This window comes from Zonotrichia leucophrys, chromosome 10 (assembly GCF_028769735.1).
Source record: "Zonotrichia leucophrys gambelii isolate GWCS_2022_RI chromosome 10, RI_Zleu_2.0, whole genome shotgun sequence".
Lineage (NCBI taxonomy): Eukaryota > Metazoa > Chordata > Aves > Passeriformes > Passerellidae > Zonotrichia > Zonotrichia leucophrys.
The window spans coordinates 16,884,938-17,412,449 of NC_088180.1; the positions used below are offsets into that span (position 1 = coordinate 16,884,938).

Genomic DNA, 527,512 nt, shown 5'->3' on the forward strand with positions numbered 1-527,512 from the left:
GGAAACCTGGGGCAGGCAGAAGGATGGAGAGAAATCACCACCACAGAGCTTCGATGGCAGCCGAGGGCGGTAGTAAAAAATAATATTATTGAGGACACATAAAAATAGACCAAAGAACATTTCATGCTATTTGTTGCCTGAAAATAATAAGTGTCCATGTGCTGTCCAAATTTGCTATTCAAGTTTTACTACTTTATTGGTTTGAACGAAGCAAAACTGGAGACAATATTTTAAGTGACTTTAACCAAATCAGTCACATTTAAAGAGTTTCATAAAGAGAATTCCAAACAATAAACAAAATTTTATTCATTAATGCATTTGTGACATACAGCAATGTCAGCAAGTTGAAAAATAATATTTGGTTAATTAAAATTAATTTGAAAGTCATGATTATCTTGTCAACAAGAGGTAGCACAAAATACCTCCACATCAGCCTTATGCTCCTTTCACAGTCTTTACAGGACTAACAGCTGAAAAGCCATGGGGAGCTGCTGGTTTGGTACCTTTGCAGTGATCCCATATTGAGATTTCCCCATGGAGCAGAGGCAGAAATGTTGATTCTGCCTATTGTTGTATTTGCTTAACACATTAACAGAGGAATTTGGTTTCTGGGGCACTCAGTGAGGCATTGTTCTTTTTCCAATTGAGATTAATTAGATCAGTGGGAATTCAGAATGAGCAGAAACTGCATGATCAGGGACAAAATCCACTGCTTGCTTATTCTGTATTAGGGCTGTCCCATTCCAAATGCAGCCTGTCCAAATGACCAGTGCTTTCCATTACTTCTTCGGGAGTCTGTTACACAACAGAATCAATGTGATTACCAGGAAATTTCCCTCAAAAATTAGTTCAGCCCAAATTAGCAATAAACTGTTTTAAAAGCTTCCATTTTGAGCCATGCTGATTTGAAGCATACCAGGCAGTGCAAATAACTTCCCTTGAAATTAGGTTTTTCACTAGCATTACTGTGCCATTGAAAAAGGAGTCAGTTCCAGTTTAACAAATACAATAAAGAATAAACTGAAAATAAAAAGGTTTGAGCCAAAGGTGGATGATGTCTAAAGGTTGAATACTGGCATGCTGGCACTCGGTGTGCAGGAGCTCCATCTGCCTTCCCACTTTTGTACTGCTGCAGAAAGGCAGAGTTAAAGCATTTATGGAATCACAGTCAGCAGAACTGTGATGAGTCACTGTAACTTTATTCCTCTCCAATAAGAGATCTTTGTCCCTAAACCAAAATTACTAACTGAAAGTTACAAAAGGCTTCCTAAGAAGAACAAGGACTTTCTGGAGAATGGATTCTTTCTCCATTAGTAAAGACCAAACATTTTACAGAGTTTGTTTCTTTCTCGTACCAGAGACAAATCAACAAATGATGCATGATGCAAAATAAACCTCCTGTGGAAAGAATAGATGCAAAATTCTTGACATTTATACCAACTGAATCTTGTATCATTGTGTATATGAAATCTGGATTGACTGAAAACATCTTATATAAGATAGTGTAAAGTGAAAACAAGGGTAAGAAGAACGAAGATTTGAAATTCTACAAGAAAGGATGCAAACTGGAAATGTTCTGTTTGCTTCTTCAAGTCTTTGCAGAACCTGATGATGACACAAGGCCCTTGGCTCTTGTACAAAGAACAATAGAAGAAATTGAAGAAATGGAAGTTTTTAGTCCTCAGATGAGGAAGAAAACCACCCTTTGGGGTCTGTAAGAGCAGGAAAATGAAATTGCATATTCAACTGCATAAGAGCTTTCAAAATTCCAGGCAATGTTTATTTTCTAGGGATAAGCAGAAGACAGTAGGACAGCACAAAGCATTCGGCCCCTGTGCTGGAACCCTGCCACGTAAAGGAGAGCTCTGTCATTTTCCTTGACCACTCCAAATGTCCCAAGCATGTGTTAAGTAGATTCTTCTCCAGTCTGAGCATGGCAAAGATGTTCTCTGGCTGTGAGAGCTGGCAGATGCAGCAGGCTGGGTCACTACTGCTTCACACGCTTGTGCTAACACACCAGAACCTCCAGAAAGCTGAACCTCCATCTGCTGATCACTGGATTGATCTGTGCCTAGAAGATTCCTCCAGCCCACAGGACTTCTCTGCACCAGGCATAGCTGCATGAGCTCAGTGTTTACTGACAGGTTTGTGCCTCACCATAATTCTCAGAACACGGTGATGTCCAAGAAAGCCTATTTTGTGCTGCTACTTGACACACTGAAGAGCAGAGAATAAAAATACTTGGTAATTACCTGACCTTGAAGGAGAAACTCTCTTGGTGTCATGCATCAATCACACTGAATTTTCCTGCTGCTAAAAACTGACCTTTAATTGCGAAGTGGATATTTTTATCATATTCCAAATTTACAAAGTCTAATTTAATGCACATGATTCAATATCAGTGGTATCCACAGCACTGGGTGGAAAAGACTCATGCAGGATTATTAAGGAGGTGGAACCTCACAGTGTTCAGGACTCAAATTCAGAAATTCACTGAGGTACTTTGAATCTTGTAGGTCTGTGACATTGAGAGCTAGGAAACTTGTCATAAAAACCTCAATAAAAATAATTTCTTCATGTTTTAGTCAGCAAAACAAAAGAAAATGTTGGCATAAAATTTTACTGTGCAAAGGTATTTCCAATTACATCTCCCCAAAGTTATCAGTCTCAAATAGTTGCCTTGTGTAATAAATCTGGTATAGCATCATCTCTTTTTATTCACACTATCTTCATCTGCCTTGTGTGATTTCAGCACACACAAGGGATCACCAGAGAAGCTGTGCTCCAGCCACTGGATTTTTTCCAGTAAACCACAGATGATGGTGGATCTTGAAGCCACTGACAACTGCAAACTACTTGAATAGATCTACTTTAAACTGGCATTTCAAAGCAAGTTTTATTGGTTTCTTTATGTAGGCATAGATAAGATCAGCCATCCTTCTTAGCAAGATGGAAAAGTCAAGCCTCCCATGCTCTCAGAAGCACAAAAATAAGGATTAAATTAGGGTAAAAAATGAGTAAAATTTACTTAGCAGAGAGATTGCACTAGTGTGATGAGTTAGAGGAGAATGACTTGGCAACCATGAGGTAAATGAAGATCAGATTCCAATATCCCTGCTCCACTCATCATTTTTAGCCTTGTGACTACACGAGCAAGACTGGACACCTGTGCTGGGCAGGATCAGAGCTTTGGGGATCAGCTTTCAGGTCTGAGAGCAGCACTTTTCACAGATCACCATGGCACTGGCTGAGGGGGAAAAACAGAGAATGAATGAGTGTGATGATTCAGGCTACACAAAACAACGAAGAGAGAATTCTGGGTGACCTTTCAGGGGGAGACACAAGAAAAAGTGATGTGAGTTGGTGTGAGCAGAAAAGAACCAACACAATTTGCTCTCAACAATATCAGAGTGCAGTAATCTTATCTCTTACCTGTTATTCTCTGAAAGAACCTCCTACCAAAAAAACCCCAAACCATTACAACTTATGTGTAAATAAATACATTAAGTATCCTGGCTCTGTTAAGAGCAGGTCTCCCAGGAAAAAAACTTCATCTTTCATTTTCTATTTCAGTAGAAGAAGACAGAAACACAGTTTCTGTCCTGATCAACGACTCAATATTCTGGAGAAGTACATTTGGTTTGACACATTGAATTTTCTCTGAGGAACATGTTGCTAAAAGTCCTCATATTCAGCTTCTACTTTGGTCTGAAATAAGCTTAACTTTTAATTTCTAAGATATTTATAGAGTGAGACCAAAGTGACATTAAGAAGTGTGATGTTTTTGCTGTTTTTAAAACCATGGTGGTCTACAAGCAGGCCACTTTGTAACATCAGCTGAAAAAAACAGACAAGTGCTATCAACCACAGTAAGAAATCATGTATACAGAATGATATGATAAATATGGAGGAGGGTGAATTTTGAAGGGTAAATTATTTCAACAAAACCCAATCTATTTTTTTTCTGAAAAAAAATAACTCCAAAAAGACTGTGATTGCAAAGTAAGATGGAGCAAGTGTAGTTGTCACAATCAATTATTGTCTTTCAAGTGCAGGAAAATGACAAATGAGCCATTAAGAGCTGCTATTCTTTATTTAGAACTGAAAAAGAGAGGAACGAGTCTGCAAGGGAAAAGATCTCAAGCTTTTCTGCATGTTGATTTATTTCAAGTGAAAGTTATGTGAATACATGGAAGAAATATCTTCTGCAAGGTGTTCATCTTGTTAACCCTGCAGACCTGCTGCGTGAATCTCGTTCAGACCAGTTTATAATAATTAGTCTGTGGAAACTGGAAAGAGGATTTCTGCAGCTGAGATTCTTTTTTTAGCCAGCTGTAGAGGTTATCTTCAGCAAAAAGCAACTTTTTAATACCCAGTGATGTTAAATACCCTGAGGATGAGGGAATTAGCTGTCAGCAGAGAACTGACAAGACACAAACAAGCCTTTATGTGCCATTCTAGAGTGAATACACATAAAATCAAAACATTTCCACAGGGCAACTATCATGGGTAAAAATGCTCGTGGTGGCAGGTGGTGGGTGCAGGCAGGACCCTCTGAGCGCCTCCACTCTGTGTTAACACAGAAATAAAAGGCAGGGAGAAGGTGGTCCCTGAGCTCAATTTCTATCAGCAAATTATGTTCTCCTTTATCAGCGATCAATCAGGGGTGACTTGTTAGCACCGGAGGCTGTGTGAACACGCGGGGAGGCAAGTGGAGCTCCCATGTTCGCTCATGGAGCCGCACCGGGAGGGACCGGGACACCAGCAACACCTGAAACACCTGAGCACCGGCAGAGACCGGGATCACCGGGACACCGGCAGAGACCACAGACCGGGAATAACCGGACACCAGCAGACACCTGGCACCCCGGGACCGCCCGCGGCCCCATAGCCCACAGCGAGGGGCGGCCGTGGCGCTGAGGGAGGGCGCGCTCCCATTGGCTGGCGGAGGGAGGCGGGAGAGACGGAGCCTTGTGATTGGTCGCACCCGCGGCGGGGCGGGGCGGTGTCTCGCGAGAGCCGCGCGGCAGCCGCGGTCTCGCGCGGCCCGGCCCGGCCCGTCCCGCCCCCGGGTCCCTGGGCCGGCGGCGGCGCCGCTCCCGCTGCGGCGGCCCCGGTGAGTGGCTGTGACCCGGCCGGGCCGAGGGGGGACGGGGACAGGGCCAAGCTGATCGGGTCCTGGCGGTGGGAGGTTGTCCCCGGTGCTTTGCCCCTGCTGTCTGCTCGCCGGACCGCGCGGGCACGGCACCGCTCCGTGAGGGGGTGCGCGCTATGGCCGGGCCCCATCGCCGCTGTCTGTCCCGTTCCCTCCTTGTCTCCCCGTTTCTCCTTCTCTTCCCCGTGTCCCCCTTGCCTCGTGCCCCTCTCTGCCCCTTCTTTTCCCCTTTCCCATCTCTGTTCCCCTCATTCACCCCCTTTCCCCCGTCCCCTTCCTCCTCGCCCTCCCTGAATGTCCCGGTCCCTCACGGGGCCGTGGTCCCTGGGTGCTGTCAGCTCTCATCCTTGTTTTTTACTCTCCTTAAAGAGCATGGTTGTGGCTGTTCCTCTTCAGTAAGGCTGCACCTCATCCTGGGAAAAAGATAATTGAGAGAGGAAAAGTTTGGCTGGTGGTGGAAGGGAGTGGAGGAGGTTCCTTTGAAGTAAGAGCCAGAGTAGATTGTGACTGGACTTTGCATCTGTGGCGTTGCGTGTCCGTGTGTCCGTGTGTGCCATGGCTAAATGTGCAGGTGTTTTATGGAGCCACAGCTCTGTGAAGAGGAGCCCACAAGTGCAGGACACCTGAAAACCATCTCTGCACAAATTGGAAGGCTGTTGGATATTTGTGTGTGTGTTTTGTCATTTCTCGACTTCTGATTTAAAAAAACTCAGAGAAGGATGAGCTTTCCTTTACCTTGTCTTATATTGTAAAGGTTAATAATAAATTCTCACACTATGCCCATTAAAAATTTTAAACACTTTTCCAGGAATTATTTTAATGCTGATCACAGAAGTAGAGTTGGGAATTGTAATTTCCTTGTTCTTCTGGTCTAAAAGAGCTTTAATGTAAGAGTGCCAAGGGCCAGAGTGTGTGTCCTGTTCCCTAAAACAGCTAATGAAGAGACAATGGTGAAAAACCTCTTAAAAACCTCACAAATGTGTATTGCTCCAGAAGGACACAGATCACTGCTGAGAGCTGTTATCTGCAAATCAAGGGAACTCCTCAAACTAATGATTTACATGTATGGTTGGGTTGTCACTCCTCAGCTGGAGTTTTGTGTACCATGCATATAACCAGATGGGATTTATGATTCAGGGCCTTCACTTCCAATATTTGTTATGATTAGAAACCTCTCCTTCAGTGAAGGATTGAACTAAAATAGAAGATGTTATTGGTGGGAAGCAGTTCTGAGTCCTTGCCTTTCATTAATGGGAATTAATTTATATACACAATTCTGTAGCAAAATGGTAACTTTAAATTAATGAACAGTCTGGGTTTATTATGTTTTTTTATGAGATAGTTGAAAAGATGCAGCATTGCTGTTGTTGTCTAAAGTAGACAGCATAATAATGACTTGAATTTTAGTTATATATGAAAAACAAGTTGAATCAAGTCAGGTTGCAGATACAAGTTAATTTTTAATTTGCCCTCCTGCTTTTGTTTTCTGGTTTGGAAATTGTCAGTTAGAACTTGACACTTTGTTCTTTCTGGTTTTATTTTTAGTAGAGCAAGCTGAAAATCTGCTGTCTTATCTAACCCTTTATGAACTTTCTCACTGCAAGTTTCAGATTTCTCATATCTTAGTGTATTATTTTTAAATGGCTCCCAGTTACCTCTTCCAGCTTATTCCACCAATTCTATATGGGAAAGCATTTCAAACTTTCATTGCCTTTTGTCTTAGTGCCTTAAAAGATAATGGTGTTTTTTAATAATTTGAGACTAAAATCCTGTATTAATTGTGTGTTTTTCTTATCTGTGGGTTCTTCTTTTAGCACATGGGACAGGATGTGGGACATCAGTAATGGTTAAAAGAAGTTGCTTTTATTTTCTTCTTGTAGTGGCAATTTTGACAAAATAATCCAAAAGGTCCATTGAACATGTATGAAGCTAAAAAGCATTAAATATAAACAAATATAACAAAGATTTTGTTATTTCAGGTCTCTAATGCACTAAAGCTTAATCCAGAAAGTAGTCAAAGACTTGCTTCTAACATAGCTTATGGTGTGGGTGTTCTGGGGACTTTGTGTATTACCTGGAACAGGTGTGTTTAGATAAATTATCAGAGAATCTGTAATCAGGATGACAAATTTCCAAACAATGCATGGCCACACCTTGGTAATACTTTGGGCTTTTTCCCTCTTTTTGTCTCCTAGAAATGGCTCTGCTCTGCGAAGAGGCGATGCAGTAGATGTGCTGCTTAGTCATGGCATCAGAACTGTGTAAAACAATCTCTGAGGCAAAGCTGGAGAGGCACAAGAACTTGTTCTTGAATTACAGAAATCTCCATCACTTCCCTCTGGAGTTACTGAAAGATGAGGGGCTGCAGTACCTGGAGAGACTTTACATGAAAAGAAATTCCCTGACCACATTGGTACGGCAGTCTCTTTATTGCAATGTTTACTGTCTGTGTGCTTAGCAATGCTGGGTTTTGAAACAGAAAACAAAAAGAGATTATATTCTAGATAATCTGACCCTGAAAGATGCCATCAGCTGTAAGATGTGAGTATTTGAACTTGCATAGGTCATGTAGAGAATGATAAATGGATGTTCATGACATTTTATGGTTACCCTCCTCCAGCTCTCAAGACCTCCTGGAGCTTTTCTTGTCAGGCTTATTGCTCTGTAGGGTTTTATTTAACCTATATGTTTTACTCACATAAGTGGTCTGTTTCTCCTGTTAGATGATGCTGTGCAGTCTATTCTACATTTCTTCATTAGGCTGAATGACCTTTTCCCTTGGTGTGTGCCTAATTTCCAAGGCAATGTCAATCCCAGGGTCAAATTCCAAACCTGTTGAGGTGCCAGTAAAAACTTGTATCTATGGGCTGCTGTTGATAGGAGAACACAGTTATATGTCACAATTAATGTGGGATTTTCTTCTGGGATTTCTTCTTGTTTTGCTGTTTTTCCCTGAACTGGAGAAATTCTCACCCTGAGTCAATGTTGTGACCTCAGAATTCAGTGTGGGGCAGTAAAATAACTGTGAGATGTTCTGAGCTGGTAAAACTCTACAGGATGGAGTCAGAACTTGCCACTGTCAATAAGCTCAAGTCTCCAAGTTTTCATTTTTGGTTCCTTGATTGGTTTGGATTTGTTGGTTGGTTTTTTTTTGGTGGGCTCTTCCAGGGTATGGGAGATAAAATAATAGCAACAGTAGAGGAGCTGTAGGGCATGACTACTTAAAATTCACCAAAATTGTACAGTTTTCAGGGTTTCCTAGAATGAGTCCAGTACTCCACTTTAAGGGCCAAAAGCTTAAATTCTGAAGATTTTATGCCTTTTCTTCATCTTGAATGAGTCACTTAAGTTGACATGTACTGTAGAGAATTATTTTAGCACTCTGGTTTTGGGCAGTAATTTAATAATGTGCAATAATTTAACAGGAGGATAAGTTTCATAGTTACAAATCAAAACTGCTGTAAAATTAGCCAAAGGCTGTAAACAGCTCTGCCTTGACACTTTGTGAAATTCAGTGATGATTTAGTGCAGTAAGTTCACAAACTTTGCACTGCTCAAAAGATGAAACAATAAGGAGGGTTTTGTATGTAAGTGTTAAGACCTAGATAAAGAAACTGAAACAAAAGTTAAAATGTAGGTCATACTTAGGCAAAATTGCTTTCAAACAGCGTGAAGCAGAGCTTGATTAGATTCACAGCAATCAGGATAACTTGCTCATAATGTGCCTTGTTGGGCTCTCATTCAAGTGCTCAGCACTATTGTTGGAACAAGGCAAACAAATTTGGGTGTCATTCACTGAGCATCTGTTCCACAGAAGAGATGTTGGAAGTTGTAGTGGACCAAAATAGATCAAGTCAGCAGCATGTTACAAAAAAAGGCAGATGTCTTTTTGGAACGTGGAAAGTTTGACAATCTCCATTAAAAGCAGAAGGAAGTAATTATTGATGCTGTTAAAGCACAAGCTGGAGCTGAGAGTTTGATAGCCACGAACAGCCTGGGTGAACTGGAGAGAACCTGGAGAGCAGCAGGGAGGGACCTTTGGAGAGCTTGTCCTGAGAGAAAAGGTTAAAGGTGATGGAGAGGGAAAAACAGGAGGAACAGAAATCACAGATAATTTTACAGAGCAGAATTTCATAATGAGGTTTTTCTTATTACTGGTAAGACAAGTAGTGCTCTCAATTTTAGTAAAGTCATAGTAAGTCAGGTGCACCGGGGCAGTGGGGGGAGTGGAAATCTCAGCTGAGAATACTTGAAAACAAATTATTGAAGGAAAATCTATCCTCTGTACACTTCTCTAATGCAAGGTGATGAGCAATAGCTTATCAATAAACACTTCCAATTGCATGAGCATTATTGATAACCATCAAAACAGAACCTGAACCATATTTCTTTATAATTAGGTGGTACATTTGTCCCACTGGTTCATTCTTTCAGAATTCTGAAAATAAATGACTAAATCAGCTTTTGTTCTTTACTCTTCTCAAATGACTCTTGTCCTTGACAGATGACTCTTATGAAATGTCTGGGATAGTTACTCTGACAGAATTTACCTTGGCTAAGAATAATTTCATTTTTGTCTCCATTGGCGAGATGGAAGTGATGGAGTGCTGTGACATAATGAATGGATCACACAGCACACCTGTATCCCAGCCCCAAATCTTCCCAGTTCATCTTTGATCACATGAACCTTCCAGTACCCAATTTCCCCATCTATTAAAAAGAAATAGATGTTTGCCTTGTTAGTGCTGTGGGAAGCAAGATCAAGAGTGATCGATTTTAATTTCCTGCCTCAGAATATGGGATGCTGTCCTGTTCTGACAGCGCAGCAGGTGGAGTGGTGGCAGTAGTTTGTGGTTCAGGTTAACATGCTAATCGTACTAAAGGCAGTAGGATGGCAGTGAAATGTTTTTCCCCACGCTTTGTCATTAAGGCTGGGGTGTTTCTGTGCCCGGCCCCATTTCCCGGCTCGGCCGCGGTGTCGGCCCGGCCCGGCCGGGGCGGTCCCTGCGCTGTGGCGGAGCTGCCGCCAGGGGGCAGCGCCGGCTCAGGGACAGCGCTGCGGCCGTGACGTCACCGAGCGGGGCTGCCCCTCCCCGGGCCGAGCCGCGGTCGCTGCTCCGAGCAAAGCCGGGCTGGGGCTGGGGGCCGGCACGGGCGTGCTTGATACCTGAGAGTGTCACCTGCTTCTCCGTCATCCAGTTATGAACGCAAAGTTATCTATTTTAGAGAATATAGCTATTGAAGGTGTCATACATCATCTTTATTCGCATGAATATTTCTAGTTTTAACAGGAATTTAATTATGTCATCAAGCTGCTTTTGAAATGCAGGCATTTCTGCATATATCAGTATTGTAACCCTTTTTTTTTCACTAAAACAAATCTATGTTAAAGCAGGTTTCTTAAGTAATAAAACTGTCTTCTTAACTTTGAATAATTTTGAGTATAGTTTCCAACACGACATCTGAAGCTTGTGAAGCCAATTTTGTGATATGTGCTCATGGTTATAAATGCCACCAAGGAAGAGAATTACAGCTAGGGATCAGTTGGCAGTTAAGAAATGATATGCATATTAATATGTAAATATGAAAATCTAGTTTGATGGATTCAGCAGTTCTGGCTTGGTGGTAATTGATCAAGCTACACAAAGATTGTAGGTCATTTCCCAGTTTAGCAGCATTATAAAATACATTCTGGTTAGACATCTTGTGTAGTTCTTGTTCTGCTTGAAGTCTGTAAAGGCTGCAACTTCTTAGCAATCTCTTCCCTTCAACTAACTCATTTATTTGAATATATTTTCAAAAGGAGATGAGGTAATCCATCTTTCCAGTCAGAAATCTGACTCCCATTTTGCTGAGGACATGATAATGTCACTTCTAGGCTGTAGTTTTGTTCAGTAGTGAATTGCTCACCCTGATACATCTGAGATTGCCCTGATGGACACTTGGGGTGTGGAACCAGGGTATTGTATAGACAGACATTCTTTGTTGCCATTTTTCCTGCTGACATCTTGTAGTATGGTGATTAAAATTACTTGGGTACACAATGTTTGCGTGTCTGGTGTTTGTTTAGAAACCTAAAAAATCTCTAACTCTCTTTCAGCCAGAAAACCTTGCTCAGAAGCTCCCAAACCTCGTGGAATTGTGAGTTTGTGTAGGAGTTCTAATATATTTTTATTATGCTTATCTGTCTCATCTTAAAATAATCTAGACTCTATTACTTGCATATAATTTCTCTCTTAAGTGTGGAGGGTTTTCTTGGAGGGCAAGAAAGGGTAATTTTTTTATTGTTGTGTTTTCTTAATTTGTTTGTTGTTGGGTTTTCTGACAGAGGTGTATGAAGTCCAATTTTAATTTTTTTAAAATTTCTTGTTTATTGTATGAGAAGAACTTGATACCACTGTCTATACTGCTAAGAGAAAAAAACCTTACCCCATAAATTCCGTGCAGACTTGTCACACTGATCAAGCCCTGGAAGCTCCCAGGGCAGTGGTCAGAGGTTGTGACAGAGGCAGGGTAACAGGTTACAGCCTCCAGCCCATCCCCTGCTGCTCCTCCCCAGCCCAGCTCCCAGGCGTGCTGATTGCAGTAATCAGTTTGTGGAACCCAGTCCCAGATTGTCAAACAGGAGCAGGGATGAGCACGTAGGGGTGGTAACTGTGGAATGATGATTGCTGTAGGCAGAGCAGCTTATCCAGTCTTGTCCAAAAAATGGATGTCCCATGAACTGGATTGTTTTGACAATTAATTTAATTAAGCCCCTGAGACAATGTTTTCTTCCTTCCCCTTTCCTTATAAAGTTGTGATTCCCTTCTGTGGTAGGATTGGCAGTGCAGGGTTAAAAGGAATATCCTTTTCTCCCCTTTCAAGCCCTTTGTCTCAGTTTCACATGAGCACCTGGTGGAGCATTGATTGTTTATTTAATGGCCAGCTCCCCTCAGGAGGGGTTTGTCTGAGGAGCCCTCAGTGGCTGATCTGGGCATCCTCACGTGGCCCTTTAACCCCACCTTGCTGCTGCCTTGTCCAGTGTCACTGAACTGGTTTGCAGCTCACTGCAGTCTCTGACTCACTCAAGAGCAAATCCTATCTGATCATGCCTCTGTCTTGAGAGCAGTAAAATTAATATTTTCATATTTCATATCATGATTTGCCACTGGGCATCAGGAAACCTCCCTGTTATTTGATACTGTTTTTAGGAAAACCTGTTCAAATTACAGTTTAAAATAATTTCTTACAAACACTGATTTATAGGAGTCAAGCCTAATTATTTGGTGTTCAGCAAGCTCAGTTGTCCCACCATTATCCCACACATTCTGGTGGTCTGGAGAGAGCTGCAATGGGCCTGTGGTTTGTGTAGCTCTAATAGGACAAGTCAGTTTTTGATGAGACAATAAAAGGTGTTTTGTTCTTGGGGAAGAGACCACAAAATAAGAATTTGTTTCAAGAATAATTTGGTACAGTAGTTTTTAATTTTTAGAGACAAACTTAAATTATTTTTGTTTTCCTAAAAGTTACATCCTTAGTTATCTCACTTGTGTGGTTTTCTGTGTGTATCATGCCCCTGATGCTGGGCTATGAGCCCCTCATAATACAGGGGTTTTTTAGCTTAAATGAGGTAGTTCACAAATATTTTCAGGAGCTGCAGCTGAAATGGGTAAGAGAATGCTCATCCTATATTTCTACAAACATGTATGCTATTCTTACATTGTTGTTGTTAAGTTTTTAGCAAACTACACTTTTTAAAGAGAAAGAGAAGGTTCAGGTGCCCCATGCAGTTGAAATATTTATACATTTTTTCCCTTGTTCTGTCTCCCTGAAAAGAGAGGTTCCTACTTTGGGAAATGGAATACAGTAGGAAAAAATATGCCATGAAAATAATTCCATGTGTGCCTAAGCAATTGAACACTGAGTACTCAATATTCCTTTGCAGTTGGATATCAGTATTGGAAAATTTTGTTACTGTTATTTTCTACAAGATACAATTGTTCTTTTGCAGCAGTGATGATTGAAATCTGAAATGTGTAAAATCTAAGATCAGTGTTTATGTTACCAGAAGTACTGGAAGTGCTCCATCAGAGGGTGCTGAATATTCTTAGTGAGAGATCTGGCCACCCTCTGTAGCTGCATAAATAACCATGTGCAGGATTGGGTTTTTCTTTTGAAAAATGTACTTTAAGCTTGAAAAACCCACTTTGAGTGAATAGATCATGTGCTTATTTCTTCACCAAAGGTATGAGAGTTTATGTGTAGGGGAAAATGTTTGTAATTGTGTTACTTGTGTGGGTGTGGGCTTTTTTTGCTTACCTTGGCCAGCATTTAGTGTCAAATAACTTGGTGATCAAATATGATTTATTCTGGTTATTCTCTCTGCTTATTCTTTTCCTTTTTTGTTTTCCTCCATATGACTTGCAAAATTAAAGCCTGTTATTATTATAACTGTGAATGGTTTGTTTTACATAATTGTATGTAATTTTCTTTTATTTTTATGGTAATCATTTAATAATCCAAGTGAAACTTAAGTACCTGTCCATTGCCAGTTTATACAGTTTGCACAGCTTTTGTGGTCATAGGGAGGAATGGCTTTGAGGGTGCTCTTTCAGTCTGAAACTGGATATTTTGCAAACTGATTATGTAGCAGAAGTCCTTGAGGGTAACAGGTGGTGTCCTCTGCTTTTTCTCCTCCCCCCAGGTACCTTCATTCAAATAACATAGTTGTTGTACCTGAAGGTAAGTAATCTACCAGCTCACAATAAGTGGCAGGAGTCATAAAATATTCATTTTTCTTCTTTTGAAGAGGCCTATTTTTCCTTTATTTTCCCATAAAACATTAAAGATTTTCATACAAAATATACCAGTGTAGCTTTTAGTTGATAATGTCCTTGTTTATGCTATGTTAAATTCTTTTAATGAATTCTCAAATGCACCTAAATGCTGTTTGCTCCAGTTCTAATTGCAGAAAGGGAAAAGGCTAAATGGCACTCATCTGCAGGAACTAAAAATCCAGAGTGTCTGCTGCTTTCAGGCAGTTACCACACTGAATACTCTGCTGCTTTAGATCATGACAGATTTGAAACCCAAAGGAGCAAGAACTTGCACTAGTTTCTTTTCTTTGTCTTAATTGCAGTTATGCTCCCAACTTGAGGAATTTGTGTTCAATTTCTGCTCTTTCTGAATAGAAATTGGATAGAGTCAAAGGAAGAGAATGGAGAAAGTGGTTTCAGAGCAGAATTGTGTGAGGAGGGTCTGGATGTGACGGTGTTGGCAGGGGCCTTAGGATGAGGGAAGAGATGAGAATGTTGACTCCATGTTTCACAAGGCTTGATTTATTATTTTATGATATATATTCTATTAAAACTATACTAAAAGAATAGAAGAAAGGATTTCATCAGAAGGCTGGCTAAGACTAGAAAAGGAATGCTAACAAAGGCTTGTGACTGACTGAGACAGTCTGGACAGCTGACTGTGATTGCCATTAATTAGAAACAACCACATGAGCCCAATCCCAGACCCACCTGTTGCATTCCACAGCAGCAGATAATCAGTGTTTACATTCTGTTCCTGAGGCCTCTCAGCTTCTCAGGAGAAAAAATCCTAAGGAAAGGATTTTTCAGAAAATATCATGGCTACATTTGGAGATAGGAGCATTATGTACATCCCTGTGTTTGTTGCCCCTGTCTCACTGCCAGCAGAGCTGTTTGTGAGCTAGAGCAGCACTCCCACAATTGATGGCACTGAGCTGTGAGACCCCTTTAACACCTCGAGATGTGCTCACACACAGCTGTGGCTGCTGGGGCCTGCCCTCCCCTCACAGTCCCGAGAAGGTTTTCATGTCACTCCTGGGTCACATTGATGCTTTAATCTGTTCTCTCACAAGCCATTGGCTCCCTGGTTAAGCTGCAGTTTCTGGACCTGAGTGACAATGCCCTGGAGATCGTGTGCCCGGAGATCGGCCGCCTGCGCTCCCTGCGGCACCTTCGCCTGGCAAACAACCAGCTGAAATATTTACCTGCAGGTGAGTCAGTGCCTGGGGCTCACAGCCCTCACACAGCCCTGCCTTGGTGCTCTCAGTGCTGCACCCTGCACTTGCAGGATTGCAGTTTGCAGTGCTCCCAGTGGGTGCTACTTAGGGGAAAGCTGCTCTCTGTGCTTGTAGAGTCCTAAGAGATGCTGCTGAAGTGGGAAAAATGCATTTATTTAACAGCCTTTGCCATCGTATCAAGAAAATATTGAACTTCTTTGAGAAGACACAAAATGCCAATGACAACTGTCATTATGATAAAATGATGTTTCTCCCAATTTTCCACAATAGAAAGGATTCCGGTCTTTCCTTCTTTTTTTTTCGCCCAACAGCCCCAATCTCATTTTTTCTAAAAAGACACATGTCCAGCAGCTTTGCCTATGGCAGTTCTAGCTCATTGTGACAGTAGATAACAAATGTTTGTCTTGTTAGTTTATAATAAAAAAGCAAAACTTACTCAAAGTAAATGTGACACAAAGTCAAAAAAAGTTGGCCATAGGCAGATTTTGAATGATTGGTTTTTGTCTTCTAAATATTTTGATAAGCAGATATAACATTATTATTCTTCTATCACCCTTATATCTGTTCAGATAAGATGATGGTGATTTTCAAATACTTTTTTAATTTTGGTTTTTAATTTTCATTTGGTGTATTTGCATTTTCTGATCTGCAGGGATGATAAAAATTTAAGGCTATGATTTCAAAAAACTGGTCTAACTTAATCTAACAGGATTAGCTCTTGGCTCTATTTTAACTAATTTCTCAATGTGACCTTCATGTGTTTTAAGTTCACATTGTTTATTCTCAAGAAATGTTCTGCAAATGCTCCTTGAAGTTTTGGGTGCAGAAATCTTGCTGTCCTTTCCTTGCACTTTTCTAGACTGCTTAAAAAAAGTCAAAGGATGGTTATGATTAGAAAGAAAAAAAATTGTATATGACTATGTAAATGCTCTGGAATGAAATTAGATAAACCTGTTAAACATTATGACCCAGGGCCAATAAAATTTCCATCAATTTTCAGATGTCCTACATTCAAAAGAAAGGAGTGACTTGAGTGTGCTTTATGTTCCTCAAAGATAATTTACCTTATGGTGCTGTACCATGAAAGAAAGACTTGTTCAAAGAAAAAGTGACACATTTTCTGCAAAACTTCACACATTAACTTAAAAAGGTTCCAAAAAAGACTTTCAAAAGGATAATTTACATTACTGAAGAGTTGATTTGGAGTCTACCACATTTGATTAGGAACTGGTATCAGCTGAGACTTGCTGCAGTAAATTTCTCCTGAAGTTTATAGAGAATTTGGTCCTGAGCATTGTCCCTGAATGTGTTTTTTTGTGTGCATGACAAGTCTGCATGCTTAGGAATGCTGCTGGTGTTGCTGCTGTGCACTGGGCTTTGTGTTTGTGGTGGTGTCCCTTGTGCCACTCTGGTGCTCATCCTGTCCCTGTCAGTGGCACTGGATGGCACACGAGTGTTACAGCCCAGGCAGGATTGGCCTTTCACCCACACTGCATCATTTGCCCACTGGAGAGTTCATCCATTGCACTGTTTCCTAAACAGAAGTTTAGGAATTCCCAAAGAGGGCTTCCAAGCATGTTTTCTTAGATGTTCTCTGTAAAATTGTGAGGACTTCAAAGACTTCATTAAAAAAAACTTAAGAGTTTCAAAATAACACTTATGTTCAACAATTGAAAAAGGAGAGCAAAATAATAAATTTTGATGAATTGTTTCATCCTTAATTATACTGGTAGCATGAATCTTCATTATAGTGTCAGCTAGCATTCTGTTGGGAAAGCAGGCAAAGTTCAGCTGAGCTGGGATGGGATGTGATTGCACTGCAGTGCATCATTTTACTGTGTGCTCACTGCTTTCTGTGCAGCAGACACTGCACTGCTGGCAAAGACAGCTCTAAATGGCTCTTAATTTATAATAAGGAGCCATTTAAGATATGACTTAGCTTCTACTTGTGCAGAATTTAAAGATCTGCATTTTAAAAGTGCTTTTGGGTTTAGATGACAGTCATTTATGGAAATGACTTCAGAGTGGTTGCACTGGCATTCCTCTTGGGTCTCCATTCCCCGTGTCTGGTGTTAAAAGTACTGTCAGTTTTTTCAGAATTCCATGGATATCTAGGAAGATACTCTCAGTAATATCCTACATCAGTTGCTAAAAAATATCCTTCTTGCAGCTGCAGAACAGTTGGATGGTAAATGTTTGCTATTATGTGTCTGAACAACCCCACTGTTCTATTGCATTTTAATTCTTAAGAATGATTCTTTGCTGTGTCTTGTTTAATTGTGATTAAGAGCTGGAAGAAACAATGCAATTAATAGCATATGTTGATTCATTATGCATTTTTAATGGCTTTGTTCCACAATTGTGCTCTTACTGTTCATTTTTAGTATTTAAGATTTGTCTTGTAGAAATCAAATTTTAAACTAATTGAAGTGGTGTGCATTCAGGATTTAGATGTAAGCCTCTGGTCTGATTGTAGAGAATCTTCAGACTCTGATAGAGGTTGAGTCTGTGCTGTGGTTTATCTGCACTGGGATGGGCAAGGTTTTAATCTTTGAAGTGCTTGTTTTAATAAAACATGGGAGAATTTAATAATGACACCCCCTCTGCTTTTCTCAGGTATGGTCAGGATTGTTCAGTGAGTTTTAAAAAATCATTTTAAGGCAGGAGATGAGGGGGAATAATAAAAATACATGCAGCCAGTGTGGAGACATCAGCTTTAGCTTCCTGAGGAGATCAGGCAATAGAGCACTGATGATGGGGAATGGGTATTGGAATATGAATCCCAATATAACCAGTTAGATGGTGCCTGGGCCAGTTCTGACCTTCGCTGCTGGGCCAAAGGCAGCACTGTGGTGCTTTACCCCAGAGATACCTTGGCTGCTGGAGAGTGCAGCGGGGCAAGTCCAGGCTGTCAGGACTCCGTTTACCTCAGGAGAGAGCTTCTGGCGATGGTGGAGAGAAAGGGAGTGGATTCTGCTAGAAGGTTGCCAGATGTTTATTCCATGGGTACAGAGATGTCTGCACCGGGCCACTGCTGCTAACAGAATGGAGGCCGCATGGTCTCATTAACATTTTAAGCTCAGGACAGGGGAAGGGGAGGGGACAGGTGAGTCACCAACCAGGTGAAGGGGCAGGGTCTCAAGGGACTGGGGACACCTATACGGGCCAATGTCTCCCAGGCCTGAAGGACCAATCACACGACGCCTTGCTGGTATGTCAGCCTGATTGACAGGGCACACTCAGCGAGGGGCGAGGGGGAAGGGAGAAGGTAAAACAGGATATTGCAACACACCACAACAAATGGGAATGGGGTGAAGCACGGAGATGGTGTCCCTTGGAGATGGGGAAGCCCCTCCTGTGCAGGGGCACTGTGGTAGTGAGGGTGAGAGTCCTCCCTTTGTGCTCCCAAATCGCTGCCACCCTCGGCTCAGTCTGAGCTTTGGCCTCGGGGCTCTGTGTCTGATTTGCCTCTGCTGAGGGGCTCCCTCAGCCTCCTGCAGCTGTGAGAGCTGCTCAGGGGGCTCAGCTGAGCTTGATCAGAGAGAAAGGATAAAATTTGTCCAGAATAAGTGTGTTCAGGCTGAAATATAATAGCAAATGGCTGGAAGAAAATGCTTTGTGGAATTCTCCTAATGTCATATTTTGAATATACTTTAGATAAGATTAATAAGGGGACCAGCTTCTGCCTAATGCAGAGTCTTCAGTATCTACATTCTGGGGTAATCAGAATCCCTGAGAGGTTCTGCCTTTCAGAGACGAGCTGATTAAAGAGTTGCAGATAAGTAAAAAGAGATTTAATGTTCTAAAGTTCTCTTGAGGACTTGTTTTCATTTAAATGCACAACATTTTTTTGTTCTGCAAATTGTAAATCTTGTAGCTGCTGTCTGTAACAGTTTCTTAGTTCATTTATTTGGCTCTGGTAAATGCAGTTTTTGAACATGAAGTAAGTTTTGTCAAGTTTTCTACTATTTAAATGTAGCACTTAAATAATCTAAATTCTTGAGGGCCATTTGGAAATGTGTGACACCAAAGATGTTACTGGAAGAAGTCAGCACAAACGAAAGATGGTTATTTTATTTTATTACATTAGTTCATGTAAGAGCTTGACTTAGATATGACACTGTGTTTTCACAGTAGCTGAACTTCATTTTTTCAGAGATTTCTCCTTTTGTTCAGTGAATTGATATTTCATTTTAATTTAGAATCATAGAGTTAGTTCTATATGCATGTACTGTCAGAAGGAAATTTTCTGAATCTTGCTGAATTCTCTCACTCACAAATTACTAACTAGGAGGGTCCCCTTTGTTTCTGATGGTTATAATGCACATGATACTTCAGCTCCTTTCATTCTTCAGAAATAATATTTCTCTTTGTGTAATAGTTATTGTGTCATTTGGAAAAAAAAAATCCAGTGATATACATTATAAAAATGATTCTTGAAGAGTCCCAAAACCAAGGTTCTCTGTTTTGCTGTTACCATTTAGATTTGGTTTGATTTTAGCTTTGGAGTCCTTTGATGTGTAGTGGTGGCTCTTCAGGTTTACATTTTGGTCTTGTAGCTGGAATGCATGTTTGGGGAACAGATGACTTAAAAGAGGGTGGATTATACTCAAATTTGGATTCAAGTTTCTTATTTGACAAGGATTAGGGTTTTTTTCCCCATTATTTGAAAGGTACTTCTCTTTAGAAACAGCAAGTTTTGTACCATCTTGTTCTAAGATTTAATTAAAAGTGAGGTTATGTTTACTCAGCACATGCTGGAGTTAATTATAGATTTACTGAAATGAAAAGCTTAATGTTTTGCCAAGTCAAGAGCAAAAGCTAAGTAATTAAAGAAGAGGGTATGGTTTATGATCCCAGCCCATCTTTTGGCAAAATTCCCTTTAAGAAGAGGGAGAAAAAAAATCAGCAGTTGTCTTTACATGGGCTAGACCATGGTTCCCTTTGTGTTTGTTGTTCAGGAACTTTGAAAACCAAGAGCTGAGTGCGTTGACCAAGAAAAAAAAAGTGACCAAACCATAGGAGAAGTCAGCAGTGGGATTGTTTGCTGGAGTCAGAGGACGGGCAGGTGAGGGAGCAGCTGGGGGTGCCGGTCTGTGCCAGAGCCCAGGGCTGGGTCCTCCCTCCCAGCACAAGGAAAGGGGGGCTCCCCTGCCCATCCCCACCTCTGGGGAGCCTCTGAGCTTGCATCCACTTGTTGCCATTTTGCTTCTTTTAGGCAGACTGAAGGAAAATGAATCTGTGTGCCTTTGGTGTATTTAAAGTGCAAACTGCAGCAATGTTAGGGGAGGTTAACAGCACAGAGACCCTTCCTTTCAGTTCCCTTCAAATCCTTTTCCTTTTAAAGGCAAATTGTTTTAGAAATATAATCAGTTTAAGACTCATTAAAATACATTTGTAGGCTTATAAAACTTTATCTTCAAAGCATTTGAGAAAGATCCTGTGAAGCTGATAAGGGAGTGTTATCCTCATTTTACAGAGTGGAAAAAAAGTGTTTTTAACAGAAGTGATTTGCTCCAGGGCACAGCAGGAGTCAGTGTTAGCCAGAAATAGAACTTGGGTGTTCCCATTCCATTTGTTAAGACCACACCTTTTTGAGGCTGATCATATTTAATGTTAGGGAGGATTGAGTCTTCCCACCCATTATTAGGAAATTAATAATTATCTCTCCATAATGAATAACCCTCTAAGTTAATAGGAAATTAATAGCGGTAAGATCAGTGAGTTTTGTAACTGAACCAGCTTGTGCTTCCAGAAGGCTGGAAGAGTTCAGGAAGATGAATTTTGAAATACATAACTTTTATAGATAAATCCTACATCATTTTCTCTGGCATAGGTAACTTCACTGTAATGACAAAGAGGGTTCAGTCGTTACTAAAATTATAAATCAGACGATAATTGTTGATTGCTGCTTTGTCTGTTTATACAGTAACCCTTGGAATGTTGAGTGATTATTGCAAAGTCTGCTTTGCTTTGGAATTTGCTTCACTAATTGGGGGCAGGAGAAACTTCCAGATATGAAAACTGCATATTCATTTCTCTCACTTTTTTAATGTTGCTGTAAAGTACAATATCTGTATTTACTATTCATACCAGCATTTAACTGGTAAAGACTTCTTGAATACCCAACTTAGAATTCTGAATAGCACTCAATATAAGGGATTTCAGTAAATCTCAAGTAAAGGCACATAAACACGACTTCTTCCCTCCCTTCTTTTCACAGTAGATTTCCACTGATGGGTACAGCATGCCAGTAATTCAATTCTTACTCTAGACCCTGGCATGAAAATATGTGGTCCTAACTAGTTTTTTTGAGCTTGTGCTCCACATTTTGATTTAGAGACTTCAAAATCAGGGGAATAAATTTGGCTTCTTACCTTTTCTCCCCAGATTTCCTTTCTGCTTTTATTATTGTCTCTGCTTAGGGCAGATTGCTTTAATACTTAATAAAATTCAATTTTTTTTTATAGTGGTTCTGAGTTTAAAAGCAAAGGCACAAACTGATGCAGACCCTGTTCTTTTTTCCAAGTTGGCATAACCTTAGTCCACTCTGCTTTCCTAATTTAGTAACATGGATAAAAATATGCACGACGGGCCAGGTTTGGTACGCCAGGCACCCATCCAGGAGCGTGGTGTTTTTAAGTAAATGGACTTGTGGGGATTTGAGGAAAACACAGATTAGGTTACATGAGCTTTGCACTCTGCAAGTATGTGACTATTTAAAGGAGCACGGCCTCCTAAATAAAAATGTTAATTATTATAATAATATGTTGTTTTCTGTGAAGGAGTTGATGCCTAATTATTAAAAACAAGGTTTTCTTTACACAGATCTGTAAAATATATGCTCTGTTTCATAAGTCAGTTCTACCTTCAGTTTGCTGTAAAAAACCAAGGGTCAGCATACTGAGCTTTACATTACCTCTTAGGTTCAACAGCAACTAATTATAACTTTTTCCTAAATCAATGCAGAACTTACCCACACTTGCCTGTTTCTGTGTTGTGTTTTTCACATCAGGATTAGTAAGGCTTTGGTAATAATGCTGTGTTAATCCAGAAGCACAATAAAAATACCTGATAGTATCTCCAAGTCATTCCTTAGATTTCTAGGAGGAAAAGCTTTTAAATGTTTTGGCTTTGTATAAACTCCAATACAGCTCCATCCAGGCAGCCTTTAAGGACTAATTTTAAGGGGAAAAAAAAAGAAATTACAGCAGGGAGGAGTCGGGAACGAAATGGCAATGTGGATGGGAAATGATAGGGGTTGGATTCTGAGGCTGCCAGAGGTGAGCCAAGCACAGGGCAGTGCATTGTCCAGCTGCTATTCCTTCTGGATCAACGTCCATGCACGTCCAAACACACTGGGACCTATTGAATTCAAGGATGTTGGTTGCTTGAGATTTTATAACAGTCTGCCTTGCTCAAACATTTGGTTTGGGTTAAAATCTCAGAAGGACTACTAGTACTTCTGAGTGCTTGAAATTTATGGGGAGGGACGTGAAGACAAAGAATAAAAGAATTCCACTAAATTCCTGGAAATTTTCCTTAACTGAAGTTTTTCCTGTATACCCTCACCTGTATAGAATGTCAGAATGAGTCATCTGTGCTTAGAGCTGCTCACTGTTCTCTCTTTGTCTGCTTACCCCTTCTTAGTGTTATTTTTTTTTCCACTTCCCCCCTGTTGAGGGGCTTTTAAAAGCCTCTTTGTTACTATCATACAACATTTTTCAGTGTACCACGGAAGGTCCATAATGTCACTGGATGCTGGTAACAAAAATAGCATAAACATAGCCAGAAAAATTCCAGACCTATATTTTATGGTTAAAAATGTTGTTCCAATGTAGGCTTTTGTTCCAACACTTCATCCAGATGGGCTTCTGTTGGGTGCAGTGGAACTGAAATATTTCCCGTAACTGTAGCAGAAATGACGTTAAGAAACAAAAAAATCCAACAAAAGTATCTCCTGCAACAATGGCCTGCGGTATTCCTGGTATTCCTCATTCTGGTGGTGCACAGCAGGTCCTCAGAAATGCATGTGCTGAGTATGTATGTGTTGTAATTCAGTAATGTGAAAACTAATGGGAACCAGTTGGAGGAAGCCATCAGCGTCTCTCATTGTAACATTTAAATTAGAGATTCAAATATTGCTTTGTGTACCAGGCTTATTGGACTAGAAAATTCCATCTTAAAATTTGCTATTCTAATTTTGAGCAATCACTGGAAAATGTATTTAGAAATTAGGCTCCTTTAATGAGCATGGGCTTAGTTAAAAAAAGAAATTGTGATATGGTTCAGTGCATTATATTTTCAACTACCTGCAATTTTGTGAAACAGATTTTAACTTCTGTGGTCATTTCATATCAGAAAAAAAGATGAGGCACAAACTGAAACTGAAGCCTGGCATGGAGGCTTCATGTCAATAACTGGAAGCCTAAAATCCTATTGTAGCACAAGGTAACGACCAAGTGTTTTCAGTTTTCTAATATTAGTTTTATCATATTTAAAGGTCACTCGAAATTGCAACATAACTTTATTGATTTTGATTTTTTTCTTCTTTCTTGCACATTTTAGCAAGATTATAATGAATTTGGCTCAATCACACTTTTTTTTTTTTGCCTCTAGCTTTGGTGATGCTTTAACTTGAAAAAAATCTGTGCCTGATTGAGTTTTGACTGTATTTAAGCATGAGCAGTATGCTGATGCAATTACTGAGTTCATTAATAGATCCAGGAATGTCTGGGAGCTGGGTGCTGTACATCAGCGACTCAGACATCCTTGTTTTGTTGGAATTCCTTTGTATGATCTGGGCAGAGACTTACTGAAATGTTCCCTTTTCATGTGGCAATTCTTCCTGGCTGCCAGACTGTAGTGACAGTTGTGGTGGCATCACCTGTCTGGACAGAGACATCTCAGAGCGACACCACCTGAGTTCTGATCACTAATTACTTTATTAATAATTGTTGAACAATCTGATTGTAGAGGATGACACTGTATCCATGTGAGGCTGCCTGTGACTTGCTGCTGCCCAATTTTTTTATTTTCAGTTCTGATTTTGTTCTCAATTCCAAATCCCAGATCCTCATGTTTTTCATTTTGAAACTGGATTCTGAGAATGGGCCAATGCTGCCATTTGTTCCCTTCTGTTCCATGTGAGATCCTAGTGAAAGTTTTCCATGCATCAAACTCACAGAATTACCCCCTCCTGCCCCTCCCCGTTCCTTCCCTCCTTTGAAGAGGAGCTCCTAAGAAACCTGATGAGCTGTAGGTGAAACCAGGATGGGGCAGGAGGAGCCAATCTAATTATTGCCCGTGGTGCTCCCAAGGCTGTTGAGCTTCTGGCTTAGCAGAGCTCCTGAAAATCAGAATCCTTGCAGGGACACGTCTGTGCTGAGCTCTGGGCCATGGGCTTTCCCCAGAGCTGTTCCCCTCCAGGGCTCTCTGATAGGAGATAAAGGAGTTGGAGCTGCTTCTAATGGGGATACTTGGATGATTCTCACATTCCTGAGAGCATGGGAGCAGATTTAACTGGATTCTCTATTGTTCAGAGATTTGGTGCTGCCTCTCAAATCCTGGCTCCCTCTTCTCCTCGGCAGTCCTTGATTTCTCAAGTGACTGTAAGCCTCGTTTCTCCAGGGCTTTTCCTCTTGTTTGTGGGGGTAGGCAGGAATTTTGAAGATGTTGAGAGTGCTTTAAGTAATCCTGACAGCCATTCATCTGAAGCTTAAAACTCTGTGAAGATGTTGGAGGTCTTAACGTGACTGTAGAAACATGGTAGTTATGTTGCATGTTCTTATGCCATTTTATTAAATAAGGAGTCTTAAGTACAACTCATTTCAACACAGTTCATTAAACATCAAATTGCATAACCATTTTCTAGTAAACTCAATTTGAGATTTCTCAGTGAATTGTTAAAATGCAGATTTTTTTTAAAAAGGAGACACTTTCATGTCCAAGTAACTTCCAGACTTTGCTTTTAAAAGCTAGTTACATGGTGTATGCAAAGCAATAAATTGAAAGGAATTTAAGATTAAATATTGATTTTAATACTAGAGTGAGAAGCGGTCTTGAGATGACAATAAAATGAGTAATAGGGTGATGTGGAGATGCTGCCTGACAGACAGATAGTTGATACAGTAATGTACCAAGCTGTCATTGAACCATCTGACAGAAGAAATGACACCCTGAAATTTCTAGGGTATATGGGAACAGAGCCCTGATGAAATTCCTCTCCCCACTCCTGCTATGGATAGAGCTGCCACTGGGGAACTGAGGGTTAGGAAAGGAAATCTCCTGACCTTTGAATGTCCCCCCAATGTCATGCAGAGCCAGGGGCCACGAGACAAAAGTGGGAAGTTTATACAGCAATATATAACTTTAGAGAACATTAAGTTGTCATTGCTGCTTTGATCAGTGATAGAATATACTTTGATAAAACTCAGATAAAGGGCTTCAGGCTGTAGCATCAAAACAATGCGTTGTGTTCCTTTTAGTTTGAAATATGTATTTCTACAGTCTGTTTTTAAGAAGTGGAATGTGCTCGTGAGAAGTGATTAGACCTGGCACACAGACCTAAATAATGAAGGTCAAATAGAATTATTTGTTTTTTACATTTTGATTGTTTGAAAACCTGGGTTTGAAATTTATGGGGAGGACTCGTTTTGACACTGTTACATACCACAGGAAAAAATCAGTCTGGAAGTGGCTACAGTTATGTTTGAATTCAGTCATTATTCCATTTGTGGTGTTTGTTCTGTGTGAATTTATTGTCTGCACAGCAAATGAGAGAAAGAAGTAGAGGGTCTTTGGTTGCTTTTGGTCAATGTTATTCCTGTGGAGTTGAATCTAAGATGTAGAAAAACAGACTGCAAGAAATTTCATTTTGCAGTGATGTAATTCTGTGTATTCTTGCTTGGAGTGTTTGAAGGCGTTAGTTACAAAAATGTATCTAGAAATCCATTAAGACTATAAAACCTAACATTTCTAGTTGTTTTATAATTTAATGGATTATCAGAGTAGGCTATAAAGCTTCATAGATCATTACTCTGTTCATAGCTCTGGCAAATCCCCTCCCACCTCCAAAATTCTTGGTGGCACCTCTGATAATCTTGGTAAATGAGAAAGTGTGATGGGGAAATGAGAAAGTGTGATGGCTCGTTGCTTGTCTGGCTGCTTTGCTGTGCAGGAAACTGTCAGCAGTACTGTAATCACTGTTGTGTTTATTATGATAACGTGTGTTAAAGATATTGGGGGGGGGTTTCGTTTGCTTTTGTGCTTTAGGAAAAGCCCAATCTAACCAAAAAAGGAATGCTTAGGATCTCTTACCTTTATTCCTACATAAGAAAAACATCTACATAAAAGAAAATACATGTAAGTTACTACAACTTCTTTTAAGGTGCCATTCCCCTGCTTTTGAAACTTCTTCCCTCAACATGCTGAGAGCACAGCAAAGGCTCCACTCTGGAATTTGATAGCAGGGTTTTTCCGTGCCGTGCCGGGGCTGGCAGCACCCGGGCTCTGAGCACAGCCCGGGGCTGCGTTGGGCAATGCTGCATCAGCCTGTGCCTCCATCGGGAGCAGCACCGCGGTGGCACTTGGAGTAACTCAGTCTGAAACCACTCTAGAAATTCACCTCAGCTCAAGTCATGTGCAGTGCCTCATCTCAGACCTGCTTCCTGAGTAAAGGAATTGAAGAAAAAGTTGGTTTGTTACTCATCTGTCATCACTGAATTCTTCTGCTGATTATCTGATTGTAAAGATAAGCCTTTACTGATTGCCTGGCTCAAACACATGTGAGATATATGAACCTCTCGCTTCTGCAACTTCAAAACAGATGCTCTTTAAAATACTTGTAAAAGTCTTTGGGTTAGAGCTGTTACCCAAGAGTAAAACTGCACTTCAAGGGAGTTTGAAGGGCGTCTCTCATAAATGTTTGCCAATAGCTGTTCACACGGCTGAGGACAGATGTGTATTGATAAGGCTGACACCAAACCTCCGAGGTGGGGATGTATTTTGAGAAAGATGTTTCCCATACAGATGGTGTTGAGCTTTCTGTAGTATGAGAACTTCTTTAATACCAACAGTCTGTTCAGTGCTGTTTAGTCAGGCTTTCAGAGAACCTCAGCTTTGAACAGATACTAAACTGCAGGTGTTTTTTCTCTGAAATTTTTCATCAGTTTGTAAATGTGTGGAAAAAAAATGGTGGTAACTGCTTTGCAGTTTCCAGGTTTATCTCAGAAAGGCCTTGGTGATCTCAGTGTGCTGGACTGCCAAGGAGCTCCAACTTTGTTTTCCTGCAGTGACTTATTTTGGGAGACTCCTAAGACAAGTTCAGGTACTCCATCCAAGCAAAACCTGCTTTTCAGGGGGATTGTGTCCATGCTTGTGCCTTTACTGACATTGTTTCAAAATAAATTTATCTGTTAATTCTAATTAAAATAATTTGCTAGTAATTTTTCATGTAAAATCTCTTACTAATTTGAGATTTCTTTTTTTTTTTTAGTTGCACTAAACATTTGTGACAGGAAAAAATAGCTCTTGAAGCTTATTTTTTATAGTTTCTAGGGCTGGGTTTTAAAAGTTAACTTGCTTCCCCCTTAAACTCTAAAGTCTTTATTTATAAAGTTATCTGTGAATGTACTTTTTTTTCTCTTTGGTTTCCTTGGTTTTTTTGCTTTCTTTCCCTAAGCTCTCCCTAACGTATGTACAGTGATTAGCAGTATTAACAGGTACTTGATTTTACTTGTGCATTAAGCAAATGCAATTTACTAGTAGGGATTGAGTGCTCAGGGAAGCTTGGAGAACAAAGTCATTCAGTCTTTGAAAGGGAACAAACACTAATTGTTAAAGCTGTGCAATAGAAGAATTTTATAATATATTGATTTCCATTTTGACCGTATTGACCAAGTAAATTTAGTTTTCTGCATGCCACTGTAAGAGAGTTAAATTACTGCTTGTTATTGACATCCTTGTTTTTACTCAGCTGCTCTATTAAATGAATTGAGGCAAAATAAAATGCATCATTTACTGACACTAAATCTAAATTGAAAAAGCCTGTGAAGAGAATGTGTAGAACTCGAGGTATGATGTGAGATTAACCTTCCTGTGGTTCATGTCACACACACAGAGTTTGATACCTGAATTTCAGTTAACTTAATTTTATTGCAGTGGTATTTAAAATAAAGACCTGTGTTTACCTTAGCATTGTCCAAATCTGCATTAAATTGTCATTCTAGATGGAAGGCTTTGATGCCAATCAAGTGCAAGTGTACTCTAGTTGATAATTATTTAACTTTTGAGAGCTTTATGAACTAAGACTATTTATTTGTGTAGGTAAAGGAATGCAGTTCAGAATTACTTGAATGGGGGGTTTGGAGTGTAATTGCAAGCCTCACTTGTCTGCTTTGTGCTGATTTGAAACACCAAACAGCAGAAACTATCACTGATTAAGACAAGACTTGCAGTTATTCTCAGCATTTATAAAATCAGGTCAATGCTAGTGTTGCTTGAAGTCAGATGTTTTCTTTTTTTTCTGATAATCTTAGTTTAAAACTGTTGGTAGTTGGTCCATAGCATTTTTCATGTAGTAACCATGTCACTGTAGCAGCTCCTGCCTCCCCTTCTGAGCTGGTGAATTCTCTGGGTGCTGAGTTCAGCAGAGACAGCTGAGGAGGAGCAAGAGAATCTCCTGGTGCTGCTGCTAGAAAAGGATGTCTGGATCTATAGTTTTCATGGCTATTATAGTGGGAATGTTTCCTGTAAGGTTTAGCCAGTCCCTCCCCAGTAATTACTGGTGCAATCTGTAGTAACTGCCAGTGGCCTGGGAGAACTCTTCTTTTCTTAGGACTTTGGACAGTCCCATCCAGTAGCATTCTTTAAAAAAACAAATATAGTGACTCCACTGCTGTAAACGTGGCTCCAAGCTAAAGATCTCCCTTTGATTCTTTTCCTTATCCCACATAAATTTATAGTTGCATCTTGTTGTTGTGAAGGTCAAATTTGACCCTCAAGGAAGGGTGTTCTGTGGTGTCTCCCAGTAGTACAATGAGTGAGCCATAAATTGCCTTGCTACAACAGTACTTTCCACTGAAAGATGAAAATTGAACCTGGACTATTGCTTTTGTTATGCATTTAGTGGAGAGGAAGAGAAAAAACCCTAACTAACCTCAAGAAGAAGAAAGATGTGTCTGTTGTGAGTTGGCTGGAAACAGTTGATAGCAACAGTCACAACAGATTGGTCTTTGTGTGGATTATTTAGACACCAGTGCTGTAGTGAGTTAGAAGCCACTAATCTGTGTTTGTCAGAGACCACTCTGTTGTGTTGATCTCAAGTTGTTCCTTGGACGAAGAAAGGAAAAAGCTGTCCTAGAATTTACAGCCAGGACTGGCCTTGTCTCTCTGGCTTCCTGAGCTGTCCTTAATCTCTCCTTAGGATGCTCCTTTTGTTTGCCTTGGTTTCAGTACTGGTTTGTTGTATTTAAGGAACCATCTTCAGCTGTCTGGCATCGTGAGTTCAAATCATCAGCTCTGTATTTTATGCACTAAGATTTTCTGGAAGGCTTTTTCCCCCCCCTTTCCATGTATTGATATTAGTGCACATTGAATGGTGGACTATGTGCAGCAGTAAAGATAGTCAGACATAAACAAAACAAGAGAAACATAACAGGTCTCATGCTTTATTCATGTCACTTTTGTTTATGTTCTTACCACCCAGAAAAAGGAAAACAGCTGCTCCTCAACAGAAAGATAAGAGCAGAAAAACTCCATAAATAAGAGACTTTTTCTGTAGAGTGCTAGCAGAATTTTTCATGCAATATATTTGATAAAGTACTATTTTGATTCTTTATACTTAATTTTGGTTGCTCTAGTCAAAATTTGAGGTATCATTTAATGAAACCATAGAATAATATGAATACATTAATTTCACGTCTCTTGTTTGTGTAACAACAGTACCTTGCTGTGGGGCAGTGAAATAAGCAGAGCACACTAGAGCAAAATGAAAGGATAGGTTGTCTTCTGAAAAAACAAACCAACCAAACAAACAAAAAACCCCAAACCAAGAAAACAGCAAACCTGATAGTTTCATGGCCTTGAGTTACCTTTGTGCATAAACAATTTTTTCCTCTCCCTGTTCCTCTTGCCCTTCCTCCCACCTTTTCCACTTTTCTCGTGTATGATAATTTCTGGTATTTTTATCATCTGGTTTATCCTAACTGTTCTCATTGAAACCATCAAATTGTGGACAAAAATGTAATTCCAGACCTGCAGTGAGAGGAAATACAGACTAATAACCACTGTGGATCTGTGCTCTGTGTGCTGAGAGAAGCCCGGAGTGCTGGGCCCATGGCACTCAGACAGCTGCCAGTTCTGTTAACTGAAGTTTAATTGTGGTGTAAGATGGGGAACCACTGACCTTTAGAAGAATTTGACTTAATGAGACCCTCATACCTGATGTCTATTTTCAGCCATTTTTAGCTGACCTAAAATTACTGTTTAGCAAGGTTGGACTTTATGGAGCCACTTTTCTCACCTTTGCTTGTGAATGATGGCACAAAATAAATAAAGATTGGTACTAAGTTAGCATGTGACATTTAGCAAGGTTGAGGGGAAAAAAGATTCTATTTTGGTATGTTCAGCAGAAGTATGTATTTTTCACTTGGTTTTGGGCTTTGTCTGCTTCTTAAGTGTTTTGGAGGAGAGTCAATGTAGTTTTATGGCTGAAGTAGGTGAAACCAAGCATTGGGAACAGCTCTGAGGGGTGTTACGTGACTGTGTTCATTCACAAACACTGTCCTGCCCCAGAAAAATCTTTTCCCCTGTTCTTTGCAGCCAGAATATTTGTGTGAAATGCAGCCATAAGCATTGCTTTGAAATTAATAGATTGAAGTTTGATCAGCTGGGATAGAGGCTTTCTTCTTCCATAGAATTTTTATGGGTTTGAACTTTGAGCACCTTATGTAAAAGTCGGTTATTCATAAAACAGTTGCTGCAGTATCACAAGATGTCTTCCAGTACCACTTTTTTTTTTCTTCCTTTAAAAAACTAAGCAAATATTAGCCTATATGGGAGAAATATGAGGAAAATCACCTTCAGGTCTGTTAGATTTAGAGACCGTTTTTCAAGCTCTCTCACCACAATACAGAGAAAGAGCTGCATGCAGCAGTGTCAAAATGTAAATGGGATTCAATTTGCCTGCCCCTTTCATTGTCCTTAAATCTAATGATACCAATTTCAGTTATGGTTAAACTTCCTTGTTTGAAGATGGCACAGGTCTCCCTTAAGTGTCAATTTGTGCTAGAAAATTTAATTTTTATAGGCTATGGAATGTGAGCTGCGTGGAAGAACTGTAAATGTAATGTAATATATAATAGGCTATTTAATTTATTTTAACCATCTTAAAGTCTATTTAAGTCCTCCTGAGACATTCCAGAGCAGATCTAACGGAGATCTTCTCCATCAAGCTCTCAGCAATTTAGACTTTCACTTCCTGTCTGTTACAGTTTTCAGTTGATAACAGTATCCACTTCAAATTCATGGCATGTATAGACTTGGATTATTTTTTTCTAGTGGGACGGGTACAAAGTTCTCTTAAATATGGAAGACTTCAAACACTTTTCCTCACTGGTGCGTGGTTTTCCAGGACTAATTGGGGAAATGCATCTTGTGCTCAGGTTCATGGAAGTTGATTAAAACATTATTCCAAGAGTGGAGTTGGGTGAAATTGCACTATTGCCCTTTGGGAGGGAGCAAGTGTAGCCAGTCCCTCTCCTCCTTCACTGTTTCAAGCAGAGCCCTGACTTGCAGCACCTTCTTCTCATGATTTTCTGTTCTTTTTTATTATGGTTTTCTGTTCTTTTCCTTTCCATTTCTATCCCATAAGTCTAGAAGTTCTTGCTTTTCCTGCTGTATGACAATTTGGTTCTCTACCACATTACTACTACTTCAAATACTTGGGTTGACAGCAACCTGAAACCTAATATTTTTTACCCAGGTGCAAAATGAGAAGTCTAAACAAGGTAGACCCTTGAGGAACACCACCACTAGTAATATTTTCTCCATCCCAGTAATTTGCCATGAGGTGTGATCCTCATGTGTTGCCATTAACTAAGAAATTTCATCAAAGAAAGATAAACCAGTGTGACATGATTTACATTTGAGAAGATCTGGGCTGCATTTCTATTTATGTTCCAGTCACTGGTTACTCTTGGGTGCTCTTTCCCCTTAGAACAGTTGTTATGAGATGCTGAGGAACACTGAGCTCACATTAACAGGTTCTACATTTCTTCTCCAGCCCTAGGCTGCTATCCCAGAAAATGTCCTATTCACTGAGAACCCTCATGCCCAAATCTGCAATTTTGATATATAACCCTTTTTTTTTTATCCAGTATTCTGGGATGGAAATTTTTTTAAGCAGCCTCATTTCATTTTAGTAATGGATGTGGTAATTTGCAGTGCTTTGTCCTTGTTCCCATGAGGTATTCTGTCTCTGTCCTCACACACACCATTATTCTTACAGGAAAAAATGATGCAAAAACCTAATTTAATATTTGGTTTGTCCTCCTAATTTCTACTCCTTGTTGACATCAGTTCTTCATTTCTTGCTCTTAATCTCTTGTTGAGAAACCATTTGTTTGTCTGTGAGTTCCCATTTTCCTGGCCTCCTGGCAGTTTGCATTTAACCTCTGCAGCCTGACCTCTGAAGTGCCAGCTCTCTTTGCTGATCAGTCCCTTTTTCCATTCCTTGTAGGTTCTCTACTTCCCCTTAATATCCTGCTTTGAGGTGCATTCTCATGCAGGTAGGTCTGTAGCCCTTTCCTCTCCCCCTTTTTAACTTTACTGGGATATAAGGACTCAGATTTAAAGTAAACCCTTCCCTCCCATACACTCAAATCTAACTGTGTATGTGTTTCATATATCTTAGGATGAAATTTTGGTTTATGGCCCATCAGGGAAAGGTGGGATTACTCTTGAAATGTAAAGAAAAACTGTTGGTTATTTTTGGGTCATGCAGCTGGTGAGGCCTGTACCCCCAGAAAAGATTAAGGAAGTTGGAATTGCCTTTGGCAATTACTCTATGTTGTATAGGCTGCTTATTTCCAGATGGGTGGTTTTTTGGGTTTTTTTTTGTTTTCCTCACGTAAAACCATGGGAGTTAATTTGAAAAACTGGCATTTAAACCATCTGAATCAGAAATAGATTTTTTTTTCTCGATGCTAGTTATGTTTATATAAACACAGTCCATTTTGTTAGAAGGTCAATAATTTTGGACATTCCCTGAAATCCTTTCCTGGTTTCACTTTTTTAAAGAAAATTATTAAAGATATGCTGATGTTTCTTTTTTCATTATGTTGGGGGCCAGATCTATTTGGCACCTTTTTGTTGAAAACCCCAGCACACAAGAGGACAGTTCACTTTTCCATTTTGCCAAGTAGTTGGGAGAGCTCTTACAACAGATGCCAAGGCTGCTTTTTTGGAGCTGAGTGATCCCTTCTGACTCTGCATATTATCAAGGGAGGAAAGGATAAAATTGCCCAGTTTTGGAGCACAGCCTGGGGTTCTGTGTGGGTTCTGTGTGGGTTCTGTGTGGGTTCTGTGTGGGTTCTGTGTGGGTTCTGTGTGGGTTCTGTGTGGGTTCTGTGTGGGTTCTGTGTGGGTTCTGTGTGGGTTCTGTGTGGGTTCTGTGTGGGTTCTGCGTGGGTTCTGCGTGGATCCACGCGTGGGTTCTGCGTGGGTCATGCGTGGGTCCATGCGTGGGTCCATGCGTGGGGTCCATGCGTGGGTCCATGCGTGGGTCCATGCGTGGGTCCATGCGTGGGTCCATGCGTGGGGTCCATGCGTGGGGTCCATGCGTGGGGTCCATGCGTGGGGTCCATGCGTGGGGTCCATGCGTGGGGTCCATGCGTGGGGTCCATGCGTGGGTCCATGCGTGGGGTCCATGCGTGGGGTCCACGCGTGGGTCCATGCGTGGGTCCTGCGTGGGTCCACGCGTGGGTTCTGCGTGGGTCCATGCGTGGGTTCTGCGTGGGTTCTGTGTGGGTCCATGCGTGGGTTCTGCGTGGGTCCATGCGTGGGTTCTGTGTGGGTCCACGCGTGGGTCCGTGTGTGGGTCCGTGTGTGGGTCCGTGTGTGGGTCCTGCGTGGGTCCACGCGTGGGTCCACGCGTGGGTCCACGCGTGGGTCCATGCGTGGTCCATGCGTGGGTCCACGCGTGGGTCCACGCGTGGGTCCACGCGTGGGTCCACGCGTGGGTTCTGTGTGGGTTCTGTGTGGGTTCTGTGTGGATCCACGTGTGGGTCCCTGTGTGGGTTCTGTGTGGGTCCCTGTGTGGGTTCTGTGTGGGTCCATGCGCGTCCGTGGCACCGCGGGGCCCCTGGGAGGGCGCCGGGTGCGGAGCCTGCGCTGAATTTCCGTGGGCTGGGGGTGTTGCAGTCCCAGTCTGTCAGCCCCTCCTGTGTGCACGTTGGGACCATATGGGATTGCCCAGCTCCATGTGCTGGCAGCTCTCCCTGCAGATGGACACGGATGGAGTCACGTTTGGGCTCTCTCTGCCTGCACAAATCTGCGGCCTCCTGAGCTGGGGGGTGGCAGAGCTGCTGAGGAGTTGGGGGGTTTTTTCTGGCTCCTGGTATCAGAGTGGGGCTCAGTGCTCTGCTGTGTTGATTTTGATAGTGTTAACCCTAGAGCTAATATAAATTTTAAATTAGACTTTTATGAATTTCATTTAAATGTAATTGGAACTCCTCAGTGTGGTCTAATGGTGATGTATAATTCTTGTCTCTTTCTTACCCTTGGGGGTGCTGGGGGAATCTCTGAAAGTCCCTTTGTCAGCTCTTTTTGTTTGGGAATTGCCATTTTCTTTTCTGGATCTGCTGTAAATTTCCAAAGTTCACCCCTGGTATATCCTAGTTCTTGATGAGCTGACAGCAAAAGAGAGATTTGCAAGTCCTTCACCGTGTTTGTTAGCCAAGGCTTCCTGCAGTATTTATGCTGCAAGACTTTAAAAGCAAGGATAATAGTATTTAGTAACTAAAAGCTTGAAAAACTTATTAATGGACTGTTTATATTTGTGTTATTCCTCTTAATTGTTTCCCTTAGCTTTAATGAGATGAAAACCAATTTAGTGTCATTAGTAAGTGTCTGAGCATGTTCTTCAAACTGAGCTTTGAGCACTATGGTGGGGAGTCTGGGGGTTATACCTTTAATATGAGGGTTATGTCCTCAATGTGATGGCACTTTGTTGTTTGGCTTAGTCTTAAAACTTCCCTGTGGGTCAGTGGGTGTTTGTGCAACATGTGGCACTGGATGTTGAAAGTGGATGTTTACATCTGGTATGCATTGGGAGATTAAGGTAGAGAGGATGAAGTTTTGGGTATGTGTTTTTTGGATGAAGGATAAAGTGAGAATACTTTTATTTCCTCTTAGATTTGAAACATATCATTCTAGCAATGCCTTTGAAACTCTGCCAGCTTTGCCAACCGTAACATTTATGGGATTTTGGACCTAAACTGAACTAGAGAACTGTTTTTAGTGGCAGAGAAAAAGGTTAGTGCATGAAAATAGCTGGGCCTATTATTGACTGCATGTGGTCAGTGGTTTGGCTGAATGTAGGTGGCTCTTTTCCTGTCACTGTTTTCAAGCATATGGCTTTGTGATGAATATAAAACTCTTTCGAAATGAGATCTGCTGCAGTGCTTTTTGCACAGTAGTCTTGTGCTATTTAGTAGTGATTATTTTCCTTTTGTCATTTACTTTCAATCCTGTAGTAAAAAAAAAAAAACCTTTTCAAGTGAAGCTTATTCCTGTTGACATCAAAGCTAAGAGGTTTGAAGAATGTGATCATCTGTGTATGGCAGCTGCTTCTGTCAGTAATATTTCTAAAAGGATGCATAAACTGTGTTGCTGAGTCTTTATTGTAGTTGATGCTGGGATTGTTTGCAGCGGGCAGAAACTCCCTCTAAATGTGCACATGCATTTTGTTTAATGATTACTTGTGTGAAAATCTCTAATACTGAATTACAACTTCCCTTTCTTTGCTTTTCATGTTTCCAGTCTTGAAAGTAACATTTATAGCAGTTTCTCCCAAGGTGAACTTCTTTTTCCCATTGTGTAGAAGACAGCTTGGGTTAACCCAGTGTTTGGTTTCCTTCCTTGTGTGTAGTATACAAGGTGCAACCTCAGAGCTCAGGGAACAGTGAATTTTCTAGCTCCTGCTGCAGAGAGCTTAAGGGCACAACAGGTTCTGTTTAACTTTAACTTAAACAGTGTTACCCTATTTATATCTTTGTAAAAGATCTGGGTGATAGAGCTGTAAATTGTACAGATTGTGGATTGTGTAGATTGTCTGGTGTTTTCAGTGTAGAAGATTCTAGTGAATCTTGTTTTAGCAGTTCTCAGATGCAAGAGCTGGTTTCATTCAGCTGAGAGCAAAGTACATTTGGGTCTGCAAGATGCTGAGAACTGCAGCAAGTTTTAGGGGCACAGAGCACTTGATGAGTTGGTTCCATTGCTGTGAAGTATTTTTAAAACAAAGCAAAACTGTTCTCTAGGTTTGGGGGAAATGTTATGGTTTCCTCCTGTTTGAGGGAAATAATATATAGAATTATCCAGTTTTTAGAGTAACTGTAAAAGAATAACTAAATAAACAATGAGGTAACTTGCAGAGCTGCTTAACATATTTTGAATGTATTTGTCAGTCAGTCCTGCATCCTGTTTCACAGGCCAGACACAAGGAATAACACTGTTGCACAAGTGAGGCTGCTCATGTCATCATGCCTTACACACTTTTAAGAATTTATTTTGTTACCTACCTAATACAATACTATTTGAAACACAAAATCAACTTTTGATTTCTTGAAATAAAAGAAAAACCAAACTCCTAGACGCTGTAATTATTGCAACAGTAGATTAGAATTTAGTGAAATATCTTCCTACAATATAACATAACAATATCACTCACAAGTTATTAAGAAATTTTTTTTCTAGTTTAAACTAGCCCTTTTGAACTGTATCATGAAGACAGAGCTGTTTTTCCCAAGCATGCTGGGTGAAAGACTGTCACTAAGCAAGAAGTGCTATGCATGTGTTTGTAACTCTTCTTGCAAGAGAATCTTAAGTAATCCCTCATTGCATCCTCAATATTTTTTAAAAAAATTCCTTTGAATTTTCCCGAGTTTGGGGTTGTGCAAAACACTCTCAATATCAGCAAGCTTTGTAATGTGTTTTTGTTTGCATTTTGTTTTGGTTTTTTTTTTCCTCCTGTTTTAATTTTGGTCTAGGAAAATGCTTGATATTTTGACAGTAGTAATTGTCCCAATTCAGGAATGCTCTATGAAAGATCTCAAATATACTGATAAAGGTTCCTGACTGATACTGATAATCCCCATCACCTTCATATTCCAAATCTTTTTTGATACATGAAGATGATGGAGATTAGCATGATGCCTCAGGTTTTAGCTTTTATATTTTTCACGTTCTGTGCTGCTTTAGTCTGTAGTTCTGAGCTTCACATGAGGGATGTTGAGCTCTCTGTGCAGAGCAGGGACACAAAACAATTCCTGCTCCAGCTGGGCACCAAGGACAAATGATCCAAATCCCAAGAATATAATCAACGTGGGCTGGAGAGAGAAAAACAAGCAGGGTGGGACTGCCTGAGCTAATCTGGAATGGGACAATGAACTGCAAGGTGCAAATGGAGCAGAACTGATCCCAGGGACAGAGCCCGTGCCCCTCGTGCATTTTGGGGCCATTTTGGTTCATCTTGGGTGCAGCCCTGGCTGGGCTCTTGTGCTGCCCAAGGTGGATCCATTGAGGAGATCCTGTGAATAAATCCCTACTTTATTCTGTTACTCTGTCCAGCCTCTAGGTCTGTTCTAGGTCAGCCTTCACAAGGCACCAATCAGTATCAGTTCTCAGGATTGATAGAACAGTATCTACAGAAAAGCAGCATCGCTGATGAGCTTTAATTTTAATTTTGTGAGGGTTTTTTTGTGTCAGCAGTTACAATTGCCTTGCCTGTTGTGCAGAGGTCGGAGACCTGCGGGAGCTGCAGACCCTGGACATCTCCACCAACCGCCTGATGACGTTACCCGAGAGGCTGCACATGTGCCTTTCCCTGCAGTACCTGACTGCAGACAGGAACCACCTGTGGTCTGTGCCCCGCCACCTGTGCCAGCTGCCCAGCCTCAACGAGCTCTCCATGGCTGGCAACCGCCTGGCCTTCCTGCCCCTCGGTGAGTCCCCACCTGGGGGGTGGCAGGCAGCAAAACAAACTGCCCCAGACGTGAAAAACCAAGCAACAAGTGAGTTTCTTTGGTGGTCCCCGCAGACTCTGTTTATGGAGCTGTCACAGGGATCATATTGTTGGAAAATATGTTAATAAAAAAAATGCAGGTTAAGGTTTTGTGGGTTTTTTTTAAAGCTATCAAATTTGCTTTATTTTTAGCTAACCGCGGGGAAAAAGTTTAAATGATGTGCTTAAATATAGTACTGTGTAATCTGAGTTCCACCACTTTGGGTAATGATCTGTTTCTGTTTGCTGGATCTGATGATTTAACTAAGATTCCTCAAGTATGGTTTAAAACTTGTTGTGGAGTCCCAGTAACTCCATATAAATTACTTTTCAGCATTAGGAGTGTCAGTACCACATAATCCAGTGCAGGTTTAGTTTGTGCTGTGTACAGGCATCCATCAAAATTTCCACAGTAGTAGCCCAGGGAGGAATTGATGAGCCTTTTGCTCAAGCCTTTGAAAATTTGTTAGAGTGGAAGCAGGTCAGGAGTGGGAGGTGCAGTGAGTGTGTGGGGGTTTGTTGGGGGCAGTCACTGTGTGTTCCCTTCGGGGAAAACAAATCCTCCTCCCTGAACTTGTCACTTCTCAGCCCTGCCACGGGCTGATCTCAGCTGGGATACAGACACACATGCAGAGCTGCCCTGCCATCTGAACAGCCATTAATACTTTTTCTAGAATACAGAGTTTGGTGTTAATTAGGTGCAGATTAAGTTATGATAATCACATTGGAAAGAAGCTGGAAATTGAGATGGCTAAAAATGAGATCATAATTTCTAAATTAATTACCTTGTGTAGGTTTAACTTAATCTTTTCAGTACTAGCAGTTCAGTTTTTAAAGAACTTACTGATCTTTCTGAATTTTTTATCACCTTAGTTTTTATTGCTGGAAAGTAAGTGCAAATAATGTCTCCAGACAAAGTGTTGCAGTTATGTCCCAGCATATGTCATTATATAAATGAGAAAACGAGTTCCAGGATGCATCATCCAGATTCCACACTACTAAAACAAGCAAATTGCCTTCCCTTATTTTGGCAAATATTTTTAACTGCCATCAGAGAGGAAGTTAAACAATTTTAATTTTGCAAAACTTCAGTAAGATGAGATGTGAAATTCTAAAGGATAAAAGTTTTTGCTGCTTTTGCACTGCACTAGTAGCTTACCTGTGAGCGAGCCGTGACCTGGATGAGCCATAGATCTGCCAAAGTTTTAAGTTCAAAAGGAGGAAATAAATCTCTAATATAATGACACACCTTCTTTTTTCTTTATTTTTAGACTCAAATTCAAAACATTCAAAAGGAACTTTTAAAATAACGGGAAACATCAAAGACTGTCAATTGACCTTGTTCAGTAGTTCTTAATAGTGACTCACTGGTGAACATTTGGAGATAATTTGCTATCTGTGGATATGAAACTGAATCATAAATCCTAGAGTTCAGAGGAAAAGCAGCACAGTATAAATGTAAATGTTTAATCCTTCCTCTGAAGAATCAGAAGGCTTCAGAGTGGTCAAGATGTGATGAAATAAAGTAGAAGAGAGAGTGCATTGAAAAGCAAAAAGATTAAATCTATCTTCTGTTGCTTGGGAAAATATTTGTCTTGGAGTATTGCTGAAGTTAAACATAATTGTAGCATTACTTCTGCTTGCTGCACATGTTGGCTGGTGGGGCTTTTGTGTGTATTCTTACATCCAACTTCACTTTACCAGTTAATGACTGATAAGGATGCTAAATAATGGTGAAAAATACTGCATAAATACTTTCAAGTGATAGTCAAGCAAATATTGTCAAAACAATTTTTTGCAATTAGGGAGCTGTGTTGAAAAGCAGAGAATTTATTCATCTCCTGACAGAATGGTTGAGGTTTTTTCTTTTTATATTAGATATGTCCATGTTAAAAGAAATAGGTTTGAAACAAATTGTTTAATGCTTTTTAAAGCATTATTTACTTCATTTATTTCACATGGTGGGTGACATCTACTCTGTCAACCAGGAGTCTGTTCTGCCTTGTCCAAGTTTGTCCCTCGTAGCTGCCAGCAGAGCCTCGTGTGAATGTAGTGGAAATCTGCATTTTCCTGTGCCTGGATTGATGGGTGCAAGGTTTATTCCAGCAGCAGCACAGCCCTGCTGGACAGGGATCAGGAGCTTCTTTGCCCTGTACATCCTTTTAAAAGTTTGCAGGCACATGTGTCTTGGAAAAAACAGTGTAACACTGTTAATCACTTTTAAAATACAGCAAAAATACCTGATCCCACTCTGTGACTTTCAGAACAGGACCATAAACAAACAGATGGGTAAACAACAGTGAATTAGTAATTTGTTTTGCAGAATACACCTAAATCTTGGATATGCCAGTGTTTTGTAAAAATAATTTTTCAGTATTTCAGTTTATACTGAAAGAAATGAGACATTATGGATCTCGGCCTTTGGGTCTTCCTAAGAAACTGATTTTTAAGAACAACTCCAAAAATTCTATGTATAAGTTGAACTGGAAGCTGCATCCTGATCAGTTGTATTATTGTCATGGTAACTTCATGCTCCCTTAGTAAATGGTATTAGAAATCTGCTGATCATTGTATATCAATCTACTTACAACATAAATTATCTTTTGACAGAAAATTAACTTGAAATTTTAGCATTAGCGAGTGCTCATGTGCCTGAAAACAAATTCCACTGCAAGCAGAATGTGAATCTGATGACACTGCAAAAATAAAAATCATTTGTGTAATAAAGTACAAATATAATTAAAATAGGCCATAAATTCTCAAGTGTACTGGCAGTATAGGGGATGTTATGACAGCAAATATTCAGTATTATATCACTTTATTTGAGGATTTATGTGCACTTTTTATTTAGAAAATGGGTCTAGTAATTATCAGTGGTAAACAAAGGTCTTATTCTACCTCAGTATATGCTGCTTTTGTGTCCATGCCCTCACAGTATGGTTAAAAGAGCATCAGTGCAGCCACACAAGGGCTTTTGTTCCATCTTCAGCCATGTGGAATGCATATGCCAGGGCCCTGAGGTTAAAAAAAAAAAAGGAAAAAAAAAAAGAGGGAGAAAAAGAAAAAAAAATAGAATTGGGGTTTGTTCAGGACTCATGGCATTTGGTCATTTCTGGGAGAGAGGTCTTTGATCTGGGAGGCTGGAAGGAGGAAAGTGGAAATGTTTTAGACACAGTACAGTGCTTGCAAAAGCCACATGAAAACCTTCTTTGTAGCTTTAGCCTTTTCAGAGATGGGCAGCTTCCTTATTGCACCGAGTTCTTCAGAAGCATGGTTTTTAGAGAACTTTTAACAATATTTGTTGGCTGATATAAGACATAAAAATTAATGTGGATGGGATACAAAGAGCCTTTCAAAGTGATGATTTATTAAAATTTAAACTTTATGGATAATGTTTGAAACTGAGAAAAAAATCTTTTGGAGTCTAGAAGATGCTTGGTTATTTAATGCAAAGAAACTCTATCAAAGGAACATTTATAGTTACAGGCTATTTGGCTTTGGGAATTGAATTTTTCCTACTGAGATATTTTGTCTAACATCCAAAAATTTGCTTTAATTACCTAGGAAATGCAGTCAACTCAGAACTTAGAATCTAAACATAGCATAAGATAAAGACAGAGGGAAGAGATGAGATGCAGCCTCACTCCCCCCTCTCAGTGCATATGAAAAGAACAGCTTTAGGGCTTTTTTTGACTTGCCTGATTTTCAGCCCATTTGCATACATCTGTGTAGAAACCAGCAAGATGAGCCTCTTTTAAAAATTTTCTGCCATTCTCTAAATTAATAAGTTAAACAGTAGCACATTCAAGCTACCCCAGCAACCCATAGTTTCCTGCTGGTTTTAGTCTAACTGGCTTCTGCAACACAAGGGTACATTCTCTGAACATTACATGTCCCATCCACCTGCTACCTGCTTTAAATTGTATTGGCTGATTCCTCACCAGCCTTACAATATTTTATTGTCTTACATTGCTTCTGTGTTGCAGTATTTTTATTCATTGTAGGATAACAATGGGGTTTTGTTTCATCTAAAAATAACCCAGGACTTCACTAAACTATTTTCAGCCCTGCAGTGGTGAGCCCAAATAAATCATCTGGTTGAGGTGATGCTCAGCAGCATCTCCAGCAGTGGCCATCAGTCAGCAGAGGGATTTGTGCTCCCATCCTGAGGCAGGACACTTGATGGATGCAGCAGACAGTTCTGGGAGCTGGAATGTCTCTGGGACAGGGTCAGAGCAGCATGTGATGGTTGAATGTGTCCCTTGATGTCCAGTGACTCTGCTTTGAACAAAGCCCAGATTATGGTCCCTGAAACCCCCACAGACTGTTGCAAAGCAAGGGTCTGTGTTAAAGGGGAAAAAAACCCCAAAACTCTTTTTTTTCTCCATTAACACTTTTATTTTAGAAAAAGAGTCTCTTGGTTCTCTGTTGGTATCATCAAAGATTTGATATTGTGCCACTCCTCAGCACAAACTTTTAAGGTTTCTGGTGCTCACAGCTGCCATTGGAGTGGGTGACAGCTGAAGACATTCAGTGTATTTTCAGATGGACACACATCTGGGGAGGGATCACTCAAAATATCTGCACTGAGTGGTATTTAGGGCTCCTGTGTACGATAAAACTATTCAGTAATAAAGAAGGCTTTGTGTTACCTATTGTTGTAGCAGGGAATGAGAAGAGATCAGTATTCCAAATATAATTTCTGAATAGAAATATCATGGGATGTGTTTTAATTTTTATTCTTGGTCATGATTACAAAGGGGACAGAAGCTGTGCCCATTTCTCCAGTTACCCTTATTTCTGCCAGCCAAGGTAACTGATAAAGATGGAAGTCAGAATTAGTCAATATTAGTATTGTCTTGCTGTGGCTGATGCAGCCAAATGCTTGTTTATCTTAGTCTCTCTAAGGTCCTCATGAAAGTTTAACAAGTTGGGAGGCACACAGATTATTTGTGTTCTTCATGATGCAGTTTGTCTGGGTCACAGCTCTCCCATCCCGGGCAGAGGCTTCCAGACTTTGTTCTCCTGGTTTGTGCTTTGCACTAAACATAGAAACCTTTTCCTACCCAGTGTCTCAAAGGGCATGGGAGTGTCAGATGAGTTGGGCTGCCCAGCTGATCTGCACATCAGCTTTCTTGTTAGTCCAGAACTCGTTCAGACTTTTCTGTTTTGTTCAGTTTAGTGTTTTTTGAAATGTCTCTCATTTGTTTTTCACTTCTTTTCATAGCAGACAGTTTTACCACTCACTAGACCTTGCTAATAAGCAAAATTCTCGTTTCTGAGAATTCTTCCAAGAAACCTAAATTTTCCCATTTAATTTTAATTTTCTAAGCAGAATAGAATAGATCCATACTGATGTGCTTCTATCCAGAGGTATCTTAATAGATTTCTAGTCCACGAAGGCATTACTTAATCATGCTGTACTTGCTTCTTTTGACTACCAGCCATGAATATTTTAAGAGCAGTAATGCAATCAGCACACCTGCAGAAGTATTGATCATTTATTGCAGCCACAACTTTTGATGTCTGATATTCTGCAGTTGAATGCTTTGTGTTTTCTGGGGCTCTGTAATTCCCTGCCCCGCACAGACTCGGTTCTGAATGACTGCACTTGTATTTGGTTAAGGCTAATGAATCCCAGCAAGGATCTCTCCTTGGAGAAGAGGAGGAGGGGGACAGAGCACATTCTTGTGTCTGTCTTGCCCACTTTCCCAAAGATAGAGAAGCTGTGATTTCACTGACATGAGGCCAGTTAATGAAAGCAGGTTTGACCTTATGAACTTGAAGTATGCACGGAGGATTTGAAATCAATTGTCCCTTTGCTTCTTCAAACTGACTTCAGAGTTTGTCAATGTTAAAATTTAATTATTTATAATGGGATTTTCAAGGCTTCTGAAAGGGGGCTTTGTTTTGTTTTAGTAATTTGAAATGCTTGCTTCTAAACAGCTTTTCAGCTCATCCATAATAAAACCATTGGCTGAAATTTTACAACTGAGAAGTACTAATTTATGTTTGCTTACATTGAGTCTGATTAGCTTATTTATAATTAAAGAGAATTGCTTTGCTTATAATTGTCGCTATGTCATCCTTTCTCCCCTTGACTTTTCTTGTTTTCTAAACCCAGATTTAGGTCGTTCTCGAGAGCTCCAGTATGTTTATGTGGATAACAACATTCACCTGAAAGGCCTCCCATCTTATCTGTATAATAAAGTCATTGGTTGCAGTGGGTAGGTATGAATTCATTCAGATTCATTGTGTACCTGTCCTTGGAAAACTTCTCCTGTGTGATGCAGCTAGTTATTTTTTGTGTGTCTGTGATTGACCCAGAGCTGATGTTACTTGGAGGGGATCACTGCAGCTCCCTACTCTGTTTTATTTTTGTAATAAATCTTCTGTTAATTGCTGACTTTTGACTATTTTAGTATTAAGGCATAACAGTGAAGTTACTCTGAAAGAATTTGTAATAATAATGTAAGGTCTAGAGCTGACTTTAAAAGTTGGCCAAAAGTGTAGGCTTCATAGAGTTTCCAGAACTAAAGAAAGAACAAAATAATTTTAATGTATTGCAGCATCTCTTTGTTTCTAAATGCTCACATTTCTGTAAGTTGTTGGCCACATCTTGAAAAGTTACGTACAGCTCCTTCACGCATTTTCCATCCCAGTATCAGCTTCTTGTAGGTCTTGGTACCTACTAACTAAAGTGACTTTTTTTAGGAGTTATGGATTGACAGGTTTATTTTTACATGTGGATTTTAAAAATATCCTGGGCTGTCTCATGTTTGTGGTTAGAATGCAAGAAAAAAGTGGTCTGTGTAGGACACTGGCTTAATTCTTTCTGCCCTGACACTGGCATAAATTAGGATCAGCACCCCTGATGAATGGAGCCTTGCTGGTGTAAAACTGATCAGAAGAGGATTGTCCCCATTACCATCTAATTATAAATTTCTGGTATGCTCACTCTCAGCAGATCTCGCATTAAATATAAATTCCCTCTCTCCAGCCTGCACTCTGCTGCAATATGGGAGATGCTGAGTCTTGGCATTTTAAGGTTTTTCTAATATTCCCATGTCAGCTGCTTGGTGATATTTAAATACTTGCAGTTGGATTACAGTTCTGCTGAACTGTGTGACTCGCAAGCTTTTACTAATTTTGTTTTTCAGGAAGGAGAAATTCTAGCCTTTTTTCTTTCAGAACTGATTGTAAATTGTTAGACAGACATTAAATTGACCTTAAATTTAACAGAATTGTATTGAATGTGACCAAAAATAGTAATGATAATGCAGGAGGTGGTCCAACTGCCCTGCCTTTCAGGTGGTTTTATACAACAACCATGGTTTTTTATTTTTTGGGGGTTTTTTTAAGTTTTCATTTTATACTCAGTGAAAAGAATTTTATCTTTGCACTGACCTTTGTGAAGATCCTACCAGTTCTTTTTGCTGTTCTTAAATGTATAGTGCTGGTGAGACCACCTGCTACTGTTTCTGATATTATATTATAAATCTAGTACAGAATTATATAATCTAGTCTTAAAAATCTGGTATAGAAGAGACTAGAGGAGTTGCAAGTGTTGCAATGAAATTGATTCTTGTAATGCCTCTGTGGAATGAAAAGTGATTTTCTTCCTTAATAATGAATAGTAAAAAGAGATAATTTCTAGTAAGAAAAATGCTTGTATTTGTGCACTAAACAGATCCTTGTCTTTGTTGTGAAACCATCTTGAAACATTACAAATTATTTTTAAGAAAAAATTCCAGTAGGAGAAGAGCACATATATATTGTTAAGAAACCAAAGGTTTTATTTGTTAATGTGCTAAGAGACTTTAAAATTGTGTAATAATGGTCATGTGAAGAATTTCTGTGTTCTTTCCAAGAAAGCATTAGTAACCAGGCTAAGGTTTTCATGGGTCAGGCAAGAGTTGAAGATCCAGGCTTTAGTGCTCTGTCTGGCCCTCCACTGGAGAATAAAATCTGACAAGCTGCTGTTACTGACATAAAGCTTGATTTCTGAAAATAGAATATAAATTGCCTTGTGTAAGTATTGAATCTCTGTCTGGGCATCCTGCAGTCAGACTGACTGAAAAAAGTCTTTTATATGAGAGGTGATGATCTCAGCACTCAAAATAAATTTTGATCTTATTTTTTGCAGATTGGATTTCATAGTCCCCAGTTAGGGATTTGTCAGTCTTGTTGAAGGCAGCCAATAGGTGGTCTCAGCTTTTTTTTCCTCTCACTTATTTATCCACCAGGCTTCTTCTGCAGCTCCTATTTTTCCCCAGCTGTTAAGACCATCCTCTATTCCAATTTTTAACCTCCATGGATTTTATGTGTGGCATTAATAGCCTCACCCTTTACATAAAGTAGAGCAAATGTCCCAGCTCTGAACTGCTGTAAGGAGTTCAGGGTTTGTTCCTTGGTGAGGTTGGTATGGAGTTATTCAGCTTGAAAATACAACATTATAGATTTATTTATTGTGATAACTAACTCATTGGGAATGGATCATTGGAATACTGGATCTTTGAATTCCCACTTATATTTTAACCTCACGAATGGGAAAGTATTAAATATTTAGCAAGAGGCTTATTGACTTGCTTGCTGTTTAATGCTGCTGTTTTTTGGTTGTTTCTCTGGGCTGTTTCTCCTTTAATCAGAAGAGATGAGATTTTTGTTGTCAGAGAAGTGCTATGAGACTTCTTTCACATCTGATAAGGTTGAGAGTGGTTACCTCCGTTTTAGGTCTAATATCTGGGAAGGCTGACAAATTTGTGTTTCTGTTCCATTTGTTAGGACTGGCCCTAACAAGTTGCTCTTGGCTTCAAATTTCAGTTGTCATAAACAATTCCAATTCCCCTGTTGACTTCCCCAACCTCTTAGTAGAATTTTCCTATGCGTGTCTCTCTGGAATGATCGCTTGCAACAGGGATCACGTAAAGAGTTATTATTTTTACTACAAGCTAAGTTTCTCTCTCTGGATCCAAATAACCTTCCCTTTCCATATATGATTTGGGAAGGGCAAGGCTTATAGACTTATTAGGATATCTTCCCACTACAGCATGGCTGTTGTTTTTATTTTTCCTTTATCTGCCCACCCCATGCCCTCCAAAGGAACTCTGGATGGGGAAAGGTGTAGTACAGAATCACCCAGTGGCACTTAAAATACATTTTTTTGGAGGGCTGGAGTTTGCCTCGTGTGTTATGGTTAAGAAATCCATGATTGTTTTCTGCTGGTTGATCCAAGACACGGGAAGCAAACTGTTGGGTAGGAAACTGCTCCCCTCAGTAAAGGATTTACTGAAAGAGGCTAAAAGAGATTGTCACGTGGCAAAGTAATGGGCACGTAGCATACGTGGTTCACCCCTTGGGTGTGTTCTCATCTCTTTATGTTATTTGATGAGTAATTCCTCCAAATGTCCCGTGTCTAGCACATCACAGAAGGTGGGAATCTGTAGAAACATAGAATCATAGAATAGTTTGAGAAGGGACCTTTAAAGGTCAACCCCACCATGCACTGCTCTCTGCAAGGAATCCTTGAGGGGTGCTGCACTGGAGAGCAGGATCAGGCTTACTTTGGGTTGGTCATCTGGGTTTCCCTGTAAAGTTACTTTTATGATTTTTTTTCTAACCACTTTCTAAATGTCTTGTGTCCTTCTAGTTGTGGTTCTCCAATTCAAGTTTCAGAGGTGAAACTGCTCTCTTTTTCATCAGGCCAGTTAACTGTGTTCCTGCCAGCAGAGGTGAAATCTATAGGGACAGAAACAGATCATGTCCTGCCTTTGCAAGAACTGGCCATGAGGACCCTCTATAACACCTACTACAGGTTTTTGAAAGGTATGAAATGTTCTTCATTTTTCAGATTACAGAAGGAGTGAAAGTGTTTTCTGGCAGTGATAGGAACATTTTTAACAGTTCTTCAAAGGCTTGGGCAAGGATTTATATTTTAAAAGATTTATTTCATCAAATTATGTTTGAAATGCTGCATTAGAACAAAAATGTCCAATATCAAAAACCAGAGTTCCAAAGACTAATTCTGAGGTCAAGTGGTGCTTATAGATGGTTTCTTACTTGAAGCCTGTATGAAGAAGGGCACTTTTTTTTGCAGGAGAAACTCTTTAATGGAAATAGGAGATGAGAAATACAGTTCCTGAGGCAAGATCAGATGCATCAGCCAACAATGCAGCTCCTTGCCAGGCAGCACACTCCTAAACTGGCAGACTTGTTATACATAAGGCAGAAGAAATGCGAGCAGCCCTCGGCCATTTCAGCACAGCGTGACAGCTGAGCTGCTTTAGTTCTGCCCCAATTCAGGCTCTCTGCTCTAAAGTGGCCCTTGGCTCATCTGGTTCTGCATCATGCAATCACATGAGTTAGCAATATCTGATGATAACCTGCAGATCCTCTCAGATCTGGATGTGTTGTGACTCCCCACTGTTGATGCTATCTTGGGAACTCTCAGCTTTAAAGGTCAAAGGAGAAAGCGGAAGAGTGGAGAGTTCCAGTGGGAGGATTAGAGGGGTTATGGAAAGGGTCTCTTTGTACCTTGGCCCCTGGAGTAAATCCTCACTGCTTCACCAGGAGAAGTGCACAAGGAGTCTGCCTTTTCTCACCCACTTGTGACTTGCACAGTCATTTCTGGAATCCAGCTGTGTGGATGTGGTTCCTGAAGTTGCCAGTGAACTTTGGTGTGGGAATGGGAAAGTGGTACTGCAGAATCAGTTTAAGGGATGGTTTGTAAACAGTTTTATACAAGGCTGTGAGGGTTACACCCATTTTCAGCCAAGATGCAGAACCTGAAAAAGATGGATTTATATATCCATAAACACCCAGCCATAGCTGTGTCCTGTTCTGAGCGACCTTATTAAAGACTGTGGGCATTAGCACTGCAACAGCCCAGCTTTGGTGAGCAGGAGCAGGGCCTGTGTCAGGCAGGTGTATGATAATGCTGTGCTGGGGAAGCAGGTGGCACATATGATTAAAGTAGCAGATTTCATCTGTCACTGCCTAAATTTGCAGTTTCAAGAGTGCTGTTAAATACTTGGCAGCTGCTGGGGAAGTGACAGAAGTGACTGGACTACTTTTCCTCAGTCTTTGCTTGGCTGCAGAGTGTGACCTTTTCTTTCTGACGCACATGTCCTGCTCGTCCCCTCCTTGGGGCCCTTGTGGTACATTGTGTCTGGGGTTCAACCTTGCAGAGGTGGAAAGCTGAAACCAGTGTGATACCATAAAACTGATTTATCAGGTACTGCATCTTGTCTTGATTACTCAGCACCTAAACTCACTCACCTGTCTTGCTGTCTCTCAGTTTCTAGATGGAGATTAGCATGTGGGGTTTAATTTATAAAACACTGTGTGGTTTGGGCCAGGCCTGGGAAAGTGATGGCTCTTTCCCAGGAAATGACCCTGGAGTCCCTTTTGGTGAAAATGATGGCATCCTGTAGGCTGTGGGGGAACACTTAACAGATGAGCAATGTATTGATCTTTTTAGAGTGGTCTCTTTGGTTGGGCCTGTGAGAATTATGCTGGGCTGGATTGAATTTCAAGTAATTCCAAATACTGCAACTCTCCTTTTGCTGATGATGGAGTTTGGGCTTTGTAGTGAGGTTAGCTATCCTGCTGGATTGGTTGCTGAAATATTTTAATAAAATACTACTGATGTCCTTTTCATAATGTATTACTATTAGTTACTAAACATGTCTAGATATCTGTGTCTAAAAATCCTTCATTATCTTTTAATCCTTTCTAATATTTGCTCAAACTATAATATTTTCACCTGGGTATTTTAGCCCAGTTAAACTTATTCCCACAGATGCTAGACTTGTACATTTAACTTCAACTTTTTGAATTTAGGCATGGAAAGCACTATGTGCCTCACTCTAATTGTGGTAATTTGTATTACCTCATTGTTGTTTTGACAAAACCTTAAGAATGTGAGGCAGCTGTTTTCTGAATTGTTCATGGATCGTGCTTGTGTTTGCCTTTATCATGCAATCATTTTATTATAAATATTTTTTGTTTCTTTTCTTCTCTAGATTTAAACTTTCTGACTCCAATCTCACTACCCAAAAGCCTCTTGGAATTGCTGCACTGTCCCTTGGGACACTGCCACCGCTGCAGCCAGCCTATGTTTACCATTGTCTACCCAAAGCTCTTTCCCTTGAGGGAAACTCCAATGGCAGGATTGCATCAAGGGTAATTATGCAGGAAATTACACTGGGGTTTCATCTAGGAAGAAAAACACCTTATGGAACAAAGCATATTCTTAAGGATATTTTTTTAAACTTAGCATTTCAGATCTCAAGTCCCTAGCCTGTGATTGCATGTATATGTTGACAAATATTTTATTCATGGGTCAACCAAAATATTTCTGTTAGACTCTTAAAAGGGTGTTCAGATATGCTTGTCTCAGATTGCATGTATATGTTGACAAATATTTTATTCATGGGTCAACCAAAATATTTCTGTTAGACTCTTAAAAGGGTGTTCAGATATGCTTGTCTCAGCCTGGTGTAAGACAGGAAGGGGTTTGGATAGGATGGATTGAGCTGTTTGTGGTAGTGCAGCACATGCCTGGCAGCTCTGTGCCCTGGGAAGGAAGTGGTACCTAACACCAGTAATTGCCCTGATGGTCTCTGAATTCAGATTGCCACCTCCAAACAAAAAGTGCTGCAGGATCAAGATGGAAAAAAACTCTAGAGCTTAATTAAAATGTTCTGCAGTAAAATACTCTTGTTTTAATTTCCACACTAATTAACTGAGATATGCTGTGGAAGCATTCTGCATAGGAACATACATTTTGTAGCAATACATGTTTTTAATAATACTTCAGTTTTATGGTTGTAGCAGTTGTGAGAGTGTCTACAAGATTCACAAGTCAAGTGCACAAGCCCACACAGACTTGCTGGCCTACTGGACAGTACAGTCATAGAAGGGACTCAAAATAGGGATATGGTTCAGGGAATGTTGCCTTCATGTATATAAAGATATAAAATACCTTTAAGGTGAGCCCTGATTGCTTTGCAGTGATTCTTTCCCTAATCCTTATTAGTCTGAGTGGATACTGTAGCCTTCCATGAGCCATAATATCAATTAATCCAGTTTCTGCAGTGGAAAAGCATCATCTGAGGAATTTCAGCTTGTGCTATTTGAAAGGTAATAAAGGGAGTTTAAAGCTTAGTCACTTGGAGTTAAACAAGCAAAGGTGATGTTAGATTCTTGTTAGAGAATTCAAGTCAAGCCATTAATTACAAAGCATATACCTAAAGTATAAGTTCCTGTCTAATGCAGGAGCACCACTTAGTTCCTGGTCTGTGGAAATCCATTGATTTGATAGTGGATTTGATCTTCCATTAAAAGAAGAAGCTGTTTTTCCATAGGAAGATCATCAATAAAAGAGCAGAGACTAATGGGTGGTTCAGGTTGAAGGTACCTGTTTTACACAGCTGTATCCCAGCCTGTTTTGCTGTGAGTTTGTAACATGAGAAGCATCTGATTTGTAAGCAATTCAGCTTTATGAAATGAAACAACTTAGGTATGCCAAATCTGGGCAGCAGCCAGAGGGCTGCATAAATGCTATTTTGGAAAAGCCATCTTTCTTAGAAAGATCTGATTGCAGAGATTGCACACTTCAATTTGCCACTCTGTTACACTTCAGTCATATGTCGAAATTCAGTGGATTTCATGTTGAGTGAAATAATTAACTTCCATATTACAGTCATAATACTCTTAGTCATGTTATAATCATGCTATAAAGAATATCTTTCAAACATTCAACAGTATCATTTTCTAAGAAAATGATGGAAAACTACTGGCTAGTCACTAAATCCATCTATTATCCTGAATAATTCAACAATGTGAGAGTTTGGACTACTTTGTAATTAATTGCTAAGCATTGCTCATTGTAGAGGATACAGTTACAAGATGATAGACATTATCAGTAGACACCTTTAGGAATTATAAAATTTAAGACTCCACAAAAACATACTTTAGAGCTGTTTTGGAAGAACACTATATTAACATTCAAAAATGTAATAATTAAAAATACGTATTTCTGCATGGTTTTCACTTGTTTCAAAAATAGTTATCATTTCTTCCCTTAGACAAGAATGTACTGTGTTCTGCAAAATGCCTTTAATGAATCCAATCTTAAGTAGCTGACATTTGATGCAAATCCACAGAAAATGAGATCTAAACAGGGCAGCCTGTCATCCTTATCTCTGTAGCTTGTGCACTTGACGTGGTAAGATTATGTGGAATTGTGGAGGTGTGATAGCTGGTTTAGAAAGATGTGAAGGACAGGGTTTCTGTTCTAAACAGCTTAAAGTGACCATGAAAACACACAGGGTAGGATCCTGGGCATTTGAACAGCACTGATTAGCACATGCCACATCCATGCCAGTAACTCCTGCCTGGATTTCCGTATCACATTCTGTATCCTCTTAGAGGGAAGGAGAGTTACGTGTTGGACTGGATTTCTGTAGCTGAAGAAGCACAGATGCCATGAGCACTGGGTAAAGTGTGATTTCTGGGTTAGTGAAGAACAGATCTGAACATTTTGAAGGCAGATCTCTCAGTCCCTGGCAGGCTGGAGCAGGAGCAGGGTCACTGTGAGGCTCGGATCACGCTTGCACAGTGCCATCCCTGCTGCACTGCGTGGCACGGTGTGACAGCACTGCCTGTCACTCATCCTTTCTGAAGATCTGCTTGTTCACTCTGCTAACCAGGGAGGACACTGCCCTTCAGTCATGGCATGCCTACAAGCAGTAATTTAAGAAACACACGAGCAGGGCCGAGGCTGCCCAGCTATTTTCCTGTCAGCTGCTAAACCTGCTGGCTGTGACACTCAGGCACACCCTGCTCAGAGAGAAAAACCACACACTGCTGCTCTAAACCCAGTGCATAAGAAACCAGGAAGGTTTTGAGAACCCCTACAGTGTTTCCCTGCCTTGGTGTCAGGCACTCAGAGACAGCAGATGAACCTGTGCTTTTTCTGGGCTGTGGAGATGGGCTAATCCTGTATTTTACAAACCAGCACGTTGTCTGTGTGGAATGCAGCCAGGAGCTTTAATCTTTACTGACAACTGTTCCCCCCCCCTCCCCTTTTGTTGTTTTTTTTTTCTTCTAGGAGGACAACTGTTAGTTTTGTGGCATACTGCTGCTCCACCCAGTGTCTGCAGACTTTTGACCTACTGAGTTGATAAACATTTCAACCTCCTCAGGAGTGGTGCCAGTGTAAAGCTGCGTTCGATGCCGTGTCCCTGTGGTACTGGAATACCGTGTGTGCTTGTGCCAAAGCAGCAGAAGTGCCCAGTCAGGAACACTCTGAGGCACTTAAATCCTGCCCTATCAAATCTGGATGAACTGCAGGAACTTTTCAGAAGTGTAAATACCGAGCTTTTAAAAGTATTAATTTCTTTCTCCTCCAAGGCAGCACACAAACCAAACACATTCACAGGCTCTGACTTCAGGATTTCCAGTATTTTTCAAATGTGCCTGATTTCAGGTTGACCCATTGCATCATTTGAGGCAGTTGCATTCCTCTAACTGGAAAAAGAAAAGTTCAGTTATGGCAAACAAATTTTGACTTATTCATCCCTATCCTCTTCCCCTGTACAGCTGCAATCAGGTGTATTGATGTAAGCCTGCAGAAACCTTTGATGGATCCCAGTGACTTTTCCATAGAATTCAGCCTTACTTTCTCTCTCTCATCTTAATGTTTACTGCAGCAGAGTTATCCCAGTTGTATACCAAGTCTTTGACAGTTCTCTGTGGTATTTAAATCCACATGCTAAAAGCAGATCTTTCTTTCTAGTATCATTAAATACCACAGTTATTTAATGGGAGTAACTAGGATATGTCTGGAGACTGAAGATCCTGTTTCAGTGAAGGCTGGTACTGATGCCTACACTAAGGACTCTTGCTCCAGCATGTTTGAGGGTGTGTTGTCTTTATTTTCATTGCTTTATTTTTAGAAATAGTTCTCCTTTTGTTCCATGGAATTCTTCAGGAAGAAGACAACTTTAAGTATCAATTTCCCTTGGAAAAAATCCAACTAGTAATATGATAGTAAACCTTTATATTTATTGTATTTTTACAGTTGCAGGCTATAGATCTGCAAAGAGCTGGTCTTGATCTTTTTCTAGATTCAGCATTTGGCTGATTTGTCCAAGTGTGTCAGTGGATTGTGTGCCTTGGAGAAGGCTGGAAGTCCAGGAGCAGGTGTGTATCTCCATGCACAGGTATATTTGCACACATGGATACCTGCACAGAAGGGCTGGGACATTTGTTTTTATACATTAATGGCAGATTTGGTGCAAATTGCCACTCACTATCATATTTGTGGGAATCTCTTTTTGTTACATCTTGTTTATTTTAAATAAAGAATGAAGGATGGAAAAAAGGCCCAAAATGCCTACGTGACTAAACATTTTGATTTTATACTAAAACAGTTTATACATGATCGGCCCCTTTTGATTTGTTTTTGAATATATAATATTTTTTAAATATAATTTGTTCTTCTTTTTTTTACTTTCTATTTCTTAGGTATAAACCACTTGTTGATTTAGCACAGTGTGCTGCTTTGTGCAGTAGGTAGTTACAAGCTGAAATAGATATGAATGAAACAGTTTGTTATAAAAATGGCAAGATAAAGAGACTTATTTGGTAGTGTATTAGCATATGTTGTGGTGAGGTGTGCGTACTTTGAAGGCAGGAGGCATTAAAATGTTTTCCTGTTGCCAAAGAAGCATTTGTTCCCTCTGCAGGCTTCCTGGCATCTCTTCAATAAATAGAGTATCTTAAGAGCTTAAAAGAGTACCAGAAAGGCAGTTTTGAGGGTGGAATTTTTAGGTTGTGCATGTAACTTGTAAAAATCTTTCCTGGTTTTATTGGGTTGGTTTTAGAGAGTTGAAGTAGCATTAAGAAATGTAGAACTTAATCATTCAGGAATGCAAGTATCATCTACTGCTTAAGAATTGTGAAACTTTCTAAAATAAATCCATTTATTGAATCTGCTTTGCAGTAGGGGAAAGAGCCATCTCCAAGCAGCCTTGGTGCTTTTGGATTTCTGTCTGTGTCGTTTCCCAGGTTTGTTTCCATGCTGGAATCCCAGCAGGCCCAGCCACCCCACAGGGTTCACTGCTGAGGCAGCAAAATCCACCTTCAGCTTTATCCTTTTCCTTCAGTACCTCAGAGCTGAGATGTAACCTGCCCGTGTACAATTATATCTGTATCAGAAATGTGCAAGTGTAGGACAGAATCCACTTTTGTAAAAACAGATGCTAAAAGCTATGGTAGTGTTACAGATGTTAATTTTTATACAATACTCTGATCGGGATTTTTCAGTATTAATTTTTACTGTGGCTTCCTCTGTCTTTGAAGGAGATGTTTTCTTGGAAGTTTTTGTCCTCTTTTTATAGCAAGTTGTAGACTTGAAATCACAGTTTATATCTGAATTCAGTCTGTAAATACTATTTTGGAGTTAAATCTGGCTGTGATCACCTAAAAGACATCAGCATTTGTTTTATTAGGAGTCAAGAAGAGTGAAGCTTGATTTTATTATTATAACTATTTATTATTTTTTCTTCTTCCCATAATCTAATTATTTCTTATTGAGTCTGCATCAGTCTCTTTATTATTGTCTCCAAGTGCAGTTCAGAAGAAACTTAGCCTGTTCTATAAGCAGGATGAATCTTAACTAACACTTTAATAGATGATATTTCAAGAATGGAATGTTCAATAAATAAATGACTTAAACATGCAATTGAAGCTGAAATGTCATACCCTATTTTTATAAAACAAAGAAGGGGAAAGCCAATATATAGACTGAGAATGCAGCTTAAGTTCATGTTTGATGTTTTGGGGTTTTTTTTGTATGAACAGTGTTTGTATTCATCTGTATCTTTGGGTGATATTCTTCTAGATTAAAATAACTCCATTCTCACTTGTCCAAATTTTTCTAAAGTTGTTCTGCTGTAAGAGTATTTCATAACCAGCAAGCATGAGAGCCAGCTATGCAAATTGCAGAGAGGGATTTTGTTGCTGATTGAACTGTGCATCACTGCTTTTTCAAGATGCCCCAGTGCTTGGACTTCTCTGTAGTTGGTTTGTTTCTGGGTAATTTTTGATTTCTTGCTCTGGTTTGTCAGGTTAGCTCCCACCTAGGTAATTTTTTCTGTGTACTGCAAAACATCAGGTGCCAGATGTTGAAAACAATTGCCATCTAAAAAGTTTTTTTGTTAACAGTAGATCTTAATTCTTCACTTAGGGTGGAAGCAGGAAAAGTTTTTTGATTTCTTTTTTCTCAAGGCATTACAAAGAGAAAGGTGCAGGAGAGGGATGAGATAAAATAAGTCTTTAACCCATTGATACTGCTATAAAATTTTTCTAAGTAAAGATTAACTGCAATTATAATTAGGGATCACAGCCATAACTTTTGTTTAAGTTGTGATAGTAAGCACCATGTTAATAAAATTCCAACCCTATATAGAGGTAGCTTTTGGTTCTGCCATGAAGAAAATGGAGGAATCTCTGGCTTTGTTTAAAAATCCTTTTGAGGGCTTTTGCCATGGACACTGTTACATTCAGAGCACAGTTCCTGGGAACCTTCCTCATCATCTCTCAGAGGATCAGAAATGCCCTTTCCTGTGCAAAGAGCAAGGTCTAATATAAAGAAATGTGTATTTTTCTGTTTTGATGCTTCTCCTGGGCTCTTACCACGGTTCATTACAAGCCTTCTATTTACTTGGTTGTGGTGAGGTTGAGATGTTGCTCTGAGCAGAGCAGTGCTGTTTATTGCCAAGTTGGCTTCAATTCCTGCAGATTGAATTCTGCTGAATCCCTTTTTCTGGCATTGAGGGGAGCACAGGACTGTTCTAACACCCGTGTGGGAGCAGCGTGTCAGGTTCTACTGCCAGCCCAGCCCAGCTGAAGCCTGCAGTGACAAACCTGCCACTAGAGAGGACAACTGGCTTTTCAGGGCCACTTTGGCCCACCACAGTACCACTGATAACAGAAGAATTTTTGCCCTGATGTCAGTGGATGATGGGTCAAGTTCTAGTTGATGAGAGGGAGGAATGTGTGTTGCCATCTTTGTATTTCTTGCAAAAACTGGGACGACACCAGAATCCATGGCTGCTGCTCTGTCTGCAGCTGCACTTCCATAATTCCAAGATGTGACTATCTTTGCCTCTTACCTCCCTCTTAATACTACTCATGTTGTTGCAAAATGTTATGGTTAACTTGTGATAGAAGAGGCTGAATAAATTGAATCCAGAGTTTTTATTACTTTTTTGTATTACAGATCTATTTTGTAGGAGACCGAAGGTCTGGTGGAAAGAAATGGCAATGTTCATGTGAAGTCTTCATTGCTTTTGCTTTTATGTGCCCTTTTTTGGATTATAACTTGAACTCTGTTTGCAACTGAGTTCATTCTGTGTCTGTGGAAAGCACATGTGCATTGCTTTCTTGCTCTGTATTAACCAAATGTCACTTAGTGTGAAGGTGAGCTTGCTAGATGGTTTATTTAAAGTTAGTGGTGCGAATTATTGTATGTGCTTGTTAATAAACTATATTTTTGGATAGAATTACCATTCATTAAAATTAACTAAATTCTTGCTCCTGGGACTATTAAGCTATGTTAGAATGTAGCACTTAATTTACATTTCAGTTCATTTGCATGGTAATTAGCTAATAAGTCTCTTGTCCCAAGGCTGAAGAGGTGGGGTGAAGACACTTAAAACACTCCCAAGCCCAAAACACCACTTCAATTCATTTAATCCCTTTGTCTCAGACAATGTAGTTCATCAGATCTTGCATAATAGGAACAAAACCCATATGGAAACGTTACTTCAGACCCTTCCACGGATTGATCAAAAGGAAAATAAGTTTCTGTAGGGCTGTACTGCCACCCTGACAGTCCAGAGATGAGGCTGTGGTTCATGGATTCCTTACTAAGCAGCATTCAGCAGCTTTTTTTCCTCATTTAACAGATATCATGGGAACAAGGCTGCCAAAAATAAGTAGAAATTAAGCATCTGTTTTTCCAGTTGTTTCACTCCTTGCTATGCAGCATTTTGCTTCAGTCAAAGCTGCTGCTCTCCATGTTGTGATGAGTTCTTTGAGCTGGATGCTGCCTGGATTTCTGTGAGTGTGTTGGGTGAATACTCAATATCTGTTCTCCATTGAGACCTGTGGTGGCCAAGGTCACTCAGATCAGTTGGAAACCTTGCAGTTTCAGGTGCTGTCCAGACTTCCCTGAAGCCTGTTTGGTCTTTAGTTTACAATTATTTGCCTTTTTTGTATTTTACAAATGACAAGGTAACTTTTCCTGCCCTTGCAATGGAGGTAACCTCTGTTTGCCTGGCAGCAGGAGGAGGATGTGAGTCCCTTAATAAATGGGAGAACAACCCTTAACCTATAACTTTTACCAGCCACTGATGTGTCCCTTATGAATTAGAAAGAAAGAAACGGGAGAGCTTAACATCCTTTTCCTTTGCAATTAAAAGTACTTGGCATAAATGCAAGCTAAGTGGAAACTTCAGTGAGTGAATAATGCTATTGTATGCAGGAAATGAGAGGAGCTGAGATCTCACTTGGAAAGGCACTGGATGTTTTGTGACTTCTAAGCCAAGATTTAGGGCTGTTCTGTGTGGTGACATTTTGAAAACTTGAATGCCAGGTTGAACCCACTGTATCTGTGTCCCCCAACTTCAGCTACAATTTAATGTTGCAGTAGAACCCTCTCTGAAGAACCCCACCAATCGTCCCTCTAGCTGGCTCAGGACTATCAGATTTCTGTCTGCTGCTTCAGCAAGAAAAAAAGCAGGAGTTGACCATATGCTTTTTTTATCTTTTCACATTTTAAATAATAAACCCCTCACGTCAGGCTCTTTCAGCACCCATTGTGCCCTTCAGGCACCTCCTGCTCCCAAAGACCTTGACACATCTGTGAGAGATCTTGAGTCTCAAGAACAGTTCTGTTGTTGGAGGTGCTGAAGTGATTTGCCTTTCTGATGATGCCTTCCAAGTGGCAATCAAGGGCTAATTTCTCAAGTACCCTGATGCTCTTTTGTATGTTCATGAGGAATGTAAATATTGACTGGCTCTTTCTGCCAGAGAGAGCTGCCACTCGTGGAGCCCTGTCCTGGTGCTAAATATGACCACAGCCACGTGCTGAGGACTGGCCATGAAATCACAGAGTGTGCTGAGCTGGGAGGGACCCATAGCATCATCCAAATCCTGGCCCTGCCACAGGACACCCCAAGGTGTTCTGCTGTCATTTGCTGTGAACCTCACCAAGTTATTAGGAGGGTTAATCTTTTTTCTCAAGATCAGTTGAGAAAGCTCTCTTGTAATGAAAAATGCAATACTGTGTTTGTTTATTGATCAGCACTATGAATGTTCTCTAAGTGCACTATTATAACAGCAAATCAAGCTATTTGATTAAGAAAGCAAAAAAATGCATTGTTAAATCCCATTTTGGTGCACATAGGGTCCACTGGGAACACTAACATTTTGTTTAGGAATGAGAAAGAGAGCTCATAATTCATCACAAAATGCAGGTACGGTCTAAAGATGCTGACGACATTGCCCGGATCTCGTGAAAAAATAAATTTAAGAAGATGACCAGTGTTCCTTCTAGGGGTAAATATCAACTAATTGTATCAAATATGCCCCATTTTGGTTTTTTTGTGTTTTGAATTCCTAAAATTCGGCACTTGTAGCTATCATTTAAATCTTACTAGGTTTCCTGTGTACTACAGAGGTCTAACCATTGATTTTTATTGTTCAAGCCATTAGAAGAATCAAGCTGAATATTGTTGGGTCAGTTTGTGATAGCTGTGATTGCTTTGCTGGCACTGAAGTTCCAAAGCAGTCTGAGCATGGCCTTGAATTTGGCTGCCTTTGATTTTGCTGTGTCTCTGTTGGCTCTCCAGTTTCATTTTGCAAAAAGCTGAATCAATGGAGATGATACATGAAGAGAAGAATTACCAAGAAAAACAGCTTTAACTTTCTTCAGAAAGCCTGGCTTGGAATAGGGCTGGCAAGGTCTCCTCTATGAATTCCAGGTAAATGCTCCTTTTAAAGCAGGATAAAAAACAGTGGGTTGTAGGCAGTAGAGAACCCCATGTCTAAAAGTACCAAGATTAATTATTCTCTATATTCACACCTTGCTGTTCTATATCTTTGTTTCTATAAAAACTGAGTAACTGCCCAATAGGGAGTTTAGTTGTATCTTACATCTTTGTAGAATTAAGATTGATTTTATACTTCTGACACACTCATTACTCTTCACAGTGTAATGCCTCTTCTGTTTCTCTGCCTGTATAGTTGTAAATAATAGCCCTTGTTTCCTCCCTCAGTCCTCACTCCTGACCAGAAAATGTTGTTCTGCTTTCTGGTTGGAAAACAGACCCTGTTATGACCAATATTAGAGCAGTTTGTTACCTGCCCAGTGACACAGGTTTGTGCTCCACCAGAGACACCACCTAATCACATTTCTGCACAATGACCTGGATCACAAATACGTGTTCTGTTCTGGCTGCAGATGAACTGAGGGATATCTAACTTGAATTAATGAATTAATGTATATTAAATCAGTATTTTGTATCAGGTTTTTAGATCTAGCAGTATCTAATCCTGGCTCTTAAGCCTCCATGATGAAACGTGGGGGCTCGAATTTCTCCAGTAGCTCGGTCTAGACTGTAGCCAAACTTCTGTCTGATCCCTATAAAGATACTTTGGAGAAGGTTTGAATTGAAAACCTCTATTTAATTATCTCCTTTTTCCCTCCTCCCTCCAGGAGGCTCAGATGGTGCAGGAACTGATACCTGCTAGCTAGAAATGTCTTTCCAGGTCAGTGTTGTGCCAGCTGTGCTCCCGCCGCGCCGGTGTCGCGCTGGCTGCCCGCCCTGCCCAGCTCCTGCTCGCTGGCCCCGAGCTGCCAAGATGGAAAATATTGATTCCAGTCCATCTCATTGAAGTATTATCATGAGGTGTTCACAGACATGCTGGGACTGGTCTTTTACTTACAGGAACATTTATCCAGGGGGATCTGGTGTGTTATGTAGCAAGGAACTGCAAGAGGCAGAATGAATTTACTGTTTTCACTTACAGTCAGTAGCCTGAGACCTTACTGTGGCTTTAGCTATTCTTGATTAATTTCATATGTGGATGCTCCTATTCCAGAATAAAAGTGCCTTGTTACGAAAGAATTTAATTCCTTTAATTTCATTTGGGAATAAACATATCCACACACCTGGTATTTAAATCTGAGAGAACTATTTCTTTATAAATTTACACCCTGTTCTGTTTTGGATCAGACCTTGTGTGTAGCTAAATCCTTCTATTTATTTAACAAGATCTGATTTATTGCTCAAAATTCTTTCTTTTGGGAAGTACCTGGTTGGAAAATAAAAATTCTACTTGCAAGGATAAGACTGGGTGGAGAGGGGGCAAATGAAAAATTGTGAAAACAACTGGTTTGGAAGCACTGCATTGGAAAACATTGTTACATGTCAGGTCTTATTCTGCTGTTTTATTCTGAAACATCTGGCTTTTGACACTTAAAAAAAACCTATTTTGATGTTTTTCAAATTGAGAAATACAGCTTTGAAACATGGCATGGAATATTTATGTTTCCTGCCATGAAAATGTCTTTTATGTCTCCATCATTCTATTCTCTGGTACAAACACAGCTGGCAGGAATGGTTTGGACCGACTTTGCTCTGCCTGGGTGTTAAGGTAAGAAGCTGCCCTCAGAAGTCACTGTCTGTCACAGCCCTCCTTGCTGGATGTGGTTTGAGTTCCATGGGCACATCCCAAGGTCCCAGCACTGCAGTTTGCTCCATGTCCTGTGTGAAGCTGGTGAGGGAGGAACTGGTGAGGAGATGTTTTTCTCTCTGACAGTGTCCTCGGGCCTGCTGAGTGGCACAGTAGTGCTGGGGACATGTTCCCCTTGTTGTCTGTGTCCCAGTGTGACATTCTGCTCTGGTGCAGGGCTTTACTGTAAAGCTTTCTGTGTGTTAGCTGCTTGGATCTGGCTCAGCTGCCAGAGGGGTCCTGCTGTCACGGGAAGGATGTGCCTGTGCACAGTGCAGCATGTGCACTCTGGATGCATAAGCACAGGGGAGAGCTTTCCTAAAGATGTATTACTAAGCTCTTTAAGATTTAATGCTTTCTCGAAGTTCAGACTGGTGTAAAGGAAGGCTTAAGCAGCTTAATGGGTTAAAAAGATCCCTGACTGTGTCCTTCAGACGGTTTAGAGACCCTGCAGCAAGCCAAGCGGGCCACCTGTTCCTCTCCCAGACAAACAGGTTCCCCCCCTTGACCTTTATTCTGCCACCCTTCAGTTTTGCCTGGCCTGGCTCCATGTGTGGAGTGATTGTTCTGAAGTTTGTCATTGTTTAAAATGCCACTTGCCAGAGTTTAATGTGCACAGCTGCAACCTGAGCCATCGCCGCGTGTTAATAAGGCTAAAACCATTGGACTGACACCAAAAGATCTGCTTGCACTTGGCATGTCATAAATTAATATCATTCTTACCTGCCAGGGATGATTCACTGCTGGCTCAAAGTGCATTTAAACTTTGGAGGGTGCCAACAAACTGGGCGGTGGTTTGACCTGCCACGTGGCCCGGGACTGCTCTTTCCCTGCCTCCGCCTCGCCGCCGCTGCTGCAGCGTGTGGGGAAACAGAAGCTCTTTATGGCCTTATGAGAGCTCGTGTTTGTGCCGCCCTGGCCCTCCTGCCCCCAGCTGCCAAAGGGCTGGCCTGTTTGTGGGAACATCTCACTGCCTTTCCAGTTCCTGCCTGGACTGCTGCTGCCTGCTTTGGGAGCGGTCCTGGGGGTTAATGCTTCACTGGACCGTGGCCTCTTTTTGCAGCAGCTCCAGAAGGCTCTCATCCCACTGACCCTGCCTATCCTAGGCAGGCAGGTTGTGCCAGCATCCCAGAAACTGCAGATAAATTCCATGTTAGAGGAGCACAGTTGACCAGCTAACAGCTCAGAGCAGGTGGGTTAAGCTGGTGCCCAGGGTAGGGAGCCTTGGAGGCGGGAAGGGATGGCCCCATGGGAACGGGGAGATCGGATTGCAGGGTTATATGCCAGAGGTTGAACGTGCTCCCCGGAGCTCAGACTCTGGGGCTCCAGTGTCACAGCAAGTGCCCAGCAGGGAGGTGCTGCTCGTCCCCAGGGATGTGCTGAGGGCCAGCAGTGCTGCTCTGTTTGTCCAAGTGCTTCCCAGCTCCATCCAGGAGACTGCAGTGCTGCCCTGAGCTGTTGCAGGGCAGGGACACAGAAGGGATGGGAGACAGTTAAAGACATTTTGCCCTTTCTCCTTGAAGTCCATGGATGGGGAGAAGGTGGGTGTCTCTGGTGGTCTGGGGAGCTGTTCATATATCTTTTATATAATGACTTGAGATTTATCTCCTCACACTTTTTGCTCAGGGCTAATGTGTTCCTCATAAAATACTGTGAAGGCATAATGAGGTCCTTCAGCTAAAACTGCTCTTTGGTTTTCCATGGTGTCCCCATTGCCTATTTACTTTGGCTCATCCAAATCATTTGTTAAATACCAGGTTTGCATAAGCAGTCCTGTGTGGACTTAGGACCCCTTAAGCCTCGCTGTGGACATTAGGAGGGAGAGAAACAGCCTCCATATCTGTCTGTGATGTGTTTCAGTCTAGAAATCCCAAGTGCTGCAGGGAACAGGGTGTAACCATGATCTGGTTAGGGGTAATTATGGTCGGCAGTGCCAGGAGCAGCCTGCAGCCCTCCTCATGTTCCCCACCACAACTGCACACAGCCTGGCAGCCTAATCCTGATGGAACTATTGCATTATCCTCACCACTGAATCCACTGGCTTTTGTTTTCCTTTCCAGCAGGGAAAAAAATAAATTATAAATGGTCTACTATGTGTAGGTGAATAATGAGGAATCCTGGAAAGGGGTCATCCTATCCAGCAGGACAGACAGGAGACCCAGTTTACCTAATGACACGGTTGTGGTCGCCTCCAGAAGCACGTTCAGCGCCAGAGCAGAGGTTAGACAGTGTCTAGGACAAGGATTGCAGCTCTCCTCTGCTCAGCTTGCAGACACGTGGTGACTGAGCTGCATAAAGGCTCATGCTGTCTATATTTTATTTTGTGGGTAGTGCGGGCTGTTGGTTTTATTATTTTCTCTTTATGCAAGGCTGACAGGGAGCGTAGAGCTGGTTGCTGGGCAGTGGGGATTGCAGTTGGTAATAAAGGTCTGTTTTCTCACTTCCTCTATTTTTGTCTCTGGGCAGGATGAGGCACATCAGGGGAAAATCTGACTTGAAACAGAAGCTCAGTTTTTAAGTTGGAGTTAGACAGTCCTGCTGAGAGAGGTTTGCTCACACCACAGCTGTCCGTCAGCTCGGGGCACAGCGCTGAGGCCGCTCGCGCACGCAGCCCCGGGGTGCCACGTCCCTCCTGACACATCTGGAGGGGACACTCTCACTCCAAACCCCTCATTAGGTTGCCAAATGACATTTTGGTGCCTGGGGCAGGATGTCTGCTTGGTTGTCCCCCAGGTCTTGGGAGCATAATGAAAAAGTGACACCCATGCTCCTGTAAGGAGGGAACGGTCTTTACCAGGCATGGAGTCAGGACTCCTGAGTCTTACACCTTTTCTTCCTCTTTCTGGCTCCTGTGAAAATGCTCTGTATCCTGTAAGCACAGAGATGTCTCTGTGTGTGAGACCCTGCTGGTGATCTGTTATTTGCAGGAGGATTTTTTTGTTTGCAAGGAGAATTTTGCAATCACTTAGTGCAAACTTTTCTCTGGAAGAGTTCTGGTTTCAGTACAAATCTCTGAATCTCTCCAGGTGAGTCTGTTTTCAACAAGGTCACCGGATATCCTCACATCTGCTCTGATGAGGAGATGAATGAATCCAGCTGAGCTGCATTTTGTGTGTGCCCTCTCTAAAATGAACTGCAGAGCTGATAAATTCTTCACCCCTTGCCCCTGCCAGCTCTGCGAATTGCAGCTTCTTTCAAAGCTGAAGTGAAAAGTGCTGGAATGCCACGGCACCACTGCAAGTGTCACTTGAGGGACAGGCTGCAACAAGCCTGAACATGTCCTAGAGCCTGGAAGTGGGAGTGCCAGTCCCTCTACTCCAGGGACAGTACTGGGATGTGTTTTTTTTTTCTTATAACTTCATTTGGAAGCCGTGGAGAATCAGTGCTCAGCACTGCTGTAGGCAGGAGGGGAGGACTTGTCCCCCTTGGTATTGGTGGTCAGTAGATGTTGCAGCAAGAGCCTGTAGCTGATGTTTGTGGATTTTGGGTTTTGCTGTATAAAGAAGATGAGGATCTGGCCTGGGGTGAGGGTGTTTGTGCTTTGGCAGAGGGTGTGAAAGGAGAAACTCCAGAGGGTTGGGCGGCAACACGCTGGTTCTGTTCTCTTCCGTAGATGGCCTTCCGGAGACACGCTGGGCGAGTGGAAAATGTAATGAAATTCCCAGAGCCTCCTGGTGCACTACCAAGGTATTCCTGCCAGCTTTCCAGCCCAAGATGTTGGTGCAGCTGTAGGGGCCCGGGCCACAGATAGAGGTGATTGCAGATTAACCCCCACCAGGGCAGGATTGCTGAGGGAGAGGTTTTCTTCACCTGGACAATAGCCCACACACTCACCTTTGGGGTAAAATGAACTGAACCAAGAGCTCACAGTAGATCAAGCTCTTTTCAAATTAGCTTTATTTTTTAAAAGCTCATTTGTTTGTTCTGCTTCACAAACTGAGCAGTACAAGCAACAGTAAAAATGTGGTGCATCCCAAATTCTTGCTGTGAGGATGGGTTTCGTGACCACTGCAGTCTGCAGAAGGTCTTTAGATCCAAACCATCTGTGGGGCTCAGAGTATGCAAACTATTCATGTTGTCTTAAAGATTTACCAGAGAGCAGGGCCTCAATGTGCTCGAATCTGTAGGAAAACAGAGACCTGCACCACTGATGGTCCTGGGGGTCTTGTTTGAAGCTTCTATTGAATAGATTGATCATTGTCCTGCAGCATTTAGTGATGGAAAAAGACGCAGGGAGGGGGTTTAACAAGTGTCTCATATGGTTTGTGTTGTCTCTGCTGTGCTGAACCTTTCTTTCTGCTCACACAGCAGGGTTTTGCTTTGCCTCTGTTTCCTTTGTGCAGATGGCAGCAATAGGTTTCGTTTCCCCCCCAGCCGTCAAATTAACAGCCTTGGCGAGCTTTCCTTTGCTGGCTAGTTTTGGGTGGTGCTGGAGAATTGCTCCACTCAGTACATTTCCAAGTCTGGCTTTTTAAGCCAAGCTCTATAAAAATAAACTTTTTTTTTGTTGTTTATTTGTTTGAGAGAAAGGACCTTGGGAAAGCAGATATGAAATTTGCTCTGCCTGTATTTTGTCCGCTGAAGGAGTTGGCTTTGAGTTGCATTAGAATAGCAGATTGGCTTCTTGCACAAATCTCCCACAAGCAATGGGCTGAATTGGGAAAAGCTGGTGGGCAGAGGTACTGGAAACAATCTGAGTTACAGCATCTGCAGGAGGGACTAATGAAAACTCTGGCCTCGTATCTCCAAACTCCACAGCGAAGCTGCTCGACCCACCCAGTTGCACTGACCAGCTTCAGAATACCATGATATCCTGAGCTGGTGAATGTGCAGTGTGGTTTTCTTCTTATTTACTCCTGTCACAGTAACCCAAATGAATCTCAAGGAGCAGTAGCAGAATGGCAGCCCCTCACCATGCACTAGTACCAGCATTTAGCTTACAAAGAAATTAGTGATCTGAATAGCTCCATCAATACCAATGCTGATGCAAGTGGATCTGAACCAGAAATAGGTGAAGGTTTGGCTTTATTTTACAAATGTAACAACCCAACCCAAAGGAAGATAGGAGCAGAAGGTTTCCTTAACCTGTGCAGAAAGCTTGTGGGAGGGACATAAACTCAAACTGAGCCAAGTGCTCCTGAGCCCTTGTGCCTTTACTACATATAAATAAATCATGTGTATATTTATAGTAGATATAGTTTATATGCTGAGGGAACTTAGCACAAATCAGAAGTTCTTTCATTGCCTGCCTGTGTGCCTTTCTAACTCAAAAAACTCTGCTCTTGGCACCTCTCTGTAGTACAGCAGCATGTGTGGGCACATCTAGGTTGGAAGCTTTGTGCATGCTTGGTGCATCTTCACCTTCTGGGTTTTACTTCGTTGCAGAAACCTCTGCTGTGCCAGGGACTGCAGGACCCAGGCTTTTGGCTATCTCCTGTATCTTGAGGAGGTAATTTGAAGTAGTCACTCATCAGGTGTTTCATTTAAACTTGGTCCTGCTTGAAAAAGACCCTGTGTATCCAACATACTGCCATGCCAGGAACAACAAAAGCTCCAGAGCCCCTGCTCAGCCTCGCATTTGTTTCTCACATGTGTTCCAGGACTGCTCTCCTCAAACCTCCTCACTGGTTGTTTTCCTCTGTTGCTCGAGCCGTATGTCTCCGAAGGAAGGCCCAGCTCTGCCATTTGAACAATCCTCCTCCATCTGCTGCTCCTGCTCCTGGAGCTGTGTGCAGTGGCAGCGCGGTGACGCCGGGCCTGCAGACACTGCCTCGGTCCCTCTGGCACTGCTGTGCTTCCAGGGAGCCAGGCTGGGTGAGCTGTGACCAACTTGCATTTTAGTGCTGGGCTTCAGTGGTTTCAGTTTGTCAGGAATAAAACCACTGCCGTCAGCAATGAGGATAAAAATTTACTGGGCATTCAGACCTGCTGTTCCTGGGGAAACACCAGATTGCTCTGCTGCTGGGAGTTAGTTCCCAAATGTGGTCTTTGCAAACACAAAGAATAAGACCATGGACAAAATCTAGTCAGATCTACTCCACAGTCTCAGTTCTCTGTAGGTTAAACTTGTGCTCTAGGTTTAATTCTTCTCTCCTGCCCAGTTGGACTTTTATTTCAGTGCAAACTGTAGTCTGAACAGTAGGCCTCAGATTTCAGGGGGTTAAGCAAAAACAACTCAGAGATGCATCAGAAGTTTTCTATCCTTATCAATGTGCAATATTAAGGGGGAAACCAGACACTTCACAAAGCACTGGAGAGGCCAGAAGGTCTCTTTTGTTCTGTGTGGGGTTTTATGGACATAGATGTGGACTGCACTGCCTGGAACACAAGTTGTTTGTTTTAATTTACAAATTAAAAATAAAACTATGTTTATTTGCATCACTTGAGGGGTCTTTTGCTCACAGCTGCTTCAAAAGTGAGCTCTGGCTGCCAAGTAAAATAAAGTTTAATGTTACAACATGCACTGGGAAGGGTAGAACTGAAAATTACCATGCCAGCAGCAGGACACTGTAGGTACAATATTTAGAAATCCATGCAAAGTGCAGAACTTGGCTGTGGCTTGTGACAGGTGTGGGACTGAAGTGCAGGAAGGTGTTGCAAAATGTCAGGCACTACAGTGAGAACCCCCATGGCCCTGAAGGTGAGGGAGCCATGTCTTCGGGGAGGCCCTAAGGAGCAGCTCTCTCTTGCCACACACCAGCTGCCAACCCCTGTCTGGCATTCCCATTATGGAAAACTGGTCAGGAGGTGGCTGGAATCCCTGGTTTCCTTTTAGTCCTCTCTTGACAAGCTTTGTGCTCTGGTGAACACTGGAAAACATGCTTGTTATGTTGGGCAGTGGTTTGCTCCTAAAAATTGATGAGGAGAAAGCTCATCTCCCCGGGGCTGCGTTGTCCTGTGGCCGCGTGGACGTGCCCAGAGCCTGTGAGGTCTGCGTGGGCTGGAGCTGGGCACGGCTCCGGCCTGCAGACACCCCCAGGGCTGCAGCAGGACACTTGTCAGGCAGGGATCTGGGCTTTGCATCTCTCTTCGAGGCCAGTGAAGTGGTTTGTGGGGCAGTGATGGCTGCTGTGGTCTCAGCTGTGTTTCATCTGACTCATCTGGTGCAGTGGAATAAATGAGCAGGGTCTAAATGTTGCTTTACTGTGGCTGAATCTGAAAGCTCAGCTATCAGTACAGTGGGGCGAGGTACTGTATTTATTTACAGACTTCCCCTGCCTTTAGGGGAAAAATGCAAGAAAAAAGAGAGGAGACAAGGCAGAGGAGGCTGGGGGAGGCTGCTCTGTTTGACAGCTGCATGCAGAAGTCCAAGTCAGATCTTTTGACACCCAACAGAAAGACTCTTTCCTCTTGTTAGTGACAAGGAAACTGGAGGAGTGTGGCTGAGGTAGCCCGGATCAGATGGAGACAGTGTCATCCCAAGGCCTGGGGTGCTCAGGCTGGCTGGGTTGCCTGCAGGGTGAGGAAGGTTTCCTGCAGAGCAGGTGCTGCCATTACCTGCCTCCTGCAGCATGTGCCTGTTTTGTGTTGTGCAGCCTTTTGTTGCCGGCCCTCCTCAGTTCTGGATTGCTTTGTGACCATAATTTAACAAGGCAGTTTACAATGGCTCTGACACCATTTGGGTAGATGAAGTTGGCTCAAAAAGCATCCACCCACTTGCTAAACAATGCCTCAGGCTCTGAACACATTAAACTTGCTCTGCTCTGCTGCCTACATGCAGCTTTCCAGGTGGAGTTTGTTTTTGATGTTATCCATCCTCCTTGATGGCTCGTGAGCTGGCCAACTCTCACTCCACTCCCATCTCTCCTGTCCATTATTTGTTGTCAAATTTTTGGGAGCCTGCTCGTTGCAAAGTCTTGCAAAGTCAGGGAATGGTCTTTGCTTCAGGGAATGTCTCTGCTCATTCAGCTGGGCAGAAAATCCAAGACTAGGATTAAGAGTTTAATAAAAAACCAAAGGACACTGTATGTATATTTGTTGGAAAACTCTGCTCAGTTATCTGGATTTACCTCCCAGGGGTGTTAAGATGCCAGAGTTAATGTAAATTCTATCCCTGTTTTTTTAAGAATTGGTGATTTGACTGGATTTGACTTCCTGGAATTGCAGAGAAATTGTTGAGAAACCTTGATTTAAGTTCAGTTTGATGTGATGGAGACTCCAATACTGAGTAGAGCTTTAAAAAAACCCAGCAATCATCCCACCAACAACTACTTTCTTTTTTTAACCAGAAGCATATAATCTTCCTTGGAACTTTTCTTAAGCACCAGAAGGGCGAAGAGGTGGATGTTGTGAGCTAGAACACTTTTTGGTGGCAAGGATTCTGCTTTTTTGGACTTTGCTAATGCAGATCAACGTGTGTATATGTTGAAACTCACAGTGAGTAAAGAACAAACAGCTGTCTGCCATCCTGACAGAGTTGGCTGGGAAATGGCCCAAACACAGAGAAGTCTTTAAAAAAAAGAAAAAAAAGAGGAAAAAAAGGGAGAGAGGAAAGTGTCTGTCTTCAAGTATGTTTGAAATAATGAAAAGAACCGATGTGCAAAGCGATTAAGAGATCTTTGAGGATCAAAAGCCTTGATTCAGTTTTGCCAATGGAACAAAACTTTTCATCTGTTCTTATGTGGACCTTAAAGTAGGGCAGAAGGGTGTAGTTTTTAAATTATTTCATTTCAGGATTTACTTTGGGCAGGGGGAAAGGGTTCTTTCTGTTTGTTCTTGCTCTTGTTATTCAGTGTCCTTAACACAAAAGGCCAGCCTGGCTCTGAAATGAAGAGCAGGGTCGTTCTATGAACTGGTGGTTCATTAGTCTCCTTTTGATATGTCAGAACAGTAAGGGACCCTTTTATTTTTTTTCTCCCTTTCTAGTAATGTCTGTGTTCTTAAATCAAGACATCTTCCCTCATCATGCTGCAGTGGCTGAATCTTTTTCAGAGGTTTCCTAAGTGGGTTGTACCAATAACGTTCATCTCGTGCACACAGAGCAGAGAGTCAAGAGTTTGATGCATGAGGAAGCCAAACCCAAAGATTTTCAGTGCTCTGTGCAGTAAATCCTACTCCCAGCTTTGTGTTCAATTGGAGCTGGATGCCCCCCACCAGGTTATTTCTGAGCCTCTTTTCCCTGGTAGCCTCATGTCAGCAGGACCACAGAGCAAGCCTTGGGAAGGTGGCTCAGGGAGGCTCAGAAGTGCAAATCGCTGGATTCCAGCCCTGCCAGCAGGGCAGCAATGTGCCCTGTCTTGGGGAAGGGGTGCTGGAAGTAGCAGCAAAAGAAGATGAAGGGATCTGGGGCTGTAAGAGCCAAGACAAAAGATTGGGAAGGACAGGACAAAACTCAGGAATGTCCTTGTGTTTGGGTTTCTGCAGGGGACAGTGGAAGAGCTCCCTCTTCCTGTCCCAGCTGGCTGTAGCCATTGTGGGAAAAGCCTTCCTTGCAGAGTGTCTCTGTGGTGCCAGCATCCATGAGGAGGGCTTTTCTTTCAGCATGGATTTGCAACCTGTAGGATCAACAGGAGAGCTCTGTAGGGTCACCAAGAGCAGCTCTGTGGCAGCACACACCACCACCAATGGGGTGGGCTTCAGAGGCAAGGTGCAGGTTGGGTGGGTTTAATGACAGGGGACACCTCAGTGGTGGAAGTTGTATGTTGGGCCTGTCTTGTTGCAAAAGAGCTGGTGAGAGCAGAGGTTCTGTGTTCCTGTTGCCACTGCAGATATTCAGGAGCAGCATCTGGTGCCACAGGTGCTTCCTGTGACCTGGAGCTGATGTACTTCTGGTGTGTGGTTTCCTGCCCTGTCCTGACTGGGGTCAGGTGGTAGGTGTGCTCTAACCTCTTCAGTGGGGCAGCTGTGATAAAAGCCTGTTCTTTCTCTGCTCCAAAGCCTAATTAATACAAGTCATATTTTGTCACCACATGTGCAGCAGAGATGGCAACTCCCATTTCTGCTGCTGTGGGAACCACATCCGTGTGCTACACAGCCCCTGTCACGCTCTGGTGACAGACCAGTAGCACTACTGGGAACCTGAAAACAACAGCAGCAGAAGCTGAAAGCTGCATATGGCAGAGCAATATTGTGGGTTGCAGGCTGGAAAATTTCTGCTGGTAAAAATTTCTGGCAAGGTGTGGACTGCAGAATGAATTAATCTGCTTTCTTCTTTGTTGAGCTGTTTCTAGATTAGCTCTTTCTGCCTGATCCAGCACTCCTGTGTCCATATCCATGGCAGGGATGAAATGTCACCATTGATACGAGCCTGGTGTGTAAAAGTCTGTAATTACAAGCCATTTTGTGAACATTATGATGGGTGAAAAAAATTACTTCCTATGGACTGGTGATCTCCACCCTCCTCGCCTTGAAAGCAGGCATACATTAATTTACTGCATACATTAATCTGCTGCATACATTAATTTACTGCATAATTTTTATGCTGCTCTAACATCATCATAAGCGTGTGTCATTTCGACATATTATCAATTCTAATACAGCTGTGAGCAGCAAAATAGAGTGAAGAGAGTCTTCATGCCTGCCTTGGGGATTGAGGGTGGAGATGGGATTGTCCATGTATTCTGTTTTGACAGTAGCTTCTCTCTTGGTGTTCACATAAATAGTTATTTTTAGGAAGATCATATATTCCCCAGTAATTGTTTTAAATGCATCAAAGAGCTCGCTGATATAAAGCCTGTGATTTATGGGTTCCCGCTACTTTTTAATAGCTGAACTTAAATCCTGGATTCACTGAAGCCATTTGGAAAATTGGGATTATTCCAAGCTGGAGCAAAGGGAGGGAGACTGGTATTTTGCCAAGATCAGCAGTGATTCATTCCTACATTCGTGCTCAGCATCCAGTGAAGGGCAGGAGCTGGGAATGCTGTAAGGAGAGCTAGCAGGAGATTATCATGTTGAAGGTGAATCTGCCCTCCTCGCTCCCTCTGCTGCTAGATAAGGTCTTTTGAATGAGAAGGACCAAATTCTGTCACGTTTTTCTTTCATCCCCTCTAAAAGCTGATTTATTCATACCAGCTCCAAGCCAACTAACTTGCATCCTGGCTCTGAGGCGTAGGGAGAACTGAATTTTGGCTGTTCCAAGAATGTCCCCATAGGGGTGAAGGACTGGAGAACACCTCGTGATAAATGTACTTTGGAAATCCCTTACAAAGAGATGTTTTAGTGACTGCTTGGAATGAAGCAATGTCTGTATCAGGTTAGGCCAGCAGGCTCTGGCAGCGTGAGCAGGGGCCCTCAGGGGCCTGTAAGGGGACAGGGTGGACCCAGGACTCATTGCTGGCACATTCTGTCACGCTCCAGTGGTATTTGGCCCCTGGACCAAATGAGAGGTGATCACAGAATAAATCAGATTGGTGGTGGTATCATTTAGATCCAGTGATAAATGTTGAAGTCATAGAAAAAGCGAAACCTTGCTGTGGTCTAAGGGTTTTGTTTAGCCTGAGGACATTTATTCTTTTGGTGCCTGCACCAGGGTTCAGACTCCATCTCTAGGACTTACAGCCAGACAAATGGTCACTAATCCTGGCGTGTGAGGAATGTAAGGGGCTGTCTGTCCATCCCTGTCTGTGCAGCTCACAGGGGCTGAGCTCCAGCTGCACGTCCAGTAGCTGTGGCTGTGGTGACAGGGAGAGCAAAGCTTTTACAGCTGAAATACTTCTTAGTTGTGAGCCCCTGGGGAGCTGCCTTCCCTCTGAGGGTTCTGTCCTTGTCCTCAGGCCAGCTGACGTCGGAGTAAAATTTCTCATATTTTTGCTCTCCCAGCCCTGGGAGAGAATTTCAGGGAGTTGGTAAAGCAAATGGACCAAATATCCCAGCATAGCTCAGCCCTCACAGAAAGGAAAGGACTTTGTCTTTCCTCTCTTGCAGAGCAGAGGCACAGCCAAAACTGTGTTTTCTTCTTCTCCTGACATATCATTCCCGTTGCGTATTTTTGAAATATATTAGTACTGAGAGCACTGCTGTTGTGATCAGGAGGCAAAAATAGCCAAATTTATATTTGTGGATAAAAGGCAGTAATAAACCTCTGAATTTCCAAACACATAGAGGAGCATTGACATCTAAATACCAGAAATTCTAAGCCCTTACCTTGCTAATTCATGTGGCATTTGGAGAGGCTGTGGATTTTTATTTCATCCTGGTATTTGTGGTATTTCCTGCCATTAGTATAGGAAAACCCTTGTGTGGTAAATGCCGGCTTTTTCCTCCGTTGGTGGCAGCCACCAGGACTTGAGTTCATGAAAGGCAAACCATCCTTTTCAATACTGAAGGATCTCTGAGGTACCTGGGAAGGAAAAATCTCATCGGGGTTGAATGAGGCTGTTGGCACCGTGACCGCTGCCAGCTGAACGCTCCGAGCAGTCACATCTTGTCTCCAGATCCAGGAGTCTGGGGCTCTGAATCCATTGGGTGCCCTCAAAAGCTTGGAAATAGCACTGATAGTAATTTTATCACAGCCTCCTAAAAGTGATCTGCGGATAAAGGTTTCAGGTACGAGTGTTGGCCTCAAGTCAGTGACCCAGCTTTCAGAAATTGCTGTTTTTATTGCAGATTAAACTGTAGATTGGGTCGTTTAGATTTGTAATGGAAAAATATTAGCCAATGTACTTTCCTCCCCTCCACCCTCTATCATCAGGGCATATATCAAGTTGCACTATCTGGCAGGGAGTTCCAAATGTTATTTGAGAAGAGGGAGGAATGCAAGCGATGTCAGCAGAAAACAGCTGAGTAGCGGTTAAATTTCTTTGGCCTTAACCTGCTCCACAGGGAAAAAGAAACGCAACAACTGGACTTGTTTCATTTCACCCCAGCACAAGCCATCCTTTGGAAACAGATGATGTTTGTGAGCAGATTCTCCTCAGAAGCTGGGGTTTTGGGATGCTGCTGGGCGGGCAAATCCTGCCGCGGACGTGGCAGGGCCAGCTCTGGCTGGGATCCCTGGGTGAAAGCACCGAGGCCCCGGCTGTTGCTGCTCCCTTGCTCATCTGGAGCCTGCCACTTTAGAGGGGCAGCTTTAGGTTGCATCTCGGTGGCCTCCTGAACTTTTTATCTACATTGGCTTTAAAGATAAAAGCCTTAAGAGCTGGCTCAAGTGAACTTGCACTGAGCTGCCAAAGAGCCGTGGAGGTGCGTGCAAGGATACTGTTAGCTGAGAAGCTGGGCTGAGTTAAATGGTACCCTTAATCCCCTTGATACGGGCAGAGTCAAGTTAAAAGGTCTTCCCCACTTGGAGGGAAGGCTTTGCACGTGTAGATGATGGTTCACTTAAGGGCAGCGCTGCCTCTGCAGCGGGAGCCCCTTCTCAGCTGGCGTTTGCTTTGTTGCTGAGGGAAGAAGTTACTTCTGCAGGGGCTCTGTCAGAAGTGTGGAATTTCTGGTCCCTGGGGGCTTTTAAAATAAACAACAATGGAGGCAGCAAACAGATAGAAACAGAGTGGCTGAACAGGAGAAGAACACAAAAGTAAATATAGCCCTTTGTTTAATTCTGCCAGTCAGTCTGCAGTGGCTTCTTTGCCTTGCACTCCCTGTTTTAGCAGGATTTTGCCTGGGGTATTCACACAGCAGAGATCCACATTTTGCTTCTCATCCTTACAGCTGTTGCAGGCAAAGGGAGGTTGCAGTCTCCTGCCATGGTCCTGCTTGGGTTCTTTCATGTCTGCCTGGGGTTTAGGGCCCCTTCCCTTGCTGTACTCTTTAGTTTGTTCCATTTCCTGCCTCTGGACTGCTCTGATGGGACAGCTTGGTCTTCTCTATGATGAAAACCCAAGCAAGAAAGGGAACAGGAGATGACTTTTCTTGGATTCCTCCCCAGCTTTATTACAGCTCCCAGAGGGAGACTTCCAGCAAGAGCTACACAAGAGTCCTACACAGATACTTGGGTCAGATTTTTTCCTAGCCCCTGATCCCTAGGGCTGTCTTTAGCCCAAGCCAGTGTCTGTGCTTCACAAATGTTTCATATTGAAATATTTTCCAGGTGTAGTGCCCAAAATGCATTTGGTAATTGTGCCTAATTCTCACTGACTTCAGTATGAGTTCTGCCACTCTCATTGCAGCAAGTGTGGACAAGAGTCAAGGTCAGTTTTGGGAGCTTTTGTAAGAGGAATGCAAGAGGAGGAAAACAGACCTAAGGAAGACAGGGTTTTTACAGTCCTACTTCTGTTGCAGTCAAAGGAAGCTCCCCCATTAATTTCAGTGAAAAGAGAGATAAAGTATAAGCCAGGAAATCAGCTGAAACTCAGAGAACTTGCCCATGAGTTTATTTTTCTTAGCAGTATAGAATAATTTCTTAAACTGAGGAAATGTTCCTGATAGCTGAGATCTTCATTCTAGAAATAGTGTGGCTAACTATTTTTGTATGCGAATTTAAATTCTTTAAAAAAATAAATTGTATGAATAGTTTTTCATTAGGGATTGCATGAATGACACTGATGTATTGAAACAGTATATTCAAGATCTTAAACCAAATCCTGCTCTGAAGCTTTTGTCTTTGAATGTACTTCCTCTCTTCCTCACCCCAGTTGTTGGAGCCTGGTTATATTGCCTAGAACGGCCTGTTAAAACAGATATATTTTTATTTGCATGCAAATTGGTAGGAGGCAGCTTGGCTGTAAATACTGTGCTAATCATTCCAGGTTCATCAGAACCCTAATTGGCTGTGGGATTGCCTGTAACTCTCAGTACCCTGATTCAGAGCAATAGGAATTGTTGAATCTACATAATAAAGTGAGTGTGATGGAAGGAGAGCTCACACCTACTTGAGATGTGTGTTATCATTCCCATCAAGGTCAAAGACATTTTTTTTCCTTCCAGATATACATATTCATCGAGCCTGTGCACAACTAATGAGTCGGAAGATTAAATGGTTGTGGATTAAGAACAAACCCTACTGTTCTCCTAATTTGATTGAAAGTTACTTGGTTCATCTGATTAAAATTCTGAATTCAAACTAACTAATGTGGGCTCCTCAGCTACCTGCAAAACCTGAGCCTGGCAGCCAGGAACAGGTTAAGGTTTCATCCAATTCCCCCAAAGCTCGGGGAGGCCAATGGATCCGAAGAACCACTGGAATCCCCCTGAACTTCCACAGGGAGAGGCTGACCCAGGGCAGAAGGGCTCTGCTGCCAGGGTCAGCTACCACCCAGGATCTCCAGCCAGGATTGATTTCATGTCAGATTTTTTAGTATTATAGCAGAGATATTACTTCTAGTCCCTGGTACAGGACATATTACCTAAGATACCGAGATGAGCCTTTGCTCTTGAACTGCTAGGCATTAAAATATCTGCCTTTTCCACACATAGTGAGTTACATAATTAGCAGCCCTGATTCACAGGAGTCCTTGCCCTAAGCCCCGAGTGTCACTGCTTTTCCCTGGGGCTGGAAGCAGTTGGGCTGGTCCCAGGGCTTGGAAAGGGCTGCAGCATCACCGGGCTAGGAAAACCTTGGGAGACAAATGGCCATGTCTCACAATAGCTGTGAGTCAGTCCCTTTGCACTTAGGTGATTTGACTTCCTGTTGCTCTGCTGTCTGGGCTGCTCGTTTTGGGGAACAAATCCTTGTTAATGCTGTATCTGCAACATCCTCACTTCCACCAAAGGCTCCCTGTGTGCATTATTTTCCTGCCTTGTGCCGTGCAGCGTTTCCTCTGCTCCGCAGCTGCTCCTGCTCCAGCTGCCTGCGCCAGGACTTTTGGCACAGCTCCTTAATGAATGCTGCTCCAAGATGCTTGGCTTAGCTTCATGGCACCCAGGAACATTTGTCCTTTCCCTCTAATCTCCTGAATTGCAGGAGTGTTCAGTATTTGGGCTTTAGATCCTGCCTGGCTTTATTCAGGTGTAGAAAAGGGGAGAGGAGAAGGTGCTGGAGGGTCTGTTTAACTATAAAGAAAAAAGATAATGGTTTGGGGCTGTGCTGTCCTAGTTCCTTTTTTTTTTTTTTTTTTTTTTTTTTTTTTGTCTGTGTGCATGCATTTATTTTAACTTTTCTGTTTGAAGGGGGAGAAGGGACCACAGGGTTTGACCTGTGTATTTAACAAAAAGAGAGCACTGAATGAGAGGATTTCAAGAAGTTTTCACAGGTGTATTAAAAGAGCATAAGATTCCTGTTTCCTTAATGAAAATGGGAGCAATGTGTATCCACAACAGATAAGAAACAAAGAGAACTAAGAAATGTGTTGGCATTCAAAAGAACAGGAAAGTAACACTGTTCCTGTCACTGTTAGAAGGTTAAAATCCTGCCTGGCAGCCTATAAACTATTTAAATGATCCTACAGAAATTCCACTGACTGAATCATTTTTGGGATTTATAGCTAAATCCTTCACCCCAATTGAAGACCCAATGTACTCACAGCCCTGCCGGAAAATACACCTTAATGAGGGGAAATTGTAAAATAGGACTGAAAAAAAAATCCTCTTCAGCAGAGGTCCTTGCTGCAGTCCTCACTCACTTCACATGGCCATTGAGATGGTGGCAGCTGTGCTGCTGTGATCATATGTGACCTAGATTTTCCTCACAGTAGTCCTGTGCTCTCCCTGATCTTGTGTAGGCCTGAATGAATTGAATAGGAACATTTCTGGATGCTTTCAGAGAGCAGTGGTATCTTTTTCTCTCTCTCTCTTGTTCTTCAAACTGCAGCATCTGTTCCCCTTGTGGTTTTCTCCCTTTGCTCTCACTCGGTGCTCGTGAAAGAGGACAGGGCTGGTGTAGCTTTAATTTGGGAAATGGTGGATGGGGAAATCAGGGCAGGTGTGATCCCTCCTTGGTGTCCTGTCACACAGCAGAGGGTAAAACTCAAGTTCATGGGTTCAGCTCTGAGTGTGCACAAAGGAGGGGGGGAGGGCTCTAAGGAAGGTCGAGGGGTGAGACTTGCAGCATCGGGGAGCCTGAGATTGTGCACATGGCATCAAGAAGGCTTTTAGGCACTATTCACACAAAGCTCTTCTGCCTGCGCTCAGAAATTACCCTATGCAAGCTCCTAATCCTCTGTGGGAGAAGTTGGAGAGGCTCAGCTCCTCAGTGCATGTCCAAGCTCTTGTTGTTGCAGTTTGGCTGGGTTAGTTGTGGGCAGGAATCAGCTCATGGCATTGCAGTGCCCTGCAGAATGTCTGAGACCATCCCCAGCTCTGGTGTGAGGCCATTCTCCTCTGAACATGGCTCCTTCCTTCCTTCCTTCCTTCCTTCCTTCCTTCCTTCCTTCCTTCCTTCCTTCCTTCCTTCCTTCCTTCCTTCCTTCCTTCCTTCCTTCCTTCCTTCCTTCCTTCCTTCCTTCCTTCCTTCCTTCCTTCCTTCCTTCCTTCCTCCCTCTTTTAAACTAAAATCAAGTAAGTAGCACTTAAGAGTCCAGTAGAAACTTTCAGATCCTGTTCTGGTGGGAATAAAAATAAACACTTATTCTCTTTCTCAGTTCATATGCAGAATAAATTGTAATGATCCCATCATCTGCTGTGCAGAAAGCCGTAAGGACAACTTCTCTTTGGTGCTGTCTTCAGTTACAGAACTGTTCTGACAGTGGCGAGTGAGTGTTACAGGTGGTGGGTGGGGGTTCCTTCCGAAATTTTATATAACTCCAATATTATCTGTTCCTGTGATTGACTTGACACATGAATTCAAAACAGTTGGAGCTTCTCTCCCACTCTGGTGTAGCAAACTGGATGTGAAAATGACACTTCCCCCTGGGAGCTGATAGTTTGCTGTTCCATGCATGGTGTTGGGTTCCTTTGTTCGCTGAATGTGGCACTTCGCAAGTGGTTTTTGCCACTTCAGGGTTGTCAGTTCTGTCTGCTAGAGGCCAAGATAAAGCTTCACAAAAAGCCTTTCACTCCAAACAAATCTTCTCTGTAATGCACTAACTCGATGACAAAGGAACCGGGAGCTTAGGGATGGCTTGGATTTCTTTCCACCCCAACGTGTGCTCTTCCCTTGTCATGCTTTTATTTTAATGTGGTATTTCCTACCCTGCTGTAAACACCGGGGTGGTTTTTGTCTTGTGACTCGGCAGCGCTTTGCCGCGACATTCCTTTCATAACGCGTTGCTGATAGCGCTGGATGTGCAGCTTATCAGAGGGGCTGTACCAGGAGCACTCAGATAACCCCGGGAGGGGATGCATTAGCGGCGGGAGACCTGTGCGAAGCACTGTTGTGATACATTTGTGACAGGGAGGATAAAATACACGGGAATGATCCCGTGGAACTCTGGAGAGGTGGGGTTTCAGCAGAGCACGGTGAAGCAACGTGAGAGCAGTGTCCTGTCCCGCAGTGGGATTGTTCCATCTGTGAAGTGACCCCGGCTTCTCATGGACAGGGCAGTGCCAAGGGAGCGGGGCTGGGCAGCAGCATCTGCCCTGAGCCCAGTGAGCTGTGGACATTGCTCACTACAAACAGAAGCAGCAGAAATGTGAGAAGTGTTCATGCCAGTGAAGCTTGCTTGGCTTTGGTTTTACTTAGAGAAAACAGATCAAATTTGCCATAAGGTTCACAAAGGTGCCTGTATGCTGTAATCCTCAGCAGCCATGAGTTGATCCATCTTTGTGGAATTAGCTTTGCCTGTTGATGTGAAGCTTCATTTTTCTTTGGATTCTGTCCTGTTGTATTACTCCTTACGCATCAGCCACATGAGGATTCGGACATGGATTCAGAATTATTGCGCTTTCAAATGGTATGGAAATGGTCTGACTGAAGTAATAAGTTGATATTTTGGCTTGAGTTCACTGGCTTCTGTAACAAAGAATGCAGATCACAAACCACTCAGAGGTATTGGAACCTCTTCTGTGCACCAGGATTTTTCCATGCAGTTTGGCAGTTGACTGAGTCAACTCCTAATGGGGGAGAGGGGGTGATACATATACAGGGACAAGGCAGAAGCCATAATTCTTGGTCAGACAGGACTGAAAGGTAACTTTCCTACTGAAAAAACTTCTCCCATGTATTGTGTCAGGACTGTCACAACCTCCAGCTGCCAGAACAACCTCTAGGGCAGTGGGATAACTATCTAAATGTAGGGAGACAGCAGTAGTAGGCAATGAATCTGCAAAATTGGAGATAAAGTACATGCAGTCCAACTGCAGAGCCAATTATAATCAATGTAGGTTGTTTTAGGGACTTTGCAGAAACCAGGATTTGACTTCACAAGATGAAATGAGAAATTTAACAGGGATGAAGAAAGGCGTTACCACGCTATTCATAACACTCCTTGTTAGAGGCTGCCAGCTTCTTCCTGCAGAAACTGAAGGGAGCTACAGGTGATGGAAAAATAAATTGGTCCCTGTGGGCACAGTGAGTTTGACTGTACATGTGTTTTAGAGATGAGGTCGATGTGCTATGAACTGCAGGTGAAATGGCAACAGGGGTACCTGGAAACCTGGTGTTTGTCAGAGATACTGGAGAGCTGCTCAGGGATGGTCAGGGAATAATTTTATTCAGGCTGAGTTTAAAATAAACCATTCCAAGAACACAGAAACTGCTTGTTGGAAGAGTAAATGGCAGATTGTGTGAATCTTTATGAATTTCCTGTCCTCTTCTCACAGTTTTACCATGCAATGGGGGGCGTGTCACAGCTGCAGGAGAACTTTGTGGTACAATGAAAAATTGGACGTAGTTTCCTACAGGTCAAGCCAGCTTCTCATTGCTGGCTCATCTCCTTGTGTGCACTTTTGAAGTACTGGGTTGTATATGATCCTGAAAAATGTCTGCAGCTTTTATCCCCCCTCCCCATACAGCTTTGGCTTCAGTCTGAAGCACAGTTATGTGACCAGGGAGAAAATGTTCTGTAAATGAATCCATCATAAACATAGTGCCTGTCCTGTAATGGTTGGGATTGGAGAGTAACAAACTAATAAACCAAAGTCTTTTATTTCTTTCTTTTTATAGATCACGTGCTGAAGGCTCCTGAGGAATGCCTCTGTCTCCCAGGCCTGAGCTCAAAGCAGAGATCACCTCACAGCTTGCTTTAGTCAGGGCTGATGAAGGACAAATGCTGCTGGGTTTGCCTGGACACTCAGAGCCAGGGTAGATTTTGGTTCTTAATTGGGCAGGTCCAAAGTTTTCCATAGCTTTTATTGTCTAGAACAGGAATATCTGGACCAGATACTTCTGACCACCCTTCCAAGGCTCTCTGGTTTCATTAATTGGGCTCTACACCCCCAAATTAATGACTGTGCAATGTGTTGCTGTTCCATTCATGAGATCCATGTTGTGGTGGATTTTGGCAGTACCAGACTCTCCTTCCACTGCCTTTGAACTCCTGCCTGGCTTCCCCCAGTCTTTACAGAACCATCCACTTATCCTGCTGGCCAACAGCTTCTCTGATCCCTAAGGAGCTGATCCATTCCCTGTAAGCTGCACAGCTCTCTCATCTCTCTTAATTCCCCCACTCTTTTCCTCCTATGCTCGGCACAAATTGCTCCCAGAATGGAGCAGTGGATTTTGCAGAGGAGAGATCACATAGGACAAATCTACCAAGCTGTTGCTTCTCCCTCAGGTTGCTTTTTTCACTGTCACTTTTCTCCCCAGGCTCTGTAGCCCAAATTTCCCCTGGCCTCCATAGACTGAGGACAGAGAGAGCAGGAAAATGTTGCCTCAGATTAATTATTGTCTCCAGCCCCTTTCTCATATCTCCACATTTTCTCTGTCTGGATTATTGCCTTTGGGGTCAAAGGAGGTTTTTTTTTGATACTGTGCAGATGATATGATGGTAGAATGCAACATTTGGTAAGTAGATCACCTTAATCTTGTTTTCACAGCTCCTTTTCTTATGCTTACATCTTGAATGTGAGGTTTGGATTTGCACATTTTCCTTCCTCTGCAGCACAGCCACCCTGGTACAAAGCATTGACTTTATTGTGTCTAACAGGTCCTAGAAAGTTGCTTGGATCTTTATTTCTTGGCACAAATAATGGGGCAGGAGCATTTTCAATGCTGCCCTCATAATGAAGAGAGAACTTTTTGCTGGAACTCTGCAATCATTTTTAGAAAAGAATTTGGAGCAATAAGAGTGAGTGACAGTTCTCCCCTCAAACCTTTTTTATTAACTGACAGAAAGGATGCCATTTGCTTCCTTTGCAAATAAAATGAACAAAATAGTGCGAGTGATACCTGAAAATACCACATAAAATGTGCTAGGAAAAGGCAGCCCTGGCATCTGTTGAGAAAGGACATCATTGTTCTTATTCAGTCTCAGCCATGATGAGAATCTCACCTTCCAGACCTGACTACACAACAGGCTATTTTGAGGAGAGAGTCTCTTTACATTGGCTGACTGTACAAGGCTTTAAAATATATATATATATTAAATGTAGGCAAAAGGAGTACATTCCAAAAAATCAGGCATGTAAATGAAAACTCCTCAAATCTTTGAAAAATCTTCCTTAATATTATATAATAAGAAATACATAACTGTGCCTATTTTTACAGTAATTTTCTTTCATTTGATGACATTCAATAGTAAGATTTATTATTACCCGCATGGAAAATATCCTGCCTGGGGGTGGTTGAAATAGATCTTGCAGACAAGTCATCAATCAGCTGGTGTTTATCTCTTCAGAGATCAGCGATATCAGTGGCAGGAACAATTCCAACCAATTCAAGAGTATTTACCGATAATAAAAGGAAATGTTCGTGTGGCTTTGTAGTGCTTCTTTCACCAGAGGTCACAGAGCATTTTTGCAGGAGGGCTGATTTATTGAGGCTCCTCTGAAGCTGAGGCAGGGAGGGCTCTGAGGTGTCCAGAGCCCTTGCCCTGACACCTCTGTGGCCATTGCTCCCTCTCTGAGAGAAGGTCCAACTTCCCTGGCAGAGGGCTTTGAGATAACACCAGTCCTCCCTGTCCCCACTGCTAATGAGTTCAGCTAAAAGGATTTAAGACTGATGCAGACAAAAAGATCTTTTACATCAGCTGAATTGCATGCAAAATGATTCTTACACTTCTAAGGAGTGAATTGTAGCTTCTAACTGAACTCTGCTGTAATTCTAAAGCAGAAGGTCTTATATTTGTGTCCCTGATAGAGAGGTTTTTCAAAATTTTATGACAACACAGAATATTTATAGGTATTGACTGCAGGGTTCAGGACAAAGATCTGTTGTCCTTGAGGCAAAATAACAACCCTGACTTTACCTAGCATTTGCCTCTTGGTGTAATCAGTCTGGAACTAACACTGCAATTGTTACCTAACCAGTGTATGACACAAGGATTTTGTTCCACTCACTTTTGCTTTTTTTTTCTTTGTAAAATTCAGTATTTATACTTACTGAAACAAAGAGCACTTTGAATCACAACATGAAGTGTATGGTTTTTAAAAAGTTATAAAGGGGTCTTTTTTTTTTTAATTTCTACGGTTTTGTCTAAGGAAATTTACTGGAACATTCATTTCTGTTTGAGAGGAAACTTGCTCTATGTGGACAATAAAGATGTTAAGATCAGGATGAATGTCTATGGGAGATAATAATAATGAATGAAAAAATGCATCAGTCCAGCACTCATATTTTCCAGGAACTGCAAGAACTCAGTTCTGGGTTGTGTTTTAAATCTGAGCCCCATTGTTCCTGACTGGGTTCCCAGTCTGTTGGAAAGGCTTCTCTTTGTTCCTCTGAGCTGCTCCAATCTGAAGCATTTGGACCAGTTCCATATTTTAAGCAAGATTTTTAAGCTGAACATGTATTTTCATTCTTCCAGCTTTAGAATGTAGAGCAAAGCATCTTTCCCCTGTTTCCTGCTGGCCATGAGAGAGCACATTGACACTGGCACAAGTAATTTGACCCGGGATGAGGCGGCAGGGGACAGGCAGCAGTTATCAGCGGTACGTGAGAGGTGCCAGGGGCACGCTGCTCCCCGGGGGCAGGAACATGCCTTGTGAGGCAGCACTGCGGGCTTCACCCGGGCACGTGTGAGCTCCGTGCTCCGGGCTGACGTGATCTGTTCCCCCCACAGATACAAGGTGGGTGAGAACACGTTTTCCCCGCCGATGCTGTGGCATTTGGTGGCATTAATCAAATGCTTGTGGTGGCAGGACTGGGGTTTAGTTGTGTCCTTTTGCAGGTGAATGCCCCAGCCTGGTGGGGGTTTTGTTCCTTTCTTTTCTTTCTCAGTTTTTATGGAATTTTTACACAAATGGTACTTGAGCTGTGAAGCACTGAGGGTGAGCTGCCCTCGGACACTCTGGCATTTGCCCTGGTTGTGTACAGCAGCAGCCTGGGGAGCTCTTCCCGCTCACAGGCAGGATTTGTTCCTGGCTAAGGTTACTCTCCTTGTAAGAGAAGTTATTTGGAAACACGGCCTCTCACCCTTTTAACGCCCACCAGTTAAAGTTCTTCCCTTTCAGAATGCCCACATAAGGTTTCCTGGCCCAGCCCAGCACCCACCTTGTGGCCCTGTGGCTGTGCTTGCTCTCCAGTGTCACATCATGTGTGACACACTCTTTCATACCAACAACTCGGGGCGCTCTGCACTCCTGTGTCACTCAGCATTTGTGAGCCCGACCCCGCTATTGACAGATTGCCGGTCTGTGAGACGGCTCTGACAATACAACCTGGCAAAAATGAGCCTGCAAATACTCAGGAGCTCGTTGCCATGGGCAAACCTGGGGTCCCCGAGAGGTCGATGTCAGCGTGCGGGTGAAGCCATCCAGCAGGATCGCGTTAGAGAGGGGACTTGGCTCTGCCTGCTGCTCAAGGGCAGCGCTGGAGCAGCTTGTGAGCAGGCAGCTCGCCAGCCAGACAGGGCACGGCTGTGGACAGCTCACAGAGCGTGTGTGTGCGCAGGGCAGGCAGGATGCACAGCTGGGAAACGGGAAAGGGATTTCTGTAAACTTCTGCTCCGAGGGGGAAGAGCACATTCAGGCGATGCCAATCCGTGGAGGAGTAAAGAAATGATTTCTGGCAGCTAAGACAGGTTTTGGGTCTGGCTAAATCTGACAGAATGCTGTGGGGGAGAACTGGAGATGTCATGGTTAATGAGTATGGAAATTATATCAGTAGCTTGGCCATCTAGGTTTTAAATGTTGTCAATCTATAACATGCAATACTTCAGTGTAACATTTTCTGGCTGCCTAGTTTAAGGCATAAAGACAGGCAGCCTCTCAGTAATGAGTCAGTATCTATAGAGAGCAAGCTGTTGATAGCAAAGCAGAAATCTTGGCTTCTCATCTCAGCAAGTTTAAATTAATCAAAAAAGATGGTGGGCAGGAGAAGAAGAGGGGTTGTTTTCTTTTGTTTTCACATTTTTGACACACCTGACAAACTGAATTCCCCATGATTTTTCTGCCTCCCTGCTCAGCCCACGGGAGCATTAATTCCTCTCTCCTCTGTGTGCACTCCAGCCCATGAGCTGTGCAGTGACCCTCCTGCCCAGTTCACCCTGGCATCCTGGAGTGCACTTAGACTCTGCACCACGAATGCTGGGAGAAGGCAAAACCTGTTTACTGTAAACACTTTCTCCCCAGCACTGCAGTCCAGCGAGGGATAATTACCGAAACTCCGGGACAAAGGTGGTGTGGATCTTTTTACTGGTGGATGGAAAGGATCCTCGTCAGGTCTAATGAGTCTGTGGCTCTTGCAGACATCCAAGTGGGCCTTGCTGTCTCCAGAAGAGACAGAAAGTAACTCTGGGAAGGCAGAGTGTGGAATCTGACACTACTGCGTAATTGAGGAAAAAGAGCTATATGCATTATTTATGAGCAGAAGGCTGGGCTCAATGTTAACAAGTGAGAAGAATGTGGCTTCAAAACACTGGCTTTCTGCTCTTCCCTGTAAGAAAGGCTTCTGATTTAAATTGCTTGTGTTTGAGAGCAGGAGGGGAGACAGAGCTGGTTTTAATACCGAGCCTCATTCCGTGTGTGTGTGGAGATTGAGGGAGAGGCAGGGATTGCCCGAGGAGAGCAGCCTCTGCTCACTCAGGCTGTGGCCAGGATGTGTCATACATGCTGCCCTGTAACGAGCTAATCCCGATCTGCTCCAGGCAAAAGATTTCACTGCAAGACAGAAGCCAGCAGAATTGCTACTCTTTTGGCATTTCCATTGGGCAGGGACGATTTTAAAAAGCTGAGGAATTTTCTCTGAATCACTCTATCCACCCCATGCCCTCCCTTGGCAACCACTGCCCAGTTTCGGGGTCGGATGAATTGATTTTGTGGCTTTTGTCCTCTTATGGGTCCCCCAGCAGCAGGGTCTGCCCTGTCGGGTGTTGTGGTCGGAGCTGGAACTGGCATGAGCCATCCAGCTCAGGCTGTCACAGAATCTCAGTGTAAAGTTACACAAATGTGCTGGGGCTTTTGGGTTTTAGCTGTTTTCTGATTATTTTCTAAAGAAACCAGGCCTGGCTGGCTAATGAAGTTTTGCCCTTCATGATGACAACGTGTGATTATTATCAGCAAAAGATATTATGTTCCAAAGAGTACAGGATGCTGAGCTGCCTTTTTTCCTAGGAAAACACAGCGTGGGCTGAGGCAGGGCAAGTCCCTCCCTGTGGAGAGATCACCTTCATAGCTGAGCAAATTATCACCTTCATCACTGCCTGCATGGCAGTCACACCTGGAGGCAGGAGCAGGAGCTTGAACTCTCCCTGGACCTTTTTGCAGCTCAGCACATCCATTAAGGACCCCACCTCAAAGGGGTAAAGGCTCTTCCCACTCCACCCAGCAGTACATGACATTTGCTGCAAAAGATTTCCCTGCTGCTACTGCAGCCCTGCTTGGGCTGGGAGTCCATGCTTGGCATGTTTGTGCTGCAAATCTGGTACCCGGCACTGCTTCATGAGCTTGTGTTTGCAGAAGTTCCATGCTTTCATTTTCTGCAGGTCCCAAAAGGTAAGAGAACCTTCCATTTTCTTCCCTTTTTAAAGGTCAGCAGTTTCTCCCATCCCCATTTCTGCATTATAGCCAATGTCCTTTCCATGGTATAAAATCCTGACTCCTTCCTGCTGTGATCCCGAGCAGCCAGGCCTTTATTTCTGGGAGGAAAATTAGCTCAGTGGGATAAGATGAGAATAACTAGGCCTCTGTAAAAGTCAGGAAGCAAGAAGTGAACAGCATTGCACTGGAACTGATGGGGGAAAAGCACTCTGTTCCTTGATTTCTAACACTGGCTCATTGATTCTCCTCTTGGTTCAATCAGCAGTTACTGCTTCTCCTTAATCCAGGTTCATAATTTCTTAGTGGAGCAGGTTCTTAACAAAAATACCCCTGAGAAATCATAACAATGGCTGGAGGGGAAGCTGAAGAACACTGGGATATTGCCTGCATCCCAAAAGGATGTATTGGAGCAGGGAATTGCTGCTTCTGATGGGGTTCCCTGGAAAGGCCCTTGGCAGCCAGGTTTGTGGCTGCACAGCTGGGTTTGGTGTCCAGAGGAGCCAGCAGACCTCGAGCTGGGTGCTGAAAATGAGCAGCACCTTTTTCTAAGGAGTACTGTGAAGTTTTCCCTGTCCCCAGGCTTCTCATGGCAAAGAAGGTAAAGGCAGGAAGGACTAATGAATAAAGATGATTTTTGTAAAGGTGGGATTGGAACAGGAGAGGCTGGAGGTGAGGCACAGCGGTGGGGGAGGAGGGAGGCAGCCCGTGTGGGGACTAGTGAGTCATGCATCCTCCAGCAAGCACTGACTCACTGGGAAGATGATCGCTCTGCTGTTCCCTTTCTGCTAAGCATGAGGAATAGTCAGTCGGCACAACTTTATTCTGCGAGCTCCCGGGCTGGAGAGTGAGGTGTGGAAGGGAGGGAGCTGGAGCACTGAGGTGGGAGGCAGGGGTGAGCCCTGGGGCACAGCCTGCAGCTGGTGCTGCTGCTGAGGCTCCTGCAGCAGCTGAGGGGAGAATTCCCTGAGCATGGGCTGCCTGTGGAGCAGAGGCTCGGCTCCCCCGGCCTGGCTGGGCACTGGGGGCTGCAGCCCCCCTTTGTGTCCTCTCTGCTGCAGGGGCAAGGCTCAGGTGCTGCCAGCACTGCTGCTCCCTGCGAGGCACACAAACTCCTTGGAGTGTGCCAGCTGGGACAGGTGTCACCTGGCAGAGATGTCACATGGGAGAGGTGTCACCTGGCAGAAATGTCACTGGGGAGAGTTGTCACCCTGCTCCCCTGTGGCCAGTTAGGTACAATCTGTGGGGATGCAGTTCTATATTTGTTATCTCCTGCCCAGCTCATTATATTTGACAGATGAGGAGAGCCACCACTGAATCTGTATTATCTGCAGATTTCTAAAAGGAAATACATCTTTTTACCTGTTGTGTACACAGGAGAGTGATTCTGCAGGGCTGAGGAGAGGGACCAGAGGCCCATGTGGTTTCTTCCTCTCCGAGAAAAAGTGGAAAGAAAATGGGTAAGAAGAATCCAAAATGACCCCAAAAGCTGACTCTCACTCAGATTGTTGCAGTTTTTGTATGAGTGAGTGCAGAGAGCCCTGATCCACAAAATGGTTCTGTCAGGATTTTTGGAGCAGTGAAAGGCTCCAAGTGTGTCTGTGCAGCCAGCACTGAGGGCAGGGGCTGGAACTGCCCAGCACAGCCAGTGCCCAGAGCTGGGATCAGAAACTGGGAGAGCAGTTGCAAGTCAGAGCTGCAATTTTCCTTTGCTTTACAAGTTTCATGTTGGTAATGTGAAGTAATTAATGAACCAGAGCAGTGCTGCAGAGGGGGAATAATTTTAATGCTCCTTTTAAAGAGGCTACTAAATCAATGGGGCAGTTTAAAAAGAAATGATAGCCTGGAGATTAGGAGACTTAATGGGAGAAATTAGTCAGGGGTTTGAGAGTGATCGAATCTCAAGTAGGCAGGTACTTCATGAGCTGCAGTGTGGGCATTTGCATGTTCAGCACAGGCAAGGACTCACTGAGTTTTAGGCCTGACTGGGCAGCCGTGCTCAGACGTGAAGGTCCCCAGCACTTGGAAGAGACACTGAGACGCTGTAAAGCACAAGCTCCTCTCCTGCTTCCTACTGTGCAGGAGCAGTATTTTTCCACTCCTGTCACAGGTCTTCTGCCTACCAGGCTCAGCAGTGATGTCTACATGGGCTTTTGCAGGCAGATACGAGCTTACTCTGGCTGCTGGCCAAGAGAACCAGAAGCCATGGAGCTGCAGCTAATGTGCTATATGCCCAAATTACTGTGGCCTGCTGAGAGGCAGGATATTAGCTTGAGCTCAGGGCTCTGGCCAGCTCAGACCATGAGTGAAATAAGTTTTCCTCTGTGTGCAGAAAGGCATGGAGACAAGGATAGACAACTTGTATAGGACTCAGAAAGCCATTTTTATACGGGCTGGGGCAGGTTAGCTGAGCCCAGGAAGATCAGGCAGACACAGCTCCCTGTGCACCCTGCCCCAAGCACAAAAAGCAGCACCACATGGTTGGCCTTGGAGCCAGCCAGATCCTCCTGGCCAAGGAAAACTGCTTTGGGAGCTGCATCCAAATTCTGTGGGCCTCCAGTTGGCTCTCCCTGTCGCAGGCATACCCAGCGTTTCTGCTCTGTTTGGGATGGCAGGGACTCGCTGTGGACAGGGAGGGTTTGAATTCCGTCCTCACTGGCTCTGAGTTTCTGCAGGAAAATGTTTGTACAATGTGACACCTGATGGGCCATGGTGAATTCTGAGCTCTGAAGGTGGACAGGCATCTACATGTGTCCAATTTGGACTAAGATGAAAGGCTGTCTCCATTTTAAATGCATATATTAGCTAGCTGGATTAGCAAATTTTTTTTTCTATTCCTAAAATTTTTTACTTTCTCAATTTTGGAGACTGCTTTTCATGAGAAATTTTACATGTATTCAATGTTAATGGAGGAGGAACTCTGTGTGTACATGTATGTGCATATGTACACACGCAGTGTACAAGAAAACAGGGATCTTTATATGTAAGTACACACCCAAAATTCAGTCTTGGTTATCTTAGAATGGTACATAAAGATTTCAAGGATTTACAGCAAAAAACTGTGTGCTAGGCAGTGTCATGGTGCATTGAAGCATTTTAAAAGCAAATTTGAGTAACTGTCTCAGTTACTGAGGATAGAACCATAATTTGAGCAGGAAGAAGCTTTAATTAAAACAGACCCATCAGGTGAAATTCTGGCCCTGTCACCGTCAATGGCACGACTCTGATCCTTCATGGAATCAGGATTTTGCTCGGATCTTGTGACATTTGCCTTTTCTGAATCTGAGGCATTAGTCCTCGAACAGAATATATAAGCTAAAAATGGAAAACTGCCTGACCTAAAATAGTTTGACATCCATATCATAGTGCTTATTGTCTGAGAGTACATCTAAATGACATGTTGATTAATCCTGAAGTGAGGAAAATGCGATTCGTTGGAAAGAACTGGGATTGTACCAATAATTCAGTACCAGAAGCTACACAGCCATCAACTCAGTGTGCAACGTTTCCAGGAAAACTTTATTTGCAAGCTGTCAGATTCATCTGCCATTTTCCCAGCGACTTTGGTTCCCTTCTGAGTGGCCCAGACGAAATGCTCCAATCCAGTTCATGTGGGCTATCAGCTACTTTGCTAAAGCAACTTTCCTCCTGCCTTTTACTGAAAACAAAACAGTCACATCAAGTCAGGTTGCTGTGAGTGGCTCTTAAGAGAGATGTCGGCTGCACTTAGTGCACAGCTGGGGCCAAAGTGAAGCTGTGTAAGTGCCTGATCTGTTCAGCTGGAAATTACATCTTGTGCAGGAACCTAAATGTCAAGTTCCCCAGTCCCCCTCACAGCCAGAACTCCAGCAACTCCCCTTTTCCCATGACTTTCTTCCCTTTCCTACAGATGTAGCTGTGTTTTCCTTCAGACACAATAAATCTTATATGGGAACGCTGCAATGTAAAGCAAAGCTGAGCTGTCACCCAGGACTTCAGATGACACTTAGCCACATTAACGAGTAAACAGAGCCCACAGGAAAGATGCCTTTTGAAATGCACTGTTTGTGTCAGCAGTGCTAAAACTAACGAACCAAAACAATGAGGGGAAAAAGGGGAATCATCAGATGCACCTAAAGCTATAGGCTACAAAGTCAGATCGGCTGAGAGCAGCTCAGATACAAGCAAATCATTGGGACAGTGCATAAATTATGATTTCCATAAGCAGTAAGACAGCGACTACTCCCAGCCTTGTGATGGGAGGAAAGCACTAAAAGAAAGGCTAAATGTAACCATGTGAAAAGAAGGGAGCAGGAATGAATGTGCTTCTTATTTTGGAACCTTCTCATGGCAAACAAGCAAGGCTGGAGCCAAAATCTCCAGGACACAGAAGGAAGTTGGAACTGTTACCCCAGCGCATGGCTCACGAGAGAGCTGGCACGGAGAGAGGGATCAGCTCTGCATTGTTCAGGAGGAGCCTCACAGAGCATGCAGCACAACATGCATCCCCAGGGCCTTTGGAGGCAACCACTATCAACAGTCAGTGGAATCAGTCCAAAGTCAGAGAAATGTTACTAAATGATAATTTCACTCTTGATGATGGGGAAGCAGCACTGTGCACCAGAAGAAAAGAAATAAACTGATGGTAGAGTGTAGAAATGGTGCTGTGGAAATGGCTTTGCTCTGCTTGCTGGAGGTTTTTAGTCTTCCATTGAACCAGTTCTTAAACAATAATCCTCTGAAGGAACCTTTCAGATCACTGACATGGTGAGAGGAAACCAGTATTAGCTACAGTGCTTACATTCGTGGTTGCTTCATGTTGACACAAACAAAAGTGCTTGGTCTGGAATTGACAATAGCTGTGGTTTAGGTTTTCTTCTTTCAGTGATCCCAAATTATGCCTGCCTGAATAATTTGGTACTAGAGGCAGAATAAACATCAGCTCTTAATAGCTGAATTTTTAAGGTTAAAATTGAGGCTAAGTACATAACATTTATCTTCCTCTGAAGAAAGCAAGTGTACCCTGGTTAAAGGGGAAGATGAAAACCATGTCTGTGAGAGCAATGGCTGATGGCTTAGTTCTGCATGGTAAAATAAATAACTTCGATTAACTTCAAGCTCCAGTACCTCAGATGTTTGTTGTCACAGAGGAGCAGCTTGGCTGATTGGCAGCTCTGATTTAGTCGACATGTGTTAACAGAAATTGCTCAATTTACATGGAGTACTTCAATCTGCTGTTTTAGGAGTTTTTGTCTTACATAGACTGGCATTTCAGCTTTTGAATAGATGGAGGACTTGTAAGGGTCATTAAAGAAATTGCTAAAGCTTCTGCAAATGCTTGGGCCAGATTGCTGACTGAGATGCAGAGCATGCACGTGTCACTGCAGATACTTCCCAGATAATGGTGCTGATTGAGATTTTAATCTGGACAGAGTGCTGGAGGCAACTTTCTTTCCAACACTCAATTATCCTGATAATAATATGCTTATTTTTTTCCTGTGTTCAAAATGTGTGGTCTGCTGCAACTGTGCAGTGTGAGTACAGTGCTGTGCGGAGGGGGAAAAATCAGGGAGCAAAAGTGACTCCACGGCAAAGGGCAGGGACAGCACAGTCCCATAGTGTGCAGGGTGATGTATTTTTACCTTGAATGGGCTGAGTAACCACCATGAGAAAGGGCTGCATTCCTTCCCACAGGCTGCAGGACAACTCCTTGGTTCTCAACAGCCACAGAGGAATAAATCTGGAGCACAGCCTGCAGCCAGGACTGCGTAGCATGTGTAGGGGCAAGACTCTCATTTTACTGTGCATTTGCATCTTGTATCTTCCCTGGTGGGATGCTGATCCATAACAGTCCTCTAAAATCTCACACAACACAAAGAATCCAGACTAGTTTCCCACGGACACTCTCCATGAAAGAATTTCTTAGAAGAGATAACTCAGCCAGGAAATGGGAACTAGGGGGCCACATTCCTTCATTCAAATCCATCTCCCTTTGGTAAAGGATTAAAAAAATTGTCCCTATATGACTAATCCCAGCTATATTTCCCTAATTTCTAGGGAAGCAGCAGTTTCTAGAGATGAAGAGTAAAACCATTTGAGGAAATGAAGCTTTATTTGCTTTTCAGTAATTAGAGAATTTTCTGCTAGATCAAATTACTAATAACATTTTGGATATTAAAATGTATGAAACCTAGATTTACTTTTCACCCTTTGTATCATCTTCTGATCCTTAATACTTTTCATCACACTCAAAGAATGAAAACAAACTCAGCTGTTTTGTGTTTGTTCACAGTTGACTTTTACCAGGGCTGTGTTAGGGTTGTTACGTACTTGTTATAAGTAAAGGCAGAGCACACACTTCTGAGACAACACAGAATATTCACCCTCACTTTCAGCAGGTTACAGCCCAAAACGAGTGTCACAAACCTGCCAGGAGAGCCAGAGAAGGTTCTGCTGCTTCTCTGCTTGCTGTCTGCAGGGATAGCTGTGAATTTGACTCGCTTGCTTTATGTGTCCAGTTGTATTTGTTGTTTGAAGTGAATGCACGCGCCCTTAAGCAAGGAACATAAGATTTTTGGTTTTTTATGATCAGTTGAAAGTTTTTCCATATACATTAGATCCAGCTGTATTGAATTTAGTTAAGCTAGTGCTGGGTACCCACTCTTACTCCGGACTAGGAGTGATTTGGGTCAATTTGCTTTAAATCCATCCCTGACTGACTTGCCCTGCCCTGAGCTCACACCTGATTTAGGCTCTCAGTTACCGCATTTGGACCCAGAGCTCGGGGATGCTGTTGGCTGCCAGCACCATCAGGACCCCGCAATCGCAGCATTCCCGCAGCAAACGTGAGCTCCACGTGTCAGCGTGACCTCAGGCCAAGGAACAGAGAAGTCTGAACGGGTTTCTTCCATCGCCGATGGCCACGGGCTGAGAGCAAACACACACGGTCAATTAGCGAGGCTCAGCTGATGCGCGGTGAGTTGTCAGGCACGTCAGGACCTGAATGAGATCGCTCATTCATGGATTCAGCCCTGAAAGTGTCCTTTTAAACTGCTGTTCTATAAACAAGTGTAACTATGGCTGTGGACACCGGACAAATTAGTGCTGGGATAAGGAGGCTCTGTGTGTCAGCTGTTCCATACCTGCCGGGTGAGCCGAGGTAGCCTCTCCTCCCTCCCCAGGGGAAGGTACAGCTCGGGCATGGCACATCCAGAGCCTGCCTTCCTCAGCAGTCAGGGGTTTAGCCTAGTTTAGAACAGTTCAGCTTGGTTTAAGTGGAGTAAAACAGATTTAAGCCACTTTTACACCAATTAAACTGTACTTATTGTGGATTTTGCTCATTTACTCAAATGGTGCAGTTGTGCAGGTCAGATCTTTGAATCAATGAGACTTTCCATTGACTTTCTAGAGCAGTGTTTTATGGAGGAGTTTGAAGGCCTTTCATTTTGGAATCTAAAGATGGGCTTGCATCTTAACAAACCAACCACAAGACAACAAAGAAACCCCACAATCCCAAACTTTCAGCTTTCCTCCCAAATAACGCTCTGTTTCTTACTCTGCCCTGTGGGAGATGGTCATACTTTCCAAGAAGAAATTTGCTTCTTTTCAGCAAGGAACACAACAGGATTTGCTAAATTGAAATTAAAGTTTCAAAAGCTCCAAACACAGTATGTGCTTGGACCCTTTGAAACTGAGACCAGTGAAATGCAGGATCAAACACTGGAACTTTGGGTTACTTTCCTTTCTAACTCAAAAACTTGAATTCAATCTCAGTTCATCTTTCACATAATGAAAGGGAAGACATTTGATTAGGCTATGTGAGATCACGTGGATGGATTCAACACATGGCTGCAGGACCAGGCATTATTATCTTGGACACATTTTGAACACTGCTTCTCACTCTGCTATCAGCCACCGCCACCTCTGCAGTAATGTGACAGCAAGAGAAAAAGGATGGGAAGGCGATAAAGTTTGCCCACGCAAGGAGAAAAGAACTTTCTGTCCAAAGCCAGCTGGCTTGGCTTGGGAATGAAATGGCATTTTAGGGAGAGCTGACCTGTTTACATGAGCTTTGTCTCAGAACACTTGGCCTCGGTGCCACAATGGGGTCTGAGACGCAGTTTATCACAGAAAAGCACAGAAAACAGGTGAGCTGTCTCCGTGCCAGTTTGTCTTCTAAACTGTTTGACAGATAAGAAACCATCCTCAGAGATTGCAACAAATGTGCTGCCGCATTTCATGGTAAGAACCGAGCATATTTTTAGTAAAGGGTTGAGAAAGTATGCAATAATCCAAAATCCCAGCCAAGAAAACCACAAACCCCGTAACAAACGCCTGGTGGGATTCAGAGCTGGGAAACGTGCACCAGTTGATCCACGTTAACACTTCACATTTTCAGCTGATTTTTCCAGACTCCAAGAGACAATCCATGACTTTTTTTCCTTTACATGGAAGGGGCAGGGGGAGCAGGGAATCTGCTGGGTGCTCTTTATGCTGTGGGATACAGACCAACCATCCTACATGTGCTCCCAAAGAAATCAATGGGATGTGCACCAATGAAATATTTATACTGAGGAGTCTGTTCACCATTATAAAACCCCGGAATATACCTTGTAAACTGCCCAAGTTTAAAAATTAATCTTTATTCCATAAGTTAACTGCTTTAGAAGTTTCTTTGTTGTGCCTTGCACACTCTAACAGATCCTGCAGAGCCACGGTGGGCTCTGGGTATGAAGGCTACCAGATCAGGATAAAAAAATGTATTTTATCCTTTTTGTATTGCAGTTTGGTCAGCGAGTTTAAAGTGAAGCAGACAAAATGCAGGGAAAAAAAATAACACTTAAATTTGCATTTTAAGAGCAGCTTTAGCTGATTGCAGAGGGAGCTGAGGGTGCTCTGCACAAGTCAGGAGAAACTTATCTGGCTTTTAAGAGTTCCACAAGTCTTTTGTCACTTGAAGAGGCCCCATCAGCTTCAAATCTACTTTAAAAAAGTAGTTCAAAAACGTTTCAGGTATTATGGTCTCCTATATCTATTTCTGTCCCTTTTGTTTCCTAACAGCATGAGATACTGACCACACATACTGCTGTCAAATATAGAAATTAAACTTACAGAAAAAAGGAGCCATTTTCTCTTTAATCTCTTGGAAATTTTTCCAGACTAAAGCATAGTTCTTAAATTGATAATATCCCTTTAAGAATTTATTTGCCAGGTAATGTTAGAAGAAAAAAGACTTTAAGGTCAGTTTGAACATTAAAAAGATCCCCTTTAAAATAAATTTCAAATCTATATTGGAGATAATGGCAAGCAGTATTTGAACAGCTCTCCAAATTATAAAATATATTTTACACCTTAAAAATGCAAATAGCTTTAAAATCCTTTTAAGTGATTTCCAGCTCCTTGGAAAAAGGTCAAGATTTATCCTAAGAAATACTTTGTTGCATAAAAATAATACAAATAGTTTAGTGTTGCAATATATACCAGTCATAATATGTATAAAGCTACAAAATTATTAACAGATGAGGGCCTGTAAGTTTTGAATAATGCAGTAAACACGATTGTTTTTGAGGGGTGAAATAACACAATGCTGTCAGAAGAGAAAATTACATTTTAATAATGAAAATATTGAACATAACTATTTTTCTTTAGATCTGCTAAGCAATCTGTGTGTTCCCTATGAGATGTCAAACTATAGAGTGCATATGAAGGCTTTGCTCCCTCTATAAATATACATGTGCACGACACATTGCTAACAGCAGCAAGCGAGTGCTGGGGAAATACAGCAACAATGAAGTTCCTGAGAGAGGCTTATTTTTTCAAGTTATTAAAAGAAGGTGGCAAGCGTTCATGAGGATATGAAAATTTAAAGCCGTCTGCAGGAAACTCTGAAAACCTCTGGTTAAGGCTGCTGCCAAAAAATCTCAGCTATGTTATGTCAGAATGTTTAATTGCAAGCTGCAACTTTAATGAATGGAAAGATATGGCAAAAGCAGGAAGTTTCTGAAGCAACATGGAGCAACCATGAAAATAAAATACCAAAGGTTGTAATCTGGAGTGCTGTTGGAAGCAGGAATTTCCATCCACGCTCTGCCTCCTCTCCCTGCTGTGCAGGGGCTGCCAGCTGAGGGGAGAGGTGAGAGGCTCTGGATATCATCTCCTGGGCTCAAGGCAGCACTTGTTATGGCCATGTGAACAAGTCAACCTCTTTGCATTTGTCATTAGGGGTGTTTACAGGAGTGCAGCTTAGGAATGAGGGGAGGAAAGGCAAATGTCAGAGTGCATTAAATAACGTATTTTCTTTACTTTCCAAGAAGCTTGCTCGCAGCATGATGTTGCTATTTATAGCCCATCTCCTAAACCCAGCTGTTGGTTCATGTTAACATGCAGAATGGTGAGAAAATCCCAGCAGAAGAGCGTGAATCCCAGAGAGACTTGTGGGACCTATAAAATATCACCAATTTTGCTGAGGTCCGGGCTGGGTGTGCCCTCGGTGAGGCAACACCAGCATTTCCCTGTTGATCCTCCAGTGTTAGAACACCAAAATGTAAAGTTCCAAGTGCTGCAGCAGAAAAACTTCAGGGAACTGAGCTCACACAACCCTGGCTGGAAGAATTTGAAAGAGTACCTTTACCTGTAACTCAAAACTAGCAAATACACTGTACACCCACATAACAGCATTCTTAGACAAGCTGTGTCTGATCTAATCTTATGTACCTTGGCCACAAGTTTTGGAAAAACAAATATTCCCAAGGCAATCAGATTAGTGAGTATACCATATAATGATGTGGAAATACGAGTGGTTTATAGAGAGCAGTTTATGGGCTGGATTGAGTGAATTTAATTCATGCATTGTCAGGCAACTTGGACTTCAGTAAAATAAGGAAATCTTGATTTTATCTGTGTGTAGTGGAACATCAGAGCCAAAGAGAGAAAGAGCAGCACTCCTGAGCACAGACAGGGAGCCCAGGGGACTTTGTTCCCAGCCAGCTCCCCGAGAGAGGACAGGCAGTGCTTGTGCTGCGGTGACCACGGGGTTAACAGGGTTACCCAAAGCCCTAATGGCCAGGAACCATTATCTGCTCCTCTCTGATTTCCTGCTCCCTAGGTGGGAGTCCCCGCTGCCCCTCTCCTTTGTTTCTAATGCGAGTTCCCATCCTGAAATGCTGCGAGTACAATTCGGTTTTGTTGCAATCAGTAGTCCCTTACAAAATCTTCATTCACAGAGTGTTTCCCCCATTGTAAGTGGAACAATGTTAGGAATTAATCTGGCCTGTGATTTGTAGGAACCTTGTTCTGAAAACCTTGTTCTTAGCACCCCCCCCTTCCCTTTGAAGGGTAACTTAATTGTTTGGCAAACATGCAAAACCTACATAACATCCCCTACTCCTCTTAGCTATGATTTTAAAAGTCCTGCATTTTGGTTTTATGTAACATTCGCCTCTAGAAGCATGGGGATCAGATTCTCTGCTCCAGGACACAAGATTAAAAAGCTGATTTCTGGAATATAAGGGGCATTTGAAAGGAGGAAAAGCCATGGTACATCTCTGGAGTGGATTGTAAGAAGGTCCTAAAATGTAAGTTGAAAGTTAGTAGAGATCTGATTTTGGTGGTAGTGCCTCCTAAATACCTTGAATGGGTGGGTGGAAATGCACTGGAATAGAGATGCAAGGGAAAGCTTTATTGCCATAACAACTGCTGGATGATGACTCTATACAACTCTGAGGCTATTCAGTTAAAATTAAGAACACTGCTATCTTTTTTTCCTTATCTTTCTTTGTATTTGCTATTGCTCTGAGTTTATTTCTCTTCGGATATCATGGAAATTGCAGTGCCTGCTATTTGGCCAAGGGAAGAGATTTCAGGGGGCTCTTCTCAGTCTCTGGGTTGTACCTAGGATGGGCAGAAATGCAGTCAGTGGTTGTTCCCTTTTCTCTCACAAGTGATCCTGGCAGATGCTTGTGGTAATTTTTCCCTTGTCATATTGACACTCCAGTGTGATGTTCTCTGGGGCTTTCTTATGTTGCTGCTTCTCCAGTCTTACAAAGATTGCCATTTTTTTCTCAGCAGTGTACATTTTTCTTTATTACCTAGAGTTTTGCACCCTTTGTATTATCCAGGAGAATTTGGTCTTTGCAGTTGTCCTGGAAATCAAACCCACTGCAGCACCATCAGGTCAGGGAGTGATTTCAGGATTTTGATGCACCAACTCCTCTGTGACTTTATTTGTGTCAGCCTGAGGGGTGACATTTGTCCCTCGCTGTGACACATCAGGACATCTGTGCCCTCCCCACCACCCATCCTGGTTCCCCACCAGTCCCAGGAGGGTTCTGCAGGAGCAGATGTGGCAGCACATCATCACACGTGGAAAAAACATCTGGAATTTCAACTGCAACCTGAATTCTGCACTTCCTTTTCTCAATTGTTACACAGGGCAGTGTTTCCAGCAGGGCAGGAAAGCATTTCAGTGGGAAGGAGGCTGCTCTGTGCCCCTGAGGCATTGTTTGCAAGGCTCATAGAGAAATCCCTGGAGCAACACATGCTCTGCTTATTCTTGTGGTGCCACTGAAAAGGACAGATTAGAACCAATTATTTATCTCTTTGGCTTCCTGCTCTATTTTTTGCCAGCTTGGAATAATATGTACTGAAAATAATTCATGAGTATATCCAGAAGTCCTTGCTCAGGCCTTGCTTCAATGTCTTACTCAGATTCCCACTGACTTTTATAACTTAAATATTCAGTATTTTATCTTAACATCTTCTCAGCATATTGCTGTCAAGAGAGGATTTTGTGGTATTAATCATTAGATTCTAGTAATAGACCTTACAGGTATTATGGATGATAGGTATAGTGAGGAAGGAGAGAATAAATCTTATTCATATGAAAATCAATGACATTTAGACTGTTCATCTTGAAATTGAAACAAAACTGTGTGGATTTAAATATCTTCCTGATTATTACAGATCAGCAATAAGCAGTTTGGAAATATGATTGTAGATGGCAAATATTTATATTTTGTTGTCTTTTTCACTTCTTGCAATCTTTTTCTTAGATCCACAAGAAGAAGTGTCTATTCTTGCACCTCTGCTTTGAACAAGAGGTGGATGTTTCAGAAGCCGTTCAACTTATTCACTGGCTGCACTCTTAAATCCAAACTAATCTGTACATTACAAACCCTGAACTCCAGCACTTCTGAGAGCTGAGAACTGCTGTTTCCATTTGTGCTAAACTTCTGGAAATGGACAACAGAACTTAACATTCACTTTTTGAGAATGGTCATGGAGGATCCACCTTTTCCCATCCCATGGCATGGTCACCACCCTGCCCGATGGGAGTTTCTGTCATCATTCCTGGCATCCTATTCCCAACCTTTTGTGGGGCTACCTTTTTGTGTTCAGCTAATGACACCATTCTAAAATACAAAGAACCCCTCTGATCTCTGTTTTTCAGAGACAGCACCCTTGGTTCTGGTGTCCTGATTAGAGATGTGCCCTTTGCAGTGATTTGGAGCTGTGAAATGGCTCCTGTCGCTCCACTCTGAGCCTGTGGGTATCTCACAGGATAAATCTGGAAGAGCTGTAGAGCGCAGATGATTTTTGGCAAGTATCATTTTATCATCAAAATTTTATTTTTGGGTCGCTCTTCAGCTGCCGCCTTCTGTGAAGGAGAACGACGCCCATTTGATGGCTTTTATTCTGGATTCCCGAGCAGTCTCCTCTGCTTAGAGCACAATTAATGGCAGCTCTGGCTGAGATAATGGGAGGTGGGGATGGATGCATGGAGCTGGAACTGAGGTGGACTGTCACCTTTGTCTGAACGTGGAGACACAGCTCATGTCCTCAGAGCTGGGAGAGTCACAGCAAGCCAGGCAGAAAATATATTTTATTTAAAATAAATTGTAATTATTATTTTTAAGTTATTTTAAAATAAATTAATGTTAATTTATTAATTTTATTTTATTTAAAAATTAATTTAAAAATCTATATCTGCACAGTAGTCACTATACTTATGATTAGATATATAATATATAATTAATATGTAGAGTAGAATTAATATAGTGTATATTTAATGTATATCAAACATGTATTTATAATGCATATTATGTGTAGTATATATACTATATAAAATACTATCTATTTATATATTTAATAGTGTAATGACTTTGTATTAATAGTTTTGCTTTTACAACCTTGTCTCTGTTCAATTTTACCAGTGGCGATTTCTCACAATTACATAATATCCACTAGATACGTGTATATATCTAGTGTGTATATATAGATAATACACATATTTTATATATTGTATATATACTCCATATACTAGACACAGTGTATATAGATACACCATATATAAAAATGTACCTACAGAGTATAGAATGTGTATTTACATATATACACATACACTATGTATATATGTGTGTGTGTGTTGGGGAGGCGGCGGTGGTTTCAGAGGGTGACACACAGGGCCAGCTGAGCTGTTTATCCACAGGGGCAGTGCCGTGCAGAGGGCTCAGGAGGGGCACCGGCCCCACTCCCCGGAGTTGCTGTTACTGCCCCAAACCCTCGCTGTTACTGCCCCAACCCCTCGCTGTTACTGCCCCAGAGCCGCCCTCCAGCCCCGCAGGCCCCGCGGTGGCGCAGGCGCCACTCGGGGCGGGCCGGGGCCGCTGCGTCACCGCCGGCCCACCCGGCCCCGCGCTCTGCGCAGGCGCACCCTCGAGCTCGGGCAGGAGGGGCGTTCCCTTCCCAACGGCCCTGCCCCCACTGGGCTCTGATTGGTTGTCGCTTCCCTCCCTCCCTTTCTGATTGAGCGCTCCCATGTCACTCAAGGCGTCCACGTTTCGCTACGCCCCGCCCACCAACTGCGCGCTGATTGGCGGCCTGTCCTGCGCGGGCGGTGCGATTGGCTGTGCACGCCGTCACTCCGGGGCGGGTCGGCGGCCAGGAATGTAGGCCCGGCCGCTCCCCGGCCCAACAAAGTAATCCGGCGATGCCTCGAGTGCGGAGCGCGGCCGTGCCCGTTCCACCGCCTGCCGCGGGAGCACCGCGCCCCTCCCCGCCATCCCCGGTCCGTTCCGCCCCTGCCCGGCGCCGTTGAGCGCCCTTGGCCCTGCCGGAGCTGCGCGGAGAAACGTGCGGAAGGACACTGAAGAAGAGTGTGACGAGCTGTAGTTCCGGCCGCGGTCGGGCCTTGTTTCCCAAAAATAGCGCGGCGCGGTATCCGTGCGCCGGTGTCAGTGTCTCCTGAGGAGCCGCGGCGGGAGCGGAGCGAGCGGGGAGCGGCGGTGAGCGAGGGGTCCCGGGGTCCCGGCTCCGCGCGGCCGGCGGGGCGCGTTCCCTCAGCCCGAGGCTCGGCCGGAGCCGGGGGGAGCGCCTGAGGAGCTGGCGGGAGGGGAAGGGGGAAAGGAAGGAGGGTCCCCCCCCGCCGGCCCCATCCCGCTCTGAGGGAGCGGAGCGGGGGGAGCCGGCGGTGTCCCGGGGTGGGCGAGTTCCCGGGGCCTCCACAGAACTTCCTGCGGGAGGGGATGGACATTTACGGGCCAGGCCGGCAGAGCTGCCCGGGGACCGGGCGGGAGGGAGCCGAGGAGGGTGGGGTACGCGGCCCTGGAGCGCCCGGGGTGCGGGGAAAGGACCCTTTGTGCTGGGTGTCGCTGGGGAAGGCGACATCGCAGCGAGCGGGGAAGCGACGGGAAAAGGCTCCCCGGGAGCCCGTCCGTGGAATGCGGGAGCGGCCGGGGGTCGGCCGGGGGAGCCGGGAACGCTTCAGGAGTTGAGTGAGCGCCGCAGGAAGGTGTGCTGGGAATGGCAGGGGGACAAGCGCTCCGGGGTGAGAGCCCCAGGCTGTTCTGTCCAGGGGAGAAGGCTGAAGGTACGGCGGGGTTGTGCTGCCAGCAGGATTCTGTGTTCGGCGGCAGAAGTCGTGAGGAAAAAGGACTGGTCCGCTGCTGACTGGGAAGACTAATTTTTTTAAGTTTATGGAGCTGTCTTTTACAATAAATTTTTACCTGCTTTGAGATGCTAAGCGGCGAGGAGAGTGGAATTGCTCAGAAAAACTGACCATAGTGCCTTGTGTGACAGGTGATTAATTTCAGAGTTGAGAAATTGGAGTTGTGTAGGGGAAAAAAGAGATAATTTAAGAAGAGGGTTTTTAAAAATTGTTTAGTGTAAAAACATTGTGTCCCATAGCCATACAACGACTAAAATTGTTATGAGCGGTGGGGGAAAGGGGTTTTGGGAAGTACAAAGGAGGAAGGAAAAGGAATAATTTGTAAACAGTAGTAAGGAAAATAAAGTGGTTTGGTGTGGAATTGATAATGTAAATGTATTTATTTTAAACGGTTTTTACAGTCTGGGAAATTTTTATCTAACATGGAGAGGGCTATGAGCTTTCAACCTTTATTATGTGAACTGTCTACACACAATTGTTCCTTATGCAATTTTTTGGTTTTTTTTAAGAAGTAGCCAGCTATATTTTGTTAGATAATTCTGGTGTCTTCTTATTGGTATCTGGTATTTAAATACCTGTGCAAAAGATGTCAGGGCAACATTCCTGTCATCTATTCTGTCTCTATTTAAAATTATTTAAAATGCCTTTTACGTATGAGAATGTAATATTTAGGTTTTTTCCTCCTATCTCACAGGTGATTTGCATTTGGGGGAGAAGTGTGAAGTTCCTCATTTAAACTATTTTTTTTTTTCATTGAGGTGTTAGAATATGTGCAAAATGACATGTTATTCAATTACATAATTTAGAAGGATTATAATAAATTATAATAAAGGATGTAATGTCGGTGCCTTTGTTCACTAAAGGGTATCATTATTCAATGATATTTTAAAATTCTATACTTGTTAAGCCAGCAAATCAAAAATAAGAGAATGGAACAAATTATCAAGATATTAAGGGATTATGATGGTGCTGTGCAGCTGGAGATGAGCCTTTTTTTGACTGAGGACATTCAGTTTGGAATTTCATAAAGAAAATAGCCCAGTGCCCTGGTCAGTGATTTTTCTCCTCCGTAATTCTCTCCCACATCTGTAGCTGGCGTGGGCCACGTGCAGTGGCAGAGGGGGAGAATCCCTCAATGTCAGGGACAGGCTCTGGTGTGCATGAGCTCCTTCTCTGAGCCGTGGGAGCATTGCAGCGTTCCTGGGGGTTATTTGTGAGCAGACATTTGCAGATGGTGCTGGGAGTACATCAGCTCTTTTGCTGTTGGCTTGTCCTGCTCTGTGTTCTCAGTGTGTGTTAAACCCATGTGGTCACTGCTCACCTCTGAGCGAGTGCTGCCATGGAATGCTGTGCCTCTGTGCAGATCCCTGCTTTTAGAGCCCTGGAATATCAGTTTCTTTCTCTGTGAAACCACAGATGGAGAAGAAAGCGAACATTGAGTTTTGTGAACTTAGAGAAATTGAGTCATGTTGGACTAGCACAATGAGGAGGACATGGCTGCATGAAAACTTGAAATAATTCTGGAGAACAAAACAGCTCATTATGGCAGAAGACTCATCTTATTTAGGAACCTTTGAGCTGAAGTGTGTGTGGTTCACCTTAAACTGGTTAATGCGGGCAGCAGAGATTTTATGGGTTTATTTTAGAATGTTGGCCACGTTTCTCAGATAACTTGTTGATGTCATTCTGTATATTCTGGGCCCAAGTGCTGCTTCGGAGAGCCTGGAGGCACCACTCTGCTCTGTGAACAATGCCGTGCTACCTTGCCTGCTCCCAGCCATGCTCTCCCAACAAAACACAGCTGATTAGTTCTCCAGAGTACTGAAAGAAGTGTAGTTTAATGCTGTGTAATGAGCAAACCTGTATCACTTTGGCAACTTCTTTTCCTAAATAAGGAATATCTTGAATTAGTTATAACTGTGGTTTGTTATGCCTAGCTTGAGAGAGGTCTGTGGGGTTTAGTTGAATTTTTAAAAGTATGTTTTCTAAAAATTACCATTAGCACATTTTACTTGCCTCACCAAATTCTTAATTTTTTATTTTTAAAGGACTAAATATTCTGGTAAACCTTGGGCTTTAGGCCTACTCAGTCCTGACAGCAGCCTGGAAATGTGTGCAGAGCACTGGGATCTCCTTTTCCTTCTCATTGCAACGAATCTTCCTTTGAATTAATTGGAACATCCTGTGGCAATGGATGTGCTGCTTAATGCACAAATGGCTTTAAGGTTTCACATTTATCGTGTTGGAAAGACATCATTTCACATGTGTAATAATGTGTTCTTCAATGGATCAAATGGAACAGAAGTCAGAATCTCTGTCTGTGATAATATGGGTGAATTTGGTGCTTTGTGTTCAGGTTTGATTCCTTCAGCTGTGGTGGAGCAACCAGGGGATATAAACCCAGCACTCTTTTCCTGGTGTGCCTTCCTGTGCCCTGCAAGGTGAGCAGTGATTGCCTGAATGGCTTTGGCAGGTTACTGAGGTGCTGCTGATGAGGGGATGGATAGTTTAACTCTTGCTCCTGCCACTGAAGTCAATAAAGACTTTGAAGGTGTGTAATGGTATGAGGTTTTCATTTCGGTGCCTTAAATTTATACTCAGAATCCCCTTGGTTTAAGGTGCAGTCAGATGTGAAATAACCAAAGGCTGCTTTTTCCCTGGGTGTTTGCAGGGTGGTTTGGGAGATGACACAAGACATTCTTTCACTTCTCCCCCCAGTTAGCTTTGTTGACCTTCCAGTAAAAAACTTGAGGAATTTTTTTGGCCAGCTGATGAAAATACATTTGAGGTCCTTGGTGCAGTGTCCAGTGTAAGAGAACAAAGTGGGATCAGTGAGAGTTGAGGCCAGCCTGTGTGAGATGACAGCTCCCCTCCCCCTGCATGTGTTCTGAGGTACAGCACCAGCTCATAAATAATGAGCTCCTATCTGCAATGAGAGATTCTGCTTCGTTTATTTGAAAGTAAGCATCTGATCTAGATTTCTACCTCTGACCACTCCCCTCATCTGGTGCTTTCTTATTTTAACACTTGATCTTTCAAGTTACTGCTTAGGGAGTTGAAAAGAAGAAATTTTTTTTCCTCCATATTAAGGCATTGATTTTTTTTTTTTTTTTTACATCAGTGGTATTGTTTTGGCTTCTGTTTAATTGTTCTGCAGCAGTGTTTCTAGATTTCTTTATATTTAATATATAACTTTCTTTAGAAATACAAACCCCTGTACTGTGTACTCTCATTTCTATTTGACACTAAAGAGGAATTAATATCTTGCAAGACTTCTCTGTTCCTGTGATTTCACCCCTGCCTGTCCAAGATAATCACCTAGTTAGAATATTTTAAATTATATATATCTGTATATATTTTCTTTTCTCATTTTATTCTTAATGTGAGTCTACAGTGAAGAAATAGGAAGGAATTTTATTAGAATAAGGGAGGCTTAATTTTGTGACCAGTCTTTTTCAAAATTGTAGTGCAGGGGAATGCAGAACCTTTTCTATGGCAGCACTTTGCTTTTTGTTCCGTGTGTTGTAGCAGTACAAGCGTGCCTCTGTGATCAGAAGAAAATACATCCCTCTTAATAAGAGTGTGATTAATTGAATTATTTTTCAGGGAATTAACTACTTTATATTCAAAATGTTAGTGATGCTTAATTAGGTAGGTCTCCCAGTTATATTTGCCTCTGTCCCTGGAGAGCTTTTGAATTCTGGCAAAGTCCTTATGGGCCAACCTGGAAAGTTGAAAATGTGTTCTGCATTGCTCTGTGATTTCTCTAGGAGCTACTGAGAATTGTTGCATGCCTGTTTGAAGTATAGCAAGATAAAAAGGAGGTGCTAGGAATTAGCAGCAAGCAGAGTCGTGGAAAGGTGCTGGCTGTAGGTGTCTGTACCAGGCACTGATGACAAAGCAGCTTTTCCTTTTTTTCTAATCAGGAGCAAATTGACTCAGAGAGAAATGTGTCATGGTCAGAGATCACCTAGGAGTGGGTGTGCAGGATGGATGGGTTTGTGCTCGTGATACTTTTATGATGATAATAGAGGTGAAGAAGGATTTTTTCCCATTTATTTCAAATCTCTTTGAGTGTTTGTGTAACTCAGTTTCGTTTGAAAACCAGATTGCTTCTGATACTGTAATTTAGGATTTCATGGACTGGACTGGTGTTATTTTTATTGTTTGCAGGCTCCCCATAGACCTGTGAGAATATGTAAAGCAGATGTGTCATCCATACGTGCAGTGACACTTGCAGGCTGTGGTCAGGGCTGAGGTTTTATACCAATGTACACAGGCCTGATCTCTTAGTTTTGTGTGATCATTTCGTGTTTGGAAGGTTAAGGGGATTAAATTATTAAACTTTTAGCTGTATAATTGTGCAAGCATGTCTGTAACTGAGCTGTGCTGGGGCTGTGCTGTTACACATTTCTTTCTTGAGGGTTGTGGCACACAGAATTGAGAAACAGAATTCAGAGGAGATTGTTTTAGTGTTCTTTATGATATGGAAGAATTAGAAACAGTTGTAAGAGAAGAGAGTAAGCAAGAGGCTGAACCTTCAGGGACTCAGATCCACACACGTGTCCTAAAGGTCACAAAGGGCACAACAGCCTTGTCTGGGCAATGTTCATTAGAGAAACTTTTGGAAGCTGTCAGGATAATGTGACTTTACACCCTGTATCACACCAAATCTGCAATAATTGAGTCCAAGAGCTGAGAAAAAAAGTTGTAATATTTTCCCCCCTCAGATATCAAAGAAAGTGACTGTTTTTAAGTGGTTATCTTTCTCCAGATGTTTTGAATTGTATTTAATAGACCATCATGTGGAAAACTTGTATGGTATAGCTCAGATGCATTGTATGAGGTTATCAGCATGAGGGACATCTTGTTTTTGGTATCATTCTTTCACAAGCAACTGCCTCTTCCTGATATGAGTGCATGCATCCTGTTTTAAAAGCTGTGAGCTGACAAGAATGACTGCTAATAATTTGGTGTATAGAGCAGTTTAAAGATGTTGCTTCTTCCAGTGTGAGCTTTCAAAGCAAAGAGTCTTCGGAGAGTGTTTGAGAAAAGGGGATGTTCCATCATCATTGTTCTTTTATTATCTTGTCAGGCACTGAGGGTAATAAACTGAAATTTTCAGAATTTTTATTTTTCCTTGAAGCTGTTGGAATTATTGTGCAATGGTATGAGGTTTTAATTAAGTCAGGTGTCTTAAATTTATATTCAGAATCCCCTTGGTTTCAGGGTGAAAGAGGGGAAGTCTGAGGTACAGCACAAGAGAATTTGTTTCATTTGATGCCTACAAAAAAGGAAAAGCATTTTCTTCTACAATTTTTGAGCCTATAGGCTGTCAAATTATGTTTGTTAGTCTGAGTTTAATAATACACATATTTACTTGAATAGTTGGCTTCAGGGATTTGAAGCTTTTGAGTGCAGAAGAAGGATTTTCTCCGAGAGGTTTTGTTAATATCCTCCTGTGTTTCTTTTGAGCGTTGGGGTTTTTAATGTTTTGTCTTCTTCTTGTCCTCCTTATCTTTGTTCATAGCATTCCAAATGGTGGCGTCTTAAATTTTTGTCATTGAAATGTATGTGAAGATCTTTGCTTGGAGAGATGTTGGGCTATGAAAAAAGTGCCAGCAGTAAAAAAATTAATGGTTTCCATTAGGAAGCACTAAATTAGAACTCCTCCTTCAGGGGAAGGAGACAAAATCGTGGATGGCTGAAGAGAGATGTGGTCAGTTGATGGAAGCAAGAATTTGTTGAATATTGGAGGTGTAGAATATGGGTGATGTGCAGAAGTTGTAATTATGAACACAAATGCCCTGAAAATTCCCGAGGAGCATGTGGAGCATGGAATGGCTGTGGATGTCATAGAATAATCATGAGTTTTAAATAGGTGCTTGTTGTTTCCTTTGTCACAAATATAAAAACTGCCAACCTGAATAGCTGTTTAAAAAAAAAGGAAAAATTATCAATTGGAACAACTGAAATTTAAAAACCGTTTTATCAAATCTGTATTACAAAATCATATAGAAAGCACTTGTTCTTAGTGAAGCACAGAGAAATCTAAGACGACTCTCCAGGCTTTGTATTGGGTTTAATATGAGATGAAATTTGAGGAGGGCAGAAACAACAAGAATTATCTTAATTGATAAATGATTTTTTTTTCCCTACAAAAAGGAAAAAGCTAATGGTCAGTGTTTGTATTTATCACTGCTAACTTAAAATGTGGTGTTGAAACGATTGGAAATTCTGGATTTTAAAACGGAATGTTTCTCATTATTGGAGTAATTTCGGTGCCGTATGCAAAATAGGAGGAAAGTACCGTAAAAGACTGAGGGTTTGTTCAGGAGGTGAAGCGGTGATGGGAGAGTTGCAGATTTCAGCTGCCGCTCGTGCCGTGGCGTTCTGAGGCTGGAGGTGACTCCAGGCTGAGTTTCCCCAGAGCAGGCCTGGCTTCCCGGCGGGTGCGGTGCCACCCGGTACCCGCAGTGACCCCGCGCTGCCCCCCGGGCCTGGCCCTGCCGGTCCCCGCCTGCCCTCAGCGCCCCGCACACCCCGGGCCTGTTTGTGGCTTCCCCTCGTGCTCTTGCTGAGGAGCCGGACTCCCGTCCTGCCGAGTTAGGCCTAGTGGTGACATCCTTGTTCTTACACTTCTCTCCTGAGGATGCCCTGAACTAGTCCGTGCACCCTGTTATTGTCACACACGTGTTTACAACCAGTCGAGTGTTAGCACAAGGTGCTTATGTAAAACTTGCACCAGATTCCTGCAGGAAGTGACAGAGTCATTCCCTTGAGAGGGGGTCGGAAGGTTCCTACAAAGAGACTCAAGCAAAAGCTGCTTTTTTCCCAAGCTGAGGGCAGGACTTGCCCCGGGTGAGGAGCTGCGATCCGGGCCCCGATCCCCGGTGCGGCCCCGTCGGAGCCCCCGCAGCTCCCTCTGGTGATCCCGGCGTGCCCGTGCAGCCCCGGGGGCTCGGCCGGGCCTCCGGCTCCTGCCACGGACCGAGGAACCGCTTCAGAGCGAGCCGGGCTGCGGCCAACCTGGCGGCACTCCTGGGTGCCATTGGGTCTTGCTGCCTTTTTGTTTTATTCTTTTCACCACCTAGTTTTTGTCTCGGGGGAGATGGAAGTCATTAAAGGATCTGTAGACTGTCCTGTTAACACTGGCTCTAGGCGAGCGTAACCAGTGCGATTGCATGAGATAAAAGGATTCCAGCTCTATGGCTGGGTTGCTGAGGAGCAAGCCAAGCATGGTATGGGGAAGAGGGAAGAACAAAGTGTGTATATGAAAATTTTTATTCTGTATTCTGTAGCCCATTTCATTTATGTTATTAAAATATGGAGAAATGGTGGAAGCACATTTAAAAGTAGTCCAAACTGTAATAGTAAAGAAGTGATTTTGTAAATGGAGAATTTCCATTTCCCTTATTTTTCAACTTTTCTGTTATTCCCTGATCTTTTAGAGTGCCCCCTGTTTTCAGTGTGTTTCTCTTCAGTTCTCCCCGTAGTGTGCCGGCTGTGGCCAGGCTGAGCACAGGGGCCTGCTGAGTGCCCCAGCCTCCCCCAGGACCTGCTGCCTCTGGTCACTGCAGGGCTCTGCTCTGCCCAGGGCTTCTCTGCTAATGCCAGGTCAGAAATTCTGCAGCACTTTTGGGAAATCTCAAAAAGAATCGATGCATTTGCTGTAGTGCTTGGCTAATACTGACCAATATAATCAGAAACCGTTAATGAGGGAGAATAGACTGTGGTCAAGTAAACATCATTTTATTAAAAAAGTTATAAAGCTGTGGAAATAGTTCTGTCTTCAGGGTTTTAATGCCATCATTGATGATGCTCTAGTCTAATATTAGCAAACTGTTATTTTAAGTGTTTTTATTTAATTTTATTAAGATAAAACTTAAAGTTACGGTGATTTAAATTTGCCTTGTTCTTAATGTATTTGATTTGTTCTAAATATTATGTTAGGTTGGAATTCATTCAGCAAAATAAATATATCTTCATTTTGATGAGGCTTGCTTGTAAGTGTATGGGAAGATAGTTGGAATTTCTTCCTTGTGTCTTCCTATCTTCTTAAAATGTATTAATAAATTTATCTAAAGCCCCCACCTCACCTCCTCCCCCATGTGATGCTCATATCTGTGCTTTATGTAGGACTTTCTGGATCCAGTTTTTTTAACAAGTTTGTTTTTTAAGGGCTGAATTGTTTTGTAATAAAACCTATCACAATATTGCTGGGTACTGGCTGAGTAGTTCCCAAAAGAAGTTTTTACCTGCTTTTCAGTCATTCAGTCCTTGAATGAAATGTTAATGAGAAGATGATCTGATAAACTTCTTGAAATCTTTCTGTGCAACAAAATCCTGATTGAGGATTTTCCTTCAGATCTGTTTGTTTTAAGGCACCTAAGTTGGTTTCTGTAGCTGTCTTGCATGCATGTAGATAATGCCTACAAGAAAACCACAAAGGTCTTGGTGTGTTGTTTTTCTAAGGCTTGAATGACTAATTTTCTGAATGTGTAAGGAGCAGCAGCCTTTTGTGTGAAGTTCCTTTTGTGCTTGTTAGGAGTGTAGAAGCAGGAGAAGGTAAGCACAGCCTAAAATTCAGAGTTGCAATCTGACAAGGAATCCTGCAGGCTTATCTGCAAGAGCTGAGATCACAGTTCTTGCTTCTGTCTAACCTGTGCTTCTCTGCTTTTAATTCTTCGTGGTCTCCTCTGCTCAGTCTTAGTGGCTTAGAAGATTTTTCAGTGGCATAATTAGCTTATCTTAAAATAGTCTGATCTGGTGGCAGTATTGGGACAAAGACGGCCAGCCCAGCCCCAGTCACACGCTGTCAGCCACAGAGATGTGTCAGTGCTTGGGCCACTCAGCAGGAAGGGAGGAGTAGGTGAAAATCTTTTGAAGATATAAGTGGACCTTGAACATGAATGATTCAGCTCACCTGTGCTAGGATTTGCACGTTTTCCTTCAGGAATTTGGCAACAGCCTGATCAAGTAAATAGAAAGCAGCTTCTCTTTGGTTTCAACCAAGATACAAATGAAATGGAAACAAAAAAAAAAAGTTCCAGTTGAGTTCCTTTCCTTGGGTTCTTTTTTATATTTGCAGCTTTAGTGTCTGGCTGTGTTTATCAGCTCACACTTCAGAGAGAATCATTTTACCTCAGATGCCTTGGTTCAGGCTTACCAGTGTTTCAGGTCTGGGACCTTTAAAGTTTGAAGTGTCCACCATTAACATTTATACTTCCTTGAGACTGTATCTCTGGGTTTCATACTTTCTATAATTGTCTTGTCTTCTGGCTTCATTTCCCTCTCTCTAGACAAATACAAATTTAGATAAGGGCACAATTGCATGTGTTATGAAGATTGTTGTAGGTACACCAGTTCTGAGGGGTAAACTCTACATTTAAAATGCCTTTCTTGGAAAAGCTGCTGCTGCAGTTGCTATTGTGGTTGCTACAATCTTGAACAAGGGATTAGAATACTTTTTGTTTCTTGTTACTATGCAGGGAAAGGAGCTTGATCTACAGTACATTCAGGATGGTGCTTGTGATGTGTTTTGTATTTTCTGAGAGCTGTCCCTTTCTTTAGCTTTCAGTAGAAGAGCACTTTTTCTGAAATTCATAAACTCCCTAACTTATGTGCCATTACCATGCTTTTTTTGTTGATTAAGAATGGATTTCAGCATTTCACAGCTCACTATTTGTTGAAATAGTGGCTCATTCTAGGGCACTCCAATACTGGCTAGTCTTGATTTCAAGGAGGAAATTTAGTTCTGTTATTTCAGTGTGAAAAATGTTTTTTAGGGAAGGTTTGTTCTTTTTGACTTGATACCTGTTCATTCTGGAGTCTGATGAAACTTCTGTGTTTACACTTTTCGGTTCTGCATTTTCATCTCTCAAACCCTGCAAAACAATCTACTAAGAGATGCTTTTGTTACATTTGAGTTTGCAGACCTTCATTGAAAAACTAATTTGGACTCTGCAAGACATTAATTAAAAACAAATTCTTCTGGTCATGTTTGAGTTCTTCCAGGTGGATTTGATGTACTGCCTCCATGCAGGAGCTGAGAAAAGGAGTTTTAACTGTACATTAATGCCTTGCATATGCTGCAGTGTTCCTTGAGCTTGTTCTGTAAATGGCTGTAGCCAGGCAAGTCCTCTGTGTAGTTTAATGTTTAACTCTGGTTTTATTTTGTTGCAATTGCTGGTGCCCTTATGCATGCAGATAGAGTTGCACTGTAACTGGGGCTGGGAGGGGGAACTTGCTTCTCTTCCTGTTTAAGCTGTGGATCCCAGAAGCTTGGTCTAGGCATGATTTTAGTCTGGTGTAGTTTGTTACTAAAAAATTAGTAACAAATACTTTACAAGGTCCACTTATTCCAGTGAAACTTCCTAGACTGCTTTAGATAAAGTCAACTTCAGTGGGATTTGGGACATTTCTTGTAATGCTTGGTTCTTTGTGTTGTGTGTATGGAGTTGGGTTTTTTCCTTTCTTTTTTCCCTGGTTTCTCCCACATTCATTAACTGTGCTTACAATGAGTTTTCAGTGAATTAGTGTCAATGTTCCAGTGAAATCCTTGGCTGTACTGATGATGTAAGTGGTGGAGATCTTATTCTGGAATTCTTTCTGCTGTCTCCTTGTGTCTGTTAGACCTATTTAGATGAAAATGCTGCAGGCCAGGGCATTGCCTGTGTGCTATAATGTTCATGTTTATATCTTAGAGGTATTAGTGGAGAGATTATTAGGAGGGGAAGTCTAGCACAGAAAAGCTTCCTGTGGATGACTTGCAGTAGTGGTGAATTCTGACAGGGTTCCCATGGTAGTGAATGTGTTTTCTTTAATACACATTACTCAGATCTTGCTATTGTCTTCTGTATAATGCAGCGTGGTGCCTGTATTATTGTCAATACACAAGTTGCCTTAGCAAAACCTTTTGAAGCGCTGTAAAAAATACGTGAAACCATGTTTGGCAAAAAATGCTGAAGGGTTTTAATGGTTCCTGAGTGTGTAGGGAACAGTCTCTTTTCCCCTTTTGGCAATCACAAGAACTTTTGAATCCAAGTCTTTGTCTCCTTCTCCTCTGCTGTATTCACATACAAAATTAAATTATTTAACTTTCATTTTAGCAATAGGAGACAATTTGAGCATAATTAAAGCAATGTATCTGTCTAAATGAGTGATACCTAATTGGATTAGCATTGTTTAGAGAGCATGTGTGCAGTCATTCTTTGTGAATCTGTACATTTCTCTTTTAGATCTACAATAAATATTGAAGTCTCACTGTTCAATCTAATGAACAAAGCTTGAGATCTGCACTTTGATTGCCACTCTCAGGTTCCAGTGGTTGAGATGCTGTTCTGCAATTTCTGGTCTCAGCCTTCTTACTGCCTGGGGTTCGTTCTCTGCCTGTGGGGAGATGGACTCAATCTGGAGATGCTCAGAGTCATTTGGATAATGAGGAATGATAATGTCTATACCATTTTAGGAAAATTTTTTAAAAAGTGTTTGTGAGTTCTAGTGCTCTTTTGCTAGTCTCAAGCAGTTTATGTGTGAAATCTAAACTAGAAGATCCTTCACCCACATCTGAGGTCTGTGTATCCTATTAACAGGCCTTGCCTATTTTTCCTGTACAGTGCCTTCCTGGAGTTATCTTAATAACACTGTCATTTGAAAGACTTGGCAGGGCACTGTACTGAAGGGGAATACAATAGGAAAAATATTACTCATTAGATCTGTATATTCTGGATTAGTCCAAATCTGGGGAAGTAGTGTGTGTGATCCCCTCTGAGATCAGCAGTAAAGCTGTGTTTGATAAATGTAGCTGGGTAGATGTATACAGGACACCTTTAAACTCATTTAATGTACCTGTGCCAGTCAGTGGCATGTTAGGATAGCTCACAGAAAGCATTTAGTTCATTATCTCTCCTGCTTCAAAATCCATCATTTCACAAAATGCTCGTTAGTTGTAGCACCTAAATGGGGCAAACCTGTTTCTTAATGGAGAACATGTTTTCAGTGTCATATTTGTCATCATTAAGGCTTTGGGAAACTGGGTTAATATGTTCAGTTGTGATTCTGCACTAGCAAGATGTGCATGGCAGTGCACCTGCTTTTTGAGGTGGATGCATTTTCTCACGTGGTCTCGTGTGGTTTGGAGCTGTGAATTCCTGTCTCAGCTCTTCTTTACATCTCGAGCGGAACAGTGCTGAAATTATTTGATGTGTTCCAGTAAAGCAAATGACAGCACCCACTAACTTTTACTCTTTTTCCATTTGTTTCTTTATTAGATGTGTTTTGGTCATTTTTTGTGTGTTATGAGAACATACTAATGTTTTTTGGTGTAGCAAGTGTTGCTGCATGGAGTGCCTTCAAAAGTAAATTAATGTGGCAAATTTAAGTTAGTCATCCTTTTAAAAACTGAAATCTTGTTTATGTATTTAATTTAGGTGATTAAACTACAATGAAGCTTGTGGCTTTCAATAAAACTTGCAGTTCCAGAACTTGTCTGTGGTCTAGATTGATGTCTCTGTTCTAAGAAGGATTTGGCTCAGATGGCCTTTAACAAATTGGGAAAAACAGGGGATGCAATAATTTCATTGAATTTGGGTATTTGTGTGACAGAGGCTTCTGAAGTGCAGCATACAGCTCTTGGGGTGTGGCAGTGGTTGGGTGATGCTGGTGGGAGTTTCTGCCTGTTGGAATTTGACCTGACCAAATGGATGCCTGACTCTGAGGGCTTTAACTGAGGGCTGTATTCTGCCAAGTGCTACTTCCATCAGCTCTTGCTATTTATAAATATGCAAGATAAAATAAGAAATAATTTTCTAGTGCAAGTGCTGTGTTTTTGCATTTGTTTCCAGTTCTCTAGTTGATACCTGTAGGTTAAATTAAAAGGGCAAATTGTGACCTGGAAGACCTCAGTCCCTCAAACTTGCCTGCTAATCCATTAGATCAGCAGCATGTTACTGCATTAGCAGAATTTGCCTTGTTTTGAGTATTTTTTTGCCTTTGAGAACATTTAGATTGGTGCCTTGCCTTTGCAGTAGTGGGTTCCTTGCTGGCCCTGTGCAAATGCCTGAATTTCACCTCCCTGCTGGGTGCAGCTGAACAGTCTGGAGCTGTGTCCTGTGTCAGTGACAGGGCAGCACAGGAGTGTGGGGACATGTGTGACTTGGCTGAAAGCAAGTGCTGCAAGCAGCTGAAGCTGTGCTGCCTGAGATTTTTGGTGTGATGATCTGGATGAGTGAATATGTTGGATTTCAGCTGTTTATTCTCTCTCTCTATATTTTTTTAAGATAGTTGCCAGTAAACAAGAAGTATTTCCACCACACCCCCTTCTGTTTTCTGTGCTATTTTTTGGGCTTTCTTTCATTTCACTTCCTGGTGGGTAGAGGGTGAGTTCTCTGGCACATTTACCTATTAAAGTGCTGGGGTATTTTCTCCTGAGAAAGCAAATATTGTGGGTTCTACTCTTGGCAAGTATATCTTCTTTTATTTTTCTTAATATCCTCCATTTCTGGTATGGCTTTTAGTGTTTCCATGAATACAATTCTACATCTGTCAGCTGGGTATGTTACATTAACAGATTTTGGTTTCTTCTTTTCACCTGGGGTCTTGAAAAGCAGATGCTCCAAAACTGACTGATTAGGTACCAACACTTCTGGAGAAATAAAACTATTATTATCTGATCTGAAAGCCAGAGCATCTGCCTAGTTTTACATTATGCAAGCTCTACTTTGGTTGATAATCATGTTGGCTAGGTTTTGATTTCTGCCTGTTGTTGATGGTTTTTGTTTGATTCTCAAGTAAGAGTAACCTGTAGCACTTCACAGCTGCAGATAATTTAATTCCAAGTCCTTCACCAAGGTCAGTGGGATTTTTTGTGCTTTGTATAATATTGAGCATTTATTTTTCTTAGTCAAAACTTGTTGCATGTGATATGTAAGATTGTAAGGCACCTTAATATTATTTGCTTACAGAGGAAACACTGTTTATTTAGTTTGACTATATTGATAAAATTTGGAAGCTGCTTTTTAATTGTGCAGTCACAAACATATTCTTTAAAAAGATGAAAAACATGTTTTCTGTAGACTAGTTGTATTTGTAGATTTCAATTCCTAGTTTTGTCTTTGTATGGAATTTTACTGGTTCAGTTATTTCATGACTTTTCTGTGGGGTTTCTTTATCAGTGCAGCTCTTGGGTTTAGTTCTGTGTGTTTGTGAAAGGAATCCAGTGTGTGTGTGAGATATTGAATACTCCTGGTGTGCTGGGACTTGTGTTGTGCTGTTCTTCAGTGCTGGAGCTTTGCTAATAGCAGGTCACAATGTTTGCACCTCTTAAGTCATCAATGTGGAAAAAATACCAAATAAGATGTAATGAAAAAATGGGTTCAGCTCTGATGCAGGTAGGAAAGGGATGGCTTAAATATTCGAGCAGCAGCGAGTCAAAAGCCAGGTTTGGAACGTGGCAGTTGAGCCAGGCTCACGTTTGTGACAGCTCTGCAGAGGTGAAGAATGCTTCTTGAGGAGGGTTTTTTTCTTTGCTCTTGGCAGCGACAGCTTCTGTGCTCCCCTGGCTCGGGGGGCGGGGAGCTGCTCCCAGCAGCTGCACAGAAAGTGAAGTGCAGGGATGGCCCAGATTCCGCGCTGGAGCTGAGGCTGAGCTCTGCTCTGTGCTGGCTCTTGGTCCGTGTGACGCTGTTTGACCGGATAAAGGCTCTCAGTCATGTGCTGATGTGTGACACTACATGGGTACATATTCTCTGGGTACCTAATAGAAGTGTTTCTCCTGCTAAAAAATAAGTGCCTGCTGCATTAGAAATGATTTTGTGCCTCCAGCATGGTCCCTTAGAGCAGAAGTTCTAATGTCAAAACGAAGCCTGGTCAATCTATCAGGACCATACTGCAGACATTTTACAGTTTGGTGCTTAACCTTTGGGTGAATAAAATTAAAAGTGTTATAATAATTTCCTTCTGTAAAAATGTGGTATTCTGTATCTTTGTGACAGTGTATTATTTGATAAATGCTGGTGTGCTCTGCAGAGTAATTAAGGGAGGACTGAATAATGAGCTACTTTAAAATATCATCTGCTCAAAATCCAGGCGTACCTCTACCTTGGTTCATACCCTGTTCTCTTGGTATGCCCTCAGCAGATCTCTGTTGTGGGTAAGCTGGTACCTGCTGGTAGTTCTGTCTGGTTTCCAGCTGTCCCCACCAATGGAAAGGGAAGATAAATGGAGTATGAACCATCTCACAAAATGTCTGTTTAAGAGGAGCAGTGTCAGGATGTGCTTCTGGGTTGCAGCAAACAGGCATTGCAGCTAAAGTAGGTCTGTGGAACTTTCACCTACCCCCTGTGGATATGGTTGCACTAGAGAAGCAACAGTGCAGGATTTTTATGTGGGCTAGCTGCCTAAATATTTACCAAAGGTCTGGATGATTCCCCCTGCCTCCAACGTCAGCTGCAGCTCGCTGTGATTACGCCCTTTCTGATAAGTGTTGGAGTTAGGCTTTCCTCTGTGCTTAGGGAAAGAGGAGGATTAATGCAGATTCCTCCAGCAGAGCACAGATAACCTCTCTTGACCCTGTGATCAAGTCTGTTCCCCTTTTATCTTTGCATTCTCCAAGGCACCAATCTGAAGCCGTGGAATACTTGATCCTCTGTTGGTCTAGAGGCTGCTTTTAGAAGTTTGCCTTCCTTACCCCATTATGCTGGCATTCTCTGCTGTGTGTCCCTTTGTAGTATGACATATTAAAGCATTGTAACAGAGGATGATGAAATATTTTTAGGGTGTGCTCCATTAATTTTGACAACTCAGATTTGTTTGTGCTTTTTATACGCCAGTGTGTGTATTTCTAGACATGTCAATATATATGTACAGACAATATGTGGGATTTTTTTAATATATCACTGTCTTTTATGGAGAACATCTGCTCTGAAATTGTTACAACAATATGCAATGATGCTTATTTAAAATATGTTCTAGTAGTTACTGTGTATCCAGGCAGTTTAATAAACCAGTAAAAGATTTCAAATGTAGTTGAATAGCCTACCCAGTTAATGATACTTAGTGTTTGCAGTTTCATCAATCTGAACATGTCACATATTATAGCCTATAATTGTGTGACCTTTTCCTTAAATTTTCATAGCAAAAAACTATGACAAAGCCATTAGCTTTGGAGTCTTGAATCTGAAAAATTCATAATATAGATAACATAAATGCAAGGCTTGCGTGTGTGTGTTAAAATAGTAAATGGGTTAAAGTAGCACAGGCATACTTTGTACTGTGTTGGCATAGTTTTCCCCTTCAGATGGTGGTTTGGAATGTGAAGCCTCTTCCTATATGTGCTGGAGCAGAGCTAAAGTCTAATGTCACTTACAGGAGAAATTTAATACAAGCAGCTTGTGCAGAACTGACCTGCTGCCATGGTAGCATGTAATATATTTAGCATGCATGTGTCTAGTAACCATGTGATCTTATACAAGTGAATAAAACAGAGAAGCTCTCAAAAGTTAACATTTCTCTGAATGTTTTCAGAGTTCTGTTCATTAAATAAAATGTTATAAAACTATTTAAAGAGACTCCGTTTATAACTGGGATGTAACCAACACAGAATTTGGAATGCTGCAGCAAGATTTCTGCATATCAGTGTGAGAGAGATAGAATTCCAAAATAATTAGATTTTTTTTTTAATCCACCATAATTTTTGGAGTGTTTTATTTGGCTGCTACAGTTCAGTTTTCTGCTGCCATGATGACCAAAGATTAAATTCTAAATAAAATCTGAAAATAGCAATCTGATCCTCAGGTACTTAATCTTTAAGAAAACCCAGAATTGTAAATTTTGGCAGTGCTGTGATATTGTCAGACTGTCTTGGTATCATCTGTGCTTAAGAGCTAAAGTGTCACTTATGTGCCTTCTGCAGATTTAGCAGGACACCATTTGGGAGATGATAAGCAGGGAAGAGTGGCACACATAAGTCCTCTATCAAGACAACATTAAAAAGTGGATAATCTCTTTAATGGAATATAATCTTGCTTATGCAAAATCCTAATAAAATTTAGTGTTTTCCCTGCTGATTTGTTGCAGGAAGTGTGATGTTGATGTTGGTTTACAGTTTGGGGTTTTTGATGTCTTGTGCTGGGCAGAGTGAGGTGATTTGCTCATCATCCCGTGTTTTGGTGCACAATCCCATTTTCCCTGTGCTTCTTGCACAGCAGCTGTGGGCCCAGGTGAGCAGAAATGTCCTGGGCTGGATCCAAGCAGCAGAGTGGAGCTTCAATACTGAGTGTGGGACATGGTGTTTCTACCAACACATTGCTAAAGGATTTCCTCAGTCTCAGGCCTGCATGGTTGTGTTCCTTAAGCTGGAAGATTCAGGTGGGTTCTCAATGCTTTGGGAGCTCCTTCCCTCCCCAGGCTGGGTGGCCCCACGTCCTGCCAGTGAGGCTTGTCTGAAAGCAGAGGGGTGAAGGGTTCCACCTTCCCCAGCTGTGATTTAACATGCCTATTCCAGCTATCAGCTTTTCCATCTCTTCCTGCTGAGAAGTCTGTGTAGGCACTTTCCTCTGAATAATTGGCTGTTGGGTTTTGGGTTTTTGTTGTATTCTAGATGCACTGTCATTATGGACCAGTGAACTCCTTCAAAGATTGAAGATACTTTCTATGGATTTCTGTAGTTTTGGTAGATACTGCATTTGCAGAAGAATTGCAAGGAAGCACGGTAGATTTTGTGTACTTTGGGGATGCACATAATAAAGTGGCATTAAAATGTCTTAAGCATAGTAGAGAACTGAAATTTATTCCATGAAGCATCCATGATGTACCTTAGCAGTGTCCTGTTGCTAGCCCTGGAGGGTGTAGCTGTGGTTGGTGCTCCTGAGTCAATGCCCTATGAAAACAACGAGGTCCCTTTGGAGTTCCCTTTTTTTCCATAGCAGCCTGGATCTGAGACACTGCAGAGCCACCAGGGCAAACTCAGACCTCTGGCAAAAGCTCCAGCATCTTTCTTGTGGGTTAACCAGTGTTATTGACAAATATTGCTTTGGTTTCATGATATACTTTTCCTTTCCTCATGGATATTCTAAATAATTTTTTTACAAGAACTGAGTCTTGTGCTTAATTGATTTAATTTTCAGAAGGTCAAGGAATACCGTGTGCATCCTTGAAAGACCTTCCCTTAAGGTGAAATCCTCGAAAGTGAATGAAAATCAGTTTCTTCTTAATGCCTGTTTGAATCTACTAAATTGAAAACTCCAGGTCTGTGTCTTTGTTCTGTGCTATCAAATTAGATAAAATGTCACAGACAAACTTACTGTTAACTCTTTGCTGTCCTCTGTCACACTTCTTCTTTTGAGAACCTGCTCTTCCCTTTACTGCTTTTCTCCCAGCTGTGCATGGTGAGCATTTTCCCTGAAGGAACTGGACTAATTGAAAAAAGAACAAAGCACTGAGTGTCAAGAGCATCACTGCTCTGTATGGGAATTTTAAGGGGATACTACCATCCTCTTCAGGAATATTGTGGCTTCTGTTCCACCTAGGCAGGGGCACAAATCCTCTCATTTTTGAATCAGAGGATTCACTAAATGCACTAAATAATTCTTCTTTTCCATGCCCAAGCTGACATCTTGCAGCTAATGCAGATGGAACGATTTGGCAGCAGCAGGGTGTGAGAGCAGAGCTCTTGGTTTACTCTGTTTAAACCAAAGCTCAGTGCTGCTTTAAATGCTGTTATTCCTGTGCATGGATCTGGTTCATACGTGCAGATCTCTTCCCGAACTGGGCAGTGATGGTGGCCTTAAGATTTTATGTGGTGCTGTTTCTGTTGTGGAATACTAAAGGGTTTGTGTTATTTTGGGTAAGTGAAGCTTACAAAGGGGAGTGCCTGCCACCTCTAAAGGCTTGCTGAGGTTGTTAATCAGATATTACCATCAAAATGAAGTACATTCAGTGGTAGACAAAGAGGAAGGAAACCTACCAGAAGCTAGAAGGAAGAATCTCCACAAGTGTTGGTTGATGTAACATGTTAAGAGTGGTGTCTGCTAGAAGTACAGGGTAAGCTTGTTTTGATTCCTATCTTCCTTTGAAAGTAGGCAAATGTTTATAGTGTGGAGAATGTCTCCACCCCTCCCTCCGTGGAGCTGTGTGCTGGAGAAAATGATGACACTGGATGTTGGTGAATTCTTACAAATCTAAACATAGCCCATAATCATAGGTGTGTCTGTGCAGGGATAAAAGTGTATGAGCTCCAGATGAAATCATAAGATCAGGTTTTGAGAGCTAGGTCCAACTCAGTGCTCACCCTTCTGGGTTATACTAAGAAGTCTTTGTTTCAAATCTCAGTTTAAAAATCTGTTAACTTGGCAGCAGGATGGAGTCTGCTAAAAAACCAACTAGCAATCTGTAATTCGTCTGAATGCAGGGAGTGAATTGCTGGAAAGATCCCTTTCTCCCAGTGGGAAGACAGAATTTTGTAGTCACAGTGTTTTGTTTTCAATTTTCTTTAGGCAAGTCTGAATGCATTTCCTTGCAGCTTCTATAATCCTGCCTCAGCGTAGAGGATATGAGGTGAGAATTGAGGGAAAAGTAGAACTCAGTCATCAATACAGTTTCCTAATTAAAATCCACTTCACTAATTCCAATTCTCATGAGCTGTCAGGAGTAGCTTGTATTTTGGCATATGGTTGTTCCAGTGTTTGCTCTGAGTTGGCTGTTCAGTTTTTATTAAGCAATGTGTGGCCTCATGTGCAAGACTTGCAAAGCATCACCAGAGAGCAGGACAGGGTGGGACTGAGTGCTGGAAGTTTGTTGCTGTATGCTTTGTAGCCAGTTAAAACTTTGTTGCTGTGTATCTGTGTGGCAGTGAGGAGATGCAGGTTCTCAGGGTGGTATAGAAAAGCAGGGATGTTAGGGGAAGGCACATTTTCAATCCAGGCAGAGCAGCAATAATGGAGCTGAGGAGGCCCTGGGTGTGCTGTCCCTTGCAGGCTGGGTCTTTGCTGAGGCAGGTGAAATTGGAGAGCACAGCACTGCTATCTGCTGTTTGCCAGCTTGCTGTCAATATTTATTGCTTCAGCTGCTGCAAGGCTTCCAGTCAGCATGTGAGAGAGAAATGCTTTAATGTCCTGAAGGCCCAGAGTACTCAACAATGAAGTTTTTTTGAAGAGGAGTTAGGGTTTCTTGCAGGTGCAGGAATGCTTCTCAGCAGGTTCTTGAAAGCTGTGTATAAACGGTGTCAATTTGCTGTGGTTTACTTTTTGTTCATATAACTCCATATAATCATGTTCACAGGCTAGTTACCTAGAATGAGTAAAATGAGATAATGTGAAATAATTAAATTAGCACCTGATTCTATACAGAATCCACTTTAATAAATGTATTTAATATCTAATATCTGAGTGGGTTTTTTCCCCAGATAAAGAAGTACATAGGGTTTTTCAGAAAGACAAAATTCCTTATCTTATGAGAAAGGAACAGAAAAGATTGCAGATGCTTTCATGTGTGCTCTGATGATACTGGTAGATAAATGAAAATAATTTCTGTGTCTACTTAAGTTTGTCACTTCACATGAGGAGTTCAAGGCCAGCTTGATCTCACTTGTCCCAGCTCATGGGTTGACTGAGGTGTGTGAACTTAAACATTGCACACTTTGAGCTGCCAGGGCTACAGGCAGCATCCAGGTTTTATGGTGGAATGCAACTGCTCTTAACCACAGCACACCTTCAAGAAGTCATTCACAGCCAACTGCTTTGTATTTGCTTTGCAATTCAAACAAGGTTCCTAAGGGCCTTAGCTGGGGTTCTGCCAGGGATGAAGAACACAGCATGGATGGAGGGGACCCAGCAGTGGGTGGAAATACTGCAGTGTGTGTGTATGTTCCAAGCAGGTTTGAATCAGTGATTCCTTAATTAAATGCTGAGATCTCCACCTAATAGTGCAGGAGATCCTGCAGTCTTCTCTTCTGACAGGTTTCTGGTTGATGTTTGTGTTTTCTCATTTTTGCTGTGTAACTGAGGGTCTGGATGGAGAGCTGTAGTTCCAGTCTGACTCCTGATGGAGCCTGGGCACTGTCAGCTCTGGGCAGTGGTTGCATCAGACACTGCTTGGCCAACCAAGTGGTGAAGATGAAGATGTCTCTCTTCCAGTTTCAAACAGCTCACATTTGCATCTGATGTTTCATGTCAAAGGGAAATGAATATACTTGTTTAAACTAAGAGGTTTTCAGTAAGGGAAGTCTACAATAATCTGAAACTGTCTGAGCTTTTGCTGCAGATTCCTGGCCACCTAATGCACTTGTGAAAACAGCCCAGCTGCCTTTCAAATGCATTGAGAGCCAACTTCTGTGGCTTTCTTTTCTCAATATTCCTTGCTCTTGTTGGGCTCCTCAGTGATGTAATACATTACTCATATAGTAGTTTATCAGAAGGAATTTATGTGTTTGTGTGAATCACTTAACTGGTTCTTGTTGAGACCTTGATTAAAGTTTTTCTGCCCCTTCACTTAAACTTCTGTCAGCTGAATGTTCTAATTCACCTTTTTAGTGGCCTTCTGCATGTAAGAGGTTTGTAGACTGGAAAAGAAATTGAGATATTTTTGAAGTTTTGAGGATTTCTGTTTTTAATACAATAATGAGAGCAAATGGATGAGAGTTCTCACTTCTTTTTATAGTCATGGAATATTTCACTGCAGAAGCTGTTGAATCAGATATTTGAATACATGTTGCTATCTAACACTTGAATCACATAACTTTGCTGTGAACCAGTAATGTTACTTAGGGTCAAACAAGTTAATTTTTCCATTTGCAGCAATTGGCAAGAAAGAGCAAATGGTAAAATCTAATTATTTCACTTGTCTTACAGGTAATAACAAGTAACAGAGTTACTGTAGCAGCCTGAATTTCAATTTCTCAACTAAACCATATTAAGTAACTGTGTGTGCTAGTTCCTTGCTAAGGACACAATAGTTTTGAAGTATCTGATGAATCAGTGTTCTATTATCAGTGTAGTTAAATTGACATTTTTGCAAGAGAATCCAGGTGGCTGGGTTAATCTTAATGGCATAAGAGTGCCCAGACTACAGACATCACCTGCCAAAAAAGAAAAATGTTTATAAGCAGAATATATTTTGAATAATATTCTTGGTAAAAATGGAGTTTACCACAATAAGTTTAGGTGTTGGGGTATGGATCCTAATGTACTAAACTTCTGGTTTTAATGACTTACCTGTACTTGATTAGGACAGTCTTAGCTCCTGATTGATTTTAAGAATATGGACATCCACATGGAGAGCAGTAACTCTGTTGGGATGGAGCGCTTGTACTTGGATCAATACAATGTTTTGGGCTGTAAGGAATTTCATTCCAGGCTGCTTTTAAAAGTGGCTGCTGGCGCTGGAGAGGTGGTGGAGTCAGGCAGTTCCGTGCCTGTGGTGCCCAGCAGCATTTCCTCAGTTCCTTGATGCTGCCTAAGTTCTGCCTGTATGGAATCCTTTTGCAGATTGTGACAGCTGGGGTGTAGCTGAGTGGATTCATCTCACTTGTATGTTGTTTTATTATTTGCTACCTGTCTGCCTTGGATTCTGAAATGTTTAGATTACAAAGAAACTGTCTCCATGCATGTCTGGAGAGGACCTGCTCTGTGATCTGCTGGAGCTCCCCCACCGCCAACAATTGTGGTTTATTTTATTTAAATGTGATGGAACTATTTGCTTAAAACAGTGCAGAGACAGGAATCATACTTTGAAATGTGGTTTTAATATCTTAGAAATACTAAGTATATATAGTATATACTTAGTATAGCTTTTAATAATTTTTATTTAGAAGTTTGAACTGGTGGTGTATCTGAATTTTAAAAGCAGAGATTGATTTTTGAACAAAGGCTGTGGCAGCCACAGAGTAAGAAACTTGCCACTAATCTTTGTTAGAAACACGTAGGCGTCTTTATGGTTTGCTGAGTGTCTTTCTGAGGCATGCAGGCTGCTTGAAGCATTATGTTGTCGTGTCTGTCTGGTTTATAATTGTTGCACTTCAACAATATGACTGCATGCTGTCATTTAATCAGACATCGAATAAATTATCAAGAAAGCTTTCTGGATAATTGTTCAGTGATTTAAAGCTTCTTATAGATCATTGATGTGTGTTCTCTCCTGTATTTCTTCTTGGGTTTCCTGTCCTATTTCCTTTAAAGGGGGGGTGCCTGTCACATGGAATCCTTGGGAAGGCTGGAAACGTGTAGTTGGTAAGAGAGAGAAATGGCCTGGAGATTGCCTGTCACAGCAGGTAAAAAAAACCCAGCACAAAACCAACACAGATGGGAGTTGTGCAAGAAGCTTGGAGCCTGTGGCTTGTGCAGAGCATGAGGAGAAGCTGATCTATAACATCAGGAGGAGGCAGATAACTGAGGGTGAGCCAAACCCTGGGAAGATGTTTCCCAAGCACAGAACAGGAGCGCAGCGCTCTGCGTCACCAAGCCACTGTTGACTGAAGCCAACTTGGAAGCCAGAACCCATCCTGCAAGGGCACAGTGTGCAAGGAAGAATCTTGTTTATAATCCTTCTATTTTCCATTCTCTCATCTACTCACATTTGTCCCTTGCTGAGAACTGCAGTGAGATCTGGCATTGTTGGGTTTGAAGGCTGACTTGAGGAAGCTCTCTGTAGGATAGAAGGTGTAAGCAAAGCCACGGAATGCTGTGGCTGCCTTTGGATCCCATTACATTCCTGGAGTCAGCTGTAAATATTTTTGATTGCTGTAATGTTTGTTCAGGAACATGTGTTGAAGTTGCTGTCCTGCGGCTGTTTGTTGTATTACCTCAACAGTTTGTACTTCGCAGGCACAGGGGACGGTTTCCCTCTTCGTCAAAGGTAGCAAAGAATTACTAGAAGTTTACTCACTAGTTAGTGCTCACACATCATGGAGTTCTAGAACTCCTGCTGCAAATCCAAAAACTCAGTTCACTGTAGTACCAAATTGGTACAGTTTTCTGCAGTAGGAAAATTATGTGTTAAATAAGATTACCTCTTAATTTACGTTCTGGGTTTTTTTCCAGTAGAAGAAAGTAGAAGACAGACAGAAATGCCTTTTATTTACACCTTTCCTAGGGAGAAATCTGCTTTTTCCTTGGGAAAACTGTACCAGTTATGCACCAGTCAGTTTGAATATACTGAGCCCAGACACTGCTTTACCTGACTGCAGAATTGCTGCTTTGGCATTTGCTATGAGGAAAGTGAAGTGCAGCCTGCAGAATTTGAATGCAATTTTAAAGAGAATATTTGAAGGATAAGAGTAATAGATCTCATAACATTGCCACACAGTATGGGCTGTGTTCTGAGTATTTTTTCCTGCTGTCTTAATTTCTATATATTTCAAGTCTTATGTCAGGTTGCTCCTTGATTTAGCTCAGTTGACACCTTGTTTAATTTTGAACTGTGTGTAAAAGCAGTGCACTGTATTTGTGCTTTTTGCATGTTGCTTTTGTGTGTTAATTTTTTCTGCAAAATGATCTAATGTGAGATGTGGTTATGATAAGTCAGAACTTGTATAGATGGATATTTTTGTCTAGCTTTGGTTTATGAAGGTTCAGTTCTTTACATGTAGGTTATTGATTTTACATGTGGGTTATTGGTTGAGATTCTAAATGGTTGTAAAATAGTGTTCCCCCTCCAAAAATGCACACAAAAAGCTTCAGTACTCCTCAGAAAGGATGATCTGCTTAAATCATGTTCTCAGAGACAAAAGGAAGATCAGTGCTCTGTGTGGGTAAGGATTTCTATATAGAAATGCCAGGAACCTGCATTTAAGTTTAGTCGGACATATTGTTGCTTATGTTTAAAATGCTCCACCCACTGAATTCAGCCTGGCATGACCATGTTAAAAAAAAGAACAGAGCAAACCTTTAAATTAATTATCTACAAAGGGAGGAAGAAGATTAGTGACCACATAGGCAAAAAGAAAAAAAAAAGTTTGCTGCTTATCTAGAATTTCACAGAAATCTGGCCAGGTGAATTTAGGACTTTGCAGCTGAATTCTGTTCCAGGAACTGTGAGCCATCTCCTGTGTGTGTGCAGTGAGCAGCTCCGGGCATGGCAGTGCTCTGAGCTCTGCTGATTGCCGTGGAGATAAGCAGAGATGTGACAAGTGGGGCAGAGCCATTGTGAGAGCTCGGAGATAATGAGCTGCACCTTTGCCAAATGCATGTTGCTGTGCAAAATAAGATTATCTGGATTCTCTGATCTATTGATAAAGTTAAATTGAGATGGGAGAAGTAATGAGCCAAGGTAGCAGTAATTAAAGCTTGAGTGTCACTGCTGTAACTGATGAAATATGAAGACTTCTGCAAAGAGATTTCACAATGATAATATTTTTTCTTAAAGCCATGACTTAACGGTATGTTAAGTGTTATCTAAAGATGCATCAGTGAGCCTGAAGAAGATTAATGAAGTATAAAGATGTTGCAAAACCAGAAAGTTCCATTCTGGTTGGTAAATATATTTATAGGAAACTGAACAGTACTGTGTAAGTATTTTATTCTCTCTTACTGTAAGATGAAGGAAAATATGAGAATTAATCTTTTAATTGATCACACTATTAGTTGTTGTTTAGTTAATGACCAGTGCTGTGTGAAGGTGTTTTGTTCACCTGACTCTTACCCAGTCATTGTTAGGCTGCTTTTAAACCATGAAATTTATTTTCCCTGCTGAGAGCAGCAGCAAGGGTTTGGTGATCCCCATCCCAAGACAAATATAAAAAATACATTTGTCTCCTGTACAAAGGAGTGCTGTTTTGTGGCAGCTTTTTGTTGTGGGTCCAGGGCTGTATAATTTAAAGCCATCTCTGGCAGACGTGTCCTTATCAGCATTTTGGAAGGTTCCTCTGGTGGCTCCCTTCGTTTGAGCCCAAGAGGAGCTGTAATAACACAAACGTGGCTCGGTGCCAGTTTTTGGCCACATGGTAGTTAAGTTCCACAGCCATTACAAACTCCTGATAAGAATGAGGCAAATGCTTTTGATCTTGAAAAACATTTAATGTGTTTTATATGTGTATTTTGCTTCAGGAAAGAAACCTTCCTTCTGTGGCTTATAATGTACAGATGTCTATGGGGTTAAAAGCTGGGTTTAAATGCTTTGAGTTGCACTTTGAGCTTGTCATTGTGAAAGCTGTCAAACATCAGTTTTGCACTAATTAAATACCTGCAAATGCTCTTCTGTTATGGAGCAATCGTATCCAAACTTAAATTTAGATTTCTGCGTTTAGTTCATTACTTTTCCAAGAGCTGTAAATGGAAAAAAAGGGGAGAATTTATCTGATCAAAAGTTCTAAAATTGATCAAACTGGCATAGTTGTTGTAAAAGCTGTGGTTCATTCACTAGGAAATCAGTCCTTTTGGCCTCAGCTTTTACATACTGGGGTTTGTTTTGTTAACAGTGTCCCGAATCATCTTTGTTTGTGGCTATTTTTGTATACCGTGGAAAAGGCACTTCTTTCAACAAATTACATGATAAATTAGGAGCAAGTTTCTTGAGAAACTCTCTGGAGCATGTTTTCCAGACAGCTATTCAGTCATGCAGTTATTTTCTTAATCTGTTTGTAGAAGTCTGGCAGCAGAATTCTTGTGATTACTTAATATTTTATATTCTACTTGTATCTAAAATTGGATTTTAATCCAGTATTGAAAGTTTAGTTCTCTTTCTGTGGTCTTTGTCCACTGTTAGCTCAGCAGTTTCCAGATCTCATTTTCTAACTATATTCTAATGTATTTTTGAGAATGCAATGATAAATTAGTTTAGAAAATGCCAAAGTTATGGATGGCACTAATAAAATAGAATTTAGTGTTACTTGAAAAGAGGTAGTAACTATGTAAATAGCTTGATAAAGGCTGCTTTGGTTCCAGGGAGTATCAATTATAAATACTCAGAATAGGGTGATAGAGATTTTTTGGACTGAAGAGTAGGCCAAGAAAAAGTCAGAGTATTGAGTATTATTGAATCTTAAGCCATTTAATTGGAAGTAACCAGAGCAGAACTCCTGGCTGTCCCTGATCCTGGACAAGGCCACATTTGTCCCATTGTCTGGAAGTGCGTGTGCTGTCATGGGTGATGCTGATAGTTCTGGAAAACTGGTCCGTCAGGTCAGGAAAATCTAACCTGAAAGTGCATTCTAGGAGTAATAAAACTTGCTTTAAAACAGACATTTGAATCTTAGTTCATTTTTGATACAGTTCAGATTTCTGTAGTTCTGTGTGCAAGAAAATGGAGTTCCTGCACTTCATGTCAGGCAGGGCTGAGTGCATGGAGGAAATGGCAGAAAGAAAAGATGTTGCCTTTCCCAGCAACAGTCGATTTAAGGAGCACTTGGAAGGTGCAGTTCTTCAGCAGGGATATTTTTTGAAAAACCTTCATGATCCTTTCTAATTCCTTCAAAACATAATTTGAAAAGCTCTGTTACTTACAAACCAGGAGCTCAAAAATAGATTTGATTTTAGCGTGGAAGCTGAGACCATGTTCGGTTGCAAAACTCCACAAATCTTAAAAGTACAATTTATTTAAATTGTCTTGTACCAGAGATGTGCATTATTCTTCCCAGCTGAAAGAAACAAGTATTTTATGATGCATAAAACCAGAATATCAATAAAGAATTGTTTATGGCTTCCTGTTTTTTACATTGTCCCACTTTAAAAAAAAAAAGTAATTTTGGCTAAGGGTTATATTATTGTTTTATAACAATGCTTGTGTATCACTTGGTGGCAGAGGACCTTGAAGCTGTGAGGCCACTCTCATTTACTGAGAGGCTCTGCTTGGATGGAGAAGAATGGCTGCTAAACTCAGGATGGAAAAAAGATTTATTTCCTAAGATTGTGGTGCAGCAAGTAGGGAGAGATAAATGACAGCATGTACCCTTGTTTTGGAAGGGGAGCTGTGTGATTGTTTAACAATTATATCTGACATTACTTACAGCAATATATGGTGGCAGGGCTAGAGAAATGTGGCTGCAGGAAACTGCTTTGGGACTGGTTCTGCACACTCTGCAAAAACCCAGCAAGGATCTGAGTGTGCCTCTGTTAAGTGCAGACATAAAGGGATGTAAAAATCCCTTTGCTGGGAATTTTCATTTTCAAATTTAGCTTCCAGGTGGTAGCAGGGAGTTTGGAGCAGGGCTGGTGGAATGTCTAGAGCACAGAGATGACATCCATGGACCTCAGTGTGTGTCAGTGCAGTCATATCTGAGTGAACGTATTTTGTGTCATTGGTACGGGATTTAGAAAAGAAAGGTGTTTGCAGTTGTGTACTTACTTTATATGGTTTGCATCTCTTTGAAATTCTGAAGAAGAAAATGTTGTTCTTTCTCACTTCTGGACAGTGAAATGGAGTCTGAGGATCATGTTTGGCTGTGTTCCACACAGCCCTTTAACCTTTAGATAAATTACTTTGGTGAAGACATTCTTTGACTCCTTTTTTTTTTCCCCAGCTACTTCTACTCATTGCTGTGGGGCAGGGAGAGAGGACACTGACATTTGTCCATTATTAGTAGTGTGGAAAAATGAGATCCTCTGTGTTATCTGCCTTGGTGTGCAACAGCCAACACGTGTGGGACTCATCTCCGTGCTGCTGTGAATGGGAATTTTTATATTCTGCTGATGTGAGTGTGCAAAATGTCAGAAAAACCAGCAACTGTGCATTCAGCTGTGATCAGTCTGAGGCCATATCTACAAAAATATCTGCACTGGCTCCTTTAAGACTAGCAAAAGCCCTATTAATCTTGGTTCAGTACAAATGACTCTGCTATTTAGTAAGGCATAGCCAAGGCTTGTGTAAGATGCATCTCTGCAGATCTGTGTTTTCATGCAAATGATGTGACGTCAGGACACTGTTCCTTTGTGTGCATTGCAGTAAATGAGCCGTGAGGAGACGGGGACTGTCAGATGGAACCTGTAACCATGGTGGTGAAATGGAAGTTTCAAGAAAACAGAGTCAGAGGGAAATAAAAGGAAATTAAATGGAAGGAGTATGATTCTGACACAGTTTTTCCTAACCTGTTCTGCCAGGAGGCTTCCAGACCTTGTGCAGTTTTGCACAGATATAATGTGTTTCCACTGAACCCTTGAAAGAATCTTTTTAAATAGGTCAAATACAGTTTCCTTGCTTTAAAGTTACATCTCTCTCAACAATCTGTGAAACTGAAATCAATCTTGACAACAAATTCAGATGAATTCCTGAAGATGTGCAGTTGTGAGGGTATGTTTCTGCATGTGGTTCTGTTGTCTGTCAGTAATTAGTGTGCTGTTTTCACGGGTTTTGGGGAAGGGAATAAATCCAGAAAATTTGGCATCGTTTACTTTGAAACAAATAGGCTGTTATTTGGACAAGACAAATATAATTTTTTTGCCTTTATTGCAAGCTGACATTATGTTCTATTTGAAGTTCGTAATGAAACATGTGGGATTTTTTTCCTTCTTTTTCTCTTCTTACTCTAATTATTTTGTTTAATCTATACCTGAAGTCCTTCTTTAAGACAAACTTATTTTTGCTTGTGTGTGCCCATGCAAGTAATGTGAAACAGCTTTGGTGGCTGTGATTGGATTGTGTCACTTCAGGAAGTAGAACTTTACCTTCATCAAGGTTACTTTGTGTTGGTTTCAGATTTAGTCTCAGATGTAAATGTGGGTTGATCTTCATTTGTATATCAGTAGGTTTTCCTTTATTTGGGCAAAAGTGTGTTATAATTTACATGAAATGGCTTTGTGAATTAAGAGCTTCACCTAATGTATGTTTGTAATGCAACTATGATTTAGCAAAATGAAACCTTTGCTAGTTACATTTCTGATGGAACCCAATGTTGGACCCAGTTTTATATTTTATCTTACATACTTTTGTTGCTAGTCAGGATAGAAAATGAAACCACAACTGTGACATGATCAAGGATGAGTAAAAGGAAAAGTCATTCTTCTCATTGGAAATGTAAGGTGCCTTTGTCACTGGCAGTAACTTCCCATTGGGATGTTCTGGGCTTGCATGGAAAGTGCCTTTTTACTGCACAGTTTTCTCTGATTTTGCAGCTGTTTCAAGGTCCTTTCTGCCCTGAGCTCAAGCCAAACTTGTGTTTCAGTTCTGAGCTGTGCAAATCACCTTGAGTGGGACTCGAGGATGGCAGGGATGCTGCACCCAGACGGGGCTGCCCTTGGGAATGGCGGTTCCAGGAGGGCGGGTCCGTGGCGGCCTGGGGAGAGGGAGCAGAGCCCGAGCGGGAACGGGAACTGCTGAGGGCCGAGGAAAGTCAGCCCGGGCGTGAGGCAACAGTGAACCCTCAGAAATGGGGAATAGCTTGAGGTTTTTATGCCTTCTAGAGCACAGGCATTGTAAAGGAGCTGAAATGACACCGCAAAGCTGTAACAGAGTGTTGGTGCAAATGACTGTTTGCCGTTTCCCTTTGTGTGGCAGTGCACAGAGCAGATACCAGTGCTTCCCTGCTACTGTGCCTTCCATTAGCTCATACAAAGCACTGGTGCATCTCTTACTTTGTGTTCTTCAGTATATATATTGCATAATCTCATTTATTTTCCTCTCTCCCTTTTCCCCAGAGTTCCTTATTTTATTCACTGCATAGACTTGCTTTTGAGTGTGTGTTGCAGGAGGCAGAAAAACTCTACAAGTTCCTGATTCAAAAACCACCTAATATGTGGTTTATATTTTTATTCCTCTATTCCTGTGTTCTTCCTTGGCCATCCCAGTGATATCTGCTGGTAGCCACAGATAAAATGCTGCACCAGATGGGTCTTTGGCCTCGTGTGGTGGCCATTTCTGTGTGCTGGTGATGATGGGGTGCTTTTAAAAGCAGAGGAAGGACCCTGGAAATTCTGTATTCAGAGAACTGTTTCAATAATACATGGGAGGTTTAAAAACTGAAGCCACACATGTAGGAGAAAACAATTTTTAAGAGCTGGTTAGAGATCCTTTGATTAGGTATGTTCAAGGGATGCAACCAGATTTTTCCAGAACTAAATTTAATGTGTGATCATAGCATGAGCTGAGAAATTTTTTTTAAACAAAAGTGGGATAAATCTATATGCCAACTGTTGTTTCCCTGGAAGATATTCCCTGGATGCTGTTGGTTGTATAGAGGCTGCTTCATCTGGTCTCCACTGTCTATTAATTACCTTCTTAGCAGCACCTTGGAAGAAATCCTTTTTCATGAAGAAAACAAAAGCAGTGCAGTGTTGGTGGATGTTTTCAAATGCTTTGCTTTATAGACAGTGTTATCCTGTAGACCAGTGGACATCATACTGTGCGTTGTTTTAATTTAAATTTCATTAAATAGTATTTCTAAATACTCTTGGGCGTTTTGTGATGTTTTTTTAAAGCAGTCCTTTGTTGCTGTCAGGTAAATAGAAAATGACATCCCTTCATTTTGTCATGTTCCTCCACCTCTGTGTTTTCCTCCCAAGAACATCATGTCTGTTTCCTCGGTGTAAATTGAATGGATTGTGAAGTGCAGCCTGTGACTAATCGCCTCTTGCTGTCTCTGCTCATTAACTGGCTGATGGTGATGTGGTTGCACCACTTTCTACACATGGCCTCGAGGATATGGCATGGTGACACCCAGATGAAAATATGCAAGGCTTTACTTCACAAGATGGTTTGGGTTGGGAAGTTAGAGAGGTTTTCAGCTAATATTGGGGCTGGTTTACCCCTTTGAATGAGTATTAGGTGATAATAAGATAAATAAGTTGTACCCATTTCATGTCTGTACATTCTAGTATATTCCTTATGTTCTAGAAACCGTTTGATTTAAATTTATCTCCAGTCTTCTTCAGCTAATGTTGTCCTACAATTTAAGCAGTATGTCTGGATTATGGTTTAGCAATTATTTACTGAAAATACATTAGAAGTTTGTTAGATATCAGGTAGTTCAGTGCAGGTTTAAATGTGGTGGCACAGAGGCATTTCAAGTTTCCTGCACGTTTCTCTTGGTGAACAGTAGAACAGTGAAACAGGTGCTGGGCTCAAATGGGTATTGGCAGATGTGGCACTTACAGGTTATTGGAGAGGGAGGAGCTGTGTTGGGTCTCAGCTCTCCTTGGTGTCATGGTAACCATGAAATACTTCTGTGGCAAAACTGTTTGCTCTGCTCTCTTTTAAGGAGAGAGATTCCCTCTTTCCTTCTCCTTTTTGTTTCCCAGTGGAACCCCAAGAATTGGCTCACAAAAGGAGATGTAATTTGGCTTAGGGACAGAAACTTGATATTCTCATGGCTTTGTTTTGTTATTTTTGTGATAATTTCATAAGAGAAAACAAGCAACGCAAAATGTTTCTTTATAAGGTTTTCTAAAATACTGAATGGAGTTTACCAAAACGTGTAAATGTGTGAAACCTCAGATAACTAAAGGCCTAAAGCTTAGAGGGATGAGCACCACCCCTCTGATAATTGTATTTTTGAGGCATTCAGTTGGAAGTGTGTGAAATTATTGGTCATTTTAAGTCTGTAGTTTGTACGTGGAATGCAGCAAACCAGTGGGAGTTTAATTAGAAGGCAGTGTGTAGTATAATACTTTAATGAAAACACTTGATTTCTCACTGAAATTTCATGATGCACATGTTTTTTGACTCTATGGGTTTTTAATGATACTTCCTTTTTAGTAATTTGTACATTAATATTTTCACTTTTTTTTAGGTGCTTATAAGAAGAAGTAGGAACCATTTCTCAAGCTGAAGACAAAGTAAAAGAAAACTGTATCATGTGTTAGAACACTGAAGAGGGACATTTCTTGGATTAGTTTATTTCTGGATTGCTAAACAAAAGAAAGAAGAGGCGAAAATGGGGAGAAAGAAAATACAGATCACGAGAATAATGGATGAACGGAATAGGCAGGTGAGAAACAAGTCTGCATGAACAGGTCCATCAGTAATCTTAAAAATTAATGGAAAGTTTGAATACATTCATCCTAATTCACTGTTCTAAAGCTGAGCTTTGTCTTCATATATCCACAGATGCCCTTGCCAGAATATGAATAAGAAACCTCAATGATTTTATGTCTGTTTGAGGAAAAAATGTTATTTATAAGTAATAACTCTTACTATTTAAAATTTTAAATTGCTGTTCCTATTTAAATGGTATCCTGCTGTGCTAGCAGTAGAGTGGAGGGGTGTTTTTAAAGACACATGGCTTGATCTGATAACTGCTAGGAACACTCAGGAAGGATCTAGTAAAGGTTATTTTCTGTAGCACTTGGACAGAGGAGTTTGAGGTGGCTGTGGGCAGCATCCTCAGTCCTTTGGATACAGTAACAAATTCTGTTAACATTCTGTTTACAAGCATCGATTTGTATTTCTTGTAAGAGCTGTTTGCTACAAAAGTCGTTCAAAATTGTCAGTCAGAAGGAAGAGGGCTCAAAATGAATGTTCCAGGGAAAGCTGCTCACTTGGCTGCTGGTGCCCTGACACAGAGGTGCCCTGTGAACTTGAAAAGCACTAAAAGTTGATGACTCTTGCTGTAGTGTTTCCTCTTAATTTCTGAATTGCTGCATGAGATGCAAAATAAAATTTTAATTGGATACTGAAATGTAGTAGTGGGATAACTGGAAGCTGTTGTTTTTAAGGCAAATTATTACAGGAATGACTTAAGGTGTTTAAGAGCAGTGCTGGTGGCTGAGGCCAAAGGGGCCGCTGGGTCTTTTGTCCAGCGATGGTCCTGAGCAAATCCGTGTGGGCTGGAGATGCACATGTGCCCGACCCTGTAATCCTCTTCCAGCTTTTAACTATTCTTAGCTCAGGGATTTCCTGAGCTGGATGTGGTTTCCGTATATTTAGTAACCATTAATGGGTTTTTTTGTTTGTTTTCCCCGCCCCCCACCAGGGAAGTTGTTCAGTTATCCTTTGAGCCTTTGTAATGTTGCAACATTTACAACATCTTTTGTCTAGAATCTCCAGGTCTATTGCCTGTTGTTTCAAGAAACACCATTTTATTTGCCCTTTGTCATGGTTCTGCCAGTTATTTAGCTCTTGTATGGAAGAGCCAGCAGTGACTCTCTATCTGGAGTCTGTCCACGCTTGCTTATTTTCTCTTAAAGTTTTTTCAGGCTATAGCTGCTTAGCTGTTTAAATACAGAATCTGTTTCACACCTCTTGCTCCTATTCCCTGAAACCTTCTGGAGTATTGCTCCATTACTTTGATGGCCAAGGGACCCAGAATTCAGGGTGCAGGCAAAATATGGACTAGTATAGTGTTGTGCTGCTGTTTTGTTCTGTTCCCTTCCTGCTGTTTGATTTCCTTTTTTAACTTCTGAGCAGCAGCTTGACGTTGGGGTACTGTCAGAATTCCACGGGACTCTCTTGCTGCTGACACATCAGCTCAGAGCCCATTGTTTTGTTGGTGAGATCAAGATTGTTTTTCTCCCTGTATCACTTTAAAGCAATGTAAACTCTGAGAAGTCTATATATAGCAAGAAAAGTATTATTGGAGTTTGGGAGAAAGCCAAGTATTGTGTTTGAACAGCTTTAATCACCCAGTGACTTTATGTTTGATGTAGATAAATGTCTTAAGTACACGTAGTAAAAGTAGCTGAATTAATGACTTCAGTTCTTTTCAGATCTTGCTCTACAACTTAAAGCACATGGAAGAGATGGGAATTGATCCCACTTATTCCCTTTTTACCTGAATCTGGATTAAGTTGGGCAGCCTTGGTTTTGTTCTGCTTGAGGAACAAATAGTGTTACACTTCTACCCTGACTTTGGTGAGGGATTTTTTGGTTTTTTTTTCCAGGAGAAATTGTTTTTTTCTTTTGAATCCCCATCCCATTGTTCAGATTGAAACAATGGAGAGGAAGAGAATCAGTACATTTGTGTAAAATGTTAGACCACTTACACCATTGCTGTGACTGAAGCAAAATAGGGAGATGAAATTCTAGTTTTGTTTCTGGCAGCACCTTTTTGGGCTACTTAGTGATGAGGAAGAGGATTTCAACTCTGACTTAAAAGTAGAATTAGGCTTGCCTTACCCTATTTCTCTGGAAACTCAGATGAAAACACACTGCATCTTTTTAAAAGGTTTTAGAGAGATTAAGTAGTTTTTGTTAGTGGGATCTTACTTTTTATATGTAGAGGTATTGATGGCCTTCATCCCCACTGGTGTCCTGTGGTTTTGGTAGCCAGGATATGGAATTGGAACATATTAGAATGCCCTGATGCACTGGGCATTTATAAGATATTTACTGGAGATTTTTTTTTCATTGATCCAGGTAAGGAGGGCATGCAGGGTTTGTTCTGGACTGGAAGTGTAGTTCAGTTGTGTCCTGTCAGTTTTTGTATGGCATGTCTGGCTGGTGAGTTGGGCACTCATGGACATGCCTATGATGTCCTGGTTGGGTGTTTAGTTTGAGGTTTAGGTTTTCTGTGTTTGCAAATGGGACAGAGCTTTACCTGCAAAGCAAGTTCATATAACTTGTGTGGGAAGAAAAACTACTGTTTTGTCAGAAGCATCTTATTTCTGATGGGATTGTATGTGAGCTCAAAACAGAATATATAGACCATTCCTCAGGGGGATTATGATTGTCATGAGACTGTCATTGTATTATTAATTAAGCAGCTTTATCTTCTTGAATGAGCTGTAGGACATTTATCTTCATTAAGCTGAAGAGAATCCAGCACAGTAAATTAGATATCAAAGGAGCTCAATCTTGCTGCCTTTGCTGTCTCCTCCTCACCCATTTTTTTGCTAAGCAATATTAAAATAGTGCTGGGGAAATTATTTACCTGCAATAACGAGACATATTTTTTGAGTTTGATGTGGTCCTAAATGGAGCAGGAAAAAAAGAGAAATTTAGAGAACCAAGACTGCTTTTGGGTTCTGAAATGAAAACTGAGTTTAAAATAATCTGTGTGTGTTGAAGTAAGGGTGCTGTGGTAGAGGGGTTTGTGCTGAGCACTGTCCAGGCACCAAGAGAGAAGTTGATGCCAGCAGAGAATCTCACAAGTGGAGCAGCCTTAGAGGAGGTGAGAAAGATAAAATTCCAGTCAAGAAATGGAGGGCTCTTGTCCAGGATCCTGCTGGTCCTCAGTGGCAGCAAACCTTCATTCTTTTGTCTGAGGACTTCTCCAGGTGACACAGCACACACACATTTTGTTTGTAATGCCTTTTTCCTGACAAACACTAAGCAGTAATACCTCTCTATACCTGCTCACACTCAGGTAATAACCTTTTAGGTGTCAGAAGAACAACAGCTGTGTATCCTCTGAGTCTGTTAACATGGTGGGAAGAAAAGAATATACTTTGTATTATTAATGGTATTAAAAAAGTAATATGTGTGAGATAATGAGGAGAAAAAAGCCTTCAGGTGTGTATATACAGAAGAAGTTTCCCACCCATTTTCCCAAAAACTCGCTGTACAGCTTGGTAATTAAAGTACAGACACCCAGAAAACAGGTTTGATTGTTTCTTGTGTCTTACTTCATTCCTCTCTTGCAAAATCTCCCTGGCTGTTGTCTGTGGGACGTGGGGTGTGTGGATCACTCCCCTGTCACAGAGGCTCGTGCCTGCAATTGCAATAGGGGGTGTCAAATGCAGTGACACTTTTATATCCTTAGCTGCTGTCTATGAAAGGAATGATTTTTTTATAATTTTTTAAATCCTAACTGATGGTAACTTCCATAACTGTTTCCTCCTTCCCTGATGGGCAGATGCTCCTGTGTGATGGTTTGTAGTGGATTTGTTTCCCCACTGCAGTTCTAACTGGACAGAACAATTGTTTCTTGATGTTTCCAGGTGGCAGAAAACAAGTCAAATTATAAATGACTTAATAGCAACAAAATAGCAATATTTTTTAGCTGTACATAATTAGAAATCATAGTGCATAGTAAGTGTTACTTCCATTGATTGTTCTGTTTTCTTTGATTTTATAATAATTAAGGTTGAGTACTAGAGAAGAAAATATTGTGATACCTGGAAAGTCAGTCTATTGAACGGAGGAAATAAAGCTAAATTACCCTATTCTAACTAAAACTCTAACTAAAATTTAACTCTTCTTGGTAGTTATTTACCAGTGGAAGAGTTGGGGTGTTTTGTAATTGTTTAACTTAGTCTAATAGAGAAAATGGGGCCCTAAAATTGGCACCAGATATTATAGGTAGTTCTTGTGTTAAGCTGCATATTACAGTAGGAGTAAATGCTGTAGGCTCAGTCAGTGTATACCTTGATTATTTTCCTTCAAACCCTTGTCATGTGTTTTAAAAAAATAAATCAATCATTATTCTTTCTTCTCTAGGTCACCTTTACAAAGAGGAAGTTTGGATTAATGAAGAAGGCCTATGAGTTGAGTGTGCTCTGTGACTGTGAAATAGCACTCATCATTTTTAACAGCTCTAACAAACTCTTTCAGTATGCCAGCACTGACATGGACAAAGTTCTACTAAAATACACAGAATACAACGAGCCCCATGAAAGCAGAACCAACTCAGATATCGTTGAGGTAACAATTTGAGAAGACACATCAGTCTTCTTATCTCCTTAATAATTAAAACATAGAGCATTTTAAGATATTTTAATCAAATGCTTTTAAGTTATTTAATACTGTGTTATGAAATGTAAACTACTGCTTTTAGTCTGGTTTCTCTAAGGCAATAACTTGTCTTTACAGCCATGTTGTTTTCCCATCTGCCCTCCACCCCCTGCCAGTTTCTGGGAAACATGTTTGATTTCAATCGCATTTGGCAATGGAAATAGAGGTGTGAAAAATGGTTGTTTTTCTGGGGAAGGAGGGGGAGAAATGTTCAAGGTTTTAATGGGGAGAAAAAATTGACTGAGTGGGAGAGAAAGGTCAGAAGAGTGCCCTCAGCCTAACAGACAATTATAGTTGGCCCTTTTTCTCCTCTGAGGTAGTAGCCACTTCACCAGTCATATCTTGAACATGGATCAGATCAGCCACCACCTCTGCTGCCCCTTGTTCAGCAAAAAAAAAAAAAGCCAAAAAAAGCCAATCTGTGGAATAAATGAACTTAATTAAATTTGTTGTCCAGTGACTGACAATTAAAATAGCAGCAGAACGACTGCAGTTTCTGCAGTAATAGAATAACATGAATATATTTACTCCAAGGTATTGGTTTCATCTACTTTTATAATGCTTGAGCTTTAAATAGAAACTCTTTTCAGTACATAATTTCTAAATTAGGTGCAGTAGAATTCAAGGATTTTCTTGGCAATTGGAGCCTTGATGTACTGTAACTGCATTTCAGAGCATGTCTCCAGTAGTCCTGTAAATAGACCAAAACAGGTGGCTGACTTAAGGGTTTAATTTAAATTCTGAAGTTGTCTTCTGAACAAATGCCTTGCTTTTTAGGAATGATTTCAGAATAATGATTAGCCTTGAATAGCTGAAGAGTCTATTGCCAAGGGGATCAGAGTACAGGGATGGTACTAGCTGATCTTGTACATGAGTGTGCAAGCAAAAAATCAGATTGACAAAACTGAGATACAGACAAATGCTTTATATTTCTTTCTGAGAAGATTCTCTGCTAATTTGTCAACTGTCTTTTATGATCAGAAAAAAACCCTCCCCAACTTCTGTCTTCAGCACTGAGTTCTCAAGAGAGGGATAATACAAGCCATGAAGAGCTGAAGGCTTAGTCACTGGATTAGCATAAATAAGGGATAGCCACTGGAGAGGAAGGGAAAACCTAATTCCTGCAGAATGAGCTTTGCATGGTGACAGACACGGCTTTGAGACAGGGATGCAAGTTCAGCTGGGTTTTGTTGTGCATGCAGGGCCTCTCTGTGTTGTGACTCATGGTAGTGGTGCTTCTTCACATCACAAGGACTGAGGACCTCTTCCAGAATAATTCTGTGCCAGGCTGCTTTTTGGGGTTCCTCCTGTTGCTGGGCTTTTTTACCAGAGTCAGTTTGACCCCTGACTGGTACATTAAAAGTGCACTTAGCACCCCAGGGCAGATGTGCTCTGGGGGAACATGCAGGGACTCACCTGCAGATTCTTTCTGATTTTCTGCTCTGAATTTAATGTTTTATGATAGTGAGGAATTCAGGACTTTATTCCCATTTTTCAAATACAGTGTAATTTAGGAATGCAGCCTCCTATCTCTTCAGATAAGCCCTGGGTGCTCTTTAGCCAGGTTGTGAAATATTTTTGGGTTTTTTGTTTCTGGATTGATGGGTGCTTGGAGTGTGATAGATGTTTAGTGACATCACCATGCTGAAAGAACACTGTAAAATGGCTTCTCTTTTTTTGTAATTACGTTGAAATTCTGTTTTAACAAATGAAAATTACTGTAGCAAAGCACCTAAAATCTGTCAAATTCATACTAAACTGAATTATAAAAAGTAATTCCATTGTATGGAGTTACAACTAATGTATAGATGTTTAGTAATTCCTTGAATGTGACAAATGGCATTTATTGGGACATTGGCTCACGGTGGAACTATTCTGGAGCCACTGTGGTCCTGGTGTGCATGGCAGGAGGGGGAGTTTTCCTGGGCTAGAAGGAAGGTAATTCCACACAGCTCAGAAGCTGGGTGAGGGTGGAAACAAATCTGCTGCTACTCATTTCCAGTACTGGTAGATAGCAATATTGTAAATGATTAAGTGAAATCGATGAGACATCTTCCCCTTGTAGTTGTCTCCTGCTCAGTTTTGGCATAGGAATTGCTTTCATATGCCCAGAGCTTGGTGTCTTCTGTTGCTGCTGGAATGTTTGTGAAAACATAGTGGGAGGGAGAGCACTGGCATCTTAAATGAATATTAGAAATTTTTTTTAATGCATGCAGTTATATCTTTCACTGAACATGTTATTGTAGATGGCAATGATCTGTTGCTGTCCTATACCTGCTCTTTCGTGAGGTTACTGGAGTGTAAGGCAGTGCTCTGGCACAGCAGAGATGTACCATATAGAGATATTGAAAAGAATGAAATTTTTATTCAGTGTGTGCTTTGAATCCTTGCAATACTGGGATCATGTATTTGGTTTTACAAACCCATAATGGCACAGTTGCAGATTGTTACGCTGAAGTGCTGTCTGTGATTTGAAGGACTTGCTGTAGGTGTTAAAGCATTTGATGCTTTAATGTTCACGGACTTTTTTTCTGTAACAGATTATTCTTGACAAGTAATTATTTTTCCTGAAGAAAGAAGTATTTCTGCGAAGTAAAATGGGAAGAATTTCAGGTTTTATCAGGATTCTGTATCCATATGGTCAACAAAATGTTTTCATGTATAAAAGACAATTTGAGACCTTGAGCATTGATTGTTTTAAATCCAAAGGAAAAGAGGGAGATGAACAGGCACTGTATATTTTCTTCAGTGCAGGATGTTAAGATGATTGCAGGCTATTTACAATAAGATATCACTTCCATTTTGGGTCCTTCTGCCCCTCAGCAAGGCCTCAGAAAGCAGCAGTTGCACAGTTGTTCCCTCTCTCCCAGCCTCACTTCTGGGAGTCAGGGGCTGAAGATGGCTCTTCCTGCCTGTTTAGCTCAGCTTTTTATCTTTTTTCCATGTTTTAATTTTCCTTGACTGATACAGAAAACAAGGGTTTATTTCACCTACACTTGGCCATGGTGGGTTTTGCTTGTTCCTCATCTCACCTCATCAGACTGAGGTGATTTGATTTTTAGGAGCCTGTGTAAGATGTGACCTACTTTCCCAGTTGGCATCTGTGCCCAGGAGAATTCCGGGTGGGTGTCAGTTAATGAGCCTCTCCTGTGCTCTGTAGCTCAGTGCTGTTTTCAGTGTGGAGTAATGTGCTGAATAAGGCTTAGGTTATACCCCAGATATTGACAGCTGTCCTTGAAATAGGTAATGATCTGTAATAAAAATTGCAAGTAAAAAGTACAAAAAAATCTCTCTTAAACTATGGCAGATAATTATTGCAATCATACTCATTCTTGTGGAAGGACTGCTCTGGTGTAAATTCCAGCAAATGATTTGGATGTTTTTATTAAATACCTTACCATGGGAATAGGTGGCTATAATGGGCAGTAACATTTTTGATGGTTTGGTGTGAGAGTGGTTTTGTCATAGTTCAGCCAAAGCAGGTAAATGACCCCGCTGCTGCTTTCAGCAGGGTCAACAAGCCAGTTTAATCTTGTGCTGTAATCAGCTGTTTTCTTGCATTAAAATCCATTTCATCTCTGCCTTTTCACCAAATGTTAATGGAGCTGTTAGAGGAGCAGTGCCCGCTGTGCAGTCAGGAGGATCTCAGGGATCAGAGCTGGGATTGTTGGCTCCTGGCTCCGAGTGAGCACGGAGAGCTCAGCTGCACGTGGAGAGCCTGCAGCAGGAAGAAGCAGATGCATCTCCCCAGCCAGATGGAGCATATGCCAAGAGACAAGTGTAACAGTGTGGGGAGCATAAACAGAAAAGTTGGTGTTGAAACACTGTGTTTATAAACCAAAAGCTCTCTGGTTTTGTTTTTCATCCAGCTTTCTCCACCTCCCAGCATTGCTTCTTTTCCAGGCTGGGAATAACCAATGTGTATTTTGAACTGTTGTTGGTGCGTAGTAGTTTGTTTTGGTAGCACTTGAATTGGTTCATTGCTTCCTTTTTTTTAAATTTGGGTTGACTTCATGTGAAAATGAAGATCTGGGAATTGTATCTAAATATATACTTGGATGCACACATACAAAATTAGATGAGAATGACCTTCAGTTAATTGATCTTGTTTCCTTCCTTGGTGGATACCTGGTGTATCCGATCTAGATAAGGATTTGCAAAGCAATTTGGGCTTCCGTATCTTGCTATTCAAAGCTAAAAAGTAAGATGGTGGAAACTGGGCCAAATTCATAAAAAATAATTATTCCTTTGAAATGTTTTATAACACAAGCTACACCGTAAGTTTTAAAATTTATTTTTAAGAAGAAAGTGCCCCGCAACCAAGAAGATGAAAACTGATACTGAATGTACGTGACTAAAATCTCCAAATCTCTCTAAATGTCAGCACAGCTTTCCAGAACTGTGAGGTGGCACCAGGAGTGCTGATGGTTAAACACACACTGGAGATTGGAGGGAGGCTGGCACTGAGATGTGTTAACATTGTTTTGCATTCCTGCCTATTTGATAGATGGAGAACTGCCAGAAGTGAGCAAAACCTGGGGGAATAAAGAAAGAAAAAAGCTTTGGGCTGATAAAAGAACATGTATTGGTGTAGTATTATGTATTTTTGTAGTTCAAACCACTTGATTTGTTCTCCAAACACTGTGGGAATAAGTGGTGCACATTTAAAAGAAGGAAGAAGCTTAAAAATTATTTCAGTGAAGGAAGGAAAAGACTTGGTAATCTGCCCATGATGCTGAGAAAATGTAGGCATTATTGGGCTTGATTTGCTAAATGATTATGTAAATGTAATTATACTGCATATAACATTTCAAATAATTTGAGATGGCACACAAATACCTTTGAGACATTTTAAGGAGGTGGTTGAGGAGGATTTATGTATGGTTAAGGACTAAAATTTTCTTTTAGCTTACCTTAAAAATAGGGAAAGTGCTTGAAAGCTGAAGTGGTCTGGAATGAGTCATCAAAAGCTTTTATGTATATGTATGTATACATGCATATATATACACACACATATGTAAATTTTATGTGTCTGTGTATAGTGGTTTGAGTCTTATTTTTTTTCTGGTAGAAAAAAAAAATTTTTTTCTAGTATTTTTTGCTATAAACCTGACTTATAAACAGGTTCTACCTAGGGATTTTAGTTCCCACTCATGGTTTAGGAAAAAACTACCTTGAAAAATTTAAAATGTGGTCAAGATAGCACATATTTATTTTCAGTATTGTGACAGAAGACAACTGTGCATTTTGTGCTGAACAGAACAATTGCCCCTCCTGACGATGTCTTTGTCTCTCATTTCTCTCCCCTCCTCTTTCTTTTTAGTTTGGGAGATTAAATTCAACTCTTAATTCCCACAGTATTTTTTTGAGCTGTTTACTGTTATTGATTTTTCCTTATCTTGCATTTGGTAATACCGTTTTACTCAACAATGTTATTTTAATTCTTTGGCTGAGCTGAAATTGCTTTGTACATACACATGATTAACGTACCTCTTTATTTATTTATTTCAAAATATCAGATTACTGGTGACTTTAGGCAAGCTGACAGTACTGGCAAAAAGTTGTTGTTCTGAGTTAATGTTGTTTTGCATTCCTTCATTGCTGATATATAAAGAATTTTCAGAAGCAAGATAGATTTTTGTTTTTTGAAGCAGCTTTGGTTCGCCTGCAAATAATCTAAAACTGTGCTTCCCTTGTATCTAAAGCAGTGAATAAATTTAGTGTTTTAGGGTTAAGAATATGTTATTTCTTCTACCTCTTTAAAACACTGCCGGTGCTTTAAATTTACCATGCTCTGCTGGTATTCTGAATTTTGATGAATTCCAGATTTAGTCACTACTTAAAGCATATAGATATTTGAAGTTTGTCTAGAATGCATCTTTTTATAGAAATTTCTGAAGTCTTGCTAATAATGACTGTACTTGGCTGCTGTATTGGCAGCAGTGATTTTGTGTAGCTGCAGTTCAGGGTGCTCTCTGTCCTACGCCAGCCCTGTCACAGTTACACCAGTGACATGACTTGAAAGCTGTGAACTGAAATTCGCTGTGATGTTCTCATTTTTTAATAAACTACCAGAAAAAGCTGATCACTGAGTGATGAGTGGCAGCTGACTTGGCTGTGCATCATTACAATCTCAGATTGGATCGGATGCTCCTCTGGAGGCTGTGCTGCTGGGAGGGCCAGGATCCTAAATCCCTGTCAAATACTGCTACAGAGCTTTTGTGTGCTCTACCAAAAATTGCTGCAGAATCAGCCCTGAAATGGGCAGGGACTGGATTCTCCTCTGTCTGAAAATTGGTTTTATTTCCCAGCTGCACAAGCGGTGTTTTTCCAACTGTTTCTGCTCTGTGTTAGGAGAATATTTTTATTTTTGAAATTTATAGGGCAGACACACAAGGTCCAGTTCTCACACCCACTGCTCGGGAAACGCTTGTCAGAGATTGAGTTCTGGGTTTAGCTGTTCTGGAGACATTGTGTCAAGTAGGATTGAAAATTGACTCCAAGAAAATCCGCAACAGCTCATTGCTTGTTAGTGCTGGAGTTCATGCAGGCAGTCACACAAAGACATAATTATTGTATGAACAAGTTCTTCAAGCTGTGCTGGTCTCGTGTATTCTGCAGCCCTTGTGTTGCTGCAGAATTCGGTGCTTTTGAAATTCTGTAGTGACAGAAAAGTGTATTTTTACTTTGCAATTTCAAAGTGAGGACCATGGCATCTGTTGATCAAGAGAGAGTGACTTTACACAAGCTGTGCGTGGAAAGAATAGACCCAGAACAAAGCATCTCCTGCAACTACAGCAGGATGAAGGACTGTTCTTTATGTGGTAGGCTTGATTTCAGTGGAGATTTAATGTAATCCCATCTTTTGACTTGAGGCTCGTGGCTTTGGTTGTGTCTTGTGGCAGGGATTATCCACCCTGCAGGAGGGACAGCAGCACTGCAGCTTCTTGATCCTTGCTGCTCCCTCACGTTCGTGTTTGAGCATGAGCTGCCCAGAGGAGGGGAGGGTCATCTCCTGTGCTCCACTACTCCCTGCCTTTTGGACCTCACCATGCCTGCAGTTTTTAATATGTTGCTTTTGAATAATTTTCATGTTTGGGCCACGAGCTGGTGGTGCTTGTGCAGCAGAAGGCTCAGGGGGTGTGGGGTTTGTTCCGTGCCAGGGTTTTACTGCAGGTGCCCCATGGGGGCTGTAACGCTCAGCACCCACCTGCACAAAACAACAGAACACTTCCCTTGTGATTGCTCCTGGGGTGCTTTGGGGACCAGCTGCGCCTGAGGAAAGAAAATATTGGTGGTGGCAGTTCCTGGGGTGCAGATATTGTCAGGTATCCTCTGAATACCTGAGAGCCTGTGGCATGTGACAGCTGACACACAACACGTGACACCATTCTTCACAATACTTGCAGGCAAGTACACATCCAGTTCATTTAGTGACTTACTCAGGTTTTTTTGGTACATCTTATTATGTCACATCAGTGATGTGATATTGCATATGGGAGCCCTGGAAGTCATAGTGTAGACTATAGAATACTAGCAATTTAGTTAATTGGATAGGGTGAATTTTAATTTAAATTTTATGTTTTACTGGAAATACTAGGTAATTTCAACAGGAAGGGAATAATACATTTTTTTATTAAAATCTCCCAAATATTTTGGGAATGTTGTGAAGATTTTTTAGATCAAAGCTGTTATACATTGTCCCATTGTAAACTCTTCTATAACTGTAACAAATGGGTACCATTTAAAGCCCTGCTCTTTCCTGCAAATAAATTAAAATTCAGTGCTTGCTGATTACAATGACTTTAAAAAGAAAAAATCAAGCATTCCAGAGCCAGTTTTATCTAATGTTGACATGAATTACATGATAAAGCTTACTCAAATTTCTCTATCCCTGATTCCTGTACAGCCTTTTCTTTCTACCTCTCAAGGTCCCACCTTTGATTTCCCACCCCTTTTCACATCGAGTCAGGACAGTCTTCAAAGTGGTGCTCTGGCTTTTGAATAATTTGCACTAAATGGAGGCTATGCAGAAAAAAACCATGTTAAATGTATTGTGTTGACACAACTGAGAAGTTCTGTATTTGATACATGAATTGGGACATTATTAGAGCTGTATCTGGAAGTCCCACATTCTCATTCCTTTAGTTCAGTAAAACCAGAGATGTAATTGCTTGTACCCTATTTCCTTATTTTTGGGGAGGCTCTCTGTTTCCTGTTGTACACACTGATCTCAGCTGGTGCTTGCAAATACCTGCTTGCAGTTGTCTTACTCAGCTGGATTATTTTTGAGGTCTTCTTTGGTGAAACAAGGTGGTTGTTCCATACAAATATTAAAGGTGTTAGAGCTTATTCTGGGAGATGTAGCCAGTGCCCATAATCTTACATGTGAACACTGTTTTAACAATAGCATAAATCCTTGGAAACATTTTCTTTGGGAATGGTTGCCATTCGTGTTGTAATTGCTGTTTTGATAGCACTAAATTATCTTGAGTACCAAGACTCTGAAACAGTTCTGTTATCCTTTCCAATTTTAAAGCTGTGAAGAACTATTCAGGACAAAAGGTGTTTGTAATTGCAATACTACATGGGCAGGTAGACCTAAAGAACCCCATTCTTTTTATTAAACGAATTCTAATCAGAGTTAAGCCATTTTTTTTTCTTGGCAAACTCTGAGTAGGAGATAATATTTTTCCTAAAGAACTTCTAAAAGATTATGAGGGATATTATGCAGATGGATTGCTGCACTTGGAAACTTTTCATGTTCCATATGGCTTATCTGCAGTGCACTGTTGCTGAAAGGAGGCCTTCAGTCAGCTACTGCTGCTGCTGATTTATAATTTAACCATTGCAAGTACACGAAGATCTGCATTTGGGAGCTGAGTTTGTAGCTCTGTGTTGTTATTTGGGTGAGGGCTGAAGTAAAGCATTTATGTATCATGAAATATCTCTTTCAGTGTTCTAACATAGAGCTGTGTTTTGTTCCATTTTACCATCAGTTTTGTTTGTTGGCAAATTTATAATCCCTGGAAGGACTATAAAATGTATTTAATTTATATGCTAAGGAGTAATTTTTGCTTCTTGAAGATGAATATCAGTCTATTTTGTCTTTTTTGTTTTAATAAAAAGATTGAAAAAGATCGAGTTAAACTGGCACTTTAGCACTCTTTAATGGGAAAATCTAGTTGATGGTTCTGTCTGTAAAACAGGTAAAATGCAAATCTGCTCAGTGATATAAAATTTAATGATCTACTGAGTTGGATAGAAAGTGAAACAAAGACAAATGCATCAAAAATTGGACTTTGAGAGCTTGACTAAGCTGTCACTGTGGAAACAGCATTATCAGTGCTAATGGATTACTAATCATTTTAAGTCTCAAGGAGTTCATTTAGGACCAAGCAATCCAGCTTGTTTGTAGGTCAGCAACTGCTTTAAAAAGTCCACAGTTCACAGATAGTGTTTCTCTAAAATCACAAATACAAGCATGCAGCTGCCTTTCCCATAGCTTCTAGTCCAGAGCTGGGTGATATTCTGGGGGTGAAGAGTGGATTTTATAGCCCAGAAAGTTCTAATTCTTTAGTAATTGCTTGTGGTTATCTACTTAAAATAATGTTTCACAGCAAAGATGCTTCAGGCTAGAATTGAAACTTCATGCCATATCAAGTCTAAAAACCTTTTGTATGTGTTATTTTATATAAATGAGAGTTTGAATCCTGAGTGCCATCTTTATCATATCTGGGAGGAATTTGACAGCTAGCTTTCATGTTTGGCAAGCCAGGGATACATGTTAAAATTTGCCAGATACTGGAAATGGTCCAACATTTGAAACAAGACAGTGTCTTTTCTTAGAGTGGTTTATAGCAGGGACACTGATAAAATTTCAAATCATGAACATTTTTCATTTGTAAATGCTGAATACCTTTGCCTGAAATTGAACATAGAGCATGGCTAAAAGGGCTCTTCTTTTTCTTTGTATTTGTATGGATAATGCTAGGCAGGCTTAGGAGTTTTTTGTTTGTAAAACCCTGGAATAAGTAATTAATCCTAAACCTCCTTTTTTTTCTCCATAGCAGGCTATAATATTTGGCCAAGAAATACAATAGCTGTAGCAAACTTTAAGTACTGCACTCAGAATTTTTCATGTCCATGTATTTTTGCATAATGTCAATTATTTCCTTTTTAAATATCACTACTAATTGAGCACAAGTATGGAAAATATTATTTAAGCAAGCTGAAAGGAGAGTATGTCAATAGTTCAGATTTTCTTTAGCATGCAGTATTATGGTTGGGGAGCCTGCCAGAAAGATTGGGAAGGTCTTGTTCTTTAAGAAGTTAAGCTCTCCAAGTTGCTTAGCTCATGGAAATGTCTGTCATAATCTAATTTGGCCTCCTGTGCGTTTCAGGGAAGTTTTGAAAGCTGGGCACCACTCCTTCCCTGAGCTGGGTTGGGATGGATGTGTTTGTGGCTATAATTAGAATGTGAAATTTGAACTGATAGCGTGGCAAAATGTAATTGAAAATGTGTCAGGGATACTGAAAGGAGCAGTATTAGGGCTAAATGTAAGTAGCCTCCCAACTCAAAGGACAGGAAAGCAGCTCCATAAGGAAATTTGCAGATGCTTCAGTGGTTGAAGTTGAGAATATTGATAGAGCCTGAGGAAAATATATCGAGTTTGTAAACATCACATAAAACAATACCGTACATCTATCTGTGGAAAAACAGTTTCAGCCTACAGAAATAATGTTGATGAGTTTAAATAGACAAAACACCATTACTGAGTTGAATTATTTGGTTTTTCTCTGGCTGTTCTTGTTTGATGTTTGTGGGGATTCACTCCTGTTTGGATTTTAGACAGTGGTAAATTCATGTACAGGGCACTGTAGGGTCAAGGTCTGACTCTGCAGAGCTGTGTTGTTAATTTAGAGAAAAGAAACAGCAATGATGATGCTTCTGTAGCCAAACTGACCCGCAGGAAGTTTAAAAACTAAAAATAGCTTTGGGTGACTAAGAATAGTCCTCGGGTACTTGAATATGTTTTATACATAATAGGGGAGACATAATGATATCTAAAGGATGAGACACCTAACTATTGTTCAGGCTGATGAAAGTGGAATATTTTGTGTTTGAAAAGAAGAGAAAAACAGCCAGATTTTAGGCTCAACTTCTTGGCAATAATATGTATCAGGAAGCAAATAATAAAACAATTGTCCTGCTTTCAGCAGGATGTTTCTGTGCGTGCAGAGCCTGCAGTGATACGAGTGGTCCTTGCCTGCTGAGGGGAGGGAGCTGAGCTGCAGTAAAGGAATATGCCCTGCTTTGTCTCTCTGATCTTTCATGTATTAAGAAAGAAAACTGGGTGGGAATCTGGTGCTGTGACTGCTTTATTTGCCCTTCTTTCTGTGACTATCACAGAAAAAAGAGGTGTGGCTCTTGATGGAGGATGTGAGTGTCAGTGGTGGTGTGGCTGAGGTTTGCTGCTGCCAGCGGCGCTGGGCCGGTCCTTCTGCCTCCTCTGCCCACACGTTGGCACCCACCTGTTCCTGCTGCAGATGAGGATAAACCAGCAAAACCAAGTTAAATAAAGAATGGACAAGGAGAGTTTTTTTTCATTTTAGTGAGACAGAAATACTCTCCACTATTGAATGGCATCTCCAGAGCATCAGGGAACTTTAATCATTTGTCCTTTTGATATCCGTGGTGGAGGTGCCTACCAGAGCAGCATTGATACTTAGCAGTGCTGGTAGGGCTTTTCCATTACTTCAGGCCTGAGGAATATTTACACTTTAAAAAGTTATGATATTTAAAACATATTTACTCTAAATTTGTGCTGCTTTGCAGCTTTTCCATGCTCTGATTGCAAGAGCAGAAGGAGAACTAGCCACAGGATTTAAGTGAAAGGGTTTGTCTTTTCCAAGGGAAATCACTTTTCATTTCAGTCTTAGTCAAATTTTGGACATGGTTTTCCCAGTGATTTGGGATGAAATACCAACAAAAATCCTCTCTGGCCAGCTCCAATAGTAAGTGCAAAAATAGAGCTGTTAACATGATACATGGTAGCTTTGACAGCAGCAACCATTTCCTTTTTGTGTAATATTACAAGAAACCAAGCACTGAGTGTTTTGAATGACCTGACACTTTTTTACACTTCATAACACTTTTTACACATGAGGTCATCCTAAATTCTTGCTTTAAGGCAGAAAAATATCATTTCCTGACGTGACAATGAACATAATCAAGTTCTTTACAGTTCTGCCAGGGCTGGTAAGGAGCCCAGATCACAATATCAGAAGTCTTGGCTTTTTAACCAAACTCACTGATGGGAGCACAAAACCCACTGATTGTGCTCTTTAATCATCAGCAGCATTTCCTTTTGGAGCGGGGTGGAAAGCCGGGGTCTGGATGGGAAGGGGCCAGCTGGGGCTGTCCCTTGCTCTCTGGAGGCAGTGACCCATCCATGTTTGTGGGTTCAGAGTCCCTGCTCCCCAGAGCTGCCCCTGAGCAGGGTCTGGAGCCCCTGGGGCCGGGCTGGAACAAGCCTGGAGGACGTGGAGGCTTCATCTCCTGCTCTGGGGGCTCAGCAGCCTTCGGGCTCCTGCCTTCCACGTGTCTCTGTTGGATTTTGTGGAACATGAGATGGTTGAATATCAGCTCTGCTTCCTCAAGAATCAAACAATAAATGACTTTATTGTGCTTTTATACTCTTTGCTATTTGTATTATCAGTTTCAGTAAAATTTATATTGAATCGTAGAGAGAAGCCAGTTATTCCTTTCTGTTGTTGTTTTGCAAGAAGCCCTTCTTCTGTTCCTTCGGTGCTTCTTGCCAAGGCATGGTTCTTTTCTTAAATTAGCAAAATGCTAATTTTAATTGCAAAGTGCAATTAAAAACTACTTTGCATATGTGTGGGGAAGTTCAGGAAAATATTGGGGCTCATGTACCATGTGCTTGACTGCAATATTTAAACCCATCATAGCTGGTCCAGCCATTCTCATACAATGTTTTCTAAGTTCTGCCATTCGAATCAAAATAAATCAGTACTAGACTATAGTGGAATAGAAGCAGCTCCTGGGTCATTCTGCAATATCAAGATGACCAAAACTGTCTGGAACACTTGTGTAGTGACTTTGTGTGTCACAAAAATGTATTTTTGTGTTTCCTTCATTCTTTTAAAAAAGAGATTTCACACCTGCATTGGTTCGTTGTAAATACTTAGCATTATTTTCTGAGTGAAACCAGTATTTTTCTCTCATCAGTTAGTGCAGCCTGAGATCAAAGCTGCACAATCTTAGTTACTGGGGCACAATGCAGTGTGTTGGTGGCAAACAACGTGTGGAAACACAGATTTACTGAATTTGGCTAAATTCCTTAGATGAAGGAAAAACAAGATTTACAAGAAGGGCACACTTTCCATACATAACCTGGAAATAATGACTTTCCCCAATATTGCGTGGTAATAACAAAATAATTTAATGTTATTTCCCCTGCAATCTGTGTAGTAAAGAAGCTTTTATGCACTTAAAATCTATAATCTTCATGCACAAATTATTTTGGGTCTCAAAATTTTTCTCTGCAGCAGAGAAATAAAATCTCTTGTTAACAAATTAATTGCTCAACCGATAATTTTTTTGAAAGAAAAAACATTTTACCTGTGAACATCTCGAATGCCGGGAGCCGGTTTTTGGATTTGATTTGGGAGTACAACAAATGTTACCCTGGAGATCCGGAGGCGGGTCAGCCCCCCGTTCTGCGGTGGCTGGCCGGGTCCGCCGCGGAGGGCGGCTTCCCGCAGCGGCCTCCGGGCCGGGGCCGCTCGGGCCGCCGTTCCCTGCGCCGGGCCGTGCCGGGCTCGGGCCGTGCGTTCCTGCAGCGGCCCGGCCGGGCCTGGGGCCGTGCCGGGCTCTGTGGGGCCGTGCCGTCCCTCCTTGTGGGGCAGTGCCGGCAGCCGGGCCGTGCCGGGCTCTGTGGGGCCGTGCCGTTCCCTGCAGCCGGGCCGGGCCGGGGCCGTGCTGGGCTCTGTGGGGCAGTGCCGTTCCCTGCAGCCGGGCCGGGCTCTGTGGGGCCGTGCCGGGCTCTGTGGGGCCGTGCCGTTCCCTGCAGCCGGGCCGTGCGGGGCTCTGTGGGGCTGTGCCGTTCCCTGCAGCCGGGCCGGGGCCGTGCCGGGCTCTGGCGGGGCTGGCTCCCCTCGGCCGCGCCTGCCCGTGCCAACAGCTCGCGGCATTCCGTGCGCAGCCCTGGCCACCGAGCAGGAATGTTTTACTATTGTGTTACTGGGCACTGATAAAAGTTCGCAGGCTTTTTATGGTCAGGTCCTCCAAGTGGCACTTGGTGTTTTGGTGATAAGGAGGCAGAGCTCTGGCTGTTGGACCCAGCCTTATTATCTGTGACAGGGAACTGTGGCTTAAATCCCTCCACAATGACAGGAACCCCATCTGGAGTGACGGTTTCCAGAGCCTGAAACGGGAGATACTGAGGCATTTTCCTTCCTCAGGAGTCAAAGCAGAGTTAACCCCATTGTTAGCAAAAATGACACACAGTCACCGAGAGGAAGGAGGCATTTTTACATTTAAATCTCTTCCTTTTTGTTTAAATCGGAGGAGGATAATTTACCATTGGGGGAGAATGAGCTGGCAGCATTACATTTAAAAGCTTTCACTGGATTGCTTTAGACTATCGAAAGGAGCTCTGCTGAAGCTCCTCGCTGCAAGACTTCAGTTGCCTCAGCGTGTTTGTCACAGGAGCTGCACTCTGTGCATGTCTTGCAGCCCTTTCTTTGCAGAGCCTCCGTGCAGCTCCGTCATCGTGTGCCGGGCACCGCGCGCTGACGCCCAACGCGCCTAAAGACATTTGGGTTCTATTTGCAGAGCGCCGTGGGCTGCAGGGGTTAAGTGTAATCCAGATTACCCAGCGTTAACATTTTCCCTGCTGATATCAAAGTGTAGCAGACTGGCAGGCTGACTTGTTAGGAAGGGCTGTGAGAGGGATAACAGGCTCCGACCTTGAGAGGCCGAGCAGCCGGCCCTTGTATGGCCAAGTCCATTTGCGTGTCCGGCTATTGGTTGGAGGAGCGGCATCGGAGCTGTGACAGGTGCTGGAGGAGCCTACACCTGTTTTCCCCATATGCTGATTTAGTGATTACATTTTTGTGGGAGTTCCAGATACTGTGTGGGATACGTGGAGCAAGCCAGGAAACTTGAGAAGGAATTGCAGCTTATGGTGAACTGTGATATTAAAGAATTTAAGGCAGCGAATTGGATTTTCAATTCCTGCTTTCAAACTGCGGTAGAAATAAGCAGGATTTTGCATATATATGAATAGCGAGGAAGTAGTATGTATTTTTTATTGTACTAAAAAATCAGTTGACAGTAAAAAAATGCTGGTGAATACTATGAGCTAAAATGTTTTGTAAATCAGAATTTCAGTGCGTAATGGAAATTGCTTCTATAGGAAAACACGGGGGTTTTTTATGGCACTGGAAACGGCAGCTTGCAGATTTCTGATCTTTAGGGGTTTTAATGTAAAATTCATGGAATATAGAAAATTTCTGACAGAAAGAAAGTATGCAACTCCCTCATCCCTGTACGGTCCTACTGCTGCTTTATGTACGAATAACATATATCTGTTTAAAATTTTTATTGCTTTACTTTTGAAACATTAAAAAAAATTAAAGATTTTTTTTTTACAGGTAGTGCTTTAAATACTGTTTTGTTACAAATTAGAGCTTGCAGAGAAAAATTTCTGATTGTGTAATAGGGTATAAAAGAAAAACAAGAAATACAAATATATCTTGTAATTTGGTCACGAGACCTGTAGTTTCACATCCTTTCTTTAATGGCTGGATTGTAGACAAGCTTGCTTTTTTTTTTTTCCAGGGGATGTTGATGTGAGTTCTCCATCAGAAAACAGGAAGTAGCTCCATAAAGTTAGTCTGAAGGACTCTGAAAAAGCTTATATTTAGCAAACTAAGTCATTTTAGAGAGGCATTATGTAATTTCTTTTTTGCGGTTCTTGTTATCGTGCAGGATGACAGGAAGATCCTGTCTTTGTCAAGTTTCGAGACCGAATGTTACAGATATTAATGTCCTGTAGTTAGTTAACTGGATCAGAATTTTAGCCACTGTGTCTGTCACAATATAACTGTATGCTCTTTAAAATGTGAATATTAAAATTGGGATGCTAAAATCAATTCATTAAAGATCCAGTAAACTGGCTTTTAATTACCAGTGAATACGTGAACTCCTTTGCCACAAGCATGAATGTTCCTTGTCAGGCAACTTCTCTCCATCAGCCAGTGTCCAAAAATGATTTTGCTTGCAGTGCTGGGAGATGAAGTGGTTGTAGGGGGAAGTTACCTGCGAGATGGAACCTGGGTGAACCTTTTCTTTTTGTGTACTTTGCCACTATCTTGAAAGACTGATTCTGTCTGTTGCACAGTGAGTTTTGTCTGTGAAATTTTAATGTAGTTTCAGGGGCTCTGAATGATTCAGTAGTGTACAAAACTTCTTGGCAAGTTAGTATGATTTGTATGTGAATTTTCCAATTGTATTTCAGACCTTAAGAAAGAAAGGCCTTAATGGTTGTGAGAGCCCTGATGCTGACGATTACTTTGAGCACAGTCCACTATCGGAGGACAGATTCAGCAAACTAAATGAAGATAGTGATTTTATTTTCAAGCGAGGCCCTGTAAGTACTTTTATTTTATCTCTACTTTTTATTTGTTGATCCTTTTTATTAACTTCATTATTTAGGCTCTGAACAAGAAGGAACACAGAGGGTGCGACAGCCCGGACCCTGACACTTCATATGTGCTCACGCCACATACAGAAGAAAAATATAAAAAAATTAATGAAGAGTTTGATAATATGATGCGGAATCATAAAATCGCAGTGAGTACTAAAGTATGGTTTGTGCTTCTCTTACATGCATGAGAATTTTCATGGTGTTTGCTTACCACTGAAAACCACTTCAAAGACAAGAGGATTTAATGGCTTGAGAAGGGAAAAGGACTTCTGAGGAAAAATGAAGTTGTGATACCTGGTCTTGTTAAAATACATTTTATTGTAAAGAATAAGAAGAATCATCTCTAGCTTGGGTTTTGCACTCCCAGTTTTTCATACCTTTGGAACACGAAACAACATTTCAAAATTTCAGGAGCCTACTGCATTACCTAATCCTACCTAAAATATATTTACCAAGATAGGTTTTTGTTGTGGGGTGTAGGATCATTTATTTACATCTTGTAGGTCTTCATCTGTCTGGTGATCAAGATTTTACAGTACGTGACAAGCAGGCACATAGAATTGGATTAATTTTGTCATCTAACTAGTAGAATTTATTTTGCTCAGGTCTGGATGTAGAAAGTTATTTAGATATTTAAAATCAAGGCTGCTGCAGAATGAGAGCCTCAAAAGATTGCTCCTCTGAAATTCCAATGGATATTTCCTTGAACACTGAAGGATATTTAAAAATTTTCTGCCAAGTGCCAACCCAGTGTGCAGCCATAAGTCACTTGGCTCCAGAACTTCAGTTTGGGGATAAAAGGAGTGGAAATGTTGCATGTTTTTTGTGGAGGTGTTCACAGTGACATTTAATTTCCACCTACAAAAATCAGTTAGTGTTGAGTATTACTAAGTATTTTCTAAGCAAAATAATACAGGGCTCTGGCACAGCCTTTGAATATTTTAAGAATGCAAATCTTGTAGCAGTTAAAGGAGATGAACTGGGTGGGTTAATCTGCACAGACCCTGGGGCACTTGAGTAGTGTCTCCAAATGACTGCTGATATTGGAAATCATTTCATCATTCAGAGCCCAAGAGATCTCTGGGGGCTGAACAGCAAACTGACAGTCATGACACCCAGCATCACTTCTGTTACGTGATGAATAAATATAAAGCCAATATATTTTGGATTTTCTTTGTTTTGAAGATTCTCATATCTGACATTTCCGTGTTGAGACACCTTTGGGCCTCATCTCTCAGTATGTTACAGCTAAATGGGTTTTTGGGGAGAAGCCCAAATGTCTGTGTGGACATCAGTGGAAATAGAAAGGGCAACATTATCTTTTAGCTCTACAGCTCTGTATTTGTAACTCAAATCTGACCAATTATGTGTTTGTTTCCAGTACTTGTGGGGCTCTATAAGAACACAGTTTCTCTTGTTCTCGAGCACTCATTGCTGTCAAAGGATAGGAATGAGGCAAAGCGTGAAGAATTCGGTCGTAACCAAATGAACACCATAGATGGGCAGACAGCCTTCATTGTAAGGTGTGGGGGGAGGCTGTCACTTATTGGTTCTGTTGAATAGGTTTCTATTGAGAAACCTACAGAAAAAATGTTCCAGCTGTTCCCTCCTAGCAGTGTGTTCAGCATACTTCAGGTATTTCCAGTTTAGTTTGAGCTGCTTGACAGTGTGCTGTGTAAAAACACCCTGGGTTTGGTAGATACTGAGTAGTTTCCAGTAGTTTCCCCTGAAAACAAGCACCAGCAGGGCTTGTCATTGGTTAGATACTGTGAATGATTTGCTAGCTTTGTGTTGTTCTGCTTCATTAATTTTTCCTTCCATCTGTGCCAAAAATTGATGATTATTCTTAGAATGCTTCAGTAGGGACATTGTTGTTGGCTCTCACTAGTAAGAGGTTTTGTTTCTTGTAGAGAATATATTCTGCTCTCTGAATTAGTATAGTTATTGTTATATTTCTTGTATTATCTAACTTTTCATGCAGAAGTATCATTCTAAGTGATTTTTAAGCTACAGATGATGAAATTGCATTTTTTAAAGTGTACTTGCTAGGTCATGTGTGTTGGTCATTTGCCTTTGACCCCTTAATCACAGCCATCACCTCTCTCTATTCTGTCAATAAATACTACTGGGGTTTTGTCCTTAAATTGTACCTGTCATGGTTTTGTTTCCAGTAATTATGAGAGTTGTGAAAAAAAAAATAGTCCCTTTTGTTTCAGAAACCCATCACTGTCAAAGGATAGGAATGAGACAAAGGCCAAAGAAGTTAGTCATGACCAAATGAGTACCATAGATGGGCAGGCAGCTCAGCTTTTGATTCAATAGCTGTTGAATAACAAACATATATACTGCAGAAAAACAGTTGCCTTTTAAATAATGCTGTAAAAACTAGAATAAAAAATATTAGATTTGCAAAACGATGGAATGGTTATTAAAGCAGGGGTTTGGGGAGCCTGAAATGTTTAAATTCAAATTATTGAACTTTGTGATTTTCTAAAGATCTGTTTGTTTTTTTAAACAAAGTGTGAGAGATTAGTAGTAATATATTGGCAAGGTTATTACTAGAAAATGTTATTTACTAACTTGTTCTTTTTTGTGTGATAATTGTTTGTAATGTGCATGTTTATGCTTACATTTTGAAGGTACAACAGTTCATTGATTTGTAGACATGTTTAGCTTGTCATTGCTTTATAATAATCCAAATTAACTGTTAGATTTATTGTATTTATAAGCTTGTGAATTCATGTGAATACTTTTAGTTTTTTCTGTTTGAACTTTACATATTTGAGAAGTTGGAGTAATTCTTTGGCACTGTAAATTATGTCATGTATAAGAATTTAACACCATACTTTACAACAAATGGACGTTTTAAAACTGTGCGCTTAATAGACTTTAAAAACTAACAGAATTAACTTTAATAAAAACCAACAAACTGCCGTGACAGAATTTTTCTGATGCGCTGTTTCTGCAAGCACAGTTCATGCTAACGGCGCTGTCTCCTTGTTCCTCGTCCTCTCTCCCGCAGCCCGGCCTGCCCGCCCAGAACTTCTCCATGTCGGTGACGGTTCCGGTGTCCAATCCCAACACTTTAACCTACAGCAACCCCGGGAGCTCCCTGGTGTCCCCATCCCTGGCTGCCAGCTCCTCTCTGACGGACACCACCATGCTGTCCCCGCCCCAGAGCACCCTGCACCGCAACGTGTCCCCCGGGGCGCCGCAGAGACCGCCCAGCGCCGGCAACGCAGGTGAGGCTGCCCCTGCCCCTGCCCCTCCTTCCATCCCCTGCCAGGAGCCCTCCTCAGTAACAGGCTCCCAGTGCTGCCAGTGCATTTGCACAGCTCCAGTTTTGACCTACAGAATTCCACGGTACTGTAATGGGGCAAGTCAGTTTAATGCTCTGGCTTATTTTGATTAGGTGGAATGCTGGGGACAACTGATCTCTCAGTGCCAAATGGAGCTGGTACCAGTCCAGTGGGTAAGTGCAGTACCGTGTCTTTGTTATAAAAAATAGTCTCGTGGTTTCAGTTTCTCAGTTTTTCAAAAGCAATTTTTTATTTTGACTCTTTGGAAAAAGTGGCTGTGGGAGAACAAAGGTCGTAATTTTTTTAGCTGCACTGTTATTGTCAAGTTTTATAAATTATTATCAGGCATTTAACTTTTTACTGCTGTGCCCTTTCCACTTCAGTTATATTTGCCTTTTTTATTTTAGTGGTTTTCAGTAGTAGCGTGCTGCTGCTTTTGTGTTTCTCTACAGGTGTAATTGCAGCATTCTAGAAACATCTCATGTTTGCCAGATCTGAACTATTGCACTAAAGGCAGCTCAGCTCAGTTCTCAACTTCAGGATTTGCAGGACCTGGATATTTGATGCTGGTTGTGGTGCCAATCAGAATGAAGCAAATACAGACTGTGTTGTTTGTATTGCCATGTGTATCTTGCTAATCATTTTCTAGCAATTACACGAAGAAAGCAATAAATCTTGGAAACTGATAGCTAGGATCTGTCTTAGTTTTGGATGATGATCAGAATTTCTTTTGAAAACAAATTAGAGATCTCGCCAAAAATCAAATCCACAATATTTTTTGGCCTTCAGTAAAAATATATGATAGCACTTTTTCATTTCAATAATATTTTGTCTCCCCTAAACAAAATTTCGCACTCTGATAGAGGGGCAGGCAGCCACTGAAATGTGTCGTGCCACAGACAGACAAAATAAACTCCAGCTCACCCACTTTGGTCACATTCCTCCTGTGCCTCTGGAAGCCGTGCTGGCTGAAGGTCAGTTCTGCAAACACACCCAGCTCCCCTTGGGAAGTGTTCATAGCATGGAATTAGAGAAGCAACTGTTGACCTTTCAGTGTTTGCCCACTGGCTACTTAGTGTGGCAGCTGGGAAAAAGTTCTTTGAACATCAAGTCAGGCAATTGAATTGATGAATAAAAAATGCTGCAGCTCTCCAAGGCTGAAAGCACAGGATTGACTTTCCACTCTTTATCCACTCCTTGGCTATGTGCAGCAAAGATATGAAATATTAAAGAGTGGTTTCCATCAGGTAAGCAAGATTTTAAATGGAGGAAGCTTCCTCAGTTGAAAAAAGATTACTATTTTTAGAAACTGTAGAGGTCAGATGTTGATTTCCGTAGAATTTTTCAAGTCAGACTAAATAAGTTTATTATCAGGCTGTTTCAGGCCTCTTTTCCCAAATCAGGCTTTGTTAAGAGAACCTTCAGATTTAAGACTCCTTCCTTCAATAAGCAAATAAAACAGTGGTTATAGGTTATCAAACTCTAGAAATGCCCAGTTACAGCAGCTTGGGGGACATATTTAATGCAGTAAAATGTTTTCCTCCTTGCATTTATTAATAGTTTATGTAAAAAGTCAAAATGCATCACTTATCTCTTACATTGCAGAATATCACACCCAAGATGTTATACATATACCCACTCACTTCTAGAAAGGTTTGTCATGCAAGTGAGAGTTGTGACTGTACAAGAACAGGGGAACATCTTTAGTGAAACTCAAATACCTGCTTAACACCAGAATGCTAAATTATAGTGGTACCCAAAGTTGTCAGAGCTCCACTTGCTGTAAGTTCTGGCATAAAAACTTTGTAACTATTGACAGGTGCACAGGAACCTTCTCAGTTACAGCCACAATCAAGAAATCATACGTAACCAGATTGACTAAATCTGCTGTCAACTTGAGCTTGACAGCTGCTGTTGAAATGTATCTCATGTTAATTATGTCTGCAGACAATAATGGTTTTAGTTTCTTGCTGCACTTATTGTAGAATTCACTTTTAAAAAATGTATTTTCTGCTTTTAGCTTCCAGGTTGGTTTTTTTTTTTTAACTTCTCAGGAATGGAGAATTCTCCTGTGGGTTTAGTGAAAGGTCACGTGCCAAATTTGCAGCTCACAATGTATAGGAGTGATGTCAGAGGTAAAGATGGAGTACTGGCATATCCATATTCCCATATATTCTCTTACAAATACAGGAAAACTCCATCCTCTTCAATATTATGAAGTTCTTGGGAATCTGAGGTTTTGTTCTCATTTTGTTGAAAGACACTTACATGCCTTTATCTCTTAGTAACAAGCAAGTAAAGGTTATCTTGCTTATTTGGGACCCAGTTCAAACAAAGATGTTGCATAAAATGGCTCATATTGAGTTCACACAAGTCCTTTTCTCAAGTCCTGTGTAACTTGATTGGAATGGAAATGATTTGCTTTAGCAGTCAATCTGCCAACTTAACAGTTTTTCTGTGGAAAATAACTTTGAGTAAAAATATCTGCATGTTGTAGCAAAGATTGGTAGGTGGTTTTTTATATCCAGAACAGAAAATTTTGTGATCACTTTATAATACTGAGAGCTTACTTCACATGCAGCTGTCATAAGTCTGAAAAAGCATTTTCATTTTGTAATATTTTTAAAATTCTACCCACCACATAAAAAACATTTGCTGAAAATTTTTACTTGGCAAATATACCAGTTTTGAGAGGGAAAAAATGTCCAGCATTATAATGGAGTTTGCTCTAGAGCTAATTTATTATTTTTGTTAATTAGATTAAATGTTTCTGAGCTAGATCATTGATGATCTTGTTGCTCCTGGTCAATGTTCAATGGACATCAAACGTGTTCCAGGAGCCTCAGATCACCAGGATGAGGAGAACACTTCAGGCAAAGTAGAACCTCACATGCCCAGATACAGGGGAGAGTTTCTTTGGCTTAGAGATGGATGATGGAGGGATGGATGGATAAGGGATGGAGGGATGGATGGATGGATGGATGGATGGATGGATGGATGGATGGATGATGATGATGATGATAGGATGATGTAGGGTGATGGATGGATGGATGGTGTGGATGGTGATTGGATGATATAGGGATGGATGGATGGATGATGGATGGATGGATGGATGGATGGATGGATGGATGGATGGATGGATGGATGGATGGATGGATGGATGGATAAGGGATGGATGGATGGATGGATAAGGGATGGATGGATGGAGGGATGACATTCCAGTTTGCCATGGGTGCTGCTTTGCTGTGTTCCAGTGGATTGGTATCACCCCATGAAGCATCCCCAGGTTCCCAGTGGAATGCACTTGCAGTGACCTTGTGCCATCCTTGAGGACTCTGAGAACCAGAAAAGCTCAGAAGTAGCACCACAGTTACTCAGTCTCTGCTTTTTCTTCCACACCTTTCACATGTGGTGTTGAGCCAGAACCATGCCAAGGACCTGAGCTGGTTTTCAGTGCCAGGGCTGCATGAAAACCATAAACCTTGAGACCTGAGTTCTTCCCAGTCCCAGGGGATTCTTAAGGAATTTTTGGAAGTGGAGGCTGTTTATGAGTTCACAAAGGCACAGTATTTTCTGTCTGTACATTTCTGTGTCAGTGAAACAGCCCTTCTGATCAATAATGCACATTAAGGACACAGTTAATCTTTTGGAAAAGAAAAATAAAAGAAGAAGAAATTCTCTTTCCTCTTACATTTTTACCAGGAGAATGGATAAAAAGATCTGATCTGCTTGAGTACTGAATTTCTCCTCTTTGTTCCAGAGCTATATGTTCTCTAATGTCCTCACTGATCTTTAGGTTTTGAGAATGTGAAGTAACCTCAGGAATACTGATTCTCTTTGGAGCAGAACTGAAGGATATATCTGCTGGAAAAGCTGTGAGCTGTTGGATCTCTGCTAAGAGTCAGTGTAGATCATGTGTGGTCTTTTATCCTGGCCCGAGGAGGGGTTTTGCAGAGGTGCCACTGACAGCTTGCACACACCTGTAAACTGCTGGGAGATGCCAGAGAGGGATCAAGACAGAACTGAAAATAGCCACACCTGTAAATGGTTCCCTTTGTCCTGAGGGCTTGGCTGATGGGGGAGGATAAAGAATCTCTGAGCTTGGTTTTGCACAAGTCTGAATCTGCAGCAATCAGGAGTGCACAGAGGCTTCAGTAACAGAAAGGCTCTCTGTGCACACCTTTCTAGTCCAGTTTGGTTTGTGAAATGAGAGACACCCCAGCAGGGGTGTCCAGCTGGCTCCTGAGAAACACCTCGTGCAGTTTCAGGCAAATATTTTGCACTGATGCTATCAGCATCTTCCTTAAGAAAGCAGCTTTCTTCTGCCTCTGCCCCACTCTGACATTTCCACAGTGTCCCTTTGCCAGCCTGTTAACCTGCATCAGCTCCAAGCCTTGGCCCTGTGGGAGAGGACCACAGAGGAAAGCAGCTGCAAATAAACCCTGAGAGCAAGGTCCTGCTTCAGGCTGTGCTCTCCTGTGCTGTTTCAGGGCTGGGCTTCCTCTTCAGTGTGGCAGGTAGGAGCAGTCCCAGGCAGTGTTTCCCTGGTGAGAGCTCCTCTCTTCCCAGCTGTGAGGAAAGAATCTGACCTGAGAGTGTTGGTTCAGCTGCTGCCAGATGCAGCACCCAGAGGTTCCTGCTCTCAGCAGGGTCAGCCATGGTGGCTTTGCCTTGCTCTGCCTCTGGCAGGACAGCTCAGTGCAGCAGGGAAGGGGCCCAGGCATCCCTGAGGAGCATCCAGCCCGTGGGTGCTGCAGCTGCCAGGCTCTCCTGGAGCAAAGGGACTTGTGGCAGAGCAGCTGTCCCACAGGGTGTGAGCTGAGCCTTTTCCTTTGCTAGCAAAGGCTGATCCATCCAGCTCTCTCTGATTAAATCAGCTCACAAGAAATGAGTGGCTGAAATCAGCATTAAAAATGTGCTGGCAAGAAGAAAGAAAGAATTTGATTTTTTTTTTTTACTGTAGCTCTTTCTCCTTGGAAACCACCCGTCTGCATGACATGAGGTCAGTTCAGCCCCTGAACTGCCCTTGGTTTCAGTTGAAATTTCATATCTTGCTGTATGTGTTTGTTATGTTACCAAAATTTCTGATTTACTGAGAGGTACATGACAATTCTGGTTAGAATTTGCTATACAGAGAACAAATTGTTAATCTCCCAGCTGGGTTAAAGTAAGTCTCAACATTTACATAACGTCCCCTTGCTCAGGATGCAGTCACATCCCAGGTTGTTGGAAACATGTCATTCCTCTCCTCCTTTCTTTGCCACTCTTTACATTGGCTTTGTATAGAAACACAGAAATCAGCAAGTTTAGGAAGTAAACTGATGTAATTAACTGTAATCTGTCTAATTGACAGAAGACCTAAAGGACATCCAGTTGCTGTTGGTGATGTTTCACTCAGCTACAAGAGCAATATGCCTTTATTTAGGTTTGCTATTGCATTCTGAACAATAACCACCCCTTTAAATTCTAAATATCCTTGAAAATTCTTTCTCCTTTTATGTAGCTGTAGGCAAAAGAAAATTTCCAACAACCTGGGAAATGAGCTCTTTTTAAAGTTCTGTAACATGACTAAGCATTCCCTTGACATTTAGTCATGTGTATTTTTTGCTGCCTTCTAATATCTAAAGTACTGCCTTAGAAGCATAAATCTTACATGTTAGACTTATTTCAAGACCTTATATTACTATCAAAGGTATTGATTTGTAGAGATCAGTAGGAATACATTTATTTCAGATTCCTTGAGACATTACAGTAAATCCTTTCCAAAGCTAATATAGAACTGGAGCTTTTTGAAACAATGGTAGAATCAGCAGTGAGTGTTGTACAGAGCTGAAAATGGTAGGAATGGCATATGCTGTTTTTAATTTGCACTTGAATCTGTCAAACTAACCCCAAAGTAAACAAATTGAGCAACTAACGCACACAGAAATGCTGTTGTTGGTTTTACTTGCAATATGTTCCCCTGCCCAAGGTTCTTCATGTCAATGTTTTCCTCCAGTAGATCTTATCTGGCCTCCTGATGTCTTGTGAATCAATGGCTTGTTGCAAACATGATTTTCAGTTTGCTTCTAATTGTGTGACGTCTGTTGGCTTTTATGATGTCACTGGAGGCATAAATATTTATTTACTACAATCCTTACTTTTGCTTAATCTTACATGCCTTAGCTGCTTGTCCACAATTACTCCAAAGCTGTGTATAACTGTGTTCAGTCTTTCTCCAAAATGAACAACAGCAAAAAAAAACAAAACAAAAAACCCCAAAAAAACACCAAACCCTAACAAAACACAAAAACAAACAAACAAAACCCAAAAACCGTAAAAAAAACCCACAACCAAAAAGACACCCCAGAAACAACCAAATAAAACCACCAAAAAAGAAAGATTAATGGCATCAATGCCTGTAATTTATTCCTTGAGTAGTAACAAGTACATGGAGTACTTTCCAGCCACGTGTGTTCATTGTTTCAGCTGATGTGATTTATACAGTGAAATATGAGTCTGGCTCATGTAATTGAATGCTGTGTCTTGGGCTGCAGGACAGTAAATGAGATTAAGCTGTATTATGTCTCTGAAGGCAGAATATCCAGTTGGTACCATGGGTGGGTTGTAACATTTCACTCCAGAAAAGAAGTTGCTTCAAAAGTAAACACTTTCTGACTAAACAAGAAGTAAGCTAATGTACGTTGGCAGGTTTTGTTATCATCAAATCTAATTAAATTATGATTCATATAATTGAGAGCTTATATTTGCATTGGTGTCTGTTTTCCAAAGGACTGTTTTGAACATGCTTTCACGTCTGTTTTAAGGAATTAGAGTTAAATAAAACTCTTCCTTTGGAATTAAAAACAGTTGTATTTTTACACATATGTGGGATTTTATATTCTGTTTCAATTTCCAGTTTGAAAACATTTTAAAACATAAAGTATTGTCTTTGGGGAAGATCTATAGCAGGCCAGGTAGAAACAATTTCTGTATTATATGAAATAGTAAGTAGAATTTATGGGGTTATTAAGGCTTTGGTTTGGCAAAGGGCTGTGTAGTTGCATCATCCTGTACTCATTATCTTTTTCTGGCTCCTGACCTTGCTCTAAGAAATACCACACATTTAGTTATCCTTTCACTCTTAACTGGTAATTTGATTTTCTTATTAGATTATTAAAAGGGAAAAGGCTTGAAGTTTCATACTAAAAAGGAATATTCTGCACTCTTATTGCAGCCCCAGCATATGATCCCTCAGGTGATCAATGCAGACACTCCAGTGTTTGCTCAGTGTTCAGTGCCAGCTCTTTATCACAACGGGCTGCTATTGCATTCATACCCAGAGTACTGCACACTTAGGAGATTTTTTATTCCCTTTTCTCCCATTTTAATTTATTCTAAACACTCCTTTTGAGAAGTGCTCAGCCTTTTGTCAGAAGCAAAGCTTTGCCTGCCCTGCTGCCGCCTGATGCTGCACAGAGCAGGCAGTGGCAGAGAGTTTGTTGTTTTTGACAGCAGCACTAAAAGCATGAAATGTTTCTGAAGGATTGGCAGAGCCCTGGAATAAGGGCTCAGGAAATGACTGGATTGGGTGTGGAAGAGAGACACTGTCCAGATTTAACACACGGGCTACCGAAATGCTGGAACCAGAGGACAGGAAATGGTATCATAGGATGGCCCAAAGTGTACAGAACCCCAGTGTTTGTACAGAGTGGGATTGTTGGGCAGCTTGAACTGCTCACAGCTCACAGCCCTGCCTTGGAAAGGTGACACTGACAGCCCCAGTGAGCAATAAAATGCTATTTATTGTTGCATTAAAGCCCAGACTTTACATCCGTTGTAACAGTAAGTTCTTTAAATGCTCTGGCATTTTTGCTGAAAATGGGAGGTGCCATAACAAAGTTTCAGATATAATTTGGTGAAAATTATGCCATTTGCCTCCCTAGAGTGTTTGCAAATCCATTTAATTTTTACTCTGTCCATTGTGGAGGATGTCTCTCAATCTCTGCAGGCTGGCTGTAGCTCATGCTGCTCTCATTTATAATGGATAGGAATTGATGCATAACTGTGTTAACAAAATCAAGATTCTACGAAAACCATCTCTGTTTCAGGAACCTTAAGGGTAGCACAGAACTAAATTTCTCCTTTTGGCTTGTTGGTTTTTCCATGTGACCCAGCTGTGGAGAGTTTTCTCCTACCAGTCAAGAGTATATTTAGCTCTAGTGTGTATTCTCAGCTCCAACCCAACTTTTCAACCACTCCACCTAAATTTTATCACTAACCTAGAAGCATCTGAATAAATTCTGCTGTTTTCTGCTGAGGAATGTAGATCCTTTAATCACAAAATCAGTTTCTGCTGTGGATTTTAATACAGAAGGAAGAATGCTGACATAAAAAACTTGACTTTCTGCTGTGTTCCTTCTTTCCCCCATAAGTTCTGAGTTAAAAGTCATATTCCCATACCTCCTATGCAAATGCTTCAGGAAAGTACTAAATTAGAATGACTCCTCCTTGCTCTGTTAACCTTGGAAAACTCAGGGGACATATCACATCATCCATGTATGGTCAGGCTTGTGGCACAGTGGGAAATGCACATAGTGAGTAAATCCAGAGGAGGCCTCCTCACAGCATCCTGGTGAATTCCCATCGAGGTTCTCAGCGTGCCCTGGCTGAGGATCTTGGTGGTACCAGGCCCTTCCATGAAGTTTTTTGCCCTTGCTGAGACATGTTGCTGTTCTTCCTTCTTGCTGTGCTTTTAAAGGCATTCAAAATGTTGCTAAAGAAGGTAGAATGTGACACTGACAACTTTCTTATTTTAATTGCTTTTAGATTAATATGTATTTAATGCAATAAAATTGGATTGGGCATAGGGGCCTATTCAAATTAGAATAATAATGCAAAATTCATGCCAGAGTGGCGCTATGGGCGATTAAGAGAGAATTTCCCACACAGTGAACTTTGTCTCACAGACTTTTCCCTGATTGTGCCTATAAAAGCTGCTTTCAGACCTGCAGTGTTAGTGCAAACAGAATCTTACTATGAATTGTGTTTATTTATACACACACACACAGGTTCTGTAGGGTGAACTATGGGGTTCCCTGTTGCAAAATTCTCCTTAACAACTTTTTTTCTGTTTGCAGCTGAATAAGGTTTGTGTATTTTGGAATTGTTGCTATAAATATGTTTCTGTGATTGGAATGTGGCTTTAAAGTTTTTTTCTGAGAGCTATATTTTGGTTAACATGATTGGTGCTTCTGTCAGGATGGGAAAATAGAATACTGGGCACTTGACTGATTCACTGCCTTGCTGCTGTTTTCTGGTCAGTTCTGAGTGTGAGCTGAGGCCTCTACCTTGAGTGTATTCAACTCTTGGAGATTTCAATGCTGAATCCTGGACCTGTAGGGTTTGGCTTGTCCAATTCCTCTTAAAATGAGTACCAGGAGTAAGGCAAAGACTTTGTTAAAGAAACCCATGGGCATAAATTATGTGTATATCTGGAATGAATTTGAAGGGAAAGGATTTGTCCCCCTCATTCATTGTTGCTAAATATAATAATCAGACAGTAAGTATTGATACTGAAATTAGTCCTACATGTCTTGGAGGTATATGCAGAATAAATTTTAGAGACTTTAGGAGCTGATCTTTTGTTCTCACAGCAGCAATTCAGTGTAGTCCATGCTCTCTCTGTGGGGGTGGGGACCAAGAGGGGTTGTGCAAAACGCTCACTTTTCTGCAGGCTCAGCCTGGAGGAGCTTCAAAGGGCAAACTAAACACAACGGATGTTATTAGAAATAGTTCTTTGGCAATTTGCTCTTCTCAGCGTTTAAGCTGCCACAGCGTGCCCTTGAAGTGATATTCCCTTTCCATATTGATCCTCTGGCCAGAGTGGTTTGTGTTTGTTCAATTGTTCAATACTCAGCCCCTTGTGGGAAGTTTGTTATCGGAAGTTTTACGAAATAAATATTTCATAACTGCTACGTGAGCACCAAAATTTTGTATTGTCCTTCTCCTCAGTCTTACAGTCCATTTGTTTTTCCTCTTTCAGGAAATGGGTTTGTGAATTCCCGAGCTTCACCAAGTCTACTTGGTACCAGTGGTGGTGGGAATGGCCTAGGCAAGGTCATGCCTACAAAGTCCCCACCTCCACCAGGAGGAGGAAACCTTGGCATGAACAACCGCAAACCCGACCTGCGTGTCGTCATCCCACCCTCCAGCAAGGGCATGATGCCACCACTGGTGAGTTCAAACATTGACAGTTCTGGGTCTGGCTTTGTGGAAATGGGCTGTTCTGCCCACATGTACAGGGAGAAACTGGCTCACCTGCTTACCATAGGGCACAGGAATAGAGGGCTGTTTGTATTCTGAAATGCCACTGATGAAAGTCAGAAGTACAGATTGTGATGTGGGGAGAAGTTCAGCTTGTAAGGAATTTTTACAGCTGTAAAACAGCAGTCTGACCTGAATGTGGTAAGAGCACAATCACAGAGACAGGGCTGGGGTGTTTTGATCTGACATCCCTCTGACTGGGTACTGAGAACTCCGGTGGTTTGGAGGATGTGGGTTTTAAAAAGGGTTATCCATTATTCCGTGGAGGAATGGCTGATCTTATTGGTGATGTGAGCTCTATTAATGTGCCCTAAAGCACATTTTGTACCTGTTTTTCCTGGGTCGTAATGGCTGTGGGATGTGAAGAGCAGCTTCTGTGGTGAGGAAGGGCTGAGAGCAGCAGTGCTGTGATGTGGCACCGTGGAACGTGCCCTTGCCTGTCCTCGGGGCTCTCGTGTCCCCAGCAGGGCCATCCCAGGCCCTGGCTGCTCTGCAGGGCTGCTCTGCTCCCTGGCACCACTGTTTGTCCAGCCGGGCTCTGTGTCAGCCGTGAGGCAGCCACGGCCTCCAGCCCAGAACAGGTCTTGCAGGAAGTGTTGCTCTGTTTTTCCTTTAATTTACTTGGCCAAATCCTTTGGTCCTTGTTTTTTTGCTGCCATGTAGAAATTTGCAGTGTCTCTGTGGATGTTTTCTGTATATGGAAGAATGGGCCATAACCAGGAGGAGCAGGATATAAACAACACAAGTACTCTCTGTATAATTCCTATTTGTCTTTAAGCTACAACAAGTGCTTACATTTGTTACTGGTACTCATGATGAATAATGCCAAATTAATCCAAGTAACAAAAGCTATAATTAGCCTCAGAGTAATGATTCTTGAAAAAAAAAAAGGTTTTTCTAGGAATACTGAAATGTAGGAGAGATAGGAAGTACACTGGCTGATCATTACAGTGACAATTCCACTTTTAACTAGAAATAGAAGCATTAATGCAGTTCTGGTGTTAGTGGTGCACAGCACCTGTTTAATGTTGTGTTGTGCAGAACAACATCATATTCAGCTTTGGGTTTGAGTGTGTTTTTGGGGGAATGAGGAGATTGCAGAGTAGATGCTGGCATGGAATGATGGTTGTATGTGGACAGTATTTTGTTGCTGAGCTGGTTTATTGGATCAGTGCAGGCAGAGGCTGCCGTGCTGCACATCCCCGTGTCCTTGGGGTCACCAGGCTCTTGCTGCACCAATTTCCCCAAAGCCATTGTTCTCAGTACAGCAGGGTTTATGTGACACCAATTTCATCAAGTATTACATTTCTAGCAGTATTATCTACAGAGTCAGCTAGCAAATCCACATTATTAATTAAAATGAATCAAAATCCTGAAGCACAAACGTGACTTTTTCTTTCATTTGAAAGCAATGCTATTTTTAGTAACTGTGTTATCCCTCTTGTTTGCTGAGTACAGTCGGAGGAGGATGAATTGGAGTTGGTGAGTTTGGGCTGCTGTTTGCTGAGAGACAGCAAGATGCTGGAAATGTCTTTCACTACAGCTTTTTAACTGTAGTTTCATTACATATTTTAAATAATTCCAGTGTTCCCTTGGTAGCAGACAAAAATATATTTGTTTTATCAAACTAAAAACCCGACCAATTCAAGTTGAAAACACGTTCAAAGTCAGTGCTTGCCATTTGTAAACTTCCAATTTTTTTTCCTGAAAATGTTTCTGTTTTTCTTGGAGGGAACATTGGAAAAGAGCCTTACAAAGTAACTGTCCATGTGTATAGGATGGGTACTGCCTTCTGTATGAAATACAAATAATCACTTCCTATCCCCTCAATTATTGGAATATTTTTAGGAAGTGGCTTCACTTGTGAAGTTCAGATTGTAACACCAGCCCTGTGTTACTTCTCTTCCTTTCAAGGAGATGACATCATTGCTGGTGAGGTCACCTTTTTGGAGGTTAGAATTATTTCATCCTGCGTGAGATTATCGAACCACAGGGGTGTTCCCTGTTTACCAAAAGGGACAGAGAATTGCAAATGAATAAATCTACCTTTTTTTCCAGTGGAAAGACATTCTGCTTTTAAAAGGAAACTCTTGGGATTTGAGTGTTTTCTATTTTTTTTTCCCTAAAGGTTTTAACATTTGGCATTCTGTCTGGAAAATCAACGTAAGGCTAAAATAATTCGTAACTTATTTTTAGAGCAAATTTCAAATTGTTTGGCTGCTGTGGCACAAACCAGGCACAAGATGCTCTGTCAGAATCACAGAGAAATAAATGGACCTATTGCAGACCTTGACTTCTTGTTGAACATGGACCTGTTGCTCATATGAGGCTCTAATTGCATGAAAGCATGGAAAAATTAGTGATTTAGATAAATTTCTTGATGAATGCATGCTGCTGGTTGATTTTTACCTTAAACATGAGAAATAGATTTAAAAAGTAAGGGAAAACGGTTTTTGAAATTCTAATTGAAGTTTTTAAGCATTATTGGGATGTCTTGCTAATTGAGCAGTGAAAGAGCTCTCCCACTTTCCTCTCGTCTTCAGAATGGAGTGTCAGGTTTTCAGTGCAAGAAGGAAATCTCAGTGTAAAAACAATTGGTCAGATATCATTGGGACTGGGATTGAATTGAATTGGGAGCCCCTGGCCGGCCGGGAGCGCTGGGTGCCGCGTGCAGCGTGGGCCATCTAGTGATGGAAGTGGGAGCAGCTGTGGCAGGAGCAGCACGGGGAAGGTGCAGGCTCTGCCTCAGAGTGCAAACACACACAGGCACACCTGCAGCCTTCAGCCTGGGGCTGATCCCCTGCTGGAATCAGCTCCAGATCCCAGCTGGGAGCGCTCGCTCTGTGCTTGGGCTGAGCACTGAATGTGAAAAGCAGCGACCAACGGTAGCAGAGCATGAAATAGAGATACTGAATTCTTCCTGCTGCATTTGTACCAGTTAAAAAGGTTTTTAAAAAAATCCTGAAATTTGTCATGCTAGGACAACAAATATTGGGCTCATCTAAGTATTAGTATTGCTTAGTGTCTTTGTGTGGCTGAGTGTTCCAAGAATTATATTCAGAAAGAATTTACCTCAGAAAACCACCTTTATTAGCCACTCAAAAAAAAAAAAAATCCCATAAGGAAATCCTTTGGTCTGGATTGTTTCCCAGTATATTCCTCTTTACTTTTCCATTATGCAGTAATCCCAACTTTATAGGCAGCCATCCAAGAAAGCTTTGGAGAAAGGTCAATTCCTGACAGACACAAAAATCTGCTCTAATAACATCTCTTTATGCCAGATAAACTTGGTCTAGGGGAGATTTTCAGAAGTACGTAAGTGATTTAAAGGGATCAATTACAGAAAATCAGAGGGACTTTCTCTGGGAGCTTTGAAACCTGGGAGCTCTGAAGCAGAGTGGGCACATCTGCCACTGTGTGTGTTTGGCAACAAATGCCAGAGAGCCCCCCAATCCTCAGGAGGCTCAAAGATGGGAATTCAAAAGCAGCCAGACACAAGAGAGATCAGAAGCTGGCAGCCAGTGACAGCTGTGGCTAATTTTAATATGGGAGCTGTGATATATATTTCTTTCTTTAAATGGGAAAGATACAAGATTGATAACCCTCAATTCATCTTCATAAATTTAAGCTTAAATTGAACACAGCCCCATTTCTGTACCTGCTCATTCTGATATTTTTAAGGGAATGATGAATTTTTAATGCTGCTCGTTCTCTCAAGATTAGAGTGGAGAAAAAAATTTAAGTGCTGCAGATCCTGAAATACCTGTGTCTGAAATAAAGGAAAGGAGTAGTAACTTCAGTCTTGTAAAGTTATGAAATGGATCCCTACCAAAGAGATGAGAAACTGCTCCTTTTGTAGCAAATATTTTTTCAGAGATAGAAGTTTGCTTTAAGAAAACGTATTTCCAGCAGATTGAATCCCAGCTCCTTGTAGAAATACAGGGTGTAGAAACTACTGCTCTTTCTAAGAATTCTGCAGATAAAAGCAAATATCTGTTCTTGAAAAATAAAACCCTAGCATTATGTTCTTGACAGTATTTGTCATGGCCAAATGGTGTTGAACCTCATATTTTTCAGGAAGATTTGCAGTTGTCACTGTGGAGAGCAGAACATTCTGTGGCAGCAGCTTTGCTGTCTGGTGCTGTTCACCACAGTGTTTAATTAATTTTCTAACCAGCAAATTTGGTTAGAGCTTATCTCAAGTGATATGTTTGCTGCAGATGTTCATTCCAGTATATAGGAAGGACTATTATTAAAAAGCCAAATTGTGCCCACAGTTGAATTATCTGAGACAATCTAGTTTAGCTGTTTTCCCTGTCAGAAAAGCACCGTTGCTCTTTGTGAACTCCAGTGTCATTTGCTTGGAAACATATCTGCATTATAACAAGTGCTCTCTCAGTTTCTCAGGAACCATGGGAACAGCAAGATTATTTTATCACTGAAGTCTTATCAACACAAATTTAGAAGATCTCTGTGTTCCTTTCAGGACAGGTGTAGTCAGCACAGTGTCAAAACTGGCAGCTGAAATTTGGAAAATTGGATAAACAACTGTGAAGTGGGAGAATCTCTTCTGGTGGAACTGCACCTCACCATCTGCACTAAAACCTCTTTAAAAATAAGACTCGAAACTCTTAAATCACTTAAGAACTTCTGAGAATTGTTGTGTGTATCCCTAAGAAATTGCATTAATTTTTGTGTGTCCTACAACGCTAACACTGTTGAAATCTGCATGCTTGGGAAGTGGCCCAGTGAGCCTTCAATTAATTTTTCATTTCAGTTTGGCAAGATCGTTTTGGTTGTCTTGAAATATTTTAGCTTTTTTAGAAAACCAATCCTGACAAAAAGGATGAGTTCCTAACTCAGGCAGAGCAGAGCAGCAGGCTGGGGTGCAGTGCTCTGTTACAGTGGCACCGCATTCCCGTTGCTCTCCCGGGCTCACAGGGTTTGTTGTTTCCATCCTTGCAGAACACCCAGAGGATAAGCAGTTCCCAGTCCACGCAGCCCCTGGCCACCCCCGTGCTCTCGGTGACGACCCCGAGCCTGCCCCCGCAGGGCCTGGTGTACACGGCCACCTGGGACAGCACCCCCAGCACCGGTAAGTGCTGCTGGCAACGAGCCCGGGGCACGGCTGTGCCCACACCTGTGCCCACACCTGTGCCCACACCTCACACCTGTGCCCACACCTGTGCCCACACCTGTGCCCACACCTGTGCCCACACCTGTGCTCACACCTGTGCCCACACCTGTGCTCACACCTCACACCTGTGCTCACACCTCACACCTGTGCCCACACCTGTGCCCACACGGGGTGATTTCAGCTCTCCTGGGATCCGGGCCACGCACAGGGAGGGACGGGGTGTGTGGGGTTCCAGGGAGAGCCTTTGTTGAGCTCCTTCCTCAGAAGGGTGCAGGGGTGAAGGCCCCTGGGGCAGGGAAAGCAGGGGTTTGTATGGGGAGCTTGAGGGGTGGGACAGAGCACCCGAGGGAGTGGGATGAGGGCACAGGGGTGGAACAGAGGGGAGGGACCAATAGGATTCATCTCATCTACCTGCAACAGCAGGGCATGCTGGGAGAAGCTTTTCTCTCACCCTGACAAAGATGCTGTCACCTGAGGGGTCGAGGGGAGCGTTGTGGATTCTTTTCCCTCTTGGCCCACGGCCTCCACAGCTGGGGTCAGGGCTGGGACTGCACACAGGAGTCAGATGCCCAGGAAATTCACATTTCTGTGACACCTGACTTTGTTTTCCTCTTCAGTTCAAATGAAGGCTCTTACTCATCAAAACTGAGCCTGCAGCAATCCCGCTGGGAACTGGGGTGCCTCACGTTTGGGCAATAGCTGATCCTTCAGTACTTCTCTTCTTCAGATACTTTTAGTGTCTGCAGGACCTTAAAACTACTTTTTATCCAGGCTGGGTGTGATGTAAGGCATTTGGTAATGTGAAAGTGATGAGTGGTTTGCTGGCTGGGAAAGTAGTTCATGAAAGTCAAGTACTGAGTGATGGGACATGAGGCAACGGCAGCCTCAGGTTGCACAAGGGGAGGTTTAGGTTGGGTAGCTCTGGTGTTCAGTGGCTGTTCAGAGCAAACCCTTGTGCTCCTGCTCAGAGGAGCCTCAGGGAGTCTCACCTGACACAGCCCCTGTGTCCAGGACGCTGCTGCAGGGAGAGCTGGGTGCATCCCTCACTCAGAATCACCTGGGAGCTGCTGCTGGAACACCAAAAGCTGAGGGGGGCTGGAACCTCAGGAAGCACCAAAGGCACTGGGAGCTGATGTCCTGCGTAATGGACAAGTGCTGGGCTGTGATTTTAAACTCCAGCCCATTTCCTTTGAGAATGCAAATCATTTGTGCAAAGCTTTCAGCCTTTAGTGGTTTTCACACACTTCAGAATCATTTCTATTAGATTGAACCTTTCAGGGGATTTGCAGGAAGAAATTTGATATTGAAACCAAATTGTTGCCTGGGGATTCTCAGGGTAGTCTCCACTTACAGCACAATTTCAGTTTTGCAGTTCAAGGACTAAGATAAAATTTAAATACCTTAATTGTTTTTCTGGATTGATAAGGTTGGTTTTTTCAGGACTGGAAGGGATAGCTTCAGTTCTTGGATCCTTAATTAAAATGTTGGATATCAGTTTTCCACAATCACCCTATTTTATATAATCTGTTTTGGTATTCTGTAGATTGTTGGAGGAAGGGCCAGAACTAACTGAATTACTAAAACAATCCAGGCATTTAAAAAAATATTAAACCCCTTGCAATCAGTTCATTAATAATTGACACCTGGGCAGAGCACACCAAGCCATAAATTCCTGGCTGCAGGTCAGTTGTTTTGCAGACTTCCAGTGCTGCTTGTGGGGCAGCAGTGCTGGTTTCTGTGTGCACGAGGTGCTCTGGTGTGTGCATCTCACATCAGGTCACTCCTGCAGCAGGGCTGTCCTGTCACTGCCAGCAGATGGGGGATTATTTAGGGAATTAATAATGCAGCTAATTGTGTAGTGACTTGTGTGCTCTTTGGAAAAATACCTCCTCAAAGCCCTGGCCCCAGACACATTCTGTCTGAAGTGTCAGAAGTTAATTGTCCATGGTCATAAAAGCTGTAATTGCAGTGGAAAAAAATGACATGGGAACTGAATTCCTATCAGTGTTTCCTTCAGGTCTGCTCTGACAAATCCCATCAGCCCAGCACATCCATCTCCAGGCCGAGCCTGGGCTGCACTGGGCAGGTCTTGGAGGCCTGGCTGCTCTGCAGGCTCAGGGCATGTCTGGGTCACTGCAGGGGCTGCACAGTTGTTATTTTTTCTTTATTTTTTTAAATTCAATTTTAGTCTTGCAGAAGGGGCTTTTTGGGTCAGTCATCTCAGGACAAACCTTTCTGAAGCTGTGCAGAAATACGTGTGAGGGTTTTCAGAGTTTTAGTAGAAGTGACAACTGAGAAGAAATGAAGCAAAAAGAAAAAGGCAGCCCAAGAAACTTCACCTGCTGGGAGCAGCTGGGACTCCTGAGGCCTTCAGGAAGGCTCTTGCAGGGATGTGTGTGGGTCTCTGACAGCACAGTCTCACTGTAAGGTGCACACCTCTCTATGTACACTGCATTAATGTGTTGTACCTGTGGGTTTGGAACAAGCTCCCAGACAGCAACATGGAGAACCTGAAAGCAGAAGGCAAAAATTTTTTATTTGTAGGCCTCTGTACTGTTAAGCTCCCCATGAGCTTGGCAGGATTGCTCCCAGACTTCAGAGTTTTCATGTTTGGATTCCTTTGGATCAGCTGCATTTATTTGTTCTGGGCAGAAAGCCTTTGTGTTTATGTGTATATGTGTTATATATATAAACCCCCCTATATATTATTTTGTTGTTTGTTTGTTTCTCCCTCTCAGATTACTCCTTGACTAGCGCAGACCTGTCTGCCCTGCAGGGGTTTAACTCCCCAGGAATGCTGTCCCTGGGGCAGGTGTCTGCCTGGCAGCAGCACCACCTCCGTCCCGCGGCCCTCAGCTCTCTTGTGTAAGTACCCAGGGCAGCACTGGGGGGCTGCAGCAGCTGCACCAGGGGAATACTCAGCACATTTTCACCTCTTGTCTGTGCTGGAAAACATTTGTGTGTGTCAGGGTGTTTGTCCCTTCAGTCACCTCCAGCTTCCAGCTAATGAGCTGTGTCCCTGCAGGCTCAGCTTCTCACCAAGGGGGCACCTGTGTGGTGACTGAACTGTTTGGCAATAGAAAATATTTGTTCTGAACTTCTGTAAATGCAGCTCAGACCTTTACTTAATGATTTTTTCACCTCTGCTCTTCCCAGTAAAGTGCATTTGTTTCTGTGCCGAGCCCCAAGCCCTCACCATCACAGCCACGTGAATCGTCACTTGGTTTTCACTTTCTGCGTTTTCTGATTTGCACCTTTCGGTTTTCCTTCCCCAGCACTGGCAGCCAGCTATCTCAGGGTTCAAACCTCTCCATTAACACCAACCAAAACATCAACATCAAGTCGGAACCGATCTCCCCTCCCCGGGACCGCGTCACCCCCTCGGGGTTCCCGCCACAGCAGCCGCAGCAGCCGCAGCCGCCGCCGCCGCCGTCGCGCCAGGAGCTGGGGCGCTCCCCGGTCGACAGCCTGAGCAGCTCCAGCAGCTCCTACGACGGCAGCGACCGCGAGGACCCGCGCAGCGACTTCCACTCGCCCGTGGTGCTGGGGCGGCCGCCCAACGCCGAGGATCGCGAGAGCCCCTCGGTAAAACGCATGCGGATGGACACGTGGGTGACATAAACCCGCCGTGCCGCCTCGCAGCTTTGTGTTCTCAACATGAACTGTCCTGACATATCGAAATTTATAAATAAGGACGTGAATAAGTATATTTATATGTATATACATACGTGCATATATATATCTTCACATGCATATATATGTGCTAGTGTGTGTAGCATACACCAATCATCAGGCACTTACGACAAACTCTTGTATAGCTGCAGATGTCCCTTGGTAAAAGTAACAGAACAATCCCGTAGGTTTGAGCTCTAGTCTGGCACTTACCTGGACTCGTGTGTGACCCCAGCCCAGAGCGGCGTCCCCGCAGTGTCTCCTCCTCCTCCACAGCCACCCGAGCGAGGGCTCGCCTGTAGTACCGTCCCTGTGTGTAGTCAGCTCTATGGTTACTCGTAGTTAAGAAATAATTGCTTTGTAGCAGCAGAGCAGTAGAAAAGCAGGAAGAAGAAAGCAATACTGTACATAAACTGACCTTTCTATTACCCAACCTGGCATGGGTCTCTATTGCAGAGGGTGCATGGAGAAGGGCTGATGCTATAAGAAATAAAAATAAAAAAAACAAAAACCCTGTTTTGCACGTGCAAAAAAAAAAAAAAAGTGTATTGGGTCAAAGAAGTGATTTTTTTAATGAGTGAAAGAGAGCATAGAGAACTCGCATGAAATATTCAGAAAATATTAGCCTAGAAAATAGAACATTAACAAAATAAAATTAATATATTAAGTTATAATTGGAATATGTTTGACAAATTTGTTTTTACGTTCATACCTTTGAAAAATATAGAAACGGATTTTAGCTCATGTATATTTTATATTAAAGAAAACAATACCCTAATGAATTGAAGACTATATATAAAGTTATATACAGTACTTTTGAACACATTCTGCTATGAATTATTTATATAAGCCAAAGCTGTATGTTGTAGCTTTTTTGTAGAGTATAGTTTTATCTTATTTTGACTTTCTAGTTTTTGCTTTCAAAGATGAAAAGGAAAAACTTGCAGGCGGAACCTTGGGGGAAAAATAAGCCATGAACACTTATATGTAAATTTAAATTTGAGCCAAACTCTTTGTGTATATAGCATCCTAAATATATTATCACCTTTGGTGTAAGTACCTATGTATTGTACGGTCACCAGATTAAAAAGTATATTTTTGTGGATTGACGCCAACTTGAAACAAGGCGAGGTCCTTATTAAGTAGAGTATTCACTGTTTAATATTTACTATTTTGTTAAATATACTGTACTTTCTTTGGATTTTAATTATTATTAATATTATTATCCAGATTTTTCAGAGGGTGTATAAAGGGGTTGGCCCCCTCACTGGTGGTGAATGTGTGCCGTTCAATTGTAATCTCTGTGCTGTATGGTTAAGCTTCATTATACATTTTATATATATGTATATAAATAGCAAAGTGGCAAAAAAAAAATCCGGTGTTAAGTTCATCCTGCATAAATATAAAAAATCTGTTACAACACATTTTAAGGCATCATTTTAAAGCTGCCTCTTCTGAGGAGGAAAAAAAACCAGTGGAAAAACTTGACCTAATTTCTCATGATAGGGAAATGACACATATCAGAGGAGCACAAAAGGTTTTGTGAGTTGGCAAGTGGTTTGGGAAAAATTTGCTGCTTCCAAGAGAGGGAGGAATGCAGAGCCCCCTTGTGCCACGAGACTGGGCTGGGAGCAGGTTTGGTGTTGGATGCAGGGCCGTGATCCCAGCGGTGCTCCCGGTCCCCTCCAGGCTGGCAGTGCTGGTTCTGGTGGAAGCTGCAGAGCCCTGGGATTGCCCAAACTCTTCAGAGTTAGCCCTGATATTTATTACGGTTTTTGCTTGGGCTTTTTTTTTTTTTTTTTTCCAGTTAGGGAAAATCCCTTGCTGCTGTAAGGGAGGGGTGAGCAGGGCGGGGTCCCTGTGGGCCCCAGCCCTGTCCCGCTGTCCCGGCACCGTTCAAAGCCGCAGGGGCTGCGGTGCCCTCGGGCCCTTCCCTGGGCTCCTCCCGGCTGCCAGGAGGGTGCAGGCAGGAGGGACACTCCCATGGCCGCTGTCCCCAGTGACCCAATCCACTTGCTGCTCCCTGGAACCTTTTGCTGCTCTGACCAGTGATGTGAGTTCCATGATTTATGCACCTGTATGAACTTTGCTGTACATCCGAGTGGGAGTTCTGCATTCACATTTACTGTCTATTTTCTTGTGTGCCTTATCAGATGGCTTTGCTGACTGTATCTCAATAGTCTTTATTTCTATGCAGGTTTTTAAACAGTACTTAACTACTGTTTTCTTAAAGACAAAGCTACACAAGGGTTAGAGTTTGTATTGAAATTGCACCAATGAATTAAAAAAAAATAATAAAAAGAATCAGTTCTAAAGAGCTGGGCAAGGGAGTGGCCCTGTGCTGCCCCAGCCCGGCAGAAACCTCCTTCCACAGCCCTCCGGTCTCGGGGAGCACCTCCTGCCACCGAGGACATGGGAACCCTGGTTTTTAATAACGACTAACTCACTTTGAAACATACTTTTTTAGAAATTGTAAAAATGTTTTATATAAAAAAAAAAGAGATGACATAGCACAGATATTTCAACAGGTTAAAAAAAAAAAACTTTTTAAAATTATCTCTGCTGACTGAAGTGCAAGTGGATCCAATCCTGGGCTGAACCCAGTCAGGTCTGAATGATTTAAGATTTTTATCTCTGTTGTGACAAATCACCTCCATCCTCGAGCTCTCACGATAGTTTTGAGAACGCCACGTTGTCAGGGACTCGTCAGAGAGAACTGCTTTAGCCTTGCCTTCCCTCCAAGGACACTAATGCATCAGAAACTTGCGAGTTACTGTGCGCACAAGAAATACATAGTAAATAAGGAACAAAACAACTCCTAACAATTGATCCTGGGCAGAAGTTAAATCCGAATGTGAAAGAAAGACTTAACCAATGTAAACATTTAAATCTTAGTAGAACCTTTCTTCACTTTGCTGTGCAAGAGAACACTGCTTTGCTATATTTAAAATGGCTTTTTTAAAAGAGATTTATGTATTTGGTAAATGTTTGTAGTCAACAGTTCACAAGAAGCTGTTCACGGTTTAATGCTGATAAGCCGTTTGGCGGCACAAGCTGGACTTTGTTGCCATCCTTGAGACGAATCTTTTAAGAAAAAAAATAAGTTAATCTCAATTTTTTTCCCTGAATGTGTTGTTTTTTCTTCAATATACAATAAATATTCTAGTGAACTTTTTATCAAATGGTTAAGAAAATGCTAGAGGTTGTTGTAAAATATTTGTATCCTGCATTCACTAAAGTAAAGATACTGGCTTTTACTGTGTACTCCGGCCTCTCTCGTGTTTGCAGAGCTCTGGTCCCGTCCGTCGGCGCGTCCTTGTCCCCTCCAGGTGTCAGTGCAGGTGCCAGGTGCTGCTTCTGAGCTGCAGCCATGAGGGTGCTCAGCAGCAGGGGTACACACAGCTTGTTACTGCACTCAAGGACTGATGCCTGCTAAGAACCTTTCTATAAAACGTAGAGAAACTGGCAAATGAACCAGGGCCCATTGGGAGTGCAGAGCCCAAGGGCAGTCCTGCCTCGGTTCCTCCTGCTGCTCCCAGCCCTGCTCACAGGTGGGGCTGCAGGGGGCCCCTCGTCCTAAGGCAGCTGCTCAGCTGTGTGGTAGCAAATAAAGCACAGGCTGTGCCTCTTGTGCTTTTATTTCATGTGGCTTTATTTAAAAATATAAGAACCTGGTCCCGCCCGTCCCCAGAACAAAGAGATACAGCTCTTCACAGAAGAAAAATACAAGATTTTGTTCAGTATAAGATGCTTTGGAGTGTTCATTTATAAAACTAGGTTCCCAGTTTGGAGAGCTGCAGGGAACACAGGTTCTCATTGTAGCAGCACACGGTTGTGCCTGTGTGGTGTGGGGTCCTCACCTTGCTGTGGAGCAGACAGTGCCAGCAGAGGCACAGAGGCACAGAGGCTGTGTGTCCTTCAGGCCGGGCTGAGGCCACACCTGCACAGCAGGTGCTCCCAGCACAGCCCCTCCCCTGCCCCAGCCCCAGCCCCAGCCGGCCTCAGGCTGCCAGGGGAAGCTGGGAAAGCCCTGTGCTCCTGCTGGCAGCTGGGCAGCTGCAAATGGGGCTGGGCCACAGCAGCTTCCTGCTCCTGCCCACCAGCGCTGCCCTCACCCTCAGCACCAACAGCACCTGCCCACACATGTAGTGGTTGGTTCCAGGAAAGCCTTTACCTCTGCCCACAGGCCCAGAATTTGCTGAATCAAATTTCTGAGGCAAGTTCTTCTGTTTAGCAAAGCTCCCAAGGCCTCCCTTGCTGCTCCCTTGCAGCAGGTAGTGTTTGCTGAGTGGCCCTGAAGGGCACAGCCCTGGGCTGACCAACACCTCCCCTGCCCTGTGAAGCTTTTCAGTGCACGTGCTCAGTTCACAGAAACTGTCACAGACAGCAGTGTCACAGTCCTCCAGAAACGCTTCACCCTTCCTGGGCCTGCAACCTGCACCCAGCTCCACTTCACTCCCACTCAGACTGCACATGAGGAACTACTTCCATGCCTGAGCCTGGGTCTCTGAGAAGCACCACTACAGACTATTATTAGTTTTTTTAGCAAATAATACTGACTAGAGCTCCTGCCAGCAAACGAGCCCTTGAGAAGTGCCTGTGACTCCTCTCTCGTGCTCTCCTGTCCTCATCCAACAGCCCCTGCAGGGCTGAGCAGCACCCTGGGACAGCACAGATCCTGCACTGAGATCTCTGAGGGATTTCACTGAGGGGAAGAGGTCTGGGCTCACCCTTGCCAGGGCTGGGCCTGATGCATCTCAATTGAACACAGCTCAAAGATTTGCTCAGGGGGTGACAAGGTGGGGTGCTGGCAGCATCACTGTGCCCTGGCACACCCAGCTCAGAGCCCCAGAAGGCATCATTAGGGTCAAGCAGGCCAAAACCACCATGGTCTGCAAGAGACAAAAGTGACACTTCTGAGAAAAAGTGTCCCCCACTTCTATTCCAGCAAAAAGTGTTTCCTTAAAATGCAAACAACCTCCAACTTTCCAACCACATTAATACTGCACTCTCTAGCTCAGCAGCAAAGAATTTGCTTCTAGACATGGCATTAAGAAATACCTGAAGCAACCATAATGAATAAATTGCTACAAAATACTTTCCCTCAACAGAGTTCCCAACTCTGAAGCCACCTGGGTGATGATCTCTTTAAGCAACAAAGCATCCTTGTTTTTCTATCAAAATCACATCACCTCATTTTCAGTCAAATTCAGGATTACATCATCAGCTACTTATAAAAATAAAAATAATCTGTATTGTTGTATCCCCTCGGGTGCACTTGAGTCAGTCACGAGCATTTGGGCATCACTGCTGCAGAGGCTGAAGTGGGCTGCCCTTTCACCTTAGGATTCTTTTTCCTACAACTGAGTCTTGTGGTAATTTCCCTTCCTATCCAGCCGATGAAACATTTGAGTTTGTCATGTTAGAGGTGTGGGCCACCAGGCCTTGTGTTTTAAAATAGATGATATAAAACACTGGCAGGACGATTCCTATCAGGAGCATAATGAACACGGCGTTCCACCACTGGATTCCGCAGTCCGCGCCGTTCCCGGCTTTGTCCCGCTTCCCCGCCTCGGGCAGGGGCCTCTCCAGCCCCTCCCCGCCGTACTCGGCGTTCAGCTGCACCTCCACCTGCACGGCGTCCTGGATGCTCTGGTCGATGCCCCTGAAGTACTCACTGACCCGCTGGCCGCCAGCAGCGCTGCCCGCAGCGGGCTCGGGCTCCGGCGGCTCCGCGCGCGTCAGGCCGGGCTGGGCGGGCCCCGCCGGGAGCGGCCGCAGGGCCCCCGCGCCCTCCGTGAGCAGCCCGTGCGGCCGCACCGGGATCTTGATGGACTTCAGCGCGTACAGGTCCTGCTCCCGGATGAAGTTGTTGACGCGTTTGATATCTGCAACCTAAGGAATCCAGAAAGGACACAAACAGTGAGGGCAGGACAGCCCAGGAGTGAGGCAGGAAGCAGCTACAAAACCAGTGTGCCAGGAGCTGTCAGGGAATAAAAGCAGGCCCTGGATGCAGGTGGTTTGATGTTCTGAGAGATTCTCCAGGCCCTGCAGGATAGAGTCAGTCCCCTGTGAAACCAGTCTACAACCTCCGTCTCTGGTACCTGCTGTATTCTGCTCCATACTGCTCTTCCTTCTCCTTGCTTTCTTTGCCCTTCTTTCAGTTAAGGCAAGAAGAATCTTTTTAACGAAGAGATCCTTTTAAAAACTATTTTCATACCTTACAGGAGTGCTTAAGGTGAGAGCACACCACCAGTGTGAGCATCCCCTGCTCAGGAAATTATTTCAGAGTGATCAGAGCTCCATTTTGGGAGCACAGCAGTTGTGAAAGCAAGGGCACAGCCTGGAGAGGAGGTGAGGATCTCCCAGGCAGGCACGAGCATCCTCTGCTCAAGGAACAGCTCTCTGCTGCAGGACAGAGCTCATCCAGCCCGTTCCTCCTGAGCATGGACAATCCCCTCTGCTCCTGTCACCACCTCTGGTGGCTCCTGTCTGTGAGCTGTGTCCCCACCCAGCAGCCACACGTGCAGCATCAGGCACAGGCAGTGCCAATGCAAGGACAAAGGCACGGCAGCACCCCTCAGTTAACCAAGAGAAGATGCTTCATCCAGTGGCCACTCACAGGCACCCAGCAAGCACAGCAACTGCTCAGTGGCACTAAAGCCTCTGCCAAAGGAAAGGAACAGGATGTCAGCGTGTGCCAGGAGCTCTCTGCTGCAGCCAAGGAGATGTGAAAGAACCTTGAGGAGAAGGCTGGAGGGCACATAAACCAGCAAGAGCCAAGGCAAAGAGAAAGGCAACACAAACAGGTAAAGCACCTCTCATCCATCACAGCAGAGACACAGCACAGGGACTGTGCCTTGCTCTTCAGAAATCACAGCATGACCTGCATTCACTGCACACACGCTTGAGGCTGCCAAGGAAACTGGGGAGCTAAAACAAAAAAACCCACTTTACTTCCTAAGCACTCTGCTCAGAGGTACAGAGGAGAGGAGATGGAGGACTGAACCTCATGTTTACTCCGCAAAGCTTGAGAACTCTGAAAATGGCACATTTAATCCAGGACCTGATCTGGGGACCCTGAGGCAAAAGGAATCCTCAGTCACTGCTTTGGGCTCCTCACAGCCAGCCCCAGTGTCGGCTCTGGACTTAAACCCTGCAAAATTTCTTAGTTATGAAATAACAATCTCACCCAGAGCCTCCTAACTGAGGTGCTGCTCCAATTTCTGGATTTGTTCCAATGAAAACAAATTACTGGGACAGTAAATATCCCCCGTGGTGTCTGCAATCAAATACTGCAGTGTGGTGCTAAGACTCTAGAAACAGAAAGTGGAGCAGCACTCACACAGAAACAACAAACAATGCTGATGGGAAGCAAGCGAGAGCTTGGGCTGCACAAGCATTTAGGCTTATTTTTTGTACTCATTTTTTGGCTGCAGTGAGCTCCTCTTGTCCCAGCCCAAGAACAATGCCAAAAGCAAGCCAGGACTATAAATGGTCAAGAGTAAAAATGAGAATTTTGAAGTGCTTTGCCTCTCTGCCAAGTTATCTGTGGCACACACACAGAGCTATTTGTTGCACTGTCTTACTATCCCCTCCCCAAGCAGATTCTGAAACCAATGTCAAGTTCTCATTGATTTCAAGGAGAAGTTCCTTCTGGATTTTTACACACATTTGCCTATATAGATGTGGTTACAGTCCTCACCGCTGTCCTGGTGACCTTTCAGGAGCTGTTTAATTGTGCAAATAAAATAAAACACATGAAAACTGTCATGCCAGTCTTTAAAGAGACAAATCTCCTGCCATAAGGACTTCTGTATCTGTTCAGTTTAACTGGAACAAGTCAGAAGTGCCCTTTCTGGAAGGGAGGGGGGCAGCAGAACAGTTTTTGTCCTGTGGGAGGAGAACACTGCCTATGTGGTGCTCATCAGCTTGCTTTTCCCCTGGGCAGGCCCAGCAGCCTCCAGAGGGGCTGAAAGGCTCCAGGAATGGGGCAGCAGAGAACACAACTGAGCCACAGCAGGGACAGAACTGGGTGACAGTGCAGAGGCACAGCCAGACTCTTCATAAACCAAAGAACTGCTCAGAATCTCCCTCCTCTGAGTTCACCAACTGCTGTGCCAGCCCAGGTGCTGCTGAGAGCAGCACACAGCACACACCCAACCACAGCTCAGCTCTGCCTCTCAGGCTCTCCCGGGGCCAATCAAGGCCCATTCAAGTCCTACCAGACTCACTTCTCCACACACATCGGGCTCGTCAGCACAACCTACAAGGGTGCCTTTTTTGTTTTGCTTTTGTTTCTAAGGGCATGGGAGGGGAGGAATTGCTGCAATCCCTCTAAGGCCTCTTGCCTCAGCTGCACCATACAGCTGCTGTGTGGTTAAGCAAGACAGACTGCACTGGCAGGGCAGCACTGGAGCCAGAGCTGTGTCATTATCCCCTCTGTGGTTACAGGCCAATTGTGTCATCATGGAACTCTGAAATCACAGTCCCGCTTGCAGATAAAGGGGGCTCTAAAAATACAGCTCCAACTGCTGAACAACAGGGGGCTTCTAATGTTCAGAGCAGGTAATTCAACTTTCCAGCAGTTTTGCTCTTTTTTGGAACAAAGAAAACATGCTGTAGTTGTTCCAACTGAGAAATCTCCCTGTGCACATGCCCTCCCTCCTGCCCAAGGCACCTGAACTGTACAAGCTTGGGATGACAGCAAACAACCAAAACCCAAACACAGACAGCACCTGGACTTTGGGACTGAACTTTGGTGCCTCTCCACGTCTCCCCTGTTAGACTCAGACCTTCCTTGCAAAATGTAAGCTGATACCTTTCAAAAAATAAACAAAAAACCTCACCCATAACTGCAGTGTTTCTTTGTGCTGCTCAATTTGCTTCAAAAACTCCACTGTTCCTTGAGAGCAGAGCCCTCATTTCTACACTCAGCTCCCTAATGTTTGCCCTCACTGAAATAACTTGGTACAACCTGCATTTAGTCACTGAAATTAAACAGGAAAGCAGGTCAGGCAGGGTGTGAGGCTGACAACATCTTCCCAGGCTTTTGGCTGAACAATCATTTTTTGTGTTTGTCTGGGGTTATTTTTGCTCACCTTACAGCCGTACTGCAGGGCCAGCTTGTTGAGGCTGTCCTCCTCGGTGAGCTCCCTCTCCAGGAGCACCACGTCCCCCGGCCTGCCCCGGGCGGCGCTGCCCCGCTGCTGCTCCTTGCCCCGGGGCCGCAATTCCATCACGTTCAGCTCCTCCTCCGAGGACTCCTCCGAGTCGGAGCGGCCACTGGGGAACACGAACAGCTGCCTGCCCGGGAAGGTGTGCACAGTGGCAGGGGCCTGGAAGGGTCTTGTCCGGCTCTCGTGCAGCCTCATCTTTCACACCGGCAGCACCTGAAACAAAACCCAGACACTTTCAGTTTCCTCAAGACCAGCGTTTAGCTCTGCAATCAGTATTTTTTTCCAATTTGTTTTTTTTTTTTTTTTGGTCTGCCTGTGAACAAACCACCTTATAACTATGTTGCTCAACATTTTAAATGTTACATTCTATAATTTTATTTAAAAGGCAACACAGTCCCTTGAGCAAACGGTCTTTAATTACAGCCAAAACATACATCAGGTTTACCAACAGACATTAAAAACTGAGCAAAGTTATCCTTTTCATAAATCCTTAGCTCTCTACACTTTAGCAATCCACATTTTAAGCTCTTGGAAAAGCACTTTTTTTTTTAAAGTAAGGACAGCTCATGCTATACTTAACTTCAACCCGAATAACAAGGCTTCATTTTGCTGCATGAAGACTAGAACCTGTCTGAGCACTTTAATTATTGTTCAGCCTACAGCTGCGAGATCGGGTTATTTTTTTTTTTTCCTTCAATCCTCAGCTCCACAAACAATTTGTTGTTAGGATGAGGTATAGGTAAGAAAACCCCACATTGTTACGGATCCTTGACCTTAACGCTCTCCATCTACCCCTAAGGGACTCCTCAGGTGAAACCACCACGATTTAATGGCATTTCCTTGGCCCCGGGCACAGTTGCGGGCTGGGCTCGGCTGTGCCGAGGGAGCTCAACCCGCAGGACCCGGCTGGACGCTGCTGTGGGACCCCCCGGCCTCCCCGGCACAGCTCCCTCCTCAGGGGCTGCCGAACTCTCCCCAGGCTCCTCCGGACACCCGACCTCGCCAGCACTTCAGGAGGACCCCCTGCCCTCAAGGGAGCCCGGTTCCCTCAGCATTTCGGGAGTCCTTCGCCCCTCAGCTCCCGCTGCCCTCGGCACCTCGGGGGTCCCGCTCCCTTCAGCTCCCGCTGCCCTCAGCGCTCAAGGGAGTCCCGGTCCCCCAGGGGTCCCCGCTCCCCTCACAGGGTCCCGCTGCCCTCAGCGCCTCAGGTGACCCCAACGCCCTCATCACCTGAGGAGGGTCCGGATCCCCTCAGAGTGTCCCAGTTCCCCCCGGGGCCCCGCTCTCCTCAGCCCTTCATGGGACCTCGCTCCCCGCAGGGGCCCCGCTCCCCTCAGGGTGTCCTGCTGCCCCCAGGGGCCCCGTTGCCCTCAGGACCTCCCCGTTCCCACCCCCCCAGCGCTCCCCTCACGGACCCGCCGCCATCGGCCCCGCACCAACCTGGCCACGGTCTCGCCTAGCGCTCCTCCCATTGGCTGGCGGGGCCGGGAGGCGGGACCTCAGCGCCACTCGGCCAATGGGAGCTCGGCAAGGGCCGTGAGGAGGGAGGAGATGAGCGGGCGGAGCCGGGACGGGCAGGGGGCGGAGTTTCGTTTAAAGGGCCCGCGACCCCGTTCCGGCCGAGCCGGGACCGAGCCCGGAGCGCACGGGGGGAGCGGGACACACACCCGAACAGAGGGACACAGCTGAACAGAGGGACACCTGAACCGAGGGACACCTCACACACCTGCATAGCCCCGGGTGAGATGCCACTGCCCCAGGACACGTCACACACGGGTACAATGGGTCAGGCCACACACCTGAATGATGGGTGATGTCACACACCTGAACCACAGGTCATGTCACACACCTGTACAGCCATGGGTGAGGAGCCTCTGCCCCAGGACACATCACACATGGGTACAAGGGGTCGTGTCACACCCTGCAGAGCCCTGTGCTACAGTAACATCTCAGTTACTACATTATTACAGTGTGTCCATATTACAATGTGTCCATATTACAATATGTCAGTTTTACAATGTGTCCCTATTTCTGCCCTGTGGGCGCCTGCAGAGCTGACCAGCTGTGCTCCACACTCTGTGTTTGCCTTGTCCCACCCTGACTCATGGCTGATGTTTATAAAACAAGCTCAGGACACGCTGCTGGCAAGTTCCACATTGGAAGCTTTTCTGGGTGCAGGGACAGCAGGAATTATGCTCTCCTTGTCAGCTGTCAGAATTAAGCAGGCACTCTCCCAGGGGCCCACGGGGTGAAGATCTCCTGCAGGAACAGCCTGGGGTTTGGCTCAGCCTGGGGTCTGGCTGCTCTGCGCCCTACAGGTGATGGACAAACCTGCTTTTAAATGAAATTAAAAAATTAAACCTGCTTTTAAGTGAAATGAAAGCAGAGTGCAGTCGTTGCCATCCCTTTGCCTTCCCCTGTGCAGCCCCAGTGCTGCAGGCAGGAGGGGAAGGCATTCCCTGTCCAGCTCTGGCTACCCCTGGATTAGACACAACATCAGCTGGTAAATGTGACACACTGAGGGGAAAGAAGGCTCCTCAAGCATCAAGAATCTCTTTAAGCAGCAGCTGTTCTTCTCAGCTCTTACCTGCCCACACACCTTGGTGGGGCTGAGGGGTTTTGGCAGGGATGGAAGGGTGCTGGGACAGTGGCCAGGCAGGACTGGCTGAGCCAGCTCCCCATCTCCCAGCAGGATCTCCTTCCCTCCATCCCTGGGCCCGATCATTCCAGGAGCAGATGACTTTGGGCTCAGGCACCTTGCTGGCCCAACAGATGATGGATTTAGTGTGCTGGTGAGGGCTTTACAAGCACAGGGAGTAGATGAAAGGTGCCAAATGCCTTCCCTGAGCCACTTGGAGCCTCTCTGCGACTACTGATGTTCAAAAGTTACAAGCAATAATCACCTTTTACCAAACAGTTCCAGGTTACTCAGGGTAACCTGTCAAACCTGGAAAATGAACTGCTGAGGAAATGCTGGAAATGTGGGGGAATCAACCAGGCTTTGCTGACAGGGCTCAGTCTGGGCTGGATTACTGTCCTCGATAGTGTCTAACAAGAAATAACTGTTTTGTGGGAGTGCTGATATTGGATCTGGGTCAATTGCATGGGTGATGTCATCATTGCAAATAATTGGAATATTTTTGTCGTTAGCAGACAGACTGTGAGAGCTGCACAGCCCCAAACAAGCAGAGTCTGAGAGCTCAATGGTTCAGTCATTATCTGCACTCAACCAGCACAAGGGTCATTCTGAAGGTGCCCTGAACTTCAGGAAGAATCCTCCTGCCCTGACTGAGATCAGTGCACAGGGTGACAGAGCTGTCTGCTCATTTGCACTCAGTCCAAAGAGCAGTGTGTCCATGGTGCTGGGCACCAGCTGGAATTCACATCCACGCCAGCCGCTGCCCAGAGTTAATCCCTGTGATAAAGAATCAAAACCTTCATGAAGGTCTTGGCTCTCCAAATAATCTAGAACAGGGCTCCTCTCCTGTGTCCCTGTGATTCCTGGGAGCTCTTGCTCAGACCCAGAACTGCAGGTTTCCTCATCACTTGGGATTTGTCCCTCTTCCTTCAGGCTCATTTCAGAAGCGTGAGAAGTGTCAGACACACATTCCCTGTGTTGTTCTGTGCTTCTCTTTCAGCTGCATTCTAAGCTGTGCAATGAAACCTCTCACTCAGTGACAGGCTGCTCTCCACCCTTGAGTAAAGAGTAACTTCAGGAAAAACTTCTTGAGCATCTCCTTAGTATCAACCAATCACTCCTGCTTAGTTTAGCAGATATCTGGGAAAGGCTCCTACACAGCACTGAGGCAGCAGGAATCTGCTGATATTTCTGAGTTATACACATAAAAAAAGATTAATATTCCTTTTTACCTTCATTTCATTGTTCCGTAGTGGGAGACTGAGAAAGCAGCTGGAGCAAACCCCACCCATACTCTGGACATGGCATTATAGAAATTATGATGTCTCTCCTGCAAATAATGAATAAGAGCTGGGCTCTGCTCTGGCTTTGGACTAATGCAGCACAACCAATTTTAGTGGAGTTACCCCCGTGTTAAGTCAGAAGCACAAGCCAAATACAACAAAATAAACCTCTCCCTTGGTACCTGGAGTGACTCAGCTTCTGTGGGTACTGCATGTACATCTGATTGAATTATACACACAGCCATAATTTTAAGAGGTTCATACAGTAAGCACCCAACACAGGGGGGAAAACCTCAACCAAATTAAATTAATTATAGGTAAATACTTAATAGAGTTAATTGAGCTGTGGAGGTTACTCAGAGTGCATGTTTGGTAGCATCAGGTTACACCTTGTCTCTTTCTAGGCCCTTGGAGCTTGTGCAGCTGAGCAGGTGCCAGACTCTGCCATGGAGCACAAGCCCTGTAATTGTCTGCCCTGGGAGGGTCTGGGGCTGCAGGAAGGAGCTGATGGCTCAGGTGGTGACATCAGGAAAGGAGCACAGAGCCCCTTCCCTGCAGGGACATCCCTGCTCAGGGCCAGCCCGGGTACAGCCCTGCCCCAGCCTCTGCAGTGTGAGCCCAGCCCCTGGGGCAGGTGACAGCCACCCATGGTGTCCCTCCATGAGCAGAGGGCTGTGTCACCTGACAGGGGGTGAGGAGCTGGGTACCCAGCAGGTGACAGCCACTCATGGTGTCCCTCCATGAGCAGAGGGCTGTGTCACCTGACAGGGGGTGAGGAGCTGGGTACCTGCACCTCTGGCTTCTCCCAGGGCAGAAACAGCTCCTTCCTCCATCTTCTCACGCTTCCTCTCCTGTCTGGAACAGAGCAGGTGTGACAATAAAGGCCCAGCTTCATCATTCATCTCAGACACCAAATTACTCCCACCTAGGGGACTACATTTGCAACTCTCTCACGTATGCAGTGACTCAGGAGTGGGGCTTTTATCTGGGGAAGCAGAATGCAGATCTGAATGGCACTGCTGTCTCCTGGAGGAGATAAGGTGTCTCTGCTCAGAGCCCTCGTTCTGGGCTTGCCTTCTATCACACAGCTCCCTTTGGCAGGGGCTGCCTGGTGTGTGTGATAGCAGGCACTGAATTACTTCAGAAAAACAGACTTTTTCTTTCTATAAAAAAAAATTACTAATTAAAAGTGGTTTTAATTTTGTAATTCATATTTCCTTGGGATTGTCCCAGACTCTGGAGTCCATGCTCCACACCCTGTCCTTCTGGAGAAATTTGGCGAGGGAAAGCACCATGAGATTTGTTCCCTTTCCTCTCTCTTACTCCTAAAATCCCCCCTCCCCTTTTCCCTTCCTGCAACTGGTAAATTGTGAAGAACAGGAATGTTCCTGGGAAGAAACCCAGGCAGAATTGCATTCAGAACAAGTCAAAGATTTCTTGCATAGCTGAAGCATGTGTTTGCAATCCCCAATTGCTGGAGCACGTAAGCCCTGCCAGCGAGTGCTGTTCCCTTCAGATGTTCTCAGAGAGCTCCAGGCAGTGTCCAGGGCAGCCTGTGGACAATCTGAGCTGAGGAATTGCTCCATGGCCCATCTGTTCATGGTGCCATGCCAAAATGTTCTTGGTGAAAGGATGGCAAAGAGCCAGCCCTACCACTCCAAGGAGCTGTGCTGGGGATGGTCAGGAACAGTGCTCTGGGACCTCCCCCAGCCACAAACTGGTTCCATGAGAGAGCTTGGCTGCTACTACCAACCTGTCAGCCCAGGCTTCAGGCAGCTTTTGGGATTGATGCTCTCCAGAATAGTCAGCATGTGCTACCCCAACAAAGGACAAAACCACAAGATCCCAAATTGTAACTGCTGGGAAGCAGCAGAGACCCAGCAACTCCAGCCTGCTCTCCCTTCAGCTTGAGAGGTGCCACTGATCCAGAGAGAAAATCACCTTTCCAAGGGGTGCTATTCAAACCTTGAACCTGACAGGGCCAGGAGGGATGGGAATTGGGGGCTGGGATGCTGGTTGGGAAAAGCAGCTTCAATGTATTTGTGAGGAAGCTTTTGTCCTTGGCACTACACGGAGCATGGGATATTACAGGAGCACAGAGGGAGCCCTTGCTCAAGCTGGTGCTGATTCTGGGGAGAGACAGGTTGATAAAAGCATCACTTGTCTTTCCAATGACCTTCTCATGTGAGCTGGGCCTGCCAAGAGCTGTCTGTCACTGTGTGCCCTCGTGGCCTGAGCCAGGGCTCCTGGATGCTCTGTGCCGTATCCGATATCGCTCGGCATCGCTGGCCGGCTCCCAGGGCTCACACAGGTCCTGCCTGGGACCAGGACACCTCTGTGCTTTGCTGCCTCCAGATCACCTCACTTCCAAACAGGCCCAATCTGATTTTGAAGGTTTTTGAGTATAAGGAACATCCTGAGCTTGAGAGAGGAACAGAAGGAACAGAAGATTCTTCCAAAGCAAGATCCTTGACCTCCAGAGCTGCATGGCTGTGCCGGCTCCTCTTCATGCTTCCCAACAGTGTTCCCAGGTCTTTACCAGTGTGTGGCAACAATAATGAGCAAGCAACACGTGGGGGCAGCAGAAGGCTTTGCTTCCTTGCCTGGGAAGGTTGGAGCATCCTTGCAAGGGTCCTGAAGAGCCCAGGTGCTCCCAGGTTTGAGGGTCACTGTGGTGGGCACGAGCTGAAGCTGCTCAGACTCTGGGACAAAGATGTTGTTGGACAGAGGGGCTTTGTGGCCTCCTGGGACAGGATGTCAGCGCTGAATCCTGGGATTTTGTCACTGCATCTGGTCCTGCTCCAGGTCCTGCAGGCCCAGCCCAAGCACTGCCATGCTCATATTCAGCCAGAAGACAGACACAAGGTTGTCCACTATGGAAAACTGGCTGGAGTGAAAATCCCAGAGTCAGATCCCACTGCATCCCACAGGACAAGCCTTGCTGAGCTTGTTGCACACAGGCAGGATGGGTCCCAGCATGTCCCTTTCAGTGAGGTGAAGTGAAAAAAAGAAGCTCTTACTTCATCCCTGTGAAGAAAGATGAAGGTTTCAGCTGCTTCCATTTATTCTCTTGGAGACTTGGAATTTTCAGGTAACAGGAAGAAGCCTTGATCTTGGCTGTGGAGGTCTTGAAAGCCAAGTTTTCAGAGTAGGACTATTTCAGACAGGGAAGTGGCTACAACTTACACAGTATGGCTCTAAGATTTTCTGGCAGGGCTATCTCCAGAATAGGTGTCATTTTTCCTGCTCTGAGTGAGCAGAAATTCAGGAATTGCTCGTCCACTCTATATTTTCCTGACTGCTCACATCAGTCTCCCCATCATCAGTAATGTGGAGTCTGAGTGGTATTGGCACAAGCTGATGGAAATGGCAAGAAATAGAAATTCCAACAAAAGCCAACCTTGTCACCAGAAATGATGATGGATTAATTATAATAAGGGGTGGGAAACAAAACACCCCTGTGCTCCGTGAGTAATTTAAAAAGAGTAAAATCAGATACATTCCCAGATAGGAAAAGCATTTTCTGTAACTGAGGCTGCTACTTTAATTGGAAAATGCTGTTAACACAACTCTGACCGAGGCGAGGGCAAGAGCACAGCAGGGCTGGTGGAGATCTGCAAGTAAACAGCTGAATTGCTTCTCTCAGCCTCAATCTGCAAATTTCTGAAGCCAAAAGAACAGCTTTAAATGTAAAACTTCTGTTGGAGCTCATGCTTCAATTGGGCTGTGTGCCAGGACATGCAAAGACTTAGGGCATTAAAAGTCTCATGGAGATGAAAAGACAGTGGGGAGTCATTTGAGTTGGCTTGTAATGCACTAAGCTATAGCAGGATCTGCCTTCATTCCCTTTAAACCAACTTGTGGGGAGGCAAATGGAGAAAACTGATATTTTATCTCTTGTAATTGTTACAGCAAAAGCTAAGGCTGAGCATGGCCCTGATGGAATCCCTGCAGAGGGGTCCCAGCCCCAAGCTGGCTCAGCCTTTCCAGTTCCTGGGAAGTGAAGTACCCCCAAAAATGCCCCAAACCATGAAGTGAGCATCTCTAGGGATGTGTGAGCTTCTCTGCTGGCTGCTGTTTTCACTTCAAACCATCATCTCAGACATCCTTTAACCCCAGAGTAACAGAACAGGTTTGCACCTACCCTGGTCCTTCCAAGGAGCTCAAAGTGCTTTTCTACAAGTCTCCAGGCAAGCAGTGCTATTGTGGTTCCTATGGCACAGTGGTTCCCTGAGTTACAGGGCAATGCACTGCTTCACCCAATCCTGCACAACATGCTGGCATGTCAGGACAGCCCAGATCCTGGGAAGCTGGGATGAGCACCCACCAAGAGAATGAAGGATGTGTCTGGCTGTCAATAAACACTGGAAAAAGCTGTGAACAGCAGCAAAGTATCACAAACACAGTGTGGTCACCAGGCACCACCAAAGCCCAGCTGGCCAAACCCAGCTGTTGTAAGGAAAAGGAAGAGGAGCAGGGCCATGTCTTTCCCTGGTTAATGCTGCAGCTCCCTGCATGGGCTGGCTTCAGGTGGGCAGCCTGAGCATCACTACCAGGCTCTGGGGAATGCTGTGCTGGGACTCTTCACTGCCAGGAGCTGCTTTACAATGTTCCCAGCTGCTCCCCTAAGTATCAGCTTGGACAAAATTAAAGGCAAATTAATTCCCTTGGGTTTCAAGGACCCTGGGAAGTCACTAATCAGGTTCCTGCTGAGCCAAAGGCAAGGAAGAACATTGTTAGCAACAAACACAGAAAATCTTCTCTAATTGGAGCCATGGAATGGGAACGTGCTTCTGGGGAAACCTTTGTGTCTCTCAGGAGCACGTTCACCACAAGGAGAGGAGCCCCAGTGGGCACTGGGGGCTTTTATCATAGTGCCAGGGACCTCCTCAACTGACAGGAGGAAAAAAAACACACCAAAAGCTTCATTAGCCTTAAAACCTCACCCTCAGTCATTGTCCTGGTCTGAAGCGGGAGGAAAGTGTTTCCATTTGATTTGAGGTTGGTGTTGGGAAACTCTCCTAAAAGCCAAGGGCCAAATGCTGCTCTCTCTTCAGGAAACCGTCCCAGGGAATGTTCAAAGACACCAACCACACAGACTTTGTAGGTGCAAGGCCTGGGTGCCAGAAGGGAGTTTCACCCTGGTGTCCTGCATGAGAAGCTGGCTCCAGGGTCACACCCACAAGGACACCCTCAGTGTGGGTGCATGGGAGCAATATTGGCCTTTAAATCTGCCAGGATCCTGGGAAAGCCATCCCAGGCCCTGTGCTTGGAGTGCTAAAATCAGAGCCTGTATATGAGACAAAAAAAGAAGAAGAGGAACCATTAGAAGAATTAAAGGGACACATGAGCAGATGAAAGGTGCAAAGTGCCATCTTTTGTGTTCCCAGGTTGGACATCACCAGCAGCAGAGGGAATACGACAGAGAATCAGTGGGAAGTGGATCAAGCAACCCCCACCTCACTCCATTCCTTAAAATGCAAAACATACAAATGCTGAGCTCTTGCTCAAAGCAAAGCACAATCCTCTCCTCTCATTGTTACCTGTAACCCAGAGCCTGTGGAAGCAGCTACAGTGAATTAACTTGAGAGAAAGGAGCTGGATTGAATTTGCTAAGGGAGACAAAAACCCCCACAGGCATGTTGTTAAGAAAGAATGAGCACTAATTCTGTTTATTCTGATTTGTTTTGTGTGATTGTGCTTGATTGTGCTTGCCCTAGGAAATGTGAGAGCTGGTGGGGATCATATCAGCAAAGAAAATCAGAGAGCAACAAGTTGATGGTTTAGAGTTCATGCAAACATCGTGCCAGCCACTGAACCAGAAGAAAAGAGTTGGCTCAGAGGCAGCCACTTATCTACTGATAAGACCCTTTTGGGGAGGAATCTCAGAATGATGTGGAAGAGATGGGAAATTGTGCTGCAGAGCTAAGCCCAGCAGTCAGCAGAGAATATGGCATTGTTTGGGTTTTTCTTTGCTTTCTGCCCTGTTCTTCCCCATTTATCATCAGAACAAAGAGTATTTTTGCCTGTAAAAATCTTTGTGCCTAAAGAGGTAACACTGGGGTGCGCTCCTGCACCAGAGCTCAACTTCTGGGTAGCTTTCATTTAACTTTCTGGAGAAAATCACAGTAAAACTCTTAGCTATGGATCTCTATATGATCATTATCTCAGCTTTAAACACCTACATTTGCAACAACTTGTTTGTGGAGATAAAATACATCACCATGGTTTCAACTCACCAGAAAGTCTCTCCCAGGGGCTGCTCTGTGGAAGTGTCAGAGGAAGGAGATCAGGTCCCAGGTGGCCAGAGAACACAAACTGTGGCTGGCCAGGAGCAGAAGTTGGCAAACATGAGGCATTTGGAGAGGTGAGGAAATTCAGGACAACTTCTTGGTCCAGCAGATCAACCTTTCCTGCCTTTTTTTACAGATGTGATGTGCTTACAGATGTTCCCTGAAAGGGGCAGCAGAGACCAATCCCACACGAAGAGCAGAGAGAGCCGTCCTAAACGGGGAGAAATAAAAATGAAGAGCAAGAATTATTTGCAATGTTTCTTTTCCTTGGCATGCAGAGGCTCCACCATGTGTCCACTCAAATAAAAACAGCTTGGACCTCTACAGGCCAAATTGGGGCTGCTTGGTAGAATCTTGATTGACTCTGTGATCACTTCCTCCAGCTGCTTTTGAGAGGAGGGCACCAACCCATGGGTGCTGGGTGTGCAAACATTGTGGAGCTCTGGATAATGCACTGATTAACACCTAAGCCACTACAGCAGCACAGCAGCCTTTGGGCTGGCAGGGGGATCAGTGTAATTTGGGAAAGGTTCACTAACAGGCTCATGAGTACCTGCACCACAGCTCATCACTCACTCATTTCAGCTCCCACCTAACCCTGAAAGAGGGAGATGAGGAAAAATGCTGATTAAACTATCAAGCTTCCCAACATGTTGGTGTGAAGGTGTGAAGCAGGGAAGCCCACCTTGGACCACCTCTACAATGTCTCCAGGCTCTCTTGAAACACTCAGAGTTAATTCTAGAGCTGATCCAAGTTGCTGCCTGGAGAAGAAGACACAGTGATTTACATGCAGCAAATCCTGTATGTTTTACTTCATCTAAGTCTCTTATCCCATCCTGTCCTGTTGTTTTAATTGCCTTATGCCCCTCTCCAGGACTGTCCACAATTCCCAGTGGAGAGGATGTCCAAGAGCTCCAACCATGGGACAAACCACAGGCACAAACCATGCACAATTCTCTCCATCAAGGCTTTGAAAGAGGCCTAAGGTTTGAAAGCAGGGAGGGGCCAGTGTGAGGTGAGAAGGCAGCAGGGGAGCTGAAGCAGCAAGGGCTTTATCAGGAAACCAAGAACCCTCTCTGCTCCTGCTCTCAGGATAGAACAGCACACCAGCAAATCTGGCTGCAGACTGAAATCTTGGCTTCCCCTGAAGCCAATGGCAAACATCCCACTGGCTTCAATGGGAGCAGCACTTCATGCCAGATCTCGTGCTTCCCATTCCTCTGCTGTAGCCATGAGAGCAGCTTCCCTTCCAAGGCTGTGTCTGCAGCTAGAGCCTCCAGCAGCAGGAGAATGGCTCTCCTTGCAGCCTGAGAAGTATCAATGGGAAATGAAGGACTTATTTTTAACAGAAATGGTGACGGTCCTAATGAACAACTTGCTTAGAGTTATGGGGCTCTCTGGAGCCATTTCTTTCTCTCTTAAAATTTCCCCTCAGGATTTAGGTGCCCACAGGGTGCCCAGCAGCTCAAGCACAGCTTTTGGCTGTGATGAAATCACGAGTGGGGGAAGTGGTTTGAGCTGGGTGATGCAACTATCAACACTCATCTCCCCCAGTCTTAACATCCCTCATTCCACACCTGCTCACACAGCAGCACCTGGACACAGTGGGACTTACAGCAGCACAGCAAACAGGCAGGAGAAGACCAAGTTTGACCACTTCTGTTTTTACCACAACAGAGCTGATGGAGGGAGGGGTGCTGGGAGAGCTGTGCACTGACCACACAGGGCTCCACGTTTGCTCTGGCACGAGCATCCCTCTGCTGAGATGAGCATCTTGAGACCCCCGAGCTGTTTGGGAGGTGGCAAGGTCACATCTCTCATTTCCTGAAAATCTTTGCTTTCCTTGGCAGAAATGAAGGGCTTTGTTAGGGAAATCTTGGTGGGTGTTTTGTGATCAGTCAAGCACAGCAGATGACTCGAGGGTGTACACAGGACCTCCCGTCTTCTTGACGTAGGAAAACGATTCTGCTTGCTCCAGAAATTCAGGAGTCACCAGCATGGTGCTGACCACCTGTATTATTCCTTAGGTCACAAGGCATGTCTACTGGACAGATTGATGTCTGTACAGCTGACTGTTTGCATATCAATTCTAGAGGCTAAGGAAATTCTTCAAATCCCAGAGCACAAATGTGCACTGCTACAGAAAAGCAGGTGGAGATGTGCCAAGTTACAGCTCCTTAGCTGCTGCCCCTGTAAGGAATGCCCTGCGAGGAAAACTGGAAAATATTTCATGAAAGAGCAAAGATAACACAAGACAATCTGGCAAAGGGTAGAATTTAATATTAATGGCTTTCCTTTAGTCACTGTATTTCCTGTTCCTAAGTTAACCCCCTAAAATCAGTCATGGTCAGAGAAAGGCTGTAAAGTTTTACACATCTAAAAGATCTTTCACTGAAAGATCTCAGAGCACTTTGCAAATGTCAGGGACTGTGGATGGATGGCTTTTCCCTGAGGAGATTGTCCATGCAGCCAATGGGCAGATGATCCTTTGGCTGCTGAGGCCAAACACTGAAAAATTTGGCTACTCTATAAGAACATCTTCCTTCTTTGCCTCCCAGGCTCCTGTCATCACAGGAACCCAAAAGTGAGAGGAGCTGGGCTTCCCTTGAGCTCAGTGCAAAAAATCCCTTCCTCATGGACAGATGGGTAACAGACACACAGCAGGGATGTGCTGGTGTCATTGCAGCCACTTCAGGATCTTGTCCCTGCGGATCTCAGGGCTCCATGGACACAGCTCATGGCTGTGCCTGGCTCAGCTGCTGGTTATTGAACATCACCATTGCAGCACACTGAAACCAGCCTTGAAAGGGAGCTGGACCAGCCCCACCTCCCCAGCCTTCCCTGCCAACTGCTGCTTGCCTGCAGGAGTCCAAAATGAGTCCAAGCAGATAAGGGATGGACAATGTGGCTCCTCAGAGTCCCAGGCTCCTTTGCTCAGAGCAGATCCTTCTGTGCCCACCCACATCTTCCTCTAACCTGGCAAAGTACCTGAGTTACTGAGCTGACTTGCCAAGAGAGATTTAGGCTGGAAGCCTCTCTAGAAAGATGTCTCTCATTAGGAGCAGGGAGCTGGCTGGGGCACAGAGCTGGGAGAGGAGTGTTACTCATTCCTGCCTCACACTGGGCCCTTCAGACACTCTCTCCTGCAAGATGCACTGTTCTGTGACTGCTGGCAGAAATTAATGAGCAGAGCTGGTTGAAAAACTTTCCATCAAAACAGTGCTTCTGCTTTGCCAGAAGATAGTTGAAAAATTAAGTGGAAAAATTAGAGAAGAGAGCCTGGGTTTTGGCTGACATTGTTGGTCCAAAAATCCCAAACTTGGGATTTTTTAGCCAAAAATGGAAGCATTTGGGGAAGGCAGGAGAGGAAAGGGAGGTGCCTGGCAGGATTTAGTGATACCCTGAAAAACATCTACAAAAATTTTGACAAATATGAGGGTGTTTTTGTCAATTTTATCTCTTTTTTCCCCATAGTGAAGGACACTTCTGCTTTTAGAACCATCCTATGGGGAGGCTGAAAACAAACAAATAAGCTTTTTCTTTCTTACACATATGGCTACAGATCCCCCATAGCTTGTGGCACAAGCACAGGCAGCAACTCCCCTGCAGAAGGAGCAGATCTTTGCTAGGAGCTGCCCCAGAGCTGATTACCCCCAAGTGCAGCTCTCAGAAAGGGACACCCACAGAGCTGGGGCTGCTGTGAGTTTGTACAGCTGATGGGAAGCTCGATAACCTCTCAGCTGCCTTGCACACAAATAAACTGAGCCGTGGGGACAGCCAGGGAACAGGGCTTGTGATGGAAGGTACTGTGCACACAGCTGCTGCAAAACCACCCCTGCTGAACACTCAGGCAGCCACAGCACAGGCAGAGTTGTTGTTGCAGGGAGAATGGCACATGAATACCCACAGAAAGCTCTTTTCTATCCTGCCTACACAATAATGTGAATTTTCCTTTTTCCCCTTTAAAATTTCTCTTTAGCAAAACATGGTTAGGAAAAAAATTAATAAAACAAGAAAGAAAGAGATGGAATCTTCCTTACCCTCTGGGAAATGTGGCTGACAGCATTTCTTGGGCTCAGTGTGACTGTCCCCTCCTCAAGGCATTGCTGGCCAGTGATGTGATGGGGGAAGAAGCCACAAGCGAGAGCAGCTGCAGGGTGATGATGCCTGAGGAGAGCAGAATTCCAGAATTCCAGCAGGGCCCTTCTTCTTCAACACAAACCTGGGCAGGGAACAGAGCTGACAGTGCTGAAGCCAGCACAGCACAGGAGGCACCAGCTCTGTGAGAAAACCAAATGATGTTATTGAGCAGTGGGGAACAGGGGAGGTTCAATTTGTAGTGATTTTCTGAGGAGTGAGACCATGATTCTGGACAGGATTTCTATTTTATTCTTTAAATTCAGTCTAGATGTGGATTTCATACCTTTTTCTGAATGAGAGCAGCACTGGAGGAAGCAGGCTCAGGAGTTCAGATGAGTCCTGGCAGGGAATTGCTGCAGGTCCCCTTGCTGACAGCCTGAGCTTGACTCTCATCCCACCACAGCCTGGGGTTACAGTCCCAGCCACTTCCACCACGAGCAGCTCTGGCTCAGAGCCCCCAGAGCGATAAAAGGCTTCTTGTGTGATCATCTCAGGAGGGAAGTTTGGTGCCAAACAAAGCTGCAGTCTGGTTGGGTCCTTTTGTCATCAGAGACAAAATCAAGGGGAAAAGTGCAGAGCTGGGGAAAGAAATGGGAGCTGAAAAACATTCAAATAATGTCTTTTCTAAGAACATGAATGAAGTCCAACCCAAGAATGGCTTGTCTGGTTTTGCTGGGCAGGCTGCACTGATCTTGGTGCAACATGAAGACTCTGTTAGAGGATTCCCCTTTTTCACCAGTCCTTCAGCAGTCCAAGTACTTTCACTCCCTGTCTCCAGAAAGGCTCCAGTGGTGCTGTAGTGTGCAGTGACCTTCCAGAGAGCTGTCAGAGATCCTTCAGGTGGTTTGTGGCGTGGTGGAGCCAACCCTGCAGACTGGGGAGCTGCCAGTGCTCTCCTGGTGAAAAATGAGTGTTTTCCTCCATTCCAGGCCACATGGAGAGCAGCATCCCATCCCATTCTTCCTGACACCATCAGAAGTGTGAGTGCATGGACTGGGAGCACATCTGGCATGGATCTTCTTTGCCTGGAGCTGCACAGCACACTGGTGTTTGCACTGACACCCTCCAGCAAGGAGAAAACATCCCTTTCCCCATGGAGATGCTCCATGTGGTGGTGGGGAAAGCACAAAGGAACATTTGGTTTTCACTCTACCACAGAGCAGAGCCCTCAGCAGTGGTACTCAGTGAGCTGATGTGGGGATAAAGTGCTCCACATTTTGGAAGGCAAATTCCTTCCAGAGCAAGCAGGGTGCTGCCAGCTTGCTGCAAGAGACAGCTGAGGCTGCCATGGACACCAGGAGAGTGAAGGGAGCAGGTGGGGTTGCGGGAGGCAGAAGTGACCTCCAAGGAGGGGAGGAGGGATTTTACTTTCCTCCTGATCCTTCTGTGCCACAGCACCAGAGCCCTCTGACCCCACTGCCTTTAGTGACCTTGGCTGAGGTGTCTTAGACAAAAAAACACAACTGAGCTCACAGGGAAGGGCAATGGCTTGGGTAGAAATGGGGATTAGGAATGAGAGAAACAGCAAATGGCTACATGCAAAATAGGCAAAGTAAGTATATAATCCTGCTGGATTTCTAGCAGAGGTATTGGCACATACCAGGAACATTTCAAGCCAAATGTATGACAGCATTCCTTACACCCCTCCCACCCACTGCCATAGCCCAGCTTAATGCAAAGCCCTTTGGCTTCCCAGGCTCAGAGCTAGGTTTTATTGTTCAAACAGGTCAACAATTGCAATCAGATGTTGACTGCAGGCAAGGCACAAACAGGATGATGTGTTAATGCACAGCACACTTGGAGGGAGGCTCTGCAGTGCTGCTGTGAAGGGTCCTGTGCAGGCTGGCACTGGGCTGATCTCCCAAGGCTGCCTCAGAAGCCCATCAGTGCTGTGCCATGAACCCTGGGTGAGATCAGGAAATGAGCTTTGCTATTAAAGCATAAACTCCATTTCTGGAAATCATTGTGGGAGGAGGGCTCTCACACCAACTCTGCTTTCATAGATTTTATAACAAGATCACCAAGTCCAACCCAGCAGTGCCAAGTCCACCATTCCACCATGGTCCTGGGTTTTTAAGGCTGCTTTAGAAAGATGCTGCTGCCACCTCCAAGTGCCCTTTTAACAAGAATTGAGCTGGAGTGGGATACAGATGATGGCATCTCTGTAAGGCAGGCTGGGAGAGGATCCTACAGGTGTATCTGACTGCAGAAACAACCTTCACCCTGCTGGGGGCAGCTAACAGTACAAACATTCTGGCCAGTGCCCACAACAAAGACATCCAAAACACGTGGCACTGAAGTAATTCTGTTTATTTCACACCAGGGGAGAGTGCAGCTCGGTTATGCAGTACCTTCCCAATGGATGGGATTGTTTTGCTCCAGTATAAATTTCCACATGCTCAGCACTGCTCATTGTCAGGGGGTGCCTGTGGAGCTGAGGCACAGCAAGAACAACCTTCCCCAAAAGCACCCTCAGAACATCCCTCTCCCCAGGCAGGAGCTCCCCTCCCCACAGATATCCCAAACACAGCCTGGCAAGCTCTTCCCACACAGGAATTTTCTACTCTTGTGTCACTGACCACAGACCTGGCAAGGCATCATTCAGGTGTTAACATCCCCGTGCTTTATTTTGCAACCTGACCAGGACAAGACCCATCATTTCTTGGTTTTTAGCACACTGAGTACTCTGAGGTGCCAGAATTTTACTGCCAAATGAGCTTTTCCACCGACCACAGCAATTAAACAGTTGGCTTGGATTTATCCAAATCCCAGTCTCAGTCCAGTATTACACAGATGCATAATGTACCACTTACAGCTTCACTCCTTTCTCTTCATTTCCATGCTTTGGGTTTGCTTTGTATTTTTGCTTCAAGTTCAGAAACCTTATTAAAGTTGTTATGGAAAAAATAAATTTATTATTCCACATATTCAATTTGTTCAAAATGGAATGATACTTTTTTCTTTTTTTGGCTTTCATTTACAACTGGTTCCATTCAGTTTGACTGTTTTTTATCTTTTTCTATTTATAACCAGCACCAAGAAGAAAATTACCATGGATACAGTACATATGCAAATTAGCTAATGGAAAAATATATACATTTCACTCTGTAATGAGAAAACTTAAATGATATTATTGCCATGGAGAATATATCCCTGTATTATAATAAAATATTAAGCAATAATCAACTGCTAAGATTCTTTTCCACCAACAAAAAATAGCACCATACATGAGATAGTGAGAATCTACACTCAATAACACAATTGTGCAACTAGAAATGTACAGTACTTTAGTAACAGTACAGAATATTGTTTACAATATGGAAATACCACCACTGTAATCAAAAGAGCATCAATCTCTTATGAACAACTAAGAGAAGTATTGTTGTAGATACACTGAAACAAACAGCTTTTGTTTTCACCAGAATGTGGGAACTGAGGGCAGAGCATAGCTGTGACTTCATTGTGAAGCTCCTATACAGTGATAAAAACCAGAAGTGCAGGAATATTGAACAGAATTACATTTTTTTTTGTTATTATTTTTCTGGCTGTTATGTGATGTGATAGTTGTCACCATGTGAAGTAAGATAATTGAATAAAATGGAGCTGTGTTGTGCCATCAGTTCTTAATAATGTTGGGGGGTTGATATAAAAAATAAAAGGTTGATGCATGCTAATCTGTGAGCTGTGAGAGCAAGTGAGGTGGTTTTTTCTCAGTGCTCATACAGTTGAAAAAAATTCTTGTAAATTCCTGTTTCCTTAGGTAGGACCTAGAACTCAGACCCAAGTGTCCTTTGGGTCCAGAACCCAAATGGTTCTGGGTCAGGCCAGAGGTCTCACCAGCCTAGCAACTCTGCTCTGGCCAGCAGTGAATTATTACTGAAAACCACAAACCCTAAAATCCTTCCTCTCCTATGTCCTACCTTTTGCCTAGAGAGGGTCACAGATCAGCACCAGAAGGAAAATGTTCCTGCTGTGGAGAAGCACCTTTGATTCCCAGCAATGATAATTCACACAATTCTGCCAAGGTAACAGAGAAAATGTTGCCCATGAGAAGAAAACAGCAAATTCCAAACGGAGTGAGGGGTGTCAGGGGTGGCTGTGGGGCAGGGAGGCAGCAAGGACAGTCCCAGTGTCACTGCAGGCTAAAGGGGAAACACCACTGTGGGTTAAGAACATAAACCAGGTCCTCTGGGCTCTGTCTGATCTCTTGGAACTTTCTCATTAGCAGTTCTTCTACCCGTTAATTTGCCTAATTGGGTATCACCTGGTTTTGTCTAAATCTTCCCCCTGTCACCCCCTCCAGCAATTTTCCCTTGATTACTTGCCAAGTACTTACACAACCTCTGGGCTGGGCAGCAGGGTGGGAATAACAGAAAAAGGAGGTCTAATCCAGATTATAAATTGCAAAAAAAAAAAAAAAAAATCCAGTATAACAAAAACCAAGCTGGAATCATTTCCCTGATAGAGAAAATCATCTGAGGCATTGGAAAGCAGATCTGTTTGAGACAGGCACTTGAAGAAAAAAGGTGTGCAAATGTGTCCTTGTGCATCAGGCCAGCCCTGGTGCATACACACTCATTTGCACACTTACAAGCACAGATGTAAATGTGAAGCCCACACAGGGTCAGTCTGTTGATGACCATTATCTCCCTGTGCTTGAAAAATTTAGCCCTTAAATAAAATGCTAATAGGTTATTCCAGTGAGGTCCTGGATATGGAAAGAATGGTACTAAGCAAAAATTGCTTTAAAGACATGTTAGGTACTCAGAGTCTTTGTCCTTCCTTGCATTGACAAAAAGAAACAACAGCAACAAAGACAACCTGGGGCCAGGTGAGAGCTGCCAGGCAGCCTGGCCCAGGGGCTGGGGGAGCAGCTGGGCTTGGCTCTGTGCTCAGCTCCCAGGAGTCAAACAGTCCCACGCAGTTCCAGAGCTTTGAACTCACAAAGCTGCAATTATCCAAAGGGCTGCTCCTGTCACCAGGAGGGGGCTGAAACTCCACCATGGCCTTGGGCCCTGGCAAGGGAATGATGCTTGTTGGAGCAAGATGTGATGGGGAGACACTGATGTGTGTGACAAGGGAGGGGACAAGGCCTGCCCTGGGCAGAGCTCCTGTTTCAAGTCTCACATCACAGAGAGGAGCCTGGTTTAAAGTGCAGAGACATGGCAGAGATTACTGTGTGTGCAGCACCTGTAAGTGCTCTGACAGCACCAAACCTATAGCACCAAACCTGACAGCACCACACAAGTGACACAGGGAGCATTCAAAGACAGCAGTGGAAGTCTGAGCCCTTGGCTTCCCACAAGCTCCAGGTTACACTCTGAATGTCTTGCATCCCTGGCTACTTCTGCTTACTCCAAAAGCTACATAACCTCAGCTGTGTAAAAGAGCCCAGAGATAGAAAACACCTGTTCTGCTCCCCACTACATCCTTTTCACAAAGACTGTTCCAAATTCAGTTTCTGTTCCAACCCTATCCAGTTTCACAGTCCTCTTATAAGAACCAACAGTCTCATTATCTGATTGACTTCTAAAAATTGGAGAGAGCTCAGGCCAAGCAATCCCTCAGTGAGCTCTACTGGATGAAATGATTTCTGGCTTCTCCCATCTCATGTAAATGGTTCTTGTTTAAAAGTAACTATCTATGGCTGTTAATAAGCTTCCATTTCATTAAGCTCCGAGAAAAAATTAGGTTTCATAAAAGGAACTCTATTATTCTGGGGAAAAGACAGAGAGGATTGTTTTTTAAAATTAGAAGGAAAAGCACTCCCTATTAGTGGCTCTAAAAATATGACTTGGAATGTTGGATATAATTATACTGAGTTTTCTGTAGGAAATTCAGAGATGTCCATCCTCTGCTATCAGTTTTCACGAGCTTTTACAGAAAATCCTCTCCTTAAACTAAGCCTTTCATTGATGCACGTCCCTCCAAGCCCACTCTGCAGTGGGATAACTGCTGGGAATTGAAAACAACAGATAAAAGCCAAGATTAAAAGATTAAGTAATGTCTCTACCTTTGCTGAATTATTTTGCCAGAGGCCTTCCTCCATGGAGGTACCCATAACCTTATCCAATGTAATCACTTTGCAACTCTTGTCCTTTTCTTTAATGGTAGCAAGCCATCCAGTGGCTGGTGATTTAAAATATTAAAAAAGCATTAAGGAAAAATGTGAGGATGTCAAAATATTCAGAAATGATTGGCTCCTTGAGATGACCCTTTCTGTGTGTTTTTTTAAGGTGGATGAGCAGATGACTTTGGTATCCAGTCTGTAGGATTAGTTTCAAGTCTCATTAGGTGTGCTTTGGGATCCACCACGCTGTAGCAACTCATGAAGTTCCAGTACTCAGACCTACTAGTCTGTGATTTCCATACAAACAGCTGGAAGACTCTAAGGAGAGGCACAGCTTCATTAACTCTTCTGCTGCATCTTGTTTGCATAAAAGTCTCTGCAGGTCTGGCAGCAGCGCTGGTACCACCGCATGTCCTGGCACAGGTTCTTCTCCCGGATCACCCTGCAGTACACTGTCCACTGGTCCCCCGTGCACTTGTAGGTGAGGGCAGCTTGGGAGGAGACAAGAAAGGAGAAACTGCCAGGTTAGCCAGGGAACAGCACTGCAGGTGTGACCAAAGCCCTGCAGCCCAGGGGAGGGAGGGCCACGCTCGCCGCCGGCACTGGAGAGCAGGTGAGGTTCTCTCTGCCAAAATCTCAGGCTCTGGAAGGGCTTCCTTCCTTCCCTGCACATGAATGGGGAGTGCAAACCTCCTCCTGTTGCACCTGTTTTGTCTCAGAGGCAAACAGGCCTGGATGAACAAAACACCCAAAGACGCAGCCCAGATTTAAGGGCATGAACTCCACACGGCAGACAAGGGGATGGAGATGAATAAATCACACACCTGGCAAGAACACCTGAGACAGAGCTTATGAACCTGAGATGGGAGAGTTCACATAAAAGAAACTAAGCCACAAACAAGGCCAGGACTATGTTTCAGAGGTCCAAGGTCCCTCATAGGTTGTGAAGGAAGACAGGAAAGAAGTGACAGGATAAATCCCTCTGAATGTGTCATCAATGAGAGACAGTGGACACGGACATAAAAGCCAGGTGAGGTGAACTCCACACTGAGATATTTTTGGAAGTGTTATCCAAGACAAAAAACCATTCTGAAGTAGAGGCAAGGCAGCATGGGGTCTGTAGACTACTGGGATTTTTTTCTGACTTTTTTTTTGTTTGCTTCCATTGCAGAAAAGAGAAAATTCTGTTTAAAGATAATCCAATTAGAATTGTTTATAAGCAAAAAGAGCAAAACACTCAATGATATGTCTTCCCACTAATATCAACTATCATAGTTTCTGGCTCTGGTGATTCCAAGCCTGGTTTAGAAACAAAAGCATCCCAAATTGCTTGCAGATTATTTTCAGCAGGGACAGTCTTCTAAACACATGAGCATTTTATTGCTTTGTCCTAAAACGTGAATTAGGATGGAATTCTTGTCTCATCAGTGTATCAAGGGCTTACTTCTCAAATGAAATGTTTTCCTTCCACTATGCTCTTAGCGCTAAAATATCTGGGAAGTACCCTCATACCAAGAGAGGACAGGAACCCCTCAGCATGAGTGCATTTGCAAGAATGAAACTCCCTATTTTCTCTTAAAACATCTGTTAAACTTTTGGGGAACAAATTTCAGTTCAGAAGCTTCAAGTCCAGTCCTAGTTAAAGTGTTATTTAATACTGGACAGCATTATTAGAAAATGGCTCTTTTTTATTTAGCAGCTCTGTGTTTTCATGTGTGTTGGAGGTTTATTAGCCTGTAAGATCAGCTCAGATGTGAGAGAGGAAGCTGCTCTTTCTGGTAACATTTTCTTGTTTACAACTCTTCTACCAAAAGGGGACAGGAGGCACCCATGAGGCTGGGTCAGTGTAGCTGATGCCTCAATTTAGCTTCATCTTACTGGTGATGATGTGTGAAATGTAAAGAAACCAACTTGGTTCTTGGAGCTGCAGGGGGACACACAGGGCTGAAGTTCGGAAAAATATATATTTAGTATATTTATATTTTTGTCCCCTTATAAACCAATGTGGAAAATCATGAGATCCCCACAAATTCGTATTAACAGAGGCATTCTTAATTAGTGGCATGTCTTAAGTACAGTGTTAGGTGTTTCAGGAGACAGATGGTTATCACCATATTCCCATCCCAGCCAGGGACACAAGGAATGCAGGGAGGGTGAGGAGGAGGACAGTGACAGAAAATCACAGGGTCAGGAAGAGGCTGGATGCTCTCTTGCCCCTCTGGGCAAATGAATCCATCAAACCACCTGTCAGGGTTTTGTATTTTCTTGGGGCACCATGAATAAATGATCCTACTTCACACTCACTGCAGCACAGGCAGCGTGTGGAAGGGTTTGTGATGGAGAACAATGCACCTGCCAGCTCCCTCACCTGTGATCAATCAATCAATCAATCAATCAATCCAATCAATTACCCACCATTTGTGTGCTCCTGCTGCTCTCAGCTCCATCCTCTGCCATGCCAAGCACTCCATCCAGGCACAGCCTGAGGCAGGGCTCAGACAGGACCTACCCACATTTAGGCTGGAGTCTGGCTGAGCCTCTCCCCGTTTCTGTCCCCAGCTATCACCGCAGCCCCCTGGGCAGCCGGCACCCTCCCCCCAGGGCCCTGACTCACCGAGCCGGGGCGAGGTGATGGTGTTGACGTTGATCCTGTCGTTGCAGACCTCCTGGTGGCACTGCCTGTAGGCTGCGGGCTTGGCCAGCGCGGGGCACTCGCTGCCGTGGCGCCCGGTCACCTTGTGCATGCACTGCACCACCCGGGACTGCAGCCCCTTGCCGCACGTGGAGGAGCACTGCAGGAGAGAGCACACTGAGCTCACACGGCACAGCACAGCCAGGTCACTGCTGCTGTGCTGCTGAGGGCTCCCAGCTGGGGCACCGTGGCAGCCTGGGACACTCCGTGTGGCTGCTGCCCTGTCCGTGATGGTTTTGCACCTTCTGTGAGCAGAGGAGCTCTCCTGGCACAGGGAAGGAACCTCTTGTCTTTCTACCTACTCTGACTGTCCCCTGTGGATGCCCATGGGGCTCAAGCAGACAAAAATGCAATTCCCCCCACCAGTCATGAAGCGGCAAAGCTGAAAAATGTGTAATGCTGAATTATGGACCAGCAGCTTCCACCTCCCTTTCTGCAAGGGTGGTTCTTGGTTTAAAAGCCCTCTCCAAGACTTGGATGGTCTAACAAGGCTCCCTCCACAGCCAGGCACTGACATCAGATAAACCCAGGATTCCAGTAAAGGCTGGCAGATCCTGCATACCCAGAGCCCTGAGAAGCTCTGTTCTGGAGAGAACACATCAGGTATTCCATTTTCACTCCCATCTATCCCTGCTAACTGTCTGGCCCTTGCCTGTCCTCCTGGGAGCAATTGCAAATTGTACTCATGAGTTTTGGCTGCTATTAGCCAGGAGGCCCAGCCTGTTCATGTGCTCTCTTTGTTGTCATACAGTCAGAGTCCCTCCCTCTCCCTCCCTCTTCCTCTGGCCCAGTCACTTGTGATTTACAATGTCCTACTTGCACGCTGTTCAATTTTAATAAAGCAAACACAGTGAGCACAGGGAGGTGCAGCAGCTGGAGTCAATAAAAGAACCTTGTATTTAACATAAAGAAACAATGGCTTGCAAGACTTGGGTAAGATTCCTGTTTCTGCTAAAGCCACACACAAGCAAACGATGGGGGCGAGGAGGAGGTGAGGGAAAGCCCAGGAGGTATCAACAGAATGATGTTTAAAAAGGTCATGTTTTCTGTCCTCGGCTGTTCCTCACCAAAGTCAGGGCATTGGAGCTTTCTCCCTGAAAACCTCCATCACCTCAGAGAGGCAATTCTCAAAAGAGAGACGCCAAACACTGGAGAGGTTCAGGAGTTGGGCATCACTGAGGCTGGACTGAAGTTCAGTCACAAATCCTGTGTGTGCAGGGTGGATGCTTGTGAGACCAAGGGCAGAACATGTGGATGCACACAGGGCTCCACCTCCACATCCAAGGGGATGAGTACAGCAAAGCTTTGGTCATTTTGGTCTGAAGTACCACTAGAAGTCTTTGCTGTTTGGGTTTTCTCCTTTACAATCTTCTTATTTCAATTTAGGTTCAGCACACCATTTTATGACAGATATTTTTACACTTAGATTTTTCAGGTGTTGAATTTCAATAAAAAATTCACCACTATCAAATACTACCTCAGCAATGGTTATAGTATTTAGGATTATGCTGAATGAACCCTTCTCCTGCTCTACAGTGAGCTATTCCAAAAATCAGGAATTAAAGTTCCTGATGTAAATCCCCTTCACAATCTGAATTTATGCAGTGAGGTCTGGGCATTACATTAGTTTTGTGTGTCCCTCAGCTCTTTCCCAGCACTGAGTGCCCTCAGTGACTTCCACCAGCCTGGAAGCCAGTCAGGCACAGCCACTGGATTTAAAGTGAACTATTTTCATCCTGATAAATGCAACTATTAGGCCCTTCCACTTCAGCAGTCAAATGGAACCTTTAATCCCCAGGATTCAGTGGCACTTTTAGTCTTCACAGTGCTTTACTAATCTTAATCCTCCCCAAACTCCTTGCTTTGGGAGGGGAATTGTACATCCATTTTGCAAACAGAATTGCTGTTATCACACAGGCATTAAATAACTCAGGCCATGGGCTTCCTCCACATGATTGCAACAGTGAGCCTGAAACCTCTCTGGCTTTTAAGCACTCCCTGTGCTCTTAACAGGGGGGACACAGGGAGAAAGAAGGGAAAAGAGGACAAAACCAGCATTTTTCTCATAAGGTGAATGAAGTTTTCAGATACCAACACACAAACACTCACCCACCTTTATCTGTGTTCCTGTCTCTGCATTTGTTAAGCAGCAAGGAGGGCAAGCAGTGAAACTTTTTTCCACAGACACTGCCAGCTCCAATCCTCAGACAAATAACAGCAGAGCTTTTGCCTGAAGCAGTTTTATTCCTTCTCCTGGGAGACTGGGATCATCACCTATGCTATGCAATTAGTTTTTCACAGCCAGGAAGACAGATTTTAACATCTTTCTTGAACTCTTTAGGGCTTGGCAGCTAAAGGAAGGTTGGACATCTGGCTTATTTTAAGACGAAATTTTCAACTCGGTACTTGGATAGTTTCTTTCCTAGGAATTTCAATAGGAAATAGGAATAGATACAAAATACATACAAAGGGGGAATTGTTACTCATGCTGCACTATTGGAAGAGGACATCATTAAAAGAGGCATAAAAATCAAACTCCAACTGCACAGCAAATTCTCATAAATACCTTCTCTCCTTCTCTGGACAGCTAAATGCACTGCTATGGACTCTCTGTTCCCAAATGTTTGTGGAGCAAGGAACCAAATCCACAGAACAATTTTCAGGGCTGGATCCAGCAGAGAAGACCCCCCAGCAATGTGCCTCCTCTGGGAAGCTGGGGCTGGGACAAGGGGTTGAGCAGAGATGCTGGTGCCAAAGGCAGAAGTGGATTTTCCTTTCCACCAGGCACTGCCAGTGGTGCCACCATCATCAAAACGCACGTGCAAAATGCACAGAATTTAACCATAATGCCATAAACTGACAACACAAGCACAGTAAACTGGAAATCCACCCCCATGCAAAGATCAAAGGGTTGCTCAGCACTGTAAAATTGAAGTGGTTAATGAACAGCTACAAAAAGTGAAGCTAATGAGAGCCCCTGTAACTCCCAGTTCAAACACTGCTTAGGAAGGCAAAGCAAGACAAAAATGCCTGCACTCACATTCCTTGGCAGTAACATGCAAGCCAGTGGGGATATCCAGAAGGAAATAAACTCACAAATTGTCAAGGCAGCAGCTGCATTCAACAGCTTAAAGAAGATTTACTCACTGAAAAACTCTAACCTTAGGAGCAAGCTATGATTTTTCAACTGGAATGCTATTTCCACCTTAGGATACTGATATGAAAGCTTGAAATCTAGCAAAGGTGCTGACAGATGTCTAATTGCTTTGAAAGCAAATGCCTCAGGAGAATAAGAGGTATTAAAATAGAATGAATTTACAGAAAGTGCTGAGATCTGTCAGGGCCTTCATCAACTCCTGGTCTACAAAAGATAGCAGAGAAAGAGAGGGGAATGAGAATGACTTAAGCCAGGGCAGGGCTGCTGTTGGGCAGCACAACAGAGAGTCCAAAGAATCTCTCTGTTGAGGCTTAATGGGGGCAGAAAAGGTACAGATTTACTAGCACAGACTCAGGTTCAGGACTGAATGGGATAATGGATCATTGCTGAGGGCTCCTGGGATGCTGGGATACATTTCAGACCCCAGGACACCTTCAGAAATGTCACTTTTCTAACCTCCAAGGGATAGACGTAAAAATATTTTTTGTAAGAAACTTTTCCCAGCAGAAGCAGGAGGTCACAGCATCCCTCCAGCCAATCCTGAGCACACTGCAGCACAGAGAGGGCTGATCTGTCACAGGGAGATCCAGTTCTAGATGACTGTCACAAGTCAGCTGCAGGCAAGATGGGGTTTTCTCTTTATTCATCAGTCTGCAGGCATCTGATGTTTAAAGATACTGGTTTGCCCCCAGTTTGCTGGAAGTTGCTGGAGCCAAGGATAACACCATGGCTAAAGCTCCAATATTGAGAGACAGAGTCATGCTTTACTGACTTCAGAGTTCAAGCATTCAAGGCGTTAGGGTAGAGTGTTTTTCCCCTCGGGGGTCTTATTCCTTACCTCTATGAAAGTCAGAAAGAAAGCAAGAGAAGTTCCTATTAAAAACATTCTAACACAGCATCTGAGATGAATGACAAAGGTCCTGTAATTGCTCCCTTCCCGGGACCTTAATAGCACACACATGTGTGCTCTGAGAGCCAGTGCTCCACACACCTTCACATCAGGCTTTTTATGAGGATCACTCCTTTAAACCCCACAGCTCTAGCTGAAAAGCAGCATGCAATATGCTTTCATAAACACCAGGTCAACTTTCACCATGGCATCATGCTAAAGAAAGAAATTACTGTCTTTTCACAGATAAGATCTAATTAGCCCAAAGCAAACTGTAAGCTGTTTTTCAAGCTTCCTTGTTCTTTTCTTTCTTTTTTTTTCTTCTTTTTGAACCCCAGATCTGTAAAAGAACATATCTGGTCTTGCTTACAACAATCTTTCACTTGGAAACTTTTGTGAAATGACTGATTTGTTTAATTTAGCCAAGAAGAAAAAAATGCATACCCTTCTGACTCAGTATGGGAAGAAACAATAAATTATGGCAGCAAATGCTCGTGGCTGATGTGACAGTATCTTAGGAGGAAAAGAGAAGCAATTTTTGCAAACTGCCTACAGCTGTACTTTCAAACTGCACGACCCCAAGGAACAAGACCTGACCAGCACATCCAGCATGTCTCACTGCATAATTCAGCTTGGCTTTGCTATTCTGAAAAGCTCCATTGTGTACAGAGAGTTCAGAGATTAAAGGCTGAACACATGAATATTCTGGGTAGAGACAGTGCCCCTAAAGTACTTGTGCAGTGGAGCCCAGGTGGATGCTGATGAGAAAATGCCATTTAATCCAATATTCCAATCAGGCAGAATTTACTTCTCACAAGGTTTCAAACTGGATTTGAAGAAAAGACTCAAGCAGAGCTGTGAATACAGTGCTGCCCACTGGGGCCCATATTCTAGCAGGTCACCTACTGCACTTGTGCCAGGGCTGGACCTGTGGCAGAAAGCGGAAATACTCCAGAGCTTATTCCAGCAGGACAAATGCAAGGACCTGCTGGTGAAAAACACCTAATGCAAAAGGCATAATCAAGGTAATTTTAAATAGCCCCAGTAGTAATGGACATCCATGGGATCACAGAACTTGGGTCAGGCTGGAGAATCCCCCCTGTTCCTACAGCACCGTGAGCTGCTTGTGCTGAGCCAGGCTCTCAGGGGGAAAATCCTCCTCAGACTGGTATTACAGAATTTAAATGGTGAATTACTACTCATATTTTCAAAAACATGATCCTAGACACTGTAACATCTCAGAGAAACTCAGAGAAAATGAATGCCAGTACTTGAACAGGCTTGTCTTTCACTCTTTCTCCTTTTTCACTTTAAAAAACAAGAGTAAAAAAATCACAATGGAATCTCATTTCCAATCCACTGGTCTTGGTGGAAGGCTTTTATTCTCCATAAAAAAAATGCACTTAATGGACCAGGCTTTTAAATAAAATATCAAAAAAAAGAAGTTACTCTTCCAGTTAATAGGATCACTGGAGGCTGTATTGGAATATGAGACAAAAACACTGAGGCAGAGCATGCTCCACTTCAAACAAAACACTGATCTTTTTCAGTGTTCAATCAATCTGATCTTCTTGCAGCACATTCTCCTTTACTACAGAACCTTCACAATAATTTGTAGCAGGGATGTTCCCAGAAACCCCAGTGGAGATGAGCTGTGCAATTTGTTGTGCAAACAAGGAGCAGCTTGGAAGGCACAAACAGGAGCTGGTTCCTGGAGCCTGCAGTGCCAGGGGAAGGACATGGCCAGCTCTGCAGTCAGCATCTCTTCCCTTTCTGTGCCCAGGTCCCAACTAGAGCTGCACCCACTGGGGCTGGCTCTTAGCCCAAGCCTAGGCACAGGCTCAACCTTGTTTTAGTGCCATGATGAAACATTTCCACCTCTGCCCACAGCTGAAGACATTCCACAGATGTGGGGACACACAATCACAGAGCAGAAGGGTGGCATTCATCTTACTGAAGCCCTGCTCAAACCAAAGACTGTTCCTTGCTGGTAAAACCAATTTTGGGCCATTTGATCTCATCTCCTGTAGGGAGGGGTGCTTTGAGATTTAGCTGTTGGCAAGAAAGGCTCTGGTTTGCACATCAGTGATCGTGTGCCAGAGCCACAAACCACAGGAGCCACAACTCAGAGCAGTCCATGGGACAGGACTTAGGTCTAGGAGAGATGCTCTGGCTCCTGGCCACATCCAGGACCACAGAAGCAGGGAATGTGACTACTAAAGCTTGTTGGATCCTCTGCTGTCCCACCCAACTCCATCAGCTTCTGGAGAACAACTGATGTGCATCAGTGAGGCCTGTGGACAACCTTCCAGTGCTGCTGAAGGGCGTGAGCAGCCATAAATCACAACGTTGTTCAGTGGCAGGGATGGGTCTGTCAGCTCTGACGTGCCACTGCAGTTTTAAGCTACCACCCCTCCTGCAGAGTTTTCTCTCAATCCAACAAGAAAAGTTATTTTCTCCAAGGTAGAAGAAGATTAACTTAGTTCTGACCTTTATGAAGAATAACCAAGTTGTCCATAGCTTATCATAAACAGATGTCAGGTCAAGCCATGAATTTGTAATGAATGTTAGAACAAAGGACAGTTTTGCTTCTATATTTATAACAGCTTTGAAAACACCTCTCAAACCACAGCTGTCATTGATTTACTCTTCTTATTATGTAATATGAATTAATCATTAAAAGTGAGGCACATAGAGGATTTTGTTGATGTTCCCAATCATTTGGAGCTTGGAAAATATGCCTTCCTGGCACTGGGAGATTGTATTTGTGGAAAAAAAGCCCCAAAACCCAACATGTTTTATGGTGCACTGCAAGGCTGGGGGTTTATCTCTCAGAGAATAAGACCTCCTGTAATCCTGCCAAAACAATTAATTTGCAATTACAAATCCTTGTTACCACCCACTGTGATGAATGACTGCTGATCTTCAGTGTGAAGCACCTCAATGTCTGGCACAAAGCCAGTATTTTTCTTCCAGGAAATTAGATTCTTTTTTTCTCTCCCTACTGTTAATGTCCTCCTGGGATGAGAACCCATCTCCAGCATTTCACAGGCTCAGCAAGTTCTGTGAAGGAATTGGCAACTCTTGATGCCCAGGGAGGGCAGGTGGCTCTGGGTGATTTTTCAGATGTGCTTTATCACTATTGACACTATTTGGCAACAAGAATGTTGTTTAACATTACACTTTGCCAAGCTGATCCTTACTGGGGCTTTCCAGTTTCTGGAGTGCACAATCTCTCTGAATCCAGTGAAAGTTGTGCCAGGTGGTTATACAAGATGTGAAGTGGTGGAAATAGATTTTTCCTCTACTTTCTCTGCTAGTTGAAACTCAGCTTGATGTGCCATAAATTTGCTTTCTCCTAAGAGCACAAATCTGTGATGGTTCCACAGCCCACCAGGTCAGATCCTGCTCTGCTGGGCAGTGGCATAAACCTGCATAAACTCAAGTGCCTGAATTAATCTGGGTTTACCCTCAGGTAAGAGAGACTGATATGTGACCCAGTGTGCTGAGTGAGATCCTTGGCCTGTGGCCAGTGGGTTGTAGGGAAGAATGAAAGACAGTTACCCTGGATTTACACTGGGTTATCTGAGATTAATACAGGCCTTAGTATTTACAGAGCATCTACTGTAACTGCAAAGAAAAAAATATGGCAAAGCCAACATTCTACAAGGCCTCTATGTGTCTTTCTTCTTCTAAAAATCTTTTCATTGGGCTAGGTAATATAATAGGTTAATGAGCTAAATTGTTGCCTGAGGGACAGAAGTTTTATATTTAAACTTCCACCCACAGAGCTGAAAATGCCCCTTGTGAAAGTCAGAGCTAATGATGGAGCTTGTGTGTCTGGCTTGTAATTCCACCTTTCTTGATACAACACCAATGAAATGGAGAATAGTCAAAAAAAGAAACTGGGAGCCCTGAACCATTCTGTGCTACTGGCTCCAAATACAGAACTTCAGTCAGGAAGAAGAATTTGAGGCACGTGAAATAGAGAAACAATAAAGTAAAACTGGAAATAAATAAAAATCCATAAAAATTTTGTGGAGAATTGCTCCTGCTATATAACCTTGCTTCCTCAATTTTATCTTAGAAGAGTCCAAAGGACAACTGGAGGAAAACAACTCAAAAAATGTAGCCTTGGACTGTACAGAACTAAAGAATTACTAAGGTTGGGAAAGCAAGGTCAAGTCCAACCTTTGACCAAACACCACCTTGCCCACTAAACCCTAGCACTGAGTGCCACATCTGCTTGGGTTCTGTGCACTTCCAGGGATGGTGACTCCACCACTTCCCTGGAGAGCCTGTTCCAATGCCTAACCACTCTTTCAGTGATGAACATTTTCCTAACATCCAACCTGAACCTCCCTTGTGCTATCTCTGGTTGTCTGGGAGAAGAGCCTGACCCTCACCTCAACACAGCCTGCTCTGAGGTGGCTGTGGAGAGCACTAAGTTCTCCCCTGGGCCATCTTTTCCTGCCACTTCACTGCTGGAGCAGAAGGGGAGAGAGCTGAGGATGGGGGGCAGCCATGGGTGCCTAAAAAGCAGCCCCTGGTGCTGCTCAGCTCCAAGCACAAGTTCTGTGTCACCACCACAACTCACCAACACCTCCAGCTCCCTGCATCACCTGGGACACGTTTCCAGTGACTCCAATGCCAGGTCCATGTCCTGCAGAGCCCCTTCCAGCACAGCTGGGGCAGGGAATGGTGTGGAGCTGGGCTGTGTGTCCTGCTCAGCTCCCCAGAGAGACACACACATAAAGACACGCTCTGTTCTTGAAGGAATGTAATCCTCGATGTAAAGTTTGTCAGCAAAAATATAATTCACCACGAAAGAATGGGCTACTGTCTTGCTAAAGCATCAAGAGGCACATTTTCAGCAGTCTGGGAGTCTCAGCAAGTGTTGGGAAACTGAGCAACCTGTGTTTGTTCCTCTGACCAGCACAACTACAACAAAAATGTAAAAACGCTTCCAATGCTAGAACATTTAACAGCTCAGATTTCAAACAAGGAGGAACTATTTCAAAGCAGAACGAGTGTATGAGATGTTTGTTTCTTTAACTGAATGCAAACTGGATGTGGAATTTCCTCTTGGAAGAAATGACTGAATGGGAGATGGCTTGGACTCCCTTTTCTATATTGCATCATGTACAAAAAAGGATGATATAATGAATTGCAATTCTGAAGAATCCAGGCAAAAATAGAATAATTATTTCAATTTAACACCTTCAGTGGGTCTTGCATTGTGCAAATCATGTTTCTATTAGGTTTGAAGACTCTGGGGCCAGAAGTATTGTATCCCTCATGCTGAGTTAAATGCTAAAAATAATGCTTATATCCCTTTAAGATAATGGGTTTAAAAGAGAAGTGGCAGCAGTGTAGAGAAGCTGCAAGTTTAGTAGCAGAGGTAACTCTCTGTCTTTAGAATTCCAGCACAGTTTGTATCTCAAGCACTGGGCTAACAAAGACAAACTCAGAGCCATTTAAAATAACTTTACAAACTTGGCCTTATGTGTTTGCAAAGTGAACTAACTATATCAGTTTCTTGTGTAACACTTGAAACATGCTGCAAATATATTAAGAATATACAAACATGACAATTAGCTCCAAATGCTTTCCAAAATCCACAGGACACAGCAAGGACCAGCTGCAAATAAACCTGACAGAAAATGGGATAAAATCCCTCTTCCTTCAGCCATGGATAATGGCTACAGAGCTGTTGCTAAGGCAGTGGATGAGGTTTGGCTGGTGGGTGCAGGTCTCAGATCAGCATGTCCTCATCTCCAGGCCTCACCTCTTCTAAATGAGAGCTGAGGATTTAAAATCAAAATTTGTCTGGGGTAGGTGTGGAGGTTTTACTGCTGCTGGGAGCTCCTGGGGGAGCTGATGCATCTCCTCATGCACAGAGTCTGTGTATTCTACAAATACTGCCACTACTAACACAAAATAACACTGTCATACCACCCAAACAGCCTGCTCTATTTACAAGTTGTATCTGGACTTGACTTTTTAAATGAGGTTTTCTCTCTCTCTTACACGACTTCCCAGCATCTTCAAAGAGGATCTTGGTTTGGGAAATTAAGGATCAGTGGCCAAGCCACCAGGCAAGCTGTTTGCACACAAAGCATCAAGACCCATTATTTTAACCTCTGATAATTACAACTGTTAGTTAAATCGTGCTTCCCTGATGGTTCTCAACAATAAGCAACAAATGCACAACACATTAATTGCACAAAGTTGTTGCTTGTTCTGAGATCAATTTGTATTAACAGAAAAAGTTTCCATCTTAGTCAGCAAAGCTCTCTCACAGTGACTTTTACAGGGCTGGGAACAAATGTTTTACAGTGGAATTTTGCCCTGGAAGGATGAATTTTAAAGAGTTCACTATAAGCTAATGGCTACAGACTTTGTGTTTCTCCTTAAAGGAGGAACTGTTTTAAGCCAGAGTTGCTGATAGCTGTAAAGGCTCCCCTCCTAGGTCCAAGCCCTGTATTAAAGCTTCTGGATCCTCATGATGAAAATCCTTCACTCAGGATTTGTGAAGAATTGAATTCCATCTTAAACATTTCAGCTATCTGGGTTTCTGGAACAATACATTTCCTTCTAAGAATTGTACCTACCCTTTTCTGCGATCTCTACCCCTCTACTCAGAGAATAAGAATCTAATTGTGTGACCTAAGTGTCCGGTCAGAATTAACCAATATGTCTAGAATTTTAAATGCTCATTACAAACCAAATCTAAGTCCAAGAACATCCTGCTGCACTCACACAGGGTGAAATTCCTGGGAAGCAGAGCACTGGCACAAGCTCCCTGCAGACAGAAGCAGCCACATATGCAGCACACAAGCTCCTGCACAGGGATGATCCTGATCCTGAGTTAAGAATCACAAACAAGTGATTTTGCACTGATCCTGCCCTGCTCACATGCAGACATTAAACTCATCAAACAACTGTTTACTGTGACCCATGTAAGGCTGCAGCCCTCCCACCAGTGAGCCAACATCTTTATCAGATTGGAACTGTTCACACAACACTGAACTTTCAATCCACGTAATCGGTGAATACACAATTATTTCATATTCCTCCCTATCTGGAGAACCCAGGTCCATTTGCATGCCAAAATGTTTTAGTGTTCCACAAATAAATAAATAAATAAATAATGTTATTTCACCTGTTAACACACGGGGACTGTTTGTTTTGGCCAGCTTGCATGGACTCTGAGTGCCAGGTTATGAATAAAATAATGTTCAGTACTGTAAACATCTTGTGACATAAATTCCTGGCTCAGCATAAATACAGACACTCTGTATGTGGCAGGTTCTTCCTGCATTCTCCAGCACTGACACCACTAAATTCATGTATCTATGACAGAGTATACACATAGCTGTAATTCCTAAAAAAAAAAAAGCAATCACAGATAAGCCAGTTTGCCCATCCTGGGCCTCTGCTTCACTGGATTTTGCTTGCTGGAGTTTGGGTTTTTGGAAAGCAAAGTGCAACTACTGTATCCCAGTGGTTTCTGCACATGCCGTACATTCCAGAACAGAAAGTAGGTTTTCTGTTTAAAGAACAGCACAGTTACAAAGATAAGATAAAACCAAACTGGAATATAATATTGCTGGGAATTTGTAGCCCTTTATGCAAACACGGAGTCAGTAATGTAAAGGATGCTTTCTGAACAACACTGGCAAGGGTTGAGTTTCTCACACTGCCAGGCCTCCTTCCCAAGCAAAACCTCATATTACTTTAAGATCAGAATGCAAATACAGAGCAGACTCTGCTCTGGTTTAATCCACTGCATTCAGGAATTAATTCCACTGATGTCACTGGAGAAACAATGTTCAGACAGGCCTAAGTGAAGGTAAGCTCCAGCCCCGAGGAAGGGACTGAGGTTTTAGCTCTGCCTTTAAACTGAAGCCTTTCTTTCATTTCAGGTGGCTGGAATGAGTCTAGGACTGGACAATGTCTGTAGATCCCAGGCTGCCCTGAAAACCAGTTAAACTTTTGCTTCCTAAATATTTAAACTGCAAATTTTATGCAGACAGCAGACAGGAGCTCAGCACCCTGAACATCTTTGCTCTCAGAAAGAAAACAGCACGAGGTGTTTGCTGTTACCTTGGACCAGTCTCCTGTTTTCCACTCGTAGCAGCCTGTGTGATCCTCGCACTCCTCCTCGTCTCTCGGCCTGGTGGCTGCATCACATTTCCCTTGGGAGTTTGTGCACGTCACTGTTCTTTTCTGAATTCCCCTGCCACAGTCTGCTGAGCACTGCAAAAATACAGGGGTTTGGTTTTTTGTTACATGGTGCTTAGAAATGATGGCTTTTATGTTGGTAACGCAGCTCAGAGGAAAAGCTGGGGTTATGAACACTGAGGAAAATGATAACCCATAAGGTTTTATTACAATAATCTAAGCCACTCATATATGAGTAATTTGAAAAGCATGATGACTGCTTGTGAAATATTTTACTTACGAAAAATGGCAATTCTGAAAATCAACGTTCTTTGAAAAATGTCAGCTGGCTTTTTGCTAGAATTGGTGCCACTAAACCTTGCGTTGAAGAGCTCCTGGTTCATACTGAAGGACACACTGAGATTCACTACACCAACTGCCAATCCCTTGCTGTATCATGGGATACATCAAGGGTGATAAATGGTGGTGTTAAATGTAATTTTCAATCACAGCAGCATGAGACCACTGTTATAAACACGTTTCTCTAGTACAGTTTGTGCATATCATGGCAAAGTCACAATTCTCACACCTTCTCATGTGAAACACACACATCACGTTCACATTTTCATTTGCCATCACTATCTTAATTCTGAAAACTCTAATAAACATTTACTGAGTGAGCACAAATTACCCAGAATGTTTTTGTGCCTGGGCTCTATGGGATTAGCTTCTAAAGAGCAGTGATATCTGGTCACTCACTTGTTATCTTTGCCAATTGTTGGGAATTCGTGTTTAATGAAGAATTTGTTGTGATTTTTCTTGGCTGTACGAGGTAGGGAAAGGACACTGGCATGAACTAGACCCAAATTTCTGTTTTCAAGAACCAGTTTGGTAACAGAGCACCTGCTGTCACAGCCACCTGAGTCCTTGTCACCACCCCTGAGCACAGCCAGTCTGCCTGCTCCTCATTCTCATGCCACTGCAGTGGTTAAGAGTGAGAAATTGTCTTGCAGAGCCGCTGGGGACAGGTGGGTGGAGAAATGTTCTATGTACCAGCTGAGATAAAAACCAACCTCCCCTGGCATGTCAAGTTCTCCCCTTCAGGGGGCCAGCAGGGAAAAGACAGTTGATTTGACACTGAATAAATAGTGCAGATATGAGATATTCTGTGAGGTCTTTTGAACGTGTTCCAAGAAGCTTCTCCATCCAGGGGGTCTATGCTGGAAACAAGCGTCAGCTTGATATAAATTACATCAAATGGACAAATCTCAGCATGCCTGTCTAACTGTCTTAAAAACACAATCCAGGCAGTTCTGACCTGCTGGCCTTGTTAAGGACATGAATGACAAGCGTTTATGAGCTGGCAAGCAAACAGACATGCCTTTAAATACTTCACAGCACTACAAAGTGACTTCTTGAGAATCTGGGAAACCTTCCACTTAATTTACTGTGTGCTGCTCACGGCGTGACCCCTCACGGATGTAACATCTTTGTAAGGAGCACAATCTAGAGTTCTGCTAAGACAGGGGGGTGAATTCTTCCCAGCTTTGCAGAATTCCACAAAATGCTTTGCTGGACTGCTCAGAGAGCAAGGCTTGCCAGAGATCCCAGGCTGGAGCTCCCTAAATGGTACCTTAAAGCCATGAATTTGCCCCAAGTTGGGTAGACTTTCCCAAATTATGGATCATTTTCCTCAGGCCCCAGGGTGGACTCCTCAGGGCTGCACTCGTTCATCTCAAACTACAAAGCTCAATATATAAAAATCTTTGGAACGATCCAATTTACTTGAAGTAAATCAAGCTGAAGTGGGAGTATTTTTCACAGTAGGAGAAATCTCTAGGTGGGTTTTACAAGCAAGTCTGGGAAAAACACCAACTGTTTGTTCTTCCCACAGCTTTTAAGTCATTCACAGATTAATACTGCTTATACTTTCCTAGACAAAACAGCATGAGCAAGAAGGTTTCCAACAGATCTTTGGTGGTCACATATAAATCACCCTCTTTAAGAGGTTTTTTTCCTTTCCTCAAGTCATCTGTTTTCATGAAGAATTTCTTAATACATAGATTTTACAGAGAGTCCACAAATTAATAGACACAGTTCTGTGTGTTCACTCAAGATCACTAAGTCTTATTTTATTAACAAATTACTTTGTCAGATCCCATGAAGCTTTGCAAAGGAGCAACACAACTTTGCAGTTAAGACACAACTCCTTTATCTGAAGGAAATCCATATTTTTTTCCACTCTATTTCTCTAACAGTAGAAACATTCACCTTCTCCTGACAGTCTCTATTTTTATCATTAAAAATGGGTCGAGCAGTACTTTGTCCAAAACAATCTCAAGTGTTTGGCAATACAAGGGGAACTTAATTTTTTCCATGATGAAGATTGTATTGGAATTTGCTGTGAAAACACACATTTTTGACCAGGGACCAGACATCAGTGCAGTCAACTGTGTTGCATGAGCAAGAACTTTAAAAAAACCAGATCAGAAAATAGATTTATAAAATGATACAATTTCAGTGATATTTATTTATTCCTCAACATCAGATTAAAATGCTAAGGAATAAAGTGATTACCACTGAAGAAAGTCCGAGGTGTGAGAAGAGTTCACACTGGCAGAGTATCAAATGTGTCCTGGAGTCAACTGAGCTTCACAACAGCAGAAATGGGTCAGAATAACAAATTTAAAATCACAAGTGCAGAGTTACAGACCCAACAAAAGTAAATAAATGTATGAAAGGAGAAGTTAACCATCTATTGAAAAAATTATCTAAAAATGCTGTGTATTTGTAAAGGAGTTACATGGTCATGGATATGGAAGATTTCCACTGATCTGTAACTTGACATTCTCTATCCATAAAAGGGAGACAGAAGTACCTGGGATTGTTAACAAAAGACTCAAGGAAAAAATCCACATGTAAACCAGGTAGGAATTGCACCCTAATCTCAGCTATAAACAGTTCAGCTGGTTCAGCTATAAGAAATAAAGAGGGCATCCTCTGAAAGGGGAGCACACAAAAGGCCTATCAGACAACTTACTAAAACCTTGGTGTGTTTGTGCACATCTTTTGTAACAAAAGAATCTCATGCACCAGTGAAGGATCCAGCACCCCACTGAAAGGGAACACTGCTCTCACTTAACCATCACCTCTCTTGCCAAACTAAGATTTCCTGTCCAGGAGGTGCACAATGAAATCCCATTGTGTTTGTGAGGAGACACTGCTCCTCAGGATCCCTTCTGTCCTGAGCTTCTGTGACTTTTAAGCACATTTCTAACAATAGTATCTAGCAAAAGCTCTTTGACAATGTTTTAAACAGGAGCTCCCTGTTCCAAACAGAGGGGAATAATGAGGAATCCTTCCCACAGGAAGGGCTGTTGCTGGACAGCCAGGCTGGAATGAGGCTGGTCGAGCTGTAACCCTGCAGCCAGAGTGAAAAGAGCTCATCACTCAGGTGAGCCCAGCAAATACAAAATCAAAGTGAACATGGGCATCCTGTAAGGACTGCTACTCACAGGTACAGACAAAGCTGCCCTGTACCAGCTGAGTCCTGGTCATGAACTGCAGGCACACTCCCAGATCACTCTGCTGCTGAACAAAACACAGGGTAACTGTCTAGAGCTCCCATTATTTACATCAGAAATGCATTCATAGCGCTTGGGAAAAATGTCTTAACTCTGCAGCTACTCTGAGATGCATCTTTTATACAAAATGTAACCAGCTTTTTCTTCTTCCTGGAATTATACAAAAGAAGTCTGGATAGGGCCCAAAGATTGTCCATTCTCTGTAACACGCAGATGCCTGATAAGCCTGGTATTTCTTCACACCACATTTAAATGGAGCCAGAAGCCCTGGGTTACTGCACTTCTGGCCTCAGGTCAGTGAAACATTTTCCCTTCTTGGTCAGAGTTTTCAGATGGAAAGATAAGTCACTAGAGCATATCTAAACCCTGCCTCACTAACTCATCTGGTCTGGAAACCAAACCTGAGCTCCTCACTGCTCATCTCAACAGATGAGAGTCGTGCCCAGCACGCCAGTGCTGTGGGGACGCTGACCATGAGAACCATGCATTAAGGCCAGTGTACCCAGAGCTCTGAGCAGTCTGGCTCCTCTCCAGTGAAGGCCCTACCTTTGACCACTCTGATGCTTCCCAGATGGACAGGCAGTCCCTGCCCTCACAGCTCTGCACCGTGGCAGGCTTGCTGCCCAGGCAGTAGAGGTCTCTGGTGTTGACGTAGGTGCCGTTCTGCAGCTGATAGACACAAGTGACCTCCCGGTGCTGCACTCCCTTCTCACACGTGGCAGAGCAGGGGCTCCAGTGGCCAGTCACCCACCTGGGAAGGAGCCAGAGGATACAGGTTAGCAAACTGTTGGAATAAAACATTATGCTTCACTTACAGCCAGTGAGAAGTGGGCAGCTCTTCCTGGGTGTGTGGGTGCTTTGGTGGTGCTGTGCTGCTGTCACCCTGAGCTCACTGATCCCCTCTGGGAGCTGAAGTGTGTAAAGCAGCAGTGTCAGTATGCAAGGGAATATTCCCTCTTGACTCCATGTCAGGCAAAACCCCAAACTCTGCATCACTCCCTTTAACCCCACTCTCTGCAGTGGGGCTGGTTTTTTCTCTCAGATAGAGACAGACTTGTCTGCAGACTGTCCTGCAAGACCATTCCTTGCAAGGGAAAGGAGAAATCCTCCCTGCTCTGTCTTCCAGCTCCACTGACTCCAGCAAGTGCTGGAAGCACCACAGTGGGGCTACAAGCAGTGAATAAAGTGTCTAAGAAGGATCTGAAAGAGGAGGGATGGAGGGAATGACATTTTTTTCTAAAAGAAAAGCAGCATCGATCTTCAGCTTCCTGCAATCTGTCAGTGAGAGCATGCTCTCTGTAATTACAGGCATTCCTGCATGGAGTGAGGGACTGGAGCAATAACTGTGCAGCCACTGAGCACCAGAAGGCTCTCATGCCTTTCTCACCAGGCAATTGACCTTCTAGCCTGTTATTTAGGACTGTCATGCAGATCTGTATCCTTACACCATGAATCTTTTACCTGTCACCCAGTCCTGGGCTGCCTATTATGGTAAGGGGCCCAAAAAAGACTTCTCAAAAAGGTCTGCTGAGAAATACTATCTGAAATAATATTCTGCTGGAGACTCCTGTAACCCAGGTAGAACAACTTATTTACCACATTTGTTTTGAAGGTGTTGTGTGTTACTTCTCTGAAATGAATTAAAAAACTATTTCCCATCCCTGAAGGGGAGAAAATCAGCTCAGCACCATTTGTAGGAACATCTTCACCTGCTGCAACTGTCATGAATTCATTTGTGAATGCCATGAGTGGTGTGACAGCACTGATGACTGTGCTGACAGTGCAGGCAGAAGCCATTTGGTTTGAGCAGCACTGGCCAGACTGGCCACCTGTCTTTTGTGGAACAAGGCCCTGCTCAAATGTTCCTGTGCATTAAAGCAGTTGACTGACACATCTGTGAATTTCTGTTGGCTAAAACAGCTGAAGAGACACCAAACCTGTTTCTCCAGACTGCAGTTTTGGTGCATCTCTGTGGCCCAGGGCTTGGTATTTCTCCTATGGAATGGGAAAATGTCAGCTGGGAAATTGAATACCAGGGCTGAAAGCCTGACAAAAATAGCCCTGAAGTGCAGAAATCAGCGTTCATGAAAATGAATAGCCAGGCCTCCTTGGTATCAGCTGGGCTCTGCCCTGTTGGAGAAAGGTGAGGGAATTATCCACCTGGGGGAAGGAACCTCCTGACAAAGGCCTGGAGGGCAGCAATGACTGTGCTTTATGAGCTGAGTGTGAGTCACAAGGCTGGCAAAGGGCTCTGCCCAGGCTCCACTCAGCTAATATTCACTTCAGCACTGCTCTCACTGTGATCTACAGCTACTGGCAGAAGAAAAAGGGAAAGGGGCTGAAAGCAAAGGAGAAAGATAAAAATACATTCTTGGCAGAGGCTGTCTGTGAGCTTGCACTTAGGATGGGCAGCACACAGCATGCCAACTATTTCCAAGATGCCTTAAGAAGAAAGGTTATGGCTTTCCTTTTAGGAAGAAAAATTCCTTTCTATTTTTTTTTTTGTTTGTTTGTTTGTTGCTCTTGTGGAGGGGAGAAATCACCTGGTTTCTACCCTGTTGCTGGTCTCTCAGTACCAGCACAGACATGACAGAGTGCAACTAGAAAATTAGCACAGAAAAAACAAGTATTACCATCATCATGAGAAGAATGATTGCATAGGGAACAAGCTGAAACTCAGGGTATCAATACAAAGATGTATCTGTGGTGAAAACAATCTCCAGCTTCAGCCACCATCCACTACATCCACTCCTGATCCCAACCCCGTGGTTACAAATCAGGTGGGGCAATGCCTTAAGGGATCTCTGAAACCTCACAGCCCACTCTGCCCTGCCTGTGACAGTCAAAATACTCAGAAATTAAAGGCTATTTTCAAGTGGTGGTTTTACTTTCACATCCAGGAGACAAGAGAGATTAAATGTTTGAATAATACTAATATGTAAAGTAGGTTATTTTCAAAAGCACCAAGGGGATGATGATCACTTTGACCACTGAACTTCATCCTCTCAGTGAAATTTTTGCTTGAATCAATGGCTTGTAAAAGCAATCTGGCAAGCAAGTAAAGGTGAGACCTACATACAGTCCTGGCAGTGCCCTGAACCCCCACAGTTCCCCCAAATTCTCCTTCACAGGCAGCTGAAAATATTGTTTTAGTGCCTGTAACACACAAGAACACTGCAACTATATTTCAACAATGTTCACAACCAACATAGAAAGACAAAGGATTTATGGATAAAGTGATTAAAGATGAAAATTCCTGCCAGTTTCAAATTTTTGGAAGGAATTTGCAGCAAGATATTAGCAGAATTACTATCTGCAAGTAATATACAGACAGGGGAGAAAAATGTGATGTGCAAATAGTATCACATTATGGTAACTATTAAAATGCAGCACAGGTAGATTTTTGTCTCTACACTGTCATTACACCTTCTGAACACACCTGAGTTTGTTTAACAACAAGACCTACTTAGAGGGTGATTTTCTTTAAAAAAAGGAGGCACTTTTCTTATGACAATGTCAAAAATAACTCCAGTGTTCTAACTCCAAACCCCAGGCTGGCTCTGCATTATTAACTAAGCCAATTAACTGCTGTACACTAAGCCCTGTGTATATCATATACAGAATTTGGCTTCCAGTTACACTTTAAGCCTGTAAACTGATCTTAGGGATTGCTTGACACCAGAGTTCCTTTCAGCTTCTTTCCCTCCCAGGTTATAACCTATCTTCTGTGGGGTCCCAGGAGAGCCTCTCACTTTGCCAACAAACACTGATTTACGTGACAAACACACTCATCTTTTCACAGCCACAGGGATGCCTTCATCCCTGGTATTATTATTTTTTGTAATCTTACCTCTGCAGAAGATTCCAGAGCTAAGTGATCCCTGCTGGTGGTTAGATTCAGGAAGAAAGTGATGAGCCTTTAAGCAGAGATTTTACCCCAGTCAGTGGCTGTCTTTCCAGCTAAAATATGCCCAGAAGGGTGTGATTTTCAAAAGCTTCAAAAAGCTGGGATGGGCAGGACATGCAATCTGAGAGGGCTGCTCTAAATCTTTGTCTTCTGAGTCTTCCTCAACCTCTGACCTCTCAGTATCTCTTCTGAGGAATTGGGAGTTCTTCTTCTAATCTGCTTTGGCAACACTCATCTGGCAGGACCCTGGAGCAAACTTGAAATATCTTTTGGACATTCAGTTCATCATTTGATCTTTCTATGGTCTGGATTAGTTTTTAACCTTGAATTATCTACTCTACCTGCTTGCCTAAGACTCCCACATTTTCTAGGAAAAAAAAAAAAATGCCTGCAGCACAATGTACATAAACCCAGGGGAGATGAATGTCTGCAAATGAGGGCTTGGAGCTAAAGATTTGGGGAAAAAAGTTAGGAAGACAAAATGGATGGAGGACTTGTTTTTTTAGAGCTGGCTCTTACCTACAGTTTAGAGCCTGTGCTACTGCTGAGTAAAGCATCAGAGGAAACTTTCTACAAAATATGTCTGAAAAAGCCAGGTGACAGAAACAGACCTAAAGCCCTGGAATATGAGGGTTCCACTTCTAGCAGATTTTACTGAAAACCTTTTGGTTTAATGCACAGGTGAGGATAAGTCCATGCCTAGTTAGCACTGGTTGTCTTTAGCACCAGTTTGTGATGCAAAATCACATTGAAGTCACTCAGTTTTCTGAGGCACCTGGAGGAAAATGTGGCTCTACTGATTTAGGCAAAAGTCAGACCAGCTTTCAGCAGGGCTGGGTTTTTACATTGGATAATTTTAGCAATAAGAATTGGAAAAGATTTCTTAGAATCAGTCATGTGGAACTGACAGATATACTTTGCTTACAGCTGTCAAACCAAGCTCATGCTCGGCTGTGTAGAAGAAAAGTCTCTTTACAAATGGAATTGTGTTTCCCATGAAACACACACACACTCTGCTGTTGGACTGTCCTCTCCCCACTCACTCCTGAGGCTTCCACCACCTCTCTGCTGCACTGGGCTCAAAACAATCAGGTGAATCTTGTCTTTTGGGAACAGGTTGTGCCACACCCAGTCACTAAAAGGCTTTTTTTTTTTCTTTTTTTGGAGAAAAGTACAAGGAATCTAGTAGAATAATACAGCTGCTGATGTTGAAAGTAGGACTCCAAGACTAACATTCCTGTCTGATTGCCTTTATAAACAGTGCTCAGTAATTTTCCAGTACAGTAGTCATTCTGCTAACAGACTTGCCAACTTTCACTCACACAGGTTTCTTTTTTTCTTTAGTGATTATCATTTTGACAGCTTTTTTTTTTTTTCTTTTTCAATTTCCCACCAATAAGATTGGCCATGGAACAATGTTTTATAATTTACATACACCTTGGGAAGGTCTTTTTTCAGATGGAAGCCATTGTTCCCTCTCCTCCTCCCCCACATGAGCAGATCTCTCAGTTTTGGAGGACTCAGTGTGGGGTCAGTGTGAGGAGGTGGCACCAAGGGACAGAATTTCAGCACTCTCAGAGCTCCTCTGCAGTGAGTTTTCCCTACCCACCTCCATGGTAGGTGTAGCTTTAATGGGGCAACTGGTTTCCAGCTCCACTCCCTGCCTTTCCAGGAAGGCAGTGCCTCCTCAGCTCCCAGCACACGATGCAAACTGTGAAGATCATTACAGCAGGCAGCAGGAGGAGTGGATTTCACAATTAAATATTTTGCTATATTATCCTGCTAATCCTTTTCTGTGGGTTAGAACAGCACTTGGCCTGAAGAGCTTCAAAACAAAGCAGCACAGATCATGTAACATTTTAAAACAAGGCAATGGTCAACCACAAGGTTGGTGAGTCAAACACTGCACTGGGAAAGGAGTGATGGAAGCCAGCCTGGGTGTTTACACCAAAGCTAAGGGACCTGTCTCATGACTCCATGTGGAAAATAATGTCAAATTAACTCCTGCTCCAGCAAATCAGCTTGGATTGTTTGATGTAAATGCATTTACAGTAGCCAAAGAACACTTTTCATTCTACACTGTCTGTTCCCCAGCCTTCTCTGCCAGAATTGTTCCACTGAGTTGAGCTGTTGGATTTGCTGGAAGATACAAGCAAACTGTCTTTCTGTGGTTAATTAGCCACTGCCTGGCACTTGATGACCTGCCTACAACCTGGAGCACAGGAGGCTTTGCCTCCTTTTGGTGGATGGGGATCAGCATCACCTGACCTGGGCCCCAGACATCAGCCACCCCTCACAAAGGTGCTGGGAGTGTCTCAGGTTTTCTGGTGTGCAGCATTTTGGTTTTTGCTGCTGCAATGGCCACGGAGCCCTGCTGCAGGCAGTGCCCCGAGGAGCTGCCACCAGAGCGCAGCATTCCCTGCTCCAGCCCCTCCAGCACAGTCCTGGCAAATTCATTAAGCTCAAGCTGATTCTGGAGATCCCAACTCCAGCTTTGGGAAGTACTTCAAAATGAGCTCTTACGTGGTGCCTCCTTGGATCAGAGGGTGCTAACATTACTATTGATGCCAGATTTCCAGGCTAAAATGAAACCCTCCCCACGGCTGTTCCTTCTTTTCTTTTTTCTTTTCATGTAACCAAATCCAATGCACATCAAAGATGTTTCTCAGCACAAGGCACAGACAAAGGTTTGAACCTACTGGGATTGAACTTTATGGATGATAAACTGCATTAATGAAAGGACTGACCCATTTGGAGCCATCAAACATCCAGCTCAGCCCCTTCAGCTAACAAACACCCACATCCCTCCAGTTTAGTGCCATTTCTGTACAGCCCTGTGAGGAATTTGCTGATGTTCTCAAAGAGTTTTCCATCATATTGTTCCCCCCAAATTCTAGTATTTGCAAGACAGCCACCTCACAAATCTGAGATTGTTTTGCTCCCCATCTACCCTGATGAGAACACACAGAAATGGGGTGCAAACAGCCCAGAGTCAGGGAGACAGACTGATTTCTGTATTATTCTGATTCCTGTACTCCTGGCTGTTAAACAGAGCAGTGTCACAGGGATATGGTGAAGTCCAGAGGGCAGAGTGGACTCTCAGTCAGCACATGGATACACCCTAAGCCTAAATCAGACCAGGAGTCAAAGCAAAGGGCACTATCAACCATCACACACTGAGGCACCATTATTTTGGCACTCCCCAGCCTTTGGACATGTTTTTGAGGTGCTGAGCCAACTGGGGCCTTGACTGACTCTTAGAACTGGCTTTATTTTCCCCCAGTGGGCACTGATGTGGTGTGTGAACCCTTGGGGAGCCTGGTGCTGGATTCCAGCCCATGATGGAAAAATGAAAGGAAAAGAGAAGAAAGAAAGAAGGAAGTGACCCATGTAACCACAGAGCTGACCTCAGCAGCGTGCCAGCTTTTAGAGCTGATTTGGAGGGCAACAATAATCAAGGGCACAGTGGTAAAAGGATGCAAGATAGGCTTCCTCCAGGCAAAACTCCTTGGCTGCATTTCTCTGACTAAAATAACTGGTTTTCCAGACAAAGGAAATGTGGTAGATTTAATCTGTTTGGTGAAGAACTCCTTTTGCTGCATGGGAAATGCTTACTGGTGACATGCTGAGAAACACAGATATAATTGTGTAATTGATAGAGAGGTGAGAGCTGGCCTCCCATCTACCTTTAGTGCTGCAAAGGAGGATCAGGTATGAAAGGAATTTAGATCAGTCACTAGTGGGCTTCCTGAAAGGTCTGTCTTGCATTTGATCTAATTTAGTATGCTCATTAATGACCTTGGCACAAAAAAGAAGAAAACTGCTGGAAAATTGAAGAAAATGCTGACAATACAAAGCCTAGAAGCAGTGTCAATGCCTCAGAGGATTAGGATGTCAAACAGGAAGAGCTGAATAACCTTCAGTACTGCAATAACAAAAACTAGGATGGAAACAAACAGCTCACAGTGCAAGGCTGAGGGCTCAGGGACCAATAACAAACATTTCTGTGTTAGAGTAGGGTTCATACAATGAAATAAATGAGGAGGAAAACATCTCGAATGACTGTAAGCCACAAATATGATGCAGCCATGAAAAAAGCAATAAGAAGTTAAAGTAATGGATTTAGCCCAGAAAAATGATTGAAGGAGGAGATACAATGGTTTGTTGTGTCCTGTGGCAAATAGCCCAAGGCTGAAAGGAAGGGAGGGAAAATACTCTGTAAGAAAAGGAACAGAGCTGATGCACAAAAAAAAAAGGCTGAAAAATGACAGTGAGTAACTTAGGCTGGAAAGAAAAGGTTCTGACCCACATGAACAGCAAGGTCAAAGGAGAGCCTACCAGTGAGGGAAGGAGCCTGTGGGAAAAGCTCAGCCTATAGAAAGCAGTCTAAGATATGCTGCTGGTAGTAGCAGAAAACTAACCCTGGGGCTCAGGAGATATTTTCAAGTCCTAAACAGTGAAAATAAGTGCTCAGGGTCTCCTGTGGTTTTCTGTAGATGCAGCCAGGGATTTCTGGCATAGGCTGCTGTTCAGCATCCATGTAAGAACACCAAATATTCAGCAGGCCCCTGAAAGAACTTAACCTCTCCTAAAATCTCTTACAGCAAAGAGGAGAAAAATTACCAGCGTTTGCACACAGTCCATTACAAGTCCAACAGTTGGGGAATTTCATGTGGTTTTGGTGCTTTTCCTGCCTTGGAGGGGAGCAGTTTCATAGCCACAGCCCCAGCCATGCAGGCAGAAGTGTGTGGCCAGTGGCCGAGCTGTGTTTTCAGTGAAAACAGCTGATGGGATCTGTGATTTGTGAGTGTGGTGCCAGCCCCAGGGCTGGCCCTGCCGCTGTATTTGGGTTGGTGCTGGGCGTGCTGGAAGCGACCCATCCACACCGCATGCAGGAATCCAGATTCCATCTGGTTACAGCAGGGTTTTGTAAAAAATACCTAAAGAGCTAGGCAAAGGATTAGAATAAAGAGGTGCTAATAGGGTGCAGTTGGGACAGGAAAGGAAGCTGTAAAGAATTTAATGGAAAAAGAGGGTCAAGGAACATAAAAAATAAAATAAGAAGAAAAAGAGGCATTTTTTTTTAAAAGGTGAAAGAGTAACAATAATAAAGAATGAAAGATTCTTTTATTTTTGCCAGTTTCAACAAAACCCTTAAGAAAATTCTCTTCTCTGACGTTTAATTTTAAAACATGTCAGTGTATCCAATCAAGTTTTAAATCCTGCTTTGTTTTCCTCAGATGCTGGGTTGCAGTTGGAGAATTCCAATCTTCTCCTTGGCCTCATGAAAGTACTGTCCCCTGCCCTACATTATTTGGCTCTCCTGAGAGGTGGCTGAAGTTCAAAGGGATATATAATTTACAAAGCACTTTGGGATCGTGCTGGAAGAAAGACACTGTTATTAATAACATACCCTTTTTTCTTCCTGATCACTTTATAAATGTGGGTAACTATTTATTTTATTTTTATTACAATCTCAACAGCAACAGCCTCTTCCTCCACTTAAACAATATGATCTCACCCCATCCCAAAGAGTTTGCAATCCAGTTTATACATGGATTGAGAGAGGAAACAAAGGGACAGTGTGGGATAGTGAACTAAAGTCACACAGCCCATCCCAAAGTGAAACAGAGACTGAGTGTCCTCTGACCCAGCCCTGTGCTGGCCAAAAGACCCCCCTCTAGAGATAAATACTCTGAAAGGTGATTCTCCTAAATTTGGAGTGAAAGTGCAAATGCAATTCAGAATGCACAAAACAGAGCTGGTTTACCAGAGAAAGGAGAGCATTGTTCCTTCTTCTGAACTCAGGTGAAGGGCTTAGGTCTGAGTGGAAATGGGAAAGGACCTTATTGTAACAAGATGCTACAATAATTTTACTTGAAACCCTAAAACAAATTCAGGGCTCATAAAAAAAGCATTGACATGGTGAAAGAGAATGGTTTCTTTAAGATGTTCTTGGTCAGAGAATATGCTAAGCATGCTTTTCTAATGTCTGGGTGGGCAAACGCAAGTGGAAATTTAAATTCTACAGAGGCACAGAGAATGTGCTTCTGAAAATGTTTCCAGTTAAAAGCATGTTAAGTGTGAAAGTGTACTCTACACGGAGGGAGTGAGGGAGTGTGGTCTATCAGATCATCAGCAAGGATTCTGTGGCCTTTCCAGGTTCTAAGCACATTGACAGTGTCTGCTGTCATTGCTCTGAAAAAATCAGGCCAACAAGAGTGTCCCTGTGCCAGAGCTGACTGCAGCTGGGCAGAGCTGTGTAAGCTGTGCCCATAAACTGCCTGCTGCCTCCACACAGGAGAAGAGAGACCTTGGAATAACATTAAGGGCTGGACCAAATTCCCCAGAGGAACACAGGCGGGATACAGGAGCAGAGTAATCCTTTCTGAGGAGGTTTTGTGTGATTTAACCTCACCCACTGCCACTGCCCTGACAGGCAGCAGTGCCATGGTGGGAGGGCACCAAAGAGACCTCCCCAGGGGCTCAGGGTCATGGGGTCCCTCAGAGCACACTATGGGTCTCAGGGCTGTGACACCGCCAGAACTTCCCATCCTTGCTCTCAGCTGGTAGAGGCAGAAGCTGCCCACAACTTCCAGAACAACTTCCAGAACTTGTAAAGTTGCTTTTGTTCATCTCTACCACCTGGAACCCCTCCTATACCTGCCTGGGCTCACTCCAGTCTACTCCTGACAGCTTTCTAAAAGGTCTGGGAGAAATACTTCATGCCAGGGCAGCAACACAAGCAGATGTTTTTTGTTTCTTTCTGAGAGAGTGGCATGACAGAAATCCCAGCCTCACTGGACTTCCTTCTTGAAGGAAACAGTTGTTTCCTTGAAGCCATTGGGATTTTGGCTCTCCTTCCACACCAGGGTATCTCATTATACCTTTCAGTACTGCAAGCTGCACAGCCAATATTGTCCAGCAGCAATAACAGGCAGTGCAGACAGAAACTGAAACCTGAACCAGCCTTACTGATGGATGACCTGACACTGCATTTCCCTGCTCCAGGGCACTTTAATCAGAGTGCAGGGCTAATTAGAAGTGTGCTGCTTGCTGTTCCCCCCATTGCTTCTGCCAGCAGCATTAGCTTTGTAGGTGCATTTCCCTGGCTTGTCTGATTATCCAAGATGCAGCAGCCAGCAGGTTGGTTTGAAGATGCTTTTTTAGGTATTGTTTAGCTTTATCTGAAATTGATTTTATCACAGAATATTCTGAGTTGGAAGGAACCCACAAGGATCATTGAGCCCACCTCTGAAGTGAATGGCCTACACATGGATCAAACCCCTGACCCTGGTGTTATTCTAACTGCTATCAAAATCAGAGTTTCTACACTACAATGCTAAACATCACTGCAGAACAAGAGTGAACTTTTTTTTTGTCAGCAAACAAACTGAACAAATTAATTTACCTTCCTGTCTTTTGCCATTTTGGCCAGAAATGTCTTTTTTAATATAACACAGATCAAAATAATTTCAGCTGAAAGTGCTTGCCAAATTAAAATAAAAAAGCTACTTTTATTATTTTTAGAGATCTCTAATAACTAGTGAGGAGAAAAGCACCCTTACTGAGAAAAACATCTAAAATGTGTTTCATCATAATTTAATTTATTGGCTTCAGGGTTTTTGTTTGACAGCTAATCAGACCCCATTCTGTGCTGATTCAAAAAAAGAAAGGTTAGATATGCAGTCACTTTACTCTTGTCTAACTTTATACTGTAAATTCTGTCTCCCAGGAGGCAACCAAGGGGAAAAGAAAACCATCCCCAAACAATGTATGAAGGCAGCCTGCATGGAATCTGGCCTTACTGACCACAAATTAAATGGGCTTTGTCTGAGGTAATGAAAATCTGACCTGCACAACAAAAGGAAATGAATATTACAGCTGCTTACTGTGGCTAACAATGTGTCCCAATACTTTGAGACATTTGCACTGTGTTCAGCAGACGGAGGCTTTGGAAAGGGGCAGTTTCTGAAGGAAAAGGATATTGATTTTAGTGTTTTTAACTCCTTACCGTGACTGGCAGGGGTGTGTGTTACATTTCCTGACCTGGGGCTCGGGGCGGGTCACTCGCTGGCAGTCACTGTCATTCACCAGTGTCATGGTCTTGTTAATGATCCGAGTGCAGGACACGATGGTTCTCCTCTCACCTGGAAGCCAAATCAAAAAGAACGCTGAACAAAACCACCTCCACTCATCAAAACTCCAAAACTCAAGAGCTTGGAGCTCCCTGCTCCCTCTACCAGATGTACTCTACCACCTCTGCAAGAAATCTTATTCTCCACTTCTGCCTGACCTTTGTACTGGCATGTTTTGGGTTGGTTTTTTTCCAGAAAAGCTACAAATCTTTCCCCAATAATCATGCAATTGACTGTTTTACATGAGCAGCAACTTGGGCTTTCTCCTTCTAGTGTTTAACGAGGAAAGGAGCTTTAAAGCAATTTGTTTTCGTTTCTGGTTCCTCCTCCACAGGTAGCTGTGCCCTGTCATCACCCCGGGCAGATGTGCTGAAGTCACACAACCCCCCACCCCCTGCTAATGTGACTGATAATGACAGGACAGCTGCCTCCTGTGCTCCGGGCCAGGAAGTCAGCATGAAAAGGAATGACCGAGGTTCAAGAGTCATTAACTGAGCTTGTTCATATTTCACAAAGAGAAAATAAAGCCACCAAAACAAATTATTTCTCATCTCCTGCTTCTCCAGATATACTGCTTTAAAATCCTTGTGGCAGGAGGCATCTCAGGAGGAGCCAGCATTTCTCACACAAACTGTGCACCAGGAGTTTCCCTTATCCAGTGTGGCCCTCAGGGCTCAGCCTTCCACTGAGTGGCATGAGGACAGCTGTGCCACAGGGAGCGTGACAGTGACCAGACGTGACAAGGAAAGTGCTACTCCTGCTCTGTGTGACTTTGCCTCACTGCTAATTTTGGTTTCTCAGGTTTGTTTTCTGAGTCTGCGTCATATTGAGTTTATTCACCATCTGCAGCTGAAAATAAAAAGTAATTCATGTTCTGTTAATAAAAAATATGCAAACATCTGTATGGAAAGGAGAAAGTCCCTTCTCAGCTTGGATAAGTAGCAGAAGCATTGGACAACTAAAATAAAAGACCAATTATCAAGCTGGTACTGATGGCAGCCATGCTGGAAGACACTGATTTGATTCAAATTTGTAACAGGCTTACAACAAAAATCAGAAGACCACAAATAAATTTCCTTTTCCCTCATGCGAGGGTTTAATGGCTAAAAAATTATTATTTTAATGCAAGAGTGTCTATTCTAAAGTGAGTCCTATTTACAGAAAAAAAATCAGTAATTTCAGTGCACTGAGGGCAGTGAGCCTGTAAATGTGAAGATGAGCTCTTTCCTCCTGTCATGTCACATCATAAATAACTGAGGCTGCTGGTGCAGACAGACTGCCCAGAACGCTTGGAAATGATCTGTTTTCCTCAGGGAACAACCTCCTCCTTCCAGCACTGCTCATGCAATGGACAGTGTCTGACAAAGCAGCCTCTGCTCTCACAGCACCAACCCCCCCAGGGCTGCAGCAGATCTGTCTGGGCACATCCAGGGATGCTCTGGGAAGGAGCTTTGCCATGTGCTCCTGGGTGGGAGCACCCGATGCAGATCCCCAGGAGCTGCCCCAGCAGCACTGCCCTGCTCCATCCCTGGGGAGGGAAGGGCCTTTCCCTGAGCGTGCCTGGACACCTGTGAGATGCTGCTCCAGGAATGTGCTGGGGGCTGCACACAGAATCCAGGTGCAGCTCCAGCCTGCAGTGACAGAGCAGTGTCCCTGCCAAAAGGCTGGCTGGAAATTAACTGTGGGGATGGGGATCAGAGCAGGGAGAGCTGGTGAGAACGAGCTTTCACTGAATTCATTACAGCAAAGTCCATTTTCATGGCCAATTTCCACCTCTCCTGTGGCTGGAGGCTGCAAACAGCACTCAGGAATTCCCACCAAGCTTCCTGGTGTCCCTACCTCCTCCACACTGCACACTGCATCCTTCCCATCCACTGTGTGTCCAGATGTACAAGGAGTCCTGTTGCTTTTCTGGCTCACTTCTGTTTTCAGCAGTATAGTTTACAGGGATGGTGTATTCATAATGAATTCCATAATTCTGGTCGTGGAATAACAGCACCTGGTTCAGCAGGAAAAGAGAGGCTGTTGCAACACACTGTGCTGGGAGAGCCAACAGGCTGAGACAGCACTGCTGGAAATGCTGGCTCAGGAAAAAATCCCTCAAGTATAAATACCTTGTGAAAGGCAACCAAATCTTTATCTAGAAAACTTAGATTACAATGGTACTGCTAAAACAGGGCAACTGCAGGAGCAAGAACTGCTTATGATTTGTGAATACTTAAAGCAGCACAGGGATGTCTAAACCTGGAATTCAAGGCATAACTTCCAGCCTTGTATGTGATCAGCAGGACACTGGCTATTCAAACAGAAAGACAACAGGAAGCATTAAATCAGCACTTTTCATATACCAACCATTTTAAAGAGCATCTAGAGTTAAGCATCTGAAAGAACAAGGTGATGCTTCTCAAAAACAACTGCAGCACAAAAAGTCCCTTGTCTCCCGGTGAATGTGGCACTCAAGGCAAGCATGACTATTCCAGCTGACAAGCTGTAGCAGCAGGGTTTTATGTCTCAGAAAACAGAAATAAGAAAAAGCCATATCATACAGCTTCTGGAAACACATATTTTCATCCCTGCATATTGCTAGAGGAAGGTGAAACCTGTTTCCAACAGCAGGCTATTTCCTATGGAACCACTTGTGATGTCTCTGGTGTTATTACTCCAAAATTCCCTGACTGTTAACAAAGGAACAGAGAAAAATGTTTATGTTTTCACCATGGGCAGATGAGAGTACTGGTCCTGTTTTGATTTACATGTTGGACTTCATTTGGCTCTCACTTTCCCTGGCTTGAATCAGAACTGATTGGAAGATATCCCATGGAGAACAGGGCCCATGGAATCTGAGTTACCACAGTATTAACAAATGCCATAGAAGTACTACTGTAATGTTCATGCTGTGGCTTTAAACCTACTAATACTTATTATCCCATGATCTGAGCAGCATTAGACAGGTGAATTGGGCTGGCTTTTGTCACCTACTGAGAAAAGAGCAATGCCTTACCAAATAAAGGCTCTCAAAGTGGAGCAAGCAGCTGCCTGTTTGAAAAAAAGACAAATTTGCAAATGCTATTATCCCCCAACAATAATTGTTTCCCCTTCAGATTTGCACAATCATTCCTACTTAACCAATAATCTCACTAAAGCTGTCAGGAGCTCATTTAACCACACAAATGTGCTGAAAGAAGGGGTCCTGGCAGCCTGTGCTGTGAACACTGAGGGGGCTCCACAAACTCAGCACCCTTGAGCTGCTCTGCACAGGGCAGAACCCTGGGCAGATGAGCCCCTCCCAGAGGATGTGGGGAACAAGGAAATTATTTTGCTTCAGCTACAGAGGGAGCCTCACTTCCAGGACTGAATACCAGGGTTGAAACCAGCCAGCCATCACTACAATTTCAAAGAACAATGTTGGATTTTTTAAACACAATTCAAACACCAGGCAGGCAGAGGCAGAGAGCTTGAGCCCTGACCTGGCTTTCTTGAAGTGCAGGAGATACAAACTCCTGTTCTAGAGAGCTGATCAGCCAGCCTTGTCTAAAGCCCCCTTCTGCTCTGGGAGTGTTTGGTTGTCCTCTGTTGCACAAGGAGGACTAGCACAGGCCTACTTACACAAACACCAGTTTCTCCAAGAAATACACACACAGCAATGCACTTGGAGAAATGCCTCAAGTATTAAAAAGCAGCTCCTAAAAAGAAATCCTTATTATCTCAATATGGGTGCGAGACCAGTGAATCTAAAGGCCCATATGAAACCAATTTCATGCAATTTCGTAGCCATATATAATTGGGGGGTGTGTGTATGAGTGTATAATTGGTTTCAAATGCAGGTCACAATGGATTGACTGAAGCTTCTGGCTCTTTGTCAGTCCAGTGTATTCCACCACTGTTTGAACAACAGTTTTCTATTTAGAGGGAACTGGTAACCATCCTGCCTTTCTTGTGTTGAAAGAATGAAACCCACCACCCTGTATCAGGGAAAAGATTTGTATCTGATTCGAAGCAAAAACTTCATGTGTGCTTTGTTTACCACTGGCAGTGATTTAAAACCACATGTTTTTTAATGGTCTGGTAATTTTTACATTCCTCATTTTTAATCATTTCTGTGAAAAAGGTGAAGAAGTGCTTATGTCTGCTGAAAGGGCCTGTCTGTATCTGGAGAAGCTCATGGAGAAGCTCAAAATCACTCCTATGTTACCTAGTTACTCCTTAATGAAGGGGAACTGAGCATTTCTTTAAAATCAAAGCTCTGCTGATGTTGAGGTTCACAAAATGCCAAAATACAGATTTTACTGCAGTGGACCTCAACCAAGTAATGCCCTGGAAGGTTCCAGGAGCTGCCAAAGGAACCCTGCACAGCATCCTCCCACACGGTACCTGTGCAACTCCCGTTTCTCACATGAGCTTGGGAAGACCTTGGCAGTACAAGGGACTTTGTCAGAGTCCTGGTTTCAGGAGGGAAGGCTTGTGTTAAGGCCAAAGTCCAGAAGAAGCTGATGTTTCTGATGGTGAAGAGGGTGTAACACACCTGTAATACACCTGTAACACACCTGTAATACACCTCCTTTGAGTGGGCACACCCTGGACTACACAGGTGAGCCAGGAAGGTGCTGGTGAGCTCAACCCTGCACCTCTGACTACTCCAGCTGTAACCTCTTTGAATCCAGCTTGACACTGCTCTGTGAGCCTGCAAACTCACTCATCTGTCTGAGAAAGCAAAGACAAAACCCCTCATGTCCCTGTGCAGCAGATTTTGACACCAAGAAGGTATTGAAAAAGTGGATATTACTGTCAGCTTTTTGTGTGCGTGAAAAGTTCAGGCATCTTTGGAGCATTTCAAACTGGGTCAGGAAGTGTTGCACAATGAACACCACCAAGCCAAAAAAATCAGGTGAAGGAAGGGAGAGAATGCTGATTTTTAGCAGTGCTTACAGACAGCCTTCAGAGAATAAACATGGAAAAAAGTCACAAGGAGAAGAAACAGCACAGAAAAAAATGGAATAGAATAAAAAAGTTACAGCAAACAATGAAAAAAACAAATATACTTTCTATGCAAACCTTGCTACAGAACCTGTAAAGCTTTCTGCAGACTTTTAAACAGGAACAGACATATGAGACAGGAATTATTACAGCTGTCTCAAAAATACAAATGTTAAGGCTACACCAGCATTAAGGGACTGGCCCATGGGTCACCCTGTCACCCACCAGTGACAGCTCAGGGACCACAGTCCAGCTCTTCTCACCCCTGTGGACTTCTCATTCATGTCCAACCACATGGCTGTTCATAAAATACCAAGCTGGGTTAACAGAAGGGCTATGCTGAACATTAAGAAAAAATGTCAAAAAACACCTTAAACTACATACAAATGAAAAAACAATACAGAGAAAACAAAGAACATTTGTGTGTAATTAAGTCAAATTACATTCAAATTCACATATATCATCTGTGCATGCTAGATCAGCACCTCTTCTGTAAGAGAACAGAGTTTTTAAACACAGAATACATTCTGGCATAAGATGAAAAGACATTTCAGCAAATATGCTTTTATGTGTGTGATCAGGTATGTCCAAGAAATAATTCAGGTCCTTGGGAACCTACATCCTCTAGAATGGACCTGTGACACATTACAGGGATTTCCTGCACTGGACATGAGCTCAGTGAACACTGCCTGTTCTCCCAGGATGGAGCATCACTTTTTGAGTGAGAGCTGGGCTTCTCCAGCCCCTGCAATGCTGCAAAAGAACACTGTGGTGAGGAAGCAAACAATCAAAATTTAACTTTCAGCTAGGATATAAACCCTTTCTGTTGCATCACTTAAGAAACACAAACAAAGGATATAAAGTTACCATCAAGTGCAGTGGTATTTTAGTTGGTCCTTTGGCAGAGATTTTCTCCCACAGCCCCCTTCGCACGTACCGGACAGTGGTGCCTGCGATCTGAAACTCACCAGGAAGCTCAATTTTCCAGTCGCTGTTAATGGATCTCTTACTGGAATCTTTTAAAGCTGCAATGAACCAAACACCACGGAATGAAATGCAAGCAAATTTGTAATTACAAGACAGACTACTGAGCCTTTGTCTCAAGGTACCTCAAGCACAAGATGCAGAAACCTTGTAATGGATGTGAGGTTAAAAGAATAAAACCTCTCCCACTTTTTAGATGGCCCATTGTGATGTTTCTAATTTGGATATATTCTGTACTTCAATTGATGAAGGTATTTTGAAGAATTAACATAAAATTCATAGATCGTTTATTTCTACACTCTCCTTTTAAATGCAACAAGACAAATCTGCAATTTGGTTTCCAGATTTTGAGACCACATTTTCCTAAACTCTCCTTGAGAAAAAGAGCAATCCAATCTTTGTTGGTACAGTGTATACTGCAAACGCAATATACAACTGATGCTGTGTTTGTGTGTGCCCCATAACCAAACATTGAAAAAATTAACATTCAGCTGTCAGAGCTGTACAGAAAAGTTAAGTCACAAAGCAGGGGCAGGTCAGTGGGCAAAATGTGAACTTGGCCACCCTCTTTTCAGAGTCCAAGTGCTGGACACAAATGTATGAGGTCAGGTGAGGAGGGTCTCACCCATCCTGCGCCTCTGTGCCTCACTAAGGTCAACATGGAAAGCTCAGCTTCAGAAGAAAGATGAATATTGAGAAGAAAAGATACTTGGAGTTGTGTGTCCTTTCTTCCAGCCTAACTTTTGCATCAGGATCACTGATGTCCTTCAAACACTCAAAGACAACTCCAGCCATAAGGGCATCACATTACTGTTGACTCATCAGTGGAAGCTGATTTAGGGATTGATGTGTTTTCTGTGTTAGAACGGAAGCAGAGTTATCCAGATGTTGGTGTGATGCACTGAGGGAAGAGAAAATTGGCAGACCCTGCTGCAGCAGAAAGTGCCAGGCCCCTTTGTGGAGATCCATTCACTGTGATCAAATCTGCCCTGACAGCAGACAGACAGAATATCCCACGTGTTACTGGGCTTCCTTAGTTCAAGGTTAACTGTGTCTTTGGGCTAAGCCTTTAACAAGATGTTTTTTTAACCTCTAGCATCTCATGCCTATTTTATTCTCTTCCAGTAAAGAACTTTGCTCTCACTTAACTGAGTGTGTTGCAAGAAGGAAAGAGAAGCTGTTTAAAGCCTTTGGAAGTCAATGGGAAGTCTCCTATTGTCATTGTCATCCCTTTGGATCAAGCCTCCATAGCCAGCAAACCCTCTTGGGTGTGCTTAGGACATATATATACATATATAGATATATTTATTTATTTATTTTATTTGTGATGTCTGAACTCAGGGGGAATCTGGAGCAAGTGGAGGTCACAAGGTTCTCTGCATCTACACTGGGAATCTTGGAAAAAGGTGGATATCTGTCCTGCTGCACACAACCTTCCTGACAGCTCTCAGAGTCCAGCAGAGGCTCCAAAATCAGGGTGAAGGGGAACTGAAGTGGGAGAATATTTTTTCTGAGGAAAGTTTCCCCTGGCACACAGCCCAGGGGTAAGATGGTGTCCTGGCATTTGCATGCTGCAGCAATGTGTCTCTCCCTGTGGCTCACTTCTCTTTCTGCTTTGTTCCTCAGTTTACAAAGTACCTTCTGCAAGCTGCAGACACAATTCTGAAGCAGGATTGCTTTCCTCTGCCAAGACCTAGTGGCTTCCAGGCAGATCAAAGCTGTGGGTGAGATAAAACCATCTCCAAGCAGCATGGCTGACTAGGACAGATAGTCCAGCATGTGCTCCAAACTGTCTAAGAGCTTGAGTGACTTAAGTCATGCTTTGGTTCCAGCTCACCATCAAAGGGAGATAATTTGCTGATGAAAACCAACGTTTCATCTTTTGAACCTCTTTTCTGGGCAGGGTTTGATTTTGATTGCAGGCACTGCAGCCCTTAATGGCTGAGGAGATGGAGAATTTGGAAACAGACCTGTTCCCAAAGGTGATCCTTGAGGATTGCAGGAATTGCACTGGGGACTGAGCAGAGCACTCAGGCCAAAGTGTTTTCATTGCTGTTTGCCTCCATCACTCCATCAGCAAGATCACTGCTGCAGCTACAAAACCTTCCATGTCTCAGACACAGGGAACTCCAATGGCTTTTGTCACACACAACCACTGGCTGTGTGCCCAGCCCCAGAGGTGACAGAACTAAACTCAAACTCATACAGTAGAAGAGAAGGAGGAATAGGAACCCCAGCAACAACCTGTAACTTCTGTTTTTCTTGTTGGCTGGAAGGCAGGAACTGACCAATCAACTTCTAAACCTGGCATCCACTCAGATCTTTATTTCCACCTTGGGTCTCTCCAGCTTGCTTCCCAGCCTGTGGACACAAACTGCCCAGGCATTTCCTGTTCAAGGTGGTTTTTGAGAGTTACAGCCAGCCAAGGCAGCCAGCGTGGGTTGCCTGTAGGTGGAGGGAAATTCTTCAGGCACTGCTCCCAGCACATGGAATAATGATTCCAAATTATGCTGGGCTTCTTTCCAGAATGTTGTACCTGGTTCTGAGTAGAAATAAGACCTGATTGGACTCAGCTTTGTCAGTGCTATTGAAATAGAAAATCCTTCCACACTCAGACCTGAATTTAAGAGTGACTGAGGTTTCTTTCTTGGTCATCTTTATTGCCCTACGGAACCCCCGTGCTGCTATTCTTCATCTCAGTTCAGCAAGGCATTGGGTATCTTTTCTTTGTGTTGAGTGTTCCTTGAAAGAGAAAACCTTGGAAAGCTTAGAGAGGTTCTCCTGGCTCCTGACCATGAACCAAAGAGCTGAAAGCACTAAAAGCTTTAAAAGAGCCAGATTTTTATCTATCTTTATGTGATGCAAACAGGGCCAGCTCCTGCTCTCAAAATTACACAATCTTAATCTTCACCACCCAGTGGGGAACCATCTGCTTTAGTCAAGGTTATGTTGTCTCAAGGAAGGGCAGTTTCTAACTCATGTAAGACTCTCAGTGCTCTGCTATCTGCCAAAGCCCAAATACCCTGTGCAAACCCCACCAAGACAAACAAAAAGCCTGGTTTCCAGAAGGCAGAGCACTTGCAAAACCCAAAGAAACACTGGCTCCCATTATTCCACCAGGCTTTGCTATGTCAAACATCTCATGTGTAGGCGGGATCCTCTGGCTAAAGCATTATGGAAACAGGAGCAGTGGTGATATTCCTTCCTACCAAGAAGTGGCACAAATGCCAATGGTTTTGATCAAAGGGCAGCTGAATGACATAATCTGCCCTCCTTTTTTCTCCTGAATCTGGAATGAAAGAGAACAAAAGCATCTTTCCCAGTGATATTACCAACTGCTGCAACATCTCAAGACAGAGAATCAATAGCACTAGAGCTGAAACCCGGACACAGCCACTATGCAAACATTTTCAGCAGCATCCGATATTCCAGTGCTGGATATGAACATCTCCTTTTGGCTGGAGAGAAAGAATTACAAGCAAAAGATGTGGAAATCAGAGACCAAGGTCTGAGCTTTGTTCTGACTCCCTGCATAGCCATGAGCAAGTTGCACCACCTCAGTTTCCTCTTCCACAAATGAGAGAGTGACAAGCTCTGCAATCCTCTCAGAGTTCCTTCCTCTCTGGAAGCAATTCCATGGCCATGCAGCTCTGGGACAATGTTGGGGTTTTTTTTGGATCTTGGGCAATTTTCTTTGAAGCCTCTGCTCTGCCACAGGCTTCCTGTGTAAATTCAGGGCTAATGGGGCTTTAGCATTTCTGTAACTTGGACTCCCTAGAAGCAGATGGGGATAAAATCCTTTATCTATTGCACAGTAATGACAGAGACTGAAATGCCTCAAACATTGGAGAGAAGAGGTAGAAGATCAGACAAACAGATCCTCAGTGTAACTGACTGGCTGCACTTTACAAATGCCATTCTGACCTTTAATTTATGCAATGAGTAACTGAACAACAAATTCATTGACAGACTCTGCCCTACAACAACCTCACATGCAAATCTTACTCATCAGCCATGTCTAAACCATTTTTCCCCAATAGGAAAATGAGGAGAGGATGCCTGTTCCCCTCTAAAAGAATGCAGAAGTAGAAACCACAAGAAGATTAAACAAATTTTTTTGCCTGATAAAATAGAGGCAAGTGGACTAGAGGCTGCAGCCAAGTCCATCTCAGAATGCAGGATCAGGTCTTGGGTTCAGCATCCAGTGAAAATGTGCTGCTGTAGGAAATGGCAGCAGGTTACTGAGGGATATCAGCTGCCCTGTCCTGCCTCTGCTTCAGACTGAGCTGGGCGCCTTCCTATCAGTACCTCTGCCATTCCCTTCTCTAAACACACTGTTCTCTTCCCCACTCCCTCCTGAAGTGCTGCGTGCTCCTGGCAGCCCTGTGCAAGCCACTGCCAAGTTCTGCTCAGGAACTCTTCTGTCTGTATATAAAAGTACTCTCTGGTCCTTCCAGGTTGCACAGGGACTGTAAGTGTCACACACTATCGCATCAGAAACATCACGAAACCAAGCCACAAAAGCAGAGATTGCAGCAAGACTCAAATCACCAGCCCTTCCCTGGCAGCAACAAACCTTACAGGTCGCTTAGAGAAGGGTCATTTTTAAAAGAAAACAGAGCTGGATTTTAATTAAAACATTTTTACTTTTTTCTTTTTACCCAGAAAGCTGTGAGCAGGTTTGTCCTCAACCACTCTGATCCGCCGGGCACCCGCAGGGATCACAGCGGCTTCGATGTAACCTAGAGCAACAAAAACGGGGTGAATGAAAGCAGGGCAGGGCAGGAGCAGCCATCCCATATCTCCCTGAGAAAAACTCAACTCCGGGCTCAGGATTGAGTGAGAAACACTCCAGATGAGATCCCTGTGCTGGCAGCCAGTGGTCACTGCTGTCACAGGCGTGGTCATGACTAACATATCAGCAGAAATGCATGAGCGCTGCTTAGCTGTGACTACAGCCTTGTTAATTAGCTCTAATTAGATCTGCACCCTTTGAATCACCCTGGTTTTCCTGCAGTACAGGCAGGGATGCACGAGGACACTGCAAAGCGTGACTGTCAGGAGCAACACTGCACAGAACAGACATGTGAGATAATGTTTCCAAAAGTTGCTCCTGCTTTGTCTTCCCTGTCCAAGCTGTGGTGTCAGAAAGGACTCACTTCCACAAAACTTTTTGATGATGCTAAAACTGAACAGAGGGAGTTAGTGGGACAAATCTGGGGAAAAGCTTGTTTTCATTTACATTTCAGCTCTGTACAAAAATTCTGGAGGAAATAATGAATCTCCTTGCACTGGGCTGCTGAGAATTCAACAGCTCAGATTTAATGCAATAACAGAGCTGGGAGTTTCTCCAGGACTGACCACTGGCCACCTCTAAACAATTTTCAAAGACCACTTTTTACTCACAGAATACAGCAGGAATAAGCTACTTATAAGGAGCTACAAGGAAATGCAGCCTTTTTTCCCCCAGTATGGAGACATGTGGAGTTACAGACTTGCTCCATGGGGTGGAAGCGGTGCCTTTAAATAATAAAGCAGAGGAACACCAGGGCCCATTTCAAACAGCCAGGCAGAGTATTTCCACTGGCTCCAATGGACTTTGAATCAGGCCTCTGTAGATGACACTAATCTCATCACAACCATGACTTGATTCCTTCTAATTGGCCACCCAGTTACTTTGCAGTGTATCACTTGGCACCTTTTTGGGGTTATTGCTGTCCTCTTTCTTTTAGATGTTAAGCAGCTTATCCTGTATATTCCCTCATCCACTTTTCTTGCTTTAAAGGGCTCTGTGAAGCTGTTGTGTGTCAGTGATGCCTTTATGGGAATTGTGGCTGTCTAGAATGGGTTGGAGAAGTGCTGGCACAGGGAGCAGTGATTCCTTTAGCACTTAGCAGTGTTCAGGGAGCTATTTTAGGGATGAAAGTGCAGCCCTGCCTTTGCTGCGCTGATACAGGGAGGACTCCAAGGGGTATGGTGACAATCTCTTGCACCTCAGGACTAAGTGATTCTCCTTCCATGTGACATGGAGTGAGACAGATTTGGAGTCTCAGATGGTGGATTCATTTCCTGACTATTCATTTCACGAGTAAGGCTTGAGCTCTTGGGTTTCATCAGGTGCAGAAGGTGGGCAGCTGACTTGGGCCAGACAGGCTCCCTCTTTCCCTGATTTGTTGTATCTGAATGACACTTTCATCTCACCCTTCAGCTCAGTTCTCTTTGCACTTGTTCCTCCTCAATTACTTCTCCCTTACTCAGGATATGTCAGAAATGGTCACTCATCCCTTGCAGGAAAACCAGAGAGAGGGACAGCAGAGCTCAGACCTTGTCTGTGCACAGAAGCCAGAGCAGAGGCTCTCCCAGCTGCTGTTCCAGCCTGGGTTTCACCAGGAAAAATCATTACTTCCAGGGTCAATTTTACAAAGGCAATACGGAAATCTGTCATGAAATCAGAGCAAACAGATGTTGGGCTTCATCCTAGACATTGCCAGGAGTTGGTTTTTCATCAGCTGAGATACCAAATCACAGTCAATACAGTCAGATATCAAACATCCTCACTGCACCCCATGCAGCTGCATATAAACCCAACCAACAGCTACTCAAGACATGAACACACAGCAGAAGTGTGACCAGTGAGAGTCTGTCACAAGGAAACAGCTCCTGATACACCCCGAGCATCCCTGTTAGGAAGCCAGTTTGGAACATGCCCAAGTTTCAGGTAATTTAATGTACCTACTAGGGGACTATTTACTTATTTAGTTTTTAAACCAGATACAAATGCCCAGAGCTAAATCATGCAGGGGTTGGAGACAAAGTTACTCTGAATTTAGTGGAAGGCAGTCACTAAGTTCAGTGAACTCTGGATCTGTCCCAGCAGCAGCCAGGAGTGTGTCACACTGCTTTAGAGGTGAGCAAACTCTGGAGGCTCAGCTCAAGCCATTAAATACACTCATTTCATCACTGTGCCATGAGAGAAACACCACGTGGAAAGGTGATTTTTATGTTACATTTTACAATAGTCAAGTGTGAGCTATTAATAGAGTATTAGCTCTGGAGACTGTTTGGTTTGGTCTCACACCAGATTTTTTCTCCTTGCGTAATTTCTAATCCTGATTGATGGCTTTGGGGGGCTGCACTCACAGCTCCTGAATAAAAAGAAACACACTGTGTTATCTCACTGTGCCACAAACCTGACTGCTGACCTTCACTCTCCTGTCAGGGAACTGCCAAATGCTTTGCAGGGGTTTGGATCTGACCTGTCCTCTCAGAGGTGAAGCAGAACCTTGGGCATGTCCCACCAGGAGCACCTGGACACTCTCATTCATTACCTCCAGCAATGCTGGCTGAGTTAGTGGTCGAATTCTGCTGCAGACAGACTGGATATCACCCATGCAAATTTGCCACAGGTACAAACTTGGATCACCTCCACCATTCCACTCTGGTCCTCAGAGCTGGTGGGAGGCTTGTGGTCACAGATTCCTGATCTTTGAGATAACTGCACCAGGAAACACCTCCAGTGTTTTCCGGCACATTTTATTAAGCAAATTGTAACTGCAGATTGCCAGAAAGATTATCAAGTGTCAGCTAGAATGACCAAAAAAGTCTCAGAGTTGGCCCCCAGTCAAGGACTCTCAAAGCTCTGTTAGGTCTAAGGATAATTGTCTGCAAGGCCAGGGTTTGCAAGGTTGGGCTTAAAGTTCATCTTTAAATGAGGAACTGGTTAAAGACTGATGAGCTTTGGCAACTATCAGGCAGTATTTTTAGTAATTTCACCCATAAATCAGCGTGTTAAGATGGAGCTTTGAAAATACAACAGGAGAACTTCATTATTTGATAATTTATGGTGCTGTATGCAGTATACTCCACCTTGGGAACAGTTACTTTGGCACACACCAATCTTTCTGGATAATCTGCATTACATCAGTGTCTCAGGAATGTAAGACTGTGATTGAAGCAAATCCTAGATACAAGTTTTATGGTATAACTCGTATTAGGAGAGACACCAGAACAAAGAGGTGGCTTTGTCATCAAGGAGATTAATATGTGAACAGTGGCTACTGTATCTTCATTTAAATGCTGGAGAGATTTGCAAGAGGAAACAGCCCACACAGAAAAATCCATTGTTAGCCATTGTTATTACTCCCAGAAAGAACAGAAAGCTTAGTGTGAACTTCAGAATGCCACTGATCTACTGCAGAACTGTTCTGGTTCACACTGCAGTGACAGACACACTCAGAGGTGAAGGACAAATGATCCCATGGCTGAAAGCACCAACCTCTGGCACTGCACCTTCCTATCTTATCCCTGTACACACCAAAATCAGGTGTGAGAAGGTCAACAGTGCCCAGCCCATTATCAAACCTCCCAAAAGTGCTTTGAACAAAGATCTCAGGGTAGAAGCCAAGGAGATCAGGCTGTCCTGCCTACCTGCCAGCCAAGGCCAGCAAAGCTTCCATGGTACTTCAGGGATAGGCACCAGCTGAGCATCCCAGACTCCACCTCCTTCCCACCTTGCAGCTTTTGCTGGTTTGCTACTTGTTGCAGTGGAGTGCAATTATGTGTCTGTTTTCTGAACAGCTGTGATAATTCTCCTTTGCTTTTAGTTTGAGAATAAATCCTGCATTGGCACCTGTCCACTTCCAGCCATGGGATAGCTCGGTTGTAAGAAAATCATTTCTCTGAAGAGCCATGGATAAATTTCAAAGCCTCCTGCTATTGCTGCAAAGTTGGTAACTGGGATTTCTAACTTGCATGTTCTGATGAAACCCCCATAAGTGATCTCTGAGTTAAAGATTAGGTAGAGTTCTATTTTCTTGTAATTTACATGTGCACCCTATTGATAAAAAAAGATATTTTTGTGTTGGCTAAAGATGCTCCCAGCCAGCACGACAGCACTACTGTTCAAAATTCTTTTAGTAAGTGCAGGACAAACAGCATATGCAATAAAACCTCTACATTTCTACCATCTTAAAAAGTAAAATTCCCAGCAAAGGTGTACTTTTCCTTTCCCAAAATGACAGTTACAACAACTGGCATATCTCACCTTATTAGATTCTGCCATTAAAAAAGAAAATCCAAACATCTGTGGTCATTCTTTTGAATTATAACCATAAATCCTTTTGAATTACAATAATAAATAAAAATCTTGATGTGGTTGAGAAAAATCAGGAGAGGCAGACCCAGGTCTCTGAGCATTACAGGCACAACCTTGGAGAAGCTGTCAGTGATAAATCAGCTCCCCAACACACAGGAGTCCAAGAGCTGTCCTTCATTTCTAGGTCCCCTGTACAGTGACAGAGGTGGACTTCAGAACAACTCTGTGTTTGGTTTTGAAAAATTATTTTGTAGAAATAGGTAAAAGGCATGCTGCCAGTTGAAAGGAAACCTCAGTCTAAACAGTGCATTCAGCTGGCCTGCTGAAGACAGCCAGCTGCACACAAGTGTATGTGATGTTTAGCATCATAAATTAAGGCTTTTGACCTCCTCTGCAGCAGAAAAATGGGGTCCATTTCCAGTTGGATCACCCTGGATCACAGGTGCTAAGAGCTGAACTGCTGGATCTCCTACAAGGCACTTTGAATGTTCCACCATCTTTCCCACCAGGGTGGCAGAACCTCTGTGATATTTAAGTTGGGGGAAAAAAGAAACAGATCTGGTTCTTTTTGCTTGGTGCATGAGAACCTCTGTGATATTTAAGTTGGGGAAAAAAAGAAATAGATCTGGTTCTTTTTGATTGGTGCTTGAAAATTTGGCTTCCTTTCCACAGACAGGCTCCCTAAAAGGAAAGGATCTGTGTTGTATCTGTGACAAGGCAAGTGAAACAGTAAAAGGACTTGAAGCTTATCCATGGCTTTTGATACCAGATTTCCCCATCTAATCCGACAAAACGAAGATAAAGGACCAACACCAAAGGATTTCACCGACACCCACTGACACTGCAAACAGCATTCAAGTATCTTACACGAGAAACACTTGGGAACAGCCTTTGCCTTTGCCATCACACATGTGGAAACCTTCTTACAATGACTATTGGTTACTAAGAAACAGAAAGGAGTTGGCAGGGGTTTAGTTCAGTTCACAGGGCTCCACAACATCATTTGCAATCACAGGACACAGAGGGACCAATCCTGCAACCAGAGGAGTCCCACAGGCAGAGCCAAGGCTCAAGGCTGCAGCTGCAATTCCCCAAACAGATATCACTCCAGAAGAATCAATGTCTTGATGTTTGAAGTTTATTCTCTTCTGAAATAATAACTCAGCACACCAGACTCGGGGTCTTGGCCTTGACTTGGAATGCAGCCAGGTCATGAGGATTTGCCACTGAACTGTGCAATCATTTACACACTCAAACCTTGAACTTGTTATCATCAGAATATTGTGGATCTTTCTTTGCCCCAACTTCCATCAAATTTTTGCACATTTTTGCCTAACTGTCAATTTAAAATAAAAAGCCTTTTTTTCCCTTGAGTAATGCCACATTCACTTGTGATACCCAGACCTGGAGCTTTGCTTACTGCATGAAATTCAGTGGGTTCACCTGAGGACCTGATTCTGCAAAACAGCATGTGAACAGAAATGGATGGAAGCACACATAAAATGTAATTGACTTTCAGAATTAAATTAAAAATAAAACAAAACACCTAATAAATGGTTATGAGGTTATACTGGTAAAAACAATTATCTTCTAGATTATGTGAGATGGCTTTGCACTGACAAAGCAACACTTTGACAGGTTTGTGTGTCTGAGATGATCAGCAGAGAATCTGAATGCTTGAACACTGCTCATGAGTCATCAGGAATTCTTTCTGATTAGGTTCCAGGGCACTGGGGGTGAAAACCTCTGCAGAGTCCTGGCAGCCAGTTAAGGCTGAAGCTGCTCTGCTCCTGCAGCCTTGTAAAGTCACCACCTCAAGCAGTCTGTGTGGCTGGAAATGGGTGCAACCTCCTGGCAGTGACCCTGAAATTCTGTATTTATCTGCACAAGATGTTTTGTAGACTCCTTGGAAAAAAGACAGCTACTCTTCAGCAGCATGTAAGAAATCCATGAAAGTTGTATAAGCTGCTACAGAAATGGAGAATAGCTGGGGTTTTTTCAGTGGAAATGAGGAACTTTTCCCACCACTTGCATCAAATGCAAAAGACTTGATGTAAGTGGGTGGAAAATCATTGGGACAAAAGAATGGAAGGCACTAATGCAGGAAACCATTCGACAGTTTGGCCAAGCACACAGATGGACTCCAGAGAGATGTGCTGCAGGTGGGAAATCCTACCTGCATCTCACAGGAGGGGACAGATCCCAGCTGGCCCCACAGGTGAGGAGGAGGAGGGTGCAGAGGAAGAGGTCAGCGAACAAAATCAGAGCCTCAGACTTCAGAGCTGAAACCTGGACTAAAGGGAGCTGCTAAGCACTGGTGCTGCTTTAGCTGCTAAACTGGACTGAAGTGTGTGCTTAGAGGGGATTTTCATGTGCTTTGTGGAACTCAGCCCTGGAGCAGCATGTTGAATATATTTCTCCATACAGTAATGCCAGTTCTGTATTCACTGAATGGGAAATAATTTTTTTTCTGGACAATTGTTTCCTCCTGGAGCAGTTTCCAAGTCTGGACATGGCTTTCTCTCCCTTTGGCTAATAAGGATGTGTGATAACAGGGTTCTCAGAAGTTTAGTACAGAAACCCTGGAACAAAGACTAATTCAAACACCAAGCTGTACATACATTAATGTTTAACAAGAAAGGGAAAAGTCTTATATCCTATACTGGATATTTTTGCTGGCAGGGAATCAGTAAAAATATTCAGAGGGGAGTGCACTGCTCTTTCCTTTAGCTGAGATATTCTGATTATAACATGAATCATCTACAACATGCAACATGCATCATTCTGAGACCTCAAAGATGGTGCTGAAATCCAACTTCCCTCCCACTGGGAAAGATCCTGTGATTTTGTCTCCTATTTAAATCACCAGCATCAGCAGCACTCAGAATGAGAAACACAACTTCAGTCTGAATTTCAGGCAGAGGCAGTGGCTGGTGTCTGGGTGAATGAGTAAGAAGCAGATGGGATATCACACCTGAAGTGAGTTGGGTTTGTTTTGTGTTCCTTAGGAGCTTCCCAGAGCTGTTTTTGCTAGGTGACCCCAGTGCTATCCAAGAGCAAGAGCTGTTACTGCTGCCCCAACTCTCCTGCAGCAGGTAGGAGTAGCAGACTGAGTGTTACTCACCCATGCCCTTGGTGTGGTTGAAGTCTCCTTTCACCACCTTGCAGGTTTTCCCATCGCCACTGCAGATCCCACAGCGATCCTCTTTGGCAGCTGAGCCAATGATCCCATCACAGCCAATTTTCTAATGACAACAACCAGAGACCCCCATTACTTTGTTTGCAAGGTCAGAGCATCTCTAAACAATGAGGTCAAGACTAAGATTGACATTGACTGAAAACCTGAATGGGGAGAAAACATTAAACTCTTAATTAAACTTTTGAAATACCTGAAAAAAAACCTCATTAATCAGATGGCTCAAGATACCTGAAATGAAAGTGTAGTTCAGTGGAAGCAGGTCAGTTCCATATCAGGCCAATTTCTACCACAAGATTGCCTATGCAATTATGAAATTTTCCACATGCTTGCACTGTATTAAGAATCAACATTCAATTGAAAAATAAATTACAAAATCTAACAGTTTCACCTAAAGCTTCATTATAAAGGGTGTTTTCATAATTTTCTATACATACCTATTTCTTTTTTCTAATAAAACCTACAGTTCTGCTTCCACACAAGGGAAGAGTCACAATATTCTGCGTGTAGCTATGGGAATTATCACCATGATCTTCCTTATTCACAAAGCATTCATGGGTTATGATGGTGAACATTCCACTCTTGTAGATCTTGAGGCTGACAACACTGTCATTAATCTATGTAAATGAATCTTGTATTCTGTCCATGTAAGACCCTCAAATTGATCAGCAATTCACTCTTAAAACATAAATTTCTACTGAAAAAAGCCTTGTCATTATGCAAGTTATTAGTAGAGATTGCACTATTAAAAGTGAGTTTAAGATTTATTCTGCATAGATAAACAGTTTCTTGGCAAATGAGTAGCAGGACTGTCACTAGTAAGACTTATTTGAATGAGGCTGTTGGGTCTCTCCCTTCTTTGCCTTCCTGTGATGAAGCCAGAGGAAAGTTGGAGAGATATCTTAGGGAACAATCAAAACAACAAACATTTTGAAAAATAGGGTAAGCAGGGAAATATTAAGAGAACTCAGGCTGTTTATCTGAGCCTGGCTGTGCGTAAGCAATGCAATTTGGATCAGAATTCCAACATTCCCCTTGTTTCAGAAGACCCTGGCCACTGCCTGAGTCCAGATGTATTCCAGGGATCAAGGATTGCCAGTGTTCCACCGTGTGCTGATGCAGAGCTTGTCTGGGTAGAGCATTAGGGACAGACATGCTGAGAGGGTGATCATCCTAAACACATACCAGGGAAATGCTGCTCATTAACTGGCACAGCACCTACACTGGTGCACAGGAACAGCAGGAAAAAACTGTATAAATGCATAAATGGGAGTTAAAAGAAGGAGGAAGAAGATCCTGGAGTTTCTGGCAGTTGCAATTCTCAAGCCTGAACTTCACGCCCATGTCCAACAAATAATTTTGGGATATTGCACGTGATTCTGCCCCCAGAACAGAAGGATGTCCCAGCAGTTCTCCTTCCAGGAAAATCAGGATGATTTATTAATGGGGTTGCTGAAAGGCAGCTGGAAATGAACGCCTGCCTGCCACCCTGCTGAGATACTGGAAAGGCTGTGTTTAATTTAAGGCTCTGGTGCTATCTTTTATTGTGCTGCATTGTTATTAGCACTATGTGAGCACACAGATGAATAAAGGGAACATAATGAGTGTTGAACCACACTCATTCCCAGAGCTACATGAGGAGTCTGTCGGACTCTAACAGAGGCAGGGAAAGAATGGGGAGTTGGCAATCACATGCTTTGTATTCACGCTGGAGTTTCCCAGATAATGGAAACCAGTGGGAGCCAGCAAAGCTTGGGAAGGCTGGGTCCCCCCTCATCTGAGACTGGGGTTCAAGACAAGCCATCTCCTCACACCTTTACTTGCTCACTGACACCCTTCCACTTGAGAGGCCCCTGAGAGGCATGGAGAGAACCCACTGAATCCACAAATGTAATTCCCAATATCTTTGCTGGTTTTTACGTTTCATCTTCACCTTATTCCCTGTGAGTGAAGGAACTGGGAATGGCCCTTGCACCCTCCTCTTCAATGGCACCATTGCTCCCATTCACAGGGCAAACCTTTCCCTCAATCCAGGCCTTGAGACTTAAGGCCCCCATCACATTTGGGCCAGGAAATGGCTTCTTACAAAGGAATATCTCTAAGAGAATAAAACACATTTTTCTTTGGCTTCAAGATGAAAATTGGTGCATTCTTGCTACTTTATGGGGGAAAAATACCTTGGAAGCATTTTAGTGTTGTCTACATAAACATTAGAGCCCGTTTCCCTCTCCCCAAGCCTTCCAATCACTTCCAAACTGAAAGTGCATTTAATAAGAGTACATTTAATAACAGTACATAATGAAACAGCTTTGGGTAAGATTTGACAGTGGATTCCAAAAGCTGCAAAGTCATTTAGAAACGCATTGCAGTGACCACCTTGGTCACTCTGATCCTTTGAGAACTCCCCACATGGAAAATACTCTTAAAACCACCACCATGGCCACTCTTAAAACAAGTGGATCAGTGGATTAAAGGGGAAGAGACAGGACTGGAAGGGCAGAACACAGTGGCTGTCACCTTTGTGGGTGCAAAGCATCTGCCAGCAGTCCTTGGGCTGTTAATTGAGAGACTCTCCAAGGTGTGAGAGCTCCTGAGACTCCAGCACTGGCAGGGTGTACATCAACAGTTTCCCACTGACAACATGCTCTGTGTATTATACTGCCCATCCTTTAGCTACAGAGCTGTCCTCAGCCTGCAGAAAGCTTTCCACAATGTGAAGCCTTAATTAACCATATGCAAAGGGAAAATCCCAAGTTTCACTGCTCAAAAGTCAAGTTTCCACAGTGCAGAAAGTATCCCTTAAACCTAAATAGTTCAAGGGAGTTGTTTGATCTTTGCCATCTCTCACTTGCTTTGTGGTGCTCCCTGTCCACTCCAACCAATCAAGGTAAGGAGATTCATTAAATTTAGAAGCAGAAAAGGGAAGCTTTGCATTCTGAAGATTCTGTAAATAATAATAACATCCCATGTTTTCTGACCCAAGAGTTATCCTGCAGATGAGCAGACTGAGCCCATGGACCAGCCCATCCAGCAATTGCTGGATACTTTCAGTTCCATCAGTCTTCAATGGATTGGTAAGAAGGGAAGCAGCTTTAAAACATGGGAATGCTGGCAAGAAACATGAAAATAAGTCTTTTAGGGCTTCAAGTCCTCAGCATGGACAGTCAGAAATGTGTCTACAGGTTTCCTGAAGCTCTTCCACCCAGGCAGTCTCCTGCTCTGACACCACATTTTGGAACTAGCCACCGACCTTTAAACTGGCAGGTAACTGCATGTTTGCTGAGCCAAAGGCCTGAAATTAATTCTCTTTAAGCTGATATCTCCATCCACCCTTCCTTCCCTCCCTCCCCCTTCTTCTCATTTTTATAATTAAACATCTGAAAGTACTGCTTGTTGGGTGGTATTTCAGCTTCAGTCATAGCTGGCTCCAGCATAGGAAAACTCTTCTCTTTTGAATACATATCACTTGGATTCTTCTGTGTGAACTATTCTCTGTATTGCTTGGGTGTTTTTTAATGATATTTTTATTTGTATTTTCAATGGCTGTGAAAGAGCTCAATTGATACAGCTTGTGAGGGTATGTTTTGCTACATAAACACAATTATTTTTGTTATATACACCCACTCTGTGCAAGAAATGACATTGTAGGCTCACAAAACTGTAATGCTTCCCATATGCTGAACTAACTGGCTGTCTCAATGGATAAAATACAAATATTGATGCAACATGTGCCACTTTACAAATTAATCATGTACAGAGCAGGCTGGTTATGACAGATTCATCTACACTGCCAATTCCTTCTGTCCATAATATCCAATGCCATTGATACCTCCAGGGATGGACCACATGAAACAGGAATGTGCAGATGTGAGCAAGTGACATTCAGATCTGAGGGGAAGAGAATTCTTATTGCATTGTTTTAAACACCTCTGCCCCTGTGGAGGGCTGTGGGGGCTGTCAGGGCTGGCTGAGGTGAGTCTGGGTCCCTGATCAAGCAGTTCCTCTCTGAGTTACTCCAATTTCTGTTCCACAACAAGTTTTGTGCTAAGGGTTGGAGTCCCTGTAGGAGTTAGTTCAGCAAATATCTTCCTGTCATTTCCCAAGCCTTTAGATTTTGTCTGAATCAGAGCAGCTCTGCAGGATCAGGAGTTAGACACATCCAATTTTAAATCTGTATTATCTCATCTGCACTAGATCTGCAACGTCATCTGCCATTGACTTTGTGCTTAAATCCCTCAGCAGCTCATGGGGGTGTTAGACACAATAATTTATGATTTTTCACACTTAGATATTGAAGGCTATGTGTCAAAACCTCTGTGTTCATGAGAGAACATGCAAATAATGCAAAGTTCTTTCCCATCCCAGGAACTCCTTTGCTTCTGTTCTATTATATGCTTTCCATGGGATAATATGGAAGAAAAATTGGGGAGACAGCATGGGATTTTTGTTTTTCATACCCCACTACAAAATACACCACAAACTAGCAGGATATCAACAAAGACTTGCTTTTATCACTATGCCTTGCTCACCAAAATCCCTGATACTCTTTTAAACCTCAGATTACATTGCTACAGATCCAGACATGAAAAAAAACAAAAAGGCAATTATACAACAGGTTTCTGTAGTTCAGACAATCCTTCTGGATTTTGTGCACATGCACTAAATAATTTATCAAAGTTCAGTGCTAAGCCAAGTTGTTGTATGGAGACAAGCTACCCAGTCTGGAACATCTTGTACCACAGTTTGTAATGCAGGAATATGAATAATACATGGAAAATACTCAAGTGAGGAGACAAAGCCAGAACTCCAGGCATCAATCAAATGCAAAAAGTGGGTACTAAGTATGTAAAAAACTGTTTGCCAGAAGCAGGTCCAGTAGAAAACTTCAATTTCTCCTCTGCCACCTGTGGTACTCTCCTGACACTCTGCCTGTCCAGTTTACAGAAGCTATTTTTGTCCATTTTCCAATTTGTGCTACCTTTTCATAGAGTGTGAACATCACTTTCAGAAGGAAATAGTTCTGTAACAATTCTGTTGTGCCAGGACAGCCTAATATGTGGCTTATCCTCATTAAACACACTGTGGATTCACCAGCCAGTTGAAAGGAGGTGTGATATGACAAAACATTCATGAGAAAACTGCAGATAGAGCCAAAACATCTTCACCTCTTAAATTGTTAAATCACAGCAAAGACTGCCCTTGATCTCTAGCCCAGTTCTTGCTATACAGGAGGTCTCTCTTTTCACAGAGACCTTAAATTACATCCTGAAGCACAATCTGTAGTCCCCACTGGAAAGTTCTCATGCTGTCATGAGGCTCAGACTAATCCTCCTTTGAGAAAAGCCAGCACAAGGTCATGTGCATCATACCAGTCAGCTGAGCAGCTTGTCTTCTCCTCAGCCCTCTGCTCTGTGACATCTGACACTTTTTTTAGCTCCACTTCTGCCAGCAGTTTTGAATTAACCTCAGCAGCACAGAGCAAAACACTGTAAGGGGTTAGAAAGTGCCCTGTTCTCATGAGTGTTCTCTCATCAAACACACACCCAACGGGCCCAGGGAAGAACAAAACCCTCAGGGAATCCTCTCCCTGAAAGCCATTTGTCACTTGAAGGGAAATGGGAGGAGATGAACCCAGTGTGAGGTGCAGGTTGCAGTGCCCTACCCCACCTTCCCCATGGCTGCAGTGTCCACGACAGGGAAAGCAAATTGCTGCAAAGCCCAAATGAGCACTCACCCTCCTCCTCCTCCTCCAACACATCAGGCTGCTCTTGTTCTCCAGCCTGCTACAGATTTTCTGCCTCTGAAAAATCTCTGGGGAAAATAAATTCTCCTTGCTAGAAGACCATGTGCATTTTGAGGATGAAAGGTCAAAGACCTACATATGCTTTGAACAGGGGATCCAGTTTGCTCAGAGGATGGTAAGAAATAGTGCATTTGAAATGTTCAGCCTCAAAAACAACTCAAATAAACAAGGAAAAAATAAATTAAGACCTTATGATTCATCTTAAAAACAAGCAGTAAGGCTAGAAAAAGTCTAGGTGATTTAGGAACCCCCATGCTAAATTTAGGGCTGACTTTGCTCTTTGGTGCTTCTATGCATGATCAAAGTAATAACCAAGTTTACTCACTCCAGCTGCCTTCAGGTGTAAGGGATAAATGCAGAGATGCTGCTGCTTTTGATGGTTTTGTTTCAGGGATAGTGAGGCTGACAGCAAAGGCTTCATTGACACCTTTTAGATTGGGGTTCAGCTTTAAAGAGAAACTGCAGTAACTTCACAAAGTGCAACTGAAGGAAAATTCCCTTAGTGCCTAAATGTATTTGGGGCACTTTGAGGCTTCAGAGAATCTGTTCCTGCTTTCCTTCCCAAAACCCTCCTCTCCTTGCAACAGTTTTTTCTCCACATTCATTCATCATCCAAGAACGATCCACGAGCTGCATTTAGGAGCATCTAGTGAAGGGAGAAGATCTATTACATTTCCTGGGCTAGATGTTCACAGGCAATGGTTACTGCTAATTTGTCTCTTGCACTGACAATGTGTCATTCCTGCCTTTGAGAGCCTCTAACTAGAAGGATTACATAAGAAAATAAATAACAGTAATACCACCCTCTGATTTCAGCACTTATTCTCTTCTCCAGGCCCCCTGCAATGCTTATTGCCAGGCTTTGTCTGTGCTGGGTAAAGAAACAAGGAGAGGAGTAATTAAATGAATATGGCAATTAAATTGGTTTAATAGGCAGCTAGTTAGACAAGTATCTGTGGCCAATGGGGTACACAGGCACATATGGCAATTCTCAGCTCTGCACTGCATATATGGCAGAGGAGCATTATAAATGGGCTTTCAAAAGGGCTTTCAAATCTGCTCGGCTTGAACTGATCATTTCACATTTTTTCTCAGCCAGATGCAAATGGACTGAATGTTCTGCAGCTGTCATCACCTCTCTGCACAGTTAAAGGCAGTTGCCCCCGACTCAGAGTGCAATTTGCTTTTCGTGATGTACCTCCAGTGCTCTGTGCTCATAAAGGAATTCATTTGGAGGGAGCTGGCTACTGATCCTCCCTGGATGAAAAAAAGGTGCTTTGCCATGATGGCTGATTGACCATTTGTGGCAGTTCTGAAGGTTTGGAGCAATAAAATTGGCCAGCCCAGAGTAATGGTCAATGGCACACAGCTGGAGGTGCACAGCTGGCCTGACTATAAAAGGTTATTAATGGGTTTTTGTTTTAGCTTTTTTCAGATATTGCCAAAAACTGGGAAAAATTAAGTAACTTGGGATGCACCATGAACCTGGCTCTATGTGCAAAGCACTTTGTATTATAAAGAATCAAACTAATACTGGCTCCCCAGACTGCTGCTATTCATATTCTTCATTGGAATAAATTAGAAAGAGTGAATTAAAAATGCCTCTTCAGCATCATTTGTCAAGAAACAGTGGGAAGTGTCTCCTGCAGCAGAGCAAAATTCAATCCAAAGATTTTTCACTTCTCTCTTTGCATTGTTATTAGTAAAGCTGCTTTATGCCCCCAAAGCCTCTCTCACACCCAGGTGGGTATTGTGTTCATTTATCTCCCTGCCTGGAAGGCTCAAAGCAATAAAAATTGGCATTTCTTAACCACTCACAGAAACCAGAAATAATGCCAAATTTGGTGTGCCCTGTGCCCCCAGGGCAAACCTGTGAAGTTAGTGGGAATAAAAGGTGATGCTAAAAAGCTGTTCTGGTGGATACAGAGGGCTGGTTCATATCAGGAAGAGCAGCTCTTACCACAGGATACACATCTGGATGAGGAGAAACTTAAAGAGAAGAACTGCCAGGAAGAATCCAGCCCTGGCAAAGCTGCTGTAGCCAAGTGAACTGTCTTTCCCACCACTGTGGTGTGTGCAGCACACTTTGAACACGTGCTCCATGATCAGGAAAGAGGAAACTCATGGAGGCTCTGCCCTGTCAAACTGACAAATGACCTGAACCCATCAACAGGAGCACCCACTCCAAACAACTTCCTGTCTTTTATGATCTTTAAATACACATTTTCTTATCTTCCTTCCCTTGTGCAAACATTAAATCTCCATCTTATATGGGTCTACACAACTCTACTAAATTTTTGAGGAACCTGAAGCACCAGCTCTAAGAGCTGCCCTCCTTAGCATTTAATGTGTTACAAACTCTCTCAGCAAACCATGAAGTTTTATTACTTTCCACACCTCATTTTGGGTGTGTGTGTTATTTGGTTAGAGAGAAATAATCACTGCAATGGTTATGGGCCACCACTCTAAGGAAAAGAGCATTCAATCTGAAGACTCTGGCTCATGTAGCTGCAGGAGCCAAGGAGCCACTGGCACTGAAAGGCTTCCTCAGTATTTCTAAGAAGGAACCAGGTGGACCCAAAAGCATCATGATTCTGGCAAGATAATGCTGGCAACAGGCTAGTGACAATTGGTAAGCTGATTTGCAGCTTCAGTGCTTTTATCAGTGACTCCTCTAATAGCCAAAAAAGAGCAGTTAAGCAGGCCAGACTTCTCCTCCAATCTGCTCCCCTCACAGAAGTCCCTTCCCACCCAAGCCATGCACACAACAAAATGTGATTTTTGAGCATTGCCAGCTGTTCAGGAATAATATCATACCTTGGGCATTCAGTACAGTGCTCAGACCAATAACAGAGCCATGGAGCTCTTGGAGGGAGCCCAATAAAACAGGGCTGACCCCTCCCCTCAGGGACAGCCTCCCAGCCCCCAGCACGGTGCTGCCCCAGGCTGAACCTCACACCACAAATAGAACAAGAGAAGGTTACTCCACCTGGCACTTGCCATGTACACAGAGGTCTGTCTCATAGGGCCCACAGGGAGTTCCATCCAGGACTCTGTCTGCCACCAGCACAGGAGAATCCTTGCCCAGTGGGGAGCAGAACAGCTCACATGGCTTATCTGGGAAAAGAAATATGACAGCTGCCCTTGGGAACAGCACAAACAAGGGTCTGAGGCAATGGTGATGCATTCTCTACATGAGTACCTTTGGATACCTCATCTTCGAAGGAACATGAGGCTTTCAGTTTAGGTCTGTCATTTCCCCACTTTAAATATCACTATTTAAAGGGTTACATTGATGAGACTGGGCTTTAACAGCACAGAAAACCAATCAGTCAATACAGTTTTGTGTATCTGTAAAGGGAAGATGTTTGCTACAGGGAACATTCATCAGTGTGATAAGAATGATCAAATCACTCACCACATATGCTGAGATGCCCCAAAGTGTCATAAATTAAAATATGGCACAGGGCACCTTTCTTTCCAGTTCCAAACTAACTGGAACTTTTCCACATTTAAATTCCCAGCTCTCTGATTCCCAGTCTGAAGTTGGGAATTTCAGACTGGCAATCAAGTTAAGGCACTTCTCTCCCAGCATTTTAAAAAGATGAGTAAAGCACTGACAACTCTCTGTGTTCTATTAAGGAGGCTAAAAGAACAGCAGGGCAGCATCAAGAACAATTAATTGTAATTAGTCTTTCAGCTGTAGCCAAAGGGGGCCTATTGCAGCCTTCTCACCAGCAATGGAGCCCTGCAGATGAGAAACTGCAGCAAAAGAACAGTGAGGAATTACAGAGGGAGATGGAAAAACTCACCATCCACGATGACAGCTGTCAGGAGGCTTTTCTTCTTGTTGGTGTACCTGTCGTGGGCCTGGCACTGCTGGTCCCTGAAGCTGGGCACCCCTTTGGGGCAGGGCAGGTTCTCACACACCGTGTGCTCCACGCTGGCTCCCCGGCAGTTCTTCCCACCCGGCCCCGGGCTGCAGGGGGAACGAAAGCAGGGTCAGCACCAGACACCTGGAATGTTCCATCTTCCCCCTCCCACCCGTGCTTTGCCCCCTGCCTCAAACACTCCTGAGGATGGAGACACAGCAAACATCCCATCAGCACATGATCTCCTTGCAATTAAAATGCCACAGAAGCAGCTATAACCTGCACTGCAGGCATGGTATCCAAAACCAAACCTGTGCTGCAGATAACCTCCATCCATGAAATCCATTCCACACATTTGTTTTTCAAACATACAAGTCACTAATGCAACATCAGAATCAAGCACCTGCAAAACTTATCTGTTTTAATTTATGAATCCCCAGAGAAGAAGGAAAACTCAAACTCTCAGCAATAGCCTGTGTTTTCTTTGCAAAATAAAACAAAATACAAACAAAAAAACCACAGGTAAGCATGGAATCTGGAATTCCAGGTCCCAAGCCTTGCACTTATGAGCTCAAACCTGGGATTTCCAATAAACAGTGCAATCCAAGCCCCTCCTGGCACATGTGTGAGATATTCTGGTAGGCAGCCACACTTCACTGTATTTATGGCAAGAGAAGCCACCAACTAAGGGAACTGAAGAAATCAAAGTCCATTTATGCTGCTGTGACCCTTTTACATGGCAAGAGGGGACTGGAGAAGAGATGTTCTGTTTAAGCCAAGGATTTCTCCTCAGTCCAAAGCCTAGACAGGAACACAAGGCAGTACAACCCAAAAGTCTGCACGTGCAAACTGGCTTATGACACATTCCTTACAACCATGGGGAGGCAATGCATGTAAATGTTCAAAGAAATTACAGAGAGGAAAAACCAAATCAAACAGTGAAGCAACTGGTTTAAAAATACTGATAGTCCCACAGGCTCAAGAGTCAGCTGGCAGGAGCAGAGATTCCTGTAAAAAAAAATCCCAAGACCAAATATATACAAAATAAAAGATAAATCCCTTAGCCAGTATTTCTGGACAGTGAATAAACCAGCTGCAGAAGTGGGCTGAGGCCAGGAATTTGAAGCAAAAGAAGATCACGTGTGTATCTCCAGCCAAGAATGTATATGAGCGAGAGAATTTTAAAATCAGTGTGCAGTGTTGGAAGGAGCATTTCCTGTAATTTAATGAACGATGATGAATGGATTTAGGTTTGGTCAGCACTGTAGCTGACAGCAAAGAAACCAGCTCAGTCCCCTCTTCAGGAAAATGAGCTGGTAAAAATCAAACCTGGATATTACAGACATGCAACTGCAGCTCAGATAAGGAGAGCAATGAACAAAAATATCCTTTTCACATGATTACAGGTCAATAGCAGCAATTGTGAGCCTATCCATCATCTAGGCATGTCTTTGAAGTGACTGTGTTGCTATGCAGAATTTCAGCCCCAATTTATAAAGAAAAGCTTTGGGTACTTTGTATGTAGAAGAAAACATAAAATCTGAATAAAGTCAGAGATACTGTACTTGGAGGGCTGCTCCCAAGGCTGTGAAGTTATAATAAACACAATTGGGTGGCCAGTTAAATGGCACCACTGTAACCTCTTCAGGACCCCAAAACAATGAAGAGACTTCCAGATGGGCCTCAACTGACCTGGGGGATGAAGGACAACACCTACATTTCACCCTGAATCAGAAAAAATCCAAGCCCATGCATAGAGCATGGATTTGTTTGTAGTCACTGTGCAGGAGCTAAACAGCACCCACGGCTCTCTGCATGCATGAAAACCTTCCTGTTCTTAGGCAGCACATCCTGACCTACAGAGCATCTCAAGGGGCTTTGCCAACACAGCTCAGGGACACCCTGATCATTGTCAGCCACTGCCCTGCTCCCCAAGCCCAGAGCAAGCACTCCTGCAGAACTGATCTCTAAGGCACATTGGCTCACTTGGGTTGGTAGATCCAGATCAGCCCCTCCTCATTCACTATAAAGCTGGAGGGGAAAGACAGCATCAGTTTTTCTGCCAAACTACATGTATCTACTTCAAATGTATCCACCTTTGAATCACTGCAGTGGGAAACTTCCAAAGGTGACCTGTGGGATCTCAGCACCTCAGGACTGAGGTGCCGAGCCACCGAGACCACCCTTGGGGGGCTCGGGAGTCCTGGAATGTTCCAGAAGTGTCTGGGGGCTGGACTTTGATCCTACACAGGAGACGACACCTGTATGAGGATAGGAGGGTTTCACCGGGGTGAATGGTGAAGGGATCAGTTAATTAGAGAGTGAAACACAGGGTTTAGGATTTCTGTACAGGGGGGTTTAGAGAAGTAAGATGGAGGAATTGGGGCGTGTCCTGTCCTTCTTCTTCTTCTTCTTCTCCTCCATCTTCTGTGGTGATGGTGGCACTTTGGGATTGGTCATTACTGAAAGTGCACCAGATAATAAGAATAAAAAGGATTGGGGAAAAATGATAAATATTGTACACGTAACAATGGATATAAAGATAGGTGACTGTCCGGAGGGCGGCAGAGTGTGCTCATGGCTGGCTGCTGAGCAGAGCTCTGTCGGGCCGAGAGAAAATCTTTTAGATAAACAATTAATAAACATAAAGACCGAAAGAAGAACTGAAGCCTCTTCTCGTCCTTTGATACGCGGGCTGCCCCAAGGCCACCCCGGGCCTTTCCAGGCCCTCCAAACAGCCGAAAACCGGACAGTGACCCTTCAAGCCACTTCCACAAAACCACTTCAAGTCACTCCAGGATTCCAACCTGGTCATTGCAGCTTGTGAATGAGAAATTTCTCAGGGCTTCTGCCCAGCTCTGCTGCCCATTTCTCCCCCGTACTCCTGCAGCAAGGGTTGCCCAGGAGGGAGCAGGCTGCCAGCACGGCAGAGGGAGGCAGGATGGTGTGAGCACTTACGGGGGGTTGTCACATTTCCGCTGCCTGAAGCGCACGCCCGTTCCGCACGTCCGGCTGCACATGCTCCAGGGGCTCCACACGCTCCAGTCGCCGTCCACGTGCTCAGGGATGGGGGTTTTACTGACACACTCCCCAGCTCGGCACCACTGCAAGGCAACCACGTTAGCACAGCCTGGGAGGGAGCCCTCACCTTGCACAGGTGGCTGAGGGATTGCAACAAGTCCACGTTTAAGTTTCTAGGGATTCGAGGCTTTGGTGAGGTGGCAGTAGGGGAAGGAGGAAGGGAGGAGGTGAAATGTAAAAGTTTAAGTGTCACTCTCAGCAAGCCCCTGAAGAGGGTTCTGTCATTAAAAAAACAACCACAGAATTGAGCCCCTTACTTTATAAAAACAACCACAGAATTGAGCCCCTTACTTTATAAAGCAGATAATTATCTAAATACTAAGGCTTAAAGCCCCACGATTCACAGCAACTGAGTCCAAGAAATTATACCCCAAAGCAATGCCTGCATCAGCACTGCTCCCAGTATGTACAAAATGATTGAAGTATTTTGGACTTAACTTGGCTAAAGCCCCAAACCCCTCTGATTCTAATAGGTTGTGCTGGCTCCTGACCAAACAGCAAACTTGGCCTGTCCAGGATGTGACACAGTGAGCACAGCTAAGAAACCTTATGAAAGAGTCATCAGGACTCCTTCAGTTAGAAAAACATGGGGCATAGAAACCTTTTTTTTTAGTTTTCTTGTCATGGTTTCTAGGACCCAGTTTTTCTTGTCATTGTTTATCTTTATCCTTGATTTCAGCAGCCAGCTTCTTAATTTTACCCTTTCTTACCTTCACAACTATACCACAGATTAAAAAAAATAAATTAGAGTCCAAAACCAGTAAATAAAGGGCTGAGAGTTACCAAACCAGTCAAGTTCCAAAAATCACATATATAAACAAATACAGCCAATTATACCTCAAAAGGAACAGAACATCACTGAATTTGAGCTACTTGTAGAAACTATAAAGTAGCCTCTTTTTCTTTCCCCATCTTCTGCACCTCCCCAAATGTCAGACTAAATGCTCTGCACACTTTCTACCTCAAATACAGCCCAGAACACGACCAGCAATGGGTTTATGGTAAATACTGAACATTCTGGAAACACTTTTCCCAATGCTGGGAAACAAGAAGTGACAGTTGCTGAGCACCCTGATTACCTTGTCTGCGCCACATTCGGTGCCATCCAGAGGGGGATCCAACTTTGTCTTACAGGATGTGTCTCCTTCCACCAGGCACCAGAGCCCAGCACACATCAAATGCTGCAATCACAAAGCAAGGAGGTGCAGTTATTACTTTTGGAGATGCCAGCCATCATTATGGGATACACTTCAAAGCTCAGGCAGTCTTTCTCAAGTGAATCCAGAGGCATCCAGTTGGTTTGGGAGCAATTATTTTTTAAGGGCTGATTTGCATTAAGTGGTGAGGCCGGAAACATGAAAGAGATTGATGGATGCCACTGACAGGAACAAAACCTACCCTAAACAAAAAGTGTGTTATTTGAACAGATTTCTTTTCACAAGAATAAATCTGGTCCATTAGAAAGGAATCCTATATGGGAGGCCACGTTGGGTGCTTTGGAACCATGCCAAATGCTTAGATGTCCAAGATACTTAATTACTCCTATTTAAAAAAAAAATATACTGAAGTAACTGCAGCTGGTGGTAGCAATAATCAGCCAGCAATGCCCCTGGGGAGAAGGTGGAATGAGAAAGAGGAAAGGATGTCATGGTGTGCTGTACAGCAAAGGAGGAGCTTGGTGACAGGCAGGGCCAAAGACTGGGAATATTCTGGGGAGCATTCCCCAGTGCTGCTGCTCTGCTCAGCCAGTGTGGCTGCAGGGATCTCGGGGCTGACCATAACTGTGACCTGCCAGATCAAAGCATCTTCAGAATTTAAGAAAAAGCACCAGGAAAAGGGACCTTTGCATCGGTAACATTTTCCACAGCATCCACCATGCTTTGCATTCCATGGAAGAAGACGATTCCAATACAGTGCTACATAGCTGAGTACCAGAAGAACAACAAAGAAGAATTACATTTCTTTCCACTATTGTTCACATTTCAATGTAATGGTAAAAAGATGAGAAACCTGACTCTAGTGCCAGCTGGTCTTGTCAAGATTTATTGCACCTCATTAAACAGTTGAGTCAACACGCCTCAGCCTCATGGTTCTTCCCCAATGTAATGTAAGAGACTGGGGGTGCATGTGTGTTTTGTGTACAGGCATGTTGGTATGGCTCTATAAAACACATCATGTCTCTATAAAATTGATCTGTACAAGAGAGGGTGCAGATGAGATAAATCCCAGTCCCAGTGATGATGTAGAACATACTGAAGCAAAACAGTTATCACAGCAGTATCTGCATCCTGCTCCATTTCCACATTTCTTTCTGGAAAGAGAATTTTTCACTGTTTAAACCCAAAGAACATTCACAAAAACTGGGAGCAGACAGCACAATTCAGCATCTGTATTAACCACAATGCAGAAAGTCATTGTCAAACAAACACAACAGCAAATACTCCAGGGAAACCTAAATCAATGCATTTTCAAGAGATTTTCTCTGAACAAATAGAGCATATGGGAAAATATCAGTCTTTGGTAATTTTGACTAAATGACTGTGACTAATTAGTGGTTTACCCACAGCTCTGAAAGCACTTAAGCACCAATTAGCCATGAGGACATCACACACAGTTTTATTGACAGGTATAGAGAGGCAGAAGCATTGACAAGGCAGAGATTTCAGAGCTTACTGAGAAATTCATTGTTCTACCTCATAACTCCCAGATTCTCCACCCCCTGCCTTCTGAAGAGGACTAAAATCAAGAAGTTCATCAATCAACCATCCATAAGCATTACAGAAAGAACCCAAATCTAGGCAATAAACCACAGTGTGAAGGCACTACCAGCAAAACCTCCTTCCAAACTGTGGCTGGGGACAATGTTGGTAAGTAAAATGAAGGGAAGCTTTGGAAATGAAAGATGCAGACAGCAAGTATTTCCAATTTTCCAGTCTTCAGCCCCTCTCTTGCAAATAACCACAAAGCTTCAGAGCAGAGTGTGAGGAGAAACACTCCAGCCAGATCTCCTGAATGACCCAGACAGAAATTTTGCCCCCAGAAGGAAACCCTCTGCTTCTGCTTTCTGTCAGAGGAGCATCCTGGCTGAAGATGTGATGGAATTCACTACATCCCAGAAGAAGTTGCTCTAGACATATATGAGCACCATTGCTAAATATCTGTGCATTACACAAGACCAGTGTTTGTTCAGCTTCAGGTCCCTGGATCATAACTGCATGTAAATTGGGGTTAATTTCTGCTCTTGGATGTAAAACTGGGAAGACAGAGTGGGTGGTGGTAGAAATAAAGTCATAAAAATGAAACAGTTTTTTTTACAACTTTGGCTGGTAACCAGAATCCCTCCATAGGCCACAAGAACATGGAAGGTGATAAAGCCAGGTCACACACCCAAGTATGAGCCATGGCATGGGGAAGCAATGGGCAGAGATCACCTCAGATATGTGTGTTTGCACCTGCAAAACAGCCCAGAGTAGGGTACAGAGGGTGCAAATATTCACATACATGTGGGTGTGGTGAGTGCATATCTATGTGTGTGTCTATGCCCATATATTCATGTACACACACACATAATTGTAGGGAGATAAATAAAGGAAATACCTCTCAGCAACACCAACCTTTCTGAAATGTCCCACCTTCGAGGTATGGAAAACATTGGATTTTTATAGCATCCCTGTGTTTGATTCAGAATCCTAAATGCAAAGCATATTTCAGGAAACAGTTACAGAAAAATCTGGCAATGGTGCTGGGCCCTGTGTTCTGGTGCCACACCAAAGGCCAGGCCTGGTTAGCCCAGTGCCCTGCATTTAACAGTGCTCAGATACCCCAGCAAAGATGAAACCATCAGCTTTGGGATTCTATGTTCCCAAGATGCTTTATCATGTTAATAGCTCTGTTCAAAAGAGATCATGTATCCTCCTCAGCCACAATAGGAACCCAAACAAAACTCCCCATTAAACAGCAAAGCAGTCAGTGACTTTTTAATGGTTAAACAGCCAGCTTTGTGGGGAAATATCCAAGTGAGAAATGGCAGCACTTGAAAGGAAGTTGTTGTATGTGAGTGGCAGCTCAGAGCTTATACTGATACAGAAGAAGCCATCAAAAGAACTGTATTAGTGCTAATTCTGCATTCAGCAACCAGCTTTCAGATGGCAGGTCCCTGCCTGCAGAGCATTCCCTACAGCGTTCAAGAAGTGCCAGGGAGGATTTTCCAATGACAGATATTTCGCACTGGAAAAATATTGATTTGTTGAAACTGTCTGTGGGGAAAGGTCATCTTTGGATCAGCTCCCAGTTTGAAATATTTCCAAGACAAAAATAATTTTTTAAAAAGCGAGATGGCTGTTGAGAAGTAGTGTTTCAATAAAAAATTTGAAATTATTTTTAAAAAAAGAAAGAAATGCTTTTTTAACTGAACTGTTAAGGAATTTATATAGCAAAATAAAAATTAGAAACTGAAATAAAATGAAATTGCTATGAAGGTGCAAATTTTAGGCATTCAGAAACTCCTGGGAGCTAGGAAAGCTTGTCTGCACAGCTGTTAGGAAGCAGTCCTGGGAGAGGTCAGGCTCTGGAAACTCCCAAGATGGGAGAGATGTGCTGGGCAGGTGAGCGGCGCTTCCGATTTCAGGGATTACAATGGCATCCATTTGACAAAGGGGCCTCACTGTGCCAGGTGTTTTCTCTCCCCCAAAGATCTCACCATCTAAACAGACTCCTGGGAGCTTGGGGATAAAGGAAGTTTTATCACTCTGTTCTAGGTGGAAAGATGAGGAACAGAAAGGGATTAAATGTCTCGCTGAAAGTCTGCTGGGAGATGAGCTGAAGCAGAGCTGCTCAGAGCTCTCTGCTCAGTGTCACAGCCACAGGCTCCTGGGTCACTGCCTGCTCCAGCTGAAGCCAGGTCTGGCTCTGGCCCTTCCCTCCTTTCCCAGGATGGTGCTCCCTTCCCTGGGACTCCATCCCCACACAGACTCCCAGCCTGCAGAGCTCAGGCATGGCTCAGGGAGGGATCTGTTTGAGGTTCCTTAGCTCAGTGCTGCAGCTGGAAATGAGGAATGGCAAAGTCACTCCAGCCAGCTCCTGGTGCACAGGCAGCAAGTCTGGAGCTCCTCCTGGGGTAGCCATTGCATCTGCACTGCTGCCAAAATCTGGGTGATCCTGCCCCATCACCTCACATGGCTCACAACCCTCCCCCAACTCAAACCCTCAGATTATTACCTGCAAGGGCACCTTCCAAACCTCCAAAGTATAAAGAGAATCCAGTGAATAAAGATGTCCTTCCCACCATGGAACAACTCTACAGGAGCTTGTTCATTCCCTGCACATTCACTCCTTTACCTTGTCTGCATCCAAGGAAAGAAACACTTATTTCTCCTGGAGATGAATTTGTTTCTGCTGCCCACTGGAAAGAGGAGCATCTTCTTTCTAGCAGCAGAATTAAACCACCAGAAACCAATTTTTCTGTCAAAATGAGGGGACTATGAATAAGGACTTAGGAAAAGTAAATATCCCTAAGGGAGAGGAGCAAGAGACCTCCTAACACACAGGCTTGCTTCTAAATAGGCTGGCTTTCCATGAAGTATCAGAACTCTCTTATTTTGCCAAGGTTAAGGCTCAGCACATTGCTAACCAGGAGAGAAAATGTGCTTATGAATGGGATTCTAATTAACATCTATTAGGTAAAATAAACACACAATTTACTCTTTTTTTCCTGTCCAAAGCACAGTGCAAATGTTCTCAAAGTCTCACAGGATGCTTCTGAGCAGCAGCTCTTTACATAAGGTGACAAAAACAATGTTCCCAATTTCTACACCATCACTGCCTTTAATTTTGGGTGCCTAAACAACCCACAGCAATAACAAGGGAGGTGAGCAGCATTGTTTGATGGAGCTTCTTGCTGCTGAACATGAGATGAGAAGTGTTCCAAACTCAAATCCTGTAAAACTGGAAGGCACTTTTGGACAGGAGCCACGTTAACCCAGACAAGATAATTGTGAAACTCAGATCCATGACTCAGTGGCCAAAGTGCTGACCTGTGTCTAGAGCTGACATTCCAAGATAGTGCCAGACAAGCAGGGGAAGACTCCCAGACTGCAAGGAAGGCACAAAGAAATAGAAACACTTTCTGGGTTTTTTTCTGGGAAGCAAACAATGAAACAGGAAAACACTGTCTCTGCTTTCAGCTGTCTCTGGTGCTCTCAAGGAAAACTAAAAACCTTCACAGTCTAAAATATTGCTTTGCAAAGCACCAGTTTTATTTAATTTTTTTCATCTACCTGGAATTAAATTAGTAGTCAAAAGAAAGAGATTGGAAAGAGAGCATTCATAAGACCACAAGGTAATTTTATGGCCAAACATTATGCTGAATACAAATCTCTCCAGTGCCTTTAGGGCACTCAAGTCACCAGCTCCAGGGATTCACAGACATGGAAAAATCCAAGGAGGAAAGGACAAGTTTGATGTACTTCCCTACCAACACACAACTCTCACTGGGTGAGCTCTTCAGCTTTGCTGAGCTCAGGTTTAGCATCTTAAATGAGAGAACACAACACAAATGTGTCACATCAGCTGGAAAAATCATAGAAGTGTGTTTATATGGTCAAACCTAGAAGTAGAGGCCCATGGAATAAAGCACTGGAGAAGAGTCTTTGAATTAAATGACTGGAATTTTGTACTGTGACTTATTACCAATATCTAAAAGAGCTGTTCTTAGGAGTAATGTTCACTCAACAGTTCCCAGTCTGCTCCTCAGGCCTTAACACCTGAGTTTCAGATTTAAAAAATATTGATTTGTTTTGAACAACAGGCAGAATTGTCCATTAAAAACAAAAAATAGGAAAATTAAAAGAATGAAATCATGGATTGTGTTTCTTGGCCATGGGAAAAGAGAAGCTAGGGACAAAAAATAAATATAGATTTGTACACACAGCATTCAGATGTGGTTGTGAAAATTATGGAGTTTCTCTTGAAGTGTTTTGCAGATGGGAAGTTCCCAGCAGGCAGTGGGAGAAGTCTGAATGCCCTTCAAGCTTGTTATACACGATTTTCAGGCTGATACTCAGTCCTATTCTGGCTAATTTTGTAAAGTTTAGACTTTAGCTGTAGTTGCCACATCACAAGGCTACACTGATTCTTTCTCCCTCCCCTTGTCTTAATAAGAAATGAAAACTTGCCAAGCTCAAGTGTTTAATTCTTAATAGGCTCTCTCTACTATTGTTAAGAGTTTATTATGTTTATATTCTGAAATTTCCACATTGTATTTTTATAATTTTATTTTGGTTCCCTTCTCTCTTTTTATTTTTCTTTAAACCACTGCACCAGAATGTGTTTTGACCATCTTCCAAACTGAAACACGTACAAAAATTTCTGAAGCATTCCAATAATTGTAAACTGGGCTGTGCTGCCCAGGCAGGAACTCTGCTTCTCTCTCGTTCTCTCCCTCTCTTAAACAAAAAGTATTTCCACTGAAAATAAAGAGAAAAAGGTATTTTTGCAACATACAGAAGCAGTGAAATAAGACATTTCAGCTTCATAGAAACAGGCAATGTGAAAATAGTCTGAATTCTGACAATGTACATGAGGAAAACTATAAACTATAGAATAGCAATTAAGTTAATTGCTACCTTTACTTCTCAAAAAAAAAAAAAAAAAAGAAAAATCAGCTAATTTTGTTTTAGAATTGCCAGGCTTCTATCCTGCAAGCCTCAAGAAAAACCCAACCCATCCTCTTCCAGATTTATTAGTATGACTATGTAGACAAAGTCCCTGGTTGTACAGAAAATTATAATGCAACCTATTATTTTCAGCATAAACCAGCTTTCAATCTAATTACCACGTTCTTGTAAATATTCTATACATTACTAAATAATAGGGCTCACTATCATGGTCTGCATCTCCCAAATGGCCCTGCAGAGAAAAGGCAAACAGAGCCCCATTGATTCCCATGCACAGAGCCCAAAAGGCCACTCCAGCAGCCTCTTTGCAAGACCAAGACCACAGAGAGACCTACAATTGCTGAATTATACTCACCACCACACAGCAAATATGTAAACTCAAGGAGAACATTAAAACCACTTGATCATTACAATTTTGCTACTTTTTCTTTACTTTGTTTTTGGTTCCTCTCTTTTTCCACATTAGCCAAGAAGTCTACTTTGTCTCCTTTGGCTTGCAATCAACTCTGCCCCCTTGTTCTGTAGCTTGTAGATACTGGAAAATACCTACATTTGTTAAAAAACAACCTGAACCTAAGAAAAACAGTGGAGCCAGTTCTAGCTGGTTTAGTATTTCTAAAAACAGTGCAATGTCAAAATTCACATTCCCAGCTACATCTGAGTTGACAGTGTCCCTTGTTAGAAAAAAATCTCTTGGTAGCAATGTTAATCTCCTTCCAAGTGCCACTCCAGCCTCAGCCCAGTTTTGACTCAAAACAATGTGGATGATAACAGTTACATAAAAACCCGCAAAAATGTGTTAATAATAAATAAGCCAAAAGGCTTAAAAAACAAAAAGCCAAATGGATACATGAGATAGAGATCACATTTTTTCCCCCCATAAACATGATTTCAGTGCAAAAGTCTCTGTTGGTAGGTGTGCCAGCCTGAAAAATAAAGATTAGACATGCAGAATGTTTCCATGGGAGTTTCAGATGTGTTTTGATGAATTTCTGGGGGAGAAATTAGTTTTGATGAATTTCTGCTCCCTGAAAGACTGAGCAGAAACCACTCGTGCCATTCCTCTTGGAATAAGCACAGGGGCAGCAAAGGGTTAACTCCTGCTCTCAGGCATCACCGCCCGGCTGGGGCTGGAGCTCTCTGCTTCCTCCCTGGAGGGGTCAAACCAATTCACAATAGCTGATTCACAGCCCAGTGTGGAGCTGAAGGACAGAGGCCAGCCAGGTGGAATTGCCTGTAATTTGCACAACTGCTCCCATGCTAGCCCTGGGCTCACAGAGCAGCCAGAGCCCCCCGGGATCTCTGTGTTTGGGGTGCACTGATAACGCCTGTGCAGTGGCACAGGTGCATTTCTGACCAGCTTTCCCTGCATTACCATGATGTTGCTCAGAGCTGGAGAATGGCACGTTCACCTCTCTAAAAGCAACTTGTCTGCTTCAAAATAAAGGCCACTGTGTAACCTCCTAGGTGGGCCAAAGCTCACCTGTGGGATCTCAGCACCTCAGGACTGAGGTGTCACCGAGACCACCCTTGGGGGGCTCGGGAGTCCTGGAATGTTCCAGAAGTGTCTGGTGGCTGGACTTTGGTCCTACACAGGAGACGACACCTGTATGAGGATAGGAGGATTTCACCGGGTGAATGGTGAAGGGATTAGTTAATTAGAGAGTGAAACACAGGGTTTAGGATTTCTGTACAGGGGGGTTTAGAGAAGTAAGATGGAGGAATTGGGGTGTGTCCTATCCTTCTTCTTCTTCTTCTTCTCCTCCATCTTCTGTGGTGATGGTGGCACTTTGGGATTGGTTTACTAAAAGTGCACTGGGCAATAAGGGTGAAAGGTATTGGGGAAAAATGATAAATATTGTACACGTAACTTTGGGTATAAAGATAGGTGACCGCCCGGAGGGAGGGGAGTGTGCTCATGGCTGGCTGCTGAGCAGAGCTCTGTCGGGCCGAGAGAAAATCTTTTAGATAAACAATTAATAAACACCGAGACCGAGAAAAGAACTGAAGCCTCTTCTCATCCTTTGAATCGCGGGCTGCCCCAAGGCCACCCCGGGCCTTTCCAGGCCCTCCAAACAGCCGAAAACCGGACACTCACCAAGGAGCTCATTTCCCAGCACTGTGCAGCTCCCCAGCTGGAGCCATGCCTGCCATGGCAGACACTTGCACAGCCTGCTAGATAAGCACTTGCATGGATCAGACAGTGCCTGACATTTGCAATGGGAAAGATGAACAGAAAACACTTTGATCCCTTTGTGCACTCCAGGGAAAAACTCTGTAACTTGGGTATGAAAGGGGATCCACTGAAGGCTCTTGAGAGATTCATTAATCATAGAACCACAGAATGGTTTGGGTTGGAAGGAACCTTAAAGTTCACCCAGTTCCACCCCCTGCCATGGGCAGGGACACCTTGCTCTACCCCAGGGTGCTCCAAGCCTGTCCAGCCTGGCCCAGCACGCTTGTTCCCTGGCCTTGCACACTTCTTCCCTAGCCCTGCACACTTGTTCCCCGGCCTTGCACACTTGTTCTCTGGCCCAGCACACTTGTTCCCTGGCCTTACACACTTGTTCCCTGGCCTTACACACTTGTTCCCTGGCCCTGCACACTTGTTCCCTGGCCTTGCACACTTGTTCCCTGGCCCAGCACACTTGTTCCCTGGCCCTGCACACTTGTTCCCTGGCCCTGCACACTTGTTCCCTGGCCTAGCAGGAGCCCAGGCTAACAGCCTGATTCACAGCTCCTTAAAGAGGTGACATGCACTAGAAAACCCTACCCAGCACTGAGGTTACAGATCCTGAATTACACATCTTGGAGGTCACAGATTACAACAGACTGTGGATCATCTGACTATCATAAACTCATTTTTTAGTACATTAAAATGCAGAAGGAAAGGAGAAAGGAATGTAGAGGTTTGGTGAATGTAAAGCTGAGCCTTGCTCATATGTTTTAATTTCTCTTCTGTAAATTTGGAGCAGAATAGCTGCAGGATAGCTGGTTTGGCAAACAGAGAGCTACAGTTTTGTTCTAAGGCATCTGAGTTATCCTTAAAACAAAGTGGAAGAAGAATTTTGGGGATGCAATCTCAAAACTGGGTGAATACTCCTGGATGAACTATCTTGTTGGAGTGGTGTGGGAGGCCCAGCCACTGCCAAGCATTGAGGGACCTGACTCCCTGTGAAAGCAAAGATCACATTCCCTCAGAAAACAGGGCTTTGACGCTGTTAAAGGAGAGAGCTTACTGCACAGAAGTCTCTGTGTTTCTCAAAAATGTTGAAATTTTGGAGTTATCTAACCTCTCAAGTTTGCTCTAAACCAAATTGCATGGCATTTTTGAATATAGGGCCTCTAGTTTGCCTGATATAATTATGCAGCTCAACTATCTCCAAAGAAATATTGTAATGTAACTCTCTTATTATATAAGAAAATAGGCAGCAGACACATGTAATCATAAAAAGATTGAGCAGGCTCATTTCCTGAAGCTTATTTCCTTTTCGTAACAAATATTTACTGTCAAATGTTTATTGCTTTTACATTTGGATTTTTTTAATACTTTATTGAATTAAAAATACCACATTACCATTGGCTAAAAGAGGAGACAGCTGTATTTGCCAATAATTTCTACAGCTAATGCCAGTGACCAGTGCCAATTTTTTTTTTGGTTCATATTTTTGTAGACAGCTTTGAGACTTATGATACAAGTATTCTGCAGATGAGGCCTGAGGAACACAAAGGTGAAATGAACACAAACTTCAGAGCTTTAAAAATCAAAAGTGATCATTTCCTCTAAAGAATTTCCTTTCCTTGCTATCAAACACCAACTCAGAGGAGCATAACAGGATGTAAACACAAGCTTAAACTAATGGCATGTGACATAACTGATCCAGAGCTTCACAGGGTGAATGCTAATTCTTAATGCACATCTGCAACAGAAACAATTCTAAATAAGGGACTGCAAATTAGTTTGAATCTGCTGCAGTTCTACCAGGCTTTTCATTAGGAAGCACTAATGTCCTCACAAAATATGCTTCTCTTTTGGGAGAAAGGAGAGATGGAGAAAAAGAGCACATTTTTCATTTGCTTCTAAAGTGTCAAATAATTAGACTGGTGAAAAATCTTGGGAGACACAAACACCTGCTGTCTGTACCTCACAGAGAATGGTGCCTCTTGGCACATTATTCTGGCAAACAACAAGTCCCTGGTGCAATTCCAGACTGGACATGCAACTCCTGTGTGGGAAATGCTGACCACCTACCAGCGGGCTGACATTCTCATCAGGCACTGGAATATCCAGAAACAAAATGGTTTTTTTATCACAACAAGGGAAATAGCAAAAATCCCTTCCAAGAGCAGCCCAGCTGGGTGACACCCACACAAGTGGAAGAACTTGAGTCATGCTGGGTAGATCTGAGGTTTTCTTTACAGACCTATATTCTAACACTTTGCTTCCAGTACAGTAGTCCTGGTGGTCTGCAGTTTCTTGATGGAGCTGGGAAATACAACCTGTCCAGATTCTTTTCCTTTGTTTTATATTAGCTAGCTTCCAAGTCCAAAATAAATAAAACAGCTAATGTGAAACTAAGAGCATTTTCCCAGGACTTGCACGTGTTCCACAGTTTTAGCAATTTGGCACTTAAAAGCCCCAGTTATCTCTGATTATTGTTTTCTTTCTTAACACTGATTTAAGATCCCAAGCTTGTTCAGAGTGGGAATGAGGGACAACTAAAAAATACAAATGGCCAGTTATTAAAAGCAAGAAACCTGTCTGCTTCTTGCCTGTCTGTACAGGAGGAGATGCTGCCAGCTGGTGCTGGTGCCTCCACACAGCTTCAGGACTTTTTTTTTGATATCTCCAAGGCCATGCTGGAAGCAGGCACTACCCCACTCCCTGTCTAAAGCAGGGGGCAAGATCTGCTCAGAATTAAAAGATCTGATTATGTGTAATACCTTATGAAAAACTTGGCTGTCTAAATTCCAGAGATGAGTCCAACAGCCTCATCTCAAGCACAACCTGCTCCTAGAGACAGCAACAGTCAATGTTCCCATTTTATCAACCAACCCCATCATACCCCACACTGCACCCACATCCTGAGTAAACATCATGCTGCTTAGAAAATACACAGGATTCTGCACAGAATTCAAGGCTTCATGAAACAGGCAGACATCAATATTTCCTCAGCACAGTTAAGAATCAGCTCCTTAGAACACTGCAGTGGTGTGAAGGTGAGGTCTGTGAACGCCCAGCCAGCCATCTAAGCTGACTCTGTGGAAGTCGCCAAACACTCTTGTGAGGAGAGACTTTCACCTCAGCTGAACTTCCAGGAAAACAATCTCTACAGAGCATTTCAGCAAAACAATCTCAAAAGGGAACAACGTGCAAACATCAGTTTTTCTGAGTCTGCTCTGGGAGATTACCAAGGGGAAAGAAGGATGAGGCCTAAGCAGGAGCGGCTGACAGAGCTCGAGGCCGTTTGATTTTCCACCAGCAGCGCTGAACCTGAGGGAAACACAGACTCCTTTTCTCCTCCCCAGGGCTTAGCAGCTTTATTTCCACTTCCCACCTTGTTTCCAGCTCCAACCCACGAGCTCTTACCTCCATATCCTTACAGAAGGTGGCGTTGGTGCCAAAAAGGATCTGGCACTGCTCGTCGGCGCTGTAGTGCATGCCGGGCAGCTTGTGAGGGAGCCGCACCGAGTACTGGCTGCGGGGGTCGGTCAGCAGCAGGCAGGTGCTCACCTTGGACCTGGCAGGGCAGCAAGGAAAAATGTCCTCAGGGAAAGCCCCCTGAACGGCAGTGTGAGGTCACTGCTACAGAGGAGCCCTGTCCTCTCTTTAACAGTGTGAAACTGTGGGGTTTTCCCTGGAAGTCTTGTGAATCTTTGAGAGCTATGGATATAAAGGGCCTTGGGAAGGTACCTGCGGCCCCAGGCCTCAAGGCAGGAGAGATAACATTCACAACACTCTAGGTTAAACTTTTGTCTAAACCAATATTCACAACACTCTAGGTTAAACTTTTGTCTAAACCAACATTCACAACATTCTGGGTTAAACATTTGTCTGAACCTTTCCTAGAAATCTGAAGGAGACTCAATTCAGCCCTCAGGCAACCTGGCCCAAAGCTTCATTCACCTTGAAATGCCAGCTAGAAAGTCTGCCATCATGTCTCACCTCAATCCCCACAGCTGAATTCTGAGCCCTTGACATTTTTTCTTATCCATCACAGGCATAAAAAGATTTTTCCCTTTGCCTTCACAGCAATCTTTTTTACAAATTGCAATATCACTGTCATATCAGGGACCAGTTGCAACCAGATGAGTTCAGATGTAACTTCTTTTTCTAATTCATGCCTTTAATGTGGCATTAAATATCCCATTTTCTTTCATTATTTTCCTTTCTTTCCCACCGCTAACCCTCAGAGTGGGAAATTTTCCATGCTGAACCCACTCCTAGCACAAAGCATTGTGCCAGGCACTGTTTGTCAGAGAGCTGCACTGTAGGTTTAAGATTAGATCTGCGGAGTTCAGATAATTCCAGTGCTTCCTGCAGTTCATGAGATTTAACAAGCAGCAGGACAGAAATCCTTCCTGAAGAACTGAATATGATGAGCTGAAACATGGATGCAGTGGGAAAGAAGTTTATAGTGAACTGTTTTAGACCAACATTCATTGAGGAGTGAGAAAACACATCAGAATAACCTCCAGGCAAAGTCAAGTTTGAATAAAATAAAAGTTATTTAATAACAAGAGAGCAAAAGCCACAGCATAAAGCTGCAGCACCTTTAAGCAGAGATTGCTGCAAGCCATCTACACACAGATCTCTGTCATTGCAAAATTGAAGGGCATTTTCTGTAAAAAAAAGGTGATATGGGATTTTTTAGAAGATGTTATCAGTACATTGACAACTGCACATAATTCATCTGCTTCTCTTCAATCCTCAGTTTCAAGGTGCTATTGCAAAGGAGACAGGTTCAAATTTGCATACCCCAATGACACACCTACACTTTTTTAAAAGGAACATTGTTAATACTTTCACTTTAAAGCAACAGAGTGGATTCTTGCCTGGTAGGATTTTTGACACTCAGCACAATCCTTACTTTAGGAAGTTTTCGAGGTCGTCTCGGCTGCAGGAAGACCAGGAAAGGTCACTTGGGTTCCTGCCCTTCACCCATTCTCCAGACATGATGTGAGACCTCCCAGCACAGGGCTGATGATCATCATCGTGGCTCATCCCCATGCTGTTGGATTAGAACAAGACAAGAGAAAAAACCTATCAAGGTATGACGTGGGTTTCTCATTCCCACTGCCCTCAGCAATGGCACTCTCAGGGATTAGCAGCTGGACAACAGGCTGCCCATACCACACACAATCAGCCATGCACTGCCCTGGGCACCTGTTCAATAAATGAACTAGAGGTTCTTTATTTTATCCATTGCCTTATTTTCACAAAGCGTTTGGTATTTGTGTGTTTGAAACTTTTAAATGTGTTTCTTATGGACTTTCCTCCTAGGGTTTATGAACAGTGAACTTGGAGGGTATCTGCTGGAATATTTAATGAAAATTTTGGATTGTATTGCCAAATCTAGTGGATAGGATCACTACAATTACACTGAGAGAATGATCTAGAGATGAGCCTACTTTCTTCTTGCATCAGTGTGAATTTGGAATATACTGCTAGGAAACACATTTTTCTAAATTAGTGGTATTGTACAATCCTCTAACTTTGAGGCTGATCCTTTGTTGAGTGGTGGGCTGGATCAGATCATCTCCAGTGGCCCTTCCAACCTAAATTAGGCTCTGACTCTGTCACAGCACTGTTTAGCCTGGAGCCTGAGGCAAAGCCAAGCCCCATTTCTGCAAACACTGTCCAAACAAGCACCAGGACTGCCCCATGTCCATCTCAGCAAGGACAGAATGGGATCTACTCAGCAAAACAAACCATCTAAACAAACAGCAGATTGTGTTGTATAAACACATAGAGGAATTCAAACACATTCAGTGAGGATTTCCAAAAGCACTCAGAAACAGAAATGCGTTACTTCAACCTCCATCCAACTTCCCCCTCAGGACCCTTCTGTCATCAGGGGAGTCTTCACCATTGGGCTGCTACAGCAGGTTCAGGTTCAGAATAAATCCCTGCTGCCACTACAGCAAGGTGAGACTCCTCTGCTGCAGGTAAAACTTTGTGAACAGGGAAAAAGGTGTGACCAAGGTCACCTGCTACACTCAGTCCAACACTCAGCCCATCACAACAACCTGCCTGGCAGTGAAAGTGAGTTCAGGATTTTCCATCCTGCTTCAAAATGAACATTAAAACCCTTACCCAGAATTATACAGAGTAGTAACTCTTTGAAACAGTAACATTCCTCCTTCAATTCCAAAGTGAAATGGAAAACGACTTTCAGAAGAAAGGTGCCTTTTATGGCCAGTGTCACCTTCTAGCAAAACATCACCAATTTGGGGCTGAAAATACAGAACTCACTGGGTCTCCAGCTGGCTGGCTGGAGCAAGCCAGGAGCAGTCCCTTTAAATATGCACTGCTTAATCCATGCTATTTCCCTACAAATCTGAGGCTCCTGTTTGCTTTCTGACTGTGCTCTTGGCTTTGCTCCTCCCCAGTTGTGGGACTTGACTGTTCAGAGCCCAAACACGACATCCATTTCTAGTAGCAGTGAACCAAAACCCACTTCAGCACTTTGATAATTATGGCTTAGATTGAACCACCATCTCTGCTATTTTTAGCTTACAGTGAAGATTATATGGTGGAGTCTATTATTTTAGGTTTATCTCCAGGGACATTATTATTATTATTTCTAGCAAAACTACATTCAATGTAATTTTTAGACTCAGAAGTTCATAGTTATTCTTGTTTTTAAACCTTTGTGGTTTTTGAACACTGCAGAAACATTAACATCAAGCACATTTTGTTAGATGCACGCAGGAATAATCTAACAGTCTATTAGTAACTCTAACTTCAAAACAGTAAAGAGTGAAATTCCTGCTCCACTGAAGTGAATGGGAGTTTTGCCATTGACTTCAATGCAGCCTGGGTTTCACTCCAAATATTTTACCCATGTTGTTTCTACACAGAGAAAACTCCTCACATGCTAGGATGAAAGTTCCAGCAGTATTTGTCCAATGCAAATAAGCCCATCTAAAGATTATGTTCCTAAAAGTCAGGAAAGGAAGGGCTCAGCACCATGAAGTAAAGGATGTGAGCTTGTCAGGAACCTTCCAGAACAAAGTTTGCCCCAAAATGCCAGTGTGAAGGCTCGTGGGCACGCAGCAATCCTGATAACTTTTCCAAGGGAGACCAGGCAGGTTTCCAAGGTTTCTTGCAGCTTGTCTGCCTTGTGACTGCCACAGTGCTGACACTCAAAGCTGGGTCCTTTTTGGTTTATACTCTGTTTCTGTGGGATGGGATCTGGCAGCTTCCTGAATGGCCCCCTGGTTGCCACATCAGGTGTTCCATCCCAAAAGGCTGAAAACAAATCATCTTCCTGACTTTGCAAGTGCTTCAGGATCCCCGATTTTATCCCTTCCAGAAAAGTCTAGTATTTAGTCTAGAGTTGTAAATATAAGAAATGCTTTAGCTTTCTGATTAGCTTCAATTATTTTTTGTCAAATATGTTGAAAGTGAGGTTTTGTTGGCAAAACCCAAGAATAGCACTTACTAATTAGTACATTCCTGTCCTTAACTTTATCTTAAACCTGATTTCATGGAAGATGTCTTGCCTAGGACAAATGCTGAGGCTGCCAGTGTTTACTCAGCTTTATTTCTCAGGGAATTTGAGGTAGATAAAATTTGTCCTCTATAAAGAACGAATCAGAACTCACACCTCAAGTTACTTACAGGCTTCTTCTGAAATTCATTCAATTCTTACATGTGTGAAAATCTACTCATTTCTGAATCGTTCCTGTTTTCCTAACAGAAATTCTTTTAAAAGTCACAAGCATAAAGGAATTGAGCCTGAAAGGAATACCTTTATTGGTATAAAGCAAAAGAGCTTTGCCAGTTTATATTAGTTTGGGATCTGGCCTCAAGGTACACAGGCAACCCCTCCTGGCCTCTCAGTGATGAGTTTCTGGTAGAATGAAACCAGCAACACCTTTGGAGCCTGTTTTAATTGGCAATGCAGAACTTTTCTCAGCATCTACTTTACCTTACAATGACTCACTTGAGAAAATGATTAAATGACCTGCAGGACTAAGGCATACCCTTGCATGCTAACACATTCTTTTCTGAAGTTCAAGGGTCTCTAGCTACATCAAAGGAACCAGGTTTTCCTAAACAAGCAGTAAATGCAATGCCATGCTGATTCTTTTCACTAATGAACAGTCCCCCTCCTTTAAACAGAAAGAAATGTGACAGAGCAGTGTGTGTTTGTACTAAACACCAGTGCAAACTGAATCAATAGTTTACATTTCATTTGTGACCATCTAATCTTACCTGCTATTCAGAATTCACATGGAATTAGAAGCAGGTAATCAGTCTCTTGCAATATTCTGTCTTTGGAAGTTCTATTCTTACATGAACTGATCTTGAACAAAGAGTTGATAAGAAAAGCTCTTAGATTAGAAGTAGCAATGTCAAAATGACACTGCAATGCCCTGCAAACCCACTGCCCTGTATGCTCCCTGAGACATAAATGTCCATTTTATCAGAAGCCACAAACAGATGCTGCCTGTTACCCTTTACAAAGCCAGCAGAGCCATTATGGATGAGCAGGACTCAGTTTCCCTTTGTGCTGTTACCACCACAGTCACTGCTCCATCCCAACCCCACGGGAAACTTCAGCCTTTCAGTTCACCACATTCTCCTCCTGAAGACAATGAGATTCCACAAAGGCAAGCAAGGACAGCTCATTCTGTCAGCTCTTCAACTCCTTCCATTCAATGTTTGCTCAGAGTAGGCACCCTGGGACTCTGGTTTCACACTCCAGCTTCTTTCCTAATATAAATAATGCATTGCTCACCAGTCAAAGACACCATGGCCTCGCTGGAGGAGTCCTGCAGCACATTTACTGTGGCTCATCATGTGTGAGGCCAGACACAAGCTGACTGACCAGCGTGAGCCCTGACTGTTAACAGAATCACAGCAAGGCAAATCTGATCAGGAGTCACAGGGAGGCAGCAACAACAGATCTCTTTGATGCAGTTATTTTGGAGAGCAAGGCTTTAAAGTAGCACTGCTATGAATAAAAAATAGCATGCAGTCTCTGGGAGCTCTGGCCTCCCTGAAGCCTGTGCAGCAATCAGAACTGGGTCAGGATGCCAGAATTACACTCTGGGCCTGAGCTGGCCAATTTCTTGTGTAATTCTTTTAAGCTAAACTCAATTATCAGCCCTGTGTTTTCCCACAGCAATGCTGAACGAATGCACTTGCTTTGTTTGTTTGGGTCATTTGTGGAGTTTCTCCTCTAGACAGTTAATGTAACTAAACTCTCTGTTTACCCTTGGTGTGTTTTCCAGTGTTTCCTGTTTTTCTTCACAAGTCTGAGCCAAAGAGCACCAAAGCCTGTGGAAAGCCTCCCACCACATCCAATGCACTGCTGCACCTCAATGTTCTTGAGGTCACGTACACAAATCTTCACCAGAGCCACTATGACCCTCAATAGAAAACCCAAATCTGAGTTAGAGGATAATGCCAAGGGCTGGGAGAAACTGATTTAGGAGATGCTTGAAAAATCTGTTCAACAGCTGCAGCTCTGGCTGGTAAGAGACCACTGGACAAATCCCCAGGACTGTTTTCATCACTCTCCCTTAGCAGGGAGAGACGTGAAGCTGGGACAAGAGGGAAGTTTGATAGAAAATACCACCAGCAGCAGCACTTTCCTTCAGAAAAAGGGTAGCAACTAAAAGAAAGATATATGAAGAAAGGAAGCCTGGAAAAAAGACACACAGATGTGGCAATGCCATGAACTAAGACCACCTCCATCACCTCCCTCTGAAAGCCAAACCATTCCATTTGCCTGCAAATAACTCAGCGTGAGTCAAACACTGGATCACTTTAGAAACTCATGGCTATCAAGGCTACCCAAGGTGTCCTGGCTGTCACCCCAGCTGTTTATTAAACATGCATGACAAACAATTGATTGCTCTCCACACAACTGCACTTACCTCAGTTCTCCAAAGGGCAGGGAGGATGTCCAGCTGCCAAGAAGGAAATGAGGACAGCAGGCTGTCTCTCACTCCCACAGACAGAAATCCAAAGGAGCCTTTCCAAAGAACCAACTCACAAAGAGCTGTAACTGTGTAAGTTCAGCAACACATTAAATAGGAAGAGCTCTTTGGGGCCAGCCCTGCAGAGCAGCATAGCCTCAGAGAATTGAGCAGAGCCCATGACAGCTGTATCCCAAATGCAGGGGGGACAGGAGAAGGCAGAGATATCTCATGCTCTGAGTGAAAAGTTCAGTGGGACCACTAAGGTTTTTACATGTTTGGCTGATACTGGATTGCTGGGCAGCATGTTTTCTCTACCTGTAACATGCCTTACCCTGCAGATGTTCTCCTAAAGGCTTTGTTTCTGCAAGGGAACATTGCTATGGGCTAGGCAGTACCAGCCTTGCATGTCACCACTGACCTTCTCAGAAGAGAATATGAGAGAAGTCATTCCCTGTGACCCAGCTTGCCATGACTCACCCACAAGTAATCCAGCATTAAATGCAGAGCCAGGACTAAGCACAAGATTTCTTTCTAAAGCCCACTGGAGAACAATAAATGCAAAAGGAGGGGAGACTGAACAACATCCTCGCAGAGTGGGAGAGGGAAGGGAGAAGGGGAGCTGTAATTTACCTGCCCTGGCATGTCAGGGTGGGCAGGATGACAGTGCCCCACAGCTATTTAGACATGCACAAATGCCATCTGTTTTTCCATATGAAGGACAAAATTCCTCCCCTTCCCACCTCCTATCAGGTCTCAGAAGGTTTGAGAAGGAAATCCCATCTCTGCAGTGCATCCAATGTCAAGCACAAAGGAAGATGCTGACATGGAAGGAGGTTACACAGGGTGTGGGCTGGCAGCTGAGAACATTAAACATGGCCATGAAACTCAAATCTAAGCAGAGGGTGCACACCAACAGCTCTTAGCAGCTCCAGCTAAGAGTTTGAACTCTTAGACAGCACCCCACATCATCCAGCCTGTGAGCTGTCCACTCCCAGATTGAGTTCAATGTTAGGAATTTTTATTAACATTTGAAATTGAAGCTGCATCACTGGAAAGATGCCTACTTCTGAACTGGTTCAACATGTTGAACATTTCAATATAAAATGTTGATCATCTTGCAAGTTAGGAGGTTTCCATCCAGTTGAGAATAAAGGCTTAACAGAGGAAGGAGTGAAGCAGGGGTGCTCATTTGAGCTGGAATTGTAATAGGAGCTGCAGGGCAAAGTGAGGACAGTAACTTTCAGAGGGTGACCCAGGAAGGTGATGCCTCTAAGAGAAGCAGAGATGGCCAGAGATGTCAGAGGGGGCCAAGGGAGGCTTGGACAAACTAACAAATCCTGTGAAAATGCTGAGGTGAGCTGAGTTCTCACTGAGGGATGAGGCAAAGAAACATCTTGTGCAACCTTCTTATAAAACCAGAGGCCACTGAGGCCATTGGCTTAATGGGAAGCAGGTTTTTTCACCCTCTCCTTTTCAAACATGTAAACACTGTTTCTTAAATATGCTTTGACTATTCCAGAAACTGTCAGGAACACTTTGGGGAGCAGTGATGAAGAGAGGGAGATGATCCTACTTAAAGCATTTGAAGTAACTGAGGCTGGTCATTGTGTACACAGTGTTATCTAGAACAGGGGTGTTCAGGATGGGTTCTGTACTTTTGGGGCTTTTCTAATCAGGAAAGTCAACATTTAAAGGGAGCCATGACTACTGGACTCTTGTTTTCATAACCAAGTTTATGTCACTCTCCAATAATGAAGTAACCAGATATTTTATATGGTTATCTACTCATCAAGCAGCCAAGAAGTCAACAACAGCGAGTGAGAACACACGAACGCCTATGGTGAATAACAGTGTGGAAAGCTGTGGTTTATTCAGCTGCATGACAGATCCAGCCCTTTATGATATGGTTTTCATTTAAAAAGAATTAGCTCTTTTGCCTTGGAATCTGGAAGGCAGCAAAGTACAAGCTTGTGCTGCAAGGGACAGAGAGCACATGAGAGTGACAGGGCAGGGACAGAAAGCACACGAGTGACATAGCAGGCACACTCACTGTGGCCTTGCACTCAAAGCTCACTGGTATAAACACCAGACCTTTACAGGGTTTGACTGAAGCCTGACCAAGGCCATGAAGAACAGGGTGAATTACCTTAGGATCCTGTCCCCATCAACACCCCATGCTCACATTGATTCCTTTCTCCAGCAGACATTTGCTCATGGGATTCTCTCTGAGCAGCCCTTGCTGTTTCACCGTGGGTGTCTCACAGCAGTACAGGCACTGCCTGATGCACTCCAGCACCTTTGGTGGGATGAAGGAATCCAGCTGCAAAGCAACTGAACATCCACCATTCCAAGGGCCTCCCTCCTTTCTAGGATGTGGCCACTGCATATCAACCTTTTCCTGAAAAAAGCCTCACAGTTTCTTCTAAGAGCCTGGCAGGTTCTGAGGGAACAGGGGCAGAAAAAGGAGTGCTCCACCAAATACAAAGTCCTACAAAATGCTAAAGTTGATCAATATATATAAAAATAAATTTGGCAGAAACTCAGCATTGCAGAGGTAGCATTACCTTGGGAAAACACCTTTCTGCCTTCTGATGTCAATACTCCCTCCTTTCCCAGATCCATTTAGCATCTTACACGAATCTTTCCTCCTTCCTTAAAGTACTATCCCATCTCCATGCAGGCATCCAACCACATGCTGAGCATTTCTACACCCTCACACATTCTTTCATACCTGCCAACAACACACAGCAGATTTCTGACACAACAGCACCAGTAGGAGTCAAGGGTTGCTTTAGTTCCTTCAGTCAATCCCTGTTGAGGAGCTGAATATAAATATATCCAAAAGCACTCACTGTACAACATGGATCAGTGACTCTCTGTGGGAATCACTTGTCTCACACTGGCTGTTTGTCATGATCACAGCTGAGCTGTGACCCTAAAGTAAGAATAAATTTATCTGAGGATGCCTTCATGAAAATGTTTGCACTAAGCTGTTTCCTTGCCCTCCAAGTGATTAAATCCACTTCTTGGACATACAAAATTCTTTCTTTCTCACTTGCTTCAATCTGGTTTCAGAACAGAGAGAAGTTTTGCAGAAGGAGCACAAAGACTATGAATGAAGCAGTGGTGGGCAGAGAAGGACTGCTCACTGCACAGAGGCTGCTGTGCTCCATCTGTAGCTCCTTGTTTTTGGAAAGCACCCCGGGGCACAGCAGAAGGAACAAGCTGAAGGGTAACAAGCTGCTTGCTTTCAGCACTGCCTGAAGTGGGTGAGAACGAGTCCTCCCGAAAATGTGACATGCATTTCCTCAGAAGATGAAAAGGGAAAATAAATTGTAGGGTGGAAAAAAAGACCAAACCCTGGGATAGCTGGGTGGGATTTCCCACCCACGAGGGAAGAGAGACAAAAGCTCAGTGAGCACTGACAGCCCTGTCACTCAGAGTGTCAGAAACCCCAGGGGAGGCTCTGTGTGCAATCACTTTTCCAAAACTCCTGTGAAACCACTGAAAGCCTCCAGTCAACTGCAGTAAATGACCGAGTGCCAAACCTGAATGCAGAGCTGCAACACAAGACACCCTTCACAGAGAAGCAAGGAGAGGGCAGAGATGGTGTGGAATATTTGCCAAGTACGTGCAACGCGAGTAGCCCAGATGTCCCACGCTCTGCCCCGTCAGGAAGCCACCCCCAGGCAGGGTTGGGGAAGTGGGACAGCCTGGGGAATGCACCGGAGGAGTCAGGAATGCTGGCTGCCTGCCCCACACTGGGAGATGAATTCTCCATCCCTGGAGGTGGGAATGAGAAGATGGCCAACATCAAAAGGCAACAAGGTGTGAAGTAAATGCAATATATAAATTCTACCAGCATCAGTGTTTTGCAGGGCCCAGACAGGGTAGTGGGTATGTGTTTGATGGCTCTCAGAGCAGCAGAAGTCCTTTTCACAGAAATATTTTTCATCCTCTCTCTTGGTCCACAATGTCAATCACTGTGGGCTTGCAGATTCAGTGCAAGAAGAAATCCATCCTTATGTGACCCTCCTGCACTGATCCACCAACACAACAGGTAACTGCAGTGGGCAGTAACAAACCTCTGGGCTCTTTTGCTTCCAAACATGAGGAAAAACCCACCAGAACTTTTTTTTTTAGGAAAAAAGCTACACAGGAAACAAATAATCCAATTCTAAAATTTTGTTTCCAATAGTGGCACTCCCATACACCAGCTCCCTAATCTCCTGGGATTTTTCATAATGGTTCAGCTGGCAACATAATTTATAATAGCAGAACCACCTGGCCTTGGCTCTTTGTAAATGATTGCAGAAGTTCAGCAAGTTATCTCAGTTTCACTCCTTTTATCAGCAGGGAGAGACTCGATATCCTTACAGGAATGTTGCAAATTATGGCTTGGTATCAAAGCAATTTAGCAATGATATGTTCAGACCAATACTGCAGTGAAATTCTTTGGGTAGTGGGTGTGCCTGGCTGCCTACAAACCTCAGTCAATCAAGTCAAGTTTGCTTCCATATTGTCTAAGGAAACAACATGAGGAAAGTAAAAAGTGACTTGAAAAGACACTCTTGCTTTGAGTAACTTTGGCTTGAACATGTTAATATGAAGACAACTTACAGAGAAAGAAAAAAGTCTGTTATTTTTATGAGAAGATACTGTTTTAGAGGGTCCCTAGCTGATAAGAGGTGCAGGGTGTGTGTCATTTAACTGGTGACAGCTTTCTGCAAATGGGTATGAGCTTTTCTCACGTTGTTCTGTTCATTGTGCTCAGAGGGGCTCCTGCAATCACACATTTGGCAAACCTGGTGAAGTTACTTCAACACACACCATAAACAGCTCAGAAGGAGTGCAGGTATGGAAGGTGGTACCTAACATTTAAAAAGAAAATATGAATACATTTTCCTAAGCAAACAGGTTGGCTTTTTCTTTGATTGGAGAAAGCCCTCAGGATCATATCTGAATTAGTACTGGAAATGTGTCAATAACAGTGAAATAATGGAGAAAGAGATAAAATAAATACACAGTGGAGGTGATACTTTAAATGAAGTGGTGCTTGTGCACACAGGCAGGAAAGCTGAGGGCAAAGTTATTATAATGCTCCTGTGGGAAAATCCAGATTGCAGCATTTCTTTAAAGCTACTAAATGCAGACAATCCGCACTTTTATCAAAATTTGACCACTTCTGACCATGGTGACTCATGGTGGGTAGTAGGGAAGAGTTCTGTGTTCTTGGACTAAATCTACCCCACGTTACACAGCAAGCAGCTTTACTTGAGATAAAGGAGGAGCCAGACAGGAAAGAATTCACCCACTGAAAAGTGCTGCTGGTTGTGTTTTCAGGAGGAAGAAAGGAAGCTGTGTTTTTCCTGAGAAGGAAAGACACTTTCCCTAAGTACAGAAACTACCTGGACCAAGCAGAACAAACTGTTTCTAGGGAGCATTTCTTTATCCTGCAGCCTAGTTTTCCAGTGTGCAATTAAAATGAATATTTAACAGCCAGATTAGAAATCTGCCACTTCATTAGCTGTCTCCAGAGTGATGCTGGCAAACAGCAGGGCGGGAGGAAAGGAGCCCAGCAGGGAGCAGGAAGAGCCAGGCAGGATCTGGACTGTCACTGACAGGTGAGAAACAGCTACCACAGGGTGGACATGAGAAACTTCTGACAGGTCAAACTGTCCCAAATGTGGATAAGATGAGGTGTATAAGATGAGTGTCTCAATGGGCTTTGGAGCACAGAAAGACGGTACAGTGAAAAATACTCATTTTTAAGGCCCTGAGCTAATTAGAGCCCAGCAGGAGGGAAACTTTTCAAGCAACTGAGAGCAAATCATTATGATCAGATTCCTCTGGCTTTGATTTGCTTTACCTAAGGAAAAACAAAAGCAGAAAACTGTGGGCTATTCTCCTCTTTTTTATGGAAACTGGGGTTCAAATAAAGATGTAGACAACAAACTCCCTGCTGGGCTGGATCCAGCAATGGAAACAGGCCTGGCATCTGATGTAGGGAGGATTTTGCAAATGAGAACAAAGCAGGCCTGTTTACTTCATTTCTGCAGTAAACTCTTTTTTGCTGAATTTTATTTCCCAACACAACTGTTGGCCAAGAGGCAGCCAACCCTGTTCCACCCCAGCACAGCCTTCCACTGACGTAACAGCTAAAGGGAACCACATTTTTAGAGGCAACAACATTTCCACAGGCATTGCTGCTGCTGACTTATTACCAAAGGCTTTTCCAAGTGACAGGCTGGGATTTATCACCTTCCCCAGCTCGGGAAGTCATTTTCACCTGGAACCTGTTGAACTCAGCAGGCCAGGCAGACAGCATGGGTTACAGGCTATTGGAACCCAACTGCTAGTGGAAAAGTAAATATTTCATCTAGATCACTGCCCTTGTATAAAAACAAATTATTATTTGGTAAATGGCACTTACAAACCTAATATTTCCTGTGCTGGTGTGCAGTGGGAGGCTGCACAATGGGGACTTGTGCTGTCCCCATGTTTTGGGTCACTGGGTGCACCAGGCTGCTGCCAGCAAAGCCAGCGGAGTATGAAACCAGAACCCTCGTGGCAGGAAGCAGATGCAAGGTTTGCCAAATCATTACGGCCCAGCTACTTAACACAGGCCTGGCTTACTCAGCAGAGTAAGCCTTCAAAAGAAAGGCAGAGCTGGCAAAGCTACAAAGCTATTGATTAAACAAAAATTGTGTTTCTAAATGGCTGTCGTTCGCCTGTTTGCTGCAGTTTTATTATGTTAAGTAAAGCTGTACAAGATGCTCAAAAACAAAGAAATTAGAGGGGCTGCAAGGGAATGTTGCTTCCCTAGGGATTACACTGAGATCCTCCACAAAGCAGCGAGAAACCCTTGCCCAGAACTAATGTTTGCCACAAGAGTGCAGAAAGCAACGCGACGTGGAGATTCCCACGCCCAGTTCCAATGTTATTACATTCCAGTACTGTAAATAAACTACCAAATTTCGATGGTGCAAAGGTGAAACAGATAATCATGATAGAGGGAAGGTACCCTGCCACTGTGCCTGGATTAGCAAGTTCAGTAAATGCACCTGGAAATATCTTGCATCTTTACCTAAAACTAAACAAACATACCCAAACTGAAGTCTACCCAGAGCACAATACTACCAAACCTCTCCATTTATCCTCCCCAGTATTCTTTTTTCTCTGTGTGATTTTTGTGCTTAATTTTCTTATATTTTTTTTTTATTTTTCTCTGTGTGATCCCACTGCCATTGCAAAAACAACCTGCCCAGACAAGGTCAATACCACAGGGATCTGCTGTTTCTGGCACTTGCTCAGGTGTCCTGTACTGCCTTACAGTGGGCCAACACACTTTCTGTTCAGTGCTGCTCCACCACTGCCTCCTCCCCAGGTTAAATCATCCACACTGGCAGAAGTCTCCACTGATTGTTTTTAAAATATGTTTAAACCTGTCTTTGATCTCTGCTTCCTTTTGACTAAGGACATGGTTTTCAGAAAGTTATTATCAAGTTACTAAGGTACATCATAATAATTTGTTTTATCTAAAACAGATCCCTCAGTGTGTTACCAGAAGTGGAAGAAGCATCTCCTGAAATGTTAGGATATACCTATTCTCTCTGTGAACCAGAAGCTGTTATTAAATAACTGCTTTGCTTAGATCATACCACTCTGGTGTACAGCACACAGGATGAAATAGGCAGTGTTCCATTATGTCCTTTGGAGTTGTACAGAGAAGGGCAACTTAACTGTGAAAATGTGCTTGCAATTATCTGTGGAAGAAGAATGAAACCTGGGAGGAGGGGAGCACGAAAAGGGAGCCTGGGAACGGGGAGAGAGAGACATTCCTCAACAGATTTACAACACAAATGGTAGAAAATAAAATTAGCAACTCCAGGGTGGGTACAGACTGCTGCCAGCATTTCTGGCCAGCCCCAGGGTATGTCTACACAGCAGCCAGACCCTCCCAGTACTCCTGAGACTGCAGGATACTGGAACAGCCACATCCTCCTGGGAGGTTTCAAGAGGGGATTCTGGCCCCAGGAGAACAGAGCTGGGGCAGGCACTGCCTGAATGCAACTCCCCAGCTACTCAGGAAGTTCTGGTGCAGCAGAGTCAGTAATACCTGAGCTTGCAAGAATAAAGTCTGCATGGGATTGTCTCTGGCTCCAGTGCTCCTTGGGATCCAACTGACCTTGATTTTCCACCACTCCAAATGCAGAGATGTGAGTTCTGACTCACAGCATGGTCAGAAGGGCCACACAGGCTTTATGAAGGCACCAAGGGCACCACAGCTCCCCAACACAAGGCAGGATCTGCACCCAAACTGCCAGCAGTGCCACTGCACAGGTTTGTCCAGCCACTGGACAGATCCTGGCAGCCACAGGCTGCATCCCTGAGCACAGCTGGGTGCTACCCTACAGACACACAGCATGGGCAGCTCTTTGCAAGAGCTCTCTCATAGTAAAATAATAATTCACAGGAGTGAATAAGATGCCTGTGGGCATGTGTTTAAGTAAAGGCTTTAACTACATGCTGAAATCCTACCCTGTGAATAGGAGTTTGACCTCATTTGCAGTACAGAGGGAGCAGAGTTATAACTGAAGTTGTCTGGATAACCCTGAAACTGAGACTTTGGTGCTTCTGCATGTTTGATTCTACAATTTAAGTAACATTGATTTTCATGCCTTTTGGGAGGTATGAAATAACTGGGGACACATCAGTGTACTTCTGCAACAGCAACAAAGAAAAATGTTCCACAGAAATTCAGGTCAGGCAGAACCTGCCTGATAAATGTGAGACTAACTCAGAGAAACACAGAAAAGAAAAAGAAGCCCAGGTGAGAGACTATTTTAAAAGACAGGGTTAATGTTTAAAATCAGCCAGGACAGAAACTACACTCAGCTACCTCCACTGGTAGAACCCTGAGCTCAAGGGTTAGACTGTGCTGAGCTGCTCTGAAAAACACAGAGGGTTGTTGGCATTTTTTCTTTCAAAACAGCTTCTCAGCTCCCACATCCTGCACCTAAATGTTATAACCGCAGGATAAAAGGAGAGAATTTTTAGCAGAGGTCCCTCCATTTCTCCATGGCTTCCAGAAGCACTGCCTTTGCCCCAGCACCACGATTTGGCTGTCTGGCCCCAATGCTGCTCTGACTGGAATGGCAGGACAGGCTGATCCAGAAGGAGGCTTCTATCAGTGTGCACTCTGCAGCATCACCTGTCTGCACAGATCCGTCACATTTACTGGGGTGGTCCTCAGCTTCCACATGAAACTTCTCATTTTTAAAATGCATTATGACCAATTTTTTATAAACTGTGGGGCAGGGGAGAAGGAGGGCAATTTCCTGCTTGGTTCTCAGGCATCCTGACTAGCTGCACCACAGGACTGGCTTTGCTGGTGTAAATTGTTACAGGGCATCACTGTGCACCTCTGGGATCTGCTCAGGGACACTCCTCAGCCTGCAATGTTTCACATTCTGGCACATCTGCATCAATCTCTGCTGGGTGCAGAGCTACACTGACCAGGGAGGCCAATGTTATTCACAAGTCCATCAGCACAAACACAGCCCAGAGGGAACAGCCAGAGTGCTTCTCCCTCACCTGCAACACCACCATGCCTGAGACACCACAAAGGCAGCAAAGAATTACGCACTCTGAAGTAATTTTACCCAAGCTACAGCTATCAATACTAACATCTAAAGCAAATAAGCACACTGGAGAGAAACCTGCTGGTTCCAAACCCTTCTCTTTGTCTGATTCCAAGCCCTGAGCTGTTTGGTTTGTGCATTATGGGCTTTTACCTTTGGACTGGTTTTTGTCCTCATCTGTTTCAGCTTCAAGTTTGAGGCCGTGTGGTTTCAGGCTGTTGGCAGGAGGCAGCTCCTTGCTTATTGTCAGTTGATTTTAATCCCCTTTCCTAAGGGCATCTGCCCCAGCGTGGCTCCCAGCCACAGCACCTCGGGCCATCCTCTCCCCATCCAGGCAGTGCCAGGTTCCTCTGGCTCATCAATGGGAATCTTCCCTCCTCACCCAAGCCTGCCCCCGTCCCACAACAGGAAAGCTGAGGCTGTTGAAAGAAACAGCAATGGCAACAAAGCTGGCATTGTTGTCCTGAAAACCCCCTGGCTGCACGGATACACGCATGAATCCCAGCTTTTGTTTCCAAAAACTTGTTTGACTTTTTCTTTGGAGAAGGACTTAAAAATGGTAACAAAGTCACTGCTGTAGGCAAAGAGTGAAGTAGGAGGGGGGGAAGTGGCCCTATTTTCCTCCAAGTCGGTTGTTCAGGGTGGTCTTTGGGGTGTGAATCTCAGACCAGGCTCACGCTGGTGCAGTTCATGGAGGGGAGGAGGAGGGAGGCACCAGTCAGGACCCTGGTGACAAAAGCAGAGCACTTTTAGGCTTTTACTGATGGACTTGCCCTGAAAATCTGAGGAAAGATGAGTGTAAGAAATGCTCAGTGGTCATATTATGTTTATAATATGAAGATCTCAGACTGGTACATTTTAAGACTTCAGTGACCACTCTGATCTCTGGGTCAGGTGTAGATCAGGACCCCATCCAGCAAACCCTAGATAAAATCCAACAAGCCCTGGTTACACTCAAGTGTGCTGTTTTAGAAGACATCACTGCTGACCCAGCTGACTGAAGGAACAAGGCTTGCTGGGGGTCCTGTCTTGTGTGGGAAGAAGTTTATGATTTGCAGCCTCAATACACGTTCACTGGGCTCCCTGCCTGTCACCTTTTTGTAACAGCAAGACTCTTCTCCTGGGTCCTTTGTAGCAAAAATTGTATTTAAATACAGATGGATGTTCCATTTGTGTCCATGGACCAAAACTACCAGTACAGACTTGGAGATTTAAACACAAAAGTCACATCCCTCACCCCATCATCAAGCAACAACTCCACAGGTTAAACCTAAACATGAACTTCCATCCTTCAACTTCCATAGGATCTATTTCATCCTAATGGACCTATTTAATGGTGTCTCCATGTTTTCACAGTGCAGCTGTCCGGAATAGTGTTTTTTGCAGTCAGTCCAAATGACATTAGTGGCAGATTAGGAATCTGACACATCAATTAGTAATCCATTCACTTTTTCCAAAGTCCACATCAGAAACTATCTGTGAATGCCAAATTGGGCTTGTGATCTCCACAGACATTTGTTAGTCTTAAGGAAAGAATAATAAATCTCAGCTTTTCTACACTCATAAGGAAATCAGACTTCAATAAAGCTCAAAATTATGGCTCTCCAAAATTTATATTTTTGCCAATATGGATGTAAGTTTTGATTGGATTTTATTTTAAATTAAGAAACTTACACCTAGTTTTCCTTGGTTTTCATTTTCAAAGCTCATGTCAGCTTCCTTGTGTTCATGTCTGCAATAGGTTTCCTTACATTTCACTCAAAAACTAAAGTCTGCAAAGAATTCTTCTATTTGCACAAGATGTGGTGAAACAGGACTGCTCAGAGCATCCTATTGCAGGTCAACACCAGAAGAATAAAGCCTGACACCTTGTAAGGTCAATGAAAGGATTGCTGTTGGCCTGCAGAAGACACCAGACAACAGGTCAGAGGTTGAAATGAGCAGCCAGGCCCCTGGTGGGTGACAGCACAGAGGGATGATTTTGTTGTTCAGGTTGGAGGGTGACAGACCTGGCATTTCCCCCCTCTGTTTTGATTTGGGGTTGATTAGGCTGCTGGTGGCAAGGCAGAGGGGGCAGAAGGGTTTGCCCCAATGTGTGACAGAGAATTGCAGCTCCTTGTGGAGTGAGATAACCTGGAACATGTCCCCAAACACCTGTGGCAGCAAAATCCTCCCAACAGCTTCTACAACCTTCAGGTGGAGCCCTCCTGGCTCCTGTGCCCTCCCAGAGCCACATTACCCCCAAGCCTTGGGTCCCCAAACTGGCCCTTGCAGCCCCCACTCCCCTCCAGTACTCCTGAAATAGTTCTCCAAGATAAAGGCAAAGGAAGAAAACCAGCAGAGGAAAGAGACATTGTGGTCTTACCACCAAAACTGCCCTCAGAAAAGAAAATGGAGCTGGCAATTTTCTGCACAGATGGAGAGCTGTATCTGAAAGCATTACATCCCCTATTTATGATGGGGATTTTTTTGCAAGGCATTATTAGAAGGAAGCTTGTCAGCTCTGCTGAGAAACTTGGCAAACACCAGGGCAGACCAGTCTCACTCTTTCACACAGCTGGATTTTCTGCAGCTCAAGTATTTTTCCCTCTTGCTCTTGGCCCATCCAAAGATGAGTGCTGAATTTCCCTTAGCATTACCCACAGGTTAATTTGTTATTAAGTTTAGGCTCAGTTTAACATCTTGGCATGCAATCTAAATAAAACCAAAACCAAATGTCCTTCATTTCTGCTGAAACCACCCTCGGTTTGGCTCAGCTGCCTTTGGTGTCACTGGAGGGTGAACAGGAGATTCATTTTTGGTAGGTAACCTAAATATCCTCCATGCAACTTTAAAATACATTGCCATAAAGTAATTATTTGTCATGGAATGAGATTGGCCAGAACCTGAACACGCTCCATTGGCTCTGACTTAGCTGTGAAATACTTCTTACTGCAGAAAGGAAGATACACCAGACACATGAGCTGCAGGAAGGGTGCAGAAAAACCTCAGGCACAACTTCTCACTGCAGGAACAAAGCTGGGATTTCCCACCTTACATCCAGAGAGGCTGAAGGAAAGAGTCCTTGAAACCCCCCCCAGGCACAGTCCTGCCCCCTGAATAACTTTGTTCCTGGCCTAATTCTGTACCTTCCACAGCCCAACTGTGACACTGCAACCAGATTGATGTCAATGGAAAGGGGAAAAAGCTCATCAGTGTTGTAAGTGCAGTGACACTGGGCCTGGAGAGCAGGGAATGTGGAGCTGACCTTTGGTTAACTCCTTCTCTGCACTAACAGCATGCAGCTGACTCTTCCAGTCAATTCTGTTTTCTTCTGCCCATGGGATATTTATAGGCAGCTTTAAAGAGTCTCCAAAGTCACCTGCAGAAAGTACCCAGTAGTCTCATTCTTCAAATTGCTGCCTGACTAGGACTTGTCACGTTCTTTCCTGCTTTTTCCAGTGTGTTCAAAGTGCCTTACTTAGGTGTGATTGAGCTGATAAATCAAGTTATAGGAATTCTTTCTGTTGATCAAATAATTCTGCTTAAGGGCATTTCCAAAATACTGATGTTTACCATTTCAGTCAAAGCAGATTACTTCACATGCAGAGATGAAACCATTACCAAACTATTTAACTATTAAAGCCCTTGACAGAGACACCTGAACTTCAGAGAAAACTTAGCAAGTTCAAAGATTCTGAGAATCATGTTGGTTTTGTGGACCTACTCTACACAGTAAAGGAAATCCGAATTTGTCTATATTACTGTCAATCATTTAAGAGATTGGGGCCTCTTTGTGCTACCCAGAATCAGAACAGAGAGCTGAAAATGGGGGAAGAACAGCTAGAAAGATTTCTGTGTACTAAAATGGGTATTTACATAAGCATCCTGAAAATTAGGTTATGTATCAATGTGCTACATTTATGAAATCATAACAAACACACCACTCTAGTAATTGCACTTGTCTGGCTTTAAATAAAAGTACCCTGCAGTGGCAAAAGAAAAGAAGGAAACAGAAGACAAGTTCTTACTTGTGCCCAAGTTCATGTGCAATTGTGAATGCCAGATTGAGACCGTTGTCTTCAGCAAGAACACATTTTCTCTTGGCACTGCAGACACCTCCTAGGTAAGCAATTCCTGCAACAGAAACACAGAGAATGTTCCCATCAGAACCAGTGAAACAGCTCATTCATTTAAACCATACAGCAGTAACAAGCAAAGTGACCAAAAATGCAACCAGAATGAAAAACATTAGAGCAGTTTCCATACAAGATCATCTGAGCAGTTTCTTCCTCACCCTAGTGAAGAATCAGTCCAGAGTTTTGTCAGACAGGAAATAAGTAAAACACACTCACCTCCACTGCTTTTGTTGGAAAATATATTTAACTGTCTCAAAGATAATTTCACTGACCCAAAAATTCATCTAAACATGTCTACTAATACCCTCTACTACAGCATTAGAAGATGCAGTGAAGGAGCCTGAACAAGCATTTAAATGAAGTTCTGATTTTCAGAATGAAGTCAGACAGCAGGAATAAAACAATAAAGCAGAGACTCTGAAAAGATCTTACATTCTCCCTTCTTTCCACACTCAAAAGCAAGCGAGAGTGTCAGAGCCAGGAGAGCTGGCAAAGCATTGCTGGTGAGTCACAAAGCCAATGTAGGTGGCACAAGTCTCCTATTACTGAGTGGAATTTAGGATTTGATCCATGCACAGTATTCTCCTGTTTGTGTGGGCACCACGAATGGTTTGAGGCTGAGGCCAAAAAGGAATTCAAAAGTTATGGCATGGAACCTCTGCTGTGGAAAAACAATAGTCCTCATGTGCCCTTCCTGCAGCCAGAGTGGCCCCTGCTGACAGTGCCACTGCACCTGGGAATGCTGTGCTGGCACCCCAGGGTGCCCCAGTGCACATATCTGCTTTTATCTGTATTTAGCAGCACTCAAGGAATCTACTTCCTCACTGCAGGGCTGGTTCCATGGAGGGGTGCCTGGATGGAGCTGCCTTTAAGGAGCAGACCATGACCATGCAATGGAGCCAGGATCTCCCCAGTTTCCTTTTTTTTCTTTTCTTCTCAGAGCTGACAAAGCTGTGTTTATCAGGGTGCAAATGTAAAACTTTAGACCTGGAAGAAGTCCAGCTCTGTTTTTATGAGATTTGACAACAACAAGGATGTGGATATTAGTTGCCAGGGGTGTTCTGGATGGAATGAAGGGATGGGCAACAGCCTTTTACTTCAGCACTTGCAGAGAAGAGTGAAGGCAGAAATCAGGCACTAACACTTGCTTACTTTAAAAATGCTGACTGTGAAAGGGCAGATTCATACCACAAACAAAAAAATGAGATCAAGATTTAACCTTTTAAATCAAGGGCCTAAAAGGCTGGATTTCAGCACTCTTCTTGGCCTGACTCGATTCTTACATGCAGAATAGTCCAAAGGACATCAAGGAATTGCTCAGAACAGACTTCTTTGGGAAAGATTTTTGAGATTGCAAGCTCAGTCCACACACCTGGTAGCCCAATGAATGTGCCCCTTTTTGGTTAAAGGGAAGCCAAAACCAAGTATTTGAATCAGCTGAAAGACACCTTTACTGAATAGGGAGAGATATTTTGGTTCCCTTTCAGCAGTTTTAGGCAGAAATGACAGAGCAGGACTTTTACCAAAAGTGTTTTATTCCTTCTATTAAACCTGATTATTCCACCTCTATCTTCCACCCACCTGTGCCAATATCTCTCAGTTGTGTCTGACACATGAGGTTTTAACTGAGGAGCAACAATTGCATTTCAGCTCAATCAGGCAAGTCAGTTTTGCTTGAAATTATTCATGCTAAATTCCTTCTGAGAGATTTTATAAAATGAGGCCGGGTCTGTGTTTGCCATCATGGAGATAGAAGGGGGCAACATTCCTATTTTTGAGAGGTGTGGTGTAGCAGAACAGTCTAGAATTCTGCCAATATATTTAAATATGTTAAATACCAATTAAAATGTCAAATAAATTATACCAAATAGTAATTCTTCTGAAGTCTTTGTTTAGTGGCTCTAATCCCCACTGAACCTGGCAATGCATATCCACATTATTATTTTGGCTTTTGCTCTGTGCTAAAACCCTCATTATTCAAAGGTGGAAAAGTAATGATTAAGGACTTGTACATCCACCAGTGGTCAAAGAAGTAGTGACTGTGGCTCAGTTACAGACTCTTAGTCATCTATTTTTATAAGCTATTTTCAGTGCTTAATGTGAATCCTGTGTGGCCATTTTATAATATCTGCAATGATCAATTTTAAAATGTAGCCATTTAAAATTAGTTTATTATTATAAAAATGGACTGGGCAGAGAAACTCATAATCCTGGAAGAGCAGAAACCTTTGGAGTACATGGAATGAACTCAGTGAGAAGTCCAGCTCATGAACTGCTGAGTGCTTATTAATAAGAGTCATTCTGGAACAGCAAGCCAGTTATAACAAATTGGTATCACATTTTAAGCCTGAAAAAGCTTGCTTTAAAAACGTTTTTGAAATCCATTTTTTCTATCAAACTATTTCCTAAGACTATAATTTTCCTTTGGACCAATACATTTGAGCATGAATTCCTCTCATCAGAATATCAACAGCAAATAAATTATTGATCTGCAAACATACTCCAGATCTTTAGTAAATCTGACTGAACCATTGACATAAATGCAACTTTTTTGTAAGCCAGTCCAATGATCCACATAACTGATATGCAGAGAAAAACACACCTTTAACCAACAACAATAGCAGCACAATGCCTTGGTAGCTGCATTAACATGATTTATGTCTTCATTGGGATGAATGGAAACTGTTGTTTGCCTCTTAAATTTCCAGATTTTTATCTGAGCCTTTCAAGTCTGCAGAACTGGAATAAAAACTTCACAAATTCTGACATGTTTGTGAAAATCCTGGCGTGCCATGGTTCTACCAGGCTGGGAATAATATAAGAGGAAATGCTTTTATTTGGTAATTTTGCTTCTGGCCCTGTCTGTGAGACAGGTGTGTGCGTGTGAAAACGAAAAAGAAGGAAGGAAGCTGAACTGGAATTTTTGTCTTTTATTTTTTAAGAAAGCCCCACACTTCTCATGTGCCTCTGCAAATGCACAGATAGTGACTTTCTTTGGGGGAAAATGTCCTTATCTTTCAGATATGCTCCCAGCAATTGCCACAAATCTATTTTTAATATACAAAAGAGGTCAAGCAGGAGCATCAGTGGAAGAAGGAAAGGAAAGCCAATTACTATTTTTACTATCACCAAGCACGAGGGTTTTTTCCTTTCTCTCCTGAGAAATTACATAATTACAGCCCATAACTTCTGTGCTTGGGCTTGGACACACAGCTATCTGCACTTCCACAGCAAAGCCTGGGACACAGGCAACTGTGTAAACTCACATTTATCCAAAAACTTGTCATACATAAACAGTTTGCAGCTGTTGGCCCTGCTGCCAGCTCTGAGCCCTGCACCAGCAGTATCTCCAAGGGGAATGATCCCATCTCTCCCCAGCCCAGCGAGGCATGAGGACATTACACACTTGCATGGCCAAAGCTGGGAGAAGACAAGTCCTGGTGTGTGGGTTCCTATTTTGTCCTACTCCAAACACCTGGGGCTCCCTCCTGATGGCTCTGGAGTATTCACTCAGCAAGTGGTTTGTCCAGGTACTCCAGCTTTCAACTCTCTAATGTCTTGTTTTCATTGCACTCCTAATACTTTAATCTCTTCTTTTGCCAAACACCTCTGGATACAGAACTTTTACTTGATTAAAACTTGGCTGGCTCTCCTCCTGCTCAATGTATTTGCTGTTGGGAAGGGAGCCAAACTCCCAGTCCTGAAGTCTGCTTGGCACAGACAGAGACTCCCTGCACATCCACATGCTCAGAGCAAAGCTCCCATTCCCCATCATTACTAGTTTGGTGTTGAGCTGATGTTTTTCTCATCCTCCCAAGATTTTCAATTTGTGCAGCTCACACATTGCCATCAATTACATTCCTGTTGCCTCTCTTAACATCCTACAGGAGTAAAATCAGGAAACCCTGAGGTGATTCATGCTCTGCCTTTCCACTCAATGGCAATGATATGTTTGACAGAGATGCCCTGCCTGTATTTACACATCAAGTCAGTCACCAAGGGAATCTTTCAGTGCTTGTGATACTTAAAATGAAAAATACTTCTCCCTTTCTATAAAGCCTACATAGAAAAGGTTCCAAAATTTAAGAAACATTAAAGAAGAAACCCACTAAACTGCCTCCAAGATAGGTACTTACACTGTTCTACAGCTGAATAAACACAGGTCTCAAGAGCCAGCAGTATCCAGGTGAAAAAGAACTGTATCCATGGAAGGGCCCTCTCCAGCACATACAACACAGACAGGCTGAGGCTGTCACCACTGAGCCTCCAGGCCAAGTCTGGTTTATGGGGATCATCCAGAGGAGTGAACAGGGTGAGCTGTTCCTTCATTTATGAGAATGTCCTAATTCAAAGCTGGACATGCAATCTTAGTGGCACAGATTAATTTGGCTTAAAGCTGGATAGTCCTCCAAGATGCCAATTTCTGTTAATCTAGCAGTAACAACATGGTTTCCATTAGAGTTTAATATTCATGTATGGAAACTGTTTCCTTCAGCAATAATTTTCATTGTTACTGCATTTAACAAAAACCACACAGGAAACAACACACTCATCATGAACCACAACTCCAGAAATTACAGTGCAACCATCCAGTGCAAGAGACACAGCTACAGTCAGTAGGAAAACAAGCTCATAATCACACCAGTGCAAGTCACAGTATTTTGAACTCAATTCTTTATAGAGGAAGAGCTTCTGATGTCATGGATCAGCTGATGGAAGTCACCAGGACTCCTGACAATACCCCCAGATCCTGACTTTCTGTGCCTGGGCAACTTGTTGCAAATGTGCATCAGCACAGAATCCTCTTCTCCCTTTGGAGAATACAGCCTGCCCTGAATGTCACCATGACCCCTATAAAAACTCTGTTCACCACGACCTGCAGGGATGCAGCACAACTTTCCCAGAACTCAGACAGCTGTCCTGCAGTACCCAATAAAATAACTTCTTCCTCTGAAAACACTGTCATTTTCAGTGTACACAACTGCTGTCAGAATCCCAAAAGCCCAGCAAGAAACATTAACAGCTGGAACACAAAGTGTAGGTACTTTCTGAATCTCCTGATTTTCATTACACTCACCCTGAAGGACTAACAGACCAAATCTCTCCCTGATATTCACAGTGCCAGCTGATGTTTCTGGAGCTCACAAGGATAAAGTCCTCAGAACACAAGGTCTTCACAGCACAAATGAGTGAAATGCTCAATACCTCTGGCAGGAGATAGTTTTCAGTTTATTAGGAATAACTAGAGATCCTTGGCATTCAATATTGACACAACACCCAAGGGTCTGATGAGTGGCCCTGGATAACATTTCACAAGACCAGGGCTCCAGCTGAACAAGCCAGATTCAACCAAGTGCCTCACTCTTTGTGGAAGGACTGTGATTCAGGCAGAAACACCCAAATTTTAGCCATGGCACCACTGCAGCTCCAGAGAACTCAGTCAATTCTTTCATCCCACACTGGAGCCCACGCAGGAGTGCACTGCCTATTTCCAAACAAATTACCTGACACCTAAACCAGCTGCCCTCCTCAGCACCTTCCTGATAAAAATACCTTTGTGAGGCCAGACCTCTTCATGTCTGTAAACCTGCAGAGGCAGCAAGATTTAATCATCAGAGCTTAGAGGAGTGCTTTTGCTATCTTCCTTTTCTCTGTTTAATTACCCTGCAGGACAGCAATTAATGGAGCCTGTGGAATCCCCTCCCCAGCACGGCCAACCCTCAGCTTCACCTCTCAGTCTTTCTGCAGGGCTTTTCTGTTTCTTGGGAACCCTCCTGAGGTTTTACAAGTTTAATGGATGAATCATTTATCTGCCCCTTTACCAACCTGCCCACACACAGACATTCCCCAACATAGCAAGAGCTTTATTCCAATGTTGTTTGCATTGGATTTGCACTCTGCTAATTCACTGATTTAGGCACAGGGGCTGCCCAGACAGTAGAAGAGCTCTAGAGACTGAGACCTCTCCCAGCTTCAGGGATATCTGTCCTCACCCACAACAGCAAATCCGTTTCAGACACCAAATGCAGTGAGATAAGACAGCTGAGAGATGCTCTAACACTTTTTTTGGCCAAGAAGATCCCTTTAACCAATGCCTACAAAAACATCATTATTCATGCTGCTCTATAAGAGCAGACAACCTTTGGAAACCCTCAGAGGTTTGGCACGGGCATCTCTGAAACCACATTCCTTTCCAGTGCCATTCACCAGGATCAAACACAAATATTCACCACACTGACCAGAGCTGAGGAGAGGTGTGAGGTCTAAATCACTGGATTTAGAGAAAGCTGGAAACAAGCACCCTGCTCAGCCCCATGGAGCAGATATCCATCAGGGACACAGGTGCCACTGATCTTGCCTTGCAGCAAGGGAATGCACTAAAAGCCCACCTGAAGCTCTTTCCAGCCCTACTTTTCTAAGCTTTTATGATAAAACACCAGGATCTGAGACCTCAGCAAAGCAGGAGATAAAAGAAATTCCCTGTGTCTCTGACATCTGCTCTTTGTTCAGCGTGACATCCCCCGTGCCATTAATGGCTCCTCCCTTTCAGCAACCATCACTCCCCTGGATGACAGCACATTAATAAATCCTCCCTTCCACGGAGACATGAGGAGTGCCTTAATTAACTGGGGCAGAGGAAGCAGGGTATCATCTCCATGTTTACTCTACTTTGATATGCTAACAGCCACATTCCAGAGAGCTTCTCCCCAACACTCCCCAGAGCCTGGGCTGCTGCTGAATGCAGATCTCAAACACAGCTCCTTCCTGCAATCCTGTTTCTCCAGTTAAATAGGGAGTTTGGGACATTTAGTCCAAATCAGAGCACCATTCCTGAATGCTGATTCCCAAATGCAGGCAGCTAATTCACCATCTGCCTACAGACATCACAGCCTGGTGCTGAAAGCCTCCATGCTCACACACACACAGGGATTACATGGGCTGGATCACTCCAAGATATATTAGGACAGCTGCTGAGAGGAAAGGCAGGGGAAGAGCTGACCAGGTGGATCTGAGAGAGGGATTCCAGTTGGGGATTGGACTGAGTGAGTTAACACACCGTGGTGGGAAGAATACAGAAGCCTGGCATAATTCATATTTAGTGAAGAAGGCAGGAAGAGAAATGGGAAGAGATAAGGGAATGAGAAGAGACAGGGACAGAAAAGTAGCAAATGGAGATAATATGGGTTTTCCAGAAGGCTTCAGGAAACATGACTTTGATCTCGTAGGCAGCAGGGAGTCACTTCTGAGGGAGGCAGGGGTCAAGGAGGGCAGCAGATAAGATCAGAAAGGAAGATGAGCTCCCTGAGAATGTCTGTGTGTACTCACTGCTGGAGAAAAACGGATCTCCAGCCCTGGGTCAGAAGTCTCTGGCATCATGGGTTCACTGAGGAATTTCTGAACAAGTCTGAGGACATGGAATTGTTCAGGCAGGGAGGTGTGGGCAAAACCTGGCACTGAGCATAAAGGAGGGACAGCTGCTGGAACTGGTATAGGAACAAGAGATGGAAATCAGAGAGATACAAGATAGTGAGAGAAAATCAGAGAGGCACAGGGGACAATGTTGTTCAGGGATACCTCACACCAGAAAAGAATCAGATCTGGCAGAAGGCAGCAGAGATCTGATGCTTTTCTTTTGAAAGGCTACAGAAACAGAGACTGAGAACTCAAAGAAAACATCACCAACAACAGGGAAACCAAGCTGCAAATCAGGATTTGGATCCTGGCCCTCCAAAGTCACCTCTGCCTGGGGCATTTGGATTTGAATATCTTGTGTTGGACTCATGGTGCTCAGGGGAGGAACCTGCCAGTCCTTCCCACAGCTGCTGGAGAGTTAAGCAGGACCTTCCCTTCCCACCTGCATGGAAACATCAGCATGACAATATGGAAAAGGCAGGCAGCCCATCAGGGCAGCAGCAGGACTCAGCACTGGGTTCAGGGTTTGTGGAGCTCTGGGAGTAAATGTCTTTCACTGCAGTGGCTGCAGCACAGAGACACAGGATAAAAACGACTCCACATCTCTCACCTGCTGGATAGCTTGAGAAAAGGAGAGAGCTCCACCTGCTCTTGCTCTAAACAGCCTTTATGAATCTCATCCTTCCCTTTCCCAGATGTTATCAGAGTCAGTATTTCAGTATTTTCATTTTGACCTGTGCTGTGTGGTGGAAGAGGCCTGAACTCAAGAATTGCATCAGTTGTCCCCTAAGCTGCATCTTTCAGGAAATAAATAACTCACCAAAAAAAGAGAAAAATATAACTCTTCCATTCCCAGCACTCTGCTACATGCCTGTGTCAGTCTGCCAACACCTGTCCTCAGGATGGATTCCCACCTGCAGGCTTCCATCCCCCAAGGAATGGAAAAGCAACCCTGGCACTGCCTGCCATAGCTGCAGCTCTGCAAACTGTGTAGGGTTCTGAAACCAGCCTGGGGCTATTTTCATCTTCCTTTTTTCAGATAAGTTCTGTCAATTCCACTTTTGGACTTGTCAGTTTGTCCCTGCAACTCATCTGAGCCACCTGCTTCAACAGAGGGCCTGAATTCAGAGAGAAGGAAGAAAAATATCAAATCAGAGCTTTTAATGAGACTGCTAACAGTCTCATGAAAAGGAATGGAATTCAGCTCAGAAGGGATTCTGGAGCCTTTAAATTCCTCACTATCTCCCTTCCAGAATGAAAAGACAAGGTCAGACTTGGCAATAATTCAGAAAAAATATTTGGAGTCTCTGTACCAAACAGCATCTGCTTTAAGAGCAAACACTCAGGGTCCAGAATTCAGTTCCAGTTTTCCCCTTCCTGTAGTTACAAACACTAAGAAACTCATGAAGCTTTGCAAATATAATTAAAAGATTCTTTCAACAGTTCCAAGAGCTTTCCTGAGCCATGCCTATCTCACCCCGCTGTGGTGCTGGTCAGGGGTGGGCTCATGAGCAAGGATCAGTCCTGCAATGGTTAAACAACATTAATGAACAATATTTCAGTGTCTGGAGAGTGTCAGCCCAGTCTGCTGAGCGTTCTGGAGATGGCTGAACACCTGTGCTGCTGATGAATGGCATTCTTCCACAGCTCCCCATTAAATTGTTCCCATGTTCTTACAGAATGACTCAGCAATCGTTACTCCCAGAACCTGAATGAATCTGTACTTCTGAAACACGTTCATATTTAAAGTGTATTTTATTTTTAGGTGCTGTATGCATGTCAAAGTTGTTCTCCTGGCAACATCAGGTGAGCTGCAGGGAAGGCAGCAAATGGGATGATGCACAGTGATCCAACCCCAAACAGACCCTTTCCCAAACTGCTCCTGTGATATTTCTCATCTGCAGCTGCCACATCCTGACTTCCAGGGCTGCTGAAGCTCCTGGCTTCACACTGGTGAGCTGCCAGCCAGCACTGATAAACTCATTTAGAAATTCTTGATTCAGCCCTTCTGTGTTAATTCTTTGCTGAGTGCTGATTTAACCTCACAGCCTGACAACCCCCAGTGCTGTGCCTGATAAGGGTAATGGGGTTGAGTTACTCTGTTAAGTCAGAGCTTGGGTTGCAAAGCTGCTCCCCAGCACCTCTGCTGCCAGGGCTGGGGAGTGAAAATGATCCTTCCATGGCAGCAGGCAGTGCCATGGCTCTGCTCCTCTCCTCACACACCACCAACAGGCATCACACTTCTTCTGGTAGAGCACAATAGCACCAAGGAAAGGGAGGTGAGAATAAATAAAAAATCCCTAAACTTATTGCAAAATTAATGGCTCGATTTCCTAGAGATTACCACTTCCACTTGGGGCTCCTGATGTAAATATGGATGCTGCAATCTTTCCCTCACTGGCAGCATCAGAGGGAGATGACTCCTTCCTCTGCTCAGCTTCCCAATTTTCAGAAAACTTCTGAGAGCCTAATATTTCTGAGCTCCATATCCCCAAGTTTGATTCCAATTGGCCAATGGGTTATAAAAATATTATGGAACAACCATCACTGGGGGAGACAGACATGAGCACAAAGCACACACAGGGCACAGACACACCCACCAAACCAGGGTAAAATATTTGGGTTACTGCTAACCCAAAGGGCCTCTCCTCTGGGTTCCCAAACAGAGCTGCCCATCCTGGCACCCACTGCCCAGGAAGGGAGTGACCCTCAGGGTGGTTTATGCAGACATAACACATCACAGCATCAGCCTGACTGAAGAGAAGCAATGGATAATTTCAGAGGTAACATGGCTGGAGATATTTTTAATATGTCCTGAATCTAATTTTTAAAGTACCCCTTTCTCTAGATTGCTCAGAAATGAAATGCCACCTTTAAAGCCACCAGCTACAGAGAAATTCTCACTCTGAAAAAGACCAGCCTGAGCTTTTCTCACACTTCATAAAAAGAAATCTCTCATGTTCAAACTTGAGCTCCAGTGAAAGAAAACACAACTTTGGATGAATAGCACTGAGCTCCCTGCAATGACTGACAGCAGCCAGAGAGTCCCTGGTGCCTCACAGCCACAAGTCAAGGCACAGCCCCAGTCCTGGGGCCTTTATGGACTCAATTCAGAAGTGACAGCCCGGGAGGCTGACAGTGACAGCATTAAAGAAAATTGTCACAGGATCCTGCAGGATCCAGGGACACTTTGTGCTCATGTCACTGCTCCAGGGCTTTGTGCTGAAGTTCTCCCAACAGGGACAGAAGTGCCTCTTCTAGTCCCACGTGTTTCTAAATAAAACACCCCAGGAAATGCAGGAGCTCCTCAATACCTGCCTGGGTGACACTTCCAGTTGTGAGCCAAAGCTCTGTGTCCCTGACTGAGAATTCTGTGCTGGGTGTGCAGCACATGGTTCATCATGGAAAGGGCCAAATGCTCTCAGAATCCAGCCCTGTGCTCTGAGCCAGGAGCATCACACCCTGCACAGCTCCTCAGGTGCAGAGAGACATCCCAGGGAATGCCAGCACAGGAGGGCTGTGCCAGGAACCTCTGGCCCTCCCTTGGCTCCCCAGAGGGAAAAGGGAAATGGAAAATCCAAGTGAGACACATAACCCATAGAAAGAAATCTGGGGCAAATCAGAGAACATCATGGAAAAAGGAATCAGATACCAGGAGGAAGAACATGAAACTGAAACATAATTGTTGAACTCTGGTGAGGTAACAGACATTGCTGAAAGGAAACTACAAAGTTTAGAACTTCAGCAGCCCTTAAGCAACACTTTTGCAGGATCCCAGGATTCCCACAGGAAAGCACCTCTATTCAGATGCTGCTGAATGTGGTACAGGTCAGGCAGGAATCACAGGGAAACCATCTGGCAGGGCAGAGCAGCTCCAGTGAACAATGCTGCCCCTCTGAAGTGAACAGACACTTGGAAGAGCCATCAAAGGGATTAGAAGGAGCACCAGCACTTCCCCAGGAGCCAGGACACAGGTCAAGAGAGCTATAGCAGGAGTTTCATCCACTCTTGGACCCAGACAAGACCAAGCTGGAGACAACATTTGCTCTCTGACTGACAGAGCCAGAAAAGCAAACAAACTGGAGCAAACAAAAGAAACAGAAGCATACAGGTTTCTTAAACAGAAATATAAAACATACATTCTAAATAGAAATCTAACTTCAGCCTATTTTTCTGTCATTTCAAGAACAACAAAGTCTGATTAGACTGATTGACTCGTTTTCAATAAATAAAAACATCCACATAGAGTTTCCTAACTCACTGGCCAGTTTTCTTATAAATAACTGCAGTGTTTACACTGTTTGTCTGCTACAGCACAAATACTGCTGTACATGCTGGAGCTTGATGGATGATATTAGCAAAACCAACAAGCAGATCCTCAGCAGAACACTCATGTGTACCCAGCAGCCAGCCATGGCCAGGCAGAGCCTTAGTGCAAACAGCCCCACAAAAATGTATGACACAAGCACACAAAACCAACAAATGCCTTCAACCTGCTGACTGCTCATCACCACCAACCAAAGCAGGAATACAAGGCTAATTCCAAGCTAAGCAAACACAGAAATCCTTCACATTCTACAAATCATGCTGAAAGAGTACAGGAGGAGAAAGATATTTGATGGGTTGAGTCTATGGGTTTTACTGTTATTATTCTGATAAGTTCAATGTATTTCTATCAGCTGATCTAAAAGGTAAAAAGACTTGTCAAACTAATCCAGGCAAAACCCTTGCACATTATAGGATTCTGAACCTGAAATTAGTAAACATACATAGCAGAACCTGTGTTCAAATAAAATTCCAAGGAAATCCACTTCTGTTCAAGGGACAGTTTATACACAAATACACACACATATATATGTATATACACCTGCAGTGATAACTTGGCTAAAATTTCACTATCTGTAGTCACATTCCTATCTAAACTGGCAAGGACTTGATAAAGAAACCCCAGTATTTTCTACAAGGAATATCTGATCAAATCTGTATGTGTAAAATTCAAAGTATTCTGCCATGCATTTAGAGACAGTAATTTATTTCCAGAATGTGTCTGTGCATTCTTGGGTCAGCTCAAAATTTCATCACCTTCCCCACAGCACCTGCCATTAATATTTCCAGCCATGGAATGAGCTTGTAGTGGATCACAGCTGGCTGGTGCACACTCCCTACTGAATTTTCAGCACACTGGTAAACACAGGGAACATTTTCAATGTCTGGTAAACACAGGGAAGATTTTCAGTGCTGCAAAGTACTGTTAGATACCCAATTCCTATTTGCATTACGTGGAGCACAATCCCAGCTGAAAAGCTTGGAGCTTGTGCTGAGGCAGGGGAGAATTGTTAAATAAAATCCAACAGCATTCCAAGGATTTAAAGTGACTTTCAGTCTACTCAGTGCACTTGGTGCAGCAAAATCCTGCCAGGACCAGACACCCTGCAAAATGGGTTAGGTATAATACCAGGTCATGTTACCAGATGATCAACCAAAGCTGGGAAAAAAACAATTCAAATGAAAAAAAAATCAGCACAGATCAAAATCCCTTCTTGGGGAAGGGGAGGGAAAGTTTTATGCACACTTCCCACTGTGGTTTTCTTGGTTATGACCAGTAAAATCTCATCTCTACGTTATTTAAAACTCACTCTCAAAACTGCACTTCACCTTGGCAGCTGCAAAACAAAAGAAATGTAAAAGTACAGTAGGCAACTGTCCTTCATTTCCTTCCTTTACTCTTACATATCCTGTGTGCAACTGGAATGCTTCTATTTGATTATCCAGTGGAGCAAATGCTACAATGAATGCAATCATGCCTTATTACCCTGCATGTCTGCAGCCTATTGCACAGCTATGTACAGATGTTTTTACACAAGCTTGGTTTTCTAGCTACAGGGTCTATAAAACAATAGGAACTATCTGAAATGTTTTCAAGCCAGCAAAGGATAAAGGCACTGTAAAGCAGTCAACTGGATAAAAGCCATCTATGTCTGACAGGAGAAGAAAAACCTCCGAGGTTTCTCGATTATAAACGCGTCAGCTTTCTGGAAGTGCTGCAGTCTGCAGCAAACTGACCAGGAATGTGTAAACACAGGGGAAAATAAGGACCCAGGCAGTGGAAAGGAGGAACACAAACCTCTGGCCTGTTGAAGGGCTTAACCACTATTTCACTGACCTGAAGAACTGGCTGGTGCCCAAGGAAGTGGAGCTGCCTCTGGTAGCCTTGCACCATGGGGATCACAGCTCTGATCTCTTCGGTACAGAGCTTTGGATTTTACTGAGGAAAGGCCCTGTTTACAAATTCATTTCCTTCTCCTCTCAATACATTCTTTTTTTTTTCCCAATAAAATACAGTGCAAAAAGCCCTGAATGTGTTGTTTCATGGTCTGTCAGGGAGGCACCAGGAATTAACGGGTACGGCGCCGGGCTGGAAATGGGGATGTGCAAAATCATTCTATGTTCTTGGATGAGAACCAGGGAGAAATGGTTTTTATGAGTCTCATTTTCCCCTGTCCACCTGGCCTGAAGCGTGTCATAGCAGAAAATTCTGCTTTCTGCTGCAGAGAGCCCAGGGTTGGCATTCCCAGCCCAGAGGGGTTATTTATAGAGCACTGACAGCAGGTCTGACACCGTGGAAAAGAAATACTATTTATCTTTCCACAACCTTTTATAACAAACGGGGAAGTAAGAAGCAGGGTGAGCTATGAAAGCAGAATTGATGATTTTATTTGTTTTATGATCATTCTGGTGAGAATCCCCCAGAGAAACAAACCCCTCAGCAAGGGGAAGTGATGGAGCGGCAGAGTGAAGCAGTGCAGCAAGCATGGCAAATCTCCATTTACATGGATGAGGCAAGAGACAAGAGCAGAAATACTACAAACCCCAAAAGACACGAATGGTCTGTCCACAGACCAAATGTAATGAGCTTGTTCTGCTCGTGTCTGCCTCAAAGGCTTCTCAGCCTCGCACACACAGTAGCCAGGAGCAGTTCCAGAGCTTTTCCTGACAGTTGTTTGGCACAGTGGGCTTAGCTGGACATTATTTAGGCTCCCGCTTCTCTGTTTGCAAACACAATGACCCCTTTCCGAGATAAACAGCAGAGATTTCTTTAAATCATCATTAAATGCTGCTTAGCCATAAGCAAAGCCTTGGTTCTCAAGCAGTGTCCCACAAATCATCTCTAATTTAGGAAACAATTGAGGCACAAAGATGTCTAGGAAATAAAACTGTAATTTAGAAGTTCTAGCACAGTATATTCAGGAGAACCAAAACCCTAAGACCTGCCTGTCATACAAAATAAAATATTAAAATATTACACTTCTGATTGTTTTTTCTCCATGCCAGCATGAAAATGTACTGAATTGCTTCTGAAGGACACTATCCTGTAAATTCACTGGGAATTGTTAGTTCAAACAGTCCTAACAAGCCTTTTCCCCCAGAGTGATTGTATGTCAAAGCCCCAGACATAGCACGAGGGTGAGGGGGAAAGAGATGGGGAGAGGAACATCACATGCAGGTATCTCCCCTTTAAGCTATGAGACCAAAATTCCCAGGTGCTTTGTGTACATGTCTATATAATTTCACACAGACAGAAATGGCCCTGGAGTGGAATGCAGGACGTGTTTGCACCTGCACCAGTCAAGCTGCACAATGATTTAGCACATAAAGTGATTTATGAGATGGAGCTGAAATCAAAGAATAAAGTCAGAGTATCGGAAAAAATATCAACAAAGTCATGGCAAATATTTTCCCTCGTGACTTACTCCTTTCAATAAAGGCAGCAGACAGAAGCTTAGTTACCCACTGGTGAGACACCAGGCTGGGATTTGGGCTGGAGCCCTGGATTCCTGAGGGGAAAGGACCATAGTTCTGGTAGCCACTGAATTTTGTGAATAAAGCCAGGCTGGATGGGACTGGAACAACCTGGTGTAGTGGAAAATGCCTCATGGCAGAGGGCTGGAATGAGCTGGGCTTTGATGGTCCCAAATCATTCTAGAATTCTATGATAATTCTATCAAGATGCATTTCATTCAAACAGGAATCAGCACCACCCTGTATAATGCTGAGATGTGATAGCCTGGAGAATATTTACTCAATAATATGTTGCCTGGTAAAGCACTATGGGTCCTTTCCACAGCATTTTAGACAGTTGCTCACTTGCATTTATCAAAACACATCCCCATGAACCATTAATAAAACCATGGGAGAAGGCAAAGCTTTCAAGCTAAAATCAGCCTAAACATCCAGCACCAGCTTTGGGGAGAGGCACAAAAAAGACAAAAGCTCTGTCAAAGTCAGAAGGTCAGGAGGGAGCTATCAACAAGAAAAGCAAGATTTAGGATGAGCAGAGACAAGCCAACAAACTAAAACAGGGTGGGAAGTTGATGGGAAGATTTTGGACACGCCGCCCTACATCTGACAATGACTGTGAACATATTTCAGACTGACAATGAGTGAACATATTTCAGAAACCAGCTTAAACATCAATGAGCATTAATTCCCAATAGCAGTTTGAGGGAGGAGATGAAAGGCCAGGTACAGAGCAGGAAGTGTGTTATTCCTCCCTGCTGACAGTGTTTAGTTCCAGCTCCCTGAGAACAAGCTTCAAACACACACCACACTGTTTTATCTGCTGGGATGGGTGGGCATGACAGACAGATAAATAATGGGAAAATAAAAGGGCCTGAAACACATTTTGGAGCTGCAAAAGGAAAATGATGTATTGAGGAGAACTAATGAGGAACTGCTGGAGGTTTACGAAGACTGAAGTGGAGAAAATGTAGGGAAACTCCGTGACCTCGGTGGGCACGTCCCAGGTCTGAGTGATGGAAACCAGACCCTGCAGGGCCCCTGGGAACAGCAGCTCTGCCTGCCCAGGCCCAGCTGAGCAAAGGCAACACGAAGGAACAGAACTGACAAGAGCTCCTATGAGCCCTGAACTAACCCCAAAGAGAAACAGGGAAAAGGAAAGGGAAGGGAGTTAATCATGAGAGCAACTGAGGGTCTGTGAGACCCCCGAGCTGGGAACTGGAAATACATGGAAGAGGGAAAAATGAGAAATGTACAGAAAACCTGTAACTAATCCTCTCCCCACTAAACACTTACATTTGTTTTAATTACCCAAGTTATTTCCTTCACCCAAGACATGAAACAGAGAGAAAATTTTAAAAGCTGACATAACTGTGAGTCGATAGCACTCCCAGATTAGTAAATTCCCAAAGAGAAGAGTGATCATATTTTCTACAAAAACTCCTTGCAGCAGGACAATGTGAGCTCCCAGCTAAGGACAGCACCTTTTTCAGCCAAGGAGCTCAAGAATCCACCAGTGCCCTCCATACATGGAATGAATAAAGACAAACTTAAACAAGACTACTGAGCTGCAAAGCAAACCCAAAGGCAAATAAAATTCAAATGCTCTACTCTTCCTAACAACAACAGCAGAATGTAAGATGGTATCAGGAGGGTTGCATGTCTCAGGCAACATCTAAGAGCAGGAGCAGGATCCTGACCCCAGAGAAGCCACCACCAAGACTCTGAGGCTGGTGTGAGCAGGATTCTCCTCTGGGCTTCAGTGCACAGCGAGGCAGCCTGGCTGAAGCCACGTCCCAACACAAGAAAAGGAAAAGCACAGACAGGACACTGAGTGAGGCAGAGCAAGGGTTACAGCAGCAGGAATTCCCAAGTACCTGAGTGGCTGTGCTTATCCCAGGGCTCTGTTGAGATTTATGCAATCTCATATTACACTTGCTTGGCACATGAATTTTTAGTGGGAATTTGGAAGACGAGGGATTGCTGGCTGGTGAAGAGAAACTGGAAGGCTGTGGTGGGTAGGGTGGGTAGTGATGAATATGCCCAATAGCACAGCCCAGCACTGTCTGGGTTGTGCAGCCCAGCATTTATTCCCTAGCAACCAAAAGGCAAGGGAAAAACTCTCCCACTGCACTGGACCACAGCTCCCCATGGTTCCTAAAGCAGCAGCCTGACTCCACTGCCCTGCAGAGCCACAAGTGACAGAAATTTGCAGTGCTCTGAGGTCCCTTTCTTTCCCAAACACCAAATCAAGTTGACAGTGTTTTTTTAAGAGGCATTTTAACCTCCAGTGTACTCATTTTAATGCATTAAGCTGGGTTTGGGTTTGGTCTGAAGGACAGTCCCAGCAAGGCTTTTGCTAAAGCCAGGCACTGCTGCTCTAATGAATTGTTTTAAGCAGCAGGTATTTCTATTTATTCTGGCATCAAATAAAAACCCGCCCTGGAATATACAGAAACATTCAACATGAACCACTATGGAAAATGTTTTTAATGTGAGAATTCCTTTTCCACTCAGAGCAAACCAGCTAGTCTTTTCCCTTTCCTTGGGGATGAATTCTCTGTTGTGACACTGGCAAGGCACTGCAATCAATACAACCCAGGGAGGAAGATTTAAATGAACAGTACAGGCAGGATGACCAGAACTGTCTCCTGCTGTGGACAGGCCAGTCAGAGGTGACAAAAGGCCAAGGAAAAGATTAAAATGTGCAGTCCCTTATTCAGGTGTTTTACATGGAATAAAAAAGCCTACTTGGAGACACAGACCACAGCTCCTCTTTTGCCAAACCTGGGCATATTTTGAAATACTTTACTTTACTGCAATAAACAGCCAGGAGATGGGAATGTTTTTCTCCAAACACTGATTCACTTGTGGAAAGAGTCTGGAAAACTGTGTTTCTCAATCACCTCCACTCTGTGCTTGGTTTTCTCCAGGCAGCTATTCCTTCAGCTCAGCCTGCCCCTCTGCAGTACACACACTTACTCTGCTTTCTTTTCCCCAACATCAGGCCACAGAGGAGCCCATGTGACTGCAGCAGAGGTAAAGTCATTTTTAACCAGGGCAATTTAAGGATATTTAAGACACATTCTCATTTTCCATTTCCCAATTCCACACTGCCCCCAATTTTATTATTAGCTGAATACAGGGAAGCTTCAGCCTGGATCTGGGGTAACATGTACACTGAGGAATGAAGGCCAAGCTTTGCCTTGAAATATGCAGGATCATTCCTAACTAACCATAAAGCTGCTTATTTGGCACTGGCAGTGGAAATATTGAACGAAAGGGGCATTCTCAATCTGCTTATGTCACAGGAAGGTTGGATTCTGACAGTGTGCAAGGCTCCAAGCTGCAGCCTGATATTAATAGCAAGACATTAAACTGGCAGTTTGGCTGGCTGGGACAGCTCTGCTGGAACAGAGATTGCTCTGCAGGAAACGGCAGCTCTGGGTGAGGGATGAGCCCAAAGCAGACTCGGGAATTGTGACTGGTGTGTGACAAGGCTGTGTCACACAAAGAGAACCTTCCTGTCACACTGAGGACTGGATCCCACAGCAGAGGCTGCTGAAACACCACAGTTCCACACAGGAATATTGTTTTCCGTCTGTCCACCTCCTCTGGAATCCACCCATTCCCAAGCCTACCTTACCCAACCAAGTAGAGCAACGAGCATTAACAAACAATTTCTCACACAAACATGGTTCTGTTCCACTGGGGTATCACCCCAAGACACACCTACACATTTTCCCCATTTTTGAGCTTGTTTCTGCCATTATGTAACCCTCCACACTACCCTGGCAGCTGGGCCAAGAAAATTTGAACCAAGTCCCCAGAGCAACTGGTTTCAGTGAGGGGCCCCTGCCAGAACACAAATACAAACCTCCTGCTGCTGCTTTCTCGCTGGGTCTGCATGGCAGGCAAAGATTCCAGACAGGTTTTTCAATATGGATCTTCCAGAGCACAAATGAACACCTCTTATGAGCCATTTAAACTTCATAATCCCACTTCCCAACAACAGCTGGGCCTCAAGGCTTCCACCAGGGTAAGTTCTTATTTCTCACAATGTAAAGAAAATCAAGGCATTGTCACTGAAAATAACATTACCTACAGCACTCTGAGTCCTCTTATTTCAGGACATATAACCCAACAGATTCCTTAGAGTCTCTTGAACATGACTAAGCAACATTAGATTCTAGAATTGTACTACATCACACCCCCAAGAACCCCACACTCTTCACAGGAGACTTTCCTCAGCCATGCAATCTCCTGTAGCTTTGCACTCAAAATCCTCATTTCACAGAGGGAGACAGAAGCATTCAGAATGCAAGTGACTTGCCAAATGTCACAAAATGAGTCTGTGCCAGAGGTGGGAATAGAAATCAGGAGTCTGAGAGTCCAGATTCTCTGCCTTATATAGAGCAGAGGTCTCCTGGTTTAGGAGAGCTCGCTGCATTTACAGGATGTCAGCATTGGCATTGCAAGGGCCACCCTCAGCCATAAGCAGGTGTAAAAACACACATGAATCAGCTGAGATGTTCCTCTTCTGTTCAGTGTAAAGCAAGAAATGAAAGCAAGCTGCTGTTGTAGAGAACTTTGGGGAGCGCAGCAACCTCAGCATAACCACTAAGACCAAACCTGATGTCACTCCTGGACTCATTTCTTGCTCCCACAGGCAGCCCTGCTGATTTGGGAGGGGTATCTGGGAGCTGGAGTGAGAAACAGCAATCTGGCAACAGCAGAGATGGCTGAAACACCAAGATAAACCTTCCTAAGCCAGCATGGAGGATCAATGGGCATCCACCTGTCTCAATTGTTGCAGTCATATTAAGCCCAAGCCAAAGCCATGTTACACTGCTGCTCATATCACCCAGGTGTGTGCACATGGCATGGAAGCCTGGCTATTAAAAACCTATTTATCTACAACTCACACCTGCTTTTCCCAATCCTGACAAAGCAGGACAACCAGAGAATCTCTGGCATGGTTAAAATTCAGTACTCCCAACACTACCACTTTCTCAAACCAGCTGCGTGTCACAAAAGAACATGGATTAATTTATTCTTCCTCTGCCATGAAAAAATCCAAAGGGCACAACAAGGCCAAATGGGGCACAGAAAATGCATAAGTGAAGATATAAGTGCTTTGCTGCCACATAATCAAACTGTCAGAGGAGAAGGTAGGAAAAGCAGGACTGAAGAGAGCAAAGAGGCCAGACTGGTCTTGTCCCAGGAATATTCACTCTCTAAATATCTTGGAAAACTGTGCTGGAAAGAGTAACAAGTGAGTTTAATCTTCATTGCTGTGATCTACTACTTTCTCCACTGCAGCCACAGTGTGCAGCAAGCAGCAGCACAAGAAATAACTTGGGTATTGTAAGAACAGAAAAGAAGTCATAAAAATATTTCCTTAGTCATGCTGTCTCTGGTAATATAATTCCCTGAATAGAGATCTTCAACAATACTCTCTTTAAATATGGAAAGAGCTCTGACTTTAGTCAGCATGTGTCTTCCATCAGCTTCTCTCTCTTTTTGTTTTTTAACTTCTTTATTGTATCTTAGCACAGCCACCTCCAGGTGCAGGCACACGGTGTAAAAACCTTCCTCAGTGGAAGTGTGTTTTCCATTGGACACAGATTAAACACATTGTGAGGGATTCCAAATGGAAAAAGCTTGGACACAGAGGCCAGGCCTTGCTCATGGGCATGTATCCTCCAGCTCTGTATTTCCTCCTTTCACCTGATCCCCACAGCAGGGAGGGCAGGAGCTGCATTCCAAGATGAGCCTTCCACAGGGCTCCTGCTGAAGGCACATCCCTCCCTGCCCCACATCACCCACTGCCCACAACCCCTGCAAGTGTCTCCCTGAACACTGGGGTGTAAGAACAGCTGAAAATTAGGATCCATCCCAAGTTTACACAGAATGGAGGATGAGGGGCCACCTGACTTTGAGGCAAGTTCAAACAAATTCATGCTATCATCACAGAGAGGATGTTGAGCTGTGCCTCCAAACACTGCTGCCACTGTGGGGATTAAACAAAAACAAACCAGGAGAACACTGTGAAGGTTACTGCTACCTGAGTGAAATAAATAAACAAAGTATTTAATGTGTGGGATGTAAGGACCCTGTGTATGCAGGCTTTGGACACAAGTAAAGGCGGTTAGGAAGTAGGAGGAGCAGGAGGCTGAAAAGAAGATTTAACTTGGCTTTCCCACAATGAGGTATTCTTCTCCAGTGTCTCAGTGCCAGCTTGATCTGGGAATGTCACACAGGTTCTTACAATGAGAAACACACTCCTTAGTTAGCAAATTCTTGTTTGAGGTGAGAGAATTGAAAGGAACATTATACAGACACACCAAGAGGCAGTTTCTTCTGCATCCACTCCAAAGAAGCAGAAATACTCAAGAATAACTCCTGAACCCAGAGACCTCCAGGGCTTAGGAGGGGTTAAAATTTAATGCCTTATTTATAGCTCATACTAATCCATATCTGCATCACAGAGGTACACAGAACAGCAAAACCAACATGACAGCAAACCAAGGGGTGAAATATTGCCCAGAACACCCCTCTCAGCACAGAGGTGCCTATCAAAATCCCCTCCCCTGCCTCTTGCACTTACCCACAGTGTCACAAGGCTCGTCTTTGTGCACGCAGAAATCTGTCCTAGAAAGAAAAACAGAACAGAAGTGAAATGTATCCTGTGCCTCCAGAGCAGGGAGAAGCAGAGGTGCATGACTCACATATCATGGGTGTTGAGGTCTGGGATTTTGTAAGGCTGCTGTGCAGTGTACATGATGACAACACAGATAGCAGCCCTGATTGCTACTGAGATTACAGAGAATTATGTGAATCAGCCCCATCTACCACAGTCCCACCATCAGACCTAAGAGTCAGCACCTAAACTTGCCTCAGTCTGTGATGTCACATTTATTCCATAAATTAAAACTAAAGCTCCTTCCACAAAAGAATTGTAACAATAAGAAGCAGACACCCTGTGATGCACCCTGAAAGACAGTGGGAGTAGGAGATGAGTGAAGGCACAGAACTAATAATATGTACCCAGAAATTCTCAATTCTTCACTAGAATAGAAAAGAGCACGAAAAAAGGAGAACTAAACAGAGAAAGACAGATGTTGACACAAAAGAAAAAGGAGAATTCAGGATTTTCCTGGTAATGGGTAAATTGGCTTCAGCTAAACTTATAACACTCAGATTTGCCATGTTATGGTTCAAATCCAAGACAGAGAGGTTCAAGAGACTCCACTTGTTCCCCACATCTCATCAAGGCAGGAGAAGACACTACAGATGCCAGTGGCACCCACAAATCAGCCAGGGATCCATGGAGCTGTATTAAACAGAATAAAAGCCTTGAAGCTCACCACCAAAGCACTGACACTACTGACACTTCATGTGAGATTTGGTACATGAGGTTCCTCATGACAGGAAAACAAGTGTGTGCGTGGGGAAAAGTATTTTATAACTAAATTAATATCTTGAATGCATTTCAAGAAGCACTTAGACCTAAACTTTTAGGAGCTCTCTTCACCAGGGCTGCTTTGCAGTGCAATCCACAATGAAGAGGAGTTGCAGAGAAACATCACGTGTGCTCAAACATTTCAGAAGTTCTTTAACCCAAGGGAAGCTGAGGAACTGTAGTCTCTATCACCTTGGCTTTTCTCACCCTGGGAGGAGGCAAGAGAATCCCACTGGTACATTTGGAGTGTGCCATTTGAAATGCCTGAGTCCCCTTGGGGTTTGGAGTGTAAGAGTTTGGCAGGAGGAGGATCAAAAATACTCTGAGAAAGATAAATACTTAGAAAAAGAAAATACTTAGAAGAAATATAAAAATAGATAAATATTAAAAGTGCTCTTTCCTTGAAGAAAGTTATGAAACTAGGGTTTATAGGAAAAGGGATTTAAGGCCCAGGACTGTTGCTGATTAATCCAGACCCTCCACACCAAACTCCTTTGAAAGCCACAAATCAAGCTGTCAAGGGCTTGGAAGGAGAGCACAAACAGCCATTCCCAGCTCTTGTTCAGCACACACTGAAAACCAACCACGCTTCAGTGCAGAAAAACCATAACAACCATCAAAGTGTTAAAAAAATGAGACAGAAACCAACCAAAAATCGGAAGCTACGACCACACACCAGCCCCAGCTTTCATTTTTCACTGCAGCCTGTGTCTCAACACCTTGGCATTGCAGCCTTCCCAAGGAAGACTAATGACAGTCTCCTGACGGAGCTGGCACCAGCGCGCCTGCTCGGCTTCCCAGAGCCAGCTTGACAGAGGTTTATTTAAGGACTTATTATGTTATATAAACTGCTAAATCAAACAGATGCTTTTCTTGTGACAACAGATAGCTGAACTATTAGTGGATGGCAGGAGGCCACAGCTAGAAAAGCCTTTCTCTCCCTCCAGAGCCTGTCCAGCCCTGCAAATAACGCACAGAATTTCTGCTGCTCGCGCTGTCCCACACCAAAAGGTGTCTGGCACTTTCTGGCAGCTCCACAGAGGAATTACCACCATGCCAGTAAATAAGGAGTTAGTAAATGATCCAGCACACCTTGCAGACTCTCCTACAGAGGTAGAACAACCATTGTGTGTGAAGAGAGTGCTGTGGTGCTGTTTGGTCAGGGAAAGGCTTGAAGCACATCAGCAGCAGAATTGGACATCACTGGCAAATCAAGTCAAAAACCTGCTCAGCCCATCCTTAAAACTGTCATAAACACAAGACCAAGAGACTCCATCTTCTGTTCAAATACACCAGGATTTAAACCATCTGGACCATTGCAAATATTTTACCCCAAAACTGTGTGGCCAAACAGAAAAGCACATCCAGACCTTTAGTCACAAACCAGCTTGGTGTGTCTCAGTCTGCTTCCAAAGGCAAGGGCACACCTCATCACAAAGCCCATGCTGAAACTCCTACAGTCCTTCCCTGGCAGCCAGAGGGAGAACACAGCATGGAAAGGTGTTGAGAGTGATCTGTCTCACCTGTGGCTCAGTCACACCTGTGATTTAAATGGCCCCATCCTGGCACATGACACTGATTTGCTTTTAAAAAGGTTTCAATCACAGGTGTCTCTCTGGCACACTTGTGAGCTCAACTGCATGGGTAATTTTGAAGTGAGAGCTTGACATGACTGATACTATAATGATACTCAACAATGCAGGAAAGGTATTTTAATATTTATTGCATGTGCAAAGGTCTCTTATCACACAGACACAGTCCTGTTAGCAGAATTTTTTACAGAGCTGTGTTGAAATAAAACTCTTACTGCAGGAGCTGCAGCTCAAGTCCAACATCTGACCCTATCACACGAGGTCTTGGATAATCAACATTGAAATCACAGCTCTAGCTGTGAACCAGTTTTACTCTTCACTTTTAGCCATTCACTGAGTCAAGCAGGACACAAGTTCTGATCCTGTGACCTGTGAAATTCTCAGTCATTATCATGGGTGGTACCCAGCAGAGGTTTCAATTAGCAGAGTACAACAATTCTCAAAAAAATGACAACAGTTTAGTTGTTTTGTTCAATAAAAATAGCTAGAAGAGCTCAGAACTCCTCCTACAGTCACTCTTCCATCTGGCTCCCACCAACTGGAAAAAAATACCTAACTGTGCTAAGCTGAACTCTGCAATTCAAGTCCTTCCTGTGAGAAAGAAGGACAGAAGTTGAACTGTGCAACAGGAATAAGAAGCATTCTGTTAAGTGGCCATTCCCAGCATCCTTCAAAGGACATCTTTCGACCAGTCTAACCCTGCAGGGTCATAAAGCTAAAGGACACAGGAAATGGTACAGTGCAGAACCTGCCAAAATAAACTTTCCACATCCATAGGTACATTCAGCAGCACTATGTGCCCAGTTTCCTCCATGCACAGTGAATTCCTCCATTTGCCCATTTAATGGGAAGGCAAAGAGCTGGAGAAGTGTGGAAGGGAGGACCAGGCTGTAAATGGAACAACTCCACCACTGTGTCAGGAAAAAACAAGTCTTTGCTTAAAGACAGCTCTGAATTCTGTTCCTGTCAGTGCTGGGACATTCTTTGCTCTGCTATCACATCACCTACAGTCTAATAGCTGACCCAAACACCTCCAGCCAGGAGCTGGGATAACATCAGTGTGCCTGAAGATTTCCCAGGAATGCAAAAGACAGAGGGATCAAGAGAGGGAATGTGTTTCAAATGAGACATGCTTCTAAAATCACTAAGACTCAGATTCTGCAGACAGAAGTTATTCTTGTCAGCTGCCTGGTAAAATATGAAGTACACTATCCAAAGATGCAAGAGACTTGAATTTCTGCAAGTTCAAAACCAGAATCTGAATGAGGAAAGTCTGATGGTTATAGGGACCACAGCACCATATTCAGACATTCAGGGCTGTGGCAGATTATTCCCACTGTCTCACTTATTTACTGAGCTGGACAATGCATCTTATTCCACAGGCACAGTGTGTCCCTTACCTGGAACTCAGGTGGACACCTTAAATCTCACAAGAGGAATATTTGCCACCTATGTAATCTACTTTTGCATACAAACAAGGATATGGGAAACATCACTTAGAGGTGAAGTTTCAAAAGGCAAGAGTGCCTTGGTGTTTCAAATGAACCCAGCCAGACTGGAACCAGAGGGATTTCTTCAGAGCTTGACCCCAAAGAATCTGTTTCTAGTCCTTAAAGCAGCTGCAGCTGCTGAAAATTCAGCTTCTGCTTTTCCTGGCGCAATTGCTCGTGCTGGACATGCTGCTGCTCCCACTGCTCTACCACTGGTCCATCTGTACCGTCTGGGGAGGGTCCAGGGACACACACACACACATTTCCAAAGCCAAGAGAAGAAAAATGCATTTCCCTGACACAGGCATGGGGCTGCTGGCCCAGAAGCCCTCCAAGTAATGCAGCATCCTCCATGCAGAGAAGCAGGATGAGTTAAGGATGACAGGACAAGCAAGAAGGGAGGAAAGACTCCAAGTGCACACTGCTGATCTCTCCAGCAGCCAAAATGCTGCTGCTGTGCACAGCCATGTGCTCCCTGGCCTGAGCCTTCTCACCAAAGCTGAATCTGGTTTCTAACCCAACCAAACCTGAACTTTCCCAGCTATTCCCACTGCAAAACCCTGCAAATCCACTGAACAATTCCTCCTACCAATTCTTTTACAGTTCTTCCTCAGAAGCCTGAGTCCAGCTCATTTAGCCTGACATTATGCATTCAGTTTTGAGAGCAGCAGAGATGAAATGCTCTGCTCATTCCCCCCACCCTGTGCTCAGAGCCCATCAGAAGAGATTCCCTCTGCCTCACTTGTCATGCAGGACAACTGGATACCCAGATGAGGTTAACAAAAATGTTAGTTATTTATTTAGGCCCTGATCCAGTGGAGCACATGCTTAACTACAACCAGGATGTGCAGCCAGTTGACTTCAAAGGAACTATTCCCCCTGTCTAAACTGTTAAATATCTGCACAAGTGCCTGGTGCACTGCAGTGAATACAGAGGAGGGAGCAGGGGCTGGGGGAGCTGCACACACGTCTGGGGAGGAGATTGCTCAGGAACTTTGCTGGCCTCATGCCCTGCTCACCAGCTCTTGCACTGAACACTCACCACAATCCCATGGACAGTTTGCAGTGCGGCTGTTAACACGAATCTAACACTGGAGATTATTGCAATCAGGATGGCAGTTTATACAAAAACATGTATTTCTACTTAAATTGTTGGCAGAGAAAAGAAGTAAAAGAGGTGAGTAATATTGAACTGCAATACAGATATTTCCTGTCTCAAACTGGGGGACAAGGGGGTAGGAAGTAGTGTTTTTCTAGCACCATTACACCATAATTTTGTGCTCACTTTCATTATTCAGAGATCATTTCTGTAAAAATTAATATTTTTACATCTTAAAGGATGCAAAAAACTTAAAACACCATGAATTTGCTGTTCAGAATTTGTAGTAACTGTGAGGAACATGGGACTTGCATTGTATTGTGAGGTTGAGCTCAGAAAATTAGAGGAAAAAAGATTGCTGTCCCTAAACACCCTTTTTCTTGCTTTATCTGATGTGTTTGACAGATAAAGTTCAGAATTACAAAGTGCAAAGAATTTTGATCAAATATTTCTATAAAGTTCATTTCACATCTGAAATAAATGCATGAGTTTTCAAATACACAAACCAATGAGGAATGACACCCCTTCTCTATTTCAGTTGTGATAGAGGAGAGTTGTTAAAGTGGTTATTTCCTTGGGCAAAAAGAGAAAACTAATTTCCCTCTTTCTTTAGGAGATAACTCCCTGCCCTCTGCTGCCACATTGTCAGCTCAGCTGATTCACCCCAAACTGCACACAGAGCACCTGAGCTCAGCTGTGTTCAGTTCCTCACCTTCCTTCTCCCAGGAAGAAGGGCTCCAAAACCTCCCTGTTTTTTGCACTCCTACCAGCTGGGGTGAGGAAAAAGCCCCCCTGTGCTACAGCCACGTGCTGACCCTGACTGTGACACCTTGGCTCAAGGGGAGAGATGCTTTGGTACAACCTTGTTAAGAATGCACAAAAACAACACAGAGCACTTTCACCTGAGCCACCTGAGCAGCAAATGTGTCATCTTCTCCTTACATTTCTGCCTGACAGCTAACCCCATCACTGACCATGGCTGTGACAAACTGATAAACCACACCTTCCCATACCTGGTCACAAAAACAGCAGCATCCACAGGAGGGGTGTCATCCCTGGCACCAGGAACCTGGTTGTTACCAAGGTATTTTGCCCCACCATATTCTTCATTTTGCCACTGACAGAAGCTCTCCAGAGATCTCTCTCCATGATGCCCGATAGACAACTTTGCCTTTGGGAGAAAAAAAAAAAATAAATATATATATATATATATAAAAGGAGAAATTATTATCCCCAGTCTTTAGATAAAGCATCAGACCTCTCTGTAACACCTAACTTCATACTGGTTTGCAGCTACAGGCAGACAGCTTTACCAGGAAGGATAAATAAAAGGATTCTGGTTCCTTTCACTCCCACAGCCCCTGTACTTCCCACCTTTAACGCTGCCTGGTGAAGTGGAACAGGGAACTCCTCAGAGATTGTGATGCTGAGGCCCCACATCCCCCTCCCAGCCTGTGGGACAGCACAGAGCAGTGCCAGGAGCAGGAGAAAAGGGGCTGGGACTCACAGGGCGACTGTGGAGCAGGACTAGCTTGGTCACTCGAATGTTGACTTTAATTCCCAGGCTTTGATGCTGGAACATGTTGTACACCTGTCAAAAAGCAAAAAATAAAACCATCCAAAGCTTGTTAGTAGAAATATCAAGACCTAGTAATGGTAGAAGAAACTAATTGTGACTAAAGTTAGACATTTCTCCTTTTAAAAATTTACACAAAAACTCCCCCCACATGGATTGTGCTACTACACTCAATAAAATAAAGAATATTTAAGAGTTGCTGTGAAAAGGAGAAAAATATTCCAAAGGAGCTCTAAAGATAAAGTCTCAGGAGCATGGACATACGTTATGAAGCATTCAACTACCATGGATCTTCAGCATTTAAATATCAGAGATATCTGAATGCAAGATGAAATAATGGTGTGTTTTAGACTTCAGGAAATAGAATGGAAAAGCAATTTCCCTCTGTTATTTTCATATCTTATATAAGAGAATAGTAATAAGGCAGCACATAATGACACAAGCCTCAGGAAATACAAAAATAGCACCGGAAACTACCTTACTACTTTCTCCAGATTTTGCATTCCAGCTCAGATACTTCACCTCATTTTTATAGGTTAGAACATAAGATCTTAATTGATCCCAGGATTCTATTCCACCCATTTCTCAGTGTACAAATGTTTTAACTAGACAGTATCAAAAAAGGTGAGGGTTTATTTCAAAAGGTGTAAAAGGCCACATAAAAGGCCTTGGGTGAATATTGTATCCCCTACTTGGTCAAAAAAACCAAAATCAAGACCAGTGAAGTGAGACTCCTGACAAATGAGAGGCAGGTTTGGCCCCAGGTAAGCAATATTCCTTGCTCACTGCTCCTTTGGCTACAAGCATCACCCAGGCTCAGAAACTTCCTACAGCAAACCTCAGGCATGAGCACATCTTGCACATCATGCTTTCAACGCTTGGTATTTTTCCTGTTTGTGCAAATGCTCAGGAATGTGCTCAGTGGAAGAAGCTCTCCAGTGTTTGGGGTTGGATTTAAGCACACACATAAATGTTTCCTACAATTTAGGCACAGATTGCAAGACAGAGCTACTCAGTGTTTGACCCAGTGACCTCCAGCTGAGCACAAGGAGCCATTTCTCTACCCTGGGCTGGTGTACAAGTGCACACAAGGGCTGGCACTATTTGCTCAGCCTGGGGATGTGCTGGGAGAGCACTTCAGGCCCCTCTCTACAGACCTGGCAGGGACAAACTTGACATTTGCACAGAAAGGCTCTGACAGACGACCCCTGTGTAAGTGGAGACCTGCTGCACCACTAGAGAGGCCGACAAACACTCCCTGGGATGGATGGATGGATGGATGGATGGATGGATGGATGGATGGATGGATGGATGGATGGATGGATGATGGATGGATGATGGATGGATGGAGGGATGGATGGATGGATGGATGGATGGATGGATGGATGGATGGATGGATGGATGGATGATGGATGGATGATGGATGGATGGATGGATGGATGATGGATGGATGGATGGATGGATGGATGGATGGATGGAGGATGGATGGATGGATGGATGGATGGATGGATGGATGGATGGATGGAGGGATGGATGGATGATGGATGGATGGATGGATGGATGGATGGATGGATGGATGGATGGATGGATGGATGATGGATGGATGGATGGATGGATGGATGGATGGATGGATGGATGATGGATGGATGGATGGATGATGGATGGATGATGGATGGATGGATGATGGATGGATGATGGATGGATGGATGATGGATGGATGGACAGATGGATGGACGGATGGATCTTTGGTGTCCCAGCTCTCCACTAGCTCTGGCCATCCCATGAAGTTCCCACTCATGGCACGAGAATAATCCCAGCAAACAGGTCCTTATCACTGAGCTGCTGGGTGCTGGTGCTTTGCTTCCCATCAGAGCAGCCAAGCTGCCTCCAGAGCCAGCACAGACAAATCCAAACACCACTGATTCCAAAGGCTGTTTGCCCTGGCAACACTTGCCCACCAAGCACCAGCTGCTGGACAGTTCAGGATGGCATCTTGAAAGCTGCCAGCCCTTCCTCCTTTTCTCTTGTGCTCTCTATCCCAAAGATAACTCTGACTGCACTTTTATTCCCATCCACCAGTGATATCAGCAGCAATTGGACACTAAACCAAAAAAAAGTCCCTGGGAGTGCAAGAGGCTCCACTTTGCTTGTTTATTCAAGCTTTGTTTGCTTATTTTCTTAAATGAAGGCCAAAGGAGCCCCAGGCTGATGGTATTGCCTTGAAGGAACATTAACCTTTCCCTCTGAGAGGGAGATCACTTAACAGTTACAGGCAACACACACTTGACTTGGAGAAAATTTAATTTGCCAATTAAAATAATTTGTATACAGAGAAAAAAAAAAAAAATTAAAACAACATCTTCCCTTCACCTCATCTTTACTCCTGCATTCCTGACTCCTTCCCCCTCACCCAGAGCCAGGCAGGTGGATGGGGAATGGGGACTGTCCTCTGGAACAGCTCTCTCTGCTGCTCCCTCCTCACACCTTTTCCCTGTTGCAGGATGGATCCTCTCCATGGGCTGCAGTTCCCATCAGGAGATCCTGCTCCAGCACAGGCTCCTCTGCACAGGTCACAGTGCTGGGCACAGCCCCCTGCCCCACCATGATCTCCCGGGCACCTCTGCTCCAGCACCTGGAGCTCCTCATCCTCCTGCTCTCACCTGGGTTTTTCCCCCACTTTTTTCCACTATTCAGCCTTTTCCCCCTCTTTTGAAGACATTTTCACAGAGGCCTCCCCAGCTCTCCTGCCAGGCTCTGCTGTGCCCTGTGGGGACAGCTGGGAGCATCCATGTCCAGCACAGGGCACCTCTGGGTCTCAGCCCCACCCAGCACTGTCCTTCCAGAGGGAAACTTCTCTCAGATCATGGGTTTAAGGCTAGAAGGAATCCCATGGAGAAAGCAAACAGACTTTTAAATGACTTGATAAAAAAATATGAGCCTGACACAGCTCAGGTTGTTCCCAGCTGGATTTAAAGCAGGCTGTGCCAGGTAGGTTGTGCCCAGAGGAAGCACCATCACAGGATCCAGCTGAATTTAAAATAAAATAATTCAAATACACAGGTCTTTCCTGCTAAGAATGGAATTCCATCATGGCAGCAACAACCTTCTGCCTTTCTCACCCAGCCAACAAGAAAACCAAACCCAGAGACTCAGTGTGTCTGAGCTGTTCCACATCACATCCAAGTGTCCACTTGCAGCACGTGCCAGGTTGGGTGGTGGGATAACTGGTACCAGCCCATGAGAAATGGGATTTCCCACTGCAGATGTTCTCAAGATTTCCTGCTGCACAGACAGAGAGACTGACTCACAGACACCTCCCTGCCCATGGGCCACCCTTCCTCAAGCCTGCAATTGCATCACACCCTTCAGACTGCTGTGACTGCTTCCAGCAGGGGAAAAGTAAAAATATTTGGGTGGTTTAGGACCTTTTAATAAAATAAGGCAGCTGGGAACAGAAGTGTCAGCTGCATGAAACTCTGCCATGGAAGCAAATGCAAAGGTTACTTGTTTAGGACATCACCACAAGTGGCAGAAAGCAGCTTGGATGGAAAAGAAATGGAGGCTCTGGATCACTGGGATGAAAGGAAGGGATGGGAAAAGTGGTCAATGTGACTGAAGTGTTGTGGGTGCCCTGCTGCAGGGGAGCTTCTACACTTCTGTACTGACTTCTCTGTGTGGAGTCATCAGAAGCAGGGTGAGCTCTGGAAACAGGAGATATGGTAAAGAACCATAAAAACAGACAGAAAAAATGGAAGGGGAAGTGCTGTAGAGCAAGAAGAGAATAAAGCCTGTCTCTGGCATCTCCCCCCTCACCTGCATTTCTCTGACAGAGCTTTACTGCACAGAATGCCCTAAAGAAAACAGGAAAGCTTCAAGGCTGGACCATCCTCCTCTGTTTGCATTCCTCCTGCCGTTCCTTCTCCTCTCAGCTCTGACATGGAAGGGGCAGAACAAATGCAGTTCTGGCATAAGCTGTGCAGGCCTGCCCCAGCACGCACAAAGCAAACACAGACATAAGGAATTGGGCTCAGAGAGGAACTAAACTACATCATTTTAATTTTTTTTTTAATTCTCAAGAGCTTCCTCTGCAGGTGGACAGTGGGAGGGAGACGTGTGTGTTTCAGATGTTTTGGAGTTTAGAACAGCAACCCTGAGGGTAAATTGACTTTTTTTCCCTTTTTTCTTCCCTGAGCACTGCAGTCAAGCAGGAGCCTTCCCATTGCCTTGGCTGCTGGATGAGGTTTGGACAGCAGAAGCCTTAGTCAGGTTACTGAGGTTGTCTTTCTCTTGTTTTGAAAAGTGCTATAGGATTTCTAACACCCACCTAAAGCCAAGCTTTCAAATTACTCCTTTAAACATTATGAAAAAGAACATATTCATAGCTCTTTATAAGATACAGTTGACATAACTCCTTCTCCTGGGGCTGCTGGAGCAAAAAGAGAAATCTGTAGACAGTGATGAAACACTCAGATCCTTTTCCCTTACGTTCCCTTATGTCCCTGTTCTCATCATGAAAATTCCAGACCAAGGTAAGGGAGCTGATTATCAGTGGCAGCTCTGGAGCCTTTATGTGCCAGCCCCCAAGAGCACAGACATATAAATCCATCAATGCAAGCATGATAAAAATGATTTTATCTGCTTTTTTAACATAAAAAAACCCTCACAGGGGAAATCCAAAATGAAAAACAATCTGTGGAGCGTAAAATCAGGCTTCAGAGAGTAAAACAGTATCATTCCTAAAGAACAACATAAGAATTTTCCCTCTTAATGACATCCAAAAGATCACTAACTTCAAGTTCCTGCTTGCTGCTGCAAAGAGCTTCCACAGTAATCTCATGGCTTAGCAACAGCTGCAGGAGAACTGACACACACTGCAGAAAATCTCCCTCCACACTGCACTCTCAGGGAAAAAGGCAAGCTCCAAACCAAGCCACAGTTGTAATTTATTGCAAAACCCAAAAAAATACACTTAGGGGACAAAAAAAAACCAAACCCAAATCAACCCATTTTTTTTTTTTAGGTTTTCAAACCCATAGAAAGCAGCTGTTAAACGACTGTGTTGTGGTCTTGGAAATTCACAAATTCAGACGTCTCTGTCTCCAAATGCTCTGAGGGTCAGTCTGGGTGGGACTGGGTTTGCAAAGTCAGCTCTGCACTCTGCAAGGAGCCAACATCCACAACTCCCTGCTCAGGCCTGCCTGGAAACAGCCACTCCTCATCCTCAGCCACACAACAGCCATGGACTGGACTTTCCAAAGGCTCTCATCCCCATTTATCACCACTTGAACCAGTTATCTCCAGAACCAGAAAGCTGAAAACCTAAACCATGAAAACCAGACACAGTGCAGTTCCTAGAATCTCCTTTTTCATTTACTGGTCACTTCTTTCAGATGAAAAGCAACCACAAGAGCAAACAAAAGCACAGAACTCCTGCAAGAACAGAACATCCTCCCTCACAGCTCCACATGGATGAAATGCACTGAGAAATTAACTGCCAGATGCAGACCAGCAGAATGGGTGAGCAAAATAAGCATGTTTTAAAGCTGGATTTACCACAAAGGCACTTGGGAATGGAATTCAGAGGAAGTTCTGAACACTGGTCACTACAGAAGGAGGGCATGAACAGGAGGTGCTCTCAAGCCAAAGGTGAGACAAGAACTGGAATGCAAACACTGCAACAAAGCTCAGGAACAAGGGAGTTTAACCTAGAAAAAAAGATCAGCACCTATATCTAAGTAGGTGGTTTTGCATCCCCACAGCTCTGCTGGTATTGCTCCCTGTCCAAGTTCTTCCATTCCTCACTGCCTTGCTAAGGCTGCAGCTGGGCATGGTGGCATTTGACAACAACTTCAGCACCTGTTTGGAAAATAGTGCTGAATCAAACACCTTGCCAGAAAACAAGAAAAGATTTCTTTTTAGCAGTGGTGACTTGAAAAAAGCCAACTCAAATCCCTGGAGCCCTGCTTGTTCCTACTTACACATTACAGAGCACCTCAGAAGGAAATTCTTCCATGATCTTGGAAAAACCTGTCATAATTTCAAGCACTGGTTTAGTAAATGGAAGAGCCTGCACCTCTACAGTGACATTCACAAAAAACAAGTACTTTTAATGTGAATCTACTCTCTGTTCAGGGGCATGGAACTACAGAATAACATCAAAAACACAGCATTTGCTACATGAAGTGCTACCTGTTATTTCTGGGTTCCAAAATGGGTTTGCTGTGCTTTTAAGCTGTTATTCTAGAAGAGGGTGGTGGGGTTTTTTCCTCAAAGATTCTCATTTACCAAGGGAGCAATAAACCCTTATTTTGTAATGCTGACTTTTTCCCCCTTCAGAAATTCTTGTAACATAAATAGATATTAAATACTTTAAGGCAGATCACTTTATTTAAAATGTCTATAAATATAAAATGCATTAATAAGACCTCTTAATGCTTGTTTTGTGGTTTGACAGTAAACGTAATGGCTTACAGAGAGGAGTTAAGTTAATATACCCCTGACCAGTAATGTTCTATTTGCTTAAATGCAAGCACCCAAGCCAAAATTAACATTCTGGTTTCTTTTAGAGGCAGCCTGCCATCCTGCAGTATAGCTGAATAAGCACTGCCTAATATCATGGGGCAAATCCTGTCCCCCAGCTAACAGACACCCAAGGCTGACAGAAACAAAGATCCCAAGCAGCCAAAAGCTTGGCTTAAGGCCTTCCCAAACCTCATGATTATCTCTCTGAAATACATTTTTCTGAATTATCCTTCAGCTTCTTTCCCTGGAATGAAGGTCAGCTTTCATTACACAAATGTAACATCAAAATCTTCCTTTGATTCCCTGAATTCCACCTGGTTTTAAGACCACAGAATAAAGGATTTATGCAGTGATGCCATCTCTGTGTTTGCCTATCCTTATTCCTCTCTATCTTTTGGTCTTGCAGTCACTCTCAAACCTGAAAAATGTTCCTCAGAGCGTGGGAATGTAGGTGGCTGAGGGAGAGACCCTCCCTTTGCCCCTGTGAAGGCTGAAGAGCTGAAACATGAATTCAAATCCTATCAGACATCAGAAAAACCTCACAGCAGTGAACCCCCAGGAGCAATGACTTAACAGTGGGAAGCATTTCAGCTGGACCTTGCACCTGAGGAGATGTCACACGAACGTGTTCCTCATCCAAGAGTCCTCTCCATGTGCTCTCTCTGGTGTCCAATAAAGGGTGAGCTCACCCTACAGCATCAGAACCCAGCTTAAAAGCCCATCAGCCTAATCCATAGGAAACTAACCTTCAATATTTGTTTAATAAATGGGTTTAGAGAAGCCAGCCCATCTCTGAGCACCTCCCCACACAGATTTATTCACACCTGGCAAGCTGATGTTGCTGAGATGTTCTGCAGCACCTCAGCCTGGACAGACATCATTCAAAGACCCACAGCCATCTTTTGTTTAAGACTTGGTCCATCAGTCTGTTCATCCCTAACAATCTTCACAGGCTGAAAAAGCTGCACAACACAGACATCCCCAATGGCCACAGTGAAATCATTGACCTGCTGGCATCAGGGTATCAAAAGTAACTGCAGAGCCACAGTGGAGCCTCATCAAGCGACAACTCTGAGAGTGCACTGGGAGGCCAAATAAAAGGGAGAGGAAGGGACACAGAAAAGCAGCTCATTAAAGGAAAAGACTAATCAAACTCCCTACTCAGTCAGCCTCCAGGAGGGCTCCCTCACACCAGTGCTTGATGAAGGAACACAAGACCTCTTAAAAAGCTGTTGTTCCATAGCTGGTTTATGCTGAGCATCCATCTCTTCACTGGAAGCATGACCAGGCAATTACTGTTCAGGACTGTTATTTTTTCCCAAGCCAATTTGCTGCTCATAAACACCAGCAGAGGCACAGTGAGGAGAATGAGCTGTTCCTGGATACTACAATAGCATGGGCAAAGGAACATGAGCTTCCTCCAAGACTTTCTTGTGCAAATGCCTCTGCAAGGACCCCTGCAGCCTCTGAGCAGAGTTTTCCATGTCTACATCCAATTTAGCCATTACCTCCTTAGTGGCACTGCCAACAGCTGAGTGAGCATTCCCTGTGGGAGGCTTTGTGTTCCCTTATCAGCTGAGCCAGAAGGCCCCACTACAGGGACAGCTCACAAATTAACACCCACACTTCCCAAGAGCCTGCAATTTCCAAAGATTCCCATCACTCCAAAATATATCCCTAGGATTTCTAGAAAGATTTTCAAGCCCAACTCCATCAACTACTGAAAGGTATGATCAGCATCACTTCATGCAGCCCTGGGTGAAAAGAATGGGATCAGCCTGCAGTTTGGTCATGAGTTTGCCACATTTTCTACATCAAGGGAAGCAGCCATTTTCATTGTGTAAAAATCAGAGATAATAATCATTTTGGACTTAAAGCCAGGTCTTCTGCTGGAAATCAATATGACTGCTGGCTTTAACTGCCTAGAACAATGAGCCATACCTCTTGTGAAACAAATGTGCTGTAGGAATCTTTAGGAACTCAAGAAACACTTCAGACAAGACCCTCCTCCAAGGTAAACCACAGCAGCACCAAAAGCCTGGCAGAAAACAGCACTCCTGAACCACTGTTTCCTAAGTGAAAACTTACATTTTCAGTTTTGAAAAATGGGGTTTTATTGTGGCAAATACCAGGAATAACACAAGTGGAGAAGAGGCACATAACACAAGAAAACCAAAACCTTTTCTCGTACCCGAAGGTCAAACCAGTCCTTGATTTCTGCTGCCAAGTCAGCTTTATCCAACCCTGGATATGTCCTGCTTACTCTTGTTTCCTCTTTGGAGAGTAAAATGCCTACTTACCATATTCATAACAGTGAGGATGAACCTTTGGGCAGCCTCAGCTCCGTGGTACTGCACCATGTCAGCATCTGCCACCACCAGCGTCTCCACCGTGTACTCGCTGGTGAGGCGGATCGCGTTCCTCCGCTCCCGCCAGTCGCTCGGGGCCTTCGCCTTCTTCTGCCTCTTCTTTTCTGAAAGGTCAAAGTGCCTTTTAAGGCTGGCAGATCATAACAAAACACTCCCAGCCTTTTTAACAAACACCCTGGTGTGTATTCAGGTTGTAATAACCTTAAAATTGAAGTGGTTTTGGATGGTTAAAGGAGAGGTTGCATTGCAGGTACGTGTGCGCCCCTGGGTGCAAGAACAGCAGATGATGTGAAAAGAGGGAAGAGGATGGGCAAAAACATAAGTTCAGGAAAAAGAAAAAATTAACTAATTCAAATAAAAATGTTACAGATAAGTTAAACCTCCCTTCCTCCTGACTAAAGGGCTGATGTATTAACAATCTGTCTTCTAAGCTGAAAGGTGAACTGTGTTTCACAGGCAGATGTGCAAAGCAGCTGAGCCATGACCAAAGGAGAAATTAAGTTCAGATATTAATTCAAACCCGCTCACTTCACTGCAGCCACAAAAGTGTGTTCATGTTTTATATTGCAAAAATAAAGAAGCAAATGAAGTAATTAAAAGAAATTTATTCTTGCAATAAGAAACAGACTTCTAAGATTCACAGAAATGATCTCTGCCTACTGTTCAGCCTGACATGGGACACAGCCTAATGGATGGTCAGACAAATCCCTCCTATGTCACACAACACGTGCTGCTCATTCCCCAGAGCAGAGAATCACTTTTTAATTTTCTCTAGATTTACCCTGAGACCCTCTCTGAGCAAAGCAGCAGCCAGAGCTGAGCTGGTGTTCACTGATCCTGATTTTCCACAGCCTGTTTACCAGCTCCCTGACATAATTCAGCTTGAATTTCCCTTCTTTCCCAGATCATCAGCTTTCCCTGACTGACCTCCTGCATTCAGGGTGACAAACCCCATCAGCTGCAAGCCCCCCAAAGCCCACCTGAAATGGACTCCCTGCCTTCACCATTCATGCATTTTCTGCCCTGTCAATATGCACATTTCACCACGTCCATCCCAACTCCTCATTCCTGGGTTTCTTCAGTCATCCAGTACAATTCTGCACGTGCTTTTCTGCCCAAGGCATCAACTGTCAACACTTGGTACATATTTTAAACTGAGAAAACAACCATGAAATTTGATTTTTTTTTTAAGAGAGTTTGGAAATATCCCCCTGGGTTGAAAGAGACAGACAGGAGTCTATGGACAAGAAAAAAAAATGAAAATGGGGGGTGATCATAAATTATGGAAGCTGCATGCCAGCAGCAAAGATGAAAATAACCAAGTTTCAAGGCTTGTTTTCACATGGGCTGCAGGACAGCTACAGAAAAAGTGCACAATCATGGCAAAGCTGCCCCAGAGCAGAGGATCTCTAGAATAAAAATAAAATAAAATTTAAAATACTGAAATACAAGAAAGAGCGAGAAAGAATGAGAGCTGAATGCACCTTTGATTTGCCAACTATGAGATGGAGATGACTTCAAACTCCTGTGGAACAGCTCACATGTTTGAGTGTTATTTTATTTCTTTCACTCCATTCATCTCCCATCCCTCCCTCTGCACAGCAGCACATCTTTAGCTACAGGTAGTCAACATTATCTTTTAAATACCAAAGAGAAATCAAAGTAAAAAGAAAAGGTGAATTATTTCAGCAAAAACACTGACATTTTGGGTCTTACTGCTATCAAACAGAACCTTCCTGAAAACAGCAGCATTTGTCCATCAAATTCTTGCTTTTGCAACCCCCTAATAAATGTTTCCAGGTGGTACAAATCTCATATCTGTAGAGAAGTTCTTATGGAGGGGCTAAGCCTTGATTCAGCTAAGTCTTGGCCTGGCATTGAATGAGCTGTCTAAAAAAGTTTAAGTGGAACAAAAAAATTGGATTTCTCTGGTTTTTCCCTTAAAATTCTCTTTTTTGGTGGGAAAGAAGACATTGTGTGAGAGGAGGAACTGACTCTGCTGGACTGGAGCTCACTCTGGGGAGAAGAGGCCATGCCATGGTCATTTGCCAGTGTGGTCTCTCCTCCAGGGGCAGGTGAAGGAACTGGCAGCTCTGCAGCAGAACAAAACTCTGCAAGCTGTGACTGCTGGAGAGCAGCAGCCAAAGGGGCTCCTGGCAGAGGGCTGGGCAGCCTTGCTTCACACACAGCCCCTGGGCCCCTTTCCCCTGTGGGCTGGCTGCTTTCCACAGAGGGGCTGGCATTGGAGGATGTGTGGGGAAAACCAGCACCCCACAGGCGGCCTGGAAACGCAGCCAGAGTGCCCTGACAGGAGAATCCAGGCTCCTGCTCTTGCCTCCCCTTCACACTGCCCAAGTGTAATTTACCTGCACCTAAAACAGACAACAGGACTCGAGGGAGCCCAGCAAGAGCTCAGGAGGTCACTGCTGCACCCTCCACAACAGGCACAGCAGCACCAGCTGCTTAAAAAAAGAGAGGTTGTTCAAGTTTGTAGCTCCTCCATGGGGTAAATTGTTTTGTCATTTCTGTCCACTTTCACAGTGGTCTCTCTTTGCATCCTCCTGCCTACCACAAATGCAAATAATTTTCCAGAATAATCAAGCACAATGGAGAAAAGAAGGCATTTGCATGGCTGAACCACAATAAAGAGAAAGGAAATGCATGTCCTGTATCACAGATGTTTGATGAAGAGAAAGATCCAAAACCAGCAGGAAAAATCCTCATTAAGTGCACTTGCAGCTCATACCTGAAAGTGAGTCAGTTTTATGGAGGTATCCAAAAAATAAAAAATATCCCATCTCCAGAGCCTCACTTCAGAAACAAGCCAGCACAGAGAAGTCTCATTCCTGCCCTGCAAGATTTATGGACCATGGGCAGAGAATCCCTCCATGAGTGCATGAAACCCCTAACTAAAATAAACATCAGCCATTAAACCAAGGATTAAATGCTTGGTGGATTCTTTATTTGAACAAACTGATGTTACAAATTTTGTGGTGCAGATGTCAAGTGTTAGTGTGAAGGCATAAGAGGCCATAAACCACGGGCAGGAGCTGTCAGAGGAGTTTACATTGCAGGGAGCACACAGCACATGATTTTAGGAGTCAGGTGTTCCCTGCTTAAGAGGTCAGAGAATTTAGTATGAAATATGAGCTGAAACAGTCAATCCACAACACAGCATGTACATGCTGCAGGTGACTGGGCACAGGGGACATTACTCTTTGGCCACTCACTCTGAGAGTGTGTTATGCAGTCTATTGGACCAAAAAATCCACAAAATTCAGGACTGTGAGGTGAAGGGAGAAGGGTGAAACAGCCCCAGACCCTCAGCAAAAAATGGCTGTGACACTGCACAAGTTCATTAGGTGACTTTCATTTACCCTTGCCTGGCTCACCACCTTCCAAGCCACATGATCACACCACGTCCTGCAGGCTTTGAAGTCTCCCTCAGAATGGGAAGCAGCAGAGTCCCCACTGTGATCAGAAGCACAACAAGGCTCTTCTGAGGCCTCTGTAGAAAACTCCTGACGTTCAGTGCTTTTTATGGCAACTCAACAGATGTGCAATTCCAGAGCAACCGCCCCAAATGACCTTTTCCTATTACACACCAAAAGCACTGTCTAGCACTGTCTGGCTTTTGGCAGATTCCTGCTGTAAGTGCAGAGTCCTTTCCTGTTCCTCCTACCTCCCTTCCAACTGTATTTCCCAGACTCATCTAAAAGCAACATCTTCTCCTACAGCCTTCCACTATTTTTCCTGCCTAATCTTTCCCTTTGTAATTTTAGCTACTTCATTCTTGTCAAACCCACTGACGGTTTCTGGATGCTGTTCAACAAAAGCCACAAATAAAAGTTAAACTGCAGAATCCTTTCTGCAAGGCCAGATTTCTCCTTAAGAGCTCTTTTCTATTGCTGCCTTAAAAACCCTCTCCAGCTCTTCCTCAGGAGCCCTTTGCTCCCTTCCCTCCTCCCATGACCCCTTTAACATCTCCCCATACCCTTGATGGAGGGCAAGCTCTGTTTTACCATGTCCTGTTATTTCAGCAGCATAAAAAAGAAGAGAGCTAAAATTAATTCTCCCTAAGCCCCAGGAGTTTCCAGAGAACCTCTGACTGGTACTCACACTAGGCAGGTTTTATTAGCTTCACCTAAAAGTAAAAATCATCACCTCTCCAAAACAAAACAGAAAGAAAAGGGAGATCCTGCACACAAACCAAGCCTAGAAATTACAGAAAGTAAGTCTTTGAGGTGTATTCTTACTACTCAGCCTAAAACCCTGTGTCACTGCTGAATTTTCAGAGGGACAGGATGCCACCAAATGTCCCTGGTAGCAGCAGCAGGATAGAAGCACCTCTCAAAAGGTGATTAATCCCATCCTCTGCCAGGATACAGCACAAGAATTATCTCTGTGCCCTGGCCTGTTGTATCCCTGGAATTTCAGATTTACCACAGCCAGCTGATGCCAGTGGATTGCCTGAAGTTCAGGAATTACAAGTGGTTGCTTACTGAAAGAACAGACTGAGAGCTGTCCTCTCATTTTTAATGTCTTTTCCTACAAAACTGCATCTCCAATTTCTCTCTAACTGGAATGGCAAAATCAGGCATCAACTGCTAGCAAAAATTATTGCAGAGCAGAATGATCCATTATTCCCTAATTCACCTTCCAAAAATGGCTTTGTTTTGCTTTGGGGTTTTTTTGTTTATTTTTTTTTCTCCCAAACAGTCACTTTCATACCAAATCACAAGTTCATGACTATTTCTCTGGCAAAGCAGCAAACAAGAACTTGAGACAGAAGTCATGAACTCCGAGCTGCATCTCAAAACACCACAGATTTTGCTGCAAGGATTGTTATCCAAGCTAGTCTGTGGCTTGGACACATCAGTTAAAACCTTTTTCTTCTGCAAAACAAACTCAGTCATCAACACAACTCATCAGGGCTTTGTTTTAAAGGCAGGTCAGGATAAGCACTGTGATCTCTGCTCAAGGGTTCAATTCATCACCAGGATTCAGAGAGTCAGTCCCACCTCCTGGATTATGCAAGGACACTTTCCTGGTGACACCACAAGGACTCATGGCAATAAATAAAACAATTTAGTGGAGCAGGAGCAGGCACAGCGAGCATGGCTTGAGCTATGGACAGTGATAACAAGGAAGAAGCAAAGACACCTAAAAGATGAGCAATCCACCTTAGTCCAGGAACCAACCCTCTGCTTTTCTAGCCAGAATGGCCATGGAATATCCAGGAATATCACAAGACAAGGACAGTGGACACTGACAATGGAGCTCATCACCACCTGCCAGGCTGGATTTCAATGGAAACCAGCACTCAGCTTTATCAGGAACCAAGCAAAGGAGCAGCACAGCTTCTCTGGAAAGGGAAGAAATCCATCCACTATGTACATTTACATTTCCTTTTTGTGTCTCTTTTTCACCTTGATAGCAGAGGGAGAAGAACCTGGAGTCCCTCTCACTCCTCATGATCCACACTGAGGGAATCATCCAGAACAGACCTGCAGTAAAGCCTCACTTGCCATAAGTGATGGAAAAGGACATTTCTGAATGCTAGACTGCTGCAGGAGGCTGCTGTTTATCAGCCATGAGGAAACAATCACAGGCTTGCAGGGAAAACCCAGACTCCCCATCAGGAAGAGAAGGGACCTGGAAAAACCAAGGGATTTATCCACAGAAGTGAGACACACTCCCATGGGCACAGTGCTGAGTTCCTGATACAGGGAATCCTCCTGTGCTTGCAAACACTTAATCACATTACATCTTCTGTGGAGCCCATTGTTGAAATCTGCTTTAATTCTCCAACAGCTGCTTCCTAATATGGACTAATACAGGTTGCATTACATCTCTCTATTTTTAGTGCACATGTTTTTGGCCATAACAACTGCTCTTTCAGGCCAAGTCAAACCTGCAGAGAAAACACAGCTAGAAGACAATGATTAAAGATGGGGAAATGCAACCTAGCAGTAACATGTGTTTAAGATTTATACCTGCTCAGGGAAAGCATTCCCTACATTTGATACCTGTACACCAGCACTTACTTAAATTATTACCAGCTTTGATAAATTGTTAAAACAGGTTGCAAAGTAACTATGCAGAGAAGCAACACGTTGTTATTTTGTGAATTAAAATATTGATCTTCCTGTTATTTTACTGTATGTGCAGCACATTTGCATGAAAGAAAAACTGGTTCATTTAAACTGACAAAAGGGTTTAAAGCAAACCCACATTTAAGAGTAATTTATGAGGTCTATATCATAAACATGAAATAACAACCTTCTGTCCAAAGACAAGCTGCTCTCTCTCGTGCTCCTGGACTGTATTTTATATCAAATCCTTCCTATGTAAGGAGACTTTAATACATCACTGGAGACCTTTGGAGAAGTTGTAACAGAACTTACTTTTCCTGAAGAAACAGAAAGTTTTATGACATGGTTAGAGGAGATTCCTATGCTTTCACAACATGCTTTGATTCTGTCTTGAACACTGATACCTTCTCAAAAGTAAGAAAAACTGTATTGTTTTCCTATTCACAGACTCTGATGGCAAAGAAAACATGCAAATCTCAGTAAATAGTTAAACTACTGTTGTTCCATGATAGTTCAGAAAAATAACCCATTTACTGCAGCTGAGGCTGTGGTGGATATTGTCACATGGAAACATTTATTATATGTCACAAGCACACAGAGAGAGGGCAATGAAAGAAGCTCTATCTCAGGGGTTGGGCACTGCAAAAATCATGAATGATGCCTTAAAAGAAATCTTTCTCTCCTGCCTGGCTCTTCTGCAGGGAAACTCTTACTTGTATCTATTAAAGCCTGCAAACAAAACTCCCTTTGACTCCACTCTCTCCATAGCAAAACCACTCATGCAGGTTGTCAGAGCTGGTGTTTGAAGTGAGAGCAGGTGTGACAGGAGCTGGGTGCAGATGCTGCCCAGTGTCCAGAGATGAGAGGATTTCACATCACTGCTGTGGAGCTGCTTCCCCTGTTCCTCACTGCTCCCTGCTCAGAGCAAGTGAAACCCAACCTTCCCTTCCTTCCCCCTCACTGCATGTGCACCTGGAAACCTTTTAATAGGTTTTGTGTTTGCCTCACAGGGGCTCATGTTCGTGCCTGAGCAGAAATGTGCATTGTGACTTGAACTCTCTCTCTCTTGCTGGATGACAGGTGATAAAAATAAAACATATTCACATATCATATGACTAACAATAGCACCTGGCCCATGGTGATGGGATCCCTCCTTTGCTGCTGGAGCACTTTGGAATTCAAACAAAGGAATTAAAACATCAGCTCTGGGATTTTTTTAACCCATTAGTGGACACTTTCAGGTTCAAATCTCAAGGATCCAGTCATGCAAAACCTTAAGTACTTTCCCATTCTTGACTACAGCCAGATTAATCCTCTTATACAGATTATTCCAGGAGAAATTTGGCTCCCATAAAGTTCTCCTGCAGACCTAAAAAAAATTTTGAGTGCTGCAGGACATGTAACACCACTCAGACTAAGGGAGTTGTTTTAGAGATTTTAACCAGCCCTTATCACAGCAGCCTGATGGCTTTACCTGGCCCCAAGCCCCTTTCTCCCTCCCAGTGCTGGGGTCTGCAGGGAGGGCACCACATCTCTGGGTGGAACACAGCCCTTGGAAAGCTGTGCTCTCTGTGCCCCCAGCAGCACTTCCTAATTTGGCTCATTTTGCCTTCCTAAAGTGCTTTCCTGCTCCTCCTCCAAATGCTCACACAAGTCATTACATCACCAAGCACCTTTGTTTTACAAGTTATTAAGTTCATCTATCACAGGAAATTTGCCATTGAGCAATTTAGCCCTGTTTAATTTTTTATTACATGATCAATAGTTAGCATTAAAAATTCAGCTTATTTTTTGTGCTTTGATTCCCAAATAACCCCAGATTATGCCAGCTACCTCTGAATTACAGAATTTTAAGAAGAAAATACATACAGAGGTGATTCTTGTGTATTCAGAAAATACAAGAACAGCAGTAAAGGACTGAAAAATGCCCAAGCATGGCCGTTCTGTGCCCTTGAAAAATACTCATTTCATACTGTATTTACACAGACCTGTCTTTTTCTGTCTATGTCATTCTACAATACAGGGTTTGTACCTAAATGTCTGGCATAGAAATATCCCCATGTATTTACAACCTCCAACCTTTCCTGCCAAGTTTTAGCCTGGGTGAGCCAAATTTTAAGCCACTGGAAAACAACCTCTAGTACAAATCTGACCAGTCCATGTTGGTGAGATTCACTGTAAAGAGACCTTTTCCCAGGAGAAACTCTGGAAGCACATCCCTAGATGGTCACTTCCACACAGTTTTATTAGAAATGGACCTTTTGTGTGTCAGACAGGATTAATTCTTTCATTTCTAAACTCCTTATGCACAAAAGTTAATCCAAAGCAGACAGGAGGCAATTAGGTCATTAATGTGCTAAGCCTATTAACAGCCATGAGTTACATTTCTGTCCCTCAACAATGACAAAGATCCAGGGGTCTGCCTTTAAGTGGGAAATCCCATGAGCAATTGCATTATTTTAGATCAGGGCTACTGCCAAGCAAGGCTTGGCTCCCTTCTAGCACAGCAAGAGTCAGCACCCAAGGGATGGGAATTCTGTTCCAGTGTAGCAGGGGCTCCCCAGAGGCCCTCAGGAAGCAGGAGGTGCCACTGGAAATGCTCTTTCTTTTATCAGTGTCTTCTTTCAGTACCTTCATGCTCACTCAGCTCCTCTTTCCCTTTGTGATGCCATGCAATTATTACCCAGTGTCTCCCCAGTTTCCTTCCTTTAGTTCCTCTTCTCAGGGAGGGAATTCCAGTTCTGCCAAGGACAGGGAGCATCCTGCCCCTAGAAAACAGGTCAAAAGGTTCAGTGGCCAAAGGGTGAGGCTCATTTCCTGGACTGATCCTGGTTCAATTCAGATTTTAACTAATGGCTGTCTCATTTTACAGTGTAAGAATTCTGAAATGCATTTTCTGTGACCACAGGGCTGCAGCACCTACAGAACTTGGCTGGGAAATCAGAGCAGTGCTGAATTCTGATGTTTTCTCTGAAAAGAGACATAAGGGATCTGTAACTGTAACCAGATCCAAGATTTCATTCTCAGAGAATCAGAAAGAAGATTGGCTTAGTCTAAACCCCTGAGAATGATAAACCTGCTGAACTATTAAGAGCTCAGCTCCACACAGGAGAAAATAAAGATCCTGGCTGCAGGATTTACCAGCACCCAGTGCAGAAGCAGGCACAGGTTGTTTTGCTGGTGCATAGGTGTGGTTAAATACAAAAGCTGAGATACAAAGCCTTACAAGCAAACTTCAGGCTCCTGCCTGCTCCAGTGAGCTCCTTCAGGTCTCTTCCACTGCTGTTCCCACAAGGAACCTTTTTGTGCCTCCTGTTGATGCCACATCCTTCCACGTCCAGCAGCAGCCCTTGCCCCTGAGCACTCAGCTCTTCCCACACCAGTGATCCTCACTCCTGTGCCCAGAAAATCCCCCCAGCCCTGCTCCCCAGCAGCAGAACCCACTGCTCCATTTATGGAACCCATCCAGGAGAAGGCAGGAGAGGAATGAAAGGAGCAGAAAATACAGGGACACTGCAACCTAATGAAGAGATGTCACAGATTGCATAAAAAATACCCCCTCACACCCAGAGAGAATTCCAGAAAGGATAAGATTTAATTACTCTGAAGAAGCAAAACTATAGTTTATATCAGCTGGCAATTTGCCTGTGTGGCTTTGAAAGTGGGAGAAGACAGGATATGATCAAGGAACAGAGTTGGCCATTTTCTCCTGAAAAATGACAGCAAATGATAATATATCATATAACAGCTGTTATATCAGATAGACCTTAAGTTTGATGAATCAAACACCAGACAGAAAAAGCAAAATCATGCTCTTAGTTTAAAAAAATCACCTTGCTGAACTACATCTGGTAGCTCCAAATGCACACAAGCTCTTACAAAAGCAATTTAAAGCCATAAAAGAATACAAAGTGTGCTCAGTTGACCCTGATATGGATTGTGTGCTCTCCTACACAGAAGTAAGAATGATGGCATGAGAAGCTGAAAAAGAAAGCAGATTGCTCTGAAAGACAAAGTGTGCATCTCTTCCATCTCCAGATATCCCTTTATCCCATTATGAGCTGGATCCCTGGAGTTGGACTCCACAGATGATACTTGTGATTAAATTATATCAAAGCAGGTGAAATGATGTTTTCCACACTCTGAAATGTGAGGATCACCATTCTATCCCTGCCTGCTCAGCACAACTCCAGTGGAAAGGCAAGATGGAAGAGTCCCCATCAACACTGACTTCAGTTAAAAATCCTGAACCTTTGCTAAAAACCCAGTGAATCCCTCCCTGAGCAGTGGTCACACTGCAAGATTAGAGCAGAATTTATCATCTCACATGTCCAGTGTTACAGCACATGCCCTGACAACCTCATGGCTGTGATGTGGCTCCAGCCTGAAGCAGAACCAGGATTCACCCACACTTGCCATGCTCCCCCAGCCCCAGCTGCCCACCCACCAGAATCACAAAATCCAAGCAGAATTGCCATGGCTGCTCTCTGGAGCCACCCCAAGCTCACCTGCCACAACCTTGCAGTGCTCCTCAGGGCCCTGGGGCCTGGAGGGGTGGCTGGGCTTGGTGGATCGTCTCCGCCTGATGAAATGTTCCTTCCCACTGAAGGAGCTCTCAGATGCATTCACAGGTTGGATCAGCAGCTGCTCTGACCCAAGCTGGATGTAGCCAACCTGTGCACAAAACAGAACAAAAAAAACCCCATCAGTTTGGTGCCCAAGCCTTGTCTATCCAGCCTGGTCTGAAACCCAGGGCATTTCACTGCAGTTATTTGGAGAGTGAGGAAATGATGGGATTATGGTTGTGCTCAGCCTGTGTAATACAGAATAAAGAACTTCATCTGCTTCTCTTGTTTACTTTTTATATCACTGAGCACTAGAAACAATGCACTGTACAAAGGAAAGGTGGGGATTCCTGTCAACACTTTTGCTTTCCCTTCCTCCTCCCCCTCCAGACACAGCGCCACAAATATGTGTGTTTTACAAGATGCTCAGCTCACATGAGGACAAATAAATCCTGTTAACAGAAATCCCTTCAGAATCACCTCTCCAGCTGCCAGGAGTGCCCTGCTACTGAATGGCATTTACTGTCTCAGAGCACAGAGGTGACACTGCCTGCACCCTGTGGGCACCACCCTCACAAGGAACACTGAGTGAACTGATGCAAGCGTGGCTTGCAGAGCCACACTGCATTTTTGGGACCAAACACCTCTTCCTGACTACATTAGGGGCCACACAGTCAGCTCTGCTCTCCCTGCAGGCCATGGGTTGGGTTTCAGAGGTGAAGTCAGGAATGGACTGTTGTACTGCCCCAGTTTCAGGATTTTCCACCATTCCTGGAATAAGTGACACTAGCAAGGCAAAGACCCTGCCTAAATAACTCCATAGGGTCCAGGTCAGAGCACTAAATCCCTGCCTTCCTTGCACCAAGTCCAGACCTTACAGCAGGGCTGGCAAGAACACCTTTGGAAGCCCCAGGAGAGCGCTCCTCTGTCACAACCCAGAGCTTTTAAGGTTCTTTTATGCTTTTTCCACTCCTTTTCTGGCATGAAAAGAAGAGAGTGAAAGCAAAGTTATCACCTTAAAACTTTACAAAGCCTCCAGGTTTGGTAATCAACACCAAGGCTGTAACATGTTGCACAAAGTGGGTATTTACAGTGAGGAGTTCTTATTTTTCATTGCACTAATCCAGTGATTATTTATATTGCAATTAAAAGGCTCAAAACACAGCTCTGCCCTGTACCTCCCCCTTGAGAGAAGTCTTGAGGTCTGATTTAACTTCTGTTAACAACAGAAGGGCTCATCTGCTCTGGCAGGACTGTGCACCTGAGAGGTAAAGGTGCTTCCAGAGAGCTCCAACACCCATCCTGCACATAAAAAGAGAGGCCAGGCTTTTCTGGTCCCCCCTCCCCACACTCTGTGCCAGCCAGGCAACTCTCCAAAGAAATGCTCTGCACGTACATCCAAATGCTGTATGTTCAACAGCTGACTGTACTAGTGTGATTTATAATATACATTACATCCATACTGTATATTGCACATTTCCACACCTCCCTGCCAAATCCCGTCCTCACGTACACCCAGGAAATCCCTTTGGCCCAGTATTTCCAGCAAGAGGAATTTCTGCAGCAGAAATGAGAGCTCTCCTCCTCTGACAGCCACACGAACTGAACAGCATTCAGGGGGTCTCAGGAGGGGTCACTGATTTCCAAAGAGAGCTTGGACAAAGAGAAAACTGTAAAAGTTGGAGCTCCACTGGGCATGGCTGCAAAGCACAGCAGAGACAATCAGTGCCCTGTCTCTGAGGAGACAAGAGACTCCTCTCTGGGGGCCTTCAAAAGAGACCTTGCTCTTGGGACAGAGAATTGCTTAAGGATAAAATGCCTTGGCACTTCCTGCATACAGAGAAAACCCAACATTATTCCTGGGTCCTACTGAATGCTCACCAGTTTACAAGACCACCCCTGCCTGGAGTGTCCAAAGGGCTGCCTTTGCACTTAAATCACAAGCTGGGCTTTGTCAGAGTTGCTCCAGAGACAGCAAAAGCTCTGGTGACTTGTTCTTCCAGCCTCCTTTATGATGTTCTCCACTATTTCCCCTCCTTGTTCCAAATCTTCCAGCTGGGAGGTAGCCCCAACCCCTTTTTTAATATAGGTTTTAATTATTTAGAAGAAGGGTTATAAATCTGGTGCCATGGTACTAAAAGCCACACCAGAGCTCCTGACAGACTGCCAACCATTTCAGCTGGTGCCAAAAGCATGTAAGAAGAAGTCAGTTTCATCACCACCCCACATTATCCCAATTTTCTGGCATCAGGAGTGAAAATAATTTAAACCATTGGAAAAGACTTATGTTTCACATTTGCTGTGGAATTGTGAAACCTATGGAGAGAAAGAGCCATGAGTCCTCACCCTGGAACACGTTGGGAAGCATCTCAAGCTCAATCTGAACAGGCAAATAGAGTTTCAAGCCGGAAGGGTTTGCAGGATGAGGCATGTAAAGCATCCCTAGGGAGTTAAAAACGCTAAAAATTCCCCCAGATTTGCCAGTTGGGTTCTGAAGAGTCCCCAAACCTGCTGGCCCAAGGAGATCTTTTGGACCCTGCCACTTGAATAGTCAGGTCATTATTTTGCTTTTTCCATAAGAAATGCATTCCTCATTTGCATCCCTCAAATCCTGCAGATCCTGCCCTGTGCTAATCCCAGCATGAGAGATCAGACATCAGCCCTGGACAGAGGCTCTGGGCTTTTCTTCTCTTGTCTGAGTTGAGGGACTGCAGAGGCCTTTGGGTTTTGAAGATAAAGAAGGGAAACAGAATACCAGGTAACCCTTGGAGCTACTTTTCCCACATCCCAGGAAACCAGTCCAATTAAGTGAAATGCTTTGGACCTGCCAATTCCCACTTGCCTGGGGAGATGCACATCAAAAGTTGGGATACTCCCTCCCATCCTTCTCTCCCTGTGGGAGTCCCAGACCTGCTGCTGTGCCAGATCCTGGGATAGGTGAATTTTGGGAAAAGCAGCTGCCCAACCCCACCATCCTGGAGGAGCTGAGACACAGGAACCCTAAAATTCAGAGGAGTGCAGGAGTTCACCACCATCTGCATTAATTTTACAGTTGGTGTGGGCAGACCATGCAGCGGACAGAGCCCCTGCAGTTCTGCTAACAGGAAAGGCTGGAATGATTTCGGCCCCCAAAGGCAGGCAAACTGACAAGCTGATTAAAACAAACAATAATCCACACTTCCCACTACAGCCCCACCCACCACTGTGCCTAACAGTGGCAAGATCTTTCACACTGGGGATATTTCACATCCTTATTTCACAAGTCAGCTCAGCATTGCTCACCACCAGAACATTCCCATGTGCTCTTATCCAGAGTTTCACACACACAGGGGTCACTCAAGCAACCTGCTCACTCTGTCATCTGCTCTTGTACCACTCCTCTGCCACAAATCATCTTCCAGTGGAGCTTTTCTTGGGCTAAATGCAGCAGGGAAAGGAGGAAGGTCCTCACAGAGTGTCACTGGAACGGCAGTGGCAGCACAGCCTTTGTGTGACCCCATCCTGCCTCCCTGGCCCTGTCCCTGTGCCCTGGTAGTGCTGCTGGAGCTGCTGCAGCTCCAGGCCTTGCTCAGAACAGGGATCCAAATCCTCAGTGCTCTCTGCACATGGCTCCCGACCTTCCCACATGTTAACACTCTCCAACAGTTACACTGTTTTTCCAGCCCTTTTTATTTTCACAACATCTTTGAAGGAGATCTGTGAAATGCTGAATCTTTAACAGATTTTTCTCTTGCTCCTAAGTGTTCATTAGTTACATACATAGAACATGCTGAAAAGAGAACATATTTAAACATCTGACAAATTCCATCCCCTTCTCAATTTCTCAACTGTTACGCTGTAAATCGTTGTTTAACCATTTCCTCAAAGTTAAAAGGAAGTTAATGTTTAAAGTGAAGAACAAAACAACCCACAAATACAGTTTAATAAACTTCATGTGGGTTTTAGTCCCGCCCTTATTAACCATGTTTCAGCTTTGCTTGGTTATTATTTAAAACTGCAATTCAAGCAAATTGAAAAGAAGAGCTTTAAATTAAGTTTTGTTCCAGAATCATTTCAGGTTTACACTCAGTTCTGAGAGCAGAACATACCCAGGAATATCTGCCCTGGCCTCCAACTCTGCTAGACAAGGAAACCCCAACATCTTCTCCCTCTTGTCGCTATGGAAGAGGCAAGAAAATCCCAGCACAAGGAAACCCAGCACAGTAATTTAAGAGGTTTAACTTTTCAGCTCGTGGCCCAGCTATGGATGAATGCCAGACAGCTCCTCTCCCAGACAGGAGAGTTCAGTGGAGCTGAAGGTTTCCTCGGGGGAAATTGTATCATCTTTAATCCCCACACGCCTGCTCTGCCCTGCTTCCCACAGCAGCAGAGGCTCCCGAGTCACCTGCAGGGCAGCACCGCCCTGGTGCACGCAGACAACACTTCCCTGGCCAGGATGGAGCTCCCTGAGCTGCAGCACCTGCTCTGAACCAGGCACCAGCTCCCTCTGCAGTGAAAGTGGCAATCCACCAGCCTCAGGTACCTGTGGCACAGGATGAGCCACCAGGGAAGGGCTCACCTTCATCACTCACCCAGCCCTGACACCCAGACTGGCCTAACCCTGACACACTGCAGCCTCTTCTGCATCCTCGTTCCTCTTCTCCAGGAGAGCTCCATGAACTAGCCTGAACAGGAGGGAAGCACAAACTCTTCTCTTAATTCACCTGAGAAGGACATGCCACCTTATACAGAGACAAGACAAAGAGCAATCCTGAACCCAAGATCAAAGACTCTGGATTTTAAAATGGAAGTTATTTAGAATCAAACCTCTGCCTCTAAAGGCATCCCAGTGATTGTCACCTTTTGGGTCCTGAACAGTTCTCAAGAGTTTCTTTTCATTTCTAATTATAATGCTTATTTTGATGTGGACTCATGACCCTCTCAAAACTGTAACTGTTTCCAAAATGTAGGTATGAGAAATATGAAAAGCCTACACCTGCTCTAAGGGGCTGATGCTGCAGTCCAGCGCTTCAGCATGTGACAGTGACTCAACTGTGGCCTTACAAAGCTGGAACTTTCCAAAACACAAAGTTCCTGTACTGGCTGCTGCCTTGTAGTGATGGTCCCAGGGCTGCAGAGCTGCCTGTGAGTGCCCAGCAGCAGGGCAGGGCAGTGCAGCCCTGAGCTGTGGCCAGAGTCCAAGTGCTGGCACAGCTGCCCTCCCCAGAGGCCAGGGCTTTCCAGGAACCCTGTGCCTCTGCTAGGCTCCATTCCCAGCTTGTCACGAGGAACAGGAGCACTGGAGCATCCTCACACCAGGCACTTGAGCTGTAGCTCAATGTGAGACCTTGGGTAGAGCAGCTTTTACCTCACTCTGAGCTCACAGAGCTCCAAGAGCTCAGCCACCCTTCCCAAAGCAGAGTTAACAGCAGCATCTGCCAGCAGAGCTTGAACACCAGAGCCCAACCTTCAGATGCCACACTGGGAATCTGATCCCATCACCAGGAAGCAATTGCTCAGCCTGGCTGCAGCTCAGCTTTCGTGCCACTGTGTCAGGGATTTTGTTTTTACTAGAACTCCACTTGCCCTGATCATTTTCTATCACTTTTGGTATGATTTATGGCATGGCTGAGAATGTGATTACAGGAAGGCCTGAGCCAGCTGGAGATCAGGACACAGCATTACTGCCCACTCTACCTCTTGGCAAGCAGCTTTTTTGAAGGAGATGTCCTGATCACCCAGTCAGAGTCCAATGAGCATTCCCCTGCTGGAATTTTCAGGAAACCCCCACTGCAGCACTAGGACTGCTCACAAGACAAATGCCAGCACAAACAGGCTGCAAGGTTTCCACTACCCAGGTCTTTCCTCTGGCCCAGCAGGTCTGGCCCATGTCCCACCTGGGAAGCTGCTGCTCAGGGCAAAGTCTTATTCTTCCTGCAGCAAACAGGGCTCAAGGAAGCAATGGGAAAATAAAATATTTTTTTTTAAGTGATGGTCTTAGTATTTTATAATTGCCAGATTAGAAGGCAAAAAATTTTAGGCTCTAGAGTCACCTGCTCTCAACTCACAGCACTTTAAAGACTTCCTAGACAATTTGGGGCAAACTTTTGATTCCTCTGATTCCAGAAAACATCTTACCACTACATTAGACAGCTTTCACTACAGCTATGCTGGTTTAGTGTGGCCACTGTGTAAACACTGAAAACAGCCTAAAATGTGAGAATGTTTCATGTTTGAAGACAGACTTAAGAAACCAAAATGGTCCACTCAGCTAAAATAAGAAGGTTCATCTACATGGGGGTATGGATAATTTCAGTGAAACCATTTCAGTAATTAATGAGGTTCATCTTAAGTTTAGTTTCATCCATCTTAAGTTCAGGCTAATCCTCAAGACACTGGAGTTTTCTGTTCTCTAGTTTTGAGCTTACAAGGGTGTTTTAAATTTAACTCACTCAAATGTACCATGCACCTGCTTTTAGCCCTTTCCCATTCCTGGTGATTATCTGGATGAAGAGGATGAATGGATTCCTCTAACAGGAAAGGAATATCCCAACATGCAGAAACAGCTCACTCTCAACACATCTGCCCACAGCACTCTCAGCACTGCCAGGACCAGGTGCAAGGCAAAGGCAAGCAGAGCTTTACCAGCACTGTCACTAACACAAGGGGCTTTGGCACAAACCAGCAGCGTTCACACTGATCCCAGGCTGATCCAGCCCAGTTATGTCAATTTAGCCACTGCTTACAATTGCCATGATCCAAACAGGTACTGCAATATTGCTGTTGACTTTTGCTGAGTAGTGAGCTAAGGCTAACTAGTCTTGTCTCTTTTTCAGCTTTCCTACTGGGAATTTTGCCAAGCTTTATCACCCCCTCCTCCAGTCCCTGATCTCAGGCAGGTAATACTGTGCCTACAACTACATTCCTCTTTTTTAAAAGGTTTCTCCTCTGTTTGTTTGTGCTTTCCAGCTTTGGAAGCCCAGCAGGATTAACAAAACACGCCTGGTGGCAAAAGCATAGAGCTGTTAGTGATTTAAGGCTTGAACTAGAGATATTAGTTTTAAGCTGCCCTCGGTGGAACTCAGCTCAACTTCCAGTGCCACTCAGACCTCAGCATCTCTGTTTGCTGGGGTTTTTTTAATCCTGAGGCACAGCGCCCTCAAATGGCTCCGGAACGAAGGCTGGAGCCCCGAGGGCAGAGCATGAACTGCTCCTCACTGCGGTTTAAGGATAAATCTCCACCATCAGGTCTGTTCTGACAGGCACACCTCCCAGGACCATCTGCTGGGAATCACTGCCTAATGCCCCGCTGACTTCCTGAAGTACTTTAAAAGTTATCAACAATAATTGAAAACTACTCAATGTCTTAAGCATCTGTCTCCAACAGAGAGAAACTTTCTGTCCCACACCAGATCACCTGCTCTTACTGGGATGCTCAGAGGAGAGCCAGGCCCTGCAGAGCCACCTGAAACTACAGCCTGGGGCAGAGAAATCCTGACACTTGTGGTGGGAAAAGCCCCTGTGAGTGGGATGCTCCTGTGACCATGCTGGGGCACTGGCTGCTCCCTGACCACAGCTCCCAGTGAAGACCCCGATACCAACAGCAGGAGCCTGGGAAGAGCCAGCTGCAGAGCTGCCACAGCATCAAGCCAGGATGGCACCAAATCACCCCAGTGGGACACAGCCACCTGCCCCATGCCTGGGGACAGCGACACAAGATGTTCCCTTCCATCAGGATGCTCCTCTACAGCACCCTTGGGTTCTGCCACCCACCCACAATGGAACTGCAGGGCCTGAGCCCCTCAGGGATGGCTGAGGCAGCTCCACAGGGAGAGCCAGGCTGGGCAGAACACCCACCATAGGACAGCGGCGGTGCTTGGCAGGGCCCGGGAGCTGAGGGGACAGTGAGGTGAGGGGACAGGAGGGGTAACACCCCCCTCATGGAGGGCAGGTGAAGCACAGGCATCCACCGCCTAGAGATGTGGGTGGCAGCACGGTCAACGGCCTGAGGGAAGAGCGGGGCACGGCCACCAGCCCTGAGGGGGAAGAAGGGTGGGATGGCAGTACCAGCCCGGCGCAGGTGCTGAGGGAGGCGAAGGAGTCGCTGCGGTTCAGAGCGTGTCCCGAGTAGAAGCAGAGCCGCTCCCGCGGGGGCCGTCGCGCCTCCCCGCGCCGCTGCTCCACCGCGAAGCCCCGGGCCAGGAAGCGCAGGTCGCGGCGGAGGTGCAGGTACAGCTCGGCGCCGGCGGCGGGCAGGCGGAGCAGCACAGCCTCCTCCTCCTCGTCGTCCTGCTCCGCCGCTGCCCGCCGGCGCCGGGGGCCGCCGCGATCCCGTCCGGGCGGCAGCAGGTGGATCTTCTCCAGCGGCACTCGCTCCGGGATCACCACTTCCAGCTCCGCTCCGCCAGCTGCAGGCGAGAAGGAGAGAGGCTCAGGCGCTCGCACCCCGGAGCCGCGGCCCGACGGGGCGGCCGGGGGCTGCGGCACCCCCCGCTCCCCGGGACAGCCCCGCGCTCGGGTTTCAGCGCAGACAGCCCCGCGCTGGAAACCGGGAACGGGCTGCGCAGACAATGGAGCCAGCGGAGCACGGCGATTTATTTCTCTCTATATACACATATATTAGAGACAGAAGCGTGCAGGAAGAGAGGAATAGAGCAAACGCTAAAGCTACTTGTATCATTAAAAAAATATAAAATATATATATAGCTCAGACACAAGCATCGCATTTCACCAACCCCAATAAAAATCTGCAGGGAGAAGGGGAAAAGCAGAGCGAGCCGCAGCAGCAGCCAAGGACAGTCAGCAGCTTTCCACATGGAACGCTACAGCAGCAGCGGGAGGACAGGAAAAGAAAATACAAAAGCCTGGAGCAATTCATCCCGCGGGCTGGGACCGCGGCCACGCAGGGGATGCGGAGCGCGCCCTGCGCTCTGCGCCCGCACGCTGCCGCCCGGGACCGGACCCTGTCAGCGCCGCCGGGGAAGGGGAGCCGGGGCGGCTGGGAGCGCTACCTGTGCCGGCGTCCAGTCCGCAGAGCAGCAGGCAGGGCACGACGAGGGGCAGGAGGTAGCCGTCAAACATGGTAGTGCGGCGGCGGGGCCGAGCGCGAAGCGCAGCGACGGGAGCGGGGCCCGAGTGCGCCCTGCCCGCCCTCGGCACCGGGGATCGCCGCGGCGCGCGCCCGGCCACGCCCCCAGCCGCGGCTCCGCGCGCCCATTGGCGGCGGCGGCCGCCGGGACACGCCCCCCGCTCCCCCATTGGCTGCGCGCCCCGAGGGGGGAACGCACGTGGGAGCGGCTGGCCGGTAGGGGGCGCCCTCTCCTGCCCCGGGCCGGGCCCTGAGGGAGCCGCGGAGGCACCGGGAGCATCCCGGCCGGGTCACGGGGTCTGGCGGGCGGCATCCCCCCCTGGGCCGCCCCGTCGTGTTTCCTTCGTCTCCCTTTCCTCAGCATTAATTGAATTTAGGCACGGTTACAGCAGCTCTCTTGAGAGTCACCCATTCCTTTCCCAGCGCCAATCGCAGGACTGGTGCCAGGGCTTGGAGGACCAGAAAAAAATTTAAGTTGGCTATATCATAGAATGGGTTAGGTTGGAAGGCACCACAGAGGCATATCTGGTCAAAGCTCCCTGCTCAAGCATGGTCATCCCAGACCACAGTATATGGACATACAAAGATTTTGGGCAAGGATGCCACACACTCCTGAAGCACTCATTGCATGGATGAAAATAAGAAACAAGTGCATAAAGAGATATAAAAATTTAATTTTGCTACCAATTCCCATTTTCACTGAGCTCCTTCCACCTGGCTGGCCACATCCTGCATGTCCTCAGCTGTGCAGGGATCAGGAAGAGTTAATTTGGACAGGGGCTGTTGGAAGCTGTAGGGTGATTTCCAAGAGCAGAAAGGTTTCCGCTGTGCTTGGTGGGCTTTGGATGGGATCCTGTGCTCCTGGCATGGTTGAGTCACGGAAAGCAGTCAAGACCCAACCTGTTAGCAGATTTAAATTGTGGTGGCCCAGCAGAGCAGTGTCCTAGAGTTTAAACTTTGCAAAAATCTGCAACTTTGTTGCTGAAATTGTAGAGGAATTCAAAGGAAGACCCATAAAAGAGTGTGAATGACTCTGGCAGATCTCCCTGCAGCACTTCCTCCAGAATTGTCCGGAGCCGTACTGACAGCAGGAGTGGCTCTGAGTCCCAAACAAGTGGAATTAGGTTTGGATGCTCATCCCAGGGAGGGCAGGCACTGGGGGAGTGCTGAGAAAAGGGTGTTTGGAGCTGGGAACAGGACTGGTGAGAGACATGAGCAGGATTTCTTTCTTTCTTCCAGGCATTGAACAGGCAGCAAGAGCCACATTTTCTTGGTGAGCTGCTCCTGTACAAAGAGAGAGGCTGTTTGAGAGTCAGAACCTTGGAGCTGCTGCCAGCTCCTCACCCTGCTGGCTGTGCCTTTCCCGGGCACCAAGGGACACCCACCATGGGCTGGTGTAGCACCTCAGAAAGCCCTGCCCTGCACAGGGCCTCTGCAGCACCTCAGGGACACAGGACACAAGAGCATGTCCCACCTCCTGCTGTGGCCTCAGGAATGCCCCTCGTCCCTCCTGTGGGATGGCACCTGGAGGATGTTATCTGTGGTCAGCAGCAAGAGGAAAACTGGGGACTGCAAGCAGCCCCCAGCAGGAAAATCAGAGTAAGCCAAGATCCGTGGCTCAAACTCTTTATTAACATGAGATCAGATGAGTTTTAATAGCTCTGTGTTTCCCACTCTCTCTTTCAGGGCTCTCTCTGCTCCTAATGAGAATTTACCAAGGCAAAGGGACTGGCCTGGACCCATTCAAGTGAGACAAAATCTCAGTTTGGGGCTGCTTTGCTCTTTGTCAGTAGTGTAACATAACACAGAAAACAAAACCTCAGAGCCTGAATTTCCCTCCTGACCTGCTGTGAACCAACGATTCCAGTGCCTCCCTCCAAGGCCAGGCCCTGGCTGGCACAGAGCAGGGCAGAGCTCCCCCATTCTGTGGCAATCCTCTGCTCCCGAGAGCCACGAGGCAATTTGATTTGTGAGCTGCCAAACCTGGCCTGAGCCCTCCACAGCCACGTTTAAACCCAGACCACCCCCTGACTTCATTTGCTGAAGGACTGGAGCTGGTGCCTCGCAAGGGTTTGACGAGGGGACTCAGATTTGTTTCACTTTTTAGTAGATCCTTTCTCCCACCTTCCAAAGTCCTCTGCCAGAAAAATAATAACAATACAGAGAAAGAATAAATTTAATAGTGTGGGGGAAGAGAGGCACCAATAAAGAGAAGTCTGTAACTTACTGCATGGAAGGACTTGCTCAGTGGCTGGGCTGGCTGGCACAGACTACACTGGAGTAGGGATAATCCCAGTGGAGCATCCCAGACTTCCAGAGCATTTGGACAGGAGCCCAAGAGGCTGCAAACCCCAGGACAGGGGCAACATCCCAGGCAGGCCCTGGTGTTGCCAAGGGCTGGAGCCAGGAGTGAGGGACAAGCCCCACAGATTACCCACACAACAGAAGAGGAATCTGTCTTAGGAGGTTTTCTTGAATCCAAATCCCAAAGTTCCAGTGAGACAATTTAATTGAACACCATGGACTTTTCAGAAATGCCTTGAAATTGCTATTGATAAGGATAAGGTGCGTGTGGCAGGAATGTGGTGCTGTTGGGTGGTTGCACTGCTCCCCTGCTCCCAGCCCGTGGGGAGGGGAGAGGGGGTTTCTCCTCTCACCATCACAGAGGTGGATTTGGCCCTGCAGTTCCTAGGAAACAAGCCCTTTCCCCCTCTGAAACTGGTGTTGGGGTAGGTTTTTTTCCTTCAATTTTAAATGTACATGGAGGAAGCCAAGTTTCATGGCCATTATTGCAGAGTTAATAACCCTTTGGAGACTGCAGACATGTGTTATATCCATCTTCCCCAGCAGCCACTTGGCTCGCTGCCTGGAAAATGCCAGCACGGGAAGGGTTAACTTGGCCACTGCTCAGCCTTCTCCCTTCTCCAAACCTTTCCTGTCCTGGTCCTCTCCCCGCCCTCACAGGTGCTGCTCTCCTGCCGGGACACCCCGATGCTTTTGCTGCTCTCCCCGCAGCTCCTCCCCTCTCTGCAGCCTTTGGGAACCGGGAATTTCCTCCCCTCCGGGGGCTGCAGAGCTTGGCCAGGCTGCTTGGGCACGGACCTGGCAGGTGCTGCTCTTACCTGTGCAAATGACCCCCCAAAGAGGCCAGAGACAGTTTAGTGACAAGTAGGGACCAACAAAAGTTCTTTTGTAACTTCAAATCATCAGCCAAATAAGCACAAGTCGTTTCAGAGGTGCCAACAGTGGTTTTCTTACAGACTGGCTTTACACACTGAGCCAGAGGTTCAATTAAAGCTCTTTGGTGGAGGGTGTTTCAGGCTGTGCTGCTTCATGTTGGACTCACTTCTTACAGGTGGTCTCAACCATCTTTAAGGTCTTTTTCAGCCTAAACGATTCTAAGTGGATCACCAGCATCCAGTACTGTTCATGCAGCCTCAGCAGAGGCATTTAGGAGGTTTCTCCTTACAGCAGCCTGAATTCTCCCAAGCCTGCAAGAGAAAATCTCCCTCTGGGACACCTCTCTCAAGTCTGACTTGAAATGGACAGTCTGTTTATGAGCTCCTGGGAATAGCAGAGCAGAAAGAAAAGTGACAGTGACCCTGGAGGTGTCCAGGGACAGAGCTGAGCCACCAGCACCTGTGTCCTCAGGGGAGCCCACACCCTGCTCCAATTCAGCTGAGACCATGGCAGGAGAGCTGGCAGAGGATTTTATCCACAGGCTGACAGAGGGTCCCTTTTGTGACAGGGAGCTTGCTTTGGCTGAGCTGTGTCTGTCTCACAGGGAGTGCATCACATGAGGTTTTCCCTGAAGATCTTTCCTGCAAACACTTTCCCCCTGCCTATCTCCAGGGAGCCCCCAGCTTCACCCAGCTGCAATGGGGACAAACACCCTGCTCCATAGAATACTGAGAAATGAGAAGAAAAATATTCCTGTGGGATAGGGGCTGAGGAATGGACTCCTGAAATTCCAGGTTTCTTCACATCTGGCTCCATTCCCACCCTGGTGCTATGGCTGTCTGTGCAAAACCTTCCAGGGTAACTTTGGTGCCTATTTGCAGGGATCAGGACCAGAAAATAACTGCACACAGGCCACAGCAGGTGAGAAAAGCCAGGAATACACAAGAACATACTCTCAGCTGAACAACACAACTGCAGGGTGCTGGGAGAATCCGCTCCCTCAGGGCAGGCAGCACTTTGTGTAGAGAAATCAGAAATGAAAGTGCTCCAGCACCTCCAGGCAGGCCATGCTGGGGTTTTCAGACAGACAGACAGACAGACAGACAGGAGTGGGGCAGGTCAGGCTGGGATGGCAGGCTGTGCACAGATACCATCGGCCGGGTCAGGCACGCGTCACTCCCCAGGCATGCGGGGACAAACGGACAAAGCAAAGAGCTGCCCTGCTTGACCCTAAAGTTCAGCCAGGCTTTTTATGGAGTCCAGTGTTGCCACCTCTGATGATGTTATCAGGAACCTGGGAATAGCTGGCATTTTCTTTTGTTATGATTTATGGTTTGTTTGGGTTTTTCCTCTCTGGACCTTGGCTCCTGCAATCATGAGATTGATTTCTCATTTAACTCCATGTTTGACCTCCTGACAGGCTGGGAAAGTGAGCTAGGAGAAGCCTGGAAGGTTTTTGCCCAGGAGCAAATTTAAAAAGTTCCTAACTATGGGATTGTTTAAGATAATCCTTTCTCAAAAATGATGCTATTGATTCTTTTTGTGTGTGTGTGTGTGTGGAGGCAGAAGCTCTGAATGCTTGGAGCTGACTATGGCAAACCCTTCATGCAGGTGCCACCTCCTTGGCACTGGCAATATCCCACATCTGGTGCTCCCCATCTCCTCTCAATCATTTCCCTTTGGGTCCATCACCTGCCTTGGATGAGGATCATTCCCCCAAACTGAATATTTTGTATAAGGTTTCTCTTTCTCTGTGTGTTCTTGCAGCAGCACACAGGGAGCCAGAGGGGGAGATCTGTAAGCCAAGAAGGTGATGCATGGCTGGGAAGAGGTGATGCCAAGGGGATGCACAGGGCACTTCATCCATCTGCATGGATGCTACTGGAGCCTGGACCGGGTGCAAGTTTGCATCTCCAGGCTGTGGAGCTCACTGAAAGCAGTGAAAGCACGTTTGTCCTCAGGGGATAAAGGAGCAGGGTGGGCAGGATGTGCTGTGACCATTGCAGGGCCACATCTGTAGCCCTGTGCACTTTGGCAGGTGCTGCTCCCCTCACACTCTTCTAAGGCATGGCAAGGGCTGCCTTTTCCTCCACAGCCAGAGAGGAAACCCCAGTGCCCACGTCAGCAGTGCTCAGAGTCACTAACATGAGGGTCAGTGCGAGGTCTGGAGGGAGCAACACGCCTGGAGTCTGAAACACATCCTGCTCCTAATCAGCAACAGCCACCAATACCTCATCCAGTCCATTTGGGGCCAATATTGTCATTTTTCTGCAAGGTCATACAGTGAACCAGGAACAGAGTTGAGATGTTCCTCTGCTGCTGGATCCTCTCTCCCAACAGAGCTGGCAATTGACTTTGGCTTGGCTGCAAGTGTTTGTTCATAAGAGCAAAGCATCAGTGTCACTCTAGGACTGTTTAACCTGCCAGCTGTCAGGAATTCTGGGCTGGGCACACACAGGAAAAGAGAGGAGGTGTGTGTCAGAGAGCCTGCTGGCAGGAACCATCCACCAGCCCCTTCTGAGCTGGGATGGAGGGAGCTGTGCTGACAGCTGGGCACCAGCCCATGGAAACCCTGCATGGAGAGAGCCTGCAGGCAGCCCCAAAGCTCCAACCTGCAGGGACAGGCGAGTCAAACCCAGCTGACTCCTGGCTCTGAGTGAATCCCAGGGAAGAGCTGGGGTCAGCTGGGAACCACAGAGATGGTCACCCAGCATCCAAACACCTCCTGTCCACCCACAGCTATGGAGAGAGCTCATGGAAAGTTTTCATCCTGCTATCAAAGCAAACCAGATCCCAGCTCTCATAGCTGAGCACAGCCTGACCACGAGGGTTGTGCCAAATGGGATTAAAGCAGCTTGTTTGGACCAATGGGTCCCTTTTTCCTGTTCACACTCTTGGGGAATGTAGGAGTTTGCACCTGATGCTTGTGCTGGAGAGCCTGTTTCTTGAAGTGGAATGGCACCATCAGAACGGCATCATTAGAACAGCAGTGTAACCCTCATTATTCTGAGAGATTTATCCTCCTTATTTGCATTACAGGCATTAAGGATCTAGATGAGAACAGGACTTCACCTACCACCAGCCACAAACCCTGTGGCTGAAAAATATGTAGGTTAAAGAGACAGAATGATAAATGACAGGCAGTAAAGCAGTGTCAGAGCAGATTTAACAGCCTTTCTTCTCTACCCCAGATACACCAGGTACAGCTCTGGTACCAGGAGAGAAAGCAGGACACTGCTGCACCACAGGGAAAGGGCCAGCGGTGACACCCAGGCAGATGCCAGCCCTTGGGACACCAGCACACGGGGCCTCTGGGCTGGCACCAAACACTCCATCTCGGCAAAATTTAGCGGTTTTTTACCCGGCACCTGTTTCACTGACAGGGACCGATCAAGTGCAAATACCAGCTGCGTGAAGTTTGCGCATTCAAGGCGATATTCAAGGGAATCTGTTTTCAGGGGCAAACAGGCGGACAGCAGCGCTCCCGGAGCCGCGTCCCGACGGGAGCCGTGTCCTGCTATTGCCACCTCGTGGGGCCTCGCAGCAATGACCCGGTCACCGACAGGGGCTGGCACGGGGGGGCCCGGGGCGCTCTCCCCGCAGCAGGTCCAGCAGCGCTGGGCTCTGCAAAGGCAGCCAGAACCGGAGGGAAGCATTCCCCAGTTCACTGAATGCTGTGCATGCCCTGCAGAACAGTCAGGGTTACAGAACAGTCCTGCCCTTAGGCCAAAGGGGACATTGCTACAGGGTCCTGTTCTCTGCTCATCCCTGCAGGACCCAAAGGGATAAAAAAAGCTGCAAACACACAACCACTACCTGACCTCGCTGCCCTTGCAATGGGGAAATGTATGAGACATTCTTTGGTTGCTGAATAATTCCTCCTTTAAATCAGCAAAGGAACTAGGTAGGATTTGCACAGCCTGATAAGATTTAGCACAACCTGATAAGATTTAGCTCCTGCTTCCCACAGATTCTTATGAAATCCTAGGATTTCTCCTGTTCTGTCTACAGCCCATGACAGCTGAGACACTTACCCAGAGGTGCAGTAGGAAGGCCTTTTAGCAACTTTCTCATGTTCTGCTGTAGAAGGCAAACACAGAAATCTTCCAGGAGCTCTTCTGGGACTCCTGGGATTTCCAGCCAGGCAGGAAAAGCACAGAACCAGCTCTGGGGTCCAAGGGGGAGTCAGGCTCGCCCAGCAACTGGAGGTGAAGTGTGGGGTCATTGCCACAGCTGCAGGTCTGCTGGGCTCTACCCCAGCCCCAGCCCAGTCCCCTCACTCATGTACTGGGAACTTTGTGAAGGGGCTTTTCCCAGATCCTTTGCTTTGCTCTGCCCTGGGAACTCTGGCTGGGCCCAGTGTGAAGGCGCCGGTGCTCGGGGAGAAGGAGCTGTCCTGGCTGCAAAGTTCATCCCTGAGTCCAGGCAATGCTGGCTGCTGCTGCTCAGAATGCTGATCCCCAGCATACACAACCACTGTCTTTTTCCTCCTCCTTCTCTTGGGACTTGTTCCTCCTAAGATTGTTCCTGCTCTGCCTTGTGATTCTTGGTGATATCAGTTCTGTGTTTAAGCCATTGCTGTGCTGTCCCAGCCATTTCTGCTCCCACTTTTCCTTCTGCTCCCTTCTCTCTCCAGCTGCACCCACGTGCTGAGGCACTTGTGACAACCACAGCACCTATTTCACCTCTTCCTGGTAAATTTGGCCTTGGATTGTGGGCAGGGGAGCCCAGGCACTGCTCAGATCCTGAGCAGGCAGGGGACAGGATGCAGAGTGCTCGCTGGAAGTGAGGATTCTGCCTTGAAAAGGGGAGGACTGCTTTGTCAGGAATGTCTTTGAAAGGATACATGCCCAGCTTGGGAAGAGGCAGACCTGTGCTCAGGTGAGTGTCCTGCAAACAGAAATATTAATTTTCCAAGGAGGATTTTGCCCTGGGGCTGTGCCTGATGGCAAGAGAATGCAGTGCTGTGCTGTCCTTGTTATTGCTCACATGAGATCTGAGTCTAATTCTCACCAGTATCATGAGGAAAACTCCTGTGAATTTCAGTGGAAATTTAATCACTTATTTCCCTGCTCAACTTAACTTCTTTTAGACCAGCTTCTTTTGTGGTAGGAAAAATATGGACTTTTCACCACCTGAAACAACTGCCTGGGACCTGTTTCTTCCCACCCAGCTCAAAACAGAGCTCCACAGCTACAAGGCCATGCTTCTTGCACTTCAAAGTCACTGTGGAGAGGGTTTATACTTGTTATTCCACTTAATGTTTCTGACTTTGAAATGATTATGGGGTCTCCTCTGAATGCTTTATGGGGTAACAAAACTCAGAAGAATAGGGCTCACTCCAGCTGAGTAAATAGAAGCTATTTTCATAAATCTTGGGACTATTGGAACATCAACAACATTATCCTGTGTGGGTTGTTATGACTTTGTGTTTGCAGATTTGTGTGTTAAAGCTCAGGCTTGTGCTTTCAGCCTTGTCTTCTATTACAGCAGACACTTCAGGTAGCCCCAGAGAGGGGTCTCCAGTCCAACAACCTCTCAGAGCCCCTCTTGAAGCTCCCTGTAGCCCGCCTGGGTGGAGATCACACTGCTTTGATCACCTCCTTTTCCTTGGAGGGAGCCCATCAAACTGCCAGGGAACCAGGAACAATAATTTCCAGTGATTTTGGGTGAGATCAGCTCCCAGGTACATTCATGGCTCGTGTGTGGATCCTCACCAAAGGTTCCCAGCTCAGGGGCAGCCCTGGGCCTGCTCTGGAGCTCTCCCACCTGGGCTGCATCCGTGGGCTCAGCATGGACGGTCATTCCTGGTGATTGCTGCTCTTCAAACCCACAGCTGGGGGAAGTGCCTGTGGAGATGGTGTTTTTCTTCCAAATTCAGCAACTTTTTTTTTTTATTCTTCACAGTTTGCAAGTTGTTTGTAGCCAAAACTCACACGGCCCTGCTCGGTTTGTTTTCCGTCTACTTTATTCTTACTCATAAGCTTAAAAAAAAAATCAGCTAATAAAACCAAAGTGTTCTGCTAGAGTTCATTATTTGGGCTGAAACACCTTCCCTTCTGTTTGATTGCCCATGGGAGGAGATGGTGAGAACCTCTGCAACCTTCCCAAGCAGGGAGGCAGAAATGGAAAGAAGAAATATGGAGCAGTTTTTCAGTTGATACAAATGGGCACAACTCCCTTGTTTTCTGTAGGGCTTTCCTGCTTTTGCCAGCTGAAGATCCATGGCTGAGCTGTCTCACAGGTGCTGGTGATGAGCCACTGATAATGCCACAACAACCTGCTGGAACACACACAGCTTCCTAGGCAACCCTACTGTGCACCTCAAAACCCAGCTGGGTGGAGGTACAAGCAGGTGTAGCATTCCTGGGGTACTCAGGAGCACTCACAAGTACTTTAATCAAAGCTTAAACCTTGAGTAATACAAAGGATGAGTGATGCCCCCATTAATTTTGCTTCCTCTCCACTTGTTGATTGTTCAGAAAAACAAGTTCATTTACAGACAGTGCTGTTAGGTCTTGTGAAGATTGTGGGTCATCCAGCTTTTTCCAGGCAACAGAAAAACTTGGAAGAGTAAGGAATTATTTCCTGAATTAATGATGCTCCCATTGAAAATCTTGGAGGGAATGGAAAGCAGAGAGGAGGACACTGCAAGGCAGAGAAAACAAGGAAATCCTTACCTAGACACCTCTTTTAAAAAATATTTATTTGTAGTGTGTATTTCAACTTACCAAAGTCAGTGCCATTAAGAACAAAAAAGTGATAATTATACCAAATAACATGAACAGTCAAAATGAGTTCTGTGGTTAAAGGAGATCTGTAAACCCAATCCAGAGCAGGCTGACAAATCTGACACAAGTATGGAGGAAGCAGAGTACACATGGACAGGAATATATGAATTAAATCCAGAGAAATTAAACAGAACAGAAGAGTTTCCCCTGCATCTTATGGACTAAGATCTGATTTGCAGTCTAGAGCTCTATCAGAAATATGTGGCACAGTCAAAGTGACACAGCAAAGCCAGATGCACAGTGTCAGCTCATTGAACCAGGACACAGTGTGTGAAATGGTAAAAAGAAAATGTCAGAGTCTACCTGTGCTCCCACACACACCCACAGTTGTTCTGCACCTGCACTTTGAGACTCTTTGTACAACAAGATTATAAAAATGTTGAATCTTCATTGCATTGCATTGAATAGACTGAAAATCTTGAAGCACCATGACATAAATTTCTTTAGCAGAAATTGTGCCCCCATGACCTCAGCTTCTTCTTTCTGAGTTTCCATCAGTAGAAAGGGGGAAATTCCTGGGCACATAACTCCAGGAATGACCAATCTGATGTTGACAGAGGACACTCTGACAGCCCATTCCCACTTCTTTCTGTGCTGTGGGTATTTATTACCAGGACCTAGTGGTTTACATTCAGAATTTTTAAGTCTAATCCCCTTAGTTGTCCAAGACAGTAATCCCTGGAAAGGGCCCTCCATTCCTGCCTGCCTTCCACCCCTCCCCCTGCAATCTTACTTAGTAGCTTATTGTGCCCAGAGTTCACCTTCAGGATGAAGAAGTTACTTTCTTCCATATTCTTCTGTACTCACCCAAAATTTCCCTCAAAGTTTTATACCTGAGTGTATTTGTCTACCTTTTGTTCTTCCTCTAAGATCCCAGTTTCACATCAACTTAGAACAACAGTTCTTGCAATTAGGTTGGATGACTGCAGTCCAAAATTTTTCCTAGGCAAGACTCCAATAGAGTTAATTGGCTTCAGTGGGAGACTTGTCCTGAGTAGGAAAGGCAAAGTTTTGGCCTCAAGGAGACTATAAATTCCAGTTTAAAAATCAGTAGTTGTTCAGAGGCTCATTCCTGTGACAACATCATCCTTTGTGTTTCCTTTCCTAGTCATAGGAGGAAAGCTTCTGGCACCAAAATCAAATGATAATACCCTGGCCACCTCCCAAAGCCCGTTAGATCTCGAAGAAAGCGCCGTTGTCTCTCCCAAGGAAGTGTAAATCCTCCAAGACGCCGGATTTCCACGTTTTGTTAGGAAAGTGTTTTTCACTCAGGCAATAAACGGCCCCGATAACAACTGTGCCCCTGCCAAACTCTGCAGCTGCTTTGCATGTTGCCATCAGTGCTGAAACTCCCCATACTCCCCCCTTGCAGTATTTGAGGTGTTCTCATCCATGCAGGAAGGGCACTGGTGGCCAAAGGCTGCTCACAGGGTTCTGCCCACTCAGCCCAAGTGAACCACAAGCACCAGGACAGGGGTCCTTTTCCACCACCACACATCTCCCTTCCTTCTCAGAAGCTGTAGCCCATGCCTCTTCCTCAGTGTAATTCCTTTTGTGGTAAAACATGCACATTTGGGTCCAAAATGGTCAAAATACAAGTAAAAATGTAGACACTGTAAAAAAAAGACTCTGTACCAGCTTCTTGTAACTGCATGAAACAGCGTTCTTTCTTCATATCTGAGATCCCAAACATTTCCCATTCTTTCAATGCTTCAGTCACTGAATGACATCCCACTTGCCAAGGAAACCTTGGGAAAACAAGTCAGGCCTGTAACACTTCCTGTAGGTCACCAATTCCTGCAGGAGGGGAACGGAGCCGCTCTGACCCGAGCGCTCTGCCTGAGGCTGCTCTAGGAGTGCTCCCCTGGCCTCCATCAAACTACTGGATTTAGCTCCCCAGATGATCTCAGCTACTGTGGAACCACATGCAGAGCCTCTCACCTCCCAGACTTATGACACAAATCCTTTATGACCCTGTGAGCTAATGCAGAGGGAAATGGGACTGGCACCACCCTGTTTACAAGGCCTGTGCTCTCCATGGAGAGCCCCAGGACTGAAAATGCTGCTGCAGCCCCACTTGTGTTAGAACAGAAGGGCAGATTTAGGATAGAGGCACTTTGAGCTGTTACCCACGGGTTACAGCATAAACACCCTGTGGCTGAAGTCCCACACATCCAAGTTTGGGTCTAGCTGATGTGATTCCCCATTTTATAAAAGAGCAGAGATGGAAATGCAGATCCTGGTATCAAAGAACCCCCAGCAGTGGCAGTGTGACATCCTGTGCCAGTCCTGTGCTCCCCAGTGCCCAGGTACCTGCAGTGAACACTCCAGAACCACAAATCAGAGCTTGGTGGCCTCACTCCAGAGAAGGCAGCATCCAAAGCTGTGAGACAAGGTCACAAGAAGGGAATGGATGAGATTTGGCTTTAACTTTCTGGTCTGAAGATGAGTGAGGAGCAGAGGGTGTTTTTCCCAATTCCCATTTCCCCTCTTCTCTTCCCTCTGCACCTTCTGTTCTAACACTGGGCCAAAATGACTGAAGACATTTGAGAAGCCTGGAGCTCAATGGAGAATTGGGGCTGAGTTTTGGGGTTTTAACAGTGACTTCCTTGACACAATATTTCAGCTATCTATCACTTCAGAGAAAGACTATATTTCTAAACTGAAGCCAACCCTTCACAGACAAGTAATTTGAATTCCTCCATGTTCGCTTCCCCTGGCCTCCAGGAAATGAAATATAAGTCAGAAAAATACCCATTTTGATGAGGGTTTAAACTGAAAAGTACAGATAAAATGCCAGTCACTGTATAGCACTATCAAATTTTTCCCACATTGAGTAATTCTGGTTCCTAATGGAGCTCACACTACCTACCTACCACAAAACATCTGTGATTTAAATTGTTTGATGAAATATATCTTATATCAGGTTGAAAAACAACATTAGAATCAACGGGACACTAAATTACTTGACTCTCTTGAGCTTTGCCCTTGTGGAGCACTGTCAGTCAGCGTGTCCAAACATCTTTCCACACACTCCACAACGATTCTGAAAGTGGGTCATTAACACATTTTGTAATGTTATGCAATTTCTCCCTCCCCTCCAAACTGGGCTTTTTTCCAGGCCCAGTAGCCAACAATAAATCAATCACAGTCTCTCACAAGCCTTTTGACTTAAATCCTGTCCTGTAGGTTGGGCTGAAACCAGAGCAGGAATCGCTGCAGGAGGTGAGGCAGGACAGGGCTAGTGGTGACTGCTGCTCAGGAGGTGCTTGCCTGACCCACTGCTGTTCTTGGTGCCACTCTTTGTGGACTCCTCTTCAGTGTCTGTAAGAGAATCTTCCTCCTCTTCATCACTCCGATCATCTTTCAAGTCCTAGGGAGGAGAAAGCACTGTGAACACATTTTACTGACCCCCAGAAACACACCCTGCCCCCAAAATGGAGGCTGACATCCAAGGGGAGATCAATTAACAGCACTTTCATTTTGCAGAACCAAATGTTCTTTAGACAAAACTGCTTCCATGACCTCAGCCCAGCCACTTGACCTCTTCTTGTTCAATTCTGCTTTTCCCTGTAAAGTGTGGCTATTAATCCCTGGGTGCTGTGGGATTAATTAACAGCTGTGAAGTGCAGGGAAGATGAAAAGAATATTGTTTAAAAGCTAAATATGATGAATACGCTCACCCAAACACAGGAGCTGAGAGGCTGCCTGCTTCTGACAGGTGTAAACTAAACAGTGATGAGTTGTGCCAGCATCTCCTGGCACCAGCTTTGCACAAAGACACTTGCTGACCCTAAAATGCTCTTTCCTGCTCAGTGGTATATACAGCACATCAACACTGGCACGGGGGAGGCTGTGTCTGTACAGCTGCTGTGCATTTTGGGTTCATCACCCTGCTGAGGGAAGTGCTCAGGGGAGAAAGGCAGCTCCAGGAGCAGGGATGGAAGGGGTCAGCAAGGCAGGAAAATGCCCTCAGGAAAATCCCTCCCCAGCTCCATAGGGACAGCTCCTAGCATTTGGCAAACATGGCTCATCTCAGACAGTCCAAAATGGAAACAGTGAATGTTTCCACCACAGAGAGAAAAGTCATCACATCTACCCCGTGTTTCAGGGAGAGGTGAGACCATGCTGTGCTGTTTGTCATGGCACATAAAAACCCACACCATTAGTTTCTTATTTCTCAACTCCTGCCATAACCCAAGGCTCTAAAATGTGTTCAGAAGTTTGTTTCAAACAATTGAGGCTTCAGCATTAAACCCAAACACCCCTGTTTTCCCTTCAGTGCAACAAGCTCACAAGAGCAGCATCTGCCTGGAGGACTTTCCACACCGGTGCTGCACAGACTCAGGGCAGGATGCTCTAGTGAGAGATGCTATACATCCAGAAAACACTTCCTTCTTCCTAATTCCTGAGAGCAGGCACCACTTTTTGTGTCTCTTTGTACTGCAGGATGCTGGGGCTTCTCCTCATGACACAGCTCTGCCTCCCCAGCCTGTGCTGGAGCTGGCAGGAATTCAGCACAGACAATGCCCTGCCTGCACAGCCACACAGGCACCACTCCATCATGGAGAAATGTGCTCTCATGCCATCCATCTGCACCTCAGCTACACAGGCAGAGGCTGCTTGTGCTCCCTGTGATGTGCCAAGGTCAGAGCAGCGACACAGAGAGGAGAAACCAGGGCTGTTCCTGCCCCTCCTGTATCTGCTCTTGGAATGAACCAACAATTCCACTTCCTTAGCGTGCTGCTCTGAGGTCTTTCTGAAGCACCAAATTCTTACAGAGAAAATAAATAACAGCCCAGTAATAACTCATCCAATTGCAATCTCATATCCCTTCATATATTACACTCCTAGTAAAAGTATAGGGCTAGAAAGCAAATTAAAGCCTGAGCTCTGGCTCATCACAAACTATAAACTTCCTGGAGATTTTCTTTTGCTTTTTCCCTAACAACTTACAAAGGGTATCAAAACAAACAAATCTTACTGTAAATACTGTAAAATAAACTTGGCATGCCATCAGTTAGAGAAAAGGCAAGACAGCCTTTCCCACACAATTTATGAGGTTCTGGCTCTTTCAGATCACCTCACTCCCTCCTGGTATTTTTGCCATTTGTATCTGCAGTAAAACACAAATGCTGAGGGGGTGGGGGGAAGATTGTTGCTTTTCTGCCACCAGAAATGTTTCAGAAAGAAAAGCAAACTAATCCTAAGCAGTGTCTGATGCCAAATCCACTGCACACCCTGGAAGTGCTCTCATCTCCCTGAGGCTGCACTGTGGGCAGTGACAGGAGCAGCACTTTGGGACTCCCTGGGAATAATGTCAGGGAAGTTTGTGGTATTTCATTTGGAGTCCCTCCTTGTGCTGCACACAAGTTGCTGGTGCCCAGGCATGTGCTTAAGAACAGCTGGCAAACTGCTTTGCTTTGAATGATGGCCAGTTTGTGATATTGATTCCTGTTTCCTATAGGAATGAGCTGGCATTTCCAGCATGGAACTGGAAGCTCAGAGTTGCCTTCCCAGTTGTAATGCTGTCTAGCTGGATGCTCTGATTAAAGCCACTATATGTAGTAATTAAAAAACATGTCATGTTTTTTTCCAGCTCACTGTAAATCCCTGCTTTTGAGAGAACATCTTACAGATTTCAAAGCAGCAGAATTAAATTTCTTCATATTCTGAAGTAATCGCTGCAAATTTTCTTAATTCTGGGAAAGAGTGTTACTTCTGAAATTCTGATATTAATCAAGAAAAAATGCTGCTAAATTAAATCTAATTTTTATTAGATTTTGTAAAAATAAACTTGCTTCCTGACCAAGTGCCTCTACAAATTCCTGCTTTAGGAGAGTCTGGCCATTTTTGTCTGGCTTGTTTAAGTGACAGAACTTGAAATAGCAATAGCTTCATCTGTAACTGGAAATCCAAACAAACCTGTCTTTGCAAACTGTTTAACAGACCATTATAAATATATTAGGATATCCTAAGTGAAGTTTGTGCCTCTTAACTTTGACCTTCTAATAATAACAAAAGTTGTAACATTTGTAGGATTTTCTCTGCTTTAATACCAAGATGTTTTCTCTGAGCCCCTCACATCATATATTATACTCCTGTTTTCCAGCTCAAAGGCTCTCTCTGACTGTCCCTGAGCAGCAGCAGATGAATGTACTATCAGGAACACAAGAGCTGGCAAACTGTAAATACCACAGCTGAGGCCATCATTAATACTCAATGCTTTAGTTTAATGGCATCAAATGCATTTCTTATACTTCAGCTGGTTTTGGGTAACAGACAAAATGGATGTGTACATTTTCTGTTCTGGATGACTAACCAATTTAATCTTTCTAAATGGATGAATGGTTTCAAGGTTTATGAGAAGCAACACTAATGCTATAAAGTCTGCAAGAGAGCCATTTGTAGTGAAGCCAAAGCTACAAACTTTTATAATCTTTTTTTTCCTTTTGTTTAACCCTTCCACCTGCTGCTCAGTCTGCCTCTTTTAGTTAAATGAACCGTATTTGTTAAGGTAGTTTTGGCTTCTTGCATTTCACTGCTGTTAGAACATGTGTCATTGAAGCCATTAGCATTAGATAAACAGTAAAGAACCCTCTAAGTGACTTCATGGAAAAAAAGTTGGTTACACTGCAGCCAGGGCTCCATATCTGCCACAGCAGGGTAGTTCAAGTGCAAAGTGTAAGAGCAGAGGCAAAGACAGTGCCAGGCAGTGTTAGAAGGCAAAAATAAATTGTAGCAATGTGGATTGATCCTACAAACAGAGAGGAAACCCTAGCAATGTGCCTCTGCTTTCTCAGAAGGGGAATGGCCCTTGCTGGCAAATGTCAGTTCCTGTGAGGATGGGGAGGCCTGGCACAGGTGCCCAGAGGGATCTCTGGAAGTGTCCAAAGCCAGGACAGGCTTGGAGCAGCCTGGGACAGTGGGAGGTGTCCCTGCCCATGGCATGGGTGGGATGGGATGGGCTTTAAGGTCCTTTCCAACCCAAACCATTCCATGATTCCGACTGTGTCCATGTGAGTGGTGGGAGATGGTCCAGGCCTAACTCACCTGGTGGGATCAACACTCACTCCAGGCTTCTCAGTAAGATTTCAATTTGGCCAAAACTGGACAAGACTAGCACAAATTAATTTTTTGGGCTAAGCATAGATTACACCCACAAAGTTAACTGGATTTCTCCTACCAAATACTGATGTATCAAAACAATTCAGAGCTGACTGCAGAATTTTGTTTTCTAATCTGGTGAAATTCTGATTTCTGGACTTTCAAATACTTATTCTTAACATTTAGTTGGAATTTTCTGACTCTTGAATGTATCTTCTATTAAAAATCAGAACCTTATACCTTAATTCTACCTTAAAAATATTTTCATTTAAACATCCACAAACACATTGACTAGATCTTGATTTTTCAACGTAAAGACAGTAAATTCCACAGCACCTGCACATATGGAAACAGCTTGAAGTACAAAGATGAAAGCTATTAGTCAGGTCAGCAACCACTGCCTCAAATAAAAGAGATAATAAACAAGAGAGATTATAAAAAGTCAGTCCAAATAGATAGAAGGGGGTACTTTTCTAACAAATAATACTATAAAGTTGATGGATCTCTGAGTTCAACATGTTGAATTCAACATCAATAATTCAACTCAGCTGACATATGACTTAATAAGTCTTTACTTTCCTATTGAGACTAAGCAATATACATTTGGACTCAAGCAAACTCTTCTGTATTTCCAGCCTGGAAGATTTTATTGGAAAATACATTTCCCTTTTCAGCTCATACACACTAGGCAACATAAATAATGTTTATCTTCCATGGAAGATGCACAGCTGGACTTTGCTTTCTGCAGTTTAAAATGAAGATGCAGACTCTCTAAGTTAATTGTATTGGACGTCTTGTGGTAAAAAGTCCTCTTATTTAATCTATCTCTTCTATGTAAGATCCAGTCCCCAAGCTTTCCACTGACAGTTTTCAGAGGGAACTCAAAGAAGACTTGTAAAAAATTAAAACTTCCACTAATTCCACAATTATTGGAAAGAATAACTTTATAAAACTAAATGTTTCTACTTGAACACATCCCTGATTTTGACTGACAGGATAAATTTAACCCCACGAAAACCTGGCTGGTGGTGTCCCTGAGCACAGCACACCTGGAGCTGGGGCTGAGTGCCCTGAGTGCTCTGAAGAACCAAGGCATTGTTTGCAGCTAATCAGGCTCTGTGCTGCCCAGAGTCTGCTGGCTGAGTTATTGAAAGGCACTGAGGGAACCTCGCACGCGGCCTGCGGGGCTTTACGATAATGTCAAAGGCCCAGGAGGTACCGGGTGACTCATAATGTCCCACTGCTTTCTGAATTATTCCAATTTTAAATCCACAGCTGGCAAAGAAACAAAGAACAATATAATAGGCATTTGATGCTGTTCTCTGTAGTGAACTTTTTTTACCCTAGGACAGAACTTGCTTTAAGCCAAGGAGTTCAGTGGTATGAACTTTTATCAGAACATGCACTTTTACTCCTTAGAAATGCTGTTTTGGCTGCAAAACAGCTGATCAGACACTCGTGCTGTTCTCAGTGAGGTATGATACTGCACTCAATAATGTTTTGGAACAACACAGCTGCTAAGGAGTATCCCTGCAGAAGCCTTGTAGCACTGTGGACTGAGACCACAACACACAGGTGTGTGACAGGACTTCTGCCCAGCAGGGACATTTCTCTACATCCTCAGAGACCATTCCACTCCTGTTGTGATGCATCTAAACTTTATATCCTTACTTAAACATCACCTCATTTTCAGTGGCATACCTAACAAGTAATGGTTTTTTTCCTATATTCATATTGCAATACTTTAAATCCACCCAGTCCTTGTAACCACCCTGGTATCAAGGCTGGGTATGGAATACTTTGGCACCCAGGGAACAAAGTTGATGCAGTTTCCTTACTGAGCCAAATATACAGAGGTGGGGACCCCACTCTTCCTCCACTGGTTACAGAGGGACCCTGGAAATGGCCAGGCCAAAGTTACACAAGACAAATCCCAGCCTGGAGCTGCTGCACACCCATCCCTGCCTGCCCAGACTCCCATGGGCTTCCTGCTGGGGAACCTGCAGTGTCCTGTGCCTGATCAACACTCACTGCAATCGTGTTACAGAGCACAAACTGCTCCTTTAAAGGATTTCCTCCCTTCTTGCCATGGAATTATGATTTTGGAGCACTCCTAAGTCCTCCTAGGGAAACATTTTCTTTAAATACAAGACAGAACAATTTTCTCAATTGATATTATCCTATCGTTAACTAGCTTTATTTCAATCTTTTTTAAAATCGATTCACCAGATTGCAGTTCAGTAACTCCCTCTGAAAATATAAGAATTATTCACCTCATAACACAGTCACAATTCAAATCTCTGCAGAATATATTAAAAATAGTAAATGAAGGCATCAAAAGTTCTGTAAAGACTCAGGGTTCGCTCTGTGAATTGATTTTTGGCAATTGAAAAAATAAATACATATGCACACTATTACACATATATAATTTTTATATAGGTGTATATATAAAACGAGCAAGAAATGGAACATTTCATAAAGATCCTGCTAGAAAATTAAAAGATACAAGCAGTTAAAATGAGAAGCCAGAAAATCCATCAGCAAATGCCCTTCTGTGAACAGCAAGGTAAAGCAATTCATTTTAGAGCAAAAACGTTACCAACATTTGTCTTCCCTCTGAATTAGGAACTTGCTGGAGCCTGGCCTGGGGGCTGGGGCTGCTCCTGCACGGTCCTGTGTGTGCACAGCAGGGCTGTGCAAGGGTGCTCTGCCCCAGTACACCTTCACCACCCATCTATCACACCCAAATGCCCACCATTTATTTTCTGTGGTTTCTCCCTCCACAATCATCATAACAGCCTTTAACCCAGGTTTTTGAAGCTTTACCTGACTTTTATATAATGTTCAAGTGAAAAATATAATGGAAATATGGGCATATAAGCAGAGTTTATAAAAAATAATTTTAAAAATCCAGCAAAGAACATTGCTGCTGTATTGAAAGCTGAGAAGTATATTTTAGTGTATGGAGTAACACACAATCCACTAAGCATGTAGAACACACCTCTGGAAGTCACTGCTCAGCTGCTGACCCTGTTCAGAATCTGGAGTAAATGTAAAGATCTAAACAGAAATCTGCCTTTTGACTCCCAGGGCCAGGAAAACTGGTTGAGGCCCCAGAGACCAAAGAGTGATCTTGGATTGGCGCAGTGGAGAAGAACTGGTGGCTTTTCCTCTTTCACAGGCTCTGTTGGGCTGCACTTTGACAATACCCATGTCTGGGGCAGCCTTGACTCCTCTGCTCTTTGCCTACCACTGTAAATAGCATCCAGCAAACCCCAAACTCCTCTATGCTCCTTCTGCCTGCCTCCCACCCTCCTCCCTTGGATCAATTTGGCACCATCAAGTGAGACTTGCAGCCAGGCTTTGGGTTTAACTAGATTGCTGCAGCAGAATGGGAAATATGCAGATGAAAGAAAGTCATAGCAGGAAGTAATTTCCCTTTACTAGGGCACGAGCCTCCACGCTGCTGACCTGGCTGGCTAACTCCCATCTCCAGGCTATTAAACAGCTCATGTCCCCAGGGCAAGCATTTCAACCAACTGGGAAGGCTCCCAGATTGACTGGTTTTCATGTCTAAGAGGGAAAGCTTTCATTTGGCCTATTTTGTTCCCCTAGTAAGCCACCCTCATGAGAAAATCTGCTATAAATATTCATCTGTTGAGAACCAAAAAATCCAACTTCTCCACAACCTGTTTTCCTCTAAAATGGAGAAAAAGCAACCCCTATTAATCTAGTTCAAACTTTCTTATGTTTGTGCCAACCCTCCACTGAGAGAGCTCAAACTCCAGAGCAGAACTGGCACTTCCCAGTCTAGAAGGGAACAACAAAATATCCAAGAAAAGCTTTTCCACAACTTCCCAGTTCCAGTCATTAAAATGTAACTCACTAGATTATCATTATCCTCTAGAATGTATTGCTCCTTTCAAAACAGCCACATGGAATTAAGGCAAGTGCATCTCCAGGTCTGTTTTACCAGCAGCCCAACAACCCCTGGGCAGCACAGGCCTGACAAAACACACAAGAAAACAAAATCTTATGTGCCACTAGGTTAGGAAATAAAGCCTGTCCTCTGTTTAACTCCTGTAGTATGGCAATTTTCTAAAGGAAATTACTTCTCACTGAATGTGCTAATTCTCATTAAATTTCCATTTGTTTGATGCCAGCAGATCAAGCATAAAAAAAGTAAGAGGAAAAATGCTGCAGTAGAAAAATGATGGCTGGAAACAGCAGAAGTATCATAACAAGCACTTCACAGCTCTCATTTCAACCCAAAATAGTATTTTCTTATCATTTTCAGTTTCCCCTACTCTGTTTTTAGTCATTCTTTGAGCACTAACTCTCACTGTTGCCTTGGGAATTTGGGCCAAATAAGGACTGAACAAACCATGGACAAGGATACACTCAAGCAGTCTTTAAAAAGCTTACCAAGCACAAAATGCCAACGGAATATTGAACATGGGCAGGTATTTAAAGAGTGACAAGTCCAAAATCCTGATCTACTGCAGTGCAGGGCCTTTTCTGCTTCAGGAAGAGGAAAGAAGCACAGTGAATCCAAGGAAACTGCTGCTGAGGACTCCCAAATAACAGCAGCTCACTGCCTTCCCTGAAGGTGGTCTGATGGTGGCAAAACAATTACAAGAGCAGGAAAACCTATTCCTGGACACATTACAGTCTGTTAGAAACCTGCCATTACCCTCCACTGATGGACTTTGCATCAGCCCTGAAGTATCTGAGACATGTGGACATCATGCCCATTTCCTACAACTTACACATTTTTCAAGATTTAAAGCACCATAGTCTCAAAACCTTAACTCAGTGTGTAATGGGTTTAACATATATTTTACATCTTAATTTGCCATAATAATGTGGCTATAAGCTGCTGTCATTCACTCCCTTTTTCTGACCTTGGAAATAAAATGTTTAATCTCCACGGGATTTTCCTGGCGAGATGTTTTAAATCAGTGCATATGTACATACTTCTCTATATGCTTTTTCAATTTTCCTAAAATATTCTCATATGTGCAGACATGATGACTAGACATGTTTCAGTGGTGCTTGAAACTTGATACAAGTGGGTAATTTAACCATGTAATTGAACAATATTACAGAAACACACGGAGTTTCCTAGCAACAAAAGGCCTTGGACATCAAGATGGCAGCCAGCAGCTAACATTGCAATTGCCTGACCTAACTTGAAAAGAAATTTCACTGAAGAATGTCCTCCTTCCTCCCAAAGCAGAACTGGTTCATGGCTACAGGTCTGACCTCGAAGGGCTTTGCTTACAGGCCTTACTCATACACAAGGTCATGAATGTCACATGAGAAAGGACATTTAGGGAACATTTCTATTTTCCAGAGGGAAAAAATAAAGAAAAAAATTCTGAACCCTCAAGTTTACCCCTATGGAAAGTTAGAAGCTTCCTAATGTGAAGTAGCTGGTTACAGCTGAGCTTGTGGATGGAGAACTCCCCATTTTTAGGGCATTCCCAGGGCATCAAGGGAAAGGTGGCACAAGTGCCCTGAGCCTGGAGGCCACCAGTGCTGCTCTGTGCCACCAGTCCCTGGGCAGAGTCCCATGGCTGGGAAAACAGGACACAGAGGGATGGCAGAAGATCATCTCCCTTCTCTCCTTTTCCCTCATTTTCAGCCATGTCTCACTGCAGTATTTGGGAGGAGGAAAACCACAAGACTTTAGTCCAAGCTCTTTTTTGCTGAAGCGAGTCAGTTGGCTGAGCAGTCATCCCAGAGGGCTGAGGGCAACTGTCCCCTCTGTCAGTGCAGGGGGAGGTGACAGCTGAGATGAAAAGCTTCTGACCAGCCACTCTCAATGAAAATCTTCTCCTCATGGGCAAGAGGAAAGCGTGGAAGAAGCCACCAACTCTCGAGGGTGCAATGACCCCAAAACTCCAGGATTGAGGCACAAGAGGGCACTGAAAAACTTCCTTACACCCTTCCATGCTCAGAGCTTCCTTCAGTTAAACAACAGAAGTCTCTATTCCCAGTTGCACCATGACTTCATTTTTCCATCCGAAGTAGCTAACTGTTGCTTCAAGAAAAATATCAGAAATTGCTAAGTTTTCATTCAGAAAACAGCTAGTCTTGGGCAGAGAAACAAACCCCTACTAACACCAGAATGATGGTCTACTGGTATTTCCCTAAAATAGCAGCAGCTATTTGTGTGCAGCCTGTCTGTAACAAAGATGTTGGTAGAAAAACCCTCCTTGCCAACACCATTCTTTTCAACGTTGCCTTTCCAGCTCTGGAGGCACTGGCTGCTTTCACAGCCAAGTTTGCCACTGCTATGGAAAACAGGCTGCACATGCAAGCCAGCTGAAGTCATCCAGACTGAAAAGGGCCCAGGCTGCTGCTGCTACCACTGTAAAAATGTTATTTGGAAACCATCTTCTCAGAGAGCTGTATAAGGAATCAAAAATCCGTGGTAGGGATGCAGGCTTGGTGCTTTCCCATTTTTTAGCAGTGACGAACACAGCAAAGCTCTTATCTCAAAATAAAACATTTCTGCCTCTTACAAAGGCACATAAAGCAGGCAGGGCAGGGTGGCCTTATATAGCTGGCCTGGCAATGTCCTGCTCACCACTGCATCTGACACCTTCTGGCACCCTGAATGAACCTCAGCCAGTGTGGATGGAGAGCTCTGCCCAGCCTTCCTCTTCCTCAGCTGGGAGGCACAGGGATGTCTCTCCATTCTGAAGAGGGGTTGTGCACAGGGAGCAAGAACAGCACAGAGACGGGGCCAAAATCACAAAAGAAAACAAGAAGTAAAGCACTTCACACCTAGGCCAGAACTAATGCAGTAATTATTCAAGCAGAGGTAAATGAGACAGAAGAAATACAAAATTCTCAGTGTCTAAGGGAACATAAAAGCTTGTTGTAGAGGCACAGCAACACAAATCATTTCCTCCACAGATTTGTGCCTTCTGTGCTGCTGTTGGCTGTCTTACAGGGGCTGAGTTTGTAACTGCTAGGGCACATGTGGGGTCTCCCTATGATACCCAGCTGTTTGCATAAGATTTGATGGTATCCAAAAATCCAATAATTACAGGATGGTTCCTGTTAGCACTCAACAATTAAACACAGGGAGAAAGGAATATTTCTATTTCCTAAAGATGCTGCACAGCCTGAACTGCTTCAGACAAAAGGACACTCAGTTTAATTAAGTTTTTGTTTCTTGGGCCTCAGAAAAAATACCATTTTCCAACAGCACAACTAAAATTTCATCTTAACTAGAAAAATACATCTGTCAATACTTGTGCCAAATCTTAGAGACATTCTCCAGAGTCCTCCCCTTAAATGCTTTTTGATAAATATTTTATCTACCCCTCACTCCACTGCACATTTCATAGCACGAGACCTTGTGAAAATGTCACTACTTCAGGCAATCAAACAAGACATAAATGGCAGTTTTATCCAGAGATTTTCCCCATGTGAGTTTTCTCTACAAGGTAAAAGCAGATTAGGCAGACCAGACTTGCACTGTTCCTCTGCTCCAGCTGAATATGACACTATTTCATTGAGTCATAATACAATATAAATGAAGCAGATATGCTTCATTTGGTCTTTGTGATCCAAAACCAGTGCTCAAGTTTAGGTGACCTCAGATTTAGGCAAATCTGAAGAAATTTAAATACTGCAGAAAAATCCTAGTCAAAGCTCTTATCACTCACTCACTTCTTTTTTGGTAAGTTGCTACAAAGCCCAGTGACAAAAGATTGCTTTCACTCAGATCACAGGAATTCCTGAGGAGTTCTGGACCATTTTGGGGCTTCAGGTTCTGGGACAGCTCATTTCTCATTTACTATTGGTACAAAACATCAAATACAGGCAAAATACCTCGTTCTAGCTGAAGTCTTTGTATTCCAACCAAGACATTGGGTGTGACAATGAGAGGTGCAAAGCACATTTGAACATCTCCCTGCTCTGCAGATCCTTATCAGACATTCTGACTTGAAAACTCAGGATAACAATAAAATTCCAAGTAAATCTACCGGAGGTATTGGCATCTGTTTGATATTTCACATATCTTTCTGAAAAAAAAAGATTTCTTACCTTTAGGAAAACGAACCTTTTCAAAATCTTGAAAATTAAGTAACCCCAATATAAATGCAAGCCTTGGAGGGTTAATAGCATCCCATTGAATAAAAAATATGCTATGACAGGAGTGGTGGAGTAGTAGGTAGGCAGATATAGTGTGGCACGAAGAATCCTAAAAAACAAAGATTATTGTTATGGTGCAAGATCTCCTCCTTATGCTATTTACACTTATTTCTAATCTCATATTCCAAGCTGATTAATATTAAAAAGCTCTGCAAAGATGGTAGATTAATTAACAAGCCCTGCCTTAACTAGATTATGCACCTCTGTTGAAATACAGACTTCAGAAGATGAGAAATTTGAGTCTGGCATGGAAGTACTCTAAGTGAGGTTAGAAAAAGTCCCTGTTTTTCAGATCTCCATCTCTGTGTGGTCTAGATACTGTGCAACTCAGAGCCTGCCTATGCCTTTTTTAGTGCAAATTCCCTCTAATCTGAAATCCACACTCCAGAGAAAATCCTAGAGGCTTTGCAACAGGGCTTTTTGTTAATTAACATATGTTTTGTCCATCTTCAGACTTCACTACTTCTGTATTATTTGGGGCTCTTTGAGTCCCTTTAATCTCATCGTGTTTCGCTTCCAAGCTCAAGAACTGAAGAACAAGAAACTCAGTGAAGCAAAATGATTGCAGATCGCTTGTACAGTTAATTAAAAAAACAACAATAAAGTAAAAGACATCAGCATTTCTGAAAGAAAATACTGCAGGAAATTAAAGCCTTATGTTGATCAATGTTCAGAACTATTAATTTAACCAGCTTGAGTCTCTAAGGGTTTGTCCATGTGCAGGGAGGGGCAAATTAGAACTGTGAATGTGAAACACATTAAACACTTTTTAAAAGATAAACATGTTAAGCACCCATGTGGATACTCCAAAGCAGATTAAATCATAGCACTCCAAAGGCATGCAAGTATTTAGCAAGTTAAGATTTATTTGTGCTGACTTCATAAATTAATTGGTTCACCTAAACTTCTCTGAGGGCTCCTCATTTGGTGAGGTGAGGCACTACCCAAGGACTGGGTAGCAGAAAGAAGGCTCTAAAAATGAACTAGAGTCATGTACTCTGACTTTGCAGCTACAGCAGAAAGAGTGGAATGAAAGGGAAAAGGATTTCTCTTAGTTAAGGAGCTCAGTCCCCTTGAAAATGCAGGGGCTAGTAGCATTTAACTGCTCTTTACGAAGCAAGTTACATAACACATAAAAGCTTTTATTTAGGTTAAAGAGGCTCATTTAAAATTATTTTTACATAATAATTTTTAAAGAAAATGACAGTTTTTGTCAATTTTCTCACTAGTAGAATTTTCAAGTCCGGTCCATTCCTTTCCTTTTTCCATCAGAACCAACACTCAACTTTCACGGGGAGTGAGAGTGAAGTAAAAGCCTGAGACTGGATTAAATCTTGCTTACCAGAAGGGGAACAGGATCATCCTGGTGATGAAGAATGCAATAGAGAAGATGATGAACAGTATGTTGCAAGTTTTCTCCCAGCGAGCATAATTAAACATTTTGGCTGCCTGCAGTGGATAAAAATCCCCAAACATATTATAAATATTCTCTGAAATAAATTCTGTGTTTTCATAAATAAAGAGTCATCTTCCACCTAAGCAGGAAGAGTATTTCTTCCCAGTTTGACATGTAAAGCAATCATTTTACTGATACCTAATAAAGCACCATCAGACCAGATTCTTTGTTTATATTTCTCTTTTTATCTCAAAGGAAAGGACTCTGCATCAAAGGCCTAAAGAACAGCACGCAGACCAGAATATAAAGTGTCATGGAAACACAAAGCGCTCTTTAGAACAGAGATAATTCCTCATTTTTCCACCAGATTCCAAACAGACTGAATCCCAAGAGAAGCTGCTGCCACACCTGCACATTCAGGAGACCCCTTAAATGCAGGTGTTTGGGACATGCCTGTTACTGACCCTGCTCAGGGCCTGATTCAGCTCCTGGCTTCTCCTTTTTGAGAGCAGGAGATCTCAGTGCTGGTCTCTATCCCACTAATAAGGGCTCTAAGTGCTGCTTCTCCCCTACATGAACTGTCCAGCTCCCCCTGCTCCATTAGGAACCACCCTGGGCAAAGTGGGAGCAAAGCTGCAGGTGCCAAGCCTAAGTTTTAAACAGCAGCTTGATTAACTTCTTTTCTTTTCCTCCTCCTTTTGAGTGGCAGGGCTGGATTAAATTGTTCTGGTACTCAACTCCACTTTCCATCCAAGTGCTGTCCTACCAGTTGTCAACTCAACTCTTTGTAAGGCCACAGAGTTAATTGGACCTAGGAGCAATTCAGGATTAAAAGTAAGCCAGCAAGAAAACCTGTTTAATCTGGACCAATCCCAAGTGCACAACCCCACAATTAGTTGTTCTGATACAGTAAGATAATCAGGAACAGAAATGGACAGTGGCACACAACAGCCCACAAGGGCTGCTTACACTGGCACTGCCACCAAAGGAGGTGATGAAACTGTGCCCTCAAACCTGGTGCTATAAACTCAGGGTAATTCCAGTGAAGAAACGCTGTGTGTGTCTGCCAAAAAGCCCAGAAGCCACTCTGATCACAGTGCTCTGTGCAGAGTAGGACACCTCTTAAACACTGCCACTGATATTTTGTGCAGGGAAGGGACTTTCCCTTCAGTCCAGGAGAAGAAACTTTTCTTCTGCCAGAAAATACCTGATACAGGTTAGACTTGATGTCACAGGTCTTTTCCAACCTCAGTGACAGCCTGGTCTAATTTTATCAGTGAAACACAAATAACCCAGGGAGGCAGCTTTATTTCCAGTCCCTGTTCTGAGGAAATTCTCTTCTGCTTCTTGCTCATAATGTATTGTGTAACAAAGTATCATCTTAAATTATCTAGAAGCTCTTTTTTATCTTACAAGTTACAAATCTGCCAAGCTGTGTCTCTGCGGGGATAGGAAGGGATCATATGAAACTCGCGGCAGAAAGATTAAAATGTCGCTGACACTAAAAAACTCAGGACAGAAAAAAAGAAAAAATTAAAAAAAAAAATCCAGACAGCTGGACAGCAGGGTTACCTCGAGCCAGAAATCGGCAGTGTCGTGCACGAACATCACCAGAGTTCCAAGGCGCACGTAATTGCCGCACCAAGAGCCGCTCATCAGCCCGATGGCTGCCAGGTGATGAACGACGTGGGCCATGAAATCCTGGGGGGGACAGAAGGAAATCGAGGTGAATGCCAGCCCCTGGGGGTCCCTGGCCGGGCAGCCCCCGGGTCCCCGGTGCTGTGCGGGGCGATGCTGCCCTCCCGTGGCTGCGCCAAACCCGCTCCAGGCGCTGCTGCTCCCTCTCCCCGCTCACCAAGCACCGACAGGGGCAAGCACTTGCCTTGCGCTTGATGTCAATGCCAAGGGTAAATATGAGAGACCAGTAAAAGCCGATCTCGGCCATGTAGTACCAGTACTGGGATGGCAGCAAGGTCTGTGATGAGGAAAAACACAGTTAACTCTGAGAACAGGAAAAAGTAAATGTCAAGTGAGATTACTTCTTTTTTCCTTTCCTGACTTCTGCTCCTCTGGTGACTCTTGCTTAAAAAATTAAGCTAAATTAAATTCCTGTCCTGGGCTTCATTAAGAAGGATGTTCTGAGAGCCAAGTACGTTAACCTTTGCTCAGCCCCAACTCTCAATTCCCACAGTTCCTCCCCCACCTCTGGATTTTAGCATGCTTTTTCTCCATGTTTCTGTCACAGAACTACATGCAGAATCCTTCTGCATTTAATTACAAACAACTGCAAATAAACCCCCTCGGTTTTGGTGAACAATTAACATAATCGACTGAAATGTCAATTATTTATGCTAAAATCCTATGGATCTGCCCAGGGGAGAGCAGAGCTTGGTTGCTCCCTTGGGTCAGTACATTTCCCAGGTGTGTAGCAGGAGCAGGGAAAGCTCAGCTGGAGGCAGGATTATTTGTATTCCTGGCCCCTGCCTAGGACAGGAATAAGAAGGCAGTGGGATGGGGCAGAGTTATTTCAATAAGAGTGCCTTGAAGCACGGTGGGGCCTGGAGCAGGGCAGGGGTTCTGCACCCAGTCTGGGAGCACTGATAACATCTCCAGTGAGTAACTGGTGTCCCGGGGTGGGGGCTGCAGGGGGAACTTGCAGCACAGGCAGATCCCAGGGAAGTCCCGCAGCAGTCGGCAGCACTTCCCGAAAAGGGCAGGATTTGGTGCCACACCTCTGTGGGTGGTGCCCGTGTGGAGGGAAAAGGCCGCTGTAAATTATCCCTTCCAATGGGGAAATACCTGGAATGCCTGGAGGCCACTGGCCCGGTGCCAAAAAGCTCACCTGAAACGGATAACCAACCCACGTCTGCCAGATGTCGTAAAACCAGGGTTTCTGGGGAAGACACCTCAGTCAGACACTGCTCAGCTCAGCAACAATTATCACCTTAACTCAAAATCTTCTCTACTTAAACTCTCTCTAAGTGGAGCAGGCTAAGAAGCTGTAATCTTGATAACTGTTCTCCACCAATTTCTAAAGGGAACTTGCAGCTCAGATTTATTATATTGTTCCCAGCTTTTTGGCTTCTCTTCAGGACACCTGAAACGTTCCAGTTCACAATTTCATCATCCAAAGCAGTGGGTGTGTGTTTTATTAGTGCAATTACTCAAGATATGTTGCCACAGTGATTAGATGTGCTGTGTTTACCAGTCACACAGCGCAGGGGATGAGGATGAGAAGCAGCGTTTGGGGACAAGGGCCAGATGAGCAGAGACACGCCGGGATCTGTTCCGCTGCCTGGGGAAGCACTAATGACACCCCAGGCAGGGCTCACCGAGCTACAAGCACCAATCTCTGTTATTCCCAACTTCTGACTCAGCAGCAACACCTCAGTAAATAGCTGTGACCACCAAAAGTGCTGCCAAAAAAAGTTTATGGTGTCCTCGGAGGAAAACATGGCCATGTGATGCATTTGTAGGTGTTAACAAGGCATGTTGTAAAACCATCTGCGTGACTTCTTCAAGCTTGCCTTAAAAATACTGATTACTCATAAATTCCTTTGTCATAGAAGGTCTAAAGTTTAACTTAAAAATTAAATCTCAGTGCATAATGCAGCCCATCATCCAGATTACATACAGCAAAGATCTGATCCCACAGAGCCATTGAACTCACAGTCTTTCAATGCGTTTCAAGAAAATCTAGAAATTATTTTGTTTAAATAAAGTATCAATCTTTCAAAAAGTTAACTTACATCATACAGAAATATAAATCCAACAATGGAGGATGTCAGATAGAATGAAAATCGCCAGCTGCAAAATTGAAATGAAAAAATAGGAACAAACCATTATATTTTGTAAAGATATTGTCCTGAGCCACAGTTACTACAGATCATTGTACATCACAGACAATCTTCACATAAATGTGGCCTCACACTCAATGTTAAGGATAGACACATATTAACTGTATTTGAATTATTAACACTTAAATATTTAAGGTTTGATTCACTGCTAAATAAGGAAATTCTTTTACATTATCACAATACAGATATTTGAATTGTCATGATAGCAGTAATTTTCCAGCCAGGCTTGAACTGATCAAGAGAATGACCACAAAAAGCGTAACAAATCCCCTAAAAATTAATGTTTGAGAACACAAACCTTTTCCTGGGTTCATTCACTTCATCTCTCTAAACACCAATTGCTGACAACAGGGGAGCCTTATGAATTATTAGAATCTACTGGGTTAGTTTAAATCTTGCTACAAGGTCTCAATTAACTATAACCTCATCTTTGACTAGGTGTGCCAGAATTTAGCCTGATCTAAGCTTTTTGTAGATTAAATGGATATCCAGCAAGGCAGATAAACCTTCCAGCTTTGCACCATCAGCTTGCTAAGTCAGCAAAGGGAAAAAGCTGTTGAGCATCTCAGTGAATTGTGCTGCAGCTCTGGGGTGTCAGAGCAGGCTGCTGTCGGAGGGCTGATGACTCTGGAGCCTGTGTGGGAGGCACTGTCCCCAGCACTGGGTGTGGCTGCAGCCTCAGCCCAAGCATTCCCACTCCCACCTCGACAGGTGATGGAAAATTCCTTCCTTTCCACTCTTCCCCTGGGCAGGCCAAGCCTGACCTTTCCCCTGAGCAGCTCTGCAAGTCCAGTAGGAAACAGTGCAGGACTTCACAGCAAAGGAAGGTTGTGACAAGGGACAGGCACAGGGCCCCAGAGCTGCTGAGAACTTCCAGAACCAGAGTATTCCAGAGGAGAGAAGCAAGCAACTCCCAGACAACTCAAAAAGGAGAAAGCACCACAAGAACACTGTACCAGTGGATTGGGAGATGTAGAAAATGGCATTGGGGTCTTTGGCAAGCTTTAATGAAGTGCCAAATGAGAGAAAAGGAGGAGAACCTGTGTGGTAAAAGCAGCCCCTACTTTCTGAGCCCCACATCCCCTGGAGGCTGATATTCCAGGAGAAAGAATGAGATTTTTCAAAGGCTGAGACAGTGTTTTTTATGAGAAAAACAACAAACAAAAATGAGGATGCAGAATGTCGGAGGTGAGACAAAATAAATTGTGTCACACCTGAGAAAGAAGTCAGGAAAATAATTATAAAATTGCCACTTGATACACATGTGATAAACAACTGTTTTTCTTCTCAACTTTATCTTCCCTCAGATGATTTGAAAATAACACTACACAACAAGCACTGCATGAACAGGAGAAGCACAGAGGTACATGGTGGAAATTGCAGAGTGGAGCCCACAAGGAATACCTGGCTCAGAGTTAACCAAGAGGTGCTGGAAAACACAACACTGGCATGGGACAGACCTTACACAGCAGCTGCTTGTGCCCTCATGCCTCCCATTCCAAACAAGGTGTGAGTGGCCAGTGGATATGGCAGAATTGATGCTGTGTTGGCTGTAAAGTGCAAGTGGGGTTTTCTGAATAGGATTCAAAGCACAGAGCACCTCCAAGACTGTGCCATTAGTCCCCAGCCCTATTATATATTTTATATATTGAATGCATTTGGCCATAAACAGCACTTCAGATGAACTCATTCTGCGTGCAAGGCTGCCAGAGCACTGCCTCATTTTGCACTGAGCCCAGCTTCTTTATGAATTTGGTGAATAAAACCTGAAGTAAAACTCATCCAAACTCGCCAAATTTTACTCAAGTGCCTTTTAAACTCTGATCCTGGCCACCAGAGAGAGCACTGAACAAGAGCTGTGCAAGAGGATTTTCTGGTATAACTTCAGGAATCTTTTCTCTTGAAGTGAATGTAACAAAAAAGAACTTGGTAGAGGAAGTTAAAGGCTGGTAAATCTTACAAGGCAGTGAAGTTTCATGCAAAGGGCTTTCCAAACCCCAGGGTTGCTTAACTGGGAGCACTAATAGCATAAGTATGGTTTAGATCTGGCTCATCAGATTTTCCTTGTGATTCAGAAAAAAGATCCTGGAGATTGCAGGCTTTCAAAAAATTTCATAACGCTCATAACACTGACTATTAGAGTGGAATAACTCTGTTCCTCATTTTTTTTTGCCTAGAGAATTATATTCAATTAAATTCACTGACAAAGAGCGGAGCAAGGTTCACAAAATTGCACAAGAGAAACCTGTTTGCTTCATTCTCACTCAAGCTGCCAAGCAAGTTGGAATTTCAGTCTTTAGCTGTGTGTTACTAGAGACTGGCACACATGGCAGGCAGGTCTTTTAGCAAGAGCAGGAAATCTTATTGTCACTTCTGAAACCAAACTATCTGATCCCCAAAACAACAGCAGACATAAACCATGGCAGGAGAGTTTCCTCAGCTCAGACTTCAAAGAGACACACCTCTGTCTATCATCTGGATTTATGTCTGACTGAGGACACCACTAAATCATCATCACATTGATTAACACTGGAAATAATCTTGATAAAGTACTCAACTTTAAGCTCTGTGCTGTACTTTTAACCCTCATGCCTTAAGCTGATCTACAGTTACAGAGGTTCAATATTATAATCAGGTGAAGTTTTGCAAATGTAATTAGGCTAATGCAAAGCCAAATACACAGAGCATTTGAAAGCGCTTTACACTGGTACAGCTCATGTCAGTACCCAAAAGGGATGAGCTGTGCCCATTTGGGGATTTGCAATTTGTGTGAGATTTTAGATCACACTTAAAGTGTTTAGGTATGAGGAAGTTCTCACACATAAGTGAAAAATCATATGCAGGAGGTTTTGAAACTTCTTACATATTCATTACTGTCACTCAAAGCTGCTCACTGGCCCACTCTCAGCAGGGACTCTGAGTTCCTGTTTCACACAGTATCCCATGATCAAGCTGTGGCACCTGTCCTTCAGTCTGGATGCCACAATTCCTGCTCTGGAACTGACTTTGGTACACATGACAGCATCCCAAAATGACAGCATGGGTACAAACTTACCCCAGGGTAAGCATTGTTGTTCCCCTATCATTACTGGCAGACAGGAAAATATTTTCATATTCTCTGCCTGTTTTCATCTTACGTGTTGTACCAGGAGCCTACAAATCCATTATTCCACAAGGAAAAAAACTATAAAATATTTTAAGGTTGTTTTTTTTTTTCCCAGGAGAAACAGTTCACCTAAACATTTAACCATCATTTGGAGAACTGCTACTAAATAATTTCAACTTTGTGCATTCAGAAACCCAAACCCCCATCAGGCAGACCCAGCCTTCTGGAAAGGGGGGACCTCAATAATTTTCTTCCAGAAGAGGACAGCAGTGATAACCAAAGGCATTGTCTTTCCTTACAAAGCCTCCTGGAACTTCCGGAGCACGGTTGGGATCTCCAGGTTTCGCCGTCTCCTGAACCATTTCTCCACCAAGTGGACGGTGCAGTTGCACTTCTTGGCAAGGCCTTTGATCTCTGACTGCAAGAAATGGAACAGTGTTAACAGGAGATGTCATTTTCATTTATTTTGTAGTTCACAGAGGAGCTTCCCACTGTTGCAAGGTCTTAATTTAAAAATATTACCAATATTAAATATGCATGGAGGGTATTTTTGAGTAATGCCCACAGAAACCCTGGATTTTTATTCATGTAAATAATGCAGGCACGAAATGAACAGATTCACAAACTCTGCTATTATCTTTCTGGTCACTCCTGAGAGCTTCAGAGACAGAACTTTTACTGTTAGATGAGAGCTTAGGCTGGAGGGGGAAGTGCCATGATTGGAAAGATGTGGACACAGCACCTAATATCTTACCTAATCATAAATATTAAAATTTGTTTATCTATGAGTCCCACAGATGAGAAGTGGCCTGGAATCAAAGTGACCTGAGCTCAGTTCTCAAATCCAAAGTCAATCTATCCTCCTGAGCAAGGTGCAGAGTGCCCCACTCCAGCACCAGAACTAAACTGGGGGTGCAGCAGGGCCTAGAACTGCACGTGGCCATGGGGATGCCACACTGGGGCCTCTGCATCCCCTGAGCTCCCACGGTGGCCAGGCCAGCACGTGCCCAGCACAAGGCAGTGACGCTCCTGCACTTTGGGGAGCTCAGTGCCCCACATGCAGCAGCCTGTGGCCTTCCTCCCTCTCCTCCATCCCCAAGTGCAGAAGTGTGGTTTGACCTCCCAGGGCTGCCTCAGGAGCAAGGAGAGTGCTTGGCTCATCCCTGGGGAAGTATGCAAATAGTGGGTGGCAGCAGCTGCCTCCACCGAGGTGAGGCCAGTCCAGGGAGTCTCCTACCCTCAGGAAAACTGTCCGATTTTTGGCTGTTTGGATGGCCTGGAAAGGCCCGGGGTGGCCTTGGGGCAGCCCGCGTTTCAAAGGACGAGAAGAGGCTTCAGTTCTTTTCTCGGTCTCGGTGTTTATTAATTGTTTATCTAAAAGATTTTCTCTCGGCCCGACAGAGCTCTGCTCAGCTTCCAGCCATGAGCACACTCCCCCCCTCCCGGGCGGTCACCTATCTTTATATCCAAAGCTGCATATACAATATTTATTCATTTTCCCCAATACCTTTCACCTATTGACAGTGCACTTTAGTAATGACCATCCCAAAGTGCCACCATCACCAAGAAGATGGAGAAAGAAAAAAGAAGAAGGATAGGACACCCCCAATTCCTCCATCTTACTTCTCTAAACCCCCCTGTACAGAAATCCTAAACCCTGTGTTTCACTCTCTAACTAACTAATCCCTTCACCATTCACTCTGGTGAAACCCTCCTATCCTCATACAGGTGTCGTCTCCTGTGTAGGATCAAAGTCCAGCCACCAGACACTTCTGGCAACATTCCAGGACTCCCGAGCCCCCCAAGGGTGCTCTCGGTGACACCTCAGTCCTGAGGTGCTGAGATCCCACAGAAAACCTCTGGAATGTGAGAAAAGGCACCTGAGCTGCCAGGGAGGGCTGGAGTGCAAACAGCCACCGTGTCCAGCCCACCCTCTGGCTCCCAGCTCTCCACCTGCCACGCAGGAATAGCGACTCTGTCTCCAGAGAGCAGAGCCCACGTGCCCTCAGCTGCCAGCCAGCCTTTCCCAGGCACACTGCTGCCCAGGCTGGACACCTGAAGGAGGCAGCTTGAATCTTTCCCATGCTCTGAGGAGTCTAAAAATGCTGTGCTGCCTTCCAGAAATCAAATGTCCAGCTGTACTCAAGCAGAAGGAAGGAATGAAACTGAGATTGGGATACTTGCCCAGAGAGAGAGGGGCTCGTGTGTGAACACCCGTGTATTTATTCCTGATGTTATCAGGCAAAAGAGACAATAAAAGAATAGCAGAGTTAGGGATAGAATGCCAAGTTCCACTATCAATAATTATCAAAATCCCTCATTACTAGAAAGCAAATATTTCTTTTCAAAACCAGTGTAGGAAAACTGCAATTGTTCGGGAACTGTAGTCAGGTAAGGGAACTTCCTGAGGCAGCACTCACAGCAAAGTACCTGCCTCCCATAAAAAAATCAATGGCCTCATTTTTGGAGGTGACAAGCATTGGCTAGTCTTTTTTCCTTGTTCAATTTTAAAAACAAACAGCAGGGTAATAGAAGGATTGCTTTTCTTTCTCACATAAGCCAGGATTAAGTATGCAGTAACATAACGGATCAAAAGGCTTCCGTGCCAGCATTCCTGCAGTAAATACAATCCTGCTTTCCAACAACAGACATCAGCTGAAGCTTTCTCCAGGCAGAATGAGTTAAAGATGGAACACTAATCTTCACTGGAAATATTATTAACAATCTAACCTAGAACAACGTGCCAGAAAATTAAACATCTTAAACGTATTTTCTGTTTCGGATGCCATACACCCTTGTCAGCAGAACAGCAACAAAAACCCAAATAAATTAAGTCATCTGTCAATCAGTTGGAACTCATCCCATGATGTCATTGCTGAGAGCTGATTGAAACAGTAAGAGTGGGATTTTCCAAAAGTAAAATGAGTTTGGAAGAATGAGAATCCTTACTTGGGATGGTTGTCTTGAGCACTCCCGGAAATAACTCTCTAGCACAGGATTAGGCTGCGGCTTCACACGTCTTACATTCTTTATACCCAAGGCTTTTGCTAAAGGTATAGCAACATATCTGAAAAGACACAGCAGGAAAAGCTTTAGAAACAACACAGTTACAAGACCTTGGCTGTTCTTATGCCAGGATACAAAGAAAACAAATTGGACGCAATTTAATCCACCATAGAACGTGCCAGTGCACTGAGAAAAAGGGACCTCCCCTAGCTAATCCCAAGAGGGAACCACAATTTATCAGCTGTTATACAATAAAGAAGACCCAAGGAATGCAGTTTGTGGCCATGAAATGCTGTTAAACTCAAGGAAACATCCTGACTTTCGTGGTCATCAGAGGAGTGTTGAGGTTGAGTGAAAGGAGACCAGATGCTGTCCCATGTGAGCTCAGGGTCTGATGCTGGGCAAGTTCCTCCAGTGGCAAAGTCACTTGGCACCTTCTTCACTGGGCCACCAGCACAGATCAATGCTGGATCCAGCCTGTGGCACACAGCCATTCCCTTTCCCTCCCTTTTCCACCCCAGATCACTGCAAAGTGCTCCAAAGGTTTCACCTCCCTGCTTGGGCAGGGTGTTCAGGGACAGCCCCTCCCTCCTGCTCTATCAGCCATGGATTCCTCATTGCTCAGAGCAGTGGTCAGCTTTCCCCAGACTCACTGCAGCCAGATGTGTGGGCTAATTACCCTCAGCACTGCAGTGAGACACACTGGCAATGGTTATGAACATATGATCCAAATTACTTTTCATTTCCAGCATGAATGATCTTATCTGCTTCTGGTTTAAGTCTGTCCAACTTACGACATTCCAAATTTCCTCATTCTGTCCTGAAATAATTATAAAAGCCTACTAATCACATCTTTTAGAGGAAAAAGAAAAGAAAGTAAAGCAAAAAAGGTATAAATAAATAAGTCAAAACACGGCAAATCTCAATACGATTGTAGCTTTTTTCTGTGGAGCCAACATCTGCCTGTCCCCCAAGATTGCAGCTGCAGAAGCAATTCACTTTTTGGTGCCAAAGAGAGGGGGAAAAAAAGCAACCAGCTTTACTAGATCTGCATAAAATGTTCACATGAAACTTTGAGATCCCTCCAGTCTGCTTAGCTTGGCCAAAGAGAGACACCTGGGGTCTATCAACCTCACACGAATGTTCTGGTGCAGGACAAAATGAGAGGTTTGGTTGAGAGGACAAATCTCTCTGGCCTTCCACTGAAAGAGAAAAAGGAAGCCCACATGGTTTAGAATGGAAAGAAGATCATCAGAAGTATCCAAATGCTGTTCTAGAAAAGCTAGATAGAAATATTTCTCTTCTGGATTGGAACATGGCCACACATACCTAATAATGAAAATATTTTCCCATTTTTCACTTGCTGTGTTATCCTAGATCTTCCCAGTAAACCACCAACTAATCCTCCTTTATAAAACATGACATTGATCTAGAGAGACCTCATTTTCAGCATTAATGAGGATGAATTGCATTTCAGTTTCTTACCTCTCACTGAAGAAGCGGATGATGAGCAGCACGAAAGCGTACGGGATTGTGGCGTACAGCTGATGGGGTTTGGGAAACACGAGTCCCTCACGGTCCACAAAATCTGCCCATGTGCAGTTGATGGGCATCCAGATATTCTCCCACCAGAACCAGCTGTTGAGTGTCTTTAGGATGTATGCCATGCTGAGTAAATGAAGAGAGAATTTCATTTATTCCTCATGTATTAAAGAGAAAATGCATGGAAAAAACCATATTGAGCCTGTGTAAAGTCAGTGTTCTCAGGGGGAAAAAAATCACACAGGAAATTAAAACCCTCTTGGTTTAGAGCAAAGAGGTGGGATTATAACCCAGCAGAAGATAAAATAATAAAGCCAAATTTTGACCTGCTATAAAGCAACACAGGGCCTTTGAAAGTACCTGCTGCCTCCTTCCAGTCACTCACACTGCCCTGCTTAGCACCTGGTCAAACCTCCTGCACCACTCATGTATTATCTATCATATTCATACTAATGAGAACTGATCCTCCTGGGGCTGCCTTTATAAATTAAATATAAGTGGGAGGAAGAGTGGAAAAGAGATGAGAGGGTCCAGGGAGTGCCTCAATTCCATAATAATGAGGGCATTGCACTGATGAATTACTGCTGTCTAATATGCTAATGGAAATATATCCTGAATTTGCAAACACCTGAGCACAGAACAAGTGGGGGGGGAAAAATACTGTGCATAGCAAGCTTTTTCTGGGAATTGTGGGAAATTATATGATTTAACTGTGACCAAAACCTAGATCAGGAACAAATGTCTAAAATAAGTCTGGAAGGAAAAAAAAATCACTTGGTTAAAGCATTTCATTCTTGAAAAAGCCTCCTTTTTAACTTTTGCAGTCTACATTATATATTTAGAAATTGCTGTTCTCTCTTATTTATTTGTAAGGATTTTACAGTACAAACATGTTATATAGCCTATAAAAATATCCTAATGTTGCAGAAAAATAGAAGTTACAACAGTATTTTCCATAAGGCTGAAACACTATTTTTCCATGATTTCTAGGAATAGTAAACTTGAATTACTTTTACCATGCTACAAGTTTCTGTAAACCAGGAAAAACCTGAGGAAAATAACTAATATCATTGAAACATAGCCTTGATGAGGAAACAGTTGAGCTGGGAGGATGATTTCAGCCAAATCTTTATCTCATCAGAAGATCTCCCAGCAATATCTCGAGTTGAGATCAAACCATGCCAAGGTCAGGCATGGTCTCAGGGTTTCAGCCCTTTCCATGCTCTTCCAGGGAACACAGGGTTTTAGTTGTGCCTGCAGCAAGCTCAGGACACCATGCCCAGAGCATCCCAGACCTGGACACAGCTTTAATTAACACTGGAGCCCATGTTAATTAACAGCCAAACAATCATTGCTGGTCCACATTGGGCTGTTTGCACTAAGCTTGGAGCAGGTTTGTGGAACAGAGACCTGCACCCATCAAACAGAGCTGGTAAACTGCAGATCCATGCACTGGCCCAGCACAGTAGTCAGAATTGAACTATTAATAACCCAGTCATTTAATCTTTTTAAATGCAGGAAGGGGACAGTAAAAACCTCCTGAATGAATCGTGTGTGTGTATAAGTAAATGCAAAAATAAAGGAAGGAGAAATCACAATTGTTCCTGAGAGACTTTATATGCCAAGTTGCAGCCTAGAGCAATGTTTTACTGCTGAATTATAAACTCCTGGAAGTGGGGATTTATGCTGGGGCTGCTAACAGACCCTAAACAGCAGCTTGCAGGCGCCACCCTAATGAAGCAGGGCTTTGAAACATGACATTTTGGGTCAGACAGAAAGGCTTGCAGACAGTAGAAGACCAAGGGAAAGCCTTGTTACACACTTCTGCTTCCTAATATATCTATATTTTTTAGCTAGACTGTGCACTGCAAGCTATCCCAGAGTGTAATTAAAAGAGGCCAGTCTGTTATGGCCCAGTGGAAGGAGCACTCACAGTTGCCTTGTGGTGAGATGGGCTGGGGCTGAACATGCACCCAAAACATTGAAACCTTAGAAAAGCCCAGTAGTGAATATTTTCTTATAGGATTCCTGGGATCTCTCTAATTGATGGTTTTCTTCCACACATGGATGCCTCACCATATGATTACCTCTTAAACTAGTTAATATAGCACTATTAAACTAAGCTTATAAGTACATGCCTAATCTTAAAGTATAAGGGAATTCTGGGATTTGAGTTCTGTATAAAATCCAGAGTTCACTTATTTCAGGGGAAATCTTTCCTCGCAATCACTAAACAGATTTATCAAAAGGTGGGTTTTCTGGAACTCTTCTGTAATCTCTGTATTTGTATGAGGACCGGCCCCTGGGGGTTAGACCATCCCTGAGGAACACTGCCCAAGGGTTTCTGACAAAACCAATGATGAGATTCCAAATCTGTCTGCAGCCTGTTCTTAAGTTTCATTACCCTTAAACTGGATGTTTTCACTGCAGCAAATCAGGCCATTCCCTGGGAAACCATGAAGGTTTCCATCTTCCTAACAGCAGCAGTGAAATACTTGGGCTGCTTTCCTGCCTCCCTTCAGCTCTCATCATCAGGTTCCTGGAGCCCCTGGGAGGTGAGGAATTCCTTACAAACACTGACCTGAGCATGACAGGGGACAGCTGTGGCCACCAGCCCCAGTGCTGGGATCAGGCTGGAGAAGCTGGATTTCAGAAGTTTTTTGGTTTTTTACTTGCACAAACTGTCACGAGTTCTCTCCCCTGCCAACGCTGCTTTCAAAGAACGGACAGCAGATGCAAAGGTAAAGCTCGGCCTGATTTGGGACCAGCTCTAACTAAAAACTTAAAATCCTACTCAGCCTAAACCTCCTATTGCTGAGTGCTGAGCTCAGAGCTTCTCCTCACAGCCTGTGGCAGCACCCAGCAAGCAGCAGTGAGAAATGCAGCAGTGAGTGACTCATTCTGCCCAGCCTAGGGTGAAAAACCTCTGCCTTCACCAGATCCCTGTCCACAGAGCAGCACTGCCAGGAGCACTTCCCCTGAAAAAAACTGGAATCCTTGCTCTGGAAGGGGCAAAAAGTCAGTCAAAAATAAAGATATTTTAAAACACTCAAGTTCCTCTGCATTGCAGGGATTAAATACTCCCAGTAAAGAAATCAAATAATCTCCCTGTTATGGAAGGATCACCTCTGTAGCTTAATCTAGTTTTAATGGGCTAGTGCAAAACAGGAAAATCAGGAATGATTACTTCAGGAGCTGCATCCTTTATAATTAAAGGAAAGCCCACACAGTTGGCAAGTACTAATGTGAAGTTTCTTTCAAAGTGCTGTCTCTTGGATCCTGGATATATTCAATAAAAAAAGCCCTCATATTTTTAATGATATTAAGCAAAGAAAAAAAAAGAAAAAGGGCAAATCTGGGGTTGACAAAAGCTGTGCGGCTGCATTTTGCAAAACAAATTCAGGAGCTGCTTTGAAGTGGAATTTCTGGCTGCCGCAGTCTGAGGAATTAATAAAAAGAAACTGAGCCAAAGCTTTGATTGTATTGTCTGTTCAAAAACTCTTGCTTGAAAACTGTGTTTCCAAAGCCAGGACTAAGAGAAGGAGATACCCAGGTTTGCAGCATGTATTAGGAGGATTTCCTATCCTTATTTACTGAATAAATTGCAAAACCCAATGGATCAACAACACAAACATGCAAGTGAATGAGACCTTAATTCTCCTAAGCATCCCCTTGGTCTCCTCAGTGAGGCTCCAGAGGTAACAGGGAAGGACTGAAATCAGCAAGAAGAACATAATTCTCCTATTCCCCTCCATTTGGCAGAGCTGGCAAAGCTGGTGCAGTGACTGTTGGGAAACATCAAGCCTCAGATATCAAAACAGATAGCAAAGCTGTTCATCCTCAACATGAAATAAAAGTGGTTTAAAAGAGCAAATAAAGATCAGATCCACCATATCACAGGCTTTGGTTTTGCTTAAGACTCTGCAGTATTTCCAGGAGTTTACACACAGGTTTCAGCTGCAGATCTGTGTTCTACCACAAACAGACTGGGTTTTTCTTTTTGACAATGTGTGAAGAATCCAAGTGCATCTACCAGCACGAAACAGCTGAACAGAGCTGGGTCCTGCACACTGACCTGTGCTTTGTGGAGCAAGGGACTGAAGGCAGGATGTTGGATTGATGCTGCCACCTCTTTGCATCCTGTCTCACCTGGTTTGTGCCAGTGGGAAAACAGGATTCCAGCTGGATTCTGCACAGCCCGAGGCTGGGCTGGCTGACACCTCTCCCAGCCCACACAGCAGCAGGGGCAGCACAGAATAAAGCTGCTGGACTCCGTTTCTTACAATGAAACCCCAAAATACTGAATTCAAACAGCTGAATTAAGATTGCTGTGAGACCTTTAACTTCATATTTACTCCCTGGCTTGTACAAATCTCAACTGTAAACACTTTAAGTGCCTCATTACAGGGCAATTGCAGCGTTTTACTTTTTACTGTTCTTTCACATTACCTTGTAACTTGGGTACTATATTGAGCAGGCAAAAATAGCACTTTGAATAAATCTCAATTAAGGTGGCAAGTGAGTTTTTATTTTTCCCTGTTCTCTGGTAGGAAAACAAAACCACAAAAAAGTGAACCTGACTTCTCTGAAATAATTAATTTTCTGGGTGAAAGTCACCATGCTCCCTCTCTACTTAAAGGTAAATAATTTTTGAGCAGCTAAAATGGTTTCAGGTGATGGCAGGCTGCTGAGGAAAGTGAAATACAGTTCTCTCACTGTACAGTTACAGTGCAAACTACATCCACTTTTAAGCTTTAGAAATCCATAAGATGAACAGAGTGGAATAAAGAGCTGTGAAATAACTCAAGTAACTGCAATAATTTTGAGATAAAAAGTAGTTGTTGGAAAAAAACCCCTAACCCTATCCAAGCTAGAGGTTCTTGATAGATGATTAATTCACAAAAAGTTTGAACAATCCTAAAGGAACAACACATGTTGCTTTGAGAACTTAGTAACACTTATCTGAATGTAAAGAAAAAGCTTTCAAATTATGAGACTTCAAATTTTTACTACTGGGGAAAGACACAAAAAAGATTTTTTTCTTTTTTTGCAGCTTACCAAAGCTTTGTTTGAAATACAAACTTAAAGTCTAACTTAAAATGCTAAGCTACATAATGGAGATTTTACCAGAGTTGTGTCACTTATTTCAGGTGAGAGTTAAGGGCAGGGAAGAATTGAGCAGCACAGGGGACACAGCGGTCAGGACGAGCAGTGGGAGCACAGAGCACGTGGAGGCAGCAGAATAGAGAGGAGACCTGAGGGTGGAGAGGCTCCTGGCTTTTCCACCCTCAGTGAATGACTCAAGGTTTTAAATTGGCCCTTGGAAGGCAGGGAAGGGACAGGATTGGTGCCTTTGCACCCTGCAGAACTCTGTTTGCCAGAGAGCCTTCAGCCATGGTGTGCGCCAGGGGCTCCCGCTCGGCCATCTGTGATCTCCGGGGCTGAGCCAAGGCTGCTGCTCATCCCCGTTCCTGGGCTCCCCGGCTCCCCCTGTGATCCCTCCTGAGCCGGGATATCATCCAGCCCAGACATTCCCCACCCACCGAGACACCCGGAGGAGGAGCCAGAACCAAACTGCTCTTTCATTATTTCAGCCACTTTGCCATCCTTTTCATGTCCTAACAAACGCAAGGGACATTTTCAGCCACAGCACAGCCTCTCCATCAGCAGTGGCAGCCAGCTGAAGGGCTGAGCTAGGAAGGTAGTGAAAAACAGAGATACATTGCAATAATGTGATTGGGGTTCTTCCATCTGAATGTTGTGGCGTTACTATGAAATACCTCTCGCTAGCAGCCTGTTTAGGTGTGTTATTTATAGCACAGGCTTCCTCAGAGCTTCAAAAGAGAAGTTTTACAAAAAAAACCCTAAACCTCTGTTAACTGAATTTCTTACAGGAGTTTTTTTTCCTTAGCATTTTACATAAAAATTTAGAAGTAGCTTTTACAAACTACTCAAAATCAAGTGTTTTTTTTCTCTTATATAATCACACCGATATCCTTAGTTAACATTTATTCCTGTTAAGAATTTCCTCCCAGTTCAGAAAGAAGTGCTCTTACAGGCACTTAACAGGATAATGGTACAAGAAGTAGAAAGGAAAGCTACTACTGTAACCTGTACTGTCTTTTTTCTTTTTTCCTTCACTAGGAAGGCAGTTCTCATAGGTTGGAATACTTAGTGGCAAAGTATAAAATCTCAATGTTATTGCATTCTTTATCTGAAGACTACTCATGGGAGTTACTCTACTCTTCCCTTATTAAACAATCTTAGAGACTAAGCACATGCTGACAATTCAGAACACAGGGTGATGTGAGGAGAGGGGGAAAAACCCCAACAAAATGTACCAGGCCAGGAAAAAAGGGCAGGAAAAGGAACTCTTACCTTCCTGATGTTGCAGTCAGAGACTATAAGCACGTTAGCAGGGAAGAGGCATCACACTCACTACTCTGACCGAGGTAAACACGCCCTATCTCCAGAACCCTTTCAAATTCTTCTGAGACCCACCCAGCAAAGCTGCACTTCAAGATTTCTGACTGAAGGCAATCCTGATGTCATCCACATCACCCCGTGAAACTCGGCAGCAGCAGCAGTGCCACTGCCTTCCCTGCTCCTTTCAACACAGCAGATGAAGAAATGTTTGAAGTCACGTGGCCTCTGTTGCACGATGAGAATTTGGCTGGCTCCAAATTGCTCCCCACACGCACGGGAGGATGCTGAGCCTGCTGAGGGTGCAGAAAAGGGAGCACCAAAAACATCACTTCACTCTGACAGCTTTTAGATGAAGTGGGGGGTTTTGAATAAAGTTAGAGAAAGGTTTCTGCTCCTATTGAGCACTCTCAGCAGTACTTCCAGCCTCAATCAACTGAATGTTCTACAACAAGTGTTCCAGAGCTCCTCAGAAAACCAAAAATGGAATTTCTGAAATTCCTAAGCAGAAGAAAGCACACACTGAATGTGTGTTTGGTTAGAGATACCATAGAAACATGGCAGTTTTACTTAACCTATCTGACTGCTTAATTTCTTTTTTAATTCCATGACTAAGGAATCAAGCTGAAAGTCATTCCTCAGCAGCTCTCCCCAGTTTCAAATAACAACAACCTTCAGAAGTATTGGCATTCTGGTGGACACATTAATGTGGAGAAGAGAACCTCACAGAGAAGCCAGAGGCAAAGAACCTTTTATTAGCCTTTTCTTCCTGCTTGCAGTCAGCAAACAGCAGCCCAGGAAATGGGACCAGGCTTGCCAGAGCTGAGCCAAAGCTCCATCTCAGCCAGGCCTGTCTCTGTCAGAAGGAAGGCAGGAGCAGATGGCTGTGGGAGAGCACAAGAATGAAGAAACAGAACAGCAACTGGTAAGGCCCCCAGCCATCAGTGCTTTGGGGCTCCAAGAGCTCTCAAACCACAGAGGGCTCTGTGGGAACAACAGTGGAGAGGTTCCCTCCTGCAGGCCCTCCTTCCCACAGCTCCTCTGGAGCATCCTGAAACTCCCATCTGAACCCCCAAGCCTGCCATGAAAGAAGATGGGACCCAGGCAATATTTGGAACCTCTTCATTTATTTCCTCTGCTGAGAAAAACGTGGGTTTCCTCAGACAGCATTTCTTTAGGTATTCTATCTTGCAGCTATTACAAGTCTTTGGTCCTTCCATGAAACTGGGAGCACTATTCAATAACCTGATGCACCAGAGAAACATTAAACATGAAAGGGTATTTCAGCAAAGATTATGGCTTGGCTGCTGCTTTAAATGATCTCCAAACTTTCCCACATCTGAATGAACCACTGCTGTGAACCAAGCAGAAGATTCAGGAACTCTCTGCCAATTAGGGAAGCCTAGAGCAAGCTGATTCATACATCACTTGACCAATGCTGGGCCAGGAATGGAAGAGGTAATTGGCACCAACATCTTTCTTATGCTTAAAACCACAATTTCTTCAGTGTTACAACAAATTGCAAAAAAAAAAAAAGTTTGTTTGACTGGAGCAAACATGGGGCTGCTACAAAAATAAAAAGGAACACATGTTTTTACACCCTGTTTGAGCAGCATTTGTTAGGCTGGCACCACCTATATAAGATACTATTACAAGATTAAAGATATTCTGTGGTAAGTAACAAGCTAATCATACCCCCTTGATTAAAGTGCCCACTGACCTTACAATTATCCCTGCACCTCTATAGGGCCTATCCTGCAGGAGTCTTAAATTTGAATGCTAAAAAAAAAAAAAAAAATCAAACAAAAAAAATCCCTTAGTCTGCACGTCTCACTGAGAAAATAGAAATTTTAAAGTTTAAGTGCTACTATTTCTTACTTGCAGCACAATATCTACTAATTCACTGGACATTTTAATATAACTAAATATAATAACATAACTAAATATAGCTAGATAATGGAGACATGTATTTGACTCAATTATTTTACATATCACTGGGAATTACGTATAAGTTCTCAGTAAAAAAAAGTATTACAACAAAGTAAGAAAAATTCACTTCTTTCAGAAAATGTCATAAAATGTCCCTCTTTTCCAGTCAGCTGAATTCATGTAATAAATTACAGTGAATCCACACAGTGGGTGTGAGCTTTCAGCTGAGGTTCCAAGCAGTTACATAAGAGAGTTTATAGTATTAGTAAACTTTCTCACTGGAGAAAACCCTCCTGGCAAATCTTTGAGACTATTAAATCTTAAGCTCCTAAAATCAGAGCTGTTGTGTGGGGTGGCACCTGCCACACACAACAGGGAAGGAGAAGAAACACCAAAACAATCCCCAAAACCCCGAAGGGTTTCTTTTGTTTCCCTTAATATAAAAAAAAATAAATCCTGGAATTAATGTGGGGAGCCAAAAATAAATGTTTTAGATATACTGTCTGTTAGTACCTAATCATTTTTGCTAACATTTTTGATTCTCTCAATGGTGGAGTGTTAAACAAATCTCAACCATATGTATACATGGAGGAAAAGTAAGAATCAATTTGATCTAACAATCATTTGCACTCTGAATTCTCTCTTTGCCACCAGTGAAACCCATCTCCTTGCCATCAGGAATTCCTTCAAGATTAAACTAAAAAGCCTTGACATTCCTGTACTTTCTGTGCCTGAATCAACAGGAGCCTGAAAATTAATCATTCCAAGTCATGTGTCACAATATCCTAATTCAAAACCTTGTAATCTGTAGTTGAAAAGACAAAATCCTTCTTTTCACAGGAATTCACACCTTCTAATATGCCAGCCTTCCCTTACACAAAAGGAATGAAAAAGTCTCAAAAATCTCTCAGAAAGCTTTTTCCTCAAGATGTTTCCTCCTAGTATGACCTGATTCATCATCCAGATCCTTACAGGGAAAGGTTCACTAAGGAGAGGCTCGTTAGTAATTAATTAGTAATGCCATCTGTCATAAATAAAGACTAGATACCTGATCTTGAATGCAACCATTAAAGCAATAGATATTTATCATCCACAAATGCCATTGCAGGTACAAATGAGGAAAATTTGAACACACAGGCTGAAATCTTCACATCAATTAAATATTCTGAAATTATTGTTTCAGAACTTGATGAATTTTAGCCAGAAAGAAAACGCATTACTTGGAGAATCTGGGCTTTAGCAATAAGGAGGAAGATGACTTGGATGAAGAGGGTGAAGGGAGGATGTCAGGAGCAATAATGGAAGGATAAAGTCAGTGCAGGGAAGGAACTCCCTCTGCTGCTGATCCACCCTGCCATAGGCTTTGGATGCCTTAGGAAAAAGGGCTCCAGGAAAAGACCTTACCTGGGGGGGCACTGCCTTCCAACCAACTTCTCTCACACACTCAACCACCAAGGGCAGGAACACCACAATTATGCTCCTACAACCCCTGGCTGTATCCATTTAAATACTGAACACACCCTGTATCAATAAGCCTCCTGGACAGGAATTAAGAATCCTCTCCTATGCAGGGGCACAGGGATGGGATTTGCTGGAGAGTTCATCTTCTCACAGTTTGGTTGTGACATTCTTTATGCAAAATCCTAATTGTTTGGTCTTTAAATTATTTTGGTGAGAGTGCTTTTTTTCCTTTCCCTTGATTTAGCATCAACTTGTCCAAGTCCCTTTTCTGTTAACCAGAAACACCAGAAAAGTCAAATATAACTACTTATCTATATAAGGAACTGCCAGCACGTTTGTTCCAGTACATTTGCAAAGGCAAAAGTCACGTTTTCCTCTCCACCTACAGCACTGCCAATTCACCCAACACTCCTGTGCTGCCACTATCTGAACATCTAGGAGAAGAATTCACTCAATCTTCTGGCTGCAGCAATAAGAGATTTAACAATTAATCCAATCAACTCAGAGATTTTTAATCCATCTCCAACAACATAGGAATATCATAGGATTCAAAAAAAAAATTAATCCTTGAAGCTGGAAGCACTGGTTTAACAACAGTGTGAAAATAAACCTCAACAATTTGTAACACTTGCACGTAAGACAATGCTGCAACATTGTTTGATTACGTTGCTGGGAGACTCCTGGAACATCAATCTTTATTCACCCACAGAAAACATAAAATGTGAGCATTTGCTTGGTGAAACAAAGACAATTCCTTTGATGCTGCACACTCAGCAATTCCCACTTATGCATCAGCTCTAAGTGACAATTACAGAAAATAATTGTACAGAAAATAGTGGCATGACACTGGTCAGTGATTTCAGCTGAGGTGAAGAAATCCTCCTTTAGAAGAACCAATGCTCTGTTGAAGGTGACCAAGTACTGGATTCTCCCTTGAAGAGAACTTTTTTAAAAATTTGGTTGAGTTTGGTATTTGCTGCTTAATGTGTCTTTGCCTAACTTTCACAGCAGCTGTAATGGTGTCAGCAGAAAGGCACAAATTCCTTGAAGAATTTAAATATTATCAAGGAAGCCAAGTACTAGAGGTAAATGCCCAGAAAGCATTAATTTCTGTTTCAGTTAAATCCCTGCATGAAGGAACCATGAAAGATCTGTAGTGACAAAGTTACTCCAAGATCTGACAAACCCTGGAAGGGGACACTTGAGAAAAAAGTTTTTTCCTTTCCAGCAAGGAAAGAAATATGGACATAGGATTTTGTCATTTGTCTTTTTTACTTAATCAATATACATTCCTTTGCAAAATAGACTTCAAATTACTATTCATGTATTAATATGTGGCTATTACTTCCTCAAATGCTAAGGGCATTTGGAACATTTTAGAAGTTGCACAGAAAATATTAATTTTTAACTCTCAAGAACTAGGATGAGATGGGGTAGATACTTGGACAACTCCAATTAGCAGCTACAATTCCTGACAATTTCAGAACATGGGCCTGCAAACCTTCCCTACAAACTTTAAGGAAGCCACCATTCAGCAGTGTGCACTGTTGAGGTTGTGTGTGCTATTTTTTCCAACAATTCACATTTTTTCCAAATCTCCCCCCTAAAAGGACACTGCTGACTGGCAAAATTCATGTTTTGCAGTACAGGGATAGTAGGAATCAGAAATAACTAAGGATATTGTAATTCTCCATGAAAATTTTTACCATAAAATATATTTTGTTCCTTCCATTCATGATGTAAGCCAGCAGCAAGTCAGCTGGTGCATTCAAGGACATCTCTGTCAGTTATCAGCAATAAACTCATTTACACAACAGTTAAGAAGATAATTACTTAGAAAAGCTTAAATCCCTGAGATGTTTCTCAATGAACTCCAGGTCCATGCCTGCTGTGGGGGCAGAGACAGTAAAAAGCTGCTGCCATCCATTCTGACACACCACTGGCTTCCACCAGGGTTCAGAGTGAACCAGGCAGCCCACGAGGGTTGAACAAAACACAGCAAGAATTTACAAACTCATTAGGATAACTCTAAGGGAAAACAGGCTGAAGTAACATTGTTATGACCACAATATATTCACTCCTACTGACACTGTGATAAATCTCTGATACTGACTTCAGAAACCATCCCAGACTGACTCTGGAAGAAGTACAAACAAACTTATCCTACAGTGATAAACCAGGGAACAACCAAGGCTCCCTATTCCCAGCTTCACAAGGGTACTGCAGGTATAGAGGTTCCCAAGGTTGGTTTTTATTCTTGTACTACAGGATTAAAACCTGCACAACGAGTCTTAAAAGCAGAATGAAAAGCAGCCATAAAAATATTGGAGAAAATCCAGTTTGAAGAGCCACAATTGTGGAACCACCTGGATTCAGTTATAGCTTCAATCAAGCTCTACCAACATTAAATTAAAAAATACTCTTTTTAAAAAGCACATCCTGTAAGCAACTTCTAGTGCTAACTGCTTACCTCATTAAAGCTTAACTGATTCTATTGATGTTGAAGGTAAACTCCACCAAACTGCATTAATGGCAAACTGTGAACATTTCAGGAGTCCTGAGAGAGAAAACTGTGTCCACACAGGTCATCTGATTGCTCTGTCTGGCTTTGAAATGATACAAGAAAAGTTGACAGCTATCAATACCCAAAGGTAAGGCACACTGACCCAATTCCCAAGCTCTAACTTAACACTGGTAACAGGTTCTGCAGCTGAATTAATTTGTTCTAGGACATGAAATAACAGCTGTGCCTAAAAATTTATATCATTGAAAAAACCCAACCAAAACCTAACCAAACCACTTTCTACACCCACCAATTGATTAAAACACAAATTCTTTAGCAAGGTACTTTTTTTGTGGTTGGTTTTCTCAGTACAGCCAAAGAAGTCCAATCCGCCTTCATGGTTCACCCTCAGTTTGTGTGCAATAAAAAACCCCCAACTCCTCAATTTAACTCCATCCCAGCTCATAAATGGTAAAATATCAACACATTAAGGTATCTAGTTGTCAGATACAAACTATGTTCACCCACTTTTACAACTAAAACATTCTAAAAATTAAAACAGTGGCTTTCTGAGAAGGGAAACATAACTTCTAATACTTCTAATAATCAGGTGGGCACACAATCAGCCTCAAGCCTGTAAGAATTAAATACAATTGGACTGCAACTGGATTTGCTGTATTTAAAAAAATCAGGTTATGGACACCTGCATTTCTTGCTACATTCTACACACTGTCCTGACATGTCTAAACTCTTTATAAAAGCCTATACAGTTGTAGTAATCACTGACAAATAAGCCTAGGATTTATCCAAAATTATCATACACCACTCTACCTTTCCCACTCAGCTTATCATATCAGTGTCAGAGATATTGCTGCAATTTAGATACTTCCAGCTGGCAAAGTGTAGATCAAGAAATGCTGAACAATCTTTTACACTGAATCTTATGTTCAGTGTAAACAACAGAATTACCCAATTAAAATAAACTAGTCAGCAAAGTCTAGATTAGAAAAGGAGTGAGGATAGTGGAAAGGATTTCACTGAAATATATGCACCTACCTACTTTGAAAATTGTGAACTTGAGAAACTCTTGCTCAACCACCTTGCCCATGGCACTTCCTGTGTTTGAACTGAAAAAGTTCCCAAGTTGTCTGGAGCTGCAGCTCTGAACACGCCCAGAGGGATTTTAGTCCTGACAGAAATGAGCAACTCAGCAGCTACAGCACAACTGGGCTCAAACAAAGAGAGGCCAGGCACGCTGCTGCCCTGGACAACTCCGGGTTAGCTCTCAGCTACAGCAACTGCAGGCTTGAATGGAAAGGTTTCCATTCCTTGACATTCCCACCCACCCCTCTGCACAACAGCTGTCTTGATCTCAGGAAGAAACCACGGTACAGCAAACACCCAGAATGTTCAGATCTCCTTCATGCCAGTGAAGAGGATCACTCCTTCCTACCTGAAATACTGCTGTCACCCTGGAGGGTAAGACAGGTCCAAACCTCCCAGTCTGTGCACTCATACCATTCCAGGGGCACTGGAACTGCCAGCTCAAGGATCCCATGAAATACATCCAGTTTTCTTCCCCTCCCAGTTGCATTGATGGTCAGGGCTAAAGACTAATCTAGAAGATGGCCACAGAGATTTGAAGGTCAGCAACCTTCTCCAGAGACTGCTCATCTCAGCATCTGTTTTAATTTAACACTAAATTTGTATTCAAAGGGAAAAGAGCACTTGTTCTCAGTCAGAACAGAGCACTTACCTTCAAGAGCAGATCCTAAGAGGAAAGCTGCTTCCCACAGCTCTGAAGAGGTCTGAGGTTTCCCCAGTGCTCCTGCTGTCAGTACTTTCCCAGTGCCTAACCCCTGGCAGATCATTACAAGCTGCAGGGTAAATGAAGCAGCATCAGGTGCTTTCCTGCTAAGTGCAACTGCCTTGGATCCTGCTCTGAACTCGCTCCCCCAGGCAAACTCTCAGACACTCACTCTTCTGGTTATTCAAATTACATCTAATAAAAGATATAAGTATAACAATTTAACATCTTCAATATCCTTCTCACTGCACTAGAGTCACTTATTTTCTAATTCTCTGATTTATTAAATATACATCCTATATTTATAGGAAATGCATGATGGATGCAAAAAATTCTGTTGGAATGTCACTTCTGCATCACCTAAGCTTAGTTAAAGTTATAATGCTCAACTAAAATTTTCCATAGACAATATATGCTTTACTTTCACATCTCCTTTTTCTTTTAATTAAAGGAATATAGACATCTGAAGGTCCACTTTGAGCAATGCACCAATGCAGAACACACAGGATGAACAGTAAACTGTCCCCAGCCATATTATTTTATTTAGCCCAACTTCTAAGCAGTCAAGTGTTGCATTAACTTTGCCCTGAGTCCATGAACCACTACTAATCTGGCAATGAACTAAAAATAGAATGGCATTGAGTATAATTGACAATACTTTAGCATATATTTTTGAAATGCTTTCACATGAGTTATTTATTACAAAAAGTTGAATATCCAACAACTAATCCTTATTTACTGTACATTGACATACACACCATGAATGAGCTTAGGCCCCTCAGGTCATGGATCATATCACTGGATGCAATCCCAGATTTTAGGGTTCCAACCAAATCCATGTTCACCCTGCCTGAGGTTAAATGCACTGACTGGTGCAAGAGGCATGAGGCAACAAGTCATTAATCTCATGGAAATATTCCCTGGTGAACTTGTTTAAAAAAACCCACAAGAACACTTTGGATTATTGTGGATTCATGGATTTATTCATCTTCTCAACCTGGCTCAGCAGTTTCAACAATGCAGATGGATTATATGGGAAAAGATTTCTTCTCTGCAACCTAGAAATAGCCTCCTGCAGCTCTTCCAGACACTTTGTTGATTTGTAAAGCATTACTCTGAGGGGAGCAATGTTATCTGGAGATGCCATACGAGTCCAACAGGATGAGGCAGGAGATCCCTTCAGTTTCGGAGGCGACACTTCAGAGGTGCGTGAATTCCGGTCATCATCTCTGCAGCTGCAACCTGCTTGCCTCCTCCTCACCTCACCCTCATTGTTTGAAGGCAATTGCTTCGTGTTTACCAAACACTCTTTTCCATCTGATTCCACCTCCGAGTCCTCTGAGCTGTCATAATTAACCAGGCTTTGAAGAGGAGCGAGCAGGGACGCGCTATCAGTGCCGGTCAGTGAGTCAGACCGGCTCCACTCTGCAGCCCCATTATCACCCTGCCGTGCTGTAAACACCGGGCAATCGTGAGGAGCCCAAGCCATGGCACTCCGTGGCTCTGCTGCACAAACAGCACTCTGCAAACTCGGCCCAGCCACGCAGCTCTGCCTGACAGAACAAACTGCGTGCAAAGCGCTGTGCCTGGCATCGAAATGGTTACAGACCTCCACAAAGCGAGGCCACTCCTTCCCAAGGAGCTTCAAGTACCTGACCAAGTACTCCAGAAAGCAAGTTTCTGATGAAATCAGAAAATCTAGAAGTACTGTGGAATCAAATGCAATCTTTTCCAGAAAAAATAAAAAGATACAGTGTGGGTTATATCCACCTGCATGCACAAGGAACTGCCAGGATTCCTCCTCTTTGGGGCTTAGGTTATCAGCAACACCACGCCGGAACCTGAAAAGTAAGCCAGGAAATAATTTAGTGGAAGTTTACAATTTTTTTTTTTAAAGCAGCAATATCCAGATGAATTCTTGCTATTTTCTTTAATTTTGTGAAAATTAAGAACAAATAGAGAAGTTTTTTGTATCAGAGTGAGAAAGAATGAAGGCAGCTGGGACCAGGAGATGGGACAGCTCAGGAAGCCAAAGCATTTAAAGCAGGAAGAGCACTCCTTAGGAAACCTTCTGCAGTAAACAAAGGTACTTACAACACATCAACTGTACTTTAATATAAATATGAAAATCTTATTTGAATATTTTTGTTAATCTGAATTCAGGCTAACTTTCAGAATGTTACACACACTGGAAGAGGAGCCTACTTGTAGTTAAGTGTCTAAGAATTGTGTGTGTCTAAGGTATTACTTGCATTATCTTCCCACCTGAAGCTTGGGAGCCTTGTATAAATCAGCATAATATCTTGTATGGTAATTTACACAACAATGAAGCATTGTACATCCAGGACAAATCATGAAGAACAGTTCTCAGTTGTTAGCAAGAACCACTTTTATCAAGTAGCTGGAATTCCCATAGGGCCAATCCTTATAAACTCAGCCAGAAGTACCTGAATTATTGAAGTTTAATTCTAATATCCCATTCTTGTCAAACCTTCAGTGTTGTAAGGAAGCAATCTTGCTTTTTATCTGTAACCACTATTTTAGACATGAAGTCAATTATCCTGAATTACAGGATATGATAAATTATTTAGTAGGAAACTTGCACAACTCCTATCTCCATCCAAAAAATACTGAAATTATCAGCTCTTACACCACACATTATTACATCATCCTGAGGTTTGGGGGGTGGGGGGGTTAAATTATTAAAAAATAATTTTCCTTCCAACAAAAGCAACCAATGGGAATGTCCCAGTAACCTCACTGAAGTACAATTCTTCACAGTTCTGTCAGAAATAAAAAGATACACTGACCTATCAAGTTTTAAATAGATGAGCAATAAAGCTTTAGCAGCTTCCCACATGTCATCATCCTGCTCCATGAAAACCAAGGAGAGCCATTCACAGTGATGCCCAGCTGGGGAAGGCTTCCCATGACTCCTCCAGAACATCAGCACCTGGCACATGGAGCTCTCAAAGTCTCCTGGAAAACAAAATTAATCATCAACTTTGCTATACATTTTTATTGCCAAACAACACACACTCTATTTTTTAAATTAACAGTGCATAACAGTTCATGAATGCAGTTCTGTCCTTAGCTCAACTGATTTATCACAGCATCAAATTTTATAGATTAGTTCTTGGTGTTTTAGCACAGTAGCTTACTCATAAAAATCACTTTGTATTCATTAGACAGAGACTCTTTCCCTTAAGTCAAAAAACTTACACTTTCAATACTAATGAGATACTACAGAGCAGTTTTTGATGTTACATAGCACACACTCAATGTTTAGAAAACAGAAAATTTTCCTGCAACATTGAAATCAATTTTAGTTACTGCATCACTACGTGATTTTTCTTAATATTTGACTTTAGGATTTGTTTTTCCTCCCAGCATATAATAGGAACATCAAATTATCTTTGTTATTAATAGATACTCTTCAGACTGAAACTCTTCCCTATAAACCTGGAAATGATTCTCAAAATTGAAATTAATTAAAGTTAAGCCACTTTAATCCATGTTAATGAGAAGATCAAGCAGCTTCCCGGAAGGGAAATTAGCATATTAAAGCATTTAGGTGCTTGTTTTAAACACTTCCTGTAATTTCACTAAAATAAGGAAGTACCATTCTTTTCAGATTGAAATTCCTCTTGACAGTTGGGGTGTTTGAATCTAATTAAAAAACTCATTTTTATGTCATGAATCTGGAAAAGAAAGGAGAATGAGAAAGAATTTTCACAGAGATATCTAAAATGGATATAGCCTACATTTTTTCTTTTCACTTGCTGTTACACAGTCTCAGTCTCCATACATTTTTTCAGAAGGTGGATCACAAGTAAAATATTCTTTACAAATACCTAAAAATCTTTAAGAATGCAACTGACATCACAAATATAACATCTTCCAAAAATCTGGAAAAAGTTTCACAAGCTGTCTTATGGAAGCTGTAACTCTTTCACATGGATGAATTAAAATTGATTTTAGGCTTGCTACCTAGTATAGAAATATAAAAAGTAAAATATTTATGTCTAGACCTTCTACTAAAATGCCTCAATGTATTTAAAGTGCTGTAAAATTTCACCCTTGTTTAAAAAGAAGCAGAAATTACTTTTGGCCACATCATCAGTAAATAGATGATTGTGCCAGCCCAGCCCTGGCACTGGAGCAGCTCTGCCCTTCTCCTGCCCAGCCCAGCCCCTCACTCAGCCAGCAGGGCAGGAATGCTCACACCTGCTAACTGGAAGGGCCAGATGGGTCAGCCAGGGTGAAAAACAACACAACCATTTACATGGGGAGGATGTGGAGCTGCTGGAGCCAGTCCAGAGGAGGCCACAGAGATGCTCTGGGCCAGGCTGGGAGAGATGGGGGTGCTCACCTGGAGAATAGAAGGCTCCAGGGAGACCTCAGAGTCCCTTCCAGGGCCTAAAGGTGCTCCAAAAGAGCTGGAGAGGGACTTGGGACAAGGGCCTGGAAGGAGAGGACAAGGGGGAATGGCTTCCCACTGCCAGAGGGCAGGGTTAGATTGGATATGAGGAAGAAATTCTTCTGAGAGGCTGGTGAGGCCCTGGCACAGAGCCCAGAGAAGCTGTGGCTGCCCCATTCCTGAAGTGTCCAGGCCAGGTTGGACAGGGCCTGGAGCAAGCTGCTCCAATGGAAAGTGTCCCTGCCCATGCAGGGCTTGGAACTGGATGATCTTTAAAGCCCCTTCTAACCCAAGCCATTCTGTGATTCTGTGTCCCACAATTTCCCTGTGCCTTACTTTGGAGCTTCATTGTTTTTATTTACCTGTCTATACCCCAGCTGGCTTTACCTCATGGCATTACTTGGCTGACAGTAATGCCTTGTACCTTCAGTAAAATAAATACATAATAGTGCTTAAAGCTCTACCTCCACCTTAGAAAAGAGAAGAGTGTTACCTGCAGCTCCTTTCAGTTCCCCACCCTGAACTGAGCAGATGCTTGTGCTAGGGACTCTTCTTGTCCAGCTGAAGAAGAGCCTGGTGTTCTCAAGCTGGCTTAATGGTTTTAACAGGTAAAAATTTCAATCCCAAATGCAGCTGTTTCAAGCCCAACATATTGCAGGGCCAAGGATTTGATAAAATGCAAGGAGACAACTAATTAGGCAGGACACAGCAACAGCAGTTTCTTGGGTGGGTCTTCTCCTTCCTCCCTCCCACCACCACTAATTCAGCTGAAATCTATTTACAGTCTTAATGAGCTGTGACTACAAAATCTGAAAGCTCAAACTCTTGCTGCTTAATGAACAGAATTTAAATGGACTGTTACCTTTGATTTCTGCTTCTGTTGCAGAGTTGTGAATCTTGAATTCCAGTGCTTTAAGCACAACCAGACTTAAGGCTCTGAGAGCAGTTTGGTCAGAAGCACCTTGAGAATCATGGCCAGGAACAGTTTCACTGCTTCCAAAGTAGCTGGACTTCCCACTGAGTGGGATCTGATTAAGCCAAGTCAAATTCACAACCTGCAGAACAACATTACTCAGTGCAAGCATATCCTCACACCAAGATGGGCTTTGTAAGAACAGGGATCCACCTTTAGCATCTTCTCTAGACTTGCAAAGGACACATTTTTTAAGGAGCAAAATGAATTTCTTCTTGATTACATAAGGAATCGATGAGCTAATAACATTGAGGACATAAGAAACTTTCAAAAATAAAATTCTCTGGCACCTGAATGGTATTTCCAGTTCAACTCTGGAAACCAAAAGTGCTTCAAGCAGATCTATAAAACTGATCAGATTGTTTGTAGCTTCAGAATAAGGTGAAGTGTAGTGGTGACTGTCAAAATGATGGAGCAGGATGGCATTATAAAATCCTTCAAGCACTGCATCAAGAGGAGCCAACAGCTTCTTCAAAGCACCTACGGCAACAAGAGGCACGTGATTGACCTGAGGTGTAACACATAAGTCAGTAAATAAGAAATTAATCTGTGGTAGTGTGCTGTTAAGTTTCTTGTGTTATTCCCCCAATTTATGTATTGTTCTCCCCTATTATGTGTAAAATGGTTTCGTTCCCCCTTCTTTCCCGCCACTGCTAGCCTGTCAGCTAAGTTGCTATAGCAACCGCTATTCATAGTTGCCGATATGTGATTGCTCCTCCCCTGGTTTCCCTTATAAGTGAAAGTTGTTTCCTCCCTGTCCAGTCAATCACTCCCTTCCCTTCTCCTTCACACAAGAAACTTAACAGCACACTACCACATTAATCGGTGTTGTGACTACTTTCAGAATATAAATATGTTCAAAGCACTACATTGGAACAGCACTTTGTCACCCCCCGTATAAGAGAGGGCAGGGGTGTCCCAAAGCCGAACCATTCCCGAGGAACGCCGGGTGAGCGGCTCCTCCTGGCGGCACCGCCGGTACCTGCTCGGGCTGCGGGCGCGTCCTTCCGCGTCTCCTTGAGAATCGCCGCCAGGGCCCACAGGCAGCCGGGCACCCCCGCGCCCCCCGGGAACCCCGGCAGCGCCGCCAGGCTGAAGCTCAGCCACGGCACGTTCACAGCGCCCTACGGAAAACAATGCCAAACCCAGTCACGGATGCTGTCAGCTGTTATGCAAATGACATGAAATCATAGTACAATGATTTCAAATTCTATGTTAAAAAGGTTGAAATGTAGGCACAGACAAAACACAGGTAGAAACAACGTCTGTCCTGGGCCATTAATTAGGTCTTTAATTACAAACATGAAGCAATATATGCATGCAATAGAAATTATCTGTATGTTCCAAAAAGGGAAAACCAAACCTCCTAATGTCATGTGACCTACCCAAAATCAGATAATTCTGTAGACAGACCAGATCTGAACTCATAATTCCCAGACAACTTGGCGAGAAATATTACAAACATAATTATGAAATAAATCTGTGCTCAGGATGCTACTATGGAGACTGCAATACATATTCACTAAATATACAGCAAATTTAAAAAAAACCTCAAGTAATTGGGTTATTCAAGCAAGAGCATACACCAAGGCATTTTATTAACTTCCAAGAGGCTGTTATTTAGTTTTATCTACTGCATCACCCAACAGATACCAAGGAACTGTAAAAATACTGATAGCCTAGATCATGGCTTTTTTAATAACTGTATTGCAACCTTAAAGAGATTCTTGTCATCTACACCCATTTTACCTTAAATGAGTTCCATAAAATTCCAGATTTTTATAGATTTTTTATATATAAAAGACACTGTCTCTGTTACACACCAGATCTCCTGGCCTTCTATACTCCAGGCTTCTTCCAACACTGTTGACAAAGTTTCCCAGAAAATACAAACACTAGAAAAACTTGGCTGTAGAGTGAAATGGAACAATGTGCAGGCACAGGTTCACCAAGCCATTTTTTGAGCTGTGAAGTGATGCCACACTCACCTCTTCCTTCAGCTGGAAATACACAAGAGATGCCAAACTTTGTGAGGCCATGTGAGATAACAGCCGATCATCAGAACCCAGCAGGTGAATCTGGAGACAGGTAAAAAAGGTAAAAATATCTAAGGCATACCCCTATTTATTTTCCTCCTTTCCGAAAGAAATCTTTCAGAATTTACCAATTTTGAGTCAATTTTTGCCTCCTTCAGAAGAAGAACAAAGATTTCACAGTACTTCTGTCTCGTGTGGAGCTCAATCTCCTGGGACTCTGCTTTGGCCACCATCATTTTGATCAGGGTGAGCTGGAGCAGCGTCACCTCCCGGGGGCAGAACGAGGAGCTCATGTTTGCAAAGCTCCTGGATAAATCATCTGTTGCAGGGACAACATCTGACATATCAGAGTCCTGATGGCTCCCAGTGCCACCAGCAGTCGGTGGCAGATGCTGCTGGTGACAGGATCCATCTCCTCCTGGTGGCTGCTCAACACACAGATTCATTAAAGAGGAATAATGACGGCTTTCCCTTGCTAGGGGGATGCCTGCCAGGACATCCTTATACATCTGCTGCAGGAGAGAGATCTTCATGATGAGATCATGCAATATTCCACAAAATCCTGTGTGGCTTCACTGATTGCTCACAGCAAATCAGCTTCCAGGTCACTTTAATCCAGTCACAGAAACAGGAGCACCACTGGGCATTTCTCTTCTAAGTCACCTATAAATAAAACATTCTGCTGTTACTTTGCAAGCAACTGCAAAATATAAAGGAACAACAAATTTGCAGAGTTAATGCTACCATTATTAAACTTGTTTTGAAAATGCAAATTCAGCTGCACAAAACTGTCTCAGTGAGACATTAAAATGAAGAATTCCCATGCTGGGAAGAAGTTCACAGCTCCAGTATTATATGACCAAAGTTCATTTGCTGGAATTAACAAACCCAAAGATGATTTTTATTAGGGGCTACTTCAAAGATATGAGAACTTGGACTACATTGCTAAAACTACTAGAACCTAAACTCTTTTGTGACAGATGCCTTCAAAAACAGGCATCAAATTTCAGCTGCAAATTTTCCTCTGAGCTGGCAATGTTCATTGCTCCACTGAGGCTGGAACTGAAAACAGCTCTCAAAAAAATGGAAGCCAAAGGGAGGACAAGTCTTGACTTCTGCTGCACACAGGCTCAAGGTGGGCTGACCTCCAGGGCACACCCACAAAGAAGCTGAAAATTAAAGAATAATTTAAAAACAGAGCGCAAAATTTATTAAGAGCCAATAAAAACACTTAAACATATTCAGGAAAGGTAAAAAAAAGCCAGTCTTTATCCCCCTGTCAATGGAAGACATCCTTCAATTACAGCACTGGAAGATTTGCTACAGCTTAAAATGAAGAGTTACTAAGAATTCAAATCTCTGCATCAAGTGTGAGCACCTGAGCCCTCACAATTTTCTGGGTAGTATGTAAATGGCCAAACAGATACCCCATCTTCTCAGGAAAAAAAAAAATCAACAACAAACCCTTAAAAATATCAGGGTTTCTTTTTCACCTACATTCAGAGTGATGCTCATCTGTAATATTTACCTTCTTAGAGCAGTTTTAACATGCTCTTTTAATTAAAATCAACAAACTCATTACCTTTATCTATGGTGAAGTTAGGAGTGGAACTAAAGTTGATTATAGGAATTTTCATACTTTTTTCATACTTTGCATACTTTTTTGATCCCCATCTCTAAGTCTGGCATAATCAACCAGGTAGAATTGCAGGCAGAATTCCTGCAGCCATCCACCTGTAGTTGGCTTTTACTTAAGTACTGCAATTCCTCTTTCTTACCAAAAGAAGAAAACAGTTCAGTCTTCCAACCAGCAAGAAATTCTAAGTTTTACCTGCATTTGTCATCAGATCAAATATTTTAAATTACTAGTTCTTTTTAGCAGGATATTAAAAAAGAATGAAATTGTAAAAGTCAGTATATGAGGCATTTCTGTTCTAGCTTATAATCTTGACAAGTTTTAAAAGCAACATCAAACATTGGAAATTACACCTTCATTTTTACAAACCTGATTTTTTCCTTGCAACTGAAGCCTGGATTGACAAAATGGCTTCCCAAAGGCACAAAGGATCAGAGGTAGCCCAAGATGTGCCATCCTGACTCATCACTTCTCCCACCATCAGGAAGCATTTCCTTCAGAAAAGAAACTAAAATGTGAGAGCATGAAGATGCCTGCAGGAGTAATCTACAATTCCCTCTGGTGTGATATTTTTAAAGACACATTCAGCAAGGGCTGACCTGGAAACTCCAAAATGTTACAGCATGTTCCTCACCTGATAAAAGCAAGAACCCTTCCCCCATCCTTTCCCATACTCCACATTTTGCTGGATGTTAAGAATAAATCTGGTATTTCAGGCAATAAATTCCCTCTTCATTTGCAGAATCTTTTCAGAATTCTACTTGAGGTGGAAATTTATGACCTGAAACCTCATAAAATTCCTTCAGAAATCACTCTGAATATTTTATGTAGCTATTGTTCCCATCCTTGAGCTTGATTTCTTCCTAAATGAATACCTAATAAAGTCAAATCATCTCAGCACATTTACTCCTGTTTTGGAGATCAGCTGGAATTATCACCTCACGCGGTGGATGAAGAGATCTCATGCACAAATTCACACAATTCAGCAGGGTGGTTAAGGCAGAAGGGAGTCAGAACTTTTCTAGGACACTCCACTGTGGGATTCCACCTCCACCACAGGACGCAGGCTGTGCCTCCCTGCATCCTCCCAGAACACATTTGTGTCCCACCATTAATCTGCAAACTTTACAAAGGCATCTCTAAGATATGCCTCACTCACACATGACAACAGCGCACAAACGTGAGCCATTGAAGGAAATGAAAAGTGAGGGGGCTTATTTTGAAGGCATTTACTTCAAAGAGGGAGAAAATATCAGACAAGGACTAAATTTGTTTCAGACACAGCATGAGAGTGAAAAGCTCAAAGCTGAAGAGCAAAGAAAAGCAGTGACAAACTCCAACCCTTATTTGTATTATTTATCTGAGTTACTCACGACAGCATCTAAAAACCAATTAAGGCAACACCTCACAGAGCCAGACTCCTGCATAAAGAGGAACAGTTCTAAAAACCTGATATAGAGACTGATCACATAAAAGACAGAAAGGAAAACTACCCAGAACATAAGAAACAAACAAAAAAAGGGGGTTTGTATGTTACTTTCATCATTAATAATGCTTTAAAATCAAAACCAAAGTCAAGTGGAGCTGCAAACAGAATGAGGGAAGAAAGTTATGCCTCTTCACTTATATCTCTGAGTTATTGTGTGTCAATATAAACCATTTGTGTTAGTAAAAGAAAAAAAAAAAGGAAAATGTGCTATCGACAATGTTAGTTCAGTCAAATTAGTCAGGAATTGTTCCCTGTGAGGGTGGGCAGGCCCTGGCACAGGTGTCCAGAGCCGCTGTGGCTGCCCCTGGATCCTGGCAGTGCCCAAGGCCAGGCTGGACAGGGCTGGGAGTAACCTGGGACAGTGCAAGGTGTCCCTGCCATGGCAGGGGATGGAACGAGATGACCTTAAAGGCCCTTTATTCTAGAAAAAACTACCCAAAACCCCATCCTAGTGTCATTATAAAATTGTATCTGATAAAGCTAAATGAAACCTGAGCCCATGACTTTTGGGTATGAATCTGAAGCCTCTGGATCTGTTTATAATCATAGCATTTAAGGAATAAAATACACTTTGGACTCCTTGTACCCGCAATGATTTCGTAGGCTCATCTCGCAATAAATAAGCTTCTGCTCAGTGCTGAAATACTGTAAACGCCTCTAAATTCGTGTCATTTCCTTCCAGACTTTGCAAACAAGCTGAGCAGCGCAATCCCTGTTCACTGTGTCACCTCAGCACGCCGGGCGCTTTGGCTGCAGCTCTGCCGGGCGCCCTCAGTCCCCGCCGGCAGGACCCGGACCCCCCTCACCGGCCCTGGCAGCGCTGGGAGTTCATCAGAACCGCGACACTCGGGGTGACAGAGCGAGCACGGAGCCACCGCTCCTCCAGAGCCCCGGCCTGCCGGGCTGAGGGCGGCCGAGGCCTCCCGCCCAGCCACCAGCTCGGCATCCGCACAGCGCAGAGCCCCCCGGCCCCCGCAACCACGCGGCGACCCTTCCTTCACCCGCCCGCTTCCCCCTCAGCCCCTCCCGGGCTCCCCCTCAGCGCCTGAGCCCGTTTCGTCCCTCAGCCCCTCCCGCCACCGCATCGCTCCCCAAGGCCCCGCCCCCGTACAATCAAACCACGCCCATAAAGCATCAGCCCCGCCCCTCCCCATGCGGACCCGCCTCTTTCGCTCCAGGCCGCGCCTCTCGCCCCTCCGGTCCGCACACCCGCGGCCCCGCTTAGTCACCCCGAGCCGCGGAGCGCCCGGGCCCGTCCCCGCCCCGCTGCCCGGCGGCCGCTGCCAGGCAACTCGCGCCACTCACCCGCCCCCGGCGGACCGCGAGGCCCAAACTCCGCTCCGTCACAGCGCCGGAACCGCCGCCGCCGGCCCTTGTCGCAAAGCCACCCCCCCACTCCTCCGCGGCTTTACGGCAGCGGGGCGGAGCCGCGGGGCGGGGCCGCGTCAGCCCGGCGGCCAATGGGACGCGGCGGCGGCGCGCGGGCGGGGGCGGGCCCGCCGTCAGCCCGGCGGCCAATGGCGGCGCGGCGGCGGCGCGCGGGCGGGGGCGGGGCCGGCGCGACGGGCGCGGATTGGCCGCGGCGCGGGTCAGTCCCCGCCCGCCGACCCCGCCGCGAGCCGAGGGGGGCGGCCCGGAGCGAAGTGTCCCCGCTCGGCTCGGCCCCCCCGACCCCCCGCCCGCCGCCGCCACCAGCGCGGGGGGCGGCCGCGCCCGGGGCCCCCGGCCCGCCCCGCTCCGGCACGCGGGTCACGCAGGTAACCCCGGCTGCCCCGGGGTCCCTCGCGGCGCGGGGAGGGGGGGGGCGCGACCCCGTGGCCTCCCCTCGCCGACACCGGGCAGCCCCTCCGGCGGGTGCGGGGCCGTGAGGGGAGCCCCCGCCGCTCCCTCCGGGAAGGGCTGCGCAGCCCCCCGCCGCCCCTGCCCGCTCCCCCGGCCGGCTCCGGGCCGCCCCCGGGGCTGCCCAAGGAGGGGGGTCCCCGTCCCCAGCCCCCGGCGGCGCCCCCGGTGCCTCGGCGGCCGCCGGGCCTTGGGGCTGTGCGCCGGGGCTTGGCCGGCTTTTTGTGTGTGTGTGTGTGTGTGTGTGTGTGTGCGCCGCTGACGGCTCCTGGAGCGTGAACTCCTGCGAGGGAGAGGTTTGGTTTCCCAGCAGCTCAGCTTTCTGGGTTACTTCCTGTCCCATTCTTTAGCACTTATCTTTACTTCCATTCCCTGGAGGAGCTGCCTTGACAGGGCAGCGGTCCTGCCGTTATTATCCCTTCAACTCCTCAGTATCCTGGGAGAGTGTCCTCCTTTTCCAGGAGAGATCCCGATTTTGATGAATAACCCCTTTCCTTCCAAATTTGTGAAGGCTCTTCCTATTTTGCTCAGCTATTGCTTTTGTATTAACCAATTCTCTTCTTCATTGGTCTCTTTTATGTCATTGTGTGGCTCAGTTCTACTTTTATTTTATTTTTTTTTTAGGTTTAAGCTGCCTTAAAGGAGAATTAAAAATAGTGACTCCAAAGAACAAAATAACACAGAAGAGAGAAAACAGCACTCAAAAAGCCCCCAGAAAGGTGATGATTCATTTAGACTCTCAGAGTCATCCTCGACACATGGTTTGGCTGGGATTGGGGCCTCTTGTGTTTTTATGGATTTGAATGGGTAGCATTAGATTTCTTTGTTCTTTTAAAACCTACTTTCTGTTGACCTTTTTTTAAAGTTTGAAAGCTCTGAATCCCATTTGAAGTACAGTTCCTCTCGTAACGCTTTATAATTTTCCAAAATTATTCTGTAAATGTTGTTTTGATTATGAATTGCTACTTAATGGGGGTTTTGTGTCTTCATCTCAGGGGTGTCACTTAAAAATACTTTGCTCTAAGTTGTTAAAAGGATCTTTTCTTTAAGTCTTTCCATAAATTTATAGGTTCAGCACTGCTTCTGTTTCTGTTTCAATTCTAAAATCTTTATTGGGCTAGGTCATGGTAACTGCAGTACATTGCTTTAGTCCTGCCTCACTCCTGTGTGGGTCACTTTATTGTGTGTGTGTTGTAACGGAGCTGCAAAAATTGAAATTAATTTAATTGGATGGTGTCTGCTTGCAAGTACTTACTTTTTGGGCTGAGATCATAGAAGAAGATGATGCTGTTGGGTGCTCAAGGGGAAAAAATGAAAGGAGTCCTGAAAACCAGTGCTGCTGGTAGGAGGGAGGTTCTGTTTCAGGGGGAGAGCTGTTCGTAGGGAGAATTGCGTGTTCTACGTGGTGAGATGAAGAAATGGATCCTAGGAGAGAGAGTGGGGGGTGAATGATGTCAGTCAGACTTTTTCTGCATCCTGCTGTCAGTGTGCTCCAAAGGATGGAGACTCTGCGCCTTCTCCTAACGCAGGGTCTGTCTTGAAGCCATTTTAATCTGTTTCAAATGTAGGTGAGCTTGGTTTTTTGGCTAGAATGCCCTCCCTGGAGGTCCCTGTGGTCTGTGTCGTGTTTTCAGAGATGTCACTGGCTGTACCAAAACGTTGTTCATTGTTGGCAATCAGTTGTTTTTGAGCATTAGCCTGCAGGACAAGCAGCAGTGTTTGTCGCCAACAGCCTTGGTCAAGGCTGGATCGTTTTTCCAATACAGATGTCTTTAGATTAAGACAAAAAGTGGTTGCTCTGTGTTGAAGATTAAATAGAAAATCCCTCTGTAACACAAGTGCAACAAATCCTGAGGCACGCTTTGGAAGTGCAGGGAAGAAATTTTCCATGTTATTTTGATAACTCAGGAGTAATGGCAGAACATGTGGACATGCCCAGTGTGATTCCAGGAGGGATTTTCCTGCTAATAGGTGAGGCAGATGTGCATCAGTACAAACTTACCAGTGCAGTTACTGCACAGCTGTTTCATCTGAATTTAGTTTATTTTAACTCCCTTTTCCCAACCCACCCAGTGCCTCTCACATCAGGGCTATAGCTGCTCTGACAGAACACCTCGTGGTGCCAACAATTCATGGGATCTTTGGGATTTATTCACAACAGGAGACCTAAGTTTTCATTTGATTTGTGAATTTCCTTCCTAGTGTGAAATGCCAGAGCAGCAAAGTTTGATTCAGATGCAGAGACTGGAACTGAGTTCACAGGAATCAGGGAATTAACTTCTGGCAGAAATTTGCACATGGCTGAAACAAGGCACAGAGATCACTGAATTGCTGAAGTCCTGCTCTTGATCCCTGGAAGAAATGCAGCATGTTGCAAGTATAGCAGCCCTTTAGAGAAAGCTTTAGTCTTCAGGCTGTATCCTCATTTTGGGTTTGTTTTTCCTCATTGGGAATTCTCAACCCTTAAAGGAAATGTGCTGTCTGAGGGATGGTTTTGTTTTGTTCCAGCAGTGCTTACAGAATGATATTATCACAGTGAAAATCTTGCTGTGTCCACTAAAGACATCCAAAAAATTTTGTCCACTTGGATTCTTTTAGGCTGTATTAAATAGTAATATATATCAAATGTATTTCTAGAGATTGTTGAATGACACAAACTCTGTAAGCAGCACTCAGTTGCTTTATCAGCTGTGCTGTGAGAATTAGGGCTGAAGTGACTCCTTTAATGTGGTTGGAACTCGCCATTGGTTCCTGCTTCTGTCATTCCTTGCAGTGTTGGTGTTTGGGTGCTCTAATGGTAGTAAATCACGTGAAAATACATAAATCTTAGCAATTAACACTTGCTACAAATTAATTACTCATAAGGCTAAGCTTCCATCTGACTTTTGCTGTTTAAAACTTAGTGGTATCACTGCAGGAAGTTGGAGGGGAATTGGTATTTTTTGCTTGGTACACGAGGATCTCCAGGCATGCTGCAGAGCACAAGCTCCCTGCAGTTTGTCAGTGCACATCTTGAGGGAGGAGGCTCTGGCTGTGTGAACCTGATGCAGCATTCTCTACTGAAAAAGGAGCTGCAAGGCCTGGCTTTAGCAGCAGCATGGAGGTCCTGCCTTCAGAAGGAATTGCAGGATTTTATTCTCAGGGCTCTGCTTGTGCTTAAGGGTGCCAGTGTATGGGTAGGGTTGCTGAGGGTGCTGAGTGGTTGCTGTGCTTGCTGAAGGTGAAGTTTCCCTCAGGTCTGCAGACCTGAAGTTGCTTGAGCTGGGTGATCTCTGATTCTCCATCAGGCCCAAAGTCAGAGCTCACAACCTCTCAGTGAGATGGGTAATTGTAGTAAAATGACACCTCTGTGCTTCAGTTTCACCCACCTGCAGAATGTAACTACACAGCAGCTGCTTATTAGTGTGTAACAACACCACCTCTGGTTCTAGGAGCACCTGAAGTTGGTGGGGCACTTGTAAGTTAACTTTTTTGGTTATTTTAAATTTTGTATGTCCGAGCTATGAGCTGGCCTCACAGGAGCTCTCATGAGAAATGTGTAACTTTAATGACACCTTGTGAGGAGTGAAGGCTTCTTCCCTTTGAAGCAGCAGTTCCTCTGTGATGTTTTGGATTCATGCACTGTTAACTCATTGCTTTTTTGGATTCATGCACTGTTAACTCATTGCTTTCAGGGCCAGCAGCTCCCATGTGTTGCTTGGTGATTTTTATCTCAACCATAGGGATATCTCTCTTCATGTCTGGGCTGTAGCATGGAACTTTCAGCAGAAAATATATTTGGGATTATAAGGCTCTGTGAAATTTTGATATTTCACATGTTACTTGCAAACTTCACGATTGTGATGTGAGAATGCAAATGACAACACAATTGTTTGCCCTCCTCTCTTGTCTGAAGAGCTCCTGGAATAGGAGTGTGAGTGACAGCTGAAATGATGGTTGTGTTTAGTTTGTCAAAAATATAGTGACCATTTTTAAAATGCCATGTGAGTGAGAACACATTTAGCTTGTTCAGGCTTTGAAATGGGTAGGAGAAGTGAGTTGTGAGACTAATGAAGGCTGATGTGATTATCCTTATTCCACAGGGCTTTCCTTTTTTCTGTTGTTTATTTGATTTAAATGTCTCAGAATACTTCAACCACAGGCAACTCAGACCTACACTGATGAGGTCCATGCCAGATACTAAATGTCATGTGTAATGGTGCACTTCCCTTGTTGGACAGGGTTAGGCTGACATCAGTAACTTATGGTCCTTATTCTGCTCTTGGCTGTGTAATCTCAGAGTTTAGGGATCAGCTCTTTCTGTCAGGCCGTGTGAATGAGCAAAATACTGAATTTGGAGGTCTTGCTTTTTGTACCAACCTTTAACTTTCTTTAAAGTAAGTGTATACATATGTTGGAATTAATTTTCCACATGATGTTTGCAGTGACTTTAAAGAAGTGACACATTGATGTGGCAAAGTCTAAGATCTCTTTGACAACATGAGACATTATCAATAGATAATGAGGATGTTTGTCTTATTATTTTTATTTAGTGCTGCCTCTACTATAATTATTAGTGTTTTAATCAAACTTTGTTAAGTCATTGAGTGAGGGAGCTTTACTCTTACTAAATATGACTTATTTTTATTAAAGTTGCAGATCTTACTCTTGCCATATGCAGCTAATTTTCCTTTGGGGGGAAAAAAGCTTGTTACTTTTTTAGTGGAGCAATCTGTTACCTTGTCTGTAGTCTGTGAAGTCAGTGCAATTCTAATTTGCATCAGCTAATAAAAAATGTGTGGGTTTTAAAGTGAAAATCATGCAAAAATTTAAAAAAAAAAAGGTGAACGACTGATCATCTATGCAAAAAAACAAGGCTAGAAATGTGATCAAATTAGGTCATGGCAGTGCAGTTCTGTGCAGGGCTGTAAGCATATCTGAAGACCTTGTATGTTTTATCTTGGGAAGCAAAGCTCTTGGAAAATGTGCATAAGAGGGATAAAAAGGGCTTTTTTTCATCCTCCTCTTTGAGCTATCATTGCAAAGGATGATTTTATGTTGCATTAAGTGGCAGAAATTTCAACTTAATCTAAGAGAGAGCTGCACAGTTGAGGGAACTGCTCTGGTGCAACTCGTTTGCAGAAGAAACGAGCCACAGTTGGGTTTGTGTGATCAGCTGTACAATTAAGTATTTAATGGTTTTATTGTTTATTGCATGATTGCAGTGCTCAGATGAGATAAGGGAGCCTTTCACTAAAAGTTTGCAGCCAAAGGAAATGAAAGGTCAGATAAAGGTGTAGACAGAATTAGTGAAATAACAGTGATGAGTACAGGAGGAACGGTCTGGGGCTGATCCCATTAAGTGCAGGTGATAGGGGGGATAAGGAGGGGCTGCTCTGAAGGAGGAATCTGCACAGGGGTTGTAACTGGATTTTGGTAAACCTTGATTCTAAAAGGCTGGTTTTTCTATATGAAGGAAAGGGTGAAGATTTTTAAGCTGGTGGTTTTCTTGTACTGTGGAGGTGGCTTTACCTGTTTGTGAAACACAGCGTGTGTCAGCTTGAGCTGTCACACGAGGGACAGGAGACAGCCTGGTGGCTCTGCAAATCCACCTGAAGGACACAACTCAATGGTCTAGGGGCCCAGGTTTTATTCTTTACTTAGGGAAACACAGCTGGGATGGAGATTTAAAAAACCAACCCAAACCCCGTACAAAAACAACAATAAAAAACCCCCACAAACAAATAAAAAACCCACAAAAGGAGTTTGGGAAGAACTAAATGGATCCTGAATGTTTTTCCTGGCATCTGACTCCCACGGGGAGGTGTTGAGCAGTGAGGCAGAAATACCTACTGTAACCTTTGTATCCATTCTTGTTCCATACAGGAGGGGCAGATACACATAATTATTAGGGAAGGGTGTAGACCATTTCTTCAAGGTATACTTCAGAGAGGAAGCACATCCCTCATTTCTCTTGTCTTCCATAAAATATTCCCTGTGGCCTTTTCCTCATGTGGCAGATGCAAACTGTGCCCTCCCCAGCCTCTGGAGAACTCTTTGGTAATAATAGGAGACACACTTTGGGTCTTTCCTGACATAGCTGCATGAAAATGTAGCATTCTCACACACAAACAAAGTAAAAGTAAGTAAACCTCTGGCTTTTATTCTTTACAACTAACAAGAAATACCATTTTTTTGAAGGGGTAGCAGGTTGTTTGACACACATGGGCACAGAAGATTATGAACAGTGAAGACAATGAAGAGTGGGACATCCATCAAAGAGTAACAACCTCTTATAAGGTAATTCAGGACCACATTGAGTTTATCCTGTTGTACTTGCAAAATCAATTAAGTAACTGTTGCTGTCCTCCATTTCCATGGCACTATAAAATCATTATAACCAAGAATACATAGGTCTGTTTTTCCCCCCTGTGCTTCCTTTTGTTTTTTTTACTTGCATGCAGAAAGCCAATATGTAACAACCCAAATGCATGCTGAGTCCTGAATGAGATTGATTACAGTTGCAAAACATTAAATATTAAATGCCAAAGGACTACTTCCAGTAGTCCTCCTTCTCTTCTCCAAAGATTGATGTCTTAAATGGGGCTTTGCAAACAGGAGTTTTAAATGATCTATGGAGCAGAAGTAAAAATGTTTTCAAAGCTGGTGTGTACCTAAAACTATCCTGAAACCTTTAATGTTATGGTTAAGTATTCTTGTCATTTGAATTTCATTGCTTGCCATAGGGGTGAGATGGAAGAGTGGATATTTACAGAAACTGTGCAAGTGATAAAAGGAGCTGCCTGACTTTGTCTTCTGCTTTGTGTGTTTTAGTACTTATGTACTTTAGTACCAGCTCATTTGAATAAGCTCTGCTAGTCACATGCAACATATGGAGCCAATGCCAATTTTTTATAATGCTGCATTACAAATATACCCACCAGCTGAGAAGTGTGAGAGAGAGAGCTCTGCTTTTCCTCAACCAACTGTCTTCACAGAGAGTTGCAGGGGGAAGGAATACTGCTGGCCCTTCAAATGAGAAATCCCATTTCATCTCTTTAGTCATCCCATCTCTTTCTGTAGCATTTTGAGCATCTAGCCTGACCTTCACCTTCAGGATCACTTGAGGGCTTGCAAGTATTGGTCCTTTACAAGAAAGGACTGTAAAAATGGCATCATGAAGTTTGTTTACATTAAGTTTTGATCAGGTATTCTCAGTTTGAAAAAAAAGTTTTCATATCTTGTTTTTGTAGGTATTCAGAAACTAGGGCTAAAAGAGACATGGTCTGAATTAGAATTTTTTAAGGGTTTTGCATGACTCATCATCATCAGTTAGATTCTACTGTCAGTTTTCACCTGCAAATCCAAAGAAGATCTTGCTCTTGCAGCTGGAATTTCATTACCAGTGCTGTTAGTGGTGTGATGCAGAGCGAAGTCAAGCTCCCTGTCTTATAGGTGAGCATGTTCTGAAGTGCTAATTGGAGTTTAGAAAAGAGCTTAGCAAAAGCTTATTAGAGTCAATAGAAATACTTCCATTGTCATCAGATTAACCAAGTTTGATTTTTGGAATATGCTGCAAAAGCTGACCTATTGAGTTGGCAGTTGCTGCTTTGTAAATCTCCTTTCCTCCCAGCCTCAGATAATGAAGTTCACACTGTAAAACAAAACAAAGCCAGTTTCTAAGCCATGTATAACATATGGAGCTAAAAAGTCTTCTTTAATAACCCTGTGCTGAAGTAGTGATTGTTGCCATACATGGTAAGCTGAAGCATTTATAAATGTCAAAGACAGGCATTTGCTGTGTGTAATTTCCATATTTGCAGGGTAAGTGAGGTCACTGGAGCACCTGTTAATTATAAGTTTATATCTCTCCAAAAAGCAGATAAATAACTTCCCTACCATGGGCATGAGGAGGTTGTAGAAGAGCAAACACACACTGTGCCTTTGTCTGCAAAGTTGGCAGTGATTGATGCTTTCACTTTTCTCTTGTCTGTGGGCATACCTGCATCACAGGAAAACAAGTGTCCAGTGGGATGTGGGGAGGTGATTGCAATTTCTTTTGAATGACCTGTGGATCATGAGGATCTGGAAGTGTTTTTGATACCTAAAAGAAGGTTTAGGTGATGATGTGTGTTGACATCCTCATAAACCAAAAAATTCCTGTAAATTTTAAGTTTTGCTTTAAATGGATTTTCATCATTAGAACTTTTCTTTGTACTTTAATGTTGATTAACTTTGCAGGAGTTTAAATGCATTCCTGTTTTTAATCTTCTAGGTCTGTGTTGATATCCATCCACATTTGAATATTTTCTTAGGCTCCTGTTGCTCAGCATTACCTTTCTCATACCCTGCTTTTACGCTTTCTTCTGATACTCCTTTCTATTTTAGGACTATGGGATATAATGCACAATGTATGTGAAAATGCAATCATTTAACTTTGTGTGCTGGGGAACAATCCCTAAACACCTGTTCATTTTCTTGCCCCCAAGTAGAACTGCAGGTGGTACTTTCCAAACAGAGCATGGAGTACACAGTATTTCTCTCTTTCCCAAGGTGTGCTTCTTTCCAGGCTCTTTTACAGTGGCTATTTTAGATACCCTTTTGGCCCAGCTCTCATGTACTGTATCAAGGTAATTAGAAATGGAATTATTCTGATATATGTTCTCATGGTGTTTGACAGGACTGTAGTAACTGCACTTAAATATATTTTCAGATCTCATAAAATATTATCCTCATATTTGATTTTTGGAACATAGAAGTTCTTTGCAGCCTGTGTGTACTAATTAAGAAGTGCTCAAGCCAGAATACAAACAGTAAACTCTAATTAAAAAAAAAAGGGTGAAAAAGGAAAAAAGATAATTAAAGTTTTCGATTTGAACATGAGTGTTACTAATACTCACATGCAGCAGGTCACAGGATTCTATTGGTAAGATATTTTCACTGAAGCTTACAAGGGGTGCATTTCTGGAAAGAGTATCACAGTTCAGTTACTGTAGCAATGCGAGGTGTTCCCTGCCACTGTTTGGATCATCCATTCCATAGTTTGGATAATCCATTTAACCAGTGTCTCTGGAGGTGGTGATATTAACCACAGTGGGATTGTGAAATGAATGGTGAGTTCTGGAGGTTTTTCATTTTGCTCATTGCTCGGTTGCTTTAACTGTGAGCTGCTGTTTGATGCTGTCACTTCTGAAGAAAACATTTACTATTTATAATGTGCAAGTGTCCTTTTCTTTTGCTGTTCAGTGATGTCACCATGTACTATGATTTTGCTAATAAGAGTGAGATCATTTGGGGTTTATCCTCCGTGTAACATCACTTTTCCCAGCATACAGAGAGAAGTCTTAGGATTAACAGAACCCCATGCTTTCTTTCCTACATCCCCCATTGCTGATCCCAATCCTAATTTATTCCTGCTTCCCATTGACTGAAGGTGACTCGTGTGAGCTCATGAGGCTCCTGTAAAGGCCAGACTCAGCTAGGATGTTACACCACCACTGCAGGAGGAACCCTGAGCTGCAGGAAGAGCTGCAGATCCAGGCTGCCGTGGCCGCCGGCGATGTCCACACCGTGCGCAAGATGCTGGAGCAGGGCTATTCCCCCAACGGCCGCGACGCCAACGGCTGGACCCTGCTCCACTTCTCTGCAGCAAGGGGCAAGGAGAGGTGTGTCCGTGTCTTTCTGGAGCATGGAGGTGAGTTCCTGTCCGGTTTTCGGCTGTTTGGAGGGCCTGGAAAGGCCCAGGGTGGCCTTGGGGCAGCCCGCGTTTCAAAGGAACAGAAGAGGCTTCAGTTCTTTTCTCGGTCTCGGTGTTTATTAATTGTTTATCTAAAAGATTTTCTCTCGCCCGACAGAGCTCTGCTCAGCAGCCAGCCATGAGCACACTCCCCCCTCCGGGCAGTCACCTATCTTTATACCCAAAGTTACGTGTACAATATTTATCATTTTTCCCCAATACCTTTCACCCTTATTGCCCGTGCACTTTTAGTAAAACCAATCTCAAAGTGCCACCATCACCACAGAAGATGGAGGAGAAGAAGAAGAAGGAGGAAGGACACGCCCCAATTCCTCCATCTTACTTCTCTAAACCCCCCTGTACAGAAATCCTAAACCCTGTGTTTCACTCTCTAATTAACCAATCCCTTCACCATTCACCCCGGTGAAACCCTCCTGTCCTCATACAGGTGTCGTCTCCTGTGTGGGATCAAAGTCCAGCCCCCAGACACTTCTGGAACATTCCAGGACTCCCGAGCCCCCCAAGGGTGCTCTCGGTGACGGCACCTCAGTCCTGAGGTGCTGAGATCCCACAAGTTCCCCACAGAGAAAAATCTTTATACTCATCTGGATTTGTAGGGTAAATTTGCTTTAGGGCCAATTTGTTTGGTTTAGGGTAAATTTGGGAGTTCCCCACAGAGAAAAATCCTTATACTCATGTGGATTTGTTTTGCTCTAGGGTAAATTTGCTTTAGGGTCAATTTGTTTGGTTTAGGGTAAATTTGGGAGTTCTCCACAGAGAAAAAGCTTTATACTCATCTCTTTTTTTTTTTTTTTTTTTGGTTTAGGGTAAATTAATTTGGGAGTTCCCCACAGAGAAAAAGCTTTATACTCATCTCTTTTTTTTTTTTTTTTGTTTTGTTTAGGGTAAATTTGGGAGAGAACTTTTAAAGGGTTTTTTTTTAGAACAGTAGATTTAATTGGTTCTTTTCTTTATTGGTTTAGGAAAAAACTTTTTTTCTGGAGAAAATTGGAAAAAATAAATAATGAAAAATAATATAAATAATAAAACTTGTTGTTGTTTTAAAAGAGATGAAAACTCTTTTTTCATCTCAGAAAAGTCTCTTTTTTGGCTTACAGTTTGGCTTACTTAGTCTTTTATTAGTTTTTTTTGGCGTTGGCAATGTTGTGGCTCAGGCCTGGCTTGGTGGGCTATAGCTGTGAGTTGTTGGTGTTTTTTGGCTGTTTAGTTTAGAGTAGGTTTAAAGAAAAAGGAAAAAAATCTATAGTTGAGGGAACTTTTTTGCTTTAGCTAGTTCAAACTAATTAAAATAGAGTTCTGTTTTGCTGTCTGTCTATCTGCAGACGACAACAGTTTAGGAGTAGTGGTGTGGAGGAGTGAGTGCAGTGTCTGCAAACAAACTGTGCTTCTCTCCCCCCTCCACTCTCTGGAACAAGTCTTAAAGGTGCAAAACTTATTATTCAGCATCAACAGAACAGACAATTGGGGATAAAAACATCATAAAGCCAACCCAGGGGATAAAAGCATCATTTAGCCAACCCAGGACATCATCTGACACCTTTCTGTCCCAGTTTGCACTGCAGGGCTTTCCAGCATTGGTTAGATATAAAATACTTCTGGTTATCTTTTGTAATTATTATTTTTTATTCTTTTGTTCTTAATATCTGTTTATTTCTGATGCATACTCTGTGAATGACATCATAGCTTAGGTTTATATTTTAATAACTATTTCCTCCCAGCATTGCCTAGGAATTGTTTAAGGAATGAATAAGCATTATGAAAATAGGGCATTATAAGGACTCATTATAAAATGAAATGCCCTCACTACAGGGTTCTCTTCTCTGTTAGGGGGTATTATTAGAGGAAGGCAGATCCCTGAATTTAAATCCTAGGGAAGCTTGTTTCAGAATTCTGAAGCAAGTTAACCAATTGCATTAAAGACTAAATTTAATATAGGCTTTAACAGAATCTGCTAAACTTTATGAAAACAGTCCTCTTTGTGCAAGGACTTCAGTGTCAGCTAATCCAGATGAGTTTACAGCTCTCCTGCATCCAGCCACGATGAAACTTTATTTCAAGAGCTGAGTGAGTTTTGTTGATTTAAGTGGTACTCATGTGGGTGATGATTATTATGCCTCAGGTGGTACAGTCAGAATTTCTCATTGCTTTATCATCTTCCAAGGCCACCTGAAGCTTTAGAAAGGGATCATCCTAATCTTTTAAAGTGGTGCTGGAGAGGAAATCAGTAGATGTTCTCCACGTTCTGATCAGTGCTCTTGAAGAACAGCATCCTCTATTCTAGCACTGTTCTTACCAAATGAATGATGAGGTGTTCAGCCCCAAGGAAACTGAAATGATCTCTGTGATGCTTTGTGTATCTGAGCATATGGACCCCTTGTGTCTGTCACTGGGTTTGTCAGCTTATGGGCCATCCTGGAAGTGGGGTGGCATTGACAGGCTGTGGTGATGGCACAATCAGGGATTTGTTCCTTAAGAGCAGTGGTGAGACACAGCCTGAGCAATCTGTGGATGCACCTACTACAGATTGTAACCACACAGAAAGGGCAAACCCTCGTGGCCTTCTTGGAAGGGAAAAAAATAATTATTTCTATATAGGATATAACTTTAAATTCCACTTTTTAAAAGTAATATATGCGGATAATCTCAAACCTTCAAAAGGTTAAGGCTTTAAGTCACATACATTGCTTTTAACTTTTTATCTGTAAGTTTAAAGATGATAAAAAACCCCCAATCCCTTCTGTATTCCTATGTATTTTCATTTTATAGGTTTTCATAATACAGAGCTGCTGATGCAGCTGTTTGTTTTTATTTTTGTTGTTACTCTTTCCCATACAAAGTAGCAGCTGAATGTGATGCCTCATGAAAACTGCCAGTAATGAAACACCTTTGTCCTGAGGCAGCTTGGAGTTGAATCACTAGGATGAGAAAGTTGAGTAACAAATAGTGTGAGCTTTAGTCATCCACAGCAGCTTCCCTGCAGCTGAGCCTCACTCCCCAAAATTGGCACTGCCTGCTGCCTTGCCTCGTTTACCCTCAAAACAGAGGCACAAAAATAATGAGTATTTATCACGTAATAATGTCACAAATGAGTTATTAAGCAGCAAGTGAGTTGACTCTCACAAGCTGAGTTAATCATGCCACCCTCATTAGGCAGAGGTTTGTGTCTACCTTTGCTCACGTGGTCTCTCCTTTTCTCCCTCTGGAGTGGATTGTTTTGCTGCTGATGTTTAATCCCTGTGGAACAAAAAAAAAAGATACTGGGGTGAAGGAAAAAGTCCTTTTCTGTTGTAAAATAGAGAGTATTGAACTATATATTGGTGGTAAATTGGCAGTGAGAGGGAGCCTGTGGAGTTCTGGGGAAAGAAGGAGCTGAGGTGGGAAGGAAGGGGTGGCTGGTGGTGGTTGTGGCTGTCTGGAGGGTGATGGAGCTGAGCAGAGCTGGGAATATTTTCATGGGGAAAACAGGAGTGGGAAAAGCACAGTGGGCTGTTGCTGAGGGTAGAGTGCTGTGCCTCAGATCTGAGATGCTGCAAGGCTCCCAGCACTCCCAGCATGGCCTGCTAGTGGGATGGAGGGTGAGCTGGGCTAATAAAGGCTGAGAGGGAATCTGGTCACTGACCTGGAAATAAAAAGTAGATTCTTATGGGAGTCATGACCTGTCCGCCTCCTGCTTTTGCTTTTTCTCTTCCATCATTGCTCACCAGCAAAGAAAAGAGCCAGAGGACAGTGTTGTGCATGCAGATTGGCTGTTTGAGTGGAGGTGGTGCAACAGCAGGAAGCTTTTTATTATCTGCTGAGGAGGGAGACACAGATAGATGGGGAAAATGCAGAAAAAACAGTCCAGACTAAAGGATGAAGCCAGCAGAAATACCAGCTAGATACAGAGGGGATAAGTCAGATAACAAATATTATTTAGCAACTGGTGAAATGCAGAAAGTTCATCATAGCCATGGAGAAACTTAGTTTCATGAGAAATAGTGAATTTTACTTTCTTAGTGTATTTGCCTCATTTTATTAAAGTGAATATTCTATGAAGCCATCTCTTCCCACCCATAAAAACAAAATGGAGTCACAAAGCAACCCCAAAACAGAAAGTGTAGCTTTTAGTAATCTAGTAAAACAAGCCTGTTTTCCCTTTAGTGTACTTTGTAAATTTTTAATATGACATACAGAGACAGACAATCCTACACTGGACAAGAAATATGTTTTATTAATTTCCAACCACTGCTGTTAATGTTACAACAAGCTAAAATCTTGAAAGTGTCCAGTTAGCTGTCCCTTGGTGATACCTTCTCAGTATTGACTGAGCACTTTCTGGTTATTCATATAAAAATGAAGAAATAATTCACTAAAGCTCCTAGAAATGAAATAGTAAGAGAAAGTAGCCAAGCAGCCCTATTTATTTATTTTTAGTCTTGGCTTCAAGGTATCTAAATTTTAGTAAGGTCAAGCAGAATCTGGGGGGATCTAGAGAATGCCAAATGCTCACCCCCCCCTAAGCTCCTAAAGTGTTTCTGTCTCTGAACAGTAATGCTTTCCTGGACATTTCTGTATCAATGTTATCTTAGGAAATTCAAAACAGAAGCTGCATGTAGCCATGCTTCTAAACCTTGTGGTCAGAATTAAGCCCTAGCTGAGGGAAATAAGCTTGAAATAATAGAAGTACTCCATGATGCCAGAAGCATTGCTTAAGCATTGCTTTCTTGGCTTCCAAATTACTGTGATAGAGTGACCTAAGGAAGGTGTCAAAGAAAAAGGAAAACTGTCCCACTGAGCTGTAAATTGAAACTCTCAAATATGGGTCTTTTATCTATCAATCTATATATCCTCTAGATTGCAGTATTAGAAAGAGTTTTATTAACAGTGTACTTTAAATAACTATTTAATATCTAGTTTATGTGCCCAACTTTCACATGAAATAAAATAATCTCAGTATCATTCAATGCTACAGATTTTCTATCTGGAGTGAGCTTGATTGCAGTAATTGGGACCCTTGATAAGCTCTTCAAGGTTTCTGCCATTATATTTTGCCTTATATTTAAGACATTGGATGTGACCAAATGCAGTTGTTCATGTTTCTATAATCTCCTCTCCCCATATGAGTGGGAAGCTTGGAATGAAAGAAATGTTTGACAGTCAGGATGGAGATGAGCTAGAGAACTACTGGCAAGTGCTGGCTTGATCCTTTTCTAGCTAAAACTTCCAGGTAGTTTTTATCCCTCTGCAGATTGTAAAAGGTAATCTGAGAATAATTCCCAATTCATTTTTACCTTGCTCATGTTCCAGGGGAAGAGAGTTGCTTTACATGATACTGAAAATTTTAGCAAAATCAGGCAGTAGCCTCATAGCAGCAGGAGTTCTTTAGGCAGCATCAGCTTTGGGGCGTTACTTTTACTGAGACAGGGACTGAGTGGATGGAATTGGTTTGCAGCTTCATGCAGGTCCAGCCTCTGCTAAAAGCTCCTGTGAAATTCGGGAGTTTTCCAGGAGGTGGCAGCAGGACATTGATGGAATAGCAGCAGACCTTTCGATCCTGTTAAAATTGTTTCTCTAATCCAGAGACAAACTGTTGGCTCACTAGAAATCCATAATCTTAATGGGAATTACAGTATATTTTCACAAGGTTTTTCTAAGGGGTTTGTTATGGAAAGGTTGGTTGTTTGTGTTGCTTGGTAGCCCAACTGTGAGGCTTTTTTTCCTATCCTTCTTAAGAAACTTCTCTTACATGACTTCGTAATTTTTGGGTTCACTTCAGTGGTCAAAAGCAATGACATTTTGGGAGTAAGGAAGGTGTGGAAAGGTACTTAAAACTGTAGGTAAAAGACATCCTTGTGTTGCAAGCAAATTGTTTGGTTTGGATTACAACAACAAGTATAAAAGTGCATATAGGTGCACATATAAAAGTTGGGCCATATCTGCTTGAATTTGGAAATGGCACTGATTAAACAGGCTTTGGCAATGACCTGCCCCTCATCTGGGGGTAGAAATGATGCCTTGCATGCCTTATGCAGTGTGGGAGAGAGAAGCTACAACTGAAACATTATTTCTTTTAAAAATAGTTTTTGGTGGAAGACAGCTCTGCGTGCTGCTGTCTCCTTTCCATCATGTCCCTCTTTGTCCCCAGTTCTGCCCCTCAGCTTTTACCATCCCTCTGCTTGTTCTCATGCCTGTTACCCACTTTATTTATCACCACTCAGAAGTCAATGTAGAGTAGTCTGAGCTATTGTGAATAAAGATACCCTGGGAGCAGCATCACTTTGAAATCTTATCTTTGTGTGGGTTGTGCTGATTCCTTGCTGCATTTTGGACATGATCACAGTGCAGGTTAAGAGCACCCATTCAGTCACTGGCTGCATTTTCCTGCTGAGCTCTGGGTACTGCATTCATTCCTTTAGTTCAGGTTAGTGTGACTTTTCAGAGCACTGAGACTTCTGCTTTTCATGGGAGATTAGGAAAGCTGTCAATAGCAAGGAACTAAACTTCCCTTAACATATCCCTTATTTCTATGTTTATTCCTGTTCTGTGCACTAGAGGCAGTTCTCACATCTTATTTCTCTGTGTAGCCAGGCTGCATTCATTTTTATGTTGGTTTTTTTTGTTAGTTTGTTTCCTTCCTCTCCATTTTTCTTTCCATTTAGAAATATCCTTAAAGTTGCTGGATCATCTTTGCAGCTGTACTCTCTACTCCTTCCTTCCAGTCTTTTCATTTTGGTACAATATCTGCTTGGTGTTATCTGGATATGATCACAGTGGGTTGGGAAGCTTATTCCTGTTTTGTGTTTGCACCTTTGTGTGTTCAGGTGCATTCAGTCTAGCCTGCAATTAATATTGTGTTTTGAACTTAGAGCAGGTCTTCTGGTGCAGATGGTATCTAAGATTGGGATTGGGAGAGTGTTCAGATTTCCACAGTGTAGTTTGTGCTTTTAGTGTCCAACAGCAGCACCCATGGATGGTGGAAGGAGAAACTTCAAAGCCTGGCTTGTTCTCTAGCTGAGAAATGGCACCTTGCCTTGGGTAATTAATTAGTCACTTGTATAACAAGTTTGGGTGTCCTGAGGAAATTAGGTAAATTGATTGGATTATTTTAATTTTTAAATTAATAAATCAGTCTGAGTGTTTGTGCTGTGTGAAGAGGAAATAAATCTGTAATTACCTGTACTCTGCACTAACAGCTTATCTGACTCCTTTCAGAAGTGGGTTTTTACATTCTTGAACTCTTGTGAAACTATAAATTCAGAACAGGTTCTAAACAGTTTCATCATCTATAAAAAGAGACTTTATCAAGATAATCTAAAATAACATATATCCTACATGCTTTGGAAATCCTGCAGACCACAGAGAAACATTTTACCTAATACAGCATTACACCCTAAAAACAATACAATGCTGCCAGACCACAAAACATCCGCAATTTGGGACAGCAGATGTTTCTACACATGCTTCTTTTTAAGACCAAGAAGCAACACAAGGGAAAATAAAAAGTTGAACATTGAGAAAGAAATGCAATATTGTAGAGCTGGGGGAAAACTGGATGGACAGAAAAATTTGAGTAATTAGTAATTAATTCCTAAGAGTGCTAGGAAGATGTGGAAAAGTATTTGTCAAATGGAAACATATGTATGAGAAAAAATTGTATTTAAGAACGAGTTACAAAAAAAATTTTTTTTCTAACTTTGTCTTAAAAATAGCATGTTCATGAAAGCAAGAATTAGTTTGAAGTACAAAAAATCCTGTCATGCTATGCCTGGAAAGACTAGCAATTACCGTTTGAATTTATTTTATTTAAATTTTTTTTTTTCCAGCACCGGATTACCGTGACGCCTTCTAATCATTTTTAAATTTTATTTTAACTTCAGCTGATCCCACGGTCAAGGACTTAATTGGAGGCTTCACTGCGCTGCATTACGCAGCCATGCACGGCCGGGCGAGGATCGCGCGCCTGATGCTGGAATCCGACTACAGGAGTGACATCATCAACGCCAAGAGCAACGACGGCTGGACTCCCCTGCACGTCGCTGCTCACTACGGCAGGGACTCCTTTGTCAGGCTCCTGCTGGAGTTCAAGGCTGAGGTTGATCCGCTCAGTGATAAAGGTACTACACCACTCCAGCTGGCCATTATCCGGGAGAGGTCAAGCTGTGTGAAAATCCTCCTGGACCACAATGCCAACATCGACATTCAGAACGGTTTCCTGTTGCGATACGCTGTGATCAAAAGCAATCACTCGTACTGCCGAATGTTCCTCCAGAGAGGGGCCGATACAAACTTGGGGCGCTTGGAAGATGGACAGACACCCTTGCACTTGTCTGCTCTTAGAGATGATGTGCTTTGTGCACAAATGTTGTATAATTACGGAGCAGACACTAACACAAGGAACTATGAAGGACAGACCCCACTGGCTGTTTCAATAAGTATTTCTGGAAGTAGCCGACCCTGTCTGGATTTCTTACAAGAAGTGACAAGTATGTATGTAAGAGAAGTTAATCACAGGACACAATGTCCTCTAAAAGCCTTCTTTGAATTTAGCCCCCAGGAAAAAAAAAGCTTCCTCTCTGCCCCTTTATGCTATTTAAATGCACTAGAAAATTTCTGGGAAGGTGAAGGGATTGTGATACTGGGAAACTCTTACTGGTCAAAGGAGCTAATGTTAAGTGTACTTCATTTAAATTAGTTTTGTTTGAATATCTACGGGAAGCATTCATTTTAAAAGAGTGAACTGTAAAATCTCATTTTATTTCTGGCCTTAGCACATAAGATTTTTGAGTTTGGTTTCGTTGTTTGTTTAGGGGTTTTTTAGTGTCTTTTGTTTTGCTTTTTTATTGCCACGCAAATCCTCGGCAGTTGATGGCTTTTTCATCTGCGCTACAACTAGGGCAGAGGAGAGCTTTGGCTGCTTTGTGTTCTCCCACATTCCCTCCTTCCCTCCCTTAAACCAGACAAAAAAATGCCACAGTTCATTCCTGCAACTTGAAGGGATTTCATGTGCTGTGTAGCTTTGATTTGATTTTGTTGATGTCTTTGAAATACGAGAGATTTTAATTCATCGTGACTTCTGATATTTAGAAAAAGTATTGGGCTCCGAATTTCCGGATCGCTTTTGATTCCCAGTTTTTGGTGCACTAGATCTACTGAAAGTTTTCCTCTCTCAGCATGGAATGCTGTACTGATGTTTCATAATCATAGTATTTCCTAAAGCATATAGGAATTGCTGATAAGCATTTGGCAGAGTTTGCCAATGCAAATATGTTAAGATGACCTGGTAAATTATCATCCATCTAGAATGATCTCTGCACTACAGAAGATCTGGTGTTTCAGATATCCTTTTTTTGTCCCCTACAGCTCCTTTTATTTTTTGAATGTGGTAATTTTTTAATGAGAATTAGATAACCTATATACTCTGTAAAGAAACTGAAAGTCAGTGTGGGCTGGAAGTGAATCAGCTGAGATCTGTTGTCAGTAGCTGACACAAATAAGCATTTGGAATTTCCTTTTTTTTCCTATAATGATTTGTGGTGTTGTTTTTGTTCATATCTGAAATTGAAAGGGAATTTCAGGAAAGGTGGAAGTTGGTAATAAGATATACAAGCAATTAAGCAATTTTGGTTTAATTTGCCTGCCCCTTCTCATTTAAACACATTTCTTTCTGGTTTCCTTTTTGGAAGCCTCTCACTATATAGTTGCAGTGTCAGGGATTTTAGGGATTTTAGGAGATGATATAATATCCAGACTTGCAGTGTTTCAGTCTTAGGATGTATCAGTAAGCATGAAAGCTTAGGCTGCTCCCGTGTTTCCTCAGTGTCTAAAGACCAAAGGAAACAGGTGCTGTAACTTTCAGCTTGCAGATTCCATACCTTAAGGGTTTAATGTTAAGTGAGAAGTAAATTCTACAAAAAAAAGTAGCTTTAATTTGTGTTGGAGCTGTCCCAGTTCTGTGCTGTTGGAGGGAGAACTGGGAAAGCAGTGCTGACAAAAACAGCTCTCTGCTTCTGAGCAAAATAATTATCAATATATGTTTGCAAACCACTGTAAACAAACTCTGCTGCCCTTTTTGTAAATATCCAAACACTGTCTTCCCTGCTTTTCATGAATAATTACTTTAATAAGATGCTGTATAAGAGATGAGATGGATAAAGAGCAAGCTGGCATTTTGGTAGTGGAGCTCCCAGTTAAGTCTGACTGTACAGGGAATTGTTGAGATCTCGTGTTTTAGTACTTTGGGAAAGAATCTTGTTTATGAGTCTACTGCAATATGTATTTTCTAGATAAAAAAAATTTACAAAATTTTTGAACAATTCTTCTGTTGGAATTCTTCCTGAAACTCTTCTGAGGTTGGCAGCAGTGCCTTGTTCGTGGGGCTTAACGGGAATTTCAGTTTATTTGAATCTTACACTAAGTGATTTATGTAGAAATCCATAGCTGTAAGTTTTATATCTGCATCTGAAGTTTTGAAGAGTATATTTGCTAGTAAAACAGGAAATAGTTTATATTTTTGCAGTAGATTAACATTTTTAAGGCTAAAGATTAATAGATATTAAATACCAAAGTTATCAAACTGATCTGTGTCTTCAAGTGCAAGCAGTTGCATGCTGCATATAAATGGGATACTATTTAGTAGTCTACATGTAAGCTGTGAGTAGCTATTTTTTTTAATACTTGGAAAACGTATTTGTACAGTTTCAGTTTCTCAGAAAACATCATTTGTGAATTTCTTTTTGTTTTGGTAGGTATTGTAATCGGTAATAATGGCAGCCTTTAGCCCAGGTCCCCGGTTGGGAATAACAGGCAAGAAACCAAGCTCTCAGAAATACTCAGTATTGGCCCTGAGAGTCTGCAAGAAGATATTGGATTTTGGGGGTTGACCCTGAAGGTCTGATATTCTTCCTGGTTACAGGTAGAGATTCCTTTGCTCCTAGAATAATTCCAAGAGGAAGTTATTCTATAGTTGTGTTTCAGTATTTAAGCACAGAGCTGGAAGTTAGGAACAACTGAGTTTTTGACCATGAGTCTGCTGCTGACTTGGTGTTCAGACTTGTGTGTTTTTCTTTTTCCCCTCTCTCTTTTTCACAATACAAAAATAAGCAAAGTCTCTCTGGGAAAAAAAAAAAAAAGAGGATGAAAACTGCTCAATGATTTTAGTAATCACCTTCCTTCTCCTTATCTGTATTACACTTTCCTATTTCAAAAAGCATTTATTGGCAGCCACCATAGTACCTAAGATCATTTGATAAAGAGTTGCTTTGGAGCAGTGTAAATGTTTCCATTTTCACGTGGTCTGAACCTGCCTCTTCAGGAGTGTTAATGTGATAAGCCTGGAATGCACCAATGCAAATTAAAGTAGAGAAATTAAAGTATATAGAAAGACAGAGATACATTGAGACTACTATTGGTAGTGTACATATTTATAAAATTAGTGTGCAATCACAGTCCTGGATGAAGTTATTTATTTTGAAGCTGAAGAGATTTGAGAATATTAGAACTTAGAAAACGAATGTGGGAGGTAGAAAAAATGCAAGCGTTAGAAAAATACGTAAGGGCTTAAATAAACCTCAAGATATTAGGAATTTCAATTAGGATCTTTAAATAAGGGAATTTTACAAAAGCCTGGAAACTTCCCCCTCCCCATAGCCCCCCTTGAACTGAATTTGTGTTCAGCTCAGGAGCAGGAGAGGCTGTGAGGAGCTGCTGGTGTCGAGGCCGAGCTCAGGAAATGCTGTGGCCAGAGCAGTGTGCTGTGCCTGGTGTGCAAACAGGTACCAAAGAACCCAGTTCAGTTCTGCAGCAGCACTGAAGGTCACCCAGTGAATTTAACTGCAAATGTTTCAGCTGCATTCCTTTTCTGATTTTTCAAAGGGCTGTTCTTTGGCTTTGGCTGGAGAGTGTAATTTTGTGTTTAAATTTATACAGCACTGTAAATATACAGAATAACTGAGACACAAGTTCTGTTAAGGAAATCCTTAATCCTATACATCCTTTGTCTCTATCCCTTGGCTAAATCAAGATAACTTTTCACTAGAATTTTATTTTTTAATTGGAAGAAGATTTTTAAAACTTTCTCTCTGCATAGTTTTAACTTTTATAAATACAGAAGTGTCATAGTGAATTAAGTAGATTTCTACATATTTTATTTAATGGATAATTGCAAAGGAAATGGTGTTTTTATGTTTGTAATAACAGCAGATCTTTACTGGAATCTCAGCTTTTACTTGTTTCCTTGGGTGCTGCTGGAAATCTTGCAGTGATGATTGAGGTCTGCTTTGTCATCCAGTTACACAGGGAACTGGGATAAGGGGATTATTTTTTAATTTTCTACTCTACAGTTGACTGTATTAAGTAGTTGAATCATATTGTGTAGGCATAGAAGTTATTTACTTTGGAGGAATTTTTTACGAGGCCTTCATAAAAAAATATTGAAGGCTATTTTTATATGTGGCACTTAAGGTACAGCCATTTGTACACCTATGCTCTACTCTGCAAAAATAATTTTCAACTAGCATAACAATGCATCTTCAGCCTGTCTTGATGTTCAGAGCACTTTACTTACTGTCTCCTAAAAATAGATAAACATTATGGTGTTGAAATCCTTAGCTGCATTTCCATAGCAATTTCAGTGGGACTGAATTTACAGAGATATCACAATTTTTTTTAAAAATACCTTTGCAAGCATATTCAAATCTTAATTTCATTGCCAAATACACCTGTTAAGTATAACATTGAGCCTTACTGATATTTGCTTTTTCATATAGGATTTTTCAGTCCAAAATAGTACAGAATTTCTGTGCCAGATAGACTGAAATTTAATAGACATTTAAAACTCATTGTGGGGAATTATTTTTCAGAGACCAATAAAAACATATGTCAGGCTCAGACATTCTAGCAGAGACATACTGAACACAAAATTAAATTAGAACTTTTAAAATAGCTTGTATGATACCCAGTTAAAAAGCTCCCCATGTCCTGTCGAGCTGGGGGAATTTGTTCACGCTCTCAATGCACACTCTGAGTTCTACACTCATCCCTGCCTCTCTGATATTAATACTTTAGACCTATAGATTTTTGATATTAGCTTTTTGTGATGTTTTGAATGCTGGCAGTTATTGCAATAATATCCAATTCTTCTGCAGTTGTTTTATACAGAGTACAAGCAGGGCATTTCCTTCACTTTACTGCAGAGCAGCCGAGCTCCCCTTGGCTCGGCCTCTGTCACTCCCTAGGTGATCCCAGCCTTTCCCTGTGATCCCATTTTTCTGCATCCTCCTCAGTGTGTTTTGTTGGCTGCTGGGTGTGAGTTTCCAGCTGATAACTTCAATTATCTTTTTCATTTCACCCCCTCAAAAAAGCCAACAAATTCAGAACTCAGTTGAATTGCTGCCAGTAGCTGCATTCCCTCACCGTTGTGAAATAAGGGATGGGTGTAAGGGCTTGCTGCAGAAATAAATACTTTTCCTGATATTCTAGAGGAGCTGAGCTGTTGCCAGCATACATCAGCCTGGTTTCAACCTATTTTGTAAAATGTTTCAGAAGATTTTTATTTTTAAGTTCCCTTTGTAGCTAAAAAGAAATTACCAAATGGTTTCTCGCTACTGTTTTCAGCCTTTCAGAATTCCCAGGAGGGGCAGAGGCTCACTTTGAGAAATACCACTCTAAGGTTTTTTAGAGAGATGCATTAATATTGTAGAGAAAACTGTGGGCGGCTTCTGAAGTATGTCACTGATGTTATTTTTCATTTTTTAATTTCTTCAGAATCAGCCTATCCACTTGAAAGCAATAGCACTGATTGTTTGCTTTAAAAGTATTTTTCTTTTAGTAGTTAGAACAATACATCAGAGGGGATCTTCTTGCAGCCTCCAATGTATTAATTTCAGTTATTCCCAAGTTTTCTCTTGGGTAACAGAAAGGTCAATTCATGATTGTTGCATTGTATTTTTACATGGATTTTTTTGCTCTCCATCTGCAGTGGAGGAAATGGGTAGGGATTCCTCTTTTTCCAGCTTTACAGTACTGGATTAAAGTGCTCAAAAAAGAGAGTTGTCAGAGGCATCACAAATATGCCTTGATAGTCCTTAAATATAGATTTACTGGGTGAGTTAGTGTTTTATTTCTTGGGGAGCATTGTCTGCACAGGGAAGGCACAGGTATAAATGCAGAGCAGTTTTTACAGTGACACAATTCTTTGGCCAGGTAGAAAATCCTAAATGGAAATTTTGTCTGCCTGTGGGATACAACAGCAAACTCTCAGATACCATACCAGAAAAATCTTGAAACTGCAAAAGGAAAGGAATTGAGTTTTGAATGGAAGTTTAGATTAATTGTAATCATTTGTTGCTGTTAAAACGTGTTTTTTTTTTCCTTTGCTCTACCAGCAAAAGCTGATCTTTTAATAATAATTTAAAAGGCTCATTTCATTATTTGAGTCAAAGAATTATTTAAGTGGGAGAAAGCTCAGAAACTTTGTTAGCAGCTGAAGAACTGATTTAGGAAAATGCTTTAATTTTATACGTCCTGAAGTCTGCTACATCTAGATTAGGAAAAAATCAAAAAAAATTCCTTTTGATGTTTTAAGGTCATGCCTTACATTTCTTCTGTTTGGAAGAAGCTTTTCTGTCAGGTTTGGGGATTTCTGCTTTCCCTTCCAGCACAGAGTACAAGCTCTAAAAGGGAAAAAATGAACTGTGTTTCTTTCTCCTGCAATTAATACTTCTAATTTAATTAATTACTGCTTTAAAGCTTGCAAAATAAATTGCAGCATGTAATGATTTGGTGAACACATGAGCAAATCCAGAATAGCAGCAGCAAGGTGGCCCTTCAGGGATGTGCTGGATGTTTTTAAGGTGATCAGTAGTTTTATGTGCCTGTTTTGCATGATAGTGGTAATTAGGCCAATGGTACCTTTCACATTTGTGGGGATTTTTGTTTCTTTCTCTTTTAATTCTCTTCCTTTCCAGCTTATTTGCCTAAATAACTTCCCAAACTTGTGCTGCAGGATATAACCAAAGTTGCAACTTCCTAATCGTTTTTAAAGAGAACTTAATTCATCATTTAACTTGTCTTACTTTGCCAAGTTCCTAATAACATTTTTCATTTGCCAAACTAAGGTTCACTGACATCGGGCCGTAATCCTTTATTTTTTTTTTCTTTTTCATTCAGATGCAACCAAGAATGAGTAAGTGTTCCAGACACCGTTTCTAATAAATCACAAATGCATTAATAACCCTGGAATTTGCAAGGCGTGACCTAAGACACCAGCAGCCACTAGATGTAGCAACTGGTGCTTAACACTGGAAATGTCCATTGTTAACACATTCCCAGGAAATATTTTTTAGGCTTATCAGGGGAAAATGTCATACATTTGATAATCAGGTCTTTTTGAATTAACTGATGACCAATTTCTTCTGGGTATTTTAAGTTGTCTGTTCTTTTATGTTCTCAAAACCCACGTAGGATGTTAATTAAAAGGCATTTATTTCTGAAACCAGAAATCAGTGTCTCATAGCTGATTTATTGTGTACTCTGCTACAGAAAATACACAAAGTCCTCTAGTCCTTTATCATTTCTAATGCTGCTGTTTGCAGTGAACTTTTGCTTTCTGAACCCTGTTTTAAAGCATCAGAACTATTTCTTTATCACCATTAAGATTGCTTGGTTTCTTACCAAAATAACTTTCCTTTCCCTGAAGTTTGAGCATTCTGCTGTTGTCTGAGTTGCCTAAATTCTTTCCTTCAGGTGGAAAAAAATTTGCCAAGAAGAAACCACTGGTGGATAAAGTAACCATTGGTCTGTGTTCTAAGTAATGGATGAAGGATTTAACTAAAAATAAATTAACATTTAGGTGGTGATAAGTATAATAAAAGTATTTTCAACTTACATAAAGGAAACTCAAAATTTTCATGTTTTTTTAATTTCAAACCTAATTTCTTTAAAAGCAGGCTGAGACTATTTTCATGCATTACTTCTGCTGGCTTGCCCTGGATAATTTTAGTGCTTAAGATAAATCCCAGTGTCTAAAAATCCCTACCTGTCTGTCAGCCCATTTCTATAGATACCAACAGAAGCACCTACATTGTTCAAGGTGCTGAGTATTTTGAATTTTACATTCATCAGGTCCCATAACCAAGTCTTGGCTTGAAGGGAAAAAAAAAAAATTTAAGAAAAAGAGGCTTACACAGTTAAGTTGATGATCAAAATATTGATTAGCACAGCTTTGATGTGTTACTGGAATAACTCCAAAGAAGCTGTAGCAGAATGAGGAAAAAGCACAAAGGCAGGCAGATTGTTCAGAGGTTTGGAGTGGTTCCCATGGTGGGGGTTGTTGGCTGCAGTTTTCAGCTTTGGGAAGAGGTACCAAGCAGGAGTGGAGGATGGAGGTTTATATAAAGGTATGTAAAACCATGACTGGCGTGGGAACAATTATTCATTATTTTCCTTGTAACTCAAAGAATGGCAGGCACGCAACAAAGCCATCAGGAAGCAGATCTAAAATAAATAAAATTACTTTGCAGTTTTCCAGCCAACGCCTAATTATATTGTGAAATTTGTTGCCACAGGATGTTTTGGATACTGAAAGTATGAATGGGTTCAAAAAACACTAGACAGATTTACAAAGGGCAAGCTATTCACAGCTATTAAAGACATAGATCTGTGTGCAATCTCTGGGCTAGGAAGGCCCAAAGGCAGCAGTGCTGAAAGCTAGAAGGGTTTATTGGGGCAGGATTTCTCAATGTCTGTTGTTCTGCTCTTTTTCTCTTTCTTTCTTCCTTGGGATTCATTGCTGGGTGCATTCAGATACAAGACTTGATTAAATTTTTTGAGATTATTTTGGATAGAGGGACCAAACCTCAACTTTTCTCAAGGTGTTTGATTTTGAGTAGTTTCCTGGTAAGAATGAGCTTGAAAGAGAATTAATTTGGAAAATTCTGGACAGGAATGCTGAAGTTTGTATTTGTCCTGGTTTAGGGCGAATTTGGGAGAAAGGACAGCCTAGGACAGTATGACATCAGTAAAGCTTTTCCTCTGTGGACAGTGGTTAATTCACATTTTCATCTCTTTCTGTTGGATGAGGGTTTGGCTGCATCCAAAGCCTGAAGGCTTTATCTTTTCATTAGAAGGCAAAGAAAACCCCAATCTTTAACTCTGCCACAGCTATCCTGAAATAACTTTTATAAATCCTCACTCTCTAAGGATACTTCCTAGTCCTGTTACAGCTGAACTTAGAAGTTTCTATCTCATTGTTTGAAAGAAAAGCAAGACTGAGGGGTTCTCCCCCCAAGGATAGAAAAAAAATCCACAAAAAGTTAAATGGAGGAGTTCTGCTGTTCTATAATGCATAAGCATATGTTGCCACCTGGTGGGAATCCTCACATGGGTGAAATCACTTTACACTGGCATCAGTACAATTATGTGCATATAAAAATGTTTTTAGGATTCATCCCTTGATTTCATTGAGTTCATTAAAAAGGTATTAACTTGTGCTTCTCTTGTAATTTTCCCTCTCCCTCTTAGGAAACAGCAAACCCCTGTCATTTTGCAGAGTAAATGATGTCTTAAAATACATTTAAAATGTGATCATTTTATTTTTATGTGTTCCTTTTGTCTTTTCAGGACAGCCCAGAAACTTGCAAGATCTATGCCGAATTAAAATCCGACAGTGTATAGGCCTTCAAAACCTCAAACTGCTTGATGAACTACCCATTGCCAAGGTCATGAAAGACTACTTAAAACACAAATTTGATGATATCTGATATCCATGAAGAGAGGAACTGTGAGCAAGTTTAGTTCTATTCCAGATACTGAAGAGGCTTGTTGCCTTGCACAAAGTATATCCTATGCAAATTCTGATTTTTCTGTGAAGTCAGAAGGCAGGTATACACTTCCTTGGGTTTTTTATACCACATGCTAGAAGGTCTTAATTTTTGGTTTCTTGGTCCAAGTTTACAAGGTCCAAGCTTTCTATACAATATTGCATTTTAAAAATTGCTGTTGGTTTTCTGTTTGTTTTCACATTATGTGTGCAGACTTGCTGTGGAGATGGAAGGCAGCCCCTCGAGGGAAGTGCTTGGTTTGAGTTGGCATGCTGAGCAATGATGCAAGAACATAAAAGTCTGGAAATCAAGGCACCAGTCCTGCAAAAGGATACAGATAGACCTCCAGAACCCTGTTTGTTGGGACCTCTGTCTCTGCCAGGTGTTTGTTTTTGCAGGACAGAGGGAAGAGGGGATAATTGACATGTCCTTGGGTACTGTATGAATATCATTTGGAAATTGAGGAAAAAAATGCAGTTACCCTGCTCGATTTGAGGGTCTGTGGGTCTATACATTGGCTTGTTTTTTTGGGTTTTTGGCATTTTTCTTTTCCTAATTACTGTAATTGGGATGCCCAGAGAATTCAGGCCCTCTTTCCCAACATTCCCTGTTGAATGGGCTGTTTGTAAGTCTGTTTTTACCAGTGACAGTACACTACAGAGAGGCATGGCCTCTGTATTTTTTACATTAACTTAAGAGGAAACAAATTTAGATTTTTTTGAAGCCAATGTGTTCTGTTGCTCATGCAGTGCCTCCTGTGCAATAATCTCTCTGATGTATTTTCCCTTGATGTGTGATTCCCCCACTATTCCTCATTTAGGCTCAGTGCATTATTTGTGAGAGCAGGAGCTGCTGCCTCACTGTAGTGTTGGTATGACATTACAGAAATGATGCAGCAGCTCCTGTTCATTATTACTCCCTGAATTTCATGAATGTATAACCTGCTTTATTTCACTTTCAGTTGAGATTTTATCTACGGGTTCTCAGCCAAATTGTGTCCAAAAAAAAAAAAAAAGGGTAAATTGGCCAAACCCTTTGGTTTTAAAAGCATTGTTGGGGGTGGGGGTTGTTTTGACTGCTCTGAAATTCAGTTTGTTTCAGGTTAGAGAGTGGGAAGTGCACATAAGTTATTAACTAAGAAGACAAGCCCCACTGACATTGAGAGTTCAAATTTTGCAATTAATCTGAAAGCAGAAACTGAGAGGAGTGCTGAAATCTGGCTACTGAACGTGTCTTTCAAACCAGGTATTAAAAGATCTGCTGCAGAGTTTTGTTTCTGATCGTAGCAAAAAATTAATTTCTTGATCAAAAGATTGGGCCAAAATGTGCAGTTGTTTCCCTCTTTATTTTCAAGGCATTACAGACTCAGCATAAGGTTCTTGCCAGTGTTCTCTGCTTTTATTTTGGCATCTGCCTGGCTCCAGAAGAGCCCCTCTGATAGTAGGAGTGCTTTTGTAGCAATTGCACCAACTGAAGTGGGAGATGAAAGGAATGATGATGGCTTTTAGTTTCACACTGTCACTTTCAAAATACTTAATGTTAAAAATAGGAAAAGCAAGGTAAGGCAGGTAAACTCATATTATTTAACTCTGCTAGTTCCTTTTAATATTTGATAACCCTGGACTGCAGCTCCCTGAGAATGAACCTTATCACTGCTAATGGAAGCATGGAGCCATGGCAGGCAAGGAGGATTAGCTGTCCCTGTTGTGGCTGGCATTGCATCAGGTCTGCAGACAATGAGGGATTTTGGAGATTCATGGCTCCCAGGGCTGGCAATGGGCTGTTGAACCTTTTTATCTCCAGCTTGTACTGGTTCAAGCCCAGCTGCTGGAGCAGTGACCAGGAGTTCACATCTCTGCTGTGTGAGTGAGCAAGTCCAGCCTAACACCCTGCACTGGCTTGTAGAGCTTGTGGTGCTTCCTCCTGGTTGTATCTGTGGAGTAGGGACGAGCTGTGAGCTGGAGTGCATGGCTCAAACCTCTTGGCCCCGTGGAGGGAAGATCAGCCATTCCAATCTTTGAGCTCTCCAGTGCTGAGACAGGGCAAACTGGCAGGTTTTAACTCAAATCTTCCGTTTTCTGACATGAAATCAGGAGCTTAAAACTGTTTTCTTTTAAAAAACAACAAACAGAACAGACTTAGTATTGTTCACTACACTTGTAAGTTGGTCTAAACCAATGTCCTTCCCCAATGGATTTTTACAGTAATATTTTCTAAGGTAATCTAGAGTATATTTTAGTTGCAATCTATATTAAGGCAAATTATTTGTTCTGTCTGTTGCTGTGACTGAAGAAAATTATGAAAGACTTTGTTGGTAACAAGAATGCTATTTAATGAAGAAATGTGTAATTCCATTATTTATTGTTTGAGGTTTGTTTTTTGGTTATTTCTTTTAAGTAACTGACATCTAAAAGGGAACACACATATGTTTCAGGCCAGTAAAAAGCCTTTCTTTTCAATTAATTTTCATCCTCTCCTCTCCCCAGGGTGGAGGGAAGCCCTCACCCTTTTTTGCAATGCTAAGCCATCTCTTGTAGCTGGTTTCTCACCTTAATTCTTGCAAAGAACCACAGCACATGTGGGTCTGAACCTACTGATAGTCCTGTGACTATCTCTGGTTATCCATGTGCTCACGTGCAGATAAAGTGGGATTATTCATTGATAATCCTACCCAAATTTCAATAAGGGGGAATTTGGTCGGTTTGTTTTTTTTTTTTTCAATATTGTGCACAAATACTTTGAAGAACAAACTGACTTTTGTTTTTCATTTGGACTAGAATGTGGAAGGAGAAGTGCATAATAGAGACTTGTGATGTAGCCTCGTTCCGTTACCTTAAAATTCACGGTTGAACACTTTTAATAAACCTTAAAAAATTGGCAAACACACCAAAGAATCAATATGAGTAAAAGACTCTGATCATTAACAAACTGCAAACCTCATCCTTTAAAACAAAGCAGAAAGTTTTTGTAAATATTTATGTTTATAAATGTACAGCAGAGTAAGAGTGTTTTTTAGATTATTTAATTACCATATTTCTAAACTATTTACATTATAGACAATACTTGTTAGTTTGAAAAGCTCGAGTGGGTTTGTTTTGTTTTGGGTTTGTTTTCTTTTTTTTTTTTTTTTTTTTAAATTCACTATCACTCATGCTTGGAATAACTCTGGCTTCCTTGGGATAGCGTGGAAAATTCGTTTTTCTGGCTCTGGTTGGCAATCATAGGAGAACACATCTGGACAAACTCTTCAGATAAATACCCAGAGGCAAAAGAAAAGATGTGGCATCTTTACCAGGATGGGCTGGTTTGGAGGAAAAAACCTGTCCACAAGTGCAGCTTCCATGCAATGCTGTGTTACCAATACCATCATGTATTTTGTTCTTCCTTTGCAATGTAAGTTTTTGCTTTGGGTCAATTTGAATTTAAAAAAAAAAAAAGAAAAAAAAAAGAAAAGAAAAAAGTTAAACCTGGTTAAAACCTATTTTTGGTTTATGTTCTGTTTATTTCTAATGTAATGTTTTAATAACATAATACCACTTTACACATTTTCTCTTCATGTTTGTCTGTCTCTTCTGCTCCTGCTCCCTTCTCTGGGGTACATGCTGCTGTAATGCATTTGGGACTCAAAATGCCCCCACAAATGGGAGTTCAGATGTCTCATGAGTTGTAATGTGATTATTTTTTACCAGTAAATATGGACAAAACCCTCATAGAATATTTTGGGATGGAAGGGACCTTAAAGCTCATCCAGTCCCACCCCTGCCATGGCAGGGACACTTTCCACTGTCCCAGGTTACTCCCAGCCCTGTCCAGCCTGGCCTTGGGCACTGCCAGGGATCCAGAGGCAGCCCCAGCTGCTCTGGGCACCTGTGCCAGGGCCTGCCCACCCTCCCAGGAAAACAAAACTCACTCTAGAGCTGGGCCTTCCTGGGAAGGGGGAACAAAAACTGCTCCTCAGGTGTGCGTGGTTGGGTTTTCCCTGCTCAGATACCAGCGCTGCCACTTCAGGCTTTTCTGACAGGTTCACCTTTTCTCCTCAAGCTCATGCACTGACCAAGATACAAAAATGACCAAACAGAGGCTGCATTTTAGGCTCTATTTACTACTAATAAAAAAGGGGGGTGGATATGAATATTCCTGACGCACAAATAGAAACTGGAACATTTGTGTTCAGTCATGAGAAAAACGTACAACCAGAAGTTGCAGTAAGATTTTGGACTCTAAAAATTTGGAGAGGAAGGAGACTAGATTTCAAAACATTACTGCTAAAGGGTAGAAGGGGGGGAAAAATGCTGTTTCCATTGCTCAGTAGCAAACTTCACAAACATCACTGGGAGAACATTCACTGTTCAACCAGCAGTTGTGTTTAGAGCTGCTGCTGCTGGTTTCTAGCAGACTGGCCAGGCTTTGGCTGACTGAATGCTGTGCTAAAGACTTTGTTCCTGTTTATGTATCATATTTCCTGTATGAGTGTTCACTTGTGAAGTTTAAAACAATTAATGGCTAATGTTACTACTTGGAAAAACCTGATTTACAAGCTGTTGACAAATGATGTGTTTAGAATATACAGTCTTTATATATATTGGTAGGAGTGGGTGATAGAGAAGTGTACTTATTTTATATGGCAAAACATGGGGTCTTTTTACCATAGTGAATAACAAAAAATTAGAACCTTTGAAAGAAAAATTATCAGAGCACAGAACAGGCTCTGCTGTGTCTTTTCCCAGACAGACTGGAGTGAAACATTTAAATTCTCTTTGCTCAAGTCTTTCCCCCTATGCTTTGGTTGGGGCTACCACTACCTCAAGGTTTTATCCTGTTCTGGAAACTGGAATAGACTAAAGTTTGCTTTTTCCTTCATTCCCTGGCACACTGATTCTTCTCCTTGACTTATTAGCCAAAGTAAAGCTCAGCATGTGATTGAATCCCAGGGCAATAAGAAACAAAGCAGGTATGTGAGTGCTTTATGAAACCATGCTACCAGGAGTTCTTCAGCCAGTGCATTCCCCAGGGAACCACAACGTGCAGCTGGAACAGCAAAACACTGGGCTCGAAAGCTCTGCTGACTTTTATTGGGATGTCTCCAGCTGTCTAGTGAAGAAGTCAGAGCTCCAGCTGTTTCCTCCACATCTGGGCTCTCTGGTGCTGCTGGCTGCTGTTTGTGAGGTCCCAGGTAAGTTCTGAATGTTGTCATGTTTGCAAGAAGGATGTTTGGCCATCTCCAGAGGTGCTTGTAAAGGGTCTGGAAGCATTTCTTAGCCTTCTTCAGACTTGCAGGTTTCTCATGTGGTGGAGTTGTGTACAATTAAAACAAGTGGGTTTGAGAGTGATGGCTGCTACAGGGTCAGTATTTCCCTCACTTTTGCCTTTATGTTTTTACAGACCCCTCAGCATCCATTAAATAGTCCTAAAAGGAGTGAGAAAGATGAATTAAAAGAAGCTTATAGGCAGTGGGTTATACAAGAGTAAATACTTTTAGGAGAAAATGTAGGTCTGTAAGTAACTGATCTACAGCAAAATCATTTATTTTTCAAAGACCACAAATTTTGCCATAACTCTTCTATTCTGACTTGCAAAAATAGAGTTTATTTTCAGTCTTAGTAGACTCCAAATAGATCATCTCCTGTTCTTTCAAGAGTAACTGGAAGTTAATGGATGCATTCTACTAAATTGTCCTCATTTCGGACTTGGACCATTGTAACTCCACTGAAGGTGGTGGTTACTCAACATTTAATCTGGTGTGAAAGAGCAAATAATTGCTTTGAATGGTCAGCTTGCAGTCCTGCTCCTTGTTTTATGGCCTAATGAGGAGAGTATTTTTGGAAGGTTTTTGTGAAACACTTTGTGAAGGAGCACTAGGAGGGATTCTGGAGTTCAAGCCAACTTTATAAGCAACCAGCAGACAATTTTATTTTTCCCCTGGAAACATTGCCTGTTTTGCTAGAGTTACTTAAACTCTGATATCTAGTCCTGAGCTGGTGAGAAATTTGAGTTTGATGTTCCATTCCATATATTAACAAACAGCAGATTGAAGTAGATCTGTAATGAAATGTCAACTCATTTTATTTTAAAGAATTAATTTTTAAGCCATTAGAGATTAAGTTTTATATATATTAGCCTAACAGCAAGTTCCTACATTCTTTGCTGAGAGTGTGCCTGCTTGCAGTCTGCATTCACAGTACCAGGTGGTGAGTTTGAATAGCATCTCTGCATGCTCTGGGTCTGGAACTGTCAGATCTGCCCTTGTCCATGATCAGATTAAAGATGATGCTGGAATATGTTATTGTCCATGTCTTGTCCACCTACAGGCCAATACAAGTGGCATTTTTAGGTTCTCATCTGTTCCTACCTGACTATAGCATTTGCATGGAGTGGTAGAAATTTAGATTCAGCTTCATCTAATGCTTGATTTTCAAACCTCAGAGTACCCAAGTGCAGGATGTGGGTTACTGAAAATGTCTTCCAAGCTGTGTCTGTCTCGAGCAGCCCAAATTGAGATCCATCTCCTGGCTCTCTTGGATATTGCTCCTCTCATAATGGCTTTTAATATAGCTGCTAGGAGGCAAAACCAAATGATTTTTAGAGAGCAGTCAGTCTGAAAATAAAGTGCCCAGGATGTTTGGTAAGAGGGTGAAGTTTAGATGTGTGTGGGATTGTGTGAGGGAGAGAGCAGAAAATGTGCCTTTTGATCCTACAGAAATGTTTGGTATGTGGGTTGTTGGGCTTAGAAGTTTGAACGTCCTTAATATAAAATAATCTGTGTGAGTATTTGAGTCTGTTCCTTTTCAACTTTGTGTGAGTTATTTAATGGTTAGTGAGCCAGAAAAAAATCACTGTTTTCTGCTGGATCAGGCACCCTCCTGATGAGTGGAAGGCTTGAATTAAAAGTTCCCACTCTGAACCAGGCAAAGCAATTAAGGATGGGGATTTGTACTCACATTCCCACCTTTTAGTGCTGTGATTACAGGTTTGTTAAAATTGTGCCACAGAGAGAGAAAATACCAAAACTGTTACACAATTTCCAAGGCTGACCCCAGAAGGTCATTCAAAGCAGGTTCCCAGCTGGATGGAGTCCAGTCCTGATGTCTCCTGCTCTTGTGAACAAATGGCTGAAGCTCATGGGGCTTTTTTGTCCCTGCTTATCTGTAAGCCACCTGAGAAAATTAACCCAGGCCTCTTCTGGTTCCCTGAGCGCCTTCCCTTGAGCTCTGGTGTGTTTGGTGCCACGTCCTGGAGGTGCTGCAAGCCAGGCTGGATGGGGCTGGGAGCAGCCTGGGGAGATGGAAGGTGTCCCTGCCCCTGCAGGGGATGGAATGAGATGAACTCTCAACCTCCCAACCCAACCCAAGCCAGTCTGTGATTCTGTGGGCACCCACCTCCTTCCACTCTTGTCTTTGCTATCAAAGACTTGCCCTGTTCACAACTTGTGTTCCACACCTCACTGAGGAGGATGGGGAATGAGACTTTCCTTGCTCCAAAGACCATCCAACAGGTGGATTGAAAGGTGTCTAAGTGAAAAAATCCTGTGTGATGTCAGCTTTTATGATATTCCTTAGGACTTTGCTTTCTTGGCTAAAGAGTCAATACTTTTTTTCATAAAACCAAAATATCTTACCCTGCGTTTTCATTGACTTCCATTCCAGTGTTTCGTTCCAGATCACTGATTTATCTTATGTTTTTTTAAGACTCTAACACTTAGCAAAGTTCTTTCACATCACAACCAGTTAGTATTTTAATGAATCAAACTGATTAAGGACACCAAAAAATGTTACAGTGACATATCTACATTATTAGTCCTATATCCTGTAACTCTGCTTTTAATTTGTTCATGTCCAAGTAAATTAAATTAAGGGGCTGTTTTAGGAACCTCATCAGTTGTTTTCAGCCAATAGTAGAAAACACTTTAATGTTTCCAAATAAGAGTTCTTTGAAAGGTGTCCAGATAGGGGCAGTTTCAATCTTATCTGATAAATAGCTTCAGATCGTCTTTGCTGCAAATTGAATCCTGTGGTTTGTGTTTTCTTCTTCCCGAGCTTGGGTACACTGATTATTTTTTTCCTCGAGCCATTTTGCCAGAATTTTTGAAATCTACCATTTTGAGCAAAGAAGAACTTTGCTGAACTTGAATTGCTTTCATGATTCATTGATCTTCCTTCAGTCTTGATAAGAGAAAAACTTTTAATGAGAGCAGACTCCTTTTAAAGGGCATTTTTAATGGCCCCTGTATTTTGCCCAAATGTTCAATATTTTATCCAGTATTTTGTTAATTTGTAGTTATCTTGTCAATAAAGTGGCTTTTTACCAGATACATGGAGCATAACAGTTATTAGTTATATTGGTATACAGCTGAACTTGCTGGCTTTGAGTATTTCCTGTGCTTCATAAATACTTGTATAATCTGTTGTGCAGGCTCAGCTGTTCTTAATTCTAATGTGATTCATATTGTGCTTAGAAATCTGACATTCTTGGCTTGTCAGAAATATTAATATATGTTAGTGCCATATCTATCGAAAATTGACATGTTTTGTGCAGGGCCTTAATTTTCACTTCTTTATATTGCAGCATTCCATATTGAGCAATGCAGCTTTGTTTGCTTTTAAATTTCCCTCTCACCTTCAGCCCTGAGAAACCAGAAATAATTAGATTATATCTTTCTCTTGGCTCGCATAGTTTTCACTTGTAGTGAATTATGCCATGCAAAACTATCCCTCCAGTGAGAATTTGGTTGTCATTGTTAAGAGCTACATCTGGACTGTGTAATACTTCGTGTGTTGCACTACAAAGAGTCTTTGCCCGTGGCTCAGTCAGAGCTGTACCTCACCAGTGAGCTGGAATTGCTCTTTCCTCTGGCAAAAGTGCCACAATTCACCTCCCCAGGCCTTTCTGCTGTGGGTGAGGCTGCTGGACAGACAAAAATGTTGCTCTAAACCTCCAGAACTGAAATTACCCTAACTCTTAACAGCTCAAAGTATTACAGGAGTGTTGATCTTCATGTGGACAAGTCCTGTTTCTTCAGTGGGTGATGGAAGTTCAGACTTCCACCTACTTGAGCCAAATACTTTATCCTGGTAGCTGGATGAAAGTTCAGCTTCAGGAAAGAAGTTTGAATGCACCTTTAAGGTCTGTATGAGGTGAATGAAAAGCCTTTTCTCTCCAGCCCCTTCTGTGTTTAATTACCCAACCGCAGAGGAGCTGAAGCTTTTGTTTCCAGGTTGAGTCCTGATTTCAGCTGGGCAGTAATGAATGTTGCTGCCTCTCTGTACAGTCTTTCATCTTGCTGATGATATCATTTTCTTGTATAGTCATGGGGGTAGTAAATGATTCCTATTCAGATTTCCTCTTTCAAATCAGACTTGGAGATTCCCTCGCTCCCCACACTGGTTTTGCTGCTGTCACCTCTTATGCCACATTCTTTACTGATACAGACCCACCAGGTCTTCCCTGAGGCTGTTCTGATTCTGATAAGGCACTGTAAACCCTTCTCTGGAGGATTCTTTTGGTTGTGAAGTAACAAAGAAGCAGTGCCACTTGGTTGCCCAGAGAGGAACACGAGAAATATGTGGACTTTGATTTGGGGTATTTGTTTGGATTCTTTTCTCCCCTTATCTTCAGGGTCAAGAGACCATTAAATGCTCCAAGCAGAAGTGCCCCTATTGGCAGAAACCTTGGTGGTTGCTCTTATTGCATTAAATTCTTCCTTGCATTAGAGTCACACTCAGAGCTGGTGCTGGAGGAAACTCTCTCTTGTTGAAACAAATCTGGCCTGATACTGAATTGAGGCAGCAATTAGGTGCTGTCTTTTTCTGTCCATGCAGAGGAAAATGCACAGCTTGAAGCCTCATGTCTCTTAGAGTTTCCTGTCCTCATCCATGTCCTCTCCCATCGCCTTTTCCCAAATCTATTACAGAATCAGCAAAGTCAACGATTCTGCATCAAAAAAAAAGAAATTCTACTTGGAATTGAAACCTTGACTGCCTGTTTTGTGTACTGTTAAGAAACTTTGGGCTTTTCTTGTAGTGTGTAAATGAAGTCTGGCTCCACAGCTGGCTGTCCCTGTCGGGGTGGTGGCATCTGTTCCGAGGGCAGGAGATGAGCTGACGCTCTGTGAAGTTCCCTTGACTCATCTGCCTTACCAGAACATACCCCAGCATGGATATGTCATGGCTTTTGAGGAGGATTTATTCTCAGAGTAGCTACTCACAGCTGCCTCTTTTTCCTGCCACGCACAGATGTGAGGTTACTGTAGGGCTCTTCCCCAAAATGATGGATTGTCACTGGGACCTTGACTTCTGCTCCCACAGAGGTTCATGGCCATAAAAAACACTTTGTTCAAGAGTAATGGCTGTAACAAATAAGCTCAGCTAAACCCTTGCTTTTTCACTTTTACTGGTTTCACTCATCTGCTGTATGATAGGAGTTCATACAGAGAATTAGATTTCAGTGACTTTGTTTAAACCTCCTTATCCTTGTCTAATTAAACTGAATGCTTTAAAGATGATTCATACCACTTGACACCCTTGTATCTAAATGCTCTTTCTTTTAGATGGAAAGTGAAGGAAATGTGCAGACTAGAAATTTAAATGGGTCTTCCTTTCAGTTACTGGAAAAAGGGGGGCTTTGGGGGTTTAGGTATTTGCTTAAGTTTCACTAGAAAGCACTGTCCTTTTCCAAGGTCTGGTAATGATAGCCAGCTCCCATAAACACAGTTTCCCATAAAATGTTTCTTAAAGGGAAGAGTTCAAAAGCTGTGACCATAACCCCTGTTTCAGTGCAGAGCAGCTTCACCACCTGCTACAGAGGGGCACCAGCACATTTTGGAGGTTGTGGCTTCGCCCTCTGGTGTGACCACATTTTGGCATGTTGGTAGGACCCAGGGCTAGGTACAACCTTCCCCCAGTTCCACCCATCTCCCCATGCTTCCAACTTTCAGTTCTTGGCAATTATGGTGTATCCCAGTGAAGAAGTTGCTGGGAAAGGGGGGCAGGACTGCCTCATGCCCCCACCACAGGACAGCTCTGGCCTTGTGACAGTTTTTTTCAGATTTTGTCTGCTCAGTCAACAAGGACGCACTGAAATGCAAGTTTTCTGCCATGTAATGAATGCTTCTTGCTAAGCTACCAGGAATGGCTTGGTTTTGCATAACATTTTTGTACTGTGCCTTCCAGAAGGCGTGGTGTGAGTAACAAAGGCAGGGTTGAAAGATGCCATGGGTTCCCTTCCTCCTCATGGCAGGACTTAATGATATAAAGAGCACAGTATTTCATTGATGTTTGTTGCCATTTCTGCTTGTGGGCTTTTCACAATACTGTGGTCAGGAAGATGACAAGATAAAGGATGACTAGTGTAGATCTGCTCCGTCTTGTAAAATAGGAATAATTCCCTTTTTTGATTATATTTCCTCTCCCCTCCCTTGGAAAAGATGACTCAGAAATCCATGACAAAGGAAATAAGTTCATTTGAATTTCTATGGAACCTTGAAAAGCCGCTTTTATGAAGTCCTGTTAGGAGGCTTTCAGCAGTGGCCTTTGACAAGAGCAGGAGGCAAAACCGAAACTCATGGTCCAAGTCCTTCGGTGTCAGTGGGTTGCCCTTGGCTCTTGCTCAGTATTGCAGATGGAAAATGAGACCATTACTCATTCTTGGGGGTTTGCTGTGGGATCCAAGTCTTCAATTGCCATAATAGTAGAAATCTCTACCATACAAGGAAAAATTACTGTTAGCTAATCTCAAAAAAAAGCCAGTACAAATCTACTATTTTTTCCATTTGGAGGTGAGTGAAGGAAGTGGCTGAATGCAATGACTTATTTCTCTGTGCCTTTACAAAATTTATAATGATCTTCTAAGTAAGAATTTGTATTCAGCCTTCAGTTTTGGCAGTGTGTTCGATGATGACCATATGCATTCAGAAGAAAGACTTCTTTTCTCTTCTTTGATACAGAAGTCTCCAGAAGATACAGAGATGAAAACATATCTGTTCTCAGTCCTGTATGTGTGTTTCAGGAGCAAAATGGTCATTCTCTGTTCTCAGCATGATGTGCAGGGTGCTGAAAACAAGAGCAGCAGTTTATCGCTACATTATGGATGTAGAATAGGTGCATCTGCTTGAATGAACTGCCATTGCATCAATGGGCTCTTCATGCCAAAAGAAACTCTGGTTGCCCTTGTCAAAAGTTAACGTTTGGAATCAGATTTCCAATTGTTCTGAATTCAGTTTTTCAACCTTTGCTTTCTATAAATCATTCTGCTCAACTGTTGCTGATACGAACAGTTCTTTCCGGTTAATACAACAAAGAAAAATGTGGCAAATCTTCATTTTTTCCTTTTGGATTGATTGTTTTGAAACATAAGCTCTAAAGAGCAACTTAAAGTGTCTTTAAAAGATGTCCACCTGTTTCTGGGCATGAGTATGGAGGTGTTGGACCCAATGTTCAACAGCAGGGCGATCTCTGGAGTTTGGAGAAAACTCTTGGAATTCAGGCTGTCAAGTTATTTCAGTAAGTCAAGTTTCTCTACACTGAATTAACTGTATGTTTTTAAAAGCCATTTTTAGAGCCATATTTAGAGAAAAAATGTGTAATTGGTCTGATTCTGTGTTTCTTTTATTTAAACAATTCTCAAAATAACAGGTGGCAATAAGAAGGCAAATAATGGAAATTATATAAGGCCATGCCTTGAGAAATACTTTTTCCTTACATCAACATTTGAGTTTATTTCTCCAGGGTTAAAATCTGACAAGTGACTTCTGCACTTTTCTCCTAATTTTATGCCAGCCTGCATCCATGAAACTCAGCACTCGCTCTCTGTAACTTGTTTATCTGGCCCAAACCCTGACATTTCTACTATTAAAAATACTTTAGCTTCATTAAAAACACAAGGAGCAGGGGAGATTTTGCAGATAATCCTCGGACAGGGTCACCCGTGGTATTTTTTGAGGGAGCTGTTTTTGCTGAGTAGCCCACAGAGCCCGTCGGAGGCCTGGGAACCGGCGCTGGGTCGCTGCTGGCAGCCGCCACCGGGGCCCTCGCCCGGGCAGGGGACAGGGCACGGTGTCACTTGGCCCTGCCACGGCTGCTCCTTTCTCATGGCTCCCCAGGAAAGCTGACCCCGAGCTTTCCAGACTAAACATCCGAGATGTGGAATGGCCGTTGTAGGGCCAGGAAGGACAAGAAGGGAACGGGCTCAGCCTGGGAGTGTTTCTCTGTATCTTCCTGGTTTGTGCTGGAAATGTGCACGTCTGGTGAAGTCTTTAAAGATGCATAATCTCTATAATGAAGCCTGCTCTTAATTAGCAGTTTGTTTTAATATGAACATTTGCATTTTGAATTCTGCCTTCCAGCTCGTGTAACTGAGGGCTGTGTGTTTGCAGCAGTTGCCTGAATATTGAGGGTTTTCCCCTCAAACCACCATTCCTTGTTGAGGGTTTCTAACACTTTTTTGAATATAAGCACAGTGGTTAATGGATTGTTCTCTGCTTGAGTTCACTTCAGGCAGTTATTTGCATGCACTCTTTTTTGTAATAACAGAATTAGAGGGTGTGTTAAAAAGACTTACAAGCAGCAGATGAAGCAATAAACAAGCAAAGAGCATTTGTATGCAAATGCTCCGAGTGCTTTGTCATGTTCTGGGATCTGTTAGCCACCTCCATGCTTCCAGAACTTCATCCCCATCAGCTCTTTGTGCTGAGGCTTCGTGCCAAAGCCTGGAGAAGTCAGTGGGGTTTCCCAACACCACTGGTGGGCTTTGGACTTGGGTCTGAGAGAGGAAAGAAGCAAATTGTTACCAGCCACTCCGATTTTGCCAGGAGCTTCCCTGTATTAGGAAGGATTTTCCTGTGCTGGGAATAAAACCAACACACAAAAAAAATGGTCCAGCTTTGGAAATTTTTGTTGTCTCCTGTATTGGCCACTGGCTTGATCTGGTGACCTCAAGAGCTGAAAGCATTGAGCCTGTTCTGCCTGCACAGCCAGCAGCCCCTCGAGCTGGAACTGGGAGAGATTAGCAGTTTTGTAGCTTCTGGCAAAAAAAGAGGACAGGAAGCCTGTTGACCAGCGTGTCAGAGCTCAGTTTCGTTGTGTACAGTGTATGAGTCTGTTTGTAAAGTTATCCCTGAGGTTTTCAGAGTAGGTGATTTCCATCCTTCTCCCCCATCCCCTGTGCCTGCAGTGTCTGGTGTAAGCAATGAGAGCCCTGAGAAATCCCTCTGTTCCTCAGCTGAGACAAGCTGGAGCACTTCCAAACTCCATCCCACCAGTGCAGTTATCTTTTTATTACCAGGAACTGCAAGGTGCTGTTGTGCTGCTGGGAATGAGTGAAATCTGTGTTGGCTTTATATGGCTTTTGAGTCTTTCCAATGACTCTAATAAGCTGCTTTGCATTACAGGACAGGCAGATCAGTATCTCAGGAGACCTCCTGAGTTTGGCTCTTTTTCCTGGGGCTTGATAAGCAGGAAGGATAGTCCCTAGTGGGAGGAGAGGGAAGGAAGGAACAAGGAGACATGTGGCATGTGCAACCTGGAAAACTTGTCTCTGAGCTTGACTTGACTCCATCCAGGGAAGGAAGCTGATGCTAATGGCTCTGCATGAGATAACAAATTATCCTGGAGCATGTGTTTTCTGTATTCATTACAATATGTCTTGAGGGGTGGGGGAACAGGATGTATAGTGTGTGCTTATTTCTGGAGCCTCAGGAGAGCTGCCCAGATGTTGAAAAGAAGTAAGGAAGAGTTGGAGATAAAGGAGAAAGACCTCCAGGGTGGGACTGTAAAAGCTGATCCAGAATAGGAGTCATTGTGTTTTGCTCACAGTCACACCAGCTGGCTTCAAGTGGCAGGAGAGCTTTCCAGAAAAGCTGTGGACAGTAGGAGGATAAATAAGGAATTTGGTCCAAAAGGGTGAAACAAAAAAACCTGAGGTCTGCAATACACCCAGAAATAATTACTTAGGCAAGCTGTCCTGAAGAACAGCTGCTGGGTAGCTTGTCCTAATGCAAACCTTAGGTGTAGTTGGAAATGTGGTGATGCTCTGTTTATTGATAGTTGTTGTGCAGTTGTCTTCAACAGGATTTTTAGGAAGCACTCTTGTAATCCCATTGCCACGTGTGTTGGAGCTGGTTCCCTCTGTGCTTGGCTGTCAGGGACTGCAGCAATGACTGATGGAATTTACTGCACTTGATCATTGTGTGCCTGCACTGTATGTTTTTTAAATGAATTATCCCATTCTGGTCCTTCCCCGGGGCTTTCCTAAGATTTTCCTTCTGTTCTGTGCAGGCTCTCTGCAAGGACAGCAGTAGGGTTGGTGCAACAGCCCCACTGATCTAGTGTGGTTGCCTGGTGATGCTTCCTTTTGTTCTTACTTCTCTGGTGATACTTTGCTGTATTTTAATTTAATCTCTGCTAAAACTACAGTTCAGGATCTCTTCTGTTGCCTGAGCATGTCATGCTTTCTTGTCCTAATTAAAGAATATCTATTTCTTTCAACACACACACTACTGTAGAGAAAGAACCCTACAAATTAAAAAAAAAAAATTCCAAACTTCCCCACTGTCCCCTGTCATTTTGTATATTTGCAAGAATCCAGATGCTGCTGCTATTACTAGGTAAGGAAAGCCCAGAACATCTGGCTTCCTTGTGAGTAATATTGTGGTTTAGTTGTCCTGAATTCAGTGAGTAAACTCTAGTCACTTAGTTATTCCCAAAAAACCATAACCTTGTGAGATAAGGAGTTAGGACCCAATTTCCTGCTGTTGCTGGTCTGTTCCCATGTTCTTGCCTTTCTCACAACTGGATTTTCAGAAGTGAGTTGTACCTTAGCAAAGCCCTTCTTGACACAAACTTCTTGGATGCATCGATCGATCAAAGAGATTGGGGAGACCACAACCTTTCCAGAGTCCCAAAGGAGGTCAGTTCTCACTCTTCCTCTGCTCCAGGGAAAACAAAGATAATCTACAGGGGTACATTTTGATGGCTTCAGCAGAATACTTGAAAATGGCAGAATTTGATCCGAACTGTCGTAACTTCTTGCATCTGTTGGAGCGAAGTGGGCGGATGAGAGAGTAAATCAGCAGAGAGCTGTGAGGGCCAGGATGATGGGCAGTGCAGTGCAGCTGACAGATAATGGGATGACATCATCCGTTTCCTGGAAAATGAGACATTTCTGGCCAAATTATTCCAGACTCCGAGTGCTTAAGTGAGCTGGAGCATTCCTGGAATATTTTCAGCAGATATTTCAGTAGTCTAGGTGTAATGTGATTAAGGATGAGTAACAACAAGATATGAGTCAAGATGAGGATTTCTGGTAACTCTTCTGTAGGCCAGTGAGAATCACAGGCAAGGAGAGAGAGGGAAGTTGAGAGAGATGGCCAAGATGTGAGAAAAATGTAAGTCATTTAACCTTTTCCAGTTGAGAATGGAGAGCTCTAAATAAGACTTTTTTCCACTGTACAGGAATACTCAAGAATTGAAAGTACTGGAACACCCAAAAATTCCATGAGGGAGGTGAAGATTAGGGAACAGCAGAGAGCTTCCATGGTTTGGAAGACTGAGATTTTGGAAAAGGCAATTCTTGCATTTTGAACAGTGTGGAAGATATTTTCTGGTTACTAATTTCAGTTACCTTGTGTGGATTTGATGTTTATGTCCAGTTGTAACACAAGGACAGAGACCTTAGAGTATCAGTGCTGGAAGGTGAAAAGAAACTCACTGGATATTGCAGACAGCTCAAGACCAGGAGGGATTTTACTTGCCAGTTGTTTGATTCCAAATTTAAAATGAAGCAAACACTGGACAAGGAATTTGTACATTTATTTCTTTGGTGATGAATATAAGGAAGATGCAGCACAAGGTTTGGTACCTTGGGGTGGGAGGCTGCAGGAACTGCTCCAGCACAGGGATAAGGATGCTGATGAGCAGACACCCCTGGATCACTCTTGCTGAAAGTCCTCCCAGAAGGGCAAGCTGGTTTGAGTTCCTCTGCTAAAGAAACCAAGAAAAACTTAGAATTAATTACAGAGACAAAAAGAACACACAATGTAGACATAAACAAACCTTTGTAACATATCCAACAACTTTCCATCAAAATCTTCAGAACCATAAATATAAGCCAGGGCAGTACATGCCTCATCCAGCTGCTGAAATCCAGGTGCTGGAATGTTAAGACAGGACCTGCCTGTCTGGGCTACTCGCAGGTAATTGTGTTTGGGAGGCTCTTTAAAAGACAAAAAATGCTCCCACCCACCCTGTGATGTGTGTCACGCTCACAGCACTCTGTGCTCAGCATGTCTGGCAAATGGGAGCTTGTCCTTTCTCATTCTTGTGAGATCAGTTGGTCAACAGTGTCTAATTATCTATGTTGTGAGTGTCTAATTATCTTGATATTTATTGACTGTTTCGACTTGGTGTTTCCAGGCTGTCTCCTAGGAGGAGACATGGAGTGTGGGTGGATGGGGGTCAGGGAGGGCAGAGAGATGGTTGGGACTGAGTACAAGCCATATTCTGGGTTTTGGAAATTAATACTTTTGTGAAAGTGAAGCCCTGTGATCCATACTGAGTGTCTTCTGAATGTCAGAGGAAATCAGTCCCAAAGGATGGGGAGCTGCCCACAGGAGAATTCCAGTGGAGTGTTTGGTAACGAGATCCCAGCTTGGCTGGGGATGGCAGCTACGTGCAACACACTCTGCTTCTGGTTTTCTATGGAATTTTCTGGGTTCTGCAGGTGTGACTAAAGTGTATCCTTCTAAAGTGTTCAAAGCTTCATCTCAAACCAGCAGCTCTTTGCCAGTCTGAGCAGTTGCCTGGCAGATGGAACCTCCTGGCCCCCTCCAACCTCCTGTGCGTCATCTTCATTATCACTAAATTAGCTGTGTTGTCATGTGGGATCTTAGGAAATGTGGTTTTCTTCTTCTTGAATCCAGAAATATTAAATGACATGATGTTCTTGTTACACAAGGTGGAGGCAGGAATGGAGGTGGAGCAGAGCAGCACTCTGAGGAGGATAAGGAGCTGTGGCCAAAGCCTTGAGGTAAGTCAAGGTAAATAAAGCTTCTATTGCCCTAGAAAAGTGGCAGGTAGGAAACAAGACCTGGAATCATACACTGAATATATAAATATGGGGAGTTCTGTACACAGCACCTAAATTCCAGGAGAACACCTTTGGAAATGTCTGTGTTGCTTTCTGAAATACTATTAAGTAGAAAGCCAAGACCCAGACCACCTGATTATGGGGCTAATAGTTTTTACAACAGAGTTGTTTTGAATTCCTACACATTATTGAAAGGAACAAAAGAAGATGTATTGTGTGAGTTAGTCTGTGCAGGTTTCAGGCAGTGCAAATGCATGCAAGTAGCAAAATACTGGTGAAAAAGCCCTGTCATGCCAGTGCTCCTTGATCTTTTAAATTGGTAATAAACAAAAGCCGGTCTAGAAGAGGCAGAAAGGCCTTTTATGCTGAGCAGGACAACACAGAGACTGAATCTCCCCAGAACCTGGAGAAAATGGCAGTAGTTTGTGTGTTTTCCCATTGGAAGGGAGGAGGGGGTGGCTGTGGGAGTCCCAGGCACCATCTGCAGTGGGTTGGGATCAAGCACAGGGAACATGGACACACTGTGCTCTTCCTTAGCTTATGTTTTTCAATCATAACAGACATCTTACTTTGACAGCAGCTGCTTAGAGGAATTTAAGATGAGGGCATGCATCAGCATATCTGATCCCTCCTGGTGGCTGCTGCTGGTTTGTTGCATCTCCATCCCACAGCCCTCTCTGCAGCATCTGCCATTGCTTCCTCTGCTCTTTGCAAATCCCTCAGGATCTGGGATCTGAAACATCCCAGATCCCACTTTCCTTTTCTGACTGATTATTTCATTAGTTTTACCCTAATTTGTTGATGTAATGAGAAAGGAATAATTGTCTTTTCGGCTTTTTCATTCAATTTGTCATCTTCATGCTTTACCTCCAGTTGCCATTCATGTACAATTTTCTTGTGGATACAGCCCCGTTTTTATCACTCTTCCTGTTTTATTACAAATTCCTGAGATGTAGGGAAGGGCAATTCCAGAGCTGGGTGCCATGCTCAGAGCATGGGTGAGCTGTGGGTTTTGTGTGAGTTACCTTGTGTTACCATCATGGTTCAAGGGCTGATGAAATTCACAGCATCATTTTCATAGAATCACACAAGAATTTAGGTTGGAAAATTCCTTTGAGGTCATTGAGTTCACCCATTGACCCAGCATTGCCAAGGCCACCACTAACCCATTTCCCCAAGTGCCACATCCACACATCTTTTAGAGCCCTCCAGGGATGGGGACTCCACCACTGCCCTTGCAGCCTCTTCTTGCAACACTCCACAGTCCCAGTTTTGAATGCCCTGAGGGATTTTGCACTGTTGGTAAAATGATTTCTTTTGTATTCACTTTTGTGAGCCAGTTATGAATATGGACCATCCTCAGTGTCTCCTCCTCACTGGCTGAGGATGGGGAATGCCAAGGCTTGAGCTTTTCTCACAGTTTGGTAAGAACACATCAATTCTAAAGGAAAAAGGATGACAAATTAAGAGCAATCAGAGTGGAGCAGAGACTTCAGCCTCTGAACAAGCAGATGGGGGGAAACAGGGATAAAGGAGGTGTTTTCAGCCAGAAATGAGTGGCTCAGTTCTCAGAGAAAGGGGCAGAAACAGGACTATTTGGTGACAAATATACCTGACTGTATTTTTTTAGTTTTTCTCTCCATCAGATGCAGTCTTCCCCTGGAGTTGCAAGATTAAGGTATTTTCTGCACTCCAGGAGCTCCATCTGCTCCTTCAAGGACTATTGCTGCTGTTCCAGTGGGGTGTTTTGGTTCCACTCAGTTAAAGTTTAATGGGTTTGGTCATTTCATCTCAAACCCCTCTCAGGTCAGCAGCTACAGCAGGACCTCTTCTAAACTTCTGTGAGGAAATGCAGACAGAAGCAGCTTCCCATAAACAAACTGAATGTACATTAGGGTAGAAATTCATCTTTTGAGATGTAAACAAGACAAGGACATGTACATGGAACAAGGAGTGAAGCTTGGAATGTAAGTGCCTGGATGTCCAGTCCCCTCTGGATGACCACTTGAGCTGATAGAACAGTGGTAGACAAGAGTCTGTGTAAGAGAAGCCCTAAAAACAAAGTGAAGAAACAACTTATTAATCTTTGTCTTGGATAAACATTTTAATGGGAATATTTGTGGGATTTAAGTAGTTCGAAAGTCACAACTTGAGGGATGAAGAAGTCTCCAAAAAAAAGTAATCATCATAACCCCATTCCAACTCCTACTAGTAAGAGTAAGACCAGTAGCTGGACACTTCAACACAGAAGAATTTTAGACTTTATATTGGAAAGGAAACAGACTGGGTATTGCACATCTTGAATTTTTCTGTAGCTGGAAAATAATGAAGGATATTCCCTTTGCATATGAGCTTGTGGAGTCTTGCCTGTGCCTGCAGGAGGGATGCTCTGACACAGGCAGAGCAGAATCAGCTGCTGAAACTTGGATTTGGCCACCCTTGCTGCTAAGCTCTAGACTTGTTACCTGAGACATTCTTCTGTTCTTTGGTTAACTACAAGATCCATTTATTCCCTTTAGTTTTAGGCTGCCCAGAGAAGTTGTGGCTGCCCCACCTCTGGAAGTGTCTGAGGTCAGGTTGGACAAGGCTTGGATCAGCCTGGGGTAGTGGAAGTGTCCCTGCCCATGGCAGGGGGTGGGATGAGATGGGCTTTAAGGACCTTTGAACCCAAACCATTCTGTGGGGCTGATTTCTTGTTCCTATCAGTTGGGAATGCTGGTATTGCTACTGTGTTGCAAAGGAAACGAAGTACTTCCAAAACCAGCAGCCTCTTTAAATGTTTGGTTTGAAAATACAACACAGGATGCAATTTTTACCCAGGGCAGCTGTGTTTGGCTTTGTTTTCCAGTGTGTGCAGCTCCCTGGGCAGCTGCTGTGTCACTGCCATGGCACTTCACAGGAGGAATGAGTCTGCTGTTCCTATTCCCTTTATGTTCACCTTTTACAAGTCATGATCTGTGCCTTGTTAAGAGATTTAGAAAGCATTATTCCAGGAAGTTAAGTTTCCAAATTTCCTCATTTCCCACCCCCATCCTTTCTCCAGGGGATGTTCTGCTCTGCTCTCATTACAAGCTCTACCTCTGCACATGGTGTTTGTAAACACTGCAGATTCTCTGCTTCCCTTTGCCAGCACTTTCCTCTCCAAAATGGACTGTCTGAAATCAGCCCTTGCAGCGAGTGCTGCTCTGGGTTTCTTTTCCCTTCCCTTAGGATGGCTCTTGGTGCCATCTGAAGCTCCATTCTGCTGTTCTATTTCTCCATCTCAAAGCACTGCCAGATTTCTGTGCTTGCCTGAAGTTCCTCAGTTCTCTCTTGTGGGATTTCTGTGACCCTCTGCAGCTTCTCTTTATTTTCTATTAAGTGATTTGTTCCTGTATTGCAGCACTCAGGACACCAGCCCTATCCTCACCTTTCTTATTTATTTAATTAGAAATATCAAACCTCATTAATGAGCTCTGTCTTGGGGTTAGGATTTTTTTTTTTATTGCTAGTGCACTTATAAAGTTATTTGGAAACTTCCTAGCCAGCAAGGTGTTGTGCTGTTTGAGTTAGACTTTCCTTTGCCTTCTGCAGTGCAGCCAGCAGGTTCCTTAACAATGTGTATTATGTACTCCACTGTGTAACGGAGGAAAAATCATGTCATTATTCCCTCCAGATATTAAACCCCAGCTCAGCTCAAAGGGGAACTATTTGGAAAGTAAACAGCTCCCTTTCTAGTATCATCAGTGGGTGCTTTTTCAATATCCTGTATAATTTAGGGCTGAAAGCACCTGTCTGCTCAGCCAGATCCACGAGGCAGCGAGGCGTGACCGGCTGGAGCCCGGGCACTGGAATGCCCTCCTGCTGAGTTATTGCTTTGGCCACCATCAACAGGCACTGTTTATCTGCAACCTGACTTTGCACTGCATTTCTGTGGGGCTGCTGAGACTGAAAACCTGCTTCTGAGCCAGTGGCAGCAGCGATGTCTGTGCATGCAGACTGGCAAAGGGTCACATCTCTGCTCCCAGCCTTCCCTCTAACACCTACAAGAGGAGAAAATGATACAAACCAGGAAGGGCTCTATTTTAGTGTAAATTTGGTAAAAGAATATGAAACATGAGCTGATTAGCAGGGTCTCAAAGACCTGAAGTACCTAGTGATTCTCTGCACAATAGCTCCTCATGATATTAGCCTGACAGGCCAGCCTTGGTGACAGCCAAGGGGCCATACATTGCTTGAAATAATTAAGCAAAAATATCTCACACATGGCTTCTCCCTGAGAATGTGGCCTTATCAGGTTTCAATTTTATTTTGTTTTTTTGTTCTGCATTATGGCTTGTTCTGCTTGAGGTTGGTTGTGGGGGTTGTGACAGGAGGCTGGAAGGGAGAGAGAGCAGGGTATGCTTCGTTTATTTTGGAGAAATGCATATGATTTGCAGATGAACAACTACCATGACACATTTTTGTTGCCATTTCTGATTGCAGCTCTAAATGACGCTTATGTTAATAATAGATGTGGTGTTGTGGACTCAAGCGTGGAGATCTCTCTGTGATTGGTATTCTAGAAAGACTTTTGGTATTAAGACAAACTTTAACAAACATATGTTGGTGCAGAAACTGAAAAGGATTTTTGTCCACTGGAATTGTCAGAATTGGTTTAACTAAGCAGGTAGCTTTAGGGCAATGTTCAGTGGAGAAGGGGAATAGCTTTGTGTCTTCTTTCTGGTCTAAAGCTGCTGGGAATGTTGATGGAAGACCAGGTCACCATGGAAATGCCCAGGAATCTCTTATTTAGTTTAAAAATAAAATTTAAAAAGCACAATATTCTTAAAAAGCTGCATGTGCTTTCCCATAGGACATATCTCCTCACATTAGCAACAAGGATGGATTAACTGGATGATGGATGAAAGAGGATCTCTTTGAATCTTGGTTTGGAACATGAAGAAAAAGAAGCAAAATGTTGTTTATTTTGAGGCTTGGAAAAATGAACTTGTTTGTTACATCCCCACTCAAAGTCTTTTCTTGTTTGCATACTTTGCAGAAGGTTGAGTTTGCAGAAAACAGATGCTGACTTCAGTCCCTCAGGTGGTGTTTTGTGAGCAGTCCAAGTTGAGGAAACAGAGATGCTGCCAAGAGAAAGGTTTCACATCCCCTCTTCATCCCAGCTGTGGGTTGCCACTCATGCTCTTATGACAGCACCAAAATCTGTGAAGTCATGGAGGGGCTGGTGCTAGGCTTGGTTTGCCAGGACCGACTGTGCCAGGGCTGGTGCTGGCCGGAGGGAGGGAGGGAGGATGTGAGGCCAGGAGGTGGCAGGAGGCAGCATTTGGAAAAGCTTAAAATGAGCAAGGGGCTCCAGCTGTGGCGCTGATGGAAGCGACCTTCAGCACCTGACAACCTCTGGGCTGTGCCATAGAAAAACTCTCTTTTCTGGCTGCTCTCATTTATTTGAATGGCTATTCAGTAGCAGAACCACAGGTACTGGGGTCTGGGGGCGCCACATTTTGGAAGGAAGCTCAAAGATCCAGTTTCTTGGAAGGATCTTCTTGGGCAACTAAAGAGAGATAACCCTGGCCAGACTTTAAGGTCTCCGTGGCACAATCAAAGTCTCACTGTGGTGTAAGGGTGCATTCAAAGGCACAGAAGAAGCTGTGTAAATACCTCATCTTACTGTCCCAGCATCAGGAAAGAATTAATTAGGATTAAGAATTAATAGTTTTTTACTCTTCTGGTGTTACTTGAAAGATGGCTCTTCTTTTGATACCTTGAAAGCCAGCACGTGGAATTAATTGGGTTGCATTATTTCATAGTGGCTGTCAAAACCTCTCAGTAGCTTCAAGCTCAGTAGCTGGAGCAGATCGTGGGACACTCGCCACTTGGCCTGCAGCTCATGGGTTTTATTGTTCCTGGGAAAGAGGAGGAGCAGTTGCAGGGAAATCTGGAGGAGCAGATGGAATAATGGATCCAGGAACACTCACTGCCTACAAGTGCTCTGCTTTCTGCTCCAAAACAAAGCAAACACAAGCATCTCTTCCTTTTCTCATGTACAACTAAAGTTTTGGGGGTTTTTAGTTGAATTCTAAACTGTTGTTCTGTCTAGAGGTGTGGAGTGATTGCCTTGGAGATTTGGGGAGTTTATGCCCATCGTATATGGAATGCATCTGGAATGTTTTACTGCGCACCTCTGTGTGCACAGAGTTCAGGCTGTTGAACCCATCATCTCATTGCTGTCTGGATCACCTGGCATTCTTCCTAAATGATCAGAAATCCAAGGAACCTGGGTTGCTTAATTTGGTGTTGTTTCATTAACAATGTGTCTTGTTTCTGAAGGCTGGAGTTGGAATCTTCCAGTGCTGGAATCAGGTCTTCCATTGTTGACATGGGATTTTGCTGATTCCTTTGAGCAGCTTTCAGCCCAGATCTGCTGGAGGTGCTGATGTCTCCCTGGTCTGCTGGAGAAGCCCCTGGCATGGAGGGACCTGGTTATTATTTCCATATTGTCCATTTGCCAGGACACCTGCAGAACGACCCTGTGGACCTGATGTCCCTGGGGCCACATGGCTGGAGCAAAAAACAGCACATGACAGATCTAGTGCAGGATTGAGGAGATAATCTGAGTTTTCTGTTAAAATAAACCCAATATCAAATGGGTTTGTTTCTATCCATCTGTTCTCTCAAGATATTTGGACCCACCAAGCCAAGTCCAGCAATGGGAGAAGGGTTAGGTTCCAATCTGGATCCTCAGCAGATTTCAGTAGAATTGGCAGGTGAGTGAACAAAGAGGACCCAAAGGTGGTGTTTCCATCACAGACAAGGTCAGAGGAGTTTGAGTTATCCCAGACTGGTGCCTGGACCTTTGCATGCCCATCAGCTTAGGAATGCTGGAGATGGTTCACCCACAGCCCTCAGAAAACTGCAGTGACCCAGCCATGAGGTCTGAGAACTCCAAGGCAGCAGGAGCAGGAATATGGAAGGTAAGGAATGAAAACTGGGGACACAGGACACAAACTTGGGGCGAATCAGTTCCCAGCATTCCTGCAGTATGAACAGCTTGGATTCTTAGGTGCTGCTCAAGGTGAAATTCATCCCACCTTAGGCTGTATAAAACTGCTGAATGTTCTGCTTAGTTTTCTCCTCTTTTTTGGTTTGGCTTTTTGAGTTTTTTGTGGGTGGTTTTTGGTTTTTCTTTTTTCAGGGATGGGGTGTGGGATTAGGTTCAAGTGCTGTTAAAGGCTCAAGTACTGAGAGCCCCTGCAGAAAATGAAGTGCTCAAGAGGATGGCCATTTTCATTAAGTGGACCTAATCAAGCATAGATAATGGGGAGGTAGACCATCTCTGAAAATCATGATGTGTGTCACATAAAAGGGTGGCAGACTTACTGTTATAAGTTTATTTAAGTGAAGAGAGATTTGGCTTCTTATGGATTTGAATCCTTCTAGGGACTATTGGCATGGAAAATTAAGAGGGATTTTGCTGGGGAGGTGCCTGGAGGCATTGCCTATGTCTTGGTCATATTTATGCACACAAAAAGAACCCAAAACAGGATTGTTAACCTCTCAAACTTCTCCAAGGCATTGAATAGAGAATTGTGTTTCACTGAGAGAAAGCAGGATGTCATCTGCTAGAAAAGCAATTTCATATTCTTTATCGTGGGCTGGGATGCCCTGAATCTCATTTAAGGCTTTGAAGTGCTCCAAACCCTCTTGCATTATCACCAAATCCCCTCCAGTGAACGTGTTCAGGGTAAGACACACATCTTAAAGGAAACAGCCATGCAAGGAGCCTTCCCTGTGATAGCTGAGACGTTCGTGCAGACATTGCAGAGCGTAATCTAAAACTTCCTTGGCTGCAATTAAGTAAATCCTGTGTCCTACAGCACTGAGATAATATCTCCACAGAAATGCTTTTTAAAAGTTTCCTGTTTCCATTGTGTTCTCAATCCCCACGGGATAATATTCTCATTCACTAAGTCCTGGGACCTTGAAAAAAATAATAATTAATACAGCTGTGAGTCAATGGGATTCCCCAAGTTTCTTTTTTGGTTTTTGCTTAAGGAGCATTGCAACACTGGGTTTATTTGAGCAATCTGGGGGATGCTGGGGTTCTCACACACTTGGCTGAGCCCAGGGACACGAGAGGGAGGCAAGGGAAATGTGGATTCTCAGGATGCACATCAGACCCTGTTATCCCACACTGTCTGCACTGGCAAAGGTTTTCCCTCTCTCTGTCCCAGCACTCTGTGGTTTTGGGGAAGTGCTGTCTTGTGATGAGCACACTGGTACCTTGTACACGTGGAATCAGTCCCAGCTCTGCTCTGACTCAGTGAATGACTTCACCTGCCTCAGTTTCTCCAGCTGTAACGAATGATGACCAACAGAAGGATGTAAAAATAATATCACAGTTCCCAAATCTTTTTAAGCCACTTTTGTGCATGCCCCTGGGCTCTCTACCCAGCTTGGGAGCCAGCAGCTCATCCTTCAGGGGGATTCTGAGCTTCTCCAGTGAAAGCTGTTGGACAGTGGAGCCTTTGAGCAGCTGCCTGGTGGCAAATGCTGTCTGGTTCTCCAGAGGAACCCAACCCACAGATTGTTGGGTTTTAGCTGGGCAAATTTTTAGTCCAACTGGGTGGTTGGACTCTCCCTGATCTGCTGGAGCCACTGCTCTGAAGTGAGTCTCAGGAGGAGACCACTGTGTTTCCCAGGGCATTTTGGATGTGCTGCTCCATCCCAGGGAACAGGAGAAGGAGGAGAAAATGGTCCATAAAATTTCCATTACTCTGAAAAGCAGAAACATCTGTTGGAGCCTGCGAGTGAGGTTGGAAGTGGTATTTACCAGCAAGAAGCTGGCATCTCATCTGCTCAGACCCTGTGCAAAATAACTCCTGCTTCCTCCCATGGAAAACAACGTGGAGGAATCTCTGAGTCAGGATCTGCCCCAGGCACTGAAAGGCAGCAAAGTGCTCACTCTTAGCCAGGCTGTGTGCATGGACCCAGGCTCGTGGTGCATCTGCCCAGGCTCCCAACGAGGTGCATCCCATGAAATCCCAGCTCAGCAATGGCTGTTTCTAATAACAGCCTTACATAAAGTCAGCTGTTCTGCATCATGCTCTCTGGGTTTAGGAACTCAGCTCTTTAAAGCAGAGTTTCAGAAAACAAGCTGGATTTTTTCAATTTTTTTTTTTTTTTTTTTTTTTTTTTGTAAAGGAGGGAGTTGGAGGAAGTGGCAAAGTTCCCAAGTTATCCAGAGACCTGTGGTTTCTCCATTCCCAGGTAAAATGTATCTTGGGAAAAGGCAATGGGCTGCTTTTTTGGGTCTGCAAGATGCTTTGTGGCTCCACACAGAGCCCATGACTGCCTCTTCCATGGTGATTTTGGTGCTAAAATGAAAAACCCCTTCTCTGTGACTGCAGAGCTGCCCCAGCAGAAACTGCTAGAAGAGTTAGAGGTCTTCAATGCAGCAAATTCCCTTTTCCTCCTGTTACTCTAGTGGTGTCCTGCTGTCCTGGCTGTGTGAGGTTCCCAGAGTTATTCTGGACCCTGAGAAATCAGACCTTAAATATGGAGAAATGACCTGCACCTGGGTAAGTCAAATATCCACCCAAGTTTTGAAAGAATTATAGGTATGTGTAGGTCTGGAGTTTCTCCTGTTCTCCTGTTTCTTCTCAGTTTGGTCCTTCCCCAGACCAGGTATGACCAGGTGTGCTCTGGGTGCCCACCAGAGCAGGTTTTTCTTAGAAAAAGGCACAAAATCCAGAGGCTGGAAGTTACTCCTGTGGGTATCCTCTCCTGCCAGGTGGGGGTCTGGTTGCAAATTTGTCATATGAAGTAAGGCAGGAAGGCAATTAACATCCTTGGCTTTCATCACAGGATGATTGGCCAGCTGCTTCCTCCAGTCTGTTTTATTGTGAAGCATCTCATTAAAAAGCAAAAGGGATGTAAAAGGTGGTTTGAAAACCAGAGGTGAGAAAGGCTCTCCTGTGTCACTGGTGGGTGTTTCATGGGCACAAGTCACTTCATTTGTTCACATCCCTGCCTTGCTCCAAGAGCTCAGATGAGCACTGAGTCAGTGCTGAGCAGAGGCTGTTCCTGCACTGAGACATTGGCTGATTTTGGATTAATTAAATCTCTTGTGAGCTCTGTGCTTACACTGAGCTGGTCACTTCTGACATGGGTTGATTTAACAGGTTATTTCCTTGGCTTTGTGCAAATCTGTTTGAGACCTGACTCTGTGGGTGCTGCTGCTGCTTCCCAGCCATGCAGGGCTGGAGGAGGAGGTGTCTGGGTCTGCCCACCCTGCTCCAGGGGACACAGGGACACTGAGGGTGCCAGGGAAGGAGGCCAAGTCTGTGACAAATCCTGATCCCCTGCCTGGGGCTGGTGCAATGCTTTAAATCTGTTTTTTCTCTTTCCACCTGTGTGCTCAGATGGAGAGTGGCTGGAGGGTGCAGTTGTTGAGGGGGTTCTGTGCATCCCTCTGGAGCATCCAGGCTGAGCACTGTCAGATACAGCATCCCAGGCTAAGCCATTAGAGTGACTGGACATGGCATTTCTCTCTGTCCCTTTGCCAGGTTTTCTTCTGAGGATAATATATGTGCATTGCAATGTTGGCTAACCATGCCAAGGACTGCTGGAGGAACTCTTGCAAATTACTCTTTTTTTTCTTTTTTTTTTGTGAGATAATCTGTGGGTTATTAAAAAGACATATATTTAAAAATCCTAAAGTCAACAGATTTGCATGAAAAATTGTCTGCCTTGCCTGGCTTACTTGACACTTTGGCTGTCTCAGAACAGATGGGACAGCATCCAGCTGTGGGAAAGGAAATACATTTAATGTTCATATTATGGTCATTGAAATGTGAGGGGCACCAATGGGCTCATAAGGAGCCATAGAGAAAATCCCCAAAGCCTATCAAAGCCTAGGTTGCATAATTTTGACATAACAGCACTGCTTGGAGTAGCTGGGCTAAATCTAATGGATGTCCAGGCTGCTCTGCCCTGTCATGAGAGATTAGGTCTGATTAAGACCAGTGTATTTCAAGAAATCATTTGTCCCTGCAGATCCACACAGGATGTTCTTGTGGGCTTAAAGGTGACCCTCTGAGGAGGCAGAAAGCTGGTTCTTTCTGGAGGGAGGAAGCATGAGAGACAGACTGGATTGAAAAGAGAAAAAGGACTCTCAACTCTCCCTAATTTTCAATAATGTTGCCAGTAACAGAGAGTTCCTCTGGTGGAATCAATCTCTTGATGCTCTGGTGGGTAGGAGCTGCTTTGAGTAGCTTTGGCTTTGTGCTGCTTTTTTGGCTGTGTAGAACTGATGCCAAAATAATTCATTGTAAGAAAACTCAAAGGTGGATTAAAAACTGGTTTCATCTGCACCATCCCTCTTCTCTGCCTTCTCCAGGGAGTTTTGGCAATGAGGGCAACATCCAGGCCCATGGGATGCCCTGCAGCATGGAGAGACCCTCCCTCACTGCAGCTCCTCCAGCCAGGTAGAGTCAGTCCCCTGCAGGATTTCACAGCTCCCCTCTTCCATTTTCTACCCCTTTCTTTTCACTTAGAGATGAGCCTGGATTTACCCCTTCCTGACTCTTGATAAAGTTGATCAATGGACCATCTCAGCCACGTGTAGTGGGCAGAACAAAAGCTCCTGAGCACTCAGATCCACCTCCAAACTGCACAGCTTGAGCCCAGCCCCAGGTTTAATTACTCCAGACCATTCCCATGTGTCTCTGGGAAAGACGTGTCCCCTCATCTCTGTATCTGCTTAAAAATTCTATCAATTGCCATTTTTCTAAATCCTTCTATCAAAGAAATCCTCTCCCCTCCCTCCTAAATCTCTTGCACTTGGAACTTCAGGGAACAGAGCAGATGCAGTTTGATGCCCTCATCCAAACTAATGATTTGTTTCTGGCCGAGAACACGTTACCATCAAGGGGTTTTAATATTCTGCAGAATTTAGTGGAGGCCAATAGAGTAGGAGGGGGGTTAGATGCTCTGCCTTTGCCAAGATGTTTATGCAGCAGGAATGTTATTTATGTAAATCTGGAAGCACTCTTGAAGCGATAGCCTCGCTCTTGCATCTCAGACTTTTTTCATTAAGTCATTGATCTTCCTTCAAAAAAAATTTTTTTTTTAAATAAAAAAATCCCTCTGAAAACCTAAAACTTGAGCATGAAAAGTACTTGGGGAAAAATATTTACTGCATAACTGCTCCAAGCTACCCACATTATACAGACCACTGCAGTTCCTGAAGAATGCTGGGGTAACAACTGCTGGATTTGGGATTTCACACATCCACTCCCCTCTTCTCCTGCTGCTTCCTTTCTCCTTCTAAATGAAGTTATTGCCTGGTCCAGCATCTCACTGTCCTCTTTAGGGTGAGCCTGTTTCACCTAAACAGGCCATGTACACACACTAAATTAAAATAGGAAATATAGGAAGTCCTGGTACCTGGAGTGTGTGCACAGGAGATGAGCACCATCCTCATCTCCAAGTGCTCTTTTCTCACCAGCACAAAGCCCTGCAGAGCCCATGTTTCTGCATGAAGCAAACAGATTTGGCACAACTCAGTTTGTGCTCCTGGCTTTTTTTTCTTTTTTTGAAAGATGTGATCTCCTTGTAAAGTTTTTAACATTTTATAAATTTCCTCCCTGTACATAACTGCTACTCACAGCTTTGTGTGTTGAAACCCAGAACATAATGGGAAAGTTTATCAGAATGGATTGGAGAGCACAAGGTGGACTCCTAGGGATGTTTTTTGTTGTAGGGGAAATCAGGCCAAAGTGTCAGAGCAGGGCAGCCTTTGCTTACTGAGTGCTCATTGTGTATATCCATGTGACGTGTGTATATCCGTATCCATGGATCTCCATATCCATGAGGAGACAGGGATATAAGCAAATGAGGTGGTGGCAGGTAGAGAAGGCGTGGATGAGATGTTGCTCAGAGGCCAGGGTGTGTGTGAAGCTTCACAAATTCAGTCTCAGCTGCCCTCCCTGGACTGACACAGATAAACCACTTGCAGGAGCATTTCTCCAGAGCCCATTATCCATCCTGAAGAGGTTTAAAAAATATCTCCAAAAAAGACTGGTGGCAATTTTGGATCATTGTATGGACACACAGAGAAAGATCAGCTAAGCTGTGACCTGCTCACTGCACCTTCAAGTGCCCAGTGAAATTCCCACTGCACAGAAAACTCTCCCTGGGCAGAATTGTTCTGCACACTGTGGAAGTCAGGAGCTGGAGAGAAGTGGGTGCTGTGTTTCAGGTATTCAATGTGATGATTTCCACCCAGGAGCAGTTAACCTGTGTTCTGCAGCCAGCAGACACTGGTGCTGTGTGTTAATGCAGTGTGTGTGAGGAAGCAGCAAGTCTGTCTGACAACACATTCCTGCAAACCAATAACATGAAGCACTTGTGGATGGAAGGGAGCAAGGACTGGAATACCCTGGGAAATAACACTGATCAATAATGTCAGCTTCTCAGGTCAGAGTGGAGTTAGTCCACACAACTCTGATTCCTGATTCATGGGAAACTCTTCCTTGGCTTGTAATTCCTGTGACTCCATGCAGACAGTTCACCTCGCTTATCTTTTGGGGATTTGCATTATCTGCACCAGCAGCAGAATTTGACCATATCTGATCCTCTCAGAACCCCAGCCAACCCAATGGCAAAATATAAACATCTGCCTGGAAACTCTTTTTGCAGGGCATATATGGTAATGATGGGGATCCAAAGGCCCAGAAATGCACCTACAGATAGCACTGTGAGCATCCCAGAGCACATCTTCTGCCTGTTGCTCATGAATTCTTCCAAGTATAGCACATTTGTGAAGCTCACAGCAGTAGCAAAGACAGTGAAAAAAAAACCTGTGACAACAAGCCAAGTATTAATGCTTTTATAACCCAGCAACCCAGGCAACAGCAACAGAAGGAGTTGTTTTACAGTCAGCACCTGACTGCAGCAAGGCCATCGACATCCAAGTCTGTCCAAAGCTGAGAGAGCACAGGGAAACATCTTGGATCCCCCATTAATTAACCCTCTGTGTTTTGTGGTTTTGCATCCCAAGGCTTTACTTTCAGCACAGGAGGACAGGAGTGCTGTGGGCCAGACCCATGGAGGTTGGCAGATCACACCAGATGTGCAGCTGCCTTTAAGCTCCAGCCATTGAGCTAAAATTAGCTTTTAGAAAAGAATGTTAAAAGCAACCAAGATGCATTTTTTATAGCACTTTTTTTTTGTCATGTATTTTGTTGGGGTTTTTTTTCTCCTAATAGCAGGTATGAGACCAATTATCCCCATTTTCTCTGAGCAGTTGTTACTGGGGTTTATTAACATCTGGAGTTTGACCTGGACCATCAGTGTGTGGCACTGGTAGCAAACAGGATTATGATGTGGCAAGGGGACATTCTTATGTGCATAAAGAATTCTTGGACTCCTTCCTGCTAGGGATGCTTGGATCCCTCAGAGATGGGTGTGGGGTTTATGAGGAGGGGGAGGAGGGGTTACTTGCTGGTTTTTGAGTCTTGATGGGTAACACCCTACCCGTGGGGCAAATAGCAGGCAAATCAGAACCAGGAAGTGATGTGGCACATGCACATGAGAAATGATGGGTGGGGAATGTTAAACCAAACTCAAAAGGAACTTGGGATAGGTGCCAGGTCGTGTTCTGGTTCAAGCCCTTTGCTTGGCTCCTAGCTCAGTGGCCCACTCAGTAAAAGCCATCTCTCTCAGATGCAGAGAGGGGCAGGGAGGAAGTCTCTGCTTGTTTTTGTTGTGAAATCTAATTTGGGCTGGGACACGCTGGGGACTGTCCCTTGGACAATTGATTACTCATGGCTCCTGCATTGCTCAGCACCTTGCAGCTCCCTCTCAGGCCCTTCATCTCGAGAGCAGCTCCTGCCATGTGCCCCTGCTGTGATGGGAAAGGCTGATCAGCCGTGCCTGGTGAGCTCAGGGCAGTCCAACAGCAGGGAATGGCCCCAGGAGCTCAGCCAGCAGCTCCAGCACTTCTCAGGCTTGAAGGGAAATCTGGAAGTGGCTGGGCTTGGAATATCACTGAGGACACCTGCTGCCCTCACTGCTCATTCAGCTTCATGGAGGGTGACAAGTTCCTCCTGATGTGCAATTTTCACTGCAGTGGGGCTCCCTGGCCTTCATAACAGGGTGTCCTTCAGATCCCAACAGTGCCAGCCTCCTGTGCCAGTTTAGCCATGATCAGGGAAGATCCAGGATTGAGGGGATGGTAGATGTCAGGTGTATTTATACAACTCTGGTTATGAGCCCTGAAATCAATCAGTGCTGGATCACAGCTTTTCCAGCTTCTTCATCTGGGAAGTCCTGACATCACCATGGGATGACCAGACCACAGCAATGATCAAACCCTGCATCCTCTCCTGAGACACTGGGATTCAGGAGGACCTGGAAGAGATGTAGGAGGAGGATTCCCAGATTTCACATGAGATCCAGTCCCAGCTTTATTGACCTACCACATCCTGTGCAAGGTGCTAAGTGACCACAGCATGAGCCAGGGTTTATCTTCTCAAGACAATTATTCATTACAATGAAAGACTCTGGATTAAAGAATGTCCTTCGAGAAATGCTGAGCATCTGAGCCCAGGTAAGATATGATTTGATTAAATAATTAAGAAAACATGCCTGGTTTCCTTCAATGAAACATGCAAGCCATCTCTAAATGCTCATTTGTTATGTAGACATTTTACTGCCTGGATTCTAATTTTTCACAGCTGTAAACAGAAGACAAAGGGTGGTGGAAAAAAACCAGTCCTAAGTAGGAAGGAAGAGGTGTGTGATCAGAAAACCTTTGGCAAGTTAAGAGGATTAAGAAAGGCCCCAGTGTTCTGATTTTAAGTTCTCTGAGTTGGACTAACATCATGGATTAGATTTGGGTGGTTAAGAGGAAGAAAATACCTCATTAAAAAGAAGCAATTGGGTTTAAAGTTGTTGTAAGACAATGGCTGAAACAGCTCAACTGGAATGGTCTCGCTTGCTTAATTCTGGGGTTTTGTGTGTGTGTGTGTTTTAATGCCCTCCCCCACCTCTTCACTCCCACCCTAAAAGCCTGCAGGGTTTGCCTTAAAATATATTACTTTCATTCCTTCTGCCCTGTTGGTACTGCTGTATTTGGGAAGTGTTGAGCTCAGTGAATCTGGGCTGGTGTCACGAAATCTTTGGAATGGGCACTGTGAATGCTGAAAATTGGCACTGGAAAAATAAGAGTCCAGTCTTATTTTTATCCAATTATTTCAAGTCCACATCTTCCTTTAAAAAAAAATTGGATTTTTACACCCTTCCTCTTTGCAAGGTAGTAAACTAATGGTAATTAAGGAGATGATCACTGCAGTGGGATTAAACTCTGCAGGTGAGGAGGAGACCAAGGGCTGAACACTGCCATTCCTTTCCCAGCTTTCTGAAAACACCCACCAGCAAAATCGTGGGAAAATCGGAGGAGCGTGGAATTCTGAGGAAAAGCGGAATAAATGCAGATCTGAAAGTCAGCACAGCTAGAAGGCAGCCAGGAGGCTGTAGGGTAGGAAACAGCCAAGCAAAAACCAAAAAACCTCCTGTGTCTGTGATCCCCTTTCCTGAGAAACCACCTGGGAGCTGTTTAGTGCTGGTGGAAGGTTCCTGTGGCAAGGTCACCCCTGATTTAAAGCTCTCAGGTGGCTCCTTGAGGAATGTTTGCTTGTTCTTGGAAGCCAACAGGAGAAGAGCTGGGAGTGCCATGGCTTGGGCAGGTGAGTCCTGTTGGCATCCAGCACATGGAGCTCCATCCAAGGAGGAGATCAGTCCAAGAGGATGTCAGAAGGTGCCATAGCCCTCCTTGGTTAAGCAGATTGGGTTGGAAGGGGATGGGTGTGCTCTTCCCATTGGACCCTCTTGGACCATCTCCATGTCACCTTGGCTGTTCCTCCTGCTCCTGCCCTCCAACCAGGCGGGATTTTTTCATTTTCACACTGGAGGCAGCTCAGCTCCTCCAAGAGCAGCTCCCTCAGCCACAGCATCTTGCCAATGGAAAAAGTGACACTAAAAATAAACTTGTTTCAGAAGGAAGCAAAGGCAGCTTCCAAAAATTCCCAACTAAAGAGGGGAAAAAAGAAAGCAAACCACCACCACCCCAGTCTAGACAGCTGCACTAGGTGGAGGCAGCAACAACCAAAAGGAATAAATTAAACTGTGGTTAAGGGGAGAATTTGTCTCCCCTGATTGCAAGACAAAGGAAACCCAACTCCTTGTTTGCAGAAAGAGATGTTTGGGAATTTCTCAGGCCAGCTGAGGGGCCATTAGAGTGATGTGAACTGGAAATGGAGCTGAGGGCTCTGGCTGGTGGCACGACCCAGCTCAGACCACACACAAGAAAGAGGCACTGTCTGCAGAGGCAGTGAGCAGGGGTGGTGGCAGGGCCATCTGTCACTGCACTGAGGGACAAAATGGGCTTGGGCCACACGGCCTGGGCACCAGCAGCAGTGACAATGGCAGGAGAACGTGTCCCCCTCCTTCCAGATGTCTCCAGCTGCTTCTCAAACTGCCCAGCTCCATAATTGATGGATGTGAGTTGTGACCCTGGTCTGAAAATCCACGGGGTGATGGATTCCTCCTTTTTATCCTTCCAGTTGTGATTGAACCAAAGGTTGGGTCCTGCCCATGCTCTGGGCTTTTCCCTTGTTTATTTTAGTTTGTTTATTTTTGTTTCTTTATTTTTGGGTTACTCCTGTTCTGACAGAGATTTGTGCTTTCTGTGTCCCAAAGCTTACCTGCATGTGCTTGTGCCACACAAATTTTTATTCCTTCACTTGATTTGGGGTGGATAGGGGATTTGGAGTTTCATTCTATCTAAGTGCTCATGGAGACTCCAGTGGGAAAACTTTACCATATTTGTTTATTTTTTAATGCCTAAGGAAGCAACTAAAAACTCACCTAAAGAAATATCATGGTCATTTTCTCAGCTCTGCTTCTCCTCTTAAAGAAATTTGTTGTTGGTTTGTGCATGACCTGTGGTGTAAAAATGAAATATCTATTCCAGAGTGGGCATTGAAACATGGAAAGAAAATTAAATGTTTTGGATTTAGGAACTGTACGTGGGCCTGGCTGGGCATTGGTTCCCACATCAGATGTAACAGAGGTACCTGCAGGGTATCACACCCTCTGTCTTGGACATGGGCAGCTGACATGAAAGCAGGGCCAGCTCACCTGCCCTCAGTCATTAAGGGTCACTTGGCATTTGATAAAAGCCCCAGTGTTTGCCCCAGTGCCCAGCCTGAATTCCACTTTGCTTATTAAGATTTTTCCTACATGAAACTCATCCCATGATTTGAGCTGAAACCCAGATTATTCTTTCCGTTTCCCACAGCCTTGCACTGCAGAGGGGCTGCATTTCAGTGGTAAACAAATCGTGGGGAGTTTTGGTACAACTAATTAGTAAAATAGCTTAAAAATGCTGACAACCAGCTGGAAAAAAAGGGTCTGTAGTTGGCTTATTTATTCACTGTCTGGAAGTTTCCTTTTAAAGTTGAATTATTGATTAAAATTGGGTTGTTTGGAGTCTTTTAAGGTAGTGGCTGTTTACAACCAGACACGTAGAGCCAATAAAATCCCAGTACCTTGGCTCAGCAGGAATTTGGTGTCAAATGGAACCTGTTGGAAAACCCAGGGGTGCGGTGGTGGTTCCAGGTCCCAGAGGCAGTTGGAGAGGTTAAACTCAGGGATTTTGATGCTCAGGGAGGTTTGGTGAAGTGTCCCTCATCATGGGCTTGGTTCTGGTGAGTGGTCTGGATATTTTTGGCTGGGATGTGGTAACACCTCAGAAATGGGGTGAGTTGGCTTGGGCTTGTCTTCTTCCTGTGCCAGGCAGGTTTAACCAGCCATGCTGGGGGCTTTGCCTGCTTTCCCAAGGAAATGAGCCTGATCACTCCATGTTCTTTTTCTTTGTGAGACTTTCAGCACCTCCTCAAAATACCTGCTGGTTTTGTGAGTGCCATGGGCTGGGGTGAGGTGAGAGGTCCATGTACCATCCCACCAAGAGCTGCTGCACCCTGGTGTGAGGCTCCAGACAGACAGGGAACATTGCGGGTGCTTCAGCAAAAGAAGATTTACTTAGGATTTGCTTCTACTTTGGTATAAAGTGACCTGAGATGCACAGCCACAGAAAATCCCCGCCTCAGCAAGTGCCACTGCTGACAGGAACACTTGGATTAAGTATTTATGGCTGCCTGGAAGGAGCCAGGCTGCTGAGGGCACACAAGCTCACCTGGACAACACCAACCCAAGTTATTTGGTGTAAAGGGGAGCCCAGGATGATCCCAGGGATGATAAATCCACCCTGTGCAAACAGAGAAGGAACAGTGGGAGCCGTTTGTGCTGCAAACCCTGAACAGCCCTGGGAGCTCAGCCCTGGCTCAGGGGCAGCCCAAACACACTGCAGGTGCATCATCATCAGGATGGGTCTGTGTCAACAGGGGATAAAAGGCATGGTGCCACTGCTCTCCCACCTGATCTGCTTCCTCCTCCCCAGCCCCTTTTGATGTTTGCTTTCATGGTAATTTCTTACAATGTGAAATTCATCCTGGGTTTAATGGTTTGGGGATGATGTGGTTTTTCAGATTAACGGAACAAGGATGTAGAGCTATGAAAGATGTCTCTGCTCTTTATCAGCATTTTCTTTCAAGTACAAAATGCTTTTTCTTTCCCTTTTTGTTCTGCAAAGGTGGATTCTTCCCCTGCCCTGTTTACTAATTAAAATTTAGTTGGTAAAGAATAAGCATATTGTCCCTGCCAGGGTTTGATCTATTGTTATTAGGGCTCTGTGTTGTTACAGATGAGATCAAAGAATTTAATTTATGATGGGTGGATAGGTCAAGTTCAGTCGTCTGAAGCGAGCGCAGGGCAGAAAGCAGAGTCAGACAATGATGTCTTAAGCAGCAGCCCAGGCAATAAGTTCTTCCTTGTAATACTGCCCCACTTTCTCCAGTTTTGACTCAAGAAAGTCAAGCTGTCCTCTGGATATAAATATTTGAGGACAGCTGGATGCAGTATAAGAAGCCCCCTCTGCCTTCTCTCAGTACAATATCAACACCACCCGAGGAATCCATGGTTTAAGGTAAAGGGAAATCCTGGGACCATGACCATGAGTGTTTCAGCCATCCCAATCCCCAGGTTTGCATTGTGTCTGAGTGCCTGCTGCAACTCCCTATGATATTTTTAATGTGATTTTAAAATATCCCTCGAGTTCACAGCAAGAATCTCTAATTAAGACCTAAAGTTGATGCTGCAAAGCCTTAGTCACACCCTAATAACAAAAGGGGAATGGGGTGGGAGGTGAACAAATTTATTGGGTCTGCTTATGGTCTCTAGCTGCAATATTTTCCTTGAACTGTGCTCAAAGAGGAATGGGTTGGATTATTTCCATTTCATCTTTATTTATTGCACATCAGTGTGCAGTGCTGTTGTGAAAGCAAGCAAGACACCCACCTCTCCCCCATGCCTATGGAAAGCATGAGGACTGGCCTGGGATGAGTGACTGGGGAGCAGTTTCTGGGCTCTGTTATTGGGACATGTCTGTGAGGGCAGCTCACAGAGCTGGATACGTGGGGTGTGCTCTCCCTGTGTTCTGCCCAGCTGGAGCTGGAAACTGTTTTGGGTGGGAACATCTCCCTGTGTCTGTCTGGAGAGCACTCAGCACACCAGGGGCTGCTGGAAGGGGCAGGGCAGCTCGGGGCTCTGGCTGTGCCTGGAATGGAGCAACAGGAGGTTCCCTGTCAGCTCCAGCCCTGGGCTTTGCCTCCCTGTGCTCGTTTCTCTGTCCCACCAAGTGCTTTGGCTTCTCTGGGCCAGGCAAACAAGGCAGCAAAGCTGAGGCCTTTGTGGGAGAGCCAAACGCAAAATGTCACCAGTTTGAAACAACAAAATCCCTTTCCTTGACCTGCTTCGTGGAATATGAGGGAACAATGTCAGGGCTCCATGGAGGGTTTCTGTGGGCGAGCACCTCCCTGGCCTGGTGTGGTCTCTCTCTCAAAAGATCCAGCTTTCCCTGCTCAGGAAGTTTTGGGTTTCACAAATGTCCCCATCTAAAGCCCCCAGGTGCTTCTCCCTCACAGGGATTCTGCTCCAGGTCCCTGTGCCTCAGCTGCTGGTTCTGGTTCAGTTTGGTGGTAGTTTGAGGCCACAAACAGGGAACTGACTTGGCACTGAAAAAACAAAACAGTGGGGGTTTCTCATAAATTGGGATGGGTTTATTTGGTTGTTTTGAGGTGAGGGCAGTTCCTCAGGCTGGCTCAGAGTGGGGTCTCACACAGAGCAGGGGATGCTCAGGGGGTACCTGGCATCTCAGCAGGTACCTGTGTGGTACAGAAACACTTTCCTCCAGGGGCTGGTCAGAGTCAGAGCATTGGCAGTGGCATTTCAGCTGTAACAACACAACTGAGATCTGTTCAGACCCTGGTGACACCCTTGGATCATGATTTGCCCTTTTTAGTGGCTTTTTCTTTCTTTGACACTGAGGGTCAAGCTCTGTGAGGTGTAACTGCAGCTGCACAACCCCACACTGCTGCTTTGCTTTGGGGAAGGTTTGGTCAGGGCTCTTCTCCTTCCATTTTCTCATTCCTCCGTTTCTTGCCTGATATTCCACAGCTGTAACAGGGCAATATTGGAAGAGATGATGCTCTCAGGGCATTTTTTACCCCAGTGAGAAGCTGTAAATATGTGATACCTCAGCATGCCCTTGTAAATCCTGCAGCCCAGGGCTGGATCCAAGGAGCTCCCACAGTCTGGATCAGCCTCAGGGATCTCACACACATCGTGTGGCTCATCCAAACCCAAACCCCAGCACTCTTAAAATTTTCTCATTATGGCTCTGACTTCCAGTCAGCTTGGAAGCTTTAAAAGGGGAACTGGTGGGTGGTACAGTGTCTGTCTTAGTGTCTTCCTTGCATTTACTGCCTTTTCCTTTCTGGAATAAAAGCTTCAGTTTTATTTCTCATGACTTTACAATGCATCATCTTGGAAATCAATCTTCCCCTTCAATTTCCTTAATAATGCTGTCAAAAGTCATCAGCTAGAAAGCATTTAGTGGGGAATGCAAGAAAACTTTTCAAATCTCTCCACGATGAGCGAAAGGGACAAAGCAAATCTTTTACAACTTAGTTTCTCTGTCTCAGTAAAATAAAAACAGCCCCCAGAGAGGCATTAGTAACTGTTGAGAACCAATATTTACATGTAGCAATTTATCTTCATGTTTATAGAAACCACAATTAAATATTATTTTTTAAAAATCTTCAGAAAATTATAATTAGTGGCCAGATTTTTTTGGGGAGGGAGTTAAAAATTATTTTTCCAAAAAGGCTTTTTAATGTCTAGGGATTTGTGTTTGTTTCTGTTGACTAATCTATAAAGTAAACTGCCCAGGCCCTGAGGTGACTCACGGGCTGTGCAGATGGTGAGATTTGCTCTGGGCTCTCCACGTTCCTCCAGGAGGAGGAAGAGCTGGTTCCACCTCCTCATCCCCTGCTGCAAAGCCAGAGGGTGTGTGAAAACCCCTCCTGGAGACCCAGCTGTGGGAATCCTGGCCTTTCCAGGCAATTACATTTTTGGGAAGCTTGTGCTGTGACCCAATGTGAATGCAATGGGATGAGCTGGGGGCTCCTGCAGGCTGCCAAGGTGGGAGCCAAGGCAGGACGTGGCTGTGGGGGAGCAGAGCAGCTCCTGCAGGACAGAGCTGGTTCTTCCCAGCCTCATTTCTCACTTGCATTGCCCAGAAGGACATGGAGGGGCTGGAGCGTGTCCAGGGAAGGGAACGGAGCTGGGAAGGGTCTGGAGCAGCTGAGGGAGCTCAGCCTGGAGCAGAGGAGGCTCAGGAGGGACCTTGTGGTTCCCTGTGTCCCCCCTGACAAGAGGGGACGGCCGGGGAGGTCGGGCTCTGCTCCAGGGAGCAGGGACAGGACAGAAGGGAATGGCCTCAACTTGCACCAGGGGATGTTTAGGTTGGATATCAGGGAAATATTCTTCACCAGAAGGGTTGTCCAGCATTGGAGCAGGCTGCCCAGGACAATGCTGGAATCACCATCCCTGTAAGGATTTAAAAGCTGTATGGATGTGGCACTTGAGGACAGGGGTTAGCGGTGGCCTTGGCCATGGTTGGACTCAATAACCTTAGAGAATTTTTCCAACCTTAACAAGTCTGTGATCTTCTCCAACCTAAATCTGATTCTTGTGGGCAGGCCAAGGGGAGCTGTGCTCTGTCTCTGTAATGAACTCTGACTGTCCAGGAAAGCATTTATTTTTGCAAAATTAGAAAGAGGGAGAGGTGGGGGAAATCAATGGATCTGTTTATAGGTGTGTAAAAAAGACAGAAAAGTTAATGCTAACATGTGTTTATTCACTTTCCCAGAGCAAAAACATTTGCAGGACGGTAGTCCAGAGCACAGGTGGTAAGTGATCAGTATCTTTATTTACATTTTTTAAGGAATGGCAGGACATGGAGGAGATGTATAGAACCCCTATAAACACATTATATTCATGTGGATGCTGTGAGCATTGTATTGCAAAGACTTTAGAAGTCCAACTCTGCAAGTCAGGTAGATGTGATGGGGTTTGTTTTGTTCAGTACACAAGCAGAGCACTAGACTGGACACAAGACAGAAAACTCAAGAGTTTTCTCCATTTTCCCCAAACTGGTAACAGCGCTGAACATTTTAGTCTAAATAGCAGACACACACAAGGTCAGCCCCATCCAAACCCACGTTGTGTCACACCCATACCCATCCAAATGGCACCTGAAAATCAGCTTGGGCAAATCTGTCTTGGTCTGTGTGTAGTGAAAAGCTTTGGGAAGAATCATTCCAAAATGCGAAGGATTTCCTGTTGTTTTTGCTGACAATATCTGCCCTAAGATGGAGTGAGCTCTGGTGTGGGTGCAGCTGCAGGGCTGTGGCACAAGGCACAGCCCCAGGTGGGAACACTGAGGGAGGGCTTGGGTGGGAGCACAGGGGTGGCCTGGCAGTGGGTGATACCACAGGGAGAGGTGGTTGGGCCAGGGAAGGGTCTGAATGTTTCAACTGCAAATACGTTTAATGTTCTGTGCCTTGGAGAGAATTTCCTAGGATTCTCATTCATCAGTTTGCCTGGTTTTTAATGGGAATGAGGGTGGTTACCTCACTGTTCTGGGCTCAGATGGAGGGCACTGGCTGAAATCAATCACTGCTGTGGTTGAGGCTTCACCAATAATCTCTGCCTGGAGCTGGAGGAAGCTACAAACACTGCCTGGTCTTCTGAGATGGGCAAATGCTTTATTTTCCCTCTGTTTTATGAATTTCCTTAATGCATGTTGATGCTATATGTTATTAAAATCGATTACCTCCTTCACTTATTTCCTCTGCTCTGGACTCAATTACTTTGCATCTTTTTTTTTTTTTTTAAGTAGGTTGAAGCTGATATGAGAGAAGTAATATCCAATCTCTATTTCTAAAGATACAGGACCAGTCTATCAGGCTGTTGGCACAAAACAACATTTGTTTTATTGTTGGGGTAAGTAAATAAGAACAAGAAGTCTTAAGTATTGGCATATGTTGATACTTGGCCAAAAAGGTCTCTAAACAATACATTTTCTATTCATTCCAGAAACCTCATACTCTGTTATTTCTCATTTAATGCTGTTGGCAAATACCCATGTCACCATCTAATTTTGACTGTAGTTCAACTTTTTTAGTGCAAAGCTAATCCTCATTATAGCTGTAAACATGTGTTTCATTTGGCCTTGTGTTCATGTGCTGAAGTGACCAAGGCACTCGAGGCTTTCCATCAGGAATGGAGATGTACAGGTAAGTGTTTTGTTCAGTCTGCTTCATCTTTCTCACTGTGACAATCAGCCCAGTTGCTTAATAGGGAAGAATGTTTTTATAAACCTCTCTGTGCTCTGTTTCCTGCTCTGCATCTTTTGTCAGGTAAGTGGGACAGACCAGGGAGAAAAAGAACAAGTGAGTGTAAATAATCACAAAAGCCATCAGGATCTGGTGTAGCAGCTCTGTGTGTGTCTCCTACATCTTTATTTGCTCTTCAGACACTGATATGTTTTAACTCTTATTTTTCATGGAATGTTTTGGGTTGAAAGGGAGCTCAAAGATCATCTTGTTCCAGCTCCCTGTCATGGGAAGGGACACTTCCACTAGACCAAGTTGCTCCAAGCCCTGTCCAACCTGCCCTTGAAAACTTCCAGGGCTGGGGAAGCCACAGCTGCTCTGTCCAGCCTGGAGCGTGACTTTTCAAATGTGGTAATTTCAACATGCCTCAGTTTTCATGGAGATTTACAAATTTGATTCTAATCAAGACCCTACTCAAAGTGACTCTGCTCTAAAATAAGACCTCTTGTAAGGGGGATCACAAACCAGCAGCCCTGAAGTCAGAATTCACTTTCAGGTAATTTGATTTAGTAGTTTTTAATAGTGAAATTCAGCCTGACTTCTCTGCCCCCAGCAGAGCATGTGACAAACTGTTTATCAAAATAATCTGACTCGTGGAAGCCTGGCTGTCACTAGCCCTGAGGTTTAAGTGTTGTCACCAAACTCCTTAAAATGCAGCATCAGAAAAACAGCAGAAACCCCTGAGCCTTCAGACCTGAGTCAAGTAGGAGCAGACCTGGTTTCTCTAGAGTTTCTTTCTTTAGGATAGAGTAGAGTAGGGTGGAGTAGGGTGGAGTAGAATATTTTTAGTTGAATGGGAACTACAATCATCTACTCCAACTGCATCATCTAGGCCAACAATTCAAATTACTCCACTGAAGCTCCCGGTTGAAGTGCAGCTTTGTGTTGGCTCTATTGCTAAGTACTGCTGAGTTAAAGCCCCTGGGAACAGGTCAAACAGAGGGAGGAGTTTGGGGGCACAAGGTGGAGGCAGAGATTTTATTTATTCCTGGCTGTGGGCTGCTGTGGGATGGGTTCTGCTTGGTGGGGGCAGAGGGCTCCCAACCTGCAGCAGCAGTGCCCAAATGAGAAATCTCCTGAGGGAGTCCCAGTCACACAGAGCCCATCTGCCTGGGCTGGGGTGAGCAGCACAGCTCCAGCAGCTGGCAGCTCGCTCAGAGTTTGTCTGTGCTAAAGGAAATACAGTTTGCCACAAGATATTTTTCTATATTCCAACGCAAACTTGAGCCACAAATGTTTCTCTGTGCTTGCCTACACCAACGAGTCACAAATTGTCCTCTTGTATTTAAATAGAGCCCAAATTCAATCCATACATTCCCAGTCATTATCACCCCATTATCCTTTCTCCTTTTTGCTATTTTTCTCACCAAGCAGTGGTAAACCCCAGGCCCTTTCTCAAACATGTGGTTGATATAAGAGGAGAGGAAAGTTCTTTTCAAATATTAAAATGTTTTTAAATACTGTTTTATAGCAGTCATGGTCATCTGCAAGAAATCAGTTTTCAAAGAAGTGTTTGATGGACTGACAATCATTTGAGCCCAGGATGAGATGAAAAAATGGTCCAATTCAAGCTGGATTGGGACTCACTTTTCTGGAGAGCACATGAGTTTAGAAGAGATTGATGAAGCTGAATTTTGAAACTATCAATTTTGTCTTTGAAGCATGTTGGGATCCAGGCTGGCTGTGAGGATCAGAGAGCTGGGAGCTTAAGGGGATGGAAGGAGGTGGCCTCCTCTGGAGAGTGAGCAGCAGTGGGGAGGAATGATAAAATGGTATCAGAGAAGCCATCCCATCTTTCACTGGACTTTGACTACTTCCACTCTGTTCCTGGGACCGGGTGTCCTGTGAAGGGCCGGGAGTTGACTCCATGATCCTTGTGGATCCCTTCCAATGCCAGATATTCTAAAATTCTATTATTTTGGTGCATTTGTTATGCAGCATTTATTGTTCTCTAATGCACACAGGCTGTTTGCTTCCTATGTGCTTCAATTTACACTTTTTGCTATGAGCTGCATTTTGTTGTGTTTGTTTATGTAAGGAACTCTCAATATTAAGTTTCAATGTGTTAGTATGGAAGGAAATCAAGAAAACTCTTTCTTGGGTAGAATTCATCAGTTCCCCAGCTGGATCACTGTGTTTAGGGTTGCTGTGGCTGCACGAGGCTGGTGTGCCCACAGTGGGAGCAACCTCCTGCATTTTCCATCATTTATATTGTTTATGCTGAATATCCAGGCTCAGAAGCAGAAATAACTTGGAGTTGTTTGAGTTTTTCTGGTTTTCTTTTCTTGAATACCAGGAAGGAGCAGCCAAGGCCTTGGTGATCGAGACTAACAGTGGGGCTGCTTTAAAAATCATTCAGGCTTTTCAGGTGTCCAACTTCCAAACTACTTAGGGCACAAGGGGAAATGTAAACATTGTTCTGTTATTCAACCTACTACATAGGAGCATTGAGTTTGACAAGGCTCCAGGTCCCCCTGTGTCCCATCCTGCCCGAGATCAGACGCTGATATCCCTCCCCAGTGACATCCAATCTGCCAGGTTTGTTTTCACTCTAACAATTGCCCACTGTAAATGTTCCTTGCTCTGCTTCGTGCCTGCCCTGCCAGAGCTGCTTCCAGGAGGATTTCACTGCCTTTCTCAGCATTCAGGCTTGTAGTAGTTCTTTCTTAGATACAGTCAGGGTGTATTTAAATACAGATTCAGGTGTGTGCTGCATTTAATCTGTGCAAGGAGAGAGGTGATTTCAGATATTCTTTTGAACTTTTTAAACTCTGTATCAAAACCTTTTTTTTTTCTGTCATTTTTTTGGGTAGATATATGGAATATTAAAAACTGTAAAATATTTTATTAAGGAATTGGCCACGTTGGATGAATCTGTTTGCAGAGCCCAAAGCTGGTGGCAGAGCATGAGATGAATTTCAGGTTATGCCACAGACGGATTTTACAGTGGGCACAGGGTGGGAAATGGAGCTAATGAAGCTGGAAGTGCTCATTGCAGGACTCTGTACATATGGAGAGCCTTGGTAGGGGAGAGGCTGATGAGCTCCAGGATTGTTACTGAGAGCAAAACTCAGGGTCTTTGTTCTGCACTGATCTGCAGGGAAAGCAGAGTGGAGCCATCCCCTCTGCCTCTGGTGAGCACAATCCATGTTTATACCCAGGAATGGCAAGGCCGGGTCTGGCAAATGCCAATGGTCTGCTTCTGTAACAGCATAATGTTGGAAATCCTGATTTAAAGCATGAGATGTATATAAGAATTATAAGCAGCAGTAAATGTGCTTGGACCAGGCAGAGAGAATTATTCCTGATCAGCTGGCAGAGCTGGATGTAGAGCAGGACCCTGGACTTTGGTGTAGTTTGAATTAAGCTGGATTTCTGTATTATATTATTTTTATAGTCTCTTCCCATCTGACAGAGATCTCTGCTTTCTTTGCTGTTTCATACACTGTTCACAGCTCACTCCACTGCCAGGGAACAGTTGTGCCTTGCTGGTTCAGGGCTCCCCTGATGGTGGGCATGATGGTCCTCCCCAGCATCCAAGATGAGACAGCTCCTTCCCAAAATCCTATTCTCTCTCTTGCTGCACTGACAAACTTCTCTGCCAGTCCCAAAGGCAGCAGGGAAGTGTTTCCAGCTTGAACAGTTTGCTTCTCTTTATTTACCTTTGGCCTCTGGGTCAGGAAACCTTAATAATTTCCTTTTTATTAATTTAATCCATGGTTCCTAGTAATTACCATAAATTAAGCCTGCTGGGGGGAAAGCCACAGCCAATAAAGCAGAGGAACTGCTGGCTTTATGTGGGTAAGGTCAGTACCTAGAGGATTGTTTCCTGCAGCTCGCTCCCTTGGTTGCTGTGATTAACTTGAGATCAGCAGAGAGGTTCCCATCCACCTTTTAAACAAGGCTGGGACATGCCAGGAATGCTGCTAATGCACAGGGCCCTGTTAAAGGCTTAATCTTGGTGTGAAATGAACTTATTCCTGCCCCTGTGCAGGTACTGAGTATTTCCCAAGGGATGTTTCCCTCTGGTTTGAATGAACTTGACTGGAGACGCCAGCGTGTCCTTCCCGATGGCATTGACACCAGTGAGGTGACAGCAGCAGGCACAGATTTACTTCTGGCACCTTGGGGCTTGGAGTAGGGATGAAAATAGAGCTTTACTCCCAAGAACAAAGGGGAAATAATAGTAATAATAACAATCTGGATTTGCAGGGGTGAAATACATGGCGTCATTTTGCAAAGACCCTTCTTTGGTCCTCCTCAGCAGCTCCTTTGGGATTGGGGCACTCAGAACATGGTGGAGAAAGAAAGTGGGAATTAAAGCAAGCCCATGGGATGAGAGGCAGCCTCCAGGAGCCCACAGAGGCCCCACTAGTAAAGGGTTGCTGGTTTCCTCTCTGAACTGGGCTGCAGCCAGGCATTCCTGAGTGGCACCGGTCCTCCCAGTGCTGGAGAGGAAACATTCCCGTTTGTGAGCTGTGGAAGTGCATGCCTAAGCCAAAGGTTACCAGGCTGAGGTGATATTTTTGCATTCCTACAATGTCTTAGCTTTTTTAAATTAAATTCTTGCAACATGAGGATTTAATCCCTCCTGGTATATATGGCGTGCGTGTGTGTGCGTGTGCGCGCGTGTGCATTTTTTTTTCCTACAAAAATTTCATCAGGCAAGTTATTTTTGTTTTTGAAAGTTGGCTCAGATACAGGGTCAGTAACTTTCCAACCAGAGCCTGTGGAAAGGTTTGGGGTTTGAGGCTGAATAGAGGGTCAAGTTTTAGGGTTGTGCTTGAGTAGAAACTGGATCTGGGGCTGAGAGCCACTAGGGATGAAATCTGTTGAATTGTTCGTGAATATTTTTTTATTAAAAATAGTGGAAATAAGCAGTTTTCCTTTGCCCAAAAGCAGAGTTCTACCACATTGAAAATGGTCCTAAGAAAATTAGTGGTTTCTAGCATGGAATTGGGTTCGAAATCCAATCCCAGAAGGATAAGTTTGGAGTCACATACTCAAAATTAAGCTCCAGCAAAACAAAAAGCATTTTGATTATAGTACTGTGAGGGTGGGGGAAGAGCACAGGCTGTGCCCTGATCCTGCTAGCAGGAGCTGGAAACTTCTTGGGAGCAGAAAGGTGCTGTGGGACACCACAAAGAGCTGCAGGCAGAGCCCAGGCTCTGTGCTGGCCTCCAGGAGCAGATATTCCATCCCGGGGTTACTCACAGGAACTCAAAGCTTTGCCTTGCAGCTCGGGCTGTGTCTCTGGCTGCCCTGCCTCTGCCACCAGAGGAGGGTGGTGGGTTTTTCCTGGGGAGCACAGAAGTTGTACACTCAGGCTCTGATCCGGCTTCTTTTGCCTTCTGCTGAGCTGCTGTGCCAGCTTTGAGAAAATCAGGCTGATTAAACCCACCTAGGCTGGTGCCCTGGACAAAATACCCACAGCTGAAAATACCAAGGAAAACCCTGCTCTGGGCAGGCACAGGGCACAGCTCTGCCCCTGCTTTGAGCCACGGGACAAAGATGAACCAGGCCACAAGTGCCCAATTTTTCTAAGCCAGGACTCAGATTTTAATCATTGACCTTCTGCTGAGGTGCCCCTAAAAATCTGTCTTGATCATGCTGGAGAGCAACAGCATTGCATTTCTGAGGAGTTTTTTCTCCCCTGGACTGTTGAGCCTGAGCTAATTGCTGTGCTGGTGCCATGGAAATGCCCAAGTGTGCTCTGCTGGACAAGGGTGTGTCCTGGATGAATCTTGGAGCAGAAATGCTCAGATAAAATGAGGATCATGGTGTTCCATGGTTCCCTTCTGGTGGCTGCTCAGCTGGGGATGTCCCTCAGAGCTGGCACAGCCCCCTCAGGTTTGCTCAGGGAGGGGAAGGGATGTCCTGAGCTCTCCTTTCCCTTGGCTCAACAAAACCAACACCATGGGAGAAAAGGCAGGTTCTGCTCAATGAAGATATCTCTGTTTCACCACTGCTTCCTCCTCTGGAAGAAAAATGATTCCTCCAGGTCTTGACATCTGCTGTTATTTAAAGGATCATCATCATCACCACTCCAGCCCTCCTGGGGCCTCAAGGTATATAAAACCTTATTCTTCCCAAATTTGTGATTGAAAACAGATATTACGTGATGGTGTCCCTGTAAATGCCATGTCAGTGGTGGGGAGCTTATTAATGAATGGTTCTGCAGGACAGAAGCTGGGGTGGCTGGGGAGGGCAGGTGGAAGGTTTTAGGTGGGTTTTTGCCCCCCTGGGGCAGGTGGGTGGTGACCACCTGGGGACACGCTGCAGGAGGGATCTGCAGCGCTTGCAGCTCTCTGCTGGTGCTGCTATTTGCATTATCCAGGGATTCTCTTGTGACCTTTAGCAGTTTTTATTTGGGCTCTGGTGAAAGACTGAGGCAGGGGAAGAATTTCTCAGGTTAGCAGACCCCTCTGCTGCTTGTCACCTCCCTCATACACCCACATGCACACCCCTGTGGCATGGAACCACGGGAGCAATGGGAAAGTGCACCTGGAAGCTTCTCAGAGGGTGCAGGCTGTGGAAAAAGCTCATAAAACACCTCCTTGAAGGCTGTCCCTGTGGGAGGCTGTGTGTAACCTCCATCCTCACCCTCCATCAGGTGGCTTGGACAGGGGAGCTGCAGCTACAGACACACTCTCACTGTCACAGCTCCTCACTGGGGGACCCAGCAGCTCTCACTCTGGTTTAGGGTTGGCAGGTTCAGGGGTGATGGCAATTATTTATTGATTCACAGGGTGGGCAGGCCCTGGCACAGGTTCCCAGAGCAGCTGGGGCTGCCCCATCCCTGAAGTGTCCAAGGCCAGGTTGGACAGGGCTTGGAGCACCCTGGGATAATGGAAGGTGTCCCTGCCCATGGCAGGGGTGGAATGGGATGGGCTTTGAGGTCCAACCCAAACCCTTCTGGGATTCTTCTAATTGCAAGTGCCTGAGAAGTGAAGTAGTGCTCTCAAACCAAAGACAGGAGGCTGTGTGATCAGCCTGCTGTTTGATTTCCTCCTTTAGCAATACCTTTTGTTAATTAAAATTTGGATTGTTCAGCTCAGTGCAGGGAGATCTGCCCCAGCCTCTCCCCATTCACCCACCATGTCCTTGCACCCACACACACACAGAGCAAATTTAAAGCCTTTTCTGGTTGCTGAGTTGTGGTGCCTGGAGCTGGTTTGACACAGAATCACCCTTAGGGATATTGGGTTCCTTTCTCTTTCCACATCTAAAGTGTTTCTCTTGTGTGGTTTGCCCTTGGGAAGCCAATTCCTTTGGAAGGCAGCAGGAGGGGCTCTGAGTGAGGGGTGTCCCACAGTGGAACTGTGCTCTGATGCTGTCACCTTTACCTCCCTCCACAGGCTCTCAGCAAATAACCTCTCAGTTCCAGGGCAATAAAAGATGTCAGGGGTGGTCGAAGATGTGGCAGCTGCTGCTCTGGATCTCTATGCAGTCAAGTCCTTCAGATTTTCCTCGCTCCCACTGGGACAGAATTTTCCAATATTCAGTATTCCAGTCTCCAGCACCCCCTGAGCCAGCTGAGGGTGTTGAGCACCCAGCTGGATTCAGTCCAGGTTCAGCACATCTCTCTGAGCTCCCTGTTCCCACCCATCCATCCTGTCCATCCCTGCAGTGCTGGGTGTCCTCTTTGGGCTGAGCTGGGAGCGTGTGGTCCTTGCACACTGCTGGAGGATTGCTCACACATGGTATGTTCTCCATGCAAAATGGGTTTTTAAGAAATAAGGGGTTTTAAAATGGACTAACAATTTTTTACCGGGGCATCTGGTATTGCAAATATTTGAAAACGTTGAAATTTTTTCTTTCTTGGCAGTAAAACCAACCCAGCTTCTTGCCCACTGCAGTCCAAGAACTATTGAATATGTTTTAAAACAGATCGTTTGGGGGGTTTATATAACTTTTTATGGTTCTAAACAGAAGATACTTTTCTCCTTAGAACTGCTTCAGAATCCTAAATTATAGTTGTTGATTTCTTGGCTTATGGGGAGCTATGTGATTTACACCAGTTAAGAACATCAGAAAGCTTCAGGAACCCTTTGAAAGTGCAAACCAGAGGAAGGTGAGCTTTTGTTTTCCTTCCCAGATATTCATATCCTTGTTGCAGACCATGCCTGGATTCACTCCATTGCTGCTGTGAACTGTGGGACTTTACCCCATCCCCATTCCCAGATAGCTGCAGTCAGGCCCTGCAGGGAGCAGCTCAAAGGTTCCCCCAGCAATTGAAGGGATCTGAGGGAATCCAGCCCCAGATGCTGCAGCTGCTTCAAGATTTTTCCAGTTATTTTTTCCTGAGAATGACTATGAGGTCACAAGATCTGGGGGTTTTTCTGTGTGGCTTTCTGACCTGCTGAATCATGATTTTTTTTTTGTTATTTTTTTCCTCATGCCTGTTGCATTCAGATGTAGTTTTGACAGAAGCTGAAAGCACCTCCCTGGGCTGGAGGGAGGAATTTTGGACCTGCACCTCTTGCATCTCAGCTGAGGGCCTTGACAATTGCATATGGTACAGACAGGAACAAAATTAATGCTTTTCAAAAAACATATTAAAATATGGGGGAGGAGTGGGATAGGAATGGGAAAAATAATTTTAAAAGATCAGCATTTTATCAGCAATTCATCCCATGCCTGGATGCTGGAAAACCCTCTTTGTGTGACAGCTCCTTGTACCCAGGTGGCAAAAAATCTTGGGAAACTCCAAATACAGCTGAGATATTTGTGCACACAAAACCAGCTGGGGTTTCAGCTTATTGTGTGCTTGGACAAGCCCTGGTTTGCCAGCACAAAGGTGGCAGGAACAAGGATGGAGGGTTGGGAATGCCCCCAGACACAGCTCGTGCCTGGCTGTGCTCATGGCCAGCTCTGCAGCTGCCATGGCTGGGGTTTGCTGATCCATGAACCATCTCTGAGCCAGTGGGGTGATGGCTCAGGGATCTAAAAATGACCAGAAATCCAGCCCTGGGCAAGGCAGGGAAGGGCTGGCGCAGGTGGAGGATCCAGCCTGGCCCTTGGGGTCCCAGCAGCCTTGGCACAGCCGCAGCACCAAAGGCACAGAATAATGAAGTCCTGAGATATTTGGTTTAATTAGATTTACTCGAGTGCTGCTGGGCTTGTCTCTGCCTGCTGCTGGTGTCAGGGTTTCTGTCACCCTCCCTGGCTTTGCACGTGTGGTTCCACAAACATTACTCACATGGGGACCTATTCAGTACCACTTTGGTCCAGTACAGCACGAGCTGGACACTTGCAGATGTGCATCATTCACTCTGACAAAGCCACTTCTCCCCCAGCCTTGGTAACCTGGAGCTGGAGCCCATCCCTCCAGAAGAGAAATTCACTCCGTGCTTTGAAGAGAGAGTGCTGAGGCATCCGCTGCATTCCTTCCTGACGTGTTCCAGTGCTTGGCTGCCCTCATTCCAAACCAGATGTCTCCTCTCTGATGTGAATGCTGCTGACTGCAGATTCCTGCCATTGGGCCTTCTTCTGCCTGTTCCTGATGGAGGTGAGGAGCTCCAGGTTGTTGGATACCCAGGCTGCCACTGCTACCCAAAGGAGCAGCCACTGTCAGGGTCAGAGAGACCAACAGCATCATAAAACAATTCAGGAAAATGCCTTTAATTTGTCTCTTGGCTGTGATGGCCATTTAGTAGGAGCAAAGCTTTCATGCGCCCAACCCTGGTGTGGTTTTCCCATTGCTGGCTCTGCTTTGAGCTCTCTGCTTGGTAAAATGGTGGAGGTTTGTCCTTAGTTCAATTTTCCTCCTCTTGTGAAGAGATAAGTCAATTAGAATGTGTGATTTCCCCCCTGCCTTTTTTGTGTTTAATACCATACCATAAATATCCCGTAGCTTTATCTTGCCACAATGCTGGTTGAGGCTAAGCTCATGCAGGTTTTGGTTGAGCACTGGATGTTCTTTCCATAAAATTTCCTGGTGAGATGTGGGGAAGGCAAGGGACACTCTGGCTACCAGCCCTGGTGAAGGCAGTGGATGAGTCCTCATGAACAAGAAACTTGAGATTTTCTTATCAATAGTGTAAAGGTCAGCCTTGGTTTTGTTTCTCAGCTGCATGTACAGAACAATGTCTCTTTTCTCTGCAGTGCTGTCCTTCCACCTCCTTCCCCTGTAAATTTTGCTCTCAATTTAATTTATTTGCAGCCCTGCCTTTGGTAGGCGAGGCAGAAACACAGGCAGAGTGTGAGATGGGTCTGATCCTGCAAAACTCTGCAGCTTTTGCTTTCAGGATTGAACGCTGAGCTCTTCTAAATGGAGGGGGAACCTGGTCTCAGCTCACTTTAAACAAGATTTACACACTCTGAACACTTTAAAATTGTAGACTCACAGGATCACAGAATAGTTTGGGTTAGGAAGGACCTTAAAGATCATCCAACCCCTCTGCCACAGGCAGGGTCACCTTCCCCTAGGCCAGGGTGCTCAGGGAATTAAAGGAAGCAAAGATGTGTCCATGGAGCCAATGGAAGTGTTTGTGCTCTCGCCCTCCCTGTAGGTGCACCACAGTAACTCAGAGGAGCAGCACGTGCTCACTTACAGAAGATGTGCTATAGAAGAGTTATCACTCATCAGGGGAGATATGGGCTTAATGCAAAAAAGAGCCTGAGATGGCTCAGCACAGCCCAGAGCTGAAATGTGTTGTGATACCCCTGGGTAAAGATCAAACTGTAAAGGTCTTACCGACATCTGATTCTCCTCAGGTTTAGTTGGATCCAAATCTAGCAAAAGGGCATTTTTATGTCTGGTCACAGTCCAAAAAGATATAGCAAAATCACCTGGAGTTACAAATGTGTTGCAGAACCTGTCCCTAATCACATTAAGAGCTCTCAACTGTAAGGCTCGATTGTTTGCCAAATGAAATATTCTCCTCCGGTATTTGCAGAAAGGAATTACAGTCTGTGAGTCATGTTTTTCATTTGGTACTGAAGTACAGTTTCTATTTTACAGACCCAATCCTGAGCTTGGGGAAGGAGTTGTTAAAAGGCTTTGTTTTGTTGGGAAATAAGGGCAAGGTGACAGGTTTGAGACAATGTATTGTGGGCTCAGTTTGCAGCTGGGCTTTCAAACCCTTGAGGTTCCCAATGTCAGATTTTCCTCTGTGGCTCTCAGAGAGGTGCTGGGGGCTGTTGGATTTGAGGTTGTGCTGAAATAAACAGAAAGGCCATGTAATCCCAGGGCTCTGCTCCAGAGCTTCAGTGGCAGCCCCTAAGGTTGAGACTCTGCAGAAGTGTCTGGTGGGTCCCCAGTGGACTCTTGCTCCAAGCTTGGAGTGCCTCTGGCCCTTCCTTTTGGCCCACTCTGATATTAGCTGGCCACCAGCCATGGGCTCTGGGCTGGAGCTCACCTGTGGTTTGCACATGAGCTCCTGCTCCAGTGGAAGGTGTCCCTGCCCCTGGCAGAGGGGCTGGAATGAGATGGTCTCTGGGGTCCCTTCCAACACCCTGGGACTCAGTGTCACCCCATAAACTGATATGAATGGGGTGGTGTGGAGCTCTTGCAGGGGGTAGGAGGTGGGGGACAGTGAAATGCAGGAAAGGAAAACATTCAAAGCACCAGGTCAGTGCTGAGAGGGGAAGCAAGGTGAGTGGGTGGAGAGGGCTCCAACCTCTGCTCTGGAGGATGGACCCTGCACAGTTCCAGAGCTGTGGGAGCTGAGCCAGCTCCAGGGGCAGTGGGAGAAGCCCTTGGCCCAAACCAGAGCTGCTGTTGGATGAGCTGAGCTGCCCCTCACACCACACTGATCACACTGAGGGAAGCTCCCACCCAGAGGCACCCCATGGGAAGGAGAACCCCAACGGGATTTACTGCAGCTCATCCTTACAGCTGTGGGCAGGAGGGGTGGGCAAAGCCCTGTAATCTCTGGGGAAGAGGGGAGCACATCCCCCTGGGCTGCCCCTCAGCCACAGCCTGTCCCCTCCTCATCCTCAGGGAGGAAGGCAGCACAGGGCCAGGTCACCAGTCGTGCCTGGGGGATTTTGGCCTGACTTCTCACAGTGCCTTAATATACCCCAGCTGGCAGCAATAATTGGGGAGTTATTAAATAACTGTCTGCAGTGACATACAATCTGCAAAGCACTGTACCAATTATTTTTCATTTGCTTCCCTCTATCTCAACGTGTCTCTATCTCCCCATCCTACCCCAGTGCCTTTCCCAGGAACAATTTACTGCAGTGATTGGAGGGCAGGGAGATCTTCTCCAACAAAGAAACTACTTTATTTTCTGCCATGGTTAATGCCCCTGTTTAATGAGTCCTTCATATCATTCTCACCACCCTAAATTAAAGGGTAGCCTGTGCAATTAAACTGTTTAGCTTCCAGAATGCCCCTCACAGTTATCTGCAAAATGGGTTGAAATGCAGCTGCTACTACTGTTGCTTATACTGAAACTGGCAAAGGGAAAACCACTTTCATCTCTTTATTTTTAGTAGTGTGGCTTTACTTTCAATTAAACTAATTATTTGCACCATCTTATTCCCGATCCCTGTCCCATGAGATTTTCCCAACCAGGAAATATTTTATGCAATATATAGCTGTAGATGCATAGATCTTCATGTTTGTGTCTTTTGGGAATGAGGAGAGAGCTGGGATTTGCAGCTCTTAGTCCAATGTTTATCAGTATTAAACCAGAGTAAAGTTAGTTTGCAGTGGATTCACTCCAGATTTAAGCTTTGTTAGATGGCATTTGCTCTTTTTTTTTCCTTTTTACATCAGAATTTGCTCTTTTTCCTTTACCTTTTTAATGTAGAAGTTTAATGAGGACAAGTTCCCCAGAACCCTTCTCCTCAAATATCTTTCTTTGCATCCAGAACCTGCTGCTGCATTCCCAAGGGTCAGATAACAACCTGCCCTCAAAGCATCCTTGAGCATCTGTTGATTCTTTTCATCAGGAGCTGCTTCATCCATCCCTGATATTCACCCCACTCAAGATGACAAGCGGCTGCTTTTTAAGGATTGGAAAGAGGTTTGTCGCTGCTCGGGTTGGGAGCAGAGTGGGAAGCCCCCAGATGTCAAACCATGAGGCTCTGCAGCAACCCAAGGAATTCTACTTGGGATGCCTCTGCAGGGAAGTTTCTTCCTGCCTCAAACCTGTTGAGTTCCAATATTCATTTTAATGATCTCATTTTATAAATAATGGGAAGCAAAACAATGCATTCAATAGAAATGAGATTAGAAATAGGAGGGGAATGAATTACAAATGCAAGAGCCTGTATTTATTCCAAGGAAGATAAATCTCATTTTAAGTGGTCTCCAGTGCAACAGAGTCTTGCTAAGGCTAAAACAAAGTAAATCTGGTTTTGTTGATAAATAAAAGTGTGAGGCAGTGGCAGGGAATGTTTTCTAACACTAGTTGGTTGTCATAGTATCCTGGGACTAACAATACCTGGGCTTTACTCTTGGCTTGGCCACTGTCTCTCTGCAGTAAATCATTTAACACGCTGTGCTGGAGTTGAGGCACAAGCTGGAACATCCAACTGCACTGAACAAATGGCATCAGGGTGTGACCCTCGTTAAAGCTGTCACTGACAGGATTGCTTCTCAGCAGCATGAAGGGGTTTGGGGTGCATCATTGAAAGATGGAATTAGTGGCATTTCAGCAGCCCAGACACAATTTGCTTCAGGTTGTTGTGGGAAAGGTGGGAGACCTTTCAATCTGGGGCTGGATCTGGCATGGTGATTCACCTCTTGTGTGTCACCCAATGTAGACAACACCAGCAGCAGCTTGAAAAGTTCTCCTTTTTTTCTTCTCTTCTGTGATTTCATCAGGTTTTCTGTCCACATGAGTAGTAGGCAGGAGAAAAAGATGTTTGTTCTGCAGAACTCTCCCTGAGTCCCTTCTCCACGTGGTCCTGGAGCTGCAGTAAGGAAAGGACAGTACCAGGGATTGAGAAGGGGGTCTGAACTGCAAACGCCAGCTCAGCAGGGAGGTAACACCATCACTGTGTTCTCACCTAATTGAAAACACATTGTCCCTCTGTCCCACACCTGGAGGCTCGGAGGGAAGCCCCGGCACAGCTGCAGGGCATGGATGGGGTGAGGTGTCCCCAGAAAGGACGCACAGCCCGGAGCTGGCACACACCGAGCCGGGCACGCAGAGCTGCCCCAAACAACACCACAAACAGCAGCTCATGGGCTGGAGCTGGAGCTGACCGACCCTCCTAGCTGGGAGCTAATGATTCCCTTCAGGATTGCATCATTACATTCGAACTGAGTCATTATGAGGCGATTTGGGAAAACAAGTTGGAATTCATTACCAAGGAAACGTGCTGGAGCGGTTGCAAGAGCTTCGTGCCGGTCCGGTGGGTGCAGAGGCACCAGCAGCCCCTCGCTCCCAGGGCCAAGCAAGGAGCCAAGATCCCTGCCCAGTGCAGGCTGGTGGGACTCTTCTCCTATTCCACCCACAGCTGCTTCCTGATCCTGCCCCTGCTCTCCATGTGACACCTGTCACAAGAACAAACAAACCCCAGGGCAGGGGGAGACACTGGAATTGTGAAATTTGCACTCGTGCATTCCTGGGTGCAGCCTCAGGAGCAGCCCCGGCCCCTGTCAGCAGTTCCAGCACGTTCTCCCTGGTGTCCAGCTGCTGGCAGCCCCTTTGCTGCAGCTGCAAGGTTGGATGTTTGCCTGCCCTGCTCTCTGCCTGCTGCTGGTGCCTCTCCAGGTGGGCACAGCCTGCACGGCTCTGCCATCAGCAACAGCGTTTTCAGCAGGTGTAGTGGAGGGGCTGGAGAGGGACTGCCTGCAAACAGCCAAGTGGGTTGTGGCAGGTTCTTGGAAACCCAACAAAACCACACAGTGTTTGGGCTGCAACTCATTCTGTGAAGCCACCACTGAGCCGCAGGAGGATTTCTACCTGCAAAGTGCTGGGTGAGGACAGCGACGTCCTTGGTGAAGGCAGAGAACGTGGTGTGAAGGATGAGTAAAGGTTTGGGAGAGCAGTAAGAGAAATGGAACCTGGGGAGCAATCCAAGGCCTGATTGTGGGCTGGCACTCAGCACTGATGATCATCAGTCACAGAGATCAGGTACTCAGGCAGCTGAAGCACCTGCCAGGAGCAATGCTAACATCAGCTGGATGACCAAGGAAACAAGGACATGCATGGAGACCAGCATGGGTGGACACAGACCCCTTACTTACCTCTGCAGAAAGGTGTTATCCCAAAATTACTGCTGGGAGAGGCCAAGCTGTCACACTGAGGGTGAGCAGGGATCTTTGTTAATATGTTTATAAAAATGTGAAGCCTGGGCATTGCTGGAAAAGAAGATACTGGTGTATTTGAAAGTAAAATAAGCAAACATTTGCCTAGTGAGGGAGAAAAATTATGTCAGAAGTAATATGTGATAATGGAGAAATTCCTCAAAAATCAAGTACAGTGAGGACAGCAAAGTCCTGGTGAGGTGAGTGAGCTGGTGGGTAGCAAAAACATCTGAGGGCAACCCTGCTGAGCATTTCCCATCAGTCATTTTCTAGGGAGCTCCCTGCCACAGCTCTTGAGGAGATGATGGATGGCTGGTCCCTGGCAAAGCTCTGCCAGCTCAGCTTGGCTCACCAGGAATGAGGAGGTTTGAAGGAACAGAGCGGGGTCCAGAGGGAAGGAGAGGATTTCAAACACAGGGCTCAGGGCATCACAGCCCTCATTAGCACTGCCCCACATGGTGCTTACCACAGGACTGGCAAGAGGAAAGGCTTTGCATGTCCTCACACCTGCCTGTGATGCCAGAGCACAGTTTGAGTGACAAACTCTCCAGACTCAGGGGACTGGGGTGGCAGTCCACCCTCTGCCCAATGACTGCAGGCTCAGGACTGGCTCTGCTGGGTGACCCTTCCAATTCAGAGCCTCAAAATCAGGTCAGTCTTGTGAATAAGATGTTGCACCTCAAAGATTGGATTTTTTTTTTCAAACTCCCACCAAAAAGCAGCAGATCCCTGTAGAGTCAGTTGTTTGCCTGAGGGAGAAACTAGGTCAAAACTTGGTAAATTCAGTTATAAAGGGTTTCCTATGCTTCCTCAGCAAACAATGTCTTACTGCAAATAACTGCAACCAACTGTGTGCCCTCAGTCTTGTTCTGTCCGGGGTGATGCTTAAACTGTCAATAATCCTAAGACTGCTGTCACAGTGCTGCTCAATGGGGTTGACAGATTATATCTCTAAAGTCCCTTTATTGGACCTTGTTCCCAGAAAAGCTTGCAAATTGCTCTGATCTTACCAGACAAAGGCGTTGCTCACTCCCGGAGTCCTTGGATATCCTACACAAAAAGGTAGGAATTGGTGAGAATTACCTGAGATAAAATATCCCTTACAACATCAAAGTTCCTGATCCCTTAGCTGTCAGCTGCAGGTATGTGAAAGTCCTGACAGGCTGAAGATAGAAGGAAGAGATAAAGCAAAAAAAGAAGGGAGGGGGACTGGAGAAATTCTCTGCATGAAACGTTATATCATTGGATTTGGCACAAAGATGTCAGCTCAGGGGTCTGCACAGCCAGCTGGGGTGTGAGCAGGGCACTGGGCTTTCACCTTCTGAGATGCATCAACAGCAGCTGATACCAGGGACAGATCCTGACCCTTGGCACACAGTGGAGAAAGAGGTGGACTTCAGTAGTCTGTGTGAGTCCCTTCTAACTCAGGATATTCTATGATAAATGAAGCAGGAGTGACAGAGATCAGGATAAATCATGATCACGATCCCCCACATTTTCCCCATCCCTGTACACTCAGCTGTTGGCTGTCTTTTGCCAGTAAAATGGGTGAAGTGGGTCAGTTACCAGGGGAATCACTGCTGTAGCACAGGACATCATCCTTTTGCCATCTTTGCCCTGCACATTTTATAATAATTGACCTCCCTGAGTTGTCACAGGAGCGTGGCAGGAGAGCTGGGGTCAGACTCCACCTGGTGCTGCCCAGCCTGCAGCACTGACCTCCCTGCAAAGTCCAGCTCGTTGGCAGCAAAGCCACAGGTAGGCCTGAAAAACAGATTTTCACTAAAACAGAGTCAGAGTTGAGCTGAAACAAGATCTGGCTTGTTTGTCTAAAATCCTGCCCTTTCACACCACAAAGACTGGACAGGTCTTCCCTCTGCCCAGTGCTCCCACACACCTAATCCTCCCTGAAACTGTGGTTTAGAGCAGATCAAATACCTTTACGTTCTTAGAAAGGACTGGTTTTGGCAAATGCACAAATACTTTTCTCAAATGGCATAAATATTGTATGTGATTTGCTGCCTTGCCAAAATGCAAACACACACACATGCTCTCCTAACTAAGCAACATTCTTTAAAAGTTAAGATCATTGCTTAGAAAGAAATATAGAGCATTTTATAAATCCAAATTGATCACGCACTGTGTGTGTTGAAAGTATGTACAAAAAATGGAACCCCAAAACTCCATTAAACCACTTCTGAGACAATACATCACTGCACCTTTATATTGCACCAAGGGGTTTAACAACCCTTCTCCAGGAAAATATTTTACTAGGTAACAAAAAAAAAAAGTTATTGAAAACATATATTTGATACTTTTGGCAATTCATTTTACTACTTGCATTTCCAATTCATTGGTATAGTTCATGAAAAAAAATATTTTCGCAGTTGGGTCATGTTATTATTTCTCTATTTTTTTTTCTACTTGAAAGCCATGATACAATTTTTTTTTTAATGAAACAACAAAGAGACAAAAGCTGCTTGCTTGGTGATCCAGTGGATGTTTGAGGGTCTGCTGGAAGCATAGAATACACACAAAAATGCCTACAGGAAATTATGCCATCTTTCTGCTTTTCTGGATAACCAACTTCAAATCTGAACCAGACAAAATAAAGCCAGGGAAGAACTAGTAGGTTGAATCTCCTAAGGAGCAAAAAGAAGGCATCATTTGCTAGAATATTAGAATCTTTATAAAAATTAGATGATTTTGCTTCAGATCACCTGAACTGTCCCTGGCACTGACCTGTGTGTGACTGATCCTCTCCCTGCAGCACTGCTCTTCTCTTGGCTGGTGTGAATGCACCTCCTCAGGTGAAACCCTGGCTTGAACTTGACCTGCCCAGATTCCAGAAGGCAAAGGAATCCCAGGAGAGGAGAAGGAAAGCATTTCCTAAACCAGACCAACAGCACAGCACACTCAGCTTGGGCTCAGATTCCTTTCCCTACCCAGAGAGTGACCTGTCACCCAAAGCTGCTGGTGCTTTAGACCATTTGATCTGGCCATCATGGCATTGTGGGCATGCTCCAGGCTTTTGCTTTCCCTGGGGCTGAAAACACACCCATTTCAAAACCAACCTAAACCATAGGTGGGACCCTTCTGTGCCTGCCTGCCATCCATCCTCCCTTCTCCCTCCCCACCTGCCTCTTTCCTTCACATTTCTTCAAGAAGATTTTGGTGGAGATCTATCATGCACAAACCTAGGTGACACATCCTTGGAAGCACTGGTGTCCTGCAGAGCTGGACATCCACACAAGGATTTCTGCCTCTTTAACCAAACTGCTCCTGGACCGTGTGTGTGCTCACTTCCTCACCATGTAGGTAAGTCTATACCCTTTGCTTTGAGAGAGAAACTGTGATTAACCACGAGCACGTTGCATCCTTGTTTGTCTGGAGAACAGTGATTTTCCATTTTATTGCTTCCTGTGTGACACATTTTGTTAGACTCCTGTCAGCTCTTCTTCTCACTGCATTTGTTTCCTGATGTGTGTGTAATTACAACCATGAAAGTCCATCAGCAAAAGCGCCATCAATCTGAGAGATTAACGAATCTCACGCTTTCCCTCTCTCCTCCCCCCAAAATTAGAAAGCCCCCTCTGTAGTTTCCAGCACACATCTATCATTACACACTCCTGGGTCTCAGGTAAATTAGCAACCTGATTCTTTTCCCTGCTGTCACTTAGAAGAAAAGGGCTTCTTATTTGCCATCCAAGGAAAAGTACAGTAAACCTAGAACTAGATAAAAGGGAAGTAATCAAATATATTTAACTGTATTCAGCCAAATCCCATTATTTGTATAGATGTTAGCTGGTGCATTTGAAGAATTAGGGAAGCCTTGTATTTTATAGGAAATTGTACTGCTTGATTGAAAACTGCAATATCTGTGCTACTGTTCCTCTGCTTACTTGAAATGAGAAGTTCAGCATTATGTAGAAATATATTTATGCATGTACAGTAGATATTTAAAAAGGGGTTTCATGTCCTTGTTCTTCCACTAAGCACGTACATTTGGGGTGAGGACAGCATCCTTCTGTGTTTCTTTCAGAGATGGGAAATGCCTCATCAGCGTGGGAATGTTCCATGGATTGTCCTTCTCACTTCTACCTGAAAGATGTGGAGAAAATAATTTTAGATAAGTCACCTCCTACACATCTGAGGGAATCAACTCCCTGGAGTGTGAGGAACAGCTTATGGGGTGTAGGGATAATGTAGGGGTAGGCTGAGCAGCCATGGGGAAGGAACATTCTGGGAGTATCCCATGGAGATTATAACCATGGTGAGGCTGTAGGAGGGCACAGAAAAGCTTCAGCTGGTGGTAGGAACCCAGGTTTGAAAATACATGGACAACATGACAGCAGTGCCTGTGCAAGGGGTGCTCCTTCCCTCGGCAGCTGGCTCTGTGGGAAAGGGGGAATGCGCCACCTCTAGACGGCTGCAGTCGGTGGTCACCAGACCTTCCCCTTTGGAAACCCCTCCGGGGCCAAAACAGAGGGTGCACAGCTACTTGGAAAATATACCCAAACCCAGCTCCTCATCCTTATCCACAGCACCAAATTATCTTTCAGGTGTCCCTGTGCAAACAGTGTGAGTTTCACTGTGAAAATGTTTGATTAAGGTGTTCCAACACAAGCACTGAAATTCAGGTCCATGGATTGAGGGAAAGGTTCTCCTGAACTGTGTTCATGCCAGCACACAGCTTTTCTCAGCTCAGTTTTGTGCTCAGAAGCACTGTTTTGTGTGCTATCCATCCAGGGGTTCTTCAGGATGATGACCCAGCTCACCCTCATGACAATGGGCGTAGCAAGATGAGGCACATTTTGATCCCAGATTCCAGTTTTATTTTGCTTGTATGAAACATCACAACTCAATATTGTTTCAGAACTTTGGGGAGAAGGAGGAGGCAGACAAGAGTCCCCACAATGTTTTTTTTACATGCCTGAGTCAAATTACCCTCCCTTCTTCTGAAGTAACAGATCGTACTGTAACCAAATATTGCCGTCCAGGAAAGCCATTTTCCATCCAGCAAGGAGGCTTCTTCCTTCCCAGCAGCCACTGAAAAGGGCCTTTGTTCTCAGGCTGAACACCTGGAGGGAGTTATCAGCAGTGGCCTCTGGGGCCGGCGCGCGGAGCAGCTGTGACAAGACCCAGTGCCTTCGGCCTCGGGAGCGTCAGCAGCACCTGGCAGCTGCTGGCACCCAAAAATCCTCCTGTCTGGGCCATTGCATGGCCAGCTTTGGGTGGTTCCTCTCTTCTGTAGGGACCAGGGTCTGTATTTTCTTTCTTTTCCCATCCTAAAATGAACAGGCTCACTCCACTTGGTCTCTGGATAACCTCAACCATCTGACACCTCTGTAGGGAATGGAGAATAGCCTTGGCATTGTCTGGAGACACTGGTGGTGAAAAGCCGGCACAGAGCACCAACATCCTGGGCACATGGTTTGACACTACACCTCAGTGAGTAAAAGGTGGAATTGTTGCCTGGCATGAGGGTAGGACATTCAGCAGAGAGGGAGCCACCTGATGTGACCAAGGACCAGATTGCACAGCAGATGATGTGACCCTGGGCACAGCTTTCTGCTCTCTCCACACAGCCAGCACCACTTCTGTCTGTGTCCATGGAAAGACAGACCCACAACTGCTCAGAAACTCAAGAAAACCCAACTCATTTGGCCCATCAGGCAATTCCCTGGAGTTAGAACACTGTATAAACCATCACTGCCAGAGACATCAGCTTCAAAATCAAAAAGTTTTCATTCTCTCACTGGATTTTACAGGATCTGAAGAAAAATTTGTGAGGAAAGATAGAGTCAGAAAGCAGAGTTGTCAGTGGATCTGCCATGGGGTAACCTGGAGAGCTGTTGACCTGAACTCGTACTGGGTCTGTGAGGGGTTTTACCAATGGCCTCAGTGGGAATTGTATCTGCAGCTTAGGAGTTTTGCAGGTCTACACCTACAGACCTTTCTCATTGTGTTGATTTTCCACTGAAGCCAGACAGTCCAGATCACAAAAAATTACCCCCAAAACCCCAACATAATTCTTATTTTCCTGATAACCCAGATAAAGTTTTGACTCCTACAAGGGAGCCATACACAGGAGGATTTTAACAATGCCTCATCATAAGATGCACAGCTCTGCAAAGTATCTGTTCTGAAGCAGTTCTGCCAAATACCAAGAGAAAATTGCATAACATGAGAAGGAGCAAACCGCAGCTGAAGCTTCATCATCCACAGTGGCAGCTGACCGTGGACGTCACGAGTTCTTCCATACCCAATGGCATAATTTCCATTTTCTTTGGACTGTAGTAGTGAAAGAATAAACATTTCAAAAGGTTCAAATGAGACCTTTGAGTGCCAGCGCTGAATCCCTGTGAGGTTGGGATAAACTGACAAAATAACATCCTGCAGAAGCTGTGCCTGGGACAAACCACCATTCCTGTGTTCATGTTCTGTGGTTTGTAGCACAGGGGCCACTTTAAACCTTGGTCTCTGTCCAGGGACCAGTCCCAGCTCTCCCATGACTTTATGTTTGCATCTCTTTCTTCTTGATGAAGGGAAGATTTCCAGGTTTGTTCCTTTTAACTTTGTTCATGGTAGCACTCTTGACAGAAGGACTTAGTGCCTATTTAATGTCTTTGCAAGGAAAAGAGAGAAACTTCTCTGTTACATAAAAGTTTGTATCAAAATTCAAGAATCCGGATTAATTATAGAAGACTTGCCTTGTATCATTCAATTTGTTTGAATAGCTTTAAAGATTAAGCCGATCCAAGGCCTAACAGAACCAGAGCCAGTAAGACAATAGCTGAGATTTTCCTTTGAAACAAAATATACAGGTGGTTTCTGTGAGTTTCTGTGTCTATCTGCCCGGCTTTTTTATTTTTATGTCGTATCCAATATCACAGAACCTGGCAGTAGAAATCATATAGCAATTTGTGAAAGCTTGTTGCTGTTCTAGATATCATATAGTCTGTTCCACACCAGCAAAGACAAAACCAATGCCTTTACTCCTCGAGTTTTCATTCAAAAGGATAATGATCTCTGGTAACAAAATATTTGGCAGTAGCATTATTTAAAATGCACAGAGGAAATGTTTGTCCCTAATTCAAGGCACTGTGGTCACACAGTCTCTATTCACTTGGTATTTACCAGTGAATGCCAAAGGCTAATCTGCAAAAAGCTCAGGAACAGAGTTAAGTTTATCACACTCCATCCTTCACCCATCCCATTGTAAGGGAGTTACAAAATAGTAATTATTGAATTTCTTTGTGGCCAGAGAACTTATAAACCGTGTTATACCCAGCAGGCTCTAATGGCTCCTTCGGTAAGTATCTAATTAAGTGGTTGGGGTGTTGGGTTTTTTTTTTCTTTCACAGCATACTTTCGTCTTTTAAAATCCCTTTGCATTAAATGACTTCTCGAGTTTTCCAAATTTCTCACACGCACAGAAGAGGGAAGTAAGAAAAAAAAAGCGGAGGGGAGATTTTGGTCGTGGGAACAGGAGGCAGAAACGAGGATTCGCAAAGGCTAAAGGCAAATCCTTCCCAAATTCTCCATTTAAAAGACCGAAAACTGCAGCTACTGCCTGGGACAGTCGGCTGTGTAGAGAGGGGAAATAAAGCCAGCCTGAAGGGAATGGCTGCGTTTGGGGAGGAGAGACCGCTCCCCCAAAGCAATTACAACACCTCGAGAGCTTTGAACGGTGTAAATCCGGGTTTGGGCAGTTTTACCGATCCCGCTCGGCATCCCTCGCCCGCCGGTCCCGCCACGGCGGAATCCCGCTCCACCCCGGGGCAGCGGAGCGCGCCGAGCCGTGCCGGGCGAACGCACGGTCGGGGTGGGGAGAAAGTGCCCCGGGGTGAGGGGACAGGAGCCGAGCACCCGCCCCGCTGCCTCCTCGCCTTCGGGAGGGATGCTCGGCTTCGGCGGGGACGGCGCGAGGTGAGACGGCCGCTCTCCGGCCCGGGGAGCCGGGGAATGCTCCCTGCTCCTGGGAAAACTACGTGCTCCGGGGAAATGCCTCACAGCGAGCCACGGGGCCGGTCCCCGCCGCTGCCCATCGCGGTACCAGCGGCCACCGCCTCCCGCAGCATCGCTGCTTCCCCGGGCACCGCGGGGACACTCCTGCCCGCTCGGCCGAGCTTAAGTCGCGCAGTAAGTTGGGGCTTTTAATGGAGCCACGTCGAGGTGCCGGAGATGGGCCGGAAGAGCCGAGTCCCCGCATCCCGGCTCGGCCCCGGGCGCACCTGCCCCGGCCCCGGGGCTGCGGGTCTCTCCCGGGGCTGCTCCTCCCCTGCGCCCCCGGTCGCTCCGGCCCCTTCTCCCTCGTTAGGGAAGTGTTAGAAAGTTGCTGAAGTGCGAAATGAGCCTGCGAAACCTCGTTGTCCTCATTAAACTCTGACAAGGAGGGTGACAAGAAGCAGCGGAGGGGAAACAATGCGGCAGTGTTGGGGAGAGCCCCGCGCCGGGGCAGCCTTTGTGCCCGCACACAAAAGCTCTTGTTTGCATGTGTTAAAGTCCATTAAACCGCGGCAGCCCCAGGTGCAAACGCCAGCCCGGAGAGGCCGCGCCACCTTCCGCGCCCGCTGAGCGCCGCGGCCGCTCCGCGCTCGGCCCCGGCAGCGGCGGGCGGCGGGGCCGGGGCACGGCCCGGCGGGCTCCTAATGAGGGCCCGGGGCTCGCCCTTCATTAGCGGACACGGGCGGGTCCCGCTCTCTGCGCCCCCTCACTCGCCCGTGCCCAGCCCCGCCGTTAGTGGCAGCGACGGGACACAATGTCGCCCATTGTGCTGGGCAGCCCCTCAGCCGAGGGGACACGGATGGGACCCCGCGCGCAGCCCGGGGTCGTGGATGCTGACCTGGTGCCAGAGCCTGCTGGACAGGGGCCGCCCTTTGGCTTTTCCCACTGTGGCTCCTAAAGGTGCCTTTGGACACTGTACCATCATCAAATCTTCACAGAAAGTACCGCCAAGGTTAGGAGCAGAGCAGTTTCCCGACTCCTGGTTCAAACAGCAGAATTCAACCCAGAAGGTGGGAAAGAGAGGAACTGTGCAGAAAATAGCAACCAAAAAAAACCCACAAAAGCTTTGCACAGGTCAAAGCCTACAAAAACAACCTCATCACAATGTTAGTGTTTCATATGACTGGCATGGCAATTTATCCAGGAAAAAGTATTTCCAGGTTCTGTTACAACAAGTCTACATCACTTTATCCCCAGTGGTCTGCCAGGGATCTGCCCCGCAGCTATTTTAAATTGTGCTGCTAATAACAATTCATTACAGTTGATAGAACTGGGAGACTTGCCTTTTATTTTGCAATTAGACATAAAGGCTCTGATCTGGCAAATGCTTTTCACTGTGAGCATGTGAGTAGCTCTGCTGAAGTCATCTGGGACTGTTCATGTGCTTAACATTAAGCCCGTGTGGGTTTGCAGGATCAAGGTCTGAGACGGGATCATCTTTAAGGATGTTTGTTTACCTGCTCTGTTCTGTATTTTCAGATTCACAACGGGGCCCTGCAAAACCATTGGAGTGTCTCGAGTCACAGCTCACAAGTAGCATTCTGAAGCCAAGTGATTCTTCCCGTAAACAAAAGTGGTTTGCAGGAGCTTGATTCGGGAAGACATGACGGCACTGGGTACGTTGCATTGCGAACTGTTCAGCTGTGTGAGCCTGTGTGTACTGAGGCGTTAATGCAGAACTGCTGGGCATTGGGCCCAGAACAGATGTGATGATGAGTGAGAGCAAAGAGACAGGGAGGAAGGAGAAGAAGAAGCACATTTTAGGCTTCTCAGTTCCTGCCTAGACAACCACTGCTTCCAAAACCTGGGAACCGTCCCCAAATACCTCTTATCAAGAGAAAGTAGAAAGCAACATGATCTGTGGAGAAAACAAACATATTTGCTTTTTTCATTTGCCAATCCTGCAAACAATACCTGTTTGTAGGCAAATAATCTTCAGGTCTGCATCACCAGATCAATGCAGGGAGTGGTTCCCATCGGCTCTGTGGTGCCAGACACACTGAATGGTTTGTAAGGAAACAGGTCCTTGAACTTCTCCACAGCACAGACACTATCTTAGTAGGTTATCTCACACTTGCTTCTGTTCCTGCTCCCATTCTCCTCATCTTCCAATGCTTGGCCTAGCACGGAAAAGTGAAGACTAGATGAAATAGACCTTGTTTTAATAGAAAAGGCTTCAAAACGTTCAGCTGTTTGTTATTTCCCTGCCACTTACTTTTCCAATTTACTTTTGGAGCCAGGCTAGCTGAAGGAAAGGCCAATCCTTGTGCACAGTCGCAGTTTAATACCTCTGATATGCATGAAGAAAATTAATTTGACTGAGGATTTTGCTTCATGAAGTAATTACAGCACAAAGCATAAAAAGGCTGTGTTTTGTCTTGAGCCGCCAAAGTCCTGGTTTGCATCATGAGGTCATGTTTAGGATTACAAATGTTTGCACAAATAGCATCTTACAGTATCTCACATCGCCTCTCTCCACCTTTGCTAATGGGACTTTTGGAGGTGCAGGGAACAGGAAAAGAAACTGTTCTTCAGTCCCAGATGTGTTAAAATTGAAGCTTAAACCCACAGGGCACGAGAAGGGCACCACAAATACAGGAGGGGGCTGAGTTCATGGGGCTGCTCACACTCCAAGTTATATCCCATGGCTACAACCCCTCTCCATTAATATCAGTGGAGGAGGGTTGTAGGCACCAGCACAGCCCAATTAAGGTTAGATTGATACAAGAAAAACCCTCATGTAGGACATACCATTTCCATGGTATCTTCAGGACACAGTGTCTTTTTTATTTTGACTTTTTAAGGCAATTCTCTGGATTCAAAGCCTTCTGAAATTGTATGTGAATACTTTGATAAACTGAGTAGAAGTAGTTTTGGTTAAAAATGGAAGATTTTTTCATTAGTTTGGTGATAGTTGCAAGGTGTTTCACAGCTGAAGGCAGCAGTTGAATTATCACTATCTTGCAACCAGAAAATATTTGGAAAAACAAAACAAATCAAAATGTGCTAGCAGAGCACATCTCGCTGCCTTCACATGGCCAGTCCCGATCCATCAGTCACTTCTGCTGCCAGGGAGCCCACAAAATGACAATCCCACCACAGCTCAAAACAGCCCATCCTGCTGCTGACCTGTATCACAGCAAATTTGTTCAAGACTGACGAAATTTATGGATTTTAAGTTTGCTTAGAAGAATTAACTCAAACTCTAGAGAACTGCCCATGGAAATAAAAGTTACAGGAATGGCGAACTTACAAAAACCAGAAAATTCACAGATTGAGGTCACTGGGGGGCAATGCACTCACCAGCACTTTCTGCCTTACCTGGATGTTTAGGTGGGAGATCTTTACATTGTGCAATGACTGCTGGAGCTGAGCTCTGAATCAAAGCACTCAGGCTGTGGGTGACTCACATTGGGAAACTGAAATTATGAAGACCCTTTTTTTATTCATCACTGCCTGCCTTCTTTCCTCACTGATAATACAGGGTCAGCATCCTCTCAAAATGACTGGAAAAGGAAACAGTGCATGTGAAAAACTCTCAGACACTGCTGTCATGAGCACCATGGAAAAACCATACGGAAATGAATAATTTTGTGCCCAAAGCACAGTTTGAATAACAGGCAGTAAAAAGCCCCTTCGCTGCACATTAAACAAGAGGAGAATAAATCATGAGGGGAGCTGCTCCCTCAGGAGCAGCAAGCATTGCCAATGCAGAGTGAGGGGGATGCCTGTAGGAAAAGGGCGTGGATAACTCAATTACAGTTCATCTGGATGAGGAAAACCAGGCAAATTCTGGACACTCCGGGCTGCTGAATGCTGGAGCATAGAGCCTCAGTAGCCTTTCAGAGTATATTGTTTCACACACGTATTTATGTTTGTGTGTGCATGGGCTTCGGGGTATATGGAAAATAAGTGGGATAAGCTTTGGCTCTCTGCCAGGCTGAGTGCTCTACACAGCTACAGTGCTGCTGGTCAGCTGGAAGCACAGGCTGAGGTCTAGATAAAAAGTAGAAAATCTTTGGAATATCAGCTGATCAGTTTGTATAGTATCTGTCAATGGCTACAGCACCACTGGCTGGACAAACACAGCTCTCTAATATGTGCTCCGCTGTCGAATCTGTCATCCATGGGGCAGGATGGCAAAGGGGCCTAGAAACACCCTATTTCCAGGTAGTCTGGAGATGTCCTCACTTACCCTGTGCATACAATTCACTGCTCTTCTGGGCTGGAGCCAGGGAATAAGATACAGCATGGTGTATTTGGAGGAGTTACCACCAGCAATATCCCCGTCATTAAGGTTAAATAAGGTTGGGAAGTAAGAGAAATTAATTCCTACAGGCATCCCTAAGAGATAGGGAGACAGCAAGATCATAGCAGGAACATGTCCTAGGACTGTGCCTGGCACAAGCAGGCAGGACAGCACAGAGAGCTGTGGTCAGACTCACTCACGGTGGCAGATTTAAGAGTGCACATGTCCAACCCAAGAGTGGGAAGGTGATCTTTGTTCTGCTGGGCAGAGCAGAGCCGCTGTACTGGCAGTGTAAGAACTCTGTGAGACACAGCTCTGCAGAGCAGCTCCAGGGAATCCACAGCCACGGCTGTCACTGCAGCGGGTTAAGGACACACTGCCGAGATCTCTGCGACAGGAGAACACAGCAGGGTAACTCAGGAGCGATGTGGCCTCTCATCCAGAGATGCTTTTCCTCCTGCTCGTGTTTCTGACACATTGATCAACTGTTGCAAACTTAGGTAAAACCCATTTTTTCAGTCCCTCTAGCTTAGTGGTGGCATGCCCTTCCTGAGGCACAGGAATGAATGGCAAATGCCTACATTTGTTCTGATCAGGGCTCTGCTGATGGTTTTAGGGCTTCTCCCACTCAGAATTCTGGAGACATGAGTATTTCCACCCCTGTGATCTGGTAGAAGCACAAAAGGCACATCTGGTGACCAAAGACACATCACCTCTGGAGACTTCCCACTTATGCTAGGATGGAGTTTGCCCAACAAGGGACCAGTCAGTGTCCACAAGAGTCTTTGAGAGCAGAACATTCTGTTACTCTTCCTGTGACATTATCAGAGGAAACACTGCACACAGCTATGTATATCCATTGAAGTCTATTATTTCAGCTCATTCATATGTTGCTGACTCACCATTCATTCACTTTGTACAACCTTTTAAAAGTCTTACACATCCCCAAACCCTGTCCATGGAATTTCTGCCTTAGATGTATCTCACACTGCACCAACATTAACTCAAAGAGGCAATAATTTTCCCAGGAGTGTCTTGTATAAAATCTTCCTCATCAGAGATAAGAGACAAGGTCATTCCACAAGAGACAACCCACTGGAATGACTCTTTAGACACTGCTCGTTCTGGAACTTCTTATTCATCATTCTCCTCATCCTGATATTTTGTTCTCTAATTGCAAAAGTACTTTCCACTTCCACTGAGTGTTTCTGTGGGCAAGGTAAAGACAGAAATGGATAAACTCCTCTTCACTGGGACTAGGAATACGTTGGGATATGGCTAAGAGATTTCTTCTAGCTTGGGTGCATTTGTAGCTTTTGTGGGAAATAGCAACTGGATAGTTTAAAATGGACAGCTTAGAAATAAACATTTCTGAACCAATCGCCATCAGATAGGTTTTCACCTGGGCAGAGAACCTCCAAAAACATCCTGCAAGCTGCAGGGAGTGGGGATTGACTCGTCAAGGTACTTTCCCTTCTGAATCAGCACTAAATCTATGCCACTGTGATATCACGGGCTATCTGCCTTTGGAAGCTCTGAGTATTTTTAAGCATTCTAACAGCAAAGTGCTGACTATTGCTGGGGATTACAGATTCTGCAGAACATTTTGGAAGATAACTTCTGGCATCTTGCCACTTGTTATATGGAAAATATGTTGTATTATCTTCCATGTGTGTGGGGGTGTGAGGGTGCTCTGAGTGTCCTGGCCCTCAGCCTGCAAAGACTTACACATATTTTATGCAGAATAAAGTTAAGCAATACATAATGAACTTGTTCAGGCTCAGAGCCTAGATCTGTCACTTAAGACATGTTCCATATCCTTCAGGACTTCTCGAAAGACAGCAGCTTTTTCGACACTCCAAGTACGCTACTATGAGCACCATGCTGGAGCTTGGCTGACTGGGACACAAATATGCTGTTATCAGGGTAGGACTTTCCAGTGGAAGGGCCTGGTCCTGCCCCAGCCGGCTGGAGTCCTTCGACTGGGATGGTCAAACTGGTCCCAGACTCCTGTACGCACACAGGAATGTGGAGGAGCTGCTGTCAGACACACAGCACACATTTGGTGTCGGGTTCTTCTCTTACTGTCAGTCCTGGAAAGTTCTCCAGAGGCACTGAGTGAAGGATGAGGTGTAGCAGGTTGAGGTAAGGATGTCAGGGCACCAGGAATAGCAGATTTTATCTCCCCTCATTGCTGGGAGACACTGGTGTTATTCCCATGGGGACCCTTGCAAAAGTTCTCCCATGAATGACTTCTGGGTGGGCTTGGGTGGGACGCAGAGGCAGAAGGCAGCAGAGGGCACATCCTCCCATGCCCGCCCCAGTGGAACCCTTTGGGGGAAGCCAGGGTGGCTGCACT

General features: G+C 43.7%; 8 protein-coding genes across 26 annotated transcripts; 4 read left to right on the forward strand and 4 right to left on the reverse strand.

Annotated features, from left to right (window-relative positions):
* Positions 1-5,016: 5,016 nt before the first annotated feature.
* Positions 5,017-56,404, forward strand: LRRC28 (leucine rich repeat containing 28). Of its 6 annotated transcripts, none has more exons than XM_064722120.1 (10): positions 5,017-5,116; positions 7,351-7,568; positions 11,256-11,296; positions 13,842-13,879; positions 15,027-15,164; positions 38,207-38,413; positions 44,597-44,699; positions 48,122-48,297; positions 50,496-50,655; positions 53,588-56,404. In XM_064722120.1, the coding sequence occupies exons 2-10, from the start codon at positions 7,386-7,388 to the stop codon at positions 53,658-53,660; spliced, it is 1,119 nt and encodes a 372-aa protein (XP_064578190.1). In that variant the 5' UTR covers positions 5,017-5,116; positions 7,351-7,385; the 3' UTR covers positions 53,661-56,404. The 6 variants fall into 6 exon arrangements, with proteins under 6 accessions (XP_064578190.1, XP_064578191.1, XP_064578193.1 ...); XM_064722121.1 differs by lacking the exon at positions 5,017-5,116 and adding an exon at positions 5,244-5,262; XM_064722123.1 differs by lacking the exons at positions 5,017-5,116; positions 11,256-11,296; positions 13,842-13,879 and adding an exon at positions 32,932-32,980 and having other exon boundaries at positions 7,429-7,568.
* A 46,648-nt stretch (positions 56,405-103,052) lies between these two features.
* On the forward strand, positions 103,053-183,972 carry MEF2A (myocyte enhancer factor 2A). Of its 7 annotated transcripts, none has more exons than XM_064722613.1 (11): positions 103,055-103,370; positions 136,680-136,877; positions 141,266-141,469; positions 158,304-158,453; positions 161,318-161,537; positions 161,708-161,767; positions 171,619-171,809; positions 173,358-173,381; positions 176,865-176,994; positions 179,775-179,901; positions 180,312-183,972. In XM_064722613.1, exons 2-11 carry the CDS (start codon positions 136,824-136,826, stop codon positions 180,655-180,657), a joined length of 1,506 nt encoding a protein of 501 aa, XP_064578683.1. In that variant the 5' UTR covers positions 103,055-103,370; positions 136,680-136,823; the 3' UTR covers positions 180,658-183,972. The 7 variants fall into 7 exon arrangements, with proteins under 7 accessions (XP_064578690.1, XP_064578686.1, XP_064578683.1 ...); XM_064722614.1 differs by having other exon boundaries at positions 158,304-158,441; XM_064722615.1 differs by lacking the exon at positions 158,304-158,453 and adding an exon at positions 158,107-158,238 and having other exon boundaries at positions 103,056-103,370.
* On the reverse strand, positions 182,481-191,001 carry LYSMD4 (LysM domain containing 4). Its single transcript, XM_064722621.1, has 3 exons — positions 190,661-191,001; positions 189,810-190,100; positions 182,481-186,603 (listed from the first exon to the last, which is right to left on the reverse strand). Exons 2-3 carry the CDS (start codon positions 190,080-190,082, stop codon positions 186,097-186,099), a joined length of 780 nt encoding a protein of 259 aa, XP_064578691.1. The 5' UTR covers positions 190,083-190,100; positions 190,661-191,001; the 3' UTR covers positions 182,481-186,096.
* LOC135452440 (proline-rich protein 2-like) lies at positions 190,616-191,347 on the forward strand. The gene is made up of 2 exons (XM_064722483.1): positions 190,616-190,626; positions 190,744-191,347. Exons 1-2 carry the CDS (start codon positions 190,616-190,618, stop codon positions 191,345-191,347), a joined length of 615 nt encoding a protein of 204 aa, XP_064578553.1.
* A 15,223-nt stretch (positions 191,348-206,570) lies between these two features.
* Positions 206,571-362,561, reverse strand: ADAMTS17 (ADAM metallopeptidase with thrombospondin type 1 motif 17). The gene is made up of 23 exons (XM_064722306.1): positions 362,417-362,561; positions 361,473-361,813; positions 353,370-353,535; positions 342,698-342,870; positions 333,807-333,890; positions 333,313-333,470; positions 327,264-327,307; positions 305,336-305,441; positions 286,614-286,754; positions 285,113-285,263; positions 272,929-273,030; positions 271,727-271,872; positions 268,709-268,875; positions 267,886-268,013; positions 259,022-259,142; positions 251,465-251,545; positions 246,687-246,844; positions 242,685-242,844; positions 240,722-240,857; positions 229,347-229,551; positions 225,160-225,312; positions 212,927-213,104; positions 206,571-210,803 (listed from the first exon to the last, which is right to left on the reverse strand). The coding sequence occupies exons 1-23, from the start codon at positions 362,484-362,486 to the stop codon at positions 210,652-210,654; spliced, it is 3,321 nt and encodes a 1,106-aa protein (XP_064578376.1). The 5' UTR covers positions 362,487-362,561; the 3' UTR covers positions 206,571-210,651.
* Positions 362,562-372,398: 9,837 nt separating this feature from the next.
* Positions 372,399-414,801, reverse strand: CERS3 (ceramide synthase 3). 2 transcript variants are annotated; one of them, XM_064722032.1, is made up of 11 exons: positions 414,726-414,801; positions 400,597-400,779; positions 399,055-399,172; positions 396,405-396,523; positions 392,892-392,949; positions 391,985-392,035; positions 391,025-391,117; positions 390,715-390,843; positions 389,089-389,195; positions 387,639-387,795; positions 372,399-375,837 (listed from the first exon to the last, which is right to left on the reverse strand). In XM_064722032.1, the coding sequence occupies exons 2-11, from the start codon at positions 400,776-400,778 to the stop codon at positions 375,706-375,708; spliced, it is 1,146 nt and encodes a 381-aa protein (XP_064578102.1). In that variant the 5' UTR covers position 400,779; positions 414,726-414,801; the 3' UTR covers positions 372,399-375,705. The 2 variants fall into 2 exon arrangements, with proteins under 2 accessions (XP_064578102.1, XP_064578101.1); XM_064722031.1 differs by lacking the exon at positions 414,726-414,801 and adding an exon at positions 412,937-413,045.
* Positions 414,802-415,737: 936 nt separating this feature from the next.
* LINS1 (lines homolog 1) lies at positions 415,738-426,733 on the reverse strand. 6 transcript variants are annotated; one of them, XM_064722025.1, is made up of 8 exons: positions 426,636-426,733; positions 424,211-424,335; positions 422,334-422,868; positions 422,158-422,247; positions 421,152-421,293; positions 420,059-420,649; positions 417,587-417,755; positions 415,738-416,617 (listed from the first exon to the last, which is right to left on the reverse strand). In XM_064722025.1, the coding sequence occupies exons 3-8, from the start codon at positions 422,736-422,738 to the stop codon at positions 415,738-415,740; spliced, it is 2,277 nt and encodes a 758-aa protein (XP_064578095.1). In that variant the 5' UTR covers positions 422,739-422,868; positions 424,211-424,335; positions 426,636-426,733. The 6 variants fall into 6 exon arrangements, 5 of the variants coding, with proteins under 5 accessions (XP_064578095.1, XP_064578096.1, XP_064578097.1 ...); XM_064722026.1 differs by lacking the exon at positions 426,636-426,733 and adding an exon at positions 425,917-426,249; XR_010441542.1 differs by lacking the exon at positions 415,738-416,617 and adding an exon at positions 418,399-418,477 and having other exon boundaries at positions 417,697-417,755.
* Positions 426,734-426,968: 235 nt separating this feature from the next.
* Positions 426,969-458,199, forward strand: ASB7 (ankyrin repeat and SOCS box containing 7). 2 transcript variants are annotated; one of them, XM_064722376.1, is made up of 6 exons: positions 426,969-427,087; positions 427,794-427,888; positions 433,350-433,448; positions 436,582-436,842; positions 444,762-445,367; positions 454,501-458,199. In XM_064722376.1, the coding sequence occupies exons 4-6, from the start codon at positions 436,632-436,634 to the stop codon at positions 454,638-454,640; spliced, it is 957 nt and encodes a 318-aa protein (XP_064578446.1). In that variant the 5' UTR covers positions 426,969-427,087; positions 427,794-427,888; positions 433,350-433,448; positions 436,582-436,631; the 3' UTR covers positions 454,641-458,199. The 2 variants fall into 2 exon arrangements, with proteins under 2 accessions (XP_064578446.1, XP_064578447.1); XM_064722377.1 differs by lacking the exons at positions 426,969-427,087; positions 427,794-427,888 and adding an exon at positions 432,452-432,584.
* The last annotated feature ends 69,313 nt before the right edge of the window (positions 458,200-527,512 follow it).

Bases quoted from the DNA above. Each gene is read 5' to 3' on its own strand.
- LYSMD4 (XM_064722621.1), bottom strand. From the start codon at position 190,082: ATGAGGCTGCACGAGAGCCGGACAAGACCCTTCCAGGCCCCTGCCACT. The intron at 186,604-189,809 runs GTGAGCAAAAAT...TGGATTCCTTAG, and splicing joins CCCTGCAGTACGGCTGTAAG to GTTGCAGATATCAAACGCGT.
- LRRC28 (XM_064722120.1), top strand. From the start codon at position 7,386: ATGTGCTGCTTAGTCATGGCATCAGAACTGTGTAAAACAATCTCTGAG. The intron at 15,165-38,206 runs GTGAGTCAGTGC...CCTGTTGTGCAG, and splicing joins GCTGAAATATTTACCTGCAG to AGGTCGGAGACCTGCGGGAG. The intron at 48,298-50,495 runs GTATGAAATGTT...TTTCTTCTCTAG, and splicing joins CTACTACAGGTTTTTGAAAG to ATTTAAACTTTCTGACTCCA.
- MEF2A (XM_064722613.1), top strand. From the start codon at position 136,824: ATGGGGAGAAAGAAAATACAGATCACGAGAATAATGGATGAACGGAAT. The intron at 141,470-158,303 runs GTAACAATTTGA...TTCATTATTTAG, and splicing joins CCAACTCAGATATCGTTGAG to GCTCTGAACAAGAAGGAACA. The intron at 173,382-176,864 runs GTGAGTTTGGGC...CCATCCTTGCAG, and splicing joins AGGAGGATGAATTGGAGTTG to AACACCCAGAGGATAAGCAG.
- CERS3 (XM_064722031.1), bottom strand. The intron at 396,524-399,054 runs GTAAGGATTCTC...CATTTCTTGCAG, and splicing joins GCTCAAGACAACCATCCCAA to TCAGAGATCAAAGGCCTTGC. The intron at 389,196-390,714 runs GTAACCCTGCTG...TATCCACTGCAG, and splicing joins CTGCCGATTTCTGGCTCGAG to GCAGCCAAAATGTTTAATTA.
- ADAMTS17 (XM_064722306.1), bottom strand. From the start codon at position 362,486: ATGTTTGACGGCTACCTCCTGCCCCTCGTCGTGCCCTGCCTGCTGCTC. The intron at 353,536-361,472 runs GTACTGCCATCC...TTTTGTGCACAG, and splicing joins TCAGCACCTGCGCCGGGCTG to GTTGGCTACATCCAGCTTGG. The intron at 240,858-242,684 runs GTAGGGACACCA...TTTGGCTTCCAG, and splicing joins CAGTGTGCAGTGTGGAGGAG to GTGAGAGGAGAACCATCGTG.
- ASB7 (XM_064722376.1), top strand. From the start codon at position 436,632: ATGTTACACCACCACTGCAGGAGGAACCCTGAGCTGCAGGAAGAGCTG. The intron at 436,843-444,761 runs GTGAGTTCCTGT...TTTTAACTTCAG, and splicing joins TGTCTTTCTGGAGCATGGAG to CTGATCCCACGGTCAAGGAC. The intron at 445,368-454,500 runs GTATGTATGTAA...TTGTCTTTTCAG, and splicing joins TTTCTTACAAGAAGTGACAA to GACAGCCCAGAAACTTGCAA.
- LINS1 (XM_064722025.1), bottom strand. From the start codon at position 422,738: ATGAAGATCTCTCTCCTGCAGCAGATGTATAAGGATGTCCTGGCAGGC. The intron at 422,248-422,333 runs GTAAATTCTGAA...ACCTGTCTCCAG, and splicing joins CAAAAATTGACTCAAAATTG to ATTCACCTGCTGGGTTCTGA. The intron at 420,650-421,151 runs GTACCGGCGGTG...TTGTTGCCGTAG, and splicing joins CGCGCCCGCAGCCCGAGCAG to GTGCTTTGAAGAAGCTGTTG.